Below are 489,884 nucleotides of genomic sequence, written 5' to 3' on the forward strand. Positions count from 1 at the left end.
GCTGCAGTAAGCAGTTTCCCCCTTGTACATCTTGGAAATGGTCACATCTGTGGCAAGGAGAAGAAGGGGGAAGTTTGAAGAGAAAGGATCCTTCTCAGAAGCATTCAGTTTTCGAAGTGTTCTGAAGGACACTGTCCTAACTGCTGCTACATCTCCCTCCTGCAGCTACCAGAGCACACTCTCAGCCTAAGTGCCTTATCCCAGGTTCTCACCTCACAGCAGACTTGGTCTCCTCCCTTCCTTCTGCTGTTACCATAAGCCCACTTAGGCTCTGCAAAGAATGGATCTAATGGGGCAACAGATACTTGCCAGGAAGACTCCCTGAAATGAGGGATGGGATATTGATCATCAGCTCTACTAGACTGTGCATCCCATTTTTCTCTTGGCTAGAATTCCCTAGAAAGAAGAAGAAAGGGAAAGCCTACAAACCTCTAAGAAAGTTCCTGTGCTGTCTTACATTACCTTTGCTTGTGTTGTCATCACCAGCCTCTTCTTGCTCACTCTTTCTTGTGATGTGGCTTATAGGTGCACAGGCCACTCTCGTTGCTGGAGGTCTTGCAGGGGGGGTTCCCCTTGGCCTGCTTTTTCTAGGGCCTCTTCTTCAGAGGAGGGATAGCACAGACCTTTTCCGGAGGTGATATATGCTTTCTCAGGGGAACAACTTCACACTAGGGGCACACACTTGGGCATATCTGTAGCACTCTCCCTTACACGATCCTGCCTGCAGCATATTCAATCTTAGGCCCCTCTTCTCATTGAAGGAAAACAAACCAGCATTCATGACATGTGGGCAACCCCTTCCATAGCTTACCACCTAAGTTAGAACTTGACCCCCAAAGGCGCATGGCATCTACCTTACTCTTCTCTACTGCAAACCAAAGAGCAATTTGCAACATCTGTGACTGGGAGGGAAGAAAGTCTCACGGAAAGTGTCCTTCAGCCATGCCAAGTGAGCGCTGGGCTCTCCTCACAGCTTCAATTCTCCTGTGTTTCTTGACAGTTAGTGTGATGGGTAGGTAGTCTTACCATAGGTGTGTTGTTCTAGCCCATGTACTGCATTTACAAGTCGTCTGGAATCCCATAGCAAGAAGACCAATGTGCAAGTGTCCTAAGCCCACTCGTGGGTCTGCTCTTACCATACCTGATTTACTGTCACTGTCAACCTCTCCTTCTGCAGCCCTTTCGCTTCTGGGCTTTATGGACACTGGGCCCAATTTTGTGCCTCTTGGAGGGTAGCTGGAGCTCAAACCTGGAAACAAGGTGCAGCAGGGAGATTATGATCTATATCGAGATAGTGGTGCCCAAGAGTGGAAGGCAAAGAGTACAGGGTGACATGAGTAAGAGACCTCAGGAACTTCAGGAACGACAGCTTTCCTCAGGTGTACATACAGAAATGCATGCTGCCTTGGGAAACAAGCAAGAGTACGTAGATCCGTGTGTGATCACAGACCACTACTTATGTAACTGAGATATGTTGCAGCAGCTTGTTTGGATGGAGTGCTGCAATGAACAGATGAATGTTTTTTCAGAAGGGACAGGCAGAGGAGACCAGCAAGGGGGTTGCCTTCTTTGTGAATAGGCAGCTTGGATGTACTGTGATACTGTGGTGAAAGCATGTTACAGACCACCTATTCCGGGTGAGAACGTAGTCAAAACCGTCAGACAACTTCAGGAAGTCCTTGAGTCACAGTCCCCAGCTCTCATGTCAGACCATGCTGACATCTGCTGGAAGGGGAACACCTCGGGTGCAAGGAGTCGAGATTTTTGCATGCAGATAAATTTCTGATACATGTAACAAATGGGCTGACCAAGGTACTGCAGAGCTGGATCTGCCGCTACTCACTAACAAGAAAATGGTTTGGGGGTGTGATAATCAAACGCGATCTTGGCTGTAATGACAGCCAAATAGTGGGGCTCATGAGACTAATGAGACTAATGAGAATGAGCAGAGCACAAACCCTGGACTTCAAGAGAGCAGATTATGGCTTATTAAGTAAAATGACAAGAAGGATCCTATGGGAGGCAGATCTAAAGGGCAAAGTCCAGGAAATCTGTCGAGTTTAAGGACAGCATCCTCCAAGCACAAGAATGGTCCATCCCAATACTCAGAAAGAAAAGAACACATCGGAAGACCAGCGTGGCTCATGAAGGATCTCCAGAGCAAAAAGGCAGCATCTGGAAGCACAGGCATAGCAAAGGAATTTAGAAACATTGCCTGAGCATGTAAGGATGCTGTTAGGAAAGACAATATTTAACTGGAGCTGAGAATTGCAAGGGACAAGGAAGTCAATGTGAAGAGGCTTTACTGCCATAAGAGTAGTAAAAGGCTGAACAAAGAAAATGTGTCCAGGTTGCTGAAGAAATAGGTGATTTAGATTTTAGCAGGACTTCAATTCAGAGAGATCTAAACAAGCTAGAGGAGTTCTGTGATACCACTGCCCTAATTCTCAGGACAGCACAAGACCATCCTATCCCATTAAGAAAGGCAAGAGTCTGTGCATGGTGGCAAAATCTTCGCCAGATTTATTGGCAATCTGGCCCAGTCCTGCCATGCTTGTTCCCATCAGGGCTTTATAGATGTACATCTGCATTAGTGTTTTAGCATAAACCATTTTTTTTGTAGGCAATACCAGTTTCTGTGATTTCTCTCCGTTTGAAACTAAGCAGAGCATGTTAAAGTGAAGGAATTCGGCATTACGCTACACCTGTATCTGTAAGATCCCATAATTTGCATTTGACTGACATCCTTATCTGATATCCATATCAAATCCTTATCATATGGGTACCAGCTCACCATCAAATGCTACACTGATCAAGCAAGAAGGTTTATGCTAAAGCACTGGATATCTTCCATATTCTTTCCTGTGGAAGTGACAGGGCCCTGGCACAGGCTGCCCAGAGAGGCTGTGGAGGCTCCTTCTCTGCAGATCTTCCAACCCACCTGGATGCCGCCCTGTGCCCCTGCTCTGGGTGTCCCTGCTGGAGCAGGGGGCTGGACTGGATGATCTCTAGAGGTCCCTTCCAACCTTAATTGGCATTACGAATGTAGCTTTATTAACTATTAACTGTTGGAAGGGCGAGCTGCAGGCCAGCTCTAGCAGTGCCGGGCCGGACACAGCACTGGGGCTGGCGTTCCCCTCAGGGGGAAGCGTGTGCTCCGCTCCTGCACGCGTGCGTTTCCCTCGGTCTTGTCAGGAGTCCACGCGTAAGCACGGGCTCCCCAAGAGCTACTTCTCATCCACGGGGGTGTCCCCGTGATGGCGCAGCCCTGCCCGGGTTGTGCGGGGCCCGGCCGGGGGCTGCGGGAAGCGCCGGGGCCGCGCTGAAGCGCGCGCGGGGCCGCGGCAGCGCGCATGCGCGGGACGGCGCCAGCACGCATGCGCACGCGCTCTCCCGCCACCCCCGCGCCGCGTCCTGTGACGTCACCCGGGAGGAAACTCCCGCTCCGGGCCCTGCCGGCTGTCCCACACTGCGGGTCACGTGGGCGCCGGAGCGCGCGCCGTGTCACGTGCGCGGGTCACGTGACGCCGTCCCGGGACGATGAGGTCAGTGGCTGTGAGTCACGTGATCCCTGCCTACGCGCAGTAGGGCTGGGTGCGGATGGCGGACGCCGAGGCCGAGGCGGCTCCGCGGCCCGAGATGCAGCGGCTGGTGGCGGCGCTCCGCGCGCGCCTCTGGCAGCTGCAGGCGGAGCTGCGCGAGCAGGAGGTGTCGGAGGCCTCGTCCCGGGCCTACTGCCGGGGCTTCTGCCAGGTACGGGCCGGGCGGGGCGGGCCGCGGCGCGGGCTGCAGGCCGGCTCCGGCGCGGCGGGGGCCAGGGCCGTCGCAGTGCGCACCGGCCCCGGCCTCCGCCCGCCCCTCGGCGCCGCTGCAGCCGGCGGGGCCCGTGCGCGCTCGGGCGATTGCGCGGGCTGTTCCCGCGGGCGGGCGCGCGGGCTGCAGGTTGCCCGGGCCCGGCCCGACCCGCCTGCTGCTCCGCGGCCCTCCCAGGGCCTCGGGCCTGCGCGGCCGGTAGCGCCCGGGAATCCTGCGGGAGACGGCGGCTTCCCTGGAGCTCTAGGGCATTTCCCCAGGGCCGCTGGGCTCGGGAGCTGGATCTCTAGCATGCTGCTCCTTCCCTGCCTCGGATCTGCCCATCCAGGCTACAGTGAGGGCCGCCAGGAGGAAATGGTATTTCCCGTTTATGGGGGAGTGCCGTTAATCTGGGTCACTAGATAAGAGTTTTCTTGATGCTCGTAGGATCTGGTTTGAATCTCTACTTGGGGTAGTGGTAAGAAATTCCTGAATCAAGCTACCAACTTTTAGAAAAGTACTTGAGCTAGACTAAGGTCTTAGTGGTGGAGATCTTGTTTTTTTAAAAAAAAAACATTTCTGTTGTTAGATTTGTTTCTTTCTCAGCTTCATTTATTGAGAGCTCTAAATTTAAATAATCTTCACTTATTTGCTGAATTAGGGAACCTTCTGAGTTGAATTTGAAGAATTTAAATGGTCTAAAAGTTTACAAGCCATTATACAAATTACAAGTCTGTAAAAGCACACATTAGCTGTTACACTTACTTTACACTTGCATGGTTCTCTTTTTGATGAGTGGCCAATCTGGATGCTAAATGAGACAAACAGCCTTCCTGGTGCATTATATACAAGTGATTTCTCCTCATGGCCTTTCACTTCATAGGTTCAGTACTTTGCCATGCTGTTCTGTTGGGAGATTGCTTAACTTGTCACTCTACCAAACCACACCATAGTTTTGCTTGGAGCTCTTACTTCTCAAACTGCAAGATACTGCCACTGTCTTTACATATGTCCCAAGTCATACATACCCTTTTAAGAAAGGTGATTCCGTATTTTCATGGAACCCTATATGGTCTGTTACTTTTTTTTCTGTGTTTCAGGATTTGCTAAAATGATTTTCAGTGCTGTTTATTGTATCAAGAGTGTTGAAACAAATATGCAGCTAATGCTTATTAGAAGCTGTTGAGAGAATTCATATACAGAGGTATATTTACCCAGACTATTTTGACAGGTTATAGATGAGGTCTTAAAGGCAGGGGAGCAATGGAATTTTTTGGAAGATGGTTCTATTACTTTTTTTTTTTCTCTAAGGTGGGGAGAACTGTCCAGCAAAAAATGTGAAGCAAACCCTAATAATGTCCTTGTGCTAATAGGAAGTGAGAGTTTCATTTCAGAATATCGTGATGGGTGGCATTGATAACAGTAAAATAGACTTATCCTTGTTTGCTATCAGTTGGGGTATTTCTAATCATTTTGGTTAACATTACTCTAAGATTCAGTGGAAAATATGAAGTGGTTGGATGTCAAGTTAGCAATTTCAATGGATTTGCAGGAGAAGATTAAATTTCTATCTATGTTTTGAACTGCATGGGTGCATGCTTTTCTAGAGCCTGCAATGCCAAGTACATATTAGCTTCCAGTAGGTCTTTGCTGGAGACATGCTGCATGATATTGCCCCCCACCTCCCCCCCCCCCCCCCCCCAAAAAAAAAAAAAAAAAAAAAAAAAAAAAAAGGTGTGGGGGACGAGGGCATAAGATTGGTGTTTGGGTCAACACAAAAACTCCTGAGCCCAAACAGTGGGCTGGCTCAGAAACTTCGCATTATACAAGTGTGATGCTTTGCATATTCAGCTATAGGAAAACATGTCTGTTAAAGAGCTCGATATGTACCCAAACAGCCAACTGGTATGAACAGCTTGTATGTGTTTGAGAGAACTCTTCTCCATTTTTACAGTAGAGCTATTGGTAAAACAGAGCTTACAGAGCAAGCTAAGTACATCAAAGTGCCTCTTGCCTTTCTACAGATACGCAGTGGCTCTTGCCTTACTGAAATTCTTGACGCAGCTGAGGACTAGATCAATGCAAATGAACACCTTCAGGAAGAGATGATAACCCTTTGTTTATTTGTTTGTTTTTCATTTTTTGTTTTCCTTAATTATCTCTTCCTATCCCCCAACAGGTGCTTGAAACTATAAAAACTGGTCAGCCAGCCTGGAGATGTTTAAATCGGTTATTTAATAGGCAGTAACTTCCTCAAAAGTGTAGTTAAGTAGCTATGCTAGCAGTGCAGCATGTGAGAAGCTGTGAGGTCTCTAGATGTAGGTGGATGGTGCATCTTGTGTCCTTGGTGTAATTGCAGTTGAAGGAAGGAGGAGAGATGGGATAAACTATGAGTGAATGTGCACTAACCACACCTAAAATATTTAAATATTCTCTTCAAATCCTAAAATTGGACTGGAAGACAGTAATTACTATAAAACTGTTACTGGTCTCTTAGTGACTAGCTAAAACTATAGAATTTATATTTTGTCAGAAATATTTCATCTTATGTGTTGGCTTCCAAGGAACTGCTGTTAGTGGACTACTAAATTTTCTATTTTTTTGTAAGGGAGCAGAAGGGCAATTAATAACTCCTGCAGTATAGTTACCGTGTTCTCCTTACTTGTTGTTTAGCTGTTGTTATTAATGTTCAGAGCTAACCTAATTTGAACTTCAAGCGAATAAGCCGTTTAAATCTCTTGTCTCCTGCCTCTCGTCTGTCTTGAGCAATCTTGGCTTCAATGTCTGTATATTTGGGAAGAAGGCTGCTCACAAATCACTAATGTTAACTGTAAGATTTTGATCTCGTGATTGCACATAAGGGTATAGTGTTCTAATATTTAATCTTTGTTTAATGCATAAAACAGATTATTCTCTAATCTGTGTATATGATATAGTGAATAAGTGTCTGTTAAAGCAATTGAATATTAAATTTGGCTTATAAAGTAGTTAATGGATTTTTTTTTTAATACATTCATTAGCATGTTTGGTCTTCTGCTGTATTCACTGTAATAGTAATGACTGCTGTGGTGTACTAAGTAGATGATTTTATGATAGTCATCAATTACTTGAATATCTCTAGGGATTATATCTTGACAGCCTTTGAACATAATTTATTGCTTCTAATGTCATGTGTAACTTAAATTATGTTGTCAAATCCTTAACACAACTGCTATAGGGAAGTACTAAGGCTATTTAGTTACTGGTCATTGAGAGCTTCTGTTAATGATCTTTGTGCTGTGTTTAAGTCTATGGTGCCTGTAAACTTCCAATCTGTGGCTTTGCAGCCTATCTGTGTGCTTTCCCCTCCCCCTTGCCTCTTTAAAACTGTTCCTGTTTGTCTTTTGGACTGTCTGTAACTGTAGTTCAGTTGGTGACAATATAACCCCCTACAGAATTCTAGGAGAATAACCTACAAAGTCGTTCTGAGTTTTACTGATTTGTATTTTTACAGCTTTTTCAGCTTCCCCCCCACCTTAGGGCTTGTACTATACAGTTAGGTCATTGACAAACATTGTATGAGCTATAAAATAGCAGGCGGCTGGCTCCTTATTCCTTGTTATGTTGAAAGTTAACCTTTGTTTCTGGCCAATAATTTCACTTAGTTTTAGCAATCTGCTTTTAGAGTCTGTTCATTAGCTTCTACCTTCTAAGCATAATCTGATGCAGAGAGAAGTTTGTTCAGCCTCAGCAGCCAGTTGGTTGTTTCACAAGCTTGACTTCAAATGACTTAATAGGGTCTTAGTATGACCTGGGCATCCATCCTCTTATGACAGTTTGGCTTGAGGTATAGGATTGGGCACTTGGAACTTAAATTATACAGTCTTGGTCCTAATGATTCTGCAGAGAACAGTCTTGTTTGTTTCTTTGGGCTAGGGAGGGTGTAGGTAAGAGATGGGTTGTAACTGGTAGGAATACAAGCCAAGCATTCCCCTTGTTACCTGTGGAGGAAGTTACTGGTAGCACTAAGGTGTCTTTAATTCAGTGCCCTACTTTGGAAGCTGTAGCCAAATAGCGTAATAGGGAGATTTTAAAAAGAAAAAGGTGTGGAAGTATTACTACTGTCATTCCTCTGCTCATACTTGAAAACTATTTTCATTCCTTTTGAAACAAACTGTATTTCAGGTTGCCTCTTCAGTTCTGTGCCTGCAGAAGGTAGGATTGCTCTGGTCAAGTACTAAAATCTGGGGTAACTTTACACTTGAAAAGTGACTACATAATGGTGTGACTTGAGCTGCCTATTTATCCCGTAGTGGCTTTATGTTTGTTGTGTGGGTAATCTTTAAAATACTGCAGCTGAAATACTGTCTTTGATCATGAGGTTCTCACCTTTTATTTTCCCCTCTTGCATTTTCACAAGTAATAGATCTGTCTTACGCGTGTGCTTGTCTTCCTACAAGTTATACAGGGAAAGGGGAGAACAGAACTTCTCTCCAAATTTTTGACTTAGCAGTATGGTATTGCATATTAATGTTTATGTTTTTAGATAAAAAATGATTGCAATTTTTAATGACAGCTTTTTTTTCTCCCCTCAGACACTGCTTCAGTATGCTGGCAGTCGGGGTGCATCGGAACATATTTTGCCTTTTTTGGAAGTATATCGAATCTCCATCCAAAGCTTTGCTAATGCACGACCTTACTTGACTACAGAATGTGAAGATGTTCTTCTGGTACTTGGCAGGCTAGTGCTGTAAGTTACAATTTCTTACACTAATATTTTTGAAAGAATGCACAAACTCAACAAATTAATAGGCAAATCATTAAAATGTAGTGTCATATTTGTCAACTGTATTTAATGTTTGTTGTTATTATCTAGTAAATATCTTTAGTGCTTTATATATAAAAAGCCGTACCTGAGCATTTTGTTGCCCAACATCAAATATTGGTAAGGCTTTGCTCTCCTGTATTTGAATATGAACAGATTTGGGGAAGGTTCTGTTCCTTTTGGCAATTTTGAAAATTATTTTTCTGTGGGGTATGCTCAGTCGCTACCTTCAGCCTGAGCAGGTCGTTTAATGTTCTTCCTCGCTTGTAAGATTTCTTTCAAGAGTACAGAGTGAATGTCGAGAGTCTTGAATATGAAAAATATCAAATAATAAAAATAGTTATGGAACAGTCTTTCGGTTGGTTAGTAGCTTTCTTGGTTTGTATATGGTTTGGGTATTCAGGAGATTTGGTCACAGAGGGTGGTGGTCGCCTTGCTGCAGTTCTCCGCTGTTGTTGTTGTGATTGCAGTTGAGAAGTAAAGAATGAAAAGGGCAGTGGGAATGAGAATGGGAAATTCCCTTTCCATGTTTTTGAGAGGCATTCCACGTGCTTTCTTTAAACAATAAAGCCAAAGGAGGTCTGGATATCTTCTGGTCTGAGTAACACAGTTGGATTCCACTAGTTGGACTAATTTGCCTCAGACACCTCAAGCTGAACCCTGTGGATCTCATGCAAGTACTTTCAGGAAGACAGTGCTTGCTTTTCATAATACCTTTGTGAGGAGGCGTGGGTGATAGTTGGCATCTTTGTATATCTAACAGAGCCTTCTCAACAAAAATCTGTAATCTGATTCATTAAGCTGGATTTCTCACTCTCCAGGAGCTAAATCTCAGCAAATGTAGAATATGTTCCTGCTATTACTAGACTGTTCCTGTTGATCATCTGATGTGTAATTAATTTTCTCTATAACTCCAAGAAGCTTGGAATAGGAAAAGTTTTCTAGCACTACTTAATCACAGTTCTGAGAGCTGTAAAATGATTTACTTATCAATATTTCTCTTTTCATAACAGTGAATGAGATGTTAAAACAGTTGCAGAAGTAGTGGCAGAGTGGGGTGCTTAATTTTATGAAGTGATCTTAGTATTTTGATTTGCATTCTTAACTGTGACACCAAAGTTCTGTTTAGGTGCACACAATAAACATTCCGGAATGTAAATGAATGTTGAAATGGAGTTATAATAAGGGTCTACTGCTGTCTTATTTGGAGGCAAAGATGGGAAGAAGTTGAGGGGAACCCCAAAGCTCCAGCTCTTTAAAAATACCAGTGAGCAAGAACATCTCCTGCCTTTTATAGATTTGAACTGTGTAGAGTCATGCTAGCTCAACAGAGTGGTGTTGGTTGGTAAATGCTTGGGAAATTTCATTTTCTCCCTTTTGCCAGTGGTGAAGGCTCGCTGGTCTTTTTTGTATAGGGAAAATCATGCATGAAAAGTAATATTCCAGAGAAATTCTATCTACAAGTAGTGGATGGGACAGGATTCATGTGTGGTGTTTTTTGTGTTTTTTTTTTTTTTTTTTTTTTACACTCCAAAATTGAGATGTGAATCAGAAGTATTTGTTTCAAGGCAGATTAATGACAATGTTTGTAAATAATTGCATTTCTAGGTAACATGCATGAAAATTGGACACTGCAAAAGATAACATCTGTGGGTTTTTTTTGTGTTAGATTTGAATCTGTTAAAGTCAAGCTCAGTTCCTGTGAGACTTGGTGATGTTTTCTTTGATTATCAAGTGGCAGCTGCTTGTCAACTCATTTTTAATAGGGCACAATAGAAAAATTTGTCCTGGTTATTTTATGAAATATCTTTCTTATAATAATCAGCAACTGGATTGCTGGATGTTCCTGCTTTCTTGTGGTTGGAGCAAAGTTTGAGATTGTTTGTTTGAGATTGAATGTTTTAAGTTATTACCAAATCAGTGATGAAGGTTATCCAGTCTTCTACTTTTATAATAATGTGTAGAGGCCTTCGCAGCACTAAAACTCTATTTAAAACAACATCTTTGGTGATGGACATGAGTTTCTGAAATATAAAAAGCGTGGCCAGGTAATTCAGTGTTTGTCTTTCTAATCAATTCTAACTGATTGCTGGTTCTGGCAGAAAACTGATTAGGCAAGATGCTTCCCCCCACCCCCAGATAACTTACGTTATGTATTTGTCAGAACCTAGGAAGAAAGAGAAGAAAAAAAAAACCCACCATTCTTGGATTTGAAATTCATGTTTGCCTCCTGGGCATCTCCGTAACTCCCTGTCCCCAAGCTTCACCCTTCTAACTATGGAAAAAGTAAATGTGTTGTCCTGTCATATGCATTTTAGTAATCGGGAATGGAGGTGTGAGGAAAATCTGAGTTTTACAACTAGTTGTATCTAGCAACCCGGATCTAACTTGAAAGAAATTATTCTTTTTTTTGTTTCTGTTTTTTTTTTTTTTTTTTTTTTTTTTTGCGGTGGGGGGGTTGATTTTTTTTTTTATATGAAGTCTTATACCACTTTTTCTTCAGGGATCTTGTAATACTACGGCTTCTGGAAGTGTTTGTTGTTGCACATAGATCTTGTGTTGTCTCTAGGACACTTTCAAGCTTAGGAAATTGCCTTTGAGGCTAGGCAAATTCTTACTATACAGGAGCTAGGATTTAAATAATTTTTAATATCCCCTATACAGGGTTTACAGGGTTAGATGGTCCACATTCAGGAAAAATATGTGTTTGGTGAATATTTCAAAGATGCTAAATTATTCTGAACCTCTTTCATTTTCTCAAATTTTCATTTGGAACACCTGATATATTCAAGTATTTGCATTCACATATCAGTGTTAAATATGCATACAAAAATTCACATGCCATTGCTATTAAATGTGATGAGGCTGATTCAAACACTAACAGTATTATAATTTATTTGTAAAGAAGAATAAAGGAGAAATTCTGTGCAGTGTTGCTGAGCTATTCTGAACGGACTGATTTTGGTTTTTAAAGACTAGCAGCAGACTTAACCTAGTGGTTTGGTGTGTAGTAAAAGGAGTATTTTTGTCACAGCTGTGACTTTAGGGCTCTTTCTGGCTCTTAACTGATTTGTGTGGTCAAAAACGATTCAGTGCTCCTGTCATTTGGTATCTGAATGTTCAGCAATGCACTACAAATGTTATTTTTATCATAATATAGAATGTTTGAGTAGTTTGTTTACTTGTCTCTTACTTTTCCAGGAGCTGTTTTGAGCTACTGCTTTCGATTCCTGAAAGTGAATTGCCACATGAGGTATGGTTAGGATTCCATCAGTCTATACAGGTTAGTGGTTTGGATCTTTTTAAAAATTAGTCTTTTAATGCATTCAATTCTTCAGCTTTTGTATCCAATATGTTATGCTATATAAAACATACACAGCACACTTAGGTCTGACTCTGCTTGCAATCTGGGTTTTCAGTAGAGCTGCCTTTTTGAGCAGCTGATTGTGTACTGAAATTACTAACAGGTGCCAAGTATCAGCCCAGTGACCTGATTGCCAGCTGGTGGACTGAAAAAGGCTCCAGTAGTGTGTGCCCTGCAGGAAGGGATTTCTCAAAGAGAGCCTGCCCAAGGGCTGAGGATTCGGAGCTGAGTGATTGAAAAGTCACTGCTGACAGCATGAGAGGAGGCTCACCAAATTTACCGAGGTGTTCTGTGTACTTCAGTTAGAAATAATAATCAAAAGACTTGCTGAGGTGGCTGTAGGCCTCCATTATCCCAAGGCTGCAGAAGACCTCTGTATGACAGACAATATTAGCAGTAAGACCAAAATGAGGAAAAAAGCTGTGAGCTTTTTAGGTCTGGAAAAAGATAGGCTACTGTTGTGCTGCTCCTTTCTTCTACCCCACCTTCTTCCTCCAGACTTATTGTCCTGCTCTTGCTGTTATCTAGGCTGCAAAAATCTCTCTGGGGACTGGTCCCAACAGTAATACTGGCAGCGTAAAGTCCAATAACAGAGTTTTAGCTACAGACCTAGTGGTAACTTCAGCAAGAGAACCATAGCAACTCTTGATTTTGTTGAATGGATTGTGTGAGAACCAGACATGAGTTAGAGCAATGCACAAGCTATGAAAAAGTCTTTGTAGAAATCTGAGTGGCAAGCTGATATCCATTCCTGGATTGAGAGGGCTGCAAATATCAGGACGTATACCTAATCCATGTAGTCCCTAGTACTGTAGCTTGTGAGGTGCTGCTCAAACAAGCTCCTAATATTGCTACACCTTCCCCAAACCTGAAGGGGATTACTGTAGACTATGTAGGAGGAAGAGATGTGTTCCAGGTATTGCTCTGTGGGTAGTAGCTAGCTGCCTGAAAGGGCTTGCATTTCTCATCAAGCTGGAAGATGAGAATAGTAGTCTTGTCTCTAGGCCTTCCTGGCTCAGGGAGTGATCTGCTGATGCCAGTGCCTATTTTGGATCTAACTGCAATGAAAATTTAATGTTGAAGCTGATAGCAGTTGTAAGCTATCACAATGAACAGCTTGGAAGTAGTTGAGAGGAAATGAATGTACATCTTGAGAATGTCCTTGTGCAGAACTATTTGTAGTTGCTTTTGGATTCTGTCTGTGAGGCTTGGATACACTTCTAGAAGAAGTATAGAATATATAGAAATATAGGCTCTGAAGCAGCTTCTGCCTGCAGACAGAGAAACTTGGCAAAATAAACATCCTTCCTTCGGTAGGAGTGAATAAACCTTACACTGCACACTGAAAGAAGTGGACTGATGAAGTTATATAGCACTGTCAACAGGGGAAGGGACAGAGATGATCTGTGACTTCAGAAAAGGACAGACCTCCTTTTCCTGTCGCACTTGGAAACTGTACTGTTGTGGTAATCCTAGAAACAAATGGGGCTAGAGGTGGAAGGCACTTGATAGTGGGGAAAGTGCAGTTAAAAATCAAAGTTCTAAGTCTTATTCATGTCAAATGTCTCCCACTTTTGAGTGCTAGTGCGTAAGCTTAGAACTTGCTTCCTTGGTGTCTCTTGCACATCTTGGTAGACCTTGCAGCACTGTGAACCCAAGTTTAGAGGTATACTGGTTTATTTTGCCAACATTGAACTATACCATTACCATAGTCCAGACCTGTGAGCTGTGGTGTCTCGCATAGGTGGACTCCATTCCCCAGTGCAGTGATTGCAGCATCCACACTAACCTGGGACTCCTCAGCAGATGTTCAGCTTTTCTATTAGCGATGATGTTTGAAACTTACTATTTCCAAGATACCTAAATTTCACTAATCTGTAGATAGAGTGGGCTTACTACATCATAAAAGGAATATCTTAACTGTTTATTGCTACTGTATCCCAGGATGGGAAAAGAGTTCTCATGTTCAGAGTAGAACAGATTTTTACACATTCTAGCAGAGGTACAAGACAGTTGTAGGATCTGCTAGCTCGTAATTGGAGAGATCTGCAGGGAGAATTCTTGTTGTCAAGGAGAACAGTTTCCAGCAGTTAACAGGCATGTGTATGTATTTCTGGGTTTCTGAAGCTAGTCATGAAGCTGTGATATTTCTGTCAGCAGAAAGTAAATTTTTAGTCGAGTGGGAGGACTTTGAGACAAGCCCAGGTCTATTATTTCCACTTGTAATACTAATGGAAGGTTCGAGATGTGTTTTTGGCAGATGTAGTGAATAACTGATTTTTACACAGACTTTTTGAAAACATGCCATTTCAGGGTTTTAGCACTTACCTGGTGCTCTGTATCAGTAAGACACTAATAGTCCTGGGAAAAACTTGTGCTTGCCTTGCTCTGAAACGTGGACTTGCACAAGATGCTTTTGGACTCTTTCAAACAGATGCTTCCAATATTTTGAAGTGGCACTCCTGAATAAGTTTGCAGATAGGAATATTTGAAACCAGCCATTTAATACAGCAACGGCTCTCCTTCTGTATCCCTGAACTTTATTAGAGCAGAAATGAGTGACAGTCGTACAGAGCAGTCCATCATGGGTTCTTGTTTGGCCTGTGACAGTTCATGTGCTAATCCCCAGGCAAATCCCATAGCCCAAAGCACCACAGTCTTGTATGACCCTACTGTAATGTGTTGATGGGTTTATTACTTAGTAAAAGGAGTAGATGTGTCTGAATATAACTCCAGGTCTTCCACTTCGTGATCCTGGCAAATGCGGGGGAAAAAGGATGTTTCTCTTGGACCTGATTGCATTTACTCCTGTTCTGTAGCAAGTTGTGCAGATACTGGGAGTTGGAGAAACTTCAATTAAGTTTACAGCTTGGGAATAAAAAAGGGTTTGGGCTTGCATTTCAAAGCAGGAAGATGGACTGTCCCAAAGCTGAAAATGAAGTTTCACTAATGTCCAGCTCAAACCTCTTGATAACTCTTTTGGAGGTTTGTTTGATTTAACCCATTTGTTCTTCCCTAACAGTAGTTATGCTCTTCCCTGTCCTCTCTCCTGCCCTTACAACTCCAGTTTTCCTGGCCTGTAAGCGAGATAAGTAGCAACCTGTATGAAGTAAAACCAGGATGTGAGTTTGTATAGAAAACTCAGCATAACTCTTATGCAGTGTCAGCATGCGAAAGGATGTGGGCAGGAATGAGGCTAAGTAAGCACGCTGTAAAACGAGAGTGAAAGGAACACAATAGCACAGTTTGCAACAGGGTCCTTGTTACAGAAAAGCTCAATTAATTTGGGGGGGAAATTGGTGAGAGCTAGTGTGGGGATGTTGAAGATTTACCAGACTGGATGATGAAGACTATCAGAGATGCTCTTAGTGGGAGTGGGGTCTTTTTAGTGCTGGGAATTGTGTGGATTGTAAAAACAAGATTCCCTTCAAACCTTGTTGTTATTTTCTTGAGGGATGTTGTGTAGTGAGTATAAAAACTAACTTTTGTGACACCATAGTAACTACAGATCTCATTAAATTCCCAATGTTGAAGAATTCAGGTATCTTCAGTAAACTGTTCCAAAGTTGTATATTCTCTTTAATTTTGTCTGGGGGCTTTTATAGCCTTGCTTACTAAGTTGAAGGGCTTTATATCTCATTTCTGTTCCCCGGTGGGTAATTGCAGAGTGAGATGGTCTCGCTGCTGCAATTTTCCTGATTCGAGACAGAGTAAAATGTCTTAGTGTGGCCTTCTCCAGAGTTCTCTTACAGTTTTGTTGCCCTAACTTCTGGGTTTGTCCTGGATTTCCTCTCAAATTTTATTTTTTTAGTAGGTCTTCTTAAATATAAATTTAATATTAATGGAAAGATTTTTTTCTGTAATCTCAGTGATGATCTAGAAGAGGAATGTATGGTTAGTACCTTTTTAATTATGCTTGATGTTGATGAATTTTATACTTGGTGTTCGTGTGTGTACATATATATAAATGAACATATATGATGTGTGTTGAATTTTGTAAACTGTAATCAGGTCAACTGACCTGATTTGCTGAAGCACGTCCCTTCTTTTTTATTTGCTGAGTCTTGCTTGTTTTTGTCTGGTTTGACTAATACAACGGGGCTGAAACTTGAATGACCCTCACAATTGAATTTAGCTCCGTGCTCTATCCAGATGCCCTCGGGTGGGGAAAAGCTTCTGTTGGAATAAAATTCCAGCTATTTGCACTGGATGTCTGCACTGCAGATTGTCGTCTGAGGGACAGCAGTCTTTGTAGCAGGACAAAGATCCCTTTTGCCAAATTGATGATTATGTGATAAGTATATCCTCTTTTGTCAACTAAGTTTTGCTTCAAAGGCAACAGCAGAAAAATAATGCGAATACAATCATTCCTCTGTGAGGTAGTAGCTTCTAGCACCTTTAGAACGTACAACTTGATAACAGGGAGAAATTTGAGATAAATAACACTAAGCAGGAGCAAATCCCAGCAGCTGTTGGCAGAGTATCGTTCACAAACTCACTTGTATGCTCTTTGGCACTTGCCAACAGCTTGCAAGGGCCACTTCTGTGAATGCACATGTTGAGTTGGTCTAACCAGGAGTTGGTGGTTTCCCTTTTTTTGTCTTACAGAACTGTACATAGCTGAATCTTACAATCCTGCCTTACTAACTGGTGAATATTAGATCCTGGAACAGATATTTGGGTACCGTTGCTGTTGTAGTATGTGCTGAAGGCTTCCAGTGACTTAGATCTGTGTATCTTGCAGAAGCACCACTACATAAAAAGCACTTGTAATTTGGGAGGTTCCTCTATCTCATTTATTGAACTTTTTTTCTCTGCAGTAGGAGCTAGAAACTTGTGATTTATATGCTTTTACTCAAATGATGCCAGGAGTCGGAGCATAGACTTGTGATGAAGCTTCAGATTATTTTATGGATGCTTTACTGAAGTCTTGTGCAAAAAATCTGAAGAATGTTGGCTACTTTCCGGTCCAGAAGCCAGGGCTAAGAGCTCTCCTGCTTTTGAGGGGGGTGTGTGTGTGTTTGTGTTTTTTCCTTCAAGAAAACACGCTGGTTACAAGTAGTGTGTGGGTTGTTTGTTTTAGAAGAGTCATACTGGGGAGAAGGCTAACACTTGCCTTTATTGTATGCAAATGGATTGGAAGGACTTTGGTGGTTAGTTCCACCTCTTTCCAAGCCCTTCTGTTTGTGCTGACTTTCTTCACATAATCCTGTAGCTCAGTAAAAGCTTATTGGGTTCATTCTTCAGGCTCACCTGCAGGCTATTAAATGCTAATAATTTTTAGATTATCTTTGACCCGATCTATGTGTGACTGCTCAGAAAAGATGAAGCTTAAGGCTGTAATGTTAGTATATGTGAAGGAAATACAAAATGGATGCTATGGCAACCTAGTCTGGTGAAAAGACTCGTATTACATGGTAACATACTGTTCAGAAAGAATGGACTTGACTTGCAGTCCCCAAATATGTATGTATATTTCTTGGTAAAATAAAGGAGTCCACCTACTTGCATACCTATTTTTCTGTTTGTTTTTTGGGTTTTTTTGTTTGTTTGTTTTTGTCCTTTTAATTTCCAAAGTCTGATAAAATGGCATACAGAGACTTTTTTATGTGATCACAGCATTGGCACGTGTAGGAGTTCCAAACTCCTGGCCTGTGATTGCATAGCTATAAATACAGATATAGCTCTGTTTCTTGTAATCCCGGGGTGTTTTTAAAGCTGTCCTGAGGCTCAGCAGTTCTTGAGCACGGTGTTGATTTAAGCATTTTCTGTCATTCAGCTGTCAGTGACTCTACTGACAAACCATGTAGCTGTGTGAGGTCAGGAATCGATCTAGTCTGGGTGGCTGGGGGTGGCAATCACTACCCTATGGCTTGCAACTGAATTTCGTTTTCTGATGTGACTTGTCATGCACAGGAAGGAAAGACTTGAGCAGGAACAAGCGCGTGGGCATAAGGGTTGCTTAAGTGGTATTTCCAAATGCATAAATGCACCCTTTTGTGTTATAACTTATTTTTAGATTCTTAGCGCATTTGGCTAAGAGCAGTTTAAGCCCTAGTTAAGAGCACGTGATGTCACCTGAGCCTTTAGCATGCAGCTGTAATGGTCTAGATTTTTTTGTTTGTTTCTGTAAGGTATGTAGCATTTGATTCCTTTGAGTACAATTTCAGGCTCAAGGGCTCATTTAACCTTGAATTGTAAAACTCTAGGAAAGCAGAAACTAGGTGCTGTGAATACTACTTTGCTGCCTTTGGGAGCTTGATTCTGCAAATTAGCACCAACTCTTCTACTGATCTCAGCTGATGCTAAAGTGGCCTTGCTAGTTAGTAACTTTTTTTTTAGAAGTAATTTTGTTTTTAATTGAGAATTCTAGTCAGCAAGCAGGCTAGAAGCTAAAAACTGAGAGTAATTGTAATAGTTACCAACAAAAGTACCACCGAAGCAGTAGTTACAGGCCTGGGGTACTTGTGATTGTCAACTCTGATAGAATGTGGCATTTAACTGTTTTTTGCCTCTTACAGATTAGAAATCTGCACTGTGGTTCTGCGTTGGGAAAGGAGCGACTTGTGCTCTTTACTCACATTTGATGATATTTTGGCTTTGTTATTGTACTCAGAACTAGTGTAAGGCGAAAGCACTTGACTGCATAACAAGTGTACTCAGTACTTCTAGTAAATGCAGCCTTTGATGGGTATCTTTTGAGCAAGTCATTGACTTGTTTGTGTTGAGAGGGAGATCTGAGATCAAACTGAGATTTGAAGTTATCTGGTCTACCTCCCTCCTCAGAGTAGAGCTATTTAGAATTGGGTTGCTCAAGTCTCTGCCCCAGGAAGTTTTAAGCATCTCCAAGAGTGGAGGTAACTTACTTTGAATACCCTGATTTGTGAAGAGGTTACCCAAACTCTGGAATATTCTTTTCCTGATGCTTTATTGAATACTTATCTAATCATCTTACCTAATACACTAAAGAGATACTGAAGCTGGAAAGCCTATTTATTGGAAGGTTACTTAACATATCGTATTTCTTAAATTTCATGAGTGGAGTTTAGGAAGGAGGAGTAACCAAACTGTAGAATGCAAAAAATCTAAAACTTTAATTATAACTGCAAGAGGGTTGTGGTTCAGCACAAACATAAAATGTTTTTTAGTGTTTTCTGTCTGAAATGACTTAAAAAAGCTCAATGATAAGAGGGCAGTTGGCTAGTCTAGTACTCTGGGCAGTCACAGCCCCTGGACTTTCAATTCTGAAATCTGGAGGGGATGGGAGTGAAGAAGGAGGAGCTAAAGGAAAATAAAGACTGACTTTCTGCTCCAAAACACCAATTTGATTCCTATATAGACAGCATAGGTTACAACAGTGCTATCCAAAGCAAAGCTGAGATGGTTAATAGTGTTCAAAGAACTGCCCACTTAAAGTAGAGCTTGCTAGAACTAGGAGCAAGTCGTGTTGCAAAATACCATATGATGAGAAATACCTGTATTAAACACTTAGCTACAAATGAGGAAATTGTGACTACTGTTAATTGGTTTTGGTTTGTCAGCCTCAGGAGATTTGGTACGGTGATACCAATGTTTTGGGCACAGGTCTTAGTGATAGATCCGTTTTCCTGCTACGGCTGTAATCTGATTTCAGTTGCTTTCCTCCTGAGATAGAATCTGGACTCCTTTCCCCATATTCTTTCCTGCACTCCTCAGTTCTGAGAAATTAAAAGTTGTAGGGCCATGGTCGCTTTGAGTAAACAGATTCCATGGTTGAACCTCAGTTAGAAACTGTGCAAGGTCTCCAGGTTGATTTTCACAACATTAACTATCTGGATTTGAAATCCCCAAGTCTGAAAGAGTAAATGTACTGGGAAAGGATGGCTATTTAGGAAGCTCTACATATCATGCTCTGCTTTCCTTCCCTCATTTCTGAGACCTCTTATGACTGTAAGAACTAGGAAACTTCCATCTTCATGTGTTCTCAGTCTCACCTTATTAACAGATATGAGAGCCCTTTCTGAGCTCCTTTCATTGCACTGTTTTCTTGCTAATTCAAGTTGGTTTTTTTTTTTTTTTTTTTTTTTTTTTTTTTTTTGCAAGTATTTACTCTGCATTTTACCAAATCAGGTGTGATAGCGCAAATACAATCCCTGCTTAACTTAGCTGCTGTTTTCTTCACGTCAACTCTTCTGGCAAAATAAAATGCATGAGGGGCAGGCAGGAAAATCTGCCCTGCTATGACTTCAAAAGAAAACTCCTGTAAAAGAACCAGCCTGGGTAGTTAGAGCTAGCACTGTTGATTAGAATCTGCAGGTTAAGAGTTAAAGAGAAAGTTAAATTCAGTTAAATTTTAGCAGATGGAAATTAGAAGAATTAGATGGGAAGACTCATGTACTTTTAATTTCCCAAGACTAACATGTCAAAATAATGATGATACAGAAGAATGGTGTGAAATACTAGAATACAATTAATTAGATGATGAAAAAAATGCATTGTTATAATGTTTAACAGAAACTTATAATAATGGATTGTGTGTGTTTTTTCCCCTTCATTTCGTAGGATTCGCATGATGCTTTATTGGAATTTGGGAATAACAACCTTCAAGTATTAGTGGATATCACAAAGGAAGGAATGTGGAAAAATCCAGTTCTACTTAAAATTCTATCCCAGCAACCAGTAGAAGCAGAGGAAGGTAAGAATGACTTTTAGTAATGAGACAAGGTTATTAAGCAAGAGCTTGATGCAGTTGTGGGGCAACAGTGATTTGAAATCAAAACAGAAGTTGGATTTCAAGTTGCTCTGTACAGTAGTATTCATTTGCTACTAAATGATATTTATGATGAAACTGTCTCACTGACGCTCTTGAATAATTTGGGAATGCATCTTCACTTGCGATATACTTTTATCAGCATCAATTCAAATATGTTTTTTAAATTCAATCTTTGAAAAGGATTTTTCTGTAGAAACTCAAAATAATTTTACTCCTCAGACTGGTATGTCTTGCAGAACTCTTTCAAATGATTTGTTAGTCCTAAATGGCTGGTGGAAAGGATTAGTGTATGCACACAGCTTTTGGAAAGTGCAGAAAATGCATGTAGGTAATGCTTCACTCTTTCACTAACAATATTATTTCCTTACATGGAAACAAGTTGTTGTTTGGTCTAATGCATATGTTGAACAGGTATTTTGGAGTTGCAGAGGATTGTCAAAGGAGAGACTGTAAGACCAAGAAGGGTTATGTAGGCCGAAGGCTTTGGTCTCCTGTAATTGTAGCCAACTGTTAAATAATGATTCAGAAAATCCCCATAACACATATCATGAGTCACTGTGAGTCACTCTAGAACTCTAAAATGGTACAGGAAGAGAGAAAAATAGATGTAGGACATCTTTTTCCATCGCTTCTTTTTGAGAATAGTGTATTCGTCAAACTAAATTTGCATATCCTGCAATGTGGAAAATGAAAAGGGGGGAAAAAAGTCCATGCTAACGTGTTATGGTCTTGTCTTTCTGATTAGCTGAATATATTCTTTTGACATTGTGCAAACATCATTGGAGCTTGGATGTAGGAAGTGTCCCTGATGTCTGCTGGATTAAGTTGATCCTTTTCTTCTCATGAATCATAAAATACGTTCCTATCAGCTGAATACTTATAGCTATAACAGTGTTTTGTTTTTTGTGTCACTGAAGTTAGCAAGATTCTCATGTGCTTTTTTTGTACTGTCACTCTTTTGATCTATGTGATGGTTTTATATCCAGTTATATGGAAGCGTAGTCTCTTTTTGCCCACTAGCTTCCATTTGGTACAGGTAGTAGAAATCAAAATGTACTTTCTGCATCTTAAAGCAGGGATGAAAGTTTGGCTGCTAGGTTGAGGCAATGTTGAAAAAGGGCTACAAAAGCTTTAGCACAAAGGTTTCCTCAGCTGGTTTAATCCAGTGACCGTGTTACCCTTTAGTACAGTAACAACAAAAAGAAATCACAGAATATCTTAAGAATGGCAAGTAAAAGCTATTTCAGTTCTCCAAAACTTAGTTTCTTTGACGAGTGCTTATATTAAATATTTACTTGAGGAAAACCCCCAAGAGCCAGTATTGCTGTGCCTTTTAGCTCCCTGAATGACTGAGAGCACTGATCTCGAAGGGAGCAAAATAGATGCCTGTGACCAGCCCGATTTCTGACCTTCCTCTAAAGATGCTGGCTTTCACACTTGTGTTATATCAGTATTATTTGCAGGGCAGGACTTAGCAAGAAATCGTGTGATGGAGGGAGAAAGGAGGGATTGATGTAGACTTGTTGCTGTGCATGGCATGTGGATGCCAACATGCTGATAGGTCTCCCAGCTCTCCCATAAGCCAGCTCATGTCAATAGATGTTTCTGCCACATCCTACAGTACACAGACTATGTGGGTTTTGGCCAAGAGCTTTTCCAGCTTAATGCCATCTGGGCGTATTTGGCACACTTAGTGCACTTAAAATGATCTTTCCATTCCAGAGGTACTCTCGTTGGAAATGCTCGCCCATGAAAATGCTCATTTCACCAAAGAAAATCAAATGCTGTTTCTTTCTTGAGCAGTTTTTCAAGTGACTGTGGAGTCTCTTCATCCCTAAATACTATTCAGACTTCATGTCCTCATAATATTGTTCTCAAATTCATCTTGTGCTCCAGATGTTTTGATTGGAAGTAATTCTTACATTCTTGCAATTAAAGAATCCTTTAGAACCTGAACCTGACTTCTAAAGGATATGGAGGAAGGATGTGTCGCTAGGTATCTTGGCATTAAGTTTATTGCAAGGTGTATTAGTCCTGAGATGCTCAGCAGAGCAATGAGACAGAATATTCAGCAAAAATAAAACACACTCATAAGTCTCCAAGAGGCCAAAAAAAAAAAAATCTGTTCATGGGCATATTGGGAAACTAATAGTATGGATGGGTACAAAATTAAGTAAGGGAAGAACAACTGAGTAATAGCCAGTGAAATTAGCTTTTGTTTCTTTTCAGGGAAAAGAAGGCTGGTACAAGCAGGTTGCTGGATGAGTTTAGAAGAAAACTAGTTGCTAAGACAAAATAAACTCTTAGAGCCAGATGCATGAGATTTCTTGCTACCTAAATCACTTGCATCTGTCAAACTGGTAGTATATTTTGCCTTAATAGATTGCTGTGCTTCAATTTTGAGTAGGCAAGACTTCATAACTCTTCCTTAACGGTACTGTCCTGGCCAGTTTGTTCTAGTAGGAGTCTCTTGTATCAAGTAGAATATATATAACAAAACTATATATATATATATAGTTAAGTGATTTTTTTTTTCTTGCTAAACTTTCAAGCACAATGTGGTGTGTGGTTATAGTTTTTTGAGAGAAGACTTGTTTCCTAGCAACTCAAGATCTTGCTGCAGATCATCTCATGGTCGGAAGGATTTTTCACATTCTCCCAAGTTCCTTTAACGTGACGTGTCAGTGTCATGTATGACCAGCATTTACTCCTCTAAGTAAGCCACAAATTGGAATTTTAAAAGGACATTTAACAGTCTGATAAGAAAAAACTAGGCAGAATACCAGGAAATTTCACTGCAGGAAATGGAGGAAAATGCAGAAAGTGAGAATTTCCTTGTTTTGCATTATATGCAGTCCCCTCCTCTAAACTTTCATGCTACTGGTTTCTCAGCTGCCCGCCTCACATGAAGGAACGAGATACTGTACCATAGAGAAAATGACATGCAATATAAGAATGCATTGGCTCTTTCTTCTGAATTTAATTGCCTTTTTGAAATAGATAGAAATCTGGAGGCTAATCTCAAGCTGCCCTTCTGCTTGAGTAGAAAACAGTTATCTGAAGAAATGGCATGCTTCAAGAAGAGACAAAGTGCATGCTGAGTACCTAGAAAGAGAAACTAAATTTGTGTGTTTTTTTCACTCTGTTAAATTTTTGAGCTAAAAATAAAAAGATAGTTCCTGATTACTTACTCGAGGAGCTCCCAGGTGTTTGAATCTTAGTAGCAGTAAAATGTACTTAAAATACTCTCCAATTATATCAGTAATATTCAGTTGGCTGATCTGCAGCTAATCAGTGTGAGAGATTATATTTGGGTGATCTAGATCATAAGACTAGTATGTCTCCCACACTATTCCTTCAAATTTCTACAAAAGGAACAATTTTCACTCTGAACTTCATTTTGCATGATTTGGTCTTACTTAGGTTTTTAACATCAATGATGGAAAAATATATTAGTATATAATAGTGTATATTAGTATATAATGCTTTGAAGTATATTTTGGTTTGTTGGAACATGATGCTCTAATTGAAAATACCAAACCTTGGATACAGTTCAGCTGAATGACTGGTGAGCTGTTCCAAGCACTGCGTGCTGTTAGCATTGCCCTTTAGCCATGCTATGGCATAATTCTCTTACCTTAAAAGACTTTTCTTTAATATGACCGTTTTCTATAGTCCAACATTCTTTCCTTACTCTGTACTGAATTCATGTGGGACAAAATTTTCTAATTATTGTTATTGTTTATGACACTAGAGTTTTAAAAGAAAGCTGACTATACTTTAAATGACTTCATTATGAAGTAAAGTGTGAATGCAGTGAGACAGTTTCAGTTAAGTGTCAGCTGTAAATGGGTATATTCTCAAAGGCTGTTTTCTTTTCCTAGCTAATAAATTGATTACACGAGAAGGGCCTTCCTTTCTGCAGATGCGAATAAAACACTTGATGAAGTCAAACTGTATCCCACAAGCTACTGTCTTATCAAAATTGTGCGCAGATTCTTCAGAAATTGCAAATGCCTCTTCTTTTCGCCAAGCCTACATCACATGTGTGTGTTCTATGCTGCCTAATGAAGACTCCATTAAGGAGGTTAGTAATCCATAGTCCCTTTTTAATGTGTGTTTATCATGCCTTTGGAATTTCTGCAGTACTAAGAACTGAGTCTGAAGGGTAGAACTGCTGCAGCAGAGCTCCAAAAGAGAAAATGCCCTGCTGCAGACTGCAGGGGGAAAGAACACTTTGGTATTAACTGCTGTTTTGGATGCTTGCACCCACGTTTGGATGTGCCTGAAAACATTTAAAGAAAGCTTGTGACTTCCCCTCGTAAGCAAAGTATAAATGGAAAGCTCTCCTTTCTGACTCAAATACTAGTACTTGAAGTGATCAAGTCTGTGACTTGGGAAAGAAAAGGTAAAAAATTTTTGGAATCGGTTGCTTTAGAATCCTTAACTTTTTTTCAGCAGTCAGAACAAATCATTCTTGTTTTGTTTTACAGTAATGATTTGTATTAATACGCTATAACCATTACAGAGATCATACAGCTCCTGCTTCTGTTGCCTCCTGATCTCACCTACCTGTTAATTTATTAACTTCAAGGTTAGAGATAGGTGTTTGGAGTCCTCTTAAAGGTTAGACTGGAAGGTTTTGCATAAGTCTTAGTTAAACTGTAGGAAGATGACCTATGCCAAAAATGAACTTGGATGTCTCTACCTCCCTGTGAGTTACTGGAAGACTGGTTTACAGTGCTTTACATGTGAATTGCTTAAACAGCATTACCTTAAAACAAAAAACAAAAAAACAAAACAAACAAAAAAAAAAAGTTGAAAAATAAGCATCTGGATAACCCCGCTGTCAGAAACTCTTTAGTTTAAGACAGATTTGACTGTTTATTGCACTGAAGGATCAGTGAATGCACTTAACTGCTCACTGCAGTCTCTGTTTCCTCCTCGTGCTGGAGGGTTATACTTTGGGGAGGTATTGTTAACTTTCAGCCTGTTCTGCCATTGCATTGGCTGCAAGGTGAATCAATTGCTTAGAAATTGGTTACAGCCTCTTCCATTTTTAATTTCATTTAACAATTGTAAGGTGTAACTAACGTGTTTTATCTAGATGCACAGAAGAAGATACTCCAATTTTTACATTGAGCATAAAAGCTAGAGTCACAGAATGGTTGAGGTTGGAAGGAACCTCTAGAGATGATCTAGTCCAACCCTCCTGCTCAAGCAGGGACCGAGGACGAATAAGGGACTTGAGCGTCTACCTAAGAAAAGCCTGAGTGATCTGGGTCTGAGCCTTGAGAAGACGGAGAGGAGGTTGTACCAACATGTACAGATAACTGAGGGGAGAATGTAAAGACTGTGGGGCCAAACCCTCCTTTGTAGTGGTCAGCAATAGGACGAGGAGGAATGGGTACAAACGGAAACAAGGGAAACTTCATGTGCACATGAGAAGGAACTTCCTTCCTGCTAGGGTGACAGTGCTGGAACAGGCTGCCCAGAGAGGTTGTGGAGCCTCCTCCTTCGGAGATCTTCAAAACTTGCCTGGATGGCAACCCTGTGCCATGTGCTCTAGAATGAGAATTGATTAATTGCATCAAACTTTGGTGATCATTTAATCAAACTGTTTGAGAAAATGAAGGTTTTATGCTCTTTCCTGAACTGTTGAAAACAAACTCTTAAATATACCACTGTTTTGAGAAGGTGGGTGGCAACTTGTATAATATTCTTTTGTTGCTCACCATCTTCCTCAGGTAGAGTTGTTGGGTCTAATGAAAAAGGGAGAGAAAGAGGGAGAATGAAAGAGGGAGAGATTGAAGAAATACAAAAGATAAAGAGCTCATAGAATGTAAGCTGTGGAGAATGGGAGGTGGAAATGACTGAAAACCTGGGGGGGAAAGAGGAAATTAACTGGTAATGAAGGAAACAAGGTTAAGTGAAATTTGGGGCTTAGCAAAGAAACTCATATCCATCCTTCTGTAATATTTAGTAAAGAAAGCTTGGAGAGGTTTGAAGATAAATAATGTGTTGAAGGATAGACTACGTTCATCCCCTTCCAATCCTGGCTCATGTGAAGTTATGCTACTGTTGACAATTACATATCTAAACTGGACATCAGAGAGTCTCTATAATGACTAAGAAGAATATGCAATTCCTCACATGCGAAGCAGACATCCAGGATGGTTGACCATTAACTCTTATGAAAATTCTCACCGTAGAAGTAGCTTGCAAACACTAGTTAGGCTCAGAATTCAGATTTCTGCCCACCGAAGAGTTAAGGCTGGTGAACTACTACTTATAAAATATTATGTGTATTATTTCTTGTACTTTCTAGTCCTTGACATGATGTTAGTGCACGTGTAATATATAATGTGACTGTGTAACTTAAGATCTACGTTTACAAGGGTCTTCTGTTCCTCTGCAGGAAACAAAGACAATATAAAGCCGAAAAGTTTTCTCTGATTTACTGATTACAAAGCTTGGCCTGAGCATGACAGTTTTGTGGAGCCAATTAAAATGTTCACACGTGCATTAAAATGATCCCACTCGCACAAATTAGAAACTTAAAAGCAGTCATCTCTTAAATTCTATAGACAACATCAGCAGAGGAATAAGGAAGCGTTTTGGGGTTGTGTAACTGAGAAGAGTGAAAGCGAAACTTGTTAAAATACTGAGAGGAGGATAGGAACTTCTCCTGGCTCCATTTGCAAAGGATTCCTAGATTGTGCTGAGTTTGTGTGCTGGTTAAACCAAATGTTCCTTTCCTTCTGCTTACCTCCCTAACTTATAATTTGGCTGGGAGATGCCAAGAACTTAGTATTTATGTTTGTTGCCCTGCATGCTAGTCTTGATGAAATATTTCTGATATAGATCATGGTTTTTAATAAATTTTTAGCTGGGCAGCAGCTGTCATTCTTGTAGGTATAGCAAAATATTTACCCTAAATGAGACAAACTGCTAAAAGAAAAATACCCTCTGTAAAAAGCCCCTATTACAGAGGAATGAAGCAGAACTTGAACATAAATGATCTGGCAAGTTAGGCCATCAAACTGTAGCTCTGCCCTTCGGGGGAGTATTTATTTCCTGATGGCTTCAAACTGACACAAGGGCATGTTGTCCTAGCTTATCTTACAGTCTCTGAGTCAGTCTCTGAGTAGAAACTAAATTGCTTTTAGTCCCCTGAATGATGTATTTTTAGCTTCTGAAAGGAAAGCAAGTCTCCCTAGATAAGTAGAGTTTAATATCACCTTTTTTTAAGGTGTACTAACATAATATCTTCATTTAAAAAAAAAAAAAAGTTTAATGAAGAAAAATGGTAGAAGGCTCAGGTTAGTGGTAGTAGAATTGTTATTAACATAAAATGAAATGTTCTTATAGTCTAAAATGTTCTTTTTTAATGATTTAATTACTCTTGGTTTCCTTTTTTTAATATAAGCTAAAACAACAGGAAAGACAAAACCAAGATCATCTCTTGCAGTCATATGTTCCAGGCAGTAATTCTTCAAGTGTAAAGTGATGTCTAGTGTCTTTTTGACACGTAAATATACAGGGAGAATGACAGCGTTTTTCAACAATTTTAATATGAAGTATCTTAGTAGCATGTATTTTGTTGTGCTAAACTTCTGTTCAGAAGGCAGTCTAGTTTGGTTAGGTTCTCCATCGGAAACCTAACACAATCCCAGATATACTGAATTTACTAAATGCTTTATCTGTGCCAAGTATTGGAGTTGTTCATATTTGCTCCACTTGCTGGTCCAGTCCCCTCTGAAACAACCAACAAAGTTCTAGATGATGCAGGTGGCTTTAAGTTTATGGTGTTTTGCATCACTGTAGCCTCATTAAACTCTCGTTAGTTGGTGTTTTTAGTCTGTAGTTTTAAGATTGAAGTCTGGAGGAAACATCCTATACTTGCTTGTACCAATAACTATTAAAAAAATATTAAATTTGGAAGAACAGGCTTGTAGCAGACCACTGCAGTCTCTTGCGTGTTTTAAGAATGAATGTGGCAATATTTGAGAAAGGGCATCATTGAAGAAAAAAAAACTAAGAGGAAAAATATTGGGTTTGCTTAATTTTCCTAGTTTGTGTTGCAAGATGTAGTGATGCAACTTGTAGCTTACATAGGACAGGAATAATTGAATGAAGTGATAGAAGTTGAACTCGTGCATTTCCCACACAAACTGAAAGAATATGTGTCTGTACATACCTTAAGGTAAGATTATAAGAAAGCTGTTGCCTGCATCTTGAAGAGATTACATGAGTGTAGCTTCTTAATTAACTGTCATCTCCTGCGTTTCAAGACACAGTATATTCCAGTACCCTGCAACAAATTTGACAGACTAGAGCTGTGATTATTCTGAAAGTTCTTTTTCTGCTCCTACAGTGCTACCCACACAGTTTTGAATGCAATCTGTTCTTGAAATTACTACTGGAGGAAAGAATGAGGTATGATGTTAGTACAGGACAAGAGTGTGTAGCTAGTATAGCTGTAGCATAAAATGCAATTTGCAGTGTGGTCGTGTTTTTTCCTATTTGCTCCAATATTGTTCTTTCCCCTCCGGCTCTGTGTTTGAATAAAGCAATGAGATATGAGGTGAGGAGCAGGTTTTTGTAGTGCTCCAAGTTTGGAGATGTCTGGAGTAGAAAATGTGAGAACTTTGGGACCGAGACTTGGTTAAGGAGAGATTTCGTCTGGGAACAGGATTGTCAATAGGAAAAGAGCAGAAAGGACCCTGGTAGAGAAGGAAATAGTTTGTATAGGAGAAATGTGGAAGCAGAGTGGGGAGTGAATTAAGTATGAGGAACTATGGAGATGGGTAGCTCCAGAGGTTTGAGATCTTGAATAGACCAAAATTGTCTAAATATAAAAACTGATTGGTCTTCACATCTGCAGCAGCTGTGGCTTGTGAAGTGCTCAAATATCTGCTGCAAGAGGTCGTCATGGGTCTCAAGTTGAAGGTCAAGAGTCAGTGGATCCTGGAACACGTTGACTTTGCACAGTAAAATCCAATGCCAAACTTGTATGGAAAACAGGATTATACCTGTTTCTCTTCTCAGTTTAACTGGATGCTTGTAAACTTCCTATATCATTTTTCATGATTAGTGAGGTTTTTTTATAATAACAGCTGTTTAGAGGAAATGTTCCTCAAGTGTGGTCTATTTCATGAAGTAGAATTAAATCCTATGAAATAATGTGCCACAAATACTGTGGTCAGGAATGGCTGCAATCACTGAGGGGGAATAGGGAGTTTTATTTGGAGTGTTGTCCTTATGTATTTTGGTGGACTCTCCAAAATAAATAATCATAAAAAAGAGCAATACTGAAAAGTATCAGAACTAGCTGGTATAAACTTAGTGCCTTCTGTGGCCAAAAGCTGTCATAGGAACTCTGGGTATTAACAAAGCACTCATTCCTTTTAATGCATTTTTGACACTGCTTCCTTTGACGTATTAATATGTTTTTGTAAAATTGCTCAGAAGGAAGTGCCTTTTTTCATTCTTTTAGATTGCGAAGGTGGATTGCAAGGAAGTACTGGACATCATATGTAATCTGGAATCTGAAGGACAAGAAAACACTGCATTTGTTCTTTGTACCACATACCTTACTCACCAGCTGCAAACAGCAAATGTGTATTGCTCTTGGTAAGTAACGAGCGTCACCACTGCTTTGAACTGGTCTCTTCATTGTCTACTGGCTTTCATGCAGTAAAATAGAATAACTCATTTCTGTTGTGGATATATGGTGGATGTATCCTTAAGTTGAAGCACATCAGCCTGATGTATCTCTAGATAAATAACTCATCAGGAAACAAATAAGCAGTCACTTGTATTCTTCGATTATAGCTGCACTAATGCAGCCAGCAAATGAACGTCAGACAGGGTTGTCTACGTTCTTCAGAAATCAAACTGCGTTTGTATGAATGGCATTAATAGTAACACTTGAATAGTACAATAGAGCTGTAAGTCAGCACTGCTGGGTAAGTACTGCCTGGGTTTCTGTTCTTGATACTAAGCACCTAAAACTTGTGAATCTGCAAAGCTCATTGTAACTTAGTTCAGTTTTTTCTCTCCCTTTAGAGTACTTAACCCATTAGAGTTTGATCCTTTTTTCAGCTTTCTGAAGAGAAATAGTAGGAATGTATGTAAATATTCCCCTTAAACTCTTCACCATAACAACCTTTTTTCCTCTGGAGACCCTTTTTATGTTTCAGCTGCCTAGAATGTGGTAGGCAAATTGGTGGAGCTGTTTTCAGGCTTTATAGAGTAGATTTGTAGTTGTGGCTTTGAAACCATGGCTAATGTGCAGTTTCCTCCTAATCAAACTCTGATCTGGATAATGCTGTAACTTATCAAATGTCCCAGATATATCTTGGAAATCTGCAGTCAGCTGTGACAGTTCATCCACTCCACATTTTTAAAAGCTATGAAGGAAAATTTTCATAGCATTGTGTCAGCAAGAATGATTGATAGTTTTGTCTGGTTCAGTCCTTTGTACACGAAGACTAGAGGGTGTTGGATACACACTTCTCCATCAGCCCAAGGATGACTTTTTAACCAGAAGCATGGCTTGTAGAGAGAAAAGAGCTCTTGGAAGAGTCCGGGCAGTGGAGACTCCACCATACACACAACCTTGAGGTTGGCTGTTATTTACCACTGAAATGTGTTTTCGGAGATGGCTAGAGTAGGGGATGGAGCTACATCCAATGCATAGAGCAATAATTCTCATTAAGCCAACACAGATAATATGTACTTCAGCCTTGTATGTTCTGTGTTTCAAAAAACAAAACTAACATTCCTTAAGGGTGAACTAAATGATCTGTTGTTGTCCAAAGAGACTTGTTAAGGAGCTCTATTTAAGAGCTATATCTCTAGGGTGCAGGTGAAAAGGATCATAGTTCAGGTGCAGCTGAGACTGTTGATATGAAAGAAAAGTACTTCAGTGCCATGGTATTTAGAGGTAAGAAGTAACTCTCCTTTGTGACAACAACCACGGGACACTTCTGGCTTGAAGTACCAAGACTGAATTGAAACTGGTTAGAATTTTAGCAGAGCTTTCACGTCCATTCAGTCTAATGTGCACTTTCTCCCGAGTAATAGGCCAGGAGATCAGTGGGAAAGGAGTGTTTCTTACTTCCATGCCAGTTTGGTCCATGATACACCTGACTGAGGCTGTTTACACAGGACATAGTGCGACTGTAACATGAGTAGGTATCTCCAGCTTTAAAATTAGTTCATGTAAGTGACAAGTAGCGAAGGCTTAAAACTACAACTGTTAGCATAGTCTGGTGACACAAGTATGTTCCTACTTACTGAAGTTGTTAGCAAGCTTGTGTCACTCTCACTGAAGCCCTATCATTGTCTTCTACTGTTGATGGTTGTTCAGGGTCAGGTTCTAGTTCAAACTGTGCTGGTATGTCCAGCAGTGCCACAAGTGGGTGCTCTGCTGTTGTGTGGACATATGGAAGGTTCCAGTTCCCTTTGCTTTTCCCCTGGAGCCAGAAAGGAGAATGAGGCCTTTTGTGTAACACTGAAATTGTGTGGGGTATAAATTCAAAAATCTAGTGTTGTGCATAACTGTACAGCAGGGTTCTGCATGACCAATGTGGCGTGATTCATTTAAGAGGAAAGTCTCCAGGATCTTCTGATAGACTCATTCTTACTGCTGTAATGCTTCTTAATCACCTGGAACCCTTCAACAGGTTCCTTCCTTCCAGACTATATCTTTAACCATTACCCTTTTAAAGTTCCTTTGTTTGAAAGGCAGGATGTTGCGCCGATCTAATGGTAAAATGTTGTTTTGTGTTGGCCTTACTGTACTGATCGTCACCCCCTTTCCTTGTGGAAAATGCAGATGTAGTGATTATTTAGGCACAGTATGGATGAATTCAGCTGGCTGATATGGGAGAAAACTTAATTTTTGAGGGTTAATTTTCTGTGACATCAGCCAGCTGAACTGATTAGGAATACAGATATAGTCTTCCCATCAAAAAAGAGGCTCCAGCCCTGTACAGACTCTGCTCACTGGAATCACTGCAGACTTGATTTGCATCCATGGCCTGAACAGCTAAGGTGATGTTGCTTTCTCTGCATCAGTAATTTTAATAAGCTCAGACACAAATGTGCTAAATAAACATCCGAGCTGTCAGAGGGGGCAGTGAGGAGCACAACAAATGTAAGTTGGACCCATTGTTATGTTCACATTTGGCTTCACTCTAGAGCTGAACCTGCTGTGGGAGGATCAAATGTTAGAGGTAGCTTGGCAGCCATTAAATGTTTTAATGCTATAACTTAACCATGTATTTTTAGTATGTCTTTATGTATGTAAGTTAAGAAATCTTTCTGAGACCAACTGCCTTTTCTAAAGGATCGCCATGTTTTAGATGATTCTCTTCAAAGATAGCCCTATAGAGTTTAGAAAAACAGGAGTGGCTGTTAAGAGCTTATTTAACTTGGAAGCACTTTTCCATCTACTGATAGTTGGACTTTTTCTAGGAATGTCATGAACGCCATTTGGGTTGTGCTTTTTCAAAACAATAAAATACAACTTGTGTATGTGTAGTCATAACTGTGTGTGGTGTTTCAATTCAATAAATGATTACAGCTCTAATTGGTTCTGACCATGTGCTTCTGGAGCATTATATAACTTGACAGAACTGAATGTTGATGACTCAAATGTTTAATCATTTTTTAAAGGAGGAAACACAGAGAATAAGAAAAGCAGAGACCCTTTGGTACATGGTGGCCTGCAGGTTAGCTTCCCTTTGCACAGTAATCTATGTGGTTATGGATTCAGCTCAAGGGATGAGCTGTATGTACTTGAAAACGTTCCATGTGCAGGATCCGGAAATAAAATTGATTCCTGCAGAATTACTGGGAATGTTTTCCTTAACTTGACAAGGTGCCCGCTGCACTGATGGGATATGTTCTGATAAGCCAGCCCTGGCTCTGCTTTCACAGATGCTGCAGGGAAGCAGCATTATTGAACACAGTCCTGCTCACTGCTGGCCAACTCTGCCCCTTGCCCTTCTCCAGGCCTTGGTATATGCAGGTTCAAAGAGAACAAGCTCAGCTGGGAAAAGACCTATGAAAAACAAGGGAAAAGGGGATTTTTTTGAGACTGTTACTGTGAATGAGGCTATTAAAAAGGTAGAGGGGGAAAAAATCTCTGTAGAATTGGCTGCACGAGTCTCCCTCTGTTTTGTCTGCGAGTGCATCTTGACCTGTGCTGAGCACATCCAGTTACCCCGGGTGAAACCGTGTACAACCCCCTTCACTAGTGCTAGGCTGGCTTACCAGCCGCTCAGACAAGTGCCCAGGAGTCGGGATTGCTGCTTCTGCACGTGCTGTAACATCACCCTTGTACTGTAGAAAAGGGGCAAGTTCTCATTCTCTTCCTCTCTTCCCAGCTGTGGCACCTGCCTTGTGGCACCTTGCCTAAACCTTTTATTATTCTCACATAGTTGGAGTGGTTAATCTATTTCATTTTTTTGCCTATCCTTTAGCCTCAAATGGTGCCTGCAAGATAAGGTTAGCAAAATGGATGCATACCTGTCTATGAACTAGTTTTATTGGTGTGAAGTTTCATTTTGTTGCTGAAGATGGAGGCAAACACTTTGTAGGTGTTCCTCATCATGAAAACTGGAAATTTCTCCAGTGCTTCCTGCTTATGGTCCTATAATAATACCTAATGCTACTTCTAAGCTATGATTTTGCTTCCCCCTGAGGATATCTGCTATCTTTAGGTCTTAAATCAAGGAAGAGATGATTCAGTAGCAGTTGCCTTATCCTCAAGTCAGAAAACTTATCAATCCGTGAAATAATGTAATTTTTAAGGTTGACCCAAGTGAAATTAAATGTGAACTTCGGCTAAGCACAACCACAAAAAGTGCTTCTCTGGTCTGCTATACTAATAACACTATTTCTTGATATCTGTGTGGCTGGAGTGCCTTCTCTTTGCCATCTGCTCCCTGCCTCAAATCAGTCTGAAATAGAAAATGGCTCGAGTACTGAGCACTGTCCTATCTATCCACATGCATGAAGACAGTGTAGAACACTTCAACAACACCATCCTTGAGGACCCCTTTCCACAACGTACTCTAGATTTGCAGAAGGAAGGGGCTGGATGAGCAGAGGAATAGGATGGCACTGAAAACTTTTTGCCTTGCAAGAACCTCTTGGGAATAAAGGATTATCCAGAATAATGCTGCTTCTGTCCGTACTCCTCCAATGCAGCTTTCACTGTCTGACTGTGAAAGGCTGTTACCATCTTTCTAGGCTTTTATATATATATATATATATATTCAGTTATATGCAATAATTGCATCCCACCAGTGATTCGTGACAAGGCTTTTTCATTTTCACGTGATTCAGGGTTTGAGATTAGGATTGCAAAAGCTCAAAGCAAAAATGCTGCTGCTGTTCATTGTGCAGTCTGCATAGGTGTTTTTCCTTTTTGTTGTTACAAGCTGTGAGTGACCTCAGTCTGGAAACCAGCATGTATAACTTGATGTATAGGGACCTTGAGTTAGCAAAGGTGAAGTTTGCTTGAGTAAAATAGCAGCAGAAAATCTCTTGCATCAACATATAAGATAACAGAAACTGTACCTGCTGCTTTTTTCTTTTTGTGGCACTTCATCTGTGATGGGAAAGTGATGCAAAGTGACAGTTTGCACCGTGCAACAGCTGTGTTGCCCTGGATATAATAAATCGCTTAACAGAGCGGCTCTGTGTTTGAATCGTACAAACAGTAAAACATGTAACCACGCAAACAATAGACAAAGTCCTGGGCTTGTCTGTGTGTCTTATGTAACACTTCCCAATGTGTTCTGGTAGAGGCATCATTTGAAACATCGAGTGGGAGTTGTATCATTTGGAGGCTGGTGTCAGCATCTAAGCTTCTTGCCTGCTGGGGGAAAGCTGGCAACTTTGTATTGTGAATCATCTTTCCTCTTTTAAATTTGTAGCTACAGGTGCTTTCTTCATCCCCTCTGCCCACCTCCATCCCGCGAGTGAGGAGGGAGGCTGGGCAGTCAGCTTATATGTGGATGTCTGCATGAAGTGAAATGAATCCTACCGCAAGTGTGTCTGCCCATTGGATAACAGGTTATTGATCAGGAGGGTTTTGATGTCTTAAAAGGAAGGCACAATTTGAAAGAGTTCTCTGCAGCACTTCTAGGAGATGGAGACCTGATTCAAGGGTGTCCTGCTTTTTAATGACCCTCAAATTCTTATGGTGTCAACTCTTGAGTTAAACTGTGTAGACTCTGGGTGAATTATGCAAATCTGCACTGTGCTTACAATCTGCCTTCAATGTTTTGCAGGGAACTGACACTTTTCTGGAGCAAATTGCAAAGAAGAATTGATCCATCTTTGGATTCCTTCTTGGAAAGATGTCGTCAGTTTGGCATTATTGCCAAAACACTACAGCATTTATTTTTCCTGATAAGAGTCATACAATCTGAAGTAAGTAAGCTGCTGTCCGGAGTTCTTGAACACAGCTGGAGCTGTGCTTTGTTAGTAACTTCATTGAACCAATAAGGAAATTATACCTTATTTCATTATTCTGGCTTTCTGATTAAGATCCTGATATCTTATTTATACAAATAACTGAAAGAAAATGCCTACCCACTGTGATTTTAGTCAGTTTGACCCAAATTCAAGTTACCTTCAATCAGTATGAAACAGTGTTGTTTCTCACTCTTAAAATACCAGATGATTGTATTTTGCACAAAAGGGACTCTTGTAGTTTAAGGATATATCCTCATCCTATAAATCTGTGGTGCCGTCACATTTGGAGTTCTACCTTTTCTGATCCCTATCTCTAAGTAGGCACAGCAAGATTCAAGAGATGCCTAGCAGCCATTTTTTAAAAGCTGGGAAACTCTGTTAGAAGAGAAATGGAAACAGTGAAATCAATCCATTTAGCATGAAATAAATGTCGGATTATATTTAGGATGCTTTTTATAAACTTGCTATGCCTATTCAGTTGCTTATTCTGGGTATGTTCAGTCAAATTTTCTGTTTTCCTTTGACTGTTAAATGGGCTGCAAATACCCTGTACCTAGGTTCTGTAGGGACTGGATTTTGGGGGAGTATTTATGAAAGCAAATAAATCATGGAATCATTATGGTTGGAAAAGACCTTCAAGATCATCAAGTAAGTCCTGCAACACCATGAGCTGCTAAGCCATGTCCCTAAGCGCCGCATCAACATGTTCCTTGAGCACTACCAGGGACGGTGACTCCCCCGCTGCCCTGGGCAGCCTGTTCCAATGCTTCACTACTCCTTCCATGTGGAAATTCTTCCTAATGTCTAACCTGAACCTCCCCTGGTGCAACTTGAGGCCATTTCCTCTTGTCCCACTGTAGTTGTTATGCAGAAGAGATCAACTCCCTCCTCACTAGCACCTCCTCTTGGGTAGCTGTAGGGAGCGATAAGGTCTCTTCTCCAGACTAAACAACCCCGGCTCCCCCAGCCACTGCTCATGAGGTCTGTGCTCCAGCCCTTCCCCAGCTCCGCTGCCCTCCTTCAGACACGCTCCAGCACCTCCATGTCCTCCTTGTAGTGAGGGCCCCAAAACTGAACACTGTATTCGAGGGGCGGCCCGGGGACGGTCACTGCCCTGGTCCTGCTGGCCACGGGTGCGCTGTTCCTGGTACAAGCCAGGATGCCGTTGGCCTTCTTTGCCCCTTGGGCTGCTACGCTGTTCTTAATAAAAACTGAGGAAAAAATAAACTAGCTGGTAGTAGTAAGACTTTAACTATTCTAATTATATGGCTCAGATAATGAAAGTTAAATTGCATACAAGCTTTTTTTTCCCTTCAGAGTATTATTGTTTCAGTTAATAATAATGCTTTGTTCAGAGAAATGTTTGTTTCCACTTTCTCTAAAATGGGCTTATTTCTCCTTTCGAATTGGGTGGCAGTGTACAGTCGTGTTACAGTGATACACTGTGACTTGCATACCGATTCTTCCTCTGGTCTCTGAGACCCTTGGAAGAACATTTCTCCTGGGAAAGCAGCTTTTTAGTGCTGTATAGCAAATTAACACAGCTATTGAATTAAAAAAGTATCACCTGACTTCTAATAGCTCGTGTACACTGAGGGTAAGAGCTAGTTAATTCTTCTGAGGTGTTACGAAGATATCAGTCATTGAGCAGTATTCACACTCTGCCCAGTGAAGGAGATAGGAGGCTTTAAATACAAAGCACTATCTTCAGATAGGTACTTCTGCGTGTGTAGTGTGCAGTGGGGATTTGCCATTTTGCCCTATTTTGCTTAAACTGGGGATTTGCCATTTTTCATGTTTCATTTCTTTGCAGGGTTTCATCATCTGCTAACATGTTCATATCATGCATATTAGTTAAAAATGTCCTTTTTTTATCATCTCTCAACACTTGATAAATCTTAACTGTTGCTCGTCTCTACAAATGATAACTAAATGGTTACTTCATGCATTCACATTCTGTATTCCCCCAAAGTTTACTATTGTCAGATTTTGGAACAAGATCGCTTTCAATTTTGTCCAGGTAGAATCTGGCATATATGCTGTTTCTAGATCAGTGGATGGATGATGTTCGTAGGTATCCTCTTAATACAATTGAGCACTATTTCAAGAAGTTAAATAGACTTTTCAGAAGATCTTTGGAATTTAAATGTCAGTTATCTTCATCAGGAAGCATTTCTGGAACCATAATGCTTGTAATATTAAGGTTTTTTTAAAAGGTATAAATTTGCATTAATTTCCTTCACAGTGTGCCAGATGTGCTGAATTAATATCCTTTGTGGATGCTGCAGAAGGAGCATAGGTAGCAGATTTGTACCCTTCATTTTAGACATCTGACTCGGTGATGCCTGAGGGTCGGTGGAGGGGTGTTTCAGTGTCCGGTGCCCAAGGTTTCACAGACTGCACTGACTGTTCCACAGAGTGCACTAAATGCGAGAGAGATCACCTTGCTTTCAAAAACCAGAACAAGGTCATCATGTAAAATAATTGTTAACTACTTAATGCAGTCTAAATATGTTCTGAATATGTGGTAGGTGCTATTTTATTGGAAAGTCTTGGAGATTGGCTATCCATAAAGCTTTCCTATTATCAGGAAGCCTACAGAATATAGGTGTAATTCTTTCAGAGAGAAGTTCTAGAGAGAACACATATACACCAAAGAAAAGTAATTTTTCTTTTCTTCTTTGCTTAATAACAGGCAGAAGAAGCAGGACTTGCTGTGTCCGTTTTATTGTGTGTGAGAGCCCTTCAGATTAGATCAAATGGAAGTGATGAAATGAAGACCTCTGTGTGTAAAACAATCGCATGCCTTCTACCAGAAGACCTTGAAGTTAGAAGAGCCTGTCAGCTCACCGAATTCTTACTTGAGCCAACTTTGAGTGGATTTAATGTGTTGGAAGAGCTCTACATGCAACCAGATCAAAAATTCGATGAAGAAAATGCACTGGTTCCAAACTCACTCCGCTGTGAGCTCCTTTTAGCTTTAAAAGCATATTGGCCATTTGATCCTGAATTTTGGGACTGGAAGACTTTAAAGCGACATTGCCTTAAATTACTAGGGAAAGCAGCTTCTGATTCTGAGGATGATATAAGTTGTAATATGTCAATCAATGAAACTGACCTCTTAGATAGTTTCTTAAGTGACTATGATGACACGAAAGAACATAAATGTTATGATGGAAAAGATTCAATAAATAATCCTAAAGAAAAAGTAAGAGTAAAAAAACCAATTGGTTCTTCAGAAAGATACCAGAGATGGCTTCAATACAAGTTTTTTTGTGTGCTCTGCAAAAGGGAGTGTATAGAGGCTCGAATACTGCACCACTCTAAGATGCATATGGAAGATGGTATTTATACGTGTCCAGTGTGTACAAAAAAGTTCAAGAGAAAGGAGTTTTTTGTACCGCATGTAATGGAACATGTTAAAATGCCGCCTAGTCGAACACACAGACCTAAGAAGAAAATAATACTGAAAAAAGAGAGATCGCCACAAAAGATAATAGCTTCCAGCAGCTCCTCTCCAGGACTTCAGGAAAAGCTGCATCAGCCCCAACTGTCTGAAAAACTTGAAAATGATGCAAATGAATACGTCACATTTAGCCAGTTGGAAAATTGCCAGCTACAAGACAGAGACATCTACCCATGTCCTGGGACAGATTGTTCTAGAGTATTTAAACAGTTTAAATACTTAAGTGTGCATCTAAAAGCTGAACATCAAAACAACGATGAGAATGCCAAACACTACCTGGATATGAAAAACAGGAGAGAGAAATGCGCTTTCTGCCGCCGACACTTCATGACGTCCTTCCACCTGCGGGAGCACGAGCGAGTTCACTGTGGCCCTCAGCCCTACATGTGTGTGTCAATGGATTGTTACGCTAGGTTTGGCTCTGTTAACGAGCTGCTTAATCACAAACAAACACACGATGATCTTCGTTATAAATGTGAACTAAATGGCTGTAATATTGTTTTCAGTGACTTAGGGCAACTTTACCATCATGAGGCACAGCACTTCAGAGATGCATCATACACATGCAACTTTTTTGGTTGCAAAAAGTTTTATTACTCAAAAACTGAATTTCAGAACCACCTTGCAATGCATAATATTGCAGTGTCAAATGGGGAAGGGAAGCAGACAGTAAAACTTGAAGAGTCTGTTTCAAAAGGCAAATTCAGTTATCTTCCAGAGTCCCAACTGGTTGAACAGTCTGAAAGCTCCAGTCCGAATGAAAACCTGGATCCAACGAGCTCTCAGGAAATTCCACAGATAAAGGAAGAAGAGCTCTCTGACAGCGAAGATCTGGACAGTGAGAGTAATTGCAGTGTTCATTGTGGGAACCACAGCTCAGCTATAAACCAAACCCAGGTGTCTCCTTTATTGATCGAAACAATGGCTCACAATCAAACAGTTCCTAATTTTCTCGTGTCCCAGGAAGGAGTCTTCCATTCAGCAGATGGGAAAGAACAGTGCTCTCACGAGGCAGTTTGCCTTGATGGAAAAAGCTTTTCCTGTGGCTTTGAAGGATGCTGCGCAACACACAAAAATGCCAGAAGTATGCAAAAACATCTGCGTAGGGCCCACCCATATAACTTCAAAGGTAAAAAAAAGATGGAGATGAAAACTAAAGACTTTCTGAATCTGCTGAGTGATGCTCAGGACAGTAAATCCCCTGGAGACATTGGTACAGAGCTGGATCATAATTCAGATACAAATGCTGATTCTCCAGAAAGCCTGTGTTACAATAAAGGAAACAATGGGCTGAAAGAGGAAAATTATCCTTCTTCCCCAGAAGCATCTTTTTATGACAGTTCTAAAGTATCAAATATTGAAGACAATATGCTGGAACTGCTTTTAGGCTTGAAACATCTCAGCTTAAAAAATTCCACCATTCAGAATTCTTCAAGACACAAGCCCTTTTTGAGTTCTTTACAGTCCTATTCGTCTAGGGATACCAAGTGCCCTGAGTCAGGAGTGGATGAAGCTACCTCAAAATTTCAGTTTCAAGAAGATAACTTACCTAGCCAGTATCTTACCCAGCTGGCAGCTAAACCATTTTTCTGTGAATGTCAAGGATGTACTTGTGAATTTGTGACCAGAGAAGCTCTCTTAATGCATTATGTTAAAAAGCATAACTATTCAAAGGAAATGGTTCTTCAGTTAAACATGTTCCAGCATCGGTACTCACCGTTTAAGTGTCATATTTGCCAAAGATCATTTACAAGAAAAACACATCTTAGAATTCACTATAGAAACAAACATCAAATTGGCTGTGAGAGGATGACACACAAGGTTTGTTCCAATGATAAACTGGATCATGGAAGTTTATGTACGGAGGGTGTACGTAACACTGTTCCAACATCTGTCTCTGCAACCAAGGTTGAATTCATTGAACATTCAGACCACTCCAAGCAGCTTTATCATCCCAAAAAGGAAGACTGTAGTTCTGAGACTGATTTGGAGTCCAGTGAAGAGACAGACAGTAGTATAACAAGAAAAACATCTAACATCGCTTCCCTGGACAGTCATAGGGAAGAACTGGAGGCAAGAGAGGGAAGAGGAAGCAAAAGAACAGTTGCTAAAGGAAACTTATGCTACATATTGCATAAGTACCACAAACCATTTCATTGTATTCATAAAAGTTGCAACTCTGCTTTTACTAACCAGAAAGGTTTGATACGCCATTATAGGACTGTTCACCAGTATAACAAGGAACAGCTCTGCTTAGAAAAAGACAAAGCAAGAACAAAAAGGGAACTTGTCAAATGTAAAAAAATCTTTGCATGCAAGTACAAAGAGTGTGGTAAGCGTTTTCTGTGTTCTAAAGCCCTTGCTAAGCATTGTAGTGACTTCCACGATGAACATATAGAGGATCAAAAAATGCTTTCTGAAGCTGAATCTGCAAGATTTGCTTGTAACCAAGCCCATTGCCCTGCTGTGTTTTTTACTTTTAATAAGCTAAAACAGCACCTGGTAGAAGAACATGCCAGTGCAGAAAAAATAAACAAAGATTTTGAAATCCATTGTGACCTTAATGGCTGTGATCGAATTTTCACAAATTACAGTCACTACTCTCAACACGTGTATTTCCGACATAGTGAATACTATGATAGTCTCTTTGGAAATCGGAAAGAGGAAGATGATCTTGATAAGGATAAAAATGATCAAAATTATCTGAAAGACAATTTTGACATAAACAAGCAGAATGGGAAGCAGATAAAAGAAAAACCTAAAAGAATTAGCAAAAGTAAAGAAAAGCATTTGATTAATTTGAAAACAAAAGAGGAAGCCCTACAAATGTGCCAAGAGAAGTCTACCCAGACCCAGTACCCTTGCATGGTTCAGGGATGTCTGTCTGTTGTAAAATTGGAAAGCAGTATAGTGAGGCATTATAAACGCACACATCAGATGACCAATATGTATATAGAGCAACAGCTTCAGAAACTGGTTGTTTGTGTTAAATGTGGCATAATGACAGAAAAACAGTCCTCATCTGACACAGCTTTAGGCACGGATAAAAAAGGTACAAAAGTTAAAGAGGAGAAATCAGCTCATTCTGAGTGTGTGCAGGAAAGTGAAAAAGCTCCCAGTGCAAATACTGACCATGACCATCAGGGTCTAAGCAATGAAGACCAAAAAAGATGTCCAGCAAGTAGTGGGAGTTTCGAGACGAGCGCCTTTATGTATTCAGGCACTTTAAAATATAACCACAGTTCAAAAACTGGCAGTCCTGAAGAGCATAACTTAAGGGAGGCCGTTAAGTGTAAAACTGAAGATTTATCTGAAAGTAGTGAAAGAGAAAGCGGCTCTTATTTCTCCAATTTACAGTTAGAGTTGCAAAGAGAGAAAGATACAGAAGGATGTGAACACAGTACGGATAACCAAAATGCAAAAAGAAATGTACATTATACTACAAAAGACAAATTACAGAAGCAACCAGTGTCCAGACCATTTGACTTAAAGACATATAAACCAATGGGATTTGAGTCTTCATTTTTAAAGTTTATTCAGGAGAGTGAGGAAAAAGGTGACGACGATGATGATTTTGATGAGGTAGTGGAATGGGAGTCTCCTGAACAGTTTCCAGTTGATAGAATCCTGCAAAAAGATGGAGACTCTCAAAGGGATAGGGATGCGCCGGTAAACAGCCTTGTGAAGGAAAAAAATGCAGTTGTACCCCAAAATAATCATGGTCGGCTAACAGAAATACAGCCTATCATTTCAGAATCGTCATCTGCCCCTTCTTTAGAAAACCTGAGGACTATCTTGGACAAGGCACTAATGGATTGTGGAGACCTTGCCTTAAAACAGCTTCATTACTTAAGACCAGTAGTTGTTCTCGAAAGATCCAAGTTTTCCACGTCCCTTATTGACTTATTTCCAACAAAAAAGGCAGATGAGCTTTGTGTAGGAAGTACATAAGTAGTTTTGCTTAGAACAGATTGCCTCCACTACTGTTATATGGGGAGAACTTCAAATTAGAGCAGAAACTGTTACAGAACACACTGTTTAGGTTAGCTTAGACTGTTTAATTCCATGAATGTATAATATCTGTCAAAAATACAAGCCAAGTTAATTTAGCTCCCCATTTTTTTTTAATGGACAATGCTGATTTTGGTGCTATTTAACACATCAGAATACTGGGGGCTTCCTCTTGCAGAGTAAATGTGCATGATTGTATATGGAACAAGTACTAGGGTACCAGGGTTTGGGGGGTGATGGAGTTATTACTTGACTTGAATGTGCACCCTAGGGTGCTTTGTGTAACATATTGTACACTACAGCATCTTATATTTTTTGAGTTATGAGTTTCAATAAATTACAGTTTTTCACCCATTTGTTTACTGTATGGTAAATCTTTTTCTTTTAGGCAACTTTAACATGGTTTGCTTTTAGCAATTGAATTTGGGACCATTCTATCCACATTGGACCTTAATGTTCCTTAAGTTTGTCACATTTGTAGAGAGCTAATTAGGCTGATGAAGCAGCGCAGATGAGTTTTATTCTATAATATTTTCTGTCCTCCTTGCAGATGTTAAAGAATTAGTGTGAGTAGAAAACACTTGTCACATGTTACAAGTATTTTTCCCTTGATGAAAGAAGCTGCTTTCAGAATAGAGTGTATTCTACAGCGTGTTTGAAATTCCTTGCGAGACTTCCAAGACACTTGTGTCACAGGAAAGGACTAGTGCAGGTTTTGGCCTCCTTGCTCTTTTTTGGATAATGAACAAGACCTAAGTTGAAGATTTATAAAAGAAGTTATCTAATATCTTAAGCTGTTACTTATTTTTTGTTTCTTCTGCATACATTCCAAGACCCTGAATCTGCACACTGAATAAGTGGTATTTCCTAAACTCTCTGAGGATGACATGAGCAAGCTGCAATCACATTTTCTTACTAACCGAGGGTTTGGGGTTTTGTTGAGGTGCTTTGGTTTTAACACTATAATCTTAGAAGTAATAATCGAAAGAAAATGCAAACTTGAGAAAACAAAGAATTGGCTGGCAAGAATGAAGAAGACTATCTTTTATACATACATACATATATATATATATATATGTAATATATAAAATCTGCAGTACTGTATTATGAGCTATCCTGACCAGAAGGGGCATCTACACGAATTCACAGAAGTTGAGCGGGTTAAAAGCCCAGCTGAAAGTAGGGAGATATGTTGTTTATTTCTCTAAACGATATGGTTCTATTAGTGAAAGGATATTGTGCATGAATCTTTTCATTAGCTTTTCAAAAATAAAGTAAGGTAGGATTAAAAAGATCAAATAATGCACCAGTGCCAGGCACCTGAGCTACCTTTTATTACAACTAGCAACTGTATCAGCCTTAATAAAATTGCCTACTTCTCAGCTGGAGGGATATGGAGAAGGCAAGTGGATTCACTTAAAGCAAGGAGGTTGTCTCCAGATTTAGAAAGTGGGAAAGACACTTTTGCAACAATTCTTCAGGCTAGCAGAGTTCTCCGCAAGGGTAACTGAGCTGCCCGAGTCTTGTTGCACCGTGCGTGATTCTGTCGCTCCTCTCTGCGCTCCGACCGACATCTGCTGCCTGCAAGGACCTGCAGGTGTCTTGCAACACCCGGGGACAACTCAGATTCCCTAAGAAAATGGGAGAAAAACACTCCTAGCATCCTTACACGCATAAGAAAGCAGAAGAAAAATAAAAAATAAGAAGGTAATCTATTTCTGAGATGCTACTTTTAAGACGTAACTGCAACTTTTGGTAATTATATTTTAAACTAGCATATTGAAAATGTCATCTGCACTATCTCCCTGATTACAGTTTCCTTCTCTTTATTTTTACACATGACCAATACTCTAGAGATTGGTCATACTTAATAAACTTTATTCGAGAGCTTGCTTTCTTTTTCTGTTGATGCTTCTTGGAGGCCAGCCGACTTTAGCAGCAAGATTTGCATCCAGTAGTACAGGAACTTTCTTCAGGCTCTATAGTAAAATCACTTCAGTATGAAATTAAGGAGTTTTGCCCTTAGGCAGGAAGAGAACAGCTCCAGAACAGTGCAAGGAAGTAGAGAGATGGTCATCCTGTGGGAAATTTGGTATTGATAAGGGTTTTCTGGCAGATGTCCTGTGATGTGACTGGATTCAGTCTGATCAATGGAGGCTCTTGAAAATCAAGGTTTTTCTCCCTATTTCCTGGTCGGGAGCTTTCTGCCAGGTTACTGTGTTGAGTAAGAAGAGGGCCATAAGTTGCACAAGAGAAGGACAGAAGCGTGTACACAGGGAGAGCAGAAAATCAAGGAGCTAGAGAAGAGTTGCTGGGAAGGGGCTTTGCTAGTAGCTAGTCCAGATCCACTCAAAGCAGGACTGCCTCCAATGCTAGAACACCCATGACTTTGTCTAGGCATGTCCTGAAAATCCCAAAGGATGGAGATTCCACACACATACCCTGGAGACCTGCCCCAAGCTGAGCCTCCCACGCCATTGGCCCCTTGCACCACCGTGTGCTATTGATAAGCTTGGCTTCCCCGTCTTGTAGCCACCCTCCAAGCAGCTGCAGGCAGCCTCGAGCTTGTCCCCTGGACACCTCTCACCCAGACCGCCAAGGAGTAGTGAGCAACAGCCCTACACCCCGCTGGCACTCCAGCTCCCTACCGTTCTTAGGGATGGCAGACTGTGTCCTCACAATGTCGGGGACTGCATTTCAGCACCCATGGCTTGCTCGCATCTGGCCCCATGGAGCTGAACACATTCAGCTTCTCTGCATAGTTCCCAGTCCGTTACTGCCCCACTGCCAAGTGCCTCTCTCCTTCCCAAACTGCCAGTAGGTGCAGAAATCGGGGCAGACTTTGTGAAAACTGATAGAAAACAAGACAGTGAACTCTTCAGCCTTCTCCATATCACCATCTCTCATGGATTAACAAACCGACGACTTTCCCCAAACTTCCTCTTGCAGTTGGCATACTAGTATATTCCTTTATTGTTACATCTAATGTCCCTAAATGGTTTTGGCTCCAGATGGTCCTTGGCCTTTCTAATCTAATCACGCCTGAGCAATGTTTTCAAATGCCTCCTTTATTGCCTGTCCTTGATTTAACTTTCTGTATGCTGCTTTTTTGCATTTTAGGTCACTGAGAAACACTTTGCTTAGAAAGGTGTTCTGCTGAAATTCTTTTTTTTTCCTGCTGAGCAGTGAGGCAGCAAGAGGAAGAATGAATAAAGAAAAAGAGGATCAGCCTGTTTGGGAAAGGTGGTTCAGGTCTAGCATGTAAGTCCATGTTATGCGTTTCTGGGAAGAATGGCAAATATAAAAGGTACAGGTAAGGACTTCTGAGGAGCAACAGCAGGAACTGTCAAACAAGAAAGAATGGCAGAACGTTTTTTGTGACGTTTTGTGGCTAGCTGAAAAGCACTTGGGAGATAGGGTAGGATTTCAGATTCATGCTGGGAAAATGGAACAGCATGAAAAAAGATGCCGTGGTTCCATCAGACCTGAAATTGAAGACAGCAGTGGAAAGGATAGGGTGTCATACTGGTTCCAGTGGGAGAGATGTACCTATGGCATAGCAATACTCAGAAACAACTGATTGTTTCTGCATTTTTACAGTTACCAGAGGAGCAAAGCTAGGGAAAGGAGAAAGTGTATAGCTACTATACACCTCTCCGCATCTGCGATGAGCGCAAGTGATCAATTCCAGCACTTGCCAGGCCTGTGGGAATAGGCTCCCAATGATCAGCACACACATCCTCACCCCCTCTCGCTACGGCAGAGCTCAGAAGCCCTCCCTGGCACGGCAGCTCACAACTCCAGGCCTCGGTGAGCTAACATGGCATTTCATTACCCTTGCTGTTCAGCTTTGGCCTCCACTCTCCAGGGTTCCTCTGCACACTGCGTGCTACTGCGGAGGGCTGGGTACTGACCTAGGTGCCAAGCTCCAGCGGGGTGGTGTGTTAAGCTTGCCCTTGCTCAACCAGCTCTGCTCCATCACTATCGAGCCACTCTAGTACTTCCAGAGGGACATGGCAGTGTTGGTGCTCCACGAGCTGGACCAAGAGGCGTCGCGTCGATGTTCGCTGGCAACCCGAGCAGCAGCAGATGGATCAGCAGCAGATCCGTGTGAGCTCCCTTTGCTGCCGTTGCCTCCCAGCACTGCTGCCAGCCCTAAAGCGCTGCCCCCAGGCGCAGGGCTCCTCGGAGCCGCGAGGCCCTGTCGGGGCTCTCGGGAGCGCCGTGGCCGCGCGCTGCCCCTGTCTCCAAGCGCCGCTGCGGAGCGGCCCGCGGCAGCGCAGCCCTGTGCGAGCGGCGCGCGGAGCCCCGGCCCTGCGCCCGCCGCGGCCCGGCCCGGTCCGGCCCGGCCCTCCCCCGCCGCCGGGGCCGGGGCCGGGGGCGGCGGCGCCTCCCGCCTCCCTCCGGGCCGTGGCTCCTCCGGGCGCCAGGCGGCGCCGCAGCGCGCGGCGGAAGGAGGAAGCGGCGGCCGGGCCGGGCCGGGCCGGGCCGGTCATGGCGCTGCCCGGCGAGCTGTGGGCCGAGCTGCCGGCCGAGAAGCGCATCTTCTGCTCCGTGCTGCTCTTCTCCTGGGCCGTCTACCTGTGGGAGGCCTTCCTGGCGCACCGGCAGGTGGGCGCCGCCGGGGGCGGCCGCGGCTCCGCCTCACGTGGCGGCGGCGGCGGAGGAGCCGGGCCGGGCCGGGCCGGGGCACGTGCAGGGGCCGGGGGCGGCGGCTCCGGGCTCTGCCCCAGCCGGGGCCGTTGGCGCGGGCGGAGCGCGGGCCTGGGGCGTCGTGTCCCCCCTCGGGCGCGATGGGCGCCGGGGGCCGCGGGGAGAGGCCCCCTCTGTAGAAACGGGTCCCTGCGCCGTGCTCGGTACCGGTGAATGGGCATCAGCACGGGGGAAGGACGCTCCATCCCTGCAAAGGGAGGGATGAGCTTTGAGGTGACAGGGCAGGGCCTTTAGGAGAAGGAGAAGGACAGCGGTAGTGGATGGGATAATCTTAGACTTTTAAAAGGAGAACATGGTGAGAAGTTTTCCATCTGAAACTTATGTGGCTAAAATATGGATAAATTTTAACTGTGAAGCTTCATGGTTAACAAGGGAGAATCTGGTGTCTACTGTGGGACTCAGCTTAGTCATAATCGTGGCAGCATGCTGCGTCCTGTAGGATAAGCATAATAATTCATCTGATCTTTACATAATACTTCCAGAGGGACATGGCAGTGTTGGTGCTCCATGAGCTGGACCAAGAGGTCTCCTTGTATTAGAAAGAAATTAGTAAGCAACTTGTTTCCTGGTTGTACCGTAATCTTGTTTCAGTTTTATATTTGCAGTTTCACAGAAGAAGCCAAGAATTTAGGAACATTTTGTGGTGTATTACTTTTCTAACCTGCTGTGGTGACCCAGGCGTCCGTGTTATGTGTTACCTGCTCATCTCATTTCTCTCCTTAAAAATGTTGGGTGTAGACTTGAAGCTTCTTTTCCTGTTTTTCAGAGGCGCGTTTACAGAACAACGACACACGTACCATGGGAGTTAGGACAGATCATGGATTCCGAAACGTTTGAAAAATCCCGTCTGTATCAGCTGGACAAGAGTACTTTCAGCTTTTGGTCAGGACTGTACTCAGAGGTTGAGGGCACTGTAAGTATCTGAGCTGCCTTGGCGTTCATATTGTGTTTTTCATACAGTTCAGCTGTGAAATACTCAGGTTTGTGATTTTTAGGGATCCCATGCAGCCGCACTGCCAGCACTGCAGTACAACACATCAACCGTTGTAATTTGCTAGGCTTAGGTTTGAGTGTTTCTTGTCTGTCCTCATATTTGCCATATAAAAAGATTTTATTCAGACAGCATACTCGTGCCCAAATGAAAGATTTGGAGCGTTTACTTTCTGGATTTGTTGCTTTTCTGCTCTGTTCTCAGGCTGCATGAATACATTCACAATTGCCAGTCTTATTTTAAAATGTCACAAAGAAACAAGATAGATGAAAATGTGACTCTTACAGCCAGCCGAAGTAGAAAGTCAAGGTGTGTTATAACCACATGTAACCTCATGAGCTTCAACAAAGGTATCTGATGGTCCCTTCCAACCTCAACTCTGTAATATGTATGGAAGCATTTATAAGTTGTTTCTTAAGTAGGCTGGCATAATCTGCAAATTCTTCTTGATAAATATTTTGTTTTACTACATATACTAATGTGGGACTGTGTCTAGTACTCCAAAAATGAACAGTAAAATGGAAGTAAAGGGCAGAAGGTGCCTACTGAAATAAAGTATAATTTCTGAATGCTCTGTCAAGTAGCACTGTGCTACTTGACAATGTATATTGTATTTTTATGAATTATTAGCACACCTGACCTTTAATGGTTTTCCCTCCCAAAGAATTAAGCAGCGTTAGAATTAAGTGACCTTTTTTAGTATTTGAAGAGATGCAACTTCTTTCATTTTCAGGTGATATTTAACTAGACGTTAGAAAGGAAAACCTCTTAGAGCAGGAGAAGTCCCAAGAGATGTTTCTTGGATCTAAGAACAGTCACACTCCGTGGTAAAGTTTCTATATGTGAAAAACAGAGCCTTAACTTAGAACAAAGTGTTTATTGGGCTGTATACGAGTAGTTTTAAGGGAAACATTTTTCTGACTTACTGCTGAAATATATTCTTCATGAGTAGCACAACTGAGTGAAAAAAGAATCCTGAAATGCCTGGCATTGCAAAAAATATAATTACTGAGTTCAATATGTTATTATAGTGATATAGTTAAGACATTAACCTTTTTACAAAGGTTAATTAAAAAGATACTGAAATACTACTCTATAATAGTGTAAGTCATATAATTATATGAAAAAAGCATTACTTAGAAACCATAACCTACTTTAATTCTTGCATTTTTTGATCTAGTGGCTTTTGTGCAACCTAACTGGTATTCTGCATTTCATTTAATGAGTAGTTAAACATGTAATTAGGCATGTGTCAGGCTAGTTCATAGCTGGATCTGCCTCATGGTACTTACGGTTTGTTTTTTGGGTTGTTTGTTTGTTTGTTTGTTTGTTTTTTTCCCCTTTCTTTTCACCTCAGTCATTTTTGCACTTCAGTCACATAAGCGTTTTCAAAAAACTTTTACAATAGTATTGTCCATACCGTAAGACTGATGCATTAAATGATGCATTACTTGCTAAGAAAGTAAATGTGAAATATTTGAAAGCCAGGCTGCTTTATAAACATTATTTCTCCGTGCACTAATGTATAGTTAACACATGGGAGAACTTGTAGCTTCCTTAACATGGTTAAAGCTGCACTGATAGAGAAACTCTGGCCATATTCTGAATGTCCGTGTCTCACTAGCAAATATTTGGGAAGCTGTTCTAATGCAGTCAAGTTGCTGAATCTGGAATATCCCCAGTAAAGGTGGGATATTGCAAGTGTAGAGCAGATCAGTTTTGAGATCTTCCGAATAAAATGCCTTGTCAGAAGCAATATAGCAGCTGAATCTACAGTAAATAAGTTTGGAGATCTGCTCATGTTCTCCAAGGAAGCAGAGAGGAACGACAACAGCCCCGACCTGCTCTCTATCTCTGTAAAGGAAAAAGGAAATATTGCAAAACATTCCTGGTTTTCTTTGTTTACTGCTAAGGACTAGGAGAGGTGAGAGGGATGTGGCTAAAACGCCTGGTTATACAACCTTCCTAAATCACCCTTAGGAGGTACTTTCACATTGGATGAGCTGCCAGATCTGCTTCACGTTGTCTCTGTGGTGTATGTTTTCTCTTTAAGATGATTCTGCTCTGTGGAGGAATTCCTTTTCTCTGGAATCTCTCAGGTCAAATCTCTGGTCGTGCTGGGTTTGGGCCAGAATATGAGGTATGTGACCTTTCAGGAAGCAGACAGTTCCATTATTACTGAACTATACTGTTACAATTTTTATTTTTAAGCTTCTGTTTACTTAAAGTAGGCTTTATCAACAGGTACAATATGGTAAAAATAACAGATATTTTCCTGTGAGCTCAAAGATTGGGTGTCTGAGGATAGATATGGTCACTCATGAAATACCACCTTGTACTTTTGTCTCAAAGTTATTTGGCTAAAGTCAAATGAGTTGATGGGTGGGTGGGGGTTCTGTGTTTTTGTTTGTTCTTAAAACTTATAAATTCTAGATGTGATCTTCCTAGGTAGAAAAACAGTAAGAAAATTGAGGCTATTGCTATATTGTCTTTGCTGTGGATGAATTCAGCTACTTTTACAGTGGTGCAAATCTTCACAAACCTTAAAAAATACTTTAACTATGTATTTTAGATGTGTAAGGAAACCATATCCCTCTAGATGATGCTACCCACTTTTGGTGCTAATTCTTCTACCTTTAAAAAAGGCAGAACTCAGGTGAATTCTTCTGCCTTAAAAAAATAAATAAGTTGGAACATAACAGTAGGCAAACTGGGCCAGACACTGAGATTTACCTAATGTTGTGCAGAGATATTGACCGCTCCTGCCAGCGCTTTCCAAAAAGAATGAGAGAATTGGCCCTGTGAAGTTGGAGTCTGCACAGTTATTTTCAGTGACTGGATATTTTTCCCCCCAGTTTTATACAAAGCTTCCTTTCACAGTCAATATCCTGAGGAAATGAAATCTCTATTCCTGATGCAAAAGAAGGAAAAATGAGGAAACAATTCTGTTCCTGAAGCACTCTTATTTCCATGAAGATTTAATGGCTCGAGAAAATCTAAACCTTAATAAATGAAAAGTTCACTTTGAAATTTTCTCTCTTTGCTGCAGATATTTGTCTTCTCACAAGAAAATGAGCTTGCCCTCCTCTGTGTAGCTTCATATTGATAGATGCATGGCTATCAGGACAAAATTCTTCAAATAGTTGAAGTTCTTATTTGACTATTGGCAATTCATGTACAAACTTAGCCCTTGAGCCTGTGGGGCTTCATGAAATATCCTGCTGCCCACTTCTGGGTACGGAAGATACGTGAATCTCTAGGCTGATTAATAAAGACTGAGTATAGCAGCATCAGGCACAGGCTACTCTTCTAGGTTTTATTCTATTCAACAAGCTTATTTTCAAGAAGAGCAGTATAGAATTTAATTGAACTGAAAGAGTTCTTCGTGAAGGAGAATTTGACCTTGTTTTGTTATCATAAATTTCTATTTCTGCACTCCTGCAAAAAGTGTGGATATGCGGCTTGTTGGATTTAAAGCTATTGTTTTTTGGACAGTCAAACCTCTAATTTATGTGAAAATCATGGGTACATTAATGACCTGTCTCTTTTTATTTAGAGACTTATTTAAGTAGTCTGATCTCTAGTTACACCATAAGAAACATAAAACTAGATGATCTTTATTTTGTCTTCTAACGATAAGAAATATTGAACAAGACAATACAGGTGAACATATTCTCTATATGGTTAATGTATGCTGAGGACAGAAATTTTTACAGTTTGGTTTGATGATTTCAAAGGTTTCGAGCAATAACTCCTTTATGAAGATGGCACGCTGTGGCTGAACTTAAAATATATTAAGAAAGTCTCCAAATGATGGAGGTTTTATAAACATAGGTAGGTCGGTTCAGTAAACAATAATCATTACAAGTGTATTGTTATTTTGGTGAATTTACTTAGCTTTAGCTTCTAACTAGCTTCAACAAAACCAGTGATATAAAGTGAATTTTGACAACAGGAATATGAACACCGGAGTAGATCAATAAGATTTTCCTTTCTGTGTTTAGATTGTTCAGTCACTGGTATTCCTGCTTCTTGCAACGCTCTTCAGTGCACTGACTGGTCTCCCTTGGAGTCTATATAACACATTTGTCATAGAAGAGAAGCATGGCTTCAATCAACAGGTATAGTGGATAATACATGTACTGACCTAACATCTTCAGTATTTTGGCAGATGGACTGGTGTGTCCCTAGTTCTACGAGAAATCATTATTTTTAGGAATGTTTTAATTCAGCCTACATAAAAATAAGAGCAATGATATTCTAAAAACTTGGATTTTGATGCCGTTTTTTTTCTTTTTTTCCCTCTGTTGCACACAAGGACCAGTAGATCAGGCTGCCATTGCTGCTTGTTTTCTCTTCCATCTGACAAACTTGTAGTGTCTTGATGCCCTTGAGCAGCTCTTCTGCGATTGTTGCAAAAATCCTGTAACTCATCAGAATGTCCCTGAGCTCGTGTCTCTAAGCAGCTTCTTTAACAACAAGGATGTGTGTCCTCACAGTGGAACGGAGGACACTTCATACCTTAGCTGTTCAGCGCAGGGCTACAAGGATGATCAGGGGCCTGGAACATCTGCCCTATGAGGAGAGGCTGAGTGAGCTGGGCCTGTTCAGCCTGGAGAAGAGAAGGCTGAGAGGGGATCTAATCAGTGTATATAAATACCTCAAGGGAGGGAGTGCAGAGGACGGGGATGGTCTCTTTTCAGTGGTGGCCACTGATAGGACTAGAGGAAATGGCCGGAAACTGAAACATCAAAAATTCCATAGGAACTTAAGGAAAAATTTCTTAACAGTGAGGGTGACAGAGCACTGGAACAGGCTGCCCAGAGAGGTTGTGGAGTCTCCTTCTCTGGAGATCTTCAAAACCCGCTTGGATGCAGTCCTGTGCCCCGTGCTTTAGGTGTCCCTGCGTATGCAGGGGGGTTGGACTAGATGATCTCTAGAGGTCCCTTCCAACCCTAAGCATTCTATGATTCTATGATTCTATGATTCTATGATTTTGGGATGGGCTCTTCTTTTTGCTTTATATACATCTTCAGATAAACCAGGATATATGTTCATGCAGAGATATACAATACAGTGACAGCTAAATTACTGCTTGGCAGGGATGCTTATGAATTCTAGACTTTGAATAGATGGAACAAAACTGAGAAATGATTTTCTTCCTCATTTTGTTTCACTCATTGAGCTGAATTCTGGAATCAGCCTTCACTAAACTAGAATATTGATCTCTTCATATGCACTTCCTTTAGATACTCTCTTTATTTTGTAACATCTGGCCTGACTTTCTTAATTTCTCCCACCTACTTAGTTCAATTTGTTTATTACCAGTATCAGTTTTCCTTGAGAGCAGATTTTCCTCTTGGAGGAGGAACCAGCTGCTCAGTCTACAGCTGTCTGCTGCAATGCTAAATACCAGTGTGTTCTCCTTTGAACTCTCACTCCTAGCCCTTCAGTTTTAGAAACTTACTGTATTTTTACTTTATCTTTTAGCATATCCATCTGCATAGCCTGCCAGTCCTATTTAGATTCTAGTAAGACTTAGGTTATGTTGTCATTTAACGTTTCCCTTATGGCTGGAGAGAACTTGACTCGAATGTCCATGAACACTTTAAGGTGCAGGGTGAGCTCAGAGTTGTGATCAAGCCCTACCTCTAGGCAGACAAACCAGAACATCAACTGCTGAACTAGCAGCTTGGGCTTCTTTAAAACTCCATTGAGTGCCTGCAGAGGCAGTGCTTTACTGAGGAAGGAAGAGCCTGGGGATATGCTCTCAATATTGTCTTCATGGAGCTGTTCCCAAAACCTGGCTACCTGCTTGGCTGCTGTCAATGCAAGCACTGTTTCTTATCAAATGAGAAAAGGAAGACTTGGCACTGAAGCCCATGTGTGTTATTAAAGGCTTAATTGATTTATATCCTTCAGTCCAGAAAGAATGATTTGTCAAACGCTATGTAGGGGTTTGGGTCATTTTTTAGTAATGAAAAGAGTGCATTTATATGGGCTAGGAATCCCATGGGTGGTAAAGAATAACAGCAGTCAGGAAGCAAAAAGGCTCTTCCATCCTTTTTTGTAACCAACTCTTCTGTAGCACATATCAGCATTGCCGCTTTGTTTTTTGGTTTGACTGATTTTGCTTGTGTGCATCAGGTGAAGGGATCAATTATTAACCGTTGTGATGCATTAATATTTACAGTGTAAATATCACTAGTATCCTTTCCTTGCAGACGCTGGGATTTTTTTTTAAGGATGCCATCAAGAAGTTTGTTGTGACTCAGTGCATTCTGTTACCAGTGACATCTCTCCTGCTTTACATTATTAAAATAGGAGGAGATTACTTCTTCATCTATGCCTGGCTCTTCACATTAGTTGTTTCCTTGGTGAGTAAGAAAATACATTTGAGTTGCTGCTAAATGGTAACTTACTTGCAGGTTAATATATGCTAAGCTTTAAAAGAGAAAAATAAAAATGGAAAGAAAATCAGTGAAAAATCTAAATCTCCTTGGAATTTCAGAGTCTTCAGTCTTCTAAGTTTATTTTATGTTTCAATGTACTTGTTCAGGAATAACAACTCGTATTAACTGTCCACATTAATGGTATCTTAAATCTATTTAATACTGAAATGTCTTTATCAGTTAAAAATGAGCATTAAAAAAGCTTTCAAATAGATACTGGAAATAAAATGATATATGGTGACAGATTTTCCCTTTTTTGTAAATATAGAAAGCATTCCTGTCTTCTTTTTGTACTTGTCTGTGTTCCAGTACTGAACACATATTTTTATGCCTTGTTTTCAATATCTGTATGTGTTTGCAGGTGCTTGTTACAATCTATGCAGATTACATTGCCCCGTTGTTTGATAAATTTATTCCGCTTCCTGAAGGAGAGCTCAAGCAAGAAATTGAAGTAATGGCAAAGAGCATTGACTTCCCATTGACTAAGGTGTACGTGGTTGAAGGTGAGGTTTTTGAAGAAAAAGACCTCAAATTTTGAGTTCTTGAATTTTTATTTAGCTTTGATTATGGATGGTGCAGCAGAGGAGTTGCTTACGTCTTACATTCTCCAGCTGTTGTAATACTTGCAAGTTTTGGGTGTGTTGTTTTTGTTGCTGTGGTCTTTGCGTTGGGGTCAGAACGGTGAAGTAGGACGTAGAACCTTAACTCAGCATTTTATCGGAAATATTTTTTGCTCTGTTGAGCAGAAATACGTAGCACATTCAGAAATGGGAGCAGCTGTCCTAGATTCCAATTTTAGACCTTTAAACTAGAAAGTAATTTAACCTTTTCGAGTCTTTATTCAGCATTAATTGCCTCAAACTCTTTGACGAAGCTGTTAGAACGTTATGAATGATAAAATGGCCTGTTCCTTCTTAGTGTTCTTGTGGACTCTTTCTCATGGTGTGCCTCAATGGACCCAGCCCCTCTGCTTGGGATCACAGGTGTTTTACTACGTAGTAGTGCAGCTTTGGTCTTCTTGTGCTTTGCTTAATGTGGAATAGGAAAGCTTCACTTCACTTTCTCTCCAACTCTGTGTCCTTGGAGCACTCTACTTTTTGACATTTCCACTGCTTTCATTTTGTTTCCTTCTGTACCTGATTTCAGGGCCTTTTTTTGTTTTGTTTTGTTTGTTTGTGCCACTCAAGAGGCAGAGGTGTTCTTATTGCCTTGGTTAGAGCAGTATGAGATGGGGGGAAAAAAGAGCTAAAATGTAACGTTAACAGCAATGAAGACTTCAACATGGATCCTTCTGGTTTCGCTACTCTGGACTAGTGAAATGCAGCCAGTGCTCTGCCTCAGTGCAGCCAAAATCTTACAATGCTGACCTAACAAACTCTTCTTTCCTAGCAAAGTTGAAAATTTTCAAAACTTGAGAGTTATTATAGAGTCTTGTTGAGATTTTATGTAAGAATTGCTAGCTGTCTCCTGGTATGCACTTCTCTCATGAAGTACTGTAAGGCTTGTGCTCTGCACTTCTGTCACTTACCACTGCGTTGGCATCTTCCTCATCGCTTCATCATCGTTATAAGTGTCAGTGGTTTGCAGTGAAGAGAGGCTTCCAAACCCCCATTTTTTCCTGGCATCTTTAAGCCATCCTCTGCTGGCATGGAGGTTTGATGTGGGAGCACCTCTTTACTAGTGTTTTTCTGCACTCTTTCCTGGTTCTTTCCATTTGAGAAATAACTTCTTAGCAATATGGACAAAAAAGTCCTTTAATCTCATGATTTATTCTTGACAAGCGGGGTTACAAAGGTTCCTTTCTGGAAGCAAATCGTTATCAGAGGAGGAAGATTTCTATGACAGGAGAATGGGGATTTCACTGTGCTGTAGCTGTGATCAGTTTTTCTCACTGAGAAGTGACTGGAAACTGAAGCTTCCCACACTGACCACGCTCTTTCTCCATCAATCTGTCTTGGTGTGGTGCCAAAGTTACCATGACTGTATCACAGGGCAGAAAATACCCCCTGCATGCTGCCCTAAGCAGTCGGTGCAGCTCATAACATCTGCTTCAACTTGGAGACCTTCTCCTCCATCTCTTCTCTCATAGTCTCCAGACTTGGTGCTGCAGTAGTTCCTGCCATCTAGGCAGCTTTTTTGATCCATGGAAAATGGATAGTTTCAGCTGGCCCAAAAAAAAAAAACTGTCTAGATGAAAGCAGCTATTAAAATTTGCCTACTTGCCCTAGCTCTTTTCATCTGTTATGAACTTCAATACAACATTTTTAAGCGTCTGCATGAGATCTGTACTTCATCTTCTCTCTCATCAGTGTCTGATCATAACACCTTCAGAAATTCAAATAATCTTTGTTGATACGTTCAGAGAGTTGTAAAATGCACCCATCACTTTCTTTGCAAGGAGGGCAGCAAATTTCTTTGCAGATTGCTCTTTCCCCTCTGAACCTGAAATTGCAACAGTGTTTTTTGGATAGTACACCTTTCTGTGGCTGTCCTTGTGTGTTCTTGTGAGTTGAACTGAACACCTGGCATTGCATTTGCAAATGAAAAATCTCTAATCGGAGGTAGTAAATGAGATGATCTTTACTTAAGTCATTTTAAAATATCCTGCAGCCTGCAAGCAGGGAGTTGGCCTACCGTTCATATGGGGTCTTTGAGAATTCCTTTGGAAGAATATGTTCCCAGTAAGACTGCATAGATGGGCTTCAGTGCACAGGATTATTCTGACTGTGGTCTCTGATGTACATCTTCCCCCATCAGGTTCTAAGCGTTCTTCTCATAGCAATGCTTATTTCTATGGATTCTTCAAGAATAAGCGGATAGTGCTGTTTGATACCCTCTTAGAAGATTATTCTGCTTTGAACAAAGAGCCATCAGAAGGAGCTGATGGTGAGAATGAAGAGACAAAGTCTAAAACCAAAGTGAGTTCATATTTGTTCTCCACTGTATTTTTTACATTAACTTCTTAGGTTTTTTTTCTTGTGTTTTCTGTGTGTATTGTAAAGGTCCAAAGAATCTCTGAATTGGTGATAGATGAAATTTCTGAAGCTGTGAGTGAATTGCTGCAAATAGAACTAAGGAGACTGTAGAAATCCACTTAAGGGGTTTTAGGAAAACATTGATTTCTTCAGTTGATATCTTATCCAAATAAGAATGGATAAAATTGGTGGAATACGTTCTGAAGTACCTGAAGGATTAATTATGAGAAGAATAAATTGCCTCATGCAGCCTAGTTAGGCCAGTGTATAAATTGTTGTTTGCTCAGGATGAGCATGTTGGTGGTAAAATTCTCTTCATCCATGGCTTGTGGCATGGCCTGCTGCAGAAGTGAGTGATAGGAGGAGGGTATTTTGAGCTCACCCACACTAAAAAATCCAGAAAGCTTCTCTGCAGTAATAATGAAAAGCATTTCCTCCATTCCAGTGGGTACTTCAGCTTCCTCCTCAATACACAGGCCCACATAGTTCTGACTTGCTAATGACTTTTGTACCTTTGAAGATACAGAAGTCCATCATCTCCTTGCTGCAGGCATGGGGGTTATTGCTACGGTCATTCTGTTTCTACTGAAGTAAACTTGTACTGCAGTGCCTTGCAAGGCCAGGCTCCGTATTGAACATTGAAGGAAGGGAGAGGACAGGACTCGATTAGTCATCAAAAGTCTTTGGCTGGGAATGTCCCCTTACATTGTAACAGCTTTGCTTGGGTAAAGAAAGAAAAAGATGAGATTAATGAATGGCAGGAGAGAGTTTGGAAGGCAAATCTTAATGCATTGTTCCAGGTCTGAACAGGCTTGTCTGCCTAGATAGAAATAAAGGATCACCACTCATGATAGAAAATCATTGAACAAAGTTTATTTTAAGTAACTTCTTGAGTCTACCTCAATTTATAATAGACGAACCCATCCAAAAGGCTCAATGTGAAATTGTGTTTATGCTGCTGGTACAAGGGAAGAGCCAATTCCTGATCTTGAGGCATTTAATGACTTAAGTGACATAAGGAAAACAAAAAGTAAGAAATTGGATCAGTTGTGTTCAGTCATATCTGATATTAGTTTAATTTTGTTATTCCCTCAGAATAAGAAACAAGGATGTAAAAATGAAGAAGTTCTAGCTGTACTTGGCCATGAATTGGGTCATTGGAAACTAGGTCACACTATCAAAAACATTATAATCAGCCAGGTAAGTTGTGATGAACTAGTGTTTTTCCTAGAGCATTCTGTAATTACTGTCCTTTCCAAAAAACCCACTTCCAGTTTTGCCCGTGTACCTCTTGTTGATTGTGCTGTCAGTCTTGTGTAGTTACATATTGGAATACAGCAAGGAGAGTAAATATGCTGCCACTTGCCTGCTGTGCAAGGAGTGCAAAGGAACACTGTGAAGGGCTGCAGCAGAGCATGGGACACTCACATGTGTCCTCCATGTGTACAGCAAATGCTGCGTGCAGTTCTGGTTCCACATCTAAGAAAGACCTGATGGAGTCAGAGAAGGTTAGAAAATAAAAATAGGGCAGGTAAAACTATCAGGGGCATGGAGGAACTTTTACAAAGAGAACTTTCAAAAATATCCCCAGTCATATCTGCTTTCTGCTTTTTTGTGTTGGCTCTTTTCTGTCATAGCTCTCCCTCTCTCCTGTTTTCTGTCTCTTACTCTGCAAAGACCAAACAGACACCTGAATAGATTGAGAAGATGCTTTCATCTTCTCCAGAAACTTGATGTGATCCTGCCTCTTGCATCTGAAAATCCAGCTAAGGGAAGCACTTGTACATGGTGTTGCATGGTTTAGATAGAAGGGTAGATTGCTTACAGAAACAGAAGTACAGCACAGCAAACAGTGCATAATGCTTCAGAGAAAGACTTCTGACGCATCTGGTTTGCTTTTAAGCTTTTTAGAACATATTTACTTCCAAGGAGATAGATTCCCCCCTCTATTCCTTCCTCACCTTTCATCTCTTCTTGCCATTTCATCTCCCTTCCCTACATAAACATTTCTTCTCCTCACTGAAAATGAAAACTATTGCGTGCATATACAGAAGGAAGGTTAAAAGTGGCTGCTTATTCCTTTCTCTAAATTAATTTTAGCAATCTCTCTTTTTCAGTGGCCTTTCTGTGCCAATCTGTAATTTGAACATTTAGGCTATAATATTAGATTTATGTGAAAAGTTCATGTTGACCAGGAATATTGTTTCCTTTCTCTAGATGAATTCCTTCCTCTGCTTCTTCCTGTTTGCCGTATTGATTGGACGGAAAGAGCTCTTTGCTGCGTTTGGTTTCTATGAGACCCAGCCCACCCTGATAGGCTTGATGATTATTTTCCAGTTCATTTTTTCACCTTACAATGAGGTAAACTATAACATGTGCAACTGGTCTTTCAGCTTTAGATGTCGAAATAACACCCTAATCATAATGATTTTATGGCTATGTTATTACTTTGGAGAAGAGTTTGAAATTTCTAGGGACTGTACCTGGTACATCCTAATGTAATAATTAGGGTTTTAGTGTTCAACCTCAGGTAAGATGCTCAGTTTCAGGTTTGACCTGGATAAATATTACTGAAAGCATTCTAAAGGCACGGGATGGGGGAAGGAAGACATTATAATGCTTATTTAGTGATGCTATAAGGAACTCACGGGTGGCTGAATATTTAAATAATTTTGAATATCTTTCTCTCCCCAGGTTCTCTCGTTTTGCTTGACTGTGCTAAGCCGGCGATTTGAGTTTCAAGCAGATGCATTTGCCAAGGAACTTGGGAAGGCTAAAGACCTATATTCTGCTTTGATCAAACTAAACAAAGATAATTTAGGATTCCCCGTTTCTGACTGGATCTTTTCAATGTGGCATTACTCCCATCCACCCCTTTTAGAGAGACTTCAGGCCTTGAAAGATACAAAGCAAGAGTGACAGGAACCATTGTTGGTTCAGAGACAGTGCTTCCATCTCAGAAGCAAAGTTCAGAGCTGCTTTTAAGATTGCTTTTTAAAAGGATAATTCCAATTAAGTGAAGTGCTACCAGTACCACACCCTGGTCTGAGAATCCTGAAATAAGTATTAAATTAAAAGACATTATTTTCTTTTAACAAAAAAACAAAACCATGGGACTTAATTAAGAGAAAGTACTGTATAAAGATTTGTTTTTCATTTAGCTTTTATCTTCATATTGTAGTATAGCCTTTGAGGGAAGAAAAAAAATAGAGACTCCCCAGCCCTTATTTTTTCAGTTTGCATATGCCTTGGACATTGCTTTTGATTTTCTTCCTGTTCTCAGCATTCTGCAAGTGAGCTGAACCTTCTTTTCCCAATCTCAAACCTCATTCATAGTGAAGAGGATTTGAGTGACTTGGCTTCTCATGTGACATCTGTAGTAGCCGTTCACAGTTTGTGTTTAAAAGAAAAAAAAATGAATGCAAGTACTCACCTTTCTCCTGGATTCAGATTCATGTCTGTCGTAACTGAAAATTCTGCTTAATAAAACCACTTTCTCTGAAATGTGGGAATAAAGTTGAATTTCAACTTTATTTCATGAGGAAAATTCCTTGAAAATGAGCATCAGTCTGCATTCAGCAGCATTAGAATGGGATGGGGCTGCTGCTTTGTGCCCCTCGAGGACTGAAATGAGGTTATGGAGCACCAAGTCAGGGCCCACGTGTTAGAGAAAGCTGCTGATCGTCTTTTGCCTATGAGCACAGTTAACAGGTTTTCCACACCTCGATTCCTCTATTTCTTTCTTCTTTTGAACAAATTCTTTGTATATGTAGAAGTAAGCAGTGGCTCAGATTGTATCAGAGCAGATTATCCATGCGAGGGGCACAGGAAGGTGTGGAAACACTGCGCTGGGCTTCGAGTGACTTCACACAGAGCCGCCTGAGGAGCAGTGGGGGAACACCTAGGAGCTGTTCCTCACCACTGTTCTGATTTAAACCACCTGAGATAGTTTGTTCATATCTGATAGAGGTTAGGGAAGGACAAATTGAGCAGGTTCTGTGTCCATTTTCTCAGACCTTTCTAATAAAAGGTGAGATTAAATTTGCTTCTACTGTCATGAAGATAGAAGTTAAATATTTGTGTGTGCCGTACACACATATGTGTTGGAGAAGACTGAATGCAAATACTTCATATAAAAAGACGTATCTGTGGTAAATTTTAAAAGTTCTCATTGCCTCTATGCAAAAAGATAACAGAATCAAAGCAAATTCTGATTTTCAGAGACTTTGTTAACTAAAATTTGCTTTTATGACTACCTGAAATGGGGAAAAATGCCTTACCAGGTAACAGACATGACGATATCTTGGGTGCAACAAGATGTTGCTAGAAACCCTTTGTATGCCTTACTTTGTGTTAAACTCTTAACAAATGTGAAGCTAAGTTACAGCCAGGAGACAAGTTTACACATATGGGAAGCCTATATTTGTTATCTTAATTGAATTTAATAAATGACCCTTACAAATAAAAGGATCAACTTGGACCTGTTAATTCAGAAGAGTAAAGAAATGTGTCGAGTTGCAGAGGTGTTGGTTCAACTGAGCATATGGAAAGCATGTTGAAAGCGCTCTGAGAAAAGTATTTGTCTCAACCATTAATTAAAACTTAATTTAAAAATGAATTTTGTGGTTACTTCTGAAATTTGGCGAAACAGAGAGGAAAACAGGATAGTGGAGGAAATGTTACTTAGCACTTCAGATTTGAAATACTTGGGTGAAGATAATGTAAGGTAACTTGCTTAACTTACAGCTTAGCTGTTGCTCCATTCTCTCTGTAGTTTCTCCCTGAGCAGTTTGTCTCCTCAGGTCTTCCATTTGAATTGGTCATCGGACTCTTCCGAAGTGACCATGGGCTTAGGGATAGTTCCATTCTGCTTAAGTCAACTCTAGGCACTGACATCGTGTTGTTAGTTTATCCTCTGACTTTTTGCCTTCCTTTCTCACTTAATATTGAGTAGACATCTGGGACACATCAGCTACCTGTTGCAGACCTCCTACAGCCTCTTGTCATATGTTTCACACACTCTTCAACAGCCAAAATCCCAGCTCAGCCTGATCCTGGGCAGCTGCTGCCTTTCCAGGTATCTAAATCTTCCTGTTGTGTCTGCACAGCCACATGAGCAGCAGTCCAAACAGCTTGATGAGGTTCGACTACCAGAATAAAATAGCACCTACACAACCACATCCCTTGGATTAATGACTAGTTCCAAGACAGGAACATGAGAAAGTGAGGTTTTGTTTAGTGTGATTTGTAAGCTAGATGACAGAGTAGGATTTAGGGCAACTTCCACTAGGATAGGGACAAAGCCAAAGGACTGGTGCCTTTGTGCTCCAATTTGTTAGAAAAAGATAAGGTTGAGGCAGTTTAAAGAAAAGTCTAGTTTAGACCGATTGTGTGCTTAGCCATAGGCAGGTTCTACCTTGTATTTCACCTGTTGAGGCTTCAGACTATGGATAACAGCATGAAGAGCTGGTGGGCACTGATCTGCAGTGCCTTCCCCAAACTGCTTACCCTTCTTGTCTCAAACTTTTGCTGATGTTATAGGTGGAAGCGTGAGAGGAAAAGATATAAAAAGGTCCAGGCCAGCCTTGAAAGAGAAGAGGGACTAAACTTGGCATGTGTCCCTTTACCACAGTCTTGATGCATTGAAGGTGACTCCATGAATGATGCTGTGCCCAGGCTTATGCTCACTACTACAGGTGTCTCCACAGGGCTTCCCACATTCCTGGCTGCCAGAGGTCCTGCCACTTTGTACTTGAATTCAATGTGTAGGCAGGGAACCTGTGTGGAGAAGGTGCAATCAAAAATAAATCCGTGGGCTGGTATGAAAATTAACATCATTTCAGCTTGGTGAAGATATCTGCCAGTGGTGCTCAGGGAAGCTTGTGGGATGTGGACCTAATAATGAGCTCTGTAAGGCCAGGGGAGTAACTGGGTCTCCTCACAGAATCTGCTTAAGATAAGCAAAATAACTGGGAATCCAAAGCAACGTTATGTCTGGAGGTACCGGTGAGAGCTGTGGTGCACTGATACTGCTAGCAGCACAACCAGCACAGCTTGTGCATCATCACAGTCCAAGTGGTTTCCGTATTTGGATATTTTGCCAAGATCACAGAATTATATGGAATTTGTTTAATAGAAGCTTTGGGGGGGGTCACATAGTCCAGCATCCTGCTCTACTCCAACACCAATTTTAAATGAAGTTGGTCGGGACAGTGGAAAATCTACAAGGATGGAGATTCCAGAGCCTCTTCGGATGGCTTTTTCCAGTGCTGGACCACTCTTCATGTTGAAGATCTCCTTCCTTACATTTAGTTCTAGTTCCCTTTACTGCGCTTTGGGCCTGTTATTTCTTGTTCTTTTATTATGCATCTCCAAGAAGAGCCCCTCCGCCACTCTTAGCACACTAATGACCAATGTGTTGATTGTGTGAGAAAGACTTTGTGGCAAGATCCTCAGCGACCCGCCATTGCGAACAGCTCTGTGGTTCTGAGTCGCTCTTGGCAGAAGATCCGTGGTCGGAGCGTGCTCAGGCAAGAGCGCGCCGCAGCGTGGGCAGTGCCCCCAACGGGGAAGGCCAGGGCAGAAGTACCCGCTGCTCCCGTGACCACCTGGACCCACTCGGCATGGACTCCAGCTCCAGTGCGGTGCCAGCTTCCGTGGGCACCTCGCTGGCTCCAGAAGGAGCCACGTGCAGTGGAAAGCCACCTTGGACTGCCAAGCCGTCAGGTGCTATGGGGCATTGGCAGGAAGGCGCTTCCCTACCACTGGACTCCAAACTCCAGCCTAGACGTCCTGATCACAGACTGCAGCACAGGCTGCTGAGACAGGGCTCAGCAGGCCCTAAGGAGCGCAGGGCCACCTACGCACAGGGCCACCCGGCCGGCTTCCCGGGGCAGCGAGCTCCGCGGCAGCGCGCAGGACACGGGGCTCCCGCGGGTCACCGCAGGCACCAGCGGGGCGGCCAGGCCGTCCCCACGCACCGGCTGGCGGCTCCCGCGCAGGGGTGACCCGCGCCGCCATCCCGCGCCCTCCTCCGCGCACGCGGCCGCCGGGGCAGGGGGCGCGGGCTGCGCAGGCGCGCGCGGCCGGAGCTGACGTCGCGAGGCGGCGCCTGCCCCGCGCTCGCGGCCTCCTTTGTCCGGGGCGGCGGTGCGGGCCGGGGCGATGCTGGCGGGCGGCAAGAAGGCCGCGGAGGCGGCGGCCGGCGCCGAGGGCGGCCCTGAGGCGCCGGCGCCTCCGCCCGCCGGCCCGGGGGCCTTGGGCTCCTCCGCCGAGGGCGGCGGCGGCGCCTCGGAGCGGACGCCCCGCAAGAAGGAGCCGCCGCGGGCTTCGCCGCCCGGCGGGCTGTCCGAGCCGCTCGCCTCCGGCGCCGCCCCCGCGCCGGGCGCCGAGACCACGGGCATCGCCGAGACCCCCGAGGGCCGCAGGACCAGCCGCCGCAAGCGGGCCAAGGTAGGCGCCGGGCCGTGGGCGGGGGTCGCGCCGGCCCTTGGGCTGCCCCGGGACCCGAACGGCCTCCCCGGCCTTGCAGGAGCGCTCGGGGCCGGGCCCGCTAGCCCTGGCCCGCACGGGAGCCGGGTAACCGGTGCGGTGCCGCAGCCCGGGGCGCGTAGGGCTTCTCGGCCGAATACCAGTTTTATTCACGTTTTCAGTGTCTGCTAACTCCAAGGGTCTGTGGTCCTGTGTTTTGAGGAGCAGCGCGTTCATAGCGTTGTCAGGAGTACACGGGAGGAGCGGCTCCTAAGGACCGCCGTGTGCCTGGAGCACAGCTGGTCCGGCAGGGTTGTGCGGGTAATTTGGGGCACCCTGTTCTTCGGTGCCCTTGGCTTAGCTTTGGGAAACTGAACCGGTTTCATGCTGAGGCTAAGGAGGCGCTTGGTGATGAAAGGTGAAGGCCCTTGAGCAACCTCCAGTAGTTTGGACCTGCAGAGTCATCCATCCTGAAGTTGTTATGAACATATGAGAATACTTTATTTGCACCAACTGTATCTTTTGCTCGGAACCCGTGTTGCAGATGCCTTGGAAGGCTCTGGGTGTGCCCAGAACTGGGTGTGTTTGATACAGAAGCTGGAAGTGCTGTGAGGGCCCCTGACTGATGTGTTGTGGCTTTGGATATTTTACTCCCGAGTGCTGCCCACAAGATAGCCCGACACATCCTCTGCGCTTGGGAGCTGTCAGTTCGCGTCGGGCTGCAGCCTCTTCAGAGGCAGCATCCATGGGTTTATTTGCTTTTTAATGGTCTGTCAGCAAATAAGAGTTGGAGAACTCTCGCAGGTTACGTTTTAGTGATATTTCTCTGCGCTGGTGACTCCGCTTGCTAAGGATGTGATCTCCCATCTCTCTGCGCTAGCCCAAGGTGGCACTGCCAGGAATTGGTACAAATGTTTGTGCTGTGAGCTTGCTTGGGGATCTTACCCTGGTTAAAAATAAACCTTGGGAAAAGACTGTTCTTTTTGGACTTGATTATTCTTTCAAGTTATGCAGCCTGCAGTGCCACCTGCAAAAGAAGCCATCTCGCCCCTCACCAAATGACTGGGATACGCTGAGATTGCTGTAGCTTGCTGCAGGGTGGGAATTCGCAGAAGACCCTGGTGGTGGTGTAAAGACTAACACATTTGCTCCGCAGGGAGCAGCTCAATGTGCTGCAGAGGAGGGAATATAAAGTCCTTTCCAGTAGGCAGGGAAATTCATTATCAGCAGAAAATCTTCCTATTTAAACAGACACGTTTAAAGAGTATATTTAAAACAGTTTAAATGGTACCCTTTTAGGGTATCTCTTGGGCTGCCATGTTCTTTTAAGTTACAATAAGTTTTTTTTTTTTTTTTTTAGCTGGAGAACAAAATAAAATACATATGATAATAAGGATCATTATTTTGATTCACTGGTACAAAAACATCATGTAGGGAAAGAAAGAGGAACATCTCATTATTTTATGGTCAATGGAATTTTTATTTTTATGAGATTTCCCTTTTCTGCTTGCTCTGTCATATTCTTAAAGGATTATCATTTTATTATCACTTTTTGCTTAATATTACTTATTCTGACTTTTAAACAACAACAAGATAACAAATATGCTGTGATTGTAATTCATTGTATCCATTGTAATTCATTGCTCTGCTAACTCGAGAAGAGATTCAATGCTCAATTCAAAACTCAAGGCACTGTAACCAAAATTCCAGCTTGCAGATGTTTCTTCTGAAATGCTTTAAGACACATGGTACATATGTTGTTTAATGCTCTTGACTGTGAGTCAATAACATGTAAGTAGTCATGATGCAAGAAATATCATAACTTTGTTTGGGTCAATTGAGATAAATGGAAATTTTAACAGGAATTCAACAATTCACAGTTCCTGTTCTGAATCTATCATATTAGGTTGTCTGAGAGGATTTAAAGGAATTAGGAGTGGACAGATTGAATATTTAAACTGAAAAGCTTCCTTTAAGACCTGCATAGATTTTCAGTTTTGAAAACCTTGAGCATATCTATTTTCTGCCAGGACTGACATTTTCATTTCATTATCAGTGCTCATAGGTGCAGTGTGCTCTCATCAGTTTGTTAGACAACTGACTAGTGTTTGGCAGAAAAAAACATACTTTGATCTTTCCCAGATTTAAACTTCCAATTTTGCAAAAAAATGCCAGAAATTGGTCAAGTTTACAAGGGAGGGAGCCTATTTCTGCTTCTGTTATCACCTAGATGGTTCCCACTCCTCTGATTGAACCTGCTCAGGCTTTTGTGTGACCGGCCCTGCAGTGAGCTGATTTAATTTCTCCCCCAGGAAAAGCTTCTCTGCTTTTCCAGGGCTGAGTGAGAAGAGACTTAATTCCTCTGTCTTAGTGATTGGAATTGCCTGGTAAAGGGCTACTATAAATGTATGTGCTCCATCCCATGTACCTTCAGTCACAGAGATCTGTCAATAAAAGAATCTGATCTGTATGTTTGATCTGTCAACAGAAGAATCTAGCTGTACTAAGCATTGTATATGAGTAACTCTTGGGTCTTCCCTGGTTGCTTTTGGTAGATGACATCTTTTCATAGTGCTTTTTGATTCGTCTTCTCTTTGAACGTTGAGTGTTAAACAGATCCTCTGTGGTTAGATGCTTAATAAGTTGTATATTCCTTCTAAATCATTATCTGTGCTCTTATTTTGTGTTAGATTTTATCCTTGTTACTAATTTTGGCTTTGTAAGCCAGCTATGGTAATCAAAATCGTATGTACTAGATGTGCAGGTGTGCTTGGTGCTGTGGTTGCCTCTAATAATCCTTCTGAAGTTACTAGGTCTGCGCTGAGCGTTGGAGAGATGCTCAAGTTCTTGGGAGAGATAGAGATCACTAAGGGCATTTTTCAGGCCTGGGTTTTATTTGGGGCCAGGGGGAAATTGTAGCTACTGAAAAAAAAGAAGAGAATATCTATGCAAGGTACATCACTGTGCAGGATATGGTGAGATTTTCTTGGAAAGTCTTATTAGCAATTGTGTTTGATCATCTTCAACAGATGAGTTCAACTCGGAACATGTAAGATAAAGGCTGATAGATAATGAGGGTGAAGAGCCTATTATATGAAAGGAGCCTGAAAGTTTAGTTTCACTGCAGTGGTTTGGACTGGGAGGGGATTTGTCACCCATAAATATGCTGGGGAGGTAAAGATTCAAAAGAAAGCAACAGAGGTTGAAGACAATACTGACTCAACAACAGAGACATGTAAAATGGGCTAGTTACTAGGAGAAACTTCCTACTCTTAGGGACAATTAAGTGCTGAAGCCAGTAGGGGAGGTCAAAACGCATGAAACTGAAGCTGCTGGAGCTTTGTGTAACACAGTGCCTGTGGTAGGATTTTGGGCAAGGTAGCCCAGGTTCTTTGTGCCTGTAAGCAGTTATGTTGCTGGTGGTATTCACTCTAGTAGTTAGACTTGAATTACTTCAGTGCGTTTATTCTGTGGTTGTGCTCTTTATAGGTGGAGTACAGAGAGATGGATGAGAGTCTTGCAAACCTGTCAGAAGATGAGTATTACTCTGAAGAAGAGAGAAATGCCAAAGCTGAGAAAGAGAAAAAGCTCCCGCCACCACCTCCACCAGCTCCTGCAGAAGAAGAAAATGAAAGCGAGCCAGAGGAACCATCTGGTGAGTGGAGAGAGACCTTTCCTGTGGCATCTTTACCTGCTTTATTGGCAGAAATTAAGGAGGTCAGGTGCAGCATCATGAGTCCTGTGTCTAGTTTTGATCTAGTTATGAATGATTGTTCTGATCATGCTGTTTCTGTTGGCCCCATCTGTGGAAGGAGGGTTAAAAACGCAGGAAAGTAGCCTGATGAAGATGGGAATATACATAACTGCAAACAAAGCCAAACCTCTCATGAAAATTTCAATTTTTATCCTTATTAGCATGTCTTTAGAAACCTCCTATTGATCAGAATAGTCGCTTTAGCACTTAACTGTCACCTGCTCATATATGAACATTCACTTACTCTTCTGAGAGAATTAAGTTAGATTTACTGGGAGAGCTGCTGTGCAAATCAGTTGATGGTGATTCCTGTAACTTTAAATTATGTGCATAATCCGTAGTTCTTAGTGGATACTCTTTGCTGAAACTTCAGTGCTTTACTCATTGTCTTTGGCAGAGTTGTAAACTTTCACTTTGCGTTGGGAAGTTTGTTATTCAGCCTTGTTCAGGAAGCAGCAGTAGAATTTTCGTGGCATTAGCAGTGCGTTCTCCATTCTTTACCTCTGATGTATTTACAGCAACCAGCGTTTGGTCTCGTGGTGCTATACCAAAATGCTTTTTGCAAAACGCACCGCCCAGAGAGGTTGTACAAAATTCAATATGTGCTAGCTGGTTTTAGACAATAGCTGAAATTTAATAGTTGAACTTTTGCCGGTTTATTTCAGATGTTGAATTCAGGTCTGCACTTAATTTGTTTCTTCTTTGGCAGGCAAGTTTGGGCATGTTGACAGAACATTTGAATCTGATACTAGCTTGAGGATAGTCACCTTCATTTTCTGGAAATACTGAAAGCCACATTTGTGTTTTATTTGCTAGGGCTTGCCACTGGAATTTCTCTTCAGTTGCGGGCTCCTGTCTTGATACAGGAATTCTATAACGAAGCGTTTGAAAGGATAAAAATCCCCTTTTTCTCTCCCGTTCTTCATAGTGGTGGCTGATCTATTAAAAGTAGAATTTTAATAGGAACAATTAAGCAAGTATCTTGACTTTATTGTTTAATTTAGCTTGCGCCTCTGGGGTTTAATCTGTGAAGTACAGTACTAATACATTTCCAGTGTATATCTCGGATGCCATTTCGTGCATCTAAGAAAGATTCCAGAGTCCAGTCAGAGGTGTAATGGATGAAGAGCACCCAACTTCCTGCCCTCTAAAGGAAGAAAAGGTGGATGAGTCAGTGATAGGCTTGTGTAATTCTGCATATATCGATATGTGTTTAGCAGTTATTCTGTAGGCATTATGTACAGTCAACTAGATACAACCTGTTTTTATAACTAGAATTCAGATCATTGTCTTTTCTCCAGGGACAGGCATCCTGTGATGTGTGAAACATGGACATGTGAAAGCAGACACAAGTTTTCTGTTGTTTTTCTGTGGCTAGTCTCGCTGTATTTCTCAAGGCTTCCCAAACTATGCACATTGGTAGATCTCTTTGTCTTTATTTTCTAAGATGGAGGCACCAGAGTGTTAACTCATCTTCTGCTGGCTTTTAAGGTGTATTGAGACATGTAATTCCAATGAAGTTAGCAGGGCAACACATGGGGTCTGCTGTGTATTTCAATATGGACGAAATATTTATAGTTGAGCTGTGCTCTTAGTCACTTCTTTGAAGCAAGACCATAAATGTTTTAGAAGAAATACTAAATAGCACTGTAGTATTAGAGCAGGATGATATATTTAGCAAGGTACCAAAGTTAGTTTATATTACTGTTAATTTATCCTCATTTCTGGGCTTTATTTTATCAGACCTGGAAATGTTTCAATTTTTATTGCCTGTTTAAAGCTTACGAAAACCTAGGTAATGCAGTAAAGGTGTAAAACTTCTTCATTTTACTGCCTTTTGTGCTGAAAAATCTAATTGTGCAAACTTTAAAAAATGTAGGAGTATGATACTGATACTTTAGCTGATACTGATACTTTATCTTTTACTGATAAAGCTGATACTTTATTACTCTGTACTCAGAATCAGTTAACATTAGAAGGACAGTATTAATCGTTACACTGTAGGAAACAGCAAAATGTTGGCCTTACTTGGAGTTGGCTCCATTAATATGCTCAGCTGGGGGGATTTCAGATGTTCTGGTTATGCAAGCCCTTAGAGTCTGATTTGCAAGATTTGCTGTAAATCATTGCAGAGCAGTTTTAAAAGGGATAAGAGTTTCATTAAAGTTTAAACTTCCTTAATTATCATGGCTGTTTTTTTGTGTGTTTGTTTTCTGTGAGAAATAGTGTTTGATAGCAAAAACCTTCCAAATTCGTTTTCATTGTTGAACTAATTTGAGTTCATGTTCAGTGATACCCACTTTGGAATCAAGGAGCTTGCTGCTGCTGGTTTTCTTCCTCCTTACATTGGCTAAATGGGATTTTCCTTTTCATTGCTGCCTGAAGATCTCATTTTCTAGACTTTTCCAGCAACTGCTTTTCTAGTTTTGTTAGTGTTCTTAGTTTGTGGTAATACATGTTTTTAGCTGCTGTTTTCCAAGGAAATGTAAGACTTAATATGATTCAGATTAATATCATTTGACTAATCAGATTTAGTGGTGCTCTGCCTCTGTCTTTCCTCATCTGATTTGCCTGTTAATTAAATTCAGCACTTAGTTTTGGTCGTCCTGTGCTGCTATGCCTTATTTTAAGGCAGTGGATGATTGTTTGAACAGTGGATGAGTGGGTGACCAAAATGAAATGACTTTTTGGACCTTAGCTGCTACTAACACAACAGGAAGTATTGAATATTTTTTGTGATTTAGCTGAGAGCAGCTCTGTCCTTTCTGCCAAGTCAGGAATAATGACTGCTGCTGGCTGGTGTCGGCACCCTTTCAACTCTGTAACTTATGGAAGGGGCAAGTATACTTTTTCATGCAAAAAACTGCCTATGTTGGAGGGTAAATATTTATGTTGTGTTGTGGTATTCCCTCCCTGAGTGATGGAAGCAGGTACTGTAATGTTGGCATATGTTCCAGCAGATACAGTCCAATGCTTTTGATGTAAATCAAGATGGACATTTTCTCTTGCTATTGCAGATACATTGGGTTGATAGGTAGCTGGTTTTGACACTTCTAAAGACTACTGGAATCCAAATATTTCCCCTCTGTGTCTCTTTGTGTCTCTAAACTTTCCTGCTAGTAGATTGGTTAGATATAAGGCTTACTCCTAAATTGTAACTACGTGAAAGTGTGTTTCTTCTATCAGAGCCATATTCAAACATGCGATAGGCTAGTCCTTTTATAGCAAATGGAATTTTTCCTAGGAAAAGGCTTTAGGTCACAGTAAAACTACAGTGCCTTGAAGCACGCACGCTCAGTTTTGTGGGTATCTTGAGAGCTGTGTTGAAACTTTTTTTTTCCCCTTTTATTATTTAATTTCACCTGTATGTTACAGTGCAATGTTACAGTGCACATAGCTTTTCAAAGTACGGAAACGCTTGATTTCACTTTTGTATGTTGCTTTAGAAGGTAAGAATTCAGTCTGAACTACCATTTTTATTTATTTATTTATTTATTTTTACACTAAATCAGGTTTCTCCCGAGAGCTTCAAACTGTATTCTAGTGAAGTTGTCTACCCCATCCTAAACTGCTGAGTCATCTCAACAACCGTGTTTTGAACCCTGCTCTTGTTTGAAGATGGCTCCTTGAGCAGTTGCGCCTTGGGCGGTCGTGGTCACGGAAGTGACTGCTTCATTAGCTACCCACAGGGGTTTATTCCAATGGGGGTTTGTTTTCGGCTTCAGGAAACACCCGGTGTGCTGACTGTTGGGACGTTCCTATGAAGAACTTGCTCTGAAGGTGTCTTGATACGTGTCTGGATAGCCACATGAGGATTAGCTGTCTCTGCCATGCTCATTGCTTCCTGCTCTTAGGAGCTGAAAAAATGTTTAGCCTAACATCTGGTTGTAGAAGAATATCACTTAAGAGCTAAACTCAGAGGGGTTTCTCTTGTGAAGATTTGGAGAGTGTAAGAAGATGACCTATATTAGCTTGTTCTGATAGACATCACAGCTGTGCTCATCCTTTCCTGTAAATATTCTGTTTCCAGTTGTATTCCAGTTCTATCAACGCTGCTGTTTAGGACTTGCATTCAGGCAATTTGAGACCTCTTCAGTTCTTTCAGCCGGGTGCTTTCCCTTTCCTGATTTTTCCAGCTCTGGGTAGACCGAAAGCCCCATGTCTTTCAGCTCTGGGTGTTGATCATATTGGTGATCAGTGAGGCCGAGTGTGTGTCAATACTGCTGACCCCCAGATCGTCTTGGTGTGTGAAGGATTGTTGGTGCACCAAGGGCACTAAAGCCAGACTGGTTGGCCTGTGCCTTTATAGGCCTTGTTCCTTCATCCAGCTTCAAAAAGGGTTTATGGCAAAGAAAGGAAGAGGCTGTCTTGAAAGTAAGAGGCTTTTCAGAATGGTTCAAAACTTCCATTCGCCTGTTGGGAGACTGGCGAATATCAAGGGCAAGATTATCAAATTCTTGTGGTTTGAGACCCTTATGATCTAACAGTACCCATCCACCCAATCTTTAACCTGGTAGTAAGAAATGTGATCTCATTATTTAAAAATCCAGTCATTAATCAAGTTGATCATAAGTATTTAGCCACAAGTAATGTTACATACCGTGTACTCCTAGATTTCCCATAAAAGTCTGATTTAAAGGGTTCCAGTAACATGTATTAACACTTCAGAAGACCACAGAGTTCGGTGCCCTGGACCTATATTCCAGAAGATGGGATTCTCAGAAAATGGGTTTAGTTAGTTGGTGAAATTTAATACCTTAAAACGCCAACTGCCGGGCCTTTATGTCCAGTATGATTTAACCTATGGAGTAAGGTCCCTGAGTTCTCCTCTTTCCTTCCACAGGGCAAGCAGGAGGACTTCAAGACGACAATTCTGGAGGGTATGGAGACGGCCAAGCATCAGGTGAGGGTGGCGTTTGATGCTTGCCACTTAGTAGCAAGAGCCGCCAAGTTAGGGATTGATGCTTGCAAGTGCGCATGGGTGTGGGTGTCCAGAATTTAGCGAGGCTGTTTGCTCACCTGTTTTGAAAAAAAAAAATAAAGTGAGGGGTATTTTCAATCAGTTGAGGTCTGCACCAACTATGGAAAAAGAAACCAACCTGCATTCAAATGCCTCAGGCCGATCTCTCATCCCTCCACTCCTCTCCATGTTCAGAGGAGTCCAAAAATACAAGAAGGTACTTCTTGCATAGCCAGTTTCTACCAGATAGAATGATGCTGAGAGCTCTGGGTTTCAGAGCACTAGGCCCTTTTTCTAATTTGAAGAAGAAACTGTGTGTGTCGGTGTGCTTTTGTTTTGTTTTTCCTTAAGGGATTGAGTCTGAACTGTGCCAGTGGTTAGCTCAGAAGGCTCCTCTGTAGGGAAGACTAGTCTGCTTTTCAGTGGACACACTATGAATTTCATTTGACGTTTGTTCTAAGCACCAATGCCAGTGGTTTGCAGTTATCATTTAATTTGCACGTTTGCTATCTTTGTTATTTGGTACTTTTAGACTGAAAATCTTTCTACAACCCTCCTGCGTTTGCTCTCATGTGAGGAGTGAAGATTAAGGTTTTAAGAAAATAAGTCAGAGGCTCCAGAACCCATTCTCTATTTCAAAATTAGTCTTTTCGAAGCAAATACAAATTCGAGATACTCATCTGAAAGTGCATCCTTGCTGCCTTAAATAAAGGAGCCTAGTTATGTTCTGAATCTTATCACTTACACAGAATTTCTGAATCCTAGGAATAGTGGATTTAAGGATGCATTGCCTATTTCATTTTTGGGCAGACATGGATTCTGTTTGCAAATTCTGTTTGTTACACCGCATGTACACCAAGGATATGTATTGGCAATTGAAATATTAAGTAGCCAAACAACTTTCAGAGTGCTTGATGGATTTTTTTCATCCGCAGATCAGTAAGTCTTTAAATGAGCAGCATCCCTCAGGATTTGTCCTGTGAGGGAGAAGATCATGAAAACCTCACGCAGTTTGTTGGCACTTAATGGTTGCTGGTACTTGTTTGTTCTGGCAAGTGTGTATGTGTGTGTGAGAAGAGAAGTCTAGGCAGGACAATTGCTACCTTAATTAAAAAGTTGCCTATGTACTTGTTGACAAAAGTGTACTTAGCTCTGGATTGAGAGTCCCTTTGTCATGTTGCTTTCATGAAACATAAAACATAAAGGGAGAGTGTGGGGGACAATTTAATCTACCTGAAAGTGATTTCGCTTTGATCTATAGTTGCAAAATTAAATTCAGGTTCTAATATGATTATCTGGTAGTTGGAGCTAATTAAATAATCTCTTTGCTAATTTTATTTCCACTTTTTCTAAATTGTCCAATGTCAAATCTTTTTTTTTTGGTCTGCCTTCTAAGTATTGATTCTCATTGAAGACAGCTCCTGAAAATTATCACCTTGATAATAGGTATTGTCAAAAAAGATGTAGCCTTAAATATAACAAAAGAAAGAAAAAAAAGCCCGCCAACACTTGAGAGTCACGCAAGTTATTTTTGATTTTTCTTAAGAGCATGGAATCTTCTCCCAAGGCATTTGGAGCACCAGGTTCTTTGACTTCACGAGTTTTAGAGAGATGAACAGCAAAGCTTATCTAGAACTGGGCAGCTGGCATATAAATGCACATCTGCAGGCTCTGTGGTGGTTGGTCAGACATTGTGCATATCAGTCAACGCTCTCTAGAAAATATCTTCAGGGCACCCATTCATTTCAGCACAAGTTTGTAGAGGAAGTTGCTAACGAGGCATTTTAAAGTTTTGTTTAACTGGCTAGCCTGCAAACCGCTGCTGAGCGTTTTGCTGGCACTTGAGGAACTAGAATCTGAAAGTTTTTTTATTTTAAGAAAGTGGCAGAGAATTGGTACCTTCGATTTGCATGACAGTGTGGCAGAGTTTATACCTATGTATTCCTATGCAGATCCTTGCACAAACAGAAGGAAAACAGAAGGGCTAGGAGAATGCTGATTAGGCAAGAAGATTGAAACTGTAGCCTGGCTGTGGGTTTCTATTCCATAGCTGCATATTACTATCAAAGTATTACTTGTGTGTTATTTTTTTCCTATTGTTTTCAGCTTTCCTTCCAAGTAGCGCTCTATATTCTCTGCTACTAATATCCTCTGGTGTCAAATTCCTGTAAATGGTTATAGGCAGTTTCTGTACCTTGAGTCGTCACACAGTTAGCTCTTTTAATCACTGCTTATGATTGAATTTTATTAGCTTCACAACTGTTTTCTTGCTTTATTTATTTATTTTTCTTCATCTTGGGGACATAAAAATGCTTGGAAATTAATGGTGTGTGTGGTTCGATCAGAACTGAAAGAAGAGAATTTCCTGCATTTCCCCCATACAGTAACGTGCACCTCTGCGCACAAGCTGCAACTTTCAGACAGGTGTCTTTGTTAGTGGAACAGGCACTGCAAGCTGATCTATCCTTTGATATTTACCACAATTGTTTCAACAACTCCAGATTTGGTAAATCTCAGAATCATTATAGTTGGAAGAGACCTTCAAGATCGAGTCCAACCAGGGTTGATGGGTTTGCCCTTCAACACCATGATCTCAGTCTTATTATATTTGTGCTTTTCCTTATTTTCCCTTGCGATGTATTGGCTTATATCTTTCCAGATTAAATGCCCTCTCTCCTGTCTTTCCTGATGTTCTTATGTCACTTCCTAGGATATGAATTTTATATTGTCCTTACTGTATTTTGCATCTCTGCTTTGCTCCTTATACCTGCAAGATGCACCCTCCGCAGCCCCTCTGTGCTGCAGCACTCCCTGCTGCTCTGTCTTGGCTTGTTCCTTTTGGTCCAGTATAATTTGTATTCAGATAGGATTAAGGGATGTAAGGTAGACAGCTTTAGTATTAGCTCAATGCCCATGTTCTTAGTTTGTTCAAACTATGTTGGCTGAAAAGGTGCCTTTGAGTGAAGTCTTTCCACATACCACGTCTCCTGCCTGTGTTCAGTGTTAGTTGGTGTGGAGCGTTTACAAGGAAAATGCAGAAATTTGGTGTTTTTGATAATAGCTAACACTGGGAAGGGGGATAAAGACGTGGCCTAAACAGGTTTGCAGTTCTTTGCAGTGCATGTTGTAGATGTATGTAAAATAGGTAAAAGGATAGGCCAGGATGGCTTTCTCCTGATCTAGTAAGAGAAGCTCAGTGTGAATGAAAGCTGGGGAGCAGATGAGGGGACCCTTGCAATGGCATTGTGCATGTGCTTAGGTCTTTTGGCTTTGAATGGGCTCCACGATGTTTTCATTACCTTGGCAGAAACTAAAAACCACACAAGGCGGGCCAGTCAGGTTTATTGATACACTCTGCTGCCCACCTCCCCTTTTATTTCAGATTTTTTTTTTTTTTGCCATAGTGTGGCTCTTCCATTGAAACTAGATAAGATCCGTAATTTCAAGAACTATCTAATTAAAAACCTGCATGTCTTGCAGAAATAAATGGAGAAAATGAAAGGGTAGCATGAACAGTCAGCATGTGGACTTAGGGCTATTCTGTATGTCTTGCCTAGGACATGTAGTGTGACGATATTTGCTAGCAGTTTCTCTTGCAGTATTTGTGGACAACTTGTCTTTTTATTGTAGGTGTGGAGGGCGCAGCTTTCCAGAGTAGACTTCCCCATGACCGTATGACATCTCAAGAAGCTGCCTGTTTCCCAGATATAATCAGCGGGCCACAGCAGACTCAGAAGGTGTTTCTGTACATCAGGAACCGCACAGTAAGTTTATTGTAAAAAGCATTGAAGACAAAGGTGCTCAAAAGGGCATTTCTCTGCCATAATACTTTGCAAAGTGCTTCTGGCAATAATAATTTCTATAATAAACTGTGTTTTTTGAAGTGTTGTTTTTAAATTGGGACATTGCTTTTAGGTGCCTTAGCATATGGATTGGATTCAGTACTTTTCCCTGCACTTAAGAAAAGATTTATTATTATTATTGTTATTATTTAGGAAATGTAAATTATTGTAAGAATTAACAATAGGAAAGCAAACTTGTTCTCCAAACAAATTCTACTCTGCACTGGATCAGATGGAAAAAATCTATCCAACAGTTTAATATAGAACACAAATCTGCTGGGGAGAAAAATCAAGGACATAATTAACATTAACCCATTAAAAAAAAAAAAGAGAGAGAGAGAAAAGAAAAAGCTGATTTTCCTGATTTTCCAGTGAGGTTCTGGGTGTGATCTCACCCATCATGACTATTTATCTTCATGAAAGATATATGTGTATCCTTTTCCATTAAAGGAAATGGCCTTAAGGTGTGCCTTAAATGCTTTCCCAGTCCCAGGGTAGGTCTTGAAGGTAACAGGAGCTTGAGAATCCAGGGTGCCAAGGTAGAAGGACTGAAAGAAAGGAATTAAGTGGTAGCATTCAGGTATTCAGGTTGATGATGGAGAGTTGGTCATCGACCTTTGTCTTCAAATGTCCAATCCTATAGTTCCTTAAAGGTTCCAAGCCCTGAATGGCTTAGGTATTTAAAATGTACAGTGGCACATCTTGGTGCTTAGCCCAGAGCAAAGAACACAGACAGTGTTTCTGACAGCAAATCTAAATGGGCTCTGCCAAAAGAAATTTCTAAGCAGCTTTTAAATTAGGCCTTTCAGAGCACTGCAGTAATCCAGTTGTTAAATAAGCACTTCAGTTCCTCTGGCCCTTAAGCTGAGTGTGATAATCTTTCTATTTAGTATTTGGGGGTGTAGGGAGCAAATTTTCTTCTTGCTGTTAAGTCAAGCAGAAATTAAGAACGTGGGGGATGAATAACTATGTGAAGAGCAAAGTTATGATTGTGTAGCATGGGGGGAAGGGGTTTAAATGCATCATTTCTGGAGAATGTGTTTTTTCTGTTTTTCTTTCATCTGCAATATATTGCTGTAAAAAGAAAGGACAAGAGAAAATGAGATCTGTTTGCAGAAACTTCTAAAGACAAGTAAATATCAAGAGTACCTAGAGAGCAAAATTTCCAATGTATTTTTACTGAAGAATTCTGAAAAAAACATGGGGGAGAGAAGAACAGACCATATGCTGCTGATTGACTTATATGGTAGATGAATTTTGCTAAATGTAGTAGCATCAGCAGCGTTCAGCTAGCCACAGCTCTGATAAGTAACACTTTGAGTTGTTTAGACCTGAAAATGCTTTAACATTTGGGCTTACAACTGGGTGACAGGAACTAGCCTTAGGCTGAAGCTCTTTGGAAGACCAGCTATTCCAGACCATTAAAGTGTGGAATGTTTTTTTCCCCTGTCCACCCCACTTTCACAAGAATAAGATGATAATGAGCATTTACAGTGGGGTAGTGCTCCAGTGCTTTACAGAGCTAAATCAAAATTTATGATGGTGGAGATCTTCACGCTAGGAATGTGACTTTTGCTATTCCTGTTAAAGTTCCCTTCAGTTAACCTTAGCTATAACTTTTGAGATGTCATGAGACATGGATTTTTCTCAGAAGAAAATTTCAGCAGAATAATCTCCCTTCCACTAGTATAGAACAAATGACCAAGAAAAGTCAATAAATAAGTAATAGTTTACGTAAAAGTATAACAACTAATCATTTTGCGAACACAACAGAAGCAGAAAGCACTTCCATTGAGTCTATGCATCGAATAAATGACTAGAATTTAAAGGAATCATTTGGACTTTCCTAAAAACGCATCCTTTTCCAAAGAATATTTGTGAAATGATTCCTTCCAGTCAGGATAGAAGAGGTTGTAGTGCAACATAAAAGGGACTGAATAATCCATAGCTGTAAGCAGAGCTCTGAAAACTGTGAACTGCCTGTGTAATCTCACCTATAGCTGACACAACACTCAGGAATTTGAAAATACTGAGTAGGCAGGAGGTTTTAGAGAGTGGGAAGAGATTTGAGGAGATACAGCTGGTCAGTATCTGACTACTAAGATATTTTCACCAATCTATCTGGTAGCTAATGTAGTCAAGATTTGAGTGAATGACTGCAAAAGGAAAGCGTATTTTGAAAGGGTCACTGTGGCTTGTAAAATGGGACGTCATGCATAGAATCTGTTGGAGTCTTTTGAAGGAGCCATTAAGAATGTGGAAGGATGAAATATACAGTGCACGTGTTTGTCTTGGATGTAAAAAAAAAAAAAATCCAAAATAAGAGGGAGGGGAGGCAAACCAAATCCTAGCAAATTCTCTTGATCGAGTCTCAGAGAATCTAAAGTATTCGTGGTTAAAATAGTGGTTCTTCAGAATTATGAAGTAGATTTTGGATGAATGATCTGATATTGCACTGCAGGGCGTGTTGGAAGGCTGCACTTCTGAACCAGAACCTGTAGTGAGATGACTTGCTGCAGATACTCAATTGCTTTTAAGTATCTGCAAAAAGATATTGAGGAATCTTATCAGTTAAGTGGGTGATGTAAATTATGAAACTAGTTTTAAATCTGACTGATGCAAATAAGAAAAAGTAATTAGGTATAAATACAGAGAGAGCTTTATATGTAAAGTAGAGATTATGGGCTTTTGCATTCTTCCAATTGAAATGAAGTCTTAGAGTTATGGTAAATAGTACAATGAAGTGTCTGGTTACACACTTTAAAATAATTTTTAAAAAAGGATTTGCCTCTGAATATTATTATTTCCGTAATATTTGGATGCTATCTAGAATAGACAGAACAACTAGGCCTAGAGCTAGGCATTGAGCAGTAAAATAATGTTTACTATCACCTTCTATATGATAATATAGGAGCTGTGATGGGGGAAACTTCTGATTTTGCCATTCTGTGATTCCTTCTGGTATGAAATGGCATAATTAAAATTGTAGATAGCAATTATTTCTAGCTCTTCTCGGGGGTGGCCAGTGACAGGGGCAATGGGTATAAATTAAAACCCAGGCAGTTCCACCTCCATGTGAGGAAGAACTTCTTTGCTGTGAGGGTGCCAGAGCCCTGGCACAGGCTGCCCAGAGAGGCTGTGGAGGCTCCTTCTGTGGAGATCTCCAACCCACCTGGATGTCACCCTGTGCCCCTGCTCTGGGTGTCCCTGCTGGAGCAGGGGTTGGACTGGATGATCCCTAGAGGTCCCTTCCAACCTCAACCATTCTGTGAGTCTCTTTTTGTCAGTGGCCAATGTATTCAGTGTTAGTCTCTTATTTCGGTGAAGATTAATTACATGATTAAGGGTCTAAGATAAATACATTTCAGATAGTGTGTACTGCTGTGGCTTTTACAAAAACAACTTAAATTTGCTACTGCCAAGTCACTTGGTGGAAAATACCCAACTAAAACAGCAGGTGCACCATGCACATGAGAGGAAAACTGTGCATGCAAGCCTTCTGGCACTTCCATTTTGTATCTGTTATTCCTTGAGGTAAAACCATAGTTTATACAGGTTGGATAGCACTGCAGAAAGTTTAACTTGTTGCAGAGTTTCATCTCCTAACAGTATTTGATAACAAGCAAGTGCATGAAAAACTCCTTTCTATATTGATGGATATACATGTATCATTGTTTGTTTAAATGCAGCTGCAACTTTGGTTGGATAACCCAAAGATTCAGTTGACGTTTGAGGCAACTATCCAACAGTTGGAAGCACCTTATAATAGTAAGTTAACTATTTCACTGCTAAAATGATACAATGCTGTACTTTTCATTCCTATTCTTTTTCAGTTTCAGCTGGAACAAAAGTTGTTCAAAGTTGAGAGAGATTTTGGTCCTTGTGTTGGTGGAACTTCATGTTTGGGTGTAAAATGTTGCCATATATATCTTGTTAAGATTTGAGCCCACTTTGCTTGCAGTTGAGAGTTTCATAAGGTTTCTGAGCTACATTGAAAAGCTGCGTAAGTCTTGAAGAGAGTGGCCATGAGTAAAGGTGATACAAGAGTGAGGTGTTAAAGCCTGCAAAGACAGAATTTTCAGTCTTCTGAAAAAAGCCTCCGATTGGAAAGAGATGGGAAGGGCCTATAAGGAAAGAGTGATCAGAAAAGGAACCTGTCACTGAAATGAGAGCACTTGAATATTGTCATATAGTGAAAGTTATTAAAAACAAACAAAAAAGGAACAATAAAAAAAAAATAAAGAGGGAGAGTCAGTACTCGACTAATGGGTCAACACTGACAAATAGGCATTGCAGTTCTGGGGTTAGATTGACAAATTTCTAGTCAAAATTCAAATTAGATGCTTTTCCACAGTGGACAAGTAGAAGTGTATAATGCCTCATATTGCTTAAAACTCTAGGATAGCAAAGAGCTGGTGATTTTCAGAAAATTTTATCCTCAGCCTTCTTCAGGAAGTTGGATCCTTCAGTCAGGGAAGAATGCTAGGAGTGGAAAGGGGGATGCCTTCCAGGTGACTTTGTGGTACTGCTGTGTCACATTTGCTTGTGAATGTTTTCAATAGTCATGTGCTGCCTCACAGAGCAATTAAAAATAATACTTTTTTTTTTTTTTTTTAGGTGATACGGTGCTAGTTCACAGAGTACACAGCTATCTAGAGAGACATGGTCTAATCAACTTTGGTATCTACAAAAGAGTGAAGCCCCTTCCAAGTAAGAATGTTGAAAATTGTTTCTAATTTTGCATTACAGTACTGGACCAATAGTAAAGGCTAGAAGGGCACTTAGCTAGGGGTTCATTTAGCATTTTGGGATGGGGGCCATGCCTTTCAGTCCCGATGTAAATTAGTGGAAACATTTGAAGATCATCTGTAGATAGTTCAGTAGCTGTCACTGATTAACAGATTATCCTTGTTCCTTATTAGAATAATTGAAGATTAAAAAAAAAAAAAACTCACCATACTGCACTTAATTCATTGAATATTACAGCTGTTGAGCTTGTCTGTCTTTAGGTCCAGTGAAGAAGTGGGTGAGGAAAAAAAATACTGTGCATAAACTGCTGTGATACAGTTCTTGAATTAACTCAGTGTTTTGCATTCATTCAGTGCATGAAATCCGAACTGGCCTGTTTGTCCCCATGGTAAGCATTAGACCTGCTTTTCCACATTCCGTGAATGTGGGATAAAAAGGACAGTTTGTTCTTTGCATTCCAGAAACACATTCAGTATTGGTGAGTTTTTTCTGCTGTTGGTTCACAATGGCAGTTTCCTTGAAAATCAAAATGTCACCTCTGCAGACAGTGCAGAGGAGAAACACAAACAATGCAGATGGTTTTCCTTGGAAACTTTGGGCTATTTAAGGTGGCCCTTTTTGAGGAAATGTAGTCAGTGTGGGTCCTTCAGAGCTGTCAGTTTGGATCCATGTGAACTCGGCAATCTCTTGTAGGGCCTCTCAGGGACACTGAAATAGGGAAAGTTTAACAATCTTAAGAGTTTTCTGCACTGCACTGAAGGTGTCTGTAGTGCAGTCCCAGTCCTGGTGTCTGTCTTGCCTGTTTAAGATTTTATAGATAACTTGAATATAAATCAAAAGCTTTTTTTTTTTTTTTTTTTTTTTTTGTAGATAGGGACTTAGAGGACCAACTTTCCAGGTGTTGGTCATTGCTCCTCTTTGGAGACTGTTTTGTGAGTCTGTTTCTCCCTAATTTGGTATTGAGCAATTTAAGTGTTGTTTGTTTGTTTGTTTGTTTTCAGTTTCTTCTTAGAGAGTGTGTGTAAAGCTCCATAAAGCTGAGTGGTCATTGTCAGGTGCCAAATGAATACTCAAATGATACTCATAAAGTTAGTTTTTCCTGACTAAAAAGGATTTAGATAACATTAAAAGTGGTTATGTAAAACTTTATGCACCTTATAATTACTAAATTAAAGGAACAGAAGCTTCCTAAGTCTGTTAAAGTTCCCCTATCTCAGTGTCCCTGCAGCATTTAGAGATGCTGATGAATGAATAGTACTGAGGAATACCTTGATCCAACTCCGAAGCTTTCAAGGTTTCATCCTTTTGAGGCGGCAGGAAATAAAAACTATAATAAAACTATGTCCCACAGTAATTAAGGAGGATCGGCTTCTTCAAAAATAATTATTCTGCAGAAGTTTTTTTCTCCTGTTTTCTTCCTTGTCACAGATGAACTTCTCACCCATTTTCCTTATACCTGTGTTAACTAAAAATATTGTTGAAGTGATTTGCTGTTACCATACTATGTGCATGTTTATTTAAAATAGCCTTCTTGTAGCTATTTCTTTTAAGTTTGTTTTTTCAGCTTCATGATGAGAAGGAAGCTACTTTTCATTGTTTATCTCTTCAGATTCAGTTTAAACTTAACTCCTTAAATTGTAGTAATGCACATACATAGTTTATAACGTGCGTGTGTTTTTTGTTTGCTGCTCCTGTTTCCCTTAGCCAAGAAGACTGGAAAGGTGATCATTATAGGATCTGGAGTGTCTGGCTTGGCAGCAGCTCGCCAGTTGCAGAGTTTTGGGATGGATGTCACAGTGCTGGAAGCCAGGGTATGGACCTTCTGTGCTCTCTTCTTTGTGTCAACTTAACTGGTTGCTGTATTCAATGCCAGGGTAAGGCTGAGTATCCCGACAGCATGCCAGAACACGATTAGATTGTTGTTTAGTCACCGCAAAATAGAACATGTTGCTGGGTGGCTGAACCTTTCTCATGTAAATCTGTGTCTCTTTGCATCAGTATTTGGCTAATTCTTTGACAGAGGACGACTGTGTGCTCACACCAGTCATATGCTAGAATCTCCTTTTCATGGTTAGGAACTGTGTTTTCACTGAGAAGTAGAATATATTGTCAAGCACCTTTTAACAGTCTGTATTTTTTCTCCATGTTTATTACTGTGTTCTTAACATATCTTTAAAGAGATATAGGTAATTTTGTGAAATAGATGATGATTTTCCATTATTAAGATACTACTACTTTCCCAATAAGCAAACTTCCTCTTTAAATTTATGGGTGTTATTTTTTTAAATTAATTTTATTCATTAAAGACTTCTTGGTACTCAAATAAATCCACGGAATATTTAAGTTAGGATTTATCTTCGTAACTTAAATTTATCTTTTTTTTTTGTTTTGTTTTGTTTTTGTTTTGTTTTGTTTTGTTTTTTTGGTATTTCACTCAGATACCATCCTGCCATCTGGATTGAAAATAGGGGCAGAAGGGCATATCTTTTTCTTACCATTTTAACCTTTAAAAGATCATTAAATGTTGGTAGTATGTATCAGGAATCAAACCTTTTTTCCTGCTTCTAAAATGAGCCATTTCTTTAGTTCTTATTCTGACTCATTTTTGGAGATTAAAGAAGGAAAAGTTGATTGATGATCTTTTGAACACAAAAATTTTGGTTTTGCAACACTTGATTTGAATCATTTCTACTATAGCTATTGGAATTGTTGTAGAAAGTGGAAAGAGTAAATCTAAAATATAAACTGTCTGGTCAGTAAAGGGTAGTTCTTTGATTCACAGTAGATCCTGCTGTAGGTATATTTAGATCTCTTCCACACCAGTTTAGGCGCATTTTTTTAAACGCAAATTAAACATTTTAGTCTTTCTTATGTAAATAATGAGCCTGGTGCTCATTTTCAGCAGCAGTAAGAAAAGTTTACATTCTGTTTATCGGACCTCTGACTATGAGGATACTTATCCATGTTCTGTAGAAGCTTTTCAGTGGTGGCTTACGTGAGCTGTGTTGCTGAATGCTGCTTCTAAACTGCCTGTGCTTTCCAAAGGACCGGGTAGGAGGAAGAGTTGCTACGTTTCGCAAAGGGAACTATGTTGCTGATCTAGGAGCCATGGTGGTAACAGGACTTGGTGAGTTGTCCCGAATAAAAAGGAAGGGGGAACAAATTTGTGGGTCCAGCTATTACAAGTCTGAAATCTTAGACCATTTCCTTTCACAGGCAAGGTGATTGAAACTTTTAACTATCTAAAACTGACCTTGTAGTTTGATCTCAAGTCTGAGAAGTGAGTTGGTATTTAACACTTAGTTGATCTCTTGAATCTTGCAAAGTATTTTTGAGCTGCAATTGAATATAGAGAGATAAGTAGTAGTGACACGTTAGTATAGTAGCAAAGAGGAGGCAGCTGAGTTAAAAGATGGGAGAAATGCCAAGGAGATGGGATATGCTTTTTATATTTACACAAAAAGAGAGGAATGAAGAGCCCCATTCTAAAGGGAAAGCCCTGATAAAGTCAAGGTTTGAACCTGAAAGGCCTTTTTCTAAAAGATTTCACAAAAAGCGTGACATCCCATGTATTTTTTACTTGATTTTTTAAAATTCATAATTAAATTACTTAATACTATTTCCTGTTTTTGTCAGAGTTTTCTTTTGCAAGTGAATTGTGGGGAAATAAATTTAGTTGGCCTATACCATCTAGGTTGTAAAATTTGAAACACTTGAACCTGCTTGGACCTCCTTCAAAGGCTGTGCTGCTTGTCCAGTAGGCTGAACCTTCCCCTGTATTGTGAACTAAAGGTCTGGTTTTATTGTATTTCAGAATGAGAATCCCTAAGCTAGATCCTAAAAAATTTTCCCAAAGTTGTTTTTATAAGGAAAATGTGCGATACCTCTCCTTCAAATATTTGTAGCTCAGGAAGCACTTTCCCATTTGTGTCTGGTCTTTTTCTTTCCAGTCATTAACAGAAATGCTTTTTTTAGTGAATTTATTTCCTGTTTCTGGAATTGCTCTCTGCCTTTCTCATGTTTCTACGTGGATTTTTTTTTACGGGTTTTAATCTGCTTAATTATGTATTTTCCATGTCCTACATGTTTCTTCTTTATATAACATATTCACTAGAGTCACTTGCTCAAGTTTTCCCGAATTTTTAGAGGCTTAATTCCTAAGGATCCATCTCCATGTCATCATACTTTCAACAAGAGCTCTCAAAGTTATTCTGCAGCTGTGGGAACTTCCCTTGGCTCTTCAGACACTTTGTTCTTAAGCCTTTTGACAACAGATTTATAACTATAAACTAAATCTCAATCCTGCTGAGGTTGCTGCCACGTTAGGACTCTGCCTTTATAATCCCCACTTTTTACATAGTGCCCTTGAAGTATTTGTGAGCAGGGATTCTTTCATGGCGTTGTTGGAAAAAAATTGCTGAGAAAGTAAACCTTAGATAATCTTGTACCACTTCGCTTGAATGTGTTTCGTGCTGCAGTTAATATGTTTACCGTCTTCGAATAGTTTTTACTGTGGAATTTTGATATTAATCGCAGGCAAACTTTACAAGAATATTCAATTATACAAAATGTTATTCTAGGTGGGAATCCCATGGCTGTGGTCAGCAAGCAAGTAAACATGGAACTGGCTAAGATCAAGCAAAAATGCCCACTTTATGAAGCAAATGGACAAGCTGTAAGTCTAATACTCCAGATACAGTTTTTTCTTAAACCTCTTAAAAGCAGTATTTGTTACCAGCTTGTTAATCTATTATGAGAACTACCATGAAAGGGGAAAGTGTATGCCCACTTTCAGTCAGTGTAGTAATATTTCAGCAGAATTGTGCTAAGTCTTCTAAAACCTTCTAAAATCTGTTTTTATTTATTTATTTTATTTTATTTTTCCACGTGAATTCTTAACTTAAATCTTAACTTCAGCTTTGAGAGTGTTGGGCTGTTTTTGTTTGTTTGTTTGTGGTGGTGTTTTTAGTGGGGTGGGGGGAAAGAACAAGTGGCAGCCTGGCTTCCACGGGCATTACTTCTGTCACGAGGCAGTTTTCTCACTCCTCTCTGAACCAGCTGTCTGCTGCTTCTCTCATAACAGATGTTTTCACACAGGCAGTGGCAGAGAGTTCTTAAATGTCTTCAGGACAGTCAATAACGGCGTTCTGGAAGTAACCTGTAAAGGAACTTCCTCTCTCATCCTGGAAGCACTGAGGGTGTGGGGAAGTTCAGTCATGCTGACTGCTCTCAAAGATAAGCTCTTTCCTGTCTGCTTCGTTGAGTTATGCCAAGCCTTTTAAGCCCTTGTGGCTGGGGTCATTTTTTCTGCCTACAGACAACGTTCTGGAAGCTTTGCTGAAGTCATCTTCCCATAATGAAGTCTTTGTTTGGGCCATAAATTTATCTGCTTCCCTCACGAAAGCGGAATTGGCTCATTGTGCCCGTGGTCTGACAGCACGTCTGTCTTCCTTTTCTTTGGTTAGACCTCCTGGCAAAATGCCTTTGTGTTGTACAGGCTTTGGTGTCTGGCCATTTGAAAGTGCCAAGAATGTTAAATCTCTTTTTGCAAGTGCTAGTTCTCAGCTGCTTTTTTTCACTGAAGCGCTTTTGAAGTGTCTTCATAGTTTAGGACAAGTGATTCTTACAAGTGCTAGGTAAGAATGCATCTGCTGCTCCTTGCTCTTTGCATTCAGAGTTTTAGTTACCAGGTATTGCTTTGCATTGAGACTTCCTAAAGGAAGGTAATCTATGTCATTGCTCTGATTTTCTTTAAAACTTCTTCTCCACTACTCCAGTGTCTTGTCGCTGAGGTTCTAAGCTTTGGTGATTTTTCTCTTTTCTTTATGAATAAGATTTTAAGAAGCAAGTTTGCTCTTTTGACTTCTAGGTTCCAAAAGAGAAGGATGAAATGGTGGAGCAAGAATTCAATCGTCTGTTGGAAGCTACCTCCTACCTCAGTCATCAGCTGGATTTTAATGTTCTCAATAATAAACCTGTCTCCCTAGGTCAGGCTTTGGAGGTTGTCATACAGTAAGTGTTTTTTACTCTTCATGGTAGACTTTCCTGTGTTTGTTTTTGGAATAACTTTGAAAAAGAATCTGAAAAAATTACTGAAACAATTCCCTCGATGAAAGTAATGAGGTTTCTTAATTCTGCTAGGATTTTATGATGAAACTGACTCTTAACTTCTTGCCTCTTCCAGATTGCAGGAGAAACATGTGAAGGATGAGCAGATTGAACACTGGAAAAAGATTGTGAAAACGCAGGAGGAGCTGAAGGATCTTCTTAACAAGGTCAGGTCTTGTCTGATGATAACACCCAGAAGAAGAGGTTAACCTTGTTCCCTTCCGATAGTTGCAAAACGTACAAACACTTTCACAGAAAGAGACAAGAATGCTGCCATTAATTTTGCTCTAAAAACTCTTTGCTCATTTGAGGCCTAAAAGTCCCAAAGAATTGTCTTCATTGATGCTACTTTTCTAACCTCAGAGAACCTTTTTCTCTTCCCCGATTAGAGAAAGTAGAAAGTATTTAATGTTTTATGATGCAAGTAGCATTGCAAAATATGCTTAGAAAGGAATTTATATAAGTGGAGATTTTACAACTCATCACAGGAGTTTACTTCTTGCAAGGACTTGGTCCCTGTATGTGATGAGGAAAAGCTATTTTCAGAGTTTTGTGAAAAAATCAATGGTGTGTTGGAGATGAGTTATATTATTAGGGTGCTGGTAACATTTATTGGAATTTTAGAGGTAGATCTGCATATTAGTAATACCTGATGAACAGAGGGAGTCTCTTTGGTGTTAGTAGTATGATTTGAGATGAATATCCATTTTACTTAAATGAAATTTGTCTCCTCCCTGCCTTTCTCCCTTCTCCTATTCCTTCTCCTAAAAAAAGATGGTGAATTTAAAAGAGAAGATTAAAGAACTCCATCAACAGTACAAGGAAGCATCAGAAGTGAAACCACCCCGGGATATTACAGCAGAGTTCCTCGTGAAAAGCAAGCATAGAGATCTGACTGCACTTTGCAAGGTAAATGGTGGCATGTATGCAACACTTAATCAATGGTCTCTGAAGCTCTGAGCAGCCAAACAGAAATGCCAATATAAATGTTTCCAGAAACTCTCTCTCTGAAATAATATTTGTAGAGAACGTGATAGGTGGTAGCTTTTGGGTTGTAATAATGATGACAGTGTTTAAATACTTGAGGGTCCTGTCCTTAGCAGCTCACATGAGAGAGCATTCCCATAATGAAAGTTATATTCACATGATACGTTTTAGGGTATATTTTAGGTCATAATTCATTAACTGTGAAATCTCACAGTAGTCTTTAAGTAGAATCAGTATTTAAAGAACATCTTGCTCCTCTAAGCCGGAAATGATGTTTTGCGGAGTAAAATTCTGTCTCTCCAAAGGGACAGTTGTGATGAGCAGAATTAGTGTGTCTCTAATTGCTTATATGAATGCATTAAGGAAATTTTTAAAACTTTTTTTTTCTATAATCATGAAAGCTGTCCTGGTCAGGCTTTTTAAACTACTGGTATATCAGAAAATACTTTATTTGTTTGGAAACCAAAAAAAAGTTTTGGCTACTCCATGACTATGTACTGAGCTTTTAGAAATGCTTCCTCTCTTTTCTTGCTCACTTGCCATTAAATAATATGTGTTGCCAGGTCTGTCATCTTACTGGACTGGAATATGTGTTTATTTTGTTTTCCCTCTTGGCTAGGTCCTAGATGGGATCCAGCTTCTCATAATGAAATAAACTGAAAGAAGACTTCTATCTTTCTTTGCCATGCTTCCAAAGAGAAGAAGATAGACTTAGTGAGGAGAGAAATTTGAAAGAGTCTCAGTTTTTAAAAGCAGCAGTGAGCCTGACGCTAGTCTGACTTCATCTGTAACCCCTGATGTGTATGTACCTGGTATATATCTATTAGGTGTATTCACAAAACAGACTTCCAATTACCTTCTAGTATAGTTTGCCCTCATGCTGGTCTTCCAGCTTTTTTAGTTTTTAGCCATGTTAGCTATGTGAAAAGGCAAAATTAAAGTAAGATGGCACATTATCCTATTCTGAGAAAGTATAATTGATCAGTATCCTTAGAGTTGTCCTTAAAATAAGAATCTTTAATAGTATCAATAAAAATACTAACCAGTATTAGTACTAATTACCTATCCTTTGATCACTGGATCATCCTTCAGTCTGTTGTCACCAGAGAAACTTAGTTCTTGACTCTGCATCCAGAAATCTGGATTGAGTGGTTTGTTTCTGTGGAAGTAACAGTATAATGGATGAACAGTAAGGGACAAGACTGCATAAAGTTAAGGATGTTGTCACTTGTTTAAAAGCATTGTTATATAACACAGACATTTAAATAGGATTCATCTCACCTACTTTTACTAATGATAAATTCCAGACTCCTGAGTTAGAGGCAGTTGTCCTGCTGCTTAGGTGTTTGCCTGTGTACCTACCTTGACTTACCGTGACTGAGTGAGGCTTGTTCATCTCCCTTAAGAACAAGGCAGATGACAAGATTTAGCTGAGGAATCCCATGTGGAGATCATATGGCATAGCAATAGGCAGATAAATCTCTTCTCAAGAAACTAGAAGTAAAAAAAGCTTCGTTTGTTCTGGGATGCACAAAATGGCCCTAGCAAGGGGCTTTTAAATGATTTCATTTATGCCTTCAAAATAGGAAGTATTAACATTAATGGCAAAAATATTATTACAGTAAAATGGAGCATTTTTTTTTCTTCCCTCTTCACTATAAAAAAGTGAAGCCAAAACCAAAACCAACTTCTGGAATTTTAATGCAAACAATGTTTCTGTCTGTAGCCTTTAACAACAACAAAAAATTACTGTTGCATATAGTACCAAGAAGTGTTTTAAAGATAGTAAAAAATCTCACCTCTTCCCCTGCCTCCCTCTCCCTTTCCATATAGTGACTGGAATTTCTTGTGTGTTTGGCTCTTAGGTGTTTTGCATAGACTTAAATAACCGTTTATAATTTGGCCTTATGAAATCTCGATATGTGATATGCTTCAAAGCAGTAGCTTTTCTATATAGCTACCTGAAAACAGCTTTATGCTTTTGTTTCTGTTGTGGACACTCATCAAATCGAATTATTCTGCCTTTAAAGAAAATGTTTGTTGCACATATATATATATATATATATGTGCACATATATATATATATATATATATATATATATATATATAAAATATATAAATATATAAATTCTACCTTTTTTGTTGTTGTTGATAAATCTCTTAAGCGCGTTTGAATTAGGTCATGTTTTTGTTGTCTTATGCATGCCTGCTTCTTTGGCAAAGAAGCCTGCCTTTGCCTGCCTTTGTAAAAATCTGTGAGAACCCTTTGATACAAGAAGTAGAAACATGTTTTGTGCAGTGTTATGGCAGCCCTTTAAATACCAGAATTGTATTGAATCTTTATGTTCTTCAGCCTTTGCCGTTTAGGTTCCTGAAATACTAGCATACTAATCCTTTGCAGTATGGCATACACTTCTGGATAAATGAACAGCAGGAGTGCTAAGTATGCTGGATTAGATTTTGAAAACCAAAGAGCATGATTTAGGTGTCACGGAAAGCCCGTGCATCTTCCACTGATTTTACAGAGGATTGGAGCCGGCCTGAGTCTACATGATGCCATTAAATGCATTTCAGAATGAACTGATTCTCATATTGGTTTCTAATCTTATCAGGAGTATGATGAATTGGCAGAAACACAAGGGAAGCTGGAAGAGAAACTTCAAGAACTTGAAGCCAATCCACCAAGGTAAAAATACAATCTGTAAAAATGAATACTGTGTGGGTTTTTTTTTTTTTTTTTTTTAAACTTTTAAAACTTTTTTTATTGGGTTTCAGAGATGCTATGGTATGCTTTCTTATGGTTATTCATAAAATAGGTTAATTCATGAAGTTTGCACTTTCTTAGTTTTGGAATTCATATTTCTTGGATTTGGAGAAGACTTGTGCACAAAATGTAGTTCTCTGTTAGGATGCCTTATAGTAATAGCCCTCAATGTCATTAATATCTGATCTCAGGATGCCTTTGAGATTTGAAAATCCTGCCAGAAAAAGGTGTGCTGAAAAACTAAAAGAGGTCAAATCTGTGTCCTGTGAATACACATTCCCTCTGCACATCTCTTGTTTTCTTTCTTAGAGCCTCAGTTTGGGAATATGGTGTTCCTTCATATATCCTTTTAGATTTAAATGATTGTTTTATTTAGGATTCCATAGCTAAGAGTAAAACTGTGTATTTTTTCATTATAAATATTTGCTAGTATTCTTTCACGTGTGTCTTTGTGCTGTGCTTCCCCAGCTTGCACCGGGCTCGCTCCATCCCTTACCCAACGCACGCGGTTACGTCTCGGTGCAGGCCCCACGGGTGCTGCCCTGCAGGGTGCTCAGCCTGGGCCGCTGCCACTGCTCAGTGTCCTGGTGCTGTTAGTGGCTGCAGAGCTGCTCTCGGCAGCTGTCCTGGCTTATGCACCAAAGTTTAAAGCCAAAGCCCTTTGTGTTGATGCTTTTAGCCTCTTTACTATGGAGGGAATGAAATAAGAGATTGTTAATGTTTTTTAAAAGCAATGCATTTGCAAACTAAATGTTTTTTTCTGCTACATTTTTTCTAGTGATGTTTATCTGTCATCCAGAGACAGGCAAATACTTGACTGGCATTTTGCCAACCTGGAATTTGCTAATGCTACACCCCTATCTACACTTTCACTGAAGCACTGGGACCAGGTAGCTAATTTTCAGCAATATATTAAAAGTTTATGTTCTGTTTATTTCATTCTCATGGAATTTTCTGTATGTTACCAATTTCTAAAATCTAAATAATACCTATTTCTGTGGAGATACCAAAAAATCTTAAATGATCTTTGTTTGGAGATGGAATTCCCAGCAGTTTTTGATGTCAAAATAGTCTCTTTTAATACCTATCCTGAAATTTTCTGTACTGATACTTGACTAATAACAGAAGGAGTTTCAAATATTTTTGGCTCACTCCCTTGAAATTATTTTTCTTTCTTTCTTTCTTTCTTTTTTTTTTCCTAATTTGTAACTGTGCAAAATTGCTGATAATTTAATACTGAATGAATCATTTCCTTGCCTCCTCTTCTTTAGGATGATGACTTTGAATTCACAGGCAGTCACCTGACCGTGAGGAACGGATACTCGTGTGTGCCTGTAGCCTTGGCAGAAGGCTTGGACATTAAATTAAATACAGCGGTGCGACAGGTTCGCTACACAGCTTCAGGTAAATGAAACCTACAGCTGAAAACAACTCTGAGGGAGCGTGACCATAGAAAGCAGATTTCAGTGATTCTGGAACCAAATGCAAAGTTTCATCCAGTAAAACTCCCCCATCATAAAAACAAACAAACAAAAAAAAATTACCTTCTTTATCAAAATGACCTTCATAGGGGTCTCTCAAGAGATTTATTCTAAGGACTTACAAAAAATGGAATGTAGGAGCAGTGAGGTAAGATCACAAGGTCTAGTACAATAAATATTTAATTCAGGAGGGTCCACAGACTTTCTTCTTTGCATGGGTTAGTATCCTAAGCACTGTCACTTAGCATTGTCTAGATACTGCTCTTGAGGAGTGACTCTTTTCTGATATTTCCTGTGAAACTAATCCATAAACATTGGCTTCTGCCAACAGGCTGCTGCTGATTATCTATGTTTTTACTTCGGAGGACAGGTCGAGGAAGTGCAATGCAGTTCTTTTAAGACATTGTGTTTTTTGTAATTCACCTTCTTTAATGTTTATCCTAAATTGCAATCAAGTTAAAATGAAAGTATTGTGGTGGGTTATATTGCTGTAGGGCAGAGTTGTTTGGGTATCTCCACCCTCTTTGCCTTAATTGTTTATGCGCAGACATATGTCCACACTACCTTATTTTACTTGAGGTTATGGCTGCTTTTTGTAGCATATTGTCTTATAGTGTTAGAAAAGTCAGGATGGGAATGGGAGAAGGACTGCAAAGATGGTTTTCCTTGGGTGTGTGTCTGGCTCAAAGGAGTCCTGACCATTGGTTGAGACATGGCGATATCTAGTGTAAGCAGATCAGTTGAGGAAATTGAAAGTAAATTTGGATTGGTGTTGAAAAAATGCACTAAACTTTGAGAACAGTTTCAGGAAGTCAGCAACCGAACAGCCTGCTGATCTGTAGAAGAGAAGACTCTGCCAAGAGTGGAGAAGGTGCAACACATGTCCCTTCCCCACAGCCAACACACATTGTCTGTGCAGGGCGTTGTGTCCTTCGCAGCTCTTGGTGCCTCATCTGCAAACCTGGAAGTCCCAGGGGAATGATGGAGCTAAGGGGAATTGGTGTGAGAAGCCTGTGAGGCTCTTGCAGCTCAAGCTCCATATATGGAGAAACCTCTTTTTGTTGGTGGTAGTTTTGATTTTTTTTTTTTTTTCCCCCCCTCTCATCACACAATAGAAATCTAGAACATGGTGCCACAGGATTTTGTGTTGAAAGTATTAATGTATGTAAGATGGAACCAAACAGATGTAAGGAGTTATGTCCTTTCATTGTTCTTCAGAACAGGAAGCTCAGGCTCAGGAGACTGAACTGGGAGGGTAACTCAGTGCAAGGCTCAGTCTTTACTTGCTTTTTAGCTCTGCATCTGTGTAAATACCACTCCTGGTGTAGGTGAACCTCTAGGCTTATTCCACAGAGGCCATTTGTCGATGCTGTGTGGCCAACTTGCCTAGAAGTTAAGTCATTGCTTGTGTAAGGTTTTCTCTTGTGACTACATTTAACAATAATTTATTTCATTTTTTAATCCAATGCTGTTTGGCAGTGGCCTTTTACAAGGTCACTTATCTCCCTAGCTTATTAAATGCTTTTTTCCCTCTCCTTTTACCAGGCTGTGAGGTGATCGCTGTTAATACCCGCTCTACCAGCCAAACTTTTATTTATAAATGTGATGCTGTGCTGTGTACTCTTCCCTTGGGAGTCCTGAAACAGCAGCCACCAGCTGTACAGTTTGTGCCACCTCTTCCCGAGTGGAAAACGTCTGCAGTGCAACGGATGGGATTCGGCAACCTTAACAAGGTGACATGGTCATTGGGGGAACTGCAGCAGGCTAATAAGTAGAATCTGAGATGTATATGGTGGTTGAAAAGAAGAGAAATGTTTCTCCCACTCCTGTTTTGCAAGATTTTTTTGGTAAAAAATATCCAAAGAGCTATAAGGGATTCTCCTTTGTCCTGTATAGTTTTTAAATAATGAGCAGATTGAATTGATAGATATGCTGTAGCTTAACTAGCAAATTTACAAACTGCAAGAGGATATTTATCTATGAAAGGCAGTATTTCAGTTTTCAGTGCTGAAAACTTCTGGAGTATAATTATCTTTGGGTGCTGTTTTTTTTTGTTTTTCTGGTTTTTTTTGGTTTTTTTTTTTGGTTTTTTTTTTTGTTTGTTTGTTTGTTTGTTTTACTTTTCCTGACTCTCAATTCTTTTTATTTCTAGGTTGTGTTGTGTTTTGATCGTGTCTTCTGGGATCCAAGCGTCAATTTATTTGGTCATGTTGGTAGCACTACTGCGAGCAGAGGAGAGCTGTTCCTGTTTTGGAACCTGTACAAAGGTAAATGTGCTGCATGTGTAGTTTTGCTGATGCCCTCCTATTTTTGTAATTTTGGAATTAGAAAAGAGAACTGCTTAACACACTTATATTGCTGGATCTGGATATTTTGAAACATCTGGATATTGTAAAAAGTTGATACTTTATAGGAGGTCACATGGATGCAGAGAGCATCAGTAAATTAGGATTGAACGTCGAAGAGTGCAGGTTTGCTAAAGTTGAATTGGAGGCACTGTCTGAATCACATTTCTTTCAAAAATACAATTTTAATTATTGTAGGATACTTTATATACTTATATCTTGGTGAAACTGTTCTGTGTCTTACTCGATTATCTTGGTTTCTTTTATTAAACAGCAATTTGGTTGTAGGCTTTCTGTTTTGTGGGTTGTGTTTTTGTTTTTTGTTTTTTTCCTGCTCTGTGTACCAGCACAGCTAGGTAAGGAAACACTCTCAAACTGAAGCATTGAATGTCCTCCTAGAAGAGGATGATACACTTTTGCAATATTTATGAATTGAAAACATTTGCTTAGTTACTCTGTCAGTCACTTTGAGATATAGTTTCTCTTTGACTACTTACAACCCTGTTTGAGTTCTTCCTTCTTTCATGTAATCTGTCATGGAATGGGATTTTGGCATCCAATTAGTTACTTAGCTTTGAAAGCCTCAACTTTCTGAATGTCTTTCCAATTGAACTGGCAGGGGGAGAATACTCCTGTATTTCATAGGGCTGCCTGTGTAATCTGGGATGAACTGATAACAACAGATGGGCCCTTTTGTGGGACTCGCAAAAGTCTAGGGCCTCACCATGATGGTTACACACTTGAGAGGTCAGGTCAGGACCTGTTTGGATTCTGTTAGGTGACCGAGTTGCAGAGCTCTGTGCTTGCTTACTTAAAGTTTGATTTAAATGTATATATTTCTAAAGTGCTAGCTCTCAATAATTCATTTCCTCTTTTTCTTCCTTAGCACCAATTTTGTTGGCTTTAGTAGCTGGAGAAGCAGCAGGGATCATGGAAAATATCAGTGATGACGTCATTGTTGGACGGTGTCTTGCCATCCTCAAAGGCATCTTCGGCAGCAGTGCAGTGCCACAGGTCAGGGCACTCCTCAAAGCTCTCATCCACTGGGGTTTGGTATACTAAATTAGAACTAAAAGTGTGTGATAAGTTTAATATACTAGTTTTCTCTTTTTTTTTTTTTCTTTAATCTAGACTGTTTATTTGTTTGGTGCTTTATGTGAAGAATAGATTCCTTTCACTGTTATTATCATCTATAGTATTAGATCTCTTTGAACATGGCTTTAACATCCTCAGTCTGTTGGAGGTTTTTATATGATGGGAAAATCCTCCCCACTGACATTAAGCATTATTTCTTGATGAGTGGATATCTTCTTTTTGAAGTGCTTGGTCAGTTGATTTTTACTTCCTGGGCTCCAGAACGCTGGAGAAGGAAATTCCAGGCTTCCCTTTCTTATAAATCAGCAGCTCCTCCTCTGACCCTTCTGATTAGAGTTTTCTGGGGTGCATTAGGAACAGCATTGCTAGCAGATTGAGGGAGGTGAACTGTGACTGTTCAGTCCTAGTGATGCCCCATCTGGAGTGTTGTGTCCAGTTCTGGGCTCCTCAGTACGAGAGAGATGTGGAAATACTTGGAGGGGGTCCAGCGTAGGCCTATGCGGATGATCAATGGCCTGGAGCATCTTTCCTATGAGGAAAAAAGGCTGAGAGCAGGACTTCTTTAGCCTGGAGAAGACTGAGGGGCCAGACTTTTAAGTGGGACTCAGCGACAGGACAAGAGGCAATGGTCTCGGAATGAAACACAGGTTTCAAGTTTTGCCTGAATCTGAGAAAAAAATATCTTTGCTATAAAGTCGATAGAGGACTAGAGCTCAGAGAGCTTGTGGATTCTTCTTCCCTGGAGATATTCATATGCTCCAGGTGTCCCTGCTTGAGCAGTGGGGTTGGACGAGATCATCTCTAGAGGTCCCTTCCAACCTCAGTCATCCTGTGGGATTCTGTGACCAGTACCTTGGCAAATATTTGTTACCGTGGAGTATCCATATGGTGTTCCATTGTTCACATTTGCTTAAGGACTTTGTGTTCTCTGTTCTTACAGTTTGCATCTTCTGTTTTTCACACTAAACAGTAGAACTTGCAGCCCATCAGCATCTGACATTTCTGTCTTGTCTCAGCCCAAGGAGACCGTGGTATCCCGTTGGCGCGCTGACCCTTGGGCCCGGGGATCGTACTCCTATGTAGCAGCTGGATCTTCTGGAAATGACTATGACTTAATGGCTCAGCCAATTACTCCTGGACCAGCCATTCCAGGTGCTCCACAGGTGAGAGAATCTCAGAATTCTTTATAGAAATACTTCTGAAAAATGTCATGTTTTTCTGAAGTCATTTATATACAGCAACGATTTAGATTACTTGGGTAATTAACCCCTGTAAAAGAATTCAGTTTTCTATCCAGAAATTTTGCAAGACATGAGACAATGGCCTTATGCAGAATTGGTAGGTTTGGTTTGAATGATAGGAAAAAGTCCCTTTTTACTGTGGGAGTGACAGGAGCAGGTTGCCCAGAGAGGTGGTGGAGTCTCCATCTTGGGAGATGCTTTCAAGTCACCTGCCCATGTTCCTGGGCAGCCTGCTCTAGGTGACCGTGCTTGAGCAGGGAGGGTTGGCACTAGAGGATCTCCAGACGGTCCCTTCCAATCTCAACCCTTCTGTCATTATTATAATTCTCAAGTGTTGTAGATGCAGAATTCAAATGCTTTTTCAGTATGTAGTTGATGGGCTTCTCGTGTCTATTTAGTTTTGAAAGTATTGTTTCTAAAGCAGAGCTCTATTATCTTTGTTTTAAAGCAGTGGTATTTGAAAGAATTTCCTCACATTTAATCATTACAAACATGAAATGCTCCTGTGAAATGAGAGCTATATAAGACTTTTCTTGATAAGTTGTAAGACAAAACTAATTGTGGTAGAAGGACTGTACTTTATATGTAGCAGCTTCATGCTATGGAGACTGCTTTATGATTAGAGGACTTCTGAAGTTCTTTGAAGACCTATTTGCTGTCTTAGCTGTGTTTTCTGTTCCCTTCCACAGCCTATTCCCCGCCTGTTTTTCGCGGGAGAACACACAATTCGCAACTACCCCGCGACCGTTCATGGTGCGTTACTGAGCGGGCTGCGAGAGGCAGGTCGCATTGCAGACCAGTTCCTTGGGGCCATGTACACCCTGCCTCGCCAGCCGACCCCGGGGGTCCCCCCTCAGCAAGCGGCCAGCATGTGAGAGCAGTAGAAGGTACCAGAAGAGGATTCATAAAACCACAGTGCTCTTGGGAACCTTTCTCTTGGGATGAAGATGTCTTTGTCGTCTGCAGCAATGTCTGCTGAAAGGACTCAGCCATGGGGTGCTGTGTGACACTTCCGTTAGAATGGCCTTACGGAAATTTACCTGGCCTTTGTCTTGGCATCTTTTTTTATTATTATTATTATTATTAAATCTCTTGTGACTGTTGGAAGTATCAATGTACGCGGAATTTTTTAGTACCAAATTGATCCAGAACTCTTTTGGCTCTGCGGTTACTTTTTGAAAGTCAAAGTTATAGCTGGAATTTTTTAGTTTGCTTTCTACCTATTTGTGTATTTATGAGCTGATAATTGCACAAAAGGCCCTCTAGAATCTGATGACTACTAATAGTAGCTTATGGTAGAATTTATGCAAATTTTGTTGTTGTTTGTTTGAAGAATAATATTTTTTGGTCAAATTGTGTTAGTCTTATCTGTCATTTGAGAATTTGGCACCACTGTCTCCCTGGCAGTAACAGCAAATCACAGATACTCAAAATGGTCCACTGACTGCTACACCACATGCACCCGACTTTAGAGAGAAGGTTGGTATTCCAAAGGGTGTGCTGTTACTCTAGACAAAAGAAATCATCACAAACGGATGTTAGCAAGATTAAAAACCAGAAGAGTTATTCCTATTTCTTTGTATGGAAACAGCCTTGCCTAGGAGACAGGCCAGCTAAAGGACCTCATCTCTTGTCTCATGTCTACTGCATGTGGACACTAGGAATTCTGCTTCTGTGAAGTGGTTTTGGGTTTGTTCTTTTTGCTGTTGTTGTTTGGTTGTTTTTTTCTTCTTCCAAAGCTTGAAGGACCTTGTTTCATTTTTGCTGGATAGAAGAGGAGATGTTGCAAGTCCCATCGTTATGGTTCCAAAAGTCACTTTTGTTTCGCTGCTTTCCCAAATACATTCCTTCTTACTGGTTCAACATGCCTTGCTTCTAGCACACAGAGCAATCCCAACTTATTTAAATTTTTAGGTCCTTCTTCCCATTCCTTTTTTGTCAGTTAGCTTATCTCATTTATTCTGAATTTTCCCAGTCTCTGCAGCTTATTTCCTTGCTTACCTGTGTCCTTCGCTCATGGTCATCCTCTCTGTACTTTTTTTCCTGTATAATTTTTACAGTTGTCTCTTGCTGAGCCTGGTTTTGGTGCATGTACAGTCTGTTCCAGCTCATGTCCTTGCACCTTCTGTTCTGCTGCAGAACTGCAGCCTCCCTTATTCCCTGTTCCTCCCTCCCTGTACATTGCCCACATTTCATCCTCATGGAAATACATGAGCAGTTGTCTGCAGGCCCAGTTGTTTATCACTATATTATCTTTGACCACAGAGCATCATCTAGCATATTTCTTCTGCTGTTCTCATATGTTTCCTTGTAGTAGTTGGAGATCCTTCTCCTTCCTCATGGTGTCTGTCTCCTGGTTTCTCTCAGTCCATGCTCATTTCAAATCACTTAAGGGGCTTCCTGTAGAGAAACTCTTCTGATAAGTGATTTTGTGGTGGCAGGGCTTGCCAAAAGCAGTCTTTCCTCTGATCCACCAGAGCAGATAACCTTCTGCTAAGAGACCTTTTCTACCTCTTAAATTTCCAGTGAATCTGGCCTCAGATACCCAATTGTCATAGGTCTAAGTGTCTAAAGAGCCCTAGAGCTCTTTAGAGGCTCTAGAACTACAGGCTGTTGAGCCTAGTAAACTTTGTGTTACCTACTGAATGTTGCAGGAATTTTTTTTGAGGAACTTTCTCCTAGGGAGCCCCAGAGCCATGAGCTGTAAAGTGCTTTAGTCCATTTGAAGTGCCTGGATTTGCTGCCAAGGGGAAGGACCCCCTCTCCCAATCCTCTAAGGTTCACTCCCCTCTGTGATTCGAACCTGGTATCTTGGCATCCTTTCTGACGGTCTAGTCATGCTCCTACCTGCTGCTGCTTCCTTGCCTTGCTGTCCTGGTAGGACTCACCTTGAGCAGATCGTGGTCCACCTTTTATGCAGACTTGAGGCAGCTGAATGTTGTCACAAAACCCTCCAACTGGATTTTGTTGCATCCCCTGCAGCTTTGCTTTCCCATTTGTTCTCAGGTACTCACTCCTTTTCACTCTAGTCCAGAACCTGTCAAACTGCAGAATGTGGATGCTTTTTTCTTTGGAATTGGGAATGGGAATTGGGACAGAAAGGGGAGTTCTCGGACAAGCCAGAAGTCTCTTTCAAATGAACTCTGGCCTGAGAGCAAGTGACAGTTATGAATTGCTCCTCAAGCATCAGGAAGTATCAATAATGCATTTTTTAGAGCTTCTGGAAATATGTCCAGTTTTGCAGTCAGAATAAACCAGATTTTAAGGAAGAGAATTTTTCCTGAAGTCCTTAATGCATGGATGTACTTCTCACCAAATAATAGGGTGAAGGCCAGGGAGGACGGTCCTGCACATGCTAAGGGACTGGTGTAATATCAGAAACACCTAGAAGTTGAGCAGGGGAAGGGTGTCAGTGTCTGGGAGCGGGGGTGATTTTTTGCTATATGGTATCTTCATTTTGCTGTAAGCTGGGAAGTGTGAAGGGTGTCAAATCTGCCTGGAGGTGTGTTCAGGGCAAAAAGCAGGAATGGGATAGGGAGAGCGGCGGAAAGCCGCAGTGCTGCTGCAGAGGGGAAAGAGTCACCTTTGAGTAATGAACGCCGAGGAGTTCAGCCTCGGCCTTAAATACCACACCACAAACACGTAAAAAGAGAGAGTTTTATTGGTTATATACTGTAGAGCTGACAATGTTTGAGTCAGGAAAGACATGCAGATAAAGTGTATGATTACGTTTGGCATGCAGACTAAGAGCGCTGTGTAAGAGTGAGCACCATCGGTATCTGCTATTTGGGCAGCCTGGGAGGAAAGATGGGGCTTCCCCCTGCTGAGCATGCTGAGAGGGGAGGACTTGGAGGGTGAAACGGTGCCAACAGCTCTATTGGACACACAGTTTGCTTTAGGAAAACAGGGAATACTGCAATCCAGGAGAAGTTGCTTGACTCTGGATGAGTCTATGAATATGAAAACACTTCTTGCTTTACTGTCTTTTAACTAAGCTGTCCCAGCCCAAACATATGTCTGCAAATACAAAAAAATAGATTTCTTATCTTAAAAATACATTCCATGCAGTCTGGGGTGCCGCTTCCTCAAGGCAGGAGCCTGCACTGCATGCTGGACAGCCTAGGAAGATCATCCTTCGGGTGGTGAGTTCATAGTCTACTGACCATCAGAGGCCTCGGTGACAAATGGCTTCATGTTTCACGGTGTGCAGAGCAGTCCACTGAAGGCTGGTCTGGTAGCAGGGTCTGAACCACTCCATGGGATGTGCAGGGGTGGCAAAGATGAGGTCTACTATTTAGAGGTAACACCAGCATGACTATTGCTTCAAACTGCAGCTGAGGAATTGCTCGTGTCAGTTCTCCTGGAGCACCGAGCTGTGGCCGCCCTTCCCTCTGCTTCCTGCCGCTTTCCCTTCTCTGGAGGCACCGTCTGCGGGAAGGTCTCCCCCTCGTCCGTGAGCAGCGAGCTGCAGCTTGGCAGCCCTTGGCACCAGCGCAGCTGAACGCGACGTCTCCTCGCTCGCGCGACCCGAGCTGCCGGCGAGGCTGCCATCGCCCACGGCGCTTCCAAGGGAAGCTGCGGTGCCGCTTCCAGAGGCAAAGGAAGCAGCAGGAGCTGCCGGCGCCGGCTGGCTTCAGCTTGGAGCCTGCTGAAAGCTGCTCCAAAAGGGACCAACCGGTCTCTTTGCTTCCTCGGAGAAGAGGCCGGGCCCGGACACGCTTCCTCTGTGCAGCAAATACGTTTACAGCTTTGGAATTATCCGAATGCTTGACGCACGGCTCCTCAGCATCATCAAGTCCACTGAGAAACCCGATATATTTATATGCTAAAATTACAAATATTTCTTCAGTGATGGCAATATTTACACATATACTCTATTTTACAGCTGTTCAAAAAAGTGTGCAATTTGAGTAAAACACATCGTGCTTCCTGAAGTCATCACTATAAGTTTAACAATACAATCAGCTCCTATTGCACTCATGATTAGAGGGCATGGTCCCTTTCAATTCTAAAAAGGGGTTCTTTCAGGTTCAGATTTCATCTCAGTTGTGGTAAAAAATAACCCAATTTACAGTTACTTAATGGCATTTCTATTTATTACTCTTGCAAGCAGGGATCCGGAGCCCACCGTCACGGTCCGTGCTGTCAAATACTGAGCGAAGGGCTAAGGCCGCCTTGAGCCTTCCTTGGTCTCCCCGAGGCGGAAGCAGCTGGAGAAACGGAGCCGAACTTGCTCTGTGAGAAGCACCTGAGGAGAGCGGCTAGTGCCGGGGCCGCTGCGTTGCTGGGGCTGTGGCGTCCGCGGCCGAGAGGCTCCGACCGTGCGGTGGCACCGGACGGCGCGTTTAGAGCAGCGGGGACAGTCCCTTCGGCTGCCCTAGGCTCTAGCTAAGGAAGAGAGAGGCTCTGGTTGACAGAAGGGAAGAACGGTAACTATTGACACCTGTGGGCTGTGGGGGTTTTTGTGTGTTTTTTTTCTTTCTCTTTTTTTTTTTTTTTCCTCATTTTCAGGAACGCTTTTTTGGATGAGCTGTGGGCTGAAATTTGAAGGGTAATTTGAAGAGCTTTGTGACCGGTCGCAGGGAAGCTTATGCTAACCTGGCATATGCCATGGTAAAGATACGGAGCTTTCAGTGCCAGGATTCAGAACGGTTGGGAGGAGCTTTAGAAGCGCCGCGTTAAGCTGGAGCAACACGAGAAACCTCAAAAGAGGGGGTTGGTGCCCGAATGCATCTCCCATGGGCACCCCCTGTCCTGCTGCAGGACAGCGATTGTCACGGTGAGGAGCCACAAAGGAGATGCTTGGAGCAATCCTCCCCCTCGGTGGTGCCGCACGTGCTTTGCTGCCTGTCCAGCTGTGGCATGTGGCTGTTCCAACCATGCTGCAGGTCAGGATAGCACTGACAGGACACGGGGTGAATTCTGCATGCTCTGCTTCTCTAGAGGATTGCACTGCGCTGTCAAGCAGGTCAGCAGACGTTCTTTCATAGCGACTGCAGCTGAACACACGTTACATAGCGGGACAGCAGCTGAGCAGCAGGTAGAGGAGCGTAAATGGTGGTAACCAGCTGCACATATATATGCCCGAGGTCCTTTGAGAAGCCAGCTCCCACATTCAAAAAGCAGTTATAGCACGAAGCATTCGGGTTGCTGGCTACAGAATGGGGGTACTGGCATGGCAAGGGTTTCCAGCCACATCTGCCATGAAACAAAAAACAGTCTGAGGTAGCTTTTTATTTTTATTTATTTTTCCTTGATGAAGGGAAATATCTCCTTGAGAGATACTTGAGACTAAGGGGAGCCAAAAAAGAGCCAGAACCCGCAGCATCCTGGGGCTGGTGATCCGCCGGGATCGCTGCTCGAGCAGGGATGCTGCTGGGGAGCAGGAGGAGCCGCAGCTGTGCAGAGGGATGGAAACCTGTCCCGTTAAAGCAGCCCCTTTCAACAACTTTTGTTTGTTGTAATGGTGCACCCTAAGCAGGGTTAGATGATCACGGTGGATGCTGCTCTTTCCCAGGGTACTTTAAAACTGTATTTTACTTTCAGAGTGCACAATGGGAACCTTTTTCTTTTTTTTTTTTCAGCATGTCCTAATGAAAAGGGGAGAGGTTTGTGGCAGAGAATTTCAGAAATCTGATTTTTACTGCAAGATTTTACCTTCTTCCATCTGAATTTTGACTTTAAATGCTTTTTCTATTGTAGTGGATTTTGCCCCATTCTCTGCTAGCACTGCCCTCTCATGAAGGGGCAAGAAATAGTAGTTGATAACAGTTTATTTTAATATACTTTAGTTTTAAGATTATCAGAGCACCTGCACTTAGTACTAATTTAAAAGCATTATCCTGCTCTGTTTTTATGCAACCTGACACATCTATATGAAGTAAAAAGCAATAAAAGGAATGGTTAAAAATATAACTTTTGGGGAAAAAAAATCTAAAACTGCATAGGAATACTTTTTTTTTTTTTCCAAAAATAAAATATTTCTCCTTTCTCCACTTCACCTTTACTAAAACAATAATAAAAATATCCTAGCACTAGAACACTTTTGTTTTAGGAAACACTTTCTCAAAACACTACGGTGTTTTGATAGATGTTTTCCCACTATCTTTTCCACCTGGTTCCTTTGCTTCTCGCAGTTAAGGCATCTCCACCCACGGGTGAGGGGTCCAAAGGTGACGTCCGGCCGCGGGAGGGGACAGGCAGGCTCCGTCCCCGGGGTCGAGGCCGTGCGGATGCTCTGCCGGACACAACCCCGTGCGGCGGCGGCGGCTCCCGGCCGCTCGGATCAAGGTGCTGTGGGCACTAACCAGGGCCCAGTCCTGGGCACTCGCAATGGTTTCTGGCATGGCTCTGTCTCCCCTCTGTTTTGGGGAGGAAGAAGGGAATTCTGTGCCCCACGCAAAGCCTTTCTTTGTCCCTTAGTGTTCAACGGCTGAGAAGGAGCAGCAGAGCTCAAGCTGATGGAGTTTGCTGGACATAAAGTTTCGGGCAAAAACGGGCGTCCTGGTGCAAGGCAGGAGGAGGTTTCACTGCTGTGTGAACTGCTGTTCGTTGGGTTCAGCGTGAGCTCTCAGCCCATGAAGTTTGAGATGAACGGGAAAGAAACTGCTTCTGAACGGCAGTTTCTGCTCTCCTTCCCTGTTCCCCTTCTCCCGCTGGTGGGTAAATCATGAGTGGGGAACGTGCTCTTCCTGACCATACATTGAGGGTGCTGGAAACACAGGTAGTGGTGAGGGCAGCTCAAGTGACTAAGGGTGTATTAGAAGGCAAACTCCCACTAGGAACTGAACGCTTTCAGTTGTGGAGATGTTGTAGGACAGCTGTCCTGGGCTGCGCATCACGGGAATACTGCTGGGATCTTGTCTAAATGAAGTGATTAATGAGGAGTTACCGCCTTCCGGGGAGTACCACAGTTCACTTTGAAAGAGTGACCACGCACTCAGGGTTTCCACAAGGAGAGAGACTTATCATCCTACGGAGGGATTTTGGATTGCAGGTACAGAGATGAAAAGTGAGAGTCCCCTGAGCAAAGTCTCTGCAGCTGCCTCTTCAGCAATGAAGGGAGATTCACTGGTAAAGCTCCTGTACCTCGCAAGCCTCGTTTCAGGCTAGCTGAAGCCTCTGGAGGGGTCACAGAGCCCATGTGACACCTGTGAGCTTGGTAATATCCTGTCTCTTGCTCCACTACGCAGAGTGTTCACTTGGTAGAAGGGAATATAATTCATCTCCTAGATGTTGTCCGGCAGGAACGCGAAACACCCTATAAGAGAGAACCCCACAGGATCACAGACTGCTCAGGACCTGACTGCCCTGGGACAAGCATTACCATCCTCCTCAGGATTCAGGTTTGAGGGCAAGGTAGAAGGAAAAGGCTAGGAAAGGATTAGCTTGGAAGACACTGATCTCGTTAAAAACACACGCTCTGTCTGTTAATGGAGTAAACCCAAAGCAGAATTACTCAGCCCTGTCCCTGCAGGCTTTTCCATCATCTCTTAGTCTGCACCCAGAAACCTCCTCTAAGCTGGGAGGTGGATTTGGCAAATGCAAAACCAGCACCTGGCAGCAAACATGAGACTGAACTGACCTAACATCAGCTGTCTACAGAGCACAGCTCTGCGGGCCGGGTATTCAGGCTCCCATTGCAGCCAGTGGAAAGCTGAGCAAGGAAGAAGTAACGGGCACAATATGGTGTCTGTATTAGGATAATCTAAATCCACTCAGGTTTCTGTCCCATACTGACCCTGTCTGCAGAGGCAAAAGAAACATAGCACAGCTGCTAAGTACAGTCAGATGAATCCCACTGTCATTAACCTCTCTCAGCGACCACACAGAGCATCTCTGTTGAGTCTCTTTTCTCAATTGCCAGCAGGAGCTGTATGGATTCGCTCCTCTGTACTGCAAACACTGCTGATTTCTGGATACCGATCTCAGAAACTCCACTGGAACTGTGTTCCCCCCGGCTCTTCCCTGTGCTCCTTCACCAAGAGGAATGACCTTGCAGAGCTCTCTGCAGCGCCGACGCTGACAGATCAGGGCTCAATAACTCCTGACGTTCCAGTAAGGTAGACGTTATTATGCTGAATTATGCTTGAAAAATTATGCATGAATCATGCTGAAGGAAGCTTTGAGCTCTTCAGATATTTCTTGCTGGGATGGATGTGTAAAATGGGAAGACCCCAGTTTAACTCTTGCAACCTGTGGTGAAATTTTAGTGCTGGCAGTGAGAGCCTGTGGGGTTTGCACCCTGAATAAGCCCTGAACCAGAGCCAACAAACATTTTGTGCTGTGATGCCATGGACAGAATTCTACTGCTGGAGCCAGGTGCTCCACAGTGCTGCATTAGGTGCCTAAATCACTACAAAATCAACAAGAGAGATTGTTTTTCTTTGTGGGCTAAATTAGGAGTCACCCTGGCAACATGCTGAGCTCTGAGCAGCTACATCAGCGAAGAGGAAATGACAGGAAAAAGAAAGAAAATCAGTCTTTCATCTATATGTGCACATACATATATATGTATTATACATATACTTTATATATGTATGCATATATGTTATATGCATGTTACTCATATAAAATATATTCATACATAGCTGTGCATCTGGGACTGAAAGTCTGAAACATGCCTAGAAACATGTTTACAAATGAAGGGGGCTGAAATACACGTATTTTTGTGTCTCAGCAAGTAAGTCACCGTCACCACAACATAGGCTGTTTTCCCCTTCTTTTGGCATCCAGACCTGTGTGGTTTAGGAAGCAGGGAGCGGATTTGCAGCAGACAAGCACCAGCGTGGCAGAGCCGTCAGCTGGAGGGGCTGAGTCAGATGCTCTGATCTCTTCTCCCCAGATGCTTTTTTTTCCCTTCTTCCCTCCATCCCTGATTGTCTGGTACAAAGTGTGTGGCTGGGGATGACTCTACACAATGTCTTTTATTCCCTGGAGAAGGTGTCTAGCTGCTAGGCCATTTGAAACACGTTAAATTAAGAACAGGAAAATAAGGTACCACATTTTTTACCGGTATGGGAAATTAGTAGAATAATTTACCAAAGTGTTATAGCAGACACTCCACCTCTGGGAAGTGTTCATTCAAGACAGGACTTATCCTAAAAGATTTGCCCTCATTTGCACTCATTTGCATATTGGTCTCTCGCAAAACTAATTCTTTTCTGGATGCTCCGTGGATTCACGTACCTGCTCCTCTGCTTGGACACCCAGCTGTGCACGGGGACTGGATTCCGTGTCCTGCAGGTCCATTTTGGAGACTGGCCTTTTCCCTGGTGTGTCAACCTGGGAAAGATACTCAGAAGAGCCATATTGTTTTCTTCTGGAACTAGGCACAAAATCTTTGCTTTCCTCCTGTGTGAAGAAAAATAAGAGGTTTGGGATTCAGGAGCTCTGAGTGGGGTCTAGAGTAGAACTGCTTTCCCAGCACTTGGGTGTCTGCAGTGCCGGGTTCTGGTTTGATTCCCAGGCCAGCTCCGGGATGTCCTCACTTTTGTGCTATTTCATTTTTTAATTCATCCCCTGATTTCTGACACACAAGTCTGGGTGCAGAGATTAGATTTGCTTTGTCCTGCGTTCAGCTGAGTCTGTGCTCACCTGGCCTTGGCCTGGCTTTTGGGGCACGTGAGGTACCCACCAGACCCACAAGCCCAGTTTTGAGAAGACAGGAGTGTCAGCACCAGAAAATGCCCCAGTTTAGTGATTGAATCAGTCTCTTAAAAATATTAACTGTGACTTTTAAAACCACAGGCTAGGGATGGCCAGCAACCTGGATCTCCTTGCCAATGATGAAGCGATGTGTTAGTGTCCTACACAGTTTTACTAGGACAGGAAGCTAAATGGTGCTCTTAAACTCCCCATATTTTCCTGAACATCTGCCAAGACCTCTTAGGGGTCACACTCTGGGATTCAGGTGCCTAACGGCTGTCTTCTGGCACCTATATATTTTGCTGATTTTGTACGTGGTTCCATGAGCAACAAAAGTGAGGAAACGCCACCATCTTCACCTGAGGAGTTAAACATGGAAGTGCTTTAGCTATTGCTGTTATTATTATTGTTAATATTTGGCTGGAAAACCTTTTATGATAACATTGTTACCTACAAATTTCTAACAAATTTGTAAGGCATTGGCACATTAACCTCAGAAAACAGAAATTATTACAATGCTGACCTTACTTATCTTGTTTTTTACTTTAGGGAAATACACATGCAATAATATAAGCAGTTAGGAGACACACAGCAAAGGATGCACTGAGCTCCTGGGGGCTGTATCAGCTCTGGTTGCTTTGGGGCTGGCATCGTGTTTGCTGAAACAAGCTGCACAGCCCCATGAAGGTAATGGAATAAAGGCTGATTACTTCACTGATCCTTGCATTTTTTGCAGCTGGTCTGCACCTAGGTGGCCATCCATTTGGACAGTTGGTCTGTGGATACAAAAGACCTTCTGAACCTTTGTGCAGTGGAAATAAATTCCTGGAAGTCCTGCTCCTGGAAGATTAGGTCCTTCCGAAACACAGTGACAGAGCATTGGTGGTACAGAGGGCATGAAGCACAACTCAGCGCTACACGTGTGATTTGAGGAAGAACACAAGAGAGAGAATGTCCTAGTCAAAGCTCAACTCCCACTTTTAGAAGACAGCATACGAGGGCTGGCCATGAAACCACTCTGCCTTCGTTACAAAGAGAAGAGGTTATGAAACCAAGGTCACGCTGGAAACACCATACCAAAATCCCATGGATGGAATAAATCAGAAATAGGCGTGTATAGCCAGATCAGCCCTTCTGGGAGCCTGGGAAACATGCACTGCGTGAACAAGAGGGCAGACCATAGAGGACACAGTAAGGAGACGAGGCAGCTGAACTGAGAGCCCAGAGCCCTTATCTCCAAGAGGCACCCCAGCGATTTCAGGATTGCACTATGCAGGAAGAAGGGAATGGTGCAAACACAGTCCAGGCAGTCTGGTTCACTTAGCAAGCGTATCTGCCCAGTTGTGAAGCCCAGGACAACTAAGAACAGTCCTTGCCATCCTTGCCATCGAGATAAGGGCTCCTGTGGGCAGGATGGAACTTGATAGCGGAGACGTGAGACAGGAGAGCTGGAAGGAGAGCGCCTGCAAAGTCTGCATTAACAGAGAAGGTCCCTGAGGCAGTAAAATGCTCCCATATTTTCCTGCAACCATGGATATGATCTGTTATAACTCCAGTGAGCTTTAGTAACTGAGCAGAGCTTGGATGTGATTTCTTGAGGCTCCCCCGCAAATAAGATATGAGTGATGATGACCACGGATTGTGTTATATGGAGAGACCAAAAGGCTTAGTTCTGCAAGGGTTCCCTCAGTGACTAGTTGGAAAGTCAGGATAAGGAACTTCAATTGGAGATCTAGGATAAAAGGGAGATGTGGGCATGGGCAGCGCTGCAGATCTGCATGGATCTTTCACACACCTCCCTAGAACTGACCATGCCCCTGGCCAGCTGTGAACGAGAGATGCCGATGGTGGGCCAGGACATATGGTGAGGGTGGGAGTTTTAAGCTATGTTGCCAATCATCTTCCTGAACTGGCCCAGCTTGCCAAGGCTGCTTCTATTGGGCTTTGTGCTTCTGATGAAGCTGTCAGTATTTCTCTGGCAGGATATTTGACTGCTGAAAATTTGCAGTGCCTGAATTAGCCCCAGCATTGGCAGGAGAGCAGCCAGCAGCACGAGGCTGCTCTCCCTGTCACCTGCGGCTGTGGCCGCTGTGGGGCTGGGCTCTGCACCACAGATGTTACATTAAAACCTAGAGGTAGACTTCAAATGCATCTATAAGCATCCACTTAACCTGTCTGTTATAGCACTTTGCTGTGTATAGCACAGGATGCTGTGTTGACATCCTGTGGATGTCAGGAATTTTTCCCAAGGCCTTTATTCTGTTTTGTGCTGTTTTTTGGGGGGGAAAAAGGGCTCTTCCAGCTTCAGAGTAGCATCCCACGCTTTTGGCAAGGAGCAGATGACCTTCTTCAGTGTCTTCATCACGTCTCATGGTGCTACAGGAGTGCTTAGCCCACAAGCCCTGAGCGGGCTCCGAGTAAAGGTACAGGATACACTTGGATGGGAGTAGGGGGGGCTGGATGTCCTCCCTACCCAGGCCCAGCTCCACCTCTGTGCCATCTTCTTGGGACCCGTGTACCTGGTTTGACAGTCACAGACTTCAGGGACACGGGACTGACATTGGCAGATGTTCGGCTGGTGGTATCAGATGTTCAGTGGGATGCAGCAACTAAAACTCACCCGGTGTCCTCCTCCTCCAAAGACATCAGGAAAAGACTGAGTACGTGAAACGCTACCTGAAGGAGAGGATGGCACGAAGATCTTTGAAGGAGCATGAGAAAAACACTAGAGGGAGCTGACGGGCAAGCTGCAGGCTCCATCCATCGGTACCAACGGCTTTTCCTGCCCAGTTTCTGCATCTCCCAACAAAGCAGCAAGACCAAAGGGCTGCTGCTTCTGTAGTGCAATAGTCCCTGGAGCTGCTGACACTTCAGCAACTTCGTCTGGAAAGTTTACTTACATCAGTGGTGAAACATTAAGGCTGAAATTACAGCTTGTGCTTGGGCAGCCCTTGCTACCAAAGCAAGAACGTCGCCCTTGCAGCTTCCCTGCAAGAGTTTCCATGCGCTCTCTTTGGATCTGTCCCAAAGGACAGCTTGAGAGACGGGATCGCAGCCTCCTGCCGTGCTGCACCAGGGGGTCAGACAAAGCTGGGGAGGGAAGAGAGCGAGAAACGAGATGTGTTTTGCCCAAAACAGCAGAGACCCTGTGCTTTTGAAACAGGACTTTTAAGGCAATTTTAGATTTTGGATGGAGAAGCTGGGGCTAGAAAGAAGGGATGCCTTCTTGGAAAATGTGAGTTTGCAGAGTTGCTAATACTGTTTAAGCAAGAGCTCATTGATGGACTAAAGGTTCCAACTTCTGCCAGAGGAATAGCTACTTCTCTATCAGAAACACAAATACCAGTGGAAACAGCCTGCTTATGAGGTTGAAGACAGTCTTCAAGAGGAGAAACTTGGTCTTCCCATGTGTCTGTTAACTGGCTTTCCATACAGTCTTCAAAAAATGAGTGCTTTACCACAAATGAGCTTTTTGGAGTCATTTGAAATTTTGGGAAGAAAATGAATGTTTTGAAATTTAGTCTCAAAATGAATTTCTTAAAGATCTAGTTGCCAAAGTTTTACTACTGCATAAGAATATGAACTTGTAGGTTTGCGGTGGACGCACCTGTATGACCTAGAGAGGGCTCAGGACTTTCAGGCCCTCTGAACTGCCAGACAAGATTTTGTCCAAAGCGAAATGCAATATCCTGAGCTGTCTAAATATGTGGAATTTAGACTGCTCTTGTATCCCTGTACCTCCAAGCTTCCAGGGAAACATCATACCTCTCATTTACAAGGTAAAAACCAAATATACTTAATTTACCAACAGGAATGCAGATTTCTGCATAGAAGGTGTCAGGATGTGATTTGTTTTTCAAGGTAAGATGCAGACAGGCCCACAACAGCACTCAGAAGCCTTGTGTGAACTAAGCACACGGCTGCTTTGCTGAGTGCTTGTCACTGCAGGTAATGGGCAAGGCTGGAGCAGTGCCCAGGCTCGGGGCGCTGCCGCTGCCCTCGTTACCTGCAGAACCAGCAGGTCTGATGGAGCAGTGACCTTGGGACCAGCCCGGGAACGTCCTGCAGAGCCTCACTAGTGCGTTTCCTCACCCCGGGATGGGCTGCTATGGGACAGATGAGAAAACCAAGTGCAATAATGTAATAATGAAGCTTTGCCTTCCTGGAAACTGGTCCCTAGGCCAAGAATTCAGGCTCCTGTGGGTAGGGGAGGCCCATTGCTGGATTTCCAACTTCACAAGCAGGATTATCATTTCCCCCTGGATTCATGATAGAAAATAAAGACTGTGTGTAGACCAAGAGTCACTGGGGCCAGGAGGAAGATCTTGGCTTGGACTGTCTTTCCCATAGGCAGTGAAGCCTAGCACAGAAGGCAGGTTGTATATTCCCTTCTTCCCACAGCTCCCATAGCTCTTGGAGCGCTGTGGCTGTGGTTATCCCATTCCCACGTGCCCCCTTACACCGGGGATTTAGTTTGCTAACTGACCCTGATGAAAGCTGCTCCCAGAGACGGGCACTGCCGTGCACAGTTCCCTGCCCTATCCTTAGTGTCCCAATGCCTGTATTCCATAACACTAGGCACTATATCCTCTCCAAAGCAAAGCGGCAGTGCAAATTTGTCCTAATCACACCCAGAGAAGTGAAAGAGTTTTGCAAATATATAAAATCCTTTCCCAGCTTCCCCGCCTGAGCTTTGTTAGTGCCAGGTTCACCGGGTGTCAGTTTGTCTCTTCTGCCCACCAGCCCCATCAGCCTCTTTGACCTTCGCAAGACACGCGATGGAAGCGAGTGCTCAGCTCAGCTCCAAGTGCAGAGCAAAGACAGTGGATGCAGCAGGAATCAGACGTGGTTTCACAGCCATTCGGTGCCTGTGAGCTATTTTAAAATATGCTGGAGTCTGCAACTCTTTTCCAAGTGAGAAGCAGATCGTATCGGACAGAATGTCTTCCTGTGTCAGCTGCACTTTGAGGGAGTCCTCTCTCTCATTAATAACACCCAGAAAAAGCAGCACACCCATATTCGTGGCTCTCTTTTCTTCTCTATTGACATAGACCAAGAAGGAGGGAATAGCTCTTTGTAACCCGTCACCATTCATCTGTGTTTAGAAGATGCTCAGGATACTCCAGATTTGGATTCCAGTTTCACATGGGGAGAGACCATGCTGCAAATATGCAGCCCTTCCTTACTAAATGGAACTAGAGCTTCAGACTGAGGCAGAATCCTGTTAAAGTTTACTCATTTCACTCATCTTTCTCTGCTACACCAAGCTGACAGTGCCAGGCAACACCGATGTGAAAAGCCTACCATGCCCTAAATAAGCTATGACTATGTCTTCTCTGATCCTGGTAAGACCAAATGGAAACAGCTACAATATTTTCATACAGTATTACAAGATCAGGGTGACAGGGACACCACCAATGGACTTAATTTCAAAAAAATCTAATTTAGGTGCTTCCTATACAAGATGCTCCACTGAAGCTAACCGAAGCTGGGAGAGGGCAGCACTTAAGGAAACAATCTATAAGAATTCCAAATCAAGGACAAATCAAAAGGACAACAGTGCTTAAAATAGGACACTTACAGATGATGCAGTTCTGTGCCAAGTGGAAGCCACTGCAGGGTCACTGATGTAGCTCCGGCGCGTCAGCAGCTCCGATGCACTTAAGTTACTTTTGGTCCTTCGGGAGCCCAGTTCAGAGCCATTGGCAGAATCCACTGGGGCACTCGTCCGTGCTGAGTTCTGCTCAAGCGAGTTTGTTCTTGCATGGTTCCCTTCAGCTTCAGAGAGATCTACAGAGGATTTGCACATATTTGTAATACTTGAAGCTGCATTTTTCTCCACTTTGGCTTGAGAGTCATCTAGGGAATGTAAGCCCTGTCTGGTCCTCCAAGAACTTCTCACAGTGACATGTTTTGTTTCTGATGAAACCGTGTCTGAAGAGCCATGGTTCTTCCAGCTGATTGTCTCTGAGGATGCCTCGCTGTTCTTTTCCTGGAGTTCGGAAGGTTTTATCATAATGCTGCTTCTTGAGACCACTGTTTCTGCTCTACTTCTCAGAGCTGTATCTCCAATTCTGTCTGTCTCAGATAATTTCAGGGCAGTTTTGTTAGTTCCCGATGAGGGCTCGTTTGATGCAACTCTGATGTTGCTGGTGGTAACGTGCCTTTCTTTTATTGCTACATCTGCACTAGTCCTTGAGGAGGTTGGCTCAGAAGGGAAGATGGTGATACTGCTTGTCATTTTATTTGTCGTGCTTTTGGAAGCACTTTTCTGTTTTTCTGACTCTGCCTCAGAAACGGTCCCTCCCATTACTGCTTTCATGTCTTTTTCAATGATTGCAGGTTTAATGATGGCTTTTGACCTCAGAGCTTCTCTTGGGCTGAATGACCGCCTGGATTTAAATCCTCCTGTGCTGGCATCCGATGTTTTTATAGATTTGGTGGATTCTTCATCATTGACAGTATTCTTGTCATTTTCAAAAACAGATGCTCTAAAAAGCCCCCTGGAATTGGAGAACTCTTTGGAACTGGCTTTCTTTCTTGTCTCAAAGTCCAACTGGGTGGTTGCTTTTTTGTTTCTTCCTGTTTCTTCTTCTGAATTATTTTTTTCATGACTACTTTGGATGGCTTGGGAATCTGTTTTTAAGACAGTATTTATAGGATCTGTTACTGAAGTTGAAGACTGTTCTGTGTCTTCTTTATCAACACCTGTAAGAATCTGCAGAATGTCCTCTTGACTCCTTGAGCGATGTGAACGCTTTATTAATGTTGAAGGCTTTGTATTTTCAAGTAAAGTGTCTGTGAAATCTTTCTCGTGGGAGTTTATTGCTTTTTTAGCCCTCCCTTCTGAGGGTTGTCTGTGAGACCCAGCGAAGAGGTTTGTTCCTTCTGCTTTACAGCTGATGGGATCTGATGGTGATGTTTGGGAAGAGAGGTGATACCTATATGCTGAAGCGGTTCCATTGGAAGAGCTGTGATTACCCTTGGACAGGAGCATGTCCATGGAGTCAGCAGCTTCTGCCTGACCTGTTTTCAGCCTCTCAGGCACAGAATACACTAATTCCCCTTTGCTTGATTTTTCATCTCGTGCATCAGAGTTGTTTTGGCAGTTGCCCCGCAGCATCTGATAGGGCTTTTCAGCCTTGGATTTTAGGCCTGTGTCATTCAGAGGTTTAGAAGGAGCTTTCCAAGATTTCTGCTCATGTGCAGCCGGAGGATATCGACTGAGGACGGACGGCTGCTCTTTGGATCTCTTGCCCTCATTGTGTGTAGCACAGCCTTCCTTCTGAGCAGACGAAAAAGTGGAAACTAAAGATTTCTCTTCTAGTCTTTTTGTATCTGTGGCAGTAGCCTCTAGAAGGGCCGATGCACTGGATCCCTTTCCTGCTTTCCTGGTCATTAAGCTTGGGCTGGGTACTTGCTTCCCACTGTGGCTGTAGCTGTCATTGCTTAGGGAGAAATCCCTGTTCCGCACTCTTTCCCGTCGCTGCTGGGGTGAGAGTTCCCTCAGCTTGTGCTTGGTTGCTGCCAGATCGGCTGTGATACCTCTGTATTTAGGTCTGTCGTGTTTCCCCCTGCTAGAAAAGCTCATATCTTCATTTTCTACCTCTCCATTCTCCAAATCTTTCTGTTTCTTTATTTGCATTTTTATTTCTTCTAATTGACCAATCAAGAGTTTGTTTTTATTCTGTTCACTCAAGTAACTGTCTTGCAGGTCATTGGTTTTGGCTCTCATTTTTTTAAGTTCTTCTTCTAAAGATTCAAAATGTTTGATCTGTGTTTTAAGTTTCTCAATTTCCTGGGTCAGATCTTTCACTTTGTTGTCTTCCTGATTTTTATTCTTTTGGTTTTCTGATTTATTCCTCGTATCATTTTCTACATGTTTTAGGTAATCCACACTTCCCTTCCTCCTGGTTTCTTTAGAGGACAATGCTGGCGACAAGTCATCTTCAATTCTCAAATCGTTTCTGTCCATGAGATTATTTGATGACCTTTCTAGCAAGTTGGATGCATTTCTAGTTTGGTCTACCCTATTTAGTTTATTGTTTTGCTCTAGTTTCTGGGTTAGCTCCTGGATTATCTTTTCATTCTGCTTTTCTCTTTCATTAAAATGTTTTCTTTCACTGATAAAGCTCAGTGCTAAGGATTTCAGTTTTTCTAACTCACCCGTTAAGCTCTGCTCATTTTTATCTAGCCTGTCTTCAGATGCTTCCAGCTCTTTCACTTTCACTCTAAGTATTTCTAATTCCGTGGATATCTTTTTGGTCAAGTTCTTTTCTTCATTAAGGCTAAGACACAGCTGGGTACAGTCATTCTTGCTTCTGCTGAAGGCTTCCTCCAGCTTTTCCAGCTCTGCCATTCTCTTCTGGAGTCGCTCAATCTCTGCCTTCAGTTCTCGGGTGAGGCTTTCTTCCTCCTCAAGTTTTTCTTTCATTAACCGGCACAGCTCTTCTGCCTTCTTAATTTCTTCATCCTTGCCTTCAATCTTCAGCACTCTTTTCCGCAGGGCCTCAACATCTGCCAGCATGCTGGAATTGCTGCCTTCTGCCTGGATAACTTTGTCCTGGAGGTCAAGCAGCTCATCCTCTGCTTTCTGCAGATTCTTGGTTGCTTCCTCCAGTTCATCGAGGCGGCGACTAAGACTCTGTAATTTGAATCGTAGGTGGCGATTCGAGGTCTCCTTGTAACCTGTGAATTCTGCCATGTTTATGCTTATTCCTTCACGGTGAAAACCTTAAACACCTTGGGTTTTTTTCTCGTATTTCTTTGGACAGAGGTAACCTCACCCTGAAAGAAAAGAAAAACAAAAACTTGAAATGAACATAAACAACTCAGCATATAAATATCTGCAGACTATAAATCAGAATATACATATTCATATAAATAATCTTTAAAATTAAACATGTTTCTGAGTGCTAAATTAAGATCATAAGAGAAACAAAACTGTAGAAAAGAGCCATAGTCCATTTACTTGGGTGATGCAGACTAGTTCCATAAATATCCCATTGCTGATAGTGGAGGGAAGGAAGCAGTAGTGTCTTATGCTGATTTGGAGGGAAGCTGCGTGCAGTCTGCAGCGTCCGTGCACGCTCAGCACTCAGTGGTTGATACCAACCTCCCTGTGTGCAGCTGCTTGGACAGGTGAGGTTCATACACGTGTTTGACACAGGTCCCCGCAAGACATATCCATGTGGTGGGTACTGCTTTCTGACTCACGGTACAGGTCTCTGGGTGACTCTTTACAGACTCTTTATGGAGATTCGGGGGACCATAAACAAGATGTGGAAATTAGAAAATCCAAATGCTAAGAAAACTGACACAACCAGTGCAAAGGGAAGAATGAAGCAGCCATACTCTTCCTACATGCAGTAAAACACAGGAAAAATGATCTCCTCAAATAATCTATCAAGAAAATTGAAGAAGGAACAAACTGCAAGGTAACAGGAGCTGATGCTGCTGTTCCACTGCCTTCCTGGCACAGGGGCTGCCGGAAGGGCCTGTCCCACCACACGATGTTGAGGGAACGGACTCCTGCACACCCAGGGCCAAGCAATGCACCAGCTGTGCCCTCAGTGCTGCTCTTGCAGCAGCTCAGTTCAACATCGCAACGCCAAGTAGAGATGAGCATCCTTGGAGCCAGGTCTGTGTGTGCAAAGCGGGAATGGAGAGCAGCTGCTTCCCTTTGGAGCCTGAGGAGCACCGTGTGCCTGTGTGAGCACCGTGCGCAACCTCGCTGTGCAGAGACGTGGGACCCGAGAAGTTGCTTTATGCCAGTGCTGAAGGTTTGTTGCAATGGAGCCAAACACAGACTGCAATCTTCAGAGCTGCTACCATCTCCTGGGACACGTTAACAAGGAGAGCCCCGGGCCCCACTGCAGCCCCCGCCAGCACCCTGGCTTCGGCCTGCACAGCCGGAGCAGTGATAGCTGCTGCCAGCCAGCCCATCTCCTCCTGTACTTCTGCTGAAGCCCAGGTCACTTGCCAAGTATCTCTAACTGGGTCACGGACACGTACCCTTAAGACACCGCATCAGCGGAGCTTCATATTTCTCCTTCCTCTTCCTAAAGCTGTCGACACCCTCAGCTGCTGCCCGCTTGCCCACCGAGGTGACGAGCGGTTGCGAGCGCCGACTCGTCCCCTCCTCGCCGCTGCTGACAGCGAGCGGCGATTACAAGAGCAGCAGGCGCCGGCGCTGCAGGTCTCCCAGCTCGGCCTCTGCGCAATGCTCCGAGATGGCAGCACTTTTTTTTTTTTAATAGCTGCTATGTGTTCAGCAGGGAGTAGCAGCAGGGGGGACGGCTGGAAGCTGAGCGCGTCTGAATGGTTAATGGGAGGATCCCAGATGCCCTTCCGGCTCCCTGAATTAACATTGTCTTATCCTGGGCCCAGGGTCTCCTCCAGCCACACACTTGTGTGCAAGGGGCCAACACGGGTACAAGGAGGGCGAGATGACAGCAGGTCTGTGACCCGCAGCCTTGCCTGGCCCGCCTGTGTTGATGCACGAGGACTCGGCCTGCAGCATTTCTGCTGGAGCTCCCTGCAGAGGAAACACTTACGAGTTTCCTATTTCACAGTGCCAAGAAGGGAAGAGCAGGATGTGGGGAGGAGACGGCGCTGTTAAAGGAGACTGCAGGGCCCTGGCGCGAAGCCTTTGACCGAAGGTGATTCATTTCCTGCCAGGCAGAGGAGCCGGGGGTGCAAAGAGCCACCTGCGGCGCTCCCAGCGCCCCGGCCCCCGTCCGCAGGGACCGTCCCGCTGCGGGGCCGAGCCGGGTGTTCGTGCCGGCCTGCGCGGGCCAGGCAGCTGCACGGAGCGGCGCGGAAGAGCGAGCGGAGCGGGGGGGACCCTGAGGGCAGCTGCGTCGCTGGCAGGGCCGCGGACGCCGGATGTGGCGCCGGCGCCCTCGTCACTGCGGCCGCACGCTCCTGGGCCGCACTCGTTACCTCGTGCTGCTCGTGAAGGCCATGCGGGCCACGACTCCGCATTGGCGCCTTTGGCTGCAGGCAGGGAGCGGCACTCGCCTTAGCCCGCCCTGTCGGGATGTCTTTGAGAAACCACCAGAATGTCAGAAGAAAGGACGAAGCGAGAGCCACGCAGGGCCCTGAAAGCAAAACGCTGCTCCCAGGCTGCCCCGGAGCAGGGGTTAATGTTTAACTCGTGCGAGGCAGGGCTCAGGAAGGCCCCAGGCCAGCTGCTAGCAGACAGCAGCTGCAATTGGGGCTCGCTGTGAGGGTGCTGGTTCCAGGCCGTGCGACCGCGATGCCGGCCCGGGGCTGGCAGTGACACGCGGTGGCCACGCTCCTCCCGTCTGCAGCCACATAGGGGCACACGGTGCCCCTGAGCACTGTGACAGCTCCAAGTGACGGGCTCCTCGTCACGGAAAGGCACAGCGGCTCAGCATGCTTTGCACGGCAAGAGCAGCCTTACAGCCTCTTTCCTTGGAAAGCACTAGAAAGTGGGAAAATGGGAAGCTACCTCCAAAGGCTGGTGCCCAGAGAGGTCAGGGAGCCGGTATTCCTGTTATTCCTTCTTCTTAACAACCTCAAATATCCCTGAAGCATTAGTTGCCACCTAAATGGAGTTGTGTGCCTCCTCACACGTGTCTGGAGCCATGAAGAAGCCGTGGAGAAGCCATGGAGAAGCCGTGAAGAAGTGGAGGGCAGCAAGGGCTCAAACTCCACAGAGCAGCGGGGCTGCAGATAGAGGCCGTGCCCTGAGGACACACAGCGTCTGCAGGCAGAAGAAAGCACTTCCCTGGGAAGGTGACTGGGTATGGTCTGATGGAGGCTCTACCTGGAAAGAGAGGAGGAATGGGAAGAGTTTCCTGGGAAGGGACCAATTACTGATGGTGAACTACCATTTTGCCCCTTCATATCCGTACATGGTAATTCTACAAAGAGTCTGGTGTGTGTGTCGGGGGGAGCAGGGAGGTGTCAGGGTTTACACCGATCCCTCAGACTACCCTCTCACAGCTCCTGAGAGACAAGGGGGCATCACCCCAAGGGTTACTCTTCTCCAATATGGATGCGAGAGGCAGCTCAAAAGGCCAGAAGATAATCTGATTTAGGGGCTTATTCCACTGATTCAAATCTTTGGAAGGGAAGCTAAAATTCAGCTCAGCAAGTAGTGAGAGAATGACAGATCCCTTGGCAGGAGAATGCCAGCTTGAACAGCAGAAGACACTCGCCCAAGGCCAAAGGGATCTTCTAAAGACATTGCTTTCCTAATAAACCCTTTTGGATCTCTAGCATCAAGGTCCCCTCTAGGCAGACCACAGGTACAGAGACCACTGCTCCAGGACCAGCAGGACCCTTAAAGTCTGCATCTAGTTTGCTGACGGGCTTTGTGTGGCTCACTAGATCACAGCTTAACTGCAGAGCCCTTCTACACAAGGCACAAATAGCTCGAGCATTGCAGAAGCTGCCTGGGAATCCCCTCCCCAAGCTCCGTGGAGCTCCACAAGAACAGGACTTCCTTCGTATTCCAACAGCCCAGCCAAGTGTCTCACACACGCGCACGCGCTCCACCAGCCCAGGGCCGCTGCTCCTTCTCCATCTGGCCCAACCTTTCCTGTAGAAATGACTCACAACAAACTATTTCAGACGATTCCTCCAAAACACAAAGCAGTGTGAGAACTGCTTCAAAGCCAAAGGCCCCTTGTCATCTTTTGCTCATACACCACGAGCCATTTAAGCAGGAATACGGTGAACAGCTATTCTTCCAGACATATAAACCCTAAGATAATCAACTTTGTCCTTCAAAGAGGAAAAAGTTGGAATTCCTTGGCTCTAACTCAGACCATTGTGAGGTTTATATATTGAAGTCTGATTTGGTCATATTCTGCAGACAATGGTAAATTCCAAGGAGACTAATTTCATCATCAGAGCAGGATCTACATTATTTCAGGGAATATGCCCTCCCCCTCTCCATGTCGCCATGGAAAGGAAATAAATTGCCCAGGCTTAGATAGCTAAAGTGATGGGAAAGGAATTCTAAATAAAGATTCATTTCTGGATTTAAGAAGACTCCTGATTCATAAAGGAACTCAGTGCAGAATTGAATAGTTGGAAGTAGCCAAACTTGGGATATACCTCTTGAATGAGATGAGCATCCTCTGAAGCCATAAATTTGCAGAACTTCAGATGAAGAAAACCTGTCTCAGTCGCCCATATCTCATACATCTTTATGAGAGATCTCCTAGTGCTTTCTCCAGTCTACTCTTAACGGTCTCCAACAACGAAGCTTGCATGCTGGCTTTGGATCTATCGCTCATCCTCACAACCCCAATGTCAGTAAGAGATTTCAAAATAATTTCTACTCCACACTATTGCTTTTTAATTTATTTATGATTTTTAAATAGATTTTAGTGCTGAGGAGTCTCTAAGAAAAGGAATTCTGTTCTAATCTCGTAAAAAATACAGGCCAGAGACCATTGCTTACATACACGCAAGACCCAACAGTAAAGCACTGTTGTCCAGTGGACAGTATAGCAAGAGCAGCTTTCCCAAAGCTACTTGAAGAGTAACATGTCACAAGATATATTGAATTATAGCGTTCAAAATCTGGGGGCAGAAGGAAGGCAGGGCACTGATGTGAGCAAGAAACTACTGGGATTTATCAAACTGCCTAACTCAAATCAACTGCAAATGAATTTCAGTGAGAATCACAACATGGAAATCTCATTCACTGTTCAAGTATTTTCATAAATCTGATTCTCCACCTGATTTGGTGTGATGACAACCCAAATATGGGTAATATGCAAAGGATGTGGAGACACCCAAAGGATGTGGCCCTGAATACTTGCAAATTAAAAATAACTCAGATGTAATTCACCTTATTCTATTTTAAGTTTGTGAATGAACACTCATCTTGGAGTAAGCAGCTCCTTCACTGAATAAGACGATTTTCACATTTACAGCCTAAAAACTTCACTTTTTTTTCTTTTTTTTCTTAAGAAGTTGCTTAATTTGAATGTCTTAAAGGATTCAGCCATAATAGAGCCATGAAATTCTTTCAGCAATCTGGAAGATGAGCAATATATAAATATGTGATGGTGAACGACTTCCTAGCAGCACTCCTCAGGGGCTGACGCTGGGACTGGTAATGTCTAATGTCTTTATTAATAACTTACGTGATGGGATGGAGTGGGCTGTCAGCAGGTTTGTGGCTGATGTGAAATTGGGAGGGAGGGTGGCGGATAAGCTGGAGAGCCAGGCTGCTTTTCCAAGGAAGGCTGGCAGGCCAAGGAAGGGGTGGACAGGACTGCCAACAGAAAGCCGTGCTAAGTCTTGTTCCAGGCTGGAATCCAGCGAGGCACCAGGACAGGCTGGGGCTAGCGGGCTAGAAAGCAGCTTCGCAGAAAAGGATCTGGGGAGAACAAGCTGAACGCGGCGTGGCCTTGCGGTGACGAAGGGCTGCACTAGCACCAACGCAGCCAACGTGTCAAGGATGGCTCTGCCCGGCAGCTGGGAGGGCACATCTGGAGCGCGTTATCCAATGTGGGTTCCCACGGGACAAGAAGGGACGCGGATGGATAGGGGCGAGTCTTGCAGAGGCCACCGAAAGGGTCATGGGCTGGAGCACAGGAGGTACTAGGAGAGGGTGAGGGAACTGGATTTGTTTGGCCTGGAGAAGAGGGGATAAAGAGCAGAACTTATTGCAGTCCACAATTACCTAATGGGAGGGTGTAGAGGAGATAACCAGGCTCTTATCAGAGGTGTGTAGTGAAAGGACAAGATACAAGCTGCAATGAGGAAAAAAAAAATCCAGTTAGATTTGTTTTCATCAGGAAAGTGCTCAAACACTGACACAGGGGCCTGGACAGGCTGTGGGATCCACATCCTTGGAGATATTCAGAGCTCCAGCAGAAGAAGGCCCTGAAACCTCCCCACTTCCTCCTCAGCTGAGATGATTAACTGCAAGATGATTTATTGCTCAATATATTTATCTTAATAAAGGAGAACAGGGAGACATTAACAGGAACAGCCTTTACAAACATAAATGGAAAGAAAGGCTCCACAAGACCCCTTCAAGCAGAAGGCCCTTTAACCTCTTGACATACCCAGAAATAATTCCAGTGCTTAGAAATCACATCTAACTGAATCTGACCATATCACTATTATAAATAAAATTTACATTTCTAAGATGGAATCAGCCGATATAAAATGCTAGCTTTAGCTGTAGCGAGTGTTTTAAGTTGGTCCAGCTTTGAGTGAAGACTTGCATCAAAGACCTCCAGGGGCCCTTCCAACCTAAATCACTCTATGACTATCCATGACCATTATTTTTAGCCTGTCACTGATACCAAAATTTCAGCAGGGCTGATGCAGAATTCAAACATCAGGACTGTTATTAATGTCAATCAGCATCCTTGAGGAATGGTTAAACAAGTTTTGTTATATCAATTCCTTAATTTTTTGCTCAGCTGGTAAATATGCTGAAGAAACTGACACTCGGACTTCAGTTTTATTTATTTTTCCATGTAGCAAGAGAACAGTTCCTAACCTTGCACTATTTATTTCTGGCAATAACCAGAAAGACGAAAGATATTTCACAAATAGTAAAAAATAGAGGCAGTGGCAAAAATAATATGGATGATTCAGTTAAACATAACTGTCCAAAACACTGATAACATGAGAAAAAGCCTCTCAAAGGGTATTCATCTGACTTCCTAAGGTGACACTGCTTTAATCTGGAGGAAGGGAATTAACTCCTGAAGTGCCTGATTCTGTCCATTGACATTAAAGGGAATATAAACCCTAGCTCAGACACAGGCACCAGGATGGCAGTCATCTATCCTTGGATAGATATGTCCTTATGCATAAGAGCCAGAAGGTGAAAGTTTGGGAAAAGCAGAGGAACCTTTTGGGAAAGTTCGAGAAATCCATCAGAAGAATAATATTTTTTGCCTTTAAAATCAGAAGAAATCATTGAACTGTCCAGTATTTTCACCGGAACAAGACAAGCTTGCATTGACCTAAGAGGCACAACAACATCCACTTAGATTTGTATTCCTGAAAACATGCTCTGCTGAGGAGGCATGTAGAAAGCCTCGGGAATCTTAAACTCTTTGAATTATTCAAAGCAGATATCAAGAGAAAATGAGGCTGTGGTGAGTAAACATCTACAGAGAGAGAAGACTTTTGGCTGATCTAAAAAGAAAGTCTTTATTATGGCACATTTAGCCAAACCATAACTTCACTACAGAAAGCTGACATAGAATTTTATCTAATTAAAAAGTAACTTAACAAGTGAACCATAGTGAATTCACCAGGATTTACTACACAACTCATTCTGATTCTACTTTTTTTTCCCCATAGATTTCTCATTGGGTTTTCTGTTTTTAGGAAGTGCCTGCATTGCTTAACTTAATTTCTAGTTACAATTACCATTTTTTCCCTGCTTTCTCCTCCTCTCTGTAGCACCTTTGCAGAGAAGGACCTGGTGGACAACAAGTTGCCGATGATCCACCGATGTGGCCTTGTGACAAAGAAGGCCAATGGTGTCCTGGCCAGCAGGGAAGTGTCACCAGCAGGTTCAGGGAGGTGAGGTCTGTGCTCTCCTCAGGCCTGGTGAGGCCACACCTGGAGTTCTGTGTTCACTTCTGCGTTCTCCAGTACAAGAATCCCAGAATGGTTAGGGTTGGAAAGGACCTCAAGAGATCATCTAGCAGGGACACCCAGAGCAGGGGCACAGGGTGACATCCAGGTGGGTTGGAGATCTCCAGAGAAGGAGCCTCCACAGCCTCTCTGGGCAGCCTGTGCCAGGGCCCTGTCACCCTCACAGGAAAGAAGTTCTTCCTTACATGGAGATGGAGCTGCCTGGGGTTCAACTTACACCCGTTATCTTTTGTCCTTTTGGACAGAGATCAGCAAAGGGCCATTAAGATGATTAAGGGAGTGGAGCATCTCGAATGTGAGGAAAGGCTGCAAGAGCTGCGACAGTTTAGTGTGGAGAAGACTTACAGGGGATCTTATGAATGTGTGTAAATATCTGGAGAAGGGTGTAAAGAAGGCAGGTGATGGTCTCTGCAGTGGTGCTCAGTAACAAGACAAGAGGCAACAGGAACAAACACAGCAAGTTCCATCTGAACTGAAGCAAAAGGCTGTTTACTGTGAGGATGACCGAGCACGAGGACAAGTTGCCCTGAATGGCTGTGGCGCTTCAGCCTCAACCACTCTGTGATTCCTGTGTACCTACAGAGTTTTTGGCCATGGAATTATTTTAAACATTTGTGAAACTTTAGTATTTGGGATACTTACTGCAGTATTTTCATAAGTCCTAATTACCATTTACTTTAAAAATATATATATACTATTTTTTCCCATCATTATTTACAGTTTCATGAAAACACCTTTTTAGCAGCAGGACAGTGACGACCACAGCCGCTTCCACTGCGACTATACTGCACAACCTGTGCAAAACAAATTCAGTCGGTTCACAGCTGCGTGCACAGCGAGCAAAACTTTTAGCTAGAAATACCTGAGCTACATGAAACACTGTGAATAGGGAAATAACCATATTCCAATTCAGGAAGTGAAATGAAACTGCTGCCACTTGAGGCCTGTACAGTAACTGCCAGGAGGCCTTCAAGGGATGAAACTCCCTTTCCAAATGCATAAAAGCATCTTATCGTGTACTTTGCTTTGATTTGGCTGTTGGTACCAGAGTACCCTGAGCACCAGCTCCTCTTGACTTTAGGTCTTTCCCAGTATGCTCATGCACGAGTAACTATAGGTTCCCTCTCCACACAGTTCTGTTACGCCAAGATAAAAATACTGCCAGCTCTCATGCATTTCCGTGCAGTGCTATAGGACTTTATCTCTCAAAAACACATTTTGCAATTAATCATTTATCTTTTTGCTTATGTCTTTAAATTGATCATGTAACATCCCTCACTGTTGCTGTGGAAGCCCCAGCCTTCAGCGATGGCCCTGCTTGTCTTCTATGGTACCCATCACCAGAAGGGTAAGGACACGTCCATACATCAAGTTTCGGGCTTATCAAGACCTCAAAAGGAGTGGGAATTATTAAAGCCTTGAACTATAGCACATTTCATTTCATTTCATTTCATTTCATTTCATTTCATTTCTTCTTTTAGTTTTGAGGCTGTACCCAGGGAGTTCCAGGGGTCTCAGAGAGCAGCACTCATTATAGACTACAGAAAGTCAGTAATTTCCAGAACATGTACAACCACAGGTCGCCTTTTCGTAGTTCATGGGGTCCTCTGCATGTCAGATCCAAACAGAGGATGAGTTCTGCATTCTTCAGTTGACACGTGGTTCCATCGCACAGGGAAAATGGAGCTTTTTTTTTTTTTTTTGAGCATGTCCGTACCCTCGTGGATAGGGCATACACTTGGAATTCCTTCCTCCTCCTCCCCCAGATGCTGGGCTGAGCTTAGACCCTCCCTGCTCTATTTTCTGCTTAGCTATTGCTCAGAATACCCGTGGGAACCATATTCTTGCACTGAGTACAATGCTGGGAGTGTTTGAGCACACCTGGGGAATGGGAGCCCCAGGCAATATAGGACTCCAGACTGTGTATTCAAATTGCATGAGAAGTCCAACAGTCAGTTCAAACATGAGGATGGCCCTGGAGACAGAGCAGCAAAATTTGGGGCAGCAAGAGCATTTCTGCCAGCAACTCAGATACCTCAGCAGTACAGAGGGAAACTGCTCAGACTAGAGTGTGTTCTGCTCTGCCATGTGCGTGCAAACATCTGCACAGTTTAGGGCAGGTCTTCTGGTGCTGCACACGTATGGAATTGAATATGACATGTTCACACTCTAACCCAGTAGCGTTCATGATTTGGGCCTATATTTGGGCTCAACGTGATGAGAGCATCAGTGAGCTTTTTCTTCCCTGCCCCAGGGCGGAATGGAACGGGAGGAGTCCAACATGTCATTTTTCATTTGCAAAGCAAAATATCTCTGCCTTTTTTTTTTTTTCTTCTACAGGGGAAGGACACAGGTGTCACGAGTTGCAGTACATGGAAGATACTGCAGGGAATTATAGAGAAATGCAATTTAACAAAAACTTTCCTTCCTTCTGCCTTTTACGAACTCCTCGCGGCACCGTATTCTTGATCGACACAGTGATACATAGTTGTGGGAACAGGGCAAAAAATACTCCATCAAAATGGTATAAAAATATTCAGACTAAATATGAGTCTGTCAGAGTCTAAGAGCAGAATGTGTCATCAGTTCAGCACGCAGGCACCTAACAGCCCTTCCGGGAGATCTGAAGGGGAGGCAGATGATTTATTTACTTACACAGGGTAGGGAAAGGGACACTCTGGCCCCACTAAACAGAGAAGAAAAACACCAAGCGACTTTTAGGGATGTCTGTATTTTTAGGAACTAACTGTCTCAAAAATGTCTGCATCTGGTGGGAGAGGAAATTCTCAAAGTCAGAACAAGCTAAACAATCTGGAAATGGTTTGAATATTGACTAATAGAGCACTAGTCTAGAGACATGTGAAATAAGGAGACAGGAGCCAAAAATAACCACAGTGACCACAGCATTCAAGGAGACTGAAACAAAGACAGCAAATAGAGTCTAGGGCAAGTGGGGGAGACTGCAGCAGGCTCTGCGGATGCAGGGGAGGCGCTGGGACGTCCCCGAGTCACGGCGACACCGCAGAAACGTCGGTCACCCCTGAATACCAAGGGCCGCTCTGCTCGCAGCGTTGGAAAGGGGATCATAGAATCATAGAATCACAGAATGCTCAAGGTTGGAAGGGACCTCTCGAGGTCATCTAGTCCAATCCCCTGCACACGCAGGGTCACCTAGAGCACGTGGCACAGGGCTGCGTCCAAGCGGGTTTGAAGATCTCCAGAGAAGGAGACTCCACAACCTCTCTGGGCAGCCTGTTCCAGTGCTCTGGCACCCTCACTGTAAAGAAATGTTTTCCTTAAGTTCCTGTGGAACTTTTGATGCTTCAGTTTGTGGCCATTACCTCTACTTCTGTCGGTGGCCACCAGTGAAAAGAGACCAGCACCATCCTCTTCACTCCCTCCCTTGTGCTGCAAAGTCTCCAATGGGCAGAGGGGGAACCGGCAGCGCCGAGCTGAAAGCAGGAGAGCGAAAAAGCCACCCTCACTAACCCACATTGAGTGGCTCCTTTGAGCTGTGCTGAGCTCCGTACAGGATTCGTCTTCGCTGCGCGCAGCAGAGCCGGTGTCTCCGACCACAGAGCTGCTGCGAGACACTCGCGTTCCTAAACAAACCATTTCTGATCATTCCCTGCGCCACGGGCTCTAGATGTCCCTGCTGGAGCAGAGGGGTTGGACTAGATGATCTCTGGAGGTCCCTTCCAACCTCAACCATTCTGGGACTTGGCCATTACGTGACAGGCGCTAGCTTTTCCATCAGCAAATGATGAATGTACTGATGCACAGGCACCAAAAAGAGCTCTGCAGCTGGCAGGGTCACTGCAGCAAGGAGAAAACTGGATGATAGAGCATAACATTCTTGCTCAAAAATAGATCAATTCTCTTCAAAGCCTTTCAGCATGCCGGTCCCATCTGCTGGCCATCAAAAAATGCCTTGCACACACAGCAGTCAACATGTTATTACTTTTGAGAAGCTCTGAATTTGCTTTATGTTTGGATTTAACAATTTTACTTTTTTATTTTTGTGCACTGTTGGCAAGCAGAAGAGTCGGTGGGACACCCTTGGACCTTAGCACATCACAGGCCTCAAGAACTACCCTTCTGCTTTCTTCATGCCGTTTCAAATAAAATGCTCCAAACTTTTGGAGCCTGAAGCTGGGGATGATCTATTTCTTCTTTGTCTTAATGCCCCTTGCTGCTACTTGCACTGTCCTAAGAAACCCCATTTGCTTTCACTTGATTTCATTGGATTTCTTGTTCTCATTCCCATAACACCTGTGTGTGTGACTACCACAAAAAGCCAAAGGACTAAAAAACCTTAGGACAGGTTCAGATATTAACTCAACTTTCCCACCATGAGGCTAACCTTTCTTTTGCTTTCTACCTCCTACTTGATTGTCATCAGATTCCAAAACACAAGGACTGATGGGCATCAGCTGGAATGACTGGGGGAGGCTCAGAGCAAGCAGGGAAAACAGGGAACTCACTGCCTGAAGACAATTACGGAGGCCAAAAATGTCTATAGATCCAGAAAGGGATTAGAAGAATTCATGGAAGAAAAATTCATGAAAGACTCTTAAATGTAAAAGCCCAGAAAATCCTGTGACTCAGGAAGTCCCTGGAAACACAGGAAAAAAACCCTTACTGTATATGAGCCCTGTTCTCCCGCTCCTCCGCAGAGGTGGGTTTTGGCTGCTGCTGCAGTTAGGACACGAGTTGCCTGCCTCCCTGTTCTGATTTACAGCAACTTCTCCCCAGTTCCTTCCCGCCCCAGCCCCTGCCTTTCTAGCATTCAAGTTTGCCTCTATTTCTCAATCTTCCCTTTTCCCCAGACATTCAGCCCACGGTAGAGTCTGCTCTGCTTTCAAACCCATCTTCCACATCAGCACCCTCTCAAACTTGCCTCCTACGCTTTCTCTTCTAACCCCTCGTCTGGTCACCACACATCTTATTCTTCAAGCACAGCTCTATTTTCTCCACCCTCTTCTGTCATGTTTGTGCTGTCGGATGGGGCAATAATATCCAGATCTTACTGGCACTTTCAATCCTTTTTTGTTTTCCTTATGGCTATCTCACATCTGTCTCTAGTTGGGCTCATTCTATTCTGCACTTTGCTTCTCTTCACATACACGTTGTTAAGCAGGGGAACTCCCTGCCATAGGGCATTGTGGAAGCTAATAGTCCACACGGGTTCAAAAAGCAAATTCATGGAAGAAATATCCACCAAGGGGCATCCACACGAGGACCCACTCCTAGCTCAGCACTGGGGGCTGCATCATTAGACACTCGCCCCATTCTTGAAGTCCTTCCTAGTAATCTGTTTTTAGCCATTTCTGGAGACAGGATACAGCTTAGGCAAACTTTTGGTCTGATTTAACACTGCTCTTCTTATTGCCTTGTATTCTCACCTTGTCCCTGTCCAGGTCACAAAGGCTCATACCCGCCCATGCAGGATGCACCCAAAAGCACAAAGCCAGGCACTTATTGCCCAGCAGCATCTACAGCACTCAGAAAAGCAACCCTGATACCAACCCCATAATAACGTCAGCTAAAAGTGCTCACAACCCCCTCTAAATCAATTTGATCATGACATATATGGGTGATCTATATGGGTGTGCGAGAGCCTTACGGACATAACAACGTCCCCCGGCAGATGAGTTCCGGAGCGCCGAGGGTTTCTGTGCAGCCCCTCTGACAGGGGGTTTCCTCTGTGCTCCTGCAGGAGTGCTGGGAGGACATCCACGTCCACCTCTCCTTGAATTGCCGTTGGCTTTCCTGCCCAAAAGGCTGGCGCTGCCATTCGGAAACCTCCAGATCCCTGCACACCCTGCAAAAGCCAGGGATCATTCCCAAGGCCATCCCAAAAGAGGAGCTCATGGAGCCACTACCACAGGAAACCGGTTACTTCTATGGCTTTCTTTCCAGAAGCACTCAATGAATTACATTTTTAAGTGGTAAAAAGAGAACATTTTAGCTCCTAGCTTTCTAATGCATTTCCCTAGAAGGAGTTTTCTCTAGGACTAGCGAAGGATGCTGTGGAAGAAGACAGCAGCTCTGCTCCCCAGCCTGCAGCACAGGCTCCCAGGCCGCCCGCTGCTCCCACACGCACGGGAGCAGCTCTGGAAGTCGCAGTGTGATGCTTTATTCCGAAATTTCAGGTGATTTATTCAGAAAAGGCTGCACGGCAGCACACTGCCCCCAAGCCATCGTAAGGGGCATCCCCAGTGCCCTTTGCTGCCTTTGTGGTGCAATGTTTGCAAAGTCAGCCCTACGGTCTGTTGGCAACAGTCTTTTTGGATGTCCTGCTGAAATAAAGCAACGTTTAAAAAAATCTGTTGCTGCAGCAATGGCTCCCTGGTCCTCAGATCATACAACAATGTTCTAGAAGGAAACTGGCACTTTCCAGTTTTTTGAGTAAGTCGAACCATGGAGGCATCATTTCACACTGGTCAAAGACCTCCTTGAGTTCCTCTTCTTCCACTGCTCATTTTATTTGCTTGAGGCCCATGCTCTGATAAAATACGAGTTTCCCACAAACACAGAGACCTTGGATTTAGCACATTTGGCACTTTCCTAGAAGTTGGGCACATTCCTAAAATCACTTGAATATACTCCGATACTCAGGGCCATCGAGAGAGCAACTGACTGTGAAGAGCTACAGATGGAACCTCCAAGTGTAAGCGAAGAAGTGACAGGTGAAATTCAGTGCAGAGTGGCACAGAATTATGCACATGGAGAAAAAAATCCTGGCTTTACATGCAAAATAACTAAGCTTAGAGCAGTCACACAGGAAGGTCTTGGGTCTATTGTAAGCAGAGGCATGAAAACACCAGCCCATTGCACCACAGTAGTCAGAATTCAAATCTATTACTCTAAATTACTAGGAAAGAAGTGTAGCACCAAGAAGAAAATATAAATATGCCACCATACAAATCCATGGTGTGGCAGCATCTCACATTTTGTTTGCAGTCCTGATCCTATTTCAGCCTATGTGACCAGCTAGAAAAGAGGCATGAAGGGTGATCAAATGTGAGGCTCCTGCAGTAAAACCAATGACAGATTAGATTTTATTTTAGCCTGGAAAAGAAGACTCAAGGGAAGTATGACTGACATCTGTAAATTGCATGGGGAGGTGGTGGTGCTTGTGACACGCCACTAAATTGCTGATCTCTGCCACCATTTGCTGGGGATGCTAAAAGTTTACAGGGGTTTGGGGCACGCTAATAAAGTGATTCAGGAGACCTCTCTGAGGGTTAGATCCACAGAAACCACAAAACTCTGCAATGAGTAAATAAAAAAAGGAATAAAAATGAATAATGAATAAAAAAATCCTTCGGTAAGAGTCTCCAGCTTATAACCAAAGAAAAAGAAGAAAAAACTGCCCTGCTAGATTTGCATCAGATATTGGAGGAAAAAAAAAGACTTAAGGCAGACATGGAAACCAAGGATAATAACTCGTGACTGACGGGCCAGTACCTCCGGTGGGTGAGACGGAGCTGTGCTTTGCTTTGTGACTTCTCCCGGGTGAAAAGCTCCTGTGCCCCATTGCTCCGTTCAACAGCAAGAGGGAGGAACAGGCTCCTCCGCGGCCGCTGCTTTCGGCACGTTCCTGCAGGCAGAAGGACAAGGGGAACGAAACCCGGCAGCCAGGGCTGCTCCTCGACAGGGAGAATCCTCTAATCCTGCACACGGTGACACAGGCGACCTGCTCCGCTCCTCCAGGGAAAGCCTGGTGTTTAAAATCCCGGGAGGATCGTGCAGAGCACGCGGGCCGAGGCTGGACACAGGCAGCTCGGCACTGGCTTCCTTAATGTGCAGTAAGGTGGAGGCCCTCGGAGGAGGGAGGAGCACATACCTGCACAGAGGGAATGTTCTGGCCTCGCGTCACAACCGAGAGCAGAGCTGTCAACAGGTTATTTAACAAGCTAATTGGCACCTTTGATTTTTTTTTTTTTAAGAGGATAGTTCAGCGCCAGTCTGGATGAAAAAGATTCTGCTTATCTACAAAAGCAACATATAATCCTTCTAACTAGCCCAAATTCTCATAAAAGAGACTATCCCCCTCTATGAGGGATTTCATCTCTTAGAACCATGCTGTATTTGGCTGACTCTGAAGTAGGGGGAGAATATATGAAGCATTAGAAGAGTAATCTTTCCTCTCTAATGCTTTCCTAACACCATCCCACCATCAGGTCTGTTCAGCAGTTTCATTAACAACATGAATGATGGAACAGAGTGGAAACTGAGACAACGTACAGACTGCACCAAGCTGAGAGGGATGGCAAGCACAGAACACAGAATAATCTGTAACACAAACGAGGAGCTAAAAATCCAAACCAAAATCTGTCATGGGTCAAATCCTGCACTACGGGAAAATGAAGCTCCCAAAAAGAGAACAAGTAGAGAGGTAAGAGCAGACTATGACTGACCTGCAATGTCATCCTTCTGTGAACAAGGCAAGTCATGCTCTGGGATGCATTAACCCTAGAACCCTACCCAAGGCAGGCAAGGTAATTTCTTTTGCTTGTCTCAACACTATGGGAGCTGAGACACAGTGCTGCATGCAGGGCTGTCCCCTGGCCTGAGCTCCATTGCCACACTAGGAGATGCAGTTCCATCATGTTCAGAAGGCAGTGGAGAAAGGAGTTAGCAGCCAGCTGCAAGCTGCACTGAGGATGCAACCATAGCACTCGTGCCAGGTCCAGCTGCAGAGCTCTGCTCAACATATGCAGCCAGTCTAAGAGTCCAGACACTCTCCAGAGATTAAAAAAAGAAAAACACAGCAGTGGGCATCCCTGCCAGATAACTGTTCATCTCCTCCCTGGCTGGCGCCTAAGGCCATTGGGATGAATGGCTCATTGAAGAATTTTGGTCATGGAGACCCTGAGATGGCAGAGTTCAGGGTCATGTCAGGAAAGAGCAGGGCAAAAGGCAAGACTGGTTTGTGGCTGTTGCTTCTTGTCCTGTTGCTGGTCACCACTGAAAAAAGCCTGGCCCCAATGCGTTTAATGTGTTATGAATGTGTCCAAATACCCAAGGGGAGGCTGAAGAGAGGATGGGACCACCTTCTTCTTGGTGCCCACCAACAGGACACGGGACACAAACTGAAACACAGGCAGTTCTACCTGACCAGAAGGAAAAACCTGCTTACTGTGAGGGTGCTTGAGCACTGGGACAAGCTGCCCAGAGAGGCCATGGAACCTCCATCCTTGGAGATACTCAACAGCCACACGGACCTAGTCCTGGGCGCTCTCTAGGTGACCCTGCATGGGCAGGGGAGCTGCTCTAGATGATCTCTGAAGGTCCCTTCCAACCTCAGCTGGTCTGTGATCTTCTGAAAAAGGACGTCCCTCTTTCCACCCATGCACTAACAAATCAGTTCTGCACAAACCTGTAAGGCACCACAGAGACCTTTTGACTAATGTCCTGACAGAACAAGGAAATAAAGAGAAACTAAGAACAATTTTTAATCACTTTACATTTAAAGGAATGTTTAATTTTTTTCATTAATCTTTACCAGTAAAGCCTTAGTTCACATACTCAGTTGGCATCTAGGACTAACTGCTGTGTTAAAAATTCAGGAGCCCTACATGTTTGCACACACTGAGACGTTGAGATAATGGTATTTCCTTAAGTAACTCAGTAACTCCTCCTATAACATTCCCAGAACTGCATACAACTAAAAACCAGAATCATTTTTAAAGAATGCAAGATGGCAAATCTAATATTTAAACTCCAAAATTCAGCAAATTCTTTTAAGGGAAAAAGCATAAACCCAATTTTAAATGCTGCTTTGCAGGCCAACCCTTAAAAATCACCATCATTTTTATCCACTCACTGAACAGATCATCCCCACTGCTTGAAAGAAACATGACCATCAGGGTTCCAAAACAAGTAAAAATGACACCCCGAGTCCCTGGGAAGTTATAGTTGGTGGAAGGACTCCTCGTCAGTGTAGGCACCGCTTCCATAGGCCTGTCTGCAATAAACTGCCCTTGGTGGCGGGTGAAACACGGCCTCCCCAGCTGGCAATTCAGCGCTTAGGCCACGTTTGGAGCGTACAGGAGCTGGCACTGTTTTGGGACACTCCACAGGACGCTTGGGCAGCAGTGCTGCCTCCCGATGCTCTGTGGGAACGGCCGGCAGCGCATCCCGACCAGGGGCAGCAGGAACGCACGAGGCTGAACCGAGGGCCCGGTTAGCAGCGACGCAAACGGGTGCAAGGGCCTCCTGAAGCAACAAGGGGAGATCAATCAGATGATGCCAGTGATGCCCTCAGAGCAAAGCCAGGCTTAGGCTTGGCCTAGATGGTAAACTCTGGAGGTAGGGGCTGGATCTTCACATGAGCCACGATGCGCTGGAAGCAGCAGAACTGCCCAAGCTCCGAGCCTGGCTGTGCAGAAGCTTCTGGGCGAGTAGTTGTGAGCAAGGGAAGACCTTAGCTCAGGCAGCCGAGGAAGCCCAGAGGTTAACGCTGCTGCTGCTAAGAGATTAGCAGGAAGCAGTCAGCCTTTTGAAACTCCCCTGGCACGAAGCTCTGCTTAGTTTAGGTTACAACACCGCGCCGCAGGGTTCCTCCGCACTGACGACAACACTCAGCTGCTGCAGACCCCGCGCGAACGTCTCGCCGAAGCGAGGGGCGCTCGGCGGCCTCGCACGTCCGCATCATCCGCACGCTCCGCTCTAAAGCGGGACCCCACACGCTGCCGGCTCCACCGGGAGCCCGTCCACGGCGCGAAGCGTCTTCCAGAGGCGCTTCCTGGGTGTTCCGCAAGAACAAGCACGGCCGGCTCGCGCCGGGAGCGCGCCAAGCCCCGCGCCGCTCCGGCGGGGAGGCCGCGTCGGGATCTAACGCGGCAGCGGGCGGGCAAGACTCGGCACGACCAGCGCACCGGGAAGCGCTGCCTTGGAGCCGGGCAGGAACGGCGGGCGCCGCCCGCCCGCGCAGGCCCTGACGCACGGGCCGGCCATGCAGAGCTGCCCGCGCGCTTCCTCCCTCGAGCCACCCGGGCCAGCAGCCCTAGAGAGGCACTTTCACAACTGCTCGCGCAGGTAAACGACGGCCGGTTCCTAAGACACCGGGAATAATCCTTGACTCCTTCACCGTCACCCAGCACGAGCCCTCGGGAACTCCACTCTCCGGCGGAATCGCACCATTGTGATCTTGGACTTCCTTGTGACAACAGGGTTTTATTCCCTTTCCCCCTGAGCTCCCACCCTACCGCTTTGGAGTATCTTTTTTTGTAGTTGTTCGCTGGCAAGTGTGAAGTCAAATGAAAGGCGGTATTCAGGAGCTTATGTCACTCTTTAAATGTGATACACGCAATGAAGATGGCTAGATATATTGGGAGACTTTAACACAAGTCTTTTGTGTTCAGTTGATTGCTGAAAACACCCTCTGGTAACATAAAAAAAAAGTAAATAATCGCTAGAAACAGTCTGGATCCTTTAAAGAACACACCACCTTTACGACAGTGGTCTTGTAGCTGTTATCACTTGCACACATTTACCTTAAAATTAATTTCCCCCTGAAATTCATCCCGAATACAAGACTGTGCTTTAGATTTTTTTCCAGTTTTTAGCACTTGAAAGACTATGTGGTTCTTTTAGCTATGAGCATAGCACTGAATTCAAAGACCAAGATGCTGCCTGCCCCACACCACAGATCCTAAAAGAAAACTTCGGAGAGATGCAGAATCAGTAGAGAATCTATCAGTATTTTCCCCATGGCCATACAAAACAGCAGCTCTGCTGGGGGGCTAATGCTCCCTAAAGTGTTAAAAGATAATGTAGGTGCCTGGTGGTCTCTGCCACTCCATGGAAGAGGTGCCTATCGCAGAGAATATCCAGAAATGGAAAAGAAAATTTGGGCATCCTGCAAAACTGCTATAGGGCAGATGGCCCATGCGCTCTCCTGTTGCCCTCCATGCCCAACAATGAATCCAAGACAAGCTGTTGGGATCACCCATGAATTTCCCAACAAAACGTTCTCACCTCCAGGCTGAGCTTCTGGAAAGCACGATGAGCGTTTTGTTCACGGCACATGCGGCACTGCACCAAAAGCTGGGCAAGCTGCCAGCAAACGTGACGGGGTCCTGCCGCACTGGAAGGAGCACATCAAACACGGCCGTTGTGCTGCAGATCTCCTCACCCGGGACCGAGACCCACCAGGGAGCAGGTTCAACACAGCCCACGACTTAGGAGGTCCAAGGTCTGGCAACTGGATTAGGGAGTTGGCAGCTGGCGTTGGGAATGTTCTTTACGTACAAGGGTTTGTGGCATCTGACCCCTCCTTCCAGAAGGGGACCCGTTTATTTCACATTAGCATTGGAAAAATGCTTCCTTTGACTAGATGGGCACTGACCTTGCAAAAAAAACCACCATAGCTTCCTGGAAGATCTTAGAGTTTGGCTGCCTCCTTCACTATGTAGCTAAGAAGCTGCTTGGAGTCAGAGGTGTAGGCCAGGGTTTCTAGGAGGAAGGCACCTCTCCCACAGCCCACAGAACAACCACCAACTTCAAAGCTTCCCCTGTTCCTCCTCAGAGTCTCTTTTCCATAGGGCCAAAGCTGAAAGGGTTAAAGATGCCCAATCAACTCATGACTGACCAGAAAAAAAAAAAAAAAAAAAAAAACTTGTTCCAAATTCTCAGTTTCACTCTGATTAAAAAAAAAAAAAAAGCAATCTTGAAATACCTAATTAACAAGAAAGAGTTCTACAGCGGTACAGGCTCCATATGCTTTTAAAGTCCACTGGCATCGGATGGACAACAGATAATGGGTCCTCTCTGGACAGAAAATGGAAAAAAAAAAACCCAGGGCTCTTGAAGTTCTGCACATTTCTGTGAGCATTACATGAGATGAGGAATTTCACACACAGAATCCCAGAAAGGCTGAGCTTGGAAGGGACCTCTAGAGATCATCTAGTCCAACCCCCCTGCTCAAGCAGGGACAGCTAGAGCACGTCTACAGGTTTGATGGCAAGCATCAATTTAACTAAACCTCTTCCTAAATGGAGATCAGCGTCAAGAGAAGACACAGGCTTTTCTGACAGTGTTTAAGAAATAGAATGAGAAATCAAACATAAGCAGTAAACAGCAGAGGGTTACCCTTTACCACTTTTTCAGGGCCAAGCTGGCTAACCTCTCTCCCTGTTTTGTTATTTATGTGTCCTTTTCCCCTTGGACTCCCTGGACTGACGGAAGGAAGGATGTTTCACAGGAAGGAAGGACTGACTTGGCCGTATCAAGCCTGGACCACAACGCTTCCCCCACTGAGCTCTCGCTTTCTACAGAGGAAGAAAAGAAGTGGGAAAATCCAGTTTTCTGTCCGAATTTGGTTGCCAGTGCTGAGATGAAGTCAACCCAAGTACCACAGAAGCCAGTCAAGCCCCCTGCTCCATGCAGACAAGTAGATCACTCAGGACTGTGCTCAATCAAGTTTTGAAAACCTCCAAGGATGGAGGTGCCTCAACCTCCGGGGCTCTGTTCCAGGCTTTAACCAGTCTCACAGTAAAGATCTTGTTTCCTTTATGTCCAGTTAGAATTTCCTGTGTTGCCTCTCACCCTTTCACTGGGCACCTCTGAGAAGCGTTTGACTTCATCTGTGCCGCGACACCCATTTAGTTAATGAAATTACAGCCCCCCTCACCGTCTCTTTTGCAGGAACCTTGGCAATCTCAGCCTCTTGTGCCATGTGTTCCAGCCCGCAATGGATTTGGTGGTGCCTCCACTGAACACCCGGGACAAAACACTCTGGACAGAACCTCCCCGGTGCTGACCACCTTCCTTGACCTTGGCTGGGCTCTTCTTCATGCAGCCCAACACGCAGTCAGCCTTCGCTGACACTGCTGGCTCCCGCTCAACGTGCTGCCCACCGAGGCCTTTCAGTGCTGAGGAAGGTGCCCTCGGCACCTCCCAGCCCCACGGAAGCTGCTCGAGGAGTCTGCGTGAGCAGGGGCATGTGGCTGAGGCCATGGGGTGGCCGCTGGCCACAGGAATTTCTGAGGTGAGAAAGTGCTGGCCAGACAGTAGCTCCTCTCTCTCCGTCTTGCCGCTGCTGTGTCCCACGCGCGGCACGTCCAGCGGCAGAGCACGGCCTCAAGGCAAGGACTGTGCTGAGCACTCCCGACCGGGGGGAGCTCCGGCAGCTGCAGAAGTCCCTGGAGATGCCCAGGGCAGACACTGCTCAAAAAGAGAGCTCTGCACTGCAAACCAGCCCAAAATGCAAGCAGTGAAGGCACAACTGAGCAGTGCTGTCCTGCGGGGAAGGGTTTCAGAGAAGGCTTCTGTTACAAGGCAGCCAGGGGAAAAAGTGCTGGAGAAATCACTATTGCTACGCTGAGGAGACACCAGGAAGATGACCTTGGTCCCAGGACAGTTGTACTGCATCCAAGGCGCCACACTGAAGGACCTGCCATCCCTCAATGACAGCAGAAAGGCAAATAAAAAAAGGGACAGCCAAAGCCTGACCGTTTCCCTGCACCCAGGCTGCTCAAAGCCAGGCTCGCATCCATATTTAATACACAGGTATCGGGAGGCTCAAGTTTGCTGCGGATCCTCCGCAGACACCCAGCACCCGAGGCACCGGGGAAGGGGTCCCTGCCGCCCGCCGCGGCGCTCCCTCCTGCGCCCACCTTCCCAGGAGCCTTCCCGGAACGCCGGAACACCCCGTGCTCCCCGCCACACACGGCACCTCTGCGACCGTTTGCTTCCTCGCATAAAAGGTGCCTAAAAACATATACAGACAGTTTGTGCCATTTTACAGCCAAATCTTACACACAAACACAGCGCCACGCTAATTGTATACCTTAACATTAAGGCACCAATCACATCTAACAACATTTAAAAGATAACTCTAAATAGTAGATACGCAGGATGTTATATAAACAACAGGGTGAGAAGCTTCACTGTGATTTCTTGTCTGCTCTCTGTTAATCTCTCATCATAATGCAGTACTAGCAGTTGCTTATTATCACAGAGAAATTATTGCTATCCATTAAAAATAGCCATATTTCCAAATGATTCAGCCTACCTGAAGAATAAAGGTTTTTTTCAGGTCTGCTCCAGATCCTAGGTCAGGAATCTCCTTTCTATTCTGGTAAATTCCATTAAGATATCACATGTAACAACAAGTTCTTGAAGCGCTTTCATCAGATTTTTCCCTTTAAGGTAACCCACTGCACTCCCACGTGAGGCAGAGGCACCTCAAAGACACAAGGCAGCTGAAAGTGCTGCAGTGAAATCAGATGATCAGCTCAAGCTTTGTGCTTCTGCAGCCTCCTTTCCACTTCGGAAAAAGCATCCTGTGATTTCCAAGCTAACCCAATCGGGAAGCCACAAGCTGGTGCCGTCCTTTAAAATCCAGATAACACACACACGAGCAATTTAAATAAAAGCAATTGGGAGAATGGATGTGAAAAACAAAGTCCGGCAGCTCCTGCTGCAACATGCTCGCCACCATGCAGCACTGCAGCAAAATCTGCGGCACTTTGCTGCATGCAGCACTGTGTGCTGGGGCTGCGAGCGCCAGGAAGCAGAGGGCTACCTTGAGAGGAGCCCTCCAAGGTATTTCTGAGCCAGGGGATCACAAACAACAGCAAACCACGAAAGAGGGCTTTTTTTCTTTCTTTTTTTTTTCCTGCAAAATAATCTTGTTTGCATTTACAAAAAAAAAAAAAAATTCATAAACCATCATGTTTGCAATTTGAAGTTTCAAACCTCAAAAATGGCTAAATTAATGGGTTAATTTGATACTAAGTGAGGTTTGATCCTATGGCCTGGGCTGTACGGGAGGTCAAACTATGACTTAATCTCTGACTTAAAAACCAATTAGCTAAGTAAATTCAGAACCATGAGTGTTTACATGCAGGGGCTAGCACGCGCAGCACAGATTACAATCGTTAAAGCCTCCACTTTCCCCTCCATGGCTGGAAGGGGCCAAACTGCCCCGAATTCCTCCCCGAACCAGGGCAGACCGCGAGGGGGAGGCAAGGGAGTGTCTGCGCTCTGACGGGGGGTCCCTTTTATCCTGTCCTAGCGAGAAGCCCATCGGGAAGAAGCGGGATCTGCCCGCGGAGCGGGGCCAGCCCGGCTGCTTCTGCCGCCAAGGGATGAGGAACGCCGGCACGGAGCACCGGCACGGAGCACCGGCACGGAGCACGGCGGCAGCATCCGCTCCCCGGGGGAGCCACGGGCCTCACGCTGCCAGGGGCCAAGAAGCAGCAATGGGAAAGTCTCCAGCTTACGGCAAGTTTTTACTTCCCCAGACACCCTGGAAGCCCACTCGAGTTTGGCCAACGCAGTCCCAAGCACGTTCAATAGAAGAGGACCCCCCAATGGTAAATCTGAGGAGTTACTCTGAGAAGGAAACCACCGCATCTGCTGAAATCAGTGCCATTCTGAGAAACCGGGCCAAAATCATTTGGAGGTAGGAAGTCCAGGATATTTTCCATTAAAGGGTCTAAATATGAAGCCTGCATCGCTGCCTGCCCAAACTTGGGTATCACCTTGTGCAAACAGGAGCTTTGCCAATGCAGCATGTGCCACCTAAAGCCACCACGAAAGCAACATGGGGGTTCAGACATGAGAACTCAAGCCACTTGTAGGCTTCCTCTACCAGTGGTACCAATTCACACCAATTCAGCATCTCTGCAAACCAGAACCCAAGCTGATGTAAAAATCACCCTCCAAGCTCGAGAGCTGCAGCAGCATCAGCCCCCGATCTGCCCAGCATGTCATACAGAAACAAACTTATCAGCTGATGTTTCCTTACACTTAATAGCTGTGTATTTTGGCAACCTTGTTCCTAGGCGAATAAATGAGCCATTTCTTTCCTGGGGCTACTTGCACAGAATCAAACGGGTTCCACCATCCGTGCTCACCCAACTCTCCCTGCTACTGCCACATGTCACCTGTAGAAGGGAGCCTGACTGACGAGGATAACACTAAACTGATTTAAATCTGCTAATCACCCTCTCTCTTTTCAACCCTTTACGATAAGGGCAAATTCCCCTCTCTGGGATTGGGTTGCTGTGAAAACCTCAAACTTTCAGCAATGGAATTGCAATATTTGCTGTACAACCACTGCAAGCAAGCAATGGCAGCATAGCAGAAGGTGCTCAGGGCTGTTTTACAGAGAAGGAAATGGAAACTGCCTCTCTGCAGCGCGTGCGCTTCTGCGCGGACTCCTCGCGCTTCGGCAAGGCCGTTCGCTGCACCCCGACGAGGGTTAAAGAGCACCGGCCTGAACTGTGTCCTACACGAGCTTATCTTCCAAAACCATGGCCTTGAGGGGAACATCACTGCCTAAAATCTATGAAGAAAAAATCAGAGATATAAAAAGGCCTAAATTGCCACGGTTTGGTGGCTAAAATCCAACCATGTCATTTCTATTTGATCACCTCAATAAGCTGAAGCTACACAAATCCCTTTGTCCTCAAGGAAGCCCATGTCCGCAGTCTGGGTATTTGCGATGGTTCCTAACGCTGGCCAACGGTGAATGGTTTGTAGGTTTTCCACCTAATTGAACCTGTCACCATTTAAATTTCAAGCCCCCAAATCTAGAGACATGGCAGCCAACTGTGTCTGCAGTGGGTGGCCTGAGTCACCGTATAGGGAACCTGCCTTCATCTACTAACCTGGGGAAATAGCCGAGCCGGGTGGGTGAGATGGATCCCCTCTTTGGTGACCCCGGAGAAAAGAAGGGATCAACCTAACAGACGCAGAGCCCTCCGAAGATGCCTTCTGATGGCAGATCCAAACATTACCCAAGAAAGAAGGCAGAATTAGTAAAGCCATAATTACTACAACCAGTACAGCTTTTCCTTTGCCATGTTTTTAAGAGTTCCTATAAGCTTTATACCCTGCATGGTACTATTTAGTGAAAAATATACCACTGCTTATAATCATCATATGAATCTTACAAAGCATATGGCTTCCTTGATAGGGTTATTTGCTTAATATGAAGGTATTACTTGCATCAAACTCATCTCTTTTGGTCATTTGACTCAGTTATGCCAGTCACACTTTATGAAAAATGTAAGTGAAACACGTATCATGTTTCCAAAGTGACCCCCGCTCCACTGAAGGGTGGATTTCACAGGCGAGGAGCGCAGCCTCCGAGTGCCCGTGCACACAACGCAGCGTGACACAATCACACTACGAACAATATTCCCTAACCCATCTTAAACAACAAAATAACTTGGCCTGGATTGTAACTTAAAGGCATACCAGGCTTTTAGATGTTACCATCTCTGGTCAGAGATGGCCTCGAGACTGCTCTTTTTTAACAAGAGCTATTTTTGTCTACACTTGTTAACTCACATTAAACACATGTATTCAGTAATGCGCTCTCTATTTGGCCAACTTTTCAGAGTATAAAGAAAGCCAAAGGGGCTAGCAGGGAGTCTGCCTTGCCAAAACTTATTTTGGCTTCCTATAAAGCAGGATCCAGTCAGATTGCCCTACCAGAGCGAAAAAATGTTACCATATACAGGATTACGAGGGAACTGAGGCTGAAGGGCCACAGAGTCAGTTAACTTGCCTACATTTTTTACTTCTTCCCTATCAATTCCCTTATTCTGATTTGCTTTGGATTTTACAGCTGCACATCTCAAAAAATAAATCCACCACCTTCCTAAAATCCTCCTCCCCTCCCTGCAGATGCCCCGTTAAAGAGGACTCGGTGCCCTTGAGCAGGGGATACAGACAACGCTCCGCGCCACGGAGAGCATCCCGGCCCCTCCGCCCTCGCTGCCTTTCGGAGCCTCCTTCAGCCCTCTCCCTTGGCAGGGAACGGGCTCCCAGCTCATTTTCTGCTACGTGAACAAGCTGAATCGGGCCAGCGAAGAAGAGCCGGGGCGCCGCAGCCAACGCGGCCATCCCCGGTGCCGCAGAGCCCGGCACAAAGGGGGAATTATCCTCCCGCGAGGACCAGCGCTGCCAGCAGCCGCAGCGCACGGCGCATCCATGGGAATGCGCCCACCGGCCACGGGCTCTCTTAACTAACCAAACTGTGCAACTGCTGTTGGTTTGTATCGATACACAGAGCAGAAGCACCAAGAAACACTTCCCTTCCTTCACCATCAGGTCGACAAGGAAATTCAGGGAAAAGTTTGCAGGCATATGGTAAGTAACTACATCTTTTGTGAACTCTGGACACCTGAGACAACTCCAGTGTTGTAAAAATACTTCCTCCTTTTATTATCATCACTATACGGTATTATTTATGAGAGGTGCTGCACTATCTAGACAGCCGCTCTGCTAAAAACTTCATAAGCGCACTTTGCAGTTATTAGCACTATTTTCAGTGATTTTTGCGGGCAATTTTAACAGCATTTAGCCACTAATTAAAATCTAATCCTGCCAGGCCTAACCGTAATGTGCTGATCGGTCACTTTGACATGGTCACTTTAACTTGATTTAATTGGTTTAAGGGGTTCAGCCGCAGTATTAGAATGAAAAAAAAGAGTTTAGGAGTTTGCAGTGAAAGTTTGGTCACCACGGACAACCACCAAAGATCTTCTACGCCCCTGGAGAGGCTTCAAGAAGAATTTGCCTCAAATACCAGACATAGGACCTCTGGCAAAGCTCAAGGCAGTATTTTAAGAAATTTAGTGCCAAGAAAGGAGTTTTTACAGAGTTTAAAAAAAAATCTAATTGTTCCCTCAAGACAAGGGAGCAAAGAGGACTGAAGCAATTAACAAAGGCAGAGCATCAGAAAAGCTCATACACAAAAGGGAGAACATGCTTAATTATACAATAAAGGTGGGTGGGCTGGAAAAAAAAAAGAGAATTTAGATAAATAAACAACTACCAGGAAGGGGAGTATGTAGCTGCAGCAATTAAAAAAAAATGCTGATGCTTTTTCCCAGGGATCCCATGCCTTAAGTGCCTGGGAATGTAACTAAAGTTGTAAGTTGTAAGAAGAGGAGAGGGCCAAGAGGACCCCATAAACGCAACAGCGGAGATACCAGAAAGTGTGGTGGTGCATTTCCTCCTTAACTGGCGTTTGTAACTGGGGGGAAAAAAAAATCTGGAAAGTAGCTCCAGATCCTTCCTGAAGGCCCCTCGCAGCAGTCGCAGGAAAGGTTCAAAGGGGCTTGACTAAAAGGTTGCGCGTTTCCCATGCCGGTGCGGAGCGCGCCCCGGCCGCCTCTCCCGGACAGGCGAAGCTCCCCAGGGAGCAGCGCGGAGCCCCCGCCGCCCTCCCGGCTCTCCCGTCCCGGGGAAAAGGCGGGTTTTGCTGCAGCAACTCGGAAAATTCCTCGGAGCCAACGAGCAGCCGCCGAGCCTGCCCCGCTCGGGGCGATCGCGCCCTTCCCGACGCAGGATTCGCCACTTGTTGCCGCCGCTTCCCCCGCGGCTTCTGCGCGGAGAAACTTCTCGGGAGGCGCCGCGGGGAGCGCCCGGCCCCGCGCGGGGGTGCGGGGCGAGCGGCGGGGCAGGCCCGGCGCGGGGCCCCGCGGGCGCTGCCGCCGCGGCCCGGGCCGCTCGGAGGGGGCTCTGGCTGCTGGCAGCGCAGACAAAGCGAATGCCTCGAATTCCTTCCCAGCCCATTAGTCTGGCAGCGGCGCGGGGCTCCGCCGCGGCCGGCAGCGCCTCGCCGCTCCCGCCGCCGCTCCCGCCGCCCCGGCCGGTCCGCCCCTGCGCCCGGCCCGCCCGCGATCCCCCCCCATCTCCGCCTACCTGCGCGCCCGCGCTGGGGCCGCCGCCCGCGGCGCGCTGGGGCCGCGGCCGCCCGGGCTGTGTCCGGCGGCGGCCGCGCCGCGACTCGGGCAGCCGCAGCCCGCGGGGCTCCGCGCTCGGCTGCGGGCTCCGCGCGGCTGACAATGAGAGGCGGGGAGCCGGGCCGGGCCGCCCGCCTGACGTCAGGCCGGGGAGGGCGGGCGAGGGGCCGGCAGCGCGGGGCGCCGCCGGGCGGGGCGGCCCACGCGGCCGGGCTCGGCCCGGCTTGGCTCGGCCCGGCCCGGCTCGGCCCGGCTCGGCAGCGCCCTCCGCCGGCAGCGCCGCCCCGCGCCCTCCCGCGCGCCTCGGAGGAGGCGGCAAGGGAACTTCGGCCATTTTAGGGGGAAGGAGGCGCGGGGAGGCTGCAGCGGGCCCGGCCCCAACGCGGCGGGGCCCGGGGAGCTGAGAAGCCCGTAGGGGCCTCGTCTGCCGGGGCGCCCCGGGAGGGCCCCGCTCCACCGGCTGCGCCAGCCATGGGGTGGTGGAAAATGGGCAATGTGTGGGGCCGGGAAGGTTAGCGCAGTGTCCTGAAGCAGCCTGCCGGGACGAGCGCTGAAATGAAGCCACTTCAGCGGCCTTAAGGTGGCTCTCGGGGCGTCTGTGGGTATGAGGGCACTTAGTTGTGTAGCCAAGATTGCCTCCGTGGCCAGCGCCTCTGGGTTTTTCCTTCTGCAGTTGGCTCCGGGGGAAGCCACTTTGGGCACTTTACTACATTTCAGGGCCCTCAGCAGACCGATAGCTCCGTGATGTTGCCCCACGCTTTCCCACGTGCTCCTTCTCGGGATAGCAGGGGTTACCTCTTGTTAACCAAGGGTCAGCATAGGTCTCTCCCTAAAAGATGGGGGAAAATCTTTATGTCACGCTGCCTAGAAGGAGGAAGAGCAGTTTTGTTCCCCCTGGCCACCTTTGCAGCTCCCCCCATCACCCTTCTCAAAGTTTGGGACTTTGAATTTTATGGGGATCCAACTATGGTCATCACCATTCCCACTCTGCAGAGACAACAGAGCTTCCTGCAGCAAACGAGACTGAACAGTGGTGGATGCTGAGGAACAACAGTTCGTTGCTTTTGAGTAGTGTTTGCCAGGAATTGCCCAAATGTGTCAACTGAAGACCCAGTTAGCAGGTGGGGAGTGTTTCCAGCCTCCTGGCCATGCAAACAGAGTCACAAGTCTCCGAATAAATTGTCATCCCCTTTTGCTAATAGGTACACTAGCTAGAATTATATCGCTAACACTATTTTAAAGCTATTTCAGGTGATGTTAAAGAAAGATACTTAGATTGCTAGGTGATTTAGCCTTTAATGGAATAAAATGACTCTGAAGTTAAAATGGAACTCTTTGTCCTGTTTGTATAGAATACTCTGAAATATATTGGTTTTAAATGAAGTATTTCCAGCTTAAAGCGAACTTGCTAGATTTACAGCTAAAATCCAAGCTTACACAAAGATGTCAAATGAACAAGATCTCGCTGGTTCTTATAGCTGAAATGGAGAAGGTTTCCTTCCAGTCATTCTAACGGGGGAAAGTATCTGCTTTCATGAAACCCTACCTGTGCACGCGCTTCCAGCAGTGGTGGGGCAGGGGACGTGTTGCATGCTCCATGCAGTGCAACCACATTCAGCACTTTTTTGGTTCCGTTCTTTACAGGTGGTTACTTTTAATTTCCAAGCTGGAATGAAGGAGGTTTGCTGATACAAGGCTAGCTCTTGAAATACATCTAACAATGATATAGCTGGCCTAATGGGCAGATTCAATAGGAAAAAAATGGGAGGGGTAGTTCTTGATTTCAGCAAACTCTTATCAGGCCTTGTATAGACCATGAAGTTGCCTTCTGTGATCAAGAAGGACCTGGAGAGGTATTGGGAAAGTGTTGCTACATGTTTGGCCTATTTTTATACTCTCTCTCAGACATAAGCTGTGTGCCACTGTTCTCCTTGCTTTCTACAGTAAGAAAGGCCAAAGACGTGTCATAAAGGTCTAAATGTTGTCCTGGATTTGGAAAAGGAAGAGGAGGGGTGCAGCCACAGAGATAAGATCCAACTCTATGAAACAGAGTCTCAGTATGGAGAACGTGAAAGAGTGTGGAGATTGCAGGTGTTTGGAGGAAGACGAAAATACTTGGATTGTTGTCTGTGGGATAAATGCCAAAGCCTGAGGTTATAAGGGCAGAGGTGAAGGGTGGCTCAGGACACAGGACTTCTGCAGAAACCCTGCATATTAGGAGCAAGATAGGGGATCTGGGACACTCATCTCCTGGATCAGTTAGCTGAGGGTTGCAGTGGGTAGACATCCCCATATGCAACTGAGCAGAAAGGGACCTACTTGATCATGTTGACTGTAATCTAGGGGGGACCTGGGATTGGTGGTGGTGGCCAGGACCAGCCTCAGTGCTTCACGGACCTCCACTGTTCGCATGTGAAGATTGAATCATGTAAGGAGAATCCTTCAAGACCACCCCATTTTGTGGCTGTAGCAAAACCTGAGTCTGAAAAGTTTGTTCCCATTCGGAGGAAGTTGGGAAGGGGGAGTTCTTGGGGCAAGCCTCTCTGATGGATGCAAAAGGATTGACAGATATTTTTGAGTCTTCGGATGTGGTTAACAAAAAACATATACCAGCGTGCTTGGTGTGGAGTGTCTACCGCAGGCAGAAGTTTCTACAGCGTCTGGGTATAGAAGGTGTAGACCTGATGGCAGCTGTAGAGCCAGCCCTGCACCCCTTCTTCATGGGAGGCTTATGACATTTGTAGGTAATGAGCCTTGTTTAGAAAAAAAATAGAATTTTCTTTCTGGCTAGAAAGAGTACTGTAAAGCCTGTGTTTTTCATCAAACTAAGTGTCAAGAGATAGCACCTAGCAGGCCCAAAGTTACAGCAACCTTCATGGGTACCAGGGAAGAGGGGGGGTCCATGAGACAAGCTGTTCTTTTACCACAAGAATAATCTTGCAGGGTGTTTAAACTTAAATATAAATGCAGTCCAGTTCAGAGTAAGTTGACTTGTTTTTCCTCCATCCAAACATGGGTGAAAAAGGCTCTTGTCCAAGCTTGGTTATGTCAAAATGACCCAGAAAGCAGCCACCCATGAGAGATCCTGAGAGCACTGTGACCCAGCATTCTCCCTCCTGGTGTCATCCTGTTGATTCACCATGATAAAATCCCAGCACAAGATGCATGAGTATCCAGGCATCCGAGGAATCTGGACAGCCGTTGAAGTGCCTGTGCTCTGGGCCTAGCTTTAACATGATCATTACATAACAGTGCACCGTTGGCCGTAGATACGGGAAGAACAGGTTCACCACTTACCCACAGAGATTTTGGCGGAAGTGGCTGAACTAGGCCTTTTTCTTCCCCTCTAGCCATCAGAGTCTCAAAGCTGCACTAAAATTAGAGTACTGCAGGAATGCAGTGTCAGGAACACAAGAGTGATGGAAAGTGTCTCTGTAGGGTGAAGACTCACCTGAAATCCCAAGGTGCTTCGTGATGCTGTTTGATGACGTATCATGGTGGACCCCTGTGATCAGAGAAACCGTTCAGGAAACTGAACTCCTCCCCCAAGGCAGGGAGGGTGTCGTGAAAGCTTCTCTCTAAGTGTGCCACATACAGCTCCTTGGCCTTGCTGCTGATGGGAAGTCTGGGGGACCAGCTATGGCAAGGACCAAGGAAAGGGCGTCTCTGCGCCACCATGCTCAGCACCGCCCTTTTGGGTGCCAGCTTACACACAGTCAGGGGGACCAGCAGCAAGGCCTGGTGGCACCCTTAGTCATTGGTGGGCTCAGCTGATATGGACTGAAAGCTCTGCAAAGTGTCTTATCATCCAGGCACATCTCAAGGGCCCAGAGCTCTGCTGCTGAGCCCTGGCTGCAGTACCAGGGTTTGGCAGACTGGTTTTCCATGCTCACTGCAGTTGGGTTGCGGGGTGGGGAGGCAAGGGGCCTTCCTGGGCCCAGGTTAGGAATGGGGAAAATGATACTGAGGTGACGGGGGCTAAAGCCCACTGCTTGGAGGTGCTCATTGCCCTAGGGGGCAGAGGTCTGACTTTGGAAATGGTGGCTAAGTCACAACTGTTGAAGCAGAGTCCTCTTAGGAACCCAGACATGAACCCTGTTCCAGCACTGACCAGGGCTTTGGAGACCTCCTGCTCCGACAGCCTCCAGGAGGAGAGGGACTGGGACTTCCTGTGGCTCCCTGTGGCCAGCTCCAGCCCTCTGCTCTGTGGAGGAGATCTCTGCCCAGGGCAGAGGGGACTCAGGGTCTCTCAATGCTCATTCACGGCCTTTGTGGCCAGTTCAGCCCCCATCATTATGGAAATGGAAGTTTGGTCACATGTATGGATTTGCGGGCTCTAGCTGGCCACATTCAGGAGAAGATGAGGAGAGTGACAAAAGTAGAGATGTATCTCCCCAGGGTAGGCCCTCTCCTTGGTTTATCCTCCAATAACATGGAGCACACACCTAGATCTCCCATGCCACAAACGGTCAGCTGCATTTGAATGATGAAATACTGCTGAGAGGAAAGCATAATGGTAAACTCTATATCACCCAGCAGAAAGGATAGGCATAATAATAATAATAATAATAATAATAATAATAATAATAAAACAGATGTGAGGGGAATATTGAGAAACAAGCTGAGCTGAGGAAAAACAAAGGGCAAGAATGAAGCACTTCACCAAGATTGCACCTGGACCAACCAGTATTAGAATGGGATGTTGAGTGGAAAACCAGGGAATGACAAATGTCAGGCATAAAGATAGTGTGGGAGACACCCTGCTCTCTGGATGGTGCAGAAGCAGAGATGTAATTAGCTGGGCAGATATCTGGGAGAAAAAAAAATGCCGTGAGGCTAAGGAATTAGAAAGATCTGTCCTTGGAAAGGAAACATGATACATGACGTAGAGGAAGAGAGAAGAAATAAGGGAGATGTGCTTACTCTGACAGGAAGGAACAATTTGTGTGTGCATGCATAAGGAGTTAAAGCAATCAATAGGGACATGAGAATGAAAGACAAAAAGACAGAAAAGGACTGTTGAGTGCGGGAATGTAAGAAGGGGAGGAAGACCAATCCAGCCCTGCACTAGACTTTTGAGCAGAAAGCAGTTTTTGAGCAAGTGGCAGGATTGATAGGAGTGAAGCAAGAGAGTCTGAAAGGAAAAGGAGCCTAGAAATAGGAGCAAACTATTCAGAGGCTGGAACAGGAATGGGGGCAGACCCACAAGAGAGGGCAAGAGGAGGCATGTGGCATGTCAGAGGTGACACTGCTGCTGTTGTGTATGTGCTTAGGAAGGCTGTTCTGCCTGTGAGCACATAAGAAGAGGACAACAGGCAAGTTCTGGGAGCAAAGCAGCAATCTCATTCAGTAAAGTCTCCTTGCAAGGAAAGCTGTCACTGTGCGGTGGCAGCCTCCTCGTTTTATGCTACTTGACAGAAAAGGTTGTTTAATTTCCAGCACACAGGATAATTGTAGTATGAGCAGATGTGACTAGAGATGACGGGGGAATAAACACCCATAAAATCCTGAATAGTATGGGGAAGCGGCAGCACCTGGCAGCACGTCTCACAGCAGAGAACCCATATGGGCGTCGAAGGTTCAAACAAACAAAAACAGCTCACGTGGTTTATGCCTCCTTTGGTAACATGAGGGGTTAGACAAACTCCAAGGAAAGATTTCTCAGAGCTATTAAAAATGCCTGAGTCGTCCTCCAGTTGATGAAGTCCCTGAACAGACTCCTCAGACACTGCTGTGCTGTGCTGCTTTGTTTTGGTGGGGAGCTTAGGGAGGTGTCTAGTTGATCTAGCTTGCTGATGGTGGCACATGCACTTCTGCTTCTGACCCCATTTGTGCGTCTATGCTGCTTCTGCTGCACCACTTCTGATGTTTGTTCAGCTCATTAAACTGGCAGAAAATCAACTCAGAGTGAATACCTTTCTGCCAGGTTAGTGAGCTGAATCAGCCTCCTGGCTTCTGAATTGCCGATATCCATCAAGTCAAAATTTCCTGCTTTTCTTTGCAAGGGAGACTAAAATGCTGCTTGACTTTTTAAAAGGAAGTTGAGATTCTCATGCTAATACCTGATTCAGGGAATTCAGGCTTTAAGTATTTATAACATCAGAGTCATGATAAGATCATCATATTTATTTCATTAGCTTCTAAAAGCTCCTGGCAGGGGTGGAGCTTCGCCTGTGCTAGGTGCCACACACAGTTTAGGAGTGCTATTAAACACAGTAAGTAGGAAAAAGAAGCAGATGGTTGTTTGTGTGGGCAGCAGTGCTGCACAGCTTGTTGCATCGTTATCAGCACTCTGTACGGCGCCCAAAGTCATTTGTCTCTGCAAATGTTTCTTGTTTCTAGGATCAGCAGGATACTGCCATGACTTCCTCCAGGAGCCCACATCCATATCAAGGCACAGGAATGAAGGCATTGCTCTCTGAGAAGCAAGCAGCAACATCAGTAGGCCAATAGGTTCAAACCACTAACATCTTCCTCTTGCTGAAAAAGCCTATGCTATGACATTACAGTCCTCCTCAGACAGAGGATCTTCATCTCTGCCTTCACCAGGATCTTAAGGAGTCAGAACCTGGAGAACACCAGGATGGGGAGTGGCAGCTGCTGGAAGTAATAAACAGGATCTGCACACACTGAGAGCCAGGTTTGTCTGAATGCATTAGATATCACCAGTATGGACTCTTACATACAAGTCAGTCTCCCTCTGTAGACAGTGGAGGTCTCCTTGTTAAAGTAAGGTGAATTCAAGGAGTATCTGGCCCCACTCTTGGAGCAGGCAAAAATTACATCTGAGTTAAGCATATTTGTGGGACCAGATGGGGTGCATTTGGGAGTGTTTAGGATGCTTGCCAATGTACCAATGTAACTGCATGATCACTCTCTGTCATCTTTGTATGTTGCAGTCATCAGGAGATGTTCCTAGTGATTTAAAAAAAAAAAAAAGGCAAATGTCATACCCATTATCCAGAATGGAAAGGAGAGGACCCGTACATCTCTGGACTGGTCAGCCTCACCTCTATGCTTGGGAAGATTGTTCAGCATATTCTGGAAGCAATTTCTAAGTACATAAAGGACAAGAAAGTGAGTGGAAGCAGCCAGGAAGGGTTTACTGAGGGCACAATATGCCTTACCAACCTGATCACTTTCTACAATGAGGCACCTCGTTGTATGGACAAGGGGAGGGCCCTGGGCATGTTCTGATTCATTTTACCATTGATTTTAGCAAGACTCTAACATGGTCTCCCACAGGCTCCTTGTGGTCAAATTGGTGAGATATGGTCCACGTGGGTGCAGGACCAAGTAGGGTGGAAGTGGGTGGAAACATTTCTGGAACTTTGGGCTCAAAGATTTGTGCCCAACAACACAAAGTCCAGCTGGTGTCTGGATACTGGGGACATCCTTCATAGACGCACATTGAGGAGGGTAACTGTTTAATGTCTTTTCAATGTCCTGGACAAGGAGATGCTGTGCACTCTCAGCAACTGTGTAGACAATAACACTTTGGGGAGAGCTACTGCTGTGCTGCAGGGCAGGACTGCTTCTCAGAAGGACACCAACAAGCTGGGGAGAAGGGGCTTCCTCTCAGGGGCAATTGTGGCAACAGAGATAGTGTGAAAAACATGACTGCTGCCACCAGAAGCTGGACATGGTGTGTCTGTGAAAAGGCAGCTTAGAGAAAACCTGTCTGAGAAGGCTTTTAACTTCATTAGCTACTGACCTACATTTCTTCCGTTTCAACAGCAATGAAGTCTAAATGCAAAATTGCAATTACTGACAATTGTATGAAGATATGTCTTGTCACTGACATTTGCAACAGAAGGATCTTGGCTAGATTAAAACATGATTCAGAAAAGTTAAACGAATTTTGCTGAAGCCGTTGGGAATTCCTCACCTCTCAGTGACAGGAGCTACTGAGCATCTGCAACTGGAGGGTCACAAGGGAAACTGCCTGGGGACTGTAGCTACCGCCACATTCCGGACACTCCTTCAAGAGCACTCAGGGTGTACTGCAAAGGGAGTGTGACTTACGCTACTGCTGTTCATAACATTTGTTCCTTCCTGCCCACACGCACAAGGAACTATCTGCTGATGATTTAGCATAGCAGTATGACTGCAACACACATGCTTTGCATGGCCATCTTCCCTTCACAGTGCGAGATTTCCCTTAGATTTATCCTGGGAAGACTGATAAGATTGTTTTGCCTACCTTCAGCTCTGGCAATTCCTCCTGGCTGACACTCTTGCCCATTTGTTGGAATATGCTTCACTGAAATTTTATTGCAGTATGCTGCTATGAACATGCACGCTTTGACTTTTATTTAGCTAATTCTGTTTTTAATTCTACGCTGTTATACACATAATTGTATCTGCTGGGACAATCACAATATGTACCTCAATACAAAATTTTTACGAATTATAAAAGTACAAAAAAAAAAAAAGAAAAACCTGAGGCACTTAGAAATCATGCAGCCTTCATGTACCTTCTCTGAAATGCTTTTGTGTACTCCTGACTCCATGGACCATTAATGACATGGTAAATACGGACATTGATCTCTGTGACATGACAACCTCCTCCTTTCAACTCAAAAGCCATAGGATGTTATTTATCTTTCATTTATGATTTTTAGCTAGTGGTTCCTGTGGCAGTTTTTCAAATATGATTTCCTGAAGCACTCTATCAAATATTTACCAACAATAAGAATGATGTGTGTGCCTTTCTGAATTAGCCTACGACCTAATCAAACAAAGGAGCCAGTTTTTTGCTCTTGAATTAAACAGTGTCTCATTAAATGCCCCAGGAAGACCAAAGACTAAAAATAAGCAGTGGTCATTTTCAATGCTATGATATTTTGTCACTCCGTTTATCACTGGAAGTTTTAAAGAACAGTCAAGACAGGAAGGCCAAAAGTGTAGTTGATGCAGAGAGAGCAAACTGGATGGATGCTCCTTGCCTAGCAGAGACAGACCAAGCTCCCCTCGTCCTCTTGTGCCTTGAGACCTCTCTCCCTGTGCTCTGTGGTCTAAGCTACAGGCTGCTGCAGAGGTCACTGACTGTTTTCAGGCTTCTGGAGTTGTGGAAATGGCTACCTGGACACCAGGCCCAGAGATTTTCTCTAATCAGTCCTGCAACACGGTTTGCAGAAACACGGCAAAGTGGTAGCCTTGGCTTGCACTGCCCTTGGGAGGCAGGACAGGGAAGGAGAAGGTGAACAGGCAGCATGTGTTGATCAAGGGTAGATCATGGCAGACAGTAGATTGCGTTCTGTGACAAATGACTCAAATGACTGGATTTGTGGATGAGGGAGAAGAAATGCATGCCATTTACCTTGACTTTAGCCAGGCTTTTGACATTACCTTCCACAAGATCTTGGCATTGCCCAGTTTGGGACATTATGGTCTGGATGGCTGGACAGTGATAGCAAGCAGAGTGCTTGGGGGGGATATCCTGGGGCTTGTCCTGTTTAACGTCTTTATCAATGACCTGGGGGTGGTGAAAGGCTGTTGTCCTCTCAAGATTTCAGATGACACTAAACTTTGGGGACCAGTTCATACACTCCAGGGCAGGGCCACCATTCAGAGAGAATTAGGCTGAAGGAGTTGGATGGCAGAAACTTCATGAAATGCAGCAAAGGACAAATGCAAAATCCTGCAACTGGGAAGGAAGAATCCATTGCAGTGATTCAGACTGGGTATTGACTGGCTGAGTCGTAGCTCTGCGGGATGGGGTTTGGGGTGAGCTAGCAGTGTGTCGAGAGCATCCTGGGCTACATTAGCAGAAGCACAGCCAGGCGATCAAGGGAAGTGACTATCCTGCTCTGCTCAGCATTTGTTACACCACGTATAGAACGCTGAGCCTAGTTTGGGGCCTCTTAGTACAAGAAAGACATCAATAAATTGGAGTGCTGTCAGTGAAATGCCACTAAAATGGTCAGGAGACGAGCGCTTTCTGACGGAGGGTAGAGGGCCAAGCTGAAGAAACCAAGCTTGCTCACCCTGGAAAAGAAAAGGCTTTGGGGGAACCTAACAGTAGTCACCACCTCAGTACCCAGGCTCTTCACAGTTCTGCACTTACTGCGTAGGAAGAGAAGACACAACAGGCACAAGTTGAAACAAGAGAGGTGCCAATTGGATTTAAGAAAAATCTTTTTCATCATGAGGCCAGTTAAGCCTTGGAACAGTTGGAAAGGCTCCTTCAAATGCCCCTACAGCTTGAAGACGATGCAAAGAGCTCCAGTGATGTGAGCCCAGTGGTGTGAAGTCTGGCTTTGAATGTCTGCTCTTTTGTACTCAGATGATGTAGGAGGCCACTGTTCTACATGAGCTCCATGACTGAAAACCTCATGTGACATCTGCTGCCCAGGGAGGCCTGCACTACCCAGGCCCGTGATGAAAAGGCTTATTCTAAAATACCATGGACTGTGTCCTCTGGGGTGGAACTGGATGCTTGTCTGTCTCCTTTAGAAGATGCCGAAGTTCTGGACTGTGCAGTGTCCTGTACTGAGCTAGGAGATCTTCCTCTAGTCTCTGCAAATGATCCTTTGGGTGACAAGGCCCTGCAGGATGCCGGAGAGGTATCTCTTCAGATTCATGTAGTCCTGTAGATCCCCGGCAGCAGAGCCCATAGGAGACGTTATATCCCATTATTTTAGCAGTGATGGTCATGTCAACCCTTGGAGATTCCTGCGTGACTCAGCTCCAATCCAGCACCAGGAGGGCTGTGCCATAGTCAGCAACTATCCTGGATGCCAGAACAGCAGCCTGGAAGAGAGTCTGGAGCCGCAGGTTATACACAATATGGATATAAAAATGATATATATAAAAGTATGCATGTTAAATAAATATAATAGATGTGGGATATATTGTCTTTATACAGGTTATGTGTGTAACAGAATCTTGGTCCTACAGAAATGCAAACTTAACTTTTCTATGGCCTTTTTTTTCCTATTGAAAGAAATTTTTCCTATTCTGGTTTCCTACCAGAACCAAAAAAGGAACCTGAGCTTCTTCAGTCTCCATTCCAAGGTCCCTGTCACTCCACACAGACACTAAATTGTCTGTTTCAGATTGTGCATGCAAAAAATAAATAACAGAAATATAAGATCAAGATAATTTTCAATATTTTTCATGCTATTTATTTTGGCTATTCTATTCATGATAAGATGTGTAAAATAATTTCAAATTGCTGAACTTTCTGGAGTTCACCAGAAGTGTAGCAGTAAATGCAAAATGCACAATCATGAAGGTCCCACCAAACTTAGATATTTGTTATGTCTATCCCCTATTGCTTATCGTCCAATTGTGTTACACAATTTCTGAAAAAGTTCACGGCTTTACCAATTTCAAATGGATAGGATACATGCCATAGAAAATATAGGCATCAGATCCCATTATACAGAAATGTTCTCTTCCTACATAATTTGCTAATATACACCAGAAATACTGAAGTGCTGCAGATATGCACACATTCTTCTTCAGGTTACAAAGGCATGGCAGAATTGGGCAATGTCTCATCATACAAACTCAGTTTTCTGTTTCTCTCACTTGTTACAAAGCTCACTTCGTGTTTTGATCTCAGATACACAAAGGGTCACTGCAGAGACCATTAACAAATTCTACTATGGGATACAGAATTCCAGAGAGAAAGTATCAAATTGGCAATGAGTTCCCAGTTACATGCACAATACAGGCAGCAGAAGAGATGGTAGTTTCCACTCCTTACTTCAGGAATAGTCTTCAAGAAAGTCTTCAAGTAGGCTGTGAGATTGTATCGAAATCAGCAGCAGTAGGAGAGGATCAAGATGAGCACTTTTTGAAATGTATTAGTTTTTGGAAAGCCTGTTTAAATTCTTCATTAAAAGCCGTGTAAATGACTGGATTGATCAGTGAGTTTAGGTAACCTAACCATGTAAAAAAGTCCAGGAGGATGGGATGAAACCAACAAGCGTCCTGGCAGATCGGCAGGACTAAGGACATGACAAAAAATGGCAGCCAGCAGATAATGAAAGCTCCCAGGATAATGCCAAGAGTTTTCGTGGCCTTTCTTTCTCTTGCAGCAGAAATTCTTTTCCTTTCCAGGACACTATCTGCAAGTTTTATTTTAACATGGTTGATGAATAATGGAGATCCACCTGAGTGCCCTTCATGCAGGCTAGAGCTGATGGAGCAGAGAGAAGACCCAGTAGAGCCAGTAATCAGGTGTGCGGTAGTAAATCGCTTCCCATATAATGAAGGTGGCTTCAGAATCCTAGATCGAGCTGCTACATAAATTCTTCCATACAATATTACAAGCAGCACAGTTGGGATGTAGAAGGCTCCACAGGTTGAGTAAATTGTATAGGGAATCTGATCCGTGTTAATAGTACACTTATCAATTTCTCCATGAGCTTTCCCTGGCCTCCAGAAAAGTGGTGGCACAGAAATACTGATAGAGATCATCCAGACCACGGCAATCATGAGTGCTGCTCGGCCAGCAGTCCGGCGTTTGGCGTATTCCAAAGCATCTGTGATGGCCCAGTATCTGTCCAGCGCAATAACGCAGAGGTGTAAGATGGAGGCTGTGCAGCACGTGACGTCTGAGGACAACCAGATATCGCACAACACTTGGCCGAAGGCCCACGTGTGGGTGACGGTGTAAGCAATACTGATGGGCATCACCAGCACGGACACTAGAAGATCCGTCACTGCCAAGGAACCAATGAGGTAATTTGCAGGTGTGTGGAGCTTTCTAGTCACAAAAATTGTAATAATGACAAAAGCGTTTGCAAGGACCGTTGCCAAAGTTATAACAGACAGAAGGACTGACAGTGAAATCTTCAGCCCTAGTAGTGTCCTTTCATCCAAAGCCAGTGGTGTTTCAGTGAAATTTAATGACTTATTTGCAGTGCTCTGGAGGGAGAGCTCTGCTGAGTGGTTATACTGAGTCATTCTCCGCTCTGGTTTCACTTTCCAGTGTAATCTCTGCTCTAATTGCACTTCCCAATGTAATCTTCCCTCCACAATGAAGGAAGATGGTCACATTTTGCTGAAGCAAAACTTTTCATGCTAAAGTCCAAACTGAACGATTACTAACTTCTTGCAGATTGAATCTCAAGGAATAGATGAGGTATTCTCCAAAGCCAAGTTTTCCATCACATCTTATTTGAGGCCAATGTTAAAAAGCAAAACCTTGACATAACCATGCAAATATGATCCTGGCATATGACAACATAAAAGACAGTGTAAGTGGCAGTAATGTAGGTGTTTTTCATTCTTCTCTTAGAACTTCTAATGTACCTGAAGACAACATAATTCTTTATTAATCTTCTCCTCACATCTCTTTTTTGTAGTGATCTTCTGTAAAGTTGCGAAATTCAGTCCTGAAGAATGAGTGGCCAAAGCAGAAACATCTCAGCATATAATCGATGTCCCTGTGTTTCGGACAAAATGATCCTCAGGATTATTTTTGCTTCCACTCTAGTAGCTAAATATCACATTTTTGTTATTTGATGGACATTATTAGTAGGGTATCCAAGATATAATATAATACTGTCTGGATTCCTGCTGTAGACATGATTCCTGACACATCTTAAGTCAAGGCCTTCTTAGTGAACAGTGCTGAGCTCTCTTTTCACTTACTCATCCAGACCATTCTGTCTTTCTCTTCAATGCACATTCGATCTTCAGATGTTGGAATCAAGTTTTGGTTGCCAGAACTGAATGCTCTGGTGCTGAGGATCACAGAATGTTCCAAGTACTGAGATGTTCTTGGTTATGCGAACGGTGAATGATTGTAATGACTTGTGGAGTGGTGATTCCCTCAAAAGAAGAAGGATATGGCTGGTTTTTGGTAATGGGACCTGGCGAAAGAAAGCAAATATGTTAGTCCAGAATGATGATACAAGTAATGTGGAAGTTGAGCTATGAGTTTTAGATCAGCGTTTCACAGCAATATAGACAGTCTTTCCCTGTATGTTTCTTCAGGCTCAGTGTAACCTGAAATCCTTATAAACATGAATAGAACTTTCTAAAAAAGATGACCCTGAGATCTTAAGTCAGACCTACACCCAATTAACAGAACATCACATAAGTAATGCAAACCCGTTCTTTCATGAAAGAGATTCAGAATATGGGTCTGGAATGGGTTGATATATATTCTGAGGACCAACAAGAGAGAAGCTGAACTTCTCCAAGAACCGAATTGCCCAGGCAGGCCTCCTTCAACCATCATGGAGCAACACCTCTCACAATCATTAAGTGCTGTGGCTTCACCACAACTGACAAAGAACTGAGATTTACTCGTTTGCTCTTGCTTGTGAAGCAAGAGCACCATATTTTCTATTAAAAAACTACAAATAATCTGGTACAGATGAAACACTAATGCTTATGCATCCAGCAGATGTTTCTAACAGAAGATACCTGAAGCTTTTTTGTTTTTTGCCAACATCCACCCTTGGTGAGTAAAATTTACTTTAAGAGAAGCCTTTTCTTTTGAGCTGCATTGTTGCAATAAGATTGGAGCTCCTAAAAAAAAAAATCTCCTATTTCACACTAGATTATTCCTCCCTTGCTTTTTTTTTCTTTTTTTCTTTATGTCCAGGAAGGTTTTCAACCTCTCTTTCTCTGCTCATTTTTGTTGTACTGAGTAAAATTTTAACGTATAAGAATTTTTGAATATAAGGATGGCCACAGGCTATTTGGTCTATTTTGACAGACCAAAGTCTACCAAAGTCATCTCTCTGACAATGGCTAGTACCAATGTTGAGGAAGAGTATAATTACAACATAAGCTTGTAGCTGAAACTCCCCCTGAAAGCTGTGTCTGTATCCAGAGGTTTATGGTATCTTTGTATTAACTACCCCCGGAAGGATAAATTCTTCCAGGAATTTATCCAATCTTTTTTTCTTCCTATCCATTTGTCCATTTTTGAGAACGTTTTAGGATTCACAATATTCTGTGATGGGGAGTTTGAAGGCTCAGCTATTTACTGTGTGAACTGTGTCCTTTTGTTTGTTTTAAAACTAGTTCCTCCTAATTTCATTTGATGTGTTGTCCTTATCTTTAAGAGACAGGGAATAATCATCCGTTTTCTTCAAGCAACTGTGCATTTTATGAACCATGCTGTTACTCTTTGTCCATTCAGTTGTTTCATATCTGGAAGTCAGTCCATACTTGTGACCATCCCTGATATTTCCCTGTTGAAATATCACCATTTTTTCTTACTTGCTCCCTTTTTGCATCTATCTATACTGAATTCCTTCTCCCATTTTTCTACCTAGTCACAAGACTCTTTGCAAGTCTGCCAAGTCATTCCTCGTCTTTACTGCCCCAAAGAGCTTTGCCTCATCAGCAGATATCATCACCTCAATATTCATATATTTTCCAGATCACTTAATACATGGGATAGTTTGAGCCTTCTTTACTTACCTTATTCAAGAGTGTCTGGCACAGGGCCTTGTCAAAAGTAAATTACATCAGTTGGACTTGACTCAATCCATATACTCATCAGCTTTTCCTAATAACTTCAACAGACTTGTAAGGCATAACTTACCTTTACAAGAGCCATTTTGACTGTTCCTCAAGACATCTTATTTACTACGTGTACAATGTATACTACTCTTTATTATAGTTTCTACAAACTGGCCAGATAGAGACATAAAGCTTATTAAAAAGTAGTGCCCAGATCTCTTGGGAATCTTTTTTATAAACTGACTGTCCTGCAGTTGCCAAGTACAAAGGGGGTTTTAAGCAGAGGTTGAACACTCCAGTTGATACCTTTTTTCTTTCAATCTTGAGTTCCATCAGTTCTCTTCATCAGAGCACCATCTCATAGAGATTTGTTACTGCTCATTTTGCACAGAAATAAGGGTTGCAGTTACCTGCTTTTACTCAGTGAAAGAAAAATCCTAGAGACAATTATTTTCCTGTAGAAAAACGAAGAAGAAAATTAGTTTTCTTAAACTAGACGCATTTAAGACAAATAACATTCAGTCTCATGCAGTCATTAAATTAAGCTTAATAAAAAACATCAAATGCAAGATCATAGATTCAACTATGTATTAAGGGGAAAAGAACACACACGTTTACAAGGTGTGCACTCTCAAAAGGCCATTCAACATTTCCAGCTGAAAACAATCTCCCAGTAGGATGTGTCACCTAGATAAGGAATATATGACACCAGGGCACAAAAGATGCATAGTGAATAGCAATGGAATATATTATCACCCCTACATAATACAGTTGTTTTCATTATTTGCAATTTATGATCTGTACAATTGTAGCCACGCAACCTCATTCCTAAAGTTACCTTTACAGTGCAGAAGGTATCAGCCCACGTCGTGTCTCTGGCCCCCAGGGCACAGGAGTTTTCATCTCAAGACCAATCTCCTCCGAGACAGGCTGGGTGCAGCAGCGCTGTCCTTGGCCCATCTCTTCCTGGCCTCCACCTGGTGCCCTTGGCCATGAGCTATGATGACTTCTTCAAAGTGCCTGAAATAGATTTAAGGTGAGGTGACAGCCTACCAGAGTAAAGGTTTTGCACACCACCAAAAGTGCATAAAGATGGGTAGGGCCTTTAGCTCAACTCCTGGGTCTATGCCTTCACTGGTTCCTTGAAAATTCCAGGAGGTTAAGAAAATTGTAATAGTGACAACTCTGGAGAGTTTGGAGGGGCTCAGTCTTTTTAGGTTATGAAATATAAGAATCAATATCTTCACCAGAGAAAAAAAATATTTAACTGGGAGAAAATATAAGACGGTGCAACATTATTTAATTTAGCAGACAAAGAGACGTTCAGGTCTGGAAGGTGAAACTAGGCACATATTCAATGTGAACAAAAACCACATTTTTAACAGCAGGTGATTCCTTGTTCAGAGTCTTTACTTAAAATCAGGTACTTCTGAAAAGATGCTTTGCTTCCATCTACAGTTTCTAGGCTTGGTAATAGCCCAGGAATAACAGAGCATGACAGGGGCAGCGGTTGAGGGTCTGCAGCCTGCTTGAGGATGACACTAAGTGGCTCGAACTGTAGCAAGGTAAACCGACTGTTACAAACATTAACACCACCAAAGGTAAGATTAATAACACCAAAAGATAGTTGTGACACACTGCCATCCTGTGGACAGCAAACACATGCAACTGCAGCTGTGTCAGAACAAGAAAGATGTCCTGAATGTTTCAAAGGAGATAGATATTCAACTCAGACTGTAAATGCAGTCATGACATATTTCCATCCTTTCTGGAAAGCGCATGCCCGTCCAGGGGACAGGATGATTTCTGCAGAGAGCAATTTTTTGAGGCAGCTGACAACAGTTTCTGACAGTGCTGACAGTTCCGATGAAAGGTCAGTGCTTTGATGTATCCATGAATATCTGCATTTGACTGCGGTCAATAATATACACAATAAATAAAATAAACACGTTGAAATGAAAATATTTCCTAGATATGTGACCAAGATAAAACATTTTCTAATAAGTTGAACAATGTTTTCTTTAATTTTCATCCTGTGTAATAATCAGCTCGCACTGTAAAACAGCACAGTCCTCTAGAGTGAGGACTGTGCCTGGAAATAGGGTGTTTCTCCAAAACGGTATTTTGGTAGTGCCCTCGCACACACTTGTACTGATAGAGACAAAGCACTGAAGCTTTCGCAAATAGAACAGGTCTCAGTCTCCATTCTGCGTGGTGGGACTGGGAGAACGGGATCAAATATCCATCCCGTTTACTGGGAACGTCCTGGGTGGGTGTCAGAGGCTTCACTTTGAATTGCTAGAAATAATTCTCTATAGCTGGGTAACAACCAAGGGAATTGCAAAGGAATGGGTTAAGAACAGAGTTAAATTCCAGGAAACTGCTGATTATCCATTTGCTGTCAAAAATCTTTTCTTAACTGATTCTGATTTTTTGTTTAAATGTCATATCCTCTATCTTGCCTAAAAAAAGCCAGACTTACTCTATTATGCTTCAGCACCTTGACCTGTGAAAAAGACTATCTTGGTGTAAGCTGACAAACACCAGATGGCACCCCTAGGAAGAATCAGACTTCAGAAAGATGTGTTTCCTATAACTCAAGAAGAGGGAGAAACTTTTGAATAATTTATTGCATATTTGGAACAGCTGACTCAAGCAGGAAGCACAGGAGAATCTGTGGAGCTCCACTTTGAGACTAGAACCCAAACTGTAGAGAAACATCATGAAATAAATTTAGGAGAATATATAGGTCACTCCATACATCAAAACCATTTCGAAGGCAGGTTCTGGGTGGAAAACAAGACAGTGACACAGTATGTACCCCAAAAATTGAAATCCAGAGAAAATGCAGAAGCTGTTGAGAAATTCTTAAATAAAATGTAAGTAGGTTTGCATGCATTGATAGGAAGGACTAAATGTGCTGTGGAAGTAAACATAAACCTACGTGGTTTCTGGGTTTTGGATTAAGCTGCCCAGAATACCTACAGGAAAGAATAGCATTTCATAAAAGCCTATAGGTGAAACAGAATAAACCGGACTACATAAAACACATAGGCACTCTGCACCGTAGGATTAGGCAGCGCTCTGCACTTAGAGACTGCCACACAGGCATCGAGATTGAAAAGCAATGTGGGGGGGATAATTATAATGAGAACAGGGTTACTTGCTCTTGTTATCCAAAGCTAAACTGCCATTTGGACACAGTCGACTCCTTGAAAAGAAAGCAGAATAATCTTGAACACAGGTACATAAAGTGCACTCATATGATAGGGAAATCATTTCAAAAATGGGAATATGAGCTCAACCTGAAATAAAATAAAACATTTTTTTTGGTTTGTTTTCCACAAGCAGTGATTTTTATCCCAGCAAGGGATACACTTTAGCAGGGGGCATCTACTAAAGTAGCTCTGTTATCCTGAGGAAAGTACTCAAGAAAGGAGCCCAAGCTGGAAGTCACAGATTGTCGTGGAACCCAAAAGCACCTGCAGGAGCTGACAAGTCTTAAGGTCACAGTAAAGTCACTCAGCAGTTAAAGCTGTGTCTCTCCTTGCTCCTCTCACCTCACACATGTGCAGCAGAGGGGCGTTTTCCATGTCTCCAACTCAATTCCCTATGTTATTTCATATTCCAGCCAGGAAAGACTGAATAAGGTTCAACTTTGTTGAGCATCAGGCCACTTCAGCTGATAGGAGGAAAAAGAGGCTCCCCATGGGCTTGGACACATTCCTCTCCCATAGCCTCTGCCCAGGCCTGTGTGCCCAAGGTTCCACTTCACAGCATGAGGTTTGGTTCCTAGCGGCCCTCATGGGGCCACTGCTCAACTGAAGCCTCTGGCAACGTGGCCTGAGGGGTGAAGTCCTCCTACGTCCATGCCGAGCAGGTAGTAAACACATGCTAGAACACACCTGCCAGCACAGGCATATGCACCCACACACATATATAGGTCTACTCACACCCTGGTGCATCTGAGGAGTGGTTTCCACTTAGTAATTTGCACCCTGATATTTTCCATGCGATCCTGATTCCTTTTCATGCAAATATTACTCAGTGCAAATATTACTCAGACCCTGAGGTGAATCAATAGCAGCATGAGCCTGTATCTGAGTTTCTTGTGCTTTTGAGGAAGAGCAAGGCCACCATATTGCTGGCCAGGCCAGTTGTTCAAGATGTTCTTCAGATGTCAGGTGTACTTTGCATCAACACCAAGTGTTTTTTTTTAATATATTGGTATATTTTGAGAGATAAAGCACTTGCACGCCAGTCATAGTTACTCCGCACCTTCCTAGCCCGTCAATGGGATTAAGCATAAGCATAGGTCAGGAATGTCTCTCCTTCTTCCCTAATTCAGTGACATATCAGAGGCAAACGATAAAGTTAAGGTGAGATTCATCTCACTCTGGCATCTAAAATGTAGTTATAGCTGGGTATCCTAGGCAGGCAACAGGCCCTTTTTGCCCTGAGTGTCTATAAAGGAAGTTCATATTTCTAGGAGAAAAAAAAACCTTGGAAAGTACAAAAGATGCTTCATAGAGTCCCTCTAACATGGTTCATGCAGCACAACTGTATCAAGAGCAAGACAGGTGCATTTATTTTCTTTCACTGATACAGGGAGCAGTACTCCAAACACTAAATTGCATAAAAAAACATTTCCCATTCCTAAGTAAGCAAGAACGTTTAAATTCTATTTAGGAAGCAAATACAGGCAATGCTTAACCCTCTTCTCTTCCGCCCCCCCCCTCCCATTTCTATTTTTGCTCAGCTTTCAGAAAAGTGTCGCTATTCTGCTTCTCTCGCCTACATACACAGCCAACATGTACTGGCTATCCAAGCCATTCCTTACTGCCAGCTTACAATTGCTGTTACACCTTATATCTAAAATTACTTAGCAAAGAGAAAAGTAAGGATTTAGCGAGCAGTGATGCTGTTAAGTGCTGAAGTACAGAATTCTTTATAATACAACGACAATAATTTCTTCGGAAGGAGCAGAAATAGCACTTAGCTCTAGCATTAGCTATATTCTCTCAGCCTTAAAGTCTATGATGCCAAACATGCACAATGCAAAATCTCCAATTTTTTTTCTTTCTCATATCTCCTCTCCCGTTACTATTCAATATAACATAATATATGACAATATATTAAGTGGAATTGTGAAGGTGATGGAATACAGCGTGATGTGAGATTAAGCACATGAGAAGAGATTCACAGCACTGAGCACTACATATCACAGATATGTAGTGTGCAGCTATCTACATGCCAGTGTATCATCTGACCTAAGTTATGAGAAAAAAGCACATCGTTGCTTGTAAAGTAATGCATATCCCTCCCTTTCCCCCCACGTGATGATGTTTCTTCTCCAGCTCTAAAGGAAGTTTACACAATTAGCTCAAATGGAGGTGACTGGCTTGTACACACATTTGGGCAAATGAATGCACCTAAAAAGCCCAGCACATCCTCATACAGAGATGAGGTTACGTAAGATCACGTCCCAGAAACCTGTTTTAGGTGGTGCCTCTTTCTTTCTATTACCTGAAAAGGGAGCCTGGACTGACTGGCTCAGACTCAGCCATTCAAGCACCTATTCAGAAGAAATATCAACCCCACCTGAAGTCTGAAAGCAGTGACATAAACGAAATATCTGGTGTGAAGAAAGGAGATCTAAAGTGTCCTCAGAATCAGGGATTCTCCAAGGTGTTTAAGGATGCTCTACTTCCCTAATCTTTAAGTGAACAAAATGCTAGCATTCATTCAGTGGGAGGAATGGGGAAAAGCTAATGCTGAGTGCTCTAGAAAACCCCAGTGCATTCAAGCTGTTCAAACACTGGATCTTTTAAAATTAGTTGGAATCTATAATGATAAATCTATAAATAGATATAAAGAAGAAAAAGTTCTAGCAGGTCTCATCCAAATCATCACTGCTCAGTTCAATACTGCACTGTGCTCTGCAGCTCAACTATTGATGCTTTAATTAACTTGGTTTAAATGTACTGAGCTATTCCCATGAGAGTCCATCTTTGAACACAATGCTACGGTGTTCATGGGGATTTCTCATGCCCAGCCACATACACCAACCTTCAAGTTTATACTTTAGCCATTTTTTACTTCCTTGCCCTCTTCTTGAATCAAAAGTGGTAAGAATTACACTTTTTCCCCAAAGAATCCAACAGCTTTCCCTTGGACTTGGAAGGTGTTGGCTGACATGCCAACATCTGCCCTCAAATAAATGGTCAAGCCTTAAAAAGCAAAACTGTGATAGTGGGATTGATCTGCACAGCTACTCTTCTGCCTCCTTGATGACGCATTTCAGGGATACATCTAAAGAGAGTCATCCTTCAGGGTGCACGGAAAGTTGCAAGTCCACCCTTCATGATTCCCAAGGGCTTTTTCTTTTAAGAGCTCTTCAGATACAGGAGCTCAAGTAAATAAGAAACTGAAAAGTTATTGTTCCAGTTACAGTATTTGTGGTAAAGATGATGGTTATGTTCCCCCTTGGTTTAGAATATGACTTCCCTTTGCCACCCCAGTTAGAACGGGCTCAGAGGTGGTGAAGTTTCTATATCTCCTCCTTTGCATAGTGTCTCTGTGCTCACGTAGGGTTCGTGATGGGCAGGAAGGGAGCTGGTAGGACAGATGGAAGGAATATCTTAGATGACTCATGCACTGCAACTTCGGGAATCATGAAGGGTGGACTTGCAACTTTCCGTGCACCCTGAAGGATGACTCTCTTTAGATGTATCCCTGAAATGCGTCATCAAGGAGGCAGAAGAGAGTCTTTACTCAAAGACAGAAGACCAGTCAACGTTTTATGCCAACTTTTTGTATGGGGATGGCTTGTAGGACAACTCTAGCTCTGCAAATGGCAATTTATCTATATTTCAGAGAATCCTAAGAAAGCCGCAAACCAGCATCACACAAACCACAGAGCAGGTTTCATTTATTCATTTCCTTATTCTCTACCATTTACTTGAATATTCTTGCATTACACATGCTCAGTGTTTAACTCCTGACAATCCATCAGAAGGGTGATAGATGGGGTGACCATCAGTTGCAAGGATGACAGAACTTGCTGTGACTGAAGATAGAAAGGTTAAAAACAACATGAAAGAAGGCAGATAGTCGACTTGTTTGATATTTGTTCATTGTAAATATTTCAAAGCCATGCACAATGCACAGCCTAAATTGAGTTATGATGCCATCTTAGCTTTGGAGGGCAAACAAAGGCAATCTACCTTGAGAAATCTTTGATCCTAAACATTGTTTCCTAGAAAAACCTGTTTAACGCTCCATTGACAACAGTACTGTGATAAGCAAGCTACAATTACTGGCAAAGGTGCCTTCCCACCACTGTCAAGTTCAGGTGTCCACTTAGGTTTGTGAAACTTCTTTCTTCTTTGAGGCTTATCTCATGCTCACAGTTTGGAAAGGGACTGGCTTTCTGGAACTTTATTCTCCTTGAAGTCCTTGCTCATGTCTCATGCACTGCTGGCCGTGGTAGCCCGAAAAATCAGCACTGTCTCATGACAGCAAGGCATTACTGGTGGTCTTGACCTTGGTTGCACTGTAATTCTGCTGGACCTCTTGCTCTCAACTGTAATACAAAAGCTCATTCCCAAAGGTTGCATTATTTCCTATAATATGTGAGGTATGGTGACTGTCCACTAAGAAATCAGCGGCTGTGCCCTGAGAACCCCAGGTGAGCTCCAAGCAGGTACACGAGCACGGCAGCTATAGCACCGAGGGGTGATGACTGGCTTTGTGCCAGCACACAAGTGAAGGTGACATTTGGTCACCATCATATCTGAAGAAAATGCAAAGAAAAAACTAGGCAGATGGATCAACTGTGGTACAAAGTAGGTCAATGTGTAGAACAACTGAGACAACCATTGTGAGACCCATCTCAGACACGGCCACCCCAACCTTGCCCCAGAGCAATTCACCTCAAAATGACACTTTCAAAACAGATTGTTTACCCAATATCACCATGCAACCCAGCGTAGAGATTTGCAATATGCAACTGCGCTTCATTTTCTACTGAAAAATCTCCTCTGGGAGGAAAGCCCTGCTCAAACACAAACATGCACACGCTTCCCCCCCCGTCCAGCACTGCTTAATTCACAGTTCTCCCCCGGCCTTGGCACTTGGAGCAGGGAGCTTTGCCCGAGGAATTCACTGCCTCCCCGTGACACCAGGACAGCCCCGGCCTCTGTGATCCACCCGTGGGGGCCCCGTCTCGAGCTGTGGGCTCAGGACCGGGGCCGCCACCCTGGGCTGGGGAAGGGGGGACCCGCGAGGCGCGACGGCTCCGGGAAGGGGGCGGCAGCAGCAGCAGCCCCTGCCCTGCAGCGGGGCCGCGGCCCCGGGGCAGGCGGGCGCCGGGGAGAGCTCCCCGCGCACGAGGAAACTTCAGCCGCGGCTCCGGCTCCGCGCCGGGCCGGGCCGGGCCGGGCCAGGGGGCGGCGGCTCCGCGGGCAACCCCGCGGCAGGAGGGGGCCCATGGCGGGGATCGTCCGTCCCACACGGTCGCTCCTCGCTCCACTCACTCACTCACTCACTCACTCACTCACTCACTCACTCACTCACTCACCTGCCGCTCCGCGCCGCTCCGCGCCCCTCGCAGCCCGCGCCCGTCCGCGGCTCCTCGCTCCGGCAGCGCCCGCCCTAAATAGCGGCGGCCTCTCCCGCGCCGCCGCGTCCCGCTCCGCCGAGCGCCGCGGGGCCCGGGCCGCTCCAGCCCCGGCGCCGCGGTGAGGGGCTGCGCCCGGCCGGGCTGGCCGCGCGTGCGGCGGGGACGAGGCCCCCGCGCCGCCGAGTCCCTGCAGCCCCGGGGCCGTGTCCGTGCCCGCCCGCCGCCCTGCGCCCTCCTGCCCCTCTCGCCTCTCTGCCCAGGAGCACGGGGTTGGTTTGCAGTGCGTTGGCGGCGGCTCCTCTCCCTCAGGGTGATCCCGCCGTGTTTACCTGCACGGAGCTGGCTCTGGTCCCCGGTGCCACGCTGTGGAACATCACCCTGGCAAGCTGCAGTGCTGTGGAGCTTCATGTTATCTCAGGCGGAGTTACAGGAGTAACCACTGCAAGGTAGGGGTGAGATCCTGAAGCCGCTGAGGCACCACCCGTGGCCCAGAGGAGACACGGGGTGAGCGCTTTGCTGGATGGGGATGGCCAGGCTGCTGCAGGGAACGCTTGCATCACTTTGTCCGGCGTCTAGGGCTCATCACCCCGTGCCTTTCCATGCCCTTAGCACTGTAGACTTCCTGCACCCAGCATTTAGAAACCCAGACTGCAGCTGAATAAGCTGTAGCTTTGATCACGTTAGACAAACCGTCTGAATAAAAGCAATTCAAACAGATCCGAGGTCTCGGAATAGCAATAGTTAAGTCACAACCCCTTTGCCATATCATTTGGTCCTAAATAGATTTTAATCTAGCCACTGCCAGCCAACTGTCTCCATTTCCCTTTGGCAGCCAATTTACATATTGGGTTATTTTCAGAAAACAGCCAATCTCGTGATTTTTGAACACTTAGCACTGCTGATAGTCAAGCTGTGCTATCTGCACCCCGTTGTCTCGGTGTGGTGGACTGAGAGTCAGGAACACTCCTGACTCAGGAAGGTTGTGACTCTTGAGTAGGAGGCTGCTTTAAATGCCTCTAGGTCAATCTCAGAGAAAAATTTAATGTGATTTTCATAATTTTTAGTGGGCTTTGTCCTAAATTCAATGCAATGTCCCCTCTAAACCTGGGGACAGCAGCGTCTCACCAGTTTTCCATTCAGCAAATGGAGTTTAGAAACTTAGAAAGTTTTGAAAGTTAGCAGGATCCAGCCTACTGGCTTCATCTCAGCCTCCTCCCTCTAGTCATTAGTCTGCTCTTTGGCTAACAAGCTTACAGTTTCCTCATATAATGGATTTTAGACATGGCCCCAGATTTATCCCTGAAAAAAATCTAAGTTTAGGAGAGTGTCTGTTACCACCTCGAGTCCATCTTCAAACTAATATGTTCTGAAAGCTGGAGACGCTTTGTGTTGCATAAGTCATCAGGTCAGCAGCCTTTGGCCAGGAGCTCACTTACAAATGAAAGGGAAATGGTGGATTCTTCAAACTTCATCACCATGGTTCGAATCTCGTGAAAAAAAAAACAACCTTCAGGCTCACTCCAATTCCAAGCTTGATTGAGAGGACTCCTGGTGAATTTTTGGGGTCTCCAGAATTACCTAGAGACAGAACAAGACACCATCTCTTACAATAGCTTTTCTTTGAAAGTCTAGAGAAGATGCTTCTCCGATTATTTCCTTTCCAAACAATGTGGGTGTTGTTTTGTGGGTGGAAATGTGTTTGATGCAATTTAAAGAGCAAGGAAAGGGGTTGGTGATTTTATGTCTTCAACTGAGGAATAAATTCCACCCCCAGGGCAAGAAATACTTCCAGGGAATCTTGTAGACCTTTTCAGCAGACAATCCCAACTCATCTGAAGTGTGTGGCTGGTGTGAGGCGCTCACTGGGTTATGTCACCTACTCATGAGGACGAGGGAGGTCAGATGCCAAAACTGCAAGCCAGATTTCTCTTACCCTTCAGCACATGAAATGCATTTTTGGAAATGCATATTTTGGCTGATGGCCTTCATTAGACTGACTTGTGAAAAACAAAGTTTTGAGGTGAAAACTTAGTTTTCAGATATTTTTTAAAAAGGGAGAAAATACATTTTTCTTCTCCCTCAGACACTGATCACCCAGACATTCTTGTCTAATAACAGCTATAGCTCATTTCAGTCATGTTTTATAAGGTCAAAATCACTGTTGTATTTAATATCCTGTATCAAATATCCTGCTTAGAAAAATAATGCAACTATTCTTTCTTGAGATGTGTTATCTTTTCTTTTGGGGGGTGCACAGTGGGAATTTGTGCATATGCCCAGGGACAATATGAAAGTGCACCAGAAAGACAAGCAGATCTACAGATAAAAAAGCCTTTGAAACGAGTTTACTCTTCCATTTAACACTGGAAATAACAACAACAACTAAGATTTATAGCTGTGTTGGCAGGGGTGACAAAGTTATAAGTATTTTGATGGGGTTCAGTCTAGGCCTGCAGGCTCGTGTGCCATGGAGCAGTTGCAGCTGTACATTGATATAGCTCAAATACACTTGCAGCCATTTGGTGCTGTCTGAGGGATGTCCTTAGGAGAAGGTCTGGCCCTTTTCCTTGGATAATGGGACGTAAATACAGCTTTTTGAGTCTCTTCCTTTGACTTTCTCCTGTCCTGCTTTCATTTTTTTTTGCTCCTCAGACTGAACCAACTTACTGAAGAAAATTAGAATCCAGCTAGAAAGTTGAAGAGTTTCCAATGGCACTTTTATGAGCATATCTCAGCTCATTTGCAAACCAGCATTGCAAAGAAACAGGCAGTGCCGGTTTGCATAGGTTTGTCTGGTTTTTGGACAAAAACAACCCCCTCCAGCCCACCTCTGTGGTGAGATGTTCTCACATGTAATGTAAAATCTCATTTCTGTTCTCTCTTCTTTAAATCAGAGATATAACTGTTCCTTTTTGGGTGTTTTTGGGCACCGTTAGCTGTATGCAAACAGACTCTGCAGGTGGATGATATGCAGCTTTGAGGTATAAAGCATTTATTTATTGGCCAGCACACACAACAGACAGCTAATATATAACAAGCTATTAGACTAAGGATCAGTCTGCTTACTACCCCTATAAGATACCCAAAGAGTCTTTGCTTGCCAGGCAGCCATGAGTTGGCTCTACTGCTTCCTGGAATTGATCCTAAGTTCTGCTGACACTGACCTGGCTGTTTTTTCCCTTAATGACTTTATGCCTTTCTGTGTTCTGCTTTTTCCTCGCTGGTCCTTGATCCCCATCTCAGCAAACCTACTTCTCTAATTTTATGTTTCCTATCTTGCACGGTTCTACTTTAAGACTTTATCACACTCTTCCAGCTTAGCAATTTCCTCAGAAATCTGAGCCGTGGTCATGCAGCTGGGTCTTGGCTCCCTGGAGCCCTCACAGCTCAGCTCTGGGATGGGGAAAAGGATATGGACACGTTACAGAGAGAGAGAATAACACTGCTTTCTTCAGTATCTCAAGTGAATGTCTCAGCAGCATTGGAGAGACTATTAATTGCTCTGGGTTCAGGTTTTAATTCTATTGCTGCAGAAGGAAGGCCAAAATCATGAAGATTTTCTCAGGGTAGTTTCCCTCCTTGCTGGAGCTGGAGGGCGATCAAAAGACCAACTGGATGCTCGTCTTCCCAATGGTAGGTGAGCATTGAGTCTCCAGTCTTAGGAATAACCCTGGGATCCTGGATTCTAAGCTCTGCTCTGGTCTTGATCGACGTCAAGAGCAAACAAATGTATTAGAACATTGTTGCTTCCCTCCCATGACTACCATGACTTCCCAGGGAACTTGGAGATGCTGATTCGTTATTTAACATTTCCAGACATGTTAAGGGGATGTTTGTACTTGTTTGAGCTGACAGGAGAGGTAGCAATAGGTCATAAAGAGCTCCATATGCACAAACTAGTTTCTGGTTTACACAAAGTTTTCTATGCTAGAACACAAGTGTCACTCACAAAAGCGGAGACAACCGAGATTGGAGTTATTTTCTGCCATGGTTGAAGCTTTCCAAGAGATGGGAACTGTCACAGACCTGTCTCTGCTGGCAAAATGACCTCATCCAATTGATGGAAGAGTCAGTGTACAAAGAAATTCCAATTAATTCTAAGCAGCATGAAAACTATTGCCCGAATTCAGCAGAAGCAAAATGACATTAAAATGGCTGTGGCCTGGGTAGTGTCAAAGTAAAAATATCCTCTTCTTCATCAGCTGTGCAGCTTCCTGTAAATGTATCACGATTGGATCCATGTGCTTATGTAAAAAGATATAATACTTTTTTTTTCCACTGTAAAACCTACTAAGCAACTGGAAAAGAAACTGGAGAAAAACTAGAAGAGGTTGATGTCACCATGAGAACTACAAAAATTATTTCAAAACTGCCTTTCTGCTCCCTGCGAAACTACAGCTTCATACTGGGGTCAGAACACTAATACACAGGATCCTCTTAATTTTCAGCCTATTTTCACCCCTGCTAATTTACATCTGCCTTTTCTGCAGCTGGTGGTGCCCTCCCTTGAGGTTTATCCTTCTAATTAATGTGTGCCCAAATTCTGAGTCAACAAAGTATAGTTTGCAGCTTGTTTAAAGAAGACACATCAAGAGAGGCCTTTCTGTTTGGTTCAGGTTGTTATTCTTCAGTATTTAATGTCAGCTCACTTTTAGCATTGCAAACTGAAATGAAGACTTGGACATTTCCAAATAATGACAGGAATTCCCAGGACTTACTTTTCCTTCATGAATCACTTTCCTCCATACCTTTGCCACACTGTAAACCTCACAGTGGGATATTGGTTCTTCAGGCAGCTCTTCAGGCACTGTTTCTTCCCAGAAGGTGTGTTTTCACTTTGCCAAAGTGTTTATTCTCAACCTTGCACAAGACTATACTCAGCTCTCCCTCAGTGCTTCCTTCTGTTTAGACACCTTGCTTTCTTCTCTCTGCACCAAGCAGAGAAATGCTCAGAAAAGAAGGTACAGAATACAAAGCCTATCTTAAGAGTTGCTAAGAGAACTTGTATCAAAGGCAAATGAACTTGCCTTTCCTGCTAACATCTCTTCCATAAATGAATGGTGGTCAGCCTTGCACAAAGGCAGTGTGCCCTGACTTAGCCATTTAACAGTAAGGCATCAGAGTCTTTGGCTCTTTCTGTGGTCAAATAAGGGAAATAGGAAGAATTGTTTTCTCCTAGTCTAGTATCATGTGCTTATTAGTTTCTTTGGGCTGAGAGGGGAGTCTGTTAGTTACCATTACATGTCTTACCTCATTCCATTTGACTTGGCTGTTTGGGCTATTTGCATGGCTCTGACAAACGTAGTGTTGGACATGGAGTAGAGCCTTGCCGACCTGCACATGAGGAGCCTGTAGGGACCATTTCCAGAGCACTTTAGTCCTATAATCGAGTGCATGAATTGCTCATCCAACTTCTAGTAGTAGAAGTAGGCTGAGATGAATCCTGGCCCTGCAGTTCTCTCCACTTAATATCAAACATTTGAAATGTGAAATGCAGGGGTATTTTTTCAATTATCCAGGGAGAAAACCAGCCTTGGAAATGCAAACCACAAGAATTTGCTAGATTTAATAATTTGAGTGGAAGAGGAGATAGAGATATAACAACCTTTGCCTGCTCAATCCAAACTCTACCTCTCTCCCCCCCAAAAAAGAAAAGGTTAGTAAAGGGCACTGGGCTGCACTATACATGCATATGTGTATGAGCTGATTTACTAGCTCCATGATCTAATGCAATAAAATTTTCAGTTTTACTTAATTTGATCAGGAGATATGCAGGATGAGGAGAGTGAGGCAGTCAGGAGTGTAAAAGGGTGGGTAAGTGGTGGCAGGTACCTGCCCGGTCATGACTGACAGGAGGGTTTGCAGACAGAGAAGTGGCTGCAGGCATTAATAGCAGAACAGCTTTTGTGAGACAAGCATTTGCTGAAGCTCCATGAAGTACACACATGACAAATTTTGAAAGGACTCTAAATGGTTTGAACTTGAAGGTAAAGCCTTGGCGCATACCTCATCACAAGGTGTAATAACACAGTCCACCCAATGTTGGTCAAGGCTGTTTCATGGAAATACCGATTCCATGAAAGAACGTTTTTTCATTCTTTAGAGAAATGCCATGATTAATAGCTATGAAGTGCATACAGTATTCTAGTTTTGCATGACAGCTGCCCATGGCAGGGTTGCTCAACAATCGTCCATCTTGGAAGCCTTCATCAGGTGTCCAAGTGCTGATGCTGCAGTGCAGAAGAAGAACTGCCATGTCACAAAGTCCATACTGACCTCCCAAGATAGTGCAAGTTCCCATTTCTAGGACAGCAAGGCTTAAACAGTCACCTTCTGGGTGCTCAAAACCAGAAGTCAGGGGAACAGTTCACTAGAAATCCAGGACACAGAACTCATGATGCAGCGAACTGTATTTTTTGTTGTTGTTGTTGTTATTATTAAAATTGTGATCATCCATAATTGCAACTATCTCTTTCCCTCAGGTAAAACTCATGCAGTAACAGAGCAATGTGTAATCTGCATACAGCAGAAATTACACGTGGCCTCCAGTGAATTGCACTCCAAGAGAGACACATTAAGGACTGACATAGAGGAGTGCACGGAGCATCTGCCAAGTGTCCATACAGAGCCTGCTTATTACTGTATCTGATACTGGCCAAGTCTTAGCTCCGTATGCATAAAGCAATCATCAGTCACAGCATGGAAAAGAAAGGGCTATAAACAGACTCAGCCAACACATATTTCTTTTGCAAGCGATCTCTGCACACAACAGCCAAGGATTTTGGTTGTGGGGCTGACATTCAGCTCTGAGGTTGTGAATTTTCTGCAGAGGAAATGTCCGTCTGCCCCAGGTGCTGTTTAATGTGAATTGACTAAATGTTATTGACTACATATTTTATTCTTGCTTCAAAGTGATAGATCCATGCCTGCTGTTTGCATTGCCTCCCATTCCTTACAGGCAGTGAAATTAAATGTGTAAAGAAAAGAGCAGGAGAGAATACTGAATACTGGAGCACAATACATTTTGATTTTGTTTACAACACCACTTGTCCCTGTCAACTCCACTAATGTCCCTAACAATGTGTTTTACTGAGCAAAATTCAATTACTCAAAGCTGTGAAAAAAGCAGTCCATGGGAGAGCATATTCCATTACTCTGCAATAAACAGCTGCATCACTGAAGACTCTGCCAGGCAACGTGATGAGACTCATGAACAAACAGCAATTACCTTCCATGGTGGTAGAATCTCACTTCTGCTCTTCCTTTCCCAAACACCAGAGACTCTGAAACATTCTTTGTGTAAGGAAATACAAGTAGAATCACCAAAATAATTAGAAGAGACTCTCTAGTCCAACTCCCTGCTCAAAGCTGGGATAACTTCAAATCTAGAATAGGTTACTCAAGACCTTGTCCAATTGAAATCTTAAAATCTCCGGGGATGGAGATTCATAAAAAAAAAAAAAAAAAAAAAAAAGGTAGATTTATAGGCCTCAACTTGCCCTACGAGCAGAAGATGAAAAAGAGGATGGAGCTCTGTGTCTATGGAATAATTTTCCTTGATGACATCTTTTTTCTGTGTCCCTAGTGGTCACATCGGCACATCCTATGAGAAGGCATTCTACCAAGGGCACAGTGGACAAGCAGTCACCATGATGGTTATAGACGCCTATATATATCTATATATACACACACATATACATATATATACATATATATGCGTATCTTATTCTTAAGACCAAGGGAAGAAGAGATAATGAAGATAAAAAGAGGAAACGATGATGTCTTTAAAATGTACTACGTGTTTCAAATTTATGTATGCAGTTGTCAGGTGCTGTCAGCCTGTACTGGTGCATGGTGTTGTTCCATCCAGGTGCTGGGCAAGGCATTTTTCTTTGCTGTACTTGTGGGTTACCTGTCTGCTCATTTCTACAGTTTATTGAGGCCGCTCTGAGTGGCAGCCATGCCCTGCAAGATGTTAATCATCCCTCTCAATCTGATATCATTAATGAGGTTTCTAGGTGTGTACTCTGTCCTGTCATCTAGATCATTAACAAAGACACTAAACAGTATTAAAGCCAGTATCCATCCATGAGGGACACCACTGGTAGCTGGTGGCAGCTGGACTTCATACTTTTGATCAATACCCTTTGAGTCTAGCAGTCCCAATACAGCCAATTTTCCACCCACTTTGTCATTTACTCTCTGAGCAGGTTGCAATCCCATGATTGCCATGACCTTTCAAAGAGAAGAGCCTCAAAATGATGTTCGACCCCTCCCTCAGATGCATCCCATCAGGTCCCATGGACTTGGATATGTCCAATTGGGTTCAGTGCTCCTTAACTCAATTTTCCTCTACTGTGTATGCTCTCCTTTGCTCCCATAGACTGCACTAGCAGAATCAGGACCAGGGGCAGCCTGAAAGCAGTTGCTACTAGTGAAAACTGAACTACTAAGGCAAACAAATTGGTGAAGGTCACAGCCTTTTCCACATTCTTTGTCACTATGTCTGCTGCTGGGGTTCTCTAACCTTCCTGATGCTGCCAGTGAACATACAGAAGTCCAGCTACTTCACATCCTCTGCTAATTCCAGCTTCAACTGTCAGGGCTGTGATGCAGAATGTCAGGTTAGTGGTTTTGCAGGACAGTGTTAAAGATGTGAGCCCTGGTCATGATGTGAGATTGCTTGAAGGTGTCTGGGGTGTTAGGGAGGAACACAGCAGACCATATAAGGTGTAGGGAGCCAAAAGTATTTAGAATATTTTGTGCCAACTTCCCAATATGCAGGAGCAGCTTAACAAGACCTTAAGAGACTACAAAATTGGAAAATATGACTGTGACAGAGCTCCTGATGAAATTAGCACATCGATGAAAGACCATGTGCGAGAGACACTTATTAAAACTGACTAGCTAGCATGTGGCTATACAAAATGTGTAATGGAAAAGCAATGGCTTGCCTGCTTCCCTGACTCTAGGGATTTACTGACTGCTCATTCATTTTAAAATCTAACAAAGGCTGACTAAGACACAGATGGCAAAGAGGCAGCCTGGAAAACTGTGCGGAAGATCTCACCGTGGAATCCATCACGAGGTCAAAAACCTGAGAATGCTTATGCATGGCTCAGTGGTTCATTTATAATGGAGCCAGTCAGATCAATATTCTCCTAAGCAAATTTTAGACAGCCACAGCTGATCTTGTCACTCTGAGCTCCCTTTCTGGACAGAAATGACTTTGGCCAATGGATTGCAAGGTGGTTGTTAGAATCTGGGGCATCATTCAGTGGCCTTGGGGACACCTGCTTGAGGATGGAATGAGCTCTAGGCCCAAGATTCCACTAACTACAAAAATAGCTGTTATTGATTGTCTACCATGTACCAGCTTTGTGTGGTTCCACTGCTAAAATCTACATACATATCAATGACCCCTCGTAACACTACCCAGATGGTTCCATTCTGGCCAGTGCTGACCAGCACAGTTAGTCCCAGTTCCACCAACAAGAACACAAACTTCTCTTAGGGCTCTCTGCCGTTCCCCAGCATAAACCCACCTGTCCACCCAAGGCTACACGCTCAATCATGACTACATGGCTAAACACAGCCCATTCATAGCTATGGCTTATTCCCAAAACTACAAGCCATGAACTGGCCAGACTTTTGCAGGCAGCTGAGAAGGAAATGGTACTTCAGTATCACCAGAAAATTTTCATTAGAAGTACATATAAAAAAATTAAGGGGCACCAAGTCTCACTGCTTTTCCAGTTCACACTTCAAGATCTACTCATGGGCTGTTCACATGCTTAGAAAGGTGCCCCTAGTAGAAGAGTTTTTAAAAGACAATCCCTGACAAAGACAAAATAAAGGGAGGAACATAGGGCCACATGTCCAGCCAGATGTTGAGCGACATCTGGCAGCAAAACCTGTCCCTCCAGAGCCATAGCAGCAGCCTCAAGGACCATATAGCAGTTGGCCTCTTATATCTGTTGGGAAACAGAGCTATCTGGCATCAGACCCTGTTCACCCAGATATGGGCAGCAAGTGCTTTGTATAGCTCATTGAATAAACAGAGAGTTAAAGCAATTAGGTTATTTTTATTATGAGGTGAATGTTAACCTAAAGAAAACAGGCTGCTTATTGAATTTTTATGTTGTACCTTTGTGATACCCTAGATAACATCTGAGTCCGGGTGGCTTTCCATTGTTCAGGAATGTTAGTAAGTTTTTCTATTATTGGTTCTCTTTTTATAGCCACCAAGCTACCTTCATTTTAACATCATATTTAAATTCTGTGCTTTCAAAATAATTGCTTCAGTATCTGGCATTGCCATTAAAATAAGGCATTTTGTATGTTTCCCTTGGGTCCCATCCAATTTTTCCCTGAGAAGTTTCAGCAAGCGCCCCCGAACATACTGAGGCAGCTCACAATGCAGCTTTAGTGCCTAAGGAATTCAGTAATTTGCTCCTTTTAAAATTCTAGCAGACAGCTAGAGTAGATAAATGCTTTGCTTATAAAGTTTAGCAGATAAAGACTTTGTTCAATTTTAGAGCCCTGGCGTAAAATATCTCTGAAACCTTTAAGCATTGCATTAAAAAAGATCTATGCATTGAAATAATACTTAAATATCAAATAAAGAAGATACTCGTTATTCAGCCTTATGAACATGCTGCTTTGGCTTACAGGTCCTCAGACAGGGCCATGAGGCCCAATGACAGTGGCAGCTGGTTCTGCACAGCCTTTAGAGAGGAGCATCCAGGCAAGCCAAAGGCTTCTGCTCCTATTGCAGAATCCAAAGACACAAGTTGTTGCTGGAGACAAGGAGATGGACCCAAAGACAGACCTGCTTAACCAAGTCCAAGCCCTAAGTACTCATTTTTTTGCCCATTAATTTCCATACAGGAGGTAAATAGCAATTGGACAGGCAGTACTGTCCTGGGACTGGACTTCTGCTACAGGTGGGACCAGCATGGAAGTGAGGTAAGCACCTACACATTGCTTCCTCACACTACCACATATCCTCTCATATTTGTACATACATTTCCTACCAAGGTAGCCTTGCCTAGATTAGATTAATTAGAACTCTAACAGGCTCTAGAAAATTGCTCTCTCTTTGGTGCCTGGGCTTCCACTTCTTGCATTTTTCCTATCAACTTAAGTCACATATGTGAAGGCAAGGAGTGTCTTATATAACGTCTTCAGGATTAAGCACAGTGGGACCTAATCCAGCATGAGGTCTCTGGTTGTTACTCTTAGAGAGTTGCAGTTGCTGAGCTGAACACAACCCAGGCCACATTCACCAGGAAGATCAATCCACAAAATAAATCAGTGCTTGTAGCAGTTATACAGTTGCCGGGTATATGCCCAAAGGACATTCGCTAGTTACCCCTTCCTGCCAACCCTAACACTTACATCCACAGCAGATGTCTTATCAAGGGCAAAATCTGATGGAAAAGTGAGTGAGATGAAATGGCACTGTCACTGGTTCACATACTCATCCATCCCTGTCTTTTTCTTCAAATACCAGGGCTGTAGTTATATGTATCAATGTGGGCTGGATTTATGCTATATTCCTATCAGATTTTTGCTATGAAATCACTTCAGGTCTCTTATGCTGCAGGAAAGCGCTTTATCTCCTGCAGTCTGTAGGCTTGTAGAACATTGCTGTTCCTGCAGAAGAAGGATCTTGACTGTAAGATGGACTTTCTCCCACAACAAGTCTCCTTACAAGCTGCACAAAGAAGAGGAAATGGGGGACAGTGCTTCATTTCACCCATTTGACTCCTTCTTCTAGCTAGAAACAGAGCTTACTGTTTTTCTTTTGACATGAACGCTGGCATGTTGCCACCTACCATGTTCTGTAGAGTGACACTCTCCCTGCTGAGACTTTAATTCATTGTCCTTGTTGTGGGAGGTTAAATCCTCTTTGCTCTTTTACCTTCAGGTGTTCTGCTCTCCTTTTTGTTAGCTCTTCCCATGAAGCAGGATTCATATTGCTTGGTTTAAGCCTCTGCATGGGAGATGTCTGAATGAGTCATGTAGACCCCTTGGAAAGTCAGTGATAAGCAATAGATTTCCTGACGTAGGTTCACCTCAGCAGACAACTGCACCTTTCAGTGAGTGTTCACTGCTAAGGTGAGCTCTGGGCTGTAGGAAAACAACAGTTCCATCCACCACTTCCCTGGTCCAACTGAGGCATTCTCCAGAGCTTCTGTATCCCACCATCACTCCTATAGAAAATAAAATAAATAGATAAATAAATAAATAAATAAATAAATAACCTAGCTATCGTCCTTTGGAGTTCTGCATTTGTAGCACCCCGTAACATGCCAGTTGGGATCAATGTCTCAGAAGGAAGCACATCACACAGGAACATGGGACACCCTAACCAGACTGAGCGGGGCTCAGAACCTCCTGCCACCAACTTGTCCTACAGGACATTTGTGGTTTTGTTGAGTTGTTTCTCTGCAGAAGGGATGCAGGTTTGCCTTCACCAGAGGGAAATCTTCACATCTCAGCCAATAGCAAAACCCCACACTCTGCAAAGTGGTGGGAATTATTCCTGAGAGCTTGTTTCCCTTATACTTCTTCAGACCTGCCTACATAAAACACTCCATGCTAATCTGCTGCCTCTGGGAAAGACTTAACAGAAAAGACTGATCTAGTACTTTTTCAGGTCAGACTTCGAGATGAATCACTGGTAACGAAAGGCTACAAAGAAAAGTAGCATAAAATACATCTCTAATCTTTGCTTAGCAGTACGTCTCTGTGAGTGTCTCCAATCCTAGGATCCTTTTGAAGGTCCCTTACTGGCGAGACCTGAAGCTAAGTTCAGAGATCCAGCTACCTGTTGTCCTAAAATATGAATCTTTATAGCAGTTCTGATTGTAGTACTTTGGCTCTTCCAGAGGCTCAGGTAGTTATCCAAAGGTCTAATAATTGCTTTGGACTTGGAATCACTGCTGTTTAACATCTCTTAACTAAATGTATGCCTGCTTAACTAAATATATGTCTCCTACTCAGGAACTGTTTAGGTCAACAGTAAATTCATATGAAACATTATGTATAGGAAAGATGTAAGATGTAACAACATATATAGATAAAAGCATGTTATGCATACAACTTCCTGAACTCCTCTTGTCTGGTGTATAATGAAATACCAGATAGTTCACAGAAATAACAGGACCTTGTCCCCAAATTCCCTTCCATTTCCCCAGCTTCCATCCAGCTTGCACTGCAGCTCCTGGGTCACCTCTGAACGCCTAAGTGAAAAGCTGACCCCTTGGTTTGGATACTAGATGGACTGTGATGGAAAATAGACAGCTCTCCTGCAGGGTCTGACATCCAAGGGGGCACACAGGTACACTCATTTCTTTTCTTGAGTGGTGTCATTCGGTCAAAACTGCAAAACCTAATAATGTATGCAGACGATACTGATAATTGACAGCTTTAGTCGCTCAGGTGATGGACTGTGCACTTATATAAATGAGGTAGAGGGGTAAGGAGCTGTACAAATTACTTAGCATTCTCCTCTCTGAGGTATACTTTCACACCTTCTTCACATAGGTTATATATTCTGGGCTCCCTGAAGGCCTGAAATAGACTTTCTGTAAATTATAGCACAGATTCTGATGCAATTCTGCTGAGACCCTTGCCCACAAACAGTGATGTCCGTGTCTGAGACCTGCTCTGTTTTAGGGAATCACAGTTGCAGCACAGAGAGGGTGCCACTCAACAAGGACTGAGATATATCATTAGGCTGAGGAAATCCATAGATACTCTCAACTTCAACCCTCTGAAATTTATAAATATGAGACCAAAAGAAGGGTCCAGGACCAATTGTGATAATAGGTAGGTCTCCGTTTCTTCACTGAGTGGTTCACTTCAGTCTCCTGAGCACGCAGGTTACTATCACTTGGGATATGTTAAAAACTGATGCCATGAGGAGGACAGATTATGCTGTCAGCTGTAGAAATGATCTTGACTGAGAAAACCTTCTTCTGAGGAGCAATTAGTAAGAAAATGTAAAACAGTCTGTTTTGTGTTATACAATAATTAGAATTAGAACAAGACTTAATGAGGCATGTGAATGACACTACAAGTAACTGTCAGATCTCTGCAGCATCAAATGCTGCTGCAGTGAAAGGAGTGCTCCCAAAATGATAAGACACATTGTGAGACCTCTGTGAAACAAGTGGTATTTCACTGAATTTCTGATAAACTATTTACACTTTTATATGGGACAGCTGTTGATGTTCATCCTAAGTATCCTTGAGGTGACTTGCCAGAGGAAGAGATCATCCATGAGCAAAGCAAATATTCTTTTAGAAGAAGAAAGCAGTTAATCTTCCCGTCTGGATCCTTGGAGCATCAAAGGCATTGAAAGTCACACAAACCACAGTCCTCTGCTAAAAGCTGAACCTTGAACATAAGAAGCTCCTCATGACTGTGAGCTTCTCTTTGAGCCTTGCAGGTGGAGGGGCCTTGCCAGAAAAGTGCAGGACAGCATGGCAGTTTGAAGAATGGAACTGCAAGTTCTTGCCCAGCCAACACAGTGTGCATCTGAGCAATGAGGAGTACCGAAGGGGTAAAGCAACTGATCACCTCTGAAAATAGGACATTTCACTGGAGAACAGTTCCACCGTGGAAGGAAAGGGGTAATGGCTACAAATTATACAATAAAATACACAGGAAGTTCCATCTTCATATGAGGAAGATCTTTTTTCTGTGAGGGTGATGGGGCCCTGGCACAGGCTGCCCAGAGAGGCCGTGGAGGCTCCTTCTCTGGAGATCTTCAAACCCACCTGGTGCCACCCTGTGCCCCTGCTCTGGGTGTCCCTGCTGGAGCAGGGGGTTGGACTAGACTTTATCTTTAGAGGCCCCTTCCAGATTTTGTGTGATTCTGTGATCTCTAGCAGAATTGGAGAAAAATTGTCTTCTGTCACTTCCTTTTCTTGACCCTAGCTCACCCTTCAAAAAAAGGACTGTCGTGGCATAAATTATATTAATAGGCAGTCTGTTCTGTACTATTAGGATCTTCACTTAAAAAAAAAAAACACACACACAGAGAAGTCTGGAAGAAAAATGGGTAATTAAGGACAGAAAGTTAAGAATGAAAAGAATGCACACTTAAATAGGTTAAAAAAATCCCTCTCTTGCCCAGAGAAACTAAAGAATCTAAAAACTAAAGCATCTACTAAAGCTTTTAGCTTTTACAGAGTATAATTTCTGTCTATGATACCTGGAAGCTGCTTTTACAGTATCACATTAGCTGGCCGGTATAGCTGTATTGTATCAGATACTGACTGGCACGTCCTGAATAGTGACTGCTCAGGATGCACAGACGGTTTCTTGGCTGTGACAGTCTCGGTTCTTTGAGTACATTCGAGCACAGTGATTCCTGGGTGTGACTCCTGTGACCCAAAGCAGGAGAAGCTGGTCTTCCTCACTGCATAAGCATTTCTCTATGTATCTACAGGTGCCTTCTCAAGCATGAGAGATTTGTTCTGATGTGAAGAATCATAGAATCATAGAATCACAGAATGCTTAAGGTTGGAAGAGACCTCTAGAGATCATCTAGTCCAACCCCCCTGCACACGCAGGGTCACCTAGAGCACGTGGCACAGGGCTGCGTCCAAGCGGGTTTTGAAGATCTCCAGAGGAGACTCCACAACCTCTCTGGGCAGCCTGTTCCAGGGCTCTGTCACCCTCACTGTTAAAAAAAATTTCCTTAAGTTCCTGTGGAACTTTTGGTGCTTCAGTTTGTGGCCATTACCTCTAGTTCTGTTGGTGGCCACCAGTGAAAAGAGACCAGCACCATCCTCCTCAGTGCCTCCCTTGAGGTACCTCTAGACACTGCTCAGGTCCCTCTCAGCCTTCTCTTCTCCAGGCTGAACAGGCCCAGCTCCCTCAGCCTCTCCTCATAGGGCAGATGTTCCAGGCCCCTGATCTTCCTTGTAGCCCTGCGCTGGACCCTCTCCAGCAGCTCCACATCCCTCTTGTACTGTGGAGGCCAGAACTGGACACAATCAGAAGCAGCTCCCTGTTTGAACAGTACCTTGCAAAGATCCCTTTCCTGAGAGGACTCTCTTCTTTTTCCTGCTGTGGGAAGGATTCAAGTCTGGCTCCCAAAGAACAAAACCTGTCTGCCTCAGAAGCAATGGTGAGAGCTATCTCTTCTGTTTTCAAGTAGTCCTTGCAGAGCTGCCACCAGTACACCATGTAACTCATGAGAAGAACACACAGCTGTTTCCCCGGGAGTGTGCATAAGAGATCTGAATCATCAGCTGGAAGTACTTGTCACTCTTCAGTGTCTTTGCTTATTTAAGCATTTCAGGCAGGTGCTGGAGTAAAGCTGGCTGTAAAGCATCTTGCCTTTGGTGCTGATGATCCTTATTCTGGCTTAGATGGTAGCCTGAAGAGGCAATAGAGCAAAGGTATCATCTCTGTGAGCCACAGACATTCCAGAGAGAGTTGTCTCTATCTGAATTAGCCTTCTAGGCTTCCTTTATTGTAAGTAGAAAGAGATATCTGAGGATATATCTCTTGATATATCCTTCAAAATTTACTGAATGTTTAAAAGCAGTCAAGTGAGCAAACACCAGGAGGAGGAGGTTGAGCTATTCCTCTGGTAGTCAAGGGGATCAGACTTAGGTAGCAATTATAGATACATAAAGTCAGATGAGATTAACCCCACCTGCTTTGGAAGGTAGATTCTTTTAAAAATCATGTAGCCGTGTGGTAAACGTGTATCAAAATAATGTATTGAGACATTTGCTTTCCTGATTTTGGAATGGTTAAACTAGAATGTTTAATATTTTTTATGGAATTCTTTTGCATGAACAGATAGGAGGAAAAAAAACCAAACTTCTCAGTAGTTTGGGAATAGTAGCATTCAAAATATCATTCTTCTGCACACATTCTCAATCCCTAGGGTGAATCTGAGCCTAACTCCCACAAAACTCTTCCTGATTCATTCCACTACCAGCAGGGTGTGAATATTTCCTATGCAGTGCAAATAAGCTCTTGCAAAAGCCTATCGTGTCCTCTAGAAGAGGGTAAAAAAGGCACATTCATTTCAAGTTAAATATCAAACCCAATTCTAAACCTAAGAGCATCTAACTCCAAAAGTAAAATGGTTTTAGTTTAAAACTATCAGGTTGTAGGCTTGATAGATAGGTCAATGAAAATAAGGCTGTTTTCCATAGCACTAGTTGCATGAAATATTTAATTCTGGTCGGATGCCAGACCCTACGGCATTCTTGAAGGTGCAGGCAAATCAGAGGAAGGTCTGAGAGACCTGAGCTTAACAAAGCTGCTGTCTGAACCAGGGCTCTGGAATTGCATCGTTCGCTGTGACTCTTCTATGAGTACTTTCACAGTAGAGCATTGCCGTTTAAATAGAGACATCTTCTTTCTTGTCAAGTCATTTGTACTCCTTTTATTTTGAAGCCTTTTTAATAATTATTTTTGAAATTATTTTCATCACTAAAAACAAACTACTGTCTTTGAGCCAGAACGATTTTTTTTTTCCTAGAAGTGTGATTTCTGAGCCACTCTGGGACCCTGTTATACTAGACCTGTCCCTCATATTAATTAGCAATAGCTCTTTATTTATAAATGTAATACTGTGGTCCATCAATAGCCATGTGGCATCCAAAAGGAACATCTTGATTTAGCTAGTGCTATTATGTAATGAAAAACAAGAAGTGCAGTTCCTAATACAGAAGAGGAGTTTGTAATACAGAAACAGGAGGCAAACAAGCAAATGCTAAAGGCAAGAGCTTGTGAGGGAAGGATCTGCCAATCAATCTGCTCTAACTAAGGAAAAAATAAAGACAAGGGTGGCTTGAACCAGGGCATTCTAGCAAGAGCATCACCTCACTTTTCTGGAGGAAAACGTGGAAAGTACCAATAATAGAACAGACATAGAGGTTTCCATTGGCTATGTCACCACAGCGTTTTGGGACAATCCCAATATCTGCATCTTTGAGAGCACACCAGCCTTTATCTCCATACATAGTCCCACTGCATAGCAGTGTACCTATGAGGGCACTGACTATATCCCATGGCTGTTGGACCTGCAAGGCCCCTTTTGCAACCCAAATAAGCCCAACTTTTTGGTACATGTGCCCCAATGCACTGTGTTTATACCTACCTCTAACAATAGCAGGGATTTCTTTCTACAAGTAATAGGTCATCTAATCCAATCTAAAAATCTGCAAGAGGGATATTTTTGCCTTGTCCAGAATTACTATACATTTCCTTCATCATCAGTGGAAATCTAACCAATGAATGCAGAATGGGTCTTAGAGAAACAGCTAAGAGAAAGAGAGAAATCATATCCTGAATGTACCTCTTTCTTTCCCTGGCTATGAAAGGTGTCCACAGTGACAGCCTCTGCTGTAAATGTTTCTGCCACAGTAGCCTGTAGTTAAGAGATGTGCTTGTCCCTAGCGGAGGAAGGAGAAGTGGTGAGAGGCTCTTGTGAAGCACCTTGTGACGTCTGCTCCCAAGATTGTGAGCAGGATGCTTCCCCTGGCTCTGCAGCAGCAGCATATCCATCCCTTCCTTCAAATCCACATCCAGACAGGAGTGGGAAGCACTGTGAGAAACTGTTGAAGCTGATCCATAGGGTCAGTACTGCTAAATCACCATGGACATCACACAGTGAGGACTGGCCATGGAGTACCAAGGGGTGGCTTCACCTCACTTCAGACCCACACGAGGGCCGTGACAGAGTGAGCCACTTGAGGGCCCAATAATAGTGAGAAACAGACCACATGCCTGTCAGTAGTCATAGGATATCGTAGAAATTACTAATTTTAAGTCACCCTGGCTGACATATCAGTGGAACTATGTCTTTGAAATTAAAATAGAAACTTAAGTATAGAGAATTTGGAGCATAAAGAGTTATAGTAGGTTCATAAATCTCAGTGTGGGAGATTTTGATTGCAAAAAAAGATCCAGATGTAGGATTCTTGTGAGCTACAACAAGATTTGCTTTTCATTTACATGGCCCAGGTATTGTCCAATGACATATTTGGGATCCATCATTTTGAAGAAGTGAGTTCTCTTTTCACCTCCATCTGACTCAAAACTGCTCCCTTGTCTTTAGAATTCATCAGAACATGTTCAAGGGAAAAGTCGGATTTTCACGTTTTTGTGAAACACAGCAGAAACCTGCAACAGCTAATAGAAGTGGGACAGTCCTTCCTTGCCTTATCCTGAGAGTTGTCCAAATGAGGGGTGAAGCCTGATGGTGAGTCAGTAGGGGATTTATACAGCTTTAACGCAGGAGACATCCTATTCACTAAACTGTCACTTAAAACCCATTTATTTTTCCCATGTCACTCTGCTGTCTTCCACCTACTATTAAATGGGAAAATGAAGATGACTACATCTGTTATTAAAAACACAAGACCTTAAGCTTCTAAATATGATGACCAATTTACAGGAATGCTGTATTTTAATCACTCTTCACTATGCCAGAAAAATCATTTCTAAAAGCCAGTTCTAGCTGCATTTACTGTCAGTGGAAGAACTGCAAGCCAACATTTTGTCAGATGTGCTAACCTTCACATGAAGAGTTGCAAACAGCTATACTTGAGGGGATCTGCTGAGGAAGGACCCCTCGGGTGAGGGCTCTAGCACAAGAGGAACCATCAGAGACGGCAATGCTTTTTGGAGAAAAAAAGAAAAAAAAAAGCAACATGCATCATAGGCTCATATTCTTCCCAGTGCAACCCCTTGACCCTTCTTTTAAAACCTTAGTGACTGATTCATTACAATTTACTTTGCTGCTCATACGTGAATTGCAGAATTATAGAATAATTTGGGTGGTAAAGATCTCAGGGGGTCATCTTATTCACCCTCCTACGTAAAGCAGTATCAGCTTTGAAGTTGGATTCATTCTAAAGTTAGATGAAGTTGCTGAGGACCTTGAGTGTTGAATATCTTCAAGGATGGAGCCTCCACAATCTCACTGGGCTGCTCTTCCAGTACTTTGCCACCCGCAGTGTGAAAACATTTTTCCTAATTGACTTTGCTATTTAGAAACCTGGAGATGGACACTCATATCCCACTTACAGCCTAAGCAACTGAACTCCAGACCGTTAGCTCTTTTCCAGAACTTCTTGTTTGCATGTAGTTATTGGAATCATAGCTTCCAACTCCTTTAAAGTCTCTGAAAAGCCCAACCAAACTGTGCTTTTTTTTCTCCAGTTTCAGAGCTTTTTTCAGCACAGACTACATGACATTCATGTAAATGATCAGTGTTGGATGGAACATGCTACCTTTGCTTCTTGCTGCGCTCTTTGGTAATGTCTGACACAGGCTTGAGTCCATGTGCTCTGACTCACTCAGTGGAAGAGATTGGGGAGCTCTTATAGCTGAAGCCCTCTCCTTCTCTGGAGACAGTCAAAACTCACCTGGACACAGTCCTGGGCAATGTGCTCTGGCTGACCCTGCTTGTGCAGGGGGAGTGGAACTAGGTGATCTCCAAAAGTTCCTTCCAACCTCAATCATTCTGTGATTTGCAAACTGCCTCACTTTAGCTTATCTGCCTGTGAGCAGGTTCCTTATGCAATATAGGACATCTTTGATATGAGACCTAGGTTTATCTCAGCTCTACTATGGCAGAGAACATCCCAGGCAATTGATTAGAGCCAGATTCTGGTGTGTTACACTTCTTATTGGCACGACCTGCTTATTACCAGTGAGAGAGATCAATCTATCTGGAAATGTAGGATCAGCCAGAAATTTTACAGCTTAGGCAGATCTCCGAAATCATATTTTCAGTCTCTGGGTTGCATAAGCCTATCCAGGCATATGGAGTGAAAGCTGAGAGTGGCCCCCACAAGATCTGGCTGGCTGAGTATCTATGGGAGGAGGGCAGTGAGCTGTGAAATGGGGCATGCCCTGCACCAGGTTTTCCTGGGACAGCTGGTGCCAACCCATCTCCTGGGACAGCTTCTCCTGCCAGGGGAGCCACAAGGCCATTCCATATCCCTGGCCAGCTGCAGAATTTGCCTGTACAAAGAAATAGAGCAATTCCCAGTCTGCTAGCTACTAGAGTCAGTGGGCAGCACCTGCCAAGGTTGGCTGAAAGGATGAGGAGGTTCACGGCAGGGTGTCACGGGGTCTCCTCTGCCACACGACATCTCTTCTGGCCTTTCTGCCCATTCCTGCCTGCTCATGTTGGCTCTGTTCCCTGCTTGACACTGGGAATACTTGCTGAATGGCTAAACAGCTCTGTGGATCACGGTGACAGTCTGTAAAAATACAATGACACAGATTAAAGGGCCACCACCTCAGGTTGCAGCCAAAGGCTTACGCCAAGGAAGAGCATGTGAATAGGGCACATAAATACAAATCTTTCCATAGAGCAATCCTGGTCTCTAAAAATTTGTGGTTCATGGACATCCTGAGCCAAAAGTGGCATCTCTCTATGCGGAGACCTTGTAGGGTTTTCCTAAGCATTATTTTTTGTAGAACTCAGATATTTGGTTGATACTGATTCATTCTGAGGCTAAAGGAACTGATAACACTTTTCTCTCAGAAAACTCCAGCATTATTTTATGTATTCTGAGTTTCTTTGGTTATAAATTGATATTACCTAATCCAAGCACTGCCCCAAGTCTTCAGACAGAAAAACAGCTCAGCTGTTTGGGAATTCTGTGAGCTACATCTGTGAGCCTGGGAATGATGATGCAAGTATCTTAACAAAGCAGCAGGAAATGGGAGAACAGGAAGATAAAGAAGGCAATCTGATGAGCAATTGCTCACCTTAAAACAAACAGTATTTAAAACTTTTTTTTTTCTTTTTCCTTTCTTTTTTCCAGAGGAGACTTTGGACTGCTTCCCACATCCTACAGTATTACCCTGTTCACTACAGATGACAAACTCAGTGACTGAACATACTGGACAGCAGGACCTCCTCCCTGCTCCAAGTGACCTTGTATGAAATTCCCAATGGCCTTCCTGGATGCTCCAAAGAGCATTTTCCCAATGATTTCCATTCTTTAGCTTGAATTTCCCAGCACAAGATACATTGTTCAGTCTTTGCAATCCAACAAACAACTCCCAGAGCCTGCTCTTTTCTTCAGGTGGGAGATTTGCACCCTAACACTGATTAGGTTCAGGGGATCACTTTTTCAGAGGCCTGATTTGTCCTTCTCTATTATTAGAACCTTAAAACCTGCTCAATTTTATCTTAAGAGATGTGTCTCCAAATATCATAAAGCAGAGAATGCAAATGATTGTGCCTAAGCTGTTTTGAGCAGTCTTATGTTGATCTCTGGAAGGATCTCACAAAACTGAGAGTGGCCAGATAGGTGGTGGATGAGCTGCAGGGTAGATAAATATAAGGGAGTTCATCCAACAAAAAATAATCCAGGCCTTGTCTATACATTGCAGAGCTGGAATAGGCAGTAAAGCGATTTTGGAAATATCATTGGCATCATCACTTTAGTGATTAGTGATGATTTTCAACTGACATTGAAATAGCCAACAAAATTTTGAGCATCATCAGGAAGGACATTGAGAAGAGGGCAGCAGCTATCGCCTTACTATATACAAAGCCTTGTTATACTCACGTCTTCATTACCTAAACTTTTCAGTTCTGGTCTCTGCATCTCAGGAAGGAACGGAGAAAGATTAAAATGTCTTAGGGGGTGATACAGCTGCCTTCTGAGGAGAGGCTAAAATTCAATTTGGATAGAGAAAGGGAGAGAGGGGATGTAATCAAGGTTTACAAAATCCTGAAGGGAGTGGATGTGCTGAAAGTAGAGCTGCTTGCCAAATCCTGTTGTACTAGAACTGAAAAATGCTTGAAAAATAGTTGGGGATTGATTTAAAACAGATGAGAAGTTCTCTATGCAGCATGTCATGGCACTGCTGGAACTGGCTGCCCAAAGAGGCTGTGGGAGAAGATGATGGCAGCAGATTTGGGGAGGAGCTGGGCATATCCATGGGCACCAGTCTATGAATGGATGCTAGAGGATGCAGGATGTCTCCTCCATTGTCCCGTACCCAACGGTCAGGGATCCTGGGTACCTACATGGGGAGCGGAGCACAGCGAGTGGCCAGTAGCATCTGCTCTTGCTACTGTTGGAGACAGAGCCCTGGGCTGGGTGGCCAGTTCATCTGACCACGTAGAGCATTTCCAGTGCTCTTATGTTTTGAGCCTTCCCAACAGTCCCTTTTATCCATTTTCCACTTATCTGTGAAGAGAATATTCTTTCTGCTCTGTGCTTCCTTTCTCCAGGGCTCTTCTCTCAGGCCTCAGTCACAGGCTACGTCTGAAGGGCCTACGTGATACAACCAAGACGTCATATCAGGAGCATTTCATTTAGCAGCAATGCCATTGTAAGCAATACCACTCTCTTGTTGGTTGTGTCACAATCCGGATTAAAAATAGTGCAGGAAAAAAGAAGGAACTCCTCAATCTATGCATTTGCACAAAAGTTGTACCAGCACTTCACTAAAGGCAGGGTGATGACTCATGTCGGTGGCTGAAAAGCAACCTGACTGATGCTAAAATGTTTGTGAAATTAAGGCTTTAAATGGAATTTAATTACATTTTGTGTTTTGCATTTTATTTTGCATAATATTTTATTAATTCCATTTAAAATTCAGTCTGGATCCTAAGGCCACAAGTCAAATTGGGAAACTTCTTAATGCGTATATTTCCTAAATAACAACATTTGTCTTAGAAACAACAGCTTCATGTAAACATTGACTCAAATTCTAATGCAAGCAACCAAAATCAAAGGCTACATAACTCCAAGATACTAGATAAACACTTAATTATGAGTAAAGAAAAATGCCCTGGATTTATTCAAAAGTTTAAAATCCTCTTAAATTTTTGTTTCACTTCAGTCTAGGTTGAATTTTCTGCCAACTTCTTGGATTGACCAAGAAATCAAAAACCTACTGTTGCCTGATGAGCTCTTGCTGATTTTTGTGCATAGGGTGTTATGCAGGATGAAATGTAGGCACGTTTTGGGGAATGAGTGCATTGGCTCTTCTTTCTTGTGGGTTGGGGCCACTATGGGAACCAGACATTAGACATTAAACATCAGTCTAGGATGTCTAGGAGAACGGACGACTCTGCAGCGTGGCCTATGTTTCTCACAGTAGGTATGCAAAAATATACAGAAAAGAGGCGACACGCGTGATACCTCTAGGTTTTCTATACATAGAGCGGATGAACTTTCCTATCTATGCTATAGATCCAAATATTTGATCATAGGTTTCTCTCCCGTTAGAAAACTGCTCTGCAAAACTCAGCACTTTCTCAGCACCCAGCAACGAAGCATCAGGTTCTTCCCTGACATATGTCTCTCAGAAAGCTGTGGATGCCCTTCCTCCAGCCTGATCCCAACACCGTGAGCAGTGCTGTGTGCCCCTGCAGTGCTTTGGCTCCTCTCAGCCCACGTCACCGTGATCCAGCAGGGCTCAGTGGCCCTGGCTCCAGGAGGAGGCAACACGATGGCCCGCAGACCCCATGCCTGCACAGGCAGTTCTCTCCTAAGGAAATGAGTCAGGAATGGCAGGCAGATGGATCCGAGATTCCTGCGTGCTCAACAGCAGGTTACTCACCAGCCCTGGAAATGCTGGGAAAGGGATGGCGAGAAGAGGGAGTCGGCAGTTCCTTTTCCTAGGTGTGTTAATGCTGCCTTCACCCAGCCCCAAGTGTCCAACAGTCCCTGGAACCAGGGCCACAGTAGAAAAGAGAAATGTTGCAGCAGGCAAATGCTATGTACAGTGGCTGCAAGCTCAGTATACCTATTTCCTAGAAAATTCTCTTTTGTGAACCAACTGCTGAATGGCTTGTATGTGAAATGGTGTTGTAGGGAGAGGAAATACGTTTTACTGGACCAATGGATACAGACTGGAGAAAGAGCAAAACCTTCAAGCATTAAAACCCTCCTGGGCTCTCTCTGTAGATGCCACCGTGTGCAGCTCAAAGGAGTGAGCTGAGTATTTCTCATTAGGGATCTTCTCACTTTTCAATGTTCAGTTCAAACGCATGTGGCATGGCTGGGGCAATAGTGTTTTATATGGATTCATGCACATTTCTCTGACACATCTTCTCCTGTTCAGGGTAAATGCAGATATTCCAGTTTCAGCAGCATGGAAAAAACCAAAATTGCTTCATTTGGGGCCAACTCAAATAATTTGTTTGATCGCAAATACGAAGTTTGCCTTTTAGGTGAGTGCCAGGGTGGATGCATAGGTGGATGGAGAGAGGGGGTTTGTTTGCTTCCTTTCTTGATGCAGTTCACTTTTCATTTAGATCAATTTTTAATTAAAACTATCATTTGATAGCAAAAAATGTAAAAAGCATCATTCTGAAAATGTCAAAAAGAAATGCTGCTATTTCAAAATGTCAGGGGAAAAAAAAATCACTTGCCATGCTGAGGCTCAGGAAACTATTCCAAGAAAACTTTTTTTTTCTCTGCTTCAGGAGGTGGAACAATTTAATGCTTAATTTTCCCTTTGAAGTGTCCAGTCTGGGACCCAGTGCCCCATGCTGGGAGGGGAAGGACCTCGTTCTGAACTGCACTGCCCACATCAGAGCATCTCTGTGTACCAAACAGGAGCGCCTTGCTTTGTGCCATCCACAGGGGCCAAGAAAATGTGATGCTGGAAGCTTGTACCTGGGAGATTTACCTCCAAGACATGGGAGACCAGCAAATGGTTTCATGAATGAGCTCTCTGTGTGCAGGGAGGTTGTTCTCGAAGCCAGGACATGTAACACCTGCAGGGTCACCAGTGTGGGGCAGGTATTTCCTCTGGCCGTATCTCTCTGATGATCTGATAATCCTACCATCATAGCCAAGAAACCCAGGAGAGCTGCTGTCCACCAGCCCTGCTTTGCAATTCCACCACCACACTGCAGCCATCCAAACCATCATCTGCAGCACCTCTGATTTTCTGCCTTCCGGGAGAACTGGTGTCCTCGTGTTGAAGGATGATGTAACGAAGCTCAGCTTGAGAACCTGTGGCAAGGGAATGGGGTTTTTATTGTGTTGAGCTTGTCTGAATTGATTTTGCCCAATCTAAAGCTCAGTCTCCCACAGTTAAGAGCACTGTCACGGTAGGTTGGACAAGTCTGAGCTGGAAGTGACACTGACTATAAATCCCATTCTGTCTCTCTTGTTCTCTTTGCTGGGCCACAACGAGACAGGTTTTGGAGAGGTATTTAAGAGTCGACAGTTATTGTGGTGAGATCTTCAGCTTCCAACTCTTGCTGCCTCCACTTCTCTATGTATCTCAGTCGAGATTGCTGCTTACTGTCTGTGCTTCCTCGCTGGGGTATCTCATAGCTGCACTCTGTCTTTCTGTCAGGACACAGAAGAGGAATGGTATATGTGATGTGCCATACCTTGATGCCATCCTCATGTTACTGGAGTGCAGATCCTCTACTGAACTTATCCGCATGCGGTTTTCATACAAATGACTCTTTCCTCAGTGTTTACCAATTCCATTCCTTAATAACCAGTGCAGCAACAGGTCTTTGCCCTAGTATTTCTTCTAGTGCTTTCATACACAAACATTTCCATTCATTCTGACCAAGCTTCATATTTCTATTAAAAATCTTCTAGGATGTGTTTTGGAGCTGCCCAGACCCGTTTTTTTCAGTGTCTTCTTGGTCAATTTACACTTCACTGATCAACAAGAGATCAAAGCCCCTTAGCCAGGCTGGAAAACTCTTGTGTCTGACTCAAAGGGCACTGACCCACAACCTTTGCTACCACTGGGTCTTCAGAGGTCATTTTATTCAAAGCAGCCCAGATTTACCCTTTATTTCAGCTTCTGTCATGGCTCAAACAGCTGATGACCTGTGACTTGCAAGCATTCAGTCCTGGAGCAGCTTAGTTGTGTGTTCTAGCAAGTTTTGCCTTTAAGTGAAAAGTAACACTGTTTTCTGCTTGATGCATTCCCTTGTCACTTCTTTTTACAGCAGCCTCTATTAAAGCTTCAGCTTTAAAAAGTGTGTATTATAGCCCATGTTTTATAGTTTTAAAAATTAAACAGGATAGCTATGAGTCGAGATAATCCCACTCTAATTCTCATTCTTCCATTAGCAATGTAGGAAACCCAAAGGACATGCAGGGAGCACTTTCAAACCCAAGTTTTTCCAGTGCTTTTAAATCTTTATGAAAATATGAGCATTACCCTGCTGTGCCCAGCAGGAACCTGTGGACTTTCCTGGACTTCAAGAATTTATGTGGGGAGTGCTGAGTTGGGATTGGTGATTTCGTCAGCCAAAGAAAACAACAAATCCATCATTTGAGATGCCTCAGTCTGGGCAAATTGAAGCCATTTTGCATGCATGAAGACACAACGTGATTCATGTGTTTCACTGTCTGCCTTCAGGACAAGGGGTTGCAAACTGAAGAGGGAAGCCCAGCTGGTCTCAGCAGTCCCACACAGCTGAGAGTTAGTAAAACTGCCTCTTAGCACAAGACTGGGAGGCTGCATTTGCATTTCCTTGGCATATTAAGGTAAAACAGCTAAAGCAGGCAGAAGCAGAAGAGGATGGTATGGATTAAAGGATCAGATGGAGGGAATAACCGTGATTCTGGAGACCACAGGAATCTGCTTCCACCGCAGGTCAGCTCAGGGAGGTGTTAGTAGCTGACTCCCATGCGTTTTCTTTGGAGCTGGCTGACCTGCAACCTGCACCAAAAAGGGAACTGGTACCACCTTTCTCTGAGAGGCTCTGCGCATCTCATAAGCAGGGCTATGTGCAAACTGACATTATTTGTAAAACTGTTATACATATTATCCCTTCACTGCCTCCTGCCACACATGATCCTATTTCATCCCGGTGGCACAGACATCCTCCTACGCCCACACACATGCAAATCTTCCCAATCTTCATCAAGTCAAAATGTTGCATTTGTTTCTCAGAAAAAAAGAAAGACACAACGAAGACTGATGATGTCCTGCATGGCTTCCTCCTTCCACTTCTGAGACATATTCACAGAAGTTCTCAAATGGCTTAATCGGGTGACACCATCCATGTATTTTTCTAGGGAAAGATTTCTCGTCTGGAGAATTTTGATAATAGTAATTGCAGTTGAATATACATACACTTTGAATTTGGGCTGAAGGCTGTAGAGGCAAAAAATCACAAATTTGGAGTTGGATACTTGAATGGTTTCTCTGTCATTCAAGCCAGTGGCCTCACAAGAAGTCCTGAGTGACAAGATCCTGAGCAAGGTACTGGGACTGGTCCCTTCTGACCCCTTCCAACCTGAATGGTTTTATGATTTATTAAACAATCCTTTATAAACTGTAGAATAAGCTGTCAGATATTTTTGATAGACTTTTGAATGCAAGCCAGAATTTTCAGAGGCCAAATACTCATTGAAGATATTTCAATGAGTGCTTTTGGGGAGTATTTATGTCCTTGAGCAGGAACATTCAAACCTTGCAAAGAGAAAAAGGGTACAGAATGCACAATATGAGCAACCAGCTAAAAATGTACTGTACTGCTAGCATACAAAGAAACCAATCAGATCTAGTCTCACACAGCATTTTTAATCCAAGTGAACCACTAACACCCAAATAGCATTTCTGGCCCTCTTAACTGCTCATCAAGCACTCGTGAAGGGGGTCCTGCTCTTGACTTAGGTGTGAGGTTTCAGGCTGGCTTAATCTCTTGCCATCACTGTCTGGTTCTGCTGCCCCTTCCTTTGCATGAACACAGATATTGCTCTGCTCCTGCCACAAGCCAGGGTACGAGCCAAAGCAACAGAAAACGATTCCCTTCTTTTGGATAGGATTAAATCATTATCATTGAGGTACCTGAACTGGCTTTCCCAGGGATGGAAAGAGCAGCGGTGCTGAGGAGGGAAGCAGGAGCCCGTATGGGCAGGATGGAGGTGGGAGCAGCCCAGCTGTGCTGCCAGCAGCCGGATGGCTCTGCTGGATCTTCAGAGAAAAGCACCCAGGGAGGCTTCAAGGGTGCTTGGAGTGATAAAAGCACCCAGAGAGGCTTCAAGGGTGCTTGGAGTGATGCAGCTTTCTCAGCTGGAACATGTCCTGCCAGTCCATGGTTAAGGCTGCCCAAGATCCATGTCTAGGTAGGCTGCAAGGAGAGAAGGTCTCTGATCAGCAGTAAGTGTTTGAGAGGTAAATAACATTGTAAATCACAAACCCTAGGGATTTAGCCAAATGCTCCCACAAGGACTGCACTGCTATTCATTTCCTTCTGAAATGGTGCACTACTAATAATAAATATTTCCAGGTTAAGGAAAAAAACAATGCAGCCAAATACTGACAGGTGATGGGGAGAGGAGGGAGGTCTGCTGCCCTGCATGTACTTCTGGTGTGAGAGGGAAGAGCTTGTCACCATGAGGACCACAGCCAGGTTGGCACCTGAGCCACATTAGGAGACAGACTGGGTTCGCTCTGAAGTTGTTATCACTTCTCAAGAGAAGAGAACACATTGTGGAAACGCTGGTTTGCTGTTAAATAATATGCATCCTAATATCGTTGCCCCTGATGAATCGCCAGTAATTAGTGGCTGTGCTAATACCATCACCTCTGATGAAATGAGGGATTCAAATCCATTTTCTTGCTGTGGCTTTCCTTGGTTTCTGAAGCTGCTAGATTCAAGCCGTGGGTGTGTGTGGCTGTCCTTCCTCAGCTGACTGCTCAGTCCTGCTGCATTTCAGCTGGCTAAGGCTGCTGGGCTCCGTGCACGTAAGCAACACAGCACAGGGCAGCACGTCCATGCAGCACCGGGTACTGCGGGTCAGTGCTCTGCAGCTCTGGGTAATGAAAGGAGCCTCTGTCCAAAGCGACCAATCTTGCATCACCATCACCTTGCAATCCTGCAAATGAAAGCTGAATCACAGCATGACGAGTTTCCAAGACTCAGGATGGTTAGAAGACCCATGTGAGGATAAAGACATCTTGGAATGAGGGACGTTGTGCAGAGAGAAGTGAGATTTGCTCTTAGGGAAGGAAGTGGTAGGTTTCCTCAGGTGATGTGTTCATGGTCACAGGATCAGGCAGGCTGATGAGAGAAAGGAAAGATTCTTGGCACAAATAGCACTGCTTATTTTACCCTTTTACCCACTTTAATGGAAGGCATAAAAGCCTCATGTGGGGCAAGAGGCGTCTAAAATCCATTCCATCTCCACTTAGCTGAGTGGTACACCCAGCTTTGTGGCCCAAAGTCCTGGCTTGCTGCTTACAAGATTGTTGTTTCGTTATTTCTGCTTTGAAAGTTCAGTTTTTAATATTTTTCGCATTCATGATTTCAGAAGTTTATCTGCTATTGCTTGGACCTCTTTCCCAGCAGCAGTTTGTCAGCAAACCCATGAAATTTATACTGGGAGAAAGGAAGAGCTCAAACACAAGGTGAGAGATCTTACTGGTGATGTAGAGCAACTGATGGTAATCCCAGGAATGCAGGCTGGGGAAAACTGCCAGTGAACATCACAACAGAGTGACAGGTGATAAAAACAGCAGTTGAATTTAATTGGCAGTAAATGCAAAAGTGACAATTCTGAGCATCCACAACGAGTGTAACTATCTATTCACACATTATTTGGTGGGGGGGCAGTTTTCTGCAAAAAAAAAAAAAAAAGCAGCTTTGTGCTCAACTGTAATTCAAAATCAAATGTTGGAATTGCTGGTAGAGAAACAGAACAAAACACGTCACACGTGTCACCTTTTTTTTGTGTATGCACATGGATGCTGAGGAGAAGGCTTTGGCAATCTCATTTCAAATGGATACAAGAGACTACAGAGAAGGGCATGGGATGAGCAGCTAAGGGGAGGTTAAGCAGTGTGACCTTTTCTTTTTTCCTAGTCTTCAAGTCTAGGAATTGTGGCACCCTGATGAAAGTTAGGTCTTGGAGCTCAGTCTTGCTAGGTAGATCTTTGAGAAATTTGTGATTGATTTTCCATGTGCTACTGTGTTGTGTTAGTGTAACACCGTAGCTGGAAATGCTAGGAAGGTGACTATGAACAGGGCATTCCTGGTAAGTCACTTCAAGGTGTTCTAAAGAAAAACTATCAAACTATCAGGTAGTCATACTGCATTATCTTCCTTCAGCTTGGCAGCAAAACAAGTATTTATATTGCATAAAATGAAGAGGCAGCATTACAGAAAGTTCATAAGCAGCAAATACTGGAAGGTTTGTATCCATCTCACAGCATCTCCAACCGAGGCTCTTACTTTTTGTTAAATAGAGATTTGGCTTTTGGTTGAAACACTGGGCACTTTCCTTAAAATCTGTCTCACTGGCAATCTGTGAGCAAACAGGCTTCAATAAACTTTTATCTGATTCCTCCACCTGCAGGAATGGACATGTCTCTTCCTCCCACAGGAAATGAAAAAGAACATTTTGAGACAAAAAGATGAAAGCCAGACCATGAGCAAGATCAAAGACAAGATGATACCATGAGTGTCCTGTGTAGAGCCCACGGCAGCGCCAGAAAGAACAACATCACGCAGCAACTAGCAAACAGCAGCCCTGCTTAGTTCCTCCTGGGTTTCAAAAGAGCCAGCACTGTCCTGGGGACATCATGTCACAGAGCAGAGAAAGGGAAGGAGCAGCAGCTGGATTGTGGCTGTTCTTTGGGTAACGTCAGGTGGGAAAGTAGAGAAAGGCAGGAATAAGCAACACAGCTGGACCTAGAGTCTGATGGTGACGAGGTGATATTGTAACCTGAGCTCTATGTCTGAAGTAATTGATCCTAGAGATTCCTTTCAAGGCTTCTTTGATTAAAAAAAATAGAATCATAGAATCCTTAAGGTTGGAAGGGACCTCTAGAAGTCATCTAGTCCAACCCCCTGCACACGCAGGGTCACCTAGAGCACGTGGCACAGGGCTGCGTCCAAGCGGGTTTGGAAGATCTCCACCTATTCTAAGTTTTCTTAGAAATGATCTCTAACTAGTCAGGTCTCATGGCCTGGAGCTCTTGCCTCTGCATTGACCTTGCAGGCCCGTCAGACCCGGCTCCTCATGAGGGAAACACTGTGGCTCCCCCAAGGAGCATGTGGCCAATGCCACTACATGAGCTGTGGCTGGGGGGACCAGCTGGATCAGAGCTACAGAACTGTGACAGTATGAGGATGGGATTCGGGAAGATCCCATCTCATCTGGAAGACCAGATATGTCTCATGTCATAATGGCCACGGTGAATTGCATCATCTAGCCCAGCAAACTTCCTTCTAACACTAATCTGTTGGATACACAGAGATTTTACATAATGATCTCCAGAGACTCCTAGAGAAAAAGAATAAAAAAATAATGTTCCCAATACTCCTCCAGCATCCAACAATTGCGTAGAAGGGACCTCTTGAGTCAAAGGTGGTGTTTTGTAGGTGACCTGGGCTGGAATGGTTGTCTCCAGGAACTAATCTCAAGGAAATGTCCAACTGAAACTGGGCCTCTATGTAGCCAAGAGTGCAGAGTCAAGAAGAAAAGATTGAAACAGCCTATTTCACAGACTGATAAGAGAAGAGGAGCCTTGGTTTCTGATCTCTGGATTACTTCCATTTTTTTTAGTGTTTATCTAATGATTATCCTGGTTGTCTGGAAGGAAAGTAGTGGTAAAAAAGAGTGTTTCCTTCCATATAAATTTTCACTTCAGAGATACAGTGCTGCATTTCATTGTAAGCCTAGAAAGCTAAAGAAGCTGCTTTGTCTAATGACCAAGTTCAAATTTAGCTTCCAGAGGTTTTATAAGCATGTCCAGAAGCAGAAAGAACCAAGATGTATTGGTCTTCACCCAAAACAGGCAACTTCAACCTTTCCAACCAACTTCAACCTGCCCCACTCTGCAGCAGATCCACATTTCTCCTAGTCTTCCTTTTGTATTTTAAAATCATTTGAAATACCAAGCGATGTTCCCAACAGAAATTTTATTCCTGTGCTGTTCGTCTTGTCAGCAAAGACATCTCAAAGGTCATTGTCCTCCTTTAAACGTCTTGGACCTTTTTTTTCTGTTTTCTTTGGACATTCCAATGAACTTGGTTGTCTTTTGGAGTTGCATTGATGAAAAACATTTCAAGAATACCAGAAAAAAACAAAACCGGAGGCCTCTAATGGAGCCCTACTGGTCTTACTGACTATAAGACTCATTCATTAAATACTAAAAACAGGGCTGTGAGTACAAGAAGTCCAGAATGTTTCTCGCAGGTGGGTGAGTCTCATGATGTGCTGTGAAGAGAGCTAATCTCTCATTTTCCCTTGCAGAGAAATTGGAGATGCATTTGGAGCCAAATTCAGAGCATACTGCAGCACTTGTGCCAGGAGTCGGCTTGCATGAGTCAGGGCTCCCTTCTGGCTTGCTGGGCTCTATCACGGTGTTATCAGGGGGAAGTCTGGGGGCTCTGGAGCTGCCACATCTGGTGGTGGTTTGGATTTTCTTCTCCATGCGTTTGGTTACAATAACAAGGAAAGCATCCTCCCATGAAGGACTACTTAATAATGAAACTCCTGCAACTCCGTCAGAAGACGCCAGACCTCCCTCTGAGCTTGGAGCAGAGCTTCAAGGACCCTCCAACCCACCCTAGGAGTCCCCAGTGCCCTTGTGGCCTTCAGGCTGGGCTTTCACCACATTCCTGGTGGGAGTAGATCCCTGGCCCAGCATCACCACAGCCATGACCCAGCCCACCCCCTCGCCCAGACCAGGAGGGACACAAGAGGCTCTGATGACTGGTGATGGTATAATGATCTTGGGGAGGGTGTGGGATGAGTTCAGGGGCCTGGGATGGAGGTGAAGGTCTCTGAATGGTGTTACAGTGGAGCCTAGGGATGGTGAAGGGGTGAGAGTGAGGGGTTAGGTACAATGATGATCTCACTTTAGAAATCCCTGAATTTGCCCTTCAGGATCTGCTCAAGCACTCCATGGCCCCATGGCTGCTCAAAGGTAACAGCCTGAGGTGTGTCACACAGGACAGTCTGTGGCAGATGGGGTCTCTGTGAGGGGACCAAGTTTCCTAGCACAGTTACAGAAGGAATACTGAAAGCAGTGAGAAGAAAAAGGTGAGGGAACTCAGGGATATCTGCTCACCATTCTGGGATGTGAAGGATGTGAAGACAGATCCTGGGAACCCCTTTTCCAGTATCTCTTGACCAGCAGCTTCCACACCCAAGGGGGACAGGCAAGGAAGAAAGACCTGCAGCTGAGGGTTACTAATGTGAGCAGAGCTGTTATGGTGAGCTGGCATTTTTGAGTATGGTCCCTATCTTCTTCCCCTGTGTCTTCCTGCCATCTTAGGAGACATTTTAGGGTCTTAAGTGTCATTCAGTTAGGTCCCTTGCTGGCGCTTTGTGCTCTCAAGCACTGACTCCTGAAATGTTCTTCAATTACTGGCATAGCCGCTCAGATGTAAGTCCATGCCAATATAGGAGTTAATACAAGAAAACAGCAAAGTTTATTTAACAAATCCAGTTCACGAGCAGATGATGGCACAGTGGCCATCACCTCTAGGGAAGGAACAGCAGTGTCAGACATCTGCTGTGATGAATAAGGTCATGTCCCTGGGCTGGCTACAAGAGACGATGCCATAGCACAACTTCGACAGGACTCACTGCAGCAAGCATTTCTTTTCTGGCTGTGTTTTAAGAGGATGTGACAGTAAAAGATAGGATATTGGCAATATCTTTGTGGCAGTCCATGGAGTGGAGACAGCCTGCCCCTGAAGCATATCTGGATTGATTTCTTATTTGTCCTGGAAAAGTATCAGTGTCCAAAGACGACATGAATGGTCTTTGTCAAAAACTCAGAAGAGACTGGAGGCTGCAGAGGAAGGACTGCACTTGCTCCGGGTAGGAGTGCACTTATGGGTCAGAGTAAAGACCCACCTCCCCAGGGAGGGAGGTGGATTTCCCAAAATGAGGTTTCCCTCTTGTGTTGCAGATGTGCTGGCCCCAGGAAATCGGAGAGATTGGACTGCATCAATTGTGGCTGTGGGGACTGAGCTATGGTGAAGGTGCTGAAATACAGATGCGGCACCAGAGGATACTAAGTTTCACTGGGTCTTCTGGCGACTCCAAGGTTTCCTCTACCCACCGCCTGGTGCTTCAAGGGACCCTTCCCACTCGCCAGTTTCTGTGCATGAATGTTCACCATCCCAATTCATAGGTTCTCCCAAGCTTGCTGTGGAACATTGTGCATAGGACTCCCGGTCCTGCAGTTTCCTTCACATCTGCCTCTTGTCATTTCCGCCTCTTTCATGCTCAGCCATGTCCCTATTGCACAGCTTTCTCTGTCTCTGCCACCAGCCTTCATTGCCTCTGGAAGGACAGTTTCTCTTACCCACACAAAAGATGATGGGGATCCATCCAGACATCCAAGTTGAAGGCTACAAGGTGGGCAGGGAGTGCCAATTCTTTCAAAGCTGCACCAGGCCAGGGAACAAGTTTTGGTACTTCCTAGTGGAGACCTTGGTTAAAGATGGAGATTGTCCAGTTGCGTTGTTCACTAACTGTTCCCTTCACCCACAAGTCCTCAGGCATTTGGGTAAGTGTAAAGGAACAGGAGTGGGATGCTGGCATGTGCCTACTGATTCATAGTTTCCAAAACACCTTCTTTGCCTTTGGAGATTTATAAGACACTGAGAGGTGGGTAATTTCAAGCACTACAGCCCATATACCAGGGGCCTGTGAGAACACTCCAGGGAGCTACTCCATAATCTTCCAACAAGAAACTTAGAGCTCGCAGGCTGAGTCAGCTGAAAGGAAGGAACATCTGTTCTAAACAATCAAACCCAGTCTAATCTGCCAAAATGGATGTTACAAAGAAGGTTTGGTCACCACTGGCTGCACCTCTGGATCCATGTGGACTGGCAGAAGACCAAATGCCTTCAGAGCAGCCCCGGAGAACATGGTTTTGGCAGAGGGCAACTGCTTTTCTCCATTGCTAGCACCCTCAGAACATCCAATCTTTGGCCAGCAGGGAAGATGCACCAGTGAGCACTCACACACGTCCCTGCGTCCAGGTTCAGACAGACCCTTCCAAGCACACCGACTGGCCTTAAGACATTTGCATGGTAGGATAAAACAGGAATAAGCTGGGGAACCTGCATTTGCAAATGCTGTCTAAAGCTCTGTCCTTCACTACTGGTAGATCATTCCTCTCCATTTCAGAGGACATTGATAGACCAACATCAAAAACACCAGCAAATCAATGTGGATCCTCTGCAAAGTGACTAGTGCCTTCCCATCGCTAAAAGAAAGTTTAAGTTTTTATGGCATGTGGTTGGTCTGAGAAAATTCAATGTCTTGTTACTGTGTCAACTCTGTGTACAACTCTGTCTTTCCATATAAATCTCTGCTCTAATATCTTCAAATACCTTGCAGTCACTAATGAAATGCAGAAAGAAATAATTAAATTTGTGCTCTATTCTGTTACTAAAGAAGGCCGGAAAGCATTATAAAAATCAATACTTTTTTCAGCTTGCTTTTCCATTAGAAATTCTGTCTATGCAGCTTTTCAGCTTTTCTTGGAAGACAAAGGTCAATTAGAGAGTTGTTTAGACTGTAATCATAGAGATTTCATGCAAATGAATCACAAAAATACCCTCTCCAGATATTTTTGGCCTGTAAGGTTTAGTGATAGTGAACTGAATCTGGTTTTCAGATATGAGCAGCTTTCTTAATCATTGTGTTATTTCTGCTTCAGAGATCAGTTTTACCCATTTGCAGTTGAAGAATATCTATATCTAACTTCATCTGTCTGTGATTTCCCTGAGCAATCAGACACCCAGACAACAGATTCTTTGCAACAATGTCCAAAAGAGGTCGTTTTTACCTCTCCTTTCCCAAAACATTATAATTGCTACCCAGAGACCTTGTTTTGGCAACCGAAGTGTGATTTAGATGGAACTGCAGTACCTAAATCTAAAAAAGAAAAAAAAAAATCCCTCCATTGACTGTACCTGGCAATGGAGACACCAAAAACACTGTGTGCTTCCCTGCTAAAGCCCAGAAACCCTCATACTAGGACATCTATGTTTGAAGTTATGCCAGAAGGAAGCAAAGGGCTTAGAAATACAGAGCTCCACATATAGACACAAATAGCTGTATTCTGCCCTTGTTTCTGTTGCCTGTGTGGGTGATGCGAAGTGGCTTTGCTGTTGTCAGTGGCATGTGTCAGCACGTCAGACTCGAGTACGTCAATAGGCCCCAAGAGGCCCTGTGGTGGGAGAGCTGATGCAGCAGTAACATCTAACCCTAAATCTGAGGAAAAACCAGACAGAAGTGATAAAACTGCTGTGTGACCCCTGGGTTCAGAGCACGTGGCGCAAGGTGAGTGATCACAGGACACCTCACACACTGGGCAGCACTGGCATCTTCGGTGGGGTAAAAAATAAGTTGTGACATTGCAGCTCAGGGAGATAGATCTCACCTTCTTGATGTTTTATATGAGGTTATTGATGAAAAGATAATGTTGGTCCTCTCGAAAACCAGGAGAGCTGCCATCATGAGGAACATGTTGGAAGACACAGGACTTGGACACAGGGCTTCAGGTGTGGCCTCACCAGAGCTGTGTAGAGGGCAAGAACCACCCTGAACCCACTGGCAACCCTCTTCCTAACGCACCCCAGGACACCATTGGCCACCTGGGCCACAAGGGCACATTCCTGGCTCCTGGTCTACTTGTTGTCCAGCAGGACTCCCAGGTCCTTCTCTGCAGAGCTGCTCTCCTGCAGGTCAACCCTCAGCCTGTCCTGGGGCATGGGGTTATTCCAGCCCAGGGGCAGGACCCTGCACTTGCCTTTGCTGAGCTCCATGAGGTCCTCTCTGCACAACTCTCCAGCATGTCCAGGTCCCCCCAGCTCAGGCCTCTGGTGTCTCAGTCACTCCTCCACCTCCATTTCAAAGACACTCATCTTCTCACATTAGTGTAGTCAAAAGAAGCTAATTTTGCTATTCTAAAAAATAAAAATAATAATAATAATAGAAAAAAATCTAGAGATATGCTCAATTTTCAGAAAAAAACCCCAGCAGAAAGGAACAGGCTCCCAATATACAAGAAGTAGGAACAGCCAGTGTTTGCTTCCATATGGGATTTCATCCCACATTGCCTGCCATGGGAATAGCAGAAGTGAAGCAAGAAACTTTGAGTTAAACCTGTGAGGAACAGTTGCAGTGAGATTAACATCATTAATCAATAACGCCGTTAGTGCTATCAGGAGAACAAGGATAAACACGTAGCAGCACAAACTTCACAGCCCTGCACGGTCTCACATTTGTTAACAGCCGTGGGTTAATGCAGGTTGTGAGCTGTGTGGAGCAGAGGACAAGGGCAAAATACAGTGACCAAACCTGGACCTGCCTCCTCACAGCTCAGGGGTAGTTGGTGCCATGGCTGGGTGCTGAGAACAGCCTTAGCTTGGCCAGGACCATGCTGGGGAGCAGGTCAAGGCGAGCTGGGTCTCTGCGTTTCCTTTTTGGCTAGTTATCTGGCAAATACGAATGTGTTTGAATACACTCGAAGCTGTGTGTGAAATCAGGCTAAGTCTGCCAGTGCTTTCACTTGAGCTGAGATTACTGAAGCAGACCGAAGACCGTGTTCTCTGGGTATACTTCACAGTAATATACATCAGCTTCACCCAGTACCCTGCTATCTTCACCCAAACGATTCAATCCTCCAGATACACCTTAAGCACCAGGTGTCCATATTTCTGATGTGCTGCTCCTTTCTGAGCAGATCCACCCTGTAACTCACCCTTTGAGGCAGGGCTGCACTCCATGCCACCGAGTTCCTTTACTGTGTCTAGAGACAGGATCCCTCATTCGGATGCAGACCCACCACCTCCATCTCTGCACCCACTCCAAAGGGTCCCCCTTTCCTACACATGCAGCCAGCACATGTCCCCTCCACAGGGTTATAACAGATACTGAGAGACATGTAGTCACCTTTTCCCCCTCATCAGCAGCACTTGTTACTTTTATAGCCACTTTCTTCGCTAATTCGACCATATTCCTGGCTGCCCAACATACAGCCTGCTACAGAAAAGCAGCAGCATCCACCAGGGAAAAACAGGCATTTCTAGGCAGAAATTGTTTTGGCCTCTTGAGGACTCTCGTGTCAGGAGGAGGTAGATCGTGTCCTGCAAGTGCCTCTTTCTCCCATGAGGGCTACAGAGGGTACAAGTAACAAGCTCCGATACAGAGGATAATATCAGAGTCTCGATAGCTCAAGTGGACCCAAACAGAACCAAGTAAATGATGAAAAGAATGAAAATGACAGGGGACCTCCTTCCTCAGGACAAATCTTTCACTGATTAGTCATATATGGGGCCAATGACCATTTTTTCTTTACAGGGCTCCTGTCCTGAAGCTCAGAGTTGTGACTCTACTATTTGTCTCCAGGGAAAGGGCAGAGGGCTTCCTGCCCAATGCAAGAAGGACAACACTTCCTTCTGTCACTGCTGATGGAATGATGCTACTGCAGCATAGCCCAAGGAACATCTAAGATATTTTCCCAAATATAGCCCTCAGTAAGCATCCTAGCTTTATATCTTCCTTTTTCACTTCAGTATGACCCACCTGACTTACCTTTACCTTGCTCTCACAATAAATTCACCTTTTCTATCATACTGCTCTCCACCCTGGTGTTTCCTCTTCATTCTTTGTACATTCATTATCCCAGTGCCAGCAAGATAACAGGAAGCACCTCCACTAAATAGGGTCCTCTCATTTCCAGAGAAATCTTCAGTTTGTCCAGATAATTTTAAAGCACATTTCATGCCAATGTCTCCTGGTTCCCTTCCTGTGGAAAATTTCAGATCAAAAGGGTGACCTTCCAGACGCAAGGGTGGTTATCTAAACCTCAGAGAAAAGGCACACAATGGGGAGCAGAGCTGCTAGTTTGCTGAGTTATTACATAGCTTCAATCACCTTTGCTGCCTTTCTCTAAACTCCTTCTGGTTCTAGTTAAATCTTCTCCGAGATGGAGAGAACCAAGTTGCACACAGCATCACTGTACAGATATGCTAGGAAAATACAGAGCATTTTATCTATTTTCACACAGTTGCTCTTTAATAAATCAAACACTACTGCAGTCAGTTTTGTTACTTCACTGTCCTTGGACAAATATCACAATAAACACGAACACTGTGTTACTATACACCATTACTACACTGTAAACACAAAATACTACACTGGGCCATGTTGAAAGTTCACTTCTCCACTTGTGAACTCCCCAACTCAATCACATACAGTATCCCAAAACTTAGCTTGAGCATCACACATACACCTGTACAGGGGTAAGCCAAGTATCCCTTACTACTACTTTTATGCTTTCAGCCTTTCCAGTTTCCCTCTGCATATTACAATCATTTATTCTAGTACTATTCTTTTAGCTTTGAGGTCTGTAGCATCATTTCAAAAGGCTCTGTATTATTTGTTGAGTCTCTTATTGCTCTAATTTGACTTCAGCAGTGCTGCCATGTGTTAAGGAAATGCTACACAGACGGTGCAGAGTCTTGGTGTTATACACCATACATCCTGATATGGACACCTGATTGACTCTCTTCCTCCCTCCCATAGCGTCTGATACACTGTAATATACCTGTTCATAACCTCATTAAAAACTAGGCATTTCGCTTTCCTTTCAGCCTCTGAGAGAAATAATAATCCCTTCGCAGGGATGCTGGACATTAAAAAAGAATTATCACTGCTCTTATAACTAAGGAATTTGGATAAGAGTCTCACCTGGATGCCTCTATCTTGCTGGCTAGTAGAGATGCCTGTTGCCAAATCAATTAAGCATTATACAAAACCCCAGCAGATGCCTGTGAGCTCCAAGCGCACACACTCTGTTCACAATCTTCTGCTGCTTCGTACTTATCTCCTCCTAAAGCAGATCTGACAATTTCTGCAGCATAAGCAGCAGGAGATTTCCTGTCTGCAACTATCCTTTCATTCCTGCAGTGCAGGAAATCACAGCTAACACTGCTCCATTAGTGCCTTTATCTCCCAACACCTGCAGCTTCCTCTACACCAATTAGTGCGAGTCAGCACAAGAAGACAAAACACCCAGGGCAAGTTACAAGCACCTGCCTGGGATTAGCGCGAGCAATTGAAATACGACTTAAATGCCTCGCTAAAAGCCATAAAAGACACCCCAATTTTGGCTTGGTATTCCTCAGAATAGCTGTCCTCAGCTGTACTGGGAGGACAGCCAGCCTTGCCCTGACACCAGTCGTGCTGGTTTCTGGAACCAGCAGCCTGATCGACCTGTCCAACTCCAAGCACCATCATCAGACTGGGCTTTGCCTGAAATAGAAGAAAGGTCCCAAATTTAGCACACGCAGTTGCCATAATTATATAGGGATATAATATATATACATCTCTTTTATATATAACATATATATCCTACAATACATGTCCTTTACCAGAGCACCCACAAGGTCTTTGCAACTCTCCGGTCTGCCTGCTGGGGTGCAAGGATGAACATCCATGGCTCCTGCCTCCCTGGGAAAGCCCTGAAGAAAGAGGAGAAACAGGTCCTCATGCTGGTCATCTACACACCTCCACCGAGGCGCCTGGGACACAGGAGTTAGAAGGTTTCGCAGAACTTTGACCTAGCAACCATCTCTCCTGAACGCAGTGCAAATTCTGGAGTAGGAGGGAGGAAGGAGGAAGAACTTAAATGTAGGAGGCAATTATGTTAGCTCTGCTAGACAGATAATAAGACAGATGATCACAGCAGACAATACTCAGGTAGCGAAGCTGTCAAGAAGATGTGGATGTTTTCACAAGGAGGAAAATGGGAGCTCACTGAAGTTCAAAACCCAGGAAGCAGGTTTTGTTTTTTAACCAGGATCTGCAGACCATGCACATGAACAAATACAGACAAGCACTGAAAACCTCCACTCTGCTCAGGCATTTATTCCGCTGTGACCATTTGGAAGTTACCAGTGAACTGACTTCTATTCATCCATGGAAGCTACCAAGAGTTTTGTAAACTGGGTGCAAGAAAGACTGAAGAAAGGACATAAAGCATAGTCATAGGACTGGACCCAAGTAGGTCCATAGAACTTTGTACAGTGATTAAATTACATTCATCTCCACTATTCCCTGGGCTATTCGATTTGATGAAGATTGGAAAGAAATGGCTCATAACCTGTTCAACTCTTTTTTGATGAATAAAGACAGAAAGGAAATACCTCAATAACCCCAACCTCTCTCCTTCCACCAGGGTCTAATGGCCAGCACCACTTTTACCTGGGATAGCAAACGTCAAGGTGGAAACACCACAGACCAGGTCAAATGCCAATCCTTCTGCCCACCGCTTCCCGTGTCACAGAATCACAGAATGGTTGAGGTTGGAAGGGGCCAGCTGCACATCATGCTTCACGGTTGCAACCTCTAACAGCACAAAGTTCATTATAACTCATCAGAATAAGGAGGTGACTCTGCCTGTGAACTAAATAGTGCTTTATAAGCGATATTTGACAACACGCTGCTGCCTGGAGCACATTCTGTGCCCTGAGCATTGCTTTTCGTGGAGGCTGTGCAGAGGAAGAAGAAATACTCTCCGGAACGATCCCGTGAGTGCTCCCAGTCTCCATGGAGACAACAGAGAGGCTCTGCAGAACCAGCTCCGAAACGCTCAGCTCTTCACGACAGGCAGCAAAGACGGTGCCTCCTTCCAGCAGCTTGGCAATGTTTGCCTTCCTCCTGGGAGACTGACCATGGCCCCTGCTAGTTGGCACATTAGTCATTATGGGACTTTTTTAGGACAGCCCTTCTAACTGATTAAGTCCTCAACATGTCATTCCCCATTTTTAGGTACTTCCAGAATGTTACCCCCCTTTACTGGGTTGCTCAGCTTAAAGAAAAAAGTTTTAGAGAGAAAAAGCAGGAATGTATACACCAAACTTATTTTACTGTATTGTTACATTTTCCACTGACAAACTCCCTAAGCTCGACAGAGTAACACACTAGAGGTGAGAGCAAATTGCATAAGTGCTCCCTCCATATATGAAAACTGCAGCAGGTTTGTAGCACAGGATGTACTTTCACAGTGGCAGCATTGACTCTTGCCCAGTACATGGCGTTTACCAGGGTACCTATTAATTTCACTCTTGACTATTTGCCCTAGATGTCAGTCCTACAGGTCCATAATTGCCCAGATCCCTCCTAAAGGTTTTTAAAACTGGCATTTGCTAACTTCTAGGCATCACCTCTCTGGCAGTCTCAAACAGAAGCACATGCTGCAGCGACCTGTTGCCCTCTTCTGTTCTGGAGCTCTTCTAGGGCTAGTGGGCAACTGCCAACACCACAGGGCTCTTCCAGGTGCAGCAAAAGGCAGTTCCTGGACATGCTCCCAAGTCCTTTCATAGTGAATACAAAGTGTCCTTGTATTGAGGTGGCCTCATCTTCTCCAGCTGATAACAGAGACTGGGTAGCCTGCTTGTTCAAGAGATATGTGAAGGTTTAAATGAGTTTCTGTGACTTTCAGCAGTTGCTCCTTAAACTCTCTTCATTCTTCTTACCCCGTTTTCCCATTCTACCTTGTTTCATCATTACTACACTCTTCATTTGGATGTTTCAACACCCTCCCTTTTTGCTCTCCAGCCACACTAGCTCCCTTGCCTCTTTTCAACTCTCTTTGGTGTTGGCGTGCACCTACTGAATCCTTCCCTAATGGTGCAGATGTACAGAGTATATGTTCTGTCAGCTGATTCTTATTTGCTTTTTTATCAACAGTTTCTACAATATCAGTCCTTTACTAACTTTAGGCACAGATGTGGTGGATTCTATAGTTTTTGCAGCTCCCTTGTAGGGAGGATATTAAGTACATTAATCACTGCTACCGCCTGGCTTTCCAGCTGGCAAGTTTTGAACTGGGTCTTGCACGCTGCTCAGGAGCAAAGGCTACATCTCCCCTCATAAGCCGCTCAACGAATTCATCGGGAACATCTAAAACTGCAATTCTGGGCCACATACAGTCCTTACACGACCCGTGGAGATCTGCTGCTGCCGCAGACTCCCTCGCCTTCCCCCCTGCAGCACACTGCAGTCTGCGCTGGCACTCTGTGACTATGCGATATGAGCAGCGGTAATTTTAGACCCAAACTTCTGCTCTTCCCAGTGAGACATGAAATTGCAGCCTATAGAGATTGCGCTATTGGCCGAGGTTTGTTAGCTCAGCCTGCTTTATTCCAAGCTAACACATCTCTGCTGCAACTCGTGTGCAGCCTGCGCCTGTGTTTCCCGCATGCTTTGCCTTGCGGCACCACACCATGGATCATCCTTCTTCCAGCAAGCTCCTGGGTTAGCAGTAGAACCAGGGCACCTTGGCCCATGTTGGGTAGGACCGACAAGGGCTGGGGACACCTAAAGAAAATGAGGAAATTGTTACTTCTTTTCCTCAAGCAGAAGGGAAGGCTAGTGCTGTAAGCATGGGCAACTGCTAGGTGGGAGGTGCAGGTCAACATTTCTTGAATAATTTTTTTCTTCACTGCAGAAGTGGAAGAAAAACCCAAACCACTGTAGGCAGACACGACATTTCTTTTGTTTATAGCCAAACAGGATACAATCTTGACTTATCTGCTACTCTGGGAAGAGGTACGCTACACTCATGTTTCACGCGTACCACCATCTGGTGACCGACATGACTGTAGGTTTAAGGACTTAAGTGCACCATGACCCGAGGAGCTCTTGCCAGCATCTCTAACAACAGATTTTCTGCTCTACAAGCACAAAGGGACATCCTTTCTGTTGAAAAACAGCCACATGAGAGAATCCCAGAATGGTTGAGGCTGGAAGGGACCTCTAGAGATCATCCAGTCCAGCCCCCTGCTCCAGCAGGGACACCCAGAGCAGGGGCACAGGGTGACATCCAGGCGGGTTGGAGATCTCCAGAGAAGGAGCCTCCACAGCCTCTATGGGCAGCCTGTGCCAGGGCTCTGGCACCCCCACAGGAAAGAAGTTCTTCCTCATATGGAGGTGGAACTGCCGGTGTTTCAACTTACAGCCATTACCTCTCATCCTGTCACTGGCCACCACAGAGAAGAGCCTGGCCTCATCCTCCCTGCAATCACCCCTCAGATACTTGAACATGTTGATCAAATCTCCTCTCAGCCTTCTTTTCTCCAGACTAACCAGGCCCAGCTCGCTTAGTCTTTCCTCACACGATGGCTGCTCCAGTCCCTTCATCATCTTCATGGCCCTATGCTGGACCTTCTCTAGAAACTCCAGAGAGTTTCCCTCTTGTCCTGGGGAGCCCAGAACTGCCCCCAGTGCTCCAGGTGCCTCCCCAGAGCTGAGCAGAGGGGCAGGATCCCCTCCCTCAGCCGTTGCCAACGCTCCTCCTGCTGCAGCCAGGAGCCCCTGGGCCTTCTCGGCCACGAGGGCAGGTTGCTGCCTCCTGGGTAACTTCTTATCAACCAGGACTCCCAAATCCCTCTTCATGGAGCTGCTTTCCAGCAGGTCAACCCCACATCTATCAGGATCCTCAGCAAAATGATGGTGGCTCACAGAGCTCTTCCATTGTGAAAGCTGCAGGCAAGACACGTGGTTCAATCCTGTTTTGCTAAGATAGACCACTGGCAATTTAATTTTTGTGACTTTTGTGTTTAGTACCAAAAATTTTTCAAACACAAGTTGAAATCTTATAGTGAGACAAGGTGCAGATTTCACATTAAAAGTCAAAGCCTGGAACGTAGACAGTAGCCCAGTATTTCGCTCACACTGGTGAGACATAAGCTGCCAGTAGCTTGCCTTTGCATTTTAAAAGTATTTATTTAGGAAACGTTTAAATTACAAAATATGCATCCCTGAATTCTTCGTTCAGAAAAGGCAGACCCTAAGCTTCTGCACTTCATTCACCCTCTCCCTGCTCTGTCCTGGACCCATCTCCTGAGCTTCAGGCCATCCACGAGCTCTCTACTCTAATTCAGTGTCTTAGATGTGTGTGGTCTCTGAGACACAAACAGAGGGATTTTCCAACAGTTGTAACTAAAATCTAACATGTTTTATAGTTTGTGAAGGTCATTATCTAAGGAATTTTTTGCAGTAAGATGCTGAAGAAACTTCACTTTCTTGGCTTAGTGAGCAGGCTGGAAGCGGTATCACCAAAAGACAGAAAAGGAGATGCACAGGGAGAAGTGCACGTGGCAAAAGAACTAGAAATGAAAGAACGGAAGGCGAAAACAGTAGAGTCTGAAGCAGAAAGTGAGCTTTTGAAGTCCTGTATGTGATTATGGGGCACACAGTTGAACTAGAGTGGCTCCAGTTGACATTGGCCTCCCGTTAGGCCCCAAATCACTACCCTGTCACAGGGATATCCATCAACACGAGCTGTACAGGAGTTTCACTGCTCCATTTCCCTGAGGCTTCCCAGTCCAGGGATGACGGTGCCAGTTTGTGGTCTGCAGTGCCACTTACTGGCCACCAAGGACTCGGCAAGAGCACGGGTGGCTCCGCACCGCAGACACTCCATTCCCACCTGCCCCAGCACCGGCAAAGCTGAGTTTGCACCAGCTCCCCCCATAGCTTGGTGAAACCACCAGATCCGACCACAAGCACCGTTGGGGTGATCCTGGAGACAGGCTGCTCTCTAAGCAATCCAAAGAAACACAAGAATCACAAAACCCACTGCAGCAACCCCAGTGGATCCCAGCTGAACCAGACCGCCTGCACCTTCACTCCTGCACGATCGAGTGTTCAAAGCAACACAGGCCAGCTGAAAACCATTAGTAATTGATTGATTTAAACTGAAAATTTTCCCAATACCATGGCAAAGCCCCTACTAGATAAGCTACCAGTTGGACAGGATTTCCTCCAGGGATACGTACATCAAAAGCAGGCCGCAAAACTCCCCCAATGTCCCACATCTCTCCGTGGTACGTTAAAAATCCAAGCAGAACAGGCTGTGTCCCATCCAGATATGAACCTTCCAGCAGTTACATTTCCACTTTTTAACAAAGTTTTACTAACAGAAGTCCAGTGTATTGTCAAAGTCTTCAGCATTCCCTCTGAACAGAAAATCCGAATACTTGCCTCTGTGCCTTTTCTCAGACCTCAGTTAAAATTTAAAGAGAGAAACGTGTGTTTCATAATAGCCACAAGTATGTCTGGAAGGTAGAAAAGAGATCAAATAACCCCTGTTTTTTAAGCACATCTTCTATGCAACCACCTTCACTCATGTTATTTCAGGTAGACAATTATGTATTTGCCAAAATTTGTTAAAAAAGGATATTTCAATAAGAAAGGTGAGTAGATATAACGTCCTTAACAAGTTGGAAGAATTTTTTTTAATAATTAATTTCAAAGTAAAACAAAGTCCAGCAAATTCGACCTCCTATAGGACTGGTCCTAAGGTTAAACCAAAGAGTATCCTGGGGTAAAGAGGGGTCTCAACCTTGATATGCTTATACACGTTAACATGCTGAACTAGATTTATTCTACATACACACGTGCACTAAGCTGAAGAATGGCTGGATGATGTTTGCACTTGTATCTTCAGTTACAACAGAGCAGCGTTACTGCTAAATCCTTAGCTTTGAAGGAGATGTTCTCCTTATGCATCCTAGAAATACCTGCTTTAATGTAGAACATTCCCAAAATTATTCACTGTGTCATTTCATTCATCAACATGTTGCAGAAACTGAATACAATCATCCCCTCAAAGCCCACAAGGGAAGGCAACATTTTCAAGGTAAGTACTGCAGTTTACAGCTTTCTGCATCTGTTACTATTCTTCAGCCAGGAAAACAAAAGGATTTGCACGCTGAACTGATTGAGCATCTCAACCCTCTACACCTGCCTGGGATATATTTAGATTGATTTCCAATTTATAGGACAGCTGACCAAGAGCATGAATACATAAAATCAACTGCAGAGTTACGTTTATTCAGGTGGAATCAAAACGCAGTGGATGGCTCCTCATTAACTTGGAGCTAATGATCATTTCAGGTCAGTTCTGGTTGAAAAATGTTCTCATCTTGCCCTGCCACTTGGGTTTTAATCAGCTGTCAGCTTCAGAGGAGAGGAACACAGAGACTGGTTAGGGAAATTCCCTTTAAATTACTATATAACTGTTGCAGAATTAACTCTAATCCTGCTTTTGTAGTGAAGCCTCCAGAAGGATCTGATGCAAATTCTTGAACTTGCAATTATACGATTTTTTTTTTTTTTTTTTAGGAACCACTCATTCCTGTCGCTCAGCAACACTACTGTAACATATGAAAAGGAATAAGTTTGAGGGGGTGAAAAAAAGAGAAAAGTGCCCACTTTTATCGAAGGATATTTTTTAATACACAAGCTTGAAATCTCCCCTCTTGAGAACACATCTCTGCTTGCACTCTAAAGGTCACCTTCCTCATTAATACCTGAAATCAATAAAAATGGAGTACTGCAAAAACAGTGAGGAGCTGCACGTTAGAGAGCACTGGACACACTCTGTTCTCAGCCCTCCTTTTAAACGAAAACTAAGATCAGGATGAAGCCAAACTCTTGTTAATCATGTAAAGTATCTTACTCCTATATTGTTGAAAACTCCTGTAGGATTTGGCACTTTGTACAAGATCCTAATTTCTAGATTTCTTCTTGGATGTTTTCCAAGCATCCCGAAACAATGAACTGAGCTTCACAAGAAATTTCTGCAAGTTTGCTTTAAATTGTTTTCCCCTTGATTGGTAGCATAAGGACACTTCAAGAATATACTCAAAAACTAGTAGAAAAAAATCTGCATTTTGATCTGGCAAAAAGTCCCACCCAAATGAAATAGTTTCAAGTTTCTTTTCACTTTTGCTTGGGAGAAGCAACATACGAGAACACAGAGACCCTTTGAAAACAACCACGAAGCAATGACTTCAAAAGATGTTTATTAGAAAAACTGGACATTACAACAGGACTAGTAAAAACCAAATTATACAATGAACGCTCGGTTTCCAGTACACCGTATAGAACAAGAGACAAGATTGCAAATACATGTACTACACCCACCTGTATTTTCGGTATTTCACTCCTCAGATCACGTCATGACGGGCAGATGCTGGAGCTTTTCTAGGAAAAGACAGTTAATCCTTTTTTTTGTTTGTTTTTAACTGCAGAAATATAGAGTGTGTACATAAAATTTTAATAAGAGTTAAAATGAAATTCACATTCAAGAATGTCTACATCACTTTTTTATCTTTTCTTTTTAGGTTATGGCATCAGTAGCTGCATTGTTAGCACTTCCTAAAAAAATAAATAAATAAAATAGATCAAGTTCCTTCGGTTTTCAAGTTTTTATGCTGCAACACATCTCATTAATAACAACATTTTTTTCTGCACATGTTTTCATCTAGCAAAGCATATCTGAGACTATTTGCTATGTTACTACCCAAGTCAGAAATCCATGGCTTAAACATCTGTCAAAATAAGATTCAAAGGCAAGTCCTTTTCAGCCTAAATCAGGGAATCGAGATACATATTAGCTAAGGCTTCCATTAGGCTTCAGAACAAACACTAAATTTGACTGAAAATGGGAATCCCGGTACTTGTCCTTAAAGCACAGCTAGAAGAAAGCATCTTCTCCTTATCATAAACCAGAGTGATATTTGTCCAAACTCTCTATATAGAAAGAAAGAAAGGAAGGAGCAAAACAATTTACAGAACTCTTTTTTGATAAGCAGCTTCGCAATGCTGCTATATGGCAGCCCACACGTATATGTACACTACAGACAACTGAAGGCACAACACCCGCTAACTTCATACCTACAAAGCTAAATTACCTTCACTTCATACCTACAAAGCTAAATTCTACATCTAACCTACTTGTCGGTCACAAAAAGCGTAATTTGCAGATGGTACAAGCTGAAATTTAGGGCTGGTGAATAAGTTGGTCCTCAAAGGTGAAGAGCAAGACTGAACTGTAATTTCTGAAGCACCTAATGAAACAGACAAAAAAAACACAACAAATGAACAAAAAGGCTCGATACATTCCTTTCTGCTTTCTCTTGCACAATTCTGGCAGATGGCAATTATTCTGAGGCTGTAACTCAGGAGGAAGTTGTATAGTTTGACACTCACCAGTTCCACAGATGGACCTGCAGCTCCTTTTGGGTCATAAGGGAAAAGCGCCAAGAAATAACAGAGTCCTGTTGCATAACTGTACAGCCAAATAACTCATTTAATCATTGACATTAAACCCACTAGCAAGACAGCTCTCCAGAGCCACAAAAACTTCATCAGAAGTCTTCAGAGTAATGAAGCATCATCCAAGACGCACAGTACCTCATTCTGCAGCACAGCCATACCTCACTAAGGGGTATCAAGAGGTTCTGCCAGTATCCGTGGACAAAAACCCACCAAGGGTAGTAGAAGCGAGCACCTAGTTACTGTGAGCTGGGTCCGAGGCTGGAAGGCAAAGTTCTCAGAAGTCATTATCAGAAGAGAAAGAGGTCACAGGCCAAACAAGGAAGCACAGATCAACAAGCAGGAACTCCATGGCAAAACACACCAAAAGGAAAACAGTACAATTTAAGAGAAGAGCAGAAAAATCCCTCTCACCAGGCTCTGTAGAGGAAGTGGAAAGGAAGCAACGGGCACAGGTGACCAGGAGGTGACCAGCAGTACTGCAAATGTTAAAGGAAAAAAAGAAAAACCACCAACCCTTCCATCTCATATAGTAAAGCATATGGCAGATGTTCCTGGGATCCTTTAAGCAAACATTCCCCTCCTTATCACATCCCACAATAACAGCATTACTCAAGACATTCCTTCTCACAACCACCTATATATTACAGTTTGATAGATTTGTATACTGCTTTCTATACTCTGTTCTTTGGCACTGTTTCATTCAAAATTTATGGCTGGAATCAATCTTGAACGTCTTTTCCAACCATAATGATTCTATGACTCTATGAAAAATTACTAATACTTCCACATCCAGAATACTAGCAAAATATCAGAATAAAAAAGGTGGAAAAGCAAAACTTACCAATGAAAGGGGCGCTAAAAAAATAAGAAAAATAAGAAAATAAGAAAATCATGATCTTACCGAGCTTCATCTTCCAAGGGTCTGCCCCTCTGTATCCACAAGAGGCAGTACTGCGTAGTTCTTAGCAACAGGATCACTGAACAAAACAAATACCAGAATCTCTATCTTCCTTCTTCACTCCATCTAAAGCAGACACTAAGAATGTAAGCACCAAACTCTGTTCCAGGGAATACTCTGCATTCTATTTTGCCTTTCTTGCCACACGGGATCACAAAATTCGTGCGATGTTTGCAAAGAAACACGTTTCTCAGCATGCACTCTGAGATGACCCACGTGTCACACAAAGTTATTTTCAATCAAATATACTAAGTAGTATCATATTTGATACTGAAAAATATATTTGATTGTATTTGATAGAAATGATATAATTTGATAGAAATGATATAATCACTTCGGTTTCACCTCCACTAAAAGCTAACTAAGACTCAGCTTCCCAAACTCTTTCAGTTAAAAGTACACAAACTCAGGAGAAACTGAGATGTCACTCAGTTCCATATACAATGTGGTATTTTTTCTAGTGTTTGCAAGGAGCATCAGTTGCAACATATCTTCTGATTGGAGCGCATGATGAACCACAACCATGGTTAAAAGGGGTGGAGGCGAAGTCCGGGAAACCTGGAAAACACTTAGGGAAAAATATTTTTAAATATTTTTTAACACACAACAACAAATACTGAAACAATCAGGGATTCTTATAATGTTTTATATTCATTTATTTTCCTGTCAGGTACTTTTTAATTGGGGTTGTAAAACGAACATTGAAGAGTCATCAGTCAAGTCCCAGCTGAACAGCACGACACTTTTTTTTTTTTTTTTTTTTTTTTTTTTGCTACAGCAGAGAAATGCAAAAATTTCTTAAATCAGGACACAACTTAAATTTGTGCATTAGACTCTACGGAGCATTTAAAGTATTTCAAAGAAAAATTCTCCCTGACCTATTTTAAATCAGAAAGTATTCAGCCAAAATTAATTTTGATGTGAGCAGTGATAAACACTTCTATTCTATAAGCCTGCTTCAGTTGCCTACCATTAACTACAGCATTTCTGCATGCTACGACAGACCTGCCGCTTACTTAAACATTTTACAAGTTTTCCACAAATTCAAAATCATATGCGGGATACTATTTATTTGATGCTGCAACCCAATTTTAGTATAACAGTGTACCTGCTGAGACTGTATCACTAGAGCGGGCACAAATGCAGTGTTGGGAATGAAATATATTGAATAAAATAATAATAATAACGTCTGCCATCAGTTTTCCTTAGTGGTTTTATAGACAGATAACTTACCAGACGACTCAATTCATAGGGCATCATGAATATTCTTCAGAGAATATGAGAGATGAGACAAGAACAGAAGCTAAAACATTATTAACAGGCAAGAGACACCATGCATTTACACAGAAAAGACTTCAAATGAAAATACAAGGTTTAACGTGTTCAGAGGTTAACTTCTGGTTCCTACTTACTCAAGGACCCTTTCCAAAGCTTTTTTTTTTTTTTTTAAACACAAATAATCAACAGAATAATTATTTTACACAGCTGTAGGCTTTTGCTTCATCACCCATCATCTTCAATACAGTAGTAACATACCTGCACTGGCTGAATTGTTAAGATGACGGGAAGGAACCATATAAGTAAAAAGAACAAACGGGCCATGTTTAATCACATACTGCAACTCCATTTTCATTAAGCAATTTTATTACGGTCAGCCATGCCCAGTCTTTTAGTATTAAAATTTGATTTTTTTTTCCTAGCCAAAGATCTTGCTATCTCAGTTTGGAACAGAGAAGATTTACCGCTACCTAGCATGCAAGCAAAGGCTCCACATATCAAAAAAAGGGTCTGTCTGCTCCAAACAGTGTGGCCTTGCTGGTCCCCCGCTTCCTCCTGGTCCTCATCCGTGCTTATATATCACAGTGCTCAGTGCATAGAGGGTTCACACATGCAGGCGTCACCATCTGATTTTCCTCTGCCAACAGAGAATCAACATGGATTAGATAGTCCCCACATTCCTATAACACAAAAAGCAAAGCTCTTCACGACTGAACTGTATCTGTTGCCAATTCCAGCTTGGTATACAAAACATATGCAATTTTTAATATTAAAAGGGAGTTGCAACAAGTATCTTTGTCATCTGCCCTGTTGGATGGAATTTATTCTCTGTTTGAAGCATTTTAAGAAATACGGAATGGTTGAAGAGATACTAAATTCATACTCCACTACTCCAAGCTTGCGGGACCTCAACCTAAGACAGAAGCAGTTATGACAGACAGAATAGATGTAATTTAAAATCATTTATTTGCTACCCTTTGGTTGGTTATCAAGCCTATGAGTAGCAGCCACTTCTAACGTTCAGATTTCACACTGAAGAGAGCTGCCCTCACTGCCATGATTCACCATCACTGTGTGGCTTTCTCTGTACATACCTGCAGAGCAGCGTTCCTGTATCCTTCCTCAGGAAGGGTTCACTCATTCTAGTGGGAGTGAATTCCAGAGGACGAGGAGGTTAAAATGAAAAGGTACAGTCCACCACAGCGTTCTCTTAAAAGCAAACACTACCATCTTCAAAACTTTCTTCTCCCTATCCAAATATTGCTGCCATTTTGTCCTCAGTTCTCATATTTAGAGAATTTAAGATTTAAGAAAACAGGACAGAAAGACTGTGTCATTTTTTTTTAATGCAGCCTGGATGCTACTGCATGTGCTCCTTTGACTGCACATGCAAATTCTCTTGGAATCATTTACTGCAACCTGGGATTTTCAGAGATGTTTCACACGCCTTTTTACTTTGAAAGTATGAGTAGACCTTATCTGCCTGACTTCTAAGTCTCTAAAGTGAAGAATATTGGGCACTCTGACCGAGCCTCCTGCTCTTGTGATGAGCACGGTTGGGAAGAACAGCTGCCCATTCCCAAGAGCACACAGAGGCCACATACAGTCTCCAGGTACATTGCAGGGAAGCTCCAGCCAGACAGCAAGATCATCCAATGTGCTGAGCACCAGCTGCTGTCACAGCACGGAGCTAGAGAGAGCACAGTCCTTCCAAGAGATCTTGTCCTACGGGATGTGCATCCTGCCCCAACTCTGCCCCATAACTGCTTCATCTCCTCCCCAGCTTCAGACCACAGGAGCAGCAGACACTTTGTGCAGCACGTCCGTCCCACTCCATCACTCCTCCTTTCTACTCCTGGTAGGGGACATTACCACCAGATTTTTTTTCCTCTTTTAAACTTCAAAGAGAAACCTACAAAACAAGAACTTTCCAGATGCTGTCCTCACTGGAAAAACATCCATCCTTATCTTCCTGCACTTTAAGTTGAGCACCCGTAATCTTTTATCTGCTTCACTGTTTTAGGCTTGTTGCTCAATTTCTGCGAACTTCCTTATGGCCTCCTTGACTTAATTATTTCTTAAGGCAGACACAGGTTACTAGAATAACTAACAGGATAACATGGCCACATGCAGCACCAAGAGGAGATAACAGATATGCTACCAGTTTGTAAATTCAGACTAACTTTCTAGAAAAGTCATGTGCTGATCCAGGGATTCACCATTAGGTTATTTGTTATGTTCATCACTTCCTACTAGCTATTTATCACCTATGTATGATGTTAGGAAAAGCAGGACAGATATAAACTGTAATGGTTTTGTTCTGCTGTGAAATTACAGTGTATTTATGTATTTACCTTACTCTTAAAAGCCAAAATGCAGAAGCAAAGTGGTAGGGAGACAAAGTCTATTTATATAAGATAATCGATATACATATGAAATTTCATACTGCACTTTCATTGAAAGGGAATGGGTCGTCAAGAAATGAACAACAGCATGCTGTTCAAGAAAAGTAATTTTGCTCACTTATGGAAACTATTTGACCATCTTCCTGCTAGGGCTGTAACACAATAGATGGGAATTCTTGAAGAGTACAAGTTGCATGGTTCAGTGCTGTTCTCATAGTGCCACGTTGACACTATGGTGAATTCCAATCACAACAAAAATACAACACAAAGAAAAAGCTAGAAGAATGCTCGAGTTAATGGTATTCTAACGTTTGCTGACTGGAGAGGAAGAGTTTTCCTCACAAACCAAGAACAAAATACATTTCTGAGAGTTCTCCTATACAAAGTCCAATTTAACGGCAGGGAGAAGGGCTCCAGAAGGAAGCCAGTGTCATAAGGACAGTGGTAAGATCCCCAAGGTCACTACCACTGTGTTCTACTGAGCAGGCTCCTGCCCATGGCTCTCTCACATGTCCTGCTGCTCTCCATAATGAGGATTTAGAGTCTATGGACAATAACCCAAAAGTTTAGACACTGCTCTTGTACTTTGTATGTTCAAACATTACTACCACTTCCTATGCAGTAGGAAGGATCTCCCACTGCCACTGAGAAATGAATGTACATGAGGAGGACTTACATGCAATGAAAAACAAAATATTTATTCTGGCCAGCCAGAGCAAGCTATGCTAAAGACTTGCATAAGTGACAATAAATTCCATTACTGAAGAAAATTATTGGTTAACAATAAAAGTACTGACATTTTAATATACAGATTTCCTTTCCTGTTTTCCTAAAGCTCAATCATTCTATAGAAGTATTCAGTAGAAATCTTTCCCACCTAATTCAGCTCAACTCTTCTCTCCAATATAAGTATCACTGACAGGAGGCAATAAAGATTTTTATGCTAGAAATACTGGATTTGTGGAGACATACTTTCAATTATACATGCCAGTCAATACCATAAATTAAGCAATTTTTCTCAGTCTGTCAAAATTCTCTGCCTCGTCGGGAAAGTCATCACGTAAACCTAAGTTATCTCAACCCTAAAGCATTCAAACTTTGGCTATTATATAACTAAAGAACAGAAAAATCTAAACTGGTGTAAAAGACGTAAAAATAACAAATTAAAGGAGCAAGTATTCTAAATATTGCCTCCAAGGAGGAGGATAGAGATTCCAGCCAAGAGATTTGACTCAAAACTCTCAACATTACAGTCTAAACTGTGTGATGTAACACCAAATCACTGATGTTTGTGATGTTTGGTATTTTTCATAAATGTCTTCAAATTTAACCAGATGTCTATTATGACTTTTTTTTTTTTTTTTTTTGGTGGGGGGGGGAGGGGGCGCGAATTGGGCAGGACAAGGAAGGAGGGAGAAATAGCCACTAAGATACATGTATTTACCTGGGTTCAAGTATGCCTGACTGACAGTCCTCTCACTCTTGAAACGTCCGACGGCCTCAGGAGGTTCTCAAGCTGAAAGTGATTCTATAACACATTTGATACAGCCCATTAAATTGCTCAGGACACATTTGAAAAGCAAAACGGAGGTTTAGCCAAGAGCCCTGGTGGTATGACAGCTATGCACACCAAATATTAGATGCAAAAATGCATTTTTTCCCCGTGTTCATTTAAAAACATTGTTCTCATAGCACACTTCCAAGATTTTATAAGCACTGTAAAATCACTTTGAAATAACCGAGTACTTGCATGTTAATCTCACTTCAGCAGCTCCTCTTGATACAGCTAGACATCCGATGTTCCTTCGGTGCTTCTATTTTAAATCTCAGTTCAGCTTCTAAAAGAATTCTGAAGCTATTTCCAGCAAAAAAGGAAAAAAGAAAAAGATCTAATATTCTTGAAACTGCCTCTCACATCTAAGCAGCCTTCTGAAATGTAGAGCATACACCTTCACTGCGGGTATCCTCATCTGGCCTAGAAAATAGGTTTAATTTATTGCTTTTAGCTGTCCCACACTACACTGCCTACCTTTCTGAATACACTCATAAGGCAAGCAGTTGAAGACATCTTTTTGAGATCCGAGGAGAGATTAAAAACTATAAATGCAAGTCAGGGAGTAAATCAAAGAGGAAAAACCTTTTTGGGTTTATGGATTTCTGCTACAGAATTTACAGAGGGGGAAACAAATAGTGAAATATTTCATGCTTGCAAAGGACGCAAAAGAAGATGCGAGTATTTTAATGTTGTGTTGACCTGAAGAATAATGTGCACTTATGTGCATAAGATGAGACTAGTTAAAAACAACATTACTTGAGAAATGCTGATAAAATTAATAACATAGATCTTATGCTTCATATACGCAAGGCAATAACATCAAAGATACACAAACAAAATATCCTGCAGTATTTTAGGCTCCTTAACTACAAATTCATATGAAAAACTATGAGGTCCGTGCAAACAAAACTTGAACCTTGCAGTTGAACTTTGTATGTGTGGCTTGCTGGCTCTAGAGATTCAAGATACTGCAGGTTGCTACTGCAGATAACGTTTTTTCTCTCTTTCTTCCTCCAAAGATAAGCAGATGTATATATAAAATACAAGAAGAAATAGTTCTCCTAACAAAAGGTCTAAGCACGTTCTCCCTTTAAAATATTTAACAAATTGGCATCCTGTGAAGTTAAAATAATTTAGTATCAAAATCATCCCTGGAAAAGCTACAGAAATGCAACACAAGGTCTATCTCTAAGACTGGCGAGTTATGAATTAATAAGATTTCTGCACCAATCTCCTAAATAAAGGAAAATGAGCAGGACAGAAAAACAAGTATTTGAAAGGAATGCTTATGATTGAGTTTTTAATGTTGTGCTTAGGAAGAATTCTACTTTTATTTAACAACTGATAGAAAAAACAAGATGACCACCAACTGATTGGTCCACTACCTGATTTGGAATTTTGCCCCCCTCAAAGACGACTTATAGCCCTCCAAGATCCCAGTTAGCTATTATCTTCCGGACCTAACATTTTAATATTAAATCTTTGGCTTTTCAGCTTTAGAGGCTCACGACCATTTATTTTACTAAATATCTTTTGATCTTGTTCTTTGTTATTTGGTGAAACAGCCTGAAGTACACTTCATGTTATGTTTGGTATAGAACAGAATCCACATTGCAGCAAAAGCAGGTGTATGAAGTACCTGAAAAAGCAATATCCTTGCAAAAACAGAAAGCAGAAAGAATTCAGAGTTCTCTTACTGGAGAGTCACAACACATGCTTTGTACACAAGTGACTGCAAACTACATGTCTAACTATAACTATCCCTGCCAATAACTTCCTTTTTTTGTCAAAAAGGAATCAGCTGTTCATACGCTCTTGAGTTTTTCCATTTCCTAGTGGTTTGCTCCATAAATCTGACAGGTTTAAACCTACCTACTGTTCTCTGCTGTTCTTGTATACAGAAGATGGTGATGCCCAGAGCGAAGTCTGCTGTGGATTTGGGTGCAGGAGCTTTCCTCACTTTTTAGGAGATCTGCAGGCACTTCATGCCAATTTAACAGAAATGGGAAAATTCTGAAAGAATGTTGAGGTAGCCAAGCCCATTTAAGAAAACCGACCCAACCTCACAAGTTTAAATAGTTTTAACTTTTTGTAAGCTGTTATAATTTGACATTTATAAGAAAAAAAAAATTAAAAGAAGTAGATTAGAAATAGCTTTTTTCCTACTATCTAGCATTGCTAAGATAAACTGAAGCCTAAATTCTTCCCAATACAGTCTAATCCCCTCTGTCTCTCAGGAAAGTAGTAGATTAAGAATTTTTCCAAGAAAGCAGGCATCAGCACTCCTAACAATTTGACATATAGTAAAGTACTTCCAACTGCTAAACTAAAAAGAAGTAATTTACGGCTGAACATTTTGAGCACTTTTTTTGGGAAAGGGCGGAGGAAGGGCTCTATCAGTTCCCCTACACCCCCAGGTCAGCCCACATCAGCCAATTTTACAGGCTGCATCAGTTGTGATGCACCTAGTCCACCTTCTGAAGGCACCAAAATCGTCTGTTGCCAGCTTTGAGTCGCAATTACAAGACAGTTAACTGGAAAATAGATCTGCACCCAGAAAACGTACAAATAAGAAAGCCAAACCAAAACAATTTTTAATAATAAACACTTCTGAAGACACTGAAGAATGTTGCTACAGTTCTGTCAACATAGTTAAGATATGGCTGGCTCAGTGCTTCAAGGAAATACCTCCCGTAAGCAACACTAGGAAATCCTCATAATAAACTCTTAATAATGATTACTAAGTAAACAAAAGCCCCATTTAGTCTGTGAACGTCACTAAGACTTTGAAACAGGAGATCTTCTTTGGAGCACTTGCTTGCCCAAGGAAATGTAACCTCCTTTGCTCTTAAGATATTAAGGTATAGAAAAGTGCCTTCTTAAGTAAAAACATCACCCAGTTTAGGTTTCAACTTACTTACTATGTACATTGTAAGGGTTTATCTGCAAAGGCTCAAATGCAATAAAACCCTGTGCCAAGCAGGAAGATTCCTCAAGCTACATTACTTCCCTGGGTAGCTCATTGGCACCAAGCACGTTCATATTTATCCCAAGAAGCAAAACCAGGACCTTCCTTCACTGAACACTGCCAAAAGCTCTGCCCGTGTTCAGGAGCTCGTGATGAATCTCAGAGGCTCATCAGAAGGTGACAGACAAGAACTAACCCCTTCTGAACTAGCCCTTTACTGGCACGGGGCTATAACGAAAGCAGCAGCCAGACAACAGATGAACACTGCTTTGATCTTCTAGACACAGCACTAATACTGATCATTTGGATCAATTTAACTAAATTTAAGGAGGACACATTATATTGTCTAACAGATTAGACAGATGGCTCATACGCCTCTTGCAAAGTGGCAAATAAGAACTTATCCTGATGTACAATACATAGAACCAGTCAGAATATCTCCACAGGGCAGTTTACTTTGCATTTAACTAAAAGGACAGTTTATTCGTTTGCACCTAGAAAGCTGTCTCAAGAAGTAGAGCCTAATCCTCACAGCAGAGCAGTTTGCTTCCCGTACACTCAAGGCAGGATCACAAAAGAGCTCTATAACTACGATCTGCAGAGAAGTGATCAGTGGAACCGCTTCTTTTTTGGGTGATGTTCGTGCAGAAGGCAGAAAAGAGACAATTTTCCATCTAAGCAAAAGCAGGACCCCTCAAGCTACTGATGATGGGCTTGCTGATTTACACTTCCTCAGCTGTAAGGTTTTTTCCACCCTTTCTAGAAGGTTGGACCTTGCCTCTTTCCAACACCTTCAAAATCAAGGAGAAGCAGAACTCATTTGCAACCACTCCTCCAACTTGAAATAAAAAGAAAAGCCACAAAAAATTCACAAAGGAAACAGGATAGGCAGGGAAGATTAGGATACACATTTCATACTCACTGACCAGCTAATACTGCTACTTACTTGAACAAGGCAGAGGGGAAGGTGCTAGATAAAAAATTACAAAATCATCAGGTTCGAGCAAGCCTATTTTCTACTCTCTCATGCAAATAATCAGCTATTCTCAGTTCTAGTGTTTTATATAGTAAGAGTTGGCATCAATGACTGATAACTGGCCGTAACACTCGTAAGCTTATAAGGTTGTTTCCTGCTTCTTATAACCTTTTCCAGCTGTTTGAATGGGCATCTTCCAAGCCGAAGATCTGCCTCAGCCAAAATACCTGAGAAAAATCATTTAACTACAGCAGCTCTCATGTTGAGATCAACAGAATTTCAATACAACTTGTAAATAAACTGCATAAAATGACTCTTGACTTTTGCACGTTCCAGAGCAAAAGTCACAGAGTAAAGATTTGCGGGAGAGTAAAGCTTACTGCAAAGGGTCTTCCCAGCTGTTGTAATTTCATAAATGGATTTTCCTGTAATTTCAGAGATGTGCAGTACTGCCAGAGGAACTCCTGTGATCTCAGTATTGCTACTGCAGCATTTGAACCGCACGAAAAGGAGAAAAGAGCGTTCCCCAAAAAACAAGGTCGGAGACTGAGATCAAACCAAAAAATTAATTGCCAATTAATCGCTTTTGGTGGAAAACACACAGGGATGTATTCAAAACTTCTTATCCTTTGTGGTATCCTTCACTCTTGATGTGACTACAGTAAGGAGTCACACTAATTCGCTACCTCCCTTGTTTAAAATATTTAGTTTTAGAACCTGTTTACTTAAAATGGGGTTCCACATGGCATCTAACACTGTTTTTTTCTCTCTAAAAAATCCTTCTGATGAGTAGCCTGCAACCAAAAACTCCTTCAAGAAAGCGAAGATAATAAGCATTAAAATTATTGACTGCAAACTTTATTCAGTTCTCAAATAAATGCATTATCATCTTCTATCGCATATTTGCCACTTTTAAATCACAGGATTTCTAGCCCCTAGAGTGCTTCACCTTCTCTTTTCCTGAGGGAGCTGTAGCATCGCAGTGAACAGAGCAGAGAACTTCCAGCCAGAAGGCACCGTTCATGGTTCACACGGCAGGCTGCTCTCCAGAACTAAGTTTTCTTTCCTATTACTGAATTTGGTTGTATTACGTCCTTGCTGAAGTTGGAATTCTGCATGTGTTTTCTGCCTGCCCAGTTTGCAGCATCTGAAAGTATGCCTGAATACTGTCATGTAAGCAGGGACTGATGCAATGGATAGTTAAAAGGGGAATAAAACTTTCTCTTAGAGACTGAAGAAGAGGGGGAAAAAAATAAATAAGGTGTATGCTATACTGACAAAGCCCTATAGAAAGTTCTATGGGAAAAGCAATGAGTAAGACTATATGGCTGTATGGTAACATGTCCTAAGGAGGAGGAAAAATAAGCCTGAACTTGTAGTATACGCTCCACCTTTTTTTCTTTTTTTTCTTTTTTTTTTGCATTTAATAATTTTGCAGATTATACCCATAGAAGTATGTTTTGATGTTGTGTTTCAAGTTCTAAAAGGTCACTGATAAGAGAAGGATGTTTCTGTTTTATAGAAGTAGGACTGCTACCAGTGCAAATACGAATCCAATTGCCTTTTTTTTCTTCTATAACAATCTCTCCATTTTCTTAATTTTGAAGACACCCCACCTGAGCAAATTCAACATGTCCCACCTGACTTTATCTCAGCAGTCTCCATAACCACACAGATTTGAGATTCCAGCATTAAAAGCTCCTCGTACTTATGATATATTTAAAAATCTTTCCAATGAAAAACCCTTAAAGACTGTGTGATCAAGTGTTTTCAGGTTTTCAAGCAAGGTTCATCTGTGATTAATTAAAAGCCCTTTTAAATCTGAAGCTCTTACAAATACCCCTATGCATCAGTAGTATTTTGTATTTTCTGCGATTGTTAGCATGGGCATGTTATTAAAATTCCAAGATAAAGAATGACTGAATTCAGAATGCTTCTATAGCCCAATAAACTGTTTCTGCTTCTCTGTGCCTTTTAAAGCTCTGCATAAAGATATAATCAGAAAAAATACTCTTGACATTCCTGTCAGAAACGTGTAAGATCAGCACATGCCACGAACGATTCTTCCTATCTAACATTTTCAAGTGTTTGAAGTTTGGTCTGCAGTGCTGTAATACTGTTCTTTGGCTTTTGTTATTTGCTAATGGGACCAAATATAACAACTACTCCTTGCTCTAATTGCAATGTTTTGGTAGTAAGCGCTCTGTAAGCGTCAGCACGATTAACAGATATATGATGGAAATTCATTTTTTTTGCTATTTTTTAATTATTATTATGATGAAATTGTATTATTTTGTACAGATTTACTCAGGCACATTTCCTATCAGTGTTCTTATACTTTGAAAAAGTGTGCTGCATATTCTTAGCCTTCCCATAGCATTAAAGAGGAGCTTCACTGCAGGGGGAAAAAAATCAAGCAATTAAAACCTTTTATGCTTCTAACATCCCTGAAATAGCATCCATTTTCCTTTTGAAGCACAAGCATATGTAATATCAGCGAATCATCTTTATTTTCAATTCTATTTCAGTTGAAAAACTCTGCCATGCTCCTCTGGGACACGGACCTGATGGATTTAAATCAAGTTGTTACCTGCAGCTCTTGGAATCTCTCCACGGTAACGGCAGATTTCAACAAGATTCCAGGGATCAGGTCCTGGCGTTTATCTCCTCCCTCCTCCCCACCCAAAGCCCTTTGATCGTATTGAAGAAAATTAGAAAGAAAGTTCTCTTACCGATAACTCCACGGTAAATGTCCCCTGCGAACCCCACCTAGCAAGTCGACATCATGACATGTCAGGTCAGCCTCAACCACGCTTCCCTGATAGTCAGGTAAAAGGAAGGAGTTAAAATACAAAATTGACACTTGACGATTTCTGGACAACAGCAGAAAATGTGATGCAATATATTCTGAACTGTCTTTCAGAGCTTCTGGTAACCTCTGACTTGTTAAAACATTTCTTCAGAGGGTTTCTTCTGCTCTACATTTTCGAGAGTTCCTGATCAATAAGCAAACATTGCAGATATACTCTGATTATTTTGTTTGAGTGACACCAAAAGCTTAAGATTCCCTTAAGTAAATCTTTGTCTCTACTCCACAGCTTTTTATCAACAGAAATATAGTAAACTTCATCACTGAATTTCAAAAGATGTTTCCAGCCAATAGATCTCATCTCAAACAGTTTCAAATTCTAAGTTAACAGAAGCTCTAATTTTTGCAAAAAAAAAGAAAAAAAAGGAAACATTTTGGCACACTCTTTCTATAAGGCTGTAAGCCACTTCTGAATAGTTCACGCAAACGGCAGAACTCAACCCTGCAAGCCTTCGTTAGCCAGGTTAACCCTAATTGATTATATACGTCCTCCCCACTCAAGTCAAGTGGGAACAGACACGGATTGGTAGGACTAGATCCTTTCCGTTCCACACATGGGCCAAGCTCATTACTGCAGGCTGACCATTAAATTAATTAATTTCAGTAAGGCTTATCTGCACCAGGTCTACAGGACAGGGAACCAAAAATATGCTTTACTAAGAAATTTAAGACTTTGTAGTTGACCTTATGCTGATTTTACTGTTAGCCTTACAGTAAGAGTGTTTTTTGTTTTGTTTTTTCTCTCTCGGTACACAGAATACAGAAATGGGCTTTGTGTCCACATCTAGAGTGGACAAAATCAGTCCGCCAGCAAAATTATGTGGTCATGTTCTACTTAAAGAGTTTACAATTTATTCTGAAAATGCTTAAGCAAAGCAGTTGTCATTCTTCCTACTAATTAGACTATAGAAGTTGAGTGCTGAAAACAAATGGCTAGAAAAAAAGTGAACCTTTAGTGCCTTATAAATGCAGACTATGTTGAACAAATTAGTAAAATTAATATCTATGCTCTGTAAACTGATTTTGTTAATAATGCAAAAGCAAGTCTATCATAACAGCTTTAAATATTTTGTTCAAAAGTTTTTAAAATGCTAGAAATCTGGCAACCTACTTTTTATTTTTAGTCAAACACTTTATTGATACAGACATTTAAGCAACTGCTATAAATGAGTGATCAAATGAATATTAAAATCCCATTCATGGCTCCTCCTCCAACGCCAGCAGGATGCTCGAAAGCTTTTAATATTGATTAGCAAGTTGAAATCCATTTTCAGTGTGCTTTATTCTATGAAAGGATTTTTGCTAAGTTATACTGAAATAAAGATCAAAAACAGATGCACCAGAGTGAAGTTTAAATTTATTTTTTTTTGCTTTGATTATATATCAAAATTGTGCTGAGAATATAGTGTAATACTCTTTCCTTGACTATGTGTTATCAGGCATGCTAGTTTTTTCTTTTTTTTTCCACTGTGCTACAGTATCTTTGTGGAAGATTAAGAATAAATTTTGGTAAAGTTCAAGTTCAGTGTACACCACTAGCCTAGGTTGCAGTATGCATTATCTTTACGGATTCAGTATAACATTTTTGCAAGTTTAAATGGTAAATTTGAGTATGCACAAGTCGCGTAAGTCAAAACTTGACGTAGCTTGTGAATCAAACTTTAAATAAACTTCATTGTCGTTGTGGAAAAGTATAGTTCACTTTTCATATTCAATGAAAATATTAAGATAACTGGAGATTTTGGCAGAAATAAATACAAAATGCAGCTTTATAATTCTTGAGGAAGACAATTTTAACATTTCTGTTCCTTATGTGCTACGCAAACATTAAAATTGAAGCATTAGTTTTTCCCCCTCCCCCAGAAACATGCATTGGCATTGTACCTCTCCTGGGCTAACACTTGAAATAATGCAGCAATGCTCTTTTCTTTCCAGGGTGCACAGTAATTTAAATTTGATTCCAATTTAAGCCTCCCCTATACCAGATTCCCTTCGCAATGATCACTGAAATGCAAAGACCTACTTGGATTATAGGGTTTTGTTCAATGCCACAAATATATATATTTTTTTCATTAAGACATAAATACTATGAAGTCACATGAACATAACAGCAATCCCTTGCATTAAAGCAGAACTACAAGCCAGATTCTCACTACAAGCAAAAGCCTGAAATATTTATACCCAGGCAGGAACCCTCCGACTTCACTGCTCAAGTAAGGAACAGAGAAGACAGGATGGGGGCCATGAACTTTATGAAGTAAAAAGGCAAAAAGAAAAGAAAAAAAAAAAAACACTTAATATACTAAAATGCTAGTTCTGAAAAACGTTTTTAGCTATTTTACGGCCAATTACATCAATTTGAAAAGATCAGAGCCTGACACAAGGGGAAACCCATTTTGAGAACCAGATATACACCCTCACTTCAATTCAGGTCAAAATTCAAACCATGCATTGATATACCAAACCCACAAGAACAAAACGTGGGAAGGCTAACTTAACACAATAAAATACAATCTTTTAAACAAAAGACACCAGACAGGAATAGAAGACAAAGGGAGGAGTATGACCACTGAAGTTTAACTTCCCCAATAGTCTGTTTAAAATGTTGTAATCAAGTATGAGCAACATATTGAGACAGAAAAGTGTTAATTTGGATGTTTAAAGGTCCGGCAACAATTTTCTTTAGAGCAAGTTTTAATCCTTTTGATTTTCCTCTTTCTTGAGAAGCAAATGTTCTTCATTGGGGTACAGCATGGCTCAGATGCAACAGAAGATGACTTGCCAGTTAGAATTGACATCTAGGACTGTCCAAGACAAGGGTCAATAAAAGCAACACATAATACCCCAATAATGTAGCTAGTAATTTCCCCCAAAGTTAAGATTTTCTTTATATTTCTTTTTAAAGAGCCTTTATTACAAGGCATGAGAATTCTAAGGCAAATTGTTCATCATGGCAGAACATCAAATCAAAATGTCAGTGACAGAATTGAGCAGAACGTGGAGAGCAGGGTTGTGTATCTGCAGCAAGAGTTTAGCCTACTGTGCCACAGCACCTAATTTATATTTCTCATCCCTAGACAAAAATTACTTCAAATTAGACTAAGATACTGAAGATTAAAACCACTTCCCTAGGTGCTTGTACACTGAATAAGACAATACGGCTGGATCCTAACAGAACAGCCTCTAGAGGTACTCCACAATACATGATAAAAAGGAATAAAATTAACAGCATTATAGGCTCTGCTTCCTCCTCCACATTAGAGGATTATATTTAAACTAGATATCCATAAATGTTTGGGTACATTTCAACACTTTTTAGAAGAAAAAAAAGTTTCAAAATTAGATGCTGTTGTTAAGCTGCTGAACACCAATTAAAACAGAGAGTGCCCTTTGGGCTATCTGCAATTTCTCCTACTTTTCAGTCTGATGTCCACAGTGCTACATGTTGGAAAGCACAAGAAATTTTGCATGAATTTGATCACTCACATAGGCAGTTATATTTTGAAAACCAATATTTTTTCGCAAGAATTACCAATGAAATAATGTTTTAGGACACAATTGAATTTGAAATAGGTAATGTTTTGAATAGTTTTTTGAGTTTTATTGAAATCTTACATGAACAAGAAATTGGAAATACAATCACATCAAGGAACAAATTGCCACGGCTTTGACGTTTTAAGCCAAACAAATTTTGTAGGGCAGATTTTCAAAAAGGTGTGAAGTTATAACAATTTAAAAACACAGTTAACCTACTTCTAGGAATGCAAAACATACAATCATGTTATTTTCAATACAAGAAAACTTAATTTGTTGTAATTTCTTAAAACTACTAAGACAAAGCACTAGCTTTTACTTTTATGTACAGCATACTCCTATGTAGTCTATCCCAAATCCAAAAAAAAAAAAAAACCAAAAAAAAAAAAACCAAAAAACCTGTCCAAAACCAGAGTTCTGCAAAAATCATGATTGAACAGTGTGCCATTCCTGCTTTTAAACTGCTAAAATGAAGCCTAAAATGATAAAAGCATCGAAACCCCATATGGAGTTCAGGAATTCTGCAAGCCCAGTAATGTCCAAGTGCGTTTATGAAAAAGAAAACTAAGAGACTCGAGTATATACACAATAGAGTGATTCTTCAGCCCAATACAAATGGCAGCCAATCGCTACTGAAGGATGAAACATTAAGCCAATTTTGTTTTGAAGAATGTAGAGCTATAGCCAATTCTATGTTGCCAATATTCTCAATCCCTCCTCACTTGTCTACTTCCACTGTTGCCCATAAGTATCCTGATAAAATTCCTGGTTGTCATTATTGTAACCATAGTTACCGGCATAGTCACCACCTTGCTGGAGCGGCTGTTGAGCGATGGGTTGGGAGCCCCAGTTCTGCTGGTTGTTGGTCTGACGGCGCTTGGAATCAGGCTGGTTGTACCCATCTGCCTTTCTCTTGCCTCCTACGTTGCCCCCACGGTTGCCCCTGGCTCCACGAGCACCACGTCCTCTCTGCTGCTGCGCGGGACCCCCTCTCCCACCCCTGGCTCCTCTCGGAGGGCCCATGGGTGCCCCCCTCTGCGAATAGCCGGCTCTACCTCGGGGTGGTGGTGCTCCCCGCCCCCTAGGTGGTGGAGGAGCTCCTCTCCCACCCCTTCCTCCTCCTCCTCTTCCTCTTATAGCATAGCCATCATCATAGCCGTAATAGGGATCTTCATAGCCACCACGGTAGTCATGATAGTCATAACCATAATAATCATCGTAATAATCTTCATAGCCATAGTAATCGGGGGGATAGCCATAGCCACCTCTCCCTCCACGGCCTCGGCCTCTAATAGGAGGTGGCATGCGAGGCGGAGGGTAGTAATAATAGTCTTCATACCTATTAAGAAAAAGAAACATGAATTAATTCTTCTTCTGAAGTCTCCCAAAAAAAAAATCAATGACATTTTTTCCCCTGTGTTTATTAGCAAGACACGCTCTGGAGAAAAGCGATTCAGACTCTTTGAAGCTAGCTCGGATTTTGCAGCAGAATTCAGTATTAAAGCAGTGCAAAGCATCAACACTCACGCAGTGCTTCTGGAGGCTTGTCTGGCAGCCTGACGTTCCTTCCTTTTCTTATCGGGTGGTTTTGCTAACACTATTTCAATTTCTTCCCCTTCTATCTCTTTTCCATTCATTTCATTCATAGCCTGCACAAAAATTAGAAGAGAAACATCTAAAAATTCATTTAACAGGAAAATAAGACTTATTGGAAGAAAGCAGCCAGGCTGATGCAAATTAAACCGTTTTCTATGCTTTCTTTTTGTGCTGCTTGAATAGAATTTGATATATCGTTCTTTCAAGTCTTTCTATATGCATCAGCTACACTGCAACAGGACTTTTGTTTTACTTTATGATGCAAAGAAAAAAATTACATATGTAAGTTGGATTAACACACACTTATCCAAGAACCATTGAATAAAAAGAGAGAAAATGTAAGCAGCAGTTCTCCTTACCCACTGACACAAAAACTCAGCTTAGTAGAAAGCACATACAAGAAAAGGAATACTTTTTTGTTGGGGAGAAGGGGTGATATTTGAGGCTGAGAAAAACACTACTGAAACTTGGTAGTCTTATCAAATGAGGCAACAATCTTCCCAAAAAGTAATGTGAATGTGAAATTTGTAGCTATCAAACACATACTCAAATAGAACTTAATACAGGATGCACATGCATCAAGTTTAGAACTCCAGGTAGAATCCAGGTTGAACTTGGGTTATCTACTTTGTATTTACTATTTCTGAGTACCAGTATATGCACCAACAAGGACTTCACTGCTATTTGCCTCCCCAAACTATTAGAGATCATGGATACTTTATTCCAAAGGATGTATGAAAATAAGCAGCCTCTGCAAACAATGAGCCAGTTGTTTTCCATCCATTAATCTCTTAATAATGTCATCTAAAAAATGTATAAACTAAGTGGCCATAAATCAAATGGGCAGTGGTAATATTCCAGTTTGTTCCAGAGAAGATTATTAGAGATGCTCTAGTACTGATTTAGGCCAATGACTGTTCAGTTCAGTGTCAGAATTTAGAGTAAAGGTCTACTGAGAAGTTCTGGGGAAAGGGAATAAGGCGATTTTGAGACATACTACATTAAAACATGTCAGTAAATAAATGTCACTGACTTACCGTTTCAGGGAACATTCAGGCTTCCTTACCCTCTCTTGGACAGGGTCCAAGACTATCCCAACTGGCTTCTTAACTTCATTAAATATGAGTGATATTCATGCTAAAGCCATATTCATAAAGCATTCTGAAAAGACTTGAAGATACGTAACACCTCCCTCCCACCCCCACAAAAATCTGAGTAGGTATTTAAAAAACAAGAGGCAGCAATTTCTTGAAAGTTAAATTCAAATCTCCTGAAATACAAACAGTAGAGACTAATGACTTTCCTAACTGCTCTCAGATACAACGATAATTTAGAGCTCCCTTGAAACTCAAAATAAGCATCTTCAGTGTTTAGGAATCTGCTTAAATGAAATGCTCTAGGGAGCATATATGGTTAAAGATATAGGCACTGAAGGAGTTGGTAGCATCAGTCCTCTCCCTCTTAGGTGTTACTTCTTGAACCACCTTGCAAATTCCATTCACTATTTTGGCATCCTAAAGCTACACAAAACCTTTAAATAGGTATCTTTGAGACACAAGTGATACCTTTTGTCAGCGCTTCCTCAGAAAAACTGTCTAGGTGGATTTTTTCCTCTCTTCTCTAGACTCTCCTGCATTGGTCTAGACCTCTTTTCCAGTCTAATTTTTGCTACAGTTTTGTCCTTTGAAAGTCTCATATCCCCCCAACCTACTGAAATCACAGGAACAAAATCCTCACAATTAAAATTCTTGCAATGGGATATGCTCTACAGATTGTCTCATCAGGCTACATGATGCAAGAAAATTCTTTAAAAAAATGTAGAAAACAAACTGCTCGCATTTGATTCAGCTAGGGAAAATAAAAATAATAATCAACTTACCTTCACTGCTGCACCTCTGTCCTCAAAATGAACAAAAGCATAATCCTTCAACTTTTTCACTCTTTCCAGCTTTCCAAATTCAGAAAAGGATTTCTCAAGAATTTCTTCTGTCACAGTGGTGGCCAAGTTTCTTACAAATAAAACTTTCACCTATTGAAAGATTAGGATGAAAGTTGCAAACTTTAAAAATCACATCTCAAAGCAAATGTACCTTAACTAAGATGATGTTATCACTCTCTCGTATACATTCACGAGTCTTGGTTAATCCTGTAAATTATGTGCTTGCTTCCAGAAAAGATAGCCTTGTTGTTATCTGCATGAAATTTCTACTTCTGTCCTTCCACACCTCCTCCATGATCAGCAGCACATCCAACACTGACCTTCTGCTTCTGAGATGCTGCAAGTCACAGTGGAATTTTGGTAAGACTTCAAGAGCAGCAAAGAGTTATCTCAAAACACTGGAATAAAGAGCATAGTGTCATTCCCTGTGCTGCACTTCAAGTCACCTCATTCTGGAAAGTGCTTTTTCAAAACATCCATCTATTATTATTCAGTAACAGCAGAAGCAGAATGCTAAGGAGAGACTTGTGTACCACTCCAGCAGGATAATTCTGTATCCTATTAATTTCGATAGGAATAGTCAGTTAGAACAGCATGCTCCTGATGTGTTCCACAGTCAACTGATTTCCAAGACTCTGACCATGCCAGAGACTAGAGTGCTGACTATGAAAAAATCCTCAAACCACATTCAGCTCCCTCAAAGCTCATATTGCTTCCAAAACACAGCAGCATCCAGAGAAGTTCCTAATTACCTTTGCCATGACTTCTGGATCAGGTTCCTCTACTGGGTCAGCCCACTCCACTGTCACAACATTGCCCCAGACTTTTACTTTCCCGCTCATGAGGCGGCGGCGAGCTTGTGCTGCTGACTTGTGATCCTCGTATTCCAAGAAGCAGAAGCCCCGGTTCTTCTTTTTATCATCAGGTTGGTGATAGAGGATTACATCCACCAAACCCTCTGAAAAACATGTCTTTAGTATTGAGCTTAAAGAGCAAAACAAAAACAAACAAAACAACCTACTCTACAAAGTAAAAATAGTGATTTTAACAGACAGCCTCCAAACTTAATATCTGAAGTAAAAGAAGAAAAAGAGATAGTGTGAGAAATGAAGTAAACAACCAAAAAATGGATGTGCTGTACGTGGATGTCCAATTTACCTACAAACGGGTTAACTAGAAGGCAAAATTCTCCAAAACACTTACCTCAAACCTAGGCCCTGCAAGACATCAACACAAACAGTTCACACAGTTCAGTGTGCTATACATTCTTATACAATTTTTGCTTTTGTGAAAAGCAGCCAGCACTACTACATGGTATCTCCTCTGTCTCCAGGGGAAGCTGGAGAGTTTCTTCCACATCTCTCCAAAAAGAGGAGAGATAAGGAAATTAATATTCACCTTCTGTTTTCATCACTTTCCTGCAGTACTTATAATTAGCAATCCTAAAAAAGAAGCAATAGATTAAAACCTTCCTACAGAAAGAAGAACAGGCGATCCAAGATTTGAACCTCTATTATAAAACAGAAGCATCTTTCCAGCAATGAGCTGTTCCTCCCTACATGCTGCATATACTGGGGAACTGTAAAATTCCCTCTAGCCTGATTCAATATTGCCTCTCAGAGGATTACTTTGCACTGCTTCCCTGTCATTCTTCACCTACTATTTTTGAGGCTCCTCAAAAGCTTCTCAGACAAGAATATTGTAGATCTGATGAAAAATAGAGATCCTTGGACATTAAACTAGAACATATAACAGAACTAAGACTTCCACACCTTTTCCAAGTGAATTCACGCCACTTCCAATTGCAATCCTGCAACATCAAGTTTCACAAGTACCAGACAAAGCAAAATCAGAACGTACACTAGTCCCTTCACACGCCAGCACAAAACAAGCTTGAAATATAAAACTTCTACCACCAATAAACTTGAAATAATTTTACATGATATCAGAAAGCAGCTGTCATTCAGTTAAAACTACAAAACAGACCAATATGGTATTTTGGAATCAGTGTAACAAACTTGTTAGAAGGCTCTTTACCTGTGACTTTACTGAACTCTTCCAATATGTTTTCCTTCGTCTTGTTCTTTGGAATTGATCCAACAAATAGCCTGTTGTTTGCCACAGAGATGCATACCCCAAGGTGCTTCCCAGGACGAATTTCATAGTTGTCACACTGCAAAAACAAGCAGCCATTCATTAAAATATGGTTGAAAAGAACCCCAAAAATCAGAAAGTCAGCTATTCCCTTCAGACTAACATTTATACATTGATATTGAATAAAAATGGCAAAAGAATTATTAAAACAGCATTCTGGTCTGCATTGAATTAGAAGAATGTTGGCGAGTTTAAGTTTTCCACTGAAAGCTTTGAATATTCTGTTGAAAAGGAAGCTGCAGAAATAAACTGATGTACAAGGAACAGGCCTACCTACAGGAACAGATACAAGCTGTAGGGGCTAGACTAATTCAAATACTGTTCATCTCACACTTGAAAGGTACTTCTAGACAAAAAGATGGCTTCTTCTTCTATTAACTGCTCACTGAACACGGCTGCTCTTACTAACACACAAATGCACAGCATCCCAGATACTGCAGCTCCACTTCTTCCAGTGTCTTTCTTTGAGAGCTTCTTAACCCAAAATACACTTGCTCAGTGACAGTCACAAGCCTAAATTACAGCATCCTTCCTGGTTTCTTCCCCTCTCACTCCCACAGCAAAGATTTTATTTCTTTTTGGCCCACGTGAATGGTATTTCTCTATTGCTTTAAATTTCTGTAAAATAAGTAAATAGATAATAAATGCTGTCATTTAGCCCATTTCTTCATATTATGCTGCTAGCCACAGTTATACTGTTCTGCAGACAACATTCCTTGATAGTCCTTTAAAGACCAGAGAATCCAACCTTTTTCTTTAAAGGGTTTCTAGAAGTCAAGACAAAGCTCATTATCTTTGGCTGGGGTAGGACTTTCAAACAGGCATAAATCTGTTCATCAGCCAGTTCCTGAAAATCCACCCAAATTTTAAAGAATTTCCAAGCCATGATTAACCTAGCTGAGACAGTCATACATGTGACAGAGCAATTCCTTGAACAACTTTCATGTTCGTTAAGAATTAAAACAAAATACCACAACCTAGCAAACAAGATCACTCAAGACAAAAGCCTTTCAGAATTTTGCCTCAGATAACAGTGCTTCATAACATAGTGAGTTTTGTGGTTTAGCAACACGAAGCTAATCAGAATTTGCCTTTCAAAGTAGATATTTCCCCTTCAAAAGGGAAGGCAGCACAGTATCCCTCATTACTCTTCAAACACTAAAACCCAAAAGCAATCAATTTCAAAAACAGATTTCATGTGAGTTGAAAGAGATACTCAAACAGATCTTAATAAAAAGTATAAAACAAAAACCTAACCTCCTAAATACACAAAAAATATACAAATACTAAATACCTAACTAAATACACGAATCCTACTCTAAAAGCCTAACACAGCCACAATGATCTGTAGACACTTGAAATATTTGAGGGAAATGAACACCAATACATTTATTTGCACTGACTCCTTTTGAAATCTTTACAGTGGGCTAGCACTATTCTTAAATTTCACCATTACCTCTTTTCAGCCTGAAAGATGTTTGGTTTGCTCTGCATGCTTGCAGACCAAGTCAGGTTTGCATTTAAGCTAACTGCATTGCAGCCTTTGGAAAGAACCAAAGCCCGCTGTCAGCTACAAAAACTGAAGGCATCCGTCAAATTTGATTTTCATGTCCATTTTGAGTCTGTTAATGACTGCTTTCATGAAACACTTCATTACCTAACAGATGTTCAGCATGCTCACTGTTCACATCATCTTGCCCTATCTAAAAATTAGTTACTCACCAGTTTGACTGCTTCCTGCGCTGCATCTTTACTGCAAAAGGTAATGAAAGCATAACCTCTGTTTTGACCAGAAAGAGGATCCATCATAAGGCGCAGATCCCAGATGGGACCAGCTTTCTCAAAGAGCGGTACCAATTCATCCTCGTACAAGTCTCGGGGGATCTTGCCAACGAAAACCTTAAAACAAAACAAAAAGAGGACACCTAAATAAAAATACAAAAAATACAAACTTGCTTTTAATATTTGAAAGCTCCCTGCAAAGTAAATACATTGCAGCATAAACCATCTCAGCAGAAATACTGTAGACTTAATTGTGGACAATATTATTGTATTTCCTACCAAGTTTTCTAAACCTCCCACTACAGTACTAGGTTTTGCATATGAAAAATGTGAATTTGTTATTTATAATTAAAAGGTCAAATTTCTACAACTGAAGAGGCAGATGGGCCCTACTGGTCTAATTTTGGCAATTAATAAGAAAAACCTTACAGCTTATCTAGTAAAGTCTCCTAAATTACCCCCCAGCCAAAGCACTTCCTTGTTCTTTCAGTTTTCCCAAACAAATTCCTAGTCCAACCTTGATTAGAGAATTACAGATGTGGCAAATTCTACAAACATCCTTAGTAAGCTGCCCCAGTGGTAATTTTCATTTATAATATACACTGTGATATTATTTCTAGTCTGAATTTCTATTTCAACTTACACCAACTGATTCTTATCATATTTGCCTGAAAATCTGGAGTCCTCATATTTTTGTTCCTTATGTAGAGCGATGACTAGTCACGTTCGTTCAAGTTTTTGTTAAGGAGTTTAATCGGTTCAGCTGAGGTCTCACTAGAAAAGATTTTTCAACTGTTTAAACACTATAGCTCTTCTCTGAATTCTCAGTTTTTTTGAATTGCTGATACAAGTAAGTTTTACAAAAAAATCCCAGTAAGACTAAATTCTATTATATTTAAATCACATGCTCTTTTGAGTGACTCTTCCCTAGAGCATTAGTTTTGTTACCATGGCTGCCAAAGATGGATCATTTTAAGAGCTGGTTGAACTGAAAATATGGAAGTTCTCTTTAGCTCAAGATTCAGAAGGACTTTACAGATTATTGGTTTTCAATAATTCATTTCTCTAAAATATTTTAATTAAAATTTGCAAAATAGACACTTCTATCCACTTGAGCTAGAGACAAGCTATTAGTAATTTCCCCAGTATTTACAGACACTTGCTAGATTGACTGTTTTAACTACTGTCAATACTGCTTACATGACACCGGGTTTTATTTAACTGAGGTACTACCTCAGTTTACCCAAGCTTCAGTCCAAGCTGACTAAAGACACACACATTTTTTTCTTGTAGATAGAGCTTCCACCAATATCTTTTTAAAGATTTGTTTGGACATCACAGCTTACCAAAGCAAAGGAGAGTTTACTTTTTTTGCACATTTTGGTTTTAACTCTACTGCTGAAAGGCAAGTTATGTTTTTTAATGTCAAACATGAGTCACAGTAACACAACCTAGTAGAAGCCAACCTTTCCCTCTAAACAACGCTGTGCCAAGGATCACATCCTGTACTGGAGACTTGGCAGACATCACCAAGAATGCAGATACCCAGAACACCCCTGTAAGCACAGATATGAACAGACCTCTGGGAATATCATGCCTCCGATTAAATAAATAAGCGAGAATAGAAGTTATTTTCCTCCAAGGAATGCTAGAACCTTTCAATATTTACATCACACAACTTCCCAGGACCCAGTTTCCAGAACATTTCTTCCATGTTGCTTAGATTCTCAGTTCACTGTGAACATCGACAGGCCAACATTGCTTGCTATTGGGGAAAAAGAAACAGATCTCATACTGAACAGAAAGTTAATGCCACAGCCAAGAGGCGTTTCCTACGAAAGGCTAAGAAATCCCTACAAGAAATGTTTGTGTCGTTACTGCTATGAGTATTTCATTCCAAATCCCACATTTCAAATCCAAATCCCACAGGTAAAATTCAAAGACAAAAATGGTACCTTCGTGAAAGTGCACACACCAGGAACTGCAGCTGGCTATTGAGGCAATGAAACTGTTAACAGAACAGTCAATCTGAAAGCGGTTTTCTAAATCAGTCAAATGCAAGAAGCCCACACTAAATTCTTTTCTGAGGTTCACTCTAAATATTATTCTCTCTACAAACTTCAAAACTGTAAGATAGCTGTTACAATTCAATTCAGGTATCACACTCCAGGATAGCTCACCTATATTCCAGTAACTTTACATCTGTACTAATGTGGAGACTAAAAGTCTCTGTGAGAATAACGATGGTTCAAAGTGAGTTCACTTTAGAATTTTTGAACATTACATACCAACTATAAGATCAATACTAGACATGACAAATGCCACAGAGATATCTTGCAAGAGTAAAAGAAACATCCTTAACATTCCTAAGGAAAGCTAAGTTTGAAAAGCTCTACATGACATATCTTTCAGTTATTTTAACTGCCGAGCTGCTTCTGTTGCCATCCCAAAACACTAACAGCATACATCAGTGCTGCAAGAGCTTCTTCAAAGCTTTGTCTCCTTGTAATTGTGCTTCATTTTAAAAAAGACTGACTGAACATGACAGATTTATATGTTAAAAAAAAAACCCTGCATTTTCACCAAAAATATTCAAAGCCTACAGTCATCATATTTATCCAATAAATTTCAGATCTGAAAAAGACCTGTGGCATCAATTTTAAAAGGTTATATATTTATGAAATGGTTTAAGCTGTATGAGATCAACTTTGCAATGTATATCAATGTGTCAGGCAAATAATCACCTATTAAGAGGTAATTTTGAGTTTTCATTTCACAACACTGAAACAAATTGAATTAAAAGTCACTGTAAACTTTAGGCGCACAACACACCAGCACTGTATAAGCCTCTTGAAGATGAGCAATTACCGGCATTTTCAGAAGCAAAAGAGAAAGTAAATGCAAAGGGAGAAGAAAACAAGATCGCATAACTGTTTCCATTCTCATCTAATACTTCTGTAAACAGCTAAATACCAACTTCTTCTGACATCACTATTACACTATAGCCAAATGGTTTATGTTTTAGGAAAAAGTCTTTAACTAAGTTCCTATTAAATCCGTTTTCAATTATGTTTACCCTCCAAACTTCCACAGAGCCACAACTACTTTGTCCTTTTAAGTTACAGAATCACATTCCCAAAAGAGCCTGCTGCCATTAAAGCCCACCCACTTGTACATATACATTAGACAGCTTCTCCCACGTAATCCTTTCATCAAAACAGTCAGTGTCAGAATTTTTAAATGTGAATGTTTGACATCCACAAAGGCTTTCCTACACAGATTACTGAAGCAGATCTTGAAGGAGAGCTGTCATGTAACAAATTACACTTTGATGCTGGAAACTCGAAGGCCAATAGTTTGGTCCATGAAATTGTAGAAAAGCTGCATCTTACTCGGATCTGGCCATCTCCAACTGACAACACAATTTACTTCTTCAACCTACTAGCTTCAAAACTAGTTTATGCCAAGCAGATGTAGGGAAGTCCTTCCCAAATCCATACTTCAAATGCAGTTTCATAAGCAACCCTAGCACAGCAGCTCACGATCCCAATCGACCAGCCAGTCCCCTGTTGCCTACCTTAGGCCAGCTTTCAGGCTCAGAACCCTCTGTCAGCTGATAAAGCTTTAAAGTTTACCAAAACAGCAGAAAACCCAGCCAGCAAAAAAAAAAAAAAAAAAAAAAAAAAAAAAAAAAAAAAAAAAGAACTATGAAAAGTTCACTGCCAGTTCGGCAGTAGCCACTACCACAATCTAAAAGGCTCTATCTTGAGTCTTTTCTCATACTGGGAAGAAGAATATGAGAAGAATCAGACATGCAAGTGCTATGCTTAAAAGAGAAATCTCACGCTGGGAAAATCTGCTACAGTCACGTCCATGCTTTTGAGCATGCCTTCCTAGTTTGCCAAATGACAGTATCAGGTTAAGAGGTTGAGTACTGTGCCTCAGAATCAAATGGCAAGAGCTAGGCCTAAATATAATAAAGCACACACCAGGTTAGGCAAAGGGGTTAGCATCTCAACCAGACAAACCAAGCAGTATTTCTAAATTAATCAATCTTGCAATAATTTTGCAAATTGCTTGGATTAGATCCATTTGGTAGAGGTATTATTTCTGTAAATGATCAGTTCATTTTTGCTACAGACTCTAATGCCCATTCATTGGAAACGCATTAATGTTCTTATCTTAGATGAATTTCAATGAGTTACCTGTTCCAGTTAACTTCATGAAACTTAACAGTATAATAGCCTAGCCAATGTCATACTCTTCCCTAAAGGTGACTTCCTAAAGATGGCAATCATCCCAGACAAATCAGCGATCCAATATTGTCAGTCCCCAGGCACAGTGCATATAAGTAATAATTTTACTAACACATAAACACACAGACATGCAATACAAAAATTGCTTAATGACTTCTAAATCACCTTGCAGAACACAGAAAAGCAAAACAACAACAACAAAACACTCCAAAACAAACAACAAAAACCCAAAACAAAAAACACCCATGTGGCTTGTTTCTCAACTTAGGACACAGATACTGTTGCACTAGAGGGATCTGTAAAGTGAGATAGTTTCAGTACCAGTCCATGGAACCTTCACAAACATTTTTGATTGAATATATGTAGACTGAAGCATAGATTCATAGAAGCATAGTACAGATTGAAGCAAGGGCAAATAAGCCATTTACTAATAATTATTAACGTAAGCTGCCTTCTTCAAAACTTTGTATAAGAGTACCTTTATGCAATACTGAAAAGCCTTTTTCACATTCATTCACATTTTGTTACTGTACCTCAAAGTGTATTTACCTTACAAATAAAAGCCTTTTTTTTGTTTATGCTATTAATACCTGCATTAGCCATTTTATGAAGCTATGTTAAGTTGAACCATGAAGTCTGGGCAATTTAGTGATCAAATTTATATTTTGGAAAATTGTGTGTGGCCTTCCCCAGTATATTCCACCTGGATATTTTCCACCAACCTATTCTGTTTTCCACAGACTTCGCAGAAAGAAACACCTGTTACAGCAAAAAACATAGAACACTTTTCCTCTACAATGGCTTAAGCTCTCACTTGTATTACAGTTTATTTTCCAGTATTTCTAACACAGCACTTCACACAAAAACACAAAATAATAATCAGTTTAGTCAACATATACTAACCTCTGTTCCGATACCAGGCTGCACGCCAGTATACACAGTATCTGGAGGAGGGCCTCCATATTTCCTCTGTCCTGTGGTTACATCCAAAGTGTAGCCAGTCCTCTCTAGCAAAGCCTGAAAAGAATATGTCACATTACTAGGGGCAGCAGATGTTATAAAACACAAGGAATAAAACAAAACCTTTCAAGACAAGCACTTTTTATTTGCTCTTTGCCACATTTGAGAACAAAGCGCATAAGAAATCACACAAACAGCAATAATCAGTCTCATACCAACAGAGATGACCTGAAACAGTCCCCTCCTTTTTGTTCCTTCCTGTTTTCCTACCTGCTTTTTTACTCTTTAGCACTGTACACAGTATGTTCAACACTCCAGAACACCAGGCAATATTTCTCCACCTAGTACCTACGTTTTTGCATAACTGAGAAATTCTTATTGTTCCTTAAGAGATTAACTAATACAGACTCAGTCTTCTTGCATTGCCTGATTAGTTGCATACTAATTTTAAAGCTCGAAAGACAAAATGAATCTTCTCTAGGCAGACCTATATGTTTTCACAGTCCTTTCACAACATTAAGTTTATGTATTTTGGTAACTGCATAAACAGGTAGATTTGCATTTCACACAAGACAACACTCTCTCTTTGAATTTCTAACTTGCATTAATTTGGTTAAAGCACAAGAATGAATGTACTTATTCTGATAACACTGATGGATTTAAAAACATCCAAAAATACTACAGTTTGTGTACAGGTAATATATTAATTCTCAGATACAGAGTAGTATTTTTATAAAACGTTACCTTGATCTTTGCTTCATCTGGTCCCTTCGTTGACTCCTGTACTTTGCTTCCTTGTTTCTCTCTTTGCCTGTAGGTCTTCATAACTCCACATAAAAATGCGCTTTTGTTCTGTAGACACAATTTATAAAGTAATTCAATTGCATGTATGAAAAGCCCTGGGTATCCACTGAATCTTACACTCCATACTGTGAGATCACGGTAACAAGCCAATCCAACAAACACAATGCAAAAATAGTTCTTTAGAAATTTTCTAAAGGAATTGAGCAAACTTGTACAACTGAAATGACTATCACATTCCAAGGCATATTTTTACCTAATTTTCTCAATGGCACACTCATTTTACTATCTGAAGAGTTTGTTTTGCACGTAAATACCTATATATTTAAGGCAATCTTTTAACAGGCTTGTTATTTGGATTTGAAGTATAAGAACACAGGAATATGATTTTTTTTCTTTTTTAAAGTAATAACTCTCCTGCGAGTAGTGTCAGGACACTATTTATACTTATGTGCTCATACTCCTGGAGCTCTCACCTTACCTGTACATGCGACAGGTCACTTTCTTTAAACTGCTGTAATACAGAGAGGGCTCCTTCTTCATTAAATTCCCTAAGAGCATCAATTGCTCTTTCATCAAGATCGACATAAGCTACCAACCCTAAAAGTTAAAGATAAAGAAGTTACAGATTTCTACTTAATTCCATACAAACTAAGCACTATGCAGTTTGCTTTTAAGTCAAAAAAGTTACGTTCCATATCAATAAAGAGAATTATACATTTAATATCAATTACATATTCCTACACAAACATATGAAAGAACATGAGTACAATGAAAAAGTTAAATTAAAATGTATATACCTAAGTACTAACTGAAGTGCAAGATTTTACTTCAGGGTGTAACGATTTGGGAATAAAATCTGCTGCACAAAAGCAGTATTACACATCAGGGTTTGAAATAATGAACTCTGGCTCACTTCTAATGGATTTATGAATTTCAGTTTCACACTTCCTTATCTTGAATAGAGCTGCTTTAAATAAGCTAATAGGTGAACATTACAGGTATCCTGTGTGAAAAGGGAGACACTTGACTGAGGATCAAACACGTATAAAGCGCTATCCCACAAAATATTAGGAAGTAGAATGGTTTATTCACTCTCCCCTCCAACTTCAAAAAGAAAAAACGAAAAGTTCTTATATTTCTGCTTTTATTTTTTGATTCTTTTTGTTGCCCACGCACTTCTATGGCCAGAATTCATAAAGGTATTATTTCGAGCCCTGCTATGTACCCAAAGAGGCTAATGTTAATTTTACAGGTGCAGTCTCCCCCAAGAAACACTGGACCAGTTCTGAAGCACTTCTTTTTCAGCTTAAGGATCCTTAGAAGCCCTTTCTTTCCCTTTGTAATGCACTTGCATATGCTGTGAGAACTAGTGACATTAAAATTTGCACTTTTGAAAGCACATAGTAAAATTTAGGGAAAGATAATGAAGTGCAACAATATCCAGAGCACACAGATTACCTAACTGGTACTTCAATTCAGAGATGCACAGTAGTGCCAAGCCCAAGGACTACATTTCAGAAGTGATCCTGCATATTGGAAGGCACCTGTATCCTTCAGATAAGACCTCAGCAGATTAAAAAACCCAAAGTTCAACCCCAAATTTAGCTCTGGTGTCAAAAACAGTTTGTTTCACTGACAAACCCTTGCACAATGCAAATATCTTCACTTGGTATTAAGGAAACGTGAATAAATGCTTTCAGAAGTTGCTCATGCAATGGAATTATACTAGGTAGTCAAGGTCTGGGCTGAAAAGCATTAACTGCTTTGAGAACTCCTCACAACACAACGTAACTGCAACACAGCTGGAGCCCCACGAGTTCCTCTGCTCAGGTATTTGCACCTACTCTCAAACCATCAAGTGCACATCAATATGATCACAGTTCAAAAGTGCATGTCTACAGCCAGCAAAAGCTGGCAAAGGCTTGATGAAGCTCACTGTGAATGACTTTCAAAAGATAACATTCTCGTGAGGCGGAATATCATACTAAAGATGGATAAAGTATTGTTTTTTGAATTGCCTTCACTTAATCAGTGGAATTTTGACTCTCTTCAACAAAAACTTGTCATCTTGCTGACAAGGCATTCAAGATAAACACATGAGCAGTTCTACTGCATCTTGTATATCTGTTCGCAGAACACACTTTAAAGAGGAAAAGAAAGTTTCTGTTTATAGGACAAAACAATAAGGGCATTATAAAAACAATGTGGAAAAACATTTTCTATAAAGAAGCCTTCTCTCTAGCACTTGCAGAGACCACTTGCTACCAGCAGGGTATTACTCAAGTTGCTAGATAGCTTAGTCCTTCAACATTGTCAAAAAGCAGTCTGTATCAAACTGAACCTTTCAGTATAATAACCCTCATGGATTCAACTGTCCACTCAGAACTAGAGAGAACACAAAAATCCACAGGCAGACTCAATTCAAATGTAGTCCCAGGCAAGACAAACTAGCTGCATCCCTCACTAAGTCACCTATCCAGCCTTCCAGTATTTAAGAACCACTGTGAGGAGTTGACAGTAGAAAAGTAAAAGCATAATGATGATTTGGACTGAAGAAAAAAAAATGTGCAGTTTAGTATGCTCAAACACAAATCTTTATTTGACAAGGTCTAACAAACTAGTACTCTGTGCCCTAAAGCAACTAAGATATCACATACAACACTAAGGATGTGCCAAGTAATTAGTCAGTGTCAAACCCAATTTGCCTTTAGGGGAGTCAAAGTAGCAAAACATTCAGAGCTACACAAATCAAAAACAATGATTTTTTTAAACCTTAATCTATAAAAATTTGAAAATGGTATGCCCTCACTTTCATAACCAGTCAGAAACAAGAAATGCATATTATACCTGTCTGAAATATTTCATCAAGTCTTTCTGCCACCTTCTGTGGGAGGCCTGCCTCTATCAGTGTCTTGTAGTGTTCTGTGTGAGTTACACTGGAAGTATCCATTGGTTCTTCCTCTTCTTTTAACTGTACCGCATTACCATTCACCTGATTAGCCATTTTATTATGCTGCTGGAAAAAATTCAGGAGCTATATTACAATAAGCCAGAAATAACTAGTTTGTAGGACAATGCATGATTTATCTAAACTAATTTGTATACATGCTGCAAATGACCTGTATTGAAGTTTTACTTAATGCTTTCTGGATGCAGCTGATCTAAAATCCAAAAGAAAGTACAACCCTTAATGCTGTGGAAAATGTACATGGAAGAATTCACATTCTTTTTTAAATGCACTTCATGTACATAGCAATATCTAAACTTTATCTGCCAATTGTCAGTAAGTTCACTGGTTACCATAGCAGCTGGAAAGTACTGAGATACGATACAACATCCTTTAAAGAAGAAGAGCTAGTGCTATTTTCATCTCCCATTCCTCCGGTTTTAAAACAATGATGTAAAATTTAGGGAACATATAACCCTGCAGGGTAGCTTAAAATATCAAAATGTCAATACTTGTTTGCTAATTTTCACTTTCTTAGCTTGTTGCCATGTCTTCCTTCAAACCCAACACATTGCATAAGACTAGCCAACCACTTTCCCACAACTCTGTCAGAACTCAATAAAGATGAGTAAAAAAATCACACTCAGAACAACATTTTAATTTCAATCTACAACTGAGCTGTTTCCATGCTTTCAGAATTATTCAAACAAAAGCTCTACAAATCACAGCTACTTTTTTTTAAAAAAATCTATCACTTACTGGTTTAAAAGGAAGCCATGACTGCAGCATCTTGATTTCACATATATATAAAAAAAAAAAAACTTGATGAAAGAATTAACCAACTGATTGCAAATATGTGCACTGAAAAATGCACGACTGTCTTCAGACAATTGCAGTTGATTAAAAACAGTTTTAATTTCCTGATTAGCCAGCCAACAGATATTTAGTGCTGTCAAATAAAAAGGCTGACAAGAAGCAATTCAACTACCCAGCAGAGAACATTAGGGTGACCAATTACTAAGTTCAGAAATGAAGTGAGCGAGCCTTGGGCTTAAAAAAAAAAAAAAATAGTAGTAAGTGATCAGCAGTGAAATGATAACCAGAGACACATATGCAGCATGGTAGGAGCAATATAGTAAGTACTGGAATATAGATATGAAGATGACTCAAGAACTTTTTTTTTTTTAATAAATAAATGTTGAAGCCTCAAGCTATTTACTGTGCTGAACAGTTCCACTGCAGAACAAGTCTCAAAAATAACCGCACCTAAAACAATCGCTTTGCATATCCGTCCCTTCTAAACGAAACCTTATGAACTGTTTGGGTGAAGATTTGAAAGCTTTAGGAAGGAGAGAGAGAGAGGAGGAGAGCAAAAGTAAAGCAAAAAACCTTTTCTTCATACAGAAGAGTGGGTTTTTCTAAAACTGCATTGACTTGAAGGGTGACTTTAGAATGTCAAAGAGAAACATCATTAGGTTCTGTTATAAGATGCCACTCTCCAATATGCAATTGGCAAGGAAAAGATGCATCTTCTGTAGCTACACGGCACATGCATACACACACATATATACACACATAAATACGCGCATACCCATATCTCATTTTCCTTTTTTTTTTTTTGACCAGGAGAAATTGTTTTCTAATCCATTCAGTTTAGATAGAAACTGAAAATTATTTAAAAGCAACTATAATATCCTAATTGCAGGAGAGAAAAACATTGCCTGATGACTACAATCATGCTTACCTACCATAAGTAGTGTTAACTGAACTCTCACAACACTAATCAACATAAATTTTCCAGAGGTATGGATAGAAAAATCAGGGAAAACAAAATCGGGTGTATCTCTGCTGCAAGAGAGTCTCTGTAAGATCTCTAAAGAGATCTCTGTAAGATCTAAAACTGTAAACAATGTGGGACAGGGAAGTTTATTTAAACTGAAAATGTTCAAGGTACGATACCATTCTAAATCCCTATTTTTAAAAATATATAGGATAATATAAAAAAAAAATGCAAACGATGTCACTGATTTTTTCCACCTCTTTACTACCTCTCAGCATTCAGTTACATATACATTTTCTTTGTACGGGGTGGGGGAGGGAGGGAGTATAAACCAAGAGACTCAGTAGAGATTTTAATATAGAAATATGAAACTTATTTGAAACAGTTAAGTACTTTTAAAGACTACAGCGACTCATAGTGATGCTCCCTGAACATATTTGTGTGTTTTTCTAAAGCCAGAGTAGTTTGCAAGTGTCGACCTTCCTAAAAGTTCAGCTTTGCTAAATATGGTCCGTCCTCCTTATAATTGAGCACAAGGTTGACAGCTACTGTTTCCAAGTAGAAAAACCTCATTTGCACTTCAAAAACTCAAACCTAAGACAGGCAAAATTTGCAGCCTAATGGAATGACAAGATAGTTTCAAACATTACAAACATATTTATATGCGGGAGCTACATGTAATGCCATAAAGCAGATTACTAGATGGCGCCACAGTTGATGAAATGCTATCCTAAGTTTTTATTTTAATACATAGGGATGTAGACAACATACATTATCACTTTTTTAATCTACTAGACTGATGGTTTATTTTGACTTAATTTATTAGTATCCTCATTAAGAATTTAAGTCAAAGCAGTACATCTTCATAAGCCCACAAAGTTAGGAGGAGGTGTACAAATTGTAGCTCTTTTCTGTAACACAAACTTAACTACAAAAAAAAAAGAAAAAAAATGCTCAAGTTCTAACAGCACGAAGAAACAAACTCCTTTTCATGGCTACAGTAATAAAGTCTCTGCTTGCTGTGCAAGCTTGCCCTGAAATACAAGATTAAAGTGATTTATTTTTTGCAAATTATCACCAACAAGTAAAGTTACATCTCTTACAACATCTATAGCTACATGTGGGATTATGCACAGGTGAAAAAAATAGAAGAAAGACAACTTAAGTCTCCCTCTAGATAATGGGAGCCAGATGTAGCTAATATGATTTTTTTCCTGAATTTTTTCACTAAGGAAAAATATACACAAACTTTTTTTGTGCTTTATTTTGTATTGAGGAACAAAAGAAACCAAAAAAGCTGTGACTCAGCTTGTAACAGGCTACAAAAAAGCACATAAATGCAGGCATGTATACAAATACTGCACTTAAGACTCCTTCATGTACATTAAGGAACTCAAACATCTATGGAAGAGGGAGACTGGCTGAACCTTCAGATTTTAAGCGCAGATAATAGCAAAGGATCATGTATATCAGGATGTGTCAGATATTTATTCTTAAAAACATGCAGAAGTAGCTGAATTTAAAAACATACTTTTTATGTACATGCTTAACTAATCAACAGCAGTAAGCCAGATTTGGGGCAGCTTTAGAATGCCAACAATATGTTTCTAATATCAGGAATATTCAATAATATTCAAATAGATTCCGATATCTTTTGCTTAGAATTCCATCTCATCTCAAAACGTGATTTTGCCAAGTGACTCGTCTCTCATAAGAGCTCCTCATAAGACAGGGAGCAGGTTAAGAACTACAGGTGCTTCTAAATTACCCAGACTACCCCTCCAAGCCTGAAATAACTCAAATGGTTCAAAACAATTTTTCTTGGTGGAAAATGCTAATTAACATACACCTGACCCTGACAGCACATGAAAACAGAAACTTGGTCTCAGCCCCAATGAGACAATCACTGAGGAAACAGCCAGGATGTTAGTATTCCCTATTTTCAATACCATCCCTCTAATACAGGTTGCCACCCTCAGACTATCTGAGCATAATTCCATCCAATTCATTAAAAATTCAGTTCAGTAAATTCAAAATAAGTTTAGTAGTAGCTTAATCAAACAGAAATGACAATTTCTGGCAAAGGGATGATAATATTTTGAGCCATCATAATCAACTTGGCAGTGACTATCCAGTAATACTGTTCCCAGACTTCTACTACTTAACTTTGATTTCACACAGGTACTAAACTGCACTTGCTTAGCTCAGATGGACAGGAAGTCTAAGTCATACATACGAACTCTGTATCAAAGCAAGTCACTTATGGTAGTAAACCTCCCATTGTATACACAGCTCGCAGGCCTAAATAAAAAAAGCAACCATTTGAGTTACACTGCATTAAAATCAGAATATGGGAGGGGTGGTATTAGCCTGAGGTTTGTTTTCTTTTCTTTTTAAATGTACCTCAACAAAACAAATTTAGCTCCCAGGAAATTATCATCAGTCTTGTATTTAAGGTTCTTGTCAAAATAAGAGAGAGAAATGTATAAGCAGGGGGAAGAGAGGATCTTAGATTACCGAACTGAGCTGGGAGTGTATAAGACCTCACGTGTTCACAACAGTGACTAGCGCATCTCTTCAGATTTCTTTGTGCAAGCACTATAGCCATCTCATTGGTACTGCAGCCTATTCAACCATAGAATGTATGTTTTAATAGTTTAATCATGATACACTAAAGTGTTCGCTAGCATGGCATATGAGAAGACTTGTTTTGGACTTATCATTCCTTTAAAAGTTATGGCCTTTCCACATTAGTGAAGTTTTCTTACCAGCCGGTCCAGGCTACCGCGACACCATGAGTAGGTAACATCCTCACCCTCCAGCACAGAGCTCTGTCCTCATTCCACAACGTCAGCAAATGGAAAAACTGAGAACCTTCATCACTATCCTAATCAAAAGACCAGCACAGTCTTCACAGAAACTGCAAGTTTAAGCAGCCCCTTCATGAAGAGATGTCTTTACCACAACAGGTTAGCAATGCACAGAGGAGTTCAAAAGAACACTTCAGTAAAAGTGAGCATAATTCCAATAAAATGGCCCTTGTAAGGTCTGGCAGATGTTTGCCTAGGAGACTATTACTGGGAGGCTTAAATATTATCCCAATAGAGATGGAGTCTAGACAGAAAACTGAGAGGGATAAGGATGCTACATACTCATGGAAAACACAGCTTCTAGGGTGCAAAACTACACTACACAGATAAGGAAACTACACTATAAAATACAAAGCTCAGGGTAGGCAGCCTTTTAGAAAACACATAAAATAACTCAGTATTATACAAAGTGTAACCTAACAAAAAAAAAAAAAAAAAAGAGGAGGAGGAGGGAAGCAGGTAAAAAGAAAACCCTCATATACACTAAAATGCACTAACTCCCTTTGCAGCACAAAAATATTTGTAGTGCGGGTGGGATCCTTTAGCATCGTATTGGTGGGAGCGAACCCAAACAACTTCCCACAGGAAAAAGCGCAGTCCAGTACAGCTTCAGCATAGGATGAGCCACATAATCGTTAACAAGGCCACCAAGATCCGCTAACTAGAAACGCAATAAAATAAATACTAAAAGCATTTAAGCAAGACTTGCTAGAAAGATTTGGGAGAGATCTTTAAGGAGCATTTAATAAAAACGACGGCCTCGCCGCCGGGTTCCGAGATACCTTCCCTCCAGCGGCCCTGGCAAGCGCGGCTGCCCCGAGCGAAGCTCCGCGCCGACCTGCGCCAGGAAGGGGCAGCGCGGCCCGCGCCGCCGCACGAGCTCTGGGGCAGTTACTGGGAGCGCCGGCTCTGTTAAAACCCTTCGCAGCCCGCGCACGAGACGCGGGGCGGGCGCTGCCCCCCGGCCGCCTCAGCCGCTAAACCCCGTTTCCCCGCGCGGCCCAGGAAGGCAGGCGGCCCCGCGCAGAGCGGCGCGCGGGCACCATGGGCGGCCACGTTTCCCCCCAGCCACGTGCGGGGCCGCTGCGGGCGGCGCCGCCCTCCCCATGCAGGCCCCGCGCCCCGCAGCGCCCGCCCCGGGCACCAAGTGGCGCCGCGGCCGCGCTTCGCCCCCGCGGCGCGGCCCAGCCCTGCCCCGCCGGGCCCAGGCGGCGCCCGCGCTGCCCGGCGCGCTCCCCTGCCCCCACCCGCCGCACGAGGCGACCCTTCGGCACCGGCGGCGCCCCCGGGCACTCACCGGAGCGGGGCCTGCGCGGCGCAGCTCGGGCCCAAGCAGCGGCGGCAAATGGCGCGCGCTCCTCCTTCTCCTCATGGACGGCGGCGCGACCCCGGCAGCACGCGGGGTTTCCCGGAACTGTTTCCAGGGACCGCGGCGGCGCCCACTCAGCAGCGCGCGCTGCGGACGGGCAGGCGCCGCCGCCAATGGGAGGCGGGGGGCGGGACGCGCCGCGACTCCCGGGGCCGGCGAGAGGGAGGCGCGGCAGCCAATGGCGCGGCGCGGCGGCGGAGCCGGCGCCGCGAGGATTTAAAGGGGCCGCGCCGCCCGCAGCCGCCGAACAAAGGGAGCGGCGGGGGCGGCGCCCGCGCGTGAGGGAGGGTCCCGGGGGCGCGCGGGCTCCGGGCTGCCCCGCGGCCCGTCCCGCCTCTCCGCGGAGGCGGTTGCCGCTTTGGGGGTCCCGGCTGCGGCGGCAGCTTCTCCTTGGCCACGAGGGTCCCTGTGGCAGAAGGAGGCGGGAGAGCGCGAGCTCCGCCGCGGAGCTTCGGGCGCCCCCAGAGCCCGTGCGGATATTGCTGCTAAGCGGCGGCCGAACGCGGTTGAATCCCGCAGGAGGCGGCGGCGCTGCCGAGCAGCGAGACCCCCCGTTGAGCCGCGCTGCGCTGGGGTCCGGCTCCGCGGCGGGTGATCGCAGGGGGCTGAGGCAGTCCCGGCGCGCGAGCACCGGGCACGGGGGCTTTTCCAGGCCGCAACGTGCTGCGTTGCCCTCCGTTTCCTCAGGCTGCTGCTGCGGGATGTGGAGGTGAATGTGTGCGGCGGGAGCTCCCGCTGAGAGCCCGAACACGGCGTGGAAGTGAATCCGCAGGGTCTGCGAGTATGAGCAGGTGAGCTGGCCCTCAGCAGCCAAGGAAAGAAGCTACTGCTTTTCCTTCCAAAAACTTAACAACAAAGCGACCCTGCAGGAGACCACATGAACCCGTGCGCATTTCCATCACCCTTGCATGGAACATGGATAAACGTTGTATGTGCTACCTGATGTAAATGAAATTAAACTTCTCCTGGTCCAGTAATCAGAAACAAACTCACCCAGATATCAGGGTGATCTTCTATCTTGCTGAACCTGTCTCATGGCAGATGTTCTCCTGTGAAATCTGTGCTGTTGCTTCACCGGGAGTCGAGTAGTAGATTTTAAGTTCTCAGTTTGAAAAATGAGAAGAAATGAGGGGTGTTTACAAGCACACCTTTCACTATAGTTTCTTAAAAATTTCTTGACAGTGAGGGTGCCAGAGCCCTGGCACAGGCTGCCCAGAGAGGTTGTGGAGTCTCCTTCTCTGGAGATCTTCAAACCCGCTTGGACGCAGCCCTGTGCCACGTGCTCTAGGTGACCCTGCGTGTGCAGGGGGTTGGACTGGATGATCTCCAGAGGTCCCTTCCAACCTTGAGCATTCTGTGATTCAGTTGTACTTAATGAACATCCTGCAAAACTCTTCAAGATATCTTAAAATGTGCCATCTAGGAGTGAAACACAGAGTACTAACATACCTGCTGTCAGCTGACGCTTTCTTATCTGCTCAGCACAGGTATTTTTCAAAGCACCTCCTTGGCCATGAGCTAAATGCGGATGTGAACACTACCAGGATGTGGGGTGTGAAGTGGGTGTATTTGTTTTCTTTTTGTTTGTGTTTTGTTCATTTTGTAACCAAAATCAGTATTGATTTTTGTGTTAAACCTGCCATGACTTTGCCAGTACAAGATTTTAGCATGTTCTTTCTGCTACCCAATGAATACATGGAGCTATAAATTGGTATTTGCAAGATGCAATTCGTAATTAAACATGGGTTAACTCTAAGCTGCCATGCCTCCACCCTGCTCCTTAAGGGGATCTAGTACTGTTACTTTTCCCCTGGAATGTGACACTATTGATGGGATCACTGAAACAATTTCCTTTATAACACTGGTTTCATCAGGCAGCACAGTTTGTAATCTTTGCTGCTACAAGGTCTGTAAGCTTTGATTCACACAATTGGTAGAAACATGTTTGGGGGGGAAAACGACATGAAAATCATCTGTGATGTGATGCATGATCAGCATACGGATGGCTGTAATGAATTTGATCTACTTCTGACATGAAGACACAACTGCTGGTATGTTTGTGGTTATTGGCTTGTGTTGACTCATGCTGGTCTCTGCTCCTGGATGAAGATGGCTCTTCCTACCATTTTCACCCATGAAGCTTCTTAGCTGAATATTTTTTCTTTTGGGCATCAGAAAGGAGTATTTTCTATTGTATTGCCAACTAGTGTAGAAGTACAAGAGCTTCACACGACTGTAGAGATCTCTAACATTTTGGCTTTCCGGCTGAGATCCTGGTTCATCACTCCAGTGTGTAGTAGAGCTGGTCCAGTGCCAGGCAGCAAGCTGGGCCTGAAAAGAAGTCCGAAATGCTCTAGGACAAAGTAATTTCAAAGAGGTACTGCTAGAAACTGCTAGAACGATGCTATTTACAGCTCTGTTTGGTTGATATCAAACAGATACACACAAGATCTGGGCCAAAGCAAGGCAGAACAAAGACTCTTAGAAACAAGAAGAGGTTCAAACATCTGCTGTAGACAGCTGCCTTGCATCAATCTGGAAGGGCAGGCAAGAAAACTTACTGCTTCATGGACGGTTTATGTCTTTGTGGACATCAGTTATGACAAAATGGAGAGCTGAGACCACAACTCCCGGTGGCAAGACCATATGTGCTTTTCTGGACCTTGTGCACCCTGTAATCCTTAGAATTTCCTGCATCAAGCAAACTCATCTCTTAAATCATCTTTGCCTTCTGGTTGCTGAAATGCTTCTGTTAAGAGGCTTGTCTGAAACACAAGACACCTTTCCCATCTACCTGCCCCGTGGCTTTCAGGACCAGCACTGTCAAAGGAGGTGTAGAACAACCTGTTGCAAACTCCTGGCCTGGTGCTATTGTGGAGCCTTAGTAAGACGCCCCAAATACAGTATGCTTGGAGTTACTGATTACTACTGTATCTTAAGAATCATTAACAAGCAACATATATTGGTACCATTTAGTTGCTTTCTGAACAGATACTAACAGCACAAAGGTCAATGGAAGAAAAAACATACACTGATTTTGAAGCTATAGAAGATGATTTAACAACTCACTGTTGGCCAAAAGGCAGGGGTTTCTCCCAAACTTTTTACTCTGAACCAGCTGTGCTACTGATCAAATATTGCACAAACTAATTCATTAACCTCAGGGGAGAGGGAATGAGATTTGAGCACTTCATAAAGGTTTTAATGAGCACCATGGGCAGCACAAGAGAAGGGGTTTGGGATGCTGGAGTATAGGGAGCAATAGCTGCAAATACTTGTAACTGCTCGGAAGGGTAAGCTGGGGTGAGGGGGGGCTCATTACTTGTAGAAACAATGAGTTCTCACTCATCAAGTTCAAATCTTTTATAGGAAAAGACATTTGCTCCTTGCAGGAAGTGAAAAAGTGCTTGTGTGATTAGCAATGGCCAGCGTTTGACTTGCATTTAACTAAAGCAAATTAGCCTCAGGGAGATTTAGATTACTAGAACTGTATGGAAGTTTCTAAATAGAGAGGACAGTGGAATACAGTAGAAAAGCTCCTGTTAGGTCATCTGGTTAAAACCAGAAACTTTTTTGATTTAGTGAAGGCAATTTCAAGAGACAGAAGAATGTTTGCCCCTTCCTCCTGCTTTTTTTGTTTGCAAAGTTGATTTTAAGGCAGCGAAGTAACTGAACGGTCCTCCCCAGAGGACAGGATGGATTTATGAGCAAAGACACAGACAGGGCACAAAGCAATTCACCAGCAGAGCACCACAGCAGAAGCTCATGCAAAGCTGAAGCACAACGAGGAGAGCGAGATGTCTCTCAGCAGCCCTCGTAGCCAGGAAAGCTCTCAGCCGCGCAGCAGGATGCTGGACAGCACCTCTGAACCTCAGCAGTCTTCAGAGCGCGGAACGCCTCTCCTGCGGGCAACACAGAGAAAGGTTCCAACCACAGCACTTCCCACAGAGCAAATCATCCCCTCTGCCCTTGGAGGCACTCGAGCAAAGGCTCGGCAGCTGAACTGGTTTGTTTATAATCCACTGCTTGGACCTTCCCAGGCTTTTACCCATTTCAAACACACTGCACAGCTGCAGCGAGTCAGAGCTTGACCCTGCTGGCATTCAGTTCAAAGGCAGCTCCAGGCACAGGCCAGGTCTCTTTGTGGACACGTCTACAGCTGGTTTTCTGGTGGGTTCTGGATATCCCACAGTCTGGATCCTCCCTTCTAGGGAATCTTTGGGGAATCTTTTCTGTTTCCTTTTTTTTTTTACCCTGTGTAGAGGTACGTACCACACCTGAACACTCTCTGGGCCCGGACTTGGCGAATGGCAGCCATGGCTGGCAGTTCTTCAGACACCGTGATCTCACCTACGGGTGATGCCAAATGCTGCACAGAAGATTGTGTAGATGTTAAAGACAACATCACAGACACCATCCTCTCCTTCAATGGGATATTAAAAAAAACACGGCCATTTCACACCCAGAAAGTGAGTGAGTGCACCCAATAGAACACCCCTTGTCCATAAAACAGCAGCCTGCAATGTAAAGACAAAAAAAAAAGTGTACGCAAATGCAGAGAAGTGGGATCACAAAACCATGAATTTAAGCCCTGATCAGTTCAGAAAATACAATTGTCCTAATACAAACTTAAACTACTCCATAGTCCATTGTAGCTGCGATGATAAGAAAGTATTCTTCAATCCTGCTGCCTCACCAGTGACCCTGCAGCTTTTGTGGGGGGCCAACCAATTCACAGATTTGGGAAGAAAAAGATGCATCCTACTTGGGAATTTTTGAATAAGTAAAAAGTAAATGGGTCAACTGAAGTATATTGCTTTTCTGGAAGAGCTCTTCCCACCGGACTTCCTATTCCCAGGGAAGCAGGGATGGTTTTAAACAATGTTCCTGGCTCAGGTTAATCAGTCCCAACTGAAAAGGACCCACAGGTAGCTCTGAATACCTTCCCTGCACAGCTCCTCAGAGGGCCAGGAAGAGAGCAGCTGCTTGAGGTTGTGCCAGCTTTTAGATAAATCATCTATTAAAAATTACTATTGCTGCTACACGAGCAGGACACTTCCATTAGGAAGGAAATCGCAACAAAGGGGACTCTGTGACTCCATCCCCAGTCCAACAGTTAAGGTGCAGCCTTGTCAAAGCACTTTCTATGTCAAAGCCTCCACTTCGCTTCCTGCCCTCTCAGAGGGATCAGCTCCAGTCACCTAATTCCAGTAACGCGGCACTGCGCGACCCCATGGTGTAACAAATTGTAGCACAGGAGGCCTTAAAAACTGTAGGAACTGCAAGTCTCTTCAACCATATTTCTTCCAGGTTTCTTTCACTGCAGTTCAGGTTTAGTACCATAAACTGTGAAGGAAGAAATTGTTTTTAATGGATATTCTGTTAGCCCAGTAGAGCGCACACATCTCCCTGGACCACAAAGAGGGACGTTTTTCTTCAGAGAAAAACTTCCTACATCAACCTGTTTCCACACAGGTGCCATCTTTTACTTTTCCCACTTTCTCTGCAGCTTCAACTGCAACAGAGTTTGCTCCCTAAGCATGATTGTCATTTACTTTCAGAGAAAGCCTCAAGGGAATGGTTGTGCACAGGACTACCTACCCCAAAGTACACTCTTATTTTGGAAGAACACACAGCTTAATATCAGACAGCAGAGGGGTTTTGTTTGTTGGAGTAAACATCTACTGAACAGAAAGGAAGAGACCGAATAGTTTATTTGAGATTTTGCAGGCCATAACATGACAAGACGAATGTGGCTTATGTTGGCCAAAGCGCGCGGTGTTCAGCGCCGCTTTACCCCGCCTGGCGTTGCCGCTCGCGGCAGCTTAGTCATCATCCTTCAGCTTCTTGATCTTGTGCTTGTGGCGCTCGATCTCTTTCTGCAGGCGCTCGATCTCCTTCTTGTGATGGTCGATCTCCTCCTCGTGGTGCTTCCTCAGGGAAGCCAGTTGCTCCGCTCCTTCTCCCTGAGGGAAGCCGGGCCTCAGGGGCGGGATGGGCCGGGGAGGCCGCGGGGGACGGGACGGGACGGGACGGGGCTGGGTTTACAAGGCGGGAGCGAAGGCGGCCGCGGGCGGGATGGCCGCCGCGGGCCGGCCCGGGGGAGGCCTCTTACCTGAAGTACCGCTCCTCCTCGGCCGCCTGCTTCTTCCCGAAGGCGCCGCCGGCCTCGCGGATGGCGCCGCCGCCGCCACCGCCCTTACCGGCGCCTTTGCCCAACTCGCCGAGCTGCGAGGGGAGGAGAGAGGCGGTGAGAGGGGGCACGCGGGGAGGCTCCCCCCCTCCCGCGCAGCGGCCCCGCGCGCACCTGGTCGGCGCCCGAGCCCGAACTCCAGGCGCGCTGCGACCGCTGCTGCTGCTGCGCCACGAGGGCGCCGCGGAGGCCGCCCCGGAGCGCGACCGCCGCCGCTGCCGCCATTGCCGCGCTGCCCTTGCGCGGACGCGCCCGCCCCGCCGCGCAGGCCCCGCCCCGCCCCGCCGCGCAGGCTCCGCCCCGCCCCCCGCGCAGGCCCCGCCCCGCTCCGCCGCGCAGGCTCCGCCCCGCCGCGCAGGCCCCGCCCCGCCCCGCCGCGCAGGCTCCGCCCCGCCCCCGCCGCGCAGGCCCCGCCCCGCCCCCGCGCAGGCTCCGCCCCGCCCCCGCCGCGCAGGCTCCGCCCCGCCGCGCAGGCTCCGCCCCGCCCCGCAGGCTCCGCCCCGCCCCCGCGCAGGCCCCGCCCCGCCGCGCAGCCGCAATAGGGAGCCGGGGAGGGCCTGTCGTCATGGCGCTGCGCGGCGGTCACGTGCCCGTGCCGCGCTCCGGCGTCGCGCTCACGTGGGTGCGCGCGGGGGGCGGTGCGTGCGGCGTCACGTGGCGGCAGCAATGGCGGCGGCGGCGGCGGGGCAGGGCGCGGGGGGCGCCGCCGAGGAGGCGTTTCTCACCTTCTACAGCGAGGTACCGCACCGGGGCCGGCACCGCGACCGGCACCAGCACCGGCCCGAGGCGCTTCCCCGCCTCCGCCCGGCCGCCTCCTTCCGCGCGCGGCAGCGTCTGCGGCCTCCTCGCTGGCGGCGGAGACTGGAGGGAGGGGGAGGAGCGGAACCGGGGGCGGGGGAAGGGTGTCGCCGCGGGGAGCGGGCGGTTCTGGTTCGTTTCTGGTTCGGTTCTGGTTCTGCCCCCGGCACCGCTGTGCCGCGGGGGAGCCGCTCCCGTGCCTCGCGGCACCGCTCGCGTTTTAGCGGGTGAACGACCGTCTCGGAGCGCTCCGGGCGCCCCTTCCTCCTCCCGCCTTCGCCCACTTAGCGCGGGCACCGCTCGGCTTCCTCCGAACCAGCCCGCGGCCCTTTATTTCATTAGATAAAGGCCAGCGCCGCGTCTAAATGCACAGTTCAGTTTGACTTTGTGCTGTAGAAAATGGGAGTAAACTGAAGCGAAAGGGGCGGCCTGTGGGGTGAAACCTGCATTTCTACTCGCTCTGGTGCGACTGAATGAGGTTAAGGGCCTGTCGCCAGTACTGAATTAAAAGCAGTAGTTTAAAAGGTACCTAAGAAGTCACGATGGTAGAAGTGAGGTTGGGGCAGGGGGAGGCATGCGCTTGGGCAGCCCATCGGAGTGACACAAAAGTGTTTTCTGACCTTTTGTGATTAAAAGGTAACGTTGAGGACACTGTCATGCTGCAGAAAAGGATGAAAAACATCCACTGCCCTGGCTCAAGTAGGGAAGCGTTGCTGAGTAGGCGACGGGCTTGGGATGAGCAGGAGGTTTTGTAACCTGTAGCGCAGGATAACGATGCGCGTTGCAGCAATCACTCGGGAAAGCAGCTAAGCTCACTGTGATGGTCAGTGAACGGAGGTTTCTTTTATTCTTCAGGTGAAGCAAATTGAAAAACGAGACTCTGTTTTAACATCAAAAAACCAAATTGACAGGCTTACCCGACCTGGATCTTCCTATTTCAACCTGAACCCCTTTGAGGTTAGTCTGAGCATCTTATTCTTCCTTTTGACTTGGTTACAGCAACTTCCTGCTTTAGCAGGTATTTGTTTCAGTAAAAAGACTGAACATTCGAAAGAAAAAAAAAGTCTCCAGATGCAGATTACTACAATCAAGGCTTAGAGAATACAGAGGAATAGAGTACGCTTGTTTTGCTGGCTGTGGCAGAAGCAGAATTTTTTGGGCAAGCTTTCCTCGTGCAACAGCACAGAAAGATTTTGGCAGATAAATGCCTAGCACTTTTTGAAAGGAAACGTTAACGGCTCCAGGTGACATCATGCTTGCCAGGTTCTGTTCCCAACACTCTTGGCTCAGTATTTTGGATATTTGTGTGTAATGCATTGAATGAGAAAGATCTTTAAAGAGTCACAGGAAAACAGATGGTTCCTTTCTGTTTTATTGGGGCTTCACTCCAGTTGCAATCAGATAAAGTCTGAATACAGATTTATACCAACAAAATCTATATAAATCAGGATAGAGTCGTAAATAGAAATGCTGAAGAAGAGCAGTACATAAAACAGAATCTGACATTCCACTGGAGCTGTTTTTTCATATGGGTATTTCATATATATATATATACATATATATATGTATGTTTATATATATATATAATCCTGTTCAGCTGCCTCTTTGTATCCTCAGATGTTCAGCTTTCCGTAGCCCAACACAAGGCTGGTCAGCCCCTTCTGATCAGTCAGCACTTCCTTCTTGATATGTTCATTTATGCAGAGAATCTTATTGCCTTGGAGAGGCAAGAGAGCCCTTTAAAAGTAGTCAGTTCCTCCCCTGAAAGGCGTTTGGTGTTCTGTTGTTTTGTGGGGTTTTGTCTTTTTGTTTTTTCTTGTAGATTATTAGTGTCAGACCAAATGCATCTGCATTGAGTTAGCTCAGTGCAGGTGTATGTAGGTCAGACATTAATAATTTCTTGTTCTTTAGTGTTGATTCAGTAAATTAATTCATAAAAGAGTTCTTAAACTTTGCCACATCCCTATCACTACCTAGACTAGTGGGTTCATTCATGGAAAGCAACCAGTAAAACTCTCATTCTACTTTTAACAATAACAAAAAACAATAGCATTCTACTTTTAACAACAATGTTCCAGGGACCTTTCCATACCTGAGTTTTGCATAGGCAGCTGCCATCCCTAAATAGTTGCCTTAGGTCTAAACCTTCAACCAGATCTACAGAAATGGAAGCAGAGTGGGGGTTGGCTTTGAGATGCTGTTGGATGATTCATAAATGAGAACTTGGAGCAAGAAACACACTATTTTGTAAAAACATATTCATTTTGTTGTTTTAAGGGAAGACAGGAGAGCTTTAGCAGTCCCAAGCATGGTGTCCTCTGGAAATTTTCTGTGTCAGTACATGAAAATTTGTATCCTGAAGCAACTTCCTGATGGTGGGAAGCTCTCTGACTTTGTGTCTACAAACTGAGCGTTCAGGGCTTGCTCCTGAAAAATGGAGCCTGTCCTCAAATTTGCTCTGTTGTCGTGGTCTCTTTTAGGTTCTGCAGATGGATCCTGAAGCCACAGATGAAGAGATAAAGAAAAGGTTCCGGCAGGTACTTGGCTTTTGCACTGGAAGCCTTTGGAGGGAGAGCAGAAGCTCAGTAAAGACTAGGCAGTTGTGTTTGCAAACAAGCAAAACAGTGATGGAGCTGTGTTTGGAGAGAGACTTTAGTTTTTAAGAAGAAATACATAGAACAATCTCTGTACCAACCCTGTGAGAGCTGCAGGAGTGTTTCTGATCCACTCATGGTGGGCTGCTTTGCCTATAAAGTATGTGACCATGCCAGTACAAATTGATATCCCCTGTGTAATCATTGTTGAATGAACTATATTAGCCTAAAGAAAAGGTGAAAATCTATCAGAAATTAAAGTCTCAAACGAAAGTTTGACTCAAATATATGGACCACATTTCAGAAATAGATTTTCTGTGAAATTTCTTCAATATTTTCAGTGCATGTTCTTTGTTGCTGGGTTACCTGTGACAGCAGCAGCCCTCTGCTCACTGACTCCTGCATTATTCTGTAGCTATTTCAATGTAGTAACTCTGAGTGATCTGCACGGGGGGAAAAAGAGAGTCTTGTCAGTGCATCCAGCAAAGAAATGCAGTGTAAAGAGAGTTGCAGAGTCCTACAAGAACTGGCTTTAAACGGAGAACTGTGCTGGCTGTCTCATGGTGACAGCTCAATGTTCCTAGTGAGTTGATTGTGTGGTGCAGGTTGTAGGAGCAGTGGGATAACTTTTTAGTCCTTTATTGACTTTTAATTTCTGCAAATAATAAATTGGGCTTCAGGGCGGTAGATTAAGTTCTGAAGACAGTAAGATGAAATAAAGTGTGTATCAAAGAAACCAAATACCTAAATATAGAAGGTGAAACAGCTGAAAAAAGAAAAAGATACTGGCTGAAACTGAGCACTGAGTAAATCAGGTAAACATCAGTCAGGGCTGATCTTTCTAGATTTGTTTCTACTTAAGACTGAGGATGCACAATGGTTTAATGGACTAATAGTTTCATATCAGCCCTAGACTACTGCATTTCAAAGCTGTTTTTGTTCCGTGGATCCGAAGTTATGGCTTTTCTCAGACAGTGTGTTCGTAGCTGCAGTTGTACTTGATTTTTCTCCATAAAGTCTTTGCTGAGCCGAATGTCGTCAGCTTCCTTGCCTGTTTGCAATGGAGTGTGATCCCTTAAGATTCCTTCTGCCTGTGACTATTTGCCTCCTCTCATAGAAATCTCTGGAATATTATTTATCTTTTAGAATGGTCTTGGTAGCAAGATCCTTTCTCTTGCAGTTGTCAATATTGGTACATCCTGACAAAAATCAAGATGATGCGGATAGAGCCCAGAAGGCCTTCGAAGGTAACGCTCTCACACCTCTTTATGGGCTGCTGTGTGATAGTGGTTGCTCTGGTGTGTTTCTGTAGCAGGTTTAAATGATTTATTAGAGCTGGAGGCCCCGACTGTGAAGCTGTTTCAGGAGAGTGGGGTGACGTTTCAGCAGCAGAATGTCACTAGGTGGCAGCAATGACATTGTTAGAGCGCGTGGGGTTAAACTTGTCCCATAATGTGTATCGATTGTTCAAGACAAGCTCTTTAATTCATGCATTAGATTTGATTCAAAGACTACAGGCCAGCAAATGTTTTGGTTTGCACTTTGTTACTGCTGGGAGTCCTGCAGCTTAAACCTTCCTCATGGCTTTGTAACTTTTAACTGTCATTTTCACCCTACCAACTGCAGAAGGATGCCTGATGGTCTGGCTTTACTGAACTGTGAATCTCATCTGAATAATCAGGTTATTGCTTGCCTAAATATATTCAAAATAATAATAAAAGCTCTAGGAAGCGAATTTCAGGTGGTTACAAAGAACAGTCTTGCAGTGCTCTTTAAATATGACTGCTGATGCTATTAATGTTCATGCTTTTCATTAGCTGTAGATAAAGCCTACAAGTTGCTACTAGATCAAGAGCAAAAGAAGAGGGCCTTGGATGTGATACAAGCAGGAAAAGAATATGTGGAACATACTGTAAGTACTCCATATGAATTCCCAGATGTGGGATGAATGGGTCATCGGTCCTGTGTAATATGCTTTTATTTTTACATATGCTGTATTTTTAGTTCATTAAAACAAGGCTGTGCAATTGGACTGTGAGCCTTTATGCAAGATCACTGCTGAACTCAGTGCAGGATAATTCATTAAAATTCAGCATTGCAGTAATTATGTTAGACCATATGATTCAACCTAACTGTTTCTTTTGAATCTGTGAATGAGTGATGCAGATCAAATGTGTGTAGGTGGAAGAATATAGGTGGTGACAGTGAGAGACTGGGAAATTTGGGAGAAAATGCCCTATAAGATAGGGAAGGCAGCAAGGATTACACTAGCCAAGAAGTTAGCTGAGTGATATGAGCAGACTAAAACACAGTAACTTTGATAAATAAAATGATGTGGGAGAACGTGGATACTCTAAACCTAAGACCACTTTGTGTTTTGCTGGATGTTGTTAGTTTTTCGAATATTCCAAAGCAAACTGAACTTCTTTCTGGTTTGGATGTTGCATATTGGATATAAATATATCCTTTTTAAAATAAACAAGCAAACAAATGCAGATTCAAACCACAGGGATTGTGCTACTGGTATAGCACCTAATACAGCATTTTTTTGTTATTAGGGGTCAGGTACAAGTGGTGTTGTATGTAGAAGGGCCAGGTGTTTTGGATCTAGACTAAATCAATATCTTGCTGTCATCTTTAGCTCTTACACAGTGAAGTAAGAATGCAGAGATACTGAGGTACTATGTTGTAAGCCATGTAAAACTTTGAGGACTCTTCTGTTTTCTAGGTGAAAGAAAAAAAGAAGCAATTGAAGAAGGATGGAAAACCTCCCATTGTAGAAGAGGATGATCCTGAAGTTGTAAGTTGCCTGCTGTTCAAAGAGGCTGGGAGTTGCACAACAGTCTGCAGAATGTTTCAAGAATTGGGAATCAAGGCCAATCAAAAAAAAAAAAACTATCAATTTGCTATAATGTTGTAGGTCTTGTGACCTGCTGAAAAACAAATCCTGCAAAGTCATTGTGGGAGTGTTGAGTTGGATAATACTCATGTGTTTTAGAAAGTAGTTTACTGCAAAATAAATTCATCATGAGATGCTGTGCATCAAAGTATTCAAATTCTTTTCATGGAGCAAGTTTTTACTTCTGGTGCATCATGCTCTTTTTTGAGTCTTTTTTTTTTTTTTTTTTCTCTGCAACTGTACTTGAGTGCTTGGAATTGCAGCATATTTTTTTGTTTCTGCCAGCAACAGCATGTACATAACTCAGAGCAGCTTGTGCAATGTATTTTCTTACTGCCTTTCTGTAATAAGACCTGTGCAGGATAGTTTTCTTTTACAGAGTTTGATTTGTGCTTTTCTGCAACAAATCATTTACTCAAAAAGGCATGACGTAAGAGGAGTTCTTTCCCAGTTCCTAGTCAAGTGATACTAGGTTAGGTGAGTCTCAAACACTGACATTCTTAGGCTTAATGGCTCACCCTTTTCCTGTAAAGCATATTTTTCTCTTGGCAGTCTTTTTTTTCCACTGATTTTTACAAGTCCCTTGATATTCTGTATCAAAGTTTGTTTTTAATTATACTCATATTTTCCACTAGATACGTAGTTCTAGATTGCTACAGCATCAAGAAGATCTGCTGGAAATTCATCATCTAAACAGCAGCTGTTTGTCTTTTTTGTATTGAGTCAAGTATTGTAATGGTGCAAGACTCAACAGAAGGATAAGAGAGCTTGAACTAAAAGTTTATGCACAGATCTGTGACTAGCAGATGGAATGAGCCTTTAGCAGTGTAATATGCAGTTGTTTCTAACCCAAAATTTATTCAGCAGTGTTTTATAACATTTCCTATGCCTCTCCTACTTGCTACTTTCAAGGTGGAGTGTGGGATTATGTGGGCATACGTATTCTTTATGCTCTTTTATTCTCACATAAAAGAGACTTCTCTTAACTGTGTTAATGTGCATTATTTTGAGACCAGATTTGTATTTTGCAGTTCAAACAGGCTGTGTACAAACAGACCATGAAGCTGTTTGCTGAACTGGAAATTAAGAGGAAAGAAAGAGAAGCTAAAGAAATGCATGAAAGGTATGAGCAGCATTTTGTGCAGGTCAGGCTCTCCGTCACCCCTCCTGTTTCCTCAGAGAAGGTTAAAAATCACAGCATTATAGAAAAGTCGAAGTTGAAAAGGACCCCCTGTAGATCGTCTGGTCCAACCTTCTGCTGAAAGCAGAGCCTTGGTTTAGGGTATTAAGATCCTTATCAAGCTGAGCCTGCCTCTCTTCAGTGAGGTAGATGCCACCACTTCTCTGGGCAGCCCTATTGGCTGCAGAGCTCTGTCTCTGGGAAATGCTTATTGGAAATCTATTTTGGAATCGTATCATATTGGAAATTTATTACCTTGGATGATAAATTTATTAACCTCAAAATGTGCGCTCTCAACAATTTTAGCAACTTGTCACTTCAGAGGCTGAGACCATGACAAAGGCATCCTGCACAAGAAAAGCTGCCTCACTGATCTCATATACAGGTCCTAACAACCTTTGCTCACTGCTCACCTCAATTTAAAGTAAAATCCTATTTTTTGTGTTGCCTGAGCGTGTACATATCTCTTCTGACAAGCACTTTTATCTGCCAGGCAATCAAAAGAGCTATCTGGGCTGCTCTGAGAGCATTACATGTTTCTTTAATGTAGATGTTTGTGGGTTCATAACTTCTTTGTGATCTGCCTTCCAGGAAGCGGCAGAGGGAAGAGGAAATTGAGGCGCAGGAGAAAGCTAAACGAGAGCGAGAATGGCAGAAGAATTTTGAGGTAATCAGCAGCTTAGCTGGATTCCACTGACAGGAGGTGCCTCGGCAATTCTCAGCCGTGCTGTAGAGAATAGTCCTGAAGAAAAGAGAGGCTTCCTGTCTGGAGGTGCTATAATAATATAACTTAAATAGAAATGTAGTAAAAGATCTCAGGAAGCCACTTCCACCCCATGTTTGAGGTTCGCTATCCAGCAAAGGTGCAATCCCGTGGCAGGAAATTACCTGGGAGGGTTGCAGAAAAGTTAATGACACTGTGGAGGCCCTCATGGAAAGAAGCAGCTTTGTTGGTGTGTGAGGACACGTGAGGAGACATCTCAAGCAGATAACAACGGAGCAACCAGAATCCACTGAGCTATTGAAGTGCTTGTGTTTCCCCAGCCATTTCTAGGCAGCTAAACCACTGCACTTGCAAGGTTCTTGTCCAGCCTTGTCAGTGACCATTTAATCTGTGAGAAGATCGTATCAAAGCTAGGTGTTAATGTTGAAAATAGGTCGTATGGATACATAAGAAAAGAAAACTTACTGATGCTAGTGACTGTGACAGAGAGAGGATGACAAATAGCTCATGAATTCTTAGTTACTCCTGTCTGTGGGTGGTTCTTGTTTGTGAGAATGAGAATTCTGAGTCAGAATAGCTTTTTGTCTGTCCCAGTTAAAAACAAAACCCTATTCCCTTGAGGTACTCAGGATGTACCTCTGCACAGATCTTCTGTGGTTCCTTGCTCCTGTTTCAGCTGGTCTCTGTGAGTGTGGATCACATGCTTCAGAGTGGATTTCCCCTGGACTTGTTCTGTCCTGATGTCTGACCCTTCAGCCTCTAGGAAGGGCACGTGGGCTCAATTGCAGAATCCTGTTCTTTCAGGAAGGGTTTCTGCTACTCCCATGATAGATGAGGGAGAAAAGAGTGAGAAAAGACATTTTCTTACTGTGTCTTAGTGTCAAGAAGCAAGACAGCAGTACGCTTCCTTTCTCATATTTCTCCCTGCCTTCAGGCTGCAGCACAAAGAGGTGTCACAAAGATGTGATGCAGAGTTAAGGAAAGGGCAAGTTCTAGCCTAGCAGAACAGAGGGTTCAGTAGGCTATAGTCAGGACTGCACCTCAGAAGCAACCACCTTGGGGAACAAGAAAATACTGCTTAGGCTGGATCTGTAAGCTCAGTTGTACCTCCACTGCTCTGGCACTTGGTGCCGTCTGCGTGTCCTGGCTGCCAGGGAGCTCCTGCATCCTGGGTAAGCAGCAGATTGCTACTGATCTCTTGAAAATGGCCCACAGAGCCTGTTCTCTGACTCTAGCCCTTGTCAACCCTCCCCTTCCTCTCTGTCCCCAGGAAAGTCGGGATGGTCGTGTGGACAGCTGGAGGAATTTCCAGGCAAATACAAAGGGGAAGAAAGAAAAGAAAAACAGGACCTTCCTGAGGCCTCCCAAAGTAAAAATGGAGCAGCGTGAATGATCCTGGCAGCACTGCCCAAGTGCAGCTCCTCAGTCCCCTCCCTGCTTTTAAGGACTCATTGGCACCTAGAGTAAGAATAGCTTTTTAGTAGACTGTTTGTTTCCAGTACAATTAATTATTGGTCAAAGTATTTTTTGTACTCTGTCCATTTGAACTAGGGCCATAGTATGACCTTGGCCAGGAACCCGCTATGCATAGAGCACTTGGCTTAGGAGGGTCTGCCGTTATTGCTGTCCTGTTTGTCTGCTGCCCTGTAACTCGATGTTTTGTACTTCACAGATTGTGCTGTTTTACCTCTTTCATTTCTAGTTTGAGAGCTGAACAAAATGTCTGAAATGCATCAGTGCTTTTTCCAGGCGTCGTTTTTCTCAGCAAGTCCAGCTTTGGAAAGGTCCAGGCTGGCTCTGGGAAGCTGCTTCCAGCACCGTGCAGTGCAGCTGACCTGCAGTGAAACAGGCTGCAGCTCCTCACTGAGCTCAGTGGTGCTTGGAAGACACCACCCCTACTCCCATCCCTGAGATCCGAGTTCCAAACTAAAATCCCAGCTCTCAGGCTTAGAGTTCTGTTAATCTCAGACGAGCTGGTCATTCCTGTAAAGAAAAAGTAACTTCTCTTGATTAATAGCTAGTTGCAATGGTCTGTATGTAAAATAAATTTTTACCCAAGTTATTGGGTTCTTGCTTAGAATTCTTCAAAGATGCAACTGTAAGGGTGTGAGTTGGGTGCATGGTGCTGAGAGGTGATCACTGCTCAGCAGGAATGTTTTCCCTGGGAAGGGCCTGCTGGTATTTCAAAATTCTTTCCTGACTTGAATTTCAAATGAGAGCCCTGCAGGTAGGTACCAGGGAGAGGACATCTGCCTGAGTGGGTGCAGGAGTGTCAGCCAGTTGAATCTTGCCTTTGATATTGTGTTTTGGGGGAGTGTGAAAGGGATTGGGAGGACTTGGACACCTACGAGGAAGAGAGACTCCTCAAAGCTGTGGGATGATCTTAAGCTCAGGAGTTCTTATATATACATATATATATAGAGAGAGAGAGAGAGAAATCTTTGAATGTGTATTATATATGCAGGAGATTATCAACCATTTGAAGGGGTTCAAAATGACATGTACTAAAAATTCACATGTTCCTGGCAGATTCCTCTGGAGACCTTACCCCAAACTCATGCCTTCTGTCATGACGGCAGTCCCCATACCTGGGTGCTGTGGGAGCTGCCTCCGCAGAGATGCTGCTTTCCACTCAGGTGCCTCAGTGTCTGCTCACCCATGAGACTGACCCTTCACATCTTTTCTGTACAGGTTTTGTTTTGCAGGTAGCTCAAGGATGAGTCCTGGGAAAACTTGAGATGTTTCTAAGATGTGGTTAAGCTCCTGATTCTGCTTCTCAGCAATGTTTAGTGTGACAATCTTAGCAATGGAGAGGCTGCTTCTAGCACTTCTGCACTGCTCATCACTTGCTCTAGGAAAGCTCACCCTGTGGCTGAAGCTACTGAATGTCGCTCGTTTGGGCTTCTGCACTTTGAGTCATTTTTTCCACAGAGGTACAACGTGCCTGAGGAAGCAAAAAGTGTAGCTTGCACCAATACTGCTCCATTGTGAATTCAGCTGCCCCTATTTCTTCCTGTCCTGTCTCTGACATGTTTACACGGTGAAAACCTCACTTATTTCCTCATCGTACCTGCTCAATCCAATCCCTTGAAGCTTCCCATCTTCAGCAACAGCAATACCTGTCGCTTTGCTACATGTTTTTCTACCCTGCTGCAGGGAACCTGGGAGGGCGATTTTGGTCCCTGCATTCAGGCTTTGTGGAAGGAAACTTCCTCCCTGTAGGTGGAAGTAGGAAAATGTGTAGCCTGGATCCCCGCAGCTGGTGCAGGCCCTGCTGCTGGGCTGAATGAAGCGTTGCTTATCTTCAGAGAGATGGTAAGGGCTAAAATACCTCATATCTCTAGGACTCCCTCTTTCCAAGATGTTCTTGGGTCAGTGGTCCTTGAAGACAAGAGTACTTTGGCCTTGATATGCCAGACAAGAAAATACATTGGTAGATTTTTTTTTTTTCTGCCTTTGGGGAAGAGACAAAGTATCAAATAACAATTGACTTCAGTTGGCTTTAATTTTCTGTGAAATAGCCTGTCCTCTGCAGAATATACATTGAGGCCTTTTCAAGAGCAGCATAATCCTGAAGTTGAAAGGGAAACTGCAGCAGGAATCCACTCCCTTGAGGTTTAAAGGGGACAGGATTTGGGCCCTTCCCCTCTGGTGCTACTTTGTAGCCCAGGGGTGAGCTGGGAGGGTACCCTGAAACGTGTAGGTAGGTGTGAGTCTGGACTTCACCAAATGCAGATCAGATACTCTAGATTTGACTAGATAGAAAAAGTATTTTTGGTAAAAAGTAAAATGGGATAGTCTGTATGATAAGATAGAAAGGAAATTCATTCCTGATAAGACATGAACCACTTGTGTTATGTAACATTTATCTTAGTTCTATGAAGACAGTGATGAACTCTAAATTAAATGCTTCTTCTCAGGAACCATCTCTTAGCCACTTGGGCACGGAGGTGACTAAAAACATGAAGTACTGTTGTCAAAAACAGAGTGAAATGGAAAATAGTAAAGCCATGTGCGCATACCTTACAGTTTACATATCCGTCAATTTATATACATGCTTAACTGTATATCCTTTAAAAAGGATATAATGGTGCAGAAGAGAACCAGGACATCAAAAGCTGTGGACTTGCTTTCCCTCCATTCCTACACCTTATGGTTATGGGATAATATCAGCAAGAAATAAGTTGAAAAAAAAATACTCCTGCAGTGGATTATAAACTTAACACAGTTGAGTTTACTGAGGTCAGAAGTGTCTAATAATTTTTAATACATGTAAATGTTCACAGAATGAAATGCCTCCAAGCTATTTAAAGAATTCAACGCAAGGGCTGGCCGCGAAGGTCCCTGCCGCGCGCGGGGGATGCAGCGCTCTGTGCTCTGCTTGCTTCGCTCATCGCCTTCTGCGGGCGGCTGCCCTTGGTTAGGAGCATAACTACGGTTAGGGGAGATTAATTAGTGTAATGTTACAGGGAGAGACCAGAGATAACGGCCCAGCCCCTTCCTCTTCCTCCCGATGACAGTTCCTTTTGCTGCCTCTTTTCCCAGCAACTGAGAGCTTGGCCTTAGCACAGGAAGCTTCTCTCTTAAGAGTTGGGCTATTGCGTTTTTGTTATCTAGAATAAAAAAAGCTATCTCAACTTCCCTTTTCTCTTAAAAACTGCAGCGTGAGCTCTCTTAAAAGCCGCAACATAAACCTCTCCCTGCCCAGGGGCAGCAGCAGTGTGTTTAAAAACCCCCAAGCTGAAACGGGGTGCCACAGTCGTTTGTAACTGCATAGGTGGATTTTAAACCTCCTCATGTCTTTTATTTTATTTTATTTTTTTGGAGCTCCTGTTGGCCCTGCTCCTCCTGTGCTGCTGACTCTTCTGTTTGGAGCTCTATTTGCTCCCTGAAAGATGAGGCTCTTGCAGCCCTAGCAGGATGTCGTGCACAGACCGGGCAGAGCTGCTGCTTCTCGTGTCTTTTCCACCGTGATGTGGGCATCGCAGTGAGGAGCGTTTGCACCTTCCTTAGATCTAAGGTACAGCTGAGCTCTCTGGCTCTTCTACCAGAGCATCAGTGGCCTTTCTGTTAGCAGGCCAAGAGCATTAACGTTAATGCAAATCTTAATATTAATGATAAACTAAAGTGCTAAGTCCACTGCTTCAGAGCCACCATCATGTTCTCACCTGAGTAAACAAGGATTCAACCTGAAGAGAATTTGCATGATTTCTGTCAGCCGTGTTCTCGGGTCACGTCTAACTTCCACCCTTTTGGGTGCTCTTGATGCAGTTTATCTGCTCTCGGCCTCTCCTCTTGGGCTGTGCTCCAGGCTTGTGACCATTGCAGCATCTTTCTGCTGGTTCTTCTCCAGTTTTCCACGTCCCTTTGGAGTTGGACGTGCTATTTCAGGTACAGCATCAGCAGCGCCAAGCAGGGCTGATGTTAACTGTCCTCAGTCTGCTGGTCATGCTGCTCATAACGTAGCCTAGTTTGCCTTGTTTGCAATCAGATCGTGCTGCTATTGAGAAGGGCCTGTAGTTAAACTGGTTCAGCTTTGTGCATGGGTGAAGGCTTTTCGGTTTGGAAATGTGGAATCCTTGTGCATCTACGGGTTATGGTTATCCAGCCCTTTGGGGCTGTGTCTGCTCAGACACCTCCTGCTTCCTTCTCTGCAAACACTCATGTTGCCCCTTAGTGAAGAAAAACCAGCAGCGTTTCCTTGTGAAACACTGCACGGCCAAGAGAGAGTGGACGGACACATCCCCGACGGGCTGTTACGGTGCGAGTGACTCGCGGGCAAACGATTTCGTTGGTGCCGGGGCTGTGTGGGGAAATCCCACGTGAAACCTCAACCGTGGCACCAAGCCCAGGAGCAAATAGGTCCAGTGCGTGTCCTGCCTGTGCTTTGATCCCCAGCTGGTTAAATGCAAGCGGCTCGACGAGGAGGGTGAAGTTAAGGCTAAGTTAACTTAACTAAGAGCACAAAGTCAACATTACACTTCACAGGGTGAGGAATCTGGCTGCCACAGCCAGCGGGTGCTCCTGGCCGGCGTTCCCACGCGCTGGGCCTCGCGCGCCGATGCGCAGCCCTTGCTGTAGCGAGTCTGCAGCTCCCGGGGGCATCTGAACAAGCGCCTGCTCCTGTTTCGGCTCCTGGTGGCTGGAAAGAACCGGGAAACTGAATTGACAGCCCCGCGGGAAGCCGTGGTTGGCTCTCCATGCCCAGAGCTCGTGCAGGGCAGCAGTCTGGAGGCTGTGAAGCAAAGGATGATCTGGGAGTGTGACCAGCCCCAGGTAGCACGGGGCCTTCTCCGCAGCTTCCTCGTTGCCTGCCCATTCGAGGAAGGCAGGAGGGTCACAGGAATGGAATCGGGGTCGAGCCCCGGACTCCCCAGGGCTCGGCCTGGGCACGTCCAGCTAGTGTCGCAACCGCCAAGAGGGAAGTGACTCATTCACCTGAGAATGTAGCGCGCTCCTTCCCCGTCCATCCCTTTCCTCTCACTTCTCCCGGCAGATCCTCCTCCTGGACACACGCGCGGCAGGTTCGGCCGTGCCGGTGGCTCGGCTTCTTGGAGGGAGCCCGTGGACCGGGCTCTGCTGGGCCGGGTGCTCCATGCCCCTCAGGTAAGAGGATCCTTTCTGCTCCGTCTGCTCTCGCAGTGCTTCCTTCCCACCCGAGCCCTCAGGCTGCTTCTGCGTCCAAGCGTCTCGGGACTCAGCCCGCTGTGCACGTCCTGCCCTGACAGACCCTTGATTTCACACAGCTCCAGGGGTTTTGGGGCCACCTTTGCACTCCCTGTCTGGGAAGCCACATCTGCTCCTCTGCCTTCCCACCCTTCTGATTCAGAAGCTCCTGACGTGGAAGTCGCAGTCCTGACAGGCTGAAAAGGCTCCAGACAGAGCAAAGTTTCTTGGAAATGGGTGACAGGGTCATTACTTCAGAAATGTTTCTGTGCTCCTGCTTGGGCCTATGCTGGCAATTCCTAGGAGAGCATCCCTGCAGGCTGGGCCTCTCCAGCAAATGTCAGAGAGAGCAGAGGAGTCGCCAGCCGCCCGTCCCTCGCTCCCTCCAATTGACTCTTCCACCTGCTGGGAGCAAGCAGGGCTTCCCCCGTGCTGAGATTCGCAGAATCCCGGAATGGTTGAGGTTGGAAGGGACCTCTAGGGATCACCCGGTCCAGCCCCCTGCTCCAGCAGGGACACCAAGAGCAGGAGCACAGGGTGACATCCAGGCGGGTTGGAGATCTCCAGAGAAGGAGCCTCCACAGCCTCTCTGGGCAGCCTGTGCCAGGGCCCTGGCACCCTCACAATAAAGAAATTCTTCCTCATGTGGAGAAGAAACTTCCTCTGTTTCAATTTGTACCCATTACCCCTTGTTCTGTTGGTTGTGCTGCTCTGAGGGCTGTGTTTTAAGATGATTCTCTGTTTAAAAAAAAAAAACTTAGGACCAGAGCAACCTGGCTCCTGGGTGGTAAATTGAACGTTTGCTCTTGCTGCCGGAGTTGTGCTGAAGAGCCCCAGGCATCGAAGGCTACGGGGGCATTTCCTGCTCAGAGGGGCCTTCAGCGTGACCTGCGTTTTCAGGGCAGATGGGAGGGGAGGCGACCGCAGGCAGGTTTTGGCCTCGGGACGCTGCTGGCAGTGCAAGGGGCTGAGCTCTTGTGGTGTCTGTCCTGCTCCCCATTCCATTTGCTGCTGCTACATAACAGGATCCCACTGGTGAGATCTCCTGGGATCTCTTGGGGTTATCCTGGTGATGACCAGAGGAAGCAGCAAAAGCTCTGCCCTGCTTCTCCGCAGCTGCCAAATGACTGCCGGGAAATGTCACCGCTAGTGCCCAAGAGGGACACAGCAGCCCGGGGGGATGGTTCTCCCCACAGCAGCACCGGCTCCCTGGACACATTCCTGCAGCTGGATAAGGTGCTGATCCATCCCCATCACAGGGGGAAGCTGCTCAATTTATTTAGTGTTTCTGCTACTCAATGAGCAAAAGGAAATCGCGCAGAGGGTGTGAAATGAGCAGTGGAAACTCACAGGCAGCAGCGCTTGACACCAGCTTATCAGCCGCTCCGCTTCCAGGGAACAGCGTGTCCGTGCGAAGGCCAGGCCCATTCCGACCCGAGGGATAAGCACTGGGGACAGGGAGCAGCAGGGATCAAGATGTCCATGGCAGCATGTGCTGCCCTCGGGGTCCTGCGCGGGCATCTCGTGCGGGTCACAGAGCTGCTCCTCGAACAAGGGGGCAGTTGCTTTCCTGCAAGGGCTTTTCTCCGCATGCAAATCATGCGTTTGCTCTTGGGAAGAGACCGCGGGCTGTTTGCCGATAGCTCCAGCCGCCGAAGGCGCCCCGATGGCTGCCAAGCTGCAGCAGGGGCTGCCGCAGGAGGAGAAGACCCAGGGCCCCACGTGCAGCCCGCGCCGCCCGTGCCCGCGTGAGCAGCGAGGGAGCCTGGCAGAGCCGCGGGGAACCCCCGGGGCTAGGCTAGCCCCAAGGTCAGGGTCTAGCGCCAAAAACGCCACTGATGCTATTGAGGAGCACGAGGGAATCAATTATAGTAAAAAAGCTTAGTTTTACATTCTTATTATCTTGCAAATTGGGTTGATAAAGGTAACTATATCCAAAATATTTTCTTTTTCTTGGCATAGACTTACATGACATTCAGTGTTTTCTTGCCAGCAGCCGCTGCAGCCATCCCCACGGCTGCGAGCGGTGACAGTGACCACCAGGCAGCCAACAAGTGCCCGGGCACCTCCAGAAGCTGGGCCACAGCAAGCAAAGCCCATCCCAAACCTGGACGCCATGTTGTGCGCTCCGAAAGCAGCAGCGCTGCGGTCCCGAGGGAGCCACATCCCCGTGCGCCAGCTGAGAAGGGGGCAGGATGTGAAGGTGCTGCCTCTGGGGGCATCAACAGGCGCCCAACTGCCCAGGAGGGAGGAACGGGGCTATTCTCACCCTCTTACACAGCACTGGTTCCGGCAGCTGGGATTCTGGGCCCCCTTCTGCTTTTCATGCTTTAAATGCAACAGCTGAATATGGAAACGGTGAGGAAGGGAATCCCCAAAGAGCTGGAGCCGTGCAACGTGGCAAGAGGCAAATCTGTGCAACCAAGTGGTCGTCTGGCAATTTCTGTGAATCTAAATACCCCAAGGCCAAACAGGAGCATTTGGGGCGCAGCAGAAGGACAGGGGAGGCCAGAGTGGCCTGGAGGCCTTGGCCACGCTGCTGCTCGGGGCGTCCGAGGCCTCCTGCCTCCAGAGGGAGCGTTGTCACCAGAAAGCAGCGGCTCCCGTCACCCACGGAGCTCCCGCTCTGCAGATCTCCTAGGGTCTTTCATCAGTGTCCAGTATCTCACTGCCTTTTGGTTCTCTGGGTTTTACGAAAGAGCTTCTTCAGCCCCTGAAACTCAGGGATGAGAATGCTCCCAGAGGCGGTGTGAGAGCTGAGCGGAGGAAGGATGCAGGTTTCTGCTGGGAACCCCTCCCCAGGCCAAAAGCTCCCGGGTTTTCATTTCCTCTAAGAGCTTGGCAGCAGCAGGACAGCACACTTTGTTTTGCGGTCGCTACAGCCTCTGCTAACGCCCCTCTTGCCCAGTGACACGACGTCCTCGCTTGCTTCTCCTTCCAAAGCCGCAGCCTGGCCGCCAGCCAGTCTCATTAGGGCTTCTATTTTGTTTTTAATTTCAGCTCAAAGTGCACAGTGCAGCCAGGCTCACGGGCAGAAGTCACCCACATAGGAGCAGGGGGATTGGATCCGGGACCTGCAGGTCCGAATGCCTCTTCTAAGGATTTGGGATTTGGGATGGGGCGCTAGGGTGGATCAGCTCGTGACAGCAGCTGTCTGGTCCATCTGGGACTGAAGATCCCTGAGATAAGAGGAGACTCGGCCTTGCTGTGTGCCCAGCTCTGCTTAACCCTGACACAAGTGCAAAGGAGGCAGTGCTAGGAAATGAGTTTGTCTGTGGGATTTACAGGTTTTTTGGTGCTTCCTTTTCTCAGAGTTATTAAGTCAAAGCTTTTCTAGCATCTGCCATTCAACTGTTCAGAAGAAGGATGTCCAAATATTTTTCAATCCTTGATCCAACCAAGGACAGGGATTGGATTCCTATTTGGTCTTTAGAGGAGAACCCCAACTTACATCTCTTCTAGGATCATTAGAAGTGGAAATACTCTGAGGAAACAGCTCTAAGGGCTTTCCAGATCTTTGCTGTGGTTACTTGCCTTTCCTCTGCAGCTTTTTTTTTATTATTTCTCATTTCCTTTGAGCTGATGTCAGATGTTTCCTCTTCTCTAGTGACACTGCAGTACATTCTGGTGTCCTGTTCTTGAGAGCTGTCTGGAGACCTTTTGGTTGCAGGGCAGAAAAAAGCAACTTCTGGAAGACGACCAAGGATCTTCCACAGGACATCCACATCCATCACTGCTCCGCTACAGCTGAAAATGGGCCTATCACACTGAATCCATTCCACTGCGGTAAGCACAAAACACAGTTTATCGGTACTGTTCCTCCTGGAAGATGCTTTTGCTAGTGCCATAGCTTGCATTAGTGCGATCTTTGCAGCCATGCGTCAGTAAATCATAGTGCATGGGAGCGTGCTGACGGGGAGCAGCCTGCAGTTGCCCCAGCCGTGCTCTGTTGCGCAGCCGTTTACTTGCCTCTCCGTTTCTGGCTCCGTCAGAGTGGTGACATAAACCACTTGGGATTAGCACTTAGGGCAGTAGGTAGTGGCTTGGGCTGGAGCTCCAGCAAGTCTGGTGATGCAGTTCAGCCTGTTGCAGCAAAGAACGGCAGCCACATCCATCACCTCGCAGCCCGACCACCGCATGTCGTTCTCTTCTGCTGGCATCGAGGATGTTTAGGTTTTTTTAAGCCAGAAGGAAAATTTCAGCAGGAGACACTGAGGTCCTCCACACTGTACTAGTGAGCCTACAGCTTAGCACGTACTATGGGTGCATAGGAGACACAAGTTTGAGTTCCTCAGGCTGAAGAGGGAAGTGGGTTATTGAGTAAATTTAGAGGGGAATGGTGCCATGTTCTCTTCTAGCTGCATTTTGTAGCATTTATGGTGTGCCAAGTGAGAAGGAAAAAAAGACTCCCTCCCGCTTTCCCGAAGGGCCTTGGCATTGGCACTGCACAACCAAACACTGTCATAATGTGAGTTTTCCAAATCTTCCTGGAGCTGCACAAGGCACTGCCATTTCCCACTGCCCGTTCCGCATCTTTGCCGGAGGTTTCTGCTCCATATCAGATCACCACGTGGAGCATGTCCTTGCATTCATCTCTGCATGGCAGAGCCCAGTGGCACAAACGCGAGGGACTTTGTGACTACTGGCTGTGCACGTGTACTGGACGTGGGCACTTCTCTCCTTGTGAATACTGCTAGGGACACACGTTGCCTTTTCATCTCCCCCCCTTGGGGGTGTTCAGATTCAGATCGGGTGCTACAGTGACAAAGCACCCTTAATTTCAAAGATTCCAGCTCCAGGCACCAGAATTATTTACTGAAGTCAGCAATGGTTGAGGACACATAAGGTCTCTAATGATCTTAAGTAATTAGCACTTCAATTTCCTTCTTATTTTACGTTTGAACAGTGTGTCAGCACCAAGCTCTCCACTCTCCTCCCTTGGCCATGTGTCATGGATGAAGCCGTGGCTTCACCCCTTGCCTGAAGTATCTGTGTCTGCTGCAGCTGAGCTGAGGGATATGAGTCCTCCTGCTGGCTTGGCTTTAGCAAAGATGGTCCCTCTGTGAGGTGGGGAGTTGAGCTTGGACAAAGACCTTCATTTAAGGCCATGTTGTGTCAAATACCATTTTTAGTACATAGATGAGGCTGCAGAAATAAAAGGGAACAGAGCCTGAGTCACTACCCGCTCTGGGTTCCTCCTCGCGGATGTGCCGACCCTCTGCAGCCAGGCCCAAGTGTCCCAGCCGAGGGCGTCCTCAGCCCCTGGATATCCCGGATCAGCCGCTGCCTTCCAAAGACTGCTGGTTTCTCAGCAGGATGGCAGGGGTCAAGGGGCAAGAGAACTGATGTGTCCCCTGGCCAACTGCTAATCTTGCCACAGGTACCTGCTAATTCCTAGGCTGCTGGGCCTCTCCACACCCCATGGACCTTGGCAGGAGAAGTGAGTTTAGCGACTTTCAGCCCCTAGTGCTAGGCAGTGCCCAGCAGCCCTGTGGAGACCCAAAGCCAACTGCAGACACCTGCGGTTGTCCTGTTGTTAGGGCAGAGGAGGCGGGAAGGCCGCTGCCGCCTTCTGCGGATGCCAGCGGGGAGGAAGTCCCAAAGCGCCTGCAGCGTTTTCTGGAGAGAGGGAGAGTTTTCCCAAACTAGAGCTGACTTCCCCATTGCACAGGAAAACGGCAAGTGGGCGATGAGGAACCAAGAGCATGTGGGCCCAAAGGGTGACGCCGCTCAGGGAGGGTGAGAGGAGCATTCGGCCTCTGCTGCTGGGGAGGATCCGGAAAGTTCTGAGGCAGGAGGAGACTCTTCAGCACACTGGAAGGGAAAAGCACATTCCATGGAGGACTGGCAGAGCCAGGGCAGTGTGCGGCAGCCAGCACTTCCACCAGAACTTGCAGGCATCATGGCTGGTGGGCTCTTTGCTCCCAAGCTAAACCACCATTTCCTGCATTTTACAGCCCTGGGACCACCAAGATCAGACTCTGTTGGCTCACATTGTATTACAAACACAGTGAGGCTGTCATGGACAAGTCACTCAGTGTCCTTGGCCGTGGCTCTCGAAGTCATTTACCTGGATTAGCTCCCATGTTCCCATGGCTTCTAGAGGGAAATAAATTCAGAATGTGTCACAGGCGGGTGAGGGCCTCCAAGCATCACACAGGAAGCTAGCGCCAGAGCAAGAGCTGCTGTGTACATTTCTGGGTCAGAAAAGCAGCAAATTACTGTCCGTAAGGGATTAGACCCAGTACCAAGTGAATCTGAGAAAAAAAAAATACTGTACAACACTCACACTGTAGGAATTTGATGTGTGGAAACTGTCAGATAGATCTGAAGAAATACTAATTGAGATGGGGACAGGTCATACTAAAATCCCGAGGGTTATCTCTTTCAGGCCAGCATTTATCAACTCTCATCAGGGTCACAGGGAAATATGGAATTGCTGTTGCTAAAACTTGGAGTTGATGCAGAAATGGTAAAAGAAAAAAAGAGATGGAGCCAGATGAGCCTGAATTCAAAATGATGGCACAGCGGGCAACCGTGAGGCTTTTAAGAGAGATTTAAGAGAGTTTAAGAAAAGAAATAGATCTAAGAATCAAGATAGGATCTCATCATCAAACTCACCATTCGTTCAGTAAAAAACTGGGGACTCTGGTAGCCTATGAAGTGAATGTGAGATCCTGCGGTGCCTTCAACTAAGAGAACCGAACATAATATATAAGCAGCAAACATAAGCTATAAGCAGCAAAATATCAGGTAGGAACAAGTAGGAGGCAATTCTGGAAATGTGCCATTGATCCTATGTATTGTGTCAGTCTTGGAATTTGTATTTTAAAGAAAGTGTTGGCAAATCAGAAAGTAAGAAAGAACCAGAGGGAAAAAAAAAAAGAGAGAGAGAGACAGACGGAAAACCTGCATTGCTTATAGCAAAAAAAAAAAAAAAAAAAAATTACAAAGCTCAGTCTATACTGCTTGAGGGGGAGTAGAGTAAGAGTTGATTTTATCTGTCATAGGAACCTTCATGCAGAAAAATAACTTGAGATTGGAGATTAGAGATCTAAGATTTGCAAAGCAGCAGCAAACTCCGGGTTAAGATGCAAAGACTAGAATGACATGGCAAAGGGGTCGAGACCAGGACCAAGGAGACAGGGCATGGGCGAGAACTCCTATGGTCACAGACAGCCAAAAATGAATGCTGGGTTTTGACTTACTTTTGGCATGATGTTGATCAGCTGGTTTTATCCTTTGCATTTTTAGGCCAGAAAAGGGATAACAGGAAATTCTGCATCAGAAGCAGCAGCTCAGCAGCACCATGTCTGGAGAGGACAAAGGTGGTGCTGCAGGCACCTCATGCCACATAGACTCTGAGTTTCGCTACACCCTCTTCACTGTTTTCTACAGCCTCATTTTCATTATGGGCTTTGTCGCCAACTGCTACGTGCTCTGGATTTTCAGCCGCATTTATCCCACCAAGAAACTCAATGAAATCAAGATATTCATGGTGAACCTCACCGTGGCTGACCTGCTCTTCTTGGTGACCATGCCACTGTGGATTGTTTACTATCACCACCGTGGAAACTGGATCATGCCGGGGTTCCTCTGCAGTGTAGCTGGCTGTTTATTCTTCGTTAACACCTACGCCTCTGTTGCCTTCTTGATGGTCATTACATATAACCGGTACCAAGCTGTGACTAATCCCATTAAGGCTGCTCAGTTCACCACCCAGAGAAGGGGTATCTACTTGTCAGCAGCTATCTGGATTGTAACCGTGGGCAGCTCTTTGTATTATCTTTTTGATGATAATACTAATGAGGAGAAAATCGGCTCAATGAATTTTACCCGGTGCTTTGAGTACTACAGTAACTCTGCTAGTAGTGTTCCAGCTGTTCTCGCCATTCATGTGATCATCTGCATCCTTTTCTATATAATTTTCCTGTTTATCTTAGGCTGGAACATCATTATCATCAGGACCCTCTTCTCTAAGTCAATGCAGCAGCGGAAGAGCGCTCACGTCAAGCAGAGGGCCCTCTGGATGGTTTGCACGGTGCTGGCTGTGTTCATCATCAGCTTTGTACCTCATCACATTGTGGACCTGCCTTGGACCCTCACTGTTCTGGAACAGTGGCAGAAGCACAACTGTCCCTTGCGCCAGCAGCTCAATGATGCTCACCAGGTGACTTTGTGCCTCGTGAGCATGAACTGTGTGTTGGACCCAATCATCTACTGCTTCCTCACCAAAAAATTCCAGAAGCATCTTTCAGAAAACCTGAAGAGCATGAAAGGGAGTCGCAAGTGCTCCCGGCAAACCACAGACACAATGATTGACACCATTCACCAGGAGGAGGCCATCAGGATCTAGCACTGGCTCACTCTGATTGCACAGACTGAGATACGTGCATCAGTCATCTGTCTTTTCTCAGGAGGATGCATTAAGAAATGCAACAAAGGACCAGGATCTTACATTACTGTTTGTTTGTTTTTCCCATTATAAAGAGGAATAAATGCTCACACTCGCTTCTATCGATGTAATTGGCAGAACTGGAACCTGTCATAGGCTGACGCAAAAGTACCTTCTGCCTTGGTTGGTTCCATGAGCACTGAGAGCAGCGCAGACCAATCTGCCATTGACGCTTCCCGGTGAATGGCTAGAGGCTGAATGCGCTGGAAATACCTGTTGTGTCAGCCCGGACACGGCTGTCCCTGGTCCTTGCCTGCCCAGCTCCCACGAGGAATGCAGTCACAGAGCTATGAGAGACTCCTAAAAGACCTGGAGTCTTTTAAGGGGAATACAGTTCCTTTTCTGAGCAGCTTGTATGGTTCTGTGGAGAGAGTTTGAGCTGGGTAAGTGTTGGAATAGCTAGAAGGCACCTAATGCAAGGAGTTCCTCATGATGCCATCACTATCCTGGCATCCTACTTCATCTAACCTGCTGGGTCCATATTGAAAATTTGCCTTTTTTCTTCTCAGGCAAGTGCCTCTTGCACACAGAAATTCAGTTCAGAAATTCAGAAATTTGTGGCTGACTGTACCCATGTAGATCCAATCTCACTTTGCAGTCTCCAGATAACGGGACTGTTGACTGCACGGGCATTAATAACTTTAAAATGCATCCATGTCTTTCCTCTTTCTTACTTAAATTCAGGTTATAAAAAGAATCTGCGCATTATTTCCTTCCCCACAGCCATTTTATTTCTGCTATTAAGAAATGAAGCTGGCTAGTTCTTGGTATCCTACCAAAAATGCAGTATTAGCTTGTGGGCAGGTCCTGGCTACTTTCTGAGTAAATCAGTGGTAAAGTACAAGTTGCAGATTTGTAATTCACACATTTAAACTTGGGTATCCCCACTTGGGGCTGTTTTTAGTCAATACGGGCAAAGTGGTTTTCCGGGGTTACTGTCATTTTTTCCAAGTCATGAGACGCTTGAGGTTCCTTTTCTGACCCAATTGCTCAATCTAGCATCAGATATAGGGCAAGGAGGGGAACTTTCTTGTTTTTTACAATAGTTTTTGGTTCCTCAAACTACATGCAAGAATCTGGCTGATGCCAGGAAAGGCATCAGGGTGACCATCCAGGCTGCATGGGGTCATTATTTGTACATCCGAACAGCAGCCCTCCCAGCCCAGCCAGGGGAGAATTCCAAGGACGAGCTTTCCAAAGACAGGATCCACATTACAATCAGACACTGCTGATGTTCCGCGAAGATGCTGGTCCTGCACCTGTATCTCCTGACAATCCTTTCATGCTTGTGTGTGTGAATGAGCAGAAGAATTAGGAAGTTTCTTTCTCTAATGCCATGTGCCAGGGTCAGGCAGGCACCGCAGGCCCAGTGCCAGGCAGAAAAGAAAGAGTCTGATCATCATGAAACATATTTGCCTCCTCATCCTGCACTTTGCTCCCACAACAGCCACCCATAAAGCCCACTGAAGGAATCCACTAGTAGAAGGACATTTTCCTGTGAGGAACAGGCACTGCACTGTCGTGCCCAAAGCTTTGCCCTGAATCTGCAGTCATCTCCCCACAGGGCACAGCCAGGGTGGCCACTTCTCTAATTTAGAAGGCCTGGCGCCCGCTGGAGGGAGGCAATTGCTTTTCCAAGGCAGACGAGGGCAATGGCAGAGCTCTCTGGCTTCGGAGCACTCCCAGGCTGGAGTTTGGCAGCTCTCAGAGGAAACGGAAAGAGATTCTTTTACCTGGAGATTTGATAAGAGCAGGTTCTTCTCCTGCTTATTCCTGGAAAGCTGGCAGGAGAGTTTGCAGTTCGGGCTGTTCACTGCCGGTAAAAAACATGCTTTACACCACCCGAAAGAGCTGCCCGTGCAGGCTCAGAGAGTAACTGTGAACATCTTGGATCCAAGAGGAAGCATAAATGAAGGAAAAGCTCCTGAAGGACTTCAGGAGGATATAGTAAAACTATCAAGTTGGTAGCAAATTATTTGTAAACCCAGCCCTGAGCTTCTATTCTGCTCCTGAAATGACTCTGTTTTACAGGGGCAGCAGCGTTGTAGCAAACTGCTTTACTTGGCTGTTTCAAATAAACTTTACTCCCAAACGTCCTGCCCGTGATGCTCACCCCTCTTCTCGTCTTTTTATTTACAGTTAGGCAAAACACCAGCAAGGCTTTGGTGTAGTTCAGTGCCTTCATTTACTGACTGATTTTTCTTTTTAACCCTTGGGACAAGCTGGGACAAATTCTGACACGGGGAAAGGCAGCAAACGGGAGGAACGACACGCGGGTTCTGCACATAGGGCCACCCGCCGCCCAGAGGGGTCGTGCTGAGGGGACACACGTTTAATAAACGGTAACCTTTGCTAAAACGCGTCCCAGGGACAAAATGGAGGGGATGGAAGGGGGGACCCTCGGCCACGGAGCAGCCGCCATTTCCCGGCGCCGCGGGAACCCGCGCGCTCCGGTTCCGCCGCTGCCGGGGGAGGAGCCCCCGCGGCCTGGGCCGGACCGGACCGAGCCGGGCCGGGCCGAGCCGAGCCGGGCCTCGCGCCCGCCCCGCGGCGGCGTCACGTCCGCGGCGCGCTCTGCTTCCGGGCCGCGCTGGGCCCGGCGGGCGCCGCCATGTCCCTGTGCCCCGCGCGCGCCGCCCCGGAGCCGCCTCGCGGTAGGAGCCGCCTCGCGGTAGGAGCCGCCTCGCGGGGGAGCCGCCGCCGCCCGCAGCGCAGCGGGGCCCGGCGGAGGCGCCCGCGCCCGGTAGCGGGGCCCGGCCCGCGGGGAGGGACCCGCCGCGGGGTTGGGACGCGCCGCGGGCGGGGGTTGGGGCCGGCGGCGGCGGCCTGGCAGGGAGCGAAACGCGGGGAGCAGCGAGAGCAGCGGCGTGGCCGGGCCGCCTCGCCTCGCCCGCGCGCGCCCGGCTGCGCTCGCTGGCCCTTCCCGGCGCTGGGAATGCCGAGCCCGGCGCTGGGAATGCCGAGCCCGCCGGCTGCCGTGTCCCCGCCGCGGGGCGCGCCCGGGTCCTGCCCGGGCAGTCCCGGCTGCGGCGCGGGGAGGTCCCGGCTGCAGCCCGGGGCCCCGCGGGCGGCCGCGGAGGCGGATCCGCGTCCGCCCCGTCCGTTCGCTCCGTTCCTGCCCGTCGCAGACGCTTTACGCTCCAGATCCCGGGTCAGATAGGTTTGTCTGTAACCATGATAACTCACACGCCCTGAGTCACTCTCTTCCAGGTAGCTATTTTGACAAATGTACAAAAGCAGCAGCTTTTGCAACCAGGGAGAATACCAACCATTCAAAGTCTAACTTTTTTTTCCTTACTATTATTTCATTTAAATCACATCCATGTGTTTTGCTTCTTACTTAAATAAATTGTGCGGTAATTCTAATGGTTTGTGAGCTGGTAGCCCTTAATCTCAGTTTTCTTCTAAAGTGGAAGTGAGGATGTACCTGTGTAGTGTTGGCAACTGGACTGCAAAAACGTTCTTACTCATTACACTCGTGGCTAACAACTGTGTAATTCCTGAGATATTGGTGGCTTTATCAACTTCCGAAGATTTTAGGGCTTGTGAGACTTTGCTGAGATGTTTTCAGTGAATGGAAAACCTGCCAAGGAGTTTGTTCTCCAGCGTAAGTCCTGTTACACGTGGTTAAGGGCTGGCAGCAGCTTGTTGCAGACATGAGGAATTCAGTGCGTGTATTCTTAGTTGTCAGAAATAGGATTTTTTTTTCCTTCTGTGCAAGTCTGTGCTCCTGTTTTTCCTGCAGAAATGGGATATTTGCTGCAACTTCTATCTGCTAGGCTTAGCAAAGGCCCATATTTACATCCTTGATCTCCAGACTCAATTTCTGTTTTTCCAAAACCTGAAAAAGGTGCTGTCGGGATGGGGGTCTATCAGAAACTCTGAGGGCCTAAAAGGAACTATGGTATTTTTTGCATGGTTTTTCACCCAGTGCTGTCGGACACAGCCCACCTTGAGGCAACGTTCTCTGTGTCAGCTCACAAGTGCTTTCACGTCGTGCACGACCAGCGGCGCACACTGCCGAGTCCTAAAAACTAGGTCAAGGAAGGTCTTTTTCAGGTTTCCTTGCTTTTTTGTATTCTCAGCTTCCTTTATTTCATCTGTTTTTCTCCTTTAAAGGGCAGCAAAGCAAGCAGTTCCTGAGGAGTGTTCTCCCTGGTGGCCCCATGTAGCAGCAGTTAAAGGATAGTTCATAGGATGCTTCCTGCTGCTCCAGCTCCTGAGCAGGTATCTGCAGATCCCTTCTTCCTTCGAGCAGCAGATCTGGCGCTTCAGGGAGGGGAGCACTGCTGGTAACAAACAGCCAGATTTCCTCTTTATGCATTACCCAAATCTGATGCTTTAGGATGGCAGAGAGGAAACACAGGCGCTTCAGTGTATGGTGTCATCTTGAGCTGTGCCACACGGGTCACTTCTGTCTTGTCTTTCCAGTTTGTTACCAATCAGCCCCTCAACTGAGCTCTGTTACTAGAATGCAAGCTGACCATTTAGAAAAATACTGGAGTACTCTGAGGAAGCTGATGGGGATCTTTTTCCATCTCTTAGATAAACCGTTGGTGGGTATTGACTCATCTAATATCAGAGGCAACTGAATGGTTTGTCAGTTCTGCAGAGGATGAGTCTGCTCGTGAAGTTATGAACTCGTGCCCAGTTTCGAGAACTGCTCCCGCATTCCTGGAGCTTCCGTGTGGGTTTTGGAGAGGGCTGAGCCTCGATAGTCCTGCTTGCCTGAGAGCCACCAGCTGGAATGTAGCATAACGTGTAGCTTTAACCTCTGGCTGATGATTCATATTTCTGAATATTGTGCTGTCATGTGTAATTCCATTCTGAAGGTTTTGCAAAATAGTCTGACGCTATTATCTGAACTGTGACAAATACAGAGATTTGTCTGTATTTGTCACAGTCTGTGTTATTCTATTTGAGAGCTTAACAAATGCCTTGTTAACTAAATATGATTAAGATGAACAGGGGAGAACAGTGTATTCAGAAGCAGTGTCACCTGCAAAAATAATATAAAAAATTAGCTAATGACTTGTTGAAATTTCAGGAGTCTTTGCCTTGTTTGTCCCATACGTCCATACTTCCCATCTTCCCTGAAGTTTTTGGGTACAGGAAGAGTAGCTGGCCTTTCTTGAAGATAGAAGGAAGCTAGAAGTTAATGGAATATTTTTGTTTGTTTTTTAGTATTGCTGATATTTTGGAAAACTATAAAAAGACACAAAATGCTTTATTCTTCTTTCTATTTTATCTTTTTTTTTCCTTTCTTTTTTTATCTCCACTAGTTGATCTGTCATGCCAAGAATGCTGCTAGGGTGGCCTTTTTGGATATGAGGAAAACTCATTTTCTTGACTTAAAAGAAATCTTTATAAAACAGTTAACTTGCCTGATCTGGGGGAAGCAAAAAGTCCCCATAAGCCAATGATAAACCTGCTCTGTGCATTTTGAAATAAGATGCCAGTAGTTGGTTGTTGTCTCTGAATTAATCTGTTTAGTAGCTCCCCAGGATCTAATAAATTTACATTTATGCTGAGGAAAAAAAGAACAGTACCAAGTTGTTCATTAGCTTTTTGTAGTCTCTAAATTAGCTAAGCTAACCTGTGTGTGTGCATGCTGCTGTGAAGGACACGTATGATTGGGGATTGATTTGAGTGTTAATTTGTTCATTTTTAATGTTGATCAGAGAAATGCACGTGCATGCAAAGAAAAAAAAAAACACTGAGGGAAGATGTCAACAGGGTTCGAGTGTCTTCTTGAAACTGCAGTTTTATGAGCCCTAACCTCTCACGCTGTTCTTTGTGATACCTCTTTTTTTTTTCCCCCCCTTTTTTTTCCCTTTTTTTCCCCCTCATTTAAAACTTGTAACTCAAGAAATGCTTTCAGTTTTAAAAATGCAAACCCCAAAGCTTGATGGCCATCTGTCAACCCCAGACTCTTTTGTTGCTCTTTGAAACAGGTAAAATAGACAGTCTGGCTGAGACTTGTGTAGATCGTGTCCTGTATCAACATAACAAGTTTTCTTTGAGGAAGTTCAGAGTTTTTCCACTTCATGGTGAGTGTCTTCTTGCTCCTGCAGGGCTTTCCAGTGGTTTTTCAGGGTAGGTAGCATGAGTCCAGTCTCAACAGAGACCAATTCTATGTCTCATCAGGAGGAGACGTAGAAGGAACTCTTTTTAAGCACCATAGGTGACTGCTTCCTAGATCAGCCAAGTTTAAGCCAACGAGAAGAGATGCTTTTTGGAATTTGGAGGTGCGAGGACCTCCTTGGAGCCGTTAGTGAAACAACTGCAACAGTAACCATAGTACAATTAAATGGAAATTGGTAGATGGAAACAGCAGGCCCATGTGAGTGGGGACAGATGGAGTTTGGTCAGATGGTCAGAGAAGCAAGCTTGGGTTTAGTTAATTTAATTAATTTTAAGTTTAATTTTTAAAGTTAATTAATTAATTAATTTGGACTAGATGATCTCTAGAGGTCTCTTCCAACCTTAATGATTCTATGAATTACCCCAGAAGAATGGGACCGGGGGGATTAGTTCCCTAGAGCAGCTGTTGTGCCAAAGAACTAATAGATTTTCAGTATAATTCTCATCTACAAAGGGGGCTTGATAGGATATCCTGGGAACGACACCCTGGTCACTGAGTTCCACCAGCATTCAGACCAGGCATTTTAAAGGAGCAATAACTGGTCACAGGAGATGAAGTTTGTTGGAAGCAGCGTGGCTCCTGCAAAGGGAAAGGCCGCCCTGCTAACCCAGCAGCGCTCCGTGCACGGGTGGATGGGGGGAACCCGCGGGGTATCGCAGGTTCTCAACAGATGCAGCTGAAGAAGTTGAGGTTCCACTGGCTTGGCAGAAACCCCTCGATGGGAAGTTGGTAAAAGGATAGAGTGACAGAAAGGTTTAGAACAAAAAGACCTCAGAAGGGGACTTTCTTCAGTTCCCTGCTTACAGGAGGGCTAACTTGAAGGCTTTGTTCAGGGTCCTCTCCAGTGCGGTTAGGGAAGTGTCCAAGGCTGGGCATTTCATCACCTCTCCGGGTCTGGGTTCCAGTGCTTGACCACTCTGATGGTGAAGAACTTTTTCTTATTTCTAGTTGAAGTTTTTTGTGCTGCAACTTGACTGTTACCTCCTGTTCCTTCTCTAGGCACCTGAGCTGAGTCTGGCGATGGATTTGCTATGATCTTTTGCAGTGGGAGATGTCAGTTAAGATTCTTAGCCCTTGAGCAGCTCTTCTCCAGCCTAAGTCCGGTTTACTGAGCATCTTTTTGTACATCATGAGGGCTCCTTGGTCATCTTAGTCTTCCTCCACTGCACTCTGCTGTTTGTGATTCTCCCCTGCATTGGGGAACCCACAGCTGGATGCTGTATTCCAGATGTGCTCTTAGAGGAGCTAGACAGAGGGAAATAATTAGTCTGCTGGCGGTGCCCATGGTAATGTAGCCCAGTATGAGACTATTCTTCATTGCTGCAGAGACTCCCAGCTAACTCATGTTCAACTTTCTATCCAGCAGGATTTCCAAGTTCTTTCCTGCAGAGCTGTGATCTAGTCAGTTGGTTTCCAGCCTTTCCTGTGGCATGATTTTGTCCACCCCAGGGTAGCATTCAGCACTAGTCCAAGCTGAACTTCGTTGAGGTTTCTTCCAGCATTTTTTTTTTCTATCTTATCACAGTGCATCTGAGTAGCAATACTGACCATACCTCCAGTCTGGTGTTATCTACAAACTCGATGAACGTGTATTTTTAAACACTGCTCGAGCCCTTGATGAAGATCTTAATATTGCCTCCAGGATCAGCTCCTGTAGGTTGATATTTGTAACCAGTTACTAGTGAGTTTACAAACTTGTAACCAGTCCAGCAGGTTTTTTCTCTCTAGTTTGGTGTCTGCTGATCTGGTTCATACCTGCTAAGTTTGTCTGCAAGGATGCTGTGGGATTTTTCATCAAAAGCCTTATTAAAATAAAGGTATGGGACACTTGCAAGTCTCATCTGTAGAGCTAACCATTTCCGTCTGAGCTTGGTGAATCCATGCTGGCTGTTCCCAAGCACTTTTTCTTTGTCCTTCGTAAGCCCAGAGATGGTTTCCATGTGGATTTGCTCCATGCTCTTTCCAGGAATTGAGGCAAGTTTGGCCTGTTTTTCCCTTCCTGCCGTTTTGAAGATGATGTTTGCCTTTGTTTCCAGTCACCAGAGACCTGCCTTGATTGCCATGACCTTTCAAAGATGAGATAGAGCAGCCTTGCAGTGACACCGCCAGGGCTCTGCTATCCCACAGCCAGGTCACGTCTGGAGACTGTAACCACGGCCAGGCCCAGATTTCCAGGCAAGTCCAGAATAATGAATCCGTTCCGAGACCGACGAGGAAGTCAGTCCATTGCTCGGGGTCAACAGCCCTGCAGTGCAGCTGGGGTCCCAAGGGAGGGAGAGGTGGCCTTCACAAGTCACCAAGCAGAGCTTTCTAGAACAGCTGTCCCCGAGGCAACCAGCCTTGGCAATCAAGCCCAAACAGTGAAATACCCAAAAGGGGAGAAACAAGAGCCCTGGTGGGTCCTACTTTCTTCCTCCAAGCTCTGCTGCTTGGCAGGCCTGAGAGCAGACCCTGCCAGTAAAGCATCCTGGGGGGTTTTGTTTATCGGTCTCCCAAACAAATGACAGTCCAGCTGTTCCTCGAGTTCCTTTGGTTGCTCCTCTTCCTCCTTTCACCTGCAATCCTGAGCTCTTACCATGTCATGGTCACTGCAGGCGAGGCTGCCACTGATCCTCATGTCCCTCACCAGTTTGTCCCTGTTAGTGAGCAGTAGATCCAGCAGAGCCCCTGCCCAAGTCAACTCACCTGATACCTGTATCAAAAAACTGTCTTCATTGTGCTCAGAAGTATCCTGAATTTTATAGGCCCCATCATGTTGCCCTCCCAGAATTACTGGGGTGGTTAAAGTTCCTCCTTAAATTCAAGACCTGTGGTCATTAGACTTACTCCAGCAATGAAATGGCTTCAGTCACTTCTTGATAAGGGACATCTCTAGCAATGTCAACTCTCTCTCTGAACCTGGCCTTGTAAAGTCTTGACAACTCTCTTGATCATCCCATCGCAGAGCTCCATAGTTTAAGCAGCTCCTTTACATGGAGCCTGACTCCCCTTGGTCCCCTCACACCGTCCTCCTTTCCCATCCTTCCCCATGAGTTTGTGTCCTTCCAGCACAGAGCTTATTCGCGTGAGCTGGCCCAGTGCTCTGTATTTCCATTGAGGTTGCAGATCGCAGCTGTGTGGACTTTTTTTTTTTTTTTTCTCCTGTGTGTTTCCTTGTTTTTCCTATGTGTATGTTGGTTTACAGACACATCAGCTGGGCTCCCCATTGTCCCACTTTCTTGAGGGAAGTCTGAGAGCCTCTCCTGTTGTCCTGTCCTGTACGTGCTCTACCCTTTGGTCTTGGTTTGACTTTGTTTAAAGCCCTCTAACTTGGTTTACAAGCCCAAAGAGCAAAGGATAGCGCTTAGTAGTCACTTCTAAGGCTGGAATAGTGTAATGCCCCCAAGACTGGTGAATAAAACCAGTCCTGAGGCACTCGAGAGTCTGTATCCACCAGTGATCTCATGAAATGAGTGAGCAGCCCCATCTCCAAGTTTACAGATATTGCCAAGTTCTTTTGAGTCATAAAAAGCCACCCCATGACCAGGAACTCTAAAAGGATCTCTCAGGCTCTGTAGGTGAATTTAAGGTGTTTCTTCTAGTGAAAAGCAATCTAAACCATATCTACACAATGCTGAATGGGCAGTTACAGCTTGAGAAGATCCTGGGGTCATGGACCCCACTGAAATGACTAGCTCAGTGTATAGGGGTAGCGTCCTTGAAAAAAAGAAAAAAAGCCAGCGAAATGCTGACTGTCATTAGGAAGGGTGTTGAAGTCAACAGACATCGTTTTGCTGCTCTGTAAACCAGGTTGCACTCAAATCTCTTACATTAAGGAGAGTTTTTTGGTCTCTGCATCTCAAGAGGGAACAGAGAAAGGCAACTGCAGTGATCTGAGATGGTGCAAGTGCCTGTGAAGAGAAGCTGGAGGGGCTGGGCCTTAGTCTGGGGCTCCCTAATTTGGAAAGGAAACATAACCTAGTTGGAGATAGGTGTAAAACTGATGAGTTTATACTTCTTGATGTTATTTTATTTTATTATTTATTTTTTTTTTTCTCGGTAAAAAATCTCAAATATCCAGTACTTTTATCCATTTCTTCTTGAGCAGGTTACTCTAGCAACTCTTGTTGCTAAGACACAAATAGCTACGGATGTTCTCCGAACTGATTGCGCGGTGATAAAGACCCTGGCTGCCTCTAATGCAAAATGACAAGAGAAATAACTACATTTACCATAGTTACAACCTTTCTGATACAGTCTAAGTTGAGTACTGCGATGATTTCCCCTCTGACAGAGCTACAGACATTAAATTCCTGGTAACTTTCAGTGGTAGCTGCGTGATTCCTGAGTGTGTGTTTCCACATCTCATGTTGAAAATAAAATTTGGGAGTGTATGGTGTAAATATTTCCCTTTTTCGCAATTAGTGTGTTGCAGGTTCGTTCTCTTGCTGATAGAGCTGGATTAAAATTTTTGGCCTTTTGTGGGTAAATGATCAGGAAATTTGCTCGTCTGTTTTAACAGGCAGGAAGTCACACCTAAAAATAAAAGGTAATATGGTCTCTTGTTTGAAAAATTGTTTTAAAAAATTCTTAAGACGAACCTAATTTTTAGTTTGCAGTCTGTTTATCTGTATTCCAGCAAGCGTATGCAAGCCACAAGATGTCAGGTATTTTCTGACTTTCCTGATTTTTTTTTTTTTTTAAGAGAAAAATCTGTTGATTTTTCTACCTTTTTTTTAATGCTTATATAATTTGCTGTGCTTTGTTTTGAAAGTAAAAGGTTAATAGTCCTTCCAAGTCCTGTGCTACATGAGTGATGTACCTGGTAGATCTTACTCTAGAAGAAATGGTTGGGTTGTTTCTGGGCTCAGTGGGAGTTGTTTTTCACTAAACCGAGGTTATGATTGCCGTGGAAATCAAGGCTTTTGTCCAAGGAGCTGATTACCAGTAGTGTTAGAAACACTGTGATTTGGGATGTGGGATTTTGAAGTTAAAACCTTGTTAAAACCGGTTTCCTTTTGCCCACTTGCTTTGTTTGGATTTTCATTTGTATTTCAGATACTGAAATATTGCACGTAGTATTGGTGTATTTAAAAAAGAAGTGAGCCACTCACGCAAAGCTGGTCGGATGCTGAACGTGTGGCCTCGATTTGTTATCCATAAATTAATTGGTGGCCGTCAGGAGAGGCAGATTGCAGGTTTCCTTGCGAAAGCAAATCTTTGGTATCAAGTATTTCCTTTCTTAGCACAGAAGGAAAGAACAGACCCCTGCTCATCCGCTCTGGCTTTCTTTGCACACTACTGCAGTTGCATGAGCTAATTGGGAAATGCTCCCTTTTCCTTTTTTTTTCCTTTTTTTTAAGCTTTTATTCAGATTTAGCAGATGAACATTTTACATTTTATTTTATTTGTGTTGTTACAATGGTCCGTGTTTGTGAAGGGCTCCTGCTCTTTGCTTTTGCCTCAAGGAAGGAAAGAGTGAAGCTCAGCACTCAGCATGGCCCGGTTGCTGCACAAAGCAACCTGCACAAAGGGATCATTTGTCTGCACAAAGGGATCATTTTATTATAGAGCCCAAACGAACCGGGCGTTTCCTGTAATCTTTAATGGAGCTGTTTAAAAACAGCTTGGGAGACTCTGCAAAACTTCAGCTGAAGTGAGGGTTCTTGTCAAATCCTCATAAGAAACCCTGGAGTGGCACAGAGAGGTCTGGATTGGCTTCCTTGGTGCGAATAGCAGGTCAGCTTGGCAATTTTGAATACCAATTTGAAACAGCGTCGTGGCTCAACTGATAAAATAGGAGCAGAGCTGGATAGGGAGATGCTGGCATATGGGAAAAATGATATTGTAACATTTTCCCTGGCACAAAAAGGTGATATCCGTATGCCTGCTCCCAGATCCACAGGGAGAATCACGGATCGCTGCATGCAGGGGATGTAGCTTATTCTTATAACGCGTTTTGCCTGAAGATTCAGGATAGTGACCAATTGTAAATTTAAAAAAAAAAAAAAAGGAAATCCTGAAGTTTGTTTTTTATTGCATGTGTTTACATGATTCTGCTTCTGGGTCGCGCAGAAGTGTGACAGGTGAATAAGTGCTGGGACAGACATAGGGAAGTCCTCTCTTGGTATGTGTTTGATACAAGTGGCCCTGAAGCTGACTCGTATGTATAAATTTAACCATTTAATAACATACTTCTAACTCACTGAGGGATGGAATAGTTTTTTTACCTCAATAATTTGTGAAGGTTTTGTGTTATAACACCAATATGTATTTTCAGTAGTTAATATATACAAAAGAAAAGTATCTATAAAGGAAAAAAAATAAAGCCAAAGATTGAACATGCAGTGATGTCTTTTGCGTTTAAGTGAGCTCAGACACACTGGTGGCTGCAAATTGTTAGCCTGTCAACAATTCTCCCTTAATCCCCAGTAATTTTTTCCCCCCTTATTCTCAGCATTTGCAACAGGAGCTCAAGAAGCATTATTGGACCTAATTTTAAAGAACTGCAGCTTATTTTGTGCTTTTCAGGGTACTGCACACTGTGACTGTTGTGGTGGCATATTGCTGTGCAAGGAGCATGGCTCTGAATCCTTACTAATAGCTTAAAATACCAATTCACTAAAACTTAAATCACAAACCTCCAGCATAAAAAGCACCTGGAGCTGTGCAGTCGTGTCAGCATCCATCTCTTATCCCTCTTTGCTTTTGAATTTATTTCTTCGAGTGCTTTGAATTCAACTTAAGAGTGTCAAGTCGCACCATGCCACGTAGTTCTGCTCTTTTCTGGAAGAAATACCATGAGTGGCTCTGGATACCAGTATATTTAAAGGAAAAGTCCTGCTGTGGTGGTTAGATCACTTAGAGGCTCCAGCTGTGCAATTCGTGTGTGCAAAATGCAGCAGGATGGGACAAATTGCCATCAAGGGCTCTGCTGGAAAATAAAGGCGCTTTAGGCTCTTTTGCTTCCTTCTTGTTGCTGGTTTTGGTAGCCCTTGAGGATATAAGGAATTGAAAAACTGTATGGATCGTATTTTTATGCATATTCTAGCAAAACCCTTTTTGTTTAATGGCTTTAATTACACTAAGCGAACTCAAGGTTGTTTTAAGGGGAGCACTGGCTATTTTAAAATAATATAAGAACCATATGCAAACAGTGGGTTTTTTTCCTTCTTCTTCTCTAATCAGGATAATTACTGGTTGTTGTTTTTATCCCAGTATCCTTGATTTCAATTATTTGCATCAGCTGAAATTTTATATCAAAAGCCAAGGCAGACAGGCTTAAACAGAATAAAAGTAAATAGCAGTCTCTCCAGATGCTAATAGCAGGTAACTTTCAGGAATTATATCCCTAATGTGTAGTTTTAAAGAGCCTAGTTGAGCTAGAAAACACATTTTGGTGTTTTCAAAACGGAGTAGCTCTAGGAACTGTACATAATTTGCCAGATTTTTAATATGGGAAATACTGTCATAGTTGTTGTGCAGAAGGGAAAGCAGACAACGATACATCTGCTAGGGTGCCTTTCGTTTTGAAATTTAGCATAATGTTTTTCAAAAAATTGAGCAAGAAAAAATAAAGATGTGTAAATACCTTTCTGTTATTTTACATTGTTTTTGAGCAGGTTGAAATTATACTAGGATGGCTATTAAGAACAAATCTGGATTACATTAAAATATCAGTGATGCTATATTCAGATTTTTTTGATATTACAAGGTAAATTATTTAGTAGAGGAAGAAAAACGATGATTCTATTAAGTCACTTGCTAAAGACAATTCCACAGGAAAATAATGAAAGATATAAAGGGAAAAACTGTGGTATTTTTCTATTTTTCAAGCTGTAATCTTTAATTTTTCTGAAGCATTTTTGCAGCAACTCTTTTGATGGCTTGTTTCACATTTAGTTATGTGTTTTACAGGTTTTTTGTTTGTTCGTCTGTTTGTTTTTCCCAGTAATTATTCCAGTGGCCCATTGAAGTTCTTCTGGCCATCAGGACCTACTCTTCAGACTCACCCCCAAAAAATATAAGAGTGGAAAAAGTGACCAAACCAGCCCCCTTCCTCCAGCCATCCCGAAGACTCTTAACCACTCCCTGCTGCTCTTTTAATGTTCCTGGCCTTTAGGATGCCGCAGTTTTGTGAGGGAAGAGCGGGCAGGAGCGGAGGCGGACACGGTTCTCCCACACAGGCCGCCTCATTCGCATCTGGAAACAGGGGAGTGATTAGGACCGCGAGTGGAGGCGAGGATCTCTCGGATCCCATTTTATAGGGATGTGTATCCCGTTTGCGACGTGGTTGCTTGTGGGCTTAGAACGTTCTATGGTAGAAGCGGTAAGATGAAGCGGTAAGATTAAGCTTCAGCTGCCTTGATTTGTACTAAAGTTTAAAAATATGTAAATCTCATTTGGAGAACTGGGAGGCAGCCCAAAAGCTCGCTGTTGTTTTTCTTCTATTTTTTATTATTATTATTTTTAACAGATCAACTCTGGGGACAAAGCTGTTTGCCGATGGAGATAACGTAGTGCGGTAGCTCCAGCCCGGCAGTGACGGGGCGCTGCGTTTGGAGCTTCTGGATTCGCGACGGTGGCTCGGGGCATCTGGAGGAGCCCTGGAAGGGACAGGGAGGGAGGCGGGAGGTCTGCCTGAGCGCACGTGCGTGGCCAACGCGGGCCGGCCGAGCCGGCGGGATTAGGTGGTTGGAGAAGGGAAACGGGCACAGCCGGAGCAGCTGCGCCCTGGATCCGCCTCACGTGAGCTGCCTCGCTGGCCGCCGCTCCCCTCAGCTCTTTCCTCGTGTGGTCGCGAGCCGAGGCCGAACCTGCCGAGGCTTAGCTGGGTTTACTGGGGCCTCGCTGTGCTTCCCTGCTCCGGCTGGGGTGGAAAGGGGGCTAGAGGTGTTCCCAGCCTTCCCCACAGGAGCTCGTGGCAGCAAGTGGCTCCTGTCGGGACGTTAGCCAAGTCCCATGTTTGCTCTGCAGAAGATTTGGTGGTGGGTTGGATGGTACGGATTGAAAGGCAGAATAGCTGTATGTGTGTCAATGGCATTTTTATGTTCTCTGTTTGGCCAAAGTGAAAAATGAATAGACGGTAAATGTGTTAAACCAGTGTTAGAGAGGCTGTTGCTGAAGCAGGCGATCCTGCTCTCCCCCTTTCTCATTCCTGCCTGTTCTCCGGCCTCTTGGCTCCATCTAGGCCTGCGGCTGTGTGATAGTGAAGCTGGCAGCAGTTCGAATAACTGAGCAAAAATGTTGTTTTTCGGTGGTTTCCTCTACACTGTGGAGCAGGATCAAGTCCCACATCCAGACAACTGCTTGGCCACTCGCTTTGGAAGGGTCATCAAGGGAGCAAGAGTGGCTGGAGGTCCAAGCAAGGCAGGAGTTCCTCCGTCAGCAGTGGTAGCTTCACTCATTCGTGATGTAGAAAGCAGAATTGTATCTTTGCAAGAAGTCTTCTGCCAAACCTCCTATTTCCGAAAGTGCTGAGTAATGCCCAGAGGAAGCATGAGTCCCCTAGAAGTCAACTTTTTGCTCTTCCTTTTGCTTATTCCTTTTATGCTGTCATTTATTTGGAAGTTTGAGTTTTGTTTCTGGGTACTTCAAGATGCCCTGCTTGTTTGCTAAAGAGGATTTTGGTGGGAAGTGTAATCTAATTTATAAGCAAAGGCCAGATGTTTTGCAATCTCCCTGGTTTTCTAATTCTATTTGTGAGAAGTCAGTAACTAAAGAGCTACTAAAAACTTTAAGAGAGTATGTGGAATGGACTTCACTACTTAACAGATCAAATTTTGATTTGAGATCTCTTTCCCACGTGGAAGAATTTAGCTTTGGCTTTTTCTGAGGCAAGTGCAGGAGCAAAGGATGCCACTTGTTGGGGTCAAATTTTGAGCCTTCTTCAGATCCTGCTATCCATAGTCTTTGAATGGCATAGTTTCATTTTGATCTTTATTTTTCTAGATTATTCCTGTAAAAGGAATAGGAAGTAAAAAGGAAAGAAGCTTTTACAATAAAACTATGATTAAGACTTGGAAGAGAAACAGGAGTGCTGGTGGCACCTGCTGCATATACTGCCTTGCGTTGCTGTCTGTTGGCTCATTTTAAAAGAAATTGAGTTAAATGAGACATATTGTAAATTGTTGATGTACAGTTAAGACAGTAATGGGAAGTAGCCTTTGATAGAGGAGGTAACCCTGGAAGATACCAAACCCTGAGGAACATTTTTACTCCAACACATCAGATCCCCCTCTTCACAGAACCTCTGTTTTTACCTCTGATAGGAGACAGCAACTCCTTTTGTTTTCACGGATAACAGAAAATTATTCCAGTCTCCAAATGCTTCCTGTGTTAGGTGTATGGCCTTTGTAGCTTGTCTGCTTTGGGAATATGGAGACTAAGAGTTATAAGTAGGTCTGTCAAGGGGAAGGGAAGTAGCTGTGGCTTTCAGGATGCTGTAAAGTCATATTGGTTACCTGGTCTTGCTACTGTTTCTGGGGACTTTGTCATGTGAAGATGCTTTAGTGTTTGAGGTGGGATGTGCAACCAGAAAGGCTTAGAGAAAACAGCAGCTGAATAATTGGCCTTCCACCTTTCCATGAAGGCTTAGAGCAAAACTCTGATGGCCACTGAAGCAGGAGCAGGTCCTAGCTCAGTAGAGAAAGTACATGTGTAGTTTCTATATTTGCTTTTTTCCAAACCATTAGGTGGTTTTTAATGGCATTTCTTTTAATTGATATTAGCCACTTGCAATTCTACTTTGTGTGTAGGGGAGCATGTGTGTGTGTAGACAGGTGTGTTAGAATGGATGAGGAGATACCTACCACACCATCCATTGTAATGGAGACAGAGTGTGTTTGAAGGATTTTCTTTTTGATATGCTGGCCCTCAAAGAAGAGGGCAAAAGAAGAGCAGCTGATTGAAGATGTATACTCAATTTTGGTCAGACAGAGGTGGAAATCCCAGAGGACTCGTGCCTTTGCCTGCAGAGTGGTAGAAATCACAGAATCACATAATGGTTAAGGTTGGAAGGGACCTCTAGGGATCACCCAGTCCAGCCCCCTGCTCCAGCAGGGACACCCAGAGCAGGGGCACAGGGTGGCATCCAGGTGGGCTGGAAGATCTCCAGAGAAGGAGCCTCTACAGCCTCTCTGGGCAGCCTGTGCCAGGGCTCTGTCACCCTCACAGGAAAGAAGTTCTTCCTCATATGGAGATTAAGTTTCGTGTGTTTTAATTTATACCCATTACCCCTTGTTCTGTCACCGACCACCACCAAGAGTTTAGACCCACTCTCTTTACATTTTCCCCTGAGGTGTTTGTACTTGGCCCTTCTTGGCCACGAGGGCACATTTGCTGCCTCATGGTGAACTTGTCAACCAGAACACCCAAATCCCTCTCCGCAGGAGAGCAGCAGATCAACCCATAATATCTGCTGGTGCCTGGGGTTGTTCCTCCCCAGGTGCAGGACCCTCATATTGAACCTCATGAGGTTCCTCTCTGCCCCACTCTCCATCCTGTCCAGGTCCCTCTCAGTGGCAGCACAGCCCTCGGGAGTGTTGGCCACTCCACCTGGTTTGGTGTCATCCGCAAACTTGCTGAGGGTGCCCTCTGTGCTCTCATACAAGTCATTGATGAACAAGTTGAACATCCCTGGGCCCAGAACTGCCCTCTGGGGACACCACTGGCCACAGGCCTCCAACTAGACTGGGCCTTATTTGTCACCACCCTCTGGGCTTTGCCATCCAGTCAGCCCTCAATCCACTTCACTGTCCACTCATCCAGTCCATACTTCCAGAGCTTTCCTCTGAGGATGTTATGGGCAACTGTGTCAAAACCCTTGCTGAAGTCAAGGTAGACAACATCCACAGCTCTCCCATTGTCCATCCAGTCCGTTACCTCATCACAGAAGGCTGTCAGGTTTGTCAAACATGACTTCCCCTTGGTGAATCCATGCTGACTACTCCTGATCACCTTCTTTTCCTTCACATGCCTAGAGATGGTCTCTAGGAGGAGCTGCTCCATCACCTTTCCAGGGATGGAGGTGAGGCTGACTGGCCTGTGGTTTCCTGGGTCCTGTCTCTTGCCCTTTTTGAAAACTGGAGTGACACTGGTTTCTTCCAGTCCTCTGGCACCTCTCCTGCTCCCTGTGACCTCTGGAAGATGATGGAGAGCGGCTGAGCAATGACCCCCGCCAGTTCCCTCAGCACTCTTAGGTGTATCCTATCTGGGCCCATAGATTTATGGGTGTCCAGTTTGCCTAAATAATCCCTAACCCAATGCTCCTTGACCAGGGGAAAGTCCTCCTCTCTCCCAGTTCTCTCTCTTGTCCCCGGGCTCAGTAGTTCGTGGGGACTGGCCTTAGCAGTGAAGACAGAAGCAAAGGTGACATTTAGTATCTCTGCCTTCTTTGCACCTTCCATCACCATGGCACCCTCCCCGTTCAGCAGCGGGCCCACATTTTCCCTGGTCTTCCTCTTGCTGCTGATGTATTTATAGAAGCCTTTCCTGTCATCCCTGACATTCCTCGCTAACTCTAATTCCACATGGGCCTTGGCCTTCCTCGTTGCATCCCTGCATTCTCTGACGATGTTCCTATATTCTTTCCATGTGATTTGACCCTTCTTCCAGCTTGCGAACGCTCTGTTTTGTTCTGTAAGAGCTCTTGGGAAAACTTTACCATCCACGCAGGTCTTCTGCCCCCCTTGCTTGACTTCCTTCTTGTAGGAATGCACGGATCCTGAGCTTGGAGAAAGTGGTGCTTGAAGTGATGCCGACATTCATCAGACCCTAGAAATTCAGAAGGTTATGAAAGTAATCTTCTGCAAAATTTCCTTCTCATGATTTTGCTGGGGTCTAGCAGCAGTTTAATACAGTGTATAAGATCTCTATGCTGATTGCTCTTGGGTTGTTTTTTTTTTAATTATTATTTTAGAAGGAAATGTTCATCAATTTTTTCTTTCTGAAAGGTGTAATCGAAAGAACAAGCGAGCTTTGTAGACTGGGCAATAAACAGTACTGCTTGTAAATACATTTAGGTGTAGACTCTTGTCCTGATTTCTTTTTTGTTATATAAATGATCTAAATTAAAACAGGTTAGACTGAATCACTCTGTTTACTGACCTAGTAGACCTGACTTGATCGTTCAAAGTGCCTTTAAAATCTTCGTGCACGTGTTTGATGGATACATTAGCTTTGGTAGTTGTGTGACACATGTAAATGATGTAGTAATGTACCATGTGCGTAAAAAAGTCTGCTTATGTCTTGAAGCTTAAAGCTAAATCCCTTGTTTATGAACTCTTTCCATGTATGAATTTTGTCTCTCACTTGGGAGAGGACAACACGAGTTTAGAAAGCTTGTGGGTGGAATACATAACAATTAATGTTCCCCGATAGCCTAAATGATAAGCCTCCCCAAAAGTACATAAGCTATGAACACCTTTTCTTGACAGGCTTTGAAGACTGCCGAGGAACACACGCATTCGAATCATTTAAGCATTAAAATAGTAATACCCATGGAAGAGCCACAAGACTTACCCGAACAGCCAGTAAGTACATGTAAAAATACTCAAACCTAACATATAGAACAAATTGGAGACCTCACAAATTCCACTTATTTTCATTAGTATTGGAAAATAAGATTGATTTATTTTTCACCTCTTGATAAATAAATAGATAAATATAATAAAATGTTTTAGGAAAATGTATTGTACATTTGATTTACTTTAATAGTATGAATAATAGTTATAAAAGGGATGGGTTGATATATTTAATTCTATGTTTCCATTTAAAATCATGCCTAATGATGATTTATTTTTCTCAAAAAAAAAAAAAAACCAGTTCAAGTGTCGTCCAGCAAAAGTCATTCTGTCTTTGACAGACAGAATCAGGAAATTGGTTACTATAACACAAAATCTTTGCTGCTTCTTGTGCTCAGGATCTTGAGAAGCTGCTGTGATCTCAAGAATACCATCTTCTCCACTGCTGGAGAACAGTTTTTAAATTCCTTAATTTAAAAGTGTATTCCAGTAGGGAGGTATGTTTTAAATTTAAAATTGCTGTCCAGAGATCTCAAATTTTTGAAATACAGTGTGATGAATAAACTAATAATTATAAATATAAAAATTAATGTCACATAAGTTTGGGGAAGAATATTAATACAGTGTGGTATGAAGTTAAAACATTTACTTTGATGAAGTATTTAAGCAAGGCAGCTCAAACATAAAGTTGTTAATATTATATTCCAAATTAAATCTGAGGCAAACATAACACATGCTTATATTAGTCTAAAGATGAAGTTTTAGATATTTTTAAATGCACATGAAAACAGTAGCATGCTAAAAGATATCTGGAAGTGTCCACACTGGAAAACTTTGGAGGCTGCTCTAATTGTGACAGTATTGTGTTCTGCAGTTAACTAATTAGGCAATACAGCATAACTTCATTTATGCATTTTTATGAGTCATTAACACAGCTGAATGAAATGCAAAGATAAATCTCAAATTACTGAAAGAAAACATTACTTTACACAGTGTGCAAGTTATGTCTTGTGCATGTAGACTCACTGTGAGAGTAACCAGCAAAAATGTAGAATTTGAACTGCAGATATTTGTGGGATTGAAAGGCAATCTTACTTCCTTATATAATGCAAGCTATCTGTATAAACCTTTATTCTTCAAGATACGAGATAGGGCACAACTCATTTTTGGTGAGTGAAAGCATCCTCTATAAGCACCTTATTCTGTAATATTCTACCAAAAGTTTTCTTGCTACTTGCTCTTCAGAATCAGATATCAAGTGATTCTGCGACAGATTATGAGACACCATTGATTACAACTGTTAAATGATGTGGTATTTTTAATATTCTTGGACATTCTTGCAGGAGGAAATGCCAAGAATTATCTTTTTCTTATGCTTTTTTGGGAATTAGACCTTTCTTGGAACAAGTTAACTTTGCAAATGAGAACAGAGAATGTAAATCAGCTTTGCAAAATCATTTCTGCCTAGTAGTTCTGCATCATACAAACTTGATTTTCTTCATGAAATGATTTTTGCTTGTTTTGATCATGGCAACAGGATTAGTGTATTACTTTGATAAAATAACATATATTGCAAAGTGTTGATAACTGAATCCAGGAGGGAACTTGTTATGGAAGTTTTCAGGCTCTGTCTTAAAGATATTTTACTTAAAAAGGAGGGAAAAAAAAAACAGGTCATTTTCTTATGTTGATGTGGCCCAAATTGAAAACAACATATCTTTTCTAAATGAATGTTAAGTTTCTCATTTACCCAGCATAGTACTTACAGACTTTAGAGGCATATCATTTTTGTCCCTGTTTTTGACCGTTTCTTCTTTTCAGGTGTGAATTAGAATAGGAAAGTTTACATGTAGAAATGGTCTTAGAAAATAGAAACAGATGCAGGAAGGTATAAAGCAAAGAAAAAAAAATGGGGAAAGTGAGCCAATACTTTTGTCGTAGCCAAAAAAGAAAAAGATAGTCTTGTTGAGGATTAGTTTTAAAAGGAATCCTTAATAGTATTCTCTCATTTGTCAAATACGTTGTGAACATAATTGACTTGTAATACTAACTTAATCCTGAATGCCAGACAATGACAAAAGCCTTTCTGTTTTAACCAGGGACAATAAACTTGCATTAAAAAGCTTCAACTCAAATACCTTGAAGTAAATTTCATTATCAATTGTCGAAACTTGTTTTATTTATTAAGTATTGTTCTTGGGCAATGCTGGCAGCTCCTTGCAGACATCCACCATGTTGCTGTCCGGGATGGCTGCTTATGGCAAACAGCAGCTCCGAGGCAGAGGCAGCCGTGGTGGAAGAGCTCCAGGAAGAGGCACTGCTACCAGAGGAGCAGAGCATGAGGGCTGGGGGTCTGCGATGACATTTTATTTTTATCTTTAAATGGGCAAAGGATGGCAATAAAATTCTCCATTCCTAATTGGATACACAATCCTCCCTTCACAACCATGTTGCCACAATCTCAGATTATGTGTTCCTAGAAGTTTTACTGTGTTGGCTAGTTGTGTGTGTTTTTACTCACCCTGTTTTTGCTCACTTTGCTTCTCACTCTTTTATTAAAACTGCATTGACATTTGGTAGGCTTGGCCTGGAGCAGACAGGAGTTTTACAGCCTGTGGAATGACTCAGGCCAGGGGCATTTTCAGTTATAGAAATTAGTGATTGGGAGCAGGGATCAGATAGAAGGTGCCGCTTTATTTAGATTTAATAATAAAAAAGGCAACTCATAATGAAATAAAAAGATTGAAATTGTTCCTAAAAGTACCGTTCGCTCTAGTGAAGCAAAAGCCTTGCTTAGTGAAATAATGTCAGATCGTAAGGCTAAAATTTGCATCACCACATCTTTCAGTTCCTTTTGTGGTAAGTTGTGGTTTTTTGGGTTTTTTTTAAGCAGTAAATTCACTTTTCCTGCACAAAAAAAGTGTCTTCAAACTGTGGTCCTGTCACCTTAGATCCTTGATGGCATCTGAATCCTCTCAAGGAGGTTGTCAGTGAAGTGTGTGTTGAGAGGAGGTGGCTGGTGGTTTCCTAAGGCTTATGCAGGAGAGGATGGAGAAGGGGACCCCAGTCAGGTTTTGGGTACAGTGCTCACTTGGGAGTATAATGCTCCTTCCTGAGCCCGTAGCATCTCAGGGTGTTGATCATTTAGAAAATAATATTCCCTCAGCAACTTTAAATTTTTAACAAAATTAGTGATGGGCAGGATAGAATTTTTGCATTCCACCAAAATATCAAGATTTCATAAGTGTTATCACTTACCATAGAGACCTAATGAATTTTTTCTTTTTTTTTTTTTATTTTTTAATGCAAAGCTGCATAGCCAGGGAGCCCAATACAAGATTGAGGCAGGGCCATCAGAAATTGGTTTGCTTGACCCGTTCTATGGGTTACACTTAGCAACCCCAGAGCCATGTTCTTGGCTGCTTTAAAGGGTTAATGAAACTCTTTCCCTGATATTTTCTCACATTTTTATGAAATTTGCTCTTGAGTTAAAGTAAAACTCATGTAAAAAAGGGGTGGTGGAGGGTGGCCATGGTCCTGGCAGAGGGGGGAAGTCTTCCCAAGAGAGAAGCACGAGATGGCACCACAGGGCTGCTCATCGGGCCAGAAGTTCAACTCCTGGTTCCAAAACAGAGCCAAGGCTCAATTTGAAATCCTGATTATCAAGAACTGTTTTGGGGACAACTGTTCTTTTCTTCCTGTTTTCCATTCTGAACCTGCTGAAAATTTTAATAAAATTGACCTTACCTTATGCATCTTTGCTATTTTTAGTTGAGCTGATTTCTCTTCCAATTTTTCCTATTAAAAAAATTGACTTGCAATAGCAGCCTTGCACTGGTTCCCGTGCTGTTTGTGGAAACTAAAATTCAATCTGCCAATTCTAAAGTAATGTTGGCTCCGTTGCTGCAAAATAGCTTAGATTTGAGCTGTCTGATGCTGCTTTTTTCTGGCGTGTGAGTCACTTCTGTGCAATTTAAAGAGATGGTATGAACTACATGGGGGATGCAGCGGGTGTGAGGAGGGGTGGAAGGGTGGAAAAAAGAGTATTTTACAGGAATATCTTGCTCAAAAGGTTACAGGGCACAATAACTAATCCTTTCTTCCAGCCCGGGATTTCTAAGTCCTATTTGTAGCCTGGAAGCAAGAAACTGGATTTGTGTTGAGGGCAATGTTTTTCTGTAGGAATACTCTCTGCAAGAAGAGAGCCAGCTGGCCAACCACAAGGATACAATAAATACTGTATTGGTGCTATTCAGAAATTAAAATCAGAACTGCTAATTTATTACTGATGTGAACAGAAAAAAATCTTTAATTTCCTATCTTTAGAATAGTTAAGAGAGAGAAGGATTGCAGACCCAAGTTCGTAGCAGTTGTACTTGTTCCATGCAGAATAGGATTTTCTTAAAATTCATGGCTCTAATTCAATTTCCATAGAACAGCCCTTATCAAACTTCTGGAGCTGTATATCCCAGCATCTGTTATTTATTTGAAAACCATGGCCGTTTTGCTAACACGTTCAGCTCTAGCAGCATTCTAATTAAAAAAGGCTTGTTTTGATCTGAAGAACCAGCCGCTACACTGGTTAACTCCAATGCGGAGCCTGCTGTATTTAAACGTTAATGCAAACTCTATAGTAACCAGTGATGATCTGCTAATGGGAGCCTGGCATTTGTGTGCATAGATTATATCAAGGACAGTTGTGTTCAGTTTTGTCTCTGACTGTACTTTATTTGCAGGTGAAAAAAGCCAAGATGCAAGAATCCAGAGAACAAAGCTTAAGGTGTGTAATTCTGAATGGGATTTTAGTGTGCAGCAGTTATATATGTCCTGTTTTGATGGTAAGCCTCCAGTTTTAGAGTCTTGTATACTGTATTTTTTCACAGAAATAGAGGAAACTTTTTGCTTGGTATAGTTTGGAGATTAAATTCTGAATACAAAAGCTTAATCAGTCCTTTTGATAGTAAGCTTTTATAAATGGGGCTACAAAGAATTCTAATTACATCATTGCTCATCATGTTTTTCACAGCATCAGATGAGGCAGCTCATGTACAACATGTGTAACATGCATTTATTCTAGTGAGACTTGGAGGATTCCAATAACACAAGTATCTGAGCTGTGATTCTCAACAAAAGTCCATGAATAACTTTTGAGATATTAAAAGTTCTAAACTTGATAGTATCTTTTGCTTAAAAATGGTAAATTGTACAATTTCTTCCATTTGAAGCTTTCTAATGTATGTTATGTTTAGGCATTAATCACTAATTATTTGCTTATTATGTACATTATATTATGTATATAGAGAGAATGTCTATATTAGGGTTTATTCTCCTTCAGAGTGTATTTTTTTAATAAGGTAGAAGGACATATACTCCTGAAGAAAGATTTCTTGGGGATTTTTTTTTCTTTGACATTCATTAGATGTCTATAAGCTGGAAATTGGGGCTAGTTACTCCCAGCGTCCCTTCTAGGCTGTGTGAGATGAGATCAGCTGTACAGGTGAAATGATCCTGGCTGGAGATTTATTGACCCTAAAGGATCCAGGGGCGCCCCAGGCAGGTGTGACCATGTACAAGTGGATGGTGGAGCTTCCCCTTCTGTGCATTAAAATCCTAATTCAGCTGTCATTCTGTTCAGGTATTGCTGCTGTGTTTTGATGAAACATTATGTATGATTTTAAGTTTGACCTTTGAAATATTTCAAAGTGATTTATTACATCTGTTTCTCCATAGCAATATGATTTTCAGCCAAGGTCACTCTGGCTGTATTTGTTTCAGTCGAGTTGTGGCAGAGAGAAAAGGAACAGCTATAGCCAGGGAGGATGTTCTCTCTTGGGAACATTAAGTATCCAGCAGCCTACAAAGGTATTAAAACCACTGTGAAGGGCATGAGCTCTGCTTTTAAGGCTAGTCCAGAGGAGATTCTCGGTGGTTTTGTGCAGCCACGGTGCGAGCAAGCTTTCCTCTTGGGGTCAGTGACCACAAAGCAGAGGATGCGAGCGGGTCCCCAGAGCCCGGGTGGGTGCAGCAGCGAGAAAGAGCAGAGAAATGGGCTGATCTAGTGCGATCATGAACATTATTTTATCTGTGAGGTTTTCCCCAGGAAGAAATCACGACAAGCAGCTGTACAGCGCTTGAGCTGTTTGTAAACAGCATGCAATTTAGCAACCACAAATTGTGCTATGTGAGTACAGGATATTTTTTTTAATTAATCAAGTGTAGTGGTAGATACCTTGTCTTCATAGCAATGTGGTATTTCTTTTTGCAAAACTCAGAATTGGTTAGGGAAGTTTGGTCAGCTGCTAGCACTGAAAGCAAGTCGGGGGGCTGTCTGCCTGCTGAATTTGAAGGCCAATATTTGGACATCTTTGAGCAGGTTGTCATAGAACCATTATAGGTATTGAGACCATTAGAATAAAACCCAGATGCCCAGACCACAGTTTTACGAGGTGAAAGCACCAATGTAATAACTTACTGCTGCTGAGAGGGGGAGTGCCTGCTCATAGCCCACCCTTACCACCATGAGTGTTGCTTGCTGGATCCCTCCTCAATGCAGCAAAAATAATTGAAGGGTTTCTGTGCTAAATTAGCAAATTCAGCTCCTGTTGAAGAGCCTGAGGGGTGTCTGGGCTGGTACAGGGGACCAGGATGCAGCTGATTTCTGTTAACAGTCGGTTCTGCCTCTGTTAGGAGGGCCAAAACTGGGGGTGAAGATGCCCAGAGATGTTGTAATGCTAACGATCAGCCTCTCGTTATCCCCTCAGTCACGTGAGCAACACCGAGGTCAGCGATCAGAAACCTGAATCTTCAAGCCTTGCTCCAAACCTTCCCATGTCAAGTGAGAGTAAGTATCCCCCCAGTTTTTTTGCTCCCACTCTCTTTTCTGGGTTCTTCACTGCTCTGGTTACTTTGCAACACCAAGCACAAGCTTTGTCACCTCCTCATAGTCCTTTGCTGCCCTAGCCATCAGATGAAGAAATGCTGAAGATTTGGGGAGGCTGATGGTAGGCCAGTATCTTTTCCTATTATCTACCCAGTTTGTGTCACTGGCCCCCAGCTTGCTGCTATGTCTTACCTGCCTTATATCTTATTTTTCTTCTGGAAAGGCATTGAATTGATCAGTAATAATGCATATTATAGGAGAATTCATACATGATTGTTTCTACCCAACTGGTTGGGTCTTTTGTATATACCATACACTTAATGCCAGACTCTGAAGTGTATCAAATGTCTGCAGAAGTGTGTTAAGAAGTTAAAGGTGAGTAAACTGAGGCAGAATTTTTTTAAAAAGAACAAATTGTATGTGAGAGGTGGGATGCTCTGGAAAAAGCAGAGCTGGAGGTTATTATGGAAGTCAAATTTCTGTGCAGAGTGCTTCTGCTGACTGTGTTATAATTGAAAATAAGTTCAGCACTACTGATTTAAAATACTAAAACTTTGATCTGTTGGCAATGGGAAATTACATGTTACATGTTTTCAATTTGGTGTCATCTGGCACAAGTTCCCATAATTTTGGTCTGCCAAATCTGCTGCCTAAATGAACAAGACATTTGCATTTTACAGAAATTGAATACTGTAATATTGCAGAATTTGTATGCCATTACCTAATTCTTTATATACTTCTCCTAAAAGAACAATTCTAAAAATAGCCTTACTAAATTGCTGTTTGAATGAATCAATATTTTGTTTTTCCCGCTTGACATGTTTAAGAGAAAAAGAGAGGGAAGAGAGGACAACTCACAGTTTTGCAAGGGGATAGAAAAATATATTTAAAAGGAAGAAGAATAGGAAAGAGGAATATAATTACTAAAGTGAGAATTAAGTAAAAAAGTTTCAGGGAATAGGTTCACAACTTAAAATAGTAAATGTTATTCTCTAATAAACATATACACTTTCACATATAAGCATTCTTTAGTATAGACTTTCTTTAATGAACATATACGTGTTGTAGTGCTACAAAACTTTGGTTTTGGGAGTCCTTGGGAGGGCTGTTGGAATAGCAGGTGCTCAGTGGAAGCCTTTAAGTCCGAGTGCTCCCAGGCTGCAATTCCTGCCACATCCTTGCGCTTCCCGCCAGGAGTTGACACTCAGCACCCGAGGGGGGAAGGTCCTTGGGCTTTGGGGAGGTTCTGAGCCTGGGGCTGATGGTTTGAGCCACCGCTCCGATAGCGTTCCGGGGAAATTAGCAGTACCAGGACTGTTCCGAGTGGTGAAGGCCAGGCTTGGAGGAGCCCGTGCTCTGGCATCGGGAGCAGATCCCAGGGCAAAGTGCTCTGCCGTACACATGCAGGCTGCTCCTTGCAGGTGATCAGTTCACTTATTCCAGAAAGGAGGAAGGATGCTTAAGGCTGCTGTAGGGTTCCTAACTGGGAGCCAGGTTCCTGGAGCAATGCCAGGAGAGAAGCTACACTGTTAGCCTGGATCCGCTGCCAGAATCCGTGTGCCGCCAAGCCGGCTTCAGAAGGATGAGTCCGCCAGCAGCAAAGCCACGTTTGCAAAGAGTTTGGTTGTGGTAGACTTGGAGGTGGCAACCGAGAAATCCGTGCCCTGCGTCGGCGTTCAGTCACAAACATGGTGCAGCTCAGAGGTCACTTATGGGGATGCCGTGTGCCCAGGGTGGCCTTGCCTGCTGGGACCCTGCACATCCTCACTTGCCTGGCCTCCATAGACAGCTCAGTATTTACCAGGTCAGCTCTTCTGAATCCTTTCTTCTTTTTTAAATAACTCCCTACTTAAGACTTACCAACTCTTTATGTGATACTTCAGCCCCACCTCTGCACCCACAACCCAGAATGCTGGAATTAAGAACTGGCTCATGTGGGCTGTAGAAAAACCGTAGTCGGTGTTAAGTGAGATGAGTTTGAACATTTCCTAATGGTTTTGCAGCTTTAGTGACTCTCTCAGCAGTTTTAGAATGCAATTGCCATGGATTTATTTAGACGAAAGCATGGGAGCACCCTATTACCTGCAGCTGTCCAGTTTCTTCAGAGCTCATCCCTGCTCCACCTCTGAGCACTGCAGTTGATCCTACATGTCAAGCGGTGAAAGGCTGAAGTCTGCTGAGCTGCAAGCAGGAGAAGGACAGAGAAAGGAGCCCCTGTAGGTGCTAGGTTGGGTAGACTGGAGTGTTGCTTAGGACCAGGGTGACTCCAGAGAAAATGTTGCAGGTTCTTCCTGGAAGGCAGCGTGGCTCAGGGCATGAGGAAAGGACAGGAGAATGAACAAACTCCTTTCCTGTTGTGGCCCTTAGAGGAAAGAGAGATTGCCAGAGATTCCTCTGGGCAGAGGGGCTGTAAAAGGCATAATTTGATGCACCAAGCCATCACATGAAGACTTGTAGCGTTCAAGGACTTGGGCAGGGTTAAAATCAGGTTTGTGTAAGGATAGTTGCAGGGGCTGATTGTACCAGCTACTAAAGAGAAAGCTCGCTGTTACAAAATGAAAACGAATATTGGCTGAAACATTTAACTGCCAAATTATGAAGACAGGAATGTTTTTGTGCTATTTTAACATGCATTTTCTGGTAATTTGTTTTAAATCACATAGTCATGGCACTTAAAAGCCCTTATAAATATGGTATCTTGCTTAAAATGATGCATGCTGATATTCAGTTGTCATTATTTGTTGTTTTTGTGGAAATCTTCTCATGTATACTTACACAACCTACTTTTTTTCAGTTATGACATGCACTGATTATATCCCAAGGTCATCAAATGATTATACCTCACAAATGTACTCTGCAAAGTAAGTTGAACAGCTGTGCAAAATTCTGTGATTCACCTCTCTTTTTGCATGTTTATGTATTCCTATAACGCTGGAAATCACACTTTAATATCTGCTAGGCACCAATAAGTCAGTGCTGTGGCCAGGGTGACACGTGAAAGCCAACCTTGGGCTTCAGTGGGAGTTATATTATGATCGCAGGGAGGCGTGAACCCCTAGGTATGACTAACAATACAACAGCATCTTGCAAAATATTGCCCATAATATTTGTAAAATAAACTGGCATAAATGAATATAAGGGGAATATAGGATCCCTTGGCCTTCACCATGTTTGGAGATCTTAGTGGATCTTCCCACTGCACAGTGCAATAGGTCGTAGTGCCCCGTGTTTGCTGCTGTGCAGTCTCTCCATTTGTTCCAGTGGCTTTGATTGTTCTTTGATTGTTCCAGTGGCTTGATTATTTCCAAAAATAATTATATTAGCTTGGGCATTTGGTGACGTGAGACCATGCTGAGTCAGACAGCCTGACTGCTCATGCCTATTAAAATGGGGAGCTCCTACACTCCCTTTTTTCCTGCCTTCACAGTCCTGAAATAAGCAATGGTGTCCTGTCCTCCAGCAGAACCCCCAGGACCTCCCTTTTCCCCAGGTTTCCGTGGGAGAAGCAGCCTGTCTAAACATCCAGGGCACGTCAGACTGGGAAACAAAAGCAGGCATCACCCCAAGAGCACGTGTCAGCTCAAATCCTTCCATGTTTCTCAAGCCATCTTCCTGTGTATCACCTGGCTCGGAGTATGAAAACTGCATAATGTGAATAGTTGTTTTGTTGTTTGTTCCTTTTTTTTCTTCATAAGGCCATATACACATATCCTTTCTGTACCTGTGTCGGAAACAATGAGCCCTTATCCCGGTCAGACTCAGTACCAAGCACTACAGCAGTCTCAACCTTATGCCATCTACCCTCAAACCACCCAGACCTACGGACTACCTCCTTTCGGTAAGCAGGAATTTTTCAAGACTTCTTGGTGCCTGCAATTACAGCCTCAGGTATCATCAAACAGCAGATGTTGAGCAGAATTTTCAGATGCATAGAAAAAAAAAGCTCACGGGGCAGCATGTGACTTAAACTGTAGTTGGACTGAAGCAAGGGAATGATGCATTTAAGTGACCAAATGTCTGGTTTAGAGAGGTGTCATCTCTAGATGGAGCTTCATGTTATACTTTGTTAAAAAAGCTACTTTGCTGGTCAGTACTTTGGGTTCCTCTTTATGAAGCTTCCAGAAGTTTCTTAGCTTGGGATCATAATTCTCTTCTGTTGTTGTGTAGCGGCGTTTGTGCTTTTCCCCTGTAAGGTAAATCACACAAAGTCCCATTCTCTAGCATTTCTGCTGAAGATGTTTTTCCTTTCCTTTTCACTACTTAGGAGTAAGACTTTATCGTCTTGTTTTTTAACTCAATAAAAAGTTGTCTTAAGTTGCTCTAATACACAAGTCTTCTGTTAGCCATTCTAGTTTTTGCAAATGATTGGAGTGTATCTTAATTTAGCATCTAAATTTAACTGTCGAGGTTTGAGTGATTCACCCTGTGCTTCATTCGTAGTGAATGAAGAGAAGGATGCACGTCCAGGGATATTGGCCTGTTTCAGTAGAAGATAGTTGCCATCTTTCTACATGGAGTAAAAGAGAGTTGAGGATGAGGAGCACAGATAGAAACACCTTAGCTAGGGGAGGCAGCATTTTCATCTTCACTTTTACGTCCAGTATTGAAGTTTCACGTGTTGGGAAAAAACATGATGATTCACTATCCTTTAATATATGAAATTACATCACCAATTATCCAAAATTGCTGTTCTAACTTCTCCTTTTGTTCCTGAACTTGCCCCACTTGTTATATAGGTGAATACATATAAAAATGTTGCTGCCTCTCAAAAATGTGTGGTGATGGAGGCAGTTTTCCCGGTGGCATCTGTGCTGAGGTGGGGAGCGGGTGTTGTCCCTCCATGTGGTGACACTGTGGAACACACCATGGGGTGTTCAAGAGCAACACCGCCCTGAGGCAGTCATGAAATCTTCTCTGGAGTTTGTAGTAACACCGAGCAGCTGCACGAACAAAGCGTCTCGTGGATGTATTTGTGCTGGTAAAGTATTAGGACCCAAGGACGTTAAAGCACAACTTTTTCCTTACCTAAAGTACTAGAGGTCTTTGAATAAAAAGAACAGCATTTATGGCTCTTATTAATTACTGACAGAGCAACTACTTTTATTTGGTTTACAAAGCATTGACTTATCATGGTATCTCTGAAGATAGAGTGGAAAGATTGATGCAACTTGATTTAGTTTTCTTAGACACAAGTTACATTCCGAATTCTGTCTGAATTCCATTTAGCCCAAATAGTTACTTTTTATGAGAAGGATCAACCTATAAAATACACTGGCATATCTTTTCTATACATATGTACCTATATAAAAAATTTTCTTGTGGCTGAGGATTCCTTCAGGAGAAAATGATGAGTTTGCAGTAGCTGGGACGCAAGACGTTAATCAGACGGTATCTTCCTGGTTTCATTTGCTCTATATTAATACCCAGAAACACTATTCTAACACTCATGGCTTGAGTACTACAAAGTGGAAAGTATACTGCAAAGCATAAGGCTTTGCAAGGTCTAAGCATTGGGGTGTTTTATTAACAACTCAAGTCTCTTAACTTGAGCAACTCAACTTAAGCAAGGGAGGGAGTTTGGATGGTCAAGGGTATTTCCTGCCATCATTTCTAGCTCAGTCCCATCCAGTAATTATCAAAAATGACTACTACTGAAGAGATTAAAAACAAGCAAACAAAAACCACCTCTGCCATGATGGTGACCTCAGGGATTTTAGTGGGCCAGAACCCAGTTGATTCTGTGTTTAGGTATCTTGGAGAACCAAAGGTCTCCATCACGGCATCAGCTTTGCTTTATGAACTCCCCCTTTATTCCTCCAAGAGAAAGCTGAATCAGTGTAGCCAATTCAGTGCTGTGTCCTGCCTAAGCCTTTGGTTGTCAAGTGCACTTTGTCCACTGCCTTTGTAAATATTCTGCTTCTTGTCTTCTTTGATGCTGCTTTAGTGTTTGTCGTGATGCTGCCTCAGACCCTTGGCGAAGGTGTCCAAAAATGTGTCTGATTTTCTAGCTATTCTACCTGGTCTAATTAAAGACTTTCTTACCTACAAACCCTGTCCAACCCCACGTTATGGTGACTAGAGCGTACTTCTCTTCCCGTGGATGTCTACACTCTGCTTCCATGGTCTTGTTGCACTGTTTCTTGCTCTATTCTGAAAAGTGTTTCAGAGTTTCCTTTATTTATTTGGAGTTAGTTTGTTGTGGACAGTGCTGTGCAGCTTCTGTGCAGCTTCTGAGGCATGTGGCTTTTTCTGAAACGGTATGTGCCTTTCTTAAAGGTTGTGTAAATATGCAGAGGGCTATACTGAAGTGTTAGGCCAAGGTGTTTAAGAAGGTGCCTTAGACTTGAGCTCTTAAAATTTAGACACTGTTGGGTTTTTGGTTCACTTGTTTTTTTTTTATTCGAAGGCTCTGGTATTTGGGGGTATTTAGCTAACTTTTAATTCCTACTCTTATATTCAGAGTATCTTCTGGAGAACTAGGCAGAAGAGATCAGCATTGTCCATTGACTTCATCAGCAGCTTTTGTTTGTTGAGCATCTTGTGAGCTATGATCTGCTACTGAAACACTGTAGTATAGATGTCACGATCTACTATTAAGTCCCTGTATTTTTAGTCTGAAGTGAAGTGTTTGGAAAATGCTACAGGCTACGTTTTTAGTAACAGAGACTGTACTGAAGTAATATCTGCTTAATCTTATGAAGAAGATGGGTCTTGTATTGACAGGTGGGAGGTTGAAGCCTGAACATGCATGGTACAAATGAGGCGTTCTACAAATTATGTTTCTGCTCACAAGATCTCTGTTGAGTGAAGAAATTTGGCCAACTTGGTCACATATTTTTAGCAGAATCTCAAAGGGCCTGTTCCAGGTATTTGGATGACGTTCCGCTGTGCTTATTTCTACACCAGAAAAGGAATTTCAGGCTGTCTAACTGGAACAGAGCAGATGTATTTTATGTGTGAAATTCTAGGCAGGCTGACAAACACGGCCGTGTTCTCCAGACCACCCATTTCAGGGGACTGCTTTCAGAAAAGAGGTGTTCCATATTCTCGCCTGTGTGTCACCTGTCCTTGTGCCCTAGGACATTTTGTTGTTGTTTAATACATTGTTAAGCACGGGCTGAAAAGCTAGAGCTGAAAGATGCCTTGACATAGGACCTAAGTTCACTCTTGCGCCCATCCAACCAGCCCTACTAACACCCCTGACTTTTTTGTTTCCTCTCATACTCACTCTGCAGCGTTCAGCAGTGGTTCGTGCTTTGGCCATCACAGTAATTAGGCACTTGTTTGTATTCTGTGATCATCTAATTTTGTTGCTGCTACTTTCCCACCTTCTTCACATCGTAAGAAAATTTTGATCACTGTTTTCACTAAAAGTATTTGCATATTTGAAGATCATGGTGCTTTCCCTTCTAGATCAAAGAAATGCAATTCCTTCAGCTGTCCCTAGAGGGCCTGTTTTCCATATGGTTTATTCTGGCGTTTCTGCAGTCTACCTACAGTCATCTTAAATCAGTCTTTCCCATTTGTTTACTAATTAGGATGCTCTTAGAGATGTAAAACAGTAACAAAGACCTAACTTTAAAGCTGAAGATTTAAAACCGTGGGGTGGTTACGCAGATAGACAACTTAGTTTGACTAGCAGGTGACTTTCTGATTCATTTCCATGGCCAGTCTCAGAGCCATTGCAGAACTTAATTCTGCAGCATGGAGGGCACTCCTGGAATTGCAGCTCTTGAGTGGTTGCAGCATCTTCCTTGGCATCTAGTAAGAGAGATTCCTTGTGCCTCCTATAGCAAGTGAAAGGCTGTGATAGATGTTTTTTTTTGCCATAGTACTGTTTTTTCCTTGCTGAGTTGGATGTGTTTAAGATGAAGAAGGATCTGGCTATATGCTGGCCCTGAACTATGTATCTACCTCGCAACGTTCTTCATCCCTCCACTTTTCACACTCCTACTTGTTTTTAAGTAGATCCTTTTGATTCATTCCTTGCCTCCTGCCAGGAGGCCAGGGAGAGTTTGAATGTCAGTTAGACCTGCAATGATGAAGCTTTTTGCAAAAGGGATCGCAGTGCCTTAAACTCCCTGTATTTCAGACTCTGAGCTGATAATTGGAGTCAAGAATCCTATAAAGAAGTGGTCATCGGAGGCTTTTGCTACACTGTCAGTCTGGTATTGAAAAGCACCTCTCTTTCCCTACCACCTCTTATTTCAAGGAAGTTTTCCCATCTTCATATGAACAGATCTTGGTCCTGGAGGATGGGAATACAGAGAGTGCTGGAGCATCTCAAGTCAGTGACAATCAACGTTCAGCCCCCAGCTGGTTCCTCAGGACTTACAGCTGTAGCCTGTATACTGCTTATAGGTGCCGTGTAGATACGAGTTGAAGTCCCATTGCTGTATGTGTGCTTTTGCCTAGGGATGCTAGAAATGCTTTCTGAAATGCTTTAAATGATAGAAAATTCTGGAGGAAATTTTCCTTTTTTTTTCTTTTTGCTCTACTTTCCCTGTTGTCACTCCATCAAAATGCCTGCATTTTAACCTGTTTCTGAGTATGCAACCCAAGCCCAGGGAATTCAAGGGCTGACCTTGACTTTAATAGATGCCAACTCCAACCTCACTAGGTGGTAGCTGAGGTTATTTGTAATGCTGTGCAATTCAGCCCAAGCATCAGAGGGCTTTGCAGATCCTTTCTACCAATGTGGCAGTGAATCTTACTGTTACAGTAAGGGATTTTTAACTGAAAGCCTTGGAAATTTGGTCTTGTCAGTGTGTTTAATTTTCTCCTTTTCAGCTAATTCTGTCAGCAGCTCTAATCTCCGGGCAGCCTGACAATCACTACTGAATATTGCAGCAATGAAACGATGTTTTCCATGTGTGATTTGTTGTTTGTTTTTGTGACAAGCCAAACTCTTCATCTGAGGAAGCAGCATGCTGTTTGCTCCCAGCATATTTGTTTATAACTGGTGCAATTTATCCAATTCAGGTGCACTGTGGCCAGGTATGAAACCTGAAAGTGGTTTAATTCAGACTCCATCTACAAGTCAGCACAGTGTGCTTACCTGCACTACAGGGTTAACCACAAGCCAACCCAGCCCAGCACATTATTCTTACCCCATTGAAGGTAACTTGGCATGGTTTTTTATCTGCATCTCTCTCCACCTAATTTGAGTCCAGATTCCACAAATAGAGAGGCTTGCACGTTTCGGTTTGTTTTTCTGTAGTTTGTGCATGCTTCGTTCTGCCGTGTCTCTTTTCTATGTGTGTGTTTGAATGGTTTGGTTCCGTATTTGCTGTCTACCTCTGTCTGCACCAGGCTGGCTTGTCGGTGCCATGCTGATGGACTTAACAGGGTGAAGCAAAGGGGATGGGGCAAGGAGACTAAATGTTGTGTTCCTGCATGCCTCTTCTGGGAATGTTCTTGCAGCTCGAGCTCTTTTGTTGGTGTCTTCAGCATGACGTCAGGGAATGCGATGAGATTGGGGTTTTTTGCTTGCTTCTGTAGGGAGATGGGGCTCTTATAATACGCATGCACATGCACAGGATACATTGCTTGTCTTGTTATGTGAAGCTGCCAGCTCCATAGATTTGCTACAAAGTGAATTTCTAAGTATAGAACTACCCTACAAATAATCTCACCCCCAGAAGTGCCACATCTAAAAGGCCACGTGCTGAATTTCACCACATTACAAAGCTTTTTTGGGGGGAGTAAATAGACCAATTAGCTGTATAATGATATTTTGTTGCCTATGGCAAACATTTGCAAATCAATACATTTTTAAGGCTAGTTTTTTGTAATGTGTATCCTATTGATCTGTAGTTTTTAAGAAGCATTTCAGGAATACTTGATCTATTTCTTGGGTGATATTTTCATAGAATAGTTCAAGGATTTCAAGAGATCTTTAGTTCAATCTGCTGCTCAAGGAGTTGGCAATGGTTTCAGGGCAGTTTGCTCTGTGAGGTTTTGCCCAGGTGGGGCTCAGAAACCTCCAGAGGCCCCCTTGCTGTGCAGCCTCCAGTCCTTCACTGTCTTCATGGTAAAAACCCTTCCATTTTGTCAAGTCAGAACTTGTCCTGTTCCGAGTTACAACCATTTCTGTCCTCCCGTTGTGCATGTGCATAAAGAGCCTGGCTCCATCCTCTTGATACCCTCCCGTGACATGTGAGGAGGTTATTAGGTCCCTGAGCCTCTCTCTTCTCCAGGTTGATGCAGCCCCTAGTCCTCCACGGGGCTCGTGCTGCAGCTCCTTGACCAATTTGGTGGCCCTTTGGCCAGACTCGCTCAGGTTCATCAACATTTTTCCTGTGGTTGGGGCAGAAAAATGGGTATCCAGATGTGACCTACTGAGTGCCAAGCAAAGAGGAGTAATTTTTAACCAGTAACTGGGTTTTAGCTTCTCTTTCACTCATGTGAAAGTCATGCGGTGTGTGGCGCTTGCACTTGGTCCGTTTGCTTCATTGTGATGGAGAATGGCCAGGTGGATTGTTTATCCTTAATTTATTTTTTCATACTCGTAATTTAACATGAGAAATGAGCTCTGGAAACTACATCTTCTTTTAAATAGAGCTATTCATCAGGCACTTTCATTGATAATGAAGATCTTAATGCTTTAAAGCACTAGTTTTCTCTCAAAACAAAACTAGAGGGTGCTTATTCAGTGGTGCAAGGCTATGTATGATATTACTGGCCCATCTGAGCTGTATTTCAACACATGTTATGTATATTACAGTCCACAGATTAATTAATGGTCAGATGTGCCTAGTGTCTTAGAACTTGGCCTTTTCTACTGAGTGATTGACACCTGCGTGGTGTGTATCGAGGGGGATGTGAAGCGTTAGGATCTGACAAGCCAGATATACATTATATACAGATAGATGTATTTGCCCATTTGTAAGTAAAGAGCCTGACTGCAGGTGCAGAAAGAACTGCTGAATCCGCGTAGTGCAAACCCCTTGTAAAGATCTGATGTGTTGCATTGTGGAGATAAGGGATAATGAAAAAACAAGAAATGTCGGAATGAGCCTGGAATTAAGGTAAATAATGAAGTTCAGATGGGAATTGTCTGTGTTTCTCCCGGAGCGCCAGCGCTTGGGGACTTTCCTCCCTACGATTTCTTCCCTTCTGTGATGCGTCTCGGAGAAGTGGTACCTCTGTCTGAGCACAGGACATGAGACCTGTGCATTCAATCTCCATAAGAATCTTCAAAGAGGTGAACAGACTTTTTTCCTGGCTTTTGGAGAGTTCATATCCTCCTGCTTTGCGGCCGATTCCTTCAGCATTAGCAAGGAGTTTTTCTGGATAGGTATCCTTCAAATTTACCTGAAAAATGTCATTTTCTTCAGGTAGAAAGCCTTAGATAGAAGCCTTATTTTTTTCTGTAATGGGTGCAGTTGAAGGAAGTTTTTTTAGAACCTAAGTGCTGTTCTTTGCAGTCTTTTAATGTGGATGGGTATCTTAATATCTGAATAGCCTTTTTCTGATAGTAACTGGACAACTACTGTAGACGCTCGAGTATCTTCACTGCCATTATTGCTGTTCAGTGCAACCTTTTCTACCCTTTTCTAAGTGTTCTCCCCAAAGCTCCCCCGCGTCTGGTTTCGGATGCTCCTCAAGCTGTTTCTGCCGATGAGGCATTTCCAGGTTGATTATTTGCCTTCATTTCTGCATCTGCAGGGATGCCACCTTTCGCATTTCCCACCTCTTGGTGCCTACCCATACACCTCTTCTAAGTTTTTCCTGTTTTTTCCTTTTTCTTCCTTTCTGTGAGGCAGGTCTTGGATCAGTTCCTCTTTCCAGGAGCTGTCCGTGAGGTAGCATCTTTGGTTGCCATAAAACAACACGTATTGACTAAGACTTCCTGGTGGGAAGTGTTTCCTTTGGCAATTTCCCCAGGGTAGAGAATTGAATCCTGCAGAAACTTGAGTCCTTCAGGCTTGGGGTGAACCCTGTGTGGGTGCTACTTGCAGCACATAAGAGCTTTTCTCTGAGTGAAGTTAAACTAGGTGATCCCATTGACTTCTGCAAATCTTTTCCTAGGCATCTAAGAGTAATTCTTGTGTTTAATGGTGTGGGGGGAAAGGTTGAGCAAAATAAATCACCTCTTGAGAGCACCTGGTTTAGTACATGTGGACTTTGTGCTTGCCAGTGTGGGGACATTTTTAATGGAACAAACCTGTTGCTGTAAATCCACAAAATGTGCTAAATGCTTTTGGTTCCCAGGGGCTGCTCCAGCTGCTTCTGCTGTGTTTTGGAAAACCTGAAGGCAGTAACATAAAGAATGTCAAACATGGAAAAAATCTTGCTAAGAAATATGTTTCTGTAATAATTTGTCCAACAATTATTTCAGGAATTCTCATCCACCAAACCAAGTGTAGTCTCTTAGGGAATTGGAGAGATATATTTAATTTCTCCAGGAAGAAATACACTTTTTCATATTTTGTTTCAAATGTGTTTAATACTTACTTAAATTTTCGGACCTAATTAGGCAAATATGCTACGTTTATTGTAAATGGGAACAAAACTAGTTTTTTATCAGAACTGAGTTAGAAGCACCTGCATTTATCTGTTGATTTATTCTGATTTGCTTTTGTCTTTTATAAATAAGTATCAGAATGCGATTGCTTTCTTCTCAAAACCTGTAATAAAAATAAACCATTTTAATTAAACTCCAACTGCTTGTTGATTATGAAGGGGAAAGCATTTCCTTTTTAAAAGCTCTAGATAGATTTGGAAAACACTTTAAAATAATGTTTTTAAAAATCAGTGTGTCAGCTTCCCTCTCCTGTAAGCCCAGTGGAAACTGCTGACTGATTTCCAAACATACCCAGCCCTCCTTTGGCTGTCACAAGCAGAATGCTGCTGGGAGCAGAACTGCTTGCACATAAGCCCAGTAGGTCCTTGTTGCACAGCTTGGATTGCTCTTACCTCTTGTGCTTGTCTGGAAACATTAACCTAGTAATTCTTCATTTTGCAGCATCAACTACCAATGCCAGTCCAGTCTCTACATCCTCAACTGTTGTCAATATTTCCACGTCAGCAGTAGCCAGCATCTCACAGGTAAAACTCCTTGATTATATTTACATACATCTAATTTGCCTTTGCAAACACATTATTTAAAACTAACAAGAGAAGACAAAATGTTTGACCTACTTTAAATGGAGCAAAAATGGGCACTAAATTTATAGGGCTCACTGTGTAAATCAGTCAGCAAAATTACTCATGCCTTTCTTGTTGACTGTGCTGCTCTTCTTTATGGTCTTCAAACCAAACTCACTTCAGCTCTTCACCACTGATTCCTTTTCTGTGGATTGAGTTGGTGGATCTTAAAATGTTGAGATTTCTGCATAAAGAAGAAACATTTATGAAACATTTATTTCTTCATAACAATTATTAGAATCTATTTACAAGAAGGATTGTAGGTAGAAGTCTTGTCAATGCCCTTGTTCTCCATCAGCAATAAAATAAAAAAAAACAGATAATATGCGAAGAAAAGAAGTGGAGGAGATGCCTTCTGGTGGTGTTAGAATGAAGCAAAATTAAAAGCCCTGTGACTAATTAAAAGCCCTGTGACTATCAGACAGGCCCTTTTCTTCCTTACTCCATGATGTGTTTTGGATAATCCAGGACTCTCTGTTCTTGCCCCTCAGGGGTTAACTGCCATTCTGGATATATAGAATTACAAAGGATTGCTTCAAAGTGACAGCTTTGTAGAGAGAGTGTAGGCAGAGCTGCAGAAAAGGTAATGGATGGAGCAAAATCCCAGTGTATTTATGCTGTTGCTCTTTAAGGTTCTTTTAGGAACATAAAGCTTGTTTAGAGCTATAAAGAAAGCAGCTTTCCTGAATTCTACTGCAGACTGAGATACCTGGTGCATGTTCACAGATCAGGAGCTCACAGTGCGGCAGGAGGGCGTCATGTAGCACTGCAGGTTGCCTGCTTTCTTTGTAGTCAGTAGCAGATATGAAGATCTTCAAGCACAGCTGGAATTCAGGTGCCCTGACTGATCTCACTGATCTTCTAAATAAATAAACAGTCTTCATAAATGGAAAACTTTAAACACAGCATGCAAAATAAGTGCTTTCTGAAGTAATTATATAAGTAGAGGCTGTTTATTCTCTATCCATAGCCTAGATTGTACTCCAAGCCAGTGCTGCTCTCTTATCACTGTCAGTATATGTGGTATGAGAAACTAAAACACAAAACAAAGCTGTGCATTTCTGAAGAGAGCAACAGCAGACTCGGAGTGGACTCGTGTGCCCTAGTGCGCGCAAGCGATGCCTTGGCATCCACTCACTGCTTCCCTCTTACTTTCGTGGCAGCATATAGGAAAATAATTCAAATTAGGAATTAATTTGAAGGAACTGGACATAGAGGAAAAACCTTGTGATTCCTGACCTGCTACAGAGGCCGTTGGGAAGGCAATGTGACAGCCTCCTGCTGAAAGCAGTTAAATAGTTGCTGTATGTGCCTGTGTAACATCAGCTCTCCTGTGCTTGCATGTGCGGGTGGAAATAGTATAAAGTCAGTCTGTTTTTACTGGGTTTGACAGGGTATCAAAGACATCCTAATGTAAAACATTTTGAGAAAGAAGTACGCCATCGTAACTGGTCTTTCCTCCCAACAGGAGTATCCTACGTACACAATCCTTGGCCAAAGTCAGTACCAGCCATGTTACCCAAGCTCCGGCTTTGGAGTTGTAACACCAGCAGACAGCAACACCGACAGCGCGGCGTTGGCGACAGCCACGTATCCGACGGAGAAACCCGGCGCCCTGGCGCCCGCGCGGCCGCTGCAGAGCCATCCCTCGGGTAACGGCCGTGGTCGAGCAGGGGGCTGCAAACGCGCGGCGAAAACTCTGCAGAAACGTAATGGGGCCTTGGCCTGCTGGCCTGGGGGTGCCACTTGCTTCCTGCTGGCAAAGCCGTCACACTGACATTCAGGGACTTACCACAGGGCAGCCAAGTGTATTCATTGGAAGTCGTACAGTACCGTGATTTGGAAGACATGGGCCGTAGGATATATATATGCTCCCCAAACACCTGGTACCTGTTGGAAGTTTTCAGTTCTGTTGTTTCAGGAGTTTTGAGGAATAATAATGGGTACAATTAGATTTCAAAAATGATCTGCTCTTTGGTTTTGGAAGTGGTATCTGCATATCCTTTTTTTGCCACAAATGATTATGTCCTACAGCCACTCCAAAACAGTGTCTTCTATGTCTAAACTCACCTATTCCCTTGTGATGGGTGCGTGAGTATTTAGTGTGTGCTGTAGGTTCTTGGTTTTTCTTGGCTGCCCAGATTGACCCCATAACTGGATAGTTATATGTGCATATTGCTCTCCTCTCAGCTTATCCTGGTGTTGTTATTTTCTTAATTCCTTTAATTCCTACGGTATTTTCTGGGTTTGGAGTCCATGCGGTCTGTGGTGAGCAGCTTCCTCTGAATATGGGCCATCTTTGCTGCTTTCAAGGCTTGTCTCTGAAAGCTGGACTTTATCTGCACACTGCTTGTTAGAGGCAGATCCCTCTTGTCTGTCCTGCTCTGCAAATACCTGATATTGCCTTCGTGACATCCACGTTTGTCAGCACGTGACAGAGTTTGAGTGCATTGAGCCCTCTGCACAGAAAAGGAGAGTTCCAGCTGCAGAATTGCCTTTTGGGAAAGCTACTGGTCTCAGAACAAGGTGCCTGCAGATGCCGGGTTTTACCCCTAGTAATAATTAACATTTATTAATGTTAATTAACTAGGGCCATATTCCTAGCATTGGAGCTCTTCTACATGAAGAATTGTCAGACACCAAGGGCTTTCCCTGGCACTTCGGAGAGTGCTGCCTGGACAGAAGTACTGGGCAGGCCACCAGCTCCAACTGGGCTTTTCCTTCTTGGCTGGTAGAGTTTGGGAGCAATTCCTCCTATCCAGTTCCTACAAGAGCTGTGACACATTTCTGTGTCAGAACCCCCCAGCAGGTCTGAGCCCTCCGTTTCCTTGGGGTGGGAAGTGGTTGTCCAGGTCTTGCTAACCCACCTTGGCTTGGTGACCAAGAGACCCATTGCCAGGGACAAGGAACAGTTGCCACCTCTTAGATGCCCTTGACTATTGGATGCCAAAAAGGGACTTTCTGCCAATGAACAACCCACTTAACTGTGTTTTGGCAAGATATTGTAGTGCAGCCCACACATAAGGGTGGTGCAATGTCAGCTCCTCGCCAAGAATGCGGAGCCTCTCTGCTCTCACATCAGTCTGTCTTTGCTGTTATGACAGAAGATTTGATGGGTGGCCAAACCTGTAGACACAACATCTTACTAACAGCAGAATGGGCTATGGTTGTGTATGATCAGTACACTCCAGATAACTTCACTCATTGACTGTTGTTTAAATGTTAATCAAAAGCTGTTTTGCAGTGAAGCACTAGTGAGTAGTGTATGTTGAGCTGAAAACAGCACATGTTATAGAGGGTTGCTGGACTCAGAAAAGATGCTTGACTAGCCCAGGAAATCTGGGAAGGAAAGACATTTGTAAAATATTTCTTTTGCTCTAAAATTCTAGATTGAGAGGTTTTGATGCTCTCCAAGGAAATAATAAAAAACGAAAAAACAACAAAACCAAAGAAAACATCTGCAGGGTAATGACTTGTCTAAGGGATTAGAGGCCCTAGGTGGTTGCAAGGAGCTCTGTCTTTGGCCCTGTATCATAGGCAGGATACAATTAAGTAGCTCTGAACTGGCAGGGCCTTAACTGTGGAGACAGATGTATTTCAAAATGGGGGAACAAGCAGATCATATTTTATGTTCTAGTGAAATTTCAAATTCTTTTGCTTCAACGGAGCAAGGTAACATGTCCAGCAAAGGAGCTTTGTGGCCAAATGGTGTAAGCTTTGTGTAGACGTTTGCTTGGAGCCACGAGGAGATGAGAACTGTCCACCTTCTTTCTTCTAGGAGATGCATCCACAAGCCCCTCATTGTCAAAAGCAACAGCAAGTAAAGATTTAGATGAGCAGACAAGAAAAAACATCCCTGGGAAGAACAGGGGGAAGAGGAAAGCGGACACGTCCTCCTCACAGGACAGTGAACTGGAGGCAAGTGGTACTCTTATTTTCTACCATAGTACTGCAGAATAGTGTGGCAGTACACGTCCTCTCCTCTTTCTTTCCTATGGAAAATGGAAGAGGATAATTTGGGGAACTCATCTGACCATGTTATCTGAAGCCAGTGTGAGTTCTTCAATGATCCTTAAAAAACATCACTTAAGTGCTCATTAAAATCAGCAGTGTCCATGAGGGAGATGTCTGGAGGTCTCTAGTCAGCCTTGTGCTCTGGGTGGGGACAGCACTAGAGCAGAGTGGCCACAGCTTTGTCTAGCTGAGCCCTGAGAACCTGCAAACTTGGATTCTGTGTCTCTGGGGATCTCTCCCAGGGCTGCCTCACTCATATGGGGAGGAAGACTTGCCCTAACCCAAATCTCCCAAGTTGCAACTTTCCCCTTATATCATCTGTGACTACTGATAAGAATTTGGCTCCGTCATCTCTGTGGTTCACATCCATCTTGACCTGGGCATCCAGTACTGCCTGCAGTGGCTTCCCCAGTGACAAATAGGGTGGGACTTCGTTGCAGGAGCTGGCCAGACTTCTCCATGCGCTCCAGCATGCGGTCCGTGCCGCTCACCGTGCGAGTGGAAGGTTGGTACTGCCCCTGGGGCCAGCTGGAACCTCCCGCTTCCAGCCTGGGCTGATCCAAGGGATTGTTCTACTCCCCATGCAGAGCTTTGCATTTGCTAAACTTCTTGTGGATTCTGTGGTCCCATTCCTCAAGTTCTGTATTGCAACTATTTATGACAGCAGACAACCCCTCTAATTTATCTTAGTAAAGGAATATCTGATATATACTGGGGTCGTCTAGCAGATTCTCCCTAGATCACAGCCTTCACAAGCTGATAAGTTGGCTTCCTTTCACCCAAATGGGGAACTTTTACCATACCAAGACTCTGAAGATCGTTAACATTCTGGATTTTTGCTTTTATATCAGTAAAATCAAGAGACACTTTTGAGAAAGTTTTATCAAGAGAGTTTTGCTCTTTGATCAAGAGAGTTTTCTGTTACTACACAATATATTACTTACCCCAAATATGAACTCCAGTGTTGCACCAAAAGAGTTCAGTTAATATGTTGTTCATTTCTGTCAGAAGCACCCTGCAACTAAATACAAAACGAATCCCCAAACTGGCTCGTTCAGGGTATTTTAGTATTTTGAATATCTCAACTATAACCTACTTTTTTTTTCTCCTCAGCGAGTGTTTCTGTGGGATTTGGATGAGACCATAATAATCTTCCATTCACTTCTCACCGGGTCATATGCTCAGAAGTATGGCAAGGTAATATTGTCTTTTCTGTGGAAGAAAAAGGACTCCTCTCTCTCATGCAGAAGTAAACACTTTTAGGAAAAAGAATAGAAAATTATATTTTGGTTTAAATGTGTATGGAGGTGCTTATAACTTTTTGGCCATCTGGTCCGGAGGATATTAAATTTGGCACACTGGAAAACTAGGAAGATGGAAAACGGGAAACTGGAAAAATATGAGTATTGTAAACACTTCCAATCTGATAATGCAGGTCTTACAATTTCAAGTCATCTTGATCATCTTTGGAAAATAATGAGGTCATAAAGCACAGTGAAAATAAGTATTATTTTCTTCTCTGAAATATTTTGAGAAATCTCTAATGCTTTCTCTGGGTTGTTCCTGACAATGCATCAATCCATGCCGTTGAGTATTGAAGTGTTTTGTTAGATTTTGAGTCAATATACTACCAGAATGTGGATATTTTGATTCAGTTGCTTAAAACTTTAGAAAGATTTGAACCACTGAATGAGCAGTGAAAGCTCTATGCAACTGAATGCATCAGAATTTTGTCACAACTTCTAGCCTGTAGCAAAGGTGAATTTACATTTTCTTTCTCTCTCTCCAACTTCCTCCCTCCCCTCTTTTTTTTTTTTTCTGTTTTGCCAGGATCCAACTCTAGTGATTGGCTCAGGCCTGTCTATGGAGGAGATGATTTTTGAAGTAGCTGATACTCACTTGTTTTTCAATGACTTGGAGGTATGTGGCACATGTTTTTGAAAGGCAAAACGAATAAAATTACCTAGTTGAGTTACAGTGTGAGGGTTTGTGGGGGTAGATGTGCTTCACAGCTACTTAAGAATGAAACTTAAGAGCATCTCTCAAAACTGAAGAGGTTCCGTGCACAGCTGGATCACAGAGGTGTTTGTTTTCCAAAACATGAGGCATAGCATTAGCATCCTAGAGATTTATAAGGCCGTGAACTCTCTTACCTCTCTTACAGATTCCTCCTTGTACCTATAGGAGTAACACAAGTGGGTACATTGTGGTTTCCTTCTGGACTAGAAGGCACTTTGCTTTCAGTGACCCTGCTTTGAAATGGAGAACTGAGACATGGGGGTGAGGGTGATCTTGAATATGTCAATTCTCAGAGTTTTGGCGAAGCCAGGAACAAAATCCAGTTTCTGACACCAGAGAGCATAGGTGATGCTGACTGTGACACAGCTCTGAATGCTGCATGTCCATCAAAAAGCAGGAGGACACTGTAACACTGAGGAGATGAGGAGCAGTCACCATTGACTCCCAGTATCACCAGAAACAGTCTGTTCCAGTGGACTGAATGTCCTAAATATGTTACAAATAAGGCTGTAGATTGTATTTGGTAATGGTAGACCAGGGACAATGCCAAGGTGGCATTATCTGGCAAACTAAGAGCTTCTATAAGACAATGATGTGATAGTTTTGAGGCAACACGGGAGAAAATCTTTTCTGACAAAGCAGAATTCACTAGCAAAGCGAAGTTCCTGATAGGGGAAAGTCTTACACATGCTGCACAGCATCACTCCCTTCAGACAAGAAAGTGAGGGATACCTAAAGAAGCAGGAGCACACGTAGACCCAAAGCAGTGCAGCTGCCTCTGCAGCACACAAAGTGGATTTCCTGACACTCTGGTCTTACTCAATATTCAAGTCCAGCAATATGGACACAGGAACCTAACAGAATGCACAGGCTTAGTCTTAAGCAGATTATGGACAGTGATGGTTAAGGGTAGGTTCATCGCTGTGCAAATGCTGAGAAAAGACAAGAGGCTTCTGTTAACGTGGAAGGAAACTCAAATGATTTTTTCATTTTATTTTTTTATCCTCTGTGGCTGTTTGCAGATGTGAGCTTTGCAAATGTGCTAGTGGAAGATATATAAAGATATATATATATATAAAGATATATATATGGATAAAGATTTATAGATAAAGATTTATATATATATATATAAAGATACATATAGATATATATCACTTTTTAAAGCTATAAATTTCACCATGTTTCTGGATTACCAGATTACAAGAGTGGCTTTTTTCTCTCTCCCCTTTTTTTTTTTTTTATCTTACACAGGAGTGTGACCAGGTACACATAGATGATGTGGCATCTGATGACAATGGCCAAGATTTAAGGTGGTGTACTGAGGAATGCATGAAATGTGTAGCTGATACTATGTGCTCTTGGGAGGCACCTCCAAAACAAGCTTAGGAATGTGCTTAGGGATGGAGTGTTGGTGCTGTGCAGGGGACAAAACTTGGCAAGCAGCATTGGCTTGCTGGATAGTTTCTCTTTCAAAACCTACAAAAGGTTAAGACTTTTGGAATTACAATGTGAATTAAATTCCCCGTTGTCAAACATTACCCGTGTGCTCAGTGAGTGACCTAGTTTAGTTCTTCATTTATGTGTAAGCAATCACCTCCCCCAGCCTGACCAGGGAAAGAAGGAGGTGCCTGGAAGTTCCCAGTGGCCTCAAAAGTTGGTGACAGTCAGAAATTGTCACTTCACATTAACTGTGCTCCTGTGTTTGTAGGTGGTCTGTCACGCACCAAAGAAATTGTGTAAATCTGTATAGAGCTTATTGCCTCACAGCATCTTCCTGTGGTTTTGGAGCTTCACTTTAGAGAAGCTGAACTTTTCCTCCCAGCCTTGTATTTGTATTTGAGATAGTATTAAAAGAAAATGAGAATGGCTTTGCCTTCAAATGAGGGTGAGAGCTGTTTGGTGACATCCCTCTGACATTTATGCTGTTGAATTCTTTAAATGTCATTGTTGACAAAAACAAGGTTTGGGATATTTGTGTCTCCAAGGGATAGGCCTGTGACAGTGTTTACTTCAGGCAGTCAAAGTTCCACCAAAAGGTCTATAGGATGAGTGTGGCACTGTTTCTAGTGGCATTTGTGTGCACGGAGCAGGGACTGCCTGCCATGTCCTTCAGGAAAGACCGAGCAGCAGCCTCAGGTGCAGATTTTGTCACTTGTACAGAACTTTTCCATAGCATTGCCATGTAACAAAAGAAGACTGAGGGGAAAAAGATTTTAAAAGAAATCTGATACTCAAAAATAAAATATATAAAGTAGCTCTTCAGGAGGCAGTGATGTGAAAACAGATGCCCTTGTATATGTGTTGGGAAACTGTCCTGGTAGACAGGATAAGGCAGTCAAAGAGGTCACTGTTGCTCAATGGGCGCCCTTATCCCTGCCGAGACCCAGCTCTGTGTTACCACTGCCCCCTGAATCAGCTCATGGGATCCCCTCGTCTGTGGGGGAGAAAAGAATATGGGGCAAAGGAAATGTGGTGGAGCAAGTCAGTACTTAAGTCAAAAGTATTTGAGTAGTCCAAGAGGGAAGGAAGCTTTTGCAGTGGATGATGTGAAAGGGGAGTAGAATCAATGCATTTCAATGCATCTTAAGAGATTTTGAACTGTTAGAATGAGCAGCCAGTGTTGTGGATTATTAGAGCTCACTGATCAGAGAAGCACGTCTCCACTGTAAGCAGTGTAATGTTAGTTGTGCAAAGTGCCTCTCCTAGAGCTTTTCTGGCTGCTCTCAGAGCTCGAGTCTGCAACTCAGCACGAGTGGAGCCATCCAGCTGCTGTTGCACATATAACAGATGTGTTTTCTGAAACAGCAACTACAATTTCTCCACGGACGGCTTCAGCGGCTCAGGCAGTAACACAAATCACAGCTCCTCGGTCGGCGTCCAGGGCGGAGTGGACTGGATGAGAAAACTGGCATTCCGCTACCGCAAGGTACGAGAGATCTATGACAAATATAAAAGTAACGTTGGAGGTGAGTGTTCCCATCTGCTGATATCCGACAACTAAACACCATTCCTCTAATGCTGAAAAAGCTCAAATCTCCATGGAGTTTGAGAGGAACCTGGTTCTTCTACTTCTGAATTTAGTGGGCACATACAATTTAGTGGGCACATACAAGTCTTTCTTCCAAAACTGAATAGTAGTCCAGTGCTGTCTAAAAGTTATGTAGACAAAGACAGTTAGTCTATTTTGAAGAGAATGATTTGGTGAAGACCTTGTCTGCTACTTTTTCATGAAAGACTCCATACTGCTCTTAAAACAGACCTAAATGGCTATGTAAATCTGTACTTCAGTAAGCCACAATTACCTCAATTCTAGGAGGGAGCAGCATTGTTATTCCATGCTTTACATGTTATAAGGATGGATCCAGAGATTTCAGGGCCTGTATAAGGCCACTTCACTTTCAGACGATGGTATCTAAAAGGCATTAAATGGGAAAAGTCCTCAGGCACGTGCTGAGCAGGAAGTCAGAGTGAGTTTATTCAGTAATTCCTTCCCCTGCTGTCTGTGCCCCTCTTATAACATCTATCACTATGAGTGTTTGGGTAAGAAAAATTCAATTCATTGTGGGAATCCTAAGAAATAGTTTCAAATAGAGAAACCCATTCTCCAAAGGCAGAATCAGATTGGTGTCCAGACACATCTGTATGGCTGGAAGTCAGTTCCTCCTGTTGCCTTCAGACAGTCTGAGGTTCCAGATTGCTTCAGTACAGTGTCCCTTACTGCAGAACATCAGCAACTGATAGACTGAGCTGTGACCATCTCTGTTAGATTTATTAACTCAATAAAACTGTTGTTGCCTCCTTCTCCAGGCCTCCTTAGCCCGCAGAAGAGGGAAGCTCTGCAACGACTAAGAACAGATATAGAAGTGCTAACAGATTCCTGGCTAGAAACTGCATTGAAGTCCCTACTCCTTATCCAGTCCAGGTATGGAAGCTGGTAATGCATGTGTGTTGCTTTCACAGACATTCCTCTCACTTAGACTTCCATGTAGTTCCTTGGAATGGCAGCACAGCCCTTGCTCTATCAGCTATTCCCTCCTTCCCAGCCTCCCTGCTGGCATCTCAGCAAACTTGCCGAGGGGGCACCCGTCCCAGCATCCTGGTCACTGATGAACAGGATGGAATCCGGTCCTGATCCCTGGGAGACACTGCTGGCTACAGGCCTCCAACTCGAACACAGAGCTCTCCCATTCAGGCAGTTTTCAGTCCGCCTCGCTGCCTGCTCATCCAGCCTGTCCTTTATGAGCTTGCCTGGAAGGATGTTATGGGAGGATGTGGTGAAAGCCTCACTGAAACTGAGGTAGCATCCTTCGTATCCTTGGATATGATATCCAGGATTATCTGCTTCATCCCCTTCCCTGGGGTTTGAGGCTGCCTTTCCTGCAGTTCCTTGGCTCCTCATTCTTGCCCTTTTTGAAGACTAGAGGAACATTTGCTTTATTCCTGTCCTCAGGCACTTCTGGTGGCCATGACCTTTCAAAGATGATTCAGAGTGGCCTTGCAATGACACCAGCCAGCTCCTCAGCACTTGTGGGCACATCCCATCGGGGCCTGTGGACTTACGCTTGTCCAGTTTGCTTAAGTCATCATTTAAGTCATCAATCACAACCTCGAGGCTGTGATTTCCCACTGCCTCCCACCACCTCTCAGACTCCAGCCAGAAACCCCAAGTCTTTGAGCACTGTGAGGAACCGAACGCTGCGGCTTCCTCTGTGACATTGCACTTGCTAGGGGCTTATCATCTTCTCTTACACTCCAGTGATGTATTTCTGAATGAATTTAAAGAACTTTCTGTTCTTGGACATCTCAGAGCAGCCCTCATTTTGTCAAAAGAGGCTGATATTTTTAGGCTCATGTAAATTGCTGCCACCTTAGGCAGTATTTGCTGATTTATTTTTCCTGTTTGAAAGAGCATTTTCTCCCCAAAAGCAGTTTTCCAAAGTCCAAATGAGTCACTTCCCGTAGTTCTTCCTGACCTTGAAGAAAAGCCTTTGTATGGAGACCTCCTGTGGTGTTCTTCAGCCAGTGACTAGCATAAATTCATCTGAACAACTGAAAAGAGAAGGTCAGAGTGGTAGGAAAGGCTCAGCCTCCTCTAAAAGACACAAAGTGCAGCTTGCAGAATAGAAAGGCTGCTTATGTACCTGTGTAAGGGCATAATGGAGTCAAAGGAAGACGTTGTCTGTTTTTTGGTCGAAGAAAAAAAATCTAAATCTTGGCCTAAAAAGGCTCTGGAAAGGAAGGAAACAAAGTGTATGGTCCTTCGAAAAGCAGAGCAGCTACCCAGAGCCACCCTTTGCACCACTGGATATGGATATTCTTTATACAATTGTGTTTTTCTTTCATTTCTTTTAGAAAAAACTGCGTGAACATCCTGATCACAACCACCCAGTTGGTGCCAGCTCTTGCCAAAGTTCTCCTGTATGGATTGGGCGAAGTGTTCCCTATTGAAAATATTTATAGTGCTACAAAAATAGGTAAGGGGTTGTGCTGAGTACCTAGCACTGAGGCATGTTGCAGGTTAGCTGAGATTTTTATGCAGGAAACAGAATTTTGGCAGATGAGCTGCCCCTTGTGGTTGCTGTCGTCCTGCTGCCCATGTTAAAGGTGATAGAGCTGGCCTCAGAAGTCAAAATGGGTGTCCCTCCCTTCATCCCAGGAAGACAAACACGTGTTCTTTTATTGGGGAGAAGGGAGACAGTTCAGCCCTCTATCTTCCTAGGAGTGATTTTAACAGGCTTGTCTTTTGGCAGGTAAAGAGAGCTGTTTTGAGAGGATTGTGTCACGATTTGGGAAGAAGGTCACCTACGTGGTGATCGGGGACGGCCGCGATGAAGAGGTTGCAGCCAAGCAGGTGGGTGTCTGAATCCACACACCGGGGTGAGGGGGGATGCAGAAACAGCAGCAGAAACAGCCTTTTTCTGCAGGGACTCTGCAGGGCTGTCCCCTTCAGGCCAGGAGGAGCAGAGGAGACTGCCTTTGATGCAGGAGACATCTTTCACTTTGTGAAGATGGGGAGTTCTCTCTCTCAATGGTTTGATGTTTGTTTTGCTCTCGTTTAGGTTTGTAGTCTGCTAGTGCAGCGCTGTCCTTGTAAACCAGTGTCTTGATGTTCTCTCAGAATCAGTTTAATCCAGTTTCTCTGAAGCACTGAAAGCACCAGGACTCAATTACCAGCAGTCACATCAGTAGACGACGACGACCATTGGTCTGAATTACAAGCCAGAAGCAAAGAAACTGGGCAGAGCTGAGCAGCTCTCTCAGTGGTACTAACTGAAGGCAGGGCAGCACCCAGACTGCTGCCAGGACAGGGTCCCTCTGGCTGCATCCTGCCCCGTGGCAGCGGAGTCACTGCCCAGATTCCCTGTTCTCTGGGATGCAGCACTGAGGTGTCCAGCACGACTGGGCAGAGCAGCCGCAGTGCCAGGGCCTGCCGTAAGCAGAGGTGCGTGTGGGACAGGCTGGTGTTCCAGCGTGGCTGGACACGTGCTCACCACGGGATTTCACACAAGGTTGTGTTGCTGGACTCCACAGATTAACTCTACTTCCACTTAGCTTTTGGCACTTCCACGTAGAGCTTTATCACTCTGATAAAACCAACTTTGTCGTCTTCTTGTTACAGCACAACATGCCTTTCTGGAGGATCACAAATCATGCAGACCTCGTGTCCCTTCACCAAGCCCTCGAATTAGACTTCCTGTAAGAAGCTGGAGTGTTGGCGTGACTGCAGCTCCTGCAAGCCCTCGCTAGCACCAAAGATGCAGAAATCTCATACGTTTGGGGACTCATTTCTCAGCTTGATGAAGAAAACGTAGCTAATGCAAACTGTACAATAACAGGTGACACCAGGTCATTTCCTCAGGAGCACAGGCCCTGTCAGGTACCAAGGTGTCGTGTAAAGAAGCACTGGACTTGTTGCTTGTCTGAAGAAGAGGCTCGTGGAAGCCAGCGGAGTTCTCCTATCCAGAGGGGTGATACAGTAGTGGAAGTTTTTGTAAGACCCTTCTCCTTTCTAATCAACTTAGTTATAGAACCCAAGTAAATACAAAACCTTATTTTTATAGAAAAAAAAAAATACTGTTGGCAGAGTTGAACCTCCCTTGTTTCACAAAGCCAAAAAAGAGCTATTGTGGGTTTTTTTTCCGTGGGAAGTACTAATGAAAATGTCAAAAATACCTCTATTGCTGTGAAATGTGTCCTGTCTCCTTCCCCAGGTGTTCAAAGCAGTTAATTTATTACAATTTCCTTACATTTTTTCCACAGCATGGGATTCCTGGAAAATAGAGAAGGGAATGTCTCTGGTATGCGTAGTTCCTTATGGAGGAAAGTACTGGGTTTTCTAGTTATCCCATTGGCTTCTAGTCCATATGTCACATTGCACATGGCCTCAAGCCCTGTTTACAAGCTGGAGATCATTGAATTCCACCTCTCCATGACCTGACCGTAGATGTCGCAGATTTTCCCTGCAAGGGAAAAGGAAAACTGCCTGTGACCATGACATGACAGAGCACCATCACTGACAGTGCTGATGTGAACTGTTGGCCCTGGAATAATTCAAGAGGGAACGGAAGCCTCACAAATATTGTCAAGAAGGGCATGGCAATTAACCTTCACCTCTGCTTTCCTCATTCCATATGTGCAAGCGAGTTCCTTTAAGTAGAATCAGGTTCAATTTTCCTTGTATTCCTCTTTGCATTAGCCTAACTACATAGTTAGAAATATTTAAAAGGAAACCCTTCTTAAGAGGGACTTAATTTCTTAGGACACTGTGACTTGGCAGCCTGGAGCACCCTGGCCATAGGACTGATGGTTACACTGATCTTTCTGCTGCCGTCTCCGAAGAAAAAGGCTGGAGTTGGTGCCCCAGCAGGTTTCTGTGCAGAGGACGGATGTCTCCTACCCGGTGTCCTCTGCTTGTCCTGCTGAGCCAAGCGCAGCTGCCCCCAGACCATTCCCGACATCTCGTCCCGTGGCGGGACGGCTCCGGAACGCCCGGCACTTTGCTCTGAGGAGGGTGTTGACCCGGTTGGGCCGTGTTTGCCCTGTCTCATGCTGTTCGTGACTGCGGTGACTCCCCGCGGTGCTGGCAGCCCTGCAGGGAGGAAGGGCTGTCACTACACACGGGCCGGGCTCCCTTCGCTGCCCGGTGCTGGTGGCCGGTGTTTGTGTTCAGGGGTCTCTTGTGCTTTCCCTCATAGCTGCAGCTCCCCTCGCTGGCCCAGCAGTAGCCCCTAGGGGCTACTAGAGACCCTAGAGCCATGGGCTGGTTCCTGGGAGGACCCCATAAAGGCTGGTCACAGTGCGAGTCCCAGAGAGAGCCGGGGAGGAGGCCGGTCGTGTGAAATCCCACCAGCACCATGGGGCTCCCCAGAAGATCAGGACTTCTTTGAAGTGGCAGAAGTCCTTGAAGCCTGGGCTGGTCTTGGAGGGTCCCCAGCCCACACAGACGGCTCCTCCGAGCATTCCCGTGCGCTCATCCCACCTCCACAACAGCCTCTTCAGAGCAAGTGTCCCGGCCTCCACAAGCTTCCCCTTGGGATTTGAAACCTGTGCCTTAACCTCCCACCACGGGGCTTGGGCAGGCGGCTGCTCCGCGTCCCTCCCTGCCCGACGCAGCCCGCGGGGCCCCGCGCGCACGTGGGCCCCGTCCGCCCCGGTGCTGGCAGCAAGCGCTGCGCCCGCGGCCCGGCCGCGCTCGCCTTGTGCTCCTTCCCTTCCAAAGGTTTAAAGGCAATTTTAAGGCAAGATTTTAGTTCGGTGTGATACTATTGCAGCCAGTGACGTTTCATACTGATATTTATACGATGTCTCCTTGAATGTATGTAAAATACTTTTCTAAGAGGAGGTTGATGGTACTTTTTTTTTTTCTGTGTTTATGTCAAATAAAAGTTAACGTGACTATTTTATTTTTCCCCCTGCTGGCTGACTTTGAGGCTTTCCCCGTCTCTGAGGCGCCAGAAGGAGCATCTTTCCGCCAGGATTGATTTGCTTCTCTGTCTCTTTGCTCGCCCGGCATTTCCAGTCTGGCTGCGGTTGAACTGGTGACGAATCTGAAAAGCTGAAGGTCAGACTGGGGCCCGTGCCCTCGCCTTGAGCTTGGCTCCACTTAACTGCAGCCCTGTAGAGTTTAAGAGCTGGTCTGGTTAATTCTGTTGCCTCCAAGAGCCCTGCTGGAAACGGCTACGTTGGCCCTTGGTCCGGAGCATCGCAGAAAGCAGAAGGTCCCACCCGAGCCCTCAGCAGCGTCGTGACGGCGGCGGTGGGAGCGAACACGGGTGCGTTACTGGCTGTGGAGCCTTCGACTGTTCGTGTTCTGTGTAATGGGAACTGTCCTATGAACTGGAAAAAAATAAAGTCTTTATTTTCTATAGTCGCTGCTTTGGTCTGTTATCTGCTGAGGCTGCAGTGCCTGTTCTGGACTTTGCTGCAGGGGGACCCGCTGTTTCCTTCACATCTGAGCTCCACTTCATGCCCCACAGCTCCCAAATCAACCCCGTGACAGCAGCGTCGCAGGGCAGGTTTACAGGATGCTTGGGTGAGCACCTGCAGTTGAACCTCCCATCCCACAGTGGTGGAGGGGTGAGAGCTTGATTCCAAAGTTCTTCAGTCGTAGATGTTGCTGGACATTTACTTAAGGGCAAGGAGAGCAGCGCGTGGTCTTTTCTGCCCTCGAGTGCATGTCCTCACTGAGGCACTAATGACGCTGCTGCTGGCAGGCATCAGGCCCAAGTCCTGAGAGGAGCCACACGCGGGACCTTCTCATACCAACACTGTCCTCGTTAAAGGCCAGGTGTGATTCAACAGCTGAGAAGCAGCCATGGAGCACACTGGTGGCAGGAGCAGAGCCTGGGCCGGGCACCGGGGCCGGGGCTGCCGCTTCATGCGGGGCCTGCACGAGGCGCCGGCCCAGAGGGGCGGCTGAGGTGGCGGCGACGCTGCCGGCCGGGGCTGCCACCCCTAGGGCAGGAGCGGCTCCCGTGTGGGACAAGGGGGCTCCTCTCGGCTCCCCCCGGGACAAGGGGGCTCCTCTGGGACAAGGGGGCTCCTCTCGGCTCCTGCCTGGGACAAGGGGGCTCCTCTCGGCTCCCGCCTGGGACAAGGGGGCTCCTCTCGGCTCCCCTGGGACAAGGGGCTCCTCTCGGCTCGCACCAGCCCCGGCCGGGCCCCCGGCTCTGGCCCTGGCACCCAGGGCTCCGCGGGCGCCGGGGGAAGCGCTCTGCAGTGTCTGCTCGCCCCGTTTCCTCTCACACGCCACAGCGGGACGCCGGGGATCAGCCGCTCGGCCCTGCCCTCGTTTCCATGGCCCCTCGGCCTTCAGGAAAGGCAGGAAGCAGCAGGACAAACAGCAGGGCCCTTTCCTGCCTGCAGCACGTGCAAACGCTTCTCCCTTTTCTGCACTGCCCCCAGCGGCTGCCCCCAGCCCCGAGGCTGCCCCGCGAGGGCACCCTGGGCTTCGCTGCCCAAATATGGGGAAACTCGGAGGCCGGGGGGGGCTCCCTGCTTTTCCTGGCCCTTAGCATGGACCCAGCCCCTCCTTTATACTCAGCCATCTTGGCCCTTTGCAGCAAACAACAGACGCTGCTCCACAAACTGCATGAGCCAAGAGCTGCTGCTAAGGAGCAAAGAAGATCCAGGACCCACCTCCCTATCCATGAGGCAAGGGAGAAAGGGTCTCATTACAGGCAGTGAAGAAGAGATATGGAAATAAAGGACACACAGAGGTGCTTTTGGTGCCCTTTTTTTTTTTTTTTTTTTTTTAGAAAGGACTAATAATAAATAATGAGAGAGGTTGACATGATAGTGCTTCGCCATGTGCTGAAGCCACCAAAACAACCTGGCTCCTCCAGGCTGCACAGCAGCAAGAGCCTTGCTGTAGTTGTGGTATCCTGGGCACTTCAAGCCATCCAAGCTTTGTACCCACCCCATGCAACCTCCCATCGCTGCAGCAGGCTGCATGTCACCGAACTGCTCAAAACAGCAGCCCAAGGCACTGAGAACATCTCCCCAGCACGTCAGACCCCTACAGGGATGCAGGGACCTTCCTTGCAGCTCTGAAGCACCGGGGCTCAGACAGCCGTGTCAGCAGCAGCCGCTCCATTGAGCAGGTTCTGCTCTGCCTGCAAGGAGATGGAGAACTGGGTCTGGGCCAGCCACTGCATTCGCCTGTTCACAACAGCAGCTGCGGAGCCGAGTCGGACCTGCAGCCCCTCCGCCACGTCGCCGGCATCCACCTCGTCGGAGGCGCCCGCTCGCTGCGCCCGCACGTTGGGATGCAGCCACTTGTAGTAGACCAGTCTCAACACAAGCCCCAAAAGGTAGCAGGGCAGCGCAGCAAAGACCACCGGGATGAGGTACAAGTGCTCATCGGAGGGCGAGCGGCACCAGAGCCAGGACGCCGCCAGCAGCACACTGTCCCCCAGGATAAAGCCGTGATAGATGATACTACGGGTCAACGTTCGTCCCTTGGCCACGTTGAACCAGCTGAAGTAGAGGATCACGGCCACCATGGCCCTGTAGAACTGCTCAGGGCCAGGCGACTCCATGAAGTCTGTCCCCTGCATGTTGACCCAGAGGAACATGGCCAGCCACACGAGTGGGAAGTGTATGACAATGCCGTAGGGCCAGAGCAAGGCGAAGAGGGCAACGGCGAGGATGCGAGGGCAGATGAGGAAAAGGTTCCACAGGAAGTAGACGAAGGAGGAGCACAGGCTCAGCTCATACTTGTCCTGCAAGAATGAGCGCAGGGACTGGTGATAGTCCAGCAGGGCCCACGTCACACACAGGGCGGCAGTGCAGAGCCCCACACCTGCAAACACAGCAGCGGAGCACACTGAGCTCACAGCCCTCGCGCCAACCCTGCTCCCAACCCGCGCCCGTCACACGCGGCTTGGAAGAGCTGCTGCTTCAGAGCGTCCCGGCTTCAGCATCTCGGCGTGTCCCACCCTGTCCTTGGCTTCCTGCTCTTCTCACGGAGCAGGTTGATGCCGCTCTGCTCGCAGGAGATGTCTGCCATTACCAAGCTTAGCTGGACCAGGAGACGAGGGGGAGGTAACGGGACTTGGTTGGCCCTGCAGACACTGCTGCTCTGGCCAGTGTGGCCCTCAGCCCATGCAGGCAGGAGCTGGGTAACCAGCCAAAGCGCTGCCGGGCTCTGAGCACTGCCTGTCTCTCGAGCCATTGCATCGCAGTGACACTTGCTCAGCAGGCTCTTGCACACCCCTAGGTGGGTACCAAAGCACTTCCCTTCCTCATGGGGCTTTGCTCTACTCTCCACACGTGTCCACATCAGCACTGCCCAGTTATCAGAGCACCCCGTGTCCCAGCACGGCACCTGATTTCTCTCCTGGCCTCTGGGCCTTGGCCACACATATGGGGCAGGACACTCCGTGCGGGGTTCCCCTCAGGCACAGCCTCCCTGGGAGATGCCCCAGAGGTCCCATCTACCTCCCTCCTGGCCCAGCAGAGTCCACTAGGAGATGTCAGGGTAGGACAAGCATTTCCCCATGGGCATCACACCCAGGAAAAGAGCGATGCAGAGAACAGCGATGCTCAGGAACCTCAAGCAGGGGCCGAAGAGCAACGTCCTGCTGGGCAAAGCACAGCCCACGGCCACCCAGCGAGGTCTCTGCTGTCCTATCCTGCTTTGACCCAACGCTTGTGCCCTTGAAATTCCCCTACCTTGGGAAGGCTCCGCCTTGTTGGTCCGCAGGACAACGTAGAGGAGCAGGGTGAGCTGCGGGGCGTTCTCCAGGAAGGTCTCGAAGAGGCGCAGCAGGCTGATGTCATGGGAGAGGAAGGCCAGGCGGCTCTGCTCCTGCTCGGACACGGCCTGTGCCCAGCACAGCTTCCAGCCCAGCTTCAGAGCGCGCAGACACCTGTGCGGAGCCACGGGCCGGGCTAGGAGCTGCCCCGCGCGGGAGGCAGCGGCTGCAGCGCAGCCGCCCTCCGGCTACGGCCGCCCCCGGGGCTGCTCCCGCAGGGCAGCGCTCGCGCTTTGCCGAGGGAAGCCCAGCCGCAAACTAAACAAAAACACCCTAAAGCCGCCCCGGGAGCAGCTCCCAGCGCGGCGGCGGCTCGGGGGCCCTCCCGCGGCTCCCCCCGGGCAAAGGGCAGCGCGCGACGCGGTCCCACCTGTAGCCGTATCCGAGCTGCAGGACGTGCAGCAGCGCGAGCGCGCGCGGGGGCAGCGCGGGCCGCAGCGCGGGCGGGTCCCCGCGCAGCCACCACCAGCTGCAGCCGCTCGTGGCCAGCGAGGCGGCCGCCAGCAGCGCCAGCACGAGCGCGGCCCACGCGCGCTGCCCGGCCCGCGCGTAGCCCAGCGCGAGCCACACGTCGGCGCCCACGTCCAGCGCCGCGCCCGCCGCGCCCGCCGCCGCCAGCAGCAGCTGCAGCAGCCGGGAGCGCCGCGGGCCGCCCCGCGCCCACATGGCCCGGGCGGGCCCGGCCCCTCCGCTCCGGCTCCGGGTCCCGCTCCGGCTCCGGGTCCGGTAACTTCCCGGGCGGCGCCCCCGCAGCACCCCGCCCGGCCCCGCCCCTGACCACGCCCCCTAGATCATTATAGCCCCGCCCAGTCGCGGCTCCGCCCGCCCTTGCTCCGCCCCGCCGGAAACCCCGCCCCCGTGATCGCCCCGCCCCCTGCGGTAACCCCGCCCCCGCCGCGTCCCCGGTCGCAGCCGCCTCCCGCCGGGACGGGCCACGCGGGGCTCCCCCGGGCCCCTCATCCACCACCCCCAGCGCAGCATTCCCTGCTCCCCTCAAACCCCCTGGAACCACGGAGCTGTTCCCAAACCCACGTGGAGGCGGGGAAAAGGCCCTGCCACGTACACAGCCAGGAAAGATTCATTATCGATGCTGAGCAGCGCTTTTCGGTGGACTTTGTCATCATTCACACCCTTCGACCCACAACCAGGGACCGATTACTGAGTATTTATCAAGGAAACCCTCCTCCTGTGTCAGCAGAGCTCGGCCAGCAGAGCCGCAGGGACACCCATCCCACCCGCAGAGACCCACCACGCTCAGCACTCACAGACAGGAGGACAAGTCAGCTTTACTTGGCTGAAACCAAGGCTGGTTGTGCACATAAACCCTTAGACATAAATCCATGACAGACACGTCTTAGGCAGTGCCATAAAAAAATCATTGCCCCAGTCTGCAGAGGACAGAAGAGGAGCTAATCCTTCCTGGCTGGGTCTCCAACTGTGCAGTCTTCTAGGAAAAGAAGTGTGTGCCAACGTGAGAAATGTGCCTGTGCCAGCGCGCAGCTCTCCTATGCTAGGAGGTCAGGTTAAAACCACGGGGGAAGCCTGGCCTTGATCTGCTGGACTGTGAAACCACCTCAGAAGCAGCAGCTGAAGGAAGGGAAACTCCCAGATGCAGGTCAGTCTGGCACAAGGAAGCTTCATGGCAGTCACCACCCTTCCCCAATGCACCAGCTTTCATCGGGAGCCTCTAACTTTGTCTTGGTTTGAGTAAGCCCTCAGTGCCCAAAGCACTCCGGTTTACAGAGGGACTTGCAGGAGATGTGAAGGTGGGGGGCAGCCTTGGCTGCAGTGACCAGGAGCGGGTGGAGTTCAGGATCCAACGAGGAGGAGGCAGGGCTGTAAGTAGCCCTGCAACCATGGACTTCAGGAGGGCCAACTTTAGCCTTTTCAGAGACCTCCTCGGAAGAATCCCATGGGCTCTAGAAGGAAGCAGGGCCCAGGAGAGCTGGTTAGTTTTCAAGCAGCACTTCCTCCACACCCAGCAGCAGTGCATCCCTGTGTGTAGGAAGGCAGGCAGAGGGGGCAGGAGACCTGCGTGGATGAGCAGGGAGCTTGTGGCAATGCTCAAGCAGACGGCAGCGGTATACAGAATGTGGAAAAAAGGACAGGTCCCCTGGGAGAAATACAGGAACGTAGTCAGGGAGTGCAGAGATGCGACAAGGAAAGCTAAGGCACGGTTGGAACGCAATCTGGCAAAGGACGTTAAAAATAACAAGAAAAACTTATTCGAATATATTAACAGCAAAAGGAAGATCAGAGAAAACGTGGGTCCGCTGGTGAACGGGATGGGCACCCTGGTTAGGAATAACACAGAAAAAGCAGAGTTGCTCAATGCCTTCTTTGCTTCGGTGTTTACCAAGGGCAGCCCATTAGAGCCCCAGGCCCTAGGGACAAGAGAAGAAGCCGGGGGAGAGGAAGACTTGCCCTGGGTAGAGGAAGATTGGGTCAGAGAGCACCTAAGGAACCTCGATACCCACAGATCCATGGGCCCTGATAGGATGCACCCCGGAGTGCTGCGTAAGCTGGTAGATGTCATAGCTAAGCTGCTCTCCATCATCTTTGAGAGATCCTGGAGAACAGGGGAGGTGCTGGAGGACTGGAAGAAGGCCAATGTCATGCCAGTCTTCAAAAAAGGCAGGAAGGAGGACCCAGGCAACTATAGGCCAGTGAGCCTCACCTCCATCCCTGGAAAAGTGATGGAACGGCTCATACTGGCCATTGTCTCCAGGCACATGGAGGACAAGAAGGTGCTCAAGAGTAGTCAGCATGGATTCACCAAGGGGAAATCTTGCCTGACTAACCTGATAGCCTTCTATGATGAAATGACTGGCTGGATAGACAAGGGGAGAGCGGTGGATGTCGTCTATCTCGACTTCACCAAGGCTTTTGACACCGTCCCTCACAACATCCTCCTGGGCAAGCTCCGGAAGTGTGGGATAGATGAGTGGACAGTGAGATGGATTAGGAACTGGCTGGATGGCAGAGCTCAGAGGGTGGTGCTCAGTGGTGTGGAGTCTAGTTGGAGGCCTGTAGCTAGCGGGGTCCACCGGGGTCAGTCCTTGGTCCAGTCCTGTTCAATTTATTCATCAATGACCTGGATGAAGGCACAGAGTGCTCCCTCAGCAAGTTTGCTGATGATACCAAACTGGGAGGAGTAGCCGATACCCCAGAGGGCTGCGCTGCCATCCAGAGGGACCTAGACAGACTGGACAACTGGGCAGTGAAAAACCTCATGAAATTCAACAAGGCCAAGTGCAAGGTTCTGCACCTGGGGAGGAGTAACCCCAGACACCAGTACAGGCTGGGGACTGACCTTCTGGAGAGCAGCTCTGCAGAGAAAGACCTGGATGTCATGGTGGACAACAAGTTGACCATGAGGCAGCAGTGTGCCCTCGTGGCCAAGAAGGCCAATAGGATCCTGGGGTGCATTAAGAAGAGCGTCTCCAGCAGGTCGAGGGAGGGGATCCTGCCCCTCTACTCAGCCCTGGTGAGGCCACATCTGGAGTATTGTGTCCAGTTCTGGGCTCCACAGGACAAGAGGGATGTGGAGCTGCTGGAGAGAGTCCAGCACAGGGCTACGAGGATGATCAGGGGCCTGGAACATCTGCCCTATGAGGAGAGGCTGAGGGAGCTGGGCCTGTTCAGCCTGGAGAAGAGGGGACCTGAGCAGTCCCCTCTTCTGAGCAGTGTCTAGAAGTACCTCAAGGGAGGCAGTGAGGAAGATGGTGCTGGCCTCTTTTCAGTGGTGGCCACTGACAGAACTAGGGGAAATGGCTGGAAACTGAAGCATCGAAAGTTCCACAGGAACTTAAGGAAAAATTTTTTAACAGTGAGGGTGCCAGAGCACTGGAACAGGTTCAGAGCACAGGAACAGAGTCTCCTTCTCTGGAGATCTTCCATACCCGCTTGGACGCAGTCCTGTGCCACGTGCTCTAAGTGACCCTGCGTGTGCAGGGGGTTGGACTAGATGACCTCTAGAAGTCCCTTCCATGACCTCTAGAAGTCCCTTCCAACCTTAAGCATTCTGTGATTCTATGATTCCATGACTGCTGGTTCAAATGTGCCGTGAAGCAAGTCCTTTCCTCACTCACTCCTGTTCCAAGTCACAGGAGCACGTGCTGGGAACTGAGGCTTGCTGACAGCATGGACAACAAAATAAAAGCACTGCTGCTGGCCACGGCAGAGCTGCTGCCTTTGACACACGCATCGTATCGTGTAAAATCAACCTCCCTGATGGCACAAACGTGGTCGAGGCGGCAGGGCTCCTCGCACGGGGCAAGGTCGTATTTGACGGAGTTAAACTCGTAGTACTGCTGCAGATACTGCGCGTCCTTCGCTATCCTCTCCAGCACCGTGTGCATGGAGCGGGCAGAGCCGTCGGGCACGTGGAAAGCTCCCGTCAGCCGATACTCCTCCTCCCACGCTGCGGAGATCGTATTGGCATGAGTTAGATTCAAGTAGTAAGTCACCATATCCTGCAGGGAGAGAAAGCAGAACAAGGAGAAACGTGCCCAAAGAGATGCTGGCAGGAACCAGCATGAGAACCCAGGGACAGATGGCTCAAGTGAGAGCATTCAGCACACACCATAAAAGCAGTTTCATCCCATTTTACTATTTTATAAGTGATTAAGGGTTCACGTTTCTCTGCTTTTTATTTTAAAACACCAGGATTTTTGAGCCTGGCCTCCTTCAAAAATCACTCTGGTGTTATATTATCTACACTGTCCTCTGGCAGAAGGGACAGCTGGAGAAGTGTTACAGGATTCAGCAGTTACTTACTCAAGTGTGAACAAAATGACATTTAAAAAGTTCTACAAAACCCCTGCTTTCACTCTGTTGCTCTTCTCTCTGCCTTCCTTCACTAGCTCTCCACACTGTGTTTTAGGACAGACAAGCACACATTTCTTATGCTGAAAACTTGTAAATACAGTATCTGCAGAGATGCTTTATCCACTGTAAAAGAAAAGCACACAAACAGAATCCTCTACCTTTTTGCAAATGAAGACAAAGGAAACAAAAGCCTTCCCTGCACTACAATTAACTTCTGATCCCATTACAAAATAAATTAATTCAGCATGTAAGTGAGCCCTGAATAACTTCCTAGCCAGCTAGAGTTTTTAAAGGGCGTTCAGCAAGCCTGCTAGTCCCCAAAGAGAGTTTGGAAATCCGCATTTATTGAAAAGCAAGTGTAAAAGGAGACTAGCTGAAGATAACAAGAACAAGCCTGAACTCTCTTGCACTGCCCTGGCCTGGGCCAGCTGAGGTGTCACTTCCTTTACTCACTGGCACTCTCTGGATCTTTGTGCTAACCACAAGACTGAAAGACTTTGTTCTAGGTTCTCTGCTGCATCATCTCTTGGCTTCCTGTAGTCCTGCTTGTTAAAACTATATGGAGAAACCGAAGTGCCCAGCTGAGACTGCTGCACAGAGCACAATGGAATCCCCTACCTTCACTTGAAGGGTGTCTGGATCATAATCAATCACCCGGATCCCGGGGTTGTTGGCTCCGTTAACCACTCCAGGTAACGTTGTTTTCCAAGGAGTCACTCCAGGGGCTAAGAACATGACGTTGATCGGAGAACCTTAACAGAAATACAAAACAAATCATGAGTGGGAGAGGCCTGGCTTGTAGCAGACTCAGCCCACACTGCGACGAGCATCCTGGCAACTGCTGACCCTGCACCATCGCTCCCCACACCTAGTTACAGCAGAGCATGCACGAAGATCACGGTGTTGAACAGCACCAGGCTCAACCTGTGGTTTCTCCAGCTAAAAGCAGCTCTTCTGCAGCTTGGCACAAGCAGAAACTGTGAACAAGAGAAGGTGAACAAGAGAATCGCCCTCAGGGAGAGCGACCCACAGTGCCCTTGCTGTTCTCTTATGCCTCAGGTAAGGTCCAGAAACTAGCCCAGGAATGATTTTGGGAGGATTGAACGCAGTCATCATGCAAATACTTGGATGGCCAAATTCGGTACCTGTGTCACTGTAAAACATCCGAAAGCTGTCGGTGTGATGGTGTCCAAAAAACTGGGCAGCAATGACTCTGTGGTGCTTCTGCACGATTTGCAGGTATCGTTCATTAAAGTTACTCCGGAACCAGGGCTTGCCTCTTTTCTTCTCAAAGAAGCCAGGAGGAACATGCCCAGCAATGTAGACCTACAACACAACGAGCAGCACTGAACACAGACTCCAAGCTTCCCAAAGAGAGCATTGCCTTGCTGGTCCTGGGTACACAGGGATATCAGGAGTGTCCTTCTTCCAGGCTCAGAAAAGCCAGGAACAAAAACTTTTTTTTCTCCCCTTCTCTCTCTCTCTCTTTTTTTTTTTTTATTTTTATTTTTATTACCATTTCTTCTGCTTTTGAGGCGTTGCTCAGCGTCTCTTCCAGCCACTGGAACTGCCCTCCAGGATCCTCCTCATCAGCTGTCTCGTTATTCTGGTCGTAGTAGAGGTTGGTGTTGAGGACAACCATTCGCCCTCTTGTGTTTGGGCCGGGCAGCTTCTCACTGTAGAAAGCACCTGCAAAATACAACCAGGAGAACAGGCTGCAGTTCTGGCCACACAGGCACTTGTGCTCCCAATCCCTGAGCCTCTCCTTGGCACTACCTGCAGCACAGTCACTATCCAGGCAACGTCAGCAGCTCTAACACAGAATATGGATTTGGTGTGACTCTCTTCCCTGTGTCTCCTTGTCCTGCGCCTGCTACTCAAGGTGACAACAGGCTCTGGGTGCTAAGAGCAAGTACAGGACAGTCCAGGAACTGGCAAGTTATTGAGAGCCACATAGAGAGCCATATACAGAGCCACAGTACTGTCCTACACCAGCAGCTTTCTTGAGAGACCTTTTTTATTTTCACTAAACGCACTACTATCTACAGAGACACTTTCCTGTATCTCTAGGGAAGCAGAAGAGACTAAACCACAAAGAAATTTCTTCTTGTGCATACAGGAAAACTTTGCCAGCAATCAGTTTTAAATTGGGCCCTCCCTCTTACAAACACTGCAGCTTGGGGAATAAAAACAAGGACACTTCCCTGGTGACTCTCTGGTGACAGTTCACTCGGATGATGGCTCTCCCAATCACTCCCATGTCCCCAGCACACTAACCAGGCTGGTGGTGCCAAACCTGCTCTGAACAGAGGAATGGAGCTATCGTCCAGCCAGGAGCGCCACAGTTCAGCTGTTTGGTTGTAGATCCTGTGCTCCTTTCCTGGAAGCTGGTTCTTGGGGTGGAAGTCATGATTGCCCATCACAGCATAGACTTTCGTTTCTAGAGGCAGAGAGAAGGAAGCACAGAGGAATCCACTCAAACTCGAGTTCTTCAGCACCAGAGCTCTCCAGAGAGCTTACAGACTCCCAAAGAGCAGCCCGGCCCAAGGGCTCCAGGTACCATCCACACCAAACCCGTGTGGCCGCACGGACAGGGAACAGCAAAGACCATCAGTCCCCAGGGAGGCTGCCCCAGAGCAGGCCATGCCTTTAGAACCGCAGTTAGTGAGGTTTCCTGGTCCTCCTCCCCTCACTGCTGAGATTTGATGGAGAATAAGTTATACAGCCTTTTGTTTTCCATAATTAGTAGTTACAGAAGTGCTTCTTTTCTCCTCTTCTGTGTGATTTAATCTGAAATAGCAAGGGCGTGTCAGACACGGCCGGATCCAAACTGCCTGTTCAGCAGCTGGGAAGAGGACAAACCAGTCCCAGTGCCCACAGCTTTCCAGTGCCTTTTCCCATCCTATGATATCATTTATCCACTGGTAAGTTCTTCCCAGGAGACTTTGTACTCTTCTCCCCTACTCATTCTCTCAGCCCCTACCTGGAAAAATCTGTTTTATCAGAGAAGTCAGATTTTCAATTATATGCAGAACCTGTATTTCTCCAAGCTGCTCATTGGGGACATGAGGAGTGTCATCTCTGGAGAAAACAAATAAACAAACAAACAAACCAAACATGAAAACAAACAAGTGACAAAAACAAACACGAAAGCAAACAACAAAATGAACAGGACCAGCAGTCATCACGTATGATGAGCAGTGCATATACTTAAAGCGATAAGGCAGAGAACTTTGGTTTATACCCTCTGTTTTCTTTTTGCCTTCTAGAAAACAGAGATAATAAAGACTCTTCAGGGCAGCAATCAGCACTGTGTCATGGGCACTAATGGAGTTTCAAGGAACTGCTCATGTTTAAAACTTGCTCTGCTTTCTTCTATCTTGAGAGAAGGACCTCAATGTATTTAATAGAAAGTGCACTAGGGAGCTTTGAGGAAGAACGTGTCTGCCTGGTTGTGAATTTCATCAGCAACAGCAAAACAAAACTCTTGGTACTCAAGAGAGCAGTAAAATAACAACTCTGCCATTGAAAATGAAACAAGTGGATGGCTCCAGTAAGGCAGAGACCCGTGAGATCTACTTCTGAAAATCCAGCAGGCACATTTCAATGTTTTCTATCTCTAGACTGAGGAAGGATTATAAGGCCATTGGAGATTAAAACTCACAAAGATTTTGAAGAACTGCAATGTTTTGAGAAACAGAAAAACAAGACAGTTTTACACGCCAGCTACTCCTGAGCAGAAAGGATCACCTGCACAAAGGCAAAGAAGGAACAGTGGGTTAGCCAGCAGCACCACGGACCAGCCTTGAGGGTTATAAAAGCTCACAGTGAACACGGCGCTGTTAGGAGACGACACGAACAGAGGGATGTGCGAACCTACAAAAATCATGCAGAATAAATCTCTCCCTGTCTGCATGCACTACTGGGGCCTTCTGCAGAGCAGGGTGCTGGCTTCTGGCCACCATGCTATGAGAAAGCTCCATCTGGGGAGGTTCTTTCTAATTTTAAAGAAAAATAACTCTCCTTTGAAGCCAAACTTCCCTGTTCCTCTCTGCAGCATGGAGAAATACCACGAGCCTGTTTTCTGGTGCCCTCCTGCCCGCACCTCTAGCAAGGTGGGGGGCTGTGCACCAGCGTAACGAACCTGCTCGGGTCCCACAGCCATTTTGGGGTATTCAGAATCCGCCAGGAGGAGGCGAGGGCTGGCAAGGACCGAACAGGAAGGAAGGGCAGCACATGCCGACGCTTCCCCTCGTCTCCCCGGGGCAGCCGCGGGTGCCGCTCTCCGCTCCGGCCCCGTGTCGCGGCCGGCGGCCTCCTCGCAGCAGCCCAGGGTCACCCACGCGCAGCCCTCCACGTCCTCTGGCTCCTGCCGGGCATGGGCGGCCTCAGCGCGTGGGAGCGGGAGGGAACACGCGGCACGTCCCGGCAATCTGGGGAGTATCTAGTGTTTTGTTTTCTCTCTCTTAGTTGAGCATTCCCAAGAACCAAGAGGTGACTCCTCAGACCGGGATTTCCTCATTGAGAGGGACGGCTCCCAGGCCAGCCCCACACCGCATCTGTATTTATTCGCAGTTATCGCGCGTGCCTGTCGGTATCTGTTCACCTGAGGGCTCCTCACCCGGTCCAGAGGATGAAGTCCGGCTGCGGCACGAGGCGCCTCATGGCGCTCACGGCGCCCTCGAGCAGGCGCCAGGGCGCGTCGCACTCGTAGCTGCCCCAGGGCCCGGCGGCGGCGGCGGCGCGGGAGGCGCTCGAGGGACAGGGGACAGACCCGCCACGGTTCGGCCGCCGCGTCGTAGCCGGGGTCCCAGTGCAGGTCGGAGAGGTGCCAGAAGCGCCCTGCGCCACGGGAGAGGCTCAGCGGGGCGGGCGGCGGGATGGGGCGCCCCTCATCCCCCCCCGCCGCCGCCACCGGCGCCCCGTTACCTGCGAGGGCCGCGGAGAGCGGGCAGAGCAGGAGCAGGAGCAGCACCCAGAGCGCCATGACGGCCGCGGGCCTGTCCCGCCCCGCTCGCCTCAGCACTGCCCGGGCACGCGCCAGCACTCAAAATGGCGGCGGCTGCTTCGCCGCTGGTGGAAGGAGCGGGAGGAAAGCGCTTGGCGATTGGCTGGGGGCCGCAGCAGCGGGCCCGCTGATTGGGCGGCTGCCGGCAGAGCGCGCGCGCACGGAGGGGTCTGCGCGTCTTAGCGCGGAGCCCGTGGCTGCCGTTAGGCCTCGGAGCTGCCGTCGCCGCCGCCATGTGGAGCGCGCAGGGTGCGGGAGCCGGGGCGGCGCGGGCGACCGGGGAGACCGGGCGGGGAGACCGGGGCTCGGACGGGCAGTGCCGGTGGCGCGGGGGGACCGGGGCCCGAGGCGGTACACGAGGTCCGCGGTCCCCCTCACCTCTCCCTTTGCCCTCCCGCAGGCGGCTTTGAGGGCGGCTACGGCGGCGCGGGCCCCGCGGGCGGCTACGTGCAGTCCCCGGGGGGCTTCGGCTCCCCCGCGGGCACGCAGGCCGAGAAGAAGCAGGTGGGTCGGGAGCGGGGCCGCGGCGCGGGCGGCGCTGGGCCCGGCGGCGCTCACGGCCCCGCCGCTGTCCCCGCAGCGGTCCCGCTCGCAGAACATCGTGCCCTGCACCGTGTCGCAGCTGCTGGCGGCCGAGCAGGTGGACGAGGCCTTCCGCATCCGCGACGTGGAGATCTCGCAGGTCACCATCATGGGCATCATCCGGCACGCCGAGAAGGCGCCCACCAACATCCTCTACAAGGTGGACGACATGACGGCCGCCCCCATGGACGTCAGGCAGTGGGTTGACACCGATGTAAGCGCCAGCAGGGCCCCACACAGGTCGTGGAGGGGACACGGGTGGGCCCGGCTGCTGGACGAGGGGCACAGGGCACGAATCTAACGTTGGCTCTACCCTTGCTGTTTTAAATGGGGAGAAAATCTCAGAATTCAGGTGTTCTGAGTCAAACTGAGGTGCGGCTACCTGAAAGGAGGTTGTAGTGCAGCGGCACTTGGTCTCTTCTGCAGAACATCTACCAACAGGAGAAGTGGAAATAGCCTGAAGTTGCGCCAGGGACGTTCAGGTTATACATTAGGAAGAATTTTTACACAGAAAGAGTGGCCAAGCATGGGGACAGGCTGCCCAGGGAAGTGGCGGAGTCGCCATCCATGGCAGTACTCAAGAAACGTGTAGATGAGGCACTTGGGGACATGGTTTAGCAGGCAGGGTGCTGATGGGTTAATGGTTGGGCTCAATGATCTTGAAGGTGTTTTCCAACCATAACAACTCTATGATTTCTAGTGATTCCATGCATTAAACACCGTGTCACATTCTCCATTTGTCTTCTGTTTGTGTTTATATACCCTTCATTAAAAACATAATATTTTCTTGAAAAAAGGTTTTTGCTGTTTTGGAAAACGTTTGGGTAATTTTATACCTCAGGAAGCCGCAGAAGACCTTGCTGTAGCAGGGCTTACTGATATTGTACAGAGCTCTCCTCCTGCTTTAAAATCCATGTGTGGTTCCACATTGAAGTTCACTCGCAGCTTTTTCTATTTTTCACTTGTAATAACTGGTTTTATTGGATGTAGGGATGTATGGCTTTTGGGCTTGCTTGAGGTAAGCCTCCTTTCTCAAATCCCTTGCTGTACTAATGGAGAAATGAAAATGTGAGTCAGCAAAACCTTATTTCTTTTTACTATTTTTCCTTCTTTTAAGGAGGCAGGTGGTGAGAATGTTGTGGTACCTCCGGGAACTTATGTAAAAGTAGCTGGTCATCTTCGTTCTTTCCAGGTAAAATAACATTATTTACATAAGATTATTCCAGGAACGAGGTTGGAGTGGTGGCTTGAAGGATTAGTGATCTTGCAGGATTCTTTTAGACTGTCCAGTTAATCGTGATCTTTGTTCAGCCTTTCCTTGAATATTTTTGACAGCGCTGTATTAATTACTTTGATCCTAAATGCAAAGGATCCATTTCAAATGCCACTGTTGATGAGTTTTCTGCTGAACAGTCCTGGCCACTCTCTTCTTGGGTGTTTGTCTTGTAGAAATTAGATCTCATTCTCGTTACTGGGGGACACTATTTAGAGGGTGATAATGTCATAGAGGTGCTTCGTAATAGTCACTGTTCAAATAGTGATGTGCACATAAAAGTGTGGATAGCCAATTAGAAAACTGTATGTATATGTATTTTTTAGGGTTTATCCATTTGTCTTTATCATGTGAATTAATCTTAAAATGTATTATCTTACTATTGAGAAAGGAGGGGTTTCTTAGCACAACTTTTTTAAAAACTTTGCAATGTGGCTTTTCCTTTCATAGGTTGTTGCATTTTGTTCTCTTTGTTTGGGTTTGGTAAGCAGCCAGTGCTGTTGCTGTTGTGTCAGTTATAATGGATAGAAAGCCAGGAGCCATTAACCCAAATTCTTGTCCCATCATATGAGGAATTACTCAGCCTATGCTGAATTTACCAGTCACATATGAAAACAAGCCCCAAAACTTAGGCACTAGTTACCTGCAGACAAGCCCCCTATCCACCACTATCCTTGTTCCTAGAAATTGTTGGATTGGATGCTGTGTGTTCCTGTGGGCAATGATTTTTGTTCTTTCTTCCTTTTTTTTCCCTTCTCTGAAAGAATAAGAAGAGCTTGGTGGCATTTAAGATCATGCCTCTAGAAAACATGAATGAGTTTACCACCCACATCCTAGAAATCGTCAATGCCCATATGATCCTCAGAAAAAATCTTATGGTATGTACTTGGAGATCCTGGCACCTTAACCCTTGCACTGACTGCGGGGGTTGTTGGTTGTTTCCCAGAGGGATGGAGCTCTTCTTTCCCTGGGGAATTGTATTCAACTAGTGAGGCTGAGAAGCTCGAAATCGCTGGGGGGCTGTGGTGAAGAGGTGGCAGGAACGCTGGCTTCCCCACCAGGAAACTGTGCTGCAGTCCATTCCAGTTGTTACTTTGGGGGATTTATTCTGCATTGCCATGTGTCTGAACTAACATTCAGTCTTTCGCTCTTGCAGTCGGTGCCCAAAATGCCGCAGTCGTTCCCCTCTGCGGGGCTGGGCGACGTGGGGGGCTACGGCGGCGGTGGCAGCCTGCCCGTGAACGGGCTCACGGCGCATCAGAGCCAGGTGGGTGCCAGCAGCGAGCTGCTGCTCCGGGACGGCAGCGCTCACGGGGGCGGCTGTGGAGGGACCGGGTGGGACAGAGAAACGGAGTTCAGGCGGTCGGTGAAGACCGACGGCCGCTCCTCGGCCTTGCTGTAACTGTCCGGCCATGAAGGACGCGTTGGGTTGTGCGCGGGGATGTGGTGCTGGCCTCGCTGAAGGCCAGGTGTCCTAGCAGGAGTTTTGGTGCTTCTGTGAAAGGAGCTAACGTTTAGCCCCTGTAAATGCAGCGAGCATTTTCCAAAGGCTAATGGAATGGGCATGTCCGTGGTGCTCTTGGTACTGCGAACACGTGGAGCAGAAGGAGAGGAGGAGACACTGTGCTGGAAAGCAGAGCGTCGTCTGCTGTGCTCCCGAGTAAACTGCACACACTAGCCCATGACTCTTGTGCTTGCAGGTGCTGAACTTGATTAAGAACTGCCCTGTTGCAGAAGGAATGAGTCTTCAAGAGCTAAAATTTCAGCTCCACAATATCAGTATGGCAACAATCAAGTAAGTAAATAGAAACAGAGGTCGTTTTGGTAATTCAGGCTGCCCTTCCTAAACTCTGGTAAAGGAAGGGGGGAAATAGTGGGCAAGATGCTTTCTTGTTAAACCACTCAATTTCAGATATTTACAATAGTGTGTCTTGAAGTGTTTTGAAGTCTTTCAAGGTTAGATGTTGAAGTGTTGATGAAATGTCTCACTTTCACAACAAGTTGTTTAGCACTTCAGTAACGAAGTTGCACATACCTGGGAGCGTAACGGTGCCTCAGCATTATGCACTGTTGTCCGCGTGAGTTTGAGGACTCTCTTGCTCTCCTTGCATATTGGGCAAAATTTGGGAATAGATTTTTTTCTCTTTTTCTTCGCTATCTCATAAAACTTCTTCTTCCAAGGCAAGCGGTTGAATTCCTTAGCAGCGAGGGACATATCTACTCAACTGTCGATGATGATCACTATAAGTCTACAGATGCCGAGTGAAGCTGGATTTGGTTCTAAACAATATTTCCACCTGGATTTCATTCTAAATAAATGCCTGTCTGTGCTTCAAGTTACCCTGCCAAGCTTTGCGGCGCGGGAGATGGCTTTGCTCCTTCTGGCCCTCGCAAGTCACCGTTACTCTGAGCACGTACGTTGTCGATTCAAGGACAAGCCAAATGCACAGAGTTCTGTCACTCAGGTACTGTGCTGAGGCCAGATGGTTGAAAGCGTGAATAGGGAAAAACTGAACTCTTCAAAACTGCAGAGTTTTACTTTTCGTTTTGTTTTTTTGTTTGTTTCCTAATAGAGTTACCTGGGTTAGAAAGGAGAACTTCTTTCTAATTTTGTCGTGGGGAGATGATATTTTGTTTCTGGAGTAGTTTCTCCTAACTCAGCTTTCATTCCATTTCTTTCACAAAGTGAGTAGCTAACGACGATGTTCCACTGATATACAGTAATCAAGACTAGATTTTTTTTTAAAATGACTTTAGTCCGTGAATTAAACCTATATTTGTACTACAGGAAGATCTTGTTACCACAACTTTTGAATATTTCCAATAAAATTCTAACTTGAGTAGTTTTGCATGTGGTTGTGGCTCTGCAGGCATTTGTTCTTTCTAAAGCATCTACATTGGTAAAACTTACCCAGCTGGGTAAAAAAACAGCACATGCTTTCACATGGGTTGTTTGTTTTTAGTTGTTTTTTTTTTTTTTTCTTGAGTTTTGAAATAATTTACTCTAAAAGGTTAAAATAAACGCAGTGTCTGAACTAAGAGATTAAAAAATCCTACTACTGGAAGGAGTTACCAGTTGCATCACTGGCTTCCAAATACTGCCAGAATCATTTTTGTTAAGATGAGCACTTTTGCTCAAGCTAAAAAGAATTACATCTTGTGTAACAAAATTTAAAAAAAAAAAAGATATTTAAGAAATGATAATAAAAACACTGCAAGATGGGGTGGCGGGGGAGAAGAGATGTTGAAATTGGTGGTGAAGGTCCCTTCCAACCTTAACCATTCTGTGAGATCAGATCTGTGTTTCCTGTTTCTGCAGCTGATCTGCCTCATTGAGGGGAGCAGCGCTCACGAGGGCAGCTGCTTCTGCGTATCCTCCTAGTCATTATGTGCTTCACATCCTGCAAACTCAGAGCTGAAAACTGCCTCGTGGGAGCCGTTTTACGTTCATTAATAGCGTTTGAGAAGGTCATAAATATTCAGGGTGTTTTTCGCAGTGACAGCCTGAGGAAGGTAACGCTCCTCGGTTCGGGAACCAGGGTCTCCGTGGCCGCTGCCTTCGGCGCTGCTGAGCAGCAGGGCTGGGATCGAGAAGCTGCAAGGCCCTCGGTGCCGGCCGCCTGGGAGCCCTGGTTTCTGCACCGTGTTGCTCCAGCACTGGAGAGCTGCCCGTGCTGGCTCCTGCATGCGCCGTTGGGTCTGTGTTCGCAGGAGCTGCGCAAGTTTGGGTTTCATATGAGCTGCAAATCAGGGGCTTGAGGGCAGGTTTTTATCTGTGACTAATGACGTGACCTACCTCTGAAAAAGCAATTCCTGGGCTGTGTGTTCGTGGTGCTGGCTTTGCTGTTCAGTGCATTTGCTTCTGTTTATGCTGTAGCAAAACCAGTATATCCTGTTGAGGTTAAGACAGCAATACAACTCTATCTGGCGATGTATTTTGGGGGTGAATTTGCACTAGATGTGTATAACAGGTGAAATTCCATGCTATGGGAACTAGTGGATCTAGAAATCAAAAGTAACACAATTTCCCTTTTGCAGGAGGTTTGCAGATTAGGAAGCAAAACTGATCATTTATGGATGCTCAAATAAGTGAACTTCAGAGTAGTTATGACACTGACCAGAATAATTATGTGACTGGAGAGTAAGCTGGTAATTCTTTCCTTAGTTGCCCATTTGCTGTTTATTAAAAATGTCCGAAAGTGTCTGCTTTTGTCTGACTACTGGGAGGATTTGGAATAAAGCTTGGATCTGTTGGGAAGAAATGTGAGTTCTTTTGGGGGGTGGGAGGGGGTTTAATTTGAAAATATTAGTGAAATTAGATCAAAACTCAGGGAATGCTTTTGGTTCTAATAAAGGAGATGAAAAAAAAATGAATATTTTCAATTGTTCTAATTTTTATGTTCTCCTGCCTCTTCTCCGTGGCTGGAGCCTGTCTCTTTTCCGAGCCATTTGGGGATTAGTTCTTATTATAGGATGATGAAAAATGTTCCTGGAGTTGTTTAAATGCTTCTTCATAAGAAGGCAGGCCAGGTAAGAAACTAGTTTTTCCCTGTCCTGGTGTATATTCAGTCCTGATTCTGAATGTAAACCCTAGGGCAGAATCAGAGTAGAAGACAGCAGCCCAAATCCCAGCTAAGACTTGGGCTTGAATGAACGAAATCCTTTGTGACTTTGTGAACCTACCCCAGATTCCAGGTGAGGAATGCCATGGACCAAAGAACAGTTGAACCTAAAATCCCCCTTTCCTGGGAGAGGAACAAAGCAGTTTTATCTCAGATGAAGTTTGAAATTTATTTTCCATTTTAAAACTGCCAGCTTGTTGAGAAATCAGGACTGAGGAGTGAGTTTGACTAGCACTGAGAAAATGCAGCTTCTGTCTGTTAAGGTGTTTCTTAATGTGCTATCGTAACGGGAGTCACCAGTTTGGGTTCCAAGTGGAGCACTGTTGGCACCAAGTCTGAAAAGGATGGGCACAAACTACACGTGTGGAAGTGTCCAGCATCTCAACTACAGATCCCCTCTCTGAACTCCATGGTTAGGCACTTCAGAGGAGACCAAGTTGCTCAGCATCTTCCCAAACGCACCCACGTCTGGTTTAAAACCAGGGATGCTTGGGATGGAAATGGGCTGGTGTCGGTGGCAGCGGTGTCCCCAGCTGTGCCTTAGCTGCTGGGTACAGGGCCATGTGCAGAAAGCCACTGCTGGGGGTTTCATGAGCCTCTGACAGCGTCCAGCCAAGGTACCACAGGTGACATAAATACAATACAGTGTTAGTTGGGAAAGTTTTTCAGTTTGAAATGGGCATAGACATGACATATTCACCACTAAGGATCCTATTCAAGCTACATGCAGGCCGCGTCCTGATGTCCATGTAGTGGAGCAGAGCAAGAGCCTTGGCTGATGCCTCGGTGGCTGCTCAGTCCCTGGTTTGGGTCCCCCTGTGCGTGCTGGAGCTGAGGGGTCCCAGTGCAGGGCACCCCGGCCAGCTGGGGTCCAGCAGGGACCTATCCCGCGTGCACAGCTGACCCGGGCAAACAGACTGCGTTAGGGTAAGTAGGGAGCGTTTACCTGTTAGGATAGGGGCCGTTGGAGGCTGCACTGCGGATCCATTTGACTGTATTTAGCTTTTGCAAATAGCAAGTTTAATTTAGGACCTATGGAGGATCCCATAAACTAGAGGTTTAGAAAGGAAAGACAGTCTGCATTTTACGAATTGTCTTTTGAAGATCTTCATCAACTACTTCATAGTTGTGGTCAGAATCATCGTTCTCCACACCTAGAAGAGAACAGAAGGACTGGGTAAGTGCATGGAGCTGAAGGTCCATGGTTTAGCCCTGCAGCGGGCAGGGAGGCTCCTGCTGAGGATTAAGTGGCGAGGAGCCGTGCAGGGAGCAGGCGCCATGGTGGCCTCACCTTTGTCCTCTGGGCGCCTGCTCGACTGCGATCCTCTCCGTGGGGGCTGCGTGCTGTACTCGTTGGGGGTGCTCAGTGAGATGGAGGAGCTTCTTGTTTTCTGCAACGAGGGAGACGTGGCCATGGCCCGGGAAGGTGGCTGCAGAGAAACGACACGAGTTTCTGACTGCCAATGCGGAGCCTCGGCAGTGGCGGGTGCTGTGGGATCTGGGGTTGGGGGGCACCTTCCCCCAGGAAGCATCATCCCTTCCTCCCGCTCCCCGGCCAGGAAGGTACCTTCACTTTCTCAGGGCTGTTTCCTTTGGCTGTCCTGAGACCTGCCTTGCCCACAGCCTCCTTCGTCTTGGGGGGCCGCGGAGGAGGAGGAGCCGAACCGCCTGGCAACTGCTTCAGCAAGTGGTAGTAGAAATGCTCGTTCAGCTCCTCGACCCGTGACCAGTCCACAGAGGGGGGCTGGGGGTGGACAGGCTCCTCCGTGAAAAACAGGGACATGTCCAGCCACCGCGGTGGGACCTCAAAGCTCTCGCCTGGCTCCTCGCAGAAGCTGCTGACCAAGAAGGGCTCGGTGACACGTGCCTCCAGCCGCAAGGCGGAGAAGGAGCTGAGGACGTCGCGGGTGAGCGAGGGGTCCTTGGCCACCACTTTGACCTCGCAGGGCAGTGGGAGCTGCTCCAGGACCTCCTCTAGGCTGTACTTCTTGCTGTCGCACACCTCCTCCACAAAGCTGCCTCCCAGGGTTAGAGGCAGCACCAGCTCTTCGCTCTCCTCCCCCTCGTCTTCCTCGCTGCTGCGGCGCGTGCAGAGCAGCGCGGTGCTGCCGGCGCCGGCCTGCCGCAGGCAGCGCGCGTCCAGCCGGTCGCCCACGCTGAGCGAGGGCACGTCCTCGTCCTGGCCCTCGCAGTCCCGCGTGACCACGACGCGCAGGCGCTGGCCGGCCTGCAGGCTGGACGCCAGCTCGTACACGGTGCTGAACTCCCGGGGGCGCCTCCGGAACCTGCCCTGGTACGCGCTGGACACGAGGAAATGGCGGGTGCCCTTGCGAGCCGAGGCCAGGACTTTCCAAGCGCGGCCCTTGCCGTGGATCTGGATCCGCTGGCCTTTCTGCAGGCGGGGAGCCCAGTCGTTCTTGAAGACGCCCAGGGAGCTGGGGCCCTCCAGGATCTCAGCTTGCACGGGGAGGGCTTCCTCCATGTGCAGCACCTCACTGAGCAGCAGGGGCTTGATGAAATGGACGTGCTGGGCCTCCTCCGTGACGTCTTCCACGTCCACCTCCAGCGTGGAGGGGATTTTCACCACGTCCTTGCGCACTGCGGGGAGAAGGGCCGTGCTGAGGCCTGGGCTCGGCCTTCCCCCAGGGAGCGCCTCATCATGGCCACCCGCTCCCCCCGGCCGGCCACCACGGTGACGGCTGCATGTCGGGGGCTCCTAGGGCTTTAACTGGCCAAGGCCGGACCTACGGGCTGGCTGTCCGAAGCCAGAGCTGTGGTCGTTACTCGGTGCCTGTGTGGATAGAGCTGCGGGGCCACCACGGCGCCGAGCAGCCCTCTCCTCCCGCCGCCCCCGTCCCCCGCGTGCGCCAGCTCCCGCACGGCGCCGGAGCGCCCGCCGCGTCCCCCGCGGACACCCGCACACCTGCGTCCCGGCCTCGGACTCACGGTGCATGATGGCTTGCACTTCGTAGACGGGGCTGAGGAGGACGGGGCCCGGGGCGAGCGCGGGGCAGAGCAGGCGCCGGGGCCAGCGGCCCCCCTGCGCCAGCAGCGCGGGCAGCGCGAGGCCCCGCTGCCCGCCGCCCTCGAAGAAGCGACCGCGCAGCGAGAGCGGCAGGCGCAGCCGGCGCTGCTCCCCGCGGCCGCCGGCCGTGCGGACGGCCGCCTTCCTGCCCTCCAGAGCCTCCAGGAAGATGGGCTGCGCCTTGGGAATGACCTGCCTCTCCACGGCGAGGTCGACGGCCGAGATGAAGCACAAGGGCTGAGCCTCCTGGGTCCTCCGCTTGCTCTGGATCAGCTCCTCCAGGCTGGTGTAGGGCCGCGGGTCTGGGCTGGGCTGGAAGAGACCTGCAGGAAGGTGAGGCTGAGCTCCGGGATGCTCCGTGTGCGCGACGGCACCCATGGATGTGCTGGAGGAGGGCCCAGCGCGGAGCTGCCTGTCAAGGGGAAGGGCTGGGCAGGTGCCCCATGGCCGTTTTGGTGGGAGGACGAGAGGGGCTGTCCAGGGCAGCCCTCTGCAGCAGGCACAGGCCAAGGGCCGGGGCGCGCGGGCTGCGCTGGGCTCTGCCCCACTCACCTTGGAAGCTCAGGGGCAGCTCCGTGGTTTGCCCCATCTCCACGTCCTCACAAACGACCTTCTGCAGCTTGATGGCAATAATTTTTAGGAGATCTCCAGTTGATAAGCAGCACTCGTTGCCTGAGATCTCATACACGGAGCCTGCAGGAGAGGAAGGGACCGTTGAGCGGCTGCTGTTGCTCTGAGCAAGAGCCAGCCCTGCTCCCCCTGCAAGCTGCGCCCAGAAACCTTCCGGGGGGATCGCTCCCTGCAGCAGGGCCTGGCCGCGCTCCGGGGAGCAGGGCTCTGTCCCGGGCAGCCCGGCCGGGCTCTGCGTGTCGCTGGGTGCCTCTGCGGGACTGTCGAGGTGGCTCCGTTCGCAGCCTGGAGCTTTCCTGCTGCTTCCCTGCGGAGCGGCCTCTTACGGGCCAGGCTGGGAGGAGGATGGAGAGGGGGGTCCCTGCGGGAAGGGTGGGCACCCACCGGCTCCCTGCCCCGGGGGGGTGCAGAAACTCACATCCCTTCCGCCACATCAACTGCTGGTTTCAAACTGATAGGAAACGGGGTTATTTCTGTCCCATTGACTCATTTCTTCCCCAGTTGCTACGATAATCACTGGGCAGAGGTTGCCCCAAACTGCTGCTTCAACAAGAGAATGGGGTTGTATCTGGGTACCCCCGAAGCTGTCCACACCTTGTGCCCACAGCTGGGACACTGGCCTTGGTGCCCTGGAGGGTGAACAGCCCCGAGGGAGCCGGCTCCCGCGTTGGTGTCCTGCTTGGACCCGTGACTGCGGCCCGGGGCTGTGGTGTGGGGCAAAGGGGCCTCACCAGCCCCAGGGATTTCTGCAGGGGCTGAGGGATGGGTGGCAGCCCTTTGGGGACAGGCGGGTCTCGCACATGGGGTTGACGAGGTGCCCCATGAACGAACCAGGCCAGCTGACAGCTTTGGTGGCCCCACGTGCAGCCGTGAAACAAAGAGGCCCTGAAACGCCGTGAAAATCCGCTGCTGCAGGGTCCCAGCTCCCAGGGCAGCACTGGGCACAAGGAGCACAGCCGACGATGGACATTCACTGGGGACCACCTGGGGTCCCCCTGCCACCAGGAGGGGCTCAGGTGATGCTCCAGGTGTTGCCACACCAGCGAGCGCTGGTAGGTGGGAACGGCTGTGTGGGACACCCATGCAACTGCCAGGCTGCCTGGCCAGAAGGGGGAAACTGCAAGTGCAAGTGAGAAGAGTGGAAAAAAATAAGCAGGGGAGGAGGAGTGAAAGCGGGGAGGTCTGAGAAAGCCCTGGGCCCCTCCCATGTGCTGTGGCCCCATGACGGCATCGAGGAAATTATTGAAAAAGGAAGTAAATGCGCAGCTGGGAGCTGCTGCTCGCACGTGGCATGGCCAGCGCCGCGGCGGCCGCGAGGCGCTCGGGAACGCGAGGAGGGTCCGTGCAGTGAGAGGCCGGGGCTGCCGCTGGGGCCGTGTCCATGTGGAGCACGGGCTGGCCCTGCGCGGGCCACGGAAACCCACCCAGAACAGGGCCAAGGGTGCCGGGGGCATCCACGGCTGCACAAGAGAGGGTGAGGAGAACATGCATCTTAAAACCGCTGTGGGACCTGCCCTCCACATTTTTCCTACCCAAAAGAGCTGCTGGAAGCCAGAAATGATATGATTAATAATGACAACAAATGAAGAAGTGTTTAAGAACTATTAGGATGGTGTATCTGCAAGGTTACCAACATTGCTTAGTCCCCACTACGCTCTCATCTACCCATAAGGTCAAACATCGTTTGCCAACGCCAAGAGAAGGAATCCTGCGAGAGACACTGCTTATTGCTAAGGAATCAGTAGTACCGGGAAGCTTGTACAGCCCATATCCTAGAAAACCTCAGGGCTGATAATGGGGTAGAGGGTCATAAAAGAGAAGAAAAACAGTGCAGAAGTGTATGACAGCATCAAAAGCAGGAAGCCCAAACGCTGAAATCCAAAGGCAAAATACAGACACTGTTTCCAAACACCAGGAAACACTCCGTGCTTGGTCACTCATGGAAGAGCTGCCCTGGGATGAGCTGTCTCTCCAGGAGCCAGAACTCCTCAGGCTGCGATACCAGCTCACGACACCAGCCCACAGGAGCAATAGCCCTTTCGGCCCTTAAATATCTGAATTCATCAAGCTGCTGCAGGAACCTGTGCACAACAAGCTGTCTCCCCGCGCTGCGATGACGGCCACCTCCCCTGCGAAGCGCGGCAGAAAGCACCAGTTATCTCCTCACCACACCAATTGCTCAACGGATTAACTCTTGCTGTTTGACTGAGCAATGGCATTTTTACGCATTTAGCAGCTTTAAAACATTAGGCCAAGCGAAGTCTTTGAGAAAGGTGACCATCTGTCCTGATGAGCTACAGGGAATCAGTTTGATCACTGCAACAGCATTCCCTGCTCCTTCTAGTAACGGAACAGGCTGTCCACGCGCTGCAGGTGCGCCGGGGAGTCCTGCACTGCTGTTCACACCATGGATCAGCACCTGTGCGCGGCAGGGCACGGTCCGGCCGTGCGACCCCATCTCCTGCCTCCTCCTCGCGCTGCCTCCATCTCAGCAGCAGCCACGGGAGGAATCCACCTTGCTCAGGACTTCACCGTAACCTAAAATCTGCTCCGTGGTCGGGCCCAGGAGGAGGCCGAGCGCAGTGGACCAGGCTGTAGGGCTCTGTGCTCCTGCCACTCTCAGCTCATCGGGGCCAAGAGCCACCCTGTCCCACCATCCTGTGGCCACCAAGCGTGCGGCTCCGTTCCTGCCAGCCCCACGGCCAGCGCGGGGTCACTGCTGGTTGCCGCTGGGATGAGAGCTGAGCATGGGATGGAGGAGCAACTGAGACAAGTTTTAGAGCCCGCCGCGTTCCCGACAGCACGACCGCAGGTGCGGGGGCCATGGTGGGTGCTGGCTGTGGAAGGGAAGGTGGTTCCTCAGTTCCTGAGCAGCAGCTGCCTCTACAGCAGCCGCACAAGGACCTGGGCCTCCCCCAGGACACAGGCACCTGGGAGCTCTCATGGGGCTTCCACTTCGGAGGTGGGACAGGGGGGCCTGGGCTGCCGCGGTGCCGGGGAGCCAGGACACAGCTCGGAGCGGGGAGGGACCCAGCACTCACCTTGGAAGTAGACCCCGGAGCAAATCCTGAGCACACGAGGCAGCACATCGGGGTTCAGGGCGCAGATGTACTCCTGGAGGGACAGGGGCTCCATGGCCGCGCGGCGGAGCCCTCCGGAGCGCTCTGCGCGGGGCAGAGCTCGTGGGAAGCCGCTCTCGCCTCTGCTTTCGCTTCTGCGAGGCAACTTCTGCTTTCAGCAGCGGTTAAACCCACTCCCGAGCAGACACCCACGTTGCTGGCAGCGCCGCGGCCTGCGCAGAGCGACCGGCGCCACCGGGACCACCACCCCCGGCACCCGCGGCCCGGTGCGGCCCGGCACGGCCCAGCACGGCATGGCGCAACCGGCGCCTCCCTGCCCCGCTCTGACAGGGCTGGCACGGCCGCAGCGGCAACCCTGGGCATGGCAGCCCAAATCCCGCGGCTCCAGACGGGCCTGGCCTTGGCAAAGGTGGCCGGGCCGGTTGTTGGCTCCGTGGGCCACCGCGATGGCAGCAGCACTGCTGAGAACTGCTGCTCTGAGCGCAGCTTGGTCACAGTTTTCGTTAACTTTGGCCAATGAATCGCACTTTCAAGCTGCGGGGTCAGAGGCAGGATGGGCCTTCAAGTAGAAGAGAAACTTGGAGAAAGATCTTTTCAAACGGTTGATGCTGAAGGGGATGTTTGTGACTTGCCCGTGGCTGGGGAAGTTGGCTGCTCTCTGTGAGAACTAGTGCAGTTCCCATTACTTGGTACCGGCTGAGTCAAAGGGAGGGCCAGGCCAGGCTGGAGCAGTGGGGTCCCTCCGTTGCAGTGACGTGCAGGGTGTCACTGCGGGGCTGGTGACAGGGACATGCGGAGGTCCCCGCTCCATCATGCCCCTAGGAGCAGGACGAGCCTCGACCCCGGACCGCGCTGGCTGCGGCTTTGATCGGCTCCACCGCCCTGGGGATCAGGTTTTCCTGCTGCCCAGTGGGAATGTCCCAAACTGCTCGTGTGGTCATGGGCCCTTGTTCCCTTCTCTGCCCCTGCTGGGAAGAAATGACCTCCGAGGGCTGCAGAGCTCCCTGCCAGGACCCGCAGGCTCTTACTGGGTTGTCCTTAGTCTCCTCTTCGCCAGCCAGACTAACCCAGCTCCCAAACTGCTCCTGTGCCTCCCTGACGGCCTTGGCAGACCTCTGCTGGCACCACAACAATTCCCCCACATCCCTCTTGTATTCCCAGGGCAGGAAGAGCTGCCCTTAACCTGCCACCGCGTTCTTGCCTTAGTCCCATATGTGATTTGCCCTCTACACGGTGAAGGAACCACACGGGCTACAGTAAATACCATGACCAGGGGCCTGGGGAAGCGCCGTGCAGCAAACCCCTTGGAGCTGCAGGGCCCACGAGGACGCCGGCTCCGCTCCCCCGGGCTCTCCCGAGGTTCCAGGCTCTGCATGGAGCAGCAACGAGACCCGGCCTGGGAGGAAAGCAGGGAGCCGCGTGTGCAGGAGCCGAGAGCGGCTCTTCCAGGAACGAGCGACGTGCTGGGGAGGAATACGGGGGGTTTCATTTCTGCACGGCATGAGGAACCTCAGTCCCAAGTACGGAAATACCCAGAGCTGGCAAAGGCAGGGCCTGCGCTTGCACGGCTGGGACGGACCAGCGCAGCCTCTCCTTAGAAGGTGGCGAATTACAGCTTAAGTCCCTGAAAAATATGGGAAGAAATAATCTAATAAAAGTATTTCTAAGCACTTGAAAGATGGGCAGAACCTGAAGAGCAGCTCATAATAGGGCAAAGATCTTGTAGCCAGAGAAACAGAAATGTTTGTTGTCTAGGCTCTGGCTCATACGGCATTTTCATTTAAAATTAAGGAAATCTGGCTCATACAAGACTCTCATGTGCAGGGTGTAAATGTGATTTGCGCTATATATCTCATGAGCAAATAGCAGTGATCCTCTGTTTAAAATGCTCAGATGAAGTGTGGGCTCCTGGGATCTCATATGGACTCATTTCTCCATGACTTCCATTCACATCCGAACAGGGGATCTAGGCATTAAGCACAGAGACTCCGGCGTGCCGTGGGACAGGCTGAGGACTAAGAAGAGTTTGGACAGACGGAGGAACGTGCAGAAAACCTTAAAGGAAATTTGGAAGCCAAGACACAGGAAAGAGCTCCGAGCGCACTGGGAAGTACTTGGGTGGTTGCAGTTTTGGAGTAATGAGTGGACAGACGTTTGCTGGAACATCCCAGATCTGTGCAGGGGACATGGGGCAGCATGGGGTCAGCCACCAACTTGGGGAAAGCGGGAGGGACCGGGGACCGAAGGAGTTAGCTGGAAAATCAATCACAGAAAATAATATGTCAAAAATAAGATAAAAGGCCACTGAGTGCAATGACAAAAACATATGGCGGCCCGGACTGATCTGTATGGACTCGAGCAGAGCCTATGCAATATAGGTATATTTTATATGTCTGTATATGACACCTCTGGTATGTGCTCTGTGCTCTGATGGTCGCACTCCACACAGTTGCTCTTGGTAGCCCTTGGCTCAGCACGTAACACGGTTGTGGTTGGCGAAGACGCCCAAGATAGCGCTGGTGCGTAGCTGCCTTGGTCAAAACTTCCTCTCGGGTGCAGAAGAAAACACCCAGCCCAGCTCGCTGCAGTGACACGTCCTGGGCAAACGCGGTGACGAGCTGCCCTTGCTGCTGCCCGAAGCCCCGGGATGCAGCAGCCACACGGAGCAATCCATGCCCAGGGCAGCACGCAGCGGGGACAGGACGTGTGAGCTCCTGGGGTGCCAATCTCCATGGAGAATCCGAGAAAGGAACAGGCGGCACTGAGGTGTCCTGCAGTGGTGGGATCACAGTCCACCCAAAAGCCTGGTAGCTCCTGCCCAAAAGAGGCTCCTAGAAACAGGTCTCCAGGCTGCCAAACTCCTGCTGCAAACGGCCAGGCTGGGGCCGCAGTGAATCAGCCCATGAGGAAGGAAGCGGGCGAGGGACGCTCCGAGGAGGGACAAGGGTGGAGGAGATTCCCGAGGAAGCAGGAGCCTGGACAGACACATGCTCAGTGTGCTTCTGTGCTCCGTACACGATGGCCTCCGCTGATCCTGTGCTCTGGGACTGCTTTTGTCCATCAGTTGTGCAGCAGGGGTGTTTGCTGCTCTGCAGCCGCAAGCGGCCGGGAGGACCCGCGAGGTTTGGGCTGCCAGCGGGGAGCAACAGGGCCACTGGCCGAGGAAGGAGCAGCCGCCCCGGGAGGGCTCCCCCGTCCCAAGCTCGACTAGAGTGAATAAGTGCAGAAGAACCCAGGCACCGGCAGAGCTTTCGCTTCCTCCCGCTGCCGCCCGTCCCCGGAGCCCTGCTGTCCACACAAAGCTCCCCTTCCTCCGCAGCCTCCGCCCGGCTGCAGGGAGGAACCTCCCTTCTCCCGAGCAGGAGTTTCCCTCTTAGTGCCTGCGATGGCAGCGCGGCTCAGGCAGAGGGGCAGCGAGCAAGGCTGCGAGAGGAGCCCAGGTGTCCATGAAGGAGCCACAAGGAGCTTCTCCTTCCCAGAGGAGCGCAGGGCAGAGCGGGACGCGCGGCGCACGGAGGGGCTGCCAACGGCACGGCCTGACGAGACCGGGGCCAGGACTGTCCCGTCTGCCCGCTGCGGCTCCGGGTGCTTCGCAGCGCTGCTCTCCCCAGCCCCGCGCTAGGGCTGGCCATTTACCCCAGTGCAAAATACACAATTTTAGGCTGTGCAAGGTCTGTGTCTCCCTGCACCTCCTGCAGAACGCCGGGTGCTGACACGTCCCTGCGGAGCGCAGAACAAAGCGGGCGCCGCGGGCAGGCGCTGCGAGGAGGAACAACAGCACAAATGGGCGACTTGCATCAGAGGATGTTGCCGCTTTCTTCTTCGTGTTTCACTGGCAGGAAACCCAATGCAATTGCTTTTCCCACCTAGTTGCTCGAGCCAAGCAGAACATGCCAGTTGTTTACATCACTAGCAGTGAGAGATGAGAAAAACGCAGCAAGGGGCTTGTAGAAATTCAGATGCTGCCCTGGGTGTGAGCAAGGGTCGCAACCAGGATTTTGATCAGCAACAAGAATATGTAAAGCCTGGCTTTAGATCTAAGTGTATTTTCTAGCTAATAAATAGCAGAGACAGCAGGAAGACCCCAAACCTCTCTAGCCGAAGGGCACAGAGGTTCCCTAGGAGACACCTTTGGTTGGCAACTGCTGCTGTGCAGAGAAGCTGACAGTGGCTGTTTTACAAGTGTCCCTACAGTTGCCTCTTGCAAAAGACAACCTGGACAAAAATAACCTTGTCACAAGAGGAAGGTTATCCACCAATCTGCCTTTTTTTTTTCTTTTTTAGGAAAAGAAGCATAACCCCAGGGGAAGTGATGAGCGCCCAGCAAACGATCCCTCTCAGTCACATGAAGGGTTTCTGTGCTCCGGGGCTGCTGATTAAGCAGAAGGAGGAGCGCACAAACCCGGGCGCTGTGTGGAGGGGAGGCTCCTTCCACGGAGCGGGGACACCCCCGGAGCGCTCGCGTGGCTGCCGAGGGGGCTCATCCAGGCTGCCGCCTCCCGCAGGAGCGATCCTCGTTGGTCCCCACAGTGCACGGAGCTTCCCGGCAGCACCCGGGATAGGCCTGACTGCGGTAACGCGCCCGGGCCCGCTGGTGCCCGCTGAGCCTGTCCACCCCGTTCGGGTTACCCGAGGTGCCGTGGTTCTCCCGGGAGGATCCCAAAGCAATATGGGCTGCCCTCCACCGCTGGCCAGCACTTGTGCTCAGCACCGGGCAGTGGTGGTACAAGGACAGTTCAGGGCGCCATGGAAAACGTGTCCGGGCCCGGGCCCGGCCTCCAACTGGGTCCTGTCCCGAGCTCCGCTCCGGGCTCGGGCAGCCCCCCGCGCCCCTCTCAGAGCTGGGGGGACCCAGGGCGCCCTCCCACAGCCCCTGTCAGTGACAGGTTTCTCTGAGCTGGGAAAAACATCCCCCCTGCTCGCCTGTCCTCCTGCCCAGGGCACCATTTCCACTCATACGGAATCACTTTAGTCAGGAGCGTGGCCTTCGGAAAGCTCCGGGCTCAGACAGGAGAGGCGTTCAGCACCTCTCCTTGCAGCTCCCGCCGATGGGGTTTCGTCTCCATCATCTTCGTGCGGTTTGTCCGGAAGGAGCGAGTGGCAGAGACAAGCGGGACAGAGAGCAGCCGAGAACTCAGTGCCCAAGGGAGGAAGGGGGCTCCCATGGAGAGGTCAGTAACGAGCCCCGAGCAGGCCAGGCCGCAGGGACACTCACATCTCCCCATGCAGCAGGTCCAGCTGCCCCTCTGGTACCTGAACTTGACTGAGGCAACCCAAGAGCTGCTGAAAGGGCTGCCTGGCCTTGAGGACATCAAACAACTGGAGCTTTTACAAATTCAGAGCAGCCTTAATCTTTAAATCCTAAACTTTGCGGTTATATCGCTACACTTAGGGAGCCTGAAGTTACAATATGCCTGGCTAAAGAAATCAGAACTCTGAAATAGAAGCAGGAACTGAGATCCCACATGCAGGGCCTCAGCTGGAAGCAGCCTCACCTCAAAGGCTGGTAATGCTGCAGGCAGCGCAAGCCTAACATGGAACAGCATTTGGCTAAGCCTTGCATAGAGGATCGCTGGGGACTGCGCTCCTGCCAGCTCTGCAGCACCCACAAAGACACTGGGTGGTCAGAGGGAACCAGCTGCATCTCCTTCAGAAAGGGCCTGAGTGGTGCCGAACTCGCTGCTCGCCCACGAGCAGAGACGCTGCTGCCACCTCCTCAGGACGGAGCGGAGCGGAGCGGGGCCGCCCCTCCGCGACAGCGTCTGGAGCAGGCGAGGAGCCCCCGGCAGGAGCCAGACCCATCGCAGTGCAGAAAGGAGTCAAAAAGGCCCCTGCAGCCGGTGGCAACCGGGGCTGCCGGGTTAATCTGGAGGCAGCGGCGGCTCCTCCAGGAGCAGCGCGTGGGGGCAGCGTCCCGCTCGGCTGCGCTGTGAGGCCGCAGCAGACACCGCGGCAGCAGCCAGCAGTGACCACGGCAGAGTTAGAGCCTCGCTGGTGCTCCGGATTTCCTTCCCCTCTACCACTACGCTGCAATTCACACTTCCAGAGAGCAACACACGGTCTGGGGACTCACGGGAAGCAAAAGGCAAGAGCAAAGCACCCCCGGCCGCTGCGCGAGCGCAGCCGCTGCCCTGTGAGGCCTGCAGAGCATCGAGTCAGACGCGGCCGTCGCGCGCGGCCCTGGGCTCGGCGCACGAGGCAGCTCCGCTGCTTGGCGGGACGGGACTCTCCAGAAGCGCCGATTTAGAAGTGACACAAAGCCCGGAGCGGCCTGCCCTGACCTCGACTATCCCGTGTCACTCTCTCCATCCCGCACCAGGATTCCTCTCCCCAGCACCGGGCAGACGGCTCCTTCTGGCACCACACAGCCAGGGAGGAGGAGGAGCAGTTCCTGCTGTTGAGCAGAAACAAAAACGGGAACCTTTTTTCCTTTAGCTCTACTGCTCGTTTAGGACAGTTTTGAGTTCAAAGGACCCACAAACTACTCGGTATTTAAGTGTGTTTGGAACAAACCTCTCAACAGCATCTAACTCCAGCACGCAGCAGTAGCCACTCTGAAGCTCCACTTCTTTTCACGCTTCCGGAGCCATTTCCCAGCCCATCCTCATTCCAGAGTCTGGAAGCACTTGGTGCAGCCACGCGAGCTCACGTTGAGGCTGGAGCGGTGACTTGGACTCGAGCTGTGCTGGAAGCTGTTCTTGCTTTCCTGAGAGGCTCCAGGGAGCAGCACTCTCCTCTGCACAAACAGCCGTTCTTTGAGGGACTCCCTCATGGTGTCAAAAACAGAGATCCTATTGCAAAGCCCACGAGAATGGAACAACTTCCACCGTCCAGCTCTCGAGACACCTGCTGGAGTCGGTACGTTTATATTTGAAAACTAGAAGCAAGAAGAGGGGAACAATCTTGTTACAATGTCGGTTTGGCCCTGGTTGCAAGGACCGATGTGTCTGGAAGACGTGGCCGTTCCTCTTCAGGCCGATCATTTATTCAGCGACAACCTCTGCACTTTCTGGTTCCCATTCTGCATTGCTGAGTGTGACTGAGTTGATTATGCAAGTTGCCTCCTTTTTAATACTCCAAGAAGAAATTAGCTCATGACCACATTGGCATTTAAAATATGAAACCACAAGTTAAATTTTTAATCTGTTCCAACTCTTTCTACTCGTATCAGATCAACAACTTGCACATAAATCATGAGGATTCAATCCTAAGAAAGATGTTTCTGGCCCAGCTGCTTGAAGCAGCATTGCTAGATTGAGAACAAATACCAATGTACAACCTGGTGTAGCACCAGGCTCAGCAAAACTCACAACCGGACAAATTGCAGTTAAATTATCGTTAACCGGGTTCCAGCCTCCTGCTCTTCGCAACAGAAGGAAGCCTGGGACAGGGTGCAGGAACACGGTGTGAGAAGGGATGGTGCTTTTAGGATGCCCAAGGCCACTCTATGGGACAGAGGTAGCAAACTGGGCGGTGGGAAGAGCAAAGCTGGGCTCTAGGTACAAAGCTGGGCTCTAGGTACAACTTCTCCAGATGGAGGATTCTGCCCAAAGCGGCTCCACGTTCACTCCGAGATGCCGCTGCGCCGGCCCGAGCGCGACCCGCGGCCCCAAGTGCTTTTCACTGTGGCAGAAGTCTCCAGAGAGCCCCACAAAATGCAGGATCACAAGTGCAGAGGGAGCACAGGCTGGGAACGAACACACTAAACTCTCCAAACTGGCAAAATCTGCATTTAATTTACAACATAATAAAGGTTACAGGTAAAAAGCTCAACAGAAAGAGTGAAAAGGCCTATTACATATTACACAAGTGTACAAACTTCTGTACAAAGCCCCTGGATGTTATAGTGTCCCCTCCTGTAGAGGCCAGCTGTGGCCTCTAAGCTCTGAAATAATGAGAGCTTGTACAAATCCAGGGAGGGGAAGAGCTTTAAAAACAATGAGCAAGAAAGCTTCCCTTTCCAAGAAAGAACTTGCAAAGAGCCACTACGAGGGGAAAAAAAAAAAGAAAAAAAAGTGAAAAGGGGAAGAGATTTGGGGTGGGGAGGAAGAAAAGGGTAGAATGACAGAGATGGAAGGGGAAAGAGGGAAAAAGAAAGAGGAAGGGAAAAAAAATAAAAGTCTTGTTCAACTTTTACTTGCCTTTACTAGTCTTGCCCTAAAAAGTTGCCTTCATAAAACAGACTGGCAGGGAAAAGAAAATTTTATATCCTGAAAAGAAGCAAATCTAAAAAAAAAAAAGAAGAAGAAAAGAAAAGGGGGAGAAAAGCTTTTGAAGAGCGTGGAGTGTTTGGAGCAAGAATGCCTGAGGACTGGACCATTGTGAGTAGCAACCTATACCCCCTGCTGCACAACTGTGTCAGGGCAAAGCTGCTGCGTTCGTCCCCACCGTGTTTTCTGGTAGATGTGAAACAGGAGGGGGAAACCTGCCCGGCCCTCGAGGCATCGCGCGCCGTGGGGCGGCTCCCAGCTCGTTCTTCCCTCGATAACACGATGGCAGCAATCGCTGTGCAGCAGCACAAGCCGCAGCGGGGTCGGGGCACCCGTCCCCGGCAGCTCCCGGGACGCGGCGGAAGGGAAGGAAGCGGCGCCGCGGCGTCCGGAGCGCTCGTTTTCCAGGTGCTCCCACGCACGCGCTGCCACCGGCTGCGGATACTGCTCCCTGCAGCAGACACATCCCGGAGGAACCCCCAAGCAAAGGAATGTGGCTACACAGCTGAGCTGCATTACACAGTGCAGAGAATCCAGAATAGACCTCAGGAAAAAGAGCTCTACTTTATGTAAAATAACACCACTGTACCTAAATACCTTTGAAACAGATTTTGCAATGTAAAAAATGAGAATCTGAAGGGCAGGAGCAACTATCCAAATCAAACTCCTCATTTTATTCAAAGGACAGAAGTCATGAAGTAGTATAAAAGAAGAACAGGTAAAGTTAGGAAGCCAACCTGGGGACTGTTCATTTAAGGTGAGGCAGATTCTGAGAATTCATATTCTGCCTGTAAGCAGCTCTCATTTCTCACCTGCTGTTGCTAGCAGACAAAAATAAAATATTGTGAATATTGTGAGCTTAGCTGTTAATTATGCAAGTCCTCCAATGCTTCTGATGGCTGATCATTTTCACTTGTGCCTTTTCTATCTCATACCTACTCTAATCTCACAGGTTCCATCTGCAAATAAAAACGAAGTTATTTGAATTAGAAAGGCCATCAAGTTAGACAGAAGGTGTCCTCCACCGTGTTCCCTCTGCTTTGAGGAAAGGTTCCTCAGTGGAAAGGATCATCACTGCTTTGCTGTTTACAGCTTGCACAGTGCAGAGAGTGGCAGTTCCTTGGCTCACCGTGCTGCTATAGGCACCAGTGCAAGCCCAGATCCATCCACATATGCATCCGCATGCATCCATGTATGCATCCATGGGGCATTTGACCGGACAATATCGGGGCACAGTGCGGGAATCCCACTTTCATAAACTGGTGGGATGCTGTAGTGTTTTTGGTAGTAATTAAAAAAAAATGGATTTAAACTTAAAAAAGGGGAAAAAAGGAAAAAGCAAATCCACCACAATGCTGGATTTTGTAAAGTTAAAATAAAACTGACCTATATTTTGCAAGTTTTAGATCTCACATGGATGTGATTTCTGAAAGGCTTGACCCAGCATATGCCGCATTCCCGTAGACTGGAATTGCTCCAGGGCAGGGCGCTGCTCCCGGTGAGCTCTGCACCTGGACAGGCCCCCTTGCAGCTGCCACTAAAGGTAACTGTGGCTCTGCCCCTGCGACTGGTGGACCAAAGTTCAGAGTAAAGGCCTTTAGGAAGAGAAACGGCTAAGAAAAGGCTGCCAGATATTTTGGTTCAAAAGGAGATGGGAGCTGTATTTTCTTAAACATACATATAAAAACATTTGAAGACAGATCTTTAAAGGATATTTCACTTCTCCAATCTTGATATTATACGTGGTTAGGACACCGAAATTTTAAAAAGACGATACTGCACATGAACAGTTTCTGAGTTCGTAACTCCCCCCTCCCTCAGCAACCCCCTGCTCAGATCAGTAAGGACGGGGTTGGCTTCTTGCCCGGCCAGGCCTCCTTGGCATATTTCTTCTTCTTGGGTTCGTTCACAGCTTCGGGATTAAAGACAGCAGGGTTTGGAGCAGGGTTCATGGTCACTGTTGAGGGTACGACAGGAGTCAAGTCCACGTCGGGGGCAAGATTCGGGTAGGGCATGGGCAGCCCCCCGATGAGCGCTGTCCCGTGGACGCCGTGCGACTGGGAACCCGCCTCGTTGTGGGTTGGGGGTAACCCACCATACAATCCTCCGCTGTACGGGAAGCTCTGCATGCGCCGCGACGCAGAATCATCCGTCGTCAGCGAGCCCGGATTCTCCAACCGTTTTTTCTGTAGGTGGAAGTATTTGAAGAGTTATTCGGGACGCACGGAACAAGAAAGCAAGCCACATAAACTGGATTCCAATGCCGTTTTCCCCGAAAAGGCACCTAGGCTGGCAACACACAAAGTAGCCACAAACGTGGGTGGATTTTCCACCTCTTTGTCCCAGCCTTCTTTTGACGTTCCTTGAAAGCTATTTTATAAACTATTAGCAATGCACAATGAAGGAAGGGGTGACAGAAATTGAGATATTAGCTCAGGCTTAACTTAGAGCAGCTCTGCGCTCCTCTTCGCCTCCTGAACTCACTTGTGAGACTTGAGCTTATCCTGAAGACCAGACCATGAAGACACAGAATCCCTCCTTCCGCACACAGTGAAAAACAAGTGCAATTTTTAGATCACCTTGGTGATTTTGTCTCTCTCCTGATCATTTGAATCGACAGGCAGTCTTATGTAGAATTATCCTTTCCACATGATTTAGTCTAAACTAGTGATCAGTGACATTATTACAGTGTTCCTTGGCTATTCTGAAGTTCTTCAGACCTTCCCTACTCCTGCAGAATTCAATTCCAATGTGTTATTGTAGAATTGAGCGGGGCTTGAAGAGAAACTGTCCAATTTGCTAAAAAAGAAGTTAACTGCAAGAAGTGAACACAATGTCTGGGTAACAATAAAACAGTTTCCATCATAGAGCTCTATGTTTAAGGTTATTAAAGATTTGGGAGTTACTCTACCTTTACAGGGACTACTGCAGTCTGTACCATGTTCCTGAAACGTCCAACAGATGGGTCCACATCCTCTGTAAAGGGAAGCACAGCAAAGTTTCAGTAAGAATACAGAGGAAAAAAACCATTTGTCAGGTAAAGCAATCTGTAGGAAGAACTGGTCTTCTCCAAGCTGGTGTTGTGGTAACCCTCAGTAAGAACAAGCAGACCACAGTAAAGCAAGTAACTAAGTGTATGGATGGGGACACCTACTGGTTGCCTCAACATGGGCTTATCAGCCATTCTGGGGAGAAAGGTAAAAGAAACTGCTAAAAGAAACCTAATCTCCAGAGGGTAGGCAAAAATCCGTAATTATTAACAACTTGCACTTGTTAATGATACCTTATATCGACAATGCTCCTATTAGTAGGAACATCATCAGTATCAAATGGCTAAGGAAGAAAAATGATTAATGAGGAACTAGATATACCTTCAGACATGTCATTTTGAATTAGAAGCACTTGTTTCAGATATGCAGAAAAGCAGGGAGAAAAACTGAGGAGGAGATGCAAAAACAGAGTCCGTGAGACAACAGGTAGGGAAAGCATTATGGGATAGAAGTTCAGTTCTCATTTAGATTCCAAAGTCGGTGACAATTTAAAAAGTCGTTTTGGACCCTTGAGATCCTTCAGACTGATGAAACTGTACAATGCAGCTGGGTGTGATGCTCTTGTCCAGGAATCACACAGAATTTTTATTGGTAGAACAACCAGAGAATCAGCAATCCAAGACCTGAGGGCTGTGACAGCTTCTCTGACAGAGCAGACCTCAGTCACTGCCAAATTTCTGTTCTCCTTCTTTATAAACAACCATGAGGGATTCCTGTGTGAACCCTGGCAAAGGGCTTCCACAGGCATCACCTAGGGGAAAACAAGCTAGACCAACACTCACCAGGGTTAATGATTTCATCGTCATCACTGAACGTCACTCTGGAGTTCTTCCGTTTTCTCTTTGGTCTCTGAATATCCAAGTTTCCTTCCTCTATGGTTAGTGTGGAAATTCTTTTGTTGTGGGCTGTATTAAACTCTGTCAGGTTCTAAGAATATATTCAGAGAAGAAATAGTCTAAGTAACTAGTATATGAAGTTTGCTTTAAGGATGTGACTGTGCATTTCAAAGTATATATCTATATGGCACATGGCTTAGCTTAAATTTTAGGCCTCTAAGGAAAATGGGTGCTCCAATGGCACACACACTGCTTCCTCACTCCTCCCTAGCTAACACAGGAAGCAAATCTGTGTTCACGGCTGTGTTACCACGGAGGGGACTCGAGGAAATCACCACTGGTTGGGGTGAAGGACTTGGCTGAAGGCTGCCTGCAAGAGCAGCAGGCTCACTAGGGCATGGAGCCAGGCCTGTCATGGCAGAATGACACGGTCTGTGGACACCTGCCAGCAGGAGACAACTTGGGCTGTCTCCAAGGTGAAGAAATGGGGAATGTGGACGTAGGCAAACAAGTGGGGAACGCTATCTCTTTTGATGGATGTTCCATCTAGGCACAAGTGTCACGGTGCTCACGTCAAGCTCCGTTTCCTCCTCCGGCAGGCCCAGCAAGCCCTTGAGCTCCTCGTCGTCACCACCCATCTTCTCGTCTCCTTTCACCGCCGACGGCAGCGTCTGAGGCTTCTCCCGCAGCGTGTAGGCCCGCGTGGACGCACCAAAGGAAACCGTGGAGTCAATGGGAATTTGTTGAGGTTTGTGAGCTTCCAAACGGATGTGACCCAAGAACGTGCCATGTGCTAAGAACAAGGGAATAGAAAACGGTCTGTTAGCCACCGGCTTGGGCTCGCCGTGTTGGAGCTCGAGTGCTGAGAAGTTCAGGACCTCTGCATGCACTCCTTTGCTCCTCGCCCTCATTAGCCTTTCATTAATTCTGATTATTGCCATCTGTCCCCACAACAATACAACAAGAAACAAAACAGAAAAACTCCACAAAGAAAAGTATGTCTCAGATTCAGAAATGTTTAACAACTGAAACATAGGGTTTCGTTTCTATTCACTAAAAAGCTCTCTTCTAGATTTAAGTTAATGTAAGTTCAAATTGGAAACACAAGGACTCTTCTGAAGTTTCCTGAAAGCAGTTTGGATTGAAGCCACTCCACATCCCATCCCGTTTAAATGTCACGTTACTTACTGCTGTTTAGATCTATGAGGAAAACCCTCTTGAGGTGTTTGTGATAGACCAAGGCAGCATGGACCCGAGAGCAGGACTGGTGGTCAATGGTGAAGTCACACAGATCAGGATTTCTCCCAAAAAGATAATACTTCTTCTCATCAATGATGAGTTTCTGGGTAGAACGTCACAAAAGCATGTTAAATTCCTATAATCCTTCAGGTCTTCCTGAAAAACACACACTCAAGAACACAAATAAACAGAGCAAAATCAAAGCAGTAAAACAATTGAAGCATCAAGAGTTGATAGATATTTTAGTTCTGTCTGAGACTGTTCGGCAAAGAAATGCAAATGTTGCCCTTGCAATAATCAGAAGAGATGAATATGGCCATGTCATTTATGCCCATTAAAAAAAAATAGTCAATTTAAGACAACCTGGAAAGGAAAATAACTCTCTGAAATATAAGAGTATCTCCTAGGAAAGAGTCTCTGGCATCTGCTCATATTTTTTTATACATTCCTTGAGGTAGATCTTGGACCTTGTCAAGGCCAGAAATCTAGGCTAAGAATCTCTAGTCCAATACAAAATATCAAAAATAAATATTTCTCTATAGTAACAGGAGATTTTCCAGACCTTTATTCAGTTTGGATTTACATCTTCACTACACATATTGCAATACAAATCCATATTAGCCTATTCAGGTAACTACTAATTTTAGGCTTTTGTTCTTTATTCCAGTCCTTCCTAGTTCCAGTCTCTTGCTTTAAACATTTTGCACATGGTAAAATCAGGCTTGTAAAACAGCCCTGAAAAGTAAAGGAACATGCTGACAAAATCCTATGGTACCTACGGTGATTTTTTACTAAGAAGTGTTGCAGATAAGAGCAATTCCTCACTCTTCTTGTCAGCTGTCTAAACCACAAGCTCAGCTAGAAATAACTGATATTTCAAACTAGTTACAGGGAGATTCTTATTTTTTTCAGAGCTCTCAAAGACTGACACAATGAACTCCTAGACAGGTATTTATGTGGTGACAATATTAAGTCTTACGGAAAATGGGGAAAAGCATGGAATTTCATAGCATTTCTCTTCCTCTGCCTTGCCTACAAGGCCTAGTATTCTACAAAGTACTTTGCAAATTCATGTCTGATTACCTGCCATCCATTATCAACTTTAAGGTTTGCCTAAATTGCTTCTTTTAGATTTCACTTTCCCTTCGATTTTTTTCAGTTTTTTTTTCCCCCGATGTGCTCTCTTGCATTTTGTAAGTTGAACTCTGCATTGTTTTGCTGAACACTTATTTCTGTATCATTTTCCAGGCCTCACACTGCAAGTTCGTATAAGCTGGTACTCATTAGTAAATATACAAAATGCATTAAATATTTATTCTCTTTTAGATCACAATTAGCAGATAAATATCAGTCAACTCCATACTAGTACATACCACAATCACTGAATTTCTACTTCTAATTAATGTCTTATTCATACCTAATGCAAATTATTCACTTTTAATGATCATTTCATGAGAGTAAATGCTGTGAGATCTTCTGATTTATGTATGTTTATATATAGATGGTCAAGCTGTCTGTGTATCAATCAGGCCCTTCCCTCCATCATTAAGCCAAGCAAGTTTTCAAACAATTGGCCATTTTAAAGATATTAATTTCCCGTAAGTTTTGTGAAAAATTGCCAGGTAAAGGATAACCACATCCTTAGCACCCTCAGTGATATACAGGCTGATAGAAAATCCACAAGAGCACTTATGGTTCAGCTGCAGAATAATCTTCTTTTTGAGTCTACATCTCATTTGATGGTGCAGAAATCACATTGTTAAGAGATTCACCTTCAAACAGATTATCTGGTGACAACTAGGGGTCAGATGCAAAACGAATGATGATTACCCTGCAATTGGGACATTTAAAACATGCAGTTCGCTCCTTTGAATCTACCTGTTAGGGAACAGCATACCTTGAAGCTTCAATTTAGAGGGGAAAAATAAAACAGGAAAATCAATATACTGAAACAAGGTTCCAGGGATTCTGCTGCCTACGTTATTATCACTTCCTGGCTCTTTACAAATACTGGTTTTCACAAGACTCCCACTTTGGAGCTCACCAGAAAGTATGAACCACTGACAAGAGTTTCAACGAGTATTTGGTTTCCTCACTTAAAAAAAAAATCAATTTATTTTTGAATATTTTACCTTAAACAGATCTCTCTTCTCCCTGTAAATACTTAAGGCTAGCATACTTTTGCTTTGCTTTCCCCCAAAGTTTTAATGGACACCTATCATTCCAGTAGTCCCTCTTACCATACATATTTCCCCCCTTAGGATTCCAGTAGTTTAATCCAAGTCCTCATCTGTGAATACCATCCTGCTTGCCATAACAAATCCTCTGAGGAAGATAATTAGGATTTCTGGAGGTTTCAGCTTCATAGCAACAGATTTATTACCCATCCTACATAGGATGTTACTCATTCTGTTCAGCACTCGAGTCTTCCATTCAATACACTTGAACCATTCTGTGATTCCACTTGGCTGCTGCTTGTCCTTCCCACAAACTTTTCCTTTTACCCTTAGGCGTTTAAAAAAACCTTCTGTGCAAACAAAATCCTGATGCAAACAAGTGAATCTTAAGAAGCTGTTTCATATTTTCCACATTTCAGTGTTGTGCATCCACAAAGTCGCTATCTCATGGTCTCAAGTACAACAAAAATTGGTCCAACAGTTTCTCATTCTCACTGACAGCTTGATCCAAAAGAAGTTTCTTGCAAATTACACTGAAAAGGGTGCAAGTGATAAGACAACACCATTCTAACTTGACAGTATTTCAAGAGATTGTGCAAAGATACAAATAAATTAATAAACTGGAAGTGCTACAAAAAGCAGTAAGGGAAGACCATTTTATTTACTTTATTTCAATAGAGTGTTTTGAGAAGTTTTGTGCCGCTGAGTTATAACCCAGTGTTTTCCTTCATACACTGAGCTTAAACGCTGCATGGCTTGTTTAATGTCGCACTTCTGAGACCCAGCAATCACAAGTGTGACCTCAGGTCTCTGCACAAGACCTGGGCCACAGATGGCTCGGTTAGTATCAAGTGCTTGATAATCCCCAACGGTTTAAGAACATTCTTACCTTGGTACTGCTATGTACACAGCATATCTACATAAAACATGACAAGACAGAGCAGGGCTCACAGAAGGTCTCGAGGTAGGAAGGCTGAATTTTGTTTGACCATGTGCTACAGAGCAGACAAGCCAAAGTCACTGCCACTTGGCTTTGCTCACTGTGGCCCAGAAAAAGCTATTGAAAAACTCAAAACCAAGTATAATCCTCACATAAGAGGCCACTGGGAATGCAGTGAGAAGGATCAGCTGAGAAGCACCCTTATTACAGCTCTCTAACAGCAGTTTTGAAGCAACTGGGTCCAAGCAGCCCTGCCTCCTGTGAGCTAATGAGGTCCCATAAAGATAAGGTAAATGTGTTAGTGTCTGGTTCCTTTCAAATTGAGGCTGACCTAAATTGTTCCCTTGCTCATGGTTTTGTGTCTGTGTCATCAAATAGGGACTAAGAGCACTCAAAGAGAATGTAAATTCAAGAGCTCTGCTCTTTTATCCCTATAAAGGCAAACCTAAAGCTTCATTTAACTGCTTTCTGGCCTAGGAAGAACGGAGTTTATTTGTCAGATATCTATTTATGAAATTTGAGATACCAATCAAGTTTTAAATAGCAAATCTCTCTCCTGCCAGGCACCAGAAAGGGCTCTTAATATTTGTCAGATGCCTCTGTGGCAGCACACAGTAAAACAGAGCAAACATCAGCCTGCAGATCCCCCAGCCTTTCCTGATCTACCAAGCTTTTCATTCCCCAAGTTCAGAGGATTTGGTTCACCTCCAATTTTATAAACTTTTGCTCTCCAGAAACATTTCTCTATGTTAGTCAAACTGCAAGTAAGAAGCAGTCTCTCTATGGCTAAAATATGGTTGCTGTCTTGGATCTCTGACAGTAAAGTCAGAGGGTTTATTTATTTGTTTATGACCTATTACTTTTGATTGAAAATATTATTTTAAAAAATCTGAATGCTGATCAGGACAGCAATAATAGGACCTCTAGTTATCAGTGATGCAAGACAAAGTAGGAAATATAAAGTAAGGAGACAAGCTCTTCTGCAATAATAAAAATAACACATTCAAAATAAAAACAATTCTGTGTTGATTATAATACTCAGACTTAAGAGTGCAGGCAAAGGAAAACTGTTTCACTTTATCCAGAAGCTTCAAAACATCTGGAAATAAGTGAAATCCTTCCAGCTGAACATGGGAAATGCAAGGACTAAAAAGTTTCTTACCACTGCTGCCTATGATACATTGGTCATGTAGATGTATTTTCATACCTCAATGAGTTTGTCTCCTTTGACTACATCCAGGTGTAAGCCAGGTGGAGGTTTCCCTGCCCTGAAAAATGAATAAAGAAAAATACAACATTAAATATGCACATATGTATAGTACTGGAGCCAGAACACACCAAAAGAAAACACACGCAAGCAGATTTACTTTGGGGAAAATATGAAACCCCCACAACTGCTGCCTCCTTCCTGCTGATTCACTCTGCCTGCACATAAAACATCCATTTTTTAAATGGAAGTTAAGCCGACAACACACAGGGGGCATTCCAAGCTTTATTTCTCCAGGGAAAAATAGCTCATTTACAAAATGAATCCAGCTGCTCCCAACAGGACTAGAGGCAAGGCCAGCAAGCCCCCAGCTCGAAAAGGGAATTGGCTGGGATTATTTTCAAGGAACTTGTCTGCTTAAGGGCCTGCTAAAACGCTGTTTCCTCGAGGTCTAAATCCTTAGCTGCTGAGAGGGAGAGAAACTTCCACCATTCTTCCCTTCTGGAACTGCTGATGCCCAACGCCAAAAAGGGGCCCCAGCTGTAACATTATTCAAGTTTTTGACCCCTGACTAGCATCATTCCACTCTCATCCTATAACCAAACTTTCCTACCAACGTGGAGAATGAAAGCGCTTAATGGAAGAGACTGCAGCTGCAGGAACTTTGTCAGGCAAATTTCATTATTCCCTCTGGGAAAGAGGGAAGAGAGGCAAGCGGGACTAGGCAATTTACAGGGAAACAACACTAATGTGCAGCAGAACCCATGCGGATTATCAAACATGATGTTCAAAACCAGGCATCTCCGTGGTGTGAATACGCTGCCCATCACTGTGTAGCTTCTTGGGCTGTTGGGAGCAAATGATGTTTCTCTAGTGCAGCTCTAAAATCCGGAATCTGCTCGTCTCCGTGGCTGGACTCGCTCCCTAGGGAATAGCAGGGAGCCAGTTCTCAGCTTTCCCGTTGTCCCGAGGAGCAGCCACCCAAGAGATCCCGCTCTCGTTTACACACAGAGCGGCCACAATGGGCAGTGACATTCTCAGCGTGGCTGGGGAAAAAAGAAAGGTCCCTTCTACCTGAAGCTGCTCACAGGGGTTAAACACGGATGTTTGCGCTTCCGAGACATGCCTTGCAGCGGGCACGTTGCTTCGCTCTCCTTAACCAGCTCGTTGTTATATACATGTTCTCCTAGACACCTTCACACAAGAACAGAGCTCTCCTGTTCCTACACCTCATTTCTTTCTCAAATATTGCAGAATTATTTTCCATTCTTGCTCTAAATCCCCCATACCAACCTGTTCTCATACCTTTCTGGCCCTTCTTGAATTTGTCAGCTAGACTTCCACTATTTTTCTTACCGAGCCCTTCTCCAAGGTTGTGGATGACACCATCCCACCAAGTAAGATGACTACAGCCAATACCAAACCTTATTGTGTTCAACCAGTGAACAGCAGTTAGGAAAGTGGAGGGACCAAGGCTTAGGGCAATCTACTGAGGTAGTGACTGTTTCCCGGGAATGGGACTGTGGGGGCAGAAGGAAAACCAAAACGTCCTCAGGGAAGTTAGGCAGCCCGGCTGGTTACGATCTCCAAGGAGCAATTCCCCGAAGCGAGAGGCCGCTTCATCCTGGGTACCCTCCAGCCCTGCACTGCCCCTATCTAAATAACTGCTGTCCCTTCCTGCGTGTCCCAGATCCCAGCTCTCATCTTGCACTAAAAGACTGGTCTTACCCATGTGCCGGCTTTCTGTGCTGCTTCAGTGTTTTCCCCTCTGCCCACGAGCTCTGGCAAACTTGTTTTCCTCCGTTCCTGAAAGATCTAGTTGCTCTGCAACACATTTAAAAACTCTCCAACCCTTCCCAGATCAACTCCACAAGTGGCTCTAGTTACTGAATGAGTCTGGCCTTTGCTTTTCTTTTCAGTGATATTTTCCTGCACACTCAGTGGTCAGCAGCTCCTAAAACCACTTTGGCAACAGCCTCACTCGTCGGGTCAGGGAAAACCTCCCGAGTGCTCCAGCTCCAGCACGGTGTCCTCCCGTGCACACAATCCTGTCTGATGGGCATCTCCGGCCATACGGCATCTTTCCACCCGACTTCTTATTTCATCCTTGCTGTTATTTCCATTCTGCTTTTACCTTCAGTTAGATTTTGAACACAAAAATAACAGTACTAACAAAAGACAGCACATTCTGAAATAAAGGACTTGAAAAATTTATCCCTTCTCTGACTTCTTTCAAATCAAAGCCTTCTATAGACTGTAACTTCCCCAACCAATTTATGCCTGCGAAACACTGCTCGGGATACTGTCAGGAAAGAAAAACACCTTTCTCTTCTAGAAAAGGAAAACACCTTTAGCACACACTAAATCAAAATCACCGCTAAGGCTGCTGAATTTAGTTTTCATAAAACTCTTCTAATGAAAAAGTAGCAAAATTCTCCAGTTGTGCGTTCAGTTCTGTGAAAAGCTGCAGAGCTGACAAATATCAGAAGTAATGACTGTATCTGGAAGTGTTAACACCCCTCGGGCTCTGCCAATGACACCTCTAATCCCATGTACCAAGGAGGTGAAATACTGCATGCAAGGCATTTGCTTGCAGAAATCCACGGGCACGAAGTCTTTTTGATCTGCTGTTAGTTTTCCCTTATTTCCTGCCTAACGGAGTCCTCTCCCTTCCAGTGACCAATGTATTAAAGCATCCATTAAACTGATTTTCCTACACAACTCAAAAAGATGGAGAAGCTACACCAAGTCAAGAGACTCTCTTCTCTCTAGAACATGGACAACCTGGTTAGGACTGCTCTGAAATAACGCATCGTATCCCAGAATTTGGATCCATGCAAGCTGCTTGCTCTTGAATGGGACAAGACCCTGTTCTGTGCCTTTCAAATCACACATGGTTTGAACAACACCTAGGACCTGCATCTCGGCGCTCTGCAATCGACCTTCAGACCAGATCTGCACTACCTGTTACTGGCTCCTTGGTTCAGCAAGTTGAACTGAGACAAAACGTGTTCGGATCCTTCGACTGGATTCCAAGGGCACTAAATTAATCCTCTGGATCACAGAGGTGAGAAGACAGTTTTTCTTCAGCAAGAATGAGCTTGCTGAAGCTGAAAGGTTCCAAACAAAACCAAAAACAAGGTTCAACAAGAGAGGTTCAAAACAAAACCAAAAACGAGATTCCACAAGAGAGATTTTAGGACAAACTGAGAGACAGAAGTAGCAAACTGCTAAACCCAGATGGTATTTACTGAAGTGATCTAAAGCATATCAAGTATCAAACAGCTTCCTACACATAACAATTTCACAATCTATTGCTCAAACTGCTCTCACTGCCAGAAGAATAAAGGTATCTACTGTGATGCTAATTTTAAAGCCTATTCTAAGCGTGATGCAGAAAATACAGACAGTAAATTCCAGGAGTCCAGGCTCACCATTTGTTGCACGGCCGTTTTATATCTTTGAGAGAATACTTAAAAATAATACTTAAGAGAAAAAAATTAATATGTTTTTTGAAGAAGCAAGTATTATCTTACAGCCTACCAGAATTATTTGAAACAATCAGAAGATATAAAAAAATGGTATCAATTGAGCAAACCGGCATTTTAAAAAAGGCTTTTGACAAAGTTATCAAGTGGTGCTAAGGAAATTAAGGTGCAATGGAGAAAATACTATTGCATAAAGGGATGTAAATACTTAAAAACTAGGAAAGAGCACGGCCCTGCACAGTACCATGTTTAGAAGACCCACGATCAACCTGGAAAAAGAGTATGAATAAACAAATGAGGGAAAATCATTATGGCAACAGTTATTCAGGACAGTCAAATCAGACTACAAGGCTGCAGCAGAGTATCACAATACTGAAATACTGCTTGAAGAAAAAAAAAAAAAACAGTCTGTAAATAAATTGGTATCCTTGAGCTCAGTGTAATAAGAAAGGGAAAGATGGCCTGAGCCACAGAAGCAGAACAAGGAGCTCCAAATTCACGACCGTCACTCAGGATCCAGAGCCATCGTGATGATTTTCAGAGAGAATCAACAGCTGACAAAGCAGAGACACCAGAAGGAAGAAATTTTTATGCCACTGTACAAATAAAATGTATTTCCATCTGCAATGTCATATTAGTTCTGGTTTCCTCATCTTGTAGAGGAGGGCACAAGGCTGCTAAAGCAGCAGGGAGGGCTTTGGACATGGAAAAAAATAGTAATTTTTCTCTTTGGGAGCTTTAGGCGCAAAAAAAAAAAAAGGAGGGGGGCAAGTCTTCACTCTCTTAGCCCCATTAATGAATGCTATAAAATTATTATATTAATTATATCTTGAAACACAGGAATGACAAGGCCTTGGATCTGAAAACAAGGAACTTTTTCCTATATTTGCATAATTTGTGGATGCTGAGGAATTAAACTCTGCTAAAAAAAGAGCAGTTAGAAAATTTATAGAGGTTAGGTCTGGTGTGAATTGTTAAACATGATAACTTAGATACAACCTTCTGCCCACAAAATCCTTAACTTCTGACAACCAAAAAGCCAGGAGTGCAGCCAAGGGGAAGGTGCCTTCCCCTGAAGTCTTAGGTACAAGTTATTGGCCACCGTCAAGACAGGAGACAGAACCAAATGGCTTCCATTGGTACAGCTGGTCTTGTGCTCTCTTCTATAGAAAGAAATGGAGATAATCTGTAAAAGGCTTGGTTATTTATTTGGGAATGAAGTCTCCATGGAATACAGCAAAATCACAGAACTGTAAACAAAATGTAATGCTTAAGATTACGGCCATGAATATTCTAGTGGAGAGAATTAAAGACTTTACAACATCAAAAACTGAATTGAAGTCACGCTGAATTAAACAGGAAAGTGAGTACTAAACAAGAAGGATCAAAGCAGTGATTAATTGATAGGATTACTTATTCTCCCTCTGAAAATATAGAAAGAAAAATTTCTCTGTATAAACAGTAAGAAAGGACAGGCCATCCACAATCAACACCACCAGCCATTGCTATTTCAAGTCATATTGCTCCATAACCATGTTCAAGTAAACACCCCATAGTTTTTTGGCCTCTATTACGGCCACTGGGAAGCTGTTCCAAAGCCATTTTATTCTGATGGTTCAAAATCCACTGTCATTTCTGCTGGACTAGACAAGTAAAGCTCTATCAAAGCCAGATCTCTTTTTTTCCTCCCCATCAAAACATTCACACAGGGTCTGGTTCAGTTTGATGTCAGCTTTCTTAAATACAGGTTACATGCTATACATTTTCATTAGTGTCATTATAACCCCAGCCTTTCCCTGCTTCAGCAAGATGTATCTTATTACACAGTGAGTGGAATATTGGTCTTTACTTATTTTTGATCAGCTGTATCTTATTAGTCATTGATGGTCAACTTACACACTTGAATTCCCTCCTTTTGTTTCCCAGTAGTGACTTTCTAGGTTTTAGAATAAATTCTTTTTATTAGAATTCCATCCAATATTTATTCCATCTTCCACTTCTAGGTTTCATCCTGTTTTTATTGCTCCAGACTTCAAACTACACCAAAAAGATTGGATAATACTCAGACTTTCATGCTGACCACACTTAACTTGTCTTGTTAGCAAGGGTTGTGGTCACTTTAATTTGAAAGCAAACAAACAAAAAAAGAAATAAATCCCAAACCCACTAACACGATCAGTCCGGTTGCTAATCCTTCAGAATACCTTTCTCGTAATAATTAATTCTCTTAATAACCAATTCTCTAACTGCAATTATGCATCTCCTAGAAGTAAACTCTTTGTAACACAGTTCTTATGTGGGCCATTCCTACCACCTCCTCCTAAAACGAAGCGTGTTCATCCGACAGAGCCACCCTTGGACAGACCGACTGGATCTGCTTCCCCACCTTCAGCAACTAGTTTCCACCAAATACAGTCTGGGAGCAGCACAGAGCAAATTGCAGGTTTTCTCAGCGTAGAGAAGCATACGAATTTTTGGCCTTATAGCCGACACCAATTGCTTTGAATAAGCACGCACATTCAACAAGGAAGAATAAAGCAGCTCAGAGAAAGAGACTTTGGTGCTTTGGGGCGGGAGGCCGAGCGCTCGGTACCGGAACCGGGGCTCTCTGCGGCATCGCTGGCGTCCGCGCGGCTGCCGCTTCCAAAGCTCCTGTGCCGGGACGGCTGCAGCACCTGCATCCAGCTGGAATTCAGCAGACTCACCGAGTCCAGCCCTACTTAAAGAGAATTTCTGAGCTTTAGCTATTAAGGACATAAAGAGGACAAGTAGGATTCGATTGTGTTAGTTTAAAATTAGGCCAATTATTTAGGTTTCTAAATGTGGGCTCAGATGTCTAAATTTATCCGCTTCCAAAAAAACAGCCCTGTGCAACTACTGGACACAACTTCTTGCCCAACCCCAAGGACCTTGTCCTTGGGACATGGCTGATCAAAAATACGTAAAGACCAATATTCCGTTTGCTGGATAATAAGCTACATCTTGCTAAGGCAATTTCCAGGACTCTAGGACTCATCATCTCCAAAAACTAATGTTCATTGTTGATAGAAAATGCCTTGTATGGGCTCAAAAAAATGTTATATACATTCCACTACAAGCTTGACAACTGAGCAACCGGAGTGTCAAGACAGACAGTAAGAGTAAAGGCAGGTTAAAGCAGGACAAAAAGAAGAAGGGAAGTGCTCCTTTGAACACAAAACCACCTCCCAGAATCATTTGCACCTCTTGTAAGTTGCTGCTACTCATTAAAAACCACCTCAGGAGGTATGCTAAAAATTTAACAAAGGTAAAGATATTTGTTACCTAGAATTTCTTCCTAATCTCACGATATGTCTAAATTGTTACCAAAGAAAGCACGATCAATATCTTTATTCCAGTTTTAAGTGCAAGTTTTGTGTCCCTGTTAGACATGAAGATAGGAATTACAGTACCTGCTTAAAGCTAGCGCTGGCATAAGAAAGTACTACTTAAGATAGAATTCATTATTTATCATCTGTATTGAGCCACTTTAACTGCTGGAAGTGAAAGAAGAGTAACTATTTTAAGGACTATGGAGCACACCATGCTAGGGTGAAAACTAACTTAGAGACAGAACGAAAACTGCGCACTGCAGTGGAGAAGGGTTTTCTCAAAACGGGATACTTAAACATAATCCATGTTAGGGAAGAACAGGTACTATACTGAAGACACATGTTCAAAAGCTGATATGAAAAAGAGGATTTTTATTTCAAGCCACCTGCTGATGGTATTTACTAGAACGAGTCCCCTGCCTTCAAATAACAGCACTAACATTGATGAACAGCATCGCAGTGCAGCACTAGGGATGCCAAAGATGGGAGAATGCAGAAATTCAGATCATGGAATAAACATGATTTGAAGAACTAATTACAGCGGCTGTCAAAATGACATGGAAATTCTGCCTCTCACTCCCTGCTCCACAGGCAGACTCACTCTCGGCCATGTCCTTGGAATATTAAAGCAAAAGATCCTGTCACTGAGAATTCACTACATCCATTCAAGGTAGCTTGGATAAGATCAAACCTCATCAGACATTTTATTATACCTGTAAAAACATGCAGCCTGTCTAGGCTCAATAAGTATTGCAATTTTTACATATACCGTAGAGGTTTAGTGGAAAGTAAATTGTTTCTTTAAAGAAAAACATGGCAAGAGTCCATATACTGGCTTTACTTTACCCAAGGAATATTTTAGAGAATTGTATTAAAATAAATTCAGGTTGCAAAAAGCTGGTCACCAAAAGAGCTTGGCAGTGCCAGATGGAGATGGGCCATGGTAATCGAGCAGGGTTCCCTTACTCATGGGTCTGAAAACCAGGCTTTAATCACATCCCTGACTCCCCTCCCACCTCATCTTTTTATCACTCAGTACAAGGGACTTGTGTTTCAAAGCCCCATCATGCTAGCACAAAGAGGGCAATTGCCTGCAAGACCCTGTCCTGCTTGTACCAGAAACCAGGCAGCTCAAAAGGCCCTTGCAGTTGCTACAGGTCTCTTTTCCAGATGGATTTTATTTAAGAATTCTTCTGCAACAGGATGCAAATCACTGAAACTGAAATAAATATAATTTGTTAAACCGTCAGCTATCCAACCTAAGGCTTCCAGAGACAGAAATCTCTAGTATTTACTACTGATTACAATACAACTTGTGAAGACTGTGCTATAAAACTGCAATGAGAAGAGGGGAAAAAAAAAAAAAAGGCAGATATATCAAATTCCAGGTGAACCAACCCAAATGTACTGGCACTGTTTCATTAATAGGTTTACTGTCTCCATCACATCATCATTATACGGAGCACCCTCTTGTCTCACACAGATGTCACTTACTGCATATACATAGCACAGATAACACAGTCAGGTACCCGGGCAATTCTCTTCCATGAGAGGCTTAAATGGCATTTACTGCTTAAAGCAAGGACTTGTAAAATAAGGAAAGATTAAAAGCCATATTTGCTAAGAACCCTTTCGCTGAGCACTATCATCCAAACGCTGGAGAAAAGCAGGGCCCGCAGCAAAACGCGGATGACTGTGCAATTAAAGACCGCAATCATGCACACACACATGCAAGGATTAATTGGCTGCTACCAGCTCACACTAATAGAAAAGTGCTCGACTCCCCAGCTCGGGCATTATGTCATTTTCCACAATGATTTAAAGTACCTGTCACTCGAACCATCAGTCCCACCTCACCAGGAAAAGGACGGGGTAGCGAATACCTATCTAGGCACCTACCAACGGCCAAGGGAAGGAGGAGGGTCCTCGGTGGCCGGACCCCAGGCCCTGCTCCCCGCGGGGCTGGAGCAGACAGTCTCGCAGGTCCCTGCTGCCCCTTCCTGAGACCCTAAAACCAACCACGTCTGTGTCTCTGACACCCCTTTCCCACCGCCCCTTTGCCCAGGCGTCCTGCCCCACACAAAACAGGGGAATTGCAGGATTTCTGGCGCCGCACACCCGGCTCGGGGGGGATATGCGCCCTCTCCGGCACCGCGCGGCCCGCTCGAAACCTCCGCAGAGCTCCGCGCCGCTCCGGCAGCCCCGCGGCTCCGGCTGCTGCAGGAGGCACCGGAGCCTCCCGCTGCCCCGCGGCCCGGCGCGGGGCACGAAGCAGAGCCGGGGGTGGCCGCGCTTCGCCTCACGCCGCCGCCGGGCCCGCCGCCGCCGCAGCCACTCCCCCTCGCGGCCCGGCGGGCGCCTCCGCGGCGGCGCGGTGCAGCGCGGCCCGGCGCGGGCAGCGGCGGGGCCCGGGGGCGGCCCGGCGCGGGGCGGCCCGGCGCGGCGCTCACCAGCTCGGGCACTCGAACAGCGAGAGGCCGCCGCCGCCGCCGCCGGGCGCGCTCGCGCTCGCCGCCATCTTGCCGCTGCCCCATTCAGGCGGGCGCGGGGCAGCCTGGGAAGCGGGAGGAGCGGAGCGCGCCGCGATCCCGGCGTGCCCCGCGCGGCGCCTCCCGGCGGGCGGGGCCGCCCGCTAGGCGCTGCCCCCCCCCCCCTTTTAAAAGGGTTTTAGCGTTAAAAAAAACGCGTTTTTATTTATTTTTAAGCTCCTCGCTTTCTGAATAAATTGTAGGTTAAAAACAAAAGAAAAACGAGGGGAGGCAGTTCCCCGTCCGCGCGGTGCAGCGCGGGGGTCCCGCGGGGGCAGCCAGGCTGTCCCCAGGCGGGGACGCGGCCCCGGGCGGCTGGGGAGGCGCCCCCGGCCACACCGGGCCCCGGAGCAGCCCCCGGGGCAGGACGGGGCTGCCCTGGGCCCTGTGTTTGGGTCACGTTCACGCGTGGAGGCCGCGTTTACCCCGGAGCGCTCAAGGAAGCCCCCGTGGCCTTTCTCTGAGGGGCCCTTGGACGGGAGTTGAGCACACGCAGCGTTTTCATGGGGGTTAGCTCAGGAAAAATACTGAGGGATCCTAGAACTGACACTGATACCAACATAAACAGAGGCAGGTACAAACAAAGATCCACGCCAGGGCCTAAAACGCAAGGCAAAGAACACAACAGAGGCTTTGAAAGGTGTTTATTGACAGTTATTAGGGGGAATGATGACGCAATAGTGCAAACCACTGTGCAAGTGGGAGAACGGGCTCCCTTTGCGACTTTCACATTTATTTTTATCATACAGGAGACACGGAATAAAGAATAAATACAAAAATGGGTCAGTAGGCTGCATTTGCCACACTGCGATGGGCTTTGGACAGATTACTGTTCCCTCAGTGCATGTCAGTTTGGAGCGATACCGGAGTGGGGATGGCCACTTGTTCTGTCCAGCTCCACTAGCTCCACTTACTGGAACTAGGGAGCTTTTTTCCTTTCCCATCAGATCCTCAGACATTTGTAAAACCCAGCACTTCACTCAGCCACGTCCTGCACTTTCCATTTCACAAACAGTGGAAAATACTAAACGTTCACAGGCAATCTGTAATATTCACCAATACACAAGTGAGCTTCCAAGAGTACTTCTTTAGAAACAACATTTCAGGTTATACTCATCTAATTCTGCTACTTTGTAAATTTAAAGTGCCCCTTTTCTCACCTTTGCACAATTCTTTCCCTAAAAGCTTCTGGGAAGCAACTAGAGGTGAGCAGCTACATTTTTCCCTCCTCCACCTAATACAGATTTTATGCACCTTAGTATTTCTAGTGCTCGAGAAGCAGCATTGGAAGAGTTTTATTTGCCCAATAATAAGCCACCAGCTGGGGAAGCCCAGGGAAGTTGCATTATTAGATTATCCTAAGTCAAAGGTGCTCCGTCCTCACAAATGCTGCATTGGAAGAAAAACAGAAACAAAACAAAATGCCCCTCCCCAAAAAACACCACAAACCACCAAATGTGCTCAAACATTAATAAAACAGTTACAAATCTCATGGCTAAACTGACCAGTCGCTAAGCACACTAGTGGTTTCAACTGTGGTAATTAATGCCCACTTCTTGCCTTTCAAATGTGTAGTGGTATCTTTCTCCAGCGGAGAGTTTTGAACCATGGTCACCTGGAGACTAATTAAACCAGGGCAGACATTGGAGACATTAGAAACTGCTGGATTAAGGTAACGTGAATCTGTATTGTGCCCTCTTTGAGTGTCATTCCAGTCCAAAGCTGTCCATACTTACAAGACATGAAAATTGTGCCACATGTCAAAAAAACAATACATTTCCAATTATTGATCACACTTCAGTATACATTTGGGACAGGGAATAATACATTACAGAAAGAACAAAAAATACACAAGATCTTAGTTACATAAAGCAATATAATTTGTATATAAACTGATAAATATTGTCTCCATGGTTCACTAATTCCATATACTAGTTATCTGCACATTAGTTGCTAATATCTGTTACTAGAAGAAGTTCCAGCTTCTGCTCTCAAGGTGGTCAACTCATTTCTGAGACTAGGGAGCCTGTTCGCTCGGGGGGAATGAGAACTGCTCTCTGCAATGAGACTAGGTTCCATATGAAAATTTCATTTTTTTGACCACCAGATAAGGAGTCCTATGATTAGAGAAGCCACAGCGAGGCCGAGAATCAGGATACAGATCTTCTTACGGGATTTCTTCTATTAAAAGAAGAAAAAAAAAGCCATTGACACCAGGAACAGATGACAAGTCTGCAAGTTTACCAGCTAACGTTACCAACTTCAGTGGATTAGTGCACTTTGAACCCATTCTGATTTAGGAGAAGTGCACAGACTGTACTGCTTAAGCATTCTTTAAGCTACATGGTCTTACAGATGGTTGTTTTCCATTTTAGCACAGTCTGAGAGGTGCGTTTAAGTAAAAATGTGAGAAATTTTGCTTCTCTCAAGGGAAATGCAAATTTCACTCAACTTGGCTATAAAAAGAGAACTTTACAGCATCTAGCACATGCTTTTCATACTAAGGTAGACACCACACCTTCAAAGGACAAATGACCACCTCTAGCTATCTGGATTTCCCAACTAACACTTGTAACCACCCCTGACTAGTTCTCCGATCAGTCTCTCTGTTGTCCCTTGGAGCTGGTGTGAAGCCTGCAAGAAAACACTAAATTCCATGAACAAGGAGTTTGCAGCAGCCGTCACTACTGCTTAAGAGAGTTTCTGGGACTTACAGGACAGATCCAGGTGCAGTGTTTACCTGAATTTTGGTGTAAACTGCTACACCTACAAAATGGGGACAACATAAGAATTTGTTCCTGTTTAACTGTTCTACAACCTCCTGAGAAAGGCAAAGCTGAGCACTTAAACTCACTGAGCACACCCACATGAAGGAGCAAACTAACAGCATATCCTCTGCATTAGAAACCCAATTTCAATACTGTGTTTCTCACTCAAGTGCTTTATTTATGCCTTACAGTACAGCTTTGTGGGAGTGTCAGCTTGCACAAACTGTTTTTAAGAACACTTGGTGTGCTGCAGTGCTCACTGAGTGTCATTATGTCTGTACCATATTGCACAAATGTATGTTGACATTAATGCAAAGCACACAGAATTTACCTGATAATATGCAGCTCTCTGCAATTGCTCGCTGGCTCTTTCCACATGGACTTCTGCACTTTCCACGTTTGCCTCTATGCTGTCTACAGAAAAATGAGAGAACTCATGCTAAGAGATTTCAGAGCATGCATGTTAAAAAAAAAATCAAATGCGATACCATCATTTTTATACCAAGTATTTGAAAAACCCAATCAGAATACATAATTGAGCTAAACAAACTTTTATTATCAATATGCACTTACCAATCATATCTCCTTGGTCATGAATCATCATGGCTAAATCCTTAAATATCTGATTGACATCCAAAATGTCTGCCTGAAGGCAAGAGTTTGACAAGTTACAACCATCACTGCTTACAGTTTTGCTTAACCTCAGTTTCAGTGTCTCTTACAATCGAACAGATACTGTTATTCCTCGACTGAGGTGACTCTTGCTACCACGTACAGAGCTGAGGTTTAACACAGGAGCCTACACTATTCCTGCTACTCAGCATTTCTGCACATTAGCCATTAGCACAGCATGGAATTGAGATGAACATTTCCATGTGAATTGCTCCTAGCTGAGCAATGCTGATTGACAGTGATCCTCTGGTGGATCTCCAATCAACCCTGGATGAAAATGCACCTAGTCTTCTTCAAAAGGAGTAGGGAGACAGATCTGGCCATGGAGCCTCTAGACAAGAAACTTCTCCCCACCCTCTCAGATTTCTTCACACCATCTCATTAGTTATCACTGCAATATCTTTAGCTTAGCTGCTAGTAGTGTTAGCTGCACAGGATCTCCTGTTCACCTCTAATTGCCTGATTGCTGTTTCTCTCTCTTTAATAAGTTCAAGGTCCTGTTCAGTTATTGCCACATCATCTTCCTGAGACTGCATTTGATTCCAGTCTTCACCACTAGAAAGAGAAAGAAGAAAAAAAAACAACAGCCCATTTCTCTGAGGGTCGATCTATTCGCATCCGTTTTACACCACCTGGTATTGCAATTTCATACAGAGATTAGACTAATTAGCAGCAAGAGTTACAATCACCACAAATGAAAAACAGGGACAAATCAGAAAAAACAGGCCTTGTGCACAAAGATATTCTAACAACTCAGTGAAGAAGCTGGAAAACAGCCCATGCATAAGATACTCTAGGATAGAACCATTATCTGTAGCATTATAGAAGAAGCCTTACTATTCTAATGGGTTTTTGTTTTTTAATATGCCAATATCCTTGTTCCTTCTCATCATCCCATCTAAGAAGGGAAAAAACATTCACCAGGTCTCAAGCACAACAGTATCAGGCTGAAAACAAAATCACCATACAGGAATATAGATGCAAAGATTCCCACTTGCTATCTGGCACTGGGAGCTCAGAGCAAGTTCAAAATTACTGCACAAGCTGTGGTGCCTGTAACACAGGGTCATCTATATATTTAGCATAAAAAAAAAAAAACATGGTAAATGTTGTCCTCTTAAGGAAGGGAAGTGGACTGGAAAGCACTGTAGGTTACAATATGCCTCTTGAGTACACACCTCTAAAGAGCAAGTTTCAAAGGCTCGAAGTGCCAAAAGAAGCAACGACAACCTAGTCGAAATCACAAACAGCCAACACATCTAGAAAGTCAGCTCCAATATATACCCTGTACTCTTAAACACTCTAAGAGTATTTAAATACATAAGGCAAAAGTTTGACATGTAGCACATGAGCAGTATCAGACCTGGAGCAGCTTCTCTGTGCCACTGGCTCCCCAAGAGCCTCTCGTTAATGCAAACAGCCCCTCTCTCCCCTTGCTTTGGAAAGCGAGGCCTCCAGAGCCATGGCAGCGTCCGCACAACCGGCGCTGCGAGGTGTTCACCTCTGGCTCCGCACGTGGAAGCGCAGGAGGAGGGGATGCAGTACAAGAAGCTGAGCAGGGAAAGCTCAATTTGGGGACAGCGAACGGATAAAACATGGAAGCGGGGTCTCTTGATTTAGAGAATTCAAGGGTATATTCACCTAGGGCCAACGTATTTCACCAATGATTTCTCAAACACATGTACACTAGAAGCTGACACAGTCGGAGACTTTTCACGTGCCTTGGGTTCAACTTACTCACACCATACAGTTCATATACTATTTTTCAACCTAACTTCTAGGCAGGTACACAATTACTGCATTAGCCCTGCAACTGTCCAACACATTAAAGTAATTTTGGCTTGTTGTGTGTGTTCTGTGGTTAGTCTGTCAGCAAATGCTAGAAATACCCAGGAAAATACTGTTGTATGCAGTTATTTTAGATTGTATATTGTAACTACTGTAATAATTGCATTTCAAATTTTTTTTGCTTTGTATTTAGCTAATGAAGCCATGGCCTGGGTTACACTAACATATCTTGCCATAATTATTTTAGTTATACATAGTAAGAGTGCTTATGTGCACATCCAGAGTGCAAGTACATGTTACCTGTCAAACGAGACCAGCTGTTCTTCTCTGAAGCGCTCATCAGCCTGGAAGAGAAAAATAATTGTTATTAAACTTGTAGATTACTAGCATAACTAGCAAAGGCAACAGCAACATCCTGAAGACAAGGAGGATGCTGTGCAGAGAGTTCTTTGGGAACGCCACTGTCACTTCAGCTTTTAATTTACACATCTCTGCAAACCAGCAGCAATTGCGAGCTAGAAGAGCTAGCCTGTTTACTCAGTTGGCATTGATTGTCACTTCCCTTCTCCAACTGCAATAAAAAAATGAGTTCTTAAATGAGGCATAATCTGTAAAAGCATAATCCAAGCAATAACTGCATTCCTTTTTGGAAGTGAGGATATGTACTTAATGCAAACCCCAAAGCAAGGGGAGGGAAATGTTGTCATTGGCCTTTTTATTATGAATTCTTAGTAGTCACTGGTCAAAACAGACTAGGAAGAGAGTCTGCATGTACACTAGGGATACTAGCAGGACAAGAACTGTAAGAAAATAATATTAGAAAAAAAACCAAAACAGCAGCAGCAACAGCGAGAGACTTCATCTGTAGTTCTAAGTATGGTAAAATTCCAACTGACTCCTAAATTTTATAGCCTATGGCTGTTATCTGCTCAAGAACAGCTCATGATGCTTAACCATTAGCTGTAGTTTGATGCCCCCTCTCTCTCCACCCACAATTTGCAACCACCAGGATTCCCTCATCTGTAACACTAACTTGCAGCACATAGAAATGAGTGTCCAGTACTCACAGGATGAGCAACGTTAGCATTAAGGTACCAAGACCCCATCTGTACCCAGTAGATAACAGTTCGGTAGTAACAGTTCAGTAGATAGCTGCAAAGTTGGTAGGCAAATAAAAGATCTCAGAAGACTTTTTATTCAAATCGCTGCAGGATTCCCATAAATACTTACGGAGATGCGGGAGCCAGCTCTCGCCCTTGCTACCGTCTCTTTCTCTTTTTCTGAAACTCGCCTCTGTACTGCTTGGAAGTTATTTAAGGCCGCAGAGAAGTCGCTCATTAAACGCTCTTTCTGAAGCCTCTGCTGGCGCTAATGGATTAAAACAAAAACAAGTCTTCAGATATTCGTACTAATAGAGCTGTTGAGACCCTCTCTCAAAACCAAACAAAAATCGCCAAAACAACTGCCAAAAACCCAGCTGACATCTGTGAGATCTCCTGGTTTCAGCATTCTGGGGAATGTGAGGGACTAGGAAGGAGAAAAAAAAAAACATCAAATTTCCATTAGTTCTACCAAACGCTGCCTTATGCACCGCAGAACAGCTCTGAGCAATAAAGCTCTCTAGGTGCAGTCTGGTTTTAAATCTGGAGTAGAGGAGCCTTCTGCACTAATACTGGAAGGAGACCTGAATAAAAGTATCTATTACATTTACTTATGTATCTTTTGGATAATTATAATGTCTTCCTCTCCATTCCCCCATTAGCCAACCTATTAGTCCTTAAGCTGTTCTTCCCACTCCTTCCTCTGTCCTGCCACACCCAATCTCCTTAACTTTCTTATGAAAGTAGGAAACCTAGAGCATAGCACCCTAGCACGCTTAAGATTAAAGAGTTCCCAGATTCCAGAACTAAACCCCATTGCTCCCAGCCACATCATACAACAAGTCTCCCATTAGCTATTTGGAGAATATCCTCTCTTCGTCTTGACCTCCATTTTAGTTTACCTGTTCTCCAAATGTATCAGCTGTAATAACTCTGGTTATGCTCATTTTTACAGTTTCAACCTATTTAGCTTTCCTAGAATGTCTCCTTTTAGTATTCTGACATTCCAGGTAATAGGATGGTATCCCAGGCAAGATGTGGAAAAAAAAAAAAAAAATCACCTGGAAGATGATCTGGAAGACTATTCAGCAAGAACTAAAGCCATAATCACTGCCTAACTATATTAATTCCAACATGAACAAGGTAAATCAGCTTTTTTTCTTTCTCCAGCTAACAAATCCGAGGCAAATAGAGGCTGCTTGGCATGACCACACTTCACAGTAACATTGAGCTTGCTCCGTGTTCTTATCCTGAAACACTACCTTACATGACCAGACGCTTTATAAACAAGATTGTTTTTCAGAAACGGACTCAGAAATACAGAATTGCATACTAAGCTCGTCTCAAACATTTAGGGCTTCCAATTCTTACTCAAGTAAATTTTATACCCATTTTGCAGGTGGCAAAGGTTAAGCTGTTTTCCCAAAGTGGAAACAGAAGCAGTCAGGTTATTGGTTTAATGAGTCTTCCCACTTCTCCAATAGCTTTTTCTCCATCATGAAAGGATGCTATCCCTCCCGCTGTGCTAACTCAACCTTTATGAGGTTGAGCTCCAAAATAACACAACTTCCAGCTGAGTTCTGCATACGTACCTGTTCAGAAGCTGACAGAGGAAGTGGCAGAGATCCCAGTTCCTTTAGGTATTCATTGGTCCCTTTAGCAAGCTGGTTGGCTGAATGCTGTAGCTGTTGTCTAAAATAAATGTGCAGAAAGGGTTACACAAGGTTCTCTCCCAGAGCAGTCTCCAAGGAATTCAGTTTTCACAACAATGACCAATTGGGGATACCAAGATCACACACACCTTTCAGGACTTTTTTCCTCCAATGTCCAGAAAAAAAGAACAAAATAGCACACAATACAGTTTTATGCCAGTTTTTTTTAGCTTTTACCATCAGTTTGACACTGTTCAATCTTAAAAGGATATCTGAAACATTTCTGTACTCTCCATCAATAGGTATTTGGTAGTTAAAAGATTTCTTTTCTATGGTGTGAGACAGAAATTAAAGAAAGGCAAAGACAAATTTATCCAGTGAACATGCTCACTTGAAAACTTCTGACGACGTTGGTCAGATTTAGATTTAACAAAACAGAAAAACTAAGCGTAAATGAGGAAAACGGAGTCTTCCTGGGACAAAATACTTATGCAAGAACCAAGATTTTTGGTGTTTAATGGGTACAAGGTACTTTAAAGTCATTCATTCAGTCTAGTAGGTATGCAAATCTAAGTATTCAGGATACCATACCACAGGAGTTCACCTGTAATATGTGAGCTGCATACACCAACTATGTTTTTTATTTATTAGTTTCTATGGCAATTTATTGAGCGCTGTCACTTTTCCCTTAAAGGAGGGAGCCATGTCTCTACAAATAAATTAACTGGAAAGGCATTCATTTGGCTGTCACCAACCTTTTCTTTAATTTACCAATTAAATGCAGGTCAAATCAACTGAACAGCTCCAACAAGCCAATTCCTTTATCTCCTGCTTGTGTTCCAATCATATCCTCCAAATATAAGTTCTGAGCTCATTCAAAATGAGCTATTATAAAAAACACTATGACAATGCATGACAGACTCACAAGTTTCCTTCTAATTTCCCAGCAGATATTCTTTTCATACTTTTCTATTTATGCTGCTCCAGTACATACAAGATACATGGATAACATAGGCATGATGTACCCCTGCCTTTTTTTTTTTGTAATCTATACTGTTTCAAATTGTTCCTGTCACGCAGATTTTAATGTTTTTTCCAGAGTTCTGCAAAAAAAAAAACCTTAGCACCTCTAGGAAACTACTTCACAAATCTACTCATTTTACTTTATAGGATTATATTAAACTTATCCAGTAAAGCATCTCCCCAAAACAAGTAAACCATTTTCTCTTAGAATAGCCTGGCAGATAAAAGAGACCCTACACACGTGTTAGCTCAGCTAATACTTACAGGTTTTCCTGCAGCTCGCTGGAATCCTGCTTGGTTCCCAGCTGGCTCATCAAATTCTTTATCTGAGCAGCTGAAGATAAAGAGATCAGCATAAGAGACCAGGACAAAGATTTCCTCTAGCTCCCCATAAAGAAAGATTTCTCTCAACATTTTGCTCAGCTCTGGCTTGCATGACCACATCTAACGCTTTGCATTTAGAGCAACGCAGCTTTTTAGAATATCCCTGTTTAGACCTGCTAGAGCTTACTGGAGCTAAGGGTTTCAAGTGAGAAAAAGAGAGGTTTCGAGACACTCCCCTCCTGAAAAGTCTTTGTATTTAATACTTTTGTATTCCTCATTAAAACCAAGCATAGCTGTTTATTTCTATTCACGCTGTTTGTGTGTTTTGGGCTTCCAAAGCTGCAGAACAATCACGCTATTACTAAGTTGTGTTGTCTGTCACATAGTCTAGAGTTATTTAAATCAGTGCTTTCGTAAAAAAAAATAAAAGAAAGAGAAGGCCAACAGTTGCTATCAATTAAAAAAAAAAAGTTTAGCTACTCACAATAGCGAAGACTTATTGAAATACTGGGACCAATCTAATCTCTCAGGAACAGACACTAATGAGCAAATACTAATAGTGATGCTTCACAGTTAACATCAAATTGAAATTCTGCTGTAGCCAGAAGAGACACTGCAGCCCTCTTCCATTTCTTACACTTCCAAGTGGCAAGACAGGCAAGACCAAGAAGTATAAACTTGACTCAGCTGCTTGTAGAATGACATTAAGCTGAAATATCCAACACTAGACATTACCAAGAGCTATTTTCCAAATGCATCCTACAGGTGCAATTCCTACTTTTAACCGAGAACCTTGAGTTGATGAAGCGCATTGCAAAAGAAACATCCAGTTTCTTGCCTGGCCACTTCTTTTATAGTCAACACCAAAAATGACAGCAAGGAGGCTGGGAGCTAAAGAAAGCGACTGGGAATTCCTTGTTTTACGATTCCCTGGAGAGGACCACACGCATCAGTGGAGAGTGACACGAAGAGCCCTTTCAGACCGTAGCTTTCACCCTGCCAGCCCTTCCATGCTGCACTGCAAACCCTCTATGCAGACGTTGTGGTACACTTCAGATTACTTCAACATCTCCATCTCCAGCTTGGATGCTTGGTTGCTATAACAGGATCACAAGCAACAGTTTTGGTAGCCCAAGCCGCCAGTTTTGTGTTGTTTTTAAATGCAGTTTGCATTACAAGCCAGCTCTACGGAACTTCCCAAGAGAAGCAAATAAAAATCTGTTGAACCCCCTGCTCGCTTGCTGCTTTCTTCCCCGGGGAATGGAATGAGGAAAAGCTTAAGTCACCAGATTCACTTTCCTCCTAGGCCTCAGCAGAGGGTGCTTACAAAATGCAGAATAAACTCAATTAACATAGAGCGAAGTCAGATGCTGTGCACGCTCCTGCCTACCTGGATAAACACTGCGAGCGCATTTGCTCCTTTGGGATAGGGAACACACCGGGAGAGGGCGGCTGTGAGGCCTGTCCAGGGAGGAAGGGAAGCAGAGCTAACGGGAAGGGAGAGGCCAGGGAAAACAGCCAAGCAAGATGCTATTTGGAGAACTTGAGAGTGTTTAGCCCGTGGCCACAGCTCTACCAAGGGAGGTGAACTCTGAGCTAAAGCCGAGCAGTTTCACCAGTGTCAGTAACGCGGTGCAATCACGTTAGGGAAGCCCGCAAGTTTCAGGGGAACCAGCCTGTTCAACAAACCTTGTTCCTAGAGCAGCTGCACCCAGGTGAGGTTACCTGATGCTAGTTTTAGAAGGACTATATCAAAGACTCACTTGGAAACCACTCATTCGGTCAGCAGCATTTTGGGGATGGATGCTACAGTTTCAGTCACGAGCTTATGATCACTCAGAATCGTTTTTAACGCGGCTGTGGGACGCCCACGAGGGTCACAGCGCCCAGCACGCCGGAGGGGAAGGGCGGCCTGGCCTGGCCTGGCCTGGCGGGGGCTCCGGGCGAAGCGGCGGCCTCGGGGACAACGCGGGAGCCGAGCTCGGCGGGGGATCGCCGCACCCCGGCCACGCTTCGCGGACAGGCGCCCACCGCGACCCCGGCGGGGGTTCCCCCTCACAACGCGCGGGATGGGGCAGGCCGGGCTGCACGAGCCGCCGTGCCCGGGCCCCCGCCGCGGCGCCCCGCGGCCGCCTCAGCAGCGCGAGGCTGGCGGCTCCCCGCCGGGCCGCACTCACTGTACTGCGCGATGCGCTGCACGTTGGCGCTGCATGTCTGGATGATGGCGGCGAAGTCCCGCGGCGCGCGGGGCAGCGGCGGCTCCAGCGGCCCGTACGACATGGCCAGGCCGGGACGGGGCGCCGCGCGCCACACCGGCCGCCAGCACCGCCGCGTCTGCGCCTGCGCGCCCGCCGCCGCCCGCCTAAGCGCGGCGCTGCGCATGCGCGCCCGCGGCAGGGCGGGCGGGCGCCATGGCAACGCGCCGTGCCCGGCGGTTCCCTGCGGCGCTCGCTCCTCCCGCCGCTGCACCTGGAAGCGCGCGAGGTCACTTCCAAATCCCGTTCTTTTTCCCAGGGCAGCAGACCGGTTTGAATTAAATCGCCAGCTATCGTATTTCTTTCAGATCACGGGTTTTAATCAGGCTGAGGTTTAAAAATGAATGAGATTTTTTTTTCTGATTTAATTTTAGAATCATGGAATCATTATGGTTGGAAAAGACCTTCAAGATCATCAAGTCCAGCTGTAAACCCTTCACCACGAGGCCTGCTAAACCATGTCCTGAAGTGCTGCATCTACACGTTTCTTGAGCACTGACAAGGACGGTGACTCCACCACTTCGCTGGGCAGTCCATTCCAATGCTTGACCACTCTTTCCATGTGGAAATTCTTCCTAATGTCTAACCTGAACCTCCCCTGGTGCAACTTGAGGCCATTTCCTCTTGGCCCACGGTAGTTGTTACGCAGAAGAGATTGACTCCCTCCTCACTAGCACCTCCTCTCGGGTAGCTGTAGGGAGCGATAAGGTCTCTTCTCCAGACTAAACAACCCCGGCTCCCCCAGCCACTGCTCATGAGGTCTGTGCTCCAGCCCTTCCCCAGCTCCACTGCCCTCCTTCAGACACGCTCCAGCACCTCCATGTCCTCCTTGTAGTGAGGGGCCCAAAACTGAACAGTACATTTGAGGTGCAGCCATCTCTCGGGGTAGGTAGGGCAGGGTGAGGGCTGGAGCCCAGCAGGAGCGGGACCGGCAACAGGGACTCCTCAGGGGAAAGAGGGGCTGCACGAGCAGGGTCCACGTCGGAGCCCTCTGTGTCCTGCAGGGCTGTGTCAGGGGCGCCCCAACCAGCAGGGCCATCCCGGGGGTTGGAGCTCTCTTCCCACCCTCTGCCTTTTCCTTCCAGAAATGGAGCGCGCCAGGAGCTCCAGGCGTTTGCTGGTCGCCTCAGGAGGAGCAGCGGTGCAGGGGTGAGCGGCTGGAGATGCTCGGGGAGCCCCTGAGCGCGGCTCTCGCCGGCGCGTTCGCTCTCAGCAGGGGGAGGTTTCTCGTCTCCAGCCCCCCGAGCCGCCACCGGAGCTGGGGGTGGCCATGAAGGAAGGCCCTGGGGCCCAGGCCGCGCAGCTGGAGAGCCCGCAGGGAGGAGAACCGCCCCGGCAGCCTCTCGCCCGCAGCCGCTGCGTGGGGCTCCTGCTCGCATGGGGGCCAGCGCAGCCTCCGCGGCGCCGGGGTCAGCGGCGCTGGGCACAGGCGGCAGCGCCGCCATCGCCCCCTCCCCGAGCCTCTGCTCCAGCTGCGCGCAGCCTCACGCTCCGTCCCTCACCCTGCGCCAGGCCCTGGGCCAGGGGCTGCTCATGGACCAGCAGCTGCTGGGGAAGAGGGAGCAGCAGTGCCAGGAGGCCGGGAGGCAGCTGGCAAAGACCAGGGATTCCCCGTGTTTGGGGGCTGGGCGCTCTCCCAGCTCCTGGCGCTTCCTTTCCTCACTGTCCTAGCTCTTCCTGGGGAATCCTCACTGAGCTCCTCACTCTTGTGCTCTGGCAGCAAACGGAGAAGGCCGAGCTCTTCCCACGCTGTGAGGAGGAGGAAGAGACCATGGAGGAAGAGGCTCCTGATGCCTCTGGCCCTGCCAGCTGTGGCTGCTGGGAGGTGGCACAAGGCAGAGGGTGAGAGCAGAGCTGCTCTGCTCGGCGCTGCGCAGCCCTGCGGGACCAGGGCTGGCCTGGGTGGCCGCCAGGCCCGTGGCAGATCCTGCCATTTGCAGTGCCGAGGGCTGGGGCAGCGCAGGGCGCGTGGGCAGAGCCGCTCGTCCTGCTGCCCCCTGAGCTCTTCTCCTCTGCTCCTCTCCCTCCTCGCAGCCTGTGGAGCAAGTGGCAGCGTCTGCACAGGCGGCAGGAGGAGGTTTCCTGCCCAGGGACAGGAACCCAACACCTGAGGATGCACCTTGGCGTCCCTGGGCTCTGCAGGTGTGAGAGGTTTGCTACAGCAGGGCCAAGGAGAGCGCAAACAGCTGCCGTAGGACGTGGGATAGCTCAGCTGGAGCTGCTGTGGGAGAAGTGGCCACAGAGCCTGATGCTCCAGCCCGTGCAGGTGCAGCCATGGCCAGCGAGAGACCCGCCAGGACCGTGTCGATGCCAGCGGCCTCTCTGGTGCCACTGCCAAAAGCCCCCTGGGTGCCAGGGGCCGAACCCGCTGGAAAGCTGCGCCCAGACCGCAGTTTTCTGGGGCTGAGAGGATCATGTTTCAGAATGACACCAATAAACAGAGGTTTGTGTCATTTTATTTATGTCCCTGTTTATTTGGTTGTTAATTTAAGGCATCCTGGCAGGGCCTGTCCCTGGGGAGACCGGGCCCTGCAGCAGCACCCCTGTTGGGGCCTGATCCCAGAATCCCAGAATGGTTGAGGTTGGAAGGGACCTCTAGGGATCATCCAGTCCAGCCCCCTGCTCCAGCAGGGACACCCAGAGCAGGGGCACAGGGTGACATCCAGGTGGGTTGGAGATCTCCAGAGAAGGAGCCTCCACAGCCTCTCTGGGCCAGGGCTCTGGCACCCTCACAGGAAAGAACTTCTTCCTCCTGTGGAGATGGAACTTCCTGTGTTTCAACTCGCACCTGTTACCCCTTGTCATGATCCCCTCGGCCGAACCCTCGGTAGGCGCCGACCGGGACCCCTGGTTCTACCCATCCCCGCCGACCCTGGGAAGCCCTCCGGAACCCCCCGTTTCAACCCCTGCCCCCGGGACTCGTCTTCCCCCCGCCCCGCAACGCCCCGGGTCCCGGTCCCGCCGCCCGGGGCGGCGCTCTCGGCGGCCGCCCGCAGGGGGCAGCAGGGCGCCGCGCACCGGGCCCCTCCGCGGCGGCGGCGCCTTTAAGGCAGGCGGCGGCCGGAAGTGCTGGCGGCCGAGGCTGGCGCGGCTACCGCGCGTGCGCGGCGCTGCCCGGCCCGCTTCCACCCTCCCCCCCCTCCCCCTCCCCCTGCGCTCTCAGCCCCCGGACGCGGCCGCTCGGCTCGGTAAGGGCCGCCCGCCGCCGCGCTACGGGAGCCGCGAGGGGCCAGGCGGCGCCGCGGCGCGCGGGCGGGGCGGGGCGGCGAGGGGAGGGGGCGCCGCAGTACGTGACGCCGCCGCCGCCGCCGTCGCGCGCCGCGGGGGGGGGAGGGGGGGACGAACGTGCGCGCGGGGGGGGGAGCGGGGGGGCCGCAGCGCTGCGTGCGCCCGCGGCGGGGGGGGAGGGAGGGAGGGAGGGGGGAGGCTCCGCCCCTCCCTTCCCCGGGGCGGCCCCGCCCTCCGGCTGCCGCGGCGGGGGGGCCGTGCGCGCGGGGGGGGCTGCGCCTTCCCCCCCCCCATCCCGCCGTGACCCTTGACCTTCCGCGGTGGGGGGGGGACCCTTTGACCCTTCGGGCCATCACCCGCCACCCCCCGTGGCCTCCCGCCTCCAGCTGTCACTGCCCGGTGGCCTCGGGATGGGGATGGGGATGGGGATGGGGAAGAGGAAGGCCTGGCCGCTGTGGGGGAGGCCTTGGCGGGAACCGGCACCCGGGGTGCCCCGCGGGGCAGGACCCTTCACCGGGACCGTCCCCGTGGTGGGGAGGGCGCAGGAGGAGCCGTCCCGCATCCCGCCATGCTGCTCCGCTCCCGGGGGGATTGGGAGCCCCGGGGCGCCGTGCGGCTCCGCGCCGGGCAGCGCTTACGTAACGCCGCCCGCCTCATCCCGCGCTTCCAGCCCTGCGGAGCAGCGGCGCCTCCCCGCCAAAACCCACCGGAGCCCCGCGAGGCCGCGAAACTTGGGCAAAAATGGCCTTGGGGACGAGCGCGTTCCTGCCCCGTGCCACCACCACCACCACGCGCGTTCCCTGTGGACGGGGCGGCTCGGAGACGCCCGCTCCGTAGGGAAGCGCCCCTCGAATTCCCGGGCTCCCCGCGCCGCCTCCCCCCGGCCCAGCGCTGCCTCTTGCTTGTGCCCTGCAGCACCCGCCCGGGGGGCTTCATGTGAGAGATGGCGAATGCCGAGGTGAGCGTCCCCGTGGGCGACGTCGTGGTGGTGCCGGGCGAGGGCAACGAGGGCGAGAGCCCAGAGGACACCAAGACCCAAGTGATCCTGCAGCTGCAGCCCGTGCCGCAGGGGTGAGTGGCGGCGCTTTGGGGGGAGCCCGGGGACCCAGCGGTTTCCCCCCGGGCGCGAGGCCGGCGCTGCTTTTGTTTTGCGCGTAAGAGAGGAATAAACCTGCCGAAAACCTCCCCAGCAGTGACTTAAAAGAGCCCGTGGTGGCACGTTGACATCTGCCTGTGCTGCCGTGCCCGCTTCCCATGCGTCCCCTTGAAACACAAGGAAGCAGGGAGGTTGGAGGGAATTACTCTGGGGTGCTTGGAGCTGCCAGCAGGCGTCTCAGCCTGTATCCGTGTCAGTCGGTGCAAAAATGCCCTCCTGGTTGCTCACGTTGCAGCACAGCGTTGCTGGCAGAGGAACTGCGTGTTGGACGATGACTCTTCCCTGTATGATCCCCCAGGGGAAGTAACTGATGCTGCAGAGTGTCACGCCGGGCTGGGAGGGAAATCCCGGGCCACTGAGCTCTGTTTCCTGTTGTTGCAACTGCTCTATCCGAAAACAGAGGGAAAAAAGTCTGGGGAAGCGGGTGTCAGTTGTACAGGCAGCACTGAGGGTGGGATGAGAGGGCTGGAAACACATCTGTGTGCTTCGGTCTTTGGGATTATTACTGTATTTTAAACATGCCAAAAGAAAAAAAGCCCCCCCAAAAAACAACAACGAAAAAACCAAAAGCCTGCAACTGAAACTGTGTAAAACAAAAGATTTGTGTCCCTGTGGGACAGTCGAGGAAGAAATAAGCCATGTTTTTAACCCTGTGCTACGAATCTTAATTTTTCCATGGTTGATATAGTCTGCTTATCGATGGACCCTTTCGCAACAGGATTTACCAGGAGGGCTCCGAGGGCAGCGCGGCCGTGGTGGCCGTGGAGACGCACACCATCCACAAGCTGGAGGAGGGCATCGGTGAGTCGCTCGGCGGCGCGGGGGCCGCTCTGCGCAGGGCCAGGCGCAGCCGGGCCGGGGTCTCTGCTTCGCCGGGCTCCCTTGTGGCTCTGCCCCTGCAGATGCTGTTTCCCGGGCTGTTGTCCTGGATGTGGGTGCAGGGGCTGGGCAAACTCTGGACTAAGAGTCTGCTGGTCCTGCTTGGTCTCAAAGTGCTGGAACTGAGATGCTGGCTCTCGTGGAATGACTGGTAAGGGCTCCCACGGGGGCCAGGGGAGCCGGGGCTGCACCTCAGTCTTGATTTTGCAGACCCAGACAGGCAGGGAGGATGGTTGTGAGGATGACGGTTGTGTCTGCACAGGCAGAAGCATCAGACTGACGGCTGGTTTGTCCTCTGCTCAGCCAACACCGTTACAGATTTGTGTTGATCGTTCCAAGGAACCGAGCGGGTTGGCCTGGATGCCCCTGCCAGCCAGAGGAATAGCTGGGAGGAGGCTCCCATTAGGTGCTGTCACTAGCTCTGAACTAGATCTTCATGTTATTCTCTGTGGGCACATTGGATTCCTGATGCCAAGTTTTCCTAATGGATGAGCTTCGTGTTGGGCTATTAAAAAGCAGATGCCGCTTGCCGTTGGTTCTAGTAATTGCAGAAGGCTGAGGATTGATCCTGAATTAGGAACAGCCCTTATTTTGGCTTCCTGAGTCTAGGCCTCACAACTTGAGAGCTTTAGGCTCCTGCCTTGTGGGACTTGAGCCTCCTGGGCGGAATGTTTCATTTTTACCCATTTTTCCCTCAGACCCCAGCACCATTGAAACGAACGAGGAGATCGAGATCGCCTATCCCATCACGTGTGGGGAGAGCAAAGCCATCCTGCTTTGGAAGAAGTTTGTCTGTCCAGGAATTAATGTCAAGTGTGTAAAGGTAATGAAGTTTTGGCAGTGGATTCCTTCTCCCCTCTCTAGTGCTCAGACTTCACCTTCACGGGACCTTCTTACTGTTTCATCTGAGCCCTGTCTTGGAGGTGGATGATTTTGCATTTGCAGTATGCTGGCCTGTTAACACTAAAGTTGGTTTTAGCATGGGAGAAGCAAGAGAAAAGTGCAGGATAAGGAGTGAAGCATCTCACCCACCTTATTTTTCTGTGCTGTTCTTGATTACCCTTTAAAGCAAAGTCATATTTGAGACTCAACGAGAGGCTTAGAGCTGAAAGCAGGTAGGGAACACGGGATCTACCAGAGCCCTTCTGCCTTGTCTTACTTCTTTTGTGTTCTGCTACTGTCCTCCTGAGGCTGTCACTTCTTCAGGGGACAGGATGCATCAGGAAGAGAAATATCACCCTTATATTTCCCCACTTGACAATGGGCTAATGTAACAGCTCATGTGCAGAGGCTGAGTGCCCACGTGCTGCTGTGGAGCGATCACTTGGTCTCTGACCCCGAACAGGAACCATCTCAGTCACTGGAGCAGGATAGAACAGATGCCCAAGTGAATAACTGTGTCAGCTGCATGTTGCTTGGCCATTCGATGGAATAGGAGTCTCCTGTAATGATCCCAGGGATGACTGTACATGTTCACAGAAGGAGCTGATATGTTTGTGCTCCATACCAAAGCCTTCAGGGCTGTTCCTAGCTGCATCATGTGCTTTGAATGTCAATGAGCAGCAGGTTGTCCCTGCAAACATATCTGTTCTGTTCCGTTATTTATTAGCAGCGCTGTGCTGAAGGGGTTAAAGTTGGTTCCTGACAGGGACTTGGGAAGAAGCTCGTCTTTCTGTGTAGAGATGGAGGGGTAGATGAGCTGAACAGGGCTGGGTGTCCAACAGAGTCTCCACAAGTGATGTTCCCCAGTGTTTACTGAGCTCTTGTTCATCTCATTGCTAGTTCAACGACCAACTGATCAGCCCAAAGCATTTTGTTCACCTGGCTGGCAAGTCTACCCTAAAGGACTGGAAAAGAGCCATTCGTCTTGGAGGAATCATGCTGAGGTACTTGGTTTGTTCACCGTTGCACCCAGCTTCAGAGCTTCATCACTGCAGCAGCGAGGTCCCGAGCAGGCATTTGGGTTGCTTTGCAATCCCCAGGAGATCTCTTGGACGTTCACAATGCCTGGGCAGCAGCCTGCAGCACCTCTGGAGCTGAGATCCTGGCTCCACAGTCCAAGGGACAGGACTTCTCATCCTGTACAGAAATGGCCTTGCATGGGTGTCATGGTGCTTGGTGGGGTTGGAGCTGGGCTGGCCTGGAGCTGGAGGATGGCATTTTCGAGAGGTGTTTTGTGTGTAGAGCGGAGCTGGGTTTGCTTTTCTGTCTGCTTCCCATGGCTGTAGTATTCCCATATGGAATACTCCCTTTTGTCTCCAGGCTGAGATTTGAGCTGAGCCTGGTTCTCTCCCCACTCCCTGCACAGGAAGATGATGGACTCGGGGCAAATCGACTTCTACCAGCACGACAAAGTTTGTACCAACACCTGCCGAAGCACCAAGTTCGATCTCCTCATCAGCAGTGCCAGAGCACCAGTGCCAGGGCAGCAGAGCGTGGTGCAGACTCCCACATCAGCGGACGGTAGGGAGCAACGTGACAAGTCCCTGGTGACATTCCCTCCCTCCCTGGACTTAGCAAACTGCCACATGTGCACTTTACACCCTCCTCAGTGCAGCAGGACAGTCCCTCCATTTGGGGCACTTACTGCTCTGGTTTCTGGGCAGGTCACTTTTCTGTAAGACTTGGCATGGATGAGATGGCAGAGTTGGCTGTAGGCTGAGGTGAATCTCCTGAAAAGCACCCTGGCCACATGACCAAACCTCCCTGTAGCTAGACATTGGCTTAGGGGTCTTAGATTTGATCCAGAAACTTTGGATTGAGTCAGATTTGTCTTCCTATTATAAGCTAAGTTGGTTCCTGACCCTGTCATTTTGGACAGACCAGGACATCTCTGGTTTAAGAACTTTCTGTGATGAGACCGGGGTGGAGAGTTTATTTCTTCCCTTTTTTTTTATTCTGATGCCATGCTAGAAATCCAGTTTGCTTTTTGGAGGGCACGTGGTTTTCCCTCTAGCAGCCCCAGAGCCTTTCCCAATTACTCTTCCGATGAGAAGCAGCTATAATTGCTTTTAGCTAATTTGGTTTAAAGAGGCCAGGCACAAACAACCTCACTGCAAGATGGAAAGAGAGCCAGGGAGGGATAAGGAAGGTGGAGAGCAAAGCGGGGATCCAGGGCTGGCATTTTAGGTGCTGCGGAGGGAGCTGACGTTGCCTTCCCTGCAGGGAGCATCACCCAGATTGCGCTGTCGGAGGAGAGCATGGAGGAGGGGATCGAGTGGAACTCGGCTCTGACAGCTGCCGTCACCATGGCCACTGAGGAAGGCATGAAAAAGGACACGGATGAGATCTCGGGTAAGCTCAGGCAGCTGGCGGGGGCTTTTCTCCCGCTCTCCTTGCCTGTTTTGTTGTGGAGACTGGGAATTAGGGGAATTTAGGCAACGACAGAGCCGAGCCCAGCTCCTTGGCTGTCCCAGCGCTTCCCAGGTGTGCAAGGTCCCTGCCAAACAGAGCTCCCCAGCGCTGCAGGGAAAGGGGAACTTCAGCCCTGGCCTTGCAGCTGACAGCTGATCCCTTTTGTCACTTGCCACTAGGTACAGTGAGGGCTCCTGTTGTTCCTTTTAAGGCTGTAACCCCTTGCCAGGCTTGAGCAGCAGCATCTTAGTGCCCCCATGTTAGTTCCCCTGTCATCCCTCTTGGCTGCATTTCTCCTGCTGCAGGGCCTTGCTCTCCTAGGGATCTGCTTAGGTGGTTTCCTCAAATTAAGACTCTAAGCCCTGCAACCTGTGGAGATAAACGGGAGCACTGAAGTGTTGCCTTGGAAGTCACGTGTTGTTTGCAAACCTGCTAGTGATTTGCTTCGTTTGTTCCCGTTTGTTTCTTTTGTTGTTTTTTGCTTGTCACGTCTGCCCCGATGGCCAAATTAGAAGTTGCTTTGCAGACTTACTCTTGCCTGACAGTTTGCTGCTGTTTAAGGTAACCTTGAGGGAAAAGGCCGAATGCTTGTATGTGTTGACTGCTTCCCCTTCTTGTCAATTCCTTTCCCTGTGTTAGAGGACACACTGATGTTCTGGAAGGGAATAGCTGATGTGGGGCTGATGGAAGAGGTCGTCTGCAACATCCAGAAGGAGATAGAAGAGGTGCTAAGAGGCGTTCAGCAAAGGCTGGGTCAGTCTCCTTTCCAAATGACAGGTAGGTCAGGAGCCAGAGCTTTGGTGGTGGGTGAGGGATGCTCAAAAGGCAGCTGCAGGCGAAAAAAAAAAAAAAAAGAAACAAGAGTGACAAGGGTCCAGCTACACAATTTAAAGGTATTGAGTCAAGATGGTAAATGAGTTACAAGTTACTGCTGATTTGAGTCTGGGTGGGATATTGGCCTGCCTGACCATGAAGTGCATTTACTTAAACCCCTGTGAGACAGAAGGACACATGCTACCTGGGAGCAAAGTGATAGCAGGGCCATGTGGGACAACTGTCCTCGACTCCCAGTGCTTGTTAAAGCCTGCCCAAATTTGATTTTTGAACTGCAGGTATTCAAACACTTCTCCCCAGGGCAGTGGGTCCTGCCCCTTGCTTCTCATTCTGCCCTCGCTTGTGCCAGGAAACCTGTTTTTGGGGGGCTGAACCAGAAGGGGAACTGGTTAAAAATAACTCCCCTCCCCTTTTTGGGGGGTTATTTTTAACTTGGATCAGTTCCCTTATCCAGTTTAGCTCAGGTTGGTGCTCCTGCTGCAACAATACCCGTGTAGCCCTAGATTTCATTTCACCCAGGTTATTTTTCTTTTAATCCAGTTTTGGGCGGGTGGATCTTTGAGTCTGGTAGGTGGCAGCTTTTGGAAGCTGTGAGTGACTGAAGTCAGTGGATTATAATAGAAATTTTGCACAGCTTTCAGTGGAGCTGGCATGTTAATGACACTGTCAGCAGTATGGGCTGATGATTTGTAGGTGGCGAGCTAGTTGGTATCTCTGTGATTGCAAATTATGCTTTCATTTGCAGCAGTTCCGAGCTGCTTGGGTGACACATCTCTGTTTCAATTTCTTTGTCACATGAATGGGATTATTTACTCCCTGGGTGTCAGAAGGATGAGGGAGCTGGGCCTGCCCTTGTCAGCTAGCCCTTGCGGAACAACAGAGCTGGTTTTATGGAAGCAACAGAAGATGTTTCACATAATAATATCTGCTGAGTGTCTCATTTGGCCACCTGTGGGGCTAAATCCTCATCCACATGGACTTTCCTTGCAGATGCTGCAGTCTTGAATAACGTTGCGCACACATTTGGCCTAATGGACACAGTCAAGAAGGTGCTGGACAACAGGAAAAACCAGACGGAACAAGGAGAAGAGCAGTTTCTTTACACTCTGGCAGGTACTACCAATGCCTAGTAAAGCTTCTAATCCTGTTGCTGCTCTTGGGAATTGATGACCCGATTTTACTCCTCCTTCAACAGGGGTAAAATTGCTCCTTTTTCTCTTCACTATCCGCAGAACCCTGGTGTAGCAGCGAGCAGTTGCTTGGCGCGTTAGCCCGCGGTGGCGGCTGTGCCCTTTGCTCGAGCTGCAGTGCTGGCTGTGCTGGTCCGATTCAGCCAGCGTTAGGAAATAGGTGCTGTTAATGAAGAACTGAGAGGTGCTCATCTGAGCTGTGCCCAAGCTAATGAGCTTCTCTGTGGGGTTGTTACCTCTTGTCTGGGCGTGAAGCTATCTGATATCTGAGGTGACTTTCCCTGAGCTGAAGCCAAGAAGGATGCTTCAGAGCTGCGTCCAGCAGGACCTGTTCTTATCTGGGATGTCCTAGTCCCCTACTGCCCTGCGTAACTGAGACGTTACTGGGCTCCTTTTGACTTCCACACAGACAAGGGTGGAGGGAGGAGACGTTTGGGTAGACCCAGCCAGCCCTGCTCCCTGTCCCAGTTGTGGATACGGGGCTCCTAGGAAAGGGTTCCAGCTAAGCTCATGCAACCCAGAGAGGCTTGTCCCTTCTCCTTCATAAGTGGGTCCAGCCTGGGGAGCAGAAGTGCCCATCTTGGCAGTGAGGAGGTAGTGGGGATCGCCAACAGCGCTCAGACGGAGGGGAAAGAGCACGGCTGGGACTTTCTGCCTGTTCCTTGCGCCGGCCGGAGCAGCCTGAGCAGGAGCAGAGCATCCGGCAGGGCTGGGTGAGCGGCCGTCACGGAGCCTGTGCCCGTTGCCCGTGAGCGGGTGGAGGGAACGGGCAGCGCGGAGACCCCCCCGTCCCGCAGCGGGGGAAGTGGCGGCTGCTCGTGGAGCCCCCGAGGCCCCAGCGCGGCGCCCACGCCGCTCGCTTCTCTTTGCAGACCTGGAGCGCCAGCTGGAAGAGCAGAAGAAACTGGCCAAGGACCAGAAGGCCAAGGCGCAGACCATCCAGAACGTGGTGCTGATGCCCGTGAGCGCTCCCAAGCCCCCCAAGAGGCCCCGCCTGCAGCGCCCGGCCTCCGCCACCGTCCTCAGCCCCTCCACCCCCATCCAGCAGCCGCAGTTCACGGTCATCTCGCCCATCGCTCTCGCGCCCGTCGGGCAGCAGTTCTCCGTGGGCAACATCCCGGTGGCGACCATTAGCCAAGGCTCCAGCCCGGTGACTGTGCACACCTTGCCGAGCGGCTCGCAGCTCTTCCGCTACGCCACCGTGGTGTCCTCGGCCAAGAGCGGCTCCTCCGACACGGTGACCCTGCACCCGTCGTCCAGCCTGGCGCTGCTCAGCTCGGCGGCCGTGCAGGACAGCGGGGCCCTGGCCAACGTGGCGGCCGTGGTGAACCCCGTGGAACTGGTGGCCATGGAGTCCGGCCTCACCTCCACCATCCAAGCCGTGGAGGGCACCTCGGATGACGGACAGACCATCATAGAGATCGACCCGGCGCCGGATCCCGAGGCCGATACAGACGATTCGGAGGGCAAAGCCGTGATCCTGGAGACGGAGCTGAGGACTGAGGAGAAAGTGGTGGGAGATGTGGAGGACCATCAGCACCAGGTCCATAATGTGGAAATTGTGGTCTTGGAGGACTAGTAGGGAAAGGCAAGCATTGGTTTGGGGAAGAGTTGGGAATTTGTCTTATTTTGGGCTTTTTTGTTAAGTTTTTTTTTTTTTTTTTCTCCCAGCCACCCCATTTGTTTCCATGGATATTTTCACTGTACAGTATATAAATATATATATATTATATATAATTTTTTTTTTATAAAAAACAAAACAAAACAAAAAAAAAGGCGGAGAAACACGCGAGACCTGGAAAAGGCTCCGTGGAGCACTGAACAATCCCGCCTGTCCGTAGGGCCGAGAAGAGACTGGACCTGAGCCTCCCGCAGCAGGGAGGAGCTGGGCAAGGGCCCTGGCCACACGCAAGGTGCTTCTGAGCCCGGCCTGACCCGCGGCCGGGACCGCTTCGTTTCCGACAGACCATAACCAGTGACTGGAGCGGTGACGTGACTGTGGGAAGCGGGTGATGGCTTTGGGGTGGAACAGGTACCTCATTTGTATTTTTATTTTCCTCCAGGGAAGGAATTGCAGTTGGACTCTTCACTGTCACCTCAGCTGGGATTTTTATTATTATTATTTTTATTATTATTATTATTATTTTTGCTTTGGGGAAGAAAACAATAATTCTGGCTTTACTGTCTGTGCTCTCCTCCAACACACAAGTGGTTTTTATATCTTTTTTTTTTTTTGTATTTGTTCCCTTCTCTCAAACGCATTTGCCAGATGCAAAGTCCTGGACTTCCTCTTGCTGGTCTTGGGTTCCCAAACCCCAATCCTGCCTCTTCCCACAGTCCCTTTTCTTCCCTTTCCCCACCTGGCCAGGCTCGGTGCTACAGATGCTGTTCGGAAACTCCAAGATCACTTCAGCCTTGTACATAAAGGCAGAAAAAAAGAAAAAAAAAAAAAGAAAAAAATCAACTTGCGCTTAAAACCACAGCCTGCCTCCTCGCCGCTGCGGGGACCGTCGGGCTGTACGGAGCATGTTGTGCTGTTGCTTTTCGGGAGAGCTGGACTCCGGATCGCCTGTTTACACTGTGTGCTGGGGTGCTCCGTGCTCGTCGCTACTCGTTTGTTGGGTTTATTTTTGTACTTTGGTTTCTCCTTCTCTCTTCCTTTACGCTCTTTGCGGGGTCCGAAGCGGCGCGTTGCGGAACTCGCCCCGGCCGCTCTCCCGCTCCCTGCGGCGGGAAGGAGGAAGGGGGAGAAGCGCCGGCACCGCCGGAGGTTTGGGGAGGGCCGGGAGGGGGGAGCTGCTTGGCTGGGAATATTAAGCAAAACAACAAGCAAAGGAGACGAGCGGGGTTGGGGGCGGGAGGAAGATGTGTTTGGCTATTTTTTTGCATTAAAAGGAGAAAACCAAGTGAAGGCTGCGTGGTCTGTATGGGAGGATGGCAGTGATGGCTCCAGGCTCTGAAAAATGTCCCGGGATGAGCAGGGCTGCTGTCCCCGGTGGGGTTCAGAGCAGGGTCTTCCTCCCCGCTGCTGCTCCCGCTCCCCGCCGTGTCCAGGAGCCTTTGCCCTTTTCCTCTCCCCGTTATCCCGTGCCAGCAGCTCGGGGCGCCCGGAGCGGCACGGAGCGCCCTGTCCCACGCGGGATCCCCGGACCCGGGTGGCAGCGGGTTCCCCTTGCTGCCGCGTCCCGGCCAGCAGCGCCTGCGCCCTAACCCCCGTGCCGAGTTTGCGCGGGCTCTGCAGGCTCCACGCGTCCCCCCGCCCTGTCCTACCCGGCCGCCTCGGCGCGACGCTCCGCGTGGGGCCCCTCTCGTGATTCCCCCCACCCCTCCATGAGGGCGCCTGCCCCTTTAAGACCCGCCCCCCCCGCTCCCCTGCAGCGCCACCCCCGCCCGCGCGGGGGCGCTGTGGGCGCCACCTCCCCCCCCCCCCCCCCCCATTGTGCCTGGCGCGCGCGGGGCCGCGTGACGCGGGAGCGCGGGCCATAGAGCGGGCCGGAAGGAGAGGCGTGAAGGGGGGGGGGGGGGTTGGCTAGAGCGTCGCCCCATCCAGGCAGCCGCCGCGGGCGAGTCGGAGTCCGCCAGGGAGCCGCGCCGCGCCCCGCGCCCCCCGCGCCGCACGGACAAAGGCGCCGCCGCCGCCCCGCCCCGCCGCCGCGCGCCATGTCGGCCAGCAGCCTCCTGGAGCAGGTAGGGCCGCGCCGCCCGCCTCCCCTCCCGCCGCGCCCCGGGCCCGGCCAGGCCGCGCGTGGGGCCTAGCGGCGGCGGCCGCCTCACCCGGCCGGGCCGCGCGCCGCGCTCACCGCTCTCCCTCTCTTTTTTCTCTCCCGTTCCCGCTGCGCCGCCGCAGAGACCCAAGGGCCAAGGCAACAAAGGTGAGCGGCGCCGGGGGCGGCTGGAAGCGGGGGAGACCGGGAAGGATCCGCGCCCAGGAGCGGCCTGGAGGAAAACGGGATTCCGAGCCGCGAAACGCGCCGCGTTTCGTGGCCACGGGGAAAGTTTGCGGCGGCCGCGCGCCCTGCACGCCCGGGGCTTCGCGGTCTGGGGCTGTTGGCCGAGTTCTCCCTAACGCGCTTCCCCCTCTTCCCTCAGTGCAAAATGGCTCCGTGCACCAGAAGGACGGGTTAAACGACGACGACTTCGAGCCCTACTTGAGCCCCCAGGCCAGGCCGGTGAGTGAGAGCGGCTGCTCGCGGGCAGGATGTGCCCAAAGGCCCCTGGTTCCTGCTGCTCTCTGGCTAAGGCAGCTCTGGCACCGCTTTTGTTCCCCATCTCCACCAATTTAGTGTGCACCCGTTTTCTGCAAGTTGTTCTGTAGCCCTCAGTCCACCTGTGTGTTTCTCCACACTGAGAACTGCTAGATTATGGGGTTTTAGGGACAAGGGTTTAGTAACTTTCCTGGGTGTAAAGACTTCCTGCACTGAGAGTTCAATTCATTTTTTTTCAATGGCAGGAATTATTAATTATCTTGAAGCTACCGTTTCTGATCTTTCAGTTTTACTGTTATGACCCAACTTCCTTGCTTGTGTCTGGGTCTTGGTCCTGCGAGAGGCACCTTGTTGCACTGTGACATTTCTTAGTAAAATACAGTACTGCTCGGGAGCCTTTTGGGAGGATATGATCAATGTTCTTATCTCTATCAAACTGAAAACGCACGTCATGGGGTTTTCTCTATTTTTTTCATCCAAAACCCCCAGAATACAGATATGATAAATGCTGTTAGAGACTTGTTGAAACTTTTAATTGAAAGTGTTGCTGGAGTTTACACTTTGCTCCTTGGAAGTCGTACTTCCATGTGTTTTTCCTTTTAACTTTTTACTTAAAGTTAGCTCCATCGATAACTTTTTTTTTCTATTTTCTTTTTTTATGAGCAGTAGGGGAGTGACACATAACAGATGGAGTCCAGCTGATTAGATATTATAAGTAAGCAGTATAGATAAACATCTGTAGTAAGGCTGGCACTGGAGTGCTTAGTTCATTGTTAACTTCTTTCTCCCCCAGCTGTGATTAGTAAAAATAACTTATGTTTTTTTTCCCTCTTTCTATATTGTTTTCTGTTGTATCTATTTCTTTTGAACCCAAGAACAGACTTCTGTCTCACTTTTTAATTTTCAACAAGTATGTTCCTACTTTGTGCTAAAAGTATAAGAGCAGATATTCTTCAAGGTCCTGCCAGCTCTTCTGTAATCCTCAGAATTCAGCCTCTCCATTAAGAACACTTGCTGTTTGTTTCTCTAAAATGCTACAAGCCTACATTGGAATTGCATTGAATGAGTGAGAGTAATTTGGTTTTTAGGTCTTGAATAAAACTGGATACTTTCCTTGCTCTACTCATTTGATTATTTTTTTTAAATTAATTTTATTTTTTTCTGTCCTTCAAATTAACATCACCAATTTCTGGGCTCCTTCTAGACATGGAGAAACTTCATGCAGAGTACAGTTTTATTTAAATCTAAACAGGGTGAATGTTATTAAAATGTTAGAAGCAAAGTGTTATTCTATTCTCTTTGCTCTTTGCATTTCATAATAACTTTTATTTAGTTTCTTTGCTTTGTGTGTGTCACAAAAATAGTTAAGAAAAAGGAAAGGGCAGGGGGGAAAAAAGTGATTGGAGCATCCCCAGGAGATGAGGCAGGGGTGTCGCTCTAGACATTCATCAAGAGCAAGGTAAAATGCCATGCTGATTTTGAATGAAACTTTAGGATGACTTTATCTCACTTTCTCCCTGTGTTGTGTTGCCTTTCTGCTCTCACCCATATAATACAGAACAGAAACCCAGGGTTCGGGCTGGAGGTCACTGTGGTGTTGCTGAGCCAATAAGCTGAGCTGCTGATACAAAACTGTCCCTGATCACATCTCTTTCCTGTAGATGAAGGAGGGAATGACAGATAGGACTCAAAAAAAAAAAAAAAATTAAATGCAGCTGTAGAGTAGCAGGGATGTTCTTGAAATTGCTCTCTGAGTTTTCACATAAATGGTGGGTAACTAAGTCACAGGGTGTCATGGCTCTTAATTCAAGGGCTACTTTTTCAGGTGCAACTTGCTATCTTGTTGGCTTAGTAAATTAGGTTACTGTATGTTTTAAAGCTCAGGTGCACAGTAAGTGGTTCTTAAACAGTTTTGGAACAAAAAGAATAGAAGAAACTTCAGCAGCAATAACCAGGCCCAAACACCAGTTCTCATCTGAGGTGGAGTGTGAGTGAATTTGAGGAAATAACTGTGCAAAAAGTCATGGGCGAGGACTAGAAGCTGGTGAAGTTTATTTGCATTATAAATATATAAATGTACAATTTGTTTGCTAGTCAGTCAGTGTGTCCCTGCCGTGTGCGCCGCGTGGCCGAGCGGAGCTCCGCAAAGCGAGGCAGGGAACCGCTCGTGTCCTCCGCAGGCTCCGACTTGGTGGCACAGCTGTCCCTTGGCTGCTGTGCTCCGTTAGGGTTCTACAGGTGGTACCTTAATGCAGTCTGTGTTAAGCTACCTCCTGAAGTTAAGTGTATAACAGCAGAGAAGAAGATTTAGACGTGGCAAGAGCCCAGAGTTTCATCCGACAGGGATGTGCGTTATGCGATTTGAGGGAGAAGCCTGTGGAGAGAAAACTCTGCTCCTCACTGTTAGGTTCAGGTTTGAAGTACAGGCTGGCATGTACACATTGCATTAAAGCCAGTTTCCAGGAGAGTTTATTCGGGTTACCTTTAAAATTGATATTATCCTTCAAAGATACTTTGTTGGCTTAACTTTTTTTTTTTTTTCCAAGTTCCTTTATTTGCATTACAAATTACCCTTTAGAGTCAATGTCACTCTTCGTGCTGCCAACTTTTGGACAGATTGAGCCCTGGAGACTGTTCTGTTGGTTTGGGTTTTGCAGGACCGAGTTTCTGAATTATTAAAATAGTACCCCTAATGAGTCTTGAGGTTGTTTTTAGGTACTTGTTTTTGCCCTTATCTGGGAGAAGAGAAAGCTTAGAGTGTCTCTGAGTTTTGGTCTATGGACATTACAAAGTACCACAAAAGTCTTCTTGGTGTTTAACACAACAGAACAAACCTTGTCTCTGAAAGCATTAGGCTGAATATTTCCCATTAGCTTTTGTAGATTTGGGGCTAAGTATAACCTGTTGTTTCCACTTAACTTGGTGGAGAGGCCAAGCTATTTCCGTAGGGTGCCAGAGCCATCTTGAGAGCCTCCATAGATTCCAACATGGCATCGAGTCCTTTGGGAGCTCCTCTTGGCACACGGAAACGTGATTCAAGGCGGAGCAGAGCCAGGTTTTTACACGGGAGCTGAGCCCGGCTTGCGTCTCTCCGCAGCACTAGGGCTGGGTGCACCCAGGTTCAAATTACCAGATGATAATGTCCATTAGTGTGGCTTTAACGGCTCCCCGGAGGGAGCATCGGTTTGAATACAAAATGACAGCTGTTTTTTCATGTAAGGAAATCTTAGTGATGTCTGAGAGTTTCCTAATTGTCAAATTAGGCATTTGTTTTCATAACCTAAAGGCTACTTGAATATTAAAAGGGAGACCAAAAGGTAGAGCAAACTTTTCCTCTCCAAATCCGAAGCCTGTTTTCATGTGCTCTGCTTGTCGCCATGTGCTATAAAAGGCTCCTATTACAACACTATTGATTATTCCCCATTTTTTTCCACTTATTTTTTAGCATGTACTTGCAGCACTGGAGCAACTTATGCTTTGAGAATGAGCTTTACATTTCTGCTTGCTTGCAAGGTTCTTGGAGTGGTTTGAACACTGAAATATTAAATTATGCAGCTAAAACCATCTTCATGGATAATCAGTTTAAGGAAGTGACTTGCATCTCAGACTTGTGCCTCAGTTGGAGGCACGCGTGATTTTGGGCAGTTTGCTGCCATTGAACTTTTTCTTTGTGTATTATTCCGCTAGGTACTGATTTTATAGCCCGAGCAGTTCAGTGGCCAGTCCCATTTCGGGCACGAGGAGCACGATACTTTCTCGTCTTTGAAGGAGAAACTTGGGATACCTTTGTGTTTAATCTTTCTGGCACCAAAACTGTTTTTTAGGGCACTTCTAACAAGGAGGCGTTTCAAGGCCGGGCCTGTTTACCTGCCCAGCCCTAAGGTAGTGCGGGGTGGGGCCCGGGAAGCCCAAAATGCTTTTTATTCCGGGTCCCTGGAAGTGTGTTCTGCTGCTTCTAACCATTCAGTGCTTGTTTTCATTTTTGCAGAATAATGCGTACACTGCAATGTCCGACTCCTACTTACCGAGCTACTACAGCCCGTCCATCGGGTTCTCCTACTCCTTAGGCGAAGCTGCCTGGTCCACGGGGGGCGACCCCCCCATGCCCTACCTGACCTCCTACGGGCAGCTGAGCAACGGGGAGCCTCACTTCTTGCCAGATGCCATGTTCGGGCAGCCGGGGGCCCTCGGCAGCACCCCCTTCCTCGGGCAGCACGGCTTTAACTTCTTCCCAAGCGGGATTGACTTCTCAGCTTGGGGGAATAACAGTTCTCAGGGACAATCCACCCAAAGCTCTGGATACAGCAGCAATTACGCGTACGCGCCGAGCTCCCTGGGTGGAGCTATGATCGACGGGCAGTCGGCCTTTGCTAACGAGACCCTCAACAAGGCTCCCGGCATGAACACCATAGACCAGGGGATGGCAGCGCTGAAGCTGGGCAGCACAGACGTTGCCAGCAACGTCCCCAAAGTCGTCGGTTCGGCCGTCGGGAGCGGCTCCATCAGCAGTAACATCGTGGCGTCCAGCAGCCTGCCCCCGGCCACCATCGCTCCTCCAAAGCCCGCGTCCTGGGCTGACATCGCCAGCAAACCGGCCAAGCAGCAGCCCAAGCTGAAGACCAAGAACGGCATCGCCGGTTCCAGTCTTCCTCCACCTCCCATAAAGCATAACATGGATATTGGAACTTGGGATAACAAAGGGCCGGTGGCAAAAGCCCCTTCCCAGGCCTTAGTCCAGAATCTCGGGCAGCCCCCGGCCCAGGTGTCCCCGCAGCCGGTGGGGCAGCAGATCAACACAAGCCCGCCGGTAGCGCAGGCTTCAACCGGGCAACAGCCGCTGCCGCCGCCGGCACCGCAGCCGGCCCAGCTGCCTGTGCCCCAACAGGCGGCCCAGCCCGCCCGCTGGGTTGCCCCTCGCAACCGCGGCAATGGCTTTGGCCAAAACGGAGTGGATGGTAACGGAGTGGGACAGTCTCAAGCCAGTTCTGGTGCTGCTCCTTCAGAACCGCACCCAGTCTTGGAGAAGTTGAGATTCATCAACAACTACAATCCCAAGGATTTTGACTGGAACCCCAAACACGGCCGGGTTTTCATCATTAAGAGTTACTCTGAGGACGATATCCACCGTTCCATTAAATATAACATCTGGTGCAGTACAGAGCATGGCAACAAGAGACTGGATGCTGCCTATCGCTCCATGAACGGGAAAGGCCCCGTTTACTTACTGTTCAGTGTCAACGGTAGTGGTCACTTCTGCGGAGTAGCAGAAATGAAATCTGCTGTGGACTATAACACGTGTGCGGGTGTGTGGTCCCAGGACAAGTGGAAGGGACGTTTTGATGTCAGGTGGATTTTTGTGAAGGACGTTCCCAACAGCCAGCTGCGGCACATCCGCCTAGAGAACAACGAGAATAAACCAGTGACCAACTCCAGGGACACTCAGGAGGTGCCTCTGGAAAAGGCTAAGCAGGTGTTGAAAATCATTGCCACCTACAAGCACACCACCTCCATCTTCGATGACTTCTCACACTATGAGAAACGCCAAGAAGAGGAGGAAAATGTTAAAAAGGTAAAGTGTGTGTGTGTCGTGAAGTGCTGCGGGCAGGAGCCAGAGCAGGGCTGCCTTGCGATGGGCCAAATCAGTGGCCCGCGAGCACGGGCTTGTGGCCAAGCTCAGTGGGCAGCAGCTCCCAGCTTGACTAGTTTTGTTCCAGGCTCGTGTCCCAGCGGAGCTCCGTGCGGAAGCTCGCAGGGACCCTGCCTGGAATCAGCTGCCCTTCAGGTGCTGTCAATCTCCAGCGTTCCTGAGTACTGTTTTCACCAAACTGATGAAAATTCATTGTTACCCCCTTCCAGCACTTGGATAACGGTGCAAAGTCTGAGGGTGGTGGGGGCTTCGGGGGCTCATCAGCAAATAGAGCTGGGTCTCTGGGAGACCGTCTGATCCGCCCGGCTCCTCAGGTGGGATCAGCGTGACAGCTGGTTCACACCACCCATGAAACCTGCAGCAGTGGCAGCTCCTGTCCCCCCTGGGCAGCCTGTCCCCATGCTTCATTATCCTTCGTGCTAGAGGGCTTTGTCTAATGCCCAGCCTAAATCTCCCTTGGTGCAACTGAAGTCTGTGACTGCTTGTCCTCTGCTGCGGGCGCAGAGCGGGTCATTCTGCTCCCCTTGGCGCGAGCTCTTGGCTGTGTGAAGCAGGCGGGTTGTGCCCTGCTGCTCGAGCCTTCGAGGCCTGCTGTGAACATTGATTTTTAACTGGAGTATCACTCTTTTCAAAGCATTCTTGGGAGCAAATTGAAAATTCTGCCCAAGCTCTGGAATTAGTAAGAAATTCGGTGACCTGTGGGGCCTGAATTTTTTTTGGATGCAGCTGTGTGCTTGACTCACCTGTGGCTCTCCTTCCCCGCAATGGGGATCTTGCTTGTATTTGAGCAAAACAATAATTGCAAATTAGCATTAACAGAGTTTTCTGATGGTTTGCCAAGTTTTTGGAGGATCTCTCTAGTCTCAGTAACAGGGAATTTTCCACCCAATGGCTGGAGAACTTGATCAGGAGCTGCAACCTGCTCACCATGCCATTGAACTCGGGTTTTAATTTTTTGATATGTACCTTGGTGCTGTCCGTGTTAATATCAGCACGGACATACCAAGACAGTCCCATTTTGCAGCTGATAATCTAGTATTTTTAATGTTTGAAGACAATCTGCAAGGGAGACGTGGAGATTAATGGTTTCCTTAGTTTTATCTGGCTTGATTTTTGTGAGAACCTAAATGTTCATGTGAATTCACATCTCAGAAGTTTTTTCCTTGATGCTCAGCCTGTACTGAAGTGGTAATTGGGCTATAATAGAGATTTCAAATACAATTAAAATCATTATTTATTTTAGGGCATCTTAGTAAGCCCAGCTTTGTGCTCGGTATCCAACTTGATGGGAACAACAGGGTTTGCAGAGTGAGAAAATTTTCCCCAGGGGAAGGTAGAGAGCAGGTAGAGGGGAAGAGTAATGCTTACTGCTAACATGGGTGTATATATAAATACAGGGTAAATATAAATGGGTAGAAGGAAGAGCAGATGAGGGGGCAAGGCCAGAGGAAAAGGTGACAGATGGACGGACGATCCCTGCCTTGCAGGGAAGCTTCTGCATTTGCAAATGTTCATAATATCTCAAAAATGGTAAGGCCCTAAAAACATGATTTAATTGTATTAAATGTCTTCTATTGAAAAGTAAGACATCTTTCCTCGTCCTTCCAGTTGTGTTTTGTAGTCTCCTCCCCTGCTTTCTTGGGTTTCTTTGAGATGTGTTACCATATAAAGGTCAAAAGCGGAAATAGGAGCTGACAGACGTTTAGCGCTGCAGCGCCGTCCTCCTAAGCGGTGTTTGAGTTGATTCAGCGTGGCACTCCAGCACCACAGCAGTCGATTAGGGAAACATTTATTCTTTCAAAGGGAACTTAGTCATATGTCTCTGGAATTCGCAGGCAAGGAAGGATTCCTGTAGATATAAAACTGCTGTTTGCTTTTTACTATTGACTCGGTCTTTGTTGCAGCTCTGGGCCCCTGCCCTGTAACATCCGGCGTGGAGGAAGTGACTGGGTCTTTCTTTCAGCCACGACTTGACCTCCTAGGCTGCTCTCCCATGCAGCTGCAAAGATGCTTGAGGTTTCTCTAACTGCTGCTTCAGGGCTTCCTTGAGGAGCTTTTTGCTCCAGGAGGGGTCTTTGGTGTTTAGTCCCACTGGGCTTTTGCGGCATCAGCGCTGCTGGTTTCCTCAGGATGGTGATTGGCAAAACCAAGCTGTGAAACCAGAGCCAGCCTTGAAGCATCTCAATTGGTCACTTGCAAAAAATTCACAGTTGCGGCACAGAAAGGTTAAAATGCTGCCCTGGCAGGAGTTAATGCTGCAGACTCCCTGCCTGGGCTCTGTCAAGCTCCTTTCATGTTGGGGAAATCCTATTGCTACAAGCTCTTTGTCTCTGCCACCAGTCTTTGGGTGAGGGCGATATGTTAATGTTCTGCATTCTTGTTCCTTGAAGCTTAAATGTCTCAAGGTTTGGCTTGTTTTGAACTTCTTGAGAGCTGCAATTGTTTCATTTAGCTCCGAAATTGCCCAAACCTTTGTCTGATTTGCAGCTTTATTCCTGCTTGCAAACAGATGGACAAGCTCTTGTGAAAGTCTGGGAACTTTTGAGTGTTCTTTTATACTTCTTGCTGTTAGATTCATTTCTTTAGAATTCTTTAAAATAGTTCCAAGAAATGATATGAAAAATGCTTTGCTTAGTTTTTATGCCCTTCCCTTTGGCCTGTGAAGGGAAATTAAGAGATTCATGTTGCAAACATCAAAGTCATGCCCTCAGTTGTCCTTTTCTGTTGCCTACACCTTTCCACAATCCTAGCCTCGGAGGCTTCCCTCTGTTTCTCGGAAGCTTCTTGTTTTGCATTAAAAATCTTTTAAGGTTTAGATGTTCTTTGCCAAAACTGATAAAACTCATTGCTAGAGCAGTGTTACCAGAGCAAGCTTAGGGTTTCAAGAAGTTGCTTTTGAGGTAGAACTTGTCATCAGTTTCTTCCATGTGAAGATGGCTTTATTAAAAAACAGGCCATAATAATGCATCTCTTTCTAGGAATATTACACTGATCTCACTGTAAAAGTCTTAGCAGAGTCTCCTCACATCTCAGCTTTGCATGTGGAAGGTAACATCTTGTGTTTTCCTTTCTGAGAAACAAGGTATGTAAAAAAAAAAAAAAAAAAAAAAAAAAAGCTCTAAAAGGAGCTGATCTTGCTGCTTCTTCTCTTCTATTGCTTGGCCAAGTGGTGCTGGGCTCCTTGCAGGGACTTTAGGAAGGGCTTTGCACGAAACGCAGAGCTGAGGTGCAGAGCGGTCAGCGGCCGCGTTGCTGTTGGTGCAGAGCCCCTTTGCAGGAGGACGGGGTATCCAGTCAGGGATCTGTGTGTCGGGGGATGCCGGCATCCAAGGAAAACGTGCGATTTGCCGCGTTGGAACTGTCAGTTCTGGAGCAGCGCTGCGTTGTGCCTCGCTCGACGCTGGCTGCTGCTTAGAAGAGTATTAATAGTGGTGAGTGTGGCTGCCCCCAGACAGTGTGATTCAAGGAAAGCCAAGCGCTGTCATGTGAGCCCGTTTCGAACCAGCAGCCTCTTGCACAGTCACTGTTAACAGGATAATGTTTCTGGCTGGGGATGAAACAAGGATTCAGTTCCTGGCTCTTGCATACCCCAGCAAAACAGGGCATTTCCTAGGATAGTGAGTGCTTGCACTTGCACAGTTCTTTTCACCCAGTGATCCCAAGGCTATTTGCTCTCTTTCTGCTCCAAATAGTAGCCATAGAGAAGCTGATTGATGCACCAGGACAGAATTTCCTTGCTGCGAATACCCTTCGCTGTTCCGTAGCGCACGTCGTTCGGTTCAGTTCCAGCTCTTCTAAATGGTGTGTGTGCCCAGGCTCGTACGTTTGTCGTCGTTCAGGAACAGAGGAAACATAAACCGTGCTGCCCGTTGGAGCAGTTTGTTACCCGGTGTTTGACGTCCGCCGTGCTTTGGCCTCGGGTACCTTGAAGCCGACGCTGCGAAACGCTTGTGACGTTCACGGGTATTTCGGGTTACATTCCAGCTCTGTTTAAAAGCAGTGGAAATGGAAAGGGAGGGAAGGTCGAGATCTTGTTTTAATCAGTGTTTTCTGCTGCAGGACCAGGGAAAGTTTCCTCATCTGTAAAACAGGGGTAGCTGGAAGCTATTTCCCTGCGATAAAAGTGGAAGTTGAGTGGTAAAATAGCAAACCCACCCCAGTTTAGTATGGCTCAGTCTTCGCGGTCGTATCCTGTTAGCAGTCATCCTAAAATAATGCTGTTTAAAGTCAACTGGCTGCTTTTGAAGTTGGTCTCGAGGAGCCGTTGGGATGAGTAGTTTTAAATTGCTTCGTGAGGTCGTTGGGATTCGGAGCCTTTGGTCAGCGGGTCACTGGGCCAAACGCAGCGCGGGCTGCAAGGGGCGAGAGGAGGTTGTACCAGGTACGGCCCAGAGCAAAGGGACGCGCTTTAAGGCCCTTTTTTATGACCATATTACCCACTCCCTTGCCGTTTGGTGTGGGAGAAGCTGCTTTCCCCCCTGCCATCCCCTTTCTGCTTCATGGTGGTGCCTTCACCACGGCCAAGCGAACGCAGCCCTGCCCTGCAGAACACCTTCACCTGCTGCACATGCATTAATGCATTATTTAGGATATTCATAATGAAAAAACCTGCCTCTCTCAACTATTGAGTCAAAATCATACGTGCGGCGGCTAATTCCCTAGAAACAACGTGGAGATTTTGGTATGCAAGGCGCGTATAAGATGCTGTCAGGGATGGTATTTTTAAAGTATTATTAGGGCTAACTTGCTGACGCTGAGGTTAGCAGCTGCTGACAGAGGTGTTGTGTTTCAGGTCATTCAATTACTGCTATTTCTCCCAGAAAAGTGATGCTCCCTCGAAGCCGAGCGCTCATCAGCCATTTTGTTTCCTGAAAACCCACCGTGCTGACGCTTGGATAATGCTCCGTTGTCTGGATTTTCTCTCCAGTGCACGCTGGGCCACAAGGCATGGCTTAAAGCTGATTAGGATCCTAGGAAAACTAGGAAACGCATGGACACCTCGAGTCCATGTGGTCAAGCCGAGCCGCTTCACCCGCGACGCTCCGGGTTTTACGCCAGGCTGTAATTCCAGCAGTTTTCCATCTGAAGGACGTTTTCTTTTTATGTCTTCCGCAGAGGGCTGTGTGACAGGTATTCATTCAGGAGGCTTCATTTTCTGCATGGAGTGATGGTTCTAGCAGCTGTTATTAGAACCCCCTCTGATATTCCTGGCTGTTCTTTGTACCTGGTGGTACTTGTGCTTTCCTCTGGCTTCGTGGGTTAATAAACTGATTCCTTGGTGGTGCGGAGCGCTGGACCCCTGCCAACTAAAACAGTGCCCCTCTGCTTGGGCTGTAGCAAAGTGACCCGAGGAAGCCCCGGGTAACAAGGATTGTCATTATCCCAGCCCATCGCTGGAATAGAGACTTGATTGTGGCTCTTTGCAGCAACGAGCTGCCCAGTGTGAGGCTTTTTAATTGATGTATAAGTCATGTTATAGTGCGTGTGAGCAGTTGATAATAAAGCGTTTGGGTTTTGTGAGCTGCGTTTGGAAGGAACCTGGAAAAGGAGGCTGCGCTTCTGAGTTTGTACTGTTAGAGTCTGTCTTTTATTTGGACAACACTGAGCTGGTTGCAGGCAAAGTTTAGATTTTTGTCTTCAATTCTGTAAGCAAGCCAAAACTTTGTTTTCCTTCTAATCTTGAAATTAAAATACTATTTTAGTTTCCTTCCATTTATCCATGCAGATTGCTCCACTTTATCAGCTGTCCTGCCTATTACTTGATGCCATCTCCTATAAAATGATTTCAGAGGGTTGCTTGTCATCATTTGCAAGTCTTTAAGAAATCATAAAGTTCTAATCATCGACCTTATATTCTCTTGCTAGCCCTCCTGAGCTTTAATCATGTTGCAGGACGAGCCACCACCTTTGGTTGGTTTTGAGCCTGTCCCCTGCTAATTTTGTGATGCCTCCTAGTTCTTTTGCCACTGGACGGGGTGGAAAACAGTGATTTTTGATGCCTTCTTTGTGCCTTCTCGGCTTCTATATCCCTTTTCTGTTCCCTCTTTTCCAGGCTCGAGAGCTGTAGGTGGTGGCTCTGCAGATGGAAACCCTTCTGTACCTTTGATGAGCCTCGTTGCTCTTCCCTGACTCTCTTCCAGGTTTGCTGCATCCCTGCGGAGATGGGGCAGCCTGGGATGATTTGTTCCAGATCCCATTTGCTTGTTTGATTTGGGAGCGTTTTCCTAGCTTATCCCTTGCAAGCTTGAGCGTGGGTTTTGGGATGTTCACGGCCAGTTTGCAGCCTGTCATTCTGCACGTCAAGCTAGGACACTGTTTTTCATGTGCGTCACTTGATTTATCTACAGTGAATTTGGTCTGCCTACTTGAATGTTCAGCTGCCTTTTCACACAAGGCCCTTCTGCATCTCTTCATAGTTGGCTGCTATTTTTATTACCCTGAATAGCTTAGTATCATCAGTAAACTCTCACTTTATTCACTCCTTTTTCTAGATCTCTTACGAATATATTGAACCACGAATTCCATTACAGCTGCGTTGGGTGTGTGTGTGCAGAGAGCTCAGTCCTTAGTGGTTTTATGGTGCAGCAGAGGTGGGACCAAACATGTTATTAACCCCTGGAAGCCTCCCGGGCTGCTTGGCATGGCCCTTGCTTTTAAATACTCGTAATTCTTAGTCTGTTTGTTCCGTTTCCTTCCCACGCTTGGTCTACAGGATGGTGATCCTCTACAGGAGGGTGGTTACTGGCTTTCTACCTCCCTGCTGTTAAATGCGATGTCTTAAGCAACAAGGTTGCATCAGTTTTGATGGTGCTTGGAAGCTTTGGGGGCACAGCCGTGTGTCACCCAGGACGCGACAGCGACACGGCCTCACTTGTGCCCCAACCACTTCAGAAAGCCCCGCTGCTCTCCTGATGCCGTTTGTGTCCTTCTGCTCGCTCCCACGTGGAAAGGCAGGTGTGATTTTAGAGTGCGTGGCCGCCGTGGTGTGCACGTTCACCAAACGCTGCGGCAAGGTTTGCTGAGTTTTGGCTGTGCTCCAAAACCTGCATCTTCTTGTTCTGTGTTTATTCTGGGTGACTTCATCCCTGGCCGCGCGGCGAAGCGCTTGGCGCCTGGTAAAGCTGCGGGGTGCTGGGGTCCGAAGAGGAGGCCTGAGCTTTGGAGCTGCCCTTCGTGCCCGCTCGGGGCCGGCGTGGGACGTGGTAGGAACCTCCCCTCGTGTCCGTGTCCTCTGAGGACCCCCCTCCCTGTCTGTCCTGTTCGGTCTCTCTCAAACGCTGCCGGTTTTGCCCTGCAGGGACTCGCGTGGGTCTTTGGTTTTGCTTCGTTGGGTTTTGATTAGGTTCCTGATTTCAACAGCAAGACTTCCTCGCTCTCCAAGGGCCACCTTGGATTCGCATGTTGGCTTTCCTGGTGCTAAGCTCCGTCGTGTGAGCGGGGGCAGGATAAGGACTATAACCCGACCGCTGCAGCTGGTGGCTTTAAGCAGTGTTGGAGCTCGTGTCCCCGCTCCTAGGTGGCACACGCAGGACTGCAGCTCTGCTGGCTGTAGGAAAACCTTGTCTTGGTTATAAGTCAGTGAGGACTTGGGGCTGTACGTGGAGCAGAGAGGGGTGACAAGTGGCACTTCCCATCCATCGTTTGTGCCAACTTGTAACAACGCTTTAAGCAGATCTGGCTGGGAAAGCTGTGCTGGGTATGTCTGAGGAAACACCCCTGGAGCTGGGCTGTTGCTTTGAAGGCAAGTCGGGGCTCTGCCCTGGGCACACGGAAAGCTCCCGTGTTAGTTTGTCTCGCCAGGATCGCATCCAGCGCGGAGCAGGAGCCATCCCAGGGAGCAGAGCGCGGCCAGCGAGAGGCCTTCCTGTTGCAGCGTTCCCGCAGGCTCCACTTAGCCCTTCATTTCTCTATCCCAAGTGTGGAAATAACGTCCCTACCTCGGGAGTGTGAAGGCTGTTGGTTAATGCAGGTGAGAGCCTCTGAACAGCCGTGCAGCGTCATCGCTCCGAGGCACAAACCCCGAGGCCTTGGAGGCTTTTGTTGTCGCCGGCTCCCCACCGTGTGACTAGATAACGTAATCTCTCATCAGCCTTCCCCACCAGGACAGCACTTGTGACATTGCTGCAACCCCCTGGGGACTGCAGTGACACCACTGAGGTGGGTTAAGCAGGTTGATGACAGAGGGCTCCTATTTCCCCGGTGCCCGGGGCAGCGCGGTGCTCCCTGCCCGGCACGGCCCTGCGCTGCAGCCGTCCGTGCTCCCAGCCCGCGGGTGCTCCGGGATGTGCGGGATGGAGACAGCAGTCTGGCTGGTGTCTCTTTTCCGCACTCCTCCCCCTGGATCAATAGGACATGGCCCCGACCTGCTGAAGGACGCGGAGGAGGAGGAGGGGGATCCGCTTTGGGACAGGATCCCTTTGCCCTCCGGGGCCTGCACGGCTGAGCAGAGCCGCAGGACCCGACGAGGACGGTGCCTCCCACTGCACAGCCCCGTGTCCGTGGCGTCTGTCGCAGTGGATTAGATGGCGTAAACCCCCCTGGTTTTACCCCACTCCCCTCCCTGCTAGGAGGGGATGCAAGAGAGCAAGCAGAGCCGTGTTGACGCTGGAGAGGAGAGCGCTGCTGCTCGTCTCCCTTCAGGGTAACGGCACCGCTGTCCTCAGCAGTGACCCCAAGCAGGGGCGCTTAGACGTGCTGCATTTTTCCATGGCAAAGCTCTTGAGGATGCTCTCGGGAGCCCTGAGGGGGGGCAGGGGCAGGCGCTGCACTCTGGTATCCCAAGGTTTTGCCTTGAAGAGCTGAAGACTTGCGCAGGGTAGTTGGCTGCAGAGAGTTGCACGTTAATCCATCCTGGAATGAAGGCGCTGGCTTCGCCTCCGTCCCTGCTCCCACGAGTGCTGCAGCCTTCTGCCCTCACCCCTCGGCTTTGGGCACCCTGCGTGCTGCTCGCAGCGGCCTCGGGCGTTTTCCTGCTCTTGAGCATCTCCCGGCCTGGGGCAGCCTCCCCTTGGCAGCAGGGGAGGAGAAGAGCCGCGTTGGGCCAGGCCCATCTGCCCAGCGAGGGGACGGAGAGCTCGGCGGGGACTCGAGCCACCATCTGCAGCGCAGGCCGCTGTCCCCGTACGGTGACAACGGTGACGAAGGGGGGCGGTTCGGAGGCCGCGTGGGCCTGGCAGCCGCTTGCGCCCGGGCAGTTGCAGCCTCTTCACGTCACGTTGCCATCTGGGCTCGCCGCAGCGGAGACGGGCCGGCCGCGGTGCCTTCTCTTGGATTTGTGGCTGCCCCTGCAGCGCTTGGTTTTCTTCACGCTCCCGACTAGTTTTGCTTTCCACCGCGGTGGTTTTATTTGCCTGTTGGGCAGCAGCGGTGTTTTTAGCAGCAAATGGCACCTGCAATAAATTGGGGCAGGCTTAAGAGGGAAGGCGAGGAGGAGACACTGGACTTATCCAGGGGCAAATGCTCCTTCAGGGGCCGTGCGCTTTGGCCTGAGCCTGCTTGCCGGGGAGGTTGTGTTGCCTGGGGCTTTGAGTCCTTCACCTTGTGCAGAAATGGCTCAAAAGGGCCTCCCCTTCCCTGCAGCCGCGCAGCTCCCGCAGGGGCGCCGGAGCCGGAGCACTCCGGGGGCACGCGCTGGGTTTGGGGGACACCCGTGTTCTGGGTTGGATGCGAAGCCTCCCTTTTTGGGAGGGTTCCCAAGAACGGCGCCCGTCCCCGCTGTCGGCCCAGGATCGAAGCTTCTCGTAGCGACACTCCTGGCAGATCCAGCAGCGCTGCCAAAGGACTCGGCTGCTTCCAGGAACCCGCGCGCTTCCCGCTGCCAGCAGGATGCCGAGGAGGAAGGGAAGGTGCATTGGCATCAGCCTGATGCCCAAGGTACCCTGAGGGCTGCCTGTGGGGCAGGGAGAAGCGGCCAGGCCGGGAAGCATCCCGCCAGATTCCGGCTTATCCAGTGTCTCGTGCTCAAGGTGGCTGGAGGAGAAGCCCTTGTTCTCCCGGAGAGAGACTCCCTCGGGAGACTCCGCACCCCGCTCTGGGCAAAGCCGTTTGATTTCTCCCGGGTTTAGCCGGGAGGGCAGTGCTGCGTGTGCTGCCTGGCGTGACAGGTTTCCAGATACCCCCAACTCCGGGGGTAGCTGGAGCTACCTGTCAGCTCGCAGCACGGTGTAACGGCTTGGTTGGACAGTGCAGCCCTACGGTGGTTGGAGGACCCGTGGGATGTGGATGGATAAAGAGAGGACAGTTTCTCCAGCTGGATAGGAAACCATGTGGTGCTGTCAGAGGGAGACCCGCAAACCTACTGATGTTGGGGGTGAGATGATATCAGTAGGCTTCAGAGTTAACAGTGTGCCCGCGCTCTCAGTGAAGCAGTGAGACCCGTGAAATGCTCTCGCGTTGGCCGTAAGCAGCTGCCGAAATGCAGCGTCTCGGGCTCTGCACATTGAACTGCTGCTGCACAAAACGGGGGGGAAAAGCGTTTCCCCCCCCGCTGCAGTGGTTTTTTAGGAGCCTCCCAAGCTAACGCTGCTTCTCTCCCTCTCCTTTCCTCTCCTTTTGCAGGAACGCCAAGGCCGTGTCAAGTAAAAGGCCATCCCTGCCACAGAGACTGCAGCAGCGATTGCATCCAGCGTCTTTCAGAGAAAGAGAGAAGGAAGAAGAAAGAAGAGCAAAAAAATATCCCAGAGAGAATTAGGACTTTTTTTTTCTTAATTTCATTGACTTTGAAAAGACTCTTACAAACTTGCAGTTTAAAAAAAAAGTATTGGAATTTCACAAAAGACATAGGACTAAAAAAAAAAAATACAAAAACAACAAAAAAAAATCCCTTCTAGGTAGAGTATAGGTAAAAACTGTCCCTTTCTTTTGGCTTTGGTTGTGATTTCAGAGCATTTGCTTTGTTTTTTTGTCTTTTTACTATGTTTTTGGATTTTGAAGTCCATAAGTGGCATATGCCTTTTTTTCTCTAATTTTTAAGCCCCGCCGCTTCCCTCCCTTCCACCCCCTTGCGCCTCCTCCCCCTGGTTTTGACATTTGCACTTGGAAAACCGAGTTGTAACGTCCGCAACTGAAAGCGGAGGAATTACTTTTTTCTTTACCCTCTTTTTTTAAATTTTTTTTTCCTCCCCTCCTTGGCCTGAAAGAAGAGGAATCCTCCAAGGAACGTGAGGTTTTGGCCTAAGAGGAATTGAACAGGAATTGTCCGCGAGGTTGTGTCTAAAGGTGGTTCATTTTTCTCTGACCCTTTTGTTACTCAAAAAAGTCAAGTACTAGGAGTCCTAAGAAATGTTCTGTTCTTGTGCATTATACAGATTACAAATTAAGTCTGGATTAATTTGATTTGAAAGCGGGAGAACAGTGGTTTAAAAAAAAAAAAGTTTTGTTTACAGGAAAATGAATTCTGGACAAAAATATTGTAAAATGTGTAGTGAATCTGTTTCTTCGGTTTCTTGTTAAGCCAATAAGGAATGGGCGTTGCCTTTCTTTTCACCATTAATCACTTCTCGATAATAAACGTGAGATCCTGTTGAGCATCACTGGCGCCTGCCGCTCGCTCCGTCCCGCCGCGGGGACGTCGCCCTTCGGCGGCGCCGGCCTCTTCCTCGGATGTTTCTTTCCCAGGTTTCCCCGCCGCTGCGGGACGTTGGCTCCTCAGGATTCCTCCTCAGCTCAGGGTAAGTTGGGGATGAGCTCGGGGCTGGAAAACCGCCCTGGGCACCTGCTGTCCCATTGCCTCGTGCTGGCGCTGCCCCGAGCAGGTTGCAAATGCAGCAACCCTGGCGCAGCCAGGCAGGAATGGGAAGGTGCGACTTGGAATTTCTTTCCTTGTGTTTAGCTGCATGTGAGGAAAGAGCTACAATAGTGGTAAATGCTTTTTCCCCTCTTTGTTTTTTCCCTTAGTGGCAAAGCAGGCTTGCAGCCAGGACGCCCTCCTCCCTGGTCCTGCTTTTCTGCAGGATTTATCCCACCTTCCTCTTGCAGCAGAAACCAGGCGCAGGAGGGAGCCATATGCGCTTGGAGCAGCTTTGGGAACATCCCTTTGGAGGAGGGGATAGAGAAAGTAACACCCCAGTTGGCCCCAACATCCAGCCTTGCAAGTGGGTATTTGTTTTTAATAGCAAGAGGCCAAGGGAGGGTGGAAATAATCCTGGGCTGGAGCGGGGAGCTGCAAGGGCTGTTGATATGTCTTAAAAGTGGGGGGTTATTAAACAGTGGCCTGAGGCGGCGATGGGCCATGAGCAGCTGCTTCAGGTGCTTGTAGAAAGGAGGCTCCCGACTCTTCCCCCACGGAGAAAAGGTGGAAAAGGAGCCCCAGAGGCGCTCAATCCGCAGGCAAATGTAAAGCAAAAAAGGGGCACCTGTGCAGCGAGCAGGGGCTGCGCTTCCCGGGAAGGGGTAGGTGCTGCCGCCGGGCGCCGTCCGGAGACGGAGCGGAGCTGCGGGGGACAGGGAAGGGCTCCCGTGTGTGGCTGTGCACCCCTGTGTGACTGTGCACACGTGTGAGGCTGCGCACATGCGTACGGCTGTGCACACGTGTGCCTGTGCATGCAGCTGTACGTGTGTGTGGCTGTGTGCATGTGTGTGACTCCACATGTGGCTGTGTGCGGCTGTGCACGTGTCTGTGCACATGTGTGCGGCTGTGCACACTTGTGCAAACCCTTGGGCGGAGGGTTCAGGGCTGAGTCCTGCCCTCAGCAAGTCCCTTCCCTGCCTTGGGGACACCGTGTCCCCTCGTCTCCCTTTCCTCGCTGTCCCTTGCCCCATCAGCCCTGGCCTGGAGCAGGTGGGTGCCGTGGGGCTGCCCCACAGCTTCTCCTTGTGGCTCCCGCCCAGGGCCTCTGTCCCTCGGCAGCATCCGTGCAGGATGAGGGCTGTTCCTGGAGCAGGGTTGGGACACGGACACGGTGCCTCAGGGTTGCAGCAGCAGCACTGTGGGTTCGAGGTGGGATCCTTTATTGAGCAACCGGCTTCACAGCCCTTCCCGGCTGCCCAGGCTCTTCCCAGCTTCCCGAGGGCTGTTGGAGATGCGCTGCTTCGCAGGCTGATCCCAATGCCGGCGTATTCCCAGGGACGTGGGCCTTGGTGCTGGCCACAAGCAGCCAGCAGAGATGCTGAGGGCGAATCTTCAGCCCCAAAATGCGGCTTGGTGGCCGCTTGCCTCCAGGGAAGAGCAGGATGTGGGAAAAACCACCAGGAATCTCCTAGTACTTTGTGGAAGGTTGGAAATCACCAGCGCAGCAGCCAAAGGTTTCCTAGGAGGGAGCGCGCGTCAGTCTTGGGGATGTTCACGACCGCGGTGGCTCTTCACTAAGCCTGGGATTTCGCCCTGCATCTGGCCGTACCGCCAGCCCCCATGGAGGAGCAATAATCCGATCCCTTCTGCTCACTCGGGAAATGCTGCTGTTAACAGCAGAGGTGCCCGTGGTGCTGAACAGGGGATGCGCAGGGGCCTCCTCTGCCTCCTTGTCCCCTCACAAAAGTGCTGCCTCCTTAAGGGCTTCTGCCTGCTGCCTTCCTCTGCACCATCCTCTGCCTCTCTCTGCTCTTCCCCTTCCATTAGCTCTTTGCTCCGGTGCCTCTGGCGCCAGCTGCATCCTCTCCTGCAGGAGCAGGGGAGGAAAAACCCACCCTCGGGCACAGGCAGATGGGAAACGCTGGGCTAAGGGCTCAGAGAAAGGAAGAAAAGAAGGGGGGGAAAAACTGTGCAAAGAGATTTGCAAATCTGTTTGCAAATGGATCTGGAGAATCCCAAAGGGAAAGATGGGAGCCCACGGAGGAGCTGCCCCTGGTTTGCTCTGTGATCGGGGTTGATTCAGCGCTACCCCCTTTGCCCCAACGTCTCCCAGTTGCCCCCTTGGAGCCCATCCCTAAGGGCTTTCTGGATGGGCTCCCAGCTGCCAGCTCTGCCCTTGGGATGGAGGCCTTTCCCTGGGATCGCCTTACCCATTCCCGGAAAAATGGGGGTCTTATCCAGAAAGAAAGCAAAAACAATTTAAAAAGCCATTTCACGCTCATAAGGAGCTGCTGGGGCTGCGCGTAGCCGCCGAGGCCTCCCTGCATTATCGCAATGAATTCCCACGGCAGCGAGGAGGGAAATCCCATCCCTGCAGCATCCCTGAGCGGCTGGGGTGTCCAGGGGGTTGTGGTGCCGGGGGGGCAGCTCCCGGGGCCCCCGTTGCTCCCAAGGGGCTCCGTGGGGTTTTATTTGGGGGTGGGGGGCGCATTGCAGGCGGGTGCCCCCTGCCCTTGGCGAAGGTCAGGCAGGACTGGGGGGGACACAGAGGGTCCCGCTGTCCCTGGGGGCGGGTTGGGGCTGCAGCAAGGGCTTTGCTGAGACCTGCGGCAATAAACCTGCCCCCCATCCTGCCCCCCATCCTCAGGGGGGGCTTCCCGCAGGGATCGGGGGGGTCCCGGCAGCGGCTGGGGGTGCTGCTCCTGCTCCCGTTCATCCCGGCGCGGTCCCTTACCGTGCGGCCGTGGCCTCCGCAGCGTCTCTGCACGACTCCCCCTGCGCGGCCGGCCCCCCCTTTGGCATTCACCGCGTGCCTTAATTGTGTGACATTAAATCAAGGTCCGCGGTGAACACGAAATGCTGGGGCCGAGGGCTGGGGGGGTGCACGCCGGTCCTGGTCACCGTCGTCATTCGGTGTCCCCTTCCCTGCCCCGAGCTGCCCCCGGCGCCTCCCCGGGGCAGGAGGTGCCTCTTCCCCCGGCTGTGGGATCCCAGGGGTAAATCCCTTCGTGTGGCCGGCCGGGATCCTCGGCTGCGTTAGGGCCGGGATTGGCCTTGCCGGGGGGGCACGCGCGGTGCTGGGGGGAGAGCAGGGTTTAGAGCTGATCGCAGTGGGGCCAGGATGGCACAGACGGCAGATTGGGCCCGGAGCGTCTCCCCGCATCCCTAGGGATCCATCAGACACATCCCACCCCCTCAACGTGATCCATAGGGGTTACTACAGGAGTCCGGTGCAATCCTCCTTTCTGCTCCTTGCATTCCAGCACGGACCCCCCATTCTCCTCTCTGCTCCGCAGAGAACATCCGTGGGGCGGGGGGCAGAAGGGCCCGCAGGGAGCGCGATGCCAACCCCGCACCCGAGCCCATCCCGCTCCGGAATGGCGGCCTTGGGGCTGCTATTTGTACACAAGATAATGAGCAAATCTGTCCCCTGATCCCCTTCCTGGCCGTCCTCACCTTTCCCGGCTGTCATCAAGCCCTCAGAGCCGTGGAAAGCCCTGGCCGGGCATCTTCCTCCCAGGTTAAACTCTCCAATGGATCAAACAGGGAGGGATTTGAGGCGCCTGGGGGCCTGCTTTGTAGTAGTGGGATGGGGAGGTCCTAAACTCAGAACATTTTGGGAAAGCCTGGCGGGGGGGTGTAGGAAATGGGATGGGGGACCCACCCCCTGCAGCAGCCTCCCCTGTTAAAACCCCACCTGCTCTATTTCCACATGGAATGAAGCCTCGTGATAGTCAAAATGGCAGAAATCGCCTCAAATTCCCCTCCCATGGCTCAGAGACCCCCTCGCCCCCCTCTTCCTGTCTGGGACCTGCTCCTTCCCAGCAGGACCAGACCCCCAAGGGCCAGCAGAGGCCTCTCCAACTCGCTGCAGGTCCTTCCAGCCCCTCTCTTTCCACGTGTCATTTTGTCTTATCCCCTCTCCCTGCTGCTCCCCCTTGGGGTTTTCGCGCCCACCCCTCGGCCGCGCGGGGGTTGTGGCCCCGGGGGTCCCGGCGCGGTGCAGGGGGTTGGGGGGGGTCCATATCCCGCCCCCCCGGGCTGCCCGGCCGGAGCTCTCCGTGGTGCTGCCCGGGGAGGGGGGATCTGTCCCGCTCGGCCTCGCGCATCCCGGGGGCGTCCATAGGAATGTGCCCCCCATCCCCATCCCCATCCACATCCCCATCCACATCCACATCCACATCCACCCTGGCAAAGCGCCACGCGGATACCTGCGCTCCAGCATCTCCAGCCGCCCCTTTCCATCCTTCCTGCCCCGTCTCCTCGGCAGCCCCAGTGGGTTCCCCCCGGCTCCCTCCCCCGATATCTCCATCCCTCTTCCCATTCCCTCCTCTGCACACAATGGAGCAGCGCAGCCCCCTTCCATCCCCGTTACCTCCATGTCTGCAGCTCTCCCTGCACTTCTTCCCCAGGAGGAAGAGGAGGAGGAGGAGGAAGAGGAGGAGGAAGAGGATTGGGAGGAGGAAGGGCGCCCGTGGGCAGATGAAGCCCCACAAGGAGCCTGATGGCTGCAGCGAGCAGCCCTGCAGCGGCGGCGCCTTCGGAGCCGGAATGAGGCCGCAGCCGGGCTGGTCCCCGCTCGGAGCGCGCGGCTTGGCTTAACTCTTCCCTGCTCAGCCCCCCGCGCAGCCTCCGCCACCCGCTGCGGGGGGATCCCCAAGGACAGCACGGAGCAGGGATGCGGGATGGAGCTCTTGGATTCGAGGCAGGCAATGGGCAAAATATCCATTGATGTTCGTGTGCGGGGGTGGCACCGGCCCCGCTTCCCAGCCCCTCTGCAGGGACTGGTTACAGGGGGCTGCGTGTCAGCGTATGCTCAGATTGGGGTTAAACTCTGGGAATTTGGGTGCAGCTCTGTATTCCTCATTACACACAAGCGCTTTTTCAGCAGGCTGGCAAACCCGGAGAGGGTTTGGCCATGGCGGGAAGGTCAGCTGGGAAGGTCAGGCTGGAAAGGGCCGCATCCGCAGGGAAGGAGCCAAGGGAAGATGGGATCCAGCCCAGGAATGAACTTGGGCACCGGCGACGCTCGCGTTAATGATTGACGGAGGGACGAGGGGCGGAAGAGCCGGGACTCTGGCCCCGTTCCGCTTGAGGGGCAGGATCAGCCTTGGCCAGCCCCATTCCCACAGGCCTCGCCGGCTTGGATTCTCTGGCGCCTAATAGGGGTTGTGCTCACGGAGCGGCCCTGTGCGCATTCCCAGGCCGGGGGGGTGTCTTCCCCTGTCCTCCCCAGCTCACTGCCTCAATTAAACTCACAACCCCCCTTTTGCCTGTGGTAAAAGGCAGAAAACGAGGCCCCTTGCACAGCCATGAGCCCTGCCTGGCCTCCTGCTCCGGGGGGACACGAGCGCCAGACCGTGGAGGCCCCGTCCGCCCCTGCGACGGGGACACGGGCGCTGGCTCCCTCCCAGCGCCCACAGGTCCCTCCTCCCGGTCCAAAGTAGCAGCACGTGGGGCCGGGGCGCGCGGGGCGATGCCGGGGCGCGCGGAGCTGCCCAGCGCCGCCGCCGCTCTGCCGGGCCGGGGGGAGCCGCTGCGGGTGGCAGGTACCGCGGGGGGGACGGGGACACGGCGGGGGGGGCGGCCGGACCCCCTTCCCGGCGTCCCCGCAGTCCCTGGTGGGAGCGGGGCTGTGCTGGCCGGGTGGGATGGGGATGCGGGTGGGGGATGCGGATGGGAGCTGCGGATGGGGGCTGCGCTCGCCATGGCAACCGAGGGGGTTGCTAGGAGACGCATCCCGCTGGATGGGGAGGGAGGGAGGCCCGGCAGCCTCCCTGCCTCCCTCCCAGCCCCCCAGCCTGGATCCCGGGGGAGTCAGAGCATTCCCGGGAGAGGCCGCTGCTCCCAGGAGCCCCGGCTGGGTCGGGAGGAGGGCGATGGGCAGGAACGCGGTGGGTTGAGGAGCTGGAGGGGACGGTGGCGGCTCCACGCAGAGGGATGTGGCAGCTCTAAGTGGAGGCCGCTCTCTTTGCACCAGTTTCCCACTTTCCAGCTCCCTGCAGATGGGGCTGGATAGGGATACCCCCGGCCCTGTGAACCTGAGGAATGGAGAGTTTTCCTTGGCTTTCCAAGCCCTCAGGCCTGGCATGGAGCAGCGGCTGTGGTCGGCAGCCCGTGGCTGTCCCCACAGAGGGAACACATCTGGGTCCTTCCCAAATGGACACGGGGGTCCTGACCCCGTGTTTTCCCCTCTGCAGCCACCCATGCTGTCAGCGGGAACCCCACGCTCCCACCATTCCCTGATGGGATGCAGGTGGCCATTTTCGGTGAGTGGTTTTCCCACTGCCCGGGAACATGCTGGGAGTCCCAAGAGGGATTGAAATCCCCCCCGTGCCCGTCCCTGCTCCCTCCTGTCCGTGCAGACACCTCAGGGTGATCCGGACCCTCTCCTTGTGCCCTTTTCCGCCAGGCATGGGATGCTTCTGGGGAGCGGAGCAGCTCTTCTGGAGGCTCCCGGGGGTCTTCTCCACCCAGGTGGGCTTTGCAGGTGGCTTCACTCCCAACCCCACCTATGAAGAGGTCCGCTCAGGTAGTGTCACCTCGTCCAGTCTCGCGTGGTGACAGGGACCCCCGCGTGCTCTGTCGGGCACCACGAGGACTTGAACTCCCCGACGGCCGCAATGCTGGACCCTGCGCAGATCCACTCGGAATGGGCTTAGGCTCTCACGGAGGCTCCTGCAGGATGTCCCCCAGCCCTAGGGCTTGTGGTCCCCCTCATCTCCCATCCCGACTCCCCGAATCACTGCCCGTCCCACACAGACTTATCCCACCCGGCTTACCGGGAGAGCCATTTGCTGGGGGATTATCTGTCTGCCAGAAATATCATCCGCGGCTGCTGTCTCCGGATGGGGATTTAACCCCACACCGAGGGGCAGGGGGGAAGGGGTCCCCTCCAGGGGACATGGGGCACCCTCCGGGCATCCCTGTCTTGCGCGAGGGTCACAAGTTTGCCCGTTCTCAGCTGCCAGGAAGCGGGTGATGCCCTGGGGGCCGCACGAGGCTGGGTGGGCCCCGGGGGGCAGCGGGTGCAGGGCCGGTGTCGCCCCGCAGGGCTGACGGGGCACGCGGAGGTGGTGAGGGTCGTGTTCGACCCGCGGCGGCTCCGCTACGGGGAGCTGCTCCGGCTCTTCTGGGAGAACCACGACCCCACGCAAGGTAGGGCCCGGCCTCCGCGGCGGGGACACCGAGGCCTGGGGACACCCCGGGGAGCTGGGGGGCAGAGCCGAGGCAGGATGAGGCCCCGGCTGCACCCACCAAGGGGCAGCTCCTGCCCTTGGGGCCACCCGTGCCTCCGTTTCCCCATGCGCCCACGGGTGGCTGCAGCCTCCCATGGGCTCAGGCTTGGGATAACCCATCCCGGGTGCTTCCCCGCCAGGCATGAGGCAGCAGGAGGACGTGGGCACCCAGTACCGCTCCGTCATCTTCACCCTGGGCCCCGAGCAGCACGAAGCAGCTCTGCGGAGCCGGGCAGCTTACCAGGAGGTAGCGGGGGACGGGGACCCACCTGGGGACAGCGGGACCCCTGTTGGGGCTGTTTTCTGGGGAAGGGGAGCGGGTGAGAGGAACCTCGTGGAGGTGCTGGATGGAGGATGGGGTGGGCGCTGGGAGGGACAAGGTGACAGCCCCCTTGCAGCCCAGTGTCACCCCGAGGGGGGAGCCGGGGTCCAGGTTGTCCCATCCCTTGCCCATTCCTAGGAGCTGAGCAAGCGGCGCCTTGGAACCATCACCACGGCCATCGAGCCGGCCGGAGACTTCTTCTACGCCGAGGACCGGCACCAGCAGTACCTGCACAAGGTGCCCTCTGGCACCTGCGCCCTCAGGGGCACCGGCGTCGCCTGCCCCGCGGTCCCCTGAGGCCACCAGGCACCATGCCGGAGCCCTTGGCTCCTCCTTGCCTTCCTCCTCCTTGCTCCCGGGGATGCAGGAGGGCTCCTGTGCCAGCCTGCAGGCATTGCCACAGCCTGGGGACGCCTTCGTGGCCCTGGGGATGGTGGCTCTTGGCTGGTCCCCATAGCTCTGCATTGCCCCAGCCCCATTAAAACTATGTCACCCTCCCAGCCCTGTTGGTCCCACGGGTGCTGGCACCTCGGAGGGGCTTGGTCTCTGCTCTGCCTCGCTGGAGGGCTGGGAATGGTGGTCCGGAGGCCAATAGGCACCGGAGCTGGTGGCCTAGTGGGCTAGTGGCCTGAGCGGGAGGGGGTCAGTAGTCCAGGGGACCGGTGACATAGGTGACAGAGGGAGCTGGTGACCGGCGGGGCGGGGGGCAGACAGGCACTGATAGCCCGGGAAGGGCAGGGGGTGGCCAGTGGCCCAGGGGCTGCTGGTGGCCCGGAGGGGACCGGGTCCCGCCGGCAGAGGGCAGCGCCGAGCCCTGCGCCGCCTGCGCCCGCCAGGGGGCAGCAGCTGACCGGGCAGGGGGTGCGCGCGCACGCGGGGACTTACGGCGGGAAGGGGCCGCGCGGGTCCGCGCGTGTCCACGCGCGCACGCGGACAAGGACACGCGTTTTGGGTGCGACACGACACGTATGTGCACGTGTGCCCGCGGTGTGCACACACGCTGCATCAAATGCAGCTGCTGCACGCGTGCATCCCCATCGAACACAGCGCCAGGGCACGCACTGCCCTCGCACACGCGTGTGCACCGCGTCTGTGCACAGGGGTCCCTGGCTCCATGCACGGGTGGGAGTGTGCAGACAGGGATGCTCCTGTCCTCCTTCCCTGAGCGCATCCCATCCCCAAAACCTGTCCCGGGTAGGGGCATGGGAGGGGGTGATGGGGACAGTGCTCCCTGCCCCCAGGCTGTGCTGTGGGAGGGGGCCGTGTGTGCCCTGCACTGGCCCCTAAAGGGTTAACGTCCCCCATTGGCCCCATCTGGGCTGCGAGTGGCCCCAGATGTGCAATGGGGGGGTGTTGAGGTGGGGGGAGCCCCAGAAGGGCCGGGCTGTGGTCTGCACCCCTGGGACAGGGGGGCTGCTGGGTGCACAGAGCTGCATGTGCCCGTCCTCCCCACAGTGACCGTGGAGCCATGAGCGAGGGACCCCAAGGCCACCCACACTGGGACACACAAGGTCTTTGGATGCCACGAGATGCCCTCGTATGCCCCTGGGTGCAGGGGGTCTCAGGCCTCCCTGACACCCTTTGGGTCCCCTTGCAAGGAGGCAGCTGAGGGCAACTTTTGTGGCCCATTTTTAAAACCAAAGGCCACTGAGAACCAAAAATGAGGCCAAAACCCTCCCTGCCAGGGTCAGGGAGGGCGAGTGAAAGCAGAAAAGTGAGAAGGCAGCTTGGGGGGGATGGACTGGGCCCAGCTGGGTGCAGGCAGGGTGACAAACCAAGCAGGGGTCTCTTGGGTGCCTGCAGGTGCTGTGTGCTGGTGGGGGCTGATGTCCCCCTCACACATGTCCTTCCTCCTCCCCAGCTTTCGGAGCAGGTTTTTGGCCCCACATGGCTACTCCCATATGGGGACCATGTGTCCCCAGGGACTCTGGATGGACACAGAGATGTCACCAGCTGACCACTGCAAGCATGGGGGACACGAGTGTCCCCACAATGGGGAGCCCTCCCATGGGGAGCCCCAAACTCAGGAGGGGACAGCAACTCTTCAGGATGCCAAGTCACCCCAGGGAAGTGAAGGAGGAAAAATAGAAGAAAAATGAAAAAAAAAATAAAAAGAAAAAGCGAAAGCGAGTAGCAGGTCGGCATCCGGCCTCCCCACGCGGCACCTGGCCCTGCAGCTGTGGTGGCACCGACGCCACTCGGAGCGGACTCGAACGAGATCCAGAGCTGCGGACGGTGCATCGAGGCCTGACGGGGGGACCAGGATGGCCCTGGGGAGCGCGCGGCTCCCGGCGCGGTGCTGCCGCCGGGCACTGGGCTTGCTGCACCGCGGCCGGGGGGAGACGATTTTTTAATTATTATTTTTGCATCTGGGCGCCTGCAGGCAACAATAGTGGGTGCATTCCCGAAAGCTTGGGATGTGCCTTGGGATGCTCCCGTTTGTGGGTTTTTTTTTTTTTTTCCTCCATCCTCCGCTGCCGCAGTCCAGGAATGCTGCCTTCCTGGTGCTGGGGATGGGAGAGGGCACGAGAGGTGACACTGGGGACCTGCTGAGATATTGAGGGCTTGGAGGTTATGGGGGAGTGGGGGGCTTGTGAGGGGGACAATCCTGCCCCCAGGGTTCCCAATGGGAGAATTTTGGGTGTAGAACTGTTGTGGGGGCCCATCCTGTCCCTCTTGCTGCACCGTTGTCCCTCACCCGGCACCTGCCCCGGGCGGGTGGAAAATTTGTGTCAGCGGAAGCAGGGAGAGGGGCAGGGGGAGGGGACAGAGACACCTGCCACCCCCCCCGCAGCCCCGAGCCGGGCCGGTCCCCGGGGCGAGATGCGGAGATGTCCCCACGCCAGCTCCATCCCTCTGTCCCCTCCCTCGCTTGCCCCAGCCCGGCCTGGAGAGGCCTGTGATGAGTTTGCAAGGGCTCAGCGCGTCCCCGCGGGACGGGGGGGGCAAAAAGGGGTGAGAAGCGGAGCGGGCGCCACGCAGCAGCAGCGGCAGCTTCGCCGGTACCGCCGGTACCTCCGGCTGCGCCAGGTGCCTTCCCGGCCGCTCCTGGCCCCGTTCCGATAAAGAGGCGCCCGGCGGGGCCGGATGCGCTCGGGGCCGGGGCCGGGGCCGTTCCGGGCCGGGTTATTTCTACCGGCGGTGGCTGCAGGAGGAGCCGCCCGGGCGCCTTCGAGAAGCGCCTCGACCGCGGCAGGAAACGCAAGCGCAGATGCGAGTGGAAAATGCTCGTGGGCGCCGGTCGCGCTGCCTGTCACCTTCGCTAAAAATACCTCGGGTTTATTAGATGCCGATGGGTGCCGCGATAACCCGTCCCCCTCCCGCCGCCCCCGCCGCCGCCGTGTTTTTCCACGGGGGGGCGGCCCCTTCCCGCCTCCTTTTTAGGGAGGATCCGGGTGCTTTGGGGCTGCTGCGGTTGGAGGGAGATGGGTGGGAATCGGGCGGGGAGGGCATGGGGCTTCTCCGGCCGCTTTGCCCAGGGGGTGCTGCAAATTCCCAGCAGTGATTTAGGGCAGCATGGGGGACCTGGGGGGCCACGGTGATTTTTAATGGTCCTTCTCACCCTAACTAAGCCGCCCGGCAAAGCCACATCCTCCTGTGGCTCTGCGGGAGCTGGGGGCGGACGGGGCAGAATTTGGGGTGCTGCGGAAGGGAGGAGGCCCAGGGAGGCAGCACCCCCCTTCCTGGGGCTCATCCTGGGAGCGGAGGCCGGGCCTCGGTTTCCCATCCTGGGGATGGGGCACTCGCGAGCTCAGCTGCACTGGAGGATGGGACAGGGAGGGGGACACGGGGATCGTGGGTGGCGGTGGCGGTGGAAGAGGTGGCTCCACAGGCACTGGGCCCCTCTGTGTCACCCATGTCCCTGCACCTGTGCTGGCCCCGGCTCCCACCTGCACCTTCCTCCTCCTCTTCCATCGGGGAAGGCCTGGGGGGAAGGGAGGAAAAGCGAGGAGGGGCAGGAGCAGCTGCTGGAGCCCCCCAGGATGCTGCAGGTGCTGGAGGCACCCGGGGTGCTGCTGCAGCGTGGGTGGGGAGCAAGAGGGATGTGCGGGGACACGGGAGGGGACCAGGGCTGCAGGCAGGTCCTGGGGGGCTCCGTTGCTCCAAGGGTGACTCCGGGCATCCTCGGGGGGGAGGCCGTGAGAAAGGAGGCTGGAGCCCGGCGTGGCAGCGCAGGAAGTGGCGGGGGGTGGCGGCGAGCAGGCGGCCGGTCCCAGCTCCCCCAGATGAGTCCGTGAGATACCGGCAGCAGGAAGCAGCTGTCGGGGAATCCCGAGCGCCGGCTCTGGGAACGGCGGCCGCCAGCTGTTAGCGCTGGCTCCGCTGCTCCCGGTCCTGCTCCCACCCTTCCTGGCCGCCCGGGGGGCTCCGGGCCTGGTGCTGCCTCTCACAGACCCCCGGTTTCCGCGTGCCGCTCGGAGGGGCAGCTCCGCGCACGGGTGCTCTGAGTCAGGCGCCAGCCTGCTGCCGCCCTGGCCCCGCCAAGGGATGTTTCGGATGCCCAGGATTTGGCCTGGAAAACTCTCCTCCTTCCTTTGAGGAAGCTGTGGTTCCCTCTCGGCATCTCCTTCCTGGTGCCGCCAAGGTGCTGGAACTGGTGCTGAGACCTGGCTCCCAGGCGGGTCTGGAGGTGTGGAGAAACTGAGGCACGGAGCGGGTTGGGGGACGGGGCGGCCACACTGGGTTCAGACCCCATAGGGCAGATTTGCTGCTGGTCACCCCCCAGGCTGGGGGCAGGAGGATGCTGAGCCCTGCAGGCCCTCGGCCCCATTTCCTTATGTGATCGAGTGACATCCTCCCGCTCCTTTCTCCCGGACAGGGCTGGTGACTAATGATCAGCCTGGGCAGCTAGCCAAGGTCCGGGCTGCTAGTCCCCCTGGAGCAAGGCAGGAGGGAGGTGTGTGCTCTTCTTCCTCTTTGGAGACTTTGCAAGAAACTAATGCCACCCCTTGTTCATTCTGAACCCTAATGATGGCCAGCAAGGTGTGCCCTCTGCGTGGACAGAAAGGCTCCGAAATGGGATGCTCTGTCCCTGGCCTGGGCTCCACCGAGGGAGGTTAATCCCCTGGCCAAACAGCGCTGGGCTCCCACATTCCCCAGGGCCAGGCCGGGTCTCCTAGTGACGGGCTGGCTTGGGGCCGGCTCCTGCGCTTCCCTGCTCGCCATGAGAGCCAGGAACAGCCTCCGGCAGCACCGGGTGACGCTCCGCTCTGGATACCATCCCGCTCCACAGCACCGTGGCTCTGCTGTGGCTGTGCTGGACAAAGGGGTGAACTGAGGCACGGGGGAGATCCTTGGGGATCAGCCGGCTCCGGAGCAGCCTCGCTGATTCCTTCTGAAGCTCCAGCCTCCGCTGTGGCTCCGGGCCTCTCCTCTGCGGATAAAATGTTTCCCTGTGGCCGGGACTCCCAGGCAGCCTCCAGTTCATGCGCGGGTGGAAATTACCCCAAAACCCACCAGTGCTGCCCCTGCTCTGCCCACCCCCCAGCAGGCGCGGGTGGCACGGGCTGCGCCCGGCCGTTTCCCTCTGCTTTATGTCCTTCACATCCTGCCACCTGTAGGGACTAATTTTAGGAGGAAAGGAGCGGGGGAAGCTTTTTTTTGGAGGGTGGGGGTGTGCATTAGCGACTTGCCTCCTCCCGTGAGCGCAATGAGCCTGCAGGGCAGCGGCACGGAGGAAAATTGTCCAGGATTAGCAGTGAAATCTCGGGAAAAGGACCAGAGGGCAGGGAGGTGGTGGGGAGATGGGGATGGGGGTGATGCTCTGGACGGGGGTGTCCCCCGTGGGCCCCCCCCCAGGGGAGGCTGCTATTTCAGGGCCGGCGGAGCCGATCTGGAGTATGGAGCAAACCCAGGGTCCTGAATGCCGCTTCTCCGTCCTTTCCTTTCTATTCCCTATTTTGAATGAAGGCGGCACAGCGGGCCCTTTTCCATGTGAAATCACTGTGCTCCGGAGCATTCCCGCTCCCTTCCCCCCCGGCAACAACTCTGCCACCCCCCCCCCTTTCCTTTCTCCCTGCTCACTGCCAAGAAATCTGCCTTCCCGGCCGGCCCGCAGCAAGAATATCCCAATTTGGGGCTGGCGGGAGGAATCAGAACAACTCACTAACTGAATAAATAAATAAATAAACATATAGAGGGAATAAATAGGTATATATTTATGCATAGGGGTTGGGACACTCGACTCGCCCCCGTCGTTCGGTCTGTTGGGGTGAAAAGTAAAAGAGGGGGGGAAAAAGGAGGAGCGCAGCAACGTCCCCGCGCTGCCAGCTCGCTCGCGCGCCGCCCCGCGCGCCGGCGCTCATTGGCGGCCGCGCGGCGCCGTGGCCATGGCGGCGGCGGGGTTGCCTTGGCCACGCATCCCTGTGTGAATGCATGACGTGCGCAGGGCTGGCGCCAGGCTGTCTGGGGCCGGGAGTTAGATCAACACAGCTGGAGGGCCCGGGCCACAGCTGGGCAAAGGCAGCGGGTCCCGCCGCCCAGGCCGGGCCTGTGGGAACGGCCGCCAACAAAACCCCCTGCAAACAAAAGCCCCCGGCGCTGCCTTTGAGCCCCCCCTGGGAAACGGGGGGCGGCGAGCGGGGGGGCCGGCGCTGGGAACGCGCGGGGTCAGCGGTGCCACCGCGGCGGGGGCGGCGCCGGGCGGTGCTGGGGGGGCTCGGGGACCCCTCGGGGGTGTCGGGGGTGGTTTTGTGCCGGGGGGTGGGGGTGGGTTATCGTTTTGCCCAGGAACAGGTTAAGAGGGATTTAAATAATGGTAATAAAGCGGCGGCCCGTGCCGATGCCGCCGCCGGGGCCGTTCCCAAGCTGCCACCCTCGGCACTGGGGCGATTCCCAGGAAAAGAGCGAGGAGGGAGGGGGGAGAAAAGGGAGGGGGGGGAGAAGTGTCTCGCGGCCGCTTCCTGGCGGGAATGGGGCTTTTTCCTGGGTCTTGGGGCAGCCCCGTGGCCGTGGGTGGGTGACAGAAGTGGATGCCCCCCCCCGCCCACTTTGGGGGTCCCGGTGAGGTTTGTTCCCTTGCAAAGAGGGGGAGTGAAAGGCGGCGTGAACGAAATTTGGGAATTTGGGCTGATCTGGAAGAAATTGCTTTTGCAGGCAGCAGTAATTTCTTCCAGGTGCCTCCAAGACCCCCCTCCCATCCTATTCCTGGCCAGGACCCCTGGCCCGAGTGGGGTCCTGGGGTACCCCTCACCCTACTGTACCCATCCCACTACCCCTCATTTGGGACCTTCCCCACAATGCGACCAAACCTCAGGAAATATTCCATAACCCACCCAAAATGCATGGCGGGGGCCACATTCCCCTTAATTTTGCCGGGATTCCCAGTGAGGAGAGTTTTCCCCGCTCCGGGACCCCTCCGCTGGGTCGCTGCTTCCCCCAGATGGACTGAGCGGAGCCCCGTGCCTATAAATCTCCGCTCCCCATTCCGGAAAAAAAAATAAAAAGGGGGGGCCAGAAAGCACCGCCCGCTCACAGGAGCGCCGGCGCTGACCTAAATCTGGTTTCTCCATCGTAACCTCAGCTTTACCGCAATTAATTTTTTTCTTCTGGTCACAAGATAATTCCTGACGCCAGAAAGTCTGGAGGTCATATGAGAAGCGAATTGAGGAACAGGGCGGCACTAATTTCCTACGAGATCTCCCTGGAAAAGCTTGTGGGGGGGGGGGGGGAGGAAAAATTATCGCCCTCCCCAAAACTCCGGGAAGGAACCATGGGGGGGGGGGGGGGGATACAGGGTTGGGGGGGTGGCGGGGCTGCCCCCCCCCCCCAAATTTTCCAGGGTGGATTTTGGGGTCCAGCCCTGGGGAAGATACTGCGGGGTGGCGATGGGAGGCTGAAGGCCACGGACCCCCCCGCCAAGCCCCCCTGTGGGGCCACCACGGCCACCACGGGTCACCAGGAGGCGTGGCCTGTGTGTTCATTTGCATGAGGGGGCAGGGTTTGTTGCCTCATTTGCATACAAGGGGGCGGGTCCTCGGCGGGTGCCTATATAGAGCGCGGCGCAGCACGGCCCTCGCTTTAACGCGCCAGCGACGTCCCCGCGCTCGGAGTTGAGAGGTTGGTGGCCCCAGGACTCGGTGGCTCCGACACTTGGTGGCCCCGACGTTCCCGCAGCGAGGCCAGCAGAGCCGCAGCGGTCGCCGTTCCCCTCCCAGGGCACCAAGGCGGTTCTTGTCCCCGCCGGCCCCGTCCAAGCGAGCCCTGCCATGAAAGCCATCAGCCCGGTGCGCTCCGTGCGGAGCTGCTACGAGGCCGTGTGCTGCCTCTCGGACCAGAGCTTGGCCATCGCCCGCGGCAGCAGCAACAAGAGCCCGGCGCTGGAGGAGCCCATGAACCTGCTCTACGACATGAACGACTGCTACTCGAAGCTGCGGGAGCTGGTGCCGGGCATCCCGCAGGGCACCAAGGTGAGCCAGGTGGAGATCCTCCAGCATGTCATCGACTACATCTTCGACCTGCAGATCGTGCTGGAGGAAGAGGCCAAGGGCTGCGACCCTTCCCCCGAGGGCACCCTGCTCTCCTTGAAGGTAAGGGCTGCTCCCAGGATGGGGATGGGGTTTGCCGTGCTGCGTGTGAGCGCCTACAGGGTGGTTTGATTCGGGGAGGGTCTGGAAAATGGGAATGGGAATGAGTCTCTCCCCCCGCCGCCGCGGTGCGCAGGCAGCGCTGACCCCGCTCCCTGCTCTCCACAGGCAGCCGGACTCGCCTCCGAACTCCGCGCCAAAGACGAGAGAAGTTTGTGTCACTAACGTCGCCTCTACAGGTGAGTTACCCCCCTTCCACCCCCGGGTCCTCGCTCGGGGCCGCCTCGACGGGGGAGGGGGGCAGCGGCGGCGGCTCCCCCGACCCCGGGGGGCGAAAACGCAGCCGAATCTGCTCGGAGCCAACCCGCAGCTCAGCTCATTTTTTTTTCTTCTCTCTCCCCTTTCTTTCCTTTCTTTTCTTTCTCCTCTTGGTGCCAATTAGCAAACACGCAGCGAGTGTCGGTTCCTGATTCGTTATCAGCCGGAGGTAAATAGCAGCTTCCTCTGCGGCGCCAGCCTGTCTGCGGACCTGCCTCTGAAGTGCCGGCCGAGCGACAGGGCCCTTTCTGTCCCCGTGTCCCCCCCCGCGGCCGCCCGCAGGTGCGGGCTGGCCCCCCGCCGGGGGGGCCCTGCCTCCCGCATCCACTGGGGCTCTTCATCCTCCTCCTCCTCGGCTCCAGTTTTATCCTCCCAAGGAACTGCCAGCGCTACCCGCCCGGCTCGGAACCGCCAAGCCACCGGCATCCTCGTCCCGGCACCGAGTTCTGAGCGTCGCTAGTAAAATCCCGGCTTGTTTTTTAGGACTTAAAACCAGAACGAATATAAACAAGACACTTTTTATTTTTTTTTAATCCCGATAGACTGGTGAAGATGCAGTTGTCTGTATATTTTTGGATTATAGTGATTGAATTCTTGCTAAAGGTGTGGGAGGGGAGCGGGGGGGTCGCGGGAAGGGATCGGGGTGGGGGGGCACTTGCGAATCCAAACCAAACTCTCTGGGGCCGCGGCCTCGTGTATTGTGCAGCTCTATACTAGAGTATAACGTTTGTACCTTTTGCAGGAAGGTGAAGTTCTGCCGACGATGCCTTGTTACTTGCTTTATAAACTTTTTATAAAAGTTATAAAAAATTTTTACATAATAAAGAAAAAACAAAACGGTTGTTTCAAACAGCTTTGCCCTCCTTCTATCCAAACACTCTCCAGATTGGCCCGGAGAAGCAGGACAGCGCGGCCGGAGCTGCTGGGTTTGGGATGGGGGGCTGCGGGGAGCAGAGCGGCAGCCCCGGAGGCAGGAGCAGCCATCCTGAGATCCCAACTTCTAGGGTTACGTTAGGAATCTCATTAATTGTTTAATAGCTTTGAAATGTCAGTGCAGGTATGGCAGGAATTAACCCTAGGCAGCCGTCTCGGGCGGAGGTGTCTGCCAGCTATTTTGGGTGCTGCTCACCTTATCTGATGGGGAAGGAGTGAAGGCGCTATCGCTATTCCTCCGTTTGCCGTGCAGGGGGAGATGGTCCTCGCCTGGATGAGCCTTGGGAGCAGCTCCCAAGCTGCCTTTCCTGGGAACGGGTGAGGGCCAGCTGGGATAGCCCAGGGGAAGGGGCACAGCTGGATGCTGCCGGGCCTGGATGTTGCTGCTTGGAGCGTTGCCTGTGCTGGAGGGGGTGGTCCTGGTGCTGCAGCCCCTTCTCTGTGCTGCCCCAGGGCAGGAATCCCTCTCTTTACCCCCATCCCGTGCTGGGGGGGGTGCTTTGCCTTTGGCCTCCCAGATGTGCCTGGCTCAGCCGCGGAGCCCTGTGGCCCCGGTGCAGCTGGGCCGGATCCGGCTCCCCAGGGAAGGCTCCCGCCTGCCTGCAATTAGAGGCAGCTCGGGGGCCTCCTGCCTGCTCGGGGCTGCCGGCCCCCACCTGGAGTGCTGGATCCTGCCGGGATCTGGATACGGGTCAACCGGACCGAATCCGCTCCTCCTGAGACCAGCACGGTGCTGGCATCTGCCCATGTCCCCAGTGGCTCTGCAGAAATGCAGGTGAGTGAGGGCTGTCCCGTGCTCTGTGCCTTGGCCCTAATGCAGTTGAAAACCTGGGATCTGGGCATCCTGTCTGCATCCAGGCGGTCGTGGGCAGAGCCAGGCCACGACCGAATCCGTATGGTGCCGAGCTCAGTCCCGGATCCCGACTCCTTGGGCAGTGGTCGTGGCTTGATGTCCTCCTGCCGCCACGGCTGGCATGGGACTGGCTCCAAGGAGAGGCCTTGGAGCTGCCCGCACTGCCAGGATGCAAGCTCCCTGTGCGGCTAATAAGCAGTGATAGTTAATAACAGTTAATAATAGCAATTAATGTTGCTCCCCTGCCGCTTCGGGCTGGCTGCGTGTGCAGGGGGGAGGCGAAGCAAATCCCTGCTCCCTGTGTGTCCACAGGGACAGCAGTGGGACATGGTGGCCCTGCGGCCAGCAGCTCCCAGGGGCTGCCGGGTTTGGCAGCGGGAAGCCTTGGCACCGGCTCCCGGGAAGCCTCGCAGGGCCGGCGCCTCCGCGGCAGGCGGATCCCAGCGCGGTTCCTGGAAGCGCCGTGGCCGTTCCCAGGCCTCGGCCCCAGCAATGGGAACAGCGAGGCGGGGGGAGGAACCCGGCACGCGGCCCCCCGCCCCGGCTCGCCTTCCTGCCTGCTGTGCTGAAGCCGAGGATTTCTTTGGAAACCCTGATAAAAGGGGAAAAAAAAAAAGGAACATTGCTAAAAATAGCGCCCTTTGCCTCGGTAGCCCTGGGATTTCCCTCATGGGGCAGATTTACTGCAATGGACCCCCCATTCCCCTTCCAGCCCTCCCCAGCTGCTCCCGCCGTTTGCTCCGAATCCTCTTCCCAGGGTGGTTTCTTTTGTCTTCCAAGGGTGTCATGCTGCAAAGGGGGAAAAAAGCATAAGAATAGCAAAAAAAAAAAAAAAAAAAAAAACAGTGTGTGTGTGGGGGTGATGCAAAGTGGCCCCAAGTGCGCAGGGCTGCCGCTGGCCGGCCCGGCCGGCTCGCTCGCCTCGGCGCCTCTTGGCAGGGCGGCGAGTCTGATGCAATCGGCGGCGCTGACGGAGGCCGCGCCGGCGGTTCCCCACCTGTATTTGCCATTGTGTGCCCGGAGCTGTTTGCAGGTGTTTGCTGGCGCCGCGCTGTCTGAGCCGCACTTCCCTCCTCCTCCTCCTCCCGCTGCCTTCCCCGGCCAAGGCTGCCTCCCCCCCCGCCGCGCGCGGCCCGGCCCGACGCCAACCAGCCAGCCGGGCGGCCGCGGGGCCAGCGCGCTCGCCGGGGCGCTGGGGTGCGTGCCGGGGGGTCCGGGGGGGCCCCGGGACACACGGGTGCTTGCAGGCGAGCACGAGTGCACGTTCTTTGCACACGCACATGCCTGTGCGCGTGCACGCTGTTTGCATGCGCATGCACGTGCTTTTGCATGCATACGGGCTTGCGATTGCGCGCGCTTGCACATGCATGTGCACACGCTGCAGAGCAGCGTAGCTGCCCCACCAGGGACATGCGTGCACACGCTGCCTGTGTGCAAGCATGTGCATGCACTGGTGTGTGCACGCTGCAGCAGGGGTGCACCGTGGGCATGGCAGCAGCATGCGTGTGCACGCTCCCACACGTGCATGCATGCTCACGTATGCATCTACCAGTGACCTGCATGAATATGCATGCTGACACGTATGCATGCATGCATCTGCCGTGCATGCCGTGCATGTGTGTGCACTCACATGTGTGCAATGACACATGCAACTCCCCTGCCCCAAGTATCACCTCCCCCTAAAGTAAAAGACCCCTTTCACCAGCCCTGTGAAGGTCTCGACTGTCCCCCAAGGGCATCCCCAAGCCCTCGGCTTCCTCCCAATGTGGCAAAAATATCCGTCCCCTGGGGCCCTGCGGCATTTTCGGCTCAAGCAACGGCTCTTCCTGTCCCAGCTCCCGATGTGGAGTGGCCGGAGCGGCCACGGCGCCCGGCCTCGCTTGCGAGGGGAAGGGAGGATGACGAATCAGGGGCGCTGGGGGATTGGGGCCAGGGTTTGGGTTGTTCCTGACCTGCCCCGGCTCAGCGCCCGGTTCCGGGGCCCCCACGCGCACCCATCCCACACAGCATCTCCCAACCCGCTAATCCGGGGGGGACGTGGAGCCCCTTCACCTCCCACCCGCCGGGACCACCCGGCAGCACTGGCAGCCCCAGCAAGGGGACCCAGGCGTCCTGGCAGCCGGCCCCGCTGCTCCGGCCAGGCCTTTGGCTTCCACTTTCCCACGGGCCGTGTCAGGGCTCGAATCCCCGGCCCGAGTGCCGCGTCCCTGGTCGCAGCCCTCAGAATTGCCAGATCCCAACTGTGCCCCCCTGGAAGCTGTGGGCCCAGATTGGGGGAGTGGGATTTGCCCCCTCCCACGATGCCAAAGGGGGATCTGAGGGAAGAGCCGAGTGCTACCGAGGAGACCTGGGCTCAGCAAGGGGGGCTGCTCCTGGATCGGCAGCACTGGTCACGGGGGGACACCCAGGGATGGTACCTGAGCTCCTGATGTGCCTCATTTTCCTCACCTGGAAGGGGGACAGTGGGGTTCCCCATGGAGCGGGAAGCAGTGACGTCACAGGCATGGGGAGCGACGTCACAGGGTGCGGAAGGGCGATGCCGCCCGTTCCGCCGGCTCGGAACGGGGCGGTCGCAGCATCACGGGTGCCCGGAGCGGGTTGGGCGATGCCTGGCAGCGCCGGGATGGCCTCCCCGCTGAAGATCAGGAGGGTGAGCGGGTCCCTGTCGGGGTTCCCACCGGGACAGCGGGTGTCTGGATTGCGGGGGAGGCTGTGGTTGGGGCAGGGGGTCTGGTGGGGTGTGGGACCACCCGGACCCACGTGATGGCCTCGTCCCTCACTGCCAGGACAACCCGGACATAGATGACAAGTGTCTGCCCATCAACTACAAAGACGTGGTGCGCGGCGAGGTAGGACCCCTGCCCCGAGGCCACGCGGGTGCTCCGGCCGCGCGGGCGCTGCTCTCACGCCGTTGCCCTCGGCAGGACCTGTGGGATCGCGAGGAATACCTGTGCAGGGTGTGCATGGGCCGCTTCCTCGCCCATCCCGCCTTCAAGCTCACCGTGGCCGTGCTCATCATCACCAACGTGGCCGTCATCGCCACCGAGGCCATACCGCGCTTCAGGGGCGTGAGTGACCCCAGCCATGCCGGCCACCAGAGAACCTTGTCCGTGCTGGCTCCCTCCTGTGGGGAGCAGCTCCTTTTGGCATCTGCTGCTGGAAGTGGTTGGAAAGGGCAAAACTGGCCTCCCAGAGTCACTTTGGGTGGGAGAAACGGGAAGTTTGGTTTTATATTTCATATTTTGTCCCCCATGTTGGCCCTCCACAAGGAGTCGTGAGCATCTTGTCCCCTCTTGGGCAGGCGAGTGACCCATGTCCACCCCTGTGGACCAGAGGGGGCTCCTACAACGCTCTTCAGCACTCGTCTCTGTCCTCCCTCCAGATCTACTTTTCGCTGAGCACGGCCGTTGACAACATTGTGCTCATGGTGCTCTTCTTCGAGGTGCTGCTCAACTGGTACAAAGGGTTCTGGCTCTACTGGAAGGTGAGTGAGTCCAGCCGGAGCACTCAGCATCCCTGTGCTCCTGCGTTCCTGCATCCCTGTGTCCTTGCATCCCTGTGTCCCTGCATTGCTGTATCCCTGCATCTCTGTGACCCTGCATTCCTGTGTCCTTGCATCCCCATGTCCCTGCATCCCTGTGTCCCTGCATTGATGTGGCCCTGTATTCCTGTGTCCCTGCATCCCTGTGTCCCTGCATCCCTATGCCTCTGCATCCCTGTGGCCCTGCATTGCTGTGTCCCTGCATCCCTGTGTCCCTGCACTGCTGTGGCCCTATGTCCCCGCATTGCTGTGTCCCTGCATTGCTGTGTCCCTGCATCCCTATGTCCCTGCATCCCTATGTCCCTGCATCCCACGGTCTCTCATCCATCCTCTGCTTGCTCTGCGTGTCCCAGTGTCCAGTTCTCTCCCGGGTGTTGGGTCACCGGGAGCCCTCGTGGCTGTCGGGAGCACAGGGACACGGAGGTGGTGAGGGGACGGGGACATGGCCCGGCCGGGACCAGCAGGGCTGAGATGGGCTCTCCGGCTGTGGCTCGATGCTGCCGTCTCCAGGGGAAGAGGAGGAAGAGGCCGAGGCCGCTTCCACAACCGCCTCCGCCGCGGCAAAGCCTTCCCTGCTTCCATCACCCTTAATGCAGCAAAAAGCCGGACTCCTGGGCCCCTTCTCACGCCCTGTGCTGTTGATGGGGGGCTCCTGACTTCTCCTCTGGCCCATCTCTGCCTGGGAGACACCAGGACCTTCTCCAAGGCCACCAGCCCAGCTGGGAGGCTGCTTGGCTGCTGCATGGCTGGTAGCCCTACTTGGCCCCCTGCAGGCTAATGGGGACAAATAGGGAAGAACACAGTTTTTTGGGGGTCCCTTGGGCTTTTTTTGGGGGGGGTCCCTGTGGTTGCAACCGATGTTGGAGCCCCATGTACCCTGCATGGCCACGGGCTTCAGCTCCTCTTCCTCTCTGTGCAGGACGGTTGGAACATCTTCAACTTCCTCATCGTGGTTTACCTGCTTGTTGGCCCCTTGATCCCTGTCCTCAACGATCCAAAGATTTTCCACATCCTGAGGTGAGCTGGGGAGAGGGCGGCCTCCCCAAAAGCCTCCGGCTTCCCCAGTTTGGTGCCCCGTCCTGTCCCCTGCTGTGCAAGGTCCTGGGCGTGTGGAGGAGAAGCAAGGTCTGGTCTCCCTGGGAGCGCAGGGGAGCGGGGAAACTGAGGCACAGGGAAGGGATTTACCCAAAACCATCCAAGAAACCCCCTCCAAATTTCCTAATTTGGACACATAATGTCAGCCGTTACCCGGCTTCGTCCCTGAGATTGCAAGGGAGAGATGCTGAGGAGCTCGAGCCCTTTTCACCCCTTGCTCCTCACTGACACTTTCCGGAGCTGCTTTGGGGGGTCCCTCCAGCAGAACCTCCCCTAGAGCCTCTCCGGAGAGGCTGGGAGGGAACCGCGGCCTCCTGGCTCTTTCCTCCCCCCTCCATCAGCGAGGCGACGGGAGCTCTCACCTTGCCCCAGGGTGATGAGGCTGCTGCAGGTCTGCATGCTGGTCAAGGGGCTGGCGCGGATGATCCGAGTGATCTTCAAGGCCATCCCCAACCTGCTCAACATCATGTTCCTGCTCTTTATCCTCATGCTGGTAAGCCACCCACTTCCTTAAGGAATTGCCCAGCTGGCAGTGGGCCTGGAAACAGGCAGGAGGAGCCCAGGGCCCTTTAGGAAACACTTGCTTTTGGTCAAGGGGATCCAGTATTGGTCACGGTCATCAGAAGCACAGATGGTTTCTGAGCTCCCTAGTCAAGCAATACAGCTGCCTTCCCTTGTCTTGGTTGCCAGATGCGGAGCATCCTTCCCAGCATAGCCCGGGAAGGGGACGGTGAAGGTGGGACGCCTCCCTCGTTGTCTTTGTGCAGGTCTTCGCGATGCTCGGGGTCATCCTCTTCAGCAACACCATCCCAGGCCACTTCGGCAACCTGGGGAAGGCCCTGTATTCGCTCTTCGTCTGCATCACTCAGGACGGCTGGCTGAACATCTACCAGGCTTTCGAGTGAGTGATTGAGCCTTGGTCCTTTTGCAGGGCCCCGAGCCAGCAGAGCCACCGCTGGGGTGACAGGGCTTGGGGACACCTGGACAAGGGCTCTACGCTGGAGCTTAGCCAGGGTCCCCACTTACCCTGGGGAAAGAGGGAGGACTGGGTGGGATGTGGGTGTGTAAGGGCAATATGGGAACTCCTTCTCCATGGATGCTGAGATAGGCTCCTTGCTTGGATGGTGGCCACCACCGACCGTCAACCAGATTGTCCCTGTGCCTGGCAGGAACGAAGGGAATGCTCTGAAAATAGGGGGTGCCATTTACTTCGTCGTCTTCCTCACGGGCGGGGCCTTCATCTGCGCCAACCTGCTGGTGGCCGTAGTGATGTCGAGCCTGGAGGAATCTTTGATCTCCCATAAAAAGAGGCAGAAGAAAGAGCACGTGCCCAGCCAGGCTAATCAGCCCATCCTGGAGGTAGGACCTGGTGACCAGGGCAGGTCAGCTCTGTGGGCATCCTGAGCCAAGCAAGGGGCTACTGTGGGCTGCAAACACATCTTGAAATGACCCTGGAAGGGCCATGTTTTGGTGCTTCCCTATAAAAATATCTTCTTGGGTGGCCAAACTAGGGTTGCCTCCCATGCCCAATTCCTCCCTAAGGGGAGCTCCTCCACCTCGCGGTCCCCATCCTGTTCTTCTTGTCTTCTCCAAGAGCAGGGACTGTGGGAACACCCTGGGCATCACTTTGCAGCACATGATCTTTTAATTTGCAGGCTTTGTGGGCATAAGGGGAACGTTTTCCTGCTCAAAAGGATCTTTGATCCACCCTGCAAGGGGCTCCTTTAGAGTCATATACAGCCCCAAAATGATTTTTCATGTGTCAGAGGGATCATGTCATCCAGGACCCTTGTTCTGCAACTCGTGGGTCTCTCAAGGGTGGTAGTGGGGGGATTGGGTCTGATGCTCCTCTTCTGTGGAGAGCACTGGCCTCCAAGGTGAGCTGTGTGGTTTGAGAGGAAGAAAGATGCTTTGCCGGGTAGAGATGAGGTCCTTCAGGGTGGAGACGCGGTCCTTCGGGAAGCTGAGGTTTCCCAAGAGGGGAAAACCCCCGGGTTGCAATTCCCATGGCTCTGTGCCTCAGGAGAAGAAAAGCTCCTGGGAGCGGACACGGCTGCATTGCCATGTTCAACCCCTCCAGATGGCCGGCGAGGAGGTTGACACGGACCGTGAGCGCAGCCTGAGGTTCCCAAAGACGGTGATGTGGGACAAGACCTCCATGTTCACCTCCCAGGAGCAGCTCAGCACCCACCTGCCCAACCTGAACAAAAAGAGTTTTAACAACCTCTGCATCCTCTTGCATTCCATCCAGGACAACCTCAGTCACTACAAGGAGATCCGCGAAGAGATCAACACGTGAGGCCAGCTCTAAAATGCCTTCCTCTTTGCTAGCTTGCTCATAGGCTGAGTTAGGCGGAATTAGCCCATTTATGCACAGTCAGGGCAAAATAATCCCCTCTCCAAGGAGATCTGTCCCAGAGAGGCTTTCTTCTCAGTTGTGGGTGGAGGATGATGGCTGCCACCCATCTGGAGGGGCCAATGTGACAAGGAGGTACCACCCCACGGGTTCTGGCAAAGGAGAGGACTTTACTGATGGAAAGCTGTGGCTGTAAAGCCTGAGGAAGGCCTGTTGAATGGGTATTAGGTAATATAGCTCTTGTCTAGGAAGGGAACTAGAGAAACGTTGTCCACTTGGGTGAAGTCCATGGCCTTGCTGTCCCTCTGGGTGGACAGTGGTTGGAGACAGTGCCTCTGCTAGGAAATCTAAGACTGTGTTGAGGCTCCTGTTGGGTGAGAACACGCACCAGCCTCCATCTTTTGGACATTTCTCTGTTGATGGAGACCTTTGAGCTTCTGTCATGCACCCATCACTGGATATCAGCCTTTCTCTCCGGTTGCTCTCCAGTCCACATGTCCATTACTCCCATCCTGAGGGATTTCTAGGAAAGGTGAAGGCTGGGGGGCGATGGAGCAGAGCTCCAGGGTGAGTGGAACTCGGGGGCTGCAGCATCACCAACGAGATGAACGAATGTTCCCTCCTCTCATGGTGGCGTTTGGGTGGTGGGTCTGATGGACAGGATGGGTGGAGAGCTTCCTCCTAACGCCACCGCGTTGTGTCTCCCAGGATAGTCGAGGAGGTGAGGGCCATGGACTTCAACCAGGCGCAGGAGCAGGAGCTGATCATGCGGAGCTACCTGACCAGCGCGGACAACCCTTACTCCAGCGATCGGTGAGGTGTGGGCACGTCCCCAGCGCTCCTGTCATGCTGAGGGTCCCCATCTGCAGCCCTCCACGGCCGAACCCCCTCCCCGCTCCCAACCAGCATCACACCAGGTCCACTCTGTCCCGGTGTCCTTCTTCCAGGGGGGTCTCTTCATAGCAAATGCCATCCCACCATGTCCCAACAAGTCCCACCTGGTGTCCTTCACACTCCCGCTTTGCTCCTTTCTCCAGGCAAACATGATTGCCACCGAGGAGATGCAGGACACACTGCACCGCAAACGGGTCACAAAACCAGTGGCCCCAGCTCAGAGCGCACAGCCCCGAGGATGGGACGTGACGGTGGAGGAGAGAAGAGGTGCCTGGCTCCGAGGACAGCATGTCCTGTCCCAGGCCCCCATGTGGGATGCCCGGACGGATGGAGGATGCGCAGCGGCATTGGGACGGGTGGGACTTGTGCTTGCGGCGCGACACTGGACCGATGTGGCAGCAGGCGATGACATAGCGAACTGTGTCCCCAAGGAGGTTGGGAGAGAAGCAGAGAAGGCAAATCCAGCGTCCTGGCACGTGTCCTTGCCCACTGAGCCTTGCGGGAGAGCGGACAGGCCACCTGGACTCTGCCTCCCTGCTGTGATGGCTGGAGTGAAAACACAGAGTTTGGAGACCTTGGGGACTTTGGGGGACCAAAACCCCCGATGCCTGAGTCGCCCTCCAGCCTCCTGCCTGCTGAACTGCTCCAGCCCCCCATATCCGTGGCTGTGAGGGCATTCGCTGCCAGGCAGGATTTGAGTGCAGGGCTCTGAATTGCTTTTTTTTTTTTTTTTTTCCTCCCAAACAGATGGAACCCTCTGGGACTGATCCCGCAGCTCTCTGCAGCCTGAGGGGCAGGGGATAAATTTGGGAGAGGTGTTTTTTTTTTGGAGGAGGAGGAGCAGGGGTATTTTGAGGGGGGTATTTGCAACCCACAGGCTGCAGCTGCGGGCCTTTCCTTGCAAAAAGTAAAAAAAAAAAAAAAAAGAAAAAATTGCAATCGCGGTGACGACCAGTCGTGCCCCGGGTTAGAGAGAGGGGTCAAACCCACCCCCCCGTCCCGCTTTAGCAGGAGCAGGTGGCGCCAAAGAGGCCCCGCCTCCTCATTTGCATGCGGACCCCTCCCCGCTGCGCGCCGCGCTGCCCCTTTAACGCCCCCCCCACGAGGGATGGGAGGAGGCAGTGGCAGCCAATCAGCGCGCTGCGTTTTCCGCGGGAAATCTGAATTTCGCGGCACGTCTTTTGGCGCTTAAAAAAAAAAAAAAAGCTAGCGAAAGAGAAAGGGAAGGGAAAAGAAAGAAGGGGAGAAAGAGCGAAGAAAAGGGAAGGGAAGGAAAGAAAAGGGAAAGACAGACGGGAGCGCGGAGGGGAAGAGCCGGGGCCGCCGCCGGGCCGGGCCGTGCCGGGCCGGGCCGCGCCGCGCCGCGCCGCTCCGGCCTCCATCCGGTTCGAGCGCGAACGGCCACCGGGGGCGACTCTGGGGGCGAAACGCGCCTTTCCCGCAAGTTTTTGCCGGCCGCGGACTCTCCCCGCTCCCCACTTAATTTTCCTCTCCCCGAGTTCCAGCTGCATCTGCAGCTTTTGAGCTGTTTTTTTTTTCTCTCTCTTTTTTTTTTTTCGGGAGTTCCGGCCGCTGTCAGGGCCCCGCGGATCCCTCTGGCGGCTGCAGGCGGGCAGCTCCCGCGGCCCCCCCGCGTCTTCCTAGCCTCCCTCCCCCGCAAAAACACAGCGATGCCGCCCGCGGGCTCGTGACCTGCCCGCCGGGCCTCTCGGACGGGACTCGCCGATGCTGCGGCTCCCCCGGGGAGCGTCCCCCGGCGCGGGGGCGGCCGGGCCCCGCCACCCGCCGCCGCCGCCAGCGCGGGCCATGTCGGCACCGGGCCCCGCCGAGCGGGCGGCCGCTGCGGGCCGGGGCAGCCCCCCGGTGCCCGCCGGGGGCTTCACGCAGCTCTGCTCGCAGGGGGTCCCCCCGGCGCGGCGGGGCGGCCTCTACACCACCCCGCAGGGCCCCGCGGGCCCGGGCATCAGATCGGCCTCCGCGGGAAGGCTGCCGGTAAGGCGTCCTCACCCCCACCCTGCCCCGACCCCAATCCTGGCTTTGCACCCGCTCTTCTGAGGGTCTCCGGAAGGGAGCGGGGCTGGGGGAGCTCCTGGCCGTGCTCCCCCCGCCCCCCGCTGGGGTCTGCGACCCACAGGGTGTCTCCCCACCATGGAAGAGGGCAAAGGCCAAAATCAGGGGTCGCGGTGAAATGGCTTGAGGGTTTCTCAACTTCCCCTGGTCCTGTGTGCCCGCAGAGCTGGCCCTGCTCTTCCGCTTCTCTCCTTTTTTTTTTTTTCCCTTCTCTCTCCCTCTTTTTCTGTCCCTGCTTGCTCGGGTGGTGGCTCCAGTGGTGGAGCCGAGGCCCTTTCAAAGTCCCATATCGTGGTAAGGAAGTGGAGGCTGCGCAGGCACCGTCCCTGCGCTGTGTCTTTACTGCCCTGGCTTTGGGCAGTGACACCCATGGTGGCCTGTCCCCTCCAGGGGACGAGGGCCCTTTCTGCTTCACTGCAGAGGCTTGGTTCCTGCTGGGGCAAGGATGAGATATTGAGTTTGGAGGGTCACAGTGGGGCTTGAAAAGTGTTTGCTGAGGATGAGATTGAGCTGCGAGGGGTCCCCTGCTGTCCCTGTCCCCCCGGGGATGCCCCTTCCCCTCTGGGCTGCCTGGGCAGAGCTGGGCTGGGGTACGTGGCTTTGGGGGGACAAGGGGATTCCTGACAGCTGTGTTTGGCAGTGCCCGTGTCATTGCGACGCAGGCAAGGTTTGGGGCCAGGGCTGTGCTTGCCAAGCCTGCTGGGCTAAGGAGAAAATGGGAGAACTGGGGGTAAGAAGTGTTGGACGCTGCCCATCCCGGTGCTGAGCGGGTCGGACACAGGACAAGCCCTTGGCCGGTCTTTTCCCGGCTTGGGCTCTCCTCCCGCAGGGCCCCGCTGTGCCAGGCAGCTCCCTGGCAGCTGGGCATTTAATTCCCGCCTGTCCTGCTTTGGGCGCGTGTCCAGTCTGCACTGGGAGCCTCTGTTCTCCCAGGGCTGGGGGGGCATCCCAACGCGCCTGCTGCCCCACTCCGGCTTTGCCTGATGGATGAGTGGATGGATGGATGGATGTTCCCTGCCCGCTGGGGCTTGGTGCCAGCTGGGGATGTCACTAGGGCTGATGGTGTCTCTGTGGATGCGGGGCTGGCAGGGAAGGAAGCACCTGTGCTACTCCCCCTTCCCGAAAAATACTCCCCGAATCCCGACGAACAACCCTTCCTGCTTTTCTGAGCATAATGGCAGAGCTCATCCAGGCTCCAGTGGTGCAAACGTTGGAGCATTCCGTGCTACCGGTTCCGGAACGGTTGTGGCCCCTCTAGGGATCCTGGCTCACTGTCCCAGCCGGAGCCGTTGGAGCTCTTCGTTTTCCAGGCCCACATGGTTCCTCAAGTGCCAGTATGGATCCTCAGGGATGATGGCTCCGCTGTGGCAGCCCGGAGTGCCAGGGTTTCCAAAGGCCGGCACAGCAGCGTGCCAGGAATGCCGTGTGGCCCCTCGCCCTGATGAATTAGGACTCGGAGCGGTGGCCTTTGCACGCGGAGCTGGAACCAGTGGATAAGGAGCGTTTGCTCCCGCTTCCCAGCAGGCGCCGGCAGCCGCTCCCACGGCGTGCCGGCCGCGTGGCACCCACGGCATGGGGAAAGGTCGCTCGCTCCGGCTGCCCAGCGCGGGAAGGAGGGACCGGCATCGCGCAGCTGCCGCTTTCCCTTCGCCTCGGGCTTGGAGATGTCCCCCATGGATGCGCGTGTTTCGGAACTGTTTTACCCAGGGCAGGGTAAATCCCAGGGCCATCCCGAATATTTGTGCTGCTTGTGGCCACTTGGCATCTCCATAGGGCTACAAAGGAGTCTCGGGAAGAGTGTTGGCTTTGCTGGGGGTTCCAGGCTTTCTTAACCCTGAGAAAACTGTGTCCGCAGCCTGTTGGTGGAGCCGTTTGGATTGGCGCTTGCAGGGGCCTTTTCTGCTTCCATTGTTTATTGCCTCTTGTGCCTTTGGAAAAGGGGGAGCAGAAGTGGAACAGGAGGCTGTTGTATTTGCAGGAGGGCCCATGGGCACCACGTTTTATCCGGGGATGCGCCTGGGGGGATGTTTGGCATCCGGGGGGGGGATCTTGGGGGCTCCCCTATCCAGTGCATGGGATGGGGGTGGTTGTTTGCAGGGCCGGGCTGGTGGTGGCTCCGGGGGGACGCTCTCGGGGCGCCGCGTTCCCACGTCCCGGGAGCGCGGGGGCCGGGGGAGGCAGGAGGTGCGGGCAGGGCCCGGGCAAGCCCGGAGCGCGGGGCGGGCGCTGCGGCGGCGCTGGCAGCGGCGCGGGGGCCCCGGGCGGCGATGGAGCCGCTCTGATGCTTGGGCTGGGCACAGGGTGCAGCCCCTGGCGCCGCGGCTGCGCCCGGGGCTGCTTGGCGCGGTGCCCGTCCCCCCCTCTTCCCGTCCCTCTTGCCCTCTCCCAAAACAGGGATCCTGCCTCTTCCCCCTGCCGCATCCCACCCGCATCCCCCCAGGTGGGGGGGACTGTGCGATGACCAGAGAGGGCAGTGGAGGACACAACCCACCGCGCTTGGGGACAGCAGGGTGGCTTGTCCCCTGCTCCTGGGCACTCCGTTTTGCTCCCATTCATCCGCCCCGTGTGCTGCCCGGCTCAGCTGTCGGCCCCCTAATCCCACCCGGCAGCTGGGACTGAGCCTCCCCCTTGTCCATTGTGTGTCCCCAAAGTGGGGGGGCTGGGGGGGAACAGGGATACATGGGGAGCCCCCAAAGCTGCTGCCAGGCCTGGATTCCAGCCTGGGGCCTGGCAAGTCGGGGGCATGTTGTTCCCACTGGGATCTGGGGGGTCTCCGTGCCGGATCATCGCAGGGCTGGCGGATGCGCCGGGGTCTGATCCGGGGCAGGTGTTTCCCACGCGCTCAGTGCCGGCAGCTCCGGGGCAGAGCCGGGGGCGGCGGGGCTGGTGACGGAGCCGCCTTTGCCGGGGAAAACCTGCTTGGGGAAGGGAGGGGAGGGAGCGCATTCCCACAGGAGCCAAGCTCCGAGCTGGCTCCCTAGCCGGCTGGGGGGGCGGAAAACCGCCGGCGGCGTCCTTTCCGCCTGCCCCCTCGGATGCCAACACCCGCGGAGGCTCCAAACCCCTCCCCGGGAGCCGGGTGCCTCAGCGGAGAGCGGAGCCGCTCCGGGCGCAGGGACCATGCGGGATGCGCTGGTGGGGACCCTGTGGCCCAGCCCGGCCTGGGGACAGGTACTGCTTGGAGGAGGGCACGGAGCTGGGGCGGGGGCTGCCCTCAGCCCAAATCTGCTGGGGTTTGTTGCCACTTTTTGGGTTTTGTCGCTGCTAATTCCAAGGGATCTGCAAATCCTGAAGGATTTGCACCACTTGAGGACTGGGGGGGCATTCGGGTTCATTCCGGGAGCTCCTCAGGGCTGCACCTGCTGCACATCCCTTGTCCTGCCCCCTGGGTGGCACCGGCAGGTCCCCCTGCCAGCCGGAGCGGTTGGGTTCGTGGCGGGGGCATCCACGCGGTGTGGAGCAGGGCCGGATCCAGGTGCTCCAGCGCCAGCCATGTGTTCCCACCACGCGGGCAAGAAACCGGAGGAGCCGGTGGTGCAGCTGGTGCCATTCCTGGGGCTCAGGGCCAGAGAAATCCCTGCGGATGGCGGAGTGCCGGCGGCTGCGGGAAGCGCTCAGGCTGCCAGTGCTGAGAGCATCCGGACGCATCCCGGGAACTGCTGCGGGAAGGAGGGAGGCGGAAGGTCCCTCCGTGCCATCCATTCCAGCATCCCGCTGGGCTGGAGCTGGGGCTGGTGCCTGGCTCTGCCCTAACTGGGTTGTTTTTCTCTATTTCTCCTGCTCCAGGCCAAGCGGAAGCTGGACCTGGAGGGCCCAGGCCAGCCAGGCTGCCCGGAATTCCGCACGCCCAAGGACAAGGGCAGGAGCCTGGCCCAGGTGCCCAGCCCCAGGAGTAAGTGGTGCCGGGCCGAGAGGGGAGGAAAGCGGGAGGCTGGTTTGGGATAGAGGGGCAGACCCCATTGCTCTCCCGTTTAGAGCTGCCACTCTCTGCACTGTCCCCTCACACTGCCCCAAAATGACCCAAACCTCTTTAGAGTGGCGAGGACCATGTCTGGCCCTGGGGCATCCGTGTCCCAGCCTGAAGCAGGGGCCGGAGGGGTCTCTCATTTCCCCGCAGCCCCCAAGTCCCCCGGTGAGAAGACCCGCTACGACACCTCGCTGGGGCTGCTCACCAAGAAGTTCATCCGGCTGCTGAGCGAGTCTCCCGACGGCGTCCTGGACCTCAACCGCGCTGCCGAGCTGCTCGAGGTGCAGAAGCGGCGCATCTACGACATCACCAACGTGCTGGAGGGCATCCAGCTCATCCGCAAGAAGTCCAAGAGCCACATCCAGTGGATGTAGGTGAAGGAGGGAGGGAAGGATGGATGGATGGGAGGATGGATGGATGGATGGATGGATGGATGGATGGATGGATGGATGGATGGGGGAAATGGGGTGAGCTGGCTCCCAAGGGCAGGTGACAAGTGGTGAGCTGGGAAGGATGGGGCGAGGTGGCTTGGGGACATGGGACATGGTGATGGGTGAGTGGAGCTCGTGTGTGGCACAGGGGGACGGGGATCTTCGAGGACGTGTCAGTGGTCACCAAGCAGCAGGTGCTGCGCCAGGAGCTGGCCGAGCTGGCCAAGACGGAGAGGACGCTGGACCGGCTCCTGCAGGACTGTGCCCTGCAGCTCAAGCAGCTGATGGATGATGAAGCCAACCAGAGATATCCTTGTTGGGAGAGAGCCGTGCATGGGACTCGGAGCAGGGGCTTGGGTGCCGTCCAAGTCCCTTGCCCTCTCTTTGCTCCCATCCTGGGTGGACAAATGCACTTCCTGGGATGGGGAAAACGCTGGGAGCTGCGTGTTTGGCAGCAGCATTGCGGGGCTGGGGGGAATGGAGGGGTCTCCCTTGCAGCTTCGTGTTTTCCAATACCCCTTCCGTGTCCACGCTGGCCTACGTCACCTACCAGGACCTGCGCGCCATCGGCACCTTCGAGGAGCAGACGGTGATCGCGGTGAAGGCTCCGCCAGAGACGCGCCTGGAGGTGCCTGATTTGCAGGAGGTGCGTGGGGGCCGCTGCGGGGCAGGGGGGCTGCCTTCATCTTGAGTGGCTTCATCTGGAGCATCCCGGGGGACATCTCCAGGTGGTCCTTTCTCCGCTGCATGGCAGGGTTGGGGTGTCCGTGTGCCCCATGGGGCTGCTTGTCCCTTGAGGGGCTGTGGGAGCTTGGGGGACACTCCAGAGGTGCCCTGAGCCCCCCTTTCCCCCTGGCAGGACAAGCTACAGCTCCATCTGCAGAGCACCAAGGGCCCTATCGAGGTCTATCTGTGCCCGGAGGAGATGCCAGAGGAGCCCCCCGCTGAGGAGCCCATCCCTGCCACGCACCGCGATGTCCCCTCCCCTGAGAAAGGTACCCAGGGGGGCCAGCGCTGGTGGCCGCGGGGACGGCTCGATGCCCCCGTCCCCTGCTCACCTCCGCCTCTCGCCGCCGCAGCGGAGCCCCCGCGCATGGAGGCTGGGCTGCTGGGCTCTCCGCGGCACCTCCTGCAGCACACGGAGGACCAGCTGCCCTGCGCCCCGTCCTACCTGGACGCGGGGCCCTTGGTCGGCTTCTCGCCCCCGCTGGCCCACGACGACTACCTGTGGGGGCTCGAGGACGGCGAGGGCGTCAGCGACCTCTTCGAGGCGTACGACTTGGGCGACCTGCTCAAGAACTGAGCTGGCCCGGCCTCGCCGGCGCCTCTTCCTCTCGACCTCTGCGAGCCTTCGGCCTCTTCCTCTCCCTCGGTTACTTGGCGCGGCCAAGGACCCCGAAGGTTAAACCGATGGCGGCTCCTGCGGTGGTGTTGGTGGCATCGTGGTGGCGGGTTGATGTCTGCTACCCTTGTGGCCTTTCTTCCCTCTCTGCTGGTCCGTTGCGGAGGGGCTTTGGGTGCCGGGTTGGGGCTCCTTGCTGGGCTGTGAGAATTCCCAGCTCCCATCCAAGGAGTTGCTCCAATCTCATCTGATTACTGCCTATAGAAAAAGGAAAGAAAGAGAAAATAATCAAGCGATTCTTGCAAGATGAGGCCGTCTTGGTGGTGCCCCAAAACCTGTCCCTGGGGGGGCAGCTTGTCTTGATGTCCTTCCCCATGTCCCCCAGGTAGGCCAGTTCTTTAAGGTTGGGACTGGTCCCTTGGGGGCATTTTGGGTAGGCAAGAGCCATATGGATCATGTGCATGCAATTCCTCATTCCTGGCTCTAGAAATTGTGGGAAGCACCTTGGCAGGATGCCAAGCGCTCGCTGCAGTATTTTTTTAGGAGGATCCGTCCCCTCCAATCCTCCACTTCAGTGTCTTAAAGCTATTTGTACTGGGGATATTTAAACTGGATCCCAGCGCCGATCTGGATGTGGCCGCTCAGGGGTTATTCTTGGCCTCAGCACCGTGGGCGCCGTGGGGACAGTCCTACTGGGAACGGCATCCTGAAATGCGGGAACGCAGGAGCTGGACTTGCCGACAGTGAGCAGAGCTGATCCCCAGTGATGTCCCTGCCATCACCTCGCATCTTCGAGCCCTTCCCCTTGGGAATTTGCTAGGAATTGGGTCCCAGAGGGGTTGCTTTTGGCTCCAGGTGTTGTAAAATGTACATAGCAATTGCACTGTATTTATACGGGACCCACCTTCCAACGCAGCAGTGTTGAAGGTTTGTTTGGGATTTGGGTTTTTGGATGTGTATATTTAAGTTCTCCTGCAGTTTGGCTTGGACTCTTGTGGGTGAGAATGTGTTTTATTGCAAAAAAAAGAACAAAACAAATCAAGAAAAAAAAAAAAAAAACTTGTGGCACTTGATGTTTTCCGCTCAGTGGGGGATGAAAAATAAAGACTTTGAGTCAAAGAGCTCGTGCTGCTTGGGGGTTATTTGGGGAAAAGGTGGATGGAGGGCTGGCTTCTCTCCTTGCTCCTTGGGTCTAAAACGGGAATATAGAAGCTCCAGAGCAAGGAGGAGGCTGGGGTCTGTGCCAGGCTGGGATGGGCTCGTGCTCCTACCTTCTAGGACAGGGTTTGGTGGCTGGAGAGTGAGGAACCTTTTTGGTCCTTCTCCCTGGTGCTGCCCCAGCAGCACTGGACCAACCCAAGGTCTTGGGGCGCTGAGAGCCAGTGACATCCCGTGGTATTCGGTGACATCCCACAGTACTCGATGACATCCTGTGATGCCTGGCGGCTATGAGCCCTGCCATCACTCGTCCTATGGTATCCGGATGGGCAGAAAAGGAGAAGGAGGAGGAGGGAAGGGCAGGGCGAGGGAAGCCGAGTGAGGGGCACAGAGTGATGGGGCCATGTCCCGTGTCCCCAGCCCCCGTTCCCGGGTCGCTGCGGGTCCCCAAGCGGCCCGGCGGGACGGAGGTGGCACCGGCCCGGCTGGCAGTCCCCACGCTGGCCAGGAGGTGGCAGGGCCACCCTAGGAAAGAGAGCCCGTGTCCCAGCCCCTGTCTTGCCGGGGGGACCCGCTCTGGGCCTGGGGGGAGCGAAGGGGACTGCGTTTTGGCGGGGACGGGTCCCGGGGCAGGAGAGGTGGAAAACTCGGGATGCAGCGGAGAGAGGAGCCCCCAGACCGCGGGCGGGTGCGATCGGGGGTCCGTGTGCTCCAGACGTGCTGGACTGGGCCAGAGACTTGGGCTGACTCCGTGCATCTGGCCTCAAAGCTGCATTTTCCTGGCCCCTTTTCCAGGCAAGAGAAGGATAGAAGGGAGGAAAAGGAAAGGGAGCAGAGGGGAAGGGAGAGTCTGGCACCTCAGACAAAAGGGATCCTAAATCCAGCCCTTCCTACCAGGCTGGGTTCACCCTGGGCGACCACAAGTGATCAGCAAGATAAAATCCTGCTTTTCTGTTGCTGCGAAGGGCCAAGTGCTCTGAGAAACACGCTGGCCAGAGGAGCTCTGGGCAGTCTCCACACGGAGACGTGACCCTGGCCTCCTTCCCTGATTCTCTTTCCTGTTATTTGTGACCAGCTCCTTCTTCCCCTTTCTCCTTCCCCTAGAAATCTGTTTGTTACTCCCAGCCCTCATATGTCACTTTGGGGCTTTTTGGAGCAAAGCCGTGGCGCAGCATGAGAAACTGGGGACAGCCTCATCCTGCCCTCGAGCTCCAGGCTGTGACCAAGGAGACTGGCGGCCCCCATGTCCCCTGTGGTGCTGGACCACCCCACAGGCTGCCCTTTCCCTCCATCCTGGGGACACTGCTTGTCCCGTGGGTGCTGGATCCAGGGACATTGGAGTGATGGAGCGGGGGCTCTGATGCTGGAGCCCTGAATCCTGCTGACAGCAGCGAGGCCGAAGGGTTTAGTCTTCCTCGACGAGGCCGAGCAGTTTTGCGTTCCTTGTCCCCGACCGGGAGGCGACCGGCGGGGCCCCCGCGGCTCCCGGTGCAGCGGGGCGGCCCCGGGGAGGTCCTCGTCGACTCTTCGCCTTTAACGGGCCGGCGGCCAAGCTGCGGGGCGGGCGCGCACGTGACGGCGGCGGCGGGGCGGGAACGAGCGAGCGAGCGGGCGGGCAGAGGGAGAACCTCGGCGGCGCAGCCCGGCTGGCTGCGGGCACGGGGCGCTGAGCGGCGGCGCCGCCGGGACCGAGCCCCGGGGCCGCCCCGTGCCGGTGCCCCCCGCTCCCGGTGCCGCCCCGCTCCCCGGCCCGCCGCAGCCCCCACCATGCCGGAGCAGATGAGCGTGGCCGAGTTCCTGGCCGTGACCGGCGAGGATCTGAGCTCCCCGGCTGCCGCCGCCTTCGCCTCCAAGATGCCCAAGTGCCGGGGGGCAGTGGGGGCGCTGGAGGAGGTGAGCAGGGCTGGGAGGGAGGGAAGGGGATGCGTTCCCCACTTGGGAAACAGCCCCCTCCATACGCACACACCCCCCTTCCCCTTTCTCCCGGGACTTGCGGTGCCTCTGGCACCCATGGGTGCTCTTGCTTGCAGCATCTGCCCTCTCTGCTGCGTCACCCTCTGTTTATTGGGGTGCCCTGCTCGGCCTCCCCCAGCCTGGCAGGGAGGCCGGCGCAGTGTTTGCGTCACTCGTGTTTTTTTGTTGCTTGCCCGGGTGCCGCGTCCTCCTGCGTCCTCCCCACAAACGGCAGCATGAGGAAACTGGGGACTGGAAAGCTTTTTGGGGGAGGCTTGTGCCATCCCTGGTGCCCTTCAAGGTGTTGGGTGGGCCGGTGTGGGGACCAGGTGCTGTGTGAGACCATGAGACAGCCCACACTCAGGGCTCCATCCCCGCAAAGTGCTTGTGCCACCTTTCCATTGATTCTGGTGCTTTGGGAACCCCAACGTGTCCCTTGCACCCTCAGCACCGGCGGTTCCTCTCGGAGTCGGGAAGAGCAGCAGCCTCTAGCTCTGCCGTTTGGGGAAGAGCCCGCTGGCATCAAGCAGGAGCCAGTTCCAGAGGGATGCCCCCCGGCGTGAAAAAGCCAAGCAGGGTTTTAGCCCCCGACTTGGCAGCTTCAGCAACGTTTTTTGGGAAGGTCCAGGATACGGCAGGCCTCCTTCCCCCTCTCCTGCCTTTAATTGAGGCGCTTTCCAGCTGGTCCCGTGTCCTTTGCCAGCTCCTCTTAGCCGAGGAATGGCTTTGAAGGAGAGCCAGGCCGCGCCGGGAAGCGGGGCCAGGTGCCAGAGCCAGGGGCCCCTGCTCGGCCCCCCAGCCCCAGAGTCCATCCTCCAAGCTGGAGAACGGGCCGGCCAGGAGCATCCTGGCACGTGCACCCGCCGCTGGCTCTTCCGTCCTTCTCCCCTGGCCTGGGGTAGGAGGAAGCAGTGGGAATTTCGTTCGGCTGCTTGGCATCCTCGGGGGCTGCAGTGGATCCGTGTCCCGCAGAGGTTCAGTCTCTGCCGCGAGGCGACGGCGGGGGGCTCTGCCGCGTGTGCTTGGGGAGGGGAAAGTGGGGCCCGCATGGGATGTGACTTGGCCCGGAGCCTGTGTGAGCTCGGGGCTCTGAAGTTGAATTTTCCTGTGAACTGATGTGTTTTTGAGGCCTGAATCCTCCCCGCTCCTCCCCTCTGTGCTGCATCGGGGACTCCACCAGCGCTGCAGCCACCCTGTGCACGGGTCTGTGTTGGCTTCCTGCAAGACCAGGGCAGCAAAGCAGCTCCCTGAGGTCTGAATCGTCTCCGGTCGCTTTCCCATCTCCATCTGTTGAGCCATTGGGAAGGGAGGGGAAAAGGGGAGTGATCATCAGGGTGCTGGGGGGTGCTGAGCCCTCATTCTGCTCTCTGGGGTGGGCTAAGAGGTCTACCCTGCACCCAGTGGTATAGGGTGGCACTGGGTGCTGCTTCAGGCACTGGGCGCTCTGGATCCGGGCAGGATAAGCATTTCCCCCATGGGGGATGTAGGTGGAATGACAGGCCAGCGGTGACAGATGTGCTCGGGATGCCGATGCCACTGCCTGTCCCGCTGGGATGGAGGACGGGTCGATGTCCTGGTAGCCACGGCGGCTCCTGCACCGAGCGGCACGAGCTGGTGGCAGGAGGGGGAGGTGGAAGAAAGGCCCCTATTGAGCATCCACGAGGGATGCGGGAGGGATCCAAGTGCCCTTCACCAGTGGCTCGTCCTGCTCCTCTGGCTGCAAGCGGGAGCCGGGGTGACCTGGCCTGTTCCCGCAGAACACGGAGCTCTTCCTTCCCTCCATTGCGGCTGAAGTGTCGAATCCAGCCTTGGTTTCCTCTTCCCCAGGCTAAGCCGGGCCCCTTTTGGCAAGCCAAGTTATCCAGAGCTGTGCCCGGGGGTACCCTGGGGGCTCCAGAGTTGTGCCCAGGGGACATTTGCTGCCACTCCAAGGCAAGTAGGTGCCCCAGGAGAGCCCATGGGCTGGTGCAGCAAGGGGACACGAGTGGCTTGGGGACCTCAGTGGCTCCTTGAGGCACAGTGACATCTCCCAGGGCTGGGACAAGGGTGGCAAGTCCTGGAGCTCATCCCGAGGCTTCCCTGTGCAGCCATCCCCTGGATGACAAAGGTGTTTTCCTCAGGCCTCCCCAGCACCATGGGGCAACCATGGCCGGGGGCGGCCGCTTCCCGCCTCTTCCCTCCACCCCAATCCTCAGCCCCGCCAAATCCTGCCTCCCTTGGAGCCGGGCTGACCCCGCTGTCAGGAAATCGGCCTTGACATCAGCCCGAAAACCTCCGGCGAGCGAGCGAGCGGCTCTTTCTTGCAATTCCTCCGCGGTTTCATCCCTCGCCCTTCTTGCCGTTCACGCCCTCCAAATATTTCCAGTCTGTTATCATGCCTCTGGTACCTGCGGCGCAGCCAAGCCGCCTTTAACTCTTTCCTGATGGAGCCGTCCGCAGCTGGCTGCCTGCAGTGCTCCTTTTCCCGGTGTTCCATGTTCAGCGTTTGCAGGTCAGATGCATCCCAGTCAGATAGAGGTGCTGGCAAGGGAGTGATGTGGAGGGGTGATGACCGGGGAGTCTCCATTATGGGATGAAATGGGGAGGGATCCCCAGAACCGCTATCCTGCACATCCATGGTTGGCAGCATTCCTGCTTCTGGGATTTGCTGTCTGCGTGTTTGAAGGCCTTGTTGGGCCTTGGAAAGGTGGGGGATGTGTTTTGTGCTCTGCGTGGAGCCCTGCACTCTGCTGTGCCCACTCTGGCTGCATGGTGGGGACAGGCTGGCTGTCCCCGTTACGTGATGGGATGTCCCTGTGTATCCCCATCCCAATCACGTCTCCCGTGATTGCTCTGGAGGCATTTTCCATGGTGACTGGAAGCTGCTTGGCTCCAAACAGATGCTACCCCCCACTGCTGCAGCCACAAAGCATCCCCGCTCCCCGTGTGCCAGGAGTGCTCCCCGAGCCCATCACCCGGCGCTGCCACCTCGCTCACACGCAGCCGCTCCAGGTGCAGCCAAAGTCCTTCCCGGCAGCGCACGGACCCCAGGACGGAGCCACGGCTCTTGGTATCCCCAGGCCGGTGCTGGGATCCCTGGGGCTCAGCAGCTTGGCTGCGGCCCCGCACATCTGCGTGGCAGAGCAAGCGCCGCTGCAAGGGCCCAGTGTGGCCAGCTGGGCCGGGGGGGGCCGGCCGTGCTTGGCGAGGCGCGGGATCTCATTGGGGTTTGTTTCTGCGCTTTCACAGAGCCTGGATGGGGACCAAGCCATACTCCAGAGGATAAGGAAATATGTGAAAGCCATTCATGTCTCCGGGCTCAGTAAGTCGGGCTCTGGGAGGCGCCGGGCATCCCCCTGCCTGGGCAGTGCCTTGGATGTTCCCATGGTCTGTGAGCAGCCTCCATGCCCATCCATGGGGAGGCAAGCTTAAAAAGAGGGAGGGAAAGGGGGGGTCCTTGAGCATCCCAGAGTATCCTTGTTTGAGGATGCAGGGATGTAGGGGGGGATGCTCCGAGCATCCCGCAGGCATGGGGTGCTGTGGAGGTCTCACCGGGGCTGTATCCTGCCCAGCGCACGCGGAGAACGAGGAGCAGTACAGCGAGGCCCTGGAGACCTTCGGCAACAACCACCTCTCGCAGAACAACCACGAGCTTTCCACCGGCTTCCTCAACCTGGCCGTCTTCACCCGCGAGGTCACCGCGCTCTTCAAGAACCTGGTAGGTGCCCAGCGTCATGGACACAACATCCCCGGTTGGATATTGCCTGGGGCGGGCGGGCGGTCGGTGCTCCGAGCACAACCAAGACCCCTGAGCTGCATTTTGCTGCTCCTTCCCGGCTCTGCCGGGGCCGTGACCGCCACGATCCGCTTTGGGCTGTGCTCTTCGCTTGTTTATTTATCCCTCTTTACCCCATCTCGCATCCATTGCACCTCTGCCAAGAAAGTGAATCCAAGCGGCCCCGGGGAGCGGGAGGGAGTGCCGGCTCCCTGCTTTCCTGCTGAGAGAAGCTGCTTTTTGTTTCGTTTTTCTTCCTCTTGTTTTCCGGGGAGGTGAGGGCTGCCGGAGGCCCAGGCGGGAGCTGGAAAGCTCCATCTTGGGAAGCAGGTTGCCAGAGGGAGCCGGGTGTGTGGTGCCCGGGGCAGCCGCTGGTGCCCTGTAAAGGGACATTGCCGACTCTGGAAAAAGACGAACTGCCCAAGTGCCCCGTTGTGGGTTACCTGCGTTTTGGGGGCACTTTCAGTGGCCTTCCCTGACGTTTACCCTACCAGGCCTCCCTGCCGCCTGCCCTCCCTCCTCCCAGTTATCCCTGCCCGGAGCCCCCGCGTGCTCTCCCGACGCTTTTCGGGGAAGCGGCCGGGCAAAGAAGTCCAACCGGTTCCTGGGGCGAGGGAAGCGCTGCGCGCCCATGCCCTGCACGTGGGAGAGGTGGGAACAGGCACCGGGGCTGCTGCTGACACCCCCCGGCCACGTCCCCCTGCTTCATCCTCCTCCTCGAGGCTGAAGGCAAGTGCAGAGCCTCGTCTCCGGAGCAGGGATGAGCTGCATCCCTGCAGGGCGCTGGTGATCCCCGCTCCCGGCAGCGGGGACGCATCTTGGGACGATGCCGGGAACCTCCCAGTGTCACAGAGTGGCCGCTGGGGTGTCCCTGCCAGGGAAGGGGGACGAGGATAGAGCAGCGATTTCCCCGGCAGGCGCCAGGGCGGTTAGTGGGAAGGGCCCCACGTCACCCGTGTTGCAGCAGCGAGCCCCGGCCTGCCCCGCCGCTGCCTGCGGCCGCCCATTGCAGCCTCCTTAACCCTTGGCGGGGCCGTCCCCATGCTGTGGGGACGCTGGTGCCATCGCCACGCTGCCCTCTCCGCCGCGGCAGGTGCAGAACCTCAACAACATCGTGTCCTTCCCTCTGGACAGCCTGCTGAAGGGGCAGCTCAAGGACGGGCGCCTGGTGAGTCCCCTCTGGAGGGACAGAGCGGCCGGGGGAGGTGGCATCGTCCCCCAGCTGCTGCAAGGGGTTGTCAAGGGCTGTGATGGCTGGAGCTGGGGAACGTCCCTGTCGGGTCGCCGGACTTGGGTGGCCGGACACTGCTGCAGTGCCGTGGGGTCCCTCACCGCTGCCCTGCTCCTCTGCAGGACTCCAAGAAGCAGATCGAGAAGGCCTGGAAGGATTATGAGACCAAAGTGTAAGTCACGGTTGCCTCTGGCCTAATCCCCCAGCGCACAAAGGGGTTTTGTCCTGGGGCTGTGGCTGGTGCCGCATTCCCAAGAGCTAGAGAGGAGTGGGAAAGCCCTTGTCCCCTTATCCCCACTCCCATCCTCCCTGCTGGAAGGACATGAACATGGAGGGAATTCTTCCTATTCCTCCCTGCGGGTGCATCCCGCTGCCCCATCCGCACATCCCAGCTCTGCTGTGGGACCCTTTCCCGCCTCCTGCCCAGCAGAGGGAAGATGGAGAAGGAGAAGGAGCGAGCGCGCCTGGCCGGGCTCCCCCAGGCCGAGCCCGCGGTGCCGGAGGCGGCCGAGGACGCGCAGAGGGAGCGGCGGCTCTTCCAGCTCCACATGTGCGAGGTAGGAGCCAGGCCTGCCGCAAAATCCTGGGAGGAGCCGGGGCGGGATGCGGGATGCAGCGTCCCCCGTGTCCCACGCAGGGCCGCGCGGCGCCCTCGGCCCCACGGGAGGCTGGGGCTGGGCGAGCGGCGCGGGGCTCGGCGCGGGGCCGCGCCGCTGGGGCCCGGCCAGATGAGTCATTCCTTTGAATAGCAGCACTGTTAAATAAATAACAGCACATGGAGAGGCTGCTCCGAGCGCCCCGGCCGGGGAGGGGCCAGGCAGCCCTGCAGAGAGGGGCTGCGCGGGGGTCTTGCACCCCTGATGCTGCTTTCGGGGGGACCCGGGCTGCATGTGGGCCAGGGGCTGGTTTTGCATGCATTGCACGCATGCATACATATACATGCATCTGCATGCAGGATTTGCTGCTCCTGGGGTGGGGATGTGCTCCATTTTCTTCCCGAGATTGATATTGAGGGGGTTTGGAAGGGCCAGATCCTGATCCGTTGCAGTGCTGGGAGTATCCCCCTGCTCCAGGTGGGAGGTCGGAGAGCTGGGACTCTCCCGGCACCTCCCTTGGCAGCAGGGAGCTTCCGCGGGAGCCAGGCATCTGTGGTCCTTTCCGGCTGGGACTTTGCCCAGGGCTGGTCCAATGCTCAGGGCTCCGGGTTGGGAGTCCCTCCGACTCCGCAGTTCCTGATGGGCTGGAGTGGTTTAACAGGCCCTTTGTCCCTGGAAGCTCCTGGTTGTGCCTGGGTAGAGGAAACTGAACCCTGAGCAGCAACGTGGCCCAACCACAAACCCCTCCCAAGGAATCACTTGGAGCCCGGACAGGGACCCAGGCGTCCTGCCCCATCCCTGGCCGCACAGCAGTGGGAACCCCCCTGTTCTGAGCGTTGCTCCTGCATCCTCTCCCGCTCCTGCTTCCCAGCCCGGCATGGTGCATTCCCCTGGGCCAAGCTGCCCTTTTTCACAGCTCTCGGCACATTAATCCAGCTTCTCGACACGTTTATCCACCCTGCAAATTGCTACACCCGGGTTTTGATCCACAGCATCCCATGGGCATCTCTGGGGCCAGTGCAGAGTTCGGGCCGGGATTGCCCTGAAGTGTTTTCCCCTCTGCACTCCGCCGGTCCTCCCAGGGTTTCCTCGCCATGGAAAAGGCCCGGAGCGCTCCGCAGCTGGAGGAGCGGCTCGAGCGCCTCCCCCTCCGCTCGCCTCCTGCTCGCAATCCCCAGGAGAGCGCGCGCCGGCGGCCGGGAGGAAACTTTACCTCCTGGGCAACTTGACAGCTGCGCAAGCCTGGAGATGAGCCTGCGGAGGGAAATTTCTCTTTGCTTTGCTTTTTTTCTGCTCATGTGACCCAAATTTTGAGATTTTTTTTTTCCTGCCTGCGGCCGATTGATTGGTTTGGTTTATGAGGCTGAAGCGCCACGGGCGCTTGTCCCCCAGGATGTCACCGTGAAGGACCGTGGCCTCCGGGGCTGCTGCATTGCAGGCGCTCTCTGCTCAAGATGTGATTTTGGGAGCAAAGGGGTCGCGTCTTGAAAATATTTGGCCTATTTTATGTTTTCTTCAGCTGCGCTGGGTTGGGGTTATTTATTAACTCCAGAAGTAATAAGCAGCGAGTGAGGCATGCTCCGTTGGTAACCCGAGGGGCCTGTCTTGGCCCCTGAACTTCCCAAGGCTTGGAAGACTTCCAAATCCAGGTTTTTTTCCGAGGGTGGTCCCCAGCGAGTTGCCTTCAAATCCTACATCTTGACTCGGCATCTTGAAAGTGAGCCAAAGTTTTAACCCTCCTCCCTTTCAATGTGTTGTCCACTGGTAGTGAGAAATCCCAGTTTCTGAACTGCTTCGCTATGGTCTTCACCACTGTCTCACCCATCGTGCTCTTGCTCCTGGGAGTTTTCAGGTAGTCCTCGCTTTTGCTGCCTAACCTGGTGCCTTCTCCCTCCCCAGTACCTGCTGAAAGCCAGCGAGAGCCAGATGAAGCAAGGGCCAGATTTCCTGCAGAGCCTCATCAAGTTCTTCCACGCTCAGCACAAGTAGGTGCTGCTCACCAGTGAGCCTGGGACGAGGGTCACCTCTGTTGCACCAGTGGGGAAACCAGGGCAGGGAGGATGCAGTTGTGTTGGCCAAGAGCACGTCCTTGCTTGGGGTCCAGTCCTCACAATCCGGCCTCGGGCCAGCATGGATCCTCATGAGATGAGAGAGGAACTTCTACTGAATGCAAGGCCAGTCCTGTGTCCCCAGATGTTTGGGTTGTCCCAACCTTTGGGCTGGATCATCCTTCAGCAGTGTCTATCCCTAGGCCCTACTAGCAGGGGAGCCGCAGAGCAAAAGCAGCTTCCTGGGAGGTTGCTCATTTCTCCTGTCACGTTTCTGTAAATAACCTCTTTTTCTCCATCCTCCCCATTTGCATCTCTCCTTACTTGAATGAAATAAATGCCCAGTTTCTTCCAAGATGGCTGAAGGCTGCCAGAACCTCTACCCTTCATTGAGAAGCTCGCTGTGTCCCTCCACGCAGTAAGTGCTCCATCCTTCTGTCCAGCTCTGCTCAGACACCTGCTAAGATGTCACGTTTCCCTCTTGTTGCATGTCCCCCGGTCCCCTGCGCACCCCGAGGCGCTGAGAACACATGCGTTCAGCACAGCAGTGACAGCAGCTGCTTCTCTTCCAGCTCCACCAAGCCCAGGAGGAGGAGGTGAAACAGCTCACGCAGACGCGCGATTCCCTCCGGAGCATCCTGCAGCTGGAGAGCAAAGAGGTGAGACCGGGACAACGGGCAGCAGGGACAGGAAGCCGGGGATCAAGGGGGACATCCGCAAGAGGTGCAGAGCAGGAGGATTGGGAACACTGGGAGAAGGGCAAGGACTGCAGGAGCTCTCCTGTCCTGATGGGCACGTTGCCGGTGTCCAGGCAACGGTGCCGGTGTCTCCAGCTCTAGGTCACTCTGGCATGGACACCACAACTGCTTCTCATTTCTTTTAATACCTTTTTTTCCCTGGTGAGCTCAGAAAACCTGAGCAGGAAGAATTCTGGCAATGGTTACAGCATCCACCAGCACCAAGGAACAAGCAGTACGGGACGGAGAAGTCGGGGTTTCTGTACAAGAAGAGCGATGGGTGAGGGCGAGTACAACAACCAGAGAGCAATCGGCGGTGGTTTGGGGTGATGGAGAGATGGGGGTGATCAGGCTGGGTAATGATTCCTCTTCCTTCTCCGGCTCAGGATTCGAAAGTGTGGCAGAAGAGGAAGTGCGGCGTGAAGTACGGCTGTCTCACCATCTCCCACAGCACGTAAGCAACGGGGATGGCAGCTCCAAGAGCAACCTGCTGTGGGCATGCTGTGTGCAGACCCTGCCTTGGGAATGTGACCCGGAAGCCTCACTCCTTCATATCTTCCAGAGGATCCTCCTTTAGCTGGAAAGTCCCAACTACACCCTGTGGGTCTTGGCAGGAAAACAAGCGCCACCAGACCACGACTTCCAAGTAATGCAAGACCAGATGGGTAGACGTTTTCTGTAGGACCCACCTGGTCCTTGAATGCAGCCTTCGAGTGTTGTTGTTTTGAGGTCAGGTTTAGTTTAGCCACGCTGGCTTGAAATCTCACCTGGAGAAGCAGGGCTCAGCAGTGCCTGAGCCAGGCCTGGAAATACCCAGTGGGGAGCTCCTGCTCACGTCTCGTGTCCCCTGCGTTTTGCAGTGCCAACGCCAAGGAGATGTTTTGGCACGGGCAGCGAGATGGCGTTGAGGTTCCAGAGTGGGTCAAAGGGGCCGAGGCCTTCTGAGCAGCTGCTGCCTCTGGGGGCGGAGGCCGTGAACTGCAGAGAGGAAGGAGGACGGAGATGGGTCCCATGGGCCCTCCTGCAAAGGAGCGCGCGCAGGGTCCAAACCTCCGGCAAAGGGAACGTGGAGGGGTCCAAGACCTCCTTCAAAGGGAGCTTGCAGGGGCCAAGACCATCTGACTGGCACTGTCATCCACCGGGATCAAGAGGCTGAGGGACCATCTGGGGTTGGTTGCCCTCCTGCTGACGCGGTGGCTGCTGTAGGAGACACATGGTTGGCCATGCCCATCCACCAGTGCATTTGAACAGCAGCGACTCATTCCGCCTTCCAGCTCCCTGCTCACCCCAGCCCTTTCATGTGGCTCTGTCCTTGCTCCACACAGATAAACCGGCCCCCGGTCAAACTGAACCTCCTGACCTGCCAAGTGCGGCTCACGCCGAGGAGAAGAAGTGCTTTGACCTGGTGACCCGTGAGTGATGGGGAGGGAGGTTCCGGCGCTGTGCATGCTATTTGCTCCGTCATCCCTCTGCCCAGGCTGGTGGGTGGCTCGTGCCAGGATTTGCCCTGGGGTTCCGATCCGGAGGCGCGAGGGGCGGGAGTGTTGACATTGTGCAGCCTGGCCGCCTCAGATCAGCTCCCTTTGCTAAGGGAGTTTCTCCAAACCAGTCCAGCGGGTTCTCCCGGCTCCCTGTGGAGCTCTGCCAAGTACCTGGGCACACTTTGCCCTTCTATCCGACTGGGCGTCTCCTGGGCTGCCCGTGTGGAGGAAGGACAAGTTCCTCCAAGGAATAGAGGTGGATCTATCACGGTCAAGACATCTGTGACCCAAAGGAGAGTGTGGGGCAAGGATGTGGTGGTGAAAGCGTGACATGTAGTGATTTTATTTTTTAAAAAATGCAGCCCTTTGGAGTCGTTTCAGACCTCTCTTTGGCTCTCCTGAATCTCCCCTCACCTTTTTCTCCCCTCTTCC

The 489,884-nt window shown here is 46.9% G+C and overlaps 23 protein-coding genes and 1 non-coding gene across 29 annotated transcripts; 14 read left to right on the top strand and 10 right to left on the bottom strand.

Annotated features, from left to right (window-relative positions):
• Nucleotides 1-3,585: 3,585 nt before the first annotated feature.
• RLF (RLF zinc finger) lies at nt 3,586-44,044 on the top strand. Its single transcript, XM_088531175.1, has 8 exons — nt 3,586-3,753; nt 8,367-8,521; nt 11,798-11,879; nt 20,502-20,634; nt 24,597-24,799; nt 30,212-30,348; nt 36,027-36,168; nt 38,909-44,044. The coding sequence occupies exons 1-8, from the start codon at nt 3,601-3,603 to the stop codon at nt 43,628-43,630; spliced, it is 5,727 nt and encodes a 1,908-aa protein (XP_088387301.1). The 5' UTR covers nt 3,586-3,600; the 3' UTR covers nt 43,631-44,044.
• Nucleotides 44,045-48,162: 4,118 nt separating this feature from the next.
• Nucleotides 48,163-62,354, top strand: ZMPSTE24 (zinc metallopeptidase STE24). The gene is made up of 10 exons (XM_088531174.1): nt 48,163-48,301; nt 49,170-49,316; nt 51,448-51,534; nt 53,399-53,515; nt 55,619-55,771; nt 56,208-56,349; nt 58,604-58,764; nt 59,917-60,021; nt 61,039-61,182; nt 61,516-62,354. Exons 1-10 carry the CDS (start codon nt 48,185-48,187, stop codon nt 61,738-61,740), a joined length of 1,398 nt encoding a protein of 465 aa, XP_088387300.1. The 5' UTR covers nt 48,163-48,184; the 3' UTR covers nt 61,741-62,354.
• A 3,631-nt stretch (nt 62,355-65,985) lies between these two features.
• On the top strand, nt 65,986-100,719 carry KDM1A (lysine demethylase 1A). Its single transcript, XM_088531176.1, has 20 exons — nt 65,986-66,273; nt 69,781-69,946; nt 74,889-74,948; nt 78,636-78,769; nt 82,537-82,615; nt 83,465-83,557; nt 85,301-85,407; nt 86,642-86,723; nt 88,177-88,271; nt 89,466-89,608; nt 89,781-89,871; nt 90,479-90,613; nt 93,304-93,377; nt 94,234-94,345; nt 94,727-94,859; nt 96,482-96,669; nt 97,089-97,203; nt 98,168-98,295; nt 99,393-99,539; nt 100,307-100,719. The coding sequence occupies exons 1-20, from the start codon at nt 65,986-65,988 to the stop codon at nt 100,490-100,492; spliced, it is 2,556 nt and encodes an 851-aa protein (XP_088387302.1). The 3' UTR covers nt 100,493-100,719.
• A 6,747-nt stretch (nt 100,720-107,466) lies between these two features.
• LUZP1 (leucine zipper protein 1) lies at nt 107,467-119,022 on the bottom strand. The gene is made up of 3 exons (XM_010218883.2): nt 115,846-119,022; nt 109,806-109,970; nt 107,467-107,877 (listed from the first exon to the last, which is right to left on the bottom strand). Exons 1-3 carry the CDS (start codon nt 118,966-118,968, stop codon nt 107,839-107,841), a joined length of 3,327 nt encoding a protein of 1,108 aa, XP_010217185.2. The 5' UTR covers nt 118,969-119,022; the 3' UTR covers nt 107,467-107,838.
• Nucleotides 119,023-158,796: 39,774 nt separating this feature from the next.
• HTR1D (5-hydroxytryptamine receptor 1D) lies at nt 158,797-160,640 on the bottom strand. The gene has a single exon (XM_010227943.2). It carries the CDS (start codon nt 160,526-160,528, stop codon nt 159,398-159,400), a length of 1,131 nt encoding a protein of 376 aa, XP_010226245.1. The 5' UTR covers nt 160,529-160,640; the 3' UTR covers nt 158,797-159,397.
• A 77,698-nt stretch (nt 160,641-238,338) lies between these two features.
• On the bottom strand, nt 238,339-260,802 carry HNRNPR (heterogeneous nuclear ribonucleoprotein R). Of its 4 annotated transcripts, none has more exons than XM_088531181.1 (11): nt 260,681-260,786; nt 254,634-254,799; nt 252,265-252,383; nt 251,727-251,834; nt 250,926-251,039; nt 245,707-245,883; nt 243,868-244,003; nt 242,583-242,788; nt 241,771-241,920; nt 239,823-239,944; nt 238,339-239,634 (listed from the first exon to the last, which is right to left on the bottom strand). In XM_088531181.1, the coding sequence occupies exons 1-11, from the start codon at nt 260,753-260,755 to the stop codon at nt 239,022-239,024; spliced, it is 1,986 nt and encodes a 661-aa protein (XP_088387307.1). In that variant the 5' UTR covers nt 260,756-260,786; the 3' UTR covers nt 238,339-239,021. The 4 variants fall into 4 exon arrangements, with proteins under 4 accessions (XP_088387307.1, XP_088387305.1, XP_088387309.1 ...); XM_088531179.1 differs by having other exon boundaries at nt 254,634-254,802; nt 260,681-260,779; XM_088531183.1 differs by lacking the exon at nt 254,634-254,799 and having other exon boundaries at nt 260,681-260,802.
• Nucleotides 260,803-266,500: 5,698 nt separating this feature from the next.
• ATP5IF1 (ATP synthase inhibitory factor subunit 1) lies at nt 266,501-267,196 on the bottom strand. The gene is given in 4 exon segments (XM_088531030.1): nt 266,501-266,708; nt 266,711-266,718; nt 266,868-266,980; nt 267,060-267,196. Coding segments are annotated over 4 exon segments (363 nt in total). The 5' UTR covers nt 267,171-267,196; the 3' UTR covers nt 266,501-266,577.
• Nucleotides 267,197-267,550: 354 nt separating this feature from the next.
• Nucleotides 267,551-277,202, top strand: DNAJC8 (DnaJ heat shock protein family (Hsp40) member C8). The gene is made up of 9 exons (XM_088531184.1): nt 267,551-267,683; nt 268,599-268,700; nt 270,224-270,280; nt 271,518-271,584; nt 272,155-272,249; nt 273,066-273,137; nt 274,268-274,359; nt 275,008-275,083; nt 276,411-277,202. Exons 1-9 carry the CDS (start codon nt 267,612-267,614, stop codon nt 276,531-276,533), a joined length of 756 nt encoding a protein of 251 aa, XP_088387310.1. The 5' UTR covers nt 267,551-267,611; the 3' UTR covers nt 276,534-277,202.
• Nucleotides 277,203-289,069: 11,867 nt separating this feature from the next.
• PTAFR (platelet activating factor receptor) lies at nt 289,070-290,170 on the top strand. Its single transcript, XM_010226319.2, has one exon. The coding sequence runs from the start codon at nt 289,116-289,118 to the stop codon at nt 290,160-290,162; it is 1,047 nt and encodes a 348-aa protein (XP_010224621.2). The 5' UTR covers nt 289,070-289,115; the 3' UTR covers nt 290,163-290,170.
• Nucleotides 290,171-292,839: 2,669 nt separating this feature from the next.
• EYA3 (EYA transcriptional coactivator and phosphatase 3) lies at nt 292,840-342,894 on the top strand. Of its 2 annotated transcripts, XM_088531185.1 has the most exons (18): nt 292,840-292,915; nt 309,822-309,917; nt 314,645-314,688; nt 316,670-316,749; nt 319,583-319,649; nt 320,484-320,626; nt 325,771-325,908; nt 329,759-329,841; nt 331,409-331,592; nt 333,719-333,862; nt 335,072-335,151; nt 335,785-335,874; nt 337,225-337,283; nt 338,779-338,939; nt 339,781-339,895; nt 341,326-341,447; nt 341,724-341,824; nt 342,593-342,894. In XM_088531185.1, exons 2-18 carry the CDS (start codon nt 309,885-309,887, stop codon nt 342,671-342,673), a joined length of 1,725 nt encoding a protein of 574 aa, XP_088387311.1. In that variant the 5' UTR covers nt 292,840-292,915; nt 309,822-309,884; the 3' UTR covers nt 342,674-342,894. The 2 variants fall into 2 exon arrangements, with proteins under 2 accessions (XP_088387311.1, XP_088387312.1); XM_088531186.1 differs by lacking the exon at nt 325,771-325,908.
• Nucleotides 342,895-347,036: 4,142 nt separating this feature from the next.
• Nucleotides 347,037-349,397, bottom strand: XKR8 (XK related 8). Its single transcript, XM_088531031.1, has 3 exons — nt 349,102-349,397; nt 348,649-348,845; nt 347,037-347,776 (listed from the first exon to the last, which is right to left on the bottom strand). Exons 1-3 carry the CDS (start codon nt 349,395-349,397, stop codon nt 347,037-347,039), a joined length of 1,233 nt encoding a protein of 410 aa, XP_088387157.1.
• Nucleotides 349,398-352,801: 3,404 nt separating this feature from the next.
• SMPDL3B (sphingomyelin phosphodiesterase acid like 3B) lies at nt 352,802-358,548 on the bottom strand. Its single transcript, XM_010223094.2, is given in 8 exon segments — nt 352,802-353,206; nt 354,180-354,313; nt 354,707-354,887; nt 355,078-355,250; nt 355,858-356,001; nt 356,545-356,642; nt 358,183-358,328; nt 358,330-358,548. Coding segments are annotated over 8 exon segments (1,467 nt in total). The 3' UTR covers nt 352,802-352,834.
• Nucleotides 358,549-358,796: 248 nt separating this feature from the next.
• Nucleotides 358,797-362,693, top strand: RPA2 (replication protein A2). Its single transcript, XM_088531191.1, has 8 exons — nt 358,797-358,818; nt 358,970-359,073; nt 359,150-359,365; nt 360,269-360,343; nt 361,189-361,302; nt 361,581-361,691; nt 362,125-362,219; nt 362,606-362,693. Exons 1-8 carry the CDS (start codon nt 358,803-358,805, stop codon nt 362,688-362,690), a joined length of 816 nt encoding a protein of 271 aa, XP_088387317.1. The 5' UTR covers nt 358,797-358,802; the 3' UTR covers nt 362,691-362,693.
• A 3,407-nt stretch (nt 362,694-366,100) lies between these two features.
• On the bottom strand, nt 366,101-371,836 carry THEMIS2 (thymocyte selection associated family member 2). The gene is made up of 6 exons (XM_088530987.1): nt 371,743-371,836; nt 368,624-368,764; nt 367,993-368,394; nt 366,614-367,644; nt 366,338-366,476; nt 366,101-366,200 (listed from the first exon to the last, which is right to left on the bottom strand). Exons 1-6 carry the CDS (start codon nt 371,834-371,836, stop codon nt 366,106-366,108), a joined length of 1,902 nt encoding a protein of 633 aa, XP_088387113.1. The 3' UTR covers nt 366,101-366,105.
• Nucleotides 371,837-381,618: 9,782 nt separating this feature from the next.
• PPP1R8 (protein phosphatase 1 regulatory subunit 8) lies at nt 381,619-398,796 on the bottom strand. Its single transcript, XM_088531190.1, has 7 exons — nt 398,729-398,796; nt 389,441-389,501; nt 385,066-385,219; nt 384,450-384,670; nt 383,824-383,968; nt 382,903-382,967; nt 381,619-382,177 (listed from the first exon to the last, which is right to left on the bottom strand). Exons 1-7 carry the CDS (start codon nt 398,794-398,796, stop codon nt 381,824-381,826), a joined length of 1,068 nt encoding a protein of 355 aa, XP_088387316.1. The 3' UTR covers nt 381,619-381,823.
• Nucleotides 387,986-388,150, bottom strand: LOC148593426 (small Cajal body-specific RNA 1). Its single transcript, XR_015913728.1, has one exon.
• Nucleotides 398,797-400,664: 1,868 nt separating the features above from the next.
• On the bottom strand, nt 400,665-410,432 carry STX12 (syntaxin 12). The gene is made up of 9 exons (XM_088531193.1): nt 410,311-410,432; nt 408,074-408,143; nt 406,727-406,826; nt 405,265-405,402; nt 404,335-404,378; nt 402,696-402,801; nt 402,148-402,220; nt 401,906-401,988; nt 400,665-400,987 (listed from the first exon to the last, which is right to left on the bottom strand). Exons 1-9 carry the CDS (start codon nt 410,411-410,413, stop codon nt 400,895-400,897), a joined length of 810 nt encoding a protein of 269 aa, XP_088387319.1. The 5' UTR covers nt 410,414-410,432; the 3' UTR covers nt 400,665-400,894.
• A 4,111-nt stretch (nt 410,433-414,543) lies between these two features.
• GMEB1 (glucocorticoid modulatory element binding protein 1) lies at nt 414,544-422,766 on the top strand. 2 transcript variants are annotated; one of them, XM_088531188.1, is made up of 9 exons: nt 414,544-414,687; nt 415,491-415,573; nt 416,350-416,474; nt 417,434-417,537; nt 417,960-418,114; nt 418,817-418,945; nt 419,645-419,782; nt 420,830-420,952; nt 421,902-422,766. In XM_088531188.1, exons 1-9 carry the CDS (start codon nt 414,560-414,562, stop codon nt 422,606-422,608), a joined length of 1,692 nt encoding a protein of 563 aa, XP_088387314.1. In that variant the 5' UTR covers nt 414,544-414,559; the 3' UTR covers nt 422,609-422,766. The 2 variants fall into 2 exon arrangements, with proteins under 2 accessions (XP_088387314.1, XP_088387315.1); XM_088531189.1 differs by lacking the exons at nt 414,544-414,687; nt 415,491-415,573 and adding an exon at nt 415,675-415,802.
• Nucleotides 422,767-424,641: 1,875 nt separating this feature from the next.
• Nucleotides 424,642-441,537, top strand: YTHDF2 (YTH N6-methyladenosine RNA binding protein F2). Its single transcript, XM_088531187.1, has 5 exons — nt 424,642-424,716; nt 424,877-424,901; nt 425,119-425,198; nt 429,223-430,803; nt 441,439-441,537. Exons 1-5 carry the CDS (start codon nt 424,690-424,692, stop codon nt 441,460-441,462), a joined length of 1,737 nt encoding a protein of 578 aa, XP_088387313.1. The 5' UTR covers nt 424,642-424,689; the 3' UTR covers nt 441,463-441,537.
• A 6,548-nt stretch (nt 441,538-448,085) lies between these two features.
• Nucleotides 448,086-450,544, top strand: LOC104567654 (uncharacterized). Its single transcript, XM_088531032.1, has 6 exons — nt 448,086-448,158; nt 448,810-448,878; nt 449,022-449,141; nt 449,663-449,767; nt 449,988-450,094; nt 450,308-450,544. The coding sequence occupies exons 1-6, from the start codon at nt 448,086-448,088 to the stop codon at nt 450,464-450,466; spliced, it is 633 nt and encodes a 210-aa protein (XP_088387158.1). The 3' UTR covers nt 450,467-450,544.
• A 7,791-nt stretch (nt 450,545-458,335) lies between these two features.
• Nucleotides 458,336-458,925, top strand: ID3 (inhibitor of DNA binding 3). Its single transcript, XM_010214488.2, has 2 exons — nt 458,336-458,697; nt 458,863-458,925. The coding sequence occupies exons 1-2, from the start codon at nt 458,377-458,379 to the stop codon at nt 458,917-458,919; spliced, it is 378 nt and encodes a 125-aa protein (XP_010212790.1). The 5' UTR covers nt 458,336-458,376; the 3' UTR covers nt 458,920-458,925.
• A 4,496-nt stretch (nt 458,926-463,421) lies between these two features.
• Nucleotides 463,422-468,837, top strand: CATSPER4 (cation channel sperm associated 4). The gene is made up of 11 exons (XM_088530988.1): nt 463,422-463,448; nt 463,585-463,647; nt 463,723-463,866; nt 464,181-464,282; nt 465,259-465,356; nt 465,807-465,927; nt 466,202-466,335; nt 466,604-466,793; nt 467,515-467,729; nt 468,499-468,603; nt 468,828-468,837. The coding sequence occupies exons 1-11, from the start codon at nt 463,422-463,424 to the stop codon at nt 468,835-468,837; spliced, it is 1,209 nt and encodes a 402-aa protein (XP_088387114.1).
• A 1,572-nt stretch (nt 468,838-470,409) lies between these two features.
• Nucleotides 470,410-476,455, top strand: LOC148593427 (transcription factor E2F2-like). Its single transcript, XM_088530989.1, has 6 exons — nt 470,410-470,676; nt 474,541-474,646; nt 474,872-475,091; nt 475,301-475,459; nt 475,684-475,798; nt 476,012-476,455. The coding sequence occupies exons 1-6, from the start codon at nt 470,410-470,412 to the stop codon at nt 476,453-476,455; spliced, it is 1,311 nt and encodes a 436-aa protein (XP_088387115.1).
• A 2,964-nt stretch (nt 476,456-479,419) lies between these two features.
• Nucleotides 479,420-487,375, top strand: LOC148593428 (arf-GAP with SH3 domain, ANK repeat and PH domain-containing protein 3-like). Its single transcript, XM_088530991.1, has 8 exons — nt 479,420-479,545; nt 482,834-482,906; nt 483,157-483,302; nt 484,453-484,527; nt 484,713-484,762; nt 485,021-485,147; nt 487,086-487,171; nt 487,291-487,375. Exons 1-8 carry the CDS (start codon nt 479,420-479,422, stop codon nt 487,328-487,330), a joined length of 723 nt encoding a protein of 240 aa, XP_088387117.1. The 3' UTR covers nt 487,331-487,375.
• Nucleotides 487,376-489,884: the final 2,509 nt, after the last annotated feature.

The sequence above is a fragment of the Tinamus guttatus genome, unplaced genomic scaffold (assembly GCF_059628265.1).
Source record: "Tinamus guttatus ecotype Peru unplaced genomic scaffold, ASM5962826v1 Tinamus_guttatus_pri_ptg000397l, whole genome shotgun sequence".
In the NCBI taxonomy this organism is placed as follows: domain Eukaryota; kingdom Metazoa; phylum Chordata; class Aves; order Tinamiformes; family Tinamidae; genus Tinamus; species Tinamus guttatus.

Coding starts and splice junctions, on each gene's coding strand:
- CATSPER4 (XM_088530988.1), top strand. CDS start 463,422: ATGGCCTCCCCGCTGAAGATCAGGAGG. Junction 465,357..465,806: donor AAGATTTTCCACATCCTGAG/GTGAGCTGGGGA, acceptor ACCTTGCCCCAG/GGTGATGAGGCTGCTGCAGG. Junction 466,794..467,514: donor CTAATCAGCCCATCCTGGAG/GTAGGACCTGGT, acceptor CAACCCCTCCAG/ATGGCCGGCGAGGAGGTTGA.
- DNAJC8 (XM_088531184.1), top strand. CDS start 267,612: ATGGCGGCGGCGGCGGCGGGGCAGGGCGCGGGGGGCGCCGCCGAGGAG. Junction 267,684..268,598: donor TTCTCACCTTCTACAGCGAG/GTACCGCACCGG, acceptor TTTATTCTTCAG/GTGAAGCAAATTGAAAAACG. Junction 272,250..273,065: donor AAGAATATGTGGAACATACT/GTAAGTACTCCA, acceptor TCTGTTTTCTAG/GTGAAAGAAAAAAAGAAGCA.
- PPP1R8 (XM_088531190.1), bottom strand. CDS start 398,796: ATGGCGGCGAGCGCGAGCGCGCCCGGCGGCGGCGGCGGCGGCCTCTCG. Junction 389,502..398,728: donor CTGTTCGAGTGCCCGAGCTG/GTGAGCGCCGCG, acceptor TTCATTTTTCAG/GGCAGGGAAACCTCCACCTG. Junction 385,220..389,440: donor AAGGAGACAAACTCATTGAG/GTATGAAAATAC, acceptor CGTTCTACCCAG/AAACTCATCATTGATGAGAA.
- LUZP1 (XM_010218883.2), bottom strand. CDS start 118,968: ATGGCAGAATTCACAGGTTACAAGGAGACCTCGAATCGCCACCTACGA. Junction 109,971..115,845: donor GGCACAGAACTGCATCATCT/GTAAGTGTCCTA, acceptor TTCTTCACACAG/GAGGAAAGCAAAGATTTTGT. Junction 107,878..109,805: donor GTGTCCAAGCAGAGGAGCAG/GTACGTGAATCC, acceptor TCTCTCTTATAG/GGTGTTTCGCGTTCCTGCCG.
- STX12 (XM_088531193.1), bottom strand. CDS start 410,413: ATGTCGTACGGGCCGCTGGAGCCGCCGCTGCCCCGCGCGCCGCGGGAC. Junction 406,827..408,073: donor AGCGAGCTGCAGGAAAACCT/GTAAGTATTAGC, acceptor CATTTATTTTAG/ACAACAGCTACAGCATTCAG. Junction 400,988..401,905: donor AGAGAGCTGCATATTATCAG/GTAAATTCTGTG, acceptor TTCTTTTAATAG/AAGAAATCCCGTAAGAAGAT.
- GMEB1 (XM_088531188.1), top strand. CDS start 414,560: ATGGCGAATGCCGAGGTGAGCGTCCCCGTGGGCGACGTCGTGGTGGTG. Junction 416,475..417,433: donor TTAATGTCAAGTGTGTAAAG/GTAATGAAGTTT, acceptor TCTCATTGCTAG/TTCAACGACCAACTGATCAG. Junction 420,953..421,901: donor GTTTCTTTACACTCTGGCAG/GTACTACCAATG, acceptor TTCTCTTTGCAG/ACCTGGAGCGCCAGCTGGAA.
- PTAFR (XM_010226319.2), top strand. CDS start 289,116: ATGTCTGGAGAGGACAAAGGTGGTGCTGCAGGCACCTCATGCCACATA.
- THEMIS2 (XM_088530987.1), bottom strand. CDS start 371,836: ATGGAGCCCCTGTCCCTCCAGGAGTACATCTGCGCCCTGAACCCCGAT. Junction 368,765..371,742: donor CTCCGGGGTCTACTTCCAAG/GTGAGTGCTGGG, acceptor CCTCTCCTGCAG/GCTCCGTGTATGAGATCTCA. Junction 368,395..368,623: donor GCTGCCCCTGAGCTTCCAAG/GTGAGTGGGGCA, acceptor ACCTTCCTGCAG/GTCTCTTCCAGCCCAGCCCA.
- HTR1D (XM_010227943.2), bottom strand. CDS start 160,528: ATGACTCAGTATAACCACTCAGCAGAGCTCTCCCTCCAGAGCACTGCA.
- ZMPSTE24 (XM_088531174.1), top strand. CDS start 48,185: ATGGCGCTGCCCGGCGAGCTGTGGGCCGAGCTGCCGGCCGAGAAGCGC. Junction 49,317..51,447: donor ACTCAGAGGTTGAGGGCACT/GTAAGTATCTGA, acceptor TTTCTCTTTAAG/ATGATTCTGCTCTGTGGAGG. Junction 60,022..61,038: donor AAAACATTATAATCAGCCAG/GTAAGTTGTGAT, acceptor TCCTTTCTCTAG/ATGAATTCCTTCCTCTGCTT.
- ID3 (XM_010214488.2), top strand. CDS start 458,377: ATGAAAGCCATCAGCCCGGTGCGCTCCGTGCGGAGCTGCTACGAGGCC. Junction 458,698..458,862: donor GCACCCTGCTCTCCTTGAAG/GTAAGGGCTGCT, acceptor TGCTCTCCACAG/GCAGCCGGACTCGCCTCCGA.
- YTHDF2 (XM_088531187.1), top strand. CDS start 424,690: ATGTCGGCCAGCAGCCTCCTGGAGCAG. Junction 424,717..424,876: donor CCAGCAGCCTCCTGGAGCAG/GTAGGGCCGCGC, acceptor GCGCCGCCGCAG/AGACCCAAGGGCCAAGGCAA. Junction 424,902..425,118: donor CAAGGGCCAAGGCAACAAAG/GTGAGCGGCGCC, acceptor CTCTTCCCTCAG/TGCAAAATGGCTCCGTGCAC.
- EYA3 (XM_088531185.1), top strand. CDS start 309,885: ATGGAAGAGCCACAAGACTTACCCGAACAGCCA. Junction 316,750..319,582: donor CCTTCCCATGTCAAGTGAGA/GTAAGTATCCCC, acceptor ACTTTTTTTCAG/TTATGACATGCACTGATTAT. Junction 325,909..329,758: donor TTATTCTTACCCCATTGAAG/GTAACTTGGCAT, acceptor TTCATTTTGCAG/CATCAACTACCAATGCCAGT.
- LOC148593428 (XM_088530991.1), top strand. CDS start 479,420: ATGCCGGAGCAGATGAGCGTGGCCGAGTTCCTGGCCGTGACCGGCGAG. Junction 484,528..484,712: donor AGCTCAAGGACGGGCGCCTG/GTGAGTCCCCTC, acceptor GCTCCTCTGCAG/GACTCCAAGAAGCAGATCGA. Junction 484,763..485,020: donor AAGGATTATGAGACCAAAGT/GTAAGTCACGGT, acceptor CCTGCCCAGCAG/AGGGAAGATGGAGAAGGAGA.
- RLF (XM_088531175.1), top strand. CDS start 3,601: ATGGCGGACGCCGAGGCCGAGGCGGCTCCGCGGCCCGAGATGCAGCGG. Junction 3,754..8,366: donor ACTGCCGGGGCTTCTGCCAG/GTACGGGCCGGG, acceptor TTCTCCCCTCAG/ACACTGCTTCAGTATGCTGG. Junction 30,349..36,026: donor GCAAATGTGTATTGCTCTTG/GTAAGTAACGAG, acceptor AATGTTTTGCAG/GGAACTGACACTTTTCTGGA.
- LOC148593427 (XM_088530989.1), top strand. CDS start 470,410: ATGCTGCGGCTCCCCCGGGGAGCGTCCCCCGGCGCGGGGGCGGCCGGG. Junction 475,460..475,683: donor GATGATGAAGCCAACCAGAG/ATATCCTTGTTG, acceptor TTCCGTGTCCAC/GCTGGCCTACGTCACCTACC. Junction 475,799..476,011: donor AGGTGCCTGATTTGCAGGAG/GTGCGTGGGGGC, acceptor TCCCCCTGGCAG/GACAAGCTACAGCTCCATCT.
- RPA2 (XM_088531191.1), top strand. Junction 359,074..359,149: donor CGCAGGCCGAGAAGAAGCAG/GTGGGTCGGGAG, acceptor CTGTCCCCGCAG/CGGTCCCGCTCGCAGAACAT. Junction 359,366..360,268: donor GGCAGTGGGTTGACACCGAT/GTAAGCGCCAGC, acceptor CCTTCTTTTAAG/GAGGCAGGTGGTGAGAATGT.
- XKR8 (XM_088531031.1), bottom strand. CDS start 349,397: ATGTGGGCGCGGGGCGGCCCGCGGCGCTCCCGGCTGCTGCAGCTGCTG. Junction 348,846..349,101: donor CAGCTCGGATACGGCTACAG/GTGGGACCGCGT, acceptor GGCTCCGCACAG/GTGTCTGCGCGCTCTGAAGC. Junction 347,777..348,648: donor CAAGGCGGAGCCTTCCCAAG/GTAGGGGAATTT, acceptor CTGTGTTTGCAG/GTGTGGGGCTCTGCACTGCC.
- LOC104567654 (XM_088531032.1), top strand. CDS start 448,086: ATGCCGGGGCGCGCGGAGCTGCCCAGCGCCGCCGCCGCTCTGCCGGGC. Junction 449,142..449,662: donor CTATGAAGAGGTCCGCTCAG/GTAGTGTCACCT, acceptor GTCGCCCCGCAG/GGCTGACGGGGCACGCGGAG. Junction 450,095..450,307: donor GCCGGGCAGCTTACCAGGAG/GTAGCGGGGGAC, acceptor GCCCATTCCTAG/GAGCTGAGCAAGCGGCGCCT.
- KDM1A (XM_088531176.1), top strand. CDS start 65,986: ATGCTGGCGGGCGGCAAGAAGGCCGCGGAGGCGGCGGCCGGCGCCGAG. Junction 69,947..74,888: donor CGAGCCAGAGGAACCATCTG/GTGAGTGGAGAG, acceptor TTCCTTCCACAG/GGCAAGCAGGAGGACTTCAA. Junction 85,408..86,641: donor TCACAGTGCTGGAAGCCAGG/GTATGGACCTTC, acceptor TGCTTTCCAAAG/GACCGGGTAGGAGGAAGAGT.
- HNRNPR (XM_088531179.1), bottom strand. CDS start 260,755: ATGAGGAGAAGGAGGAGCGCGCGCCATTTGCCGCCGCTGCTTGGGCCC. Junction 245,884..250,925: donor AGCCTGGTATCGGAACAGAG/GTTAGTATATGT, acceptor TTTTGTTTTAAG/GTTTTCGTTGGCAAGATCCC. Junction 239,945..241,770: donor ACAGAGGTGCAGCAGTGAAG/GTAAGTTGATTA, acceptor ATTTTTGTGCAG/GCTATGAATGAAATGAATGG.